Raw genomic sequence first — 539,690 nt, 5'->3', positions numbered from 1 at the left:
CGGTCACCCATTGAAAGTGTGTTCAAATCTGTCACAAAAGAAATCTACCAGCATGTGCTTCTGGGCATAGACTGTAGGTCCTGGATCAGATTGCTTGCCTTTGTAAATTGAGTGGAACAGAGTTTTAAATCACTAAGAAAAAAAGTTTTGTATATTGCAGTTTGGTTGAATTCTGGACATGTTTTAAAATGATTAAGACTTAGATTGCAAACCCGAAGTTAAAGGATGCTTTTCTGTGTCGTAATTGGTTTAAATTGAATGATCTGTCCGTCTGTCTGCTGTCTGATTCATCTTTGGAGCCGCCGCATGTTAGGAATAAACTCAAGAGCCGTTTCTAATCTGGGAACACATAGACCCAGGCAGATCCTTTCTGTACAGAAGCCCCTTTATAAAAACAGAATGCTACACTAAACTTTTAGAATGGTAGTATATGAATTTAGAATGCATCACATTACATAAGAAAAATCTATTTGGGACTTAATGGGTTAAGGCTGTGTATGTTTGCATCTTTCTGTTTCCTTGCTGGTAAACTGCGTGGTTACACTGTGTGTTCTCCTGAGGTACTGCACAGAGATGAAAAGAAACAGTGCTTGCCCAGCGATCCGGAACACTAAGAAAAGGTTTTAATGATGCACTAATGAGCTGCGATTACCTAACTGGGAAGGGTGTCAGGTATTTGAAAGGAGCGCAGCTTGGGAGGGCCCCTGGGCAGTTGATTCAGCCGTGGAGTAAACTCTGCAGAGTCACGGCAAACGTCAGGAAATTTTCATCACAGTTTGCTCTGGGCAGCACACAGTCTTAAGAGCAGCGTGCAATACTGGAGTGATCTGTGTAGCAGCATTAAAAAATGACTTCCAGTCAACTGGTGCTTCATAGTACAAAATAGTGTTCCGCTGTATTATGTAACGGTTCAATGCTGCCATTCCATTAGTTTCAGACGCAGGTGGACAAACCCCAAACACGCAACTCCGGTAACCAAATTGACGTCATCTTGCATTAATATCTCCTAAAAAATATATCTCTCAAAAGTGGCTGAATAGCAGCAAAGAACAGAAAATGAAATCTGCTGCTGAGGAGGAATATACTGTAGAGTTCCTTAGATCAAGGGTCACACAGTTAATTTGAAATGAGAATGCGGTGCCATGCTCTAGAGTGTGCAGCAGTCCCTGTGTAAATGTCAAGCACAGTCTTTTATATCCTTTCTATGTATTTTTTTTTTAATGACTCCCCTTTAGCTGCCAGACTTCCACAAACGCTGCCTGGAAGTTTTAAAGTCTGGCCAAAGAAAACATGACTTCTTTTTGCCTGTCGCATTCCCATCCCCCCCCCCCCCCCTCCCCCGGAGCTCAGCACTGGAACAAAATTATCATTTCGACGGCCAGATTATTACACCCTTTCTCTCGAACTGCTGAGCGCATAACACTGCTTGAGTTGTCTGCCGTTAATGCTCAAAACGGTTCTGGGGAGCCTGGTATAAATGCAGCCTCCTCTGCTATTCCTCCACTGCACAGCACCTCTGGGATTACCCTGTTAGTCCGTCTATAACTTTTAAGAGCACTTGTGACCGCTAACAGTGCCAGCAGTTTCCAACGTCATTGTGATGTATATCCCTTCCATGTTGTTTGCAATGCGATCTCTTGCTCCAGCATTGAGTTGAATAGCCTTCATTCCAGAATAGAATAGTGCAGTACAGGGCAGATTGAAAGATCAGAGCAGGTTAGCGAATTTACTGCGCGTTTAGGGGACCAATATGCAAACTAGATTCCTCAGATTTTTTTTTTCCGGAAAAACGAATACAAGAACAAAATAGAATAGCTGTTTTTGAATCCTAATGTGGAACTGTAGCAATTCAGCTGTAAACTGGCCGGCAGTCACCCTGACAAAAGTAACCGTTAACTAGGAAAGAACTGTTGCCTACATAACAGGTTGAAACCTCAGATCCCCATTGTCCAGTGCATTCCGTGGCATTGTACAAAGAAGCTATTCATTAGTGCTTCTGTTCCATAGATCTTTCAATTACTGACACATTAGGGAGGGCAGTGTCAAACGACTTCTTAGCCACACTCATTAACAGTGCTTTGCTTTTAAATTGCATGTCCTAAGTTACCACTTATTCCAGGCTCCTGATTCGGGCTGTGTAGGTTAACCGTCGTTTTTTACAATCCATGCAGCCGACACCTGGACGGAGCCCTCGCCGATCTCTTTGTGTTGTAACTCTGAGCATGTTTCTATGGCAACGTGGTTTACTGAAATATGACACAGAAATATACGAGTGATGAGTGAGTGAGCTCCTTGCAAAAACAAATAAGAAGTCTGGTTTAGTGCAGAAGTCAGTCCACTGTGATGTGTTTGAGTACCTGTCTACTGATTGGCCCAGTATTAGAGATGCAAATTAGCTTGATCATGTGATGTGACATGTGACCCTTGCAGTGCTTGGGTGCAGCACAATTGCAAACAGTCTCCCGAAAATGAGGAAAGGCCATTGCAATGATACACTCCCATAGAAACTGCTATGAAGTGCCCTCAGTTCAGGTTTATCACTGCCAAAGATTGCCATGTAATCCCTGGTAGTTCTGTCTGTGTTGGCTATTGCTGTGTTTAAGTTATGTGTTTAGCATAAACATCAAACCCACAGAGTTCTGTTATGGTTTAGAAGTGTGTAGCTGTGTCTGGTCTGGCCGACACTTCAGCATTTTCCAGCAATCTGTGGTTTGCACGCTTACTGGTTCCCAGTCGGTTGATGCAGCCCTCGTTCTAATTTTAAAAGGGATTTCCTCTTTGAAATGTCTCGTTTCAGAAAAGATGCAATGGCCCAGATAGAGAGTAACATAACCCTCCAAACCTGGGACTGTACAGTATATTTAAACAATGCAGGGTGCAACTTAATGTAATAACATGAATATAATATGGCAAAAAACTAAGACACGCCAGTATCATGTAGCATGATCAATTACAGCACTCCATGTGATCTGTTTTCTTACTCATTGTTTGTGTTAGCCAGGACTATCACGTATCCCTGATGCCTGGGCTCCTTGGCCTTTAAAAACCTGCTCTTAAGCTCCCATCTGTTCAAAGAATGATGTATATCAGATGGCACACAATAATCTGCTTTAGACAGGCTTACCCCCTCGGATAGGCGGCAGTTGGTTCATGGCAATTAACTTCTTACTGTGCGGAGAGGCTGCTAATTTCAAATGATCTATCTGCATGGTGAGATTGCAATGCAGCGGTGGAAGTAAGACTCCTATTGCATAGCAGTTTCACCCATTCCAGGTTTTACTAGGAGATTGAATGCGCCACGGTGTGTATAGACAACAAGCTCAGGTGTGTCTTAGTAAAATCGTAGCAAAACCAGGATTGGATCAAACTGCTGTGCAATGGGAGTCTTATTTCCATCCCTGCAAACATCTGTGTGTGTATCCAATTACTGTGTACAGAAAAATTACCACAAACTTGATGTAAATAAATCCTTACTGTGAAGGGTTTAAAAACAGATCCCCCCCTTTCCAAAGCAAAGCATTCAGTTTTTTTTATCTAATTCATGAGCCACGGCATGTCTGTATAATTAAGTTCACAGTCAAAATCTTACTTCCATTGCTGGGTTACGATTTCGTTTTCCTCCCGCAAAAGTGCTCCGAAGTTTGACATCCCTGCAGTGATGCCATGGGCTCTGAACCCGAATGCGAGTCTTACTTTCCCATTCATTGGGGTGTTCTTCTTGCAGTAGTTCATGCTCATGTTTATTGTTAGTGTAATTGTTCAGACCCTTTAGTTTGATGCTCTGGGATCTTTCTTGGAGTGTTCTGTTTGGAACAGACCTCAAGTGGTTACCTCATCAATCCAGATGTTGCTGACCGATTTGGCTGCCAAACATAAACATCAGTCCGCATCCTGGAACTGGACTGTGACCCTGACGTCGGCATGGGGATAGCTGTTGCCGGGGGGGGGGGGGGGGGGAACAAACGATAAACAGGAAGTGATCACCTAGAAGTGGCTATAGGTCACTTCCCTAAGATGTTCTATAGCTGCTGTCTTTACTGTGTTTAAGCTGAGCTCAGAAGCTTCAGCTTCTGTTTATTTTACACAGGCTATATTCGTGTCTGTTTAGGGTTAAGAGCCAGTGCCGTCTGCTGAATCAAGTCTCCTTTTGCATTGCTGACAATGCAGTACCTGTTCACTAGATGGCGCTGGCTCTTACAACTACACTCCGTTGGTGAAGGACACTGCCAGACAGCTTCAGATTCAGGTCACTTAACATTGAGTAAATTAAAAAGTGTATTAAACACAGGTTTAATGGCAATAAGATCCACTCGTGCTTTTTTACATTTTAACACGTTAACAGGGTTAATTTCACTGTACCGCGTGGACGTTTGCAGCCAGGCTAAACCCAGCCTTCCCAAACAAGAGTTACATTTTGAAAAGAGGAGAGTGAAGTGAATGGAGCACACCTAAAAACAGCTTCTGTAGGAATGCCCAGCAACTGAACAGACCGAAGAGCAGAAATAAAGACCAGTGCTGTGGGATCTTAATCTTTTGCAGTTGGTGTTGTGGTGTCGCTGTTTACGAACCCCTTGCAATTGGCACTGTGGTCTGGCACCCCCCCCCCCCCCCTCCCCCGCACACCCCCCTCCTCCGGTAAAGATCTAGCGTGTAATCTTTTAGTGCGATTGTCTTGTCAACAGTTGCTCTGGTTGATTATTGTTTGGCTCTGCAATTTCAATATTCATTTTCACATCTGTTTGCTTTTATAGTCTAGGGGCCCTATCCTAAAGCAGTGCTCTTTTTTTCCCCCCTTTATATAAACTGGACCCCTTGATTTGCTGCATTAAAATTAGCTTGCTATACCCTAGTGAAAGTATGTGATGAAACTATGTCTAACAGTCTGCAAAAACACAGTCGCTACAATAGCCTATTTAAATATAAAAATGTATTCCTAAAAAAATGTTTGCCCTCTGCCTCACCCCATTTTTCTAGTTCATGACTGAAATTCTATGCTTTGTATTTTAATGATATTAGCAAGTTGCAGACCACCATCATTTAAAATAGACATGACTTTCCCAGAGTCTCTTATAGGACTTCCTTCCAGCATCTGGAAGATATCAGTCAGTGTTTACATGGGCGTGGGTTGTGTGTTGCTAATCATCTCAAAAGGATACAAATGCTTTGTACTGTTCAAGACCAAATACGCATTGTAGAAATGACATTGAGCCTAGACACTGAGGGGGCTGCGGTCAGGAACGCTGTCAAAAGCAACGCTCTTCCTATCTCTCTCTTCTCAAATAGTTTCAACAGCATTCCTTGTGGAATAGCATCAGAATGCAGGACTGCAAGATTAATGTCACACTTTCAGCTGAAGCCCCCCCCCCCTCCTCTACTCATCCACTGCCCCATAAAAACAATTTCTAACATTTCCTGCCTCTTCCAGTCACGTGCTGCACACTCCTCTGTGGATCCCACCTTCAGTTAAGCTGAGTACCACGTCAGCAGTTTAGGTCATTTGTGACTTTGGGACAGTCGGAACTGTGAAATCCTTTTCATTGGGATCGTAAAGACGTTTTTAGAAAGATTTAGGGAATTCAAACGTTTGCTTTAGAATTTCACAGCCTGTACTCTTCTTGCCATTGTTACTAGAAGCCCATCATTCACAGAGTTTAATTACAGCTGCTTATTTACTCCAGAGACCTATGCAGCTACTTAATTGCAACTTTATCCCTATTGTTAAAATAATGGGAGCTCAGCTCTGTGTAATCGGCAGCATTGCACATGAGGGCGATGTGCTCAGACAAAGACTTGTGACAGGGAGATGGGGGGGCTCACTTAGGATAAATGTGTTCTGATGGTGGTGGTCACCCCCCCCTTCCAGATCTGGGGACCCCTTCACTCACAGACACAGTGGAAGAAGCAGGGGAACCTAAAATCTAAAATAATATCGGGGAGGTGTCTGCCTGGGATGACTAATGAGAGAGTACAGAGAAAAAGAAAAAGAGGTCTGCTTTTCACGATTCTCGGATTACATTAGTGGATACAGTGCTGCACGAAACTGGCACGTTTCTGCAGTGAGAAACCAGATCCAGTCCCCTGGAGCGCTTGTGCAATTATCGTTTGATCAACTCTTATATTGCAAGCTAAACTGGGCTAAACACAATGCAAACCGGCTTCCGGCTTGCCAAGTGTGGATCTGTGACTCTCATTTTCAATGTAATCCTTCAGTATGAATCTGAAGCGCACATGATCCCCAGTCGGTTTTCCTCCCTAACCCTGCTGGAGCGCCAAGGCCAATGCAGCGCCCCCCGTGGGTGGTCACCAGCCTGACACTTTGGTCAAGCCCTGCTTACTAACCCATCTTCATTCGGTGCAGTAACTCAGCCACTGATGCATGTCATAAACATTTGGCACAAAGCAGTGGGATTGTTAGCTGAATATTACAGTCTGTGAGGCAGAAGTGTGTTTAAAACCAGTCATTGCAGTTTATTATGGCCTGCATACCCAGTTAAGTTTGTATGGGTCCGCAGTAAGGGCACTAACAAAGGGTCCTAGTGCCGACTATAGCTAATTATTACTTTCATGTTGGCCTGTTTCCCTTTATTAAGCCTGTACTGTAGTCCTCAATGTTCCATGCGTTCTGTTTAATGGCCATTCAGAAAGAAAATAATTGCTAAATCTATGTTTTGTTTGTGGCCAAACAAGACCCTGTGTTACCCGTACAATGAACAAGGTGTGTTTCAGTCATTTGTAAACACAGAGCACCGTGTATTAACTTTAGGCCCCCTGTGTAGCGAGGTTGCCATGGAGATATGCTGTCTCAGGTCAAGCACTTTGAACATACAGGACCACAGCCACTGGCTCATAACAAGGAGCTTTTAACCAATAAGATTACAGGAATGCCCTACAGCTCACTTACTAGACTGTGTATATAGATAGATAGATAGATATAACAAAAGCATTTTTACACCATTAACCTCTCACATATCGTTATAACTGAAATTAATACAAAAAATTCTAAACTGGCATCTCTTATATAACTATAAGGATTGTCATTCATCATGTGCCGTCTTTCAAAAGACCTTTTCCATCAAATAATCTCTACAGCATAAATGACGTTCGTTTCCCATGACAACAGTGAAAACTGCTCTGTTTTTAAAAGAGACGGTCGACACATTTTTAATAACCACGTGACGTGTTCTGGTGGGCTAGTCGAGATTAATGAACGCTCAGAGGCGTTCAGTTCCTTTCTGAGTAGAGTATTTAAGACCCTGCTGAAAATTACGTGTTAGACCTCTGTCAGGCTAATAATTATTATTATTTATTATTTATTTTCTTAGCAGACGCCCTTATCCAGTGCGACTTACAGTCGTAAACAAAAATACATTTCAAGAATCACAGTACAAGTATTAATACAATTAAGAGCAAATAATAACTCAAGGAAATTAACAACCCAGGTCTCTTTTAAAAAAAAAAAAAAAAAAACTGCTGTTTGTTAGTTGGCATCGAGCTGGGCATTTGTAATGCTTTGTTTAAAAAGTTAATGAGGCCACTCTTTCAATGCAATAATTCATGGTCAGACTCATTCTGTATTGTATTGCACCCTCTTTAGCCTGCTATAAAACGGTGGACTGAGTTTCAAAGATGAACAAATAGACTGATCGTGCTCAAACCCATCGCCATAGTAAAAGTGCAGTAAAGCATAGTGAAATCGCTGTATGCACGGTAAATCACACAGAAGTATGGGAAAGTGCGATTGCAGTGTGATGAACCTGTTGAATGGTTGCGGGTTAAAGACTTTAAACACAGAGTTAGTTTGTTAAACTCTGGACAACGAGAAAAAGAAATCCTTGCGATTTATAAATAACTTTTCTGTTGCTTTCCCAAACTTTAGCCCGTTTTGAAATCAGTTCGAATTATCCTCCACTGGTAGCACAACAGAGGTAAGTAACAGCAGCTTCTCCACAGGGTTCCTGTTGTGTAAGAGATTGTCTTGTTAATCTTCTAGAATGCAGTGGGCCAGCTGGATTCTGAACAAGGTAACTCCGCTGTTGCCTGCAGGTTTTGGCCACACTACCTGATTTTCAGTTCTGATTAACTTTATTAGTAGTGGCAGGAATATGCACAGGAAACTGCCAAATAAAAATCCAATCTAAGAACACAGCTACGAGGATTAGCTGCTGTTTATCCAGCCTCATCATAGGATTTGCCTTGTCCTTTTAATGTAACAAGCCCTCAAGGTTGTGGTGCTGGACAAGCACTGGTATTCTAGTGATTTCTAGTATAGATTCTATAAGTCTATACTGGCTTCACAAATGTATAGCAATAGACCTTCTGAATCAGGCTATGAAATGTCATCACTAGTGCAATAACAGAAAACAGCACTGAAAAAGATTGCATGAAAGACTGAAACGTCTGCACTGTGTTTATTTTGCACCGAGCACTTTTGCCCTTTGTCCTGTGCATCGTCCATCTGTTAAGACATATACACGTTTCAACAAGCTAATAATATCTTAGCTTCTGATCTGATCCTTTATTTGTCAGTGTGCATGTCCACTGAGCCGACTTCAGTCAAAGAAGTCAGACTTTGTGTCGTTGCATTGTGAGCGCACGCGTAGTGATATAGTTAGTCTGGCTACAGAGCAGTTTCATGCACATACCTGTGTAATTACATGGTCATTTCCATGGCTTAAATACAGTTTTACTAGCATAATATATGAATACATCCTACACTGCCCTTATAAAAACTGACCACAGTAAAATCATAGCAAAGTGTAATACAGTATATTGAAAACATGGTAAATCATAGGTAAGCATTGTAAAAAATAGCATGGTATGATAAAGCATATTAATAAACATGGTAAAGTAGGGAAAACTATGGTGAATGCATGGTATAACCATGGGGAAATCATGGTAAAACTGCAGACACACTGGAGCAAACTAGCATATGGGTGACCTTCCAAGCAACAAGAGATAATGATGTTGTAGGAGGGAGTGAATAGAAATTCGCTCTGCGCCTGGAGAAAAGATTCTCATAATGACAGCAGATGAGATGACAAACGAGTCGCCTGTGCCCCCCACATACCACAGCAATGCCCGCGTCTATACTGCAGATGAGTGTCCATCTGCTTCTCCTTGTTGAAGAATCACATAGTAACGAAGCTGTCCCATGCTGCCCGTCCCTATGCTGGATCGTGCAGTTAATATCACTGCGGCTCATAATCAGAGTAGCCCTGTTATATGTAAATGGATTTAGAATGGGGCTGTCCCACGGTCCGCTTTTAAAATGCTAGTACACTAAATTGAATTCAAGTTACTGTATATAAAAGTTTACCACGGTATTTCTGCAGTTTTACTCTGCTGTTTCTGTGGTTATACTTTGCATTTCCCATAGTTTACCCTGGTTTGCCATGTTTGTTAATGTACTTTATCATACCTCGCTGTGCTTTACCATGCTTTCACTGTGCTTTATTACGCTTTGCCATTTTACTGTAGTACTCTTTTATAAGAGACAGTCTATTCAACTTGTGTTTGTAATGTTGTGGTTCTTTAAGAACCCGCTGGTCTTTTGCATGGCACGTTTGGGGCAAAAAGCTTTTGAATTGCCCAGGTCCTTCCCCCTCTCCCTGCCCTTACTGCGGCCCCTTACAAACTTAACTGGGCACGCAGCCCATTCTAAACTGTTTTAAACACACTTCTTTCTCACAGTCAGTAATATTCAGCTAACAATCCCACTGCCATATATCTATGACATGTCTTTTTTATTTTAAAAGCGCTGTTTATTATACAGCACAGATCAAGCTGAGATCCATGTCAGGCTACTGGGAAGAATCCTTTGGAAGGTAAATGTTTGATCTTTTGTTGGTGTTGTCACTAATTACACAGTTAATATCAGTTTGGAGCAAACTAAAACGGGTTAGTTCACATACACAGCTATCAGCTATAAAATGTGTTTCGAAGTTTGAATCACAGCGGTTTGAAGACTGCATAGATCCCTTTATTAAGTGGAAGTGGTCTGAGCAGAACAAGTGACTGGAGATGAATACGTCTCTTTGGCAATTTCAGCACTCATATAAAATGTGGTATTATTATTATTATTATTATTATTATTATTTGTTTATTTAGCAGACGCCTTTATCCAAAGCGACTTACAGAGACTAGGGTGTGTGAACTATGCATCAGCTGCAGAGTCACTTACAACTACGTCTCACCTGAAAGACAGAGCACAAGGAGGTTAAGTGATTTGCTCAGGGTCACACAATGAGTCAGTGGCTGAGGCGGGATTTGAACCAGGGACCTCCTGGTTACAAGCCCTTTTCTTTAACCATTGGACCACACAGCCTATGGTCCCGCCCGGTACATTGTCATATCACACAAACCATAATGGGAACCAAAAAACAAAGGAGTGTGTTATTAAAGACCCCTTTTTAATAGGGGATCAGCCCTTTAAGACGATGCTTCGCTCCAACCTCTCCCTGTCACTCAAAGGAGTCCAATAGATCGCTGCGAGACAACCTCGCTTCCCAGAATGTCTCCGAACAGCCAATCAGAAGGAAGCTTTCATTGTCATAGCAGCGGGAGGTTGGAGGCGGTGACGCGCTGTCTCGTTTTGTTGCTCTGAGGGAGAGAGAGGTTCCTGCAGTATTAGCAGATTTATGAAGAGGGACGGTGTGCAGCATTATAAAAAAGAAAAAAATGCAATAATTAATCAAAGACATGAACAAGTGCCAGAGTAAACCTCTTTTGAGCACGACACACCCTCCGTTGGAGACGAAGGCTCTGCAGTTCTAGGTATGTGACATACTGATAATGATATATGCTTTGTGGCGAGTGAAAAGTTGTTTTCATTTTTAGGTATCAACGGGGAGGGTCATTAGGTTGCATGTGTGTACAGATAGTTAGACAAATTTAGGGGAAGTATTGGATTAACAAATTTAGCAATTTTCTTTTTTACATTCTGCGACAAAATATGCTGTATTGAAAGTGCATTTTAATACAGCCGTAAAAACATAATAACGCATCACGGGGACAGGACGCGACTTTAATAAAAAGTACGACTCCGTTGATTTTATTAATCTCTATTTGATCATATTAATTGACGGGTATATGTACACCGGTAGCTGTTTGAAATCCCATGCTGGTTAATTCGTAGATTTACAGTCTGGCGGTAGTAGCTGTCGTTTTGGAAGCGCTTCCTGAAGCCATTAAACCCGAATGTGAACAGATTACGTTTTGTAAATGGCTGGTTAGAGCAATCGTTTTTTTCAGGAATCCCCCTAATCCTAAAAAAACAAGTTGTTTGTCAAAATGCGTGTCAGAGTTTGGACCCTGGTAAGCGCTGCTGGCGTTCAAAACGGGATCCCGAATACAGAAAGTTCAAAGTCAGCGCTGCCCACTACAGTAGTAGTGTCCTGTATTAAACACTGCGCTTTTAAAATGCTCCTATGTCTGCATGTATTTCTAGCAGACAAGTTAGGTTTTGATGTGTGTTTTAATGTGTCGTAATTTTTTTTAATTTTTTTTTTTTATACGCAAAATATATTTGTTATTGTTAATTTATGATGAATAAGTAAATAAATAAAATCGGGTTAGTATTTCTTTACAGCTCCCATGTGGGTAGTCTTATTATTTATTTTAACACACATTGTAATGGTAAGTATCCCCCCCCTATTCGCAAGGTTTTGAAGAAATGTTTCTGGTACGGACTGTTCTTTTGAAAAGGGGTTATAAACAGTATGTCATGTAACTAAAACCGTGCTTTGAAAAATGAGAGCAAACTTCCAACTCTCTCTAAAAACAATTGGAAAGTGTTTAATAAACTGCCAGCTTCATTTAATGAAACGATCAGAAAGGTATTCCGTTTGATACGAGCGTTGACTTGCCACTGCAGTTACTGTGCAGCCGTGTGCTTTAGGCATGGTGTAGACCTGGGCTCAGTGACAACTGTAATTAATTACAATGTAATTGTAGCTGAGCGGGCAATTACAGTTCAATTACACACCTGTCCTAGCTGAATCATTCGAGCTATTGTATTTTCATTCACTTTCAGTGACCCCCTTTGTTTGAGTTAAGTTGCATAGTATGTTTCTTTATTTGTGCTTGTGATGTATTATTACTGTGTTATTTAGAATAGCATTAACGTGGCTCGTTGTTTATGCTACCTTTTAGTGTTTATTATAATTGTAATTACTGCAGCATAATTGTAATTGAATGAAATAGCATTGTAACTAATTGTAATTTCAGCGAACTGAGAAACGAAGGCATTGCGAAAGACATGCAGTCGAAACGTTTGTCACCGAAAATTCTTTTTAGTGTTTCTTTTGAGCACTGTGGAGTGTCTTAATAGTGTATGGATGGATGTATGGTGAACTGAAGCAGCAGCAGCGTATAGGAGAGAGCTGGATACTACAGCATACTGGAGAGAGGTGGTGTTGCTGTACCTTTAGAACTCCCACAGCATAGTTGGCCTGGCTTTCATTCTTATACCTTTTCAGTGCCCCCTCCTAGTGCAAGCTGTGTGGTGCTGAATTGCAGTGACCTTGCCTTGTACAGTGGTGTCCTGCTGATGTTCTTGATCCCAGGTTCATTTGAATGCCAATTTGGCCCAATCTCTGTGGTCTCTGACTGCTGAGCAGGAGTCATTATTTATTTATTTATTTCAGAAAGGCAATCGGGCTATACTGCAGACGATTCTAGTCCAAAGGCATAGCGCTTGTTTGAAACCAGTGTTGTGATTTTTAAAGAATGGAGGACAGAGGGATTTCTCGTGATGACGACTGTGTTACTTTTTCATTCCCATTTCAAAGCTCTTGAGTTAACGGTTTGCCTAGTGTCAACTCGCATTGATTTTGGTGCCTTTCAGTTATTTTACACCCCTCTGCAGTGTTTGCTGAAAGCCTGGACCCTGCCCTGAAATGGTTTGGTTTAGCTTCAATTGATTATGTTTATTACACAGTGGAACAGAGTAAGCAATGGGAAAGTTTAATATGAGTTCCTTTTAACCCCTGCAGTCTGTTCATTTAGCTACGTTTCTGTGACAGCGTAGATCTACGATGTAGCCTATAATATAACAAACATCTTGAGTGTACCACTGTTATGTTTTGTCATTTGCTAACATTTAAACTAAACGCAGTGATATCGGGCCCTAGATTAGTTCAGTATGCGTTTTCTTTGCTTGAGTTTAGTTTATTCCAGCCTTGGTATTTCACCCCCACTTTTTCATTAGCGAGGCAGTTTAATTGTAAGCACTATGGATCCGATTTCAATAAACTTTGCAAGTAACATTTACAGCCGATCTGTCAACTAACACAGTGGTGTTTGAGCTGTCTGTATTATTTATATTTATTTTGTACAATTTTTCCAGGTATTTTACCAACACCCTAAAACTAGCTAGGATGCATTGGCAATTACGACAGGCGTTCAGGACAGATAACCCCATTATGAAAAGGACGTGCTGATGCAATGTGCTTTCATGGTGTTCATGTGCTTATGACAAATGGCAAATGTGTTTTCATTTAGCCACCTGGGCTAAGTGCTGATAATTTGTGACCCTGTCCCTGATCTTCAGGATCAGATATGATCAGCTTTGTAATTTTATTAATATGGTAACCTTGTGCCTTTTTTTTTTTTTTTTTTTGGCTAATGAATTACCAGAACTCCTTTCGAAGGGAACGTCCCGTCCGTCCAACCCCCCCCCACCTCCCCCCCACCTCCAGGCCCTGATCCTCCTAGCCCAGCTTAACAAAACAGGCATGGCAAAGTGAAATGGACTGAATAGAAAGGAGATTGATTCCACAGAAACGAGAGCAAACAGCAAGGTTAACGATTGAACAGTTAGCAGCCGGCGGGCAAACTTGTGCCTGCGAGACCAGAGAGTTGTACCTGTGCACGGCAGTGAAGATAACCTGTAATACTGCAGTACTGGGATACAGCATCGATAAGGGAACTAAAGTCATGAAAATGTACTACCCTGTGATCTCAATCTGTCTGTGTCTCTTGTTCAATCTTTTATTGTCGTTTTTATTGAATTTGGAATATGTACAGTAGTTGGTTTCATGTTAATTGAGAACAATGATCATGCGTTCGATCTTATGAGAAATACACAAATGTGGCAAAGAAGGAATGCTGCTCTAACACAGTTCTGTACTAGGCTTCCTTATGATTGGTTGTTTGAGATCTGCTTTTGGTGATGGAGGATATCTGTCCTTACCCCTTCATACTACAGAATCTTGCCGTATTGAGTCGTGTTGCATACAAATTGATTACTGTAATTGATCACCTTGCATAATGTTGCATTCTGTGATGTAAAACCATTACTTTTTGCTGACAACAGACCGTGAAATTTGATTACATTACTGTCAAGCCCAGACCGCTCCAGATAATAGTTTTCTGTTGAAACCAATGCAGTCCCTGAAAAGAGAGCTGTGTGTATTTATGAAGTTGCGTGTCTAAGATACTGCTGTTGCCTGCGTTGTCGGACTAACCGACATTTTTCTCACTTTGCTACTTTCTTCTGACAAGGTCTTAGGCATTCTCTGCCCAGAACTTCATAACCGTGAAGACTTTGTTATTGTTGCTGGATCTGAGATCACAGGTGCTTGTGGCTTCTTTTTATATACATTTGCAGACTTGAGAGGAACTGAGAGAAGGAACATTGTACTAAACCAGAATTATAGTTGTGCGATTTAATGTATGAACATTTCATGATTTTATATATATATATATATATAAAAAACATGAACAAGCCATTTTGTAGGTTTATGATGTTGTCCTAAACACATTATTGCTACAGACCTGGCAAAATTGAAACCTTTTACTGCACTAACGGTAAGCTGCTAAATGCTGCCTTGTGTAAGACCTGATGCTCTCCTGATCCCCTTGCTGTGTCTGTAACCATTCTGAGTGGTTCCGGGTTCCATTACTGCAATATTGAGAGACTGTCATTTTACTTTTAATCAGCCTGTCATTTAACTTGCTTGAAGCTTGGCTGGAGAGTCCTACATGCTGTACGAAAGAAGAAATGCTTTAGTAAGGGAAATGAAAGCAGTTAAACTGGCTTGAGAAGCTGCCTCTCAGCACAGTCTGCCAGCTCAAGGTCCCAGCACTGCATTGATTGCACGGCACGCCTCTCAGGGTTAAAAAGCAGAAGCGAGGGGCTGCTCCCAAGCCTCAAGGCCGGCTTTCAGCTGCGGTTCATCGGCTGAAAGCATCCTCGCATATGAATGTTATGAAGCTGTTAAGGCCGCTGCCAATTTTTATAACTCTTTTAAAATCCTCCTTTTTTAAAAGTAAATCAATAAAGGAATACATTATGTGATATTGAGAAAACGTAGACGTTAGTATCCTGATCTTTGTGGGTTTTTTTTTTTGTTTTTTTGTTTTAAACGTTTAATAACATGATTGGCCGTTTTTGTTTCTATCGTTATTTGCGTTGCTTCTGAAAAGACTCCTCCAGGCTGGTTGTGAGGAGGCGAGGCGGAGAAGACTTCAGTGCACAGCTCAATGCAACTGTACATGCTTCCCCACGATCACCCACGCGGAGTCTTCTCCGAAATAATCTGTGCTGAAATAGCATGGTAAAATAATATAACAGTAGAAAAAATAAACAGAACAGGATATTAAACAGGTAAGAAATGTAATATAAGAAAACTCCGTTAAACACACAGAGACATAAATGTACTGCTGCAGACTGCATTTGTGACAGGTAAACTAATCAATACTTATTGATCGTGCGGTTCTTGTAGCTGTACGGCGGCAGTCTTCAATGCGTTTGGACTCGTGAATTTACAGAGATGGTTCCAGTTTTTTCACCCTGCTGATCAGCATCTTATAAAATTTTCACGGTGCTGTACTTGGCATCGCTCCGTTACACTGTGGTGGAGTACGTACACCAGATTTACTATGTGCCATGAATTGCATTACCATTGCTGAGCTGCTGGACCGCCAGAAATCATTTTAAAAGAGCAGGCATGGAGATTGACTTCACATTTTAATCCCTGTGCTTTTTTTTTTCTTGTCTGGCATGAAGGCATTTGTTCTATAAATAACACAAAATTAGTATATTGCTGTGAGTGACTGTGTGCAATTCCTTCCAAGCTAAAAATGGAATAATCACTGGGTTACTACTGGCTGTTTGATATCATTTATAAACGCCGTGAAGACGGTTCGTCTTTATTGATGGTTTCTCATTCCCCTCCAAGCAGTTTTATTTCATTCTTTGGATGGGGGGAAAAAAAATAAAAAGATGCGCCCACCCCATGAGAGTACAAACGAAAACCGTCTAACTGCCCTGAGCTGATTCGTTTTATTAGGTGTGCCAGTTTACGGACGAGGTTTGCCTTCGGGAGCGGGCTCCTAAGGAATCGTCAACCGTTCAATAAAAACATAGCACATTCTGTAAAGAGGTATCAAAATCTATTCATTTAAAGAAAATCTGCCCTTTTATTTCAGCCACATTATCTGTAACTTGATAGCTTAATAAAGCATAAGTGCTCTACAGTACAGTAAGTCTGGTCTAGGTATTCATAAGGATGTAATTCATTTACTGTTAAAAACAAACTGCTGCTTGGGGAGCAGTGTTTAACACGCTGTTAAAAACCCACAATTAAACACTTTGTACTAATCCTTATTGAAATGTTTATAGAACCATTGGCTGATCACAGCAGCAGTGGATTTGAAACAGAGTAGCAGACTGGTCCTAAATTCGCACCTGTACTGGTCTGGTATTGTAATGGAATACCAGTGCATATTAGTTAATGGCATGCCAGTTATGGACACATTATCATTGTGGTGACAGCTATTACATACCCCACCCCCCCTAAGTACAAAATGATTGGATTGCCATTGTGCAGCGTGCTGTGCTGAAGATCGTTGTTTTTTTAGCAGACGCCTTTATCCAAGGCGACTTACAGAGACTAGGGGATGTGAACTGTGCATCAGCTGCAGAGTCACTTACAACAACGTCTCACCCGAAAGACGGAGCACAAGGAGGTTTAGTGACTGAGTCATTCAGTGGTTGAGCTGGGATTTGAACCGGGGACTTCCAGGTTCAAAGCCCTTTTCTTTAACCACCGGACCACACAGCCTCCCATCATGCAAGTTCAATCACGTTGGGTTCTGGCTATGTGATTTATGCAGGGCATGCTTCTAGGGCAGCTCAGTTCTGGGTATTTATTTAAAATCAAATTCAGCAGGGCATAGGGGTATTTAGCCACCTGGTTACCATTTCTTTCCTGTCTTGCAAATCTGCTAAAAACAACACGGCCGGGACGGATATTCCAAGAGAAACGCTCCAGGGTGAGAATTTGTGCCAGCGTGAGAGACTTTGTTTTGAAAGCGGTGTTTTCCTGGATGAGATCCACCTCGAAAGCTGAGCTCGCAGTCCGCGGCACTTGCTGAACACAATTCTTTCCATGCCGCTAGAATGTGGTTACAGAATAGACTTCCCATACTTCAGAATCGCCAGAATCGATGTCTAGATAATCAAACTGTCTACCCATCCTAAAAAGCATGCCAAAGAAAGTGTTGGCCAGTAGAGAAGAGGTTTTTTTTATACAGTGGGTGGTTGTTAAATTCAGTGGAGCAGATTAAGGGCTCAGTTTTAATCTGAGAAGGAGCCATGCATGTTCCTTGTATTTCACATGCTTGTACTGCTGTGACTGGATTTATACTAGACCCTTGTTCATTATACACTAACAAGATGTCGGGGGGGGTTTATAGGATTTGTGTATTTGAATGTATTATAGTCCAAGGTGGTGTTGTTGGCTAATCTGCATTCTGAGAGATGAGTGTGTGTTTAGTTCTTACTGAAGAGAAGTTTCAAAGCCTTCTAATGGACTCGGAATGCAAAAAAGATGAAAGGAAAACCTTCAAAACTGTGTAAAGCTAGGAAAGTATCAATTTTCAATTCATCTTTGTCTGTCCCGTGTTCATGATAGCAGAGGGCTTTGCACTGAGTGTGTCGGTCAGGAGTTAAAGCACTGTGTGTGCATGTACAAGGGCTTCACAGAATACGTCCTTGGGGTATACTGACTTAGACCTGCTTCTACAGTAAGTGTTTACCCCTTAATGAGTGTTCTCTCCAAAAAATACTTCCCCTAAAAACTTGCACTGGGGGATCCAGGATCCACAGTTTCCAGTTTCCCAATCTAAGGTTCCCAGGTTAACCACTGCATTTTATTTGTTCATAAACAGGTAAGTCTTGAGTATCTTGCACGCTGCTGTTTTCAAAAAGTATTGTACTAAATACTTTGAGCACACATCCCATAAAATGGTGCCGTAACCTCGGAAACCAATTCTCTTCTGCAATTCCCACCGCAGGTGTTCTATAAAACAAGATGTGTTCAAAAAAAAAAAAAGTCTATAAACAGGCCAGTGCCACTTCTAAATACAGTAGATCAACCAGACCTGTACTCTTAGCACAGTATTTAAAAGAATGAAAACAAACAACCATCAATGAGATTCTGATATTCTTGAGGGACTGCAATGCAGCAACTGGAGTAACCTGTAAACGTTTGCCTTTTTCAGAGCTCATGGAGTTGGACCCGCTGCACAGCTTGCAGTTTGTGGAGCTTCAAGCCTTGCGGCTGCTTTGGTGAAACAGTCTGATTTATCGGAAGGGAAGTACCCACTACTTTTAGTTTAACGATGATCGGAAAATTAAAGCAGAACTTGCTGGTGGCGTGCCTGGTCATCAGCTCCGTCACTGTCTTCTATCTCGGTCGACAGGCTATGGAGTGCCACCACTGGATAGAGGAACGAAGCCAGACTCCCTCTGTGGACTTTGCCAAGACCACGTTGAAGACTGGACTCAACCGAACTGCAAACCCCTTTCTTTACAACAAAGACATGCCTTTAATATTCATCGGCGGGGTCCCGCGCAGTGGCACCACGCTCATGAGGGCGATGCTAGATGCCCATCCCGAGGTGAGGTGCGGGGAGGAGACCAGGGTTATTCCCCGAATCCTGGCCATGAAGCAGATGTGGAGCCGGTCGGGTAGGGAGAAAATGCGCCTGGACGAAGCCGGGGTGACGGACGAAGTGTTAGACTCTGCCATGCAGGCGTTTTTACTGGAGATCATTGTTAAACACGGGGAGCCTGCTACTTACCTGTGCAATAAAGACCCCTTTGCTCTCAAGTCCTTGACTTACCTGGCTAAAATCTTTCCGCACGCAAGATTCATCCTGATGATCCGCGACGGCCGGGCGTCCGTCCATTCCATGATCTCTCGCAAGGTCACCATCGCTGGCTTTGATCTCAACAGCTACAGGGACTGTCTGACCAAGTGGAACCGGGCCATCGAGACCATGTACATGCAGTGCATGGAGGCAGGTGATAAATGCATGCCGCTGCATTACGAACAGCTGGTCCTGCATCCCGAGATGTGGATGAAGACTCTGCTGAAATTCCTCGACGTTCCTTGGAATGAGGCCGTGTTGCACCACGAGGAACTGATCGGAAAAGCGGGAGGGGTGTCCCTTTCCAAGTGAGTCTTCAGTTATTACACTTGAAAGATGGTTCCTATTAGAAATGTAATTCCCAATGTGTGCAAAAAACAGTTCTAAAGCCTGACGTTCCTTCCTTGTGATGTCTGTGTTTCAGCAGACCTCTCATTGGTCCTTCGAGTTTGAAGCTAATGAAGAATAGATTACAATAGGATTGTGCTGTATGGAAAAACTGACTTAAATAAGCCATGGCTCATATTGACCAGGATCGGTGTGTTTTCTCATACTGCACTGGTTGAGCAAACACACACACACACACACAAAAAAAAACTTAAAGAAGAGAAGTGTGGTGTTTTATTAGTTCTAAAAAAAGTAATTTACAGTAGTTAAATATTTGTATATTTTATTTTCATAAACCAACAGTTTAGGCTGTTGAATGTTAGATGCTTTATTAATCAATATTAGCATTAAGGTAGGACCAAGTTCAATCAAGGTTGTCCTTCTGTTTAAATGTTTGTGTAGAGCTTCACCTGGTTTGCATGGCAGGTGTTTAGTGTGAGATGTGGACTTTTCCAATGTTCCTGCCAGCCTGGGTCACTTAATCAGAATAACGGAGGGAGAGGGAGACGTGTGAGATGTAAGCGGTCATGCTGGGTGAGCGGGCTGACTGTTTACTTTAAGAGCGTGCTGTGTTAGGGTTGTGGCAAGTCTTTTTGTACTTGGCAAAAACTAAAATAATTTAGTCTGGCACCGCTTTTAAAGTTAATGATGAAAACTGAACCCCCCCTCCCTACGGTAGACCTGCTGGGTGTGGAACCAATTCAAACGAACACAATTAGCTTGGATCTCCTTATGCTGCTGTGACCCTGCAGCGCCACCACCTGGTAAGCAAGGGCTGGTACTGTATCTACATGCAAAAGGTTTGAAATGTGGAGGGAAAGCCAGTGCAGAAGTGCATTGACTGCACAAGTGCCAGAATAAATCCTGCATGTTCACGTGTGTTTTCCTGGAGGGTGTATTGCTGTACAGCTAATAACAAAGTCCATTCTGAATCAGAATAAAATGTCCTGTAAAAGCTTTCATCATTTAACAAGTGACAACACTTCATATTCAAGCATCCACCCCCCCACCCCACCCACTCAATGTTACACATAGAGCAAAGCTCAGTCTAATAGGACATTGATGTTGGCCTCCTGATCCCCTCTCGCTGTCACACAAGGCTGTGTGGTGATCATTGACCTTGACAGTGTGGTGGTGCTAGACTGCAACAGGGCTTCACCCTCTCTGTTACTGTTGGCATAAATCAAAGGTTGGTGTGTGTGTGTTTGTGCGTGTGTGTGTGTTTGTGCGTGTGTCTGTGTGTGTGTGTGTGTGTGTGTGTTCCTTCACATGCTGTCGGAAGTGCACCCTGGAAGACGCACCGTTTTTTACTTAAAACAGCCCGCATCTTAAAAACATATGAACTGAACATATTTAAAAATAGAATTTGCAGAAGGATTCCTGCCACGGATCCCTGCTCTACTATTGAAATCCCTTCTCAATCACGAATATCTGTTCTTTAACCCAAGTTGAGCTTCGCTGCTCTTTATATGGAACGGGTTTGACATTGAGAAGATAATCCAGCAGTGCTTGCCATGCAGTTCATGACATCACACCAGATTAAAGTAATTCACACGCACAATAACAAAAATACATCAAAAGACTGTTCTGGCCAGTGGCCATAGACTACACAACCCCTCTCCCAACCTTAAAAGTACTTCAAAGCGCTGTCCTTCTGTTTATACCATGTTGAAAGAATATCAGTATCCCTGTATTGGTATAGCAGCTTGTGGATTGAGAAACGTCAAATAAAGAACTGGTGTTTTTGATGCTTCCTATTATTTGCGTTGAAATGTTACAGCACGTGATTGACCGATATGAAAAGCTGTAGCAAAACAAAGTTGAGATAGCGTCTGTAATGCATTTTTTTTTTTTTTTCAAGGGTGATGGCGTTCACTGTAATGCAAGCTAAATCATCCCGAGTGCATGGTCTTCATACAATATTAATAAATAGATAGAGACCCTGTAAACTATATTACAAGCCCCGTCTCTATTCAAGCCCATTAGTCGCAACTGCACTTAGAAGTCTCTTAAGTGCGTCGACTTTGTGAACAAAGAGGCAATTAGGATTCTAAAATAACACTGAGAAATCATTGAGCTGGGCAAGTAAAGGGTTGTGTCAGATACTAATGTTAGGTAAAATGTAAGATCTTTCCATTATTTAGTGTTTCAGCAAGGTAATGCAGGTGGGGGTACAGCTATTCTGGTCTTATCAATTATTTAGGTGCAGAATCAGAAAGCGCTACGTCCGCCTTGATTGGAATTGTCTTGCGTGGCTTTTAGAATCCAAAAGTTGTTGCATTGCAATTTTTTTTTATCTTATTACAAATTTCACTTTGCTGCAAGTGACTTAATAAATCAGGCTCTTTTGTTTCAGCGAATAATATAGGTAATGCAACATTCTGCAGGGAAGGCATATGTCTTTATAAATCATTGTACCGCGTTGATGGTGTTTGTTTTGAATCATTTAAACTCGGGTAGTTTGCTAATGGAAGCGTTTTATCATGGGGAACGCCAGTGACACAATGCAATAATGAGCCCCGGGGTCCAGACCTCCTAAGAGAACTATTAAGGTTAACATGGACTCTGCTAGTACTTAGATTGTGTTACTTTTCATCAGGGTTTGATTTTATTTTTATTTGATGCTTTCAGGCATGGCGTGTAAAGAACGAAACCTGGAGACCGCCTCAGCGATCTCAAACTGAGAGAGTTTATATTAGTAAATCAGGGACACATGTCCGCTTCATCAGATAAGAGATTGTTCACATAATGGTCTTATGAGACTCCCAACAGCTGACGCACATTCTCTGTCGCTGAAGTGAAAAAGTTCCAGCCAGTTCACAATGTAGTACTGTTCTTGCGTACTGTCCTGCACGCTTGACACCTCGTGTGGTTCAGCTGCTTTGCATAGTCTTTATTAGTTTAATAGTTCCTGATGAAGCAGCCACATCCTGCAGGAGATCACTCAAACACCTTGTACATATTGCAAGAGGCTGTGTCTAACATCATTTAGCCTGTTACGCAGAAGTTTGCGTTAACTGCATTGCTTGGCTACTGAATTGAATGTTTCGTCACTTCTAATACAGTTCGGCTGTTCTGTGTCTGTTTCAACAGTAGAAACCCTTTTAAAAACTTCTGTGTCTGTCTTTCATCTGTGTTGTAAGAGTCAAGGTACTTTTACCTGCAGAGCTGGGTTGTCGCTGTATATAGGGATGCATCGTTCATATGAATTAAATTTTTTTTATTTTTTTAAATTTGTGTGTATATATATATATATATATATATATATATATATACAGACGTGCTCAAATTTGTTGGTACCCCTCCACAAAAAACGAAGAATGCACAATTTTCTCTGAAATAACTTGAAACTGACAAAAGTAACTGGCATCCACCATTGTTTATTCCATATTTAATAGAAATCAGACTTTGCTTTTGATTTTTTATTCAACATAATATTGTAAATAATAAAACAAATGAAAATGGCATGGACAAAAATGATGGGACCGCTAACCTAATATTTTGTTGCACAACCTTTAGAGGCAATCACTGCAATCAAACGTTTTCTGTAGCTCTCAATGAGACTTCTGCACCTGTTAACAGGTAGTTTGGCCCACTCTTCCTGAGCAAACTGCTCCAGCTGTCTCAGGTTTGATGGGTGCCTTCTCCAGACTGCAAGTTTCAGCTCTTTCCATAGATGTTCGATAGGATTCAGATCAGGACTCATAGAAGGCCACTTCAGAATAGTCCAATGTTTTGTTCTTATCCATTCTTGGGTGCTTTTAGCTGTGTGTTTTGGGTCATTATCCTGTTGGAGGACCCATGACCTGCGACTGAGACAGAGCTTTCTGACACTGGGCAGTACGTTTCGCTCCAGAATGCCTTGATAGTCTTGCGATTTCATTGTGCCCTGCACAGATTCAAAGCACCCTGTGCCAGGCGCAGCAAAGCAGCCCCAAAACATAACCGAGCCTCCTCCATGTTTCACTGTAGGTATGGTGTTCTTTTCTTTGAAAGCTTCATTTTTTCGTCTGTGAACATAGAGCTGATGTGACTTGCCAAAAAGCTCCAGTTTTGACTCATCTGTCCAAAGGACATTCTCCCAGAAGGATTGTGGCTTGTCAATATGCATTTTAGAAAATTCCAGTCTGGCTTTTTTATGTTTTTCTTTCAAAAGGGAGTCCTCCTGGGTCTTCTTCCATGGAGCCCACTTTCGCTCAAAAAGCGACGGATGATGCGATCAGAAACTGACGTACCTTCACCTTGGAGTTCAGCTTGTATCTCTTTGGCAGTTATCCTTGGTTCTTTTTCTACCATTCGCACTATCCTTCTGTTCAATCTGGGGTCGATTTTCCTCTTGCGGCCTCGCCCAGGGAGGTTGGCTACAGTTCCATGGACCTTAAACTTCTTAATAATATTTGCAACTGTTGCCACAGGAACATCAAGCTGCTTGGAGATGGTCTTTATTTTCTTTCTGATCTCCTCAGACAACTCTCTCCTTTGCTTTCTCTGGTCCATGTTCAGTGTGGTGCACACAATGATACCAAACAGCACAGTGACTACTTTTCTCCATTTAAATAGGCTGAATGACTGATTACAAGATTGGATACATGTGTGATACTAATTAAAGAAACTAATTAGTTTGAAAATTCACTATAATTCAATTATTTATTATCTTTTCTAAGGGGTACCAACAAATGTGTCCAGGCCATTTTAGAATATCTTTGTAGAATAAGCAATAATTCATCTCTTTTCACAGCTTCTTTGCTTTATTCTATGACATACCAAAGGCATGTAAGTATACATGATAAAATAGCTTTTAATTTCATCACTTTTCAGGAGGAATGAAGCATTATTTCAATGAGCTGTAAGGGTACCAACAAATTTGAGCACGTCTGTATATATATATATATATATATATATATATATATATATATATATATATAAATATAAATGGTTCTATTTATTTTGTACTGAGCTGTTGCAGTCACTCCAGTCTGCTTGTTGCAGCCACCAGCAGCATCACATTCCACCATGAATGACTATTTTAGTGCTGAAGTTTTTTCTGACAGTCTTCCTGAATACTTAAAGGCTGACGTAGTTTCCTTACATTATTTCAAATACTGTTCTCTCTCTGTCAAGGGGGGTGCCACTAATGTATCTGGTTCATTGAACAGAACATACAGTACTGTAGACTATTATTCTTCCAAGAGTAAAAGTCACTTTTTTGATGAAAAAGAAAAAAACAGTAATTGCTGTAGGACACTGCTAGTAGAGGTGCATGATTTTCTTGCAAGTTTCCGAGGGCAAAGTCCCTGCTATCCATTGTCAAGGGAGAGCAGCCGGACTGAACTTTTCCAATGAATTACCAGCTGTATAAACTGAGTAAGGGGGACTTTTCAGTTTCTCGGGAGAAGGAGAATTTGAGTTGAAAAAAGAAAGCTTTGTGCAAGTACTGTATGTGTTGGCCCTCTCCTCTCCTAAAGATCCCGTGCAGTGGAATATATGCCAAGAGGAATTCCCTGCCCCTTCCTGAATTTTTTTTAGCAAAATGCATTAAGCTTAAGAAACCTTGAGAGAGAGGTTTGGGCGTATTCCTGTCAATCCTGAGAGTGAGATGACTGTCACGCTGTGCATTAGAGAGCTCCCTTCTGAATGATATTGCACTTCATTCATGCTTTGACGGGCTTTAAGAATTCAACATTGCATTGAGCAAGACTAGACAATCTGAACATAAAAAAAAAAAAAAACACAAATAGTCCTGTTTTGGAATTTAAGAACTTCTCGAGCCATATAACAAGCTTCATAATTGCGTATTTCAGAGGATGTTGTGAGACGGTGAGTACTGTCTCATGTCCATCTCTGTGAACAGAGCCATGTGTAAAACTACCTGCAGTACAACGAGGACAGCGATGTGTGGAAGTGATTCCCTGCCTGGTTAGAACTGAACTTGCTGCTGTTTTTGATGGAGTCTCCTGTTTGCAGGAGCTGCTTGACTCTGTCGCCCCTCGTCTGAGACGCAGAGAGCTGATCTTAAATATCAGAGGAGGAGGGCTAATCTTTCAGGGGGTGATCGGTTTGAATGAACAAGTTGTGTTACTCGGTCTCGCATACTTTCTGGTTTTCCTCTGTTATGCTGAAACAATGCATGCTTTGCTTGTTAAAAAAAAATAATTTAAGCCGTGCCAGAACTATCTGCTCAGGATTCCAGAACTCTGGGCTAAAGGTCACTTCTTCCTGCACGTGGCCTCTCTGAGGGACCCTGCCTAAAGCTGACAGAACTTGAAAATGGAAACATACAGGAACAGTGGAGTTCCCTGCCGCTTTAGTAAGTGTAAGCTAAGTGTAAGAGAGAGGGGGAGGGGTTAGGGGGGGTTAGAAGCAAGGAGATCCAGGGTTTGAATCTCAGCCTTTGCAAGGCTTTATGTGAATTTGGACACTGAGGATATGAATCTCTTCGATTCGATGAAGTCTTTTCACTGTGCTGTCCGTTAAATATGGGGACACAAAGTATCCAAATGCAGGTTTCAGTCAAGTGCGGATTAACGAGATGATAAAAGTGCGTGTCGGAGTGGTGGTTACTAATGTGAGGTGATGCTTGAGAGGCTTGTAAATGGTTTTTCTGTGCTGTGGATAAAAGCACTCCTGGTTCCCTATCCAGTCGATGCTCTGTCACCAATTTACTGTACATTGATTAAACCTTTCCAGAGTGAAGGGTGCTGGAGTTAGAGCTGCCAATAACAACCCAGGCTGTGTGAGCCCTTTCCATCAAACCTCCCCGTTTTAATTAAATGGTTTTTAGGACTTGCATAACACATTCATTGTTGCTGAATCAGAACAAGCAGGCCGTTTTAGCGAGTGTATGAAATGTTTCCTCTTTATGAGATTTGGGACTGGTTGCATAGAACACCTTAAGTAGTTTAAGTTTACTGCATGCCGTACCCCTGCATTCTGATGACTGGGATTCAGAGTCACTGCATGCCGTACCCCTGCATTCTGATGCCTGGGATGCAGAGTCGCTGCATGCCGTACCCCTGCATTCTGATGCCTGGGATGCAGAGTCGCTGCATGCCGTACCCCTGCATTCTGATGACTGGGATGCAGAGTCACTGCATGCCGTACCCCTGCATTCTGATGACTGGGATTCAGAGTCACTGCATGCCGTACCCCTGCATTCTGATGACTGGGATTCAGAGTCACTGCATGCCGTACCCCTGCATTCTGATGACTGGGATTCAGAGTCGTACCCCTGCATTCTGATGACTGGGATTCAGAGTCACTGCATGCCCGTACCCCTACATTCTGATGACTGGGATTCAGAGTCACTGCATGCCGTACCCCTGCATTCTGATGACTGGGATTCAGAGTTACTGCATGCCGTACCCCTGCATTCTGATGACTGGGATTCAGAGTCACTGCATGCCCGTACCCCTACATTCTGATGACTGGGATTCAGAGTCACTGCATGCCGTACCCCTGCATTCTGATGACTGGGATTCAGAGTCACTGCATGCCGTACCCCTGCATTCTGATGCCTGGGATGCAGAGTCGCTGCATGCCGTACCCCTGCATTCTGATGCCTGGGATGCAGAGTCGCTGCATGCCGTACCCCTGCATTCTGATGACTGGGATTCAGAGTCGCTGCATGCCGTACCCCTGCATTCTGATGCCTGGGATGCAGAGTCGCTGCATGCCGTACCCCTGCATTCTGATGCCTGGGATGCAGAGTCGCTGCATGCCGTACCCCTGCATTCTGATGACTGGGATTCAGAGTTGCTGCATGCCGTACCCCTGCATTCTGATGACTGGGATTCAGAGTTACTGCATGCCGTACCCCTGCATTCTGATGACTGGGATGCAGAGTCACTGCATGCCGTACCCCTGCATTCTGATGACTGGGATGCAGAGTCACTGCATGCCGTACCCCTGCATTCTGATGACTGGGATTCAGAGTCACTGCATGCCGTACCCCTGCATTCTGATGACTGGGATTCAGAGTCGCTGCATGCCGTACCCCTGCATTCTGATGACTGGGATTCAGAGTCGCTGCATGCCGTACCCCTGCATTCTGATGACTGGGATTCAGAGTCACTGCATGCCGTACCCCTGCATTCTGATGACTGGGATTCAGAGTCACTGCATGCCGTACCCCTGCATTCTGATGACTGGGATTCAGAGTTACTGCATGCCGTACCCCTGCATTCTGATGACTGGGATTCAGAGTCACTGCATGCCCGTACCCCTGCATTCTGATGACTGGGATTCAGAGTCACTGCATGCCGTACCCCTGCATTCTGATGACTGGGATTCAGAGTTACTGCATGCCGTACCCCTGCATTCTGATGACTGGGATTCAGAGTCACTGCATGCCCGTACCCCTACATTCTGATGACTGGGATTCAGAGTCACTGCATGCCGTACCCCTGCATTCTGATGACTGGGATTCAGAGTCACTGCATGCCGTACCCCTGCATTCTGATGCCTGGGATGCAGAGTCGCTGCATGCCGTACCCCTGCATTCTGATGCCTGGGATGCAGAGTCGCTGCATGCCGTACCCCTGCATTCTGATGACTGGGATGCAGAGTCACTGCATGCCGTACCCCTGCATTCTGATGACTGGGATTCAGAGTTACTGCATGCCGTTTTAATTAATCCAAGTGAACATGTATTACCTAATTTGATGTTTTTGCTTTTTTAGGTCACATGCAGTCAGAACATGTGGTTTTTTTGCCCTCCCTTTCCAATGAACGGATCAGAACAGCTGTGCAGGAGTTTTAAGCTTTTCTTTCCATTCGCTCGTCATGTTCTTTTGTTCCTCTCCAGGGATGCTGAACGCAGTGTCCCCAGGCAGATGAGTTTGGCGTGTGCGTCCAAGTCTGTGTTGCTTATATGAAAACAGACGGGTACTAGCCCTTGGCGTGCTGATTTTGCACCCTCCTATTTTACCACCAGCCTCTGTAAAAGACGGAGTTTATTGAGTTTTGAAATTCATGGGGTTCTTTCAGGAGTTTTTGGCTGCTGCTGTGTAAAATGTTTACCTCCATGAAATAGCAGTTGTCAGCTATGCAGTTTAACAAACATTATTTGTGACTCATGCGCTTTTGAGATACTGTATGAAGTGGGTAGACTGCTATTCCTCTTTTGTCATGTTCCATTACTGGTGCTGTCTGGGAAAACGTTGACCAGTTCACTGCTGAATTTCATTAACCACTGGCCCTATCCATGCTGCACATCTTTCTCGCATTTCCATTTTATTTCAGTATTGCAAACGATTCTGTCAGATTAGACACCTCTTGCATTCTAATCTGGAGATGCATTGTTTTTGTTTTAGTAAAACAACCGCTTCTAGTTGTATATTGATTTCTGTAAATCGAAGCCTCCTTTGAATACCTCAAAGTGACAGATTTGTAAGCGTTTTGAATATGCGATTAACAGTTCACTTTGTAAAGCAACCTGTGCAGCCTAAATATTGAAGCTATTACGTTTCTGATCGTGAATAAATTCAATAACCGAGTCAGACCTACTAAACCTCATAAAACCTGCCATGTTGTGTTTCTTGTAAGCAGGCCTAATTATTCTGTTGCATGCTGCTGTTCATGTAGCCGTCCTTAATCTCAGTGATTGTGTTCACTTTAATAAATGCATGACCTTTTCATAAAATCATGCATGACTCATCGATAAACCTCATCCAATTTGAAATTGTAGTTTTTGCTTGACAGACTGGGATAGAATTGGACAGATGTAGCCCTAAATGTTATTTTCAGATTTAATTCCCTATAAACCTTTTCTCGCCGTGCTGCCAAGAGACAATAATCTAATGCCCCCGCATGTTCGGAATGTAAAACTGGAGTTTAACTGTGCCTTGCTTGTTAAATTATTATTTTTTATCGCTTGTTGTAGCTGAATTTCATTTTTTTGCAATGGCATGAAACTCAAAGTACAAAGAGCACTACAGGTGTGTCTTGTATATTAAAACATTTTAACTTGGATAATCAAAGGCATGTAGCAACTCCAAGCAGTGTGTGAATTATAACTTTTCATGGATCCACACCAAGTCAGAGCAGTAATCATTAAAAACAAATGTTCGCGTGTTCGTCATGGGGCTTAAAGTTCATTCTAGTTACGTACCTTTTCATGGTCATTATAGACTAATTCCAGCACATTACCATCACCACAGAAGCACTTAACCTGCAGCACATGTCAAATCCATACTTCAAGTTCATCTGCCGTGAAATAAAAGGTTCTGGAAGTGATTTATACTTGGAATCTGCATTAAACTGGCTTTCCTTTGTGTGTGGCCCATGCTTGATGTCATGAATGAGCTCTGTTTGTGATGTGCGAGGGCATTTGCGCTCCGATTGGACGAGCTGGTTATTAACTACGGTACCAGACAACCGTCCTCTCTTTCATATGAACCGTCCTTCCCTTCCACTGTCTTCCAGGGTCGAGAGGTCCACAGATCAGGTGATCAAGCCTGTCAACGTGGAAGCGCTGTCGAAATGGGTGGGGAAGATCCCGCAAGATGTTCTGCGGGATATGCCAGTCATTGCGCCCATGTTGGCCAAGTTAGGATACGATCCATACGCCAATCCCCCAAACTATGGAAGACCAGATCCTAGGGTCCTGGATAACACTAGGAGGGTAAGTGTTGCTGTCTTCTTCATTCGGTTAGTTTTGCAATAGAAAAACAGAGAAGTTGAACTCTAGACTGTGTGGTTGTGGGGGATGTTAAGCCAAAAGTTTGGATTTTTCCTTTTTTTTTTTTTTCTAAAAGATAGTGCGGCCCTATTTACTTTAAGCTTTAACTCTCAATGTATTTAAATAATGGCTGGAGTGGCTTCATGGACTTTCAAAGTTGTATTCCTTTGACTCATGCAACTTCGATTCTGTACTGTTCGCTGACGTTAACCTGATCAAAAATTTAGATTACGTGTTTACTAAAAGTAAAAAAAAAATAATGATAATCGTTTAAGGTGTTGGCTTAATTTGAGTCATTTGTTTTATAATTAGCTTACTATGCAAAGGAAGTGAAGCATTGCACTTAGGGTGTGAAAGTAAGAAACATTTAATTACCCCCTAAAAATGTAGTTTTAGTTTTTCTTTTTTTATATATGAAAATGAGCTTCCTGTTTTGTGTTGCCAGCTGTTGCTGCAGCTAATCAATACATTTTCCTGAGTCTGCTGCTTGAGGAGCACTCGGCCGGATTAAGCACCCTGCTGCTTGACTGATCAGTGACGTCCGTCCACGCAGGGGACGCCGCTGCCTACGTCCTCAAATTAAGAACAAAAAATTTAAAGAGAGAGAGAGCCGAGAGCAGTGGCACTGATCCGCTGTTTATTTTCACTCTCGTTGTTCAAATGCAGTAAATGAGAAAGCCCTGTCATCAGCAGCGATAATGCAGCGCTCTGTTTGACTTTCATAGACCTGCACACGTGCTTGTGCTGTTTAAAATGTGTCTTGCTTTGATGCGTTTTGCAGTAATCCTACAGTGTAAAGGGTAATGGAGCTGAATAATGAATGGCAGTGCATAGAGTCCTTTTGGGAGATTTTAACCCCCTTTTAGAGCCCAGATGTCATGTAGTCTACTGAGGGAAGTGAGCCATCAATTATATTTGTGTTTGAGTCCAGATTAACTACTGTATGCAGACTGACCACACTTTCACAGTTCAATGTGTGTTATGAATATTCTAGCATTATCTAGTGAAATAAGTCATGCATCTCCAAAGCGTACAGCTACCTGGTTAATTGCGGTGAAACTGAATCTAGTGTTTTACTGGAAAAAAAACAATAATTGACCATGCATTCCCTGTACTTAAATGCAGACCTCAGGGACTGCAAACAGGTCTAGGTTGTGTTCCAGCTGCTGTTGGATCCAATTATTATTCCCTGCTGGGGGTATACAGTCGTGGAGGCACGTGAATACAAGTACAAACTTACAGTTTTACATGTATATAGAGACCTGGTTATCCAATGGAAAAATGTGGTCTGGAAATTCATTAGAACACATTATTGATGGCATTAAAATCTTCTAGGGCATTCTGGCTTGTGATAGGATTAGATCTGCCATCCACGTTTCAAAACATTACGATTTATAGAGGTATTGTGAGGTACAGGGCAAGTCTAGCCTCAGTCAGCAGGTTTTCTGTTAAGAGATGCTCATGCAGTGGTTAGAGAGGAACATTTCATTTAAATTCCTGGCTCCTTATCATTAATATAGTAGTTCTGAAACCCAGGACAAAGTGCAGGGCTAATGTGATTTTTCTAACTCTGTGAGCAATTCCATTAAGCCCTGCATGTTGTAGATGATCCTGAGATCATAACCGTGTTCTGCGATTTGGGGGGGGGGAGGGGTCTCTAAAGCATGTGTTCTTCATCCACTATGACCCACGGGTCCTCATTTTTCAGATCGATCTGTACTTTTCACCGGGACCTCCTTGGCCCGCGGGGAAATCCTGAATGGAGGATTAGCAAGAATTAAATTGACCATAAACCCTCCCGAAGCGGCCTTTCTCCTGGTTTTAAGATCGTTATTTTATAATCCGCTTGAAAAAGGCGTGTAAAGGTCACCGGTGCCTTTATAAGAGGTTTTTTTTTTTTTCTTGGGCAGAATTTTAAGATTTGAAGGAATGTTAACTTACTGTATTTATTTCTGTGGCACAGACATCTTATTCTGCTTTCATCTTTCTCCCCCTCCTCTTAATGCTGGTCCAAATCCTACATGGATTCTTCCCTGCTCTTCATACAAAAGAAGCTCTTCATTTCAAAACGTGTTCCTTTTTACAAATAAAACGGATCTGCCCTGTTTAGGGTGGCCTACAGTAGTGAGCAGGTTACCAGAACTACTGTAATGTCTACATTTTTATTGACAACAAAATGTACATGTAATAAATTTAAACCCACTTTGTGCCATATGTAAGAATGTTTTAACGGCTACACTAAGTTTCATATGGTGACCAATCACTTGGATTTAATACTTTGTTTAGCAGCAAGGGTCTGCAAATGTGGATAATAGCCTGACACTAGCATAGGCAATTTTATTTGTTTTTTAAATAGTGCTTCCCAAAAGTTGAAAGCCCCGCGGTGAGCTGAAAATATCTTGCAGCGTTTCTTTTGTACAAGAACGTAATGGTCTGCCCACCACGGTTTCTTGCTAGTTGCTGTGAACTGTGTTAGCAGTAAATGAGTCAATTAAATTCAAGCACGCTACTGGGATGCATTTGTTGGCCAACTTTTCAATACCCTTCACTTCACTTCACTTCACTTTGTCACAGTTTGATCCAGGGCCTAAAAATAAATAAATGTTAAAGCACAAAATGTTTTCAACACATTTTTTAACGGTGATCTTTTTGTTCCTGTTGCGTGCTTGTTTTGTGAGCTTGCTGCTAGGCACAATTCAAAAATAAAATAAAATACTTTCACTCAGGCCGAATTGTTTTATGCCTTTTAGCTCACACCTTTAATAAAGTACTGTAGGCAGGAACAGGACAAGTATTTAATTACAGGAAAACTGTGATTAATCCGAATCCCGATTTTATCTGAACGGCCCCTTGTTAACCTGTCCAAGGAAAAGGTGCTCTTCAGCCCTCAATCTCTGACATTTACACAGCAGGGCAGTACTCTGGGCTGTATATGCACAGGTAAAAGGGTCAATTCTGTATTTTTAGGAGGTTTCTTGATTGGGAAAGTTTTGTAAAGAATGTAGTTGTCATAATTCATTTATCAGAACAGTTTTGATTCTCCGAACACCCCTGGTCCCAATTAATTCAGATATCAGAAGTTCTCTTGTATTTGAATAAGCATTGATTAGTGAGGCAAAAATCAACAATTTATATACATTAATATACAAATAAATAAATACATAAATTCAACCCTAAGGTTTTGACAAATGACTTATCCACATTATCCCTAGCGATGATAATAAAATATTGACGACTTGTTATAAATATTAAATATGTCAGTGGCGTTTATTCAAGTATGATAATTCTTTCAAATCCTGTTTTAGAAGTGAAATAGAAGCTAGAATTGATTGATTTATTTATTTCTTCTTCTTCGGTTTTCAACAGTAAGTGCAGTCTGTGTCTTGTCTTGGCGATTCTGAAATGCGGTATGGAGTAGTTATTGTAAATGTTTGACTCCATTCCTGTGCATATTCCTGCCTGGCTGTGTTCTGAGTTACTCTGTGGCTTTACCCACACATCTGCAGTGCATCAAACACACATTTCCTTAGCGCATAATACACACTGAGGTTCTGCAATGCTCTACAGATTGTGCAGTTGTGTGCCTAAAATTCAGTTGCCTTTTAAAGACCATTGTTTGCTGTTTTTATTATTGTTTAGGTCACAAGTAAATTAGTTTTTAATAGCAGCCTAATAAAAGACATGGTTTGTGTCCACTGCAGTGCACCCTTCTTGCATGGCAGCCCTTTTATACCACTGATGCAGTTAGAAGGCAGTATGGTCATGGCTCCCATTTGACCTGTAATGCAGTTCCACCTGCCCTTGTATTCTCGTTTAGAAGGGGATCTCGTATTGCATGGTCTCTTAACTACGGCCCCCTGACTACAGCGTTATAAAGGGGGCAGCTCTGACTTGCACAATTCCCATCACTCCTTGTTCCTTGTAAGATGAAATGCAACTGTGCAGCTGACCTGAGGACTGTGCTGATTTGGTGCTGCTGCCTGATGTTCTCACGAAGACCTCTCTTGGCGTCTCCCACCTTGTCGGCCTCAATCAGGCTTACGTTTGGGTTCATCGAAGTGCTTTCTAGGAGGTATTTGCTGGAGAACCTTACAGCGCAGCGTGTTGCCGTTTTTAATTCCACATGCCCAGCAAAAGGCATTCATCAGATTATAAATAAAGCAATTTCGCTGCTTTTATACGTTTTCAAAAGACATTAAACTCGGCCCTGGCAGTACTTGGCAATGGTACTTAATAAAGTCCATGTGTTTCTGTGTAAGAGACTGCACGCCATAATCTTGTAAACAGCTTGGAACTAAAGTGTCTGCTCACTGTAATAATGCCTGCGTGCATATACCAGGGGAGTTGGGTATAGGCTGGTGTATTGAGAGAGGACAACTGAGGTTGGGGAAAGGTATCCTCCAGTAGTCTCTTGAGCATATACAGGATTTTTGCCGGCTATTCTCTAAATAAGAATAACAGAAATTGCATATTTTAAAACAAATGTAAAAAAAAAAAAAAACATGCACAAAAAGGCTACTTAAGCCTCTAAATTAAATGTTTGAGCTGGTTTGGTAATTTATTGAATGCATTTGCTTTTGTTTGTCATTTTCTGAAAAAATAGTGCTAATGACAATTTGGTTTGAGAATCGCGCCTTTTTTATGGCTCACTAAAAACGCCCTCAGCTTACTGTAGTGTTGTCTGTCTCACAGGAGAAGTGAGGAAGTATTAAGAAGTAGGACCGCAGTGTGGAGTAGTGGTTAGGGCTCTGGGCTCTTGACCGGAGGGTCATGGGTTCAATCCCAGGTGGGGGACACTGCTGCTGTACCCAAGGTACTTTACATAGATTGCTGCAGTAAAAACCCAACTGTATAAATGGGTAATTGTATGTAAAAAATAATCTAATTGTATGTACAAATAATGTGATCTCTTGTAACAATTGTAAGTCGCCCTGGATAAGGGCGTCTGCTAAGAAATAAATAATAAATATGTTGCATAGTGGCCGACAGATCTGCTAACAAGGTGAAGTAGGCCTACTCAAAATTGATGTCTTCCTTTGCGTGGATCCCTTTTACTTTGTTACTCCATAGTTTTACATCCTAAAGCGTGCTTGAAACACTGGAATGTGCACGTGATTGTTTTAATACAAAGTACTATCAAGTTCCCCTGACATGAGACATCATTAGGAACCCTATCTACAGTAACAAGCAAAAGCTGTAATTATACGTGCAACCCTTTATCCTTCACACTTCAGCACTCTGTTTGCACCCAGTTTCTCTAGCATGAGACTTGATCGGCTATTCTAATGTCATAAATTACTGTTTATTTTTAGAGAAGTCCTGGCATTTATTTTGAAATGAATCAAGCTTTTTAATTGCTTAATGGCGTGCTCGGATTTAATAAACAGGAGATGACTTGTCATAACACAACTTGCAGAATGCTGACAAGCAAAGAAAAGCTTTTGTTTCAAGAGACGCACACTGGGGGCTGTCCACATGTCAACGAGACCATTTTTTTTTATTTAGACAGATTATTTCTAGTTAAAATGGGAAACAAAAAAATAAACACAATCTTGCATAGCCATTAAAATTGTATAAACTGTTTTCAAAGTAAGCTTTTATTACAGCATGTGTATATAGGGTACATGCCTCCTGAGGTACTGTATCTATTGTATAACTCTTGGAGGTTGCCCTGAGTTTATTCGGAGGTCACATTTGCAGTAATCCTTTCATCTTGTTTGAATTAGATTTTGCAGAGATTTAAGCCATTCTGAGATGGGACCGAACATAAAAAAACAAAACAGCAATTCAGTATTTGCACGAACAGCAATATTCTTTCTCTTAATCGTTGGCATATTGTTTTACAGTTTGTACCACAAACCACAACTGATGCCATTACAGCATGAGCATCTTTGTTATTGGTTGTGTAACTAAACTGGAGCCGAAATGAGCCCAAAGAGAGATCACAACAACTGAAGGCTCTGATGGATTTGGAGGAGTGCCCTTCTTCTTCAGCTGATTGATCGATAACATGCAAGCTGTAATGTTCTGGAGAGAGGCCAGTCCAGCCAATGTTCATCCCAGATTGACATCAGGATTGCATGGGCTGCTGGGTAAAGAAGCCATCCCAGTGCTTTGACTGTGCTGGGCCCAGACACAGAACATAACACGCACTTTTTAAAAAACATTTTGTTGCATATTTTGGGACAATTCCAGCATGTTATCTACATGTTATGCTTTACACACACGGTGCCCTGTATGCACAGGTAATTCTATATAGCCGGTCTATATGGCTCCTTGAGCACCATTTCAAAGCTGCCTTGTTCTTGGATACTTCAATATACTGCAAAGGACAGTCTGGAAACAAGGACAGGACAAATGCAGTACAGTGATAGTTTTAAAAAACAGGCAACATGTTTAATGATCAGAAAACAATTGAAGCTGTGTCTGAATGTAGGCAGCTTTTTAGTCAACGCATTTCTTTTTTTTTTTTGTATGGTTTTATAAGAACTCCCTAATGTGGATCTTTTTAACATGTTGGACAGGGCTGCTGCAGTGTATAGCATTGAGAGGGTAGTGCACAGCAGCTGCACATTCTGCAATAGGTGCACATTATGCAAGAACTGCTCATTATATAATGATCATGGTCCTCAGTGGGCATGTTATATTCCAAGAATTACTGGTGAGCCAAGAGTCTCGCTCTGCTATTGAAAGCATCACAGCAGCTAATCCTGACCCTCCACATGCCCTGCAGAAGTGTGTTATGAAATGGCCCTTCAGGAAATGGAAACCATGCCCGCTTTTCATGCGGGACGCTGTATGCTGTATATGAATTCCATGCTGCTCGCTGACGTGATGGGAGTGTTTGGAATAGGAAATAACACAGACGTGCGGTTACAGACAGGAACAGCTTTTTTTTTTTTTTCTTGTCAAGCAGACGCTTGGTTTTGAATTCACACGGGTTTGAAACTTTAATCAGTGAGCGTCTGCAGATGCTATGAACCTGATGAACCAATTCATTTAATTTGGACATGCATACCGAAGTATCAAAGGTAATCTGTGAGCGCTGGTAAAGGTAGCTCAAGACTAGGGTTGGTAACCATGCCATCAAACCAGCACACATTCCCTTGCAGGAGGAGGGGCTGGCTGCATTTATTTCTTCAACACTGATCTTGCAAAAACAAAGCTTTGCTGTTTTTGAAATGTTACATGACTTGTCTGTATCAGTTTCTAAAACCCATTGCTTTGTTTTTCCAGGTCTTTAAAGGTGAATTTCAGCTCCCTGCTTTTCTTAAAGGACAGCCACAGGTACAGTAACTGTTCTGCCTGGTATGGAGAGATGTATCTGTTTTTTTTACAGTAGTTTTATAGAAGCATGCACACGCAGGTGCATCTGTTGCTTGTATTTTTCTTAATAGTTTATTATTTATTGATTTATTTTATTGATCTGATGGAGCACCTTTTTTTAGTGTGATGTAATGATAAGGCATGCCTTATTTAATTTAGTAAAGTCAAAATAAATAATTACCCCTTTTTTTTCATTTTTTTTTCTTTCATTTTAAATTGACATCTTTTCACATCGCATGTGCTTCCAACTGGATTATTTAACTTGAATGACGGGACATTTTCAACACTTGATAAATTCATAATACTTAGAGCTGCTGCTGCTGCTGAAAGAACCCCAAAACTAAATGAATGAACTAAAACCGCGCTGTTTATCATCTGTAGTCTGACTGGTTCAGTTCTCACAATGCTTCAGCAGGTCCAAAGAAGTATTTTTTGACTAAAGTAAGAAAACAGCTTTATTTTTTTATTTTTTACTTTTTAGACAGTTTGAAATATAAAAGACAAAAACATTTTTTTTTAAAGTAAAATAAACCCCAAAAAAGCAGCGCCCCAGTCTTGCTGCTTGGTTTCCCTCCTTTCGCGACAGCACCTCATCAGGGACTCCATCAAGGTGTACGAATACAAACACTAAACGGTGTTCAGGGACAGGCGCTGCTCTGCATGGATACGGATTACACACACGAGGCCAGTTTGTTATTTTCTTTCGGCTTGGTAGGGTTAAGTTGCAGTTGCATTGCCAAAGCCGTTCTACCACTTGTTACTATGGTGACTTGGCTTATTCAAGGACTCATCCTTCCCATCCGCAGCTCGCAAAACATGATTGATGTGCTTGGAGAGCAGATTTAAAACATAATGTGCTTGGAAACCAGATTGAAGGTTTCAATTGCAGTGTTTTTTTTGTTGTTTTTTTTTGGGGGGGGGGGGGGTGGTGAGGTCATCATCATATTGCTATGCATAATAATTACTGTGTATAATAATAATAATAATAATATGCATGTTTTCAGTCGTACTTGAAGAAGCTACATATTTTTTTGTGCGTCTTGCTATTGAATACTGAAGCGTTCTCAATGCATCGTATTTTTGATAGTCTGTAAGTCACCAAAGATTTTTATAGAGTGTTTCACAGCCCTGGTGCTTCACCCTGGATTGCATTAACTACTTATCTGGGGCTTACCCTAAAAATAAGTGATGCAATCCAGGGGGAATCCAGGGGGCTTTACAATGCTCTAACTCCAGGGACTGTATAATGCTCTAAATCCAGGGGGCTCTACAATACTCTAACTCCAGGGGAACATAATTGAGATTTAATTTAACATCATGTAATCAAAGCAACTACAACATGATGTATGATATTTTAATAAAGCCACACGTTCTGATTTGTATCCTTCGGGGTGCCTAACCTGCTCCGGATGGGCTGCAGTGAGAATCTCCTCTTCTGTTCACACCTGATTGGAAATCTTTAGATCTGCTTTAACAACGATGGTCATATTCTCTGCTAGAATAAAAAGTCTTGACAGTAAATGTACAACCTTTTTTAAAAGATCAAAAGGTTAAATCATATCAGTCCTGGTAGCCTGGTCCTATATGCAAGTTAAAAGCAAAGGGTCCTTTTATATTGAGGGTTTGAAGATAGTACTGATCTGTAGCCCTTACTGTGTATGTCAGAGTGGATAGTAGAGAGAATGCATGTGCTATACTGGGAACTGTATTCAAGAAAGAAATAAGCATGACTCTCTTTATGCTCATTTAAACAAAAGCTTCCCCAGAAGCGTAGCTGCCCTGTCGCTGAACTGTGGACCCCAGCTGTGAAGTGCTGTCCCCAGGAGACTTACTACTAAGTACTAGAAAGTACCGCTTTTTAAAAGCATGCACATTTTCATGCAATTACTTTTTTTATTATTTTATAGTGCAATAAAAAAGGTTTGTTAAAAGCAATGTGTAGATCATCCAATCTGTACATTTTTATTGCATGGTCTTTTATTATATTTAATACATTTGGCATATTTAAATACCTCTTAACTTAAACTCGTTTTATGCAGTCCACCTTGGTAACTGTGTGAGATCTTGTTCTGTTGCGATGCCCGTTTTATACAAATCCTTTTACTTCTGTAATGAATGTGCAGCTGGGGTTTGTTCAGACATGTGAGATAAGACTATACATGGAGTACATTTGAGTGGATTACTGCAGTATCGTTGAGAGGGTGGATTCAAAACCAGTTATATCTGTATCGGTTTTTATGCTCAAAAGATGAGTTTAAAGCGCACATCTGAAATCCGATAGAAAACAAACTAATACCTTTCAAAACCAGCTGTACCACCAGCACACCATCCAGCATTATCCTATATTAAATATGAATAAAATAAATCCTGTTCAATCTGGCTAATGGCACTCTACTCACTAATGGAATACGCTCCCCCTTATCCTCTCAGATCGTGCTTAGTTTACTCAGCACAGTAATTGTGTGGAATAAGAAACCAAATGCATGACTAAATCTGGATTTGTTTTTATAGAGCCGTACCTTTTGCATAGCAAAAAAAAAAAAAAATTCTCATTACAAAGCTATTCAGATGACTAAGTTCTGGTGATTCATTCCACGTTGGTGGGTAAATATCTGTTTTATAATCCTTTTTTTATTTTTTTCTAAATTTTCAGATTTCTATCCTTCGGTGTGCATAATCTGCTTTGGGTTTCTGGTTTAATTATTTTTTTTACATTCTATACTGTAACACCTGTTTGGAAATGTATTATTATTAGTAATAACGTTTCCTTTCTGTTTTGTAGACTGGACCAGTAGCATAACAGAAATGCAGCTCCTGGTCTTCAATGTGGTGAGTAGCAATTACTGTGCTGCCAAGCTGCTGCTTTGAGTGCTGTACTGTAATGAAAACTCTAGTGTGTTAAGATGCAAGCTTGGGCATGTAAAGATATGAGTTACACCACCCAAAAATGTATACAATCTTCTACAGGTTGGTTTTCTTTAGCGTGGTTTAGTTCAACACTAATGTTAGACCTTCCAAACGAGGGGATGTAATACATGAAGACAACTTTGCATACCTCACACAAAAAGAAGGCAACGCATATGGAGGCTGTGTGGTTCAGTGTTTAAAGAATAGGGCCTGTAACCAGGAGGTCCCCGGTTCAAATCCCACCTCAGCCACTGACTCATTGTGTGACCCTGAGCAAGTCACTTAACCTCCTTGTGCTCCGTCTTTCGGGTGAGATGTAATTGTAAGTGACTCTGCAGCTGATGCATAGTTCACACACCCTAGTCTCTGTAAGTCGCCTTGGATAAAGGCATCTGCTAAATAAACAAATAATAATAATATGGCCTGTTATGAATGCTGCATATAGTACAGTGTTGCTGTGGTGGCTGTTTTGAATCATTTCTGTCCTTCTGTATTGCAGGGAAAGACCAGAGCTGAAAAGATGCCACACCTTCAGTTTTTACCTGAATGCACAGATCTTTGTGCAGCAATGCAAGTGCGTGTTTGTGGACTTGAGGAAGCCCTGGTTTTAGGGGCTGAAAGAATGCACTTCGATATTCACAAGATTTCACTGGCTTTGTGTTGTACTGTACCAGACATGCTGATCACAAAACGTGGATTCATCTTCATCAGCTCGTTAACCCAGGGGATCTGGGGTTGTACGTTGTTTTTTATTTTTTTGCCCCTCCCACATATAAACTTCAGAAGTCTTGTTAATTTATGGCAGAATCTATCTCGAGGCTATGGTATGTATTTGTACATTTTTGTGTATGATGTGATGCCATCGCTACTGTTGGGATTTTAGTTGTTTTAAATACTGACGTTTTTCACCTGTATCTACGATCCATGGTATTTTGTATTTTCAAAAACAATAAAAAAAACAAAAAAAACATTGTCTGTGTTTAACTAACCACAAGTGTTGTGTGTTTCTGGAGGCACTGCAGTGTTAATTCCTGGTTCTTCTGTGCTCTGCTAGTCTAGCAGGTCTCAGTGATTGAAAACAAAATCTCGGGTAGTCCCTGTACGTTTTTGGTACACATGTGAAATTGCCTAAAGATCTTTTCAAGTTTTAATTTCTCATTTACTATTACAAATCCCCGCAGCACACAGTTAAGCCTTTCTTTTCAAGAGACATTAGATATGATCATATATTACACATCCTAATTAATCCTTCTGCAGATTTAAAGGGCCGGCTCTTAAGAATCTCTCTATGCCAATAGGAGCTGTGCTCCAACTACGTTTAGTGCTGTTCTGCATTTCACTTTTGCACACCCCGATCAACAAGAAGTTTCATTATTAATGCTCCTGGTAATCTTCCAGTAATTGTGAGTGGATATTTTATTGATGTACAGCGCCACCTGGTGGAAAACCCTGGCCACACAGCTTTTAAAGACCCACGCATCTAATGAGCTGTTCCTCCCTTGTTTCCTCAGTGAAAGTGGTGCGTCGGGTGCAGGGATCGCTTTGCTCAGCTGCCAGCTTTGAGAAAAGGAAGGTTTGGATTTTTCAGCTTCAGATAAAAGGTAAGCAACATTTTTTTCCCCCTTTTTTCAAGACAAAAATAAATACTAAAAACATGTTGATCTCGGTACGGTAGCACGACCGTAAAAATCTCAGTGACCCAAGACAGGAGAAAAATCTTCCTATCGGAAGTCGAATGAAACCTGCTGAATAGTGTGAAGTCAGTATATTGAATTGCATACCGCTTTGTAGTTTTCATATACTTAACAAAAAACTGACACATTGAAAAAATATGCCATTTCGAAATCTAATATGAAATACTGTATTGTACATGGCTTCCGGTAGACTTTTGCATTATCATTTTGTAGTGTCTGATTACATGATGTCAAATAAAATATCAAAATTATGTTCATACAGCTTTTTTTAAAAAATATATAAATTGTCTCAATCCTAAAGTTTTAGGTGATGCAAAACTTTTGGCCAATACTGAACTCTTCCATAGTGACAGCTGGGATGTACTGTGGGTTTGTGGCTCTCTAGTTCCATCTTGTGGTGGTTTCTGATATATATATATATTTTTTTTAAATATTATGATGTTCACATTATTGAAGAGGCTGCTGAGACATTGTTTTTTTTATTATTGATATGTTACATTCAAGATAAATAAATACATCTTTTAAACATAGTTTTCAATCAAATGTTGGTTTCCAAACAAAAATGAAAAGGCAGTGCACAACATTCATAAAGAACACATACGACTGACATGTAAGAAACGTTGAAAGCTGTACAAGTCCATAGAATAAACAGGGAGGGGGCCGGTTCTTATTTCTTTATTTTTTTTTTTTTTAGTGCTTTTACCAAAAAAAAAAAAAGTGCAAAAAAAAATTGGTCTTCCAGTTAATACAACGTGGATAAAAAATATATTTATATAACATTGCACATCATCTTACAACTAAGTAAACAGTCTTTAAACGCATGGTTTGTGATTGCCAGAAAAGAGGGCTTTGGTGCACAGAAGCCCTTTCTGAAGGTACAGTCTGCCACAGCTTGGAGAGGCTGTGGGACAGGTACAGGGAGCAGTGGAGTCCGAGGCAGTGCTGCTAATTGTATTACTCCAAACCTGCCCACAATTACACATGCCTCAACAGAAGGAATAGTGCTCTGAAGAGCCAGCTTGCAGTCAACATACCTTTCTAAAGCTAGTATGTGATTTAAAAAAAAACAAATGCACCTCCTTACAGCTTGGAGGCATATACAGTAAATTATCACAAATATAAACTCATGCGCCTGTGTGAAATAACACCTTTTTTTTTTTTTTTTGCTGGTTTTTGCTCAGATTGGCACGTGTGTCTTATTCTCACCATTGTATGGCAGCTGTACATGTTTCCCTGTCACAGTCATTGTACCTTCTTTAAAAAGACGTGTGTGTGTGTGTGTGTGTGTGTGTGTGTTTGGCTTGCATGTGGAGTCGTTTTAGGGTACTGGCATGATCTGAAGGCACATCGCACCACTGATCACATCATCATCATCATCATCATCCTCCTCCTCATCCTGGAAAGACACACGGCCTGGGTGGCACAGTGGATTGGCACCCCAGAGTGTTTTGATACTGATAGTTAATTCTGTCTGCCATGCTAAGGCTATTTTAAGTAAATTAACAACTATCTATATATAGATCTAGATATTTTTTTCTTACAAAGCGTTTAATCAGAATATTTTTTGTAATAAGATCTCTTAGTGTTATTTTAGTGTCCTCATGTACAGCAACATGTTTCCTACACTAATTAATACTGCTTGTGAAAATACATGTCAATCTTTTAAGTGTACATTTGCAGCCTTGTTTATAAAGTGCAGTTACTGAAACTGGAAAAACTCCTATAGAAGTTGCTGTTGCTCTTCAGCACAGTGTAGCTGTGTAAGTCGGTCACAATTGTGGATCAGGCTTTGCACCCATGTGTGTACATTTTAATGTCACTGCTGTCAAGAACAGGTTTGGGTTTTTTACCCACAGGTAGAAGTGTGGCTCATTTCAGTCAATCTTAATCGTCTTCTGTGATGCAGCCTGGTGGCCACATTGCAGGACTACACCCTTACAGCAGAGAAATGCAATGTTTCTCATGCAGAGGCTGAATCCGGTTCTTCTGCACACACAGTCTGAATGATAAAGCCTCTCTTACTAACAGCACTCGCTGGCACTTCCCTGTTTGCTGTCCCTGTTTGCTGAAGACGAGTGTGTGGAATGAAGAGAGTAGGGCTAATTGAAAACGGGCACCGCAGACAATATTAATACCAACCAGTTTATATAACAACGTATGCCCTTTTCAAGTAACGGAGCTGGCAGTCCACTTCACCCTGTATTGACCTGCATGCCATGCCATGACAGGATCGCTATGGCAGATACTGAAAAAACTGCTGTTTTAGTGGAAGTTGGGATATGCATAATAATAGCTGAACAATAATAATTAAAACAACAACGCTAATACAAAATAATTACATTTTTTTCTTGTTTTTAAAGTCGGTGCTGTAGGATTAAATAAAGTAAATGCTTTTTCAGGTACCTTTAAAAAAAGGTATGTGAATTTGTAGTGTTTGTCTGTGTTGAAGTGATCCATGACTCGCCTCTTACAGCCAGTTACTTTGACATCACTTCCGGGATAAAGCAGGCTGGCACAAATACTGTGCGTCACTAAAACTGGGTATATACTCCAAATCAACGTTTTAGAAATATATTCTTTTAAAATCCAATTTGTGCATCTCAGAAACATTCTAACACGTCAACTATTTACATAATAAAAGGTCATGCATTTTATTACATTTTTTTTGGTTTAAATTCCTGTTTTTGAATTTGATAAGTTAAAAAAAAAAAGATTTAACATAAAACGCAGAATTAAATACACTTAAAACTACAGGACAAAATCGTATACGTCAGTCAGCAGCCAATCACAATGCTTCGGGAGTGCTGGTGTACCACAGGGGGTAACGTCATGCTACACTTGTAAGCAATCCGATTGGTTTAAAACGATGTGTTAAAACTGGATCATTGGCATACAATATATCCTATTTAAACCAGGATTGGTCCTTGGCACTACTACAAAAATAGTAGCAGTATAGTGATGTTTTACTTCATGGCACCATATACTGAAGTTTCAGTTAGGTTCTTCAGTAATATGTGGTCCATCATTTTCTTATGTCACCCGTAAACCAACACAACACATCGAGATACTGGTACTGTAGCTCAGTGGTTGTGGTTATAGAACTGCCTTGCAAGGAGCAGGGTTCCAGTAGCAGTTCAAGTACACTGAATACTGACCGCCTCCCAGGAAGGAGTTAAAAACCCCAAACTTCACTGTTTGGCTGTCCTTGTAAGTAGCCATAGCCATAGCGATTGAGACACAGATTTTACCATCTGCCAACAAAAATGGTCATTATACTGTAGTCGTGACTAGAGGACTGTGCTACGGCATATTAATATACTGTCTGTAAGGCATTTCGATATACTGTCTGTGTCTTTGTCTTGTATTCCTCCTCACAGCCTGGTAATGAAACACTAAATAAAATTAAACACACGTACAAACATTCTTAGGAAAAGCAGGCAGACAAACACTGGATCAGACCCTCCAACCTGCTTCCTGAATTTATCAGTTTGTCCCCTCCCCTCTTTTCAAATATAAAAGCGTTTTTGTTTTTCTCTCCCTTACTCTCTTGTCATGCTGGGTGTGCTGTTGAGGAAGGGGACCGGGCCTCTTTCAGAGCGGTCAGCGCAGGGGCCCCCTGGTTGGGCTACACTCTGTGGTGGGTCGGTCCTCTCCAGTGACGCTCACTTGTTCTCGATCAGAGTCTGCACCTTGTACACCAGCTCCCTGGCTAGCTGCAGGATGTGCTGAACGTCGTGACGCTCCGCCATTTCTACAAGACAGAGGGAACATGGGAGAGGCAGAACAGAGTACTAGTACTACAAAGCGAACGCTGTGGAAGCACCAAGATTCTTATTAGGAAGGTTAAACGAATGCCTCTTTAAGAACAGCTTCTGCCCTTTCTGTATTGCATGACAAGCAGCCCGACCTGATATTAGGTACAGGTCCTATTAAAGTGGACAGACGTATCATGACACCGAGTCATGGTCCCGCCCCCTAACGGCCTCACCATTGAAGAACTTGATGATGTCAGTGAAGTCCATGTTGTTGTCTCGGATGATCTCCCTGTAGACCTCGACCAGGGCCAGAGCGATGAAGAGGACAAAGTGTTCCGAGGAGATGTGCTTAGCCACCCAGATCACCTCCCACACAGCAAACACGTCCTCATACAGCAGCTCTGAGAGAGAGAAAGGAGAGGAGTTTCTTTTAATTGTCCGTCTTATGAGTTACGGATGAATAACTTCACGGATGGGAAATAAGACTCATTTGCATAGCAGTTTCACTAATTCCAGGTTTTACTATGCACTTCATTAGCCACAGTGTATTATTACACTCCTAGTAAAACCAGGGATGGATCAAACAGCTATTTTCATCCATGAACTTGTTTAATAAATGTTGAGTAATTCATACAACTCACAGGAAAAGCCATCACAAACTAACTAGAATGATGAAACATTTTCCAGTATTGTATCTGTTAAAGGAACATTTTCACTTTTTTTTTTTTTTTTGTATACCTCGTTTGAAATCCAGCAAAAACCAGCGATAGCAGAAGTAAAAATGTGTATAGTCCCCATTCTGGTGCATTAGCTCAAACAGCTCAGAGTCCAAAATCTGAAATAAATTGAAACATACATACATAAATAACTAACTATTAACCCTGCACCATGAATGTGAGCTTGTCTTAAACTGAAATGGAGAATACAGGTGTTCAGAAATCTCAAGATAAACGTCGTCCTTCACATGGACTGCAGTGATGGGACTGGCTGGGGAATCACCTGTATTAAAGACCTCATGTTGGCGAAGTGTGTATCCATAGCCCCTCCATTTGGGAAGTTCTGGCTCATTCTCTTCATGAGCTGGGTGAAGCAGCTGTATGCCAGGGATTCTGGGAAAAAGAGAAACAGACTCTGTGACGGACGGGTGTGTGTTTGTTGTTGGTGTGTGTTTGTAATTTGTTGCACAGGGAGGAAAGAGTGTGCAATGAGGTTTACTTGATCAAAATCAAATCGGTCTCACAAAATGAGTCCCAAGCACTAGACAGGCCCTTGAGACTCTGAAGATCTGTAACGAGTTTTGCAACATTACCAGTTTCATTTTCTCATCGCAACAATGGTGCAAGATAGAGTAAAAAAATAAATAAAACACACCACAACTTGATAAAGGGGCCATGGTTCAAGTTACAAACAGACCTCTGTGTGTTTCGCATTGCCGGACTGAGCAATGTGCTAAGAGACCTACAGGGGGTGCTGATCTATTCTATTAACCAAGGGGAAGGGGGTCTCCTTACCGTTATCCAGGACGACCATCAGCGGGGCGAGGAGATCACACATCCCCTGCACATAGCCCACCTCCAGGTGCTCCCACACATAGCTGCCAGGGAGGAAGGAACAGTGAGGCTCCTCATTCTACAGAGCGCTGGAACAATATGTGCTAACTCTCAAACCTACAGCATTTACTGAAAATGCTCATTAGCGCAAAAAAAAAAAAATAAAACACCAAGTAAATGTCTAAAACGAATAAGCAACAACTTAATAATAACTTCATTAAAGCCCCTGAATTAAAAGTCTTGCTAGTTTATTTCTGGTTTGTGTGATGTTTTCCATTGGGTGCATTTCTCCTTGCTAAAACAACGGTGCTAATGACTTACTGGCGTAAACAGCATTGAGAATTGAGTCCTATGTCTCTATAAACATGCCTTGCTGGATTATCACTCAGACACCGTGTGCAAAGCGCTTGGCCAGTGTTAATATAGTAACTGATCTCTGTAACTGGGATGGTTACAGACATGTACGGTACAGACAGGACGCCTGGTCTCAAAGTCTTCAGCAGGATTCTGCAGTGCAAGTGTATCAGAACAAAGAGAATGCTCAGTGAATGCAAAGCGTAACCTCTAGCTGTTCTAATGCAGTGGTGGATGGTGTGGGGCTCCCCTCCCACCTGCAGATGATGTTCCTCAGCTTCTCCAGGTTGTCTGCAGTGAAGTACCAGTAGTTGCGGTCACAGCGCTGCACGTCCTTGTCTATCCTGTGCAGGTTCAAGGCCACTGTGTCCAGCAGCTCGATCTGGGAGGACCGGAGACTCGGGTTACAAATACTGCCACCGGAACGGGAACAGTGCGATTTAATAGAACATAAATAAAGCTTGCTTTCCTTTCCTTATTGCATTTTTGTCCCATTTGTCCAAGATCAGGATTAATTATTTTAAAACTTGTTTCAGCTTCTTGTATATACTGCACTAAAAATGGAGACGGATACACATAGAAGTGTCTTATTAGATTAATGGTCTGCTGTTCTGAGTGGAGGTATCTTTCCTGTACTATGAAGAGGGGTCTGCAGTTCTGAGTGGAGGTATCCTCTATACAGATGTACAGCTATGGCCAAAGGTATTCAGCAGGTTTCATTTGACTTTATGAAGCAAAAATGTGTTAATTCTATAGGGTGATGCAAAACTTTTGGCCCTAGCTGGATACAGTAGAAGGTAATATTTCTTGCAGTTGTGTGTGTGCGTGCGCGGGGTACCGTATATGAAGTGAACGACAGCGGGGCGCCCCCTTCTCCGCTCATCAGCATGTCCAGCTGGCTGCAGAGCTGCTCCTCGCTGATGGAGTCCCGGGCTCCCTCCTTCCTCAGCATCTTCCGAGCCCTGTGCGCCTGCGCCTCGTCCCCCATCTCCGGCCCGGTCTCGTCCTCGATGCTGGACATGATCTGCGAGTGTCCTGACGTCACCGAGTAGTTCCGCGAGGAGGGCAGGCCGGAGTCCGGCGACTCGAACTCCATGGAGGGGCCCTCATCTGCAGCCACCGCGCCCGGGGTCCCCGCGTTGAGCAGCGTGGACGCCCCGTCATCCTGGCCGCGGTCTCGCCGCGCCGCGTCCAGCTCGTCCACGGACATGAACACCTGCGTGCGAAATCAGCAATCAGACACGAGGGCGGGGAGGGTCTCCTGGGCTGCAGCACTGGCCCTGTACCACACTGCTGTAACAATGTGGGGATGGGTCTGCCCCGAACACACTCAGAAGTGTGATCAACAGTGTGGGCTTACTTGTAGTTTTCAAATTGATTCAATCTAGGGGTGTGGATTGGAGGCTCACCTCGTTGCTGATGGTGGAGTCCCGGTGAATGAGACGGAGCACGTGGCTGTCGATGCTACTCCCTGAAGAGAACTTGGAGAAGGCGGTGGAGTGAGACTCCTTCTCACGCTGCTTCACAATCACCTCGCAGGCTTTCCACTCCGACATCACCTTCTGGTACTTCACTGCCATCTTCTCATCGATCTGCCAGGAGGGGATAAAAAAAACAACTAAACTCACTAAGAGAATATTCTTAAGCAATATTAATTGAACAGGGTTTCAATTAATATTGCACATAAAACCTAAAACCTAAAAGAGAATCAAGTCAGTTAAACCATCTGGCCACCAGGTGGCCCTATGCGCTATGGAGGAACTGCGTCGCTCTGCGTGTCTCCCTGCTGTACCTGTCCCATCTCCTTCTTGGTCATTCCGAACCTGTAGTGCCCCAGCAGGAAGGGCCAGACCTCCTTCCTGATCTCGTGCTCCACGCCCCCGTAGTACACCAGCCGCAGCAGCTCCAGCTCCTTGTAGTTCTGGAGAGAGACGGAGAGAGAAGGGGGTCTGTTCACTTCTGCTTTCTCAGGACAACCTGGGGTCTACAGACAACGGGACCATATGCACAATCATTCTTTGAGTATCTTGGACTGGATTTGTCACTGACCCTGAGGAATCATTGTGACGCTGCTCCCTTCGCTCACCTTGCAGTCCTTCTGGTGCTTGCTCCACACCTCCTTACTGAGGCCCCCCGAAGCCTCGCATGGCTCGCCGGGCGGCACGATGCTGCGATTGACGAGCGCGGACAGGTGCGTCCGGACCGTGGAGAGGTGGCGACAGTACGCCAACCCTGCGAGAGAGAGAGAGAGAGAGAGAGAGAGAGAGAGAGAGAAAAATTACTATGCTGATGTTTTGCAGATGCTTTAAAATTCAAATCAAGAAATATTTTGTTATGGTTTTCTCTCATTTGTACAGCAAAAATATATATCCCGTTAGGATTATTATTATTATTATTATTGTTTTGCACTTACACCCGTAAAAAGCCCTCGATACAATCTGCCTCTTCATATTTTGACAAAGCATCTTCAGAGGTATCCTAAATATGAACACACACAGAACAGTAAAATCATTCCATCTGAATGCAAATGAAGAGAACACACACACACACACACACACACACACAATGTTACAATTGTATTGTACCCAGCTACACTGGATAAACCAGGGGATTTATTTATAGACTCTGGGCCATATTTTTCAAGCACTTACTCAAGTCATAATTAACTACTAAAAACTGGATATAGCCCCATTACTACATAAAGTACTGTACAATACAAATACAATTGAAATGAGGTTTGCAAATCTCTCTCTCTCTCTATGTATTTCAGGGCAGTGGTATTGGGCTGTGCCGCAGTTTGGATCACCCTGTGTGGGAGTCCGTACCTGTCGTGGATACAGGTGCCGCCGATGGGCAGGTCATGGGGTGTGTTGCTGCTTCCTGTGGAGCAGGAGAGACAGGAAGAGACACGGCTGTTGGACTCCCCCTGCTGCCAGGACAGGGGACTGCTGCCGAAGCCCTGCATCTCAATCATTTCATTGGGGTCTGCGAAAACGAGAGAGAGGGAGGGAGAGAGAGAATGAATGAATGAATGAATGAATGAATGAATCACCACCAGACTGCCAGGAAACTCGCACTCCGGGTTCTCCGCAGGCTGGGAAATGATGGAGTAATCCAGAGGGAGATCTGCATTACTCCAAAACAGAGAGGATCGTAATAAACCTGGAACTCAACATCAGATTCTGATAGACATTACAGATGTGTCACATCCCTTTAACTGAAACTGGCCAGTAGGACTGTGCAGGGAAAAAAATAATAATAATTGACTCCTAGTTTCAGTTACAATATTTTGCCACACGGTGGCACTGTTTTCTATATTAAAATCCCAGTTAAATAAAACCAGTCTCTACTGTACAGTTCTCTTCTGTTTTGCTTATAGGCCTTTCAGCTCAACCGTGATTTTGATTAAGGTAGAGTTTTTTTTTTTTTTAAATATAAAATTGAACATAGATGTATAAGGTATACATTTATGTGGTCAATAATGTACCATAAAACATATACTAAAGATCGAAAAGAAGAAATAATGAAATGCATGCATCTGTGCCAAAATTAAATAATAATGAGAAATGATAAAATAAATTATACAAGGCAAGTCAAGAAATACAACAAAGCAAGCTAAATTTGAGATAAAAAGAAAAAGCAGCGCAATCAATTTACACACAAACACATACAGAGAAAACAGCTTCAAAATAAATATGCTCTTCACCTTAATTCTTCAGGGTGGAGCTGAGCACCTGGGTTACATGCAGCCTCTCACTGGTTGTTACAAAACAGATCACTTGAATTTTTATTTTGCTCCGTTAGTTTATTTTAGTTTTTGTTTGTTTAGTTTTTCTAAGCATCGTGTTAACAGAGCAGTAAGTCTTTCTAATGCAGAAGAACCCCACAGAACCTAAGAATTCAGATGAAAGGTATCTTGAATTTTTGAAGAATTACAGTGAACAGCATCTCGCCTCTATGCAGCTTTTTACATTTTATTTTTTTGTGTTTCTTTTTAGAAAGTCTTGGCCACATGCAAAAGTCAAGCATGTTGCAAAAAGTAAAATAAAATAAATTAAAAAAAAAAAACAATTAAAAAGAAGGAAAATTGAACCAAACGAGAAAGCAATCACCGGCCCAGCCAAACCCAAACCAACAGTGTTGTCATTAGCTGAAAGGAGTGAGTCATTTCTGGGGAGTTATAAAACTCCCCAACACTTAATCACCTTTAACCTCTTAATAAAACCCCCACCGTTTTCCAGAAACATCTCCACCTCCACACATGTTTACAGAGATCTGAATACTGCATTGAGAATATCTAGCCTGGTTTGCACTGCCTCTCCTCGGGTATAGCTGTGCTGGCCGGTCTGGGCGAGGTGTAGCTGGAGGGTGTTTCCACGGACGCTCAGCTACACCTCAGACAGTACGGTTTCAATTGGTACAGATTCAGTGGGTGGGTGTCCTCAGGCAGGTGCTAAATTCTCCTCTTTGCATAATAGCTAAGGAGACAGGCATCAATCTGGTTACCCCTCGTGCAGCAAGCCAAGCCCTGACCCATCAGCTAAAGAAATATTCCCTTGTGCCAAGAGGCTTGTCCTTCTGTATACTGCAAATGAATCATGTCAATTACTGTGTCTAAGGAAGGGGTCGTTTCCGCTACTCTAAGGTGAAAAGGTTAAACGATATAAATCAATCTAAAAGGCATAATTCCATCACTAATACTTCCACTTCTGCAGCAGAGTTTCGGAGATACAAAAAAAAAACACTCCACTGGGGACGCCTATCGACCCGCACTCTCTCCATCAACTGCTTTCAAAAGTTTCCCCCGGGAATGAAATGAATGGTTTGGGTTCAAAAGGTTGCCTCACTGCCTGAGCGTTTTCACTTCTCTCATTGGCTGCTGTACACACTGTGCGGACATACATAGATAGATACGCAATGTTTGCTGTGCAAGACTGCAAAACCCTGGAATGAACCAAACACACAATCAAGCACAATAAAGAAGCGCTGATTCCCTGCCCCTGATCTTGATAATCCACGCGGCCGTAATCAAAACCAAAGTCTTTTCAACCCCCCACCCCACCCCCCCCCCCCGGGCTGGCATGGCAACACTGTTGAGTTGGCGAGTGCTGAGCTGTGCTGGCAGAGCGCTGTGGGGGTCGAGGGAGGGGACGATAAAAACCTTTCATCATATTAGGAGCTGTGAGGTTCCGAGAGCAGATCATTGAGAGCATGGCATGAAGCCTATCCTCCTCTTCCTCATCTTCGTCCACAGAGGGCACGCGGCTCCCCGCCATGTGGTGGTAGTTTATAGTGACTGCAACGATTGGGCAATAAGAGAACACAGTTTAAGAGGCTTAATGCAACACACACACACACACACGCACGCACGCACGCACGCACGCACTGACACAAACGCACGCACTGGGCTGTTAAAAACCATCAGCCAGGACCCCCTTGAAATTAGATCAATAAATCAGTTAGAAATTTGAGAGACTCTGTTTGGGGTGCTGCACTCATTTTTAGTTGGTATTGGTTGTGGACTCCCTGCTCTTGTAATACTGGAGAGATTCCCCCTAGATAAACGAAAAGCAACAACAGCTACGAGCGAACGTCATGCCTAAATGTGCAACTTTTTTAAATTGCATTTTTTTCTGCATGCTTCAAAACCGTAGTACAAGCTATCTGTATCCTATTACTGAAATCAACGTAGGGGAAAAAAACAGTGTAAGTTACGACTTCCAAAACCCCTGAGAAGTGAACGGACCACAAGTACCGATATAACCCAGTTCAAATGGACGAGATTCTGGGGAGGTGTTCCATCCATCTGTGGTTGATGATACACCTAGACAAATACCGTTACCGTTAATTGAAGTTAGGGGCCTGGCAACCCCCTTTGGTCCGATTCAGACTGGACCGCATTGTCAGGACCTACCAGAGTCGTGCCGGTGGCTGGCCTGGACGATTCGAAAGACGTAGTCTGTGGCAATCTCCTCCTCTGTCGCCTCCCCCAGTTTGGTCACGCTGTTCCTCCTCCGAAGCTTCGGGAACACTTTACCCTGAAAAAGAGAGACAGCGGGTCACTGCGGGTCTCACTGCCGTTATCAATACAGAAACCCGTACTGTGCGGGGGCTAACATACCCACCAGACCTGCAGTGTCTGTGGACTCCCAGCAGGTGGCATCAGAGAACTGCAGCAAGGAAGGAATGCATCAAAATCAGCAGGACACTTCACTGGGGAATAAACTGACAATCTTTAATGAGGAATACTATGGAGTTTCTGCTTGGCTAGGGTTGGGTCGGGGGTATAATCTAAACAAAGACAAGCCAGGAGGCAAAACAGAGTTACAGTTAGTGGAAAAGCTGTCAAATTGTTGGCATAGAAACTGCTGGCACAGCTGCATTCGGTTCTCTTCATTTTTTTTTTTTATTAAGTCAGTACATCAACGATGATGTCGTAATAAAATCAAAATTGTAACATTTTCTCAGATTAGTTTCTACAAGGCTAATGCCCCACAAGCTAAATATGTAACTGAATTTAGCGCCTTATTTGTTTTCTTTAAAAAAAAAGTATTTACATGCTCAATCAAATTCAATAAACAACCATGCCTGAGAAACATCATAAATCAAAGTCAACGAGGAGTACGTAGATTGAATCAGTTTACACATCAAAAGGGGATCCGGGAATCGCATCAGATGTGTAACCCCTCCACCAGATCAAAGTGAATGCAAATCATGACCTTAACGTAGAATGGAAAGGTTTGGTTGTTTTTTCGCAAATGAAATTCTAATTGAAAATGCACTGAGCCAATGAAAATGAGAGAGAGAGAGAGAGAGAGAGAGAGAGAGAGAGAGAGAGAGAGAGAGAGAGAGAGCTAATTAAAAACAAGCAGACTGTTTATGTCCACTGACACAAACAACATAAGGAACGACGTGACAGCCAGTGGTTTTCAAGCACAGCTTCTCTGGCTCAGTTAATTTGACTGGCGAGTAGGAACGACACTCCCTGCTGTGCTTCTACACAACTGTGCCCCCGTGCCGCTGTGCCACCGTGCCGCCGGGACTCACCTTGCCTCTCTGCGTCCAGAGCGGGGGTTCGAGCTGGCCTCGAGGCAGCAGCCCGTTCTCCAGGCAGGACAGGAACGCCAGGAGGTGCCCCCCCTCGGGGAAGTGAAGGGGGGGTCGCTGGATCCCATCCTGGCTCACCAGCACCAGCGTCCCTCCACAGTCCGCTGCAACAAAACCAGCGAGGAGCGGAGTGGAGTTTTACACAGAGAACAGCGCATAGGGTGCTGAACATTACAAGTGGATAGCCAATCAGCTTGCATCTCACACAGCACCCTATGCTACACTTCATCGTTAACTAAGAACCATTATATTATTAAAGAGATACTCACGTCGTTGATGGCAGTGAATGCACACTATTTGGCTTAAAGGCACGGTCAGGGCGTAATCCCAATAAATGCTGCAACATGAAGAAAAGATCAGCATTAACACTTAAGAACGTGCATCTTTCCTACAGGGATCAGCAAAGCCGTGGCTTTATGAGGGGGTTCAGTAAAGGGAGAAGATCTAAGAGTTTGCGTTGGTATTAAAAACAGGCGCTTGGAGTTCTTTAATGCTCAGCCCCGGGCTGCAGTGCTGCGTACCTCTTCTCCAGGTCACAGTCCCCCAGGGTCCCGTTCATCAGCTGGTTGGGGGTCCACTTGAGGGTGAGGTGCCCAGCTGCCTGGTGCAGAGAGAGGTATCCCCGCAGGGCCTCCATGTGCTCCTTCTGAATCACAGCAGAGACAAGCCGTCAGGACAAGCAGCACATTCAACAGCCTTCCAGACGGCTGGAACACCAGTATAGGCACCGCACGAGATCAAACTACAAGAGTAAGTCAAGCAGACAAGCTTTTCAGCTAGAGCAGCAGCACACCGGAGAAGGCACTGGCTGATACGCTGCTCCACTTGGTACTTCTCTTCTGATCGAGTGCTTGGACTGCATGCATTACCAGCCAGGGTAGGGCACTAACATGCAATTCAGTTAAACAGTTCTGTGTAAGCTGACCAAAGACATATTGGAATAAACTGGATGTGAAACCAGGGCAGGTGCATCCATAGTGAACGAAACAGCCAGGGGAAAATCATCATAGAGCCTTGCATAAGGTCTTATTTAACAGGTCTGGCAGCCTGGTTTTCAAACAGAAATCCAACTGGCGTGAAATACATATATAAATATTTTTTTGCAGTCATTCAACATATTGATTTCACAGCTTCTGCAAAAGCCGCAGAGAACCTCACGCAGGATTCATTGCCTCTGCCCAAGCAGGGTGGACTGGGATTGTATTTCACACACACTCAATTTTAAAAGGCTTTCAAATCGTCTCCACTTAACAGCGAAGGAGGGGGCTCGGGAGGCAGGTTGTCTGACTCTGCACGATTTCATGCTAATTGGAAAGTAATATCCCTTTATGGAAAGAGCTCAGAGCTGATGTTTCAGTTAAAGAACCTGAATTTGAAAAACAGCCAGTGATGGGGGACTTTTCCCATGCTTCTCTCATGAATACACTATGCATTTACCCTAGTTTACCTTGGTTTGCCATGTATATTAATATGCTTTACCATACCTCGCTATTCTTTACAATGCTTTCCTAGTTAATATTACTGGGGCTCATAATTAAACCCTGTTATATATATATATAAATATAGTCGGAACAGGGCTGTCCAAGGGTCAGCTTTTAAAATGTCAGTACCCCAAATCGATTTACGGTTACCCCATATAAAAGTGTGCTGCAGTATTTTCCCTTGATTATACTGTGCACTTACTGTAGTTTAGCCATGTATGTACTCTGCCATACCTCGCTATTCTTTCCAGTCCTGTGCTTTATAACACCTCGCTATGCTTTTACTATGGGGGAGAACACGGTGGTGGCACTGGAAGCTGGTCCTGGTCACTCACCGGCTGCACCAGCACATTGTTCTTGCCGTACAGCAGGTGTGTCCTGGAGTTCTGGTGCAGCGACTCCACGTAATCCCGTGCCGACGCTGCCAGCTTGTCCTCCGACATGCTGCCACTGGACTGCCTCTTCCGGATCTGTCGGAAGAGCAGAAAATAACAGTTACAAAGTGGGCGTGCCGCTGCGGTTTTTATTTCAGCCAGCGCTGCCTCACGTGTGTTTGGCAAGGGGAGGGTCGGATCTCACTCACCCCCAGGGCAGGCCTCTTGGACGGGGAGTCCTGCCGTCCGTGGGCCCCGTGGATTCGGTGCCGCTGGACCAGCTCGTTGGCCGAGGGGTCTGTCCAGAAGTGATCGCTGGTTTTCAGCTTGGAGTACTCCAGCGCGCACGGCCCAACTGCAGAGAAAAAAAAACCAAAAGGCAGCAGGTCTGCTTCACTGCTGAAACGGAGACTCGAGTATTCAGATTATTCAAAACTATTCAAAAACCCTCATTTCGTTAAGTGCCCTCAATACCAGACTGTACCCCAGCATAATAAACAGGAGCATTCAATTACACACCGCTGATATATTGCAGAGCGAGATCTCGCGTGGACAGGATATTTCTGTGCCCTCGCGATTTATCATCGTCAGCTCAGCCCCCCAGAAGATACCCAGTACTGCTCACTTACCAAGAAGAGCTGCAAGAATAGGACCATAAACTGCATCGTGCATCAGGGCTTCCTTCTCATAGTATTTACTGCAGGAGACAGCAACACAAAGCGCACATTTAAACAGGGACTTTGAAAACATTAAGGAGCTGGTGCTTGCTGAAACATTTGGATTTGCTTTTAAAACGCGTATTTCCAAGTTCAAGAGGTGGCTGCCACCACGGTCAAAGTAAACAAGAACAAATGTAATCTGTTCCAACCTATAATCTGTTCAACTTTCCTTTCACAGATCCTTGACACTAAAAAGTGAACGTCCCAGCATGCAACTGGGGAGCAAATGCAACTGGGGAGCAAACCCCCCCCCTCGTGGTGGATCGTCCCTCCCTGTTCCGGATTGGTTACCTGGAGTTGTCGACGACGTACTGCACGATCTTGTCCAGCACCTTCTCGAAGAGGGCCGTGCGCACCCAGATGTGCTTGAGGGCCTGGGGGGTGAGGGAGGGGGGAGCTCTCCCTGCTGTCGAGCCCTGCCTCCTCAGAGACTCCTGACCGCTGCACTGGACTCGCCTGCACAGAGGAAGCAAGCCATGTACCAGGGGAATATACTCTTAATTTATATGGTCACAGTTTCCATGAGCCGGACCGAAGTAGGGTTATTGTAAAGTGCTTACTTAGCCACGTTGTGGCCCTAGATCCCCGGCCCCCCTTCAAATACAGATCACTTCCCCCTGGATCTGTCTCCAACTGCCTATCAGCGGTGCTCAGAAATGCTAGCTGCCCGTCTTTGACCTCCTCATTACAGAAAGGCATACGAGACTTCTTTCCAATGTCTCTATGTGCTGTATCGTACAGTACAGTTCCCAGATGGAGCAGAGAGACAGAGGAGGCATCAGATGTCATAATTATGTAATTGGAAAAGGAAAGCGGATCTGCCTGCAACCCGCTGTCTCTCCAAAACCCAATGATTATCTGGAAAAGCAGCGGTAATGCGCAGGCTAACGGTTCTGCCCCGGAGAGCTGCCTCATCAATCACGCAGCTCCCTTAATGAGCTGGAGGGCGTCCGTCTCCCTCGCTCCGTGCCCTGATTTATCAGCGGGCTGGCTGTCTCACCAGCGGGCATAGCGCTGGACACAGACAGGGAAGATAAATGCATTTATTCCAGGAGATGTATTATCACAGCCTGGCCCACTGGGACAGACTCAGTCATCTCCTATCAATACTGCAGGGGGGAGGGGGGGGGGGGCTGAACGTAGGACTTGTTTAAAAACTTTCTTTTTTATAGCTATGCTTTTCGTTTTCAACAAACTTTATAAAATTAATCAAAAAGAAGTTTTCAAAACTAATTCTAAGAATGACAGTGCTAATGGAAAGGCATTATTGGGTGAATAGGAGCCAGGAGCCAGGAGCATACTGCCAGCTTGTCAAACCCACTGCAAAGTGTGATTTAACAATTGATCTATCGGTCTAACGAGTCTTTCTAATGTATTTTTAGAATTTAAGACCTTTTAAACCAACCTATCTGGCTAAGAGAGCCGTACTGATTAGAAGGGAGTTTTTGCAGTGCTGTACAAAAATATATATTACATATAAAACTAACAAACAAAGTTTAGTTAGCAGCAGCTACGGTAGTTTTCTGCTCATTTAGAGTTGCATGTTTCTGCGTCAGTTTTGCAGTACTTTGGCTGTAATCGCTTCTGCTCAAGACTACAGATGTCGCTTGCAGTGCTTTCAAACCCCTTAAAAGCCATTTAAAAAAGGTTGTGCCCCTATGCAAACACACCCCAGGCTGGGGTGCAGGTTATTTCCAGGCAGGATTCGCACAGAAGCTCCTCTTGATTCAGAGGGGAAGTGCAGCTTAGTGAGCAACCTTCAGCTAAACTAATTAAGTGCTAAACGCTTTGTCAGAATTATATTTGCTTTTGGCTTTCTTCTGTACAGGGGACGGCTGATCCAAGGCTTGCAGTCGAATTGATTTTTTAACCTTTAAAATGGTTGGGCAACGGGGGATGGGGACACCTTACATAGTTAAATTAAATTAAATTAAATTAAATTAAATTAAATTAATTTAAATTAAAATAAAATAAAATAAAATAGTCTCCCTAACAACAATCCTGTGGATGTCTGAGACTGATGATTTGGGATTTTTTTTTTTTTATCAAAGCGTCTAGAATTAGTTTGCATAAAAAAAATAAAAAATAAAAAAATTATAAATCTAGGGATGAAGATTAAACTACTCGGACTGGCTGCTGCTTTTACGTAACTCTGGCAACCTTAGAACCCAAGCGGGGGGGGGGGGGGGGGGGGGGTAGGAACAGACAGAGATGCCCATAAATAATATATTGCTTTCATTTCACCAGACAACTGAATGAATTCTCATCCTGGCTTTGAAGAGCTCCTAGACCACTGCGAGAAGCAGGCTGCTTGGGGAGCAGCATCATTCTCAACAGCTAACCTTTAACTGGACTACTGACGGCAGGCTCTGATGAATTTCAGAGATTGAACTGGCGGCGGTGAAGACGAGGCTAAAAGCAATGGGCCCTGAGGTGCTGTATTCATCACAATAAGGTATGTGCCGCAGGTCTGGATCAATCCCCTAAACACACAAACAGATGGATCAGACTGCCCCGATCATGCACGCAGTATCCCTAATACAGAAGAGGCTTGGATCTCCAAGGTAACCCTAAACCTGAACCCTGAACCCTATAGCGCTGTGCCGGCCCGGGGTATCCCTCACCTGCCTCCCTCAGCTTGTTGCTGCTGCAGCTCCGTCACCTTCCTGCACACCTCCCCCGCTGTGGTGAACACCTTGCCGATCTTGGTGAAGAGGGCTGCGATCTTGTCGCTGCGCAGGAACCCGGCCGCTCGGCGCTTCAGCATGTGGAGGAGACAGACTTCCACCGTGCCTGGGGATAGAGACAGGGCAGCAGTGTTACAGCACAGTGCCATACAGCAGGATCTACAGCAGCACGGTACTCAGCAGTGCCTCAGACCCGACGCTATGGTAATGCATTCTGGAGCTTGGTAAAGGTGGATTGGCAGCAACTGTCCAGATCTGGGATAGTGGGATAGATCTGAGCTTCCCTGTTGCTGTATGAGTGTGCCTCAAGCCTGCCCTGGACTGGAAGGAGCACCCTTTCTCTTAGGGGGTGAGGGAGCAGTTGAGTCTCCATGCCTCAAGCCTGACCCGGACTCGAAGGAGCACCCTTTCTCTTAGGGGGTGAGGGAGCAGTTGAGTCTCCATACCTCAAGCCTGCCCTGGACTGGAGGGAGCACCCTTTCTCTTAGGGGGTGAGGGAGCAGTTCAGTCTCCATACCTCAAGCCTGCCCTGGACTGGAGGGAGCACCCTACTAATAGAAAGGTCTTACAAAGAGACTAAGGAGAGGGATGCCGTTATGAAATTAGTCACACGTCACAGGAGCACAGTTCCTTAAGCCGGGGGGAAAGGGGGATGTGACTTAGATTAGCGACTGTACAAACTGTACAAAAATATAAACCTTTGAGTGCAAGGCCTTTCAAAATGTACCACTACAGCCCTGGTGCAGCTTGTCTTTCTACACCCCAGGGAGCACAGTTTAGTGTTCCCCATTCCCAGTTCAAATGTTATGAGAAGAACACAGCCCCACTCGACTTTAATAAAGCCATTACATGCTTCTCAAAGGCAAGGATTTCTGCAGCTTTTGTTTCACAGCAAGTGGGTAATAAAGTCCAACAGTGAAACTGTGCCTCCAGCAAGACGCTTCAGTTGCCCAGCCCGATAAAATGCTATCAAATAAAATAAATGGCATAATAAAAAGCAGCATGTGAAATGGGACCAGGGGCATTTCTTCATTTTCGACATCTGACGCACCCCTCCCCCCTTCCAAAATCCCGTCCGACTTCATTAAAAACGATATCAATAACGGTCCGCCTAACCGACAGCAGCATCATCAACAGTGCTTGGAAAGCCAGTGTGAGTTTTATGATGGTAATAGCGGTTTTATTGCCAGAATCGAATGACTGAAGGAGCTGCAGAGTTACCCAAAGTGTTTAGCATCTCTTCCCAAGAGAAGAACAAACGGCAGCATTATGTGTGCTTTTGAAATTACGAGGCTGTGAGAGTACGAGGGACCGGCCATGCACTGGCCCCTCATGTCAGTTAGTATTTACACTTCACTTGGTGGTCTACTTTAATGATCTTAATATCATCGCCCTGAAACTGCATTAAAATAAGACTCCTATTGCATAGCAGTTTCACCCATCCCAGGTTTTACTATAAGCGTGATTAGCCACAGTATAGGTAACAAGCTCATAGCAAAACCAGGAATGGATCAACCTGCTGTGCACTGGGAGTCTTCTTTCCATCCCTGTAATAAACTCGCGATCCCTGATGGTAGAAGACTGTCCTCTCAGTATTACTGTGAAGCTGGCAGCTCATTGATTGCTTTGATAATCACGCAGTGTAAAGATTGCATCTTAAAACACGTGAAGCAACCGTTTATCATCCGATCATTAGAATCCTGACAAACGGCTTCATTAGTTGTCGTTTCCCCAGCCAGAGAAACAGGAGTTGAAGAGCTTCTCGTAAATGCACAGCACTGGAAGAGCTCCGAGGGGACCCATTCCCACACACAGCCTCCACGCGGTTTTTATTAGCAATACGGACTCTGTCTGGCTGCCTGGGAATTTGACTGGAGTGGTCCCACTTTGCAGTGCAAGGGGCCAAAACAGAATGGTAGAGGACTAATTATAAAAACTTCATTATTTAACTTCTTTGATTATTATTTTTAAGTGTATTTATTTAATTCTGGCTTTGATAGACAGCCTGTATTAAACATGCATTCATTAAATAAAGAAAAAAAAGTATGCAAGCTTTGTCAATATTTAGGAGAACATTCTCTCTCTCTCCCTCTCAGTACTTTGCAGTCATTCCCAGCCGTCGATCAAATTGTTATCAATATAGTAAATGCTTGACACATCCGATAAAATAAATCAACCACTTTCTTGTGATTGAAACTCCCCTGGAAGACCTACACTTATTTCTGCTCCAGCGAAAAATTTGCCCTGTTATATATACACACAATTTAAAAAAAAATGTAAAACATAAATAAATAGTCCCAAATAAATAAAAAATTATAATTTATTTAAAGGCTCGGACAAGCTCCCTTGTTGAGTGTCTTAAATAACTGAGTGGACCAAAGCTCGTTGAGTCTGGTCCTTGGTGTCCTGTTTATTCAAGGTCATGTTGGCGTGCTTCTCATAATCAAGTCAAACTAACATATGGAGGTTATTAGTGTCCTGGAAGGCTGCACTCTGTTTGTTTCTCTGTGGAGGACCAGCGAGCTCACCGCCCACACGCGCGATCAACAGCACGCTCCTGCATCGCGGTGTGAGCTTGAGATTCTCAGTGCAATATCCACACGCAGCCTCAGCGCAGAGGATCCAGAGGCTCTGGAGATCCTGCCAGGCAGAGGCAACGTGGCAGAGTCTGTCTGGACGATGATGGGCAGTCAATATTTACTGAGACAGGTCTATTTATAACGAGCACCTTTCATCAGGAAAGGCTCTAAAACACAAAAGGTTGTTTGGTAGAAAATGTGACTAATCACTCAATGATTACTGCCTTGGGAAATGTGTCTGTTAGTACAGTATAAGACACTGAATGTATTTAACCAGTTGTCATAGGGCAGTCTTGTAAAGTAATTTATTACTGAAGGATGACACAAACGTAGATTTTCTTGTTTCCCTTCTCTTTTATTGTGAATAATCCTAAATATTAATAAAATAGAATCCATCCAGACAAAATGCAGTCAAAGTATAGAAATGGAGTCAGAGCACTGAATAGGTAAAGAGTTTGCTTTTTGTAAGAGGAATAAAAAGAGATGCATTTTTATCTAGTCATTTACAGCTCCAATTCGGATTGAATCATCACCTTCAGCATCATCAACAGCATGCTAATCAAAATCTCTATCTCCACACTATTCAATACATGAACTGAAGGTATATCATTTGCCCAGGTGAAAAGGTAAATGGACTGGGGCTACAGGAGACAGGTACACCGAGCCCTGCTGTACGAGTGCCGTCTCTCCTGCAAGACAAGACTAAATTGCTTCTTAAACTTTAAATGGATCGCCTCGCTCTCTCACGACACACAGCGCCTGCCAGTAATGAAGTGGAATAAAGCAGATGGCTGGGGGAGGAGGAGGAAACAACAAAACTAGAGAAATCCTGCTTTGAGAATCCTCCTCCTCCCTGGGAAAGCCTCAGGGAGAAGGCACTGTATTCCTTACAGTTTTTATGTGTGCTCAACGTTCAAAGAACCGAGTTGCCCTTTCGAGGCCAGTGTTTGAAGCAGTATAAATGAATATAAATGAATCTAATACTGTACCACAGTGTCTCCTATAGTATATGTACCAACAGAGAGGCAGGACAAATACAGCGTCTTTATAGGTTTAGTATGGAGGTTAAAACATCCTCTCTCGTGCTACAAAAGTGTATTTACGATGTTCAGACACACTGTCGATACGATGCAAGTCGCAGGTTTTCCATTTTAAGGCTAGCCCCTGTACTTTATACAGAACATACACTTTTGTGTAAAGGGCTGTCAATCGCTTCATCGATACATCTGTTACCCACTCGGGTCTCTTTCGTGTTTTCCGTAATGTATAAAAGCGGCAGGCCAGTTTCAGTCAAGATCGGCAAGACAGGAGTTCGGAACATTCTGGAAGACAGACTTTGCTACAAATATGTATCTACCCCAACCTTCCTGATTGAGTCAGAGGCGGCAGTTACTGAGGGATGCAGAAGTATAATAACTGGCCTTGAAGTACCTTCCAAAACAAAATGAACTCCTTGCTATGTAAGATGTTCATTTCTGATGGAAACTCCCACTGCACAGCACTTTGATCCATTCCTGGTTTTACTATGAGTTTAATAAGACACACCTGGGAGATTGATACCTATACACTGTGGCTCATCAAGCTTGTAATAAAGCCTGGAAAGGGTGAAACTGCTATGCAACAGGAGTCTTATTTCCACCCGATTTGGGACAGCTTCCCGAAATCTTTCTGCACGACGCTGTAAACACGTCCTCCCCCTCCTGATTGATCACAAGCAATAAGGAAGGTAATTGGACTGGCTGGGCCGAGGCTTTCTCCACACAGGTTCATTTCAGCTGCGTTCCTCGTCATTAGTTATTTTCCCTGGCAGAGGATTATCACTGCGATCGATGAGCTGCCCCCACACAGCAGCCCCGTTAGCCAGGAGGCTTCTCAGCTTTGTATCGCCTGTGGAGTGTCAAGCCTGATTCACTGCTTTAATTCTGCACTGCCCAGATCGCTGCTTTTCCTGTTCAGTTACAGGAAACCTTAAAACGGGACAGTCAGTTTCACCCTTGAAAGATCACCCAGCTTATTTTAAGAGCGAGCCAGCCTGCACACTGCCAATGCAGACACACACACACATAAAGGGCACAGGTTCTACAGATACCTGCACTAAACAGAAAAGGTGCTTTACTGTGGATACGAACGATCCACTTGCATTGTGGACTCACAGTCAATAAGCCCTCATTCGCCAGGCGGAGGCAATTCAAGGAGATCAGACCAGCAACTCACTCACAATACCTCCTCGCCTCCCCCAAAACCCACAGCATTCACTTAAAGTAAATGTACTACAAGGTGAAACTCCATCGGCCAGAGTCCTTCCACCCTTCTCCCTCAAAGTAATCATCAGCAGCTTCTCCAGGTCGCACTGCAATTATCCCTGGTGCCCTGAAGGTTCTAAGACATCATCAACTAGAGATTTCACCATCATGAAAAGACTGATGCTTCCTTTCATGGCTCCTGGATTGTGCGTTACTGCCCTTCAAGGCTCAATTAGATTTCCAGTCCAGAGCTATCTATATGTGAACGTTGTTCCCCCCCCACCCCCCCAGATTAACCTCCAACAATTAGATGCTGCCCAGTGGAATCCGCTTCTAAACTTGCTCACTCAAGCGACAGTCCAGAAGTGGGCTTTAGAGACCGGTATATAAACCACAATAAAATGATAGCAATCTGCAAATCCGGCAGCATCTCTGTTTTCTGCAGATCGACAGTTTGCCCCCCAGAGCCAAGCGTTACGGGGTAACTGGCGGTGTCAGAAACCAAACGCCCCCGCTCCCCCGCTCCCCCGTCCTCCCCCCTCACCGTTTAATGTCAAAAACAAGGAGATCTTGCGGCCCTGCCGTTCTGTTTAACATTTTCTCACAAGGCAAGACACAGGCTGTCACTCTTGCAAGGCAGCAGCCGTGTTCTATTTTAACCTGCAAGACGCCCACGCATGTTCCCCGAATAGAGTGGGCTTGCACCGTCAACAGATCTCTACAGCCATGCTCTCAACAACCGAACCTGTACCCGTTTTCTGTACACGCAGTTTTTACTCTGCAAACTGCCACCTGTGCCAAACCCACGAGCACTATGATGTTGCCAGCAACCACGAAACACTGTGTTCTGGTCTTCTCAGACCCCTGTAGCTTAGCGTGGCTGGGTCTCGTCAGTGCGGAGGTGGGAAGAGGCTGCAATGTACAAAGAGGTGTAGGTGGAGAGTAGAGGCCAACTGGAGAATTCCCCTGATGCCAAGGACTGAATTACTAAAAGCTTTAGATTACAGCTTTCCTGGTTGCTGGAAGCATGGAAGGTCATGTACTGTCACGTGACTTGACGGGAGAGACAGCAACCCTTCCCAAGCCTACTGGGAGATGAACAAAAAACATGATCAATTAGACCTAAGTGTAGTTTCACAGACCCCCTACATCGCGAATGACATTTCTTTCAATGGGAGAGACTAAGACACCACAACCTGAACTGTCTTGCGCTGGCACACGTACTGCACACAGACACACACACACACACACATGGAAACCACTTGAATTCACTCTGCAGCCTCCAGCCGTTGGGCGAGTCTGATTTAAACAAGCACTGAACTGCAGGGCGGGCAGGATGCAGTTCATCAAATCATCATCAGAATAAGATTAATTAAGCAGCAGAGTCTCTTAATAACCCTGTTCCACGCCGCAGAGCAAGCCCTCCAGGGAGAGCGCCTCCTAATCAGCCCGGTCTCGGATCCGCTCGGCAGGAGCGCTGTCAGAGATCAGGAGCCGTTCTCTTTATTGATTGGCCCCCGCTGGCTCTAATTCCTTGTGTTCTCAATAAAGAACGCTCACAGTGTACAGGCTTACAAAACTGTGAAGAGGTACAGAAACTGTCAGCTCCCCAATCCCAGGGAATGCACAGCTGGGATGCTAGCTGCTCCCGTCTCCTCTCCTTCCATGAAGTTCTCGGCTTCATCCCTCCTGCTTGCACATATCTGCAGAGCTGCTTGTCCAGCTGTCATGAAACTTGGTATCAACATTAGTCAGCAGAACTTATTGAGAGTTTTAGATTCTGGGGGATACATGGGAGTGTCTGTGTCCATTCATATGTATGAGAATGGCTAATCAATGGTGATTAAACATCTCATTGTGATTCTTATTCGTACGTTCTGCTGACATACAACACGGTCATCAACTCTGTCATCACACGGATGGATTTTGAATGTACAGGGTAGGGGATTTATATTAATGACATTATTCCCCGCTGTGTCACCTGCTTTACATGCTTGAGCATCTTTTTGTAGCTGATATAATGCTCAGCAGCAGCTGTGTTTAATTATACAAGTCCGATTTACCCTGGCGAGTCAGAAAAGTCTAATTAAGCAGCCTGGATTAAAACAGTCTCTGTGGGTCTGGTTAACAGTTCACTTTACTTTAAAGTGAGGTTCCTGTCTAGGGAGGTCAGGCTGCAGACCCAGACTCTGACTCTCCTTGCAGCCTGAGCCACAGGGGGAAGCAGAGCCATCACAGGCTGTCTGCCGCGGTGAGAGGATCCTTCACCGACAGAGCCACGAGGCTGCTTACGCACATGGCCAGCGTGTTTCCTGTGTCCCTGTCACTCACAGGGCTGCCCACAAATTGAGACGTCCTCTGGTTTTTTATTGTATGTCTGGAAAAGGGAACGTCACGTTGCTTTGTCTGCTGATAAAGGATCTTACTCAGCTGTCCCTGAATACAATGTTCTGTTCTGTTCTGTTCTTTATGCACAGAGACTGACACCTCTATCACACTTTTCAATTGGATCTAAACAGTGACAGATCGTGGTTTAAACCATCGAAAGAATGAAAAACGAACCAATCTGGTGAAACCCACGTCGATAATAAGAAAGTGTGTGGGTCTCTTTCGTGTAGTTTTCTTTCATTGCATGCAAGTAAAATGCCAGGTTTTGTCCCATTTTAGTATTTAGATAATTGTTTTCCCTGTTATTGAGATCAGGGGTTTCGATCAACTGAATAGACCTCTTGGTGCTCAGGAAAGAAAGAAAGAAAGAAAGAAAGGCCCAGGACTCCAGAGGTTACAGCAAAGCCCCATGTGCCACTCCTACCCCTATGATTTTTACAGTTTTTTTACAAATGCAGCCGTTTAGCTGTGTGTGAATGCACACGGGCGTGTCTGTTCATAGCGTGCGTTATCATGTGGTTTCCTTGAATCCTTGTGGTCTCAATTACTATAAAAATCCATAATGAAGGAGCTCTTAGCCAGGCTCAAAATCAGTAAAAATAAATAAGCTAGTTCTGATAACACTGACGAACTATAGTTAGCTGAAGAGCACTTCACCTGAGTCACGTGTAACAAACAGATCGTGACTCGTTTATTCCAGGGCAACAAAAGAGGCAGGAGAATGAACGCCGGTGTTAAATAGAGCCTCATTGCTATGCCCTGGTGGATTAAAAAGCATGTGTGAGGTGCATCGGCTGTGCGAGACAGGCAGCTGTAATTGCCTCATTAGGGACATGCAGCAGCACTGTTCATTAGCAGAGCTGCAGAACAGGCAGACTGGAGAGAGCTTGAATTAAAACTACCAGACTGCAGCTTTGAGCCGGGGAAGGTGACGGCAACAATACTCTTCTTATTCAAACATGCAGCAGCTCTGGTGATGAGAATGCTCCTGGCTGTATGTGTGTTCTATATATATTGATTTGAGATGAAGTCTTGCAGAAACACTGTGGCTCGATTTTATTTTAAACAGCTGCAGATTTCTGTAGTGGCGTCTGTGAGCTCTACGTTTGATCCCGCTGGTGTTTTTCAGTTTGATGCGGTGTCGCTTTCGATTTTAAAAATCAAAAACTGCGGAAATCAAGCAAGCTGTGCTCAATGTAGCTGAAGCCAGTCCTCCAGGAATGGATTTAATTCTGCTAATCTATTTGTCAGCTCACAAATCGCTGGGCCCTGATAAGTGTCAGAGCTGCGGCCACACACACACACCTCCAGGTGCTCACATACCACTTGAGAACCTGAACCCAAGGCTGGGGGAATTATATCCAAATCAGGGACAGAGAAAACAAATGAGACCAATCAATAAGTGTGCATGTCCACCAGAGTCTGCTAATGACACTCTGAAAAGGATCCAGAAACTGAATTAACAGCCAAAAAGCTCAGCAAGTAGTTCCAGGTGGCTGGTATGCTTTTCTTCATTAGCTTCTCCGAATTATTTTTCTTAATGGCTTCTAACAGCTGCACAGTATTCTAAAATAACTGATGTACTTTGTATCCTTTTAGCCAAATACATTTCATATTTCTAGGGTTCATTACTTAACCCGGTTTAAATATATATTAAGCGCGTTCATCATTCATTAGCTACTTATTCTGTATCAATACTGCAATTTTAATCAGAAATCTTTGAGCCCGCCCACCTCTGCTCTGGCTTGCTCGGTGTAAAAGCGGTTCTGGCTTTAGGCTTGTGAGATCGGAGGACGCTCACACGCCCTCAGAACGTCTGTGCTGCGTGGGGACCCGCTGCGATGAGGAGAAAAAAAAAAACAGAATTGGACAGACCAAATTCCAAAATAAGTGACCTTTTTACTTTCATAGGTTAACGCTGTTCGAGATGCCTGCGTAGTTAAGAATGTAAATATCTTCAGCAGAAGAGCCTCCCACTGACAAGAAGTGCTCTAGAGTTTAAAACCAAGCATCTCCTTAAGAGAGCTTTCCCTGTGGCAACCAACTGCTGCGGCACCTGACTCCTACACGCACGCACGCACGCTGCCCTGAAGTCCTATTATCCAGGGCTGCTCGGAGCGCTGGCACTGAGTAATGTACCAGCGTCAGCACAGAGACTGGAACACAGAGTTCCCGCTGGCTGCGTACGGAGAGTCGTGATTCATGTTAAAGAGAGATCAAATTAGAGCAGACCAAAGGAAAACAACGAGGTACAAATCATCACAGCAGGGCTGTAAACAAGAGGAGAAGGAAAAAAAGGCACAAGCGCTGTTGCAGATCTTAGCCTTGCCTAACCACTGCCCTTTATTCATACAGCATTAACATAATACACCCCCCCTCCCCCCCCCCCCCATCTGATTTTTTCTCTCGCTCTCATTTTTTTTTTTTGTAGTACTGGACGTCAAGGTAACACATTTCCCCAGCTTGAGTCTACAGTCTGCTGCCCTTGTTAGAAATCCAGGGATACAGAGCAACCTGGGAAATGGAAACAATTGTGACTCATAACATGAGCTGTGACTGCGAGGGAATGAACTGGCAGAACGTACTGCTGCAGCTGTGCAATGAGTCCCTTACTATTGTAGCTGTGCGATGCCTAATTCACTGCAATTATAATGCAATGGTACTTCAACCTTTGCACACCTGCGTAATTGTAATTACACTATAGACTTGATCAATTACAGTTCAATTACACATTGCATTTGTCATTCGATCACTTTTCTTGCATTTTCACTTTTGGTGACCCCCGTTTGTTTGAAAAACAGTACAAGTTCTACAGTAGGTTTCTGAATTTGCACCTGCGATTATGATTGCTGGGTTATTTAGAATAAACAGAGCAAGCTTGTTAATGTGGGGAGCTGTTTGTGTTGCTGTTTAGTGTCATTGTAATTCAAATTGTAATTAATGCAGCATAACTGGAACTGTAATTGAACAAAACAGCATTTTAATGGTAATTGTAATTTCAGAAAACAATACTGCTGTAATTGTAATTAGAAGTGACCCCGATTGGGTCTTTCTTCATGCAATAAAAGACAACATTCGATTACCTAAACTGTGCATTGAATCCATTGTTGGCATCTGCATTTTGCATTTTGTGACCCCCAACAGGAGTCTTATTTCCATTCCTGAACTATACAACTAGAAAAAATAACACACTGGAAAAAACAGCAAGGTGTTTCTGCTTTAAAAACGTGTGCAAAGAAACGAAAGAAAGAAAGAAAGAAAGAAAGAAAGAACAGCACTAAAACAAAGACAGGAATAGTAAAGAGTGTAGGCTTCAGTGAAGTGTCTATAGTCACAGCACTGTGGTTATCCACAAGCTAGTAAAATGCTTCAGTGTCATAGTGCTGCAGTTTAACATGATGTGATGACTGCATAGAGAACCATGAAGCCAAACTGACAGGACAAGTCTTGACAGCTAAACTGATTAGGACACATGGCCACCCCCCCTAACCCATACTCCCACAGGTGCTGTCCTTGGTGCTGAAACGGAAATCACAGCAACCAGGATCTGATCAATAAGAGCATGCTTAACCAAGACTGCTAACAAGCCAACAGCAGGGTCATACCACCGCCTGCACAATCCTTATCGATAGCTTCATAGCAGCTGCACAGGTTACATTACACTGTGTAGCATAAGAAGATCCTCCAGCCCAAATACGGGACTAACGTTGAATGGCAGAATGATACAGAATTATTATATTTATTGTGTAGAAGTCATAGTTCATACAAAAACAGAACTACTAAAAATAAACATAAAAAACAAGCAAAGGGTTTCAGTTTTATTCATGATTGCAAAAAAGGTCGGTTATTTCACAGCTCTTTTATTATGTAGCCCATTGTCAGTTTCTGAAATCATTGTACAAACCCCCTACGGTCGTGTCAGAATGGCGCACAGGTTTATAAAAAGATCTTCCTTCCATTGATGTATTGTGCATCTCTCTTCAATTGGACTGTTAATTGAAGCTTCTGTCCGGTACGCTGAGCACCCCAGCAGGATCAATAGGAATCGCATTAAGATGGTTATGTCCACTCAGTGGTAGATCATACGTCTTGATTTGACTAGAAAGGTCAGCAGCAATTTGGGGCTGTTTTTCATTCCATCAATCACTGGCGATAGGATACTATTTTTTTTTTTCGGAGGGTGCTATAGTTAATATGTGGTGTCATTTTGAATTCAGCCAAAGGTAATTTGTGTGGATTTAATTATCCGTATGCATTCCATGTTTCTTTGTAACAAAAGCATAAGGCACGCATTACTCGACCACCAGGCCACTGTCAGAAGTGCTATTACATGCATGCTTTATACATGTGATCAACAAAGATCATTACAAAGCAACATGGCATGAATACAGGGAATTAAATCGAACGGGGCTCCGTTCAAAATGAATGACTTCATAAGATATTCAGGTGCTGTTCCTGTGGAATTCAGTTGGAATTCATTATGAATTTGCAGCCCCATTATTTTAAACTGGTCACCAATAATTCCCCCATGTTGACATGATCAAATGCATGAACCAATCATTTTCTGCAGCGCATCCCTCAAGCTAAACACTTGAGTGATTTCTAGGCCCGGTGCGTTATTGAAATGCTCCCCGGTTCCATGCAGCTCTTTAACATTTGCAAAGCGTCGTGCGGCTCTGGAAAGGTCACCACGTACCGCACTCTACATTACACGAAGAAGTGCTTGACTAGCAAATGAATAAGTGCAATGAACGAAAAGGACCTGATAACTCAGCTCCTGGAAATAACAATTACTGTCTGCAGCGCTAATGAACCAAACATTTCAGTTCATTAATAAAACGCTGGAAAATGAAACGGTGTTAATGGAGGCAGGCCGGGTGAGTCTGTGTCATTGCAGTCCCCGGTTAGTATTCGGAGACTGAACCTTCCTTAAAGCCCTCTTTGCGTTTCTAACAGCGCTCTGCCCGACACACGTCCCAGCGTGGCGACTGCTGTGTGCTTGCTCTGCCGTCTGTTTGAGGAGCAGTGGGAGCCATGGGGGCTCAATGCTGATCGTACCAAATGAGTTCAGAGCACACAAACAAGCCCACAAAAGCACACATGCCCATGCCCCCATGCTGCTCTGTGGAGTTGATAAAATTAACACTAGCCATGACTTTAAATGCAGCACAGAAACCAGGAACAGAGGACAGCAGAGTCACAAAATCAAGCTCACAGTAAAACCTGGAATTGAAACAGTTCAATGCAATGCCATCTGGAGTCTCGTTCTATCCCTCAACCACAGCAAATGTCACTACAATTAGATGAGCGGGCCTCCAGCGGTATACACTGTATGTACACACCAGCAGCCTCTTTGACAACAGAAAGCTGCAGCAAACACTGATTTCTCCAGACCTGATCTGAAACACACTTAGCTCCCGCTGTGCATACAGCTAATTACATTCGATAGGTTTGTGGCTGAGATAAGGGCATTGTGGAGAATGGTACTGTGTTGCTAATGGGCGGACTGGGGCACGGCTAGATTGTCCTGATCAGTGCTTTCACTCTTTCTCTAGGGCATGAGGAATGGTCATACAGAAAAGAAAAAAAAAGAAAGGTGGTATTATTCTGAAAACGCACACCGTTTTATTTGGAGCGACAGCTGCTATAAGCTTCCAGGGTCCGGCTGAATAATTCCATTAATAGCACATTCTTCACCAGTTCATTTCCTGACAGATTACGCTCTCCCTGTTTACGCAGGTGTTTAATGTGTCCTTATCTCAGCCCTGCCACAGCTTGAGAGGTGCTTCTAGTCTACAGGCAAGGCTGCTTGAGACCACAACTGGGCTCAAGTCTTTATTCTTCTATAGCGTGTTTCAAAAATAAATTTTAACTGTTTAAAGTGTTTACTGGTCCGTCGTTTGGTAAATGCCTGGAAAATAGTCCCAGCTCAACTACACCACTGGTTGAGAAGTGAACTTAAATGCACTGTGTGTGTGTGTCTGTCTGTGGGGGTGTGTGTGTGTCTGTCTGTCTGTGTGTGTCTGTCAGTGTGTGTCTGTGCAAGTGTGTGTGTGTGTGACAGAGTGTGTGTCTGTCAGTGTGTGAGTGTGCGAGTGTGTGTGTGTGCGAGTGTGTGTGTGTGAGTGTGCGAGTGTGTGTGTGTGTCTGTCAGTGTGTGTGTGTGTGAGAGTGTGTGTCTGTCAGTGTGTGAGTGTGCGAGTGTGTGTGTGTGCGAGTGTGTGTGTGTGTGTGTGTCTGTCAGTGTGTGTGTGTGTGAGAGTGTGTGTCTGTCTGTCTGTCTGTGTGTGTCTGTCAGTGTGTGAGTGTGCGAGTGTGTGTGTGTGTGTGTCTGTCAGTGTGTGTTTTCATGTCATACTGTATTTGTAAAGCATGATGTCACCAGACTAGGCCAGCACAACAACTGTCTCGACAGGTTTTTAATTTCTGGTTAAACAAAGGTTAATAAATGAATGAGTCACAGCAGCCAGCACAAGAGCTTCCTGAACAGAAACCTTGATGGTTTTGTTCTGCTGCTATTCCCAATGGAAACTGGCTTCTGTCCTTGTTTCTCAGAACCCAAACCCAATCAAAAAATCATGATGAAGAAACAGATGAATCTCCTACACCTACACCATGAACCAGGCCCTTTGGGGTCAGTTAAAATCACATCAGCAAATCTTCACACCCTTAAACCTTTCTACTGCACACCTCGTTCTGATGTACTTTCATTGCATTCAGAAAAGGTAGAGTGCACATGTAAGGGATGGAAACAAAACTCCTATTGCATAGCAGTTTCACCCATTCCAGGTTTTACTACGAGCTTGATTAAACACAGTCTATATGTAACAAGCTCAGGTGTGCAGTCCTAAACTCATAGTGAAACCAGGACTGGATCAAACTGCTATGAAATGCAAGTCTTATTTCTAACTTTGTATATGACAAAAACTGAACTGAAGAAATTAAAATGGGGAGCAACATTTCTATATAAAAAAATGTATGGGACCCGTAAATGCAATAACACACACGGAGAGCGTCAGACAATTCCCTCTGGTCACCTTTAAACAAAACTTTAACAATGAAACCCTTAAACACAGCGTCTGTGAGCTGATCCGTCACTTACTGCACAGCGCGATGATGTGGCTGCTGTCCTCGTGAACAAACTTCTTGGTCACAGCCTCCTCCATGAGCTGCTTCACCTGAGAACAAACACAGACAGCAGGTCAGCCCTCCGCAGCACCCCCCTCAACCTCAGACCTGAGCAATTCAAAATCACCTGCAACTACAATGTACAGACGTGCTCAAATTTGTTGGTACCCCTCCACAAAAAACGAAGAATGCACAATTTTCTCTGAAATAACTTGAAACTGACAAAAGTAATTGGCATCCACCATTGTTTATTCCATATTTAATAGAAATCAGACTTTGCTTTTTTATTCAACATAATATTGTAAATAATAAAACAAATGAAAATGGCATGGACAAAAATGATGGGACCCCTAACCTAATATTTTGTTGCACAACCTTTAGAGGCAATCACTGCAACCAAACGTTTTCTGTAGCTCTCAATGAGACTTCTGCACCTGTTAACAGGTAGTTTGGCCCACTCTTCCTGAGCAAACTGCTCCAGCTGTCTCAGGTTTGATGGGTGCCTTCTCCAGACTGCAAGTTTCAGCCCTTTCCATAGATGTTCGATAGGATTCAGATCAGGACTCATAGAAGGCCACTTCAGAATAGTCCAATGTTTTGTTCTTATCCATTCTTGGGTGCTTTTAGCTGTGTGTTTTGGCTCATTATCCTGTTGGAGGACCCATGACCTGCGACTGAGACAGAGCTTTCTGACACTGGGTAGTACGTTTCGCTCCAGAATGCCTTGATAGTCTTGAGATTTCATTGTGCCCTGCACAGATTCAAGGCACCCTGTGCCAGGCACAGCAAAGCAGCCCCAAAACATAACCGAGCCTCCTCCATGTTTCACTGTAGGTATGGTGTTCTTTTCTTTGAAAGCTTCATTTTTTCGTCTGTGAACATAGAGCTGATGTGACTTGCCAAAAAGCTCCAGTTTTGACTCATCTGTCCAAAGGACATTCTCCCAGAAGGATTGTGGCTTGTCAATATGCATTTTAGCAAATTCCAGTCTGGCTTTTTTATGTTTTTCTGTCAAAAGTGGAGTCCTCCTGGGTCTTCTTCCATGGAGCCCACTTTTGCTCAAAAAGCGACGGATGGTGCGATCAGAAACTGACGTACCTTCACCTTGGAGTTCAGCTTGTATCTCTTTGGCAGTTATCCTTGGTTCTTTTTCTACCATTCGCACTATCCTTCTGTTCAACCTGGGGTCGATTTTCCTCTTGCGGCCGCGCCCAGGGAGGTTGGCTACAGTTCCATGGACCTTAAACTTCTTAATAATATTTGCAACTGTTGTCACAGGAACATCAAGCTGCTTGGAGATGGTCTTGTAGCCTTTACCTTTACCATGCTTGTCTATTATTTTCTTTCTGATCTCCTCAGACAACTCTCTCCTTTGCTTTCTCTGGTCGATGTTCAGTGTGGTGCACACAATGATACCAAACAGCACAGTGACTACTTTTCTCCATTTAAATAGGCTGAATGACTGATTACAAGATTGGAGACATGTGTGATTCTAATTAAAGAAACTAATTAGTTTGAAATATCACTATAATCCAAATATTTATTATCTTTTCTAAGGGGTACCAACAAATGTGTCCAGGCCATTTTAGAATATCTTTGTAGAATAAGCAATAATTCATCTCTTTTCACAGCTTCTTTGCTTTATTCTATGACATACTAAAGGCATGCAAGTATACATGATAAAAAAGCTTTTAATTTCATCACTTTTCAGGAGGAATGAAGCATTATTTCAATGACCTGTAAGGGTACCAACAAATTTGAGCACATCTGTAACTGTAATAGGAGTTGAACTTCGGCACACCTGTGTAACTGGAAGCATGCCATGTAATCATAGATCAGCTACGCATTCATTGGTCGTACTTATTTTAAAAAATGTCATAATTTAATTTAAAAAAAAAAGTGATCCACTGTCTATCAGGATAATGTTGCGGATTGACGATTGCAATTACAGCCGCATTGTTAGATTGATATGAGAAGCAGCTTAAGCAAATCACATCTAATTGCATTTCGCAAAAAAAAAAAAAAATTACAAATGAATTACACTTGAATTCAAAGACAAGCGCTAATTAGGAGATCCGGAGAAGGAAACACCTTTCCAAGCTTAATCATTCGCAGTTCCACGTTGGGTTTTACACCGAGCGCTCGGTATTCACAGACTGTCAACCACTTCTAGTGACCCTACAGGTTTAAAAAAACACAAGTCGCACCTGTGATTAATCGCGCGAGTAAGCATGTTAATGCTGGCTGTTGTTTATAGTACTATTCAGTATAATTGTAACTGTAGTTGTGCTTGTAATTTCAGCACACAATGCTGCTGTAATTGTAATAACAGGAATTTTGCAAACACTGCGATTGGTTGATTTCTGACATGTGATTTATAATGCACCCACAGAACCATCTCTCTTCTTTACAACAATCTGATCCCTGCCAGCAGAGGGCCCAGATGCACCCAATTAAAAGGCACTCTGACTGTAACCCTATTAATGACCCCTAATGACCAGCTTCTAGGAAAGGAAATGACAAAATGCTTTTAACACGTCATACTGGAGGGAGAGAGAATCCCTTCACTGCACACACACACACACACACAGAGCCACATTAACACATGCATCAGCCAAGCCATTTATTTCATTCGGGCATGTAATTGTGACACGCTTCCCATCAGACCTAAAAGGCAACGGATTGCATGATTCATATTTGTGTCGTGTTCTTTTCTGGAAGATAAAAACGGATCACGATCTGAACTGTAGGTCACTGAGCAAATACAAAAAGAATTTTTAAAAAAGGGAAGAAAACACAACACTGCAAATGTATGATTATTATTCAGACTTAAACCAGTTTCCATCCCCTCTCTGTGTGGTTGTGAGGGCTGGGGGAAAGTGAATGGTGATGGGAGGTATCAAGGGAACGATCCACAGCTCATCCCATCGATGGGGAGTGCAGCACTGCGTGGAAACGTCTGCATGATCCCTGCTTTCAGGAGCCCTCGCTCCCCCCGCCAACGCTAATCTCCACAGTAATTAACACAGGACCATTACATGCAGCCACTGTGGAGAACTCCTGGGGTTAAAGTGAATGCAGCGTACTGCTTGAAAACTGAGGACATAAACAAAATATGGATTATGGAGTCCTTTTTTATTGTTCTAGAATTTGAAAACAAATCTCTCAAAATGGGTGCAAGCATTAATTGATTAACCCATTAATCAATTACTGAACGGCTTTTACTTCGCGAGCCTCAATAAAGTATTCATTCACTGATTGCACCGTATCTTTAAAACAGGAAACTATAAATTCTACGCAGCCTGATGTGTCAGTAAAACTTGCTTTGGTTTGTACAATTGTGCGAGTGCATGGCAGAGGTCTCCACTGTGCCTTGATAATGGAGTGCGATAATGGGGAGAGCATGTGTGATGTCACAGTGGGATTCTAGAATTCCATTCCGAAGCTGGAATGTGATCAGTGTTCCGAGGCAGACAATCAAACACATTTCACCAGGAAAGACTCAAGGAGATGAGGACGTGAGATTCTCATGAGGGTCCCCAAGGACAGTCTAGAGCCACGTTTGAGTCGACTCTGATGCAACCATGTTTCCACGGCAACGGTGATGCAATCCCTCGCTAGAAGGTCCCAGGAGACAAAAGGCTACATTAGCGGTATTATTTTTAAAAGTAATGGCTGTTTTACCTCTTTCAAAAAAAAAAATAGACCCTCAATGTTTTACTGTGAGCTAGCTAAAAACAGACAGCTCACTGTTCCATCCCTGACTTCTTACAGATGAGGGGAGGCAGTCTGGTGACAAATTGAAGGCAGCGGATACAGTAATCAGCTTTTGCTGGCTCCGATTACTTCAATCCACACAAATCCACAGTGTAGAGTCAAAGAAGATGAATTAACTGCAAAGATAACTGAATCAAGTCTATCTGCGGGTCTCTGGAAATGAGGAAGTCATGGGCGTGGTGGGATATTGGCTCATCTTTCCCCGCTGCTTACAAAGGGTGCGCATCTAACCTAGCAAAGGGGGGAAAGTCCTGTTACTCTGGAGACCTGGGGCTAGATAAGTGCAACGCCAAGCACCCTCGCATTGGGAGGAGAGGTAAAAACGTGCCTCACATACAGTCAGGGCCCCTGGAGCACAGCGGAGGCATCGAGGTTGAAAAAGTTCCAAAGCTCTTTCCAACGCGGTTTCGTTTTGTTCAAAGGCGCAGGGAACACGCTGCACAGCGACAGAGAACGCAGTGTTCCCAAGCCCATCAGAAAATAAATGCACAGGGGCAACGGCTTTTAAAGTGCTGTGCGGAGTACAGATGGACAACAGCATGCGCCTGGTCCCCTCCAGAGCAGCGCATACAATGGGACGGAAAAACACAGACCACTTCACAAGCCATGACTGAGCAAATGAAGTAAATGAAAGTTTCAGCTATTTTCACAAGGGACGAGAGAGAGAGAGAGAGAGAGAGAGAGAGAGAGAGAGAGAGAGACAGAGAGAGAGAGAGAGAGAAAGAGAGAAAGAAAGAAAGAAAAGATCTGAATCAAGACCCACACTCCTGTACCACAGTGGATTCTGACTTTATCAATCTATCCGTTCCGATGCAATGCTCTCTTTCATTAGCTTTGAAAGGAACAAAAGAGAACTCATAATTGACTTCCTTGATAGCAGTGTCGAGTAGTGGTTAGGGCTCTGGACTCTTGACCGGAGGGTTGTGGGTTCAATCCCCAGTGGGGGACACTGCTGTTGTACCCTTGAGCAAGGTACTTTACCTAGATTGCTCCAGTAAAAACCCAACTGTATAAATGGGTAATTGTATGTAAAATAATGTGATATCTGTATAATGTGAAATAATGTATAATGTGATATCTTGTAACAATTGTAAATCGCCCTGGATAAGGGCGTCTGCTAAGAAATAAATAATAATAATAAATAATTGATAGGGCAGCTATTTTTACACCTTGAATCAAAGGCTCTCGATCCCTGGCAATCCAGAAGAGACGCTCCAGAGCACAAAAGGCAGAAAAAGTGCAAATGAAACGTGACGAGTCGTCCCCTATCCCCGTCCCCGTCCCCCGTCCCCATCCTGTAGGACAATGTCAGACTACGCTCCCCTCCTGCAGCACACGTGTCCCGTTTCCTCTCTGCTGGATGGGGGGGGGGGGGGGTGTGCTGCAGCAGCATGGCCCCCCTGGCACGCTTCGGTTTCGTTCATGTCCCTGCATGGCTGTAAAGGTCACCCCCGGAGTTCAATCCCAGGAGGATCTTTCAGAGCGTGGGAGCTGCAACTAAATGAAAACGGTCTTAAAGCCGCGTGACTCTGCTCTCCATGCAGCCAGACCAGATCTCTGCCTGTCTGGCTGGTAGTGTTCAATGAAGGTACACCTCAGAACACATCGATTGAGGAGGGCTGAAACCCAGGGATATCCAGCCACCTTACAACCCTTTTAGCATTATTGCCTTTGACAACAAAACTCAGCAGCAGCATTGATGAAATTTAACTTCTTGGCTCTCTCTGCTGATGCTTTCAGTTGCCGGGCAACCCCGTGCAGGGTGACTGGAGTTCAGAGAGACGGTGTTTGAAGTGTGTTAAAGCAAGGTTGGGCCTCTCAGACACACACAGCTGTGGGTTCCCTTCTACTGAGGAGAACCCAGAGAAGGTCACACTCACATCCAAAGATGCATCGACACACAGCATTTCAGTAATTTCATGTTTACACTTGCCATCGGAAATCACGTAGGAATCTCATGGGACTGCTGGGTCCCGGTCTGAGGTCATGTAGAAATATATGTAAATATATGTTCTGCCATTGGATCTGAATGAAATCGCAAGGTAGACTATAACAGGAGGTCAAGCAAAAAATTAAAAGATATTCTCTCTGTAGCATTGAATAACAAAATATTAGTTATTTCATGCTGGAACTCTCAACACTAGTTTATATATATATATATACATATATTATATCTTTAAGTCAGTCCAAAGCAACCTTTATTTATTTCTGCAGACATTGCGAGATGATTAAATTATTCATCAGGATGATGCAGCCTGAAGAAGGAGAATGAGGGGAGTGGCAGCAAACAAGACATTTGAGCACTACAGCGTTTAACTAAATGGGTGCAGTGCACTCGCATGCAGGCTGCAAGATCTCAGACTGGAAACATCGCAGGAGATTCACAGCAACTATCAACACTGCACAGTGCATGAGGGGGCGAGCGACAACGACACTCCCATCACACAGCAGCTAAACACAGTGCTTGAACTCCATGCCAGGCCAGTGGTTTGTTTCAATCACAACATTTTAGAAGCACTTTATGTTCGCTGGGCAATGCGATATGCTGCCTAGTGTCCATTAAACAGCACTCACAGCCTCTGAAATGAAGCCTACGGTAGCTGCTAAGTGGGCACTAGACGACAATACAGCATTTTAAGAAGGTCAGGTTTAAACACACCCTTGGGACTCCCGTTGCATAGCAGATTGAGCCATTCCAGGTTTTACTAAGACCTTCATTTTACACACTCGAGGTTTATCTAGGCCCACTGTTTTGGTGGTCACGCTGCCCAGGAAATAAGACCCCGCCCCTTGCATAGCAGTTTGATCCAGTCCTGGTTACACTATGATTTTAATAGAACACATCTGTGCTTGTTACCTATACACTGTGGCTAACCAAGCTTGCAGTAAAGCCTGGGTGACACTGCTATGCAATAGGAGTCTTCTATCCACCCCTGCTGTCTCAAGTGCAACACATACTGCTTTTAAAATCAGGATGTTTCAAAACCCAAGTACGTTGAAGTCTCTGAATTGTACAAGCTTTGTAAACACCTGACCCACAGTGTTCTGTACGTAACGCAGTTAGTGTGTGAATGCTGAGGTGTGGCTGGCATGGACTGACACATTCCAGTGTGGGCCACTCCCAACACTAACAGCACCGTCTCAACACAACTTCCTGTGGAAAACCCTGAAGTGGGCGCTACTGTTTGTTCTTGGTAATATTTTAACTTCTATTCACAGGGTTTACCCCGAAATATACAGAAACCCCAGAACAACTGACCAAAGGGGGGCTCATGTAAAACTACACCAGCTAAACAAAGAAAGGTGCGGTCTGCCTTGTCCATAATCCAAAAGGGTGTTCATTTTCTCCATGGTATTCTTAACTTTTCCACAAACCCTGCAATCGCGTCATTTCATTCAATAACTCAGCCATCCATTCATGTCTTAGAACTGAGAGCGCGCACGTGTGTGTGTCTGGTGTGTGTGTGACACCACAGAGATCGTGCAAATCACTCCACACACAGTGCTCTTAACCCACTGCAGTAAAGAACAAATCCAGATCAAATCCGTACCATTGAAATGGCATTTAGAGGATCAAACTGAAACAACAGATTAATACTACACTGAGGCTCAATCTCTGGTGCATCCAGTATTCTGCGGCGAATGTTTTTTCAACACGGGCAGTGCAATATAAAATCCCTCTGTACAAACACAGCCTAATAGGACTCCCTCAGCATTAGCAGTTCGATCCATTTCAGGTTGCACTGTTAATTGGACACATCTTTTTTCCTCCCCTCGATGGTTCAGCACCAATACAAGCTCAAAGTCTTGAAACTGCCCATCCCTATGGCTGTCCCAAATGCACCTGCCCCCAGCAGTGCAGGGTATGCAATGCAAACAGCAGCATGCCGATAGCATGCACAGGCTAGCTTGATAGCACACACCTCCCATTGTTTTAATGCTCTAGTGGGACCCTGGTAATGCTGCAGTTTTGTCATGGTAGCTTGCAATGTGTAATCTGTGGCTATTGTTGATCGTGTACAGTATTAACGCACTTGTTAGTTAATTTAGTTGCTTAGCGACATAAAACATGGCATTGTTCATCATAAAAGCTGCTGCTGATGGATGTATAGGTTTAAGCCCAGCTGCTGTACACCTCGCTGTTAACGCTTTATTTCTGCGTTTACTTTATAGAAAGAATAATTAAAAAGTGCGTGTCTTATAATTGAAAAATAAATTAAAAGCTCCTATTTTACATGAGTGAAGCTGACATCCATCAGGTTCTGCAATGCTGAGAGGTTTGTAAAATACAGCGACGAGCAAAAACTGATATCTTCACATAGACGTTTAGCAGGCTAGAAAAATAAATGCATTATAACTGACTTTACAAACAACACGACCACACACGCGCACAACCATTATATTGTAATCTGTTTTAATAATACCACTATTAATACTTATAATAATAATAATACAATGGTATTATTATTCGTATCACTTATTTCCGTGTGCATTAGTAATATTTCACAATGCACATCTTTGATTTCTACAGGTTGCAGGAAGCACAACTCCAGGTTGCAACATTGTAACCAGTTTTATTTCCCTGCGTTTGCATTGTGGACCAATGAAGTGGATAAGCCGGGTCTGCGCGTCGTTGCCAGCAGATATGTGGTGTTTTTTTTCTCTCTCATGGAATCGTTGATTTTGTATTATTGTATTAATCTCAGCTGTGAAATGCATGCATTGAGATCAACGGTGGAATAAACGCGTCGAAAACGCCAGCCCACCCGAAAACTACCAGCGTCATAAATCACGAGTGGGCACTAGCCAATGTTAAATACATGTTATAATGCTAAAAACAAAAATGCAATTAACAATTTAATATATACATGTTCCGTTTAAAAAACTATACCACACCGTCATATATAGTACATTGCAATTCAGAGCAGAGATTTGCACTAATAAAACATAAAAACAGAGCGAGTCTTGTGTTGTGCTTTTAACTGTTTCAAATGCAAAGCTGATACAATCTGAAGCTGCAATGCACGCACGGATCTAGTAAAGAAGTCGCCAAACCTCGGCAATACATTCATCAGGTTATACACCTCCTTACCTCTCGTTTAACATTCCAAAGCAATTTCTCTTTAAAATCTTCCTCCGTGGTCGAACCCATCGCTGTTTCAGTGCAGCTTTTCATAACAGAGCCGAAAACACTTTCTTCCGTTCTATAAATGTATTTTTGCCCCCTTTCCTCGTTCTCATATATGTCGGTGTTTTGACAGCTGAGTCCAGCCGCCGCTGTCTGCAGTCCAAGTGCTGCCAGGAACCATCTTCAGTTCCTTCTGCGTGACGTCACGAGTCCGGCCCCGCCCCCTCGCCGTCGTACATCGCTCACTAGAATAAAGCGCTGCTCACACCTGGACCTTAAAGGGCTGAAACGGATTTTTTTTAAATGCTATTTTTAGAGGGACTCGGATTAACCAGCGCATAGCAACAGTTTAGCTGATGCAACAATTAGGGGGCCAGCAGTTGCATTCACACCCCGCATTAACACACACACACACACACACACACACACACACACATACATACAGTAATCATATACAGTGTGTGTATATATATATAACTAAAACTCTAATCGAGTTCTTGCAATAACCAAGAAGACTGCTGTGCTTCTTGCTTGTGTATAACAGAGTGTTCTCAATGCATCGACATTATATATATATATATATATATATATATATATATATATATATATATATATATATATATATATGAAAATCGATTTCATGCGTGTGTTGTCTTTCAGTTTGGACAGCCGTCTGTTTTTTTTTTCTGTCTGTGCTTACATGGCATGAATCCTGGCTTGTTTGCTTCGATCCACATCTGTCAAAAGTGTTTGGTGATTAGCTTGAGAAATGCAAATTCCTTTGTGATTGTCAGACAGGGACTAGATAAACACCGGCAAACTGCAGCACGCCATTAACAACACATGCAATACAAAACAAACAATCTATATACTGATATACTAAATAACAAACTGCACCACGCCATTAACAACATGCAATACAAAACAAACAATCTATATACTGATATACTAAATAACAAACTGCAGCACGCCATTAACAACACATGCAATACAAAACAAACAATCTATATACTGATATACTAAATAACAAACTGCACCTCGCCATTAACAACACATGCAATACAAAACAAACAATCTATATACTGATATACTAAATAACAAACTGCACCACGCCATTAACAACATGCAATACAAAACAAACAATCTATATACTGATATACTAAATAACAAACTGCAGCACGCCATTAACAACACATGCAATACAAAACAAACAATCTATATACTGATATACTAAATAACAAACTGCACCTCGCCATTAACAACATGCAATACAAAACAAACAATCTATATACTGATATACTAAATAACAAACTGCACCACGCCATTAACAACACATGCAATACAAAACAAACAATCTATATACTGATATACTAAATAACAAACTGCACCTCGCCATTAACAACATGCAATACAAAACAAACAATCTATATACTGATATACTAAATAACAAACTGCACCACGCCATTAACAACACATGCAATACAAAACAAACAATCTATATACTGATATACTAAATAACAAAAATATCAAAACCAGCTACGATTATTTCATGCTAACACTGAATACAAATTGCATCAGAGACGTTTTACTTGTTAGAACTTTTTAAAAAGCCTCTATATTAATTAAAATGCAATAGTAAGCACATTGATCAAAGGGGCTTTCGCTTTAAATCAGCATCCTAGTGACGGAAACGAAGCGTATCTTAAAAACGCAGAGACTGAGAAAAGGAAGTAACTTAATCCAGACATCCTAATTGATTATATTAAAAATGCTGCACAGCTCCTGAACGTCATCGTGGTGACAATGCGTTCTGAATGAGTCTCATTACTTGAACGTTTACACTTCAACACCACGAACAAAGCAACGCCTTTACCCAAACGGCAAGGGCTCTCAGAATTAGCTGCTAGGCACGAAGGGCGTACATCATCGTGAAGAGTTTGCCTTTATTGCCTCCCCATTAGACTGCAATGCACACTGGAGACACAGAAAACTCCACTCCGTGCAAACACGCATCTGGAGGACCCAAGTAATCACGGATTGCATTGATCGATTGGTTAAGTATCTGTGCACAGGAGGATATGAAGACACGATTAAAATAAAACATGTAGAAAAATAAACTTAGAAGAAGATTGCCTTGGAAATTCACCATGTAGAGTGCGGCAGACATGATTATAACAGCATTAGAACAGGATTACAATAGGATTAGAAAAGGAATGGAACAGGATTAGAACAGCATTAGAACAGGATTAGAACAGCATTAGAACAGCATTGGAACAGGATTAGAACAGCAGCAAACTCTAATGGATGTGCAGTCAATGGTTAAATGGACTTTGTGTTTCTATGTAAAGCCACAGTGTAAAGCTCTCAGCTGTCTCAAGCTATGATAGTTTGGAGCCATTTGTTAATGCTAGCACTGCATGTAATGTACAAGATACACCAGTTATCTTCATCACAGTTGTTTGTTTGTTTGTTATTTGATAATTTTCCAAAGCCACATACGGATAATAGTGCCATCATTAAAATTGAATTCTGGGGATAGCCACAACAGTAAACATCTGCACGCACACGGCAAAGCACAGAAAACTGTACTCAAAACAAATTGCAAGGGCATTGCCAAGCCTGGGGAAGATGCAGAGCAAAGCTTTCAAAAGCCTGATGAAACACACAGTGATGCACAGCAAAGCAGAAAACTGCTGTGCCGTGCAAAAAGCACAATGCTAAACTTACATAATGACTGACGATACGTTCAGATCCCAAAAGAGGTTTGAAACTGAACATTAATATCATGCATACAAAGCATTCGGTCATCTCTCGATAGTTGCTGCTCTCTTTTTTTGGATTGTTACAAAACCAATCCATTCTGGATGGAACCATAAAGATGAACCCCCAGCACTGCTGAATACTCACCTGTCGGACAGGAAGCAATTTGTTTCGATGGGGGGTTATTCGTCCAATCCCAGTCTGGTTTCCACACGTGTCCCGCAGGGCTCTGTTCTGGGGCCTTTGTTATTTTATATTCATATGCTGCCTCTTGGCTAGATAATTCGTCGCCATGGAGTTAGTTTTCATTCTTATGCTAATGACACTCAGATTTACAAACTAAACCAGACACAAACATAGCTACTTCTGTACTTTCACACTGTTTGGTGGAAATTAAATTTTGGATTCAACAGTTCAGTAAATTGGGCAGCTTCAGTTTGGTCATTGACGGGCTGGAAATTAGCGCGAGTTCTGAAGTCAGAAATCTCGGCGCCATCCTTGATCCTTGTCTAACCTTTGAAGCGCATGTTCGAAATGTCACCAAGGTGTTTAAGATCTGTTCTCTCTCTATGTGATGCAGAGAGACTTGTGCATGCCTTCGTCTCCTCACATATTGATTACTGCAATGCCATGTTTGCTGATGCTTCAAAGCATGCTCTCAATAGGCTACAGTATGCTCAGAACTGGGCTTCTCAAATTCTAACTAGATCTATACCCTCTGAACACAGAACACCTGTGTTGGCATCCCTGCATTGGCAGCCTGTTAAGTCCAGGATTGATTTTAAAATATTACTGCTGACATATAAGGCCTTGAACAGTTTGGCACCAAGCTATATCTCTGATATGTTAATTGAATATATTCCTGTGCTAAACCTGCGATCTGCTGAAGCTGGGCTCTTAAGAGTCCCAAAAACCAGGCTCCGGTCTATGGGAGATAGAAAACCAGGCTCCGGTCTATGGGAGAGAGAAAACCAGGCTCCGGTCTATGGGAGATAGGGCATTCTGCCATTATGCACCCAAGTTATGAAATTCCCTTCCACAGACAATTAAGGATTAAAAATATATATATATATTTAAGTCACTTAAAAATGCATCTTTTTAAATTAGCATGTCAGCCTATGTGGATCTGCTTTTATGAATTTGTATATTATGTGTGTTCTGTGCGCTATGTTTTAATATGTATAGTTTGTGTGATTACTTACGATTATGTGTTAGTGTGTTTTTAGATTGTAAAGCGCTTTGAGATGTGCTGCATGAATTGCGCTCTATAAAATAAAGATTATTATCATCATTATTCCCTTCTGGGTGTAAAACAGTGTCAGGCTACAACAAAACCAAGCGTGTACCGTCAGATACATAGGTTAGTGTGCCTGGCAGACTGCCCGCTGTACACAACTATCAGAGCTGGACCGATGATAGCAAAGACTGCCCTCAGGTGGCACAGAAACAAAACCGATAAACAGAACTATAAACACTCCTTCAGGTAAGGGACCAACAAAACATTACAGGGAACACAGGGACTGCCTTCATCATGAAGGAGAGTTTACAGGATCGTCAACAGGACCAATGAAGTGCTGATCATTGTGAAGTGGTTTTTATACTGGCCTTAAAGTGAGGTTTTACTGTACTGTAGTAAACCTGCAATATTTGTGCAGCACAATGTTGCAGAAAGGGCTTCACGACAGTGTATCATCACTGTACATGTAAACAAATTCAAATACCCAAAGCTGTTGGATTATTCCATGTCAAACTCTTTTAGTACTTAAAAATCACAACAAGAAATGGTTAACAAAAAACAGGCAAACAGAAATCAACACATTGGAAACACAGCATATATTTCACAGGCACATCATTTTGTGTGTGTGTTAGCGGTATATATAAAGCATTAACTCATAAATCATTCACTTTTCATTAGATTGGTTAATTAAAATACACATCACCACAGATAATAACTAGTAACATTCTTCTGTGTGTTGTGGTGAGACTGAATAGTGTTGAGATAGTGACTGGAGTCTTGATTCATCAATACACCTCCTCCTGCAGCAGATTAAATGGGAAATGAGAACCCATATCTATCCTCAAAGGGCAGCAGTCAAGTGGACAGATACTTCACTTAATGTCTTAAATCAGAGTAAAAGTAAGTAAACTTGATTTGAATAAAACCTATTGTGTTTTTGCACACAGCTTTGAGGAGTTTCCACTTTTAAAGGTTACTTGTTTGGCTGGCAACAGGGGTTCTGGAAGCTACAACACAAGGCTGCTCGCACGTTAGCCACCAGTGAAACTGGTCTGCCTACACCACCTCACAACATGCTTCGTTTCACTGGGTTGTTTTCCCAGATAAATAAAACGCATGCACAATTTGATATTGTGTACTATAAACTCGCAGATCACAAAGACAATAGTAAAACGTGGAATGGATTAAACTGCTATACACTGGGAGTCTTAAACTTGGCCCCAGTCACGCTGATAAGTCATGGAACTGGTGTAGTGTTAGGATCATGAAGAACATCCTGCCAGTCAGTTAGTCTACAGAGATTCACTGACCCGCTCGTTTTCTATTTACAGAAACCAGAGCAGCGTGCTCTCCACTTAGAATGCAAAGTGGTCGTATTGTTTAATATTATTGGTATGATATAAATAAACACATTTAAAATACTTTTTTTTTGTTTTTTTTGTTTGTTTTTTTTACAACAATCCGAAACTGAAGCATAGAAAAAGAGAATCTAACAATGGTCCTAAATACTAAAACGCACTTTAAAAAAACGAATGTAGAGCAGACTGATCTAAGGGCCCTGGACACACACCACAGTGTCAGAGCTCTTCCTCAGAGTGGTCTCTGTTCACATACCTACCCTCATCTTCAGTATTGATGCCCTTTCAGGCTGTGGAGCTCAGTTCACTTTAGATTCAAGACCTGATCCCTCTGGTAACAGTGCAGGGGAGGCTACAGAAGGCTGGCTGAAAGGCTAGTTGGTCCATTGCTAGAGATGAGGGGGGGGGGGGTTGGCTGTGTCACAGCAACCATCTTCAAGCATAAAATACTGAAAATAACTATAAAAAAAAGTAGTTTTGGACACATAATAAATATCGTTTTCATAACAATGTAAAACAGTAATGAAAGGGTTAAATAGGCAAGCTGAGTTTAAGCTCTCTCTAAATATCAGGTAGTGTCATCTGTGTTCACAGGCACTCAGGGTTATCTACACACCCTGACAATATATTCCAGATTGCAAAACTTGTGTATTCCACTTAGAATAAACCGGATCTATCTATTTATTAAAAAGAGAAGTTTCTGGTTAGTTGGAGTTAGTCTCTTAAAACAAGGTGGGTTGTATTTCTCTACAGAACACACTGTACAAGTTAAATTAAGTTATAAAGTAAAAGCGATGTGTGGGAAGGATGAAGTCCCTGAAGCTATGAAGAGGACCCTGGGTTTGAACCCAAGCTCATCCACCAGACCCTGGGCTTGAACCCCAGCTCATCCACTAGTGGTTGAGTTTGTTGAGCTGGGATGAAACCCAAGCACACCTACTGCACAGCAAAACACCTAGCAACCAAACTGTCCAACACTGATTGCATGTAACAGACAGCCCTGAAAGTGGACAACCAGAAACGGGACAATCACTTAAAGAGAGCCTGTAAGAGAGCCCCTGTCTCTGGGCTGAGCAGTGGGGTTAGTCCCTGTAGCCTGGCTGGTGTCCCAGCTGCCGATCATCGTAAGTGCTGTATCTCTTGATGTGGATGCGTCGCACACGGTCCCGCAGCTCTGTGCCCTCCTCATCCTCGCTGTGAGACCCCCGGTGGGACCCCCGGCTTGTGGCCTCCAGCAGGGAGTTGTCAGGGACCCTGGGGGTTTCATACAGAAGCACGTTGAGGGTCTCCTCGTAGATCCGAGCCTCTGGAAACTCCACCTGGACAGAGACGCACGGGGAGAGAGAGAGGGAGAGAGAGATAAGAGGGGGCTCCTTTGATGAAGGTGCTGGCTCAAGTGTCTGTCTTTGTGATGAAGCTGGATCCTATTGGAGCTTTTATAAAACACTGGGGAATCCAGGGTTGACTTCAGTGCTGTAAAATGCTGAAATGAAATCCAGCTGTGGCTTATCCTAGCAGGTTATAGATTGATCAAATCGCCCTCATTTTTTTTTCACCTTTTACATTAGAAATCCCGACCAATGAAACATGCCTAACAGAGGCTCAGCAGAGGTCAGCTATAGCGCGCAGCGCACAGGGGAATGCTTGCGTAACTGCTAGAGCTGAAGCTGCAGTCACCTTGGTCTGTTTCTTCTCCGTGGCGTAGACGATGGAGGTGCAGCACACCTCTGCCAGCTTGCGGCCCTGCCCGTAGAAGGACCAGCAGCAGATCTCGTCCCCGAGCACGTCCTTGATGAAGAGGACTCGTCCATTGAAGCGCAGGGACAGCTTGTCAAACAGCTCGATGTTCTTCAGCAGGTGGTCGTCGGAGTTACTGAATCAAAACAGGCGACAGAACAAGGCGGCCCAATGGATACTTTGAACACTTTCAAAAACTGGGATCATTTGGCCCGGTCAGAAAGGGTGTTTTACCTGGTGTAGGAATACTTGTTGTTGCTTCTGTTGTACAGCAGCTTCACAACCGGCTGTAGGGAAGATAAAACAGTTGTCAGCCCCTATAGTGTGAAAATCTTACCTTATACTGTAAGTTAACACGTCATGTGTAGGGTGCCTTTTACTGTTATGAGAGATGTAATCTTGTGCAGTCTGGGGCGATACTGAGCTGATGAAATGATGTCTCTTATTAAAATCAAATACACACAGACTTTACTGATGCACTGATGACGGACACACGGATCCTAAATCAGACAACGACAAAGTGCGCTTTCCTTGCAAACCAATCTGCAAAGCATTGACTTTTCAGTGCCTTTGATGACCTGTCGAATTACAACGCTGGGACACGATCAGAGGAAGCAGTACTTTTTGATACCTTGGTACACGCCTCAATCAGCTTCTCCTCCTCCTTCAAAGAGGTGACAATCGGAATGGTGCAGACTGGCTCATACAAGTCCTTCTTTTCCTGGGCAGAAAAAAACAAAAACAGATTCTTTAACAGCAGCTAGGGGGAATGTGGCCGCATGTTCTACAATATGCAGGGGTCTAGTTAAACAACAGAAACATTGGCAGATCCCTCTAAAGTCTACATCAATCCTGCTGGTGCCGCTGTTTGGATCAATTGAGTGGGCTGTGCTGTAAAATGCTGCCGAACCACGTTTAAAAGCTGATCAATATGTCGAACGATTACTAAAACGCTAGATGACGGCACACTCATGGCCATCCACTGTTGAGTTTTTAGAAGCGAAAGAAATCAGAGTAGAAATGAACAGGCCGACAAACCACCCCCACCCTCTCTTATTCATTGTTAGTTAACACAGCCAGTGCATGGAATGCAGTTGCCAAGGAAACCAGACAATGTCCACCTTGTGCTGGGTTAGGCCATAAGTTATTTCAGCAAAGGCAGACGAGAGAGTCAGGCTTTCAGAGTGAGGTCTAAAGAGCCACTGCATTACAATTAAACAAAACACTAAATACTTCAAACAGAACATGGAGGGAGGAACGCTTTTCAGCACAGGGGCCCACAGCAATCTGACGGTCTCAGAAAAATCATTTCCAGTTGTTTATTAACAAATATGATCTCTTCATTCAAAATACACCCTTTGCCTTTTTTTTTTCAATCCAACAGAAGCATTAAAATGTAGCATTCGTTTTCAAGAAGCCTAGGTTTAAGAATCCTGTTGCATTCCAATAGGCATTCATTTCGAATACACATTTTAAAATGGGGTTCTTTAAGCTCTTGACTAGGGTAAGCAGAGTGCAGCAGCCATCTGGCACAGTGATGCTTGGAAACAAGCCTGCTTTCCAGCAGAGCATCTCTGCAGGAGTGGAGCCCTCTCCCTCTCCCTCTCCCTCTCCCTCTCCCTCTCCCTCTCCCTCTCCCTCTCCCTCTCCCTCTCCCTCGGTCTCACCTGCAGTGCTGTCTGGCAGATCTGCACCAGCCCCTGAATGAGGTAATACTTGGCCTCTGCCATCAGCTCTCTGATCTCCTGCTGGCTCTTGGGTAATGTGATGGTGGCGTCTCGCAGGTAGTTCAGAATAGAGCCAAAATGCTTCCCACTGCGGTCTATCAGGATCCAGCCTGCACAGGGATGCAACAAGGTGACTGCAGGCAAGGCAAGGCAAGGCAAGGCAAAGGATCACCAGGGATGAACTGAGCTCAGTGCCGTTACATTTGTTTGCTCTACTCCACTCTTAAGCACATGAATCACTAGGTCATTTTCAGGCAACTACTGCAGTTGTTTCTGCAATTTACTCACCGTGTGAAAAGTTCATGAAAGAATAAACCACATCGATTTGGGAAACTTCAGTGTCAAATTCAACAAACCATTCCAACAGTTGCCAGAAAAAAACAACTTTGTGTGTTGCAGGTCTCCATAAAAGAAATGCAATATTTTACTTTATCAAAAGGGTCAGAACACTAACAGAATATTTACAACACACAAGAAAACAAGTACTTTAACCCCATATCGCACAGCGACACGCACAAATACAGTAATAATGCATCTCTGCATCTATACCTCTTATTGCTAATATCTCATTGAACCTGCTATTAAAAGACCAGTTCAATGAAAAGGTAGCAATCGCTAATAATTTAATTAACCTTATTAAAACAGAGCAGGAACTTCAGCATTTCATTATTAAATTACACATCATACTAAATTCATTTCCAATAAGTCTAGCTTAAGGAAATCCATTTGCATTTGAAATGGCAGAAAACCATTCATGCATATTATAAATAATTCATGCAACTTGACCTGACTTAACCCTTTCGTGCACGAAATCCTGAAAAATTGCAGACGAAAAAGTAGCGTGGGACACAAATAGATTTATTGCACGATACAGTGCAGTTACCTTCCTTATCAGTGAGCACCTCCATCCTGCCACTGAACATGGCTTTGAGCATGGTGTCCTGCCGGGTCAGCACCTGCACAGTGGTGAAGTAGAGAGCGCCCCCTACGTTCAGACGCACGTAATTGTTGTTGGGGCTCCCTTTGTAGCTGCAGGTCTTGGGCCTCCCCCCCGGGAGGGTCGGCCCTGGCAGCGACGGGCACAGCTCGGTCAGGCAGGACTCCCCAGACATGCCCCTCTGTAGGTAGATGACGACTCTGCAGACTGTTGGCTTGACTTCCCGCGCCGTGGTGTCTGCTACTGAGGGCACTGCCACCGGCACTCCCTTCCGCACACCGGCATCACTGCCAACACAAACAAGCAGGGGAAGAGCAGCGTGGGTCTGCTGTGTCGATGCACCAGCTGGTATTTCAAGGGCAATTTACACTGAAATCAGCAAACACTTTCCATGGAGTTCAGTTTATTCACTTTGTGCCAGCACAGTTCCATCTCAATTGTACAGGCACAAATACAAAGAGAGATCGAAGGAACCCTAGTTACCTTTCCCTAGGCCTGTGTACGGGTCTGATGTGTGGACAACAAAAATGAGGCTTTTAGAAAGAGTTCCTGCTTACAGCATCAACCAATCATCTTCTTTCCCCGTGAGTCAGACTGGGAAGCACGAAGGAAGTGACCCACGGAATGGGGCGGGCACGTTGACAGGAAAAGGGAAGCTGCAGCCATTGCATTCCAAACGCATGACAGAGCCGGGGAGTGGTGATGGACACAGGGGGATCCTCCGTGGGTTTTCAGGGGAGAAACCCCAAACCCCCGTACCATACTTCTCTGGGCTTGACCATGCTTAGGCTATGCTTTAACTAAACAGGTTAAGCTTTTAGAAAAGATGTCCCCACTAAACTGGTGAACTAAACTTCCTCCCTTTTCCACTACACACTATCTGAGGGCCAGAGATCAAGCAGGCTCCGCATTCAGCTTACAGAAGGGAGGGGTTATGACAATGGGCAAAGTTTAGCCATGGTTGCAAAACATTTTTTTTAATACTCCTAATATTTTGACACCTTTGATGTAGAGATTTTAGTACAATGCGCTGAACACAGTAAAAGCTGGACTACGAACAAGCCTTTACCCGTTATTCAACATAACTAATCAAACAAATAATAATAATAATAATAATAATAATAATAATAATAATAATAAGTAAGCAAATACATAAATAAATAAATAAATAAAATAACTATCAACAAACTTCGGGGCTGTGGGCGGCGTGCATAAAGTAAAGACTCATAACCATTAATAACAATATAAACTGCGTGCAGACAGTGGTTCAATTGCTGACTAGCGTGTGAACGGTGGTGGGTCGTTATAATTATTCAATTTAAGACTACAGTTACATGTCTAGATTAAGATAACATTATATAAGGAATTGTGTCGTCTGCAGTCCGCAGATGTACGTAGTTAGTCTCCCACTCGGAATAATGTTAGCTCGTTTTAAATTGAACAGATTCCAGTACAGACCTTAGTTGATAAGTTAGGTGATATAACGCTACTTACCCGTCAAGACAACGTACGTCTTCTGCTTTGGTTTGGTTTTGATGTGTGTTTCTTTTTTACACGCCTTCTCAAAATGAAAACTTTTGAGTTTCCTCCTAAAAAAACAACACACACAGGAAACATACCTCAAAGGAAGGATTAGGAGGAATTCGGGGTTTTGTAGTCATTCCCAGGAAAAACAAATGAGCCTAGAACTACATCACCCATAATGCCCCTGCAAGCCAGGTTTTGGGGTGTTCCACTTCGGGAAGAAGCGCAACTAGTAATTAAACAACAAACATACACATTTTAAGAGATACATTGAATTTAATAATGTTTTTTTGTTCATACCAACGTCCTTAATTACGAATTTTAACTGCACGTAATTCCATTTTTAGAATTTGTGAACCCCCCTAAAATTATCGGAAAGGTACAGTCTAGATTGAAGCTCATGGACTCGTCCATTTTACAGAAGGAGGGCGTATTTTTTAATCGAATTTACTAAAATAGAAAAACACAACAAAAAAATAATGGTATACTATAAATAAGTAATTGTATATTTTTTAATCTTTTTTCGTAATGTCTCGTACTAAAGAAATGTCACGAAACCGTTATTACATTAAAATCGTGTAATTAGCACACCCCCGTTTTTTCTGAGTGAGTGTAAAGCGCTGCGAAAGTGCCATGTTGGTAATCAGAGGCTAGTTAACCTGTCGCCTTAGCAGCCAACAAAACAAGAAGGTATAGAGGCGTTTGAGACTGTCTCCGAGCCGCCGGGTCCCATCGCTTGTTGTATCAAACATCTTAAAAGGCAGGTCAGTGTATGATACGCTTCGTTTTATTAATTTTTTCTTAAATTTGGCGCAAGAGCGGTGTGACGTGTAAGTACTACTCGTTAATATTGGATCCAGAACTCCACTCCGTTTTTACTTCTCAGAAACGGATCTGACTCATTTCTTATCGAGGTTGCCAGCTGGCAGCGGTGTAGTCGGGCGATACAGACCTAACAGCTGGCAATAACACGTCCTGTTGGTCTGCTAACACCTGCCGTGTTTACATTGTGGCAGATGTTTCTACCAGTGGGGTTTTTGTAGACTTCGCTACACCAACAAACTCTTACCCCATTAACTACCAAATACAAAACAATAAATAAATCTAAACTCAAGCTGTATTTATGTTACTTAATACCTTACATGTAGACTGAACTTTTGCGGTTAACAACATTAGAGCAAGCGATCATAACAATATAGTTCAAGAGTACATTTAAATACCAGGTAGATCTCTTAAAAATGCACCACACATTTCAAAGTACAGTGTTATTTAAAGGCATCATTCGTTTGTATTGGTTGTGCTCATTTCACGTACCTGGGACAAGGTAGCTGCCAGTAGATTTTCTACTGGTTCTAGTAAGTCTCTTAAATTAAAGATCTGATACAATGTGCGTCCTTGCAAAGATGCCAGTGTCAGGGGTTCAAAATGTTGTTCGCACACTGGCTCTCTACAAGAGTCTTGCCGACAGGTTAGTTGAAACTAAGTGAAACCGGCCACCGCTGTGGTTCTGAGCCAGGGCAAGCCGTTGGTGATGTGAATTGTCCCGTCTGTGTTTTGGTTTAGGCCTCCCAAGCAATGTCGAAGGACCCCCTGGCAGACGCTGGGCTCCACTTCGATGAGCTCAACAAGCTGCGAGTCCTGGACCCCGAGGTGGGGCAGAAGACCACCGATCTCAAGGAGGAGTGTAAAGAATTTGTGGAGAGTAAGTCCAGGGGACTCGGTTCAAACTGCAGCCAAACCTGGTTTCAGAACGTCTGTCCGTACTACCCACCCCTAAATATTCCTGGTGTCTGTATCTATCTGTCTGTCTATAGAGGGATATAAAAAATAATCATTTTTTTCGGTCTTCTTTTATTTGAAGAAATCAGTCAGTTCCAGAAGATAGTTGGAGGGCTGATTGAGCTCGTGGATGAGCTGGCACAAGAGGCAGAGACTGAGAAGATGAAGGTCAGGGCTGGTTGATTTATTCTGATCTGATTTCTACTGCATTGGATGGGCATTGCTAATGGCTGGCTAATTCATATAACCCAGGGGCGTCCAACGCTGTCCCTTCCACTCCTGGTCTTTGTTGCAACCCTGTTCTAAAAAACTGAACCCTCCAGCCAGACCCTGAAGCAGCTCATTATCATTTCAACCTGGAGTGGAATGGGGTCCAGGACTGTGATTGGACACTCCAGGATCGCATTTATACCAAAAAATACATCCGTGTGATCTGTGTTGTAAGTGGAGATTCCTGCCCTTTTCTTGCAGGCGATTGGCGCGAGGAATCTGCTGAAATCGGTGGCCAAACAGAGGGAGGCTCAGCAGCAGCAGCTCCAGGCCCTCATCGCAGAAAAGAAGATGCAGCTCGAGAGGTCTGACCGTCTGTCTGTGCCTGCCTGCCTGCCTGCATGCCTGTCTGTCCGTCTGTCTGTGCCTGCCTGCCTGTCTGCCTGCATGTCTGTCTGTGCCTGCCTGCCACTCACACCACACGCTCTTTAGAAACGTGCAATCTGAATGGACTCACATTGTTGCATTACTTCCTCTTGAGACGGAGGCAAGTCGCAGGTTCATGCGTGACCAGTATGATCACATTGTAGAACCCAGAACGTCTCAAACTGATATGACATCCTGGCTCGCTCACCTCCTGTAATTCTGACCTGTTTGCACTAAGCTCTATGTAATAGAATACTGTTGCACTTGTGACAGAAGAGTTTAAATCATGCATGACTCTGCGGGTAGGGACCGGTGTACTGTAGTTTGCCAAATTGGCTGAATGCAGCCCCACTTCAGGTGAATAACGGCCTTGCTCTTGTCCACAGGTATCGGATTGAATACGAAGCGCTGTCCAAGGTGGAAGCAGAGCAAAATGAATTCATTGACCAGTTCATCCTGCAGAAATAAAGAGACGCGCTGATGGGATTGTGACAATAGGAAGCAGTGAAGGGCGGCCCGTTCCAGCTCAGCACATTCCTTCCAGAGCAGAGCAGCGCAGGGCAGGGCACAGCAAGACCACACAGCCCGTTCTTTAAGAGCTCCAGACTCACAGCCTTGAAACACTAAGGACTGGATGCAATGCAATGGCATGCAACAGGCCTGTTGAATTCTCCTTGGAATTAAAAAAACAAAACACCGCCTCTGCATTGAAGAGCTTAAACCAGGATGCAAAAATATTTACCTTCTGAAAAAAAAAAATATATATATATATATATACTAGTGAGTGATTCATATTATTTATACTATTTATATCTCATGGTACTTCAGTAAAAAGCCAGCTGTATTAATAACTTTTTTTTCTTCTTTTTAAATATGAAAATACATTAATAATAGCTGCATGGTGAGGAACAGTAATGCCAGCAGTTTCATAATCTTGTATTAATATGTGTTGAAGATGATGGCTTTTGTTTTGTGCCTTCTAAAGCAGTCTGCACAGACATGTTCTCTGTGTTTGTTAAACAACACTACATTAAACACAGGGCAATGTCCACGTCTGCTCAATCAGACCAACAGTGGGCTTCGATTTTGTGAAAGATTTTTCGCTTCTTAGTTTGTTCCGTTGTGCTTATCTGGATCCGTCAATTTTATGTAAGTTTATTAAAAAAAGAAATATGCACATTTTTTGTGGTTGCTTTTTTTAAAAGGTAAATCGCAGTTTGTGTTGTGAGAAACTCGAGGAGCAATGAAATTAAAGAGAGACACGTTGCACAGCTCATTTTAATCTCTATCTGGACTCTGCGGTGTTCATAGTGTTCAAAGTTCATAATCTAATTCAAGTGTGTACCTTTCTTTTTCCCTTCATTACAAGCGCTTATCTTTTCACTAACTTGTTTACTCTGTGTAGAAGGTCCAGTTTAACACAAGTGAATAATGCAACAGACTTTTCATAAAAAATAGGGTTTATTCAAGTCACAAAAAAAACCCACTAAACAACACTGGCACATACTATTGTTATTTGTAGTTGTAATTTTGGCATTAAATTAAAAATCAAAATCAATCGCACCTATACAAGACAGGCAGGCAGGATGAAAGTTTCAAATAGAAATGCCTCAAATTATAAAAACATGGTTTATTTTAATGGCTTTGCAATATGATCACGTTTTTATTGCCTATTCCATAGTTCACCCATTCCAGGTTTTACTACAAGCTTGATAAGCCACAGCATATAGGCAACAAGCTTCTTAAACTCCTAGTAAAACCAGGAATGGATCAAACTCCATGTAAGGGGGTCCTTTTTCCATCGCTGCTCCCTAAAGGCCCAGCTCCACAAACCTCTTGGTTATCTGCTCTTTTTACCCATCTGCCCCTTTGCACCACGGAGTTCTCCGTTGTAGGCTGTGCTGAACAGCATGGTGAGCAGGAGGATGATGGGAACGAGGAGGTATGGAGCGTAGATAGCCGCGAGGGTCAGGCGCTCTGCAGGGGTCTCAGGCCCTGGGTGTGGCCCCTTGGGGAAGTCGTGGAAGAGGACGTGGGCGATGATAGGAACCACGCTGGTGGCCACGTGTGTGGCGTAAACTATGGCTGGAGTTCTGATCCACCGGCAGCCTCCTGCAGAGGGCAAGGGAGGAGAAGGAGATGTGACTGCAGTGCAACAGGGCAGCATTGCAATAGGATACACACAGGAAGCAAATGGAGTTACACACTGTGAATTATTTTACTATTAATAATGACAGAGAAGTTTAGTTTTGCTGACAGGGTGTAACGGATGATGGATTTAAGGGCAGTTATTGAAGAATCTACTGCAGCAAGCCCTGTGTCTAAATGACATCCTGTTTGTGGTACACGCGAATGTAAAGCATCTTTGAATCTGCACAGTGCACGATTCATACACCAATGCAGAAACTGTGGTATTAGTACAAAAGTTCTCATCTGATAGTCTCAAGTCCTTTTAGCACTGCTGACAATGTTGCACCGTCTTCTTTACCCCACTAGAGGGCAGTCTGTGCACTGTGCTGTGTGGACCAGCTTTCTGCAAATGCCACAGGGTGCAAATGCTGCGCCACTGCAAAGTGTTCAATACCAAGTACAAGCGCTACACCGACCTTTGAAAAAGGCGTATGCTGCTACTGGGAAGAAGGGAGTCTGGAGAAGCGCTTCACAGAAGATGAACGATTTGAACCAGGCCGGGGGAGCCATCATCATCGGGTCCTTAAATTCTGCCGCGTACCATTTCAGAAGATCCTTGAGCTGGAGAAGAAGAAACTCGCTATTTTAGTAATTAGCTGCACACGTAATGCTAAGGGTTTAGCGACCCCTCGAGTCTCAGTATGCGTCTTACATCGTTTTAGATAACAGCATGCAGTGGGTTTGGCTGATCATGTCACAGAACCAGGAATAATGATAATAATATACTTACAGACTGCGAGTAGTACTGTGCCGGGAGCAGGGCTTGGAGGTCTATCGCGAGGGTAATGGGGATGTGAGAGGCGAAGTAAAGGAAGAATACCCATTCCAGTAAACGAATCAAAATTGCCATGGCTTGTGTATTTAGACACAGACGGATGGGTACAGTGCAGCCCAGCGAGCCAGGAGAAAAGGGGTTCAAGGTAATCTGTCCCAACTGGCCCAGAACCGATTGATGGTAAAGATCTTCACATGGCGTGTTCCTGCGGGCAATCTCATTGGCGGGTTTGTGAGTGGGCGGTTCTTACTGCGGGGCGCTGTTACGTAACATTGTCACATTTAAAGACACAGGTACACATTCTTACACGCTACAGTACTGTACAGTACTTAAAAACTACTTCTGGACCTCCGTACTGTATAAAACACTGAATGCAATAAACTCAGGAATATACTATTTAAAAAAACAACAACATAATATACCCTTAAATCAAGATTGATGTTGCACTGTGGTTCTGTACATCTAGTGCAGCGACTTTATTTCTAAGTGTACACAGGGTATTAATATAAACGATTAGAACATTAAACACACATTATATATATATATATATATATATATATATATATATATATATATATATATATATATATATATATATATATATCCTACGCTAATAATTTTACACACAAACCAAAAAATAGTATCTCGCCATGGCCTGTATGGACTGCTATAAAACTGCATGATCATTTCCAAAATATATTGTATTGAAAAAAAACAACAACATTACATTGAATAAGTTCCATTCAGTCCATTCCACTTTCATTAGTTCAACAGCTTAGTACCAGCCAGCTTTCTGGGGTAATACTGCAATATACTGATGCAGGGATGGTAATAAGACCCCTATTGCACAGCAGTTTCACCCATTCCAGGTTTTAATATGTGCTTGATTAGCCACAGTGTATCGGTAACAAGCTCAGGTGTGTCTTATTAAACACAGTAAAACCAGGAATGGTTCAAACTGCTATGCAATGGGAGTCATAAAAATATCTCACAATACAATGCAAGGTTCAGTCAAGACTCCAGCATATTTCCAAGTGTTGCCTGTATAAGCTGGCTCTACAGGACACGCAGCAGGGATTACAGTGAGAAATACATCTGAAGGTCTTGCTCCATGACAATGGTCTAGTCCTGGAGTCCCTGTATCTGGAGCCAGCCAGCCAGCCTCATTCAGCCTCGTTCTCACAGGGGATTATTCCTTTAGCTGCCCTGTATTTGTCATTAAACACAGCGTCATTGTCCTCAGCAGCTACCTGAACATAATCCTGCAAAACAGGGAAACACCTCATAATATCTAGAAGACTCTAACATTGATGAGATACACAGTAGCCCTCTGGAACAGTTTGTATCAGATAGTAAGGAAAAAGTATGAGGATTTAATGACAATCACAACTCAAAAGCATTAAGAATACACCCATGGTAACGTATGCTGCTGTTTGGTTTGTGAATTCAGACTATTACGTTTGTAAATGGAAATGCCTTAAAAAAAAACGATTTACCGGTATAGCTACAGCCCACAAACTCTTCTAAACCCGCCTGATCTCCAGATCTCCTGATCTCAAGTGATGTGCTACACTCACCGAGTCGTTCTCAATAACATTCTCCAGGCATGTGACGATGTCAGAGAAGGACGGGCGGAGGGTAGGGGGCTCCCTCCAGCAATCCGTCATCACTTGGAAGCTGCATGAAGACGGAGAGCACATAAAACAGCAGCCATCATCAAGAGTTTGTCAAAAAATGCCTATTTATTTATTTTCAATCTCGCCATACAGTATCTCCCAGAGTGCACCACATGTCATGTCAGAAGTTTAAATAAATATATCTTTTTTAAAATCTATTTAATAGTAGTTCCTGCTCTGCAGGGTCTGTCTCTGAATAGAACAGAAATCCTTTTGCACAATTTAAGCAGACAAAACCACGCCTTTCTCAGTGTCAGCACCTACATCTGAGTCCTGCACTTCTCTGGTCTCTGCAGTCTGTATCCAGAGCAGATGTTAAACACCACCTCCTCCGACGACTGCAGCTCCGAGTAGGGTAACTGTCCTGGGAGAAGAGAGATGCTATCACAGGGCAGCTCACAAGCACTTCCACCGTTACTGGAACAAATGAGCAGCAACTAATGTCACTGAAAGCGTAGATCTCAAATCATTCTCAATGTTTAAACCACAACAGAATCTACATAAACTGGAGCCAAAAAGGTTAGAACAGCCTGAGACCTAAGAGTATAGAATTAGGCAATACGTTACTGAGAATCTGCCTTGTAAAAGATAGTAACGAAAGAGCTGTTGTGCTGATGAAATCAGTGAACTCCAGACCTTACCGAAAGTCTCCATCTCCCACAGCAGGATGCCAAAGGACCACACGTCTCCCATGAAGCTGTAGTAATTGCTTTTGAAATACTCAGGGGGGTACCAGCGCAGGGGCACGCCGTCCTAAAGGAAACAGACACAGGGAGACAGAGCTAAAACACCACAGACCCAGCTGGTCTACTAGATGGTTGTATTCCGTCATGCCAGCGTTTAGTTTAGTCAAGCATATTGAAATCATGATGAGGCATAGCCAAGGGTGGGAAGTCCCAGGGGTTCATTTGTAAGAAAGGTACCGGATCGTATCATTAAGGGTTGTAAACATGTAAAAATGACTACGTGCGTGCAAAGTGAATGTAGAATATAAAATAAATGAAGGGATCCAGGGATCCCTCGTGAAGGTTAAGGTGTAGATCCTTCCAGGGATCCCTCGTGAAGGTTAAGGTGTAGGTCCTTCCAGGGATCCCTCATGAAGGTTAAGGTGTAGATCCTTCCAGGGATCCCTCGTGAAGGTTAAGGTGTAGGTCCTTCCAGGGATCCCTCGTGAAGGTTAAGGTGTAGATCCTTCCAGGGATCCCTCGTGAAGGTTAAGGTGTAGATCCTTTCAGGGATCCCTCGTGAAGGTTAAGGTGTAGATCCTTCCAGGGATCCCTCATGAAGGTTAAGGTGTAGATCCTTCCAGGGATCCCTCATGAAGGTTAAGGTGTAGATCCTTCCAGGGATCCCTCGTGAAGGTTAAGGTGTAGGTCCTTCCAGGGATCCCTCGTGAAGGTTAAGGTGTAGGTTCTGTCTCGCTTACCATATTGTGCTTCTTCCGGCTGCTCTTGCGGCTCTTGAAGCGGGAGAAGTCTCTGGCCAGTCCGAACTCGGCCACCTTGCACTGGTGAGGGAACCGGCCCAGCAGGATGTTCCTCAGACCCAGGTCGCAGTGGACCACCTGTTCAACACACAACCAGAAGCCAAAAAACTGAGAATCCCTTCCACTTAGATTATTTCAACAGATTAGCACTGCCTTTCTGAGGTGATACTGAAATATAATTATGCTGGGATGGAAATAGTAAAGCCAGGAATGGATCAAATTGCTATGCATTAGGAGTCTTATTTCCATCCCTGGGGAGACACAAGGACGATGTACCGGTATAAATGTGTGTGCAGAAATGCTGATTGCTTGCACTCACCATCTTGCTGCGGATGTGCTCCATGGCCAGGGCGATGTGATAGGCAGCGATGGTGAGCAGGCACTGCAGCTCTGGGGTGTCGCTCAGCTGAGCTCTGTGTGTCTTCAGGAAACTCTTGAGCGTGCCGAAGCTCACATACTCCATGATCAGCACGTAGGGCTCTGGGGGAAACACAGCCACGACGCTCATAAAGGGACACAGGGGCGACAGGGGGCTGTTGTGAACATCTAAACAAAAAACACTGGTCCAAAAGCTGTGCCCATGGCCAAAACACTTTGAGAATCACTGATCTTAACAGCAGCGGATTGTAAAGATCCACCCTGACAGGCTCTCTCCCTCCCTGCGTCCCCTTCTCCCTCCTCCCCTCCCTCTCTTTCCCCCCCTCTCTTTGCCCCCCCTCCCTCCTGTCCCAGTCTCTCTCCCCCCTGCCTCCCCTTCTCTCTGCCCCTCCCCTCCCTCTCTTTCCCCCCTGCCTCCCATTCTCTCTCTTCCCCAACCCCTCCCTTCCCCTCCCTGCCTCACCGTGGCTGGTGTTCCAGTCCAGCAGCTGCAGCACATTGTTGTGGGACCCCAGCTTCTTCATCACAGAGACCTCACTCTCCACACGCTTCATGCTGATGCCTTGAAAACACATCAACAGATCAGTGCCGGCCAACCCAGCCACCCTGAACTCGTGGGGGCGCTGCACTGGGGATTAATATCAGCTGTGCTATTCATTTAGGGGGTCACATGTTCATCACACTGCCTGGCTGGCGAACGCCGCGACTCGGGACTCCTCTCCTACCTTCTTTGACGATCTTGCAGGTGACGAGCTTGTGTCCCTTGCAGGTGCCCCGGCTCAGCTTGGCTTTGTAGAAGCGACCCTGCTTCCCGATTTTCAGAACCTCCAGGAGGGAGAGGTCATTCACAGTGAAATGTGGAGCCTGTGGAGAGGAGGGGAGAGGAGGAGAGGGGAGGAGAAGGGAGAGGAGGGAAGAGGAGGAGAGAGGGGAGGAGATGAGATGAGAGAGGAGAGGGGAGGGGAGGAGAGGAGGGGAGGTGAGGGGAAGGGAGGAGAGGAGACGGGAGAGGGGAGGAGAGGAGAGGGGAGGGGAGGAGAGGAGAGGGGAGAGGAGGAGAGGGGAGGGGAGGAAGCAGTGTTAGCCCTCACTGTACAATACATGGTTTAACAATAAAGAATGAATAATGTGAATATACACTGCATAAGTTGGCAGATAAACCCAAATAAAAAAAATCCTCTTTGATTTATTATAATCAGAAACAATATCCTTGTCCTCCAGGATTAACAGAATTAAACACCAGTCTGGTATTATCACAGATGAACTCTGCTAAACCAGACCCTTTGATAGTCTCCAATTAGTAGATCCATACGCACTGGGACTGGTGGGCTCCACAGTGGTCTCGCTGCAGCCCCGCTGCATTCCAGGTGTGCTGGGGGCTCCTGTGTGGGCTGGGAGTCGTCAGGACTCGGGCTGATTGGCGTCTCGTCTTCACTGTCAATGAAAACCCTTGTCCTCCTCATCTCCTCAATGGTCTGACTCAGCTTCCTGTACCTGGGACAGTACAGAGCATGACTGTTAGACTGTGAAGCGCTCTGATCTATCACACAGGAGGGATGCTACAGGTGAATCTGCCACTGTGCTACAGGATGTTACTTCTCTTTTTGCTGGGCTCCCTGATGCCTCACTGAAAAGGTCGCAGCACAAATACACACAAGCACTAAGTCGATTTGCTATACTTCCCCAGTTTTAAGGTCATTACATCAGCTTCCCATGAAATAGCGCATTGGTTTCAAAACACTGCTTGTCACCTTTATAAGATAACTCCTGGTCCTGACCCTGCCTGTCTGCGAGAGCTACTTACTCCCTATAAACCGGCTCGCACTTTGAGAATGGCCAATTCCAAGAGCTCCATTAGAAGCCTACAGCGCGAGAGCTTGGAGTGTCCGAGCTCCTGCCCTTTGGAACTCACTTCCACACTGGATCCGGAATGCCGAGTCCGTCAGGGTTTTTAAATCTAAGCTCGAAACACGTCTCTTTGATTTGGCCTTTTCGCTAGCGAGCAGTTTGGAGCTCTTTCGGCTCGCTGTGTATTTCTGTAAAGCGGCCTGGGATGCTTGCACATGAAGGACGCTATATAAATGAAACAGTATGGTATGGTAAAAGAAAAACTGGTTCTACATATTATATGTTTAGGTGTTGTACACCAACATATATAAAAAAAACACCTGTTTTAACAGTGTGATTGATCGTCAGAATACTAAAGACCAGTTTTGCATGACATTAGATCACTTATTTCTCACTCTGAAAGGTTCTTATTGCACTGATTCAAATATTGTGTTTTTTCTTTATTAGTCTGTTAAGATGCTTTGACTAGGAGTTCAGGAGACATATGCAATGCAGGTGAGATCACCCTCCAAGTATCTTTATATTAGTAATGCACCATCTAGTGCATGCAAGTTATTTGAAGCATACCGAAGCATTGGGAAACAGGATTTTGTACTTGAATCTATTTGCAGACTTACCTATTATACCACACAGCGGCCACAATAACAATGGCCAGCAACACGACTCCTGACAAGCTGATGGCAACGTACTGGAATTGACTGAAGGAACTACTCTGAGTCAGCACTAAAAGGAAAGGAATACATTCATGTGTTTTCTTACATTTGATTGGTCTAATTGAAAAGTCAAACAACAAAGTTGCCTCGGCATTTAACATATACCCTGTGTTAGATATCCCACCGCTGCCACCAAATGAAAACTCGAGCGTCTTGCACAGGGAATTAGGAGGTGTAAACTTTGCCAATGCAAGCTCCAAAAATAGCCAACAAATGTAATTAAAGTTTTACAGTATGCAGATGTATTTTCTTTCTTAAAAAATCCAAAATGAATGATTAAACAAGAAGATAAAATGTGCTATTTTCTGCACATCTGCACCCTTCTTATTTGATTTTTTAAATAAATACTGCACACATGCAAATATCGAATGTGCCCAAGCCCTTACATGTGGTTGATACTGTAGTCATAGACGTTTCTATGGAGGTCCTGCTGGTCGATGAATTTCCTCCTGCCATTTCTCAAATAAAACCAGCATTCGGCACATTGAATCGGTCAGTGCTACAGAGGAGAAGTGGAAAATGACAGTCAGAGGCGATCAGACACAGAGAGTGACAGGGGACCCTTACTGTGCTTTCATTCATAGCATGGAGCACGATGTGGACTCCCATGCAGCATGGCACAGCCCTGCAGCCCCTTCCTCAACACCACCTGCATCGCAGTGCCCGATCATTCACTCCAGCGCACCCCAAAGGGAGAGGCTGGGCATCGGGAAGCAGGGACCTCAGGTTTTAATCTCAGCACCTTTTGCTTGAATTCTGAGTCATGCTTTATTCAACCAATACAGTATTGGTACTGTATACTGTACATAAACCTATTAGTAAACCAATGAACCCCCACCCCATATTTAGTGAACTTGATCGTGGAATTGCTTCACATTTTAAAATGTTATTGGAGAAGTTTTTTTTTATTTAATAGCACTGTATATAAATAGATTACTTTATGTCAATGATCCATTACTTAAAAGATGAACCACTTTTGCTGGCATGTTAAGAAACATTAAAATCGTGCCTTCAGAAGGAGAACATATTTGTTATAATCCTTTGCCACCTGCTATTACCTGCTGGGCACGCATCACATCACCAGGGCGACTTACAAAACGTTTGGCTGTGTTGCAGATCTTTCCTTAATTCACACACTGAAAAAAATGCATTGTGTCCAAATACACAGTAGTGGAGATTGAAAATAGAGTCAAAGAAATCACACTGAATATTATTTGCAAGTCATTTACTAGTTTATATTTATAGTATATAGTCACATAGTCATATCCACCCTGATGCTATTTAAACCCATATGGTTGATCAAACAGCCTCTAGTTTCATGCTGATAAATGAACACATGAACTACTGTAGAAAAAAGTACCCCCCCCCCCCCTCCTCTCCCCAATTCTTTAATTCAGTGTTGCATTTGCATTTTGCAGAATTAAAACTTTTACAAACATGTGTCTCAATGCCTTATGTGTCAATACTGATGTTGTTTTATATATACAGTGATCGGTAGACAGGATTACAAACCACTGAAATACAGACACAAATACATTATAGACACTGGTCTGCTTAAATGAGGGGTCGATTTGATCAAAGCCTCTGCCTTTTTTTAAATGCATTTTACAGCACCACAGAATCCACAGTTTACAATGACTTCAGACTTTGTAAATACAAAATTACACGTTTTGTTGCTATTTCCCTACGGGTGGATTTACAGTAAAATGGAAGGTCTTATGATGCAGATGAAAGGCAAATTGGCACAAGACAAGTTATTTGCACAAAGGAGCTGTGGAATTAGTGATCTGAATACTTTCTTGGTTTCTTTCTTTTAACATTTGCAATGTTAGGGTTACACGCTACAGCAGTGGCTCACCGCATGTGATCCGTGATTGTAAGCAGTAACTGGGTAATAATACTGCATCTACCAGAGAATATTCTGAAGAAACTTCTTTTATTTATTTTGCATACACACACAGGAAAATACACAGGACAGCATCTGCAGAATGAATGCAGTACTTACCAAAAAACTCCACACGCTCCCAACTGGAGGAGCAGTTACTGTGAAACACGAGTAATCCACAGAAGAAAAGGGTGTTCAATAACTGAAGCTGATCAGTGACTCTTAACACACACACATACCAAAGCGGTATGTAAACTCTCTCTGTCCCTATCGATCTGTTCTCTCTCTCTCTGTCCCTATCGATCTGTTCTCTCTCTCCCTCTCTGTCCCTATCGATCTGTTCTCTCTCTCTCTCTCTGTCCCTATCGATCTGTTAACTCTCTCTCTCTCTCTCTCTCTGTCCCTATCGATCTGTTAACTCTCTCTCTCTCTCTCTCTCTGTCCCTATCGATCTGTTAACTCTCCCTCTCTGTCCCTATCGATCTGTTCTCTCTCTCTCTCTCTGTCCCTATCGATCTGTTAACTCTCTCTCTCTCTCTCTCTCTGTCCCTATCGATCTGTTAACTCTCCCTCTCTGTCCCTATCGATCTGTTCTCTCTCTCTCTCTCTCTCTCTGTCCCTATCGATCTGTTAACTCTCCCTCTCTGTCCCTATCGATCTGTTCTCTCTCTCTCTCTCTCTCTGTCCCTATCGATCTGTTCTCTCTCTCTCTGTCCCTATCGATCTGTTAACTCTCCCTCTCTGTCCCTATCGATCTGTTAACTCTCCCTCTCTGTCCCTATCGATCTGTTCTCTCTCTCTCTGTCCCTATCGATCTGTTAACTCTCCCTCTCTGTCCCTATCGATCTGTTCTCTCTCTCTCTCTCTGTCCCTATCGATCTGTTAACTCTCTCTCTCTCTCTCTCTCTGTCCCTATCGATCTGTTAACTCTCCCTCTCTGTCCCTATCGATCTGTTCTCTCTCTCTCTCTCTCTCTCTGTCCCTATCGATCTGTTAACTCTCCCTCTCTGTCCCTATCGATCTGTTCTCTCTCTCTCTGTCCCTATCGATCTGTTAACTCTCTCTCTCTGTCCCTATCGATCTGTTAACTCTCCCTCTCTGTCCCTATCGATCTGTTAACTCTCTCTCTCTCTCTCTCTCTGTCCCTATCGATCTGTTAACTCTCCCTCTCTGTCCCTATCGATCTGTTCTCTCTCTCTCTCTCTCTCTCTGTCCCTATCGATCTGTTAACTCTCCCTCTCTGTCCCTATCGATCTGTTCTCTCTCTCTCTGTCCCTATCGATCTGTTAACTCTCCCTCTCTGTCCCTATCGATCTGTTCTCTCTCTCTCTCTCTGTCCCTATCGATCTGTTAACTCTCCCTCTCTGTCCCTATCGATCTGTTAACTCTCTCTCTCTCTCTCTCTCTGTCCCTATCGATCTGTTAACTCTCCCTCTCTGTCCCTATCGATCTGTTAACTCTCCCTCCCTATCGATCTGTTCTCTCTCTCTCTCTCTGTCCCTATCGATCTGTTAACTCTCCCTCTCTGTCCCTATCAATCTGTTCTCTCTCTCTCTCTCTCTGTCCCTATCGATCTGTTCTCTCTCTCTTTGTCCCTATCGATCTGTTCTCTCTCTCTCTCTCTCTGTCCCTATCGATCTGTTCTCTCTCTCTTTGTCCCTATCGATCTGTTAACTCTCCCTCTCTGTCCCTATCGATCTGTTCTCTCTCTCTCTCTCTGTCCCTATCGATCTGTTAACTCTTCCTCTCTGTCTCTATCGATCTGTTAACTAACTGTCTGTTTCTATCCTTAGCTGCATACAGACTCTTGAGCTCTGCTCTTTCTAACCTCAGAGAGCTGCCTGTGCTTGTGCAGACTCTTGTGGGCTCTCATTGCAGTTCAGGAAATCTCTTTTTTAGCTGCAGATGACATGATGTGAAGTTCAAAGCATTCAGAAGTGACCTAATTAAAGTTGCAGTGCGTGTCTAATTGTGCACTAAACACTGCAACGCCCAACAGACTGGAAGCCTGCTACTTTACTAAATGTTTCGTTAGAGCTACAGCTCTGGACAAAAGTTTTGCCTCATCTAGAATTTTGCCATAATAAAAAAAAAACAGCGATATGAACATAATTTAGATATTTTATTTAACATCAAAGAAACTACAAAACTATATCGCAAAAGTCTACCGGAAGCCATCATTGTAGTACAGTATTTCATATGAGATTTCGAAATGTCACATTTTTCAATTTTTTTAGTAAGTATATGGAAAACTACAAAGCGGTATGTAATTCAACGTGTCAGTTAACGTAATATTATTCAGCAGGTTTATTTCGACTTTATGAAACAAAAAATGGTTAATTCTATAGGGCGATGCAAAACCTTTGGCCATACCTGTACAATACAATCCTTTTTCCATGCAATTAAATATGGAAAAGTGTAGATGCATCAATGCACACATGAACACAGGGTGCTGAAAATGTGTTCTTCAATGCACACATGAACACAGGCTGCTGAAAATGTGTTCTTCAATGCACACATGAACACAAGCTGCTGAAAATGTGTTCTTCAATGCACACATGAACACAGGCTGCTGAAAATGTGTTCTTCAATGCACACATGAACACAAGCTGCTGAAAATGTGTTCTTCAATGCACACATGAACACAGGCTGCTGAAAATATGTTCTTCAATGCACACATTTCAGACATTTGCAAAGCATCTAACTTCCCTAATTGCAGACTCACATAATGTGCAAAATCATTTAATGCGCAAACCAGTTAATTTTAGAAATTTGCTGGAACATGAATGCCTCCGGAAATGTACATGTATATAAATATGTTGCTTTCTGTCACAGTGTATATTTCAAAGAAAGCACGAGGTTTGCAAGGTCTGATCAGGGTTTGAAGGGTATTACTGACACAGTCCCGCCTCTCTGCTCCTCACCACAAACAACACATACAGGAAAGGGAGGGGGGCAAGAAAGGACCCCTGAAAGAGGCTCATCTCTCTTCCCCCCCCCCTCCCCCACTTGAATTGTCATGCTAGGTAGTGTGTCTCGTCTAAACGTACATCCACACAAAGTGCCATCCTGCACAAAGTAGTGGGGCTATTAGTCTGACCAGTGTGTAGCAGATCAACTGATAGCCATTTATATTCATCGAATAGAAAAAAAGGGTTAACATCACAAACCAGACCATCTTCCAAAAAAAATGTTTTATTGAATTGTTTTTACAGTTTATTTACAGACAACAACAAAGCATACTTTTTTTTTAGTTTATTATTATCATTGTTATTTTAAGTTATTTTGTATGTTCCTGAACTTTATTCAGTTATCTTTCTCTCAAATCCTTTCCATGCTGTAACGTTTTGCATCCTGTCTTTTCTGCTGCGGGGGGGGGGGGGGGGGGGGGTCTGGGGCACAACAGGATCCCTTCTAACTGGAGCTTTGCACATGCATTATGAGCACAGATATGCAACCGCTATGAGACCTTACCAATTGTACCTGCAGCAAGCACAGCCTCATTGTACAAACATGTGCGTGAAGTCTTGAATTTTAAGATATACAGATTTTTAAATCAAACTTTGTAACATTTGTGTGAAAAAATGGAAGAATGCTTACACTTTGTCCCCCAATGATATTATTCAAAAAGGACAAAACTACTGCTTCTGTCTTTGCAGAACGTCTTTATTGACAAGCTGTTCCCTGGCAATTTCATTCTGCTGTTTTTGAACAAGTAGCTCAGCTTCAGGTATGACTCGTGGATTTCAAAGGACAAATACAAACACATTGAAAAAGGTTACGTTTGGCAGGATCGTTGGGTCTCACTGCCGTGGGCGTCTCTCTGCCCTGCTCTACCAGCTGTAGCCTGCAGGGGGCGCCTTGTCGTCCTTGTTGCTCTCCAGGGAGAAGGGGGGGATGCGCACGTCGTAGTGGGAGCCGTCGGGCCTCTCCATGCGGAAGGTGCCCCTGTGAGATGACAAGGAGGAGGAGGGCGCAGATAAAGGAAAGGGGGTTCTGGGAGCAGCACTGCCTTTGTGTTCTCAAACAGCGTTCACATTTCAATTGCAATCTGTTTTTAAAAGGCACAATTACATCAGTAGCTTGGGGTGTTAACAGTTGACAAAGTTTGGAACTGGATAACATTTAAAAAAAACGATCACAATCGAATTATCAGAAATATGCATGGCAAAAACAGATGCTGGCTTTAACACAACTTTCAGGAAGAGTGGTTTGACAGTTTGAGGCAACTCTGCAGTATCAAACCTCAAGTCTCCCCTGGTGTGCCATGCAGTGGCCTGAAACCCAGTTCTAAGCCACAAAGTGGCTTTGTGTTCCCTCGGCTTTAGCGTTTATACAGTAGTAAGAATACAATGCAAGAGAAGGGTCATTCATAGAACTAATGACAGGAAAAGCACAATGTAAAACTAGGCTAGCACTTTGTAACAATCATTTACCTTACTACTGCCACAGATCTTTGTACTTAATACTGGATTGGACCTGGTTTTAATTTGCACCAGTCAGGCACAAATAAAACATTACATAAAAATGAAACGAGAAAAAGCTGACTGATGAATTAGACCTTTTTATTTCTGTTTTCTGATGATACAAATAAATGTCGATACAGTTTAGAAAACAGCTTGCTTATATACTTATACTGCACTGATACAACAGCAGAGTATTCATTTCACAGCTTTTACTGGATTCAGTACAGATGTGCCTCCCTGTTTGTGCAATCGAAGCTTTTCAATATTAATTCAGAGACTGTTTTAAAAATAGTGTCATGAAACTAGTCAGCAACTTCGTTACACTTTCATTCTTACATTAAACTTCTGTGCCCTTTCTTAATTTTATAACATCAGCTTTTAATATCCTTTCACACAAAACGATGCAAATTGCACTTAAAGGTGTAAAGATTATTTACACAAAGTTGTAAAGATTGTTTTTTTTTTTTACTTCTGTCACTACGCAGAATTAACTTTGAAAAGTTAGTAAACTGGAGACGGGGCTGAATACTGACCTAAACACACACACCCACAAGATCAAGACTTGAGCCTCAAAACTCCAGATTAATTTGAATGATCCTTGCAACCCTACACTAGTGTTTAAAGTTGTGTTTACCCAATGCACATAAAACAGGAGTTTCTAGAGAAAATGACACATACAGTGCATGTTACTATAGAACACATACTATTTGTGTTAGATTGTATTTCCTGACATCTGTGAGTGTTAGAAGCTTCTTTAAGCAATACAGGGCTTCCTTTATAAAATAACAAAATTAATGAGAACAACCACCTCACGATTACAGGCATTAAAACACACGTTAGTCTTAAAAAGCCAACGCGGATCAAATACAATACAACGTAGACTGTCAAAGGCAGTAACAGTTAGTAATGAGATTATTGTAAAAAGACAGGGTGCTGCATCATGTGACTGCTAGTAAAGCTGCTCCCTGGAGATCAGCCTGCTCTACCTCTACACATGGAAGACGACTGACCCCCCCCAATCAAACCATTCAAATCTCTGGACCCAGCACACAAAGCGCACCATTTTCCTAAATAAAATAACCAGAAGGCAGCCCGAGCCAAACATTTAAAACCTAGTTACCTCTGGAATTCCTGCCAAGAGTGTCAGAATTCACGGACGAACACAGAAACGTTTAAGAAACCAAACTCGGTTCTTGTGCTGGGGAGAACACATAGCAATTGTAAACCTGATCTTATTACTTTGCTTCTTGTTGTACAAACGGATGTACATTCTTAGCACCAATTGAAAGGAAATCTCTTTCTTTTTTATAAAAGGTAAGCGTAGGGTCCCTCGGGGTGCTCCTGGCTGTCGAGAGAAAATGACGGGATTGAAACTTCGAAGAGGTTGCCGTTCGTCCGCTGGAAGGAGTACGTCCCCCTGCGGAAGGCGGAAACAACCAATCAACAGCCAGGCAAGACCTGGCCCTTCACCACCCAGCCTTGAACAAGCCACTTTCATGACCTGGGCAGCACTCACTGCAACACGGTCAATCAGGCAGTAGATATGAGAGTACTGGCAACCCAGAGTCACTGATGAGCTTCTGTGTATCAGGAGAGACCCCGGACCAGGCTTGCCATTAGTTTGAGATCACTGCTTTACATATGGAGGCCCATCTTGCTGGTCTTGTGTGGTTTTAGGGACGCACTTGTGAGAACACAGCAGTGGTCTATGTGGGAGTTCTTTTCAAATTGCACAACATCAAAATCAAAACTTGAGCTGGGTCACGAGAAGGGTGGTACTGAAGAATAATTGAAAGGATCTGACAGCGATACAGAACACTGGTGTCTTTATAACAAACACATTGCTCGGTGTTACTTCCTTGGCCAGTGTGGTTTTTAAAAAAGAAACAAAAAGACAACGAAACAAAACTGCTTTTCAGGGATATTTACGTGCTGCTGTTCTGCAGCAAAAAACAAAACCAAAAAAAAAATCTACCTGTTCAAAGACGATTACAGCCCAATGAAATATTTAAATACAATAAAATCAGCACCTTGCCTATTTGAAGTTTAGTTTACTACCAGCACTAAGCATTTAAAAACATTGCCCAAAATTGGTTATCTACCACTTCATTAATTCAGTATTATATTTGCTTTGGGTTAGTAAGCAAGGGGAATACAAAAGGGAGGAAAGAGACAGCAGAGAAACAGACACAACATGTAGCTAATTGAAGTATCCATTTAAGTTAGTTCATAGACACCCTAAAAATCAGTGACATGCCACTTCTGCATATCTCCACCAGTCATGCTCTTCCATTCGCTATAAAGAAAACGCAATCCTTGCCTTCGTGTCGTCTTGCACTTCCTACAAGCACTGCAAGGATTGTAAAAGCTCAGGTTTTTGCAACCAGCTCTTATTTCATTTCTTAGTTGTACTCTCCTGAAGCAAAGTAGCCTGCAATTGAGGCTCAAAGCACTGAATTCAGTGTACACAGGACAGCAATACAGGTTTAGAACCGTTTTTCAAAGACACTGATCTGATACCACCATGCTACTGCACTAGCAACACTGAAGAAAAATAAATATATCATTTGTTCAATGATCATCCATAAAACGCCAAATCTCATATATTCTACATATATTACAAATAAAACATTAGCACAGATTTCTACATTATATTACATTTGCTGTACATACAGCTTTAATATACAGGGCACATGAGACAGTGTTTGATACGCTAGGAGTTACAGCAAGGCGTGCAGGCGTCTGCTTATTCCTTAGCCTGGTTAAGTGACCCTCGCAGTTTGAAAAGGTAAATACTACTCCAGTTGCACTGCAAATCTGAGCCTTTCCAGATTTTACTACGAGCAGAAACTGGTTCACCCGAGTTTAGACAAAGGAGTCACCGCTAAGGCTTTTTAGTAAAACCTGTACTGGCTCATTTGCTAAGGAATTGGGGGAGGGGAGGGGAGGGGAGCTTTATTTTTACAGTATGTTGATTGCATGTATACTGCATACAGTAAATACTAAACATAATAACTAGGCATACAATCTACGGCAATGCCTCTCTCTCATTTAAAGTGGTTTCTTTTTTTGGCTCAGACTAGGGATGCGAATGGCCCTGGTAGGAAGCCGTTGGGCGAATCGTCTTTCTTGCTTTCGAGTGAAAAGGGTGGGATGCGGATGTCGAAGAAGGTGCCGCTGGCCCTCTCGAGACGATACGAACCCCTGTGGGAGTGAGAAAGAGAGAGAGACAACAGGCACCGTCAGCACAGCAGCAGCAGCTCTGCAAGCAAGCCAAGCTACAGGGTCCCTGAGCATTCACTGGAGACAAGCCAAGCTACAGGGTCCCTGAGCATTCACTGGAGACAAACCAAGCTACAGGGTCCCTGAGCATTCACTGGAGACAAACCAAGCTACAGGGTCCCTGAGCATTCACTGGAGACAAACCAAGCTACAGGGTCCTTGAGCATTCACTGGAGACAAACCAAGCTACAGGGTCCCTGAGCATTCACTGGAGACAAACCAAGCTACAGGGTCCTTGAGCATTCACTGGAGACAAACCAAGCTACAGGGTGACAGTGGCAAGAGAAAAAGCCAAGGCAAGTCGCTGATTCTTTTTAGAAATATAGTTGGTATATTTTGCGAATAACAATCTGGAGTAAGAGCGCAAACTACTAGAACACAAGGGTTTGTCCGCTAATCCTCAGTATGAGTTATTTCATGTTTTTGTGAGATCACAGTCACGGACTGCAGAAGTATGAGCCATTCCAGGACGCATCAGTTAATGATGTTGACAGGTTGCCTACCTGAGCTCACGGAGAAACTGCAAAGGGCAGAGCTGCTATGCAATGGTATATCTTTGCTTGGTCCCTGCATTCCAGGTTTTACATAGTCGCCTTACTAACACACATACCTCCACAGGGTCTGCACTGTGTGTCTCAGTAAGCTCTTGGTCACTATAAGAACAATATAGGCATCTATCCACTGCCTGGACCCTGTTCTAGAAAGCACTGCGCTGTTCAATGCACTCCCTCCTCCCTCAGCTTGCAGGTTTATTTAGGTGTGGTAGGAAGTATGACGGCACACTGTCTTAGATGTTGGACACTGCAGGCAAGGGTTTTATGTCACACTCAACTTGTGGTCTACCAATGTTGCACGCATTTCTAATTCTGTTCAAGCCTGTGCCTCACTGCAGGAGGAGATCACACAGCTGTCAGCTGGGGGCTCAACGAGCATGCATGACGCACCTGAGCTAGCACAGCCATGAGCTCCTCACTGCTGAGCCATTTTAAAATAGGCTTGTGTTTCGCAGCTAATGAGGTCCATAAGTAGGGAATGCAAAAGCCTCGCTCCCATTCTGTGCTCTAGCATGCAAAGATCAGACTTTGGCCCTGGCACTTCTGAATATGAAAAACAGGTCAAACCAATAAAAAGAAAATCACTCGCCTCCAGGCCTAGATAATTATGCAACTAAACAGAGCTTTGACTATTTTTATTTGCATGAATTAAATGACTTTTTTTTTACTACCTGGATCAGTTCAATAGAATAGCCTAGGCTTGAGCATGTAGGCATCATATTTATTTAACAATACCCCTGTCAAGCGTTTTCATAGATCTTCTGTATATGTACATCATGCTACAAACCACTGTGCCACTGTGATATGTGGAGACTGCAGAGGTGGTGCTAATGGCACGCAGTGTTGCATTAACATTCCCTGACACAACAACCTGCACTCCAGTCAGTTCTACAGGATTAGGCATTGCTACAACAGAAGCTCAACAGCGATCAAACATGGTTTGACTTCAAAACTGAGCTAAACAAGCCTTCGGAAAACAAACAAAAAAAAACTACAGCAAGCAACGTGCTTATTTACATCGTATAGTTATAATGATTCTCCTGAAATATTTAATGTATTAACATTAAGGTGTTATTGTTTAGATTAATTGAGCAGATCCCCTCCAAGTGCATTAAACTCCCCCCCCCCCCCCCTCCCCAGTATGGCCTGTCACAGTTACAGACAGACACACAGTGAAAAGAAACAGGCAGGCACACAGACGAGGGTTCAACTCATCCGTGCAACACAACCCCAGGGTTCAGGCACAGGACTGGAAGTCACAACTCAAATCAGTATATGAACTCATAAAAGGACACGGTTCCTCTTTTAAGGGATTTTTTCAAAGCTTTTTAATAGATTTGTTGTAGTGGTTTAGTATTACCGAAAACACTTACTTTTTTTTTTTTTCTTTTTTTTTTTTTTTAAACTACCCAACTAATTGTCAGGGTTTTTAATTTAAATCAAGAGAAGAAAAAAAAAAAAAAGGAAGACCCATTCCCTACATCCCAGCTGGATAATAACTGTATCGTTCCTTACATTGACCAGTCAATCTTTACTATGAACTATTACATTGTATGTTCTGTTGAGTTCAAAAGATCATATCCTAATAGGCTTGGAAAAAGGATTTATTTAGAATCTTTAAACTGTTCATCAGCCACATTTAGGTTAGCTCACCGCGCACCAGCGACCCCTGTGGTCTGGCCGGGCGCCTGCGGGCTTGCCTGTAAGCTGCCCAGAGCCGCGTTGTCCTCTGACGCTGTAGCTCTGAGGTGGCTGCATGGTGGGCCTGCAGTGTGTAAAAGAGGCGGTCTGCTAACGGCACACGCTTCAGAGGACAGCATGTGTTCATCTTTGGGGGTGGTAGCAGTGAGCTGAGCCTAAAAATAATTGGCTATTCCAAATTGGGGAGGAAATGATAAATAAAAAAAACCCATTAGCGACTACTAAAGTAAAAAAAAAGTGTATTAAATGGAGAGAAAGTTTTAAGCCTTTCAACACACAGTTTGATCTTTTGCCTGAGCCACTCTGAACCAGAGGTGCCTCTGTTTAAACTGTCCAGTTAACTGTAGTTAGTGTACAAGCTGACAAACGCCTGTAAATGTGGAAGCCTTACTTTTAACTTCACACAATTATATACGCTTACATCTGAACAGATATAAAAGCTCATAGGACGAATGAAAATGCCAGGAAACAAGGACCCAGCAGCTGTAAATCCCATTAAAAGCGCCTGTGTCCTTTTCTTAAGGGATGTAAAGAGACAGCAGGAAGCACGTAGAGTATTTCTTACCACATGTGGCCACTGGGTGCCTGCAGAGAGACGTGGCTGCTGTACTGAAACGCTGGCTGCTCTTTCGATAACACCGGCTCCTTAAAAGCACAGAAACACAGAGAGGAGATGTAAGAGTGCGTTTGTATGTGCTACATGTGGAGCAAGGATTGCATTTCCCTTTACAAGGACAGACTGGTTCTAAACCAGGTTTCCAACTTCCAAAACACAAGACAGTAGTACTCAATTCTAGCGCTGGAGATCCAGTCCACTCTAATCCAGTCCAGGTTTTTACTCCAAGCAGGTTCTAAAATAGTTTATTGAAACTATTGAGAGGCAATTAATAGATTTAAAACCTGGTTGGAATAAAGACCAGGACTGGAATATATCTGGAGGGCCGGAACAGAGCACCACTGGCATGACAGTGTCAACAGGAATCAGCGTGCAGGGTCTGTGTCTGTCCGTCCTTACCCTGCCCACCACCCCGCGGCCTCTCACGGTCTCCAGAGTTCCTGACAGGCTGAAGATCCTCCAGTGTCGTTCTCTCAGCTGAGCCACTTCCTCTCCCAGGTTCTCCAGCCGGATACAGTAACGCCACTGCAGAGAGAAAGCACAGCATGCATGAGACCGGGGCCAAACCAAATCAAACAGACTGATAGAGAACAGGGATGGAAATAAGACTCCCACTGCACAGCAGTTTGATCCAGTCCTGGTTGCACAGCGAGTTTAAGACGACACACCTAAGCTTGTTACCTGTACACTGTGGCTAATCAAGCTTGTATTAAAACATGGAATGGGTGAAACCGCTATGCAATAGAAGTCTCATTACGATAATAATGCTACTCACCCAATAAACGTGTGAATTCTGGGCTTCCTGTAAAACAGAAAAAGGAAAAAAAAACAGATTACTTCTTTGACTTGGTCTAAAAACAAAATGTTAAAAGACTATTAATTAAAAAGCACAAATACTGTAAGCCAAGAGTCTTGGTTCTTTGTTTTATATGATAATGTGATAATGTTCTTATACGATACTCTAATGTGATATTCTGTAATGTGAGACTTTGTAACAATTGTAAGGTGGCCCTGGGTAAGGGCGTCTGCTAAGAAATAAATAATAATAACAATAATAATAATAATAATAATAATAATAATAATAATAATAATAATGTAGGAATCACATTAAATACAGGTGAAGTGTGATTGTATACCGGCAGGGCCTTCCACTGAACAGCAGTTTAGTCTGAGTCATTCAAGGACTGAACTAGTAACCCAACAGCCATGCTTTTGTACAGTCAACATGCATCGAAGGCTCAGAGCTCTCAGACCTGCAGTCTTATCGGAGCTAGAAGGATAGAGGAGGGTTACCCGCATGCCCATGTAGAAGGGGATGACTGTGACACGGATGTTCTCGGTGGTCTCTCTGTGCACGTCAGAGAGCTCCAGCCAGGGGTGGTTCTTCTCCTGCCAGGCCCGCAGCGTATCCCGGGCAGTGAACGGGGGCGTCTCGGGGCAAGAACTGGAATCTATAAGGAAATGACAAATACAAAACACCAGCCATTACACTGACGGGACACCAAAGCCAGGAGAAGTGGGCATCCAAACTCTTTCATTGCATTCCAGCAAAAGGATCCTGATCCAATGCAACAACAGCCTCAATGAAACGGTTATAAGGGAAGCGGCTGGGCCACATTCACAGAGTGCTCTGAAGAAAGAAAACACTGGTGTAAGAAGCTTCAGATAAGCAACTCGTGGCATTTGCTTAAGAGCTCCGACTCTACATGCACCTTGGCTGTTCCTTGCACGTTTCAGTAACGTTAGGATTTCTTTTTTCTGTTGACAATAAAAAGGTGCACACTTCTCAGGGTGGTAAATGCTTTGTGAATACGGCCCATGCACTGGAAAGCAGCACCTTCTCATCCATCCCCAGTTACACCAGTACCTTTGGAGGGGCTGTACTGGAGGAAGCGCTCAAAGAGCTCGTGTTGGATGGGGATCTGGTCGGAGGAATTGTAGGGCAGGATGTCCTCATGGCTCACATAGTCTAACCCTGCAGGGCAGAGAGAGGGGCACGGTTAAAGCACTAGGCAAGAGAAAAAAAAGACACCTCTCTCCTACAGAAGCAAAGCAATTATAGAAGACAGGTTTTTTTAAATAGATGCATGATGAAGAACACGTATTTAAGAACACGGCTTCAAACATCATTTTAATTTGCAATGCATGTTTTCCCTTACTGTTCTGTGGTGTTTGCAATCAGTCCGAGTGGTTCTGTCACTCCAATATGGAGTTCTAAACATTCTTTTCTTTCAGTTTGTCGAGAGCAATGTCAGGACTGAACAGTCGGGCTCATTCTACTTCAATCATTGCACAGTGTGATCTTTCATCGTCTATACACACACACACAGAGTACATCAGCCCAGCCCCGCCCACCCCCTCAGTGCACCGTGTACCTGGAATAGCATAGAGAGCTCTGCTGTCATCGTGATTGGCCAGAAATGTGACCGCTTCTGTCTGCGATCTCTGAGACTAGGACACAGAGGGAGGAGGGAACAAAACACAACAGCTTGAGCTCTGTACAGGGCAAACACAACCCTCTTCACAGTAACTTGAAACCAATGTCAATCTAAATACAGGATTCCATTTACATAAACCTTCTTTCACTTTACAAATACTTACTATGTGCGGGCAGTCCCTGGTGTCAATCAGGACCTGGTAGTATGTGTGTGTTTTACCCTTGACCTCTTTGGAACCGGGACTTCCTGAGCTGTCTGGTTTGCTTTAAAATAAAATACAAAATTTTAAAAAAAGCATTTGATTTACATCAGTTTTAAAGGTCCGGGTCTAAAAACCATCCTTTTAAAAACGTGGTACGTTTCTTTGTAAAGCATGTGGATATGGGAAACTGACACTGTGCAGGTTTTACAGTTTTAAACAGGTAAGCTATGGAAGGTGCAATAGCTAAGGAGCGGATATAGATGCAGTTGATGCAATCCAGCGTGATTTTTAATAGAAAGCATCAAGAATGCGGGTCGTGGAGGTCTAAATGCAAAACGTATCTGTCCAAGCGTTGCTCAGGGAAGGAGAAAACTTTTGGAGGAAACAGGGAACATTCAATCAAAAACAGATTTACACAGAAACAAAAGGCTGATATTAACGAAACTGATTACTAGACGGTTTCTTCAACAGCCTCAAACACCTGTGCATATGATTTAATCATTAATATCGAAACAGCACTGTGTTTGGACGGGGCAGTGAGGCAGTTGTTCAGGAGCATGCTGGACCCGCAGTGTACCTTTCTGGGGCAGGAGGGGTAACATCGCGATCGTACAGCCTGGCGTGCCATGGGAACAGGACTATCCCTCTGTATCCAAACACACTGTGCAAGAACAACTGCCAAGACAAACAGACAGGCAGTGAATTGATACAGCAGAGCTGCTGCAACAAGACAAGGTTCAATTCATCTCAACATCAGCTCTACTGAATACCTCCTCACCCAGCTTCCCTCTATAGAAGCTGACCCAGCAAAACAAGCAAAAAGGGAACAAACTAAAATAAGGCTACGGGGAAAAATCTCCCTTATCGGCTTTGAATTGTGGACTTTAAACAAGTAAATAGTAGGGTTGCACAGCAAATGCATTCTCTTATTTGTTCTGGGCCTTGTCTTTAAATGTTTTGCTGCCACAGAACAAACACTCTTACCTGTCCCGTTTCATATTTCCCGTGCTGCTTTAGTGACTCAAACACCCCCACCGTCTCTAACACTTTACCCTCTGGTCTATTTCTGTAGAAGAAGACGAAACACAAGAAATAAATCACATCGAGAGACACATTTATAACTGCAAGATTATCTTTAGACAGCTGTTTATGCAGGAATCACACTAGACTGGGATACACAGACTCCAGTATTAAGCCCCTTTCACACCGGCACGCTCTACCTGGGTCAGGACCCGCTGTCATGCAGGTCGGCTACGTGATTTCACACTGCGTTTGATAAAGCAGGGCTGACCTGGGTGACAGACGCAGGTGCACAATGTGCGTATCAATGCCCCGGAAGCAGCTTGTTACAGACGCTTCCATCTGAGCTTCTCTGGATTGAACCGTCCGCCCAAATGTTTGTTAGAAAAAATGTTTCTTCATCCCTGCTGCAATCTGACTCCTGGCGTGTCTCAATCAACAAACACATGAGAATAAACAGAAGCGTTCCTTGCAGAAGTGAAACCTTCACGCAGGCGCGGCTGTTTGTTATTTCGGCCGTCATGCATTTTGTCTCGCTCGACCCGGGTTCAAAGAGTGTCGACCCACATTCTGAGGTGGGTCGCTGCGACCTGGGTACGACCCAGGTACGTGGTTTCACACCATTGTGACTCAGGATAGCCAGGACCAGGGTAGAAGCGCCAGCGTGAAAGGGGCTTTAGACAAGCAATGAACAAAAAAGCTTGGAGAGTGTCGGTCTGTAGTTAGTTCACTGCACCAGATCTGACAGGCAGCTGCTCTAAGCCGGGCTATTCTGTTATGTAGAACACAGGGAAAGCAAGAGCTTTGAGATTGCACCCGCTATCACTCCAGCCCTGTGCTTGAACTGTGGGAGCTGCTGGCAAAGTAACTGTTTACCGGATCTGAAACCGAGCGCTCTGACCTCTTCTCCAAATACATGTCAACACTGATCATATTTACGTGCCAGCACAGAATTAAACAGAAAGCAGCTGGTTCCAGCTGTAATCACCACAGATTCATGCAATATCCCCTTTTTCTTTTAGGATAAAGTGCATGGGTGCCAGCCTATAACAGACATTTACATACTGTCCCTGACAAGAATATGTTTTGCTCCATGGAAACATGGAGCAAATACTCCAGATGGCTGTCACAGACATAGGCATGAACAGAGGTGTACATAACACATAGTTTCTACACCGTGCATGATCTGCACTTTCAGCGAGTAAACAACTTCAAAAGAAAAGATAAGCCAAAGATCACGAATTAGTTTCAGTGTCTAATACTGAAAAATAAATGCAAATGCACACAGGTCTGCAGGTTGGAAGATGAGGTGGCATGTGGGGCTGCAGCTGTCATTAAAAACACCACTCACTGCACTGCAGGGCTTCTTTAAATACAACCTCTTAACAAAAATAATGAAAACCCATTACTTACTGAATCAATCGAAAAAAAATCAGATAAGTTGCATATACAGTAGATTGCACAATTTGCAGCTAACCCAAAGTGTTCTACATGAACAGATAAAGTAAAAACGTCCATTTGCAGTCGCCACCCTGCACGGACTGACTTTCCTTTATTTGTGAAGTGCATTTTAAAATACCATTTCACCGTCGTGTGTTGTCTACATAACTATCACCTATACCTAACCACAATTACAAACCGCGTAATATAATATATACACGCTAAAAGCCTGTGATCAAATGACAACACTGCACTGCTGACGATAACAGTGTTAACAGCAATTCACAGTAATGTCAGAATGTCACATACTGTACCATGTGTTATATATGGCTGTGTTTGTATTGTTTACGTAACGGCGTCATAACAAGAAACAACAGCATGATTATATTAGCTTAACCCCACGCCGTACAGAATTATCTTTCTTTCTTAGGAACCCAAACGAGTGTCAGAATTGTACATGTACATGCAATCAAGCGAAACCGCTAAGAAATACGCATATTAATATTAACAACATGACCTTGTCATCATTCACATCAGAGGCGACTGAACGTTATTTTAAAACAAAACGTTCCGTTTCTTTATATTTTACGAGGACAACATTCTATGCACTCAATATAGCCGATACAGCTTTTGCATAATGTGCAGCTGCGGGTGACATGTTAGCCAAAGCAAAACTGCACCACGAATAAATTTAAAACAATAACCGAATTTAATTATTTTGACACCTTACCTTGAGGAGAGAAACCGTGAGTGTTGCGTTTTCAAACTACAGACCGCGCACAGGGACCTGAGTCTGTGTATGTCGTGCCTGTCGCTGTATTCAAAACTTAAAGCCCTTAACGAATTGCTTTTGTTATATTTATTCAGTGCAGAGAGCAAACCCCGTCTCAAAACGCAAGCAGCCATTTTTGAGTTCAGCACACTTTCAGTCCACGCACAAGGCATTCACTGGGGGGGACCGAGCAGGGAAACACGCCTCTTTTCAACCAGGGACAATTTTACCACGACGACATTGTTATTTATTATTAGTTTTTGCGAATCTTTTCTATTTTTTCATCATGTTTGTTTTTGTTTTAAAAGTTCAACTATCTACCCATGATGCATCGCTCATTCGCCTCACAAAAACAATCCTCATAATTCGTACTGCGTTTATTTATTTATTTATTTATTTATTAACGGATTTTGAAAAGAAAACAAATGGCAACAAACATATCCGTGTAAATAAAACGACGTGATTTAATCAAGTGTAATTTGTATTTTAGTTAAGGCGTTACGTCATGACGTTGTGTTTTGGGTTTTTAATAGGATTGAAATGGCCGCCTCCGCGGAACCGTCCTCTGCTGTGTTTTGCCTATAAAAATATATATTTTTTTCTTTGTGTTTTTTTTTTTTGTTTAGGTTAGAAATACATATCGGTCTTGTAGTAAAACAGAATACCGTAACGCAACAAATTAAGGTAAGGTAAACCATACCCCCGTTATTCCATATATGTACAGTACGGTATTGTCCCAGATTGGGATAGGTAACGAAATATTTTTACATGATATGCTATTTAAAAACAAAACCTTTATCAAGTGAACTGTACAATACTAGTTGTTGCAACGTTTTCCATTGAACAGCGTACGTTTCTTGCTCATCAAGTCACTTCCCTAAACCACACACTGTGTAGTTTCATCGGTTGTCTGCTAATTTTTTTTTTTTTTTTACATAGGCGAAACAAGTGCAGAGGAACGGCTGCAAAAAAATGGCTTCTTCGTTCGTGATCGGAGAAAAATTCCGTGAGAAAATGAAAGATTTCATGAATAAAGAAGAGTCGTCTTTTCCGGAAGACCTGCGAGCAGAACTGGAACTCTGCTTAACCCGGGGGGAGCGACAGACAATCCCTTTCAAACTGGCAAGAAAACTGGAAACATTTCTTCGAGAGAGCGGTATGTGTGGCTTTGTGAGCGGCACGGCATGTCTTCATGTTAACTGAAAAACAGGCATCGCTATTTTGGCCAGTAAAATATGCCCACAACTTGGTAATGAGATGTTTATCTCCAGATCACTCTACAATTCAGAATTCACATAGCCTGCTGACGCAGAACAGCCATGGCTGAGTTTGTCTTATATGATGACACTGACTTGAATTAAATATGACAATAGTGTCTTCCTTGTCGGTCAGCTGTCCTGGGACACTGTGTTGGTGCTACAGCGCAAACAAACCGGCCAACAGCACCACCTACTGCAAGAATAATGAACTGCAAGGCAAAAGCAAAAACGTTGTGGTTAAACTTGGTTAGGACATTCTTTTGCACAATTTATTGAGAACAACAAAATCTAGGGATATAAAGAGGGAGGTGGGGGTCAGTCTCTTAAGTATGATTTTACTCATGTTACTGACATGCTTCTATATTTTCTCCTTCAGGCTTTCCCATCTATCTCCATGAATTACTTGAAGACAGTGATGTTTATCTACCAGAAGTGCAGAAACCTCAGAGGGTAAATACCATGCACTAAAATAATAAGCTGTACAATAAGCTGTGGTGTTGTTGTGTGTTGGAACCAGAATTCAGCACGTAACTCTGTATGCAAGCGCCTTGCAGGTCACAGGTCTTATTTACAATGGGTTTCCTTATAGAAGTTATTATATTCTGAGCTGGAGTTAATACAATACAAATTCAGTGGAGTGAAGTCAGCTATAAATTTTAAGATGTGCTTTTGTTTATGTCATTTTAACTAGACCTGTAAAGCAGCGTTGAAGTGCATTGGCTTGAGTTGTGCAAAGCTGACCTTGTTATTATAAATGTGATGTTGTGTCTCTCAGAATCCAGAACTAGTGGCACGGCTGGAGAGGATCAAAGCCAGACTGGCCAATGAAGAATACATGCAGATCACCAGAAACGTCAACTGCCAGGTACCACAGCCTCCCATTCACTCATCTCTCACTCTTACAGTTCATCCAGTCATCTAGACTGTGGAACATTGCATACTGTGGGGGATGGGACGTTAAACTAACTGGATTCTTTTTGTAAAATCATGTTTCTATTCGTTACTGCTTCTTTGGGGTGGGGGAGGACAGTTCCCTTATCCGAATACATTGTTAGATTTGTATCTGTATTATAATTATGCATTGGCTTGTGCCACTACAGCTGTAAACAGAACATACTTTAGCATTTGAATAACCCCTTTTTAATACATTTTTGTAGATAATATCCTGCATTGGGGGGATGATGGTTTGCAATTTTAAACTTTTTCCTCTCTTTTTTATGTCATTCACATGTTATCATCTTTTCTAGCAATTAAATCGACATGGAACCTTAGCTGACATTGGAAAGCAAAGTAAGTAGGGTTTATTTAATATTTTAAATTACATTCAAGAATCTCCTCTAACATACTGCTTCCAAGCTGCATGTACCCTCAAGACTTTGTAAACTGTACCATACTTATAAGTGTGATGTTTTTTATATTGTACTGGATCCCAGTCACAATATAGGAGAATCAAATGGCTGCTTGTTATTTTTTTAGTACATTTTATTTTATAGGGTACCGCAGTACATTGATAATCGGATTTGCTAATGTTCTATTTCGGATGTCTGCTTCCGAGTCTCAATGAACATTGTAGATGGCGAGTGTGTGTGTGTGTGTATGTGAGAGAGAGCCTGATCGCGAATCAGAATGTCAGTGTGTACCTGTATCTGTTTCAAAGGCAGGTTTGCTGTGAATCATGAACAGGGAGTTACACATGCTGTCTGTTGTTTTACAGTGAGGTCGGTAAAGGCTGTGGTTGTCACTATCTTTAACTTCCTGGTGACGGTGGTGGCAGCGTTTGCCTGTACCTATCTGGGCAGTCAGTACATCTTCACAGAAACAGCAGCGGTAAGACTAACACAGATTGCTTTTTAACAGAATCGCTACAGGCCTGTTCCATGAAAACTTCACACACGTTACATTGGATTTGGCTGTCAATATCAGACTACTGTCAGCCTAACAAGTGTTTGATGGGACTCGGAATGTATTTGAATCTGCAACGTTTTACTGGGATAAAGAATGCATGTCAGTGATGTTTGAGTATTTACTACATGATTAATGTTACCTGGCTTAACATTACAATAGCTGATAAAATACAAAAACATGCATTGAAAAAAAAAAAAAAAACCAGTTATCATTTCGCAGGTGTTTATTGGTTCTCGGCCATTTGAATGGAGCGGTTAATCAAATGAAATAATAAAATAAAAAAGATTTTGATATTAAGAATGATACTACAGGTTTAGCTCTAGGGAGGGCAGCTCAGGTACCTGGACAGAACAGGGAGTTCTGCGCTGATTAAATTCATTTGAGAGACCCACGGCAGCCTCTGCTGATTAAAAGGGGCTCAAGGGTAATTCACCAGCCTGTCATCTGTGCAGGACCGAGGTTAAATCCAGCTGAGGTCACAAGTGCAGTAAGTGTGTCTGTCTCGACTTGATCCCTGTGGAGAGTAGTGCACATCACAAGAGCATTTTCACTGTTCAGTCAGTTTGTACATGGATGTTGTTATCGCTTCCAAGGCAAAACACTTGCAGGTAGAAGCAAAATAGAAACATTGCAAACAGCCACAACCACGAGCGCATCATTAAAATGTGATACACAAACGTACCCCTCTCTGAACAATGCTGTTCTGAGACGACATTTTAAAGTCTTAAATATATTGTACAGTTATATGCCCCTGAAAGCAACATTTGAGTCACTGTCCTTTGGCAACAAAGAAGAATTATTAGCAGCATTTTGTAGGAGAACTTTTTTTTCAGAATTACAGTGGAATGTTTCCAGGGTCTGGGTCAATTCCTGTTTTTCAATTCCAGTTCCCTTTTAAAATCAGTTCCTTTTGAAGGAATTGGAATTGATATTTTAGAGACATAATAATTGTGATTGTTCAACCGCTTTTGTTTTGAAGCCAGTTTAATTGACCCACAGCGACTTCAATTTAAGCAGCTTGTTGCCACTGTTGAAGTCATTTTCACAGAATACTGCTGATTGCAATTCAGTGATGTGTTGGAAATGATTCATTGGGAATTGGAATTGATTTTAATAAGAATTGAAACACAGGACCCCAAGCCTGAGTGTGTGCATTGTTTCTGTTCCTGTCGCAGAGGGTACTCTGTGCTGTCATTGTGGCGTCGGTGGTGGGACTGGCTGAACTCTACGTGCTTGTCCGGACAATGGAGGGAGAGCTGGGGGAGCTGTAGCCTCTGCAGCCCAGGTGACGTCACTCCTGCGATCATGCATTACTGTCTCCAGAGTAGAGGACCCACAGTTTTAAACTCCACTTTCTTGCACTTTAGCATCAGAACTATTTTCGCTAAGCGATAATCAAAGTTAGGGAAACTCAAGATGTCGTTTGTTTCTGTATCTTAAGTTTCCATTCTCCTCTCGGGTGGTCTGTAGATAGCCGAGACCCTCTCTGTGCTGGAAAGTGCAGGGATGGAAATTAGACTCCTGTTGCATAGCAGTTTCACCCATTCCAGGTTTTACTACAAGCTTAATAAGTGTATAGTTAACAAGCTCGGGTGTGTCTTATTAAACTCATTGTAAAACCAGGAATGGATCTACTTTCAGGGGAAGTATTTCACTCAGTTTCACCAGTTATACTTTATTTGCAAGACAGAGAACTCTGAATAGGACTTCATATTCTAATTAAAAAAATACTTCCTAAATAAGTGTTTTTTCAGTCATTTTGTTTGTTGTGATCAATGTACTGTTATTTAATAAAATGCATTTGAAGGGATGCAAGTGCTGTACCCTTTGAAATGAGGTTATTAATAAATATTTCATAAACATTGTTTTGTGTTTGCTTATTTAAGCACTTAAAGATACAGTTCTTTCAACGCAAACCTGTTAGTAACATACATACCCCACAGCTCTATAAGAACAGATCGACTTCCTCCATATATCCCCAGGTTCCGATACTCTCAGGTAAAGAATGTCAGGTTACTTCACAATCACGAGGGTGTCCCTGTCCATAGGGATGTGCAGCCCAGAGGATAAAAAGCAGCTCGACCCCTCACACAACGTTGCTGTCATGCCAGGGGATTCAGGATGTGGGCTTTGCCTAAATAAAACCAATGTGAGGAATGCATTCTGTTGCTCTGCGGTTCAGTGTATCGCAGTGCTGTTCACTGCACAGTAGGACAGCTGTGTTTTCTCTGTTAAGATTAGTTTACGCATCATTGTGTCATGTTTCAGTCTAGCGGTAGGATTAGTTTGGAAGGCAGATGTGACTGTAATTGGCTCAAACAGCTAGTGTTCAAAAGTGTTAAGGGGTTACCTGCGTTGCAACCAATTTGTTGATGCTGCTATGAACAGCGTATCATTTTAGAAATCAAATAGAGAGCTTTACTGTTGCAATGCTTCTCTTCAATAAACACAGAATAGCCGCCTCAGGATTAATATAATACAGCAAAAGAAATTGAACTGCTGAGAGTAGTTACACAGTGCTGCACAGTGGGCTGCTAATCTAGACTTCGCAGTGTCATGTAAAATCCTGATGGGTTGTACAATGTACAACTTTTTTAAAAAATAAATTGATCATAACCCTTCATACATCAGTTTAAGATTAAACGATGTAGCTACATCTGGAGTAAAAAGAAGTATTTCTCAGAGAATTTGGATTTGACACCGGGATTAAGGTATTTTGAAAGATTATTTGGTATTAGAGATGATTATGATATGCTGGGATCGCTGTCCTGCAGGGTCACTGCGATATCTTTAATAATAACAACAGATATGTAATACAGCAAACCCTTAAATCCAGCGAGAATTAAAGAAGAGCCGATAAGCTGATACAACCAGAGCTTCAATTTCAATTTCTTTTTGTTTTTGCTTTGCTTTCTGTAAATAAAAAATTCCTTTGTTATTCAAAATAATTATGATTTAGCAGAGCCTCTTCACGCAAGGAATCATTTTAATCAGGGTGACATTTTGAAGATTATTGTTACCTTCACTCGGAACGGAAATAAAGACCTTTCCATGACCCCTTACAGGCTTCTTCTAATGTAAAAATCCAGCACTGGTGTTTAAATGTGTTTTACTCATCGGTAGAAGATGTTTACTGTATCTTAAATACATTCTAAAAACAACTTTATTGAAACAAAATAAAATCTACAATACCGTAGTAAAACATTTCTACAGTTATTATTACGCAAGAAAAGTGATATGTGCTTCACAAAATCAGATGGTTAAATTTGCCCCGCCAGCAGTTACAATAGTTGACCACTGAATGGCACTGTGCGCTATACAAAAAAACATTTAAATAAAATGTTAACAATACCATAAGGGGACAATGATCAACCACAATCAGTTAGTTTGCACATCACTGTCCGCGTGCAGACAATTAATACACAGAGGGTCAATATAAATACTTCACAGTGCAAAATGTAATAATTAAAAATGTAGAGACATCTGTTATTTATCAGTAACATTTTTGTCTTGTCTCTGTAATCTTGAAAGATAAACATTCTTGAGATGTTTTTCTTCCTAAAGCATAAGACATGTCACCTTGTCTCTACATAAATATCTTTGAGGCACACTGTCCTGTGATATTTCAATACAAGCTGGTGGTGCAGAATAAACAGGGTGATGACCAACTTCTTTCACCGAGTCATTGAGAATACAAGCAAGAGGGATTCAGTCACTTTTAAATCCCCTTCACCATAAGGAAAGCTCGCCATCACCATCAAACAGTGCTGGAAGGGAGAGAGAGCACCCAGCTAAGGAAACGTTCTCAACCTTCAGCAATCTACCAGGTTGGTGACAATAGCAGCATTGTAGATGAGGTCCGATATGTAGCTCAGGGAGGTCTGGGGGTCGCTGGGGTCCTGCAGCTGCGACATCTCCCAGTACACCTGCTGGGATGGGACGAGCTGGTCCACTGGGAGGCTGCTGTGGCACGAGTCCATCGCCTGGTACCTGGGGTTGCTGTCTGGCTGGCTCTGTTTGCTAGGGGCAGAGCAGAACTGGCTGAAGTCCTCTCTCTGTATCCTGGGTGGCTGCTGATGCGGATTCTGCTGTCTGGCTGTGGAGAAGCGATGGTGGTGGTTGTGGTGGTCATCCCACACCAGTTGCTCGTGGAGTTCTGGAGAGAGGTGTGGCTGGTGCTGCAGGGGGCGCTGTGGCAGAGTCGGGTTGTTTAACCCAGTGGCAGCAGGCAGCTGTTCCTTGGTGCGGTCTAGTTGCGCCCAGACTGGGCGTTGCTGGTGGTTTTGTTGGGCTGGGCTGTGCTCCGCGCACCCGATCCCAAAATCCCTGGGGGGAGACGGGGTGAAGGAGGGGGTGTAGGGACAGTAGTTAGGGATGGCGGAGTTGGGAGACTTTCTCATGGGTCTGCTCAGCTTGCCATTCTTGATACTTCGGGCACGACGGTTCTGGAACCAGACCTGAGAATTGAAAGAGAGTTTCAGCACATGCAACTGCAACACTAAATCTGAAAAATATAAGTGTGTGAAATATAAATCAATCCCAAGTGAACACACACGCACACGCACACGCACACGTATATACATGAACATTTGTTCCCGGTTACACAGAGCAACACCGCGCAGGTGGGGCAGTACCTGGATCTTGCTCTCCGGGAGCCCGGTGATAGCGGCGAGGCGTTCACGGAGGTTGATGTCTGGGTAAGGGGTCACTGTGAAGGCTCTCTCCAGTTCAGAGAGCTGAGTCCGGCTGAAGATGGTTCGCTTCCTCTTTCTCTGTCCCTCGGAAACATTGATAAGGGTTCTCTCCAGCTCGGGAGAGCAGATCACAGGCTCTGACACGGGTTCTGCAAGGGAAGTAAATAAAAGCTCTCAGTATTGCACAGTGTTTGTAACTATAGTAGGCTGCTTTTAGTGGAACGGTGCTTCGTGAATATTAAATGTATTGAAGAAAAAATAAAATTTAAAACTATATATGTTGAAAATATATCAATGTGTTTTGAAGAAACCGTTCATAAAGTGAATTTCAAAATGTGACATGCATTAATTTATTACTTCTTGCCAAATAATAATAATAATAATAATAATAATAATAATAATAATAATAATAATAATAATAATAATAATAATAATAATAACCTTACCTGTGTATTGTTCTTTTTTGTCTTTGTAAATCAAATTGAAATCCATGTCTTCTGCAAGTTTCGAGTTGCTGAAGAACACGGAATCCATGAAGAGTGCCATTTGATCCAAAGTTCAGATAAAACAAAGAATAAATAAATAAATAAATAAATAAGGCAGACTGAACTGAAGTCCGGCGAGCGGTAGATGTCGCGTCTCCAGACTCCAGCGGTCCTTTCCCGTGGTCTCGGTGTTGCATCTGAACTCATTTTTATACAGCCCGCCCCGCGCGATAAGCAGGTGTCCCGGCACCTCTCCTTTCAAGTCCCGTCTCCTGTGAAGTGACGCAATAGCCGACCCAGAACTTGCACCTTTGATGCCGGCGGCCGCTATTGTTTTCCATTCTACAAGACAGTCTGTCGCAAATTAAGCGTTTCTCTGTGATCTCCCACGATAGGACATCCCGAAATCGCGAAAGCCACGACAGACGAACAAGCTGCAATCTCCTGAAGCAGCAGCAGCAGCAGCAGCAGCAGCAGGCTCCAGACAGGAAGCCGGAGATTCCGGTGCTGCTAACGAGCGAGTCTGTCTCTTCCGAGACATCCCTGCACGCGGCTCCGCATTGACAAATGACAATATTATTATTATTTATTTCTTAGCAGACGCCCTTATCCAGGGAGACTTACAGTCGTAAACAAATACCTTTCAAGAATCACAGTACAAGTAATAATACAATTACGAGCAATACTTCAACTGACATTTGAAGTACATATAGTCAAAGTTTCGTGGAAATAAAATATATTGTATTATTATTATTATTATTACTATATAGCATTTTGTGAAAATAAAATATATTATTTCGTTAATCCTTATCACTTTAATTATTAGTAATTATATAGGTTTTAAAGGAGGTGTAACTGCAGTGTACAAAAATCATATAATTGTTTTTTTTTTAATGTACACAGAAGTTTTAAATGATTGCAAAATAATTGATTTCAGAACATCTTTTTGTCCAAACCGTCCTTAAATACTTTTGTTAATACTGTAGCCTAACCCTTAGGTTTACACCCAAAACAACTTTTCATATATATATCACATGTTTTACTTCATGTTTTTGTTATTCATTTTGTATATTTATTTTTAATAGGCTGTTCAAATACACACTCGCATGTATGAACAAATAGGTTTCAAAATCTAGTCTAAATGTTTCTTTTGTTATTGTCGGTCGCTCTCTACGCCTATACGCTCCCCCCGACCCCTCCAGCAGATGCAATACACACACACACACACACGCACGCACACACACACGCACACACACACACACACACACACACACACACACACACACCTGATCACAGAACCTTGATGTTAACGGACATTATTAATCTATTGATCGATTCTATTAAGAATTAAAAAGGCCATCCGTTTGACATCTGAACTAACCGACCTACAGAGAGATTAGCTTTATTTCTTAGAAGAAGGCTTGAAGCCAGATCAAAGCATGGTACCTCAATACTACAGAAAACACATTTCACTCGACTTTAACACGTTAAATATCAGAATACCGACATGAATTCAGAAGAGCAGCACTGTAAAATACAAATATTGCTATAAATTAAATACAGAAACCTTAACCTAAAAAGTCTATGTACCTATATAATATTATATATATATATATATATATATATATATATATATATATATATATATATATACACACACACACACACACATACATATAGACACACGTATACATCAATATAGATACACAAACACTTTCTTTAGTAACAATATGTAAACATTTTCATTTTCTTTTATGACAGCAGTAAGACATTCGTAAAAATAAATGTTGTACATATACAGTTGTCCATAAAAAAAACTGTGATCTTGCACACATGGATACGTTTACATTGAAATAACTTAATATATGTATGTTATACAAGCCTGCTTTAATGTTTATTTTGTGTCTTCTCGGTTGTTAAACTGTTTGTATTGGTGCTGCATCAACAGAATACGGCTCTGCCACAATGGAGTCGTGTTTAACGTTTCTCTTGCCACGAAGGTATATTTCTTTGTATTTCATACACTAGTGCGGATCGAGGATGATGATCTGAAACTGCGAGCGTCGCGATCACCCTGAGGGTTAAAAGCCGGCTTCAGTTTGTGAAGTAATAGCGGGGTTTCAAAACGCTTCTCTGGGTTTGTATATCAGGCAGCCGGTATCGTGCATGTAAAGCAGACCTCGGAAGCTGGGAAGGCGTGAGATCAGCAATTAAACAAAGCGTCCTCAGAAAAGCACATTGCGGTTTCGCGTGGGTAACGCCACCGCACCAGACACGCAACGCGTCTGATTACCTGTTTAAAAGGTATACACATGAAAAACGAACTGAAAGATGCATCGTGAATATATTATCCTGCATACAAGCAAGCAGATATTAATTATTTTAAAACAAGTCTACTTTACATCAAGGGCAATACTACTAGACTACTAGACTATCATACAAGTTTTGTTTCGGACAGTGCTCCGTGCTGCCCCCTTTTGATCACAGGAGAGGTGTTTGCACGGGTATACTTTTCCCTCAGGTCTTAATCGAATACACAAAGCGGCGCCTTTGATGACTTCCCCGCAGCCAGGTATCCCACCTGGCCGATAAACTCTGAGACAAAGCAGCTCGTCATCATGAAGGTAACATTCAACAGCGTCTGTTTTATCAAGGTGTGAAACAGCAATGCGAAATAACCTCTGCCTTCGACTACGAGAGAAACAGTTCAAACTGGTCTGTTCATGAGAGGTGTTTATAGACGTTGAAATGAAAGTATTTCTGTTAAAAAATAAACTAGAATCGCACAACGTGCAAACGTGCAGTCGCAAATTATCAACTAACTGAACAAGCGGGGTTTGTTCCCTAAATCGGTAGGCCTAATTAAAAAAAATATATATATTTAAGTTATAAGCGTCACAAGCTTTCATACAATCAGCCATACATACGAATAAACATAAATAATGCCTACAGTAGTAAAAAACAACGATTCATATTTAAGTATTAAAATCTCATTCCTTATCATTTTCAGTATTATAGATCTGCTTTGCTTTTGTTTTGTAACGTAAATGAAAGTTTCGTTTTGACGTCATTCACCTATTTATTTCCAGACATTCACGCAGCAAACGAACCTACGGAAATTAAACACTGGCCTGGATCAATGCGGGGCACAGCCTTGGCACGCAAGCTCAGTAAAGGCATTCCAGTACTAGGCTGGTAATAAACCCGTTTAGGAGTTCAACGACTCTAAATACGAAAGAGTCCCAGCCAGCAATGCGCAGCACACACACACACACAAGAGCCCAGCGAGCTCCTGATCATACCAATGGGAGGGCTGACGCAAAGGCATCACAGGAAACACTAGTCTCCTTGTGAGCTCTGCTACTGCAGCAGCGGGTGACAGGACAGCTTGTACTGAGGCTGGATCGCAGTCATGCACAAAGGCGATTTAAAGAGACGATGCACATTGTGTTTTTAGTGGGTTTATTGTTGGAAAGATACAGATAATGCGGCAGAAGGGCAGACCCGCGGAGAAACTCAGGAGAGGCTTCTCATCCAGCAGTCAAGGGGATTGAGTTCATAATGATGAAGGCTTGCATTCCTAATAAAAGTTCTGTTTTATCACATAACATCAGTTTGAAGTCTTCCGTATTCCACCTTAGGCTTGCGGGCTCCATGAAACAGAATTCGAAGCGTTCCAGAGTTGCTAGGGCTACCGTCTCCATCTAGAAGAAGAAAAAGTAAATAAATCAAGCAGCAAACGATGCCATGCGGAACACACCCCGCTCTCCTCCAATCACAACCCGGCCCGCTTCATAGCTTACATTCTTAAGCACTTGTCTTTGCCTCCACTCACTACCCTCTGTCCATCCGGACTCCAGTCCACTGCAAACACCTGCGGGACCAAAACAAGAGCGTGTCTTTAATTTTAAAAGCAGCAGCACATTTCAAACGTGGGCGTCTCCCCCCAAGCACGGCAGCCGCCATGAATTTCAAATCAGACTGTCTGGATTGGCTATAATACGATACAAAACTGATTATTAACAGCTACTGACCGACAAACCCGCTTCTCCTGATTATAAAGGCACGTGTGTGCACTGGGGTGAAACAACTGCCTACCCTTTAGAAGACCTGGGGTGAAGCAAATTACAAATTACAGGGGCACCGTTTGCTGAAACTACAATTGCAATGCTAGTTTGATCAATTACAATTACACTGATGCTGCAGTAATTACAATTACACTAAAACGTAATATAAGAAACTGCACACACAAACACATTTCTCTATTCGAAATAACCATGCAATAAATCACAGGAACATACGATGGAAATTAAGTGGTTGAAAATACAAGAATAAAGATCGAATGACAAACACATGCGTAATGCAAAAATCTCTAGACAGCAGAGCGCGTTTCTCACCTCATCGGCGTGTCCCGGCAGGTCTATAGACAGTTTCTGAGTCTTGACGTCCCACACTTTCAGAGTGCTGTCGCTGCTGCCACTGACCAGCAGCCGGCTGTCAGCTGACCAGGAGATCTGGTACACAGCCGAGACGTGGCCACGCAGAGAGGTCAGGTACCTGAGAGAGAACGACAGAGAGCAGAGAGGTCCGCAGGTCAGGTCTGCTCCGTTCACTGCCAGTCTGGTTAGCCAAAGTGTATAGCTGCAAGCTCAGGTGTGTCTTTATTAATAAACATAGTGAAACCAGGCATGGATCTAACTGCTGTGCAGTATATTCTGCACACTTCTTGTGCTGTATCGCTCAGGAACTTTGAAAATGGCCCTGTGCTGTAAAATAACACTCTAGCGAGATGCGACAGGCACTGATGGTCTCTTCTCTGCCATGTGCACGGTCACACCCTCTCTGTCCCCAGTCTTACTTGCCGGTCTTGCCTTCCCAGATCTTGATGGACTTGTCGAAGGAGGCGCTGGCGATGAGGCGAGTGTCCGGCGAGAAGAGGACCTCGTTGATGAGCGCGTGGTGACCGGTCATGCGGCACAGCGGCTTCTTCTCCTCCGCGGGGGTCCAGAGGAACAGCGTGAAGTCATCGGAGCCCGAGACCAGCCGCTCCGGACCCTGACCCTACAGCAGGAGAGGAGGAGGGCACACAGATCTCTTTAACAGGCTTCTGTTTTTTTCCCCCCACTGTGGCACAAGAACAAAGGCTCTGACTGCCCTGACTTACCCTGACGTTGTTGTATCTTTGCAAGGCTTTCTCTTTCAGTTCGTCCACTGGAGGAAAAAAAAAAAAAGTGAGAATGTTTTTTAATTCATTGTGAATCTAATACAGAAATAAGAATCCTTTAATGATGTATACTGTACCCCCCCCCCCCCCGGATTATTCTCTTCATGCTTTCCCGATGGAAGCCCCCCCACTCACATGAGCCCCTCATGTCCTGCAGGTTGACAGTGGCCTCTGCTGGCTCGAAGGCCCCGGTCCGCAGCACGTAGTCGGTACTGAGCGCCATGGTGTTCACCCAGTGAGCGTGTCCCTGCAGCGTACGACACATGACTCCCTGAAACAGCCAGGGCAGGAGGGGGGTCAGACAGGGCAGGAGGGGGTCAGACAGGGCAGGAGGGAGGGGGGGGGGAGGGATCAGACAGGGCAGGAGGGGGAGGGAGGGATCAGACAGGGAGCAGACAGGGCAGGAGTGGGGTCAGACAGGGCAGGAGGGAGGTGAAGGGGAGGGATCAGACAGGGAGCAGACAGGGCAGGAGGGGGGTCAGACAGGGCAGGAGGGAGGGAGGGGGAGGGGAGGGATCAGACAGGGAGCAGACAGGGCAGGAGGGGGAGGGAGGGATCAGACAGGGAGCAGACAGGGCAGGAGGGGGGTCAGACAGGGCAGGAGGGGGGGGGAGGGATCAGACAGGGAGCAGACAGGGCAGGAGGGGGGTCAAACAGGGCAGGAGGGGGGGGAGGGATCAGACAGGGAGCAGACAGGGCAGGAGGGGGAGGGAGGGGTCAGCCAGGGCAGGATGGGGGGGGTCACACAGGGCAGGAGGGGGGGTCAGACAGGGAGCAGCGAGGGCAGGAGGAGGGGGGGTAGGGGGGGTCAGACAGGGAGCAGCCAAGTTCTGGGCTTGCTTTGAGTTTGCCTGGCGAATCCTAAAAGCCAGAACTGAACAGTAAGCTTTCTTATTTCCATTCAAATCATATGACTGTATGACTGGACCATCTACTCTCTGTATGTGATATTGAATTCCCTAACTATCAGCCAAGAGCCTGCGGACAATGCTAACCCCCTCCCCTCCCCCACTCACATCCTGGGCCCTCCACACTTTGATGGTCCTGTCCTGGGAGGAGCTGTACAGCAGCCCGTCCCCCCCCCACTTCACGCAGGTCACAGACTGCACGTGTCCCGTCAAGATCTTGTCACACTTCCCCAGCACCGTGTCCCAAATCCGAATCGCGCAGTCCTTGGATGCGCTCGCCAGGTAGCGGCACTCTGGGTTTCTACAAACAAAACCAGAAACGAAGGAATCACAGCTGCCTAAGATGCTAATAATTGTAATGCAAGGGAAGCAATGGATTTTAAAGCAGTGGTTAGCGCTCCTGAGATCACAGTAAAACCTGGAATGGATCAAACCGCAGTCTCAGTTCTCTAGACTCACAGGTGAAGTGGCTCCCAGCACAGGTAAGTGATCCATTTAGTATGGCCGGCCAGCACCTTGCCAGTTTGCTGCCCTGTGTTTGGGTCCCAAATAAAGATCTGAAAATTCAAATAAAGAATACGGTTACCTAGATACATCGGAACTAATTTATATTATAAACAACGCACTATTGTGGTTCTGCTGCTCACCTGGCTGTTTTTGCACCCGGAGGCCAGTTTCTTCCCATCCGGGGACCAGGCGATCGAGAGGACCCAGTGCTTGTGCCCTGGGGACAGAAGAGACAGGACGAGCCAATCAGGGAGCAGGTCGTCAATGACATCACAATACGGGACTGACCCCCTTTAGCCAGACTGACACTTGCAATTCCGCAAGTCTAATCCAGGCTGCGCTGACCTGTGGCTGTGAAATGGGGGGTCTCTGTGTTCAAATCCCAAAAGCGGACTGTGGTGTCCCCCGAGCCGCTGGCCAGGTACCTGCAAGGTTAAAAAAACGTCTGGTTAGGATACAATAGCAGCCGGCTGACAGAACAGAACAAGGCAGTTCAAACATGAATGAAACTAGATTTACACGAAAACTAAACTGATATCGTGTTTTCAATAGAACCAAGTGCAGCAATGATATCTGCTAACTAAGTGAAAAAAAAAAAGCCACACTGATCGGAATTCGCTGGTCATTAGCCGTCTCTGATTTGACCGACTGATACTCACTTGCCGGTGGGGCTGAATGCCACAGAGATGACGGCCTCAGTGTGCCCCTCCAGCGAGCTGGTGCAGCGGGTCACAGCTCGGACCCTGAACACGGCCTGCGGCTGATACACGATGTCCAGCACCCGCTCCGTCTCCAGCGCCTGACCCTCCAGAGCGCTGGCCAGGGAGCTCACGATCTCTGCCTCGTTCACGAAGAACGCCAACGGCAGCGGCTCCTCCTGGGGGACAGGGAGAGGGGGCTCAGCATCGCTGCCTCTTCACCTGCAAACTGACCCCCGACAGAGTTCCACAAAACCCATTGCACAGATGACAGCTTCAGCCCACAGCACTGTTTTACCAGAGTTTGTTGCAAGTCTGCTCTGAAACCAAGGGTCTGTTAGCAGTTTAGTTAAACCCTTGCGTGTGTCATCTTAAAACGCAGGGAGGGGAATAAGACTCCCATTGCTTAGCAGTTTCATCCATTCCTGCTTTTACTACTTTAATAAGACACACCTGAGCTGGTTACCTATACACTGGGGCTAATCAAGCTCGTATTAAATCCTGGAATGGGTGACACTGCTATGCAATAGAAGTCTCGTTCCCACCCCTGTAATAAGGACATTTAAAGAGGGTTTGAAATGACCAGAATTCCTGCAACTTCATTATTAGAAGTTGTTGGGGAGGGTCAGTACTCCTGGCTCCTAATCTTTCATACGTAATAGTTCTGCTGAATACACAAACGCGCTCCAGGCGGTACCTTCTGTAGCAGAGCATTGCAAACGAGCTGCAGTTTATCTGGCGTGATGTCGATCGGCACGTCGAAGGGCGAGCCCAGCACCTCTCCGCCCTCATCCTTGAACTGGATCAGCAGCCGCTCCACGTCTTCAGTCATCGCAGTCTGCAACGCACACAAGCACCCTCTTACAACATACATGATTTAAATCCGGCACACAGCGGTCGATATTCGTGCTGGGCATTAGCTAGTAATTAACACTGCTGCACGTGTTGTTAGATATTACACACCAATTCGACCTGCTTGGGCAGTTACGAAATGCAATGCAATACAGAACAGAGTGAATTTACAAATGTACGCAGTCTAATTACACTGCAACCCCGCTGAGGAGCAAGGTTTCGCTACTTCATTCGTTTGCTTTCTTAAACTTTAACCTTAAAATAATAATTAAGCGTTTTTTACATAACCTATCTATGACATGGCGAGTTAACACACATAAATAAACGTACACACACTGCAACTGACAAATAATAATAATACAAATGGACGTGATAAGAAACTAAAAGTTATTTCAGAACCACTGTGTCGGGCTTTCTAAGAGATGCCGAGGCGATCGCTCTGCGGTGACGCGCTTGAAATAATGCACGTTTAAAGGGATGATTGATTAGGTTCGTCTACATTTCTACCAGCCTCACTTACCTCTGTATCCAAAACTGCTCAACAACAACACGTGGGACTCCAGGAAGAGCAAGACGCTCTCCCGTGACGACAATCAACCGCGACCAACCAGACCTGCCTGTCAAAAGAGCTTGTTGCGTTAAGCGCCGCCTAGTGGACTAACTCTGTCAGCACAACACTCTGAGGTTGTAGTATCGCATTGTGAACCACACGGTGCTTGGACTGTATTACAGTTATAATTGGGTTTGCAACACTGCACTCAGCCTTGCCCCCTGTTCATGCCCATAGCACGTCCCTCTGAAAGTGTACGGCGGTATTGCAATGATAATCAATAGCGAAGTGTATTGACAAAAGCGAGTAGTGGTTAGGGCTCTGGACTCTTGACCGGAGGGTCGTGGGTTCAATCCCAGGTCGGGGACACTGCTGCTGTACCCTTGAGCAAGGTACTTTACCTAGATTGCTCCAGTAAAAACCCAACTGTATAAATGGGTAATTGTATGTAAAAATAATGTGATCTTTTGTAATAATTGTAAGTCGCCCTGGATAAGGCTGTGTGGTCCAGTGGTTAAAGAAAAGGTCTTGTAACCAGGAAGTCCCCGGTTCAAATCCCACCTCAGCCACTGGCTCATTGTGTGACCCTGAGCAAGTCACTTAACCTCCTTGTGCTCCGTCTTTCGGGTGAGATGTAATTGTAAGTGACTCTGCAGCTGATGCATAGTTCACACACCCTAGTCTCTGTAAGTCGCCTTGGATAAAGGCGTCTGCTAAATAAACAAATAATAATAAGGGCGTCTGCTAAGAAATTAATAATAATAATAATAGTGAACAGAGCATGTGTAGAATCACGCTTACATTGATGGTAAAGCCACTGTAAAGCATATTACAGTCAAACTCTCTTAATATATCACTTAACACAGGGATGAAACAAGACTCCCAGTGTACAGCCGTTTGATCCATTCCACACCTGAGCTTGTTACCTGTACACTGTGTTTAATCAAGCTCGTATTAAAACCTGGAATGGGTGACACTGCTGTGCAACAGGAGTCTTATATCCAGCCTTGTCAATCAATGTTGATATGCAGCACCATGGTAAACTCTGATATGTGACCAGCCAGCTGTCAAAGAAGACAAGGGAATACAAGCATTGACATATATGTTTATTCATAATAATAATAATAATAATAATAATAATAATAATAATAATAATAATAATGTATTTATTTCACTATGAAAATGGAGCACTTTTGGCTTTCCATACAGTACAGGTGGATTACAAGAAAAGTGAATCAGCTTTGCACATCTTAACAGCATTTACACAACGCTAAAGCAGTCATGTGTACGTTTAAAAATACCCAACCAACAGTATTAAACTGTATTTTCACCAGACCTTGGTACTGACCTATGATAGAAGCCCTTGTACTCGTATTGAAGCCGGTGCTGGATCTGGCCGGCTGGGTTGCGTGGGGGGGTGGGGTACATGATTAATCATCATGAAGGGGTTTCGAAGAGGCGCTGCATTCGACTGCTTGTGCTCCCAGTTCAGTCCACTGCTGCGCCATATCCTTGTCATTTTCACCTTTTTTTTTGTGATTGTGTTAGAACTTATAAAAAGGATCAAATTCAATGTTACAAAATAAAAAAAACAATGTTGAGGCAAACCTCACTTCCTGTGTGTTCTTCCAGGGTACTGCCTGGTTCTGCTGTAACTAATTCCAATTGACCAGAGACTGACTGATCACCTCTGACTGATGTAGACAGTTGAATGGAGAGTGTGGGGTAGTTCGTAGCTTCTCCCTGTGCTGTCCAGTCTCTCTATACTCTCTTCTATCTCATTAAATAAATACAACAAACTGTAACACACTGAAGGAACAGCAATTCAAAAGTTGACAGATCCTTCTTCCCTGTAACAATAGGGGCTTGGACTGTAAAGTGACAACTACCCTTAGGGTTACTACTGCAAAAATATTATAATAATTAAAATATGTCCTGATATACAGCACAGTAAGTCCTGATCCAGACTGAGATTCATTGTTTACTGAATTTTAGGCTTGCTGTTCGGTGCAACGTCCTGTTTAAAGAAATTGTACAACGCTACTGTTAGAAATACAGCCGTCACTGGAAATGATTTACAGAATCAGGGATCTATCTCATTAGAACGTGCCCAAAGAATTTCACAGCCATTATTTCAGGTTTTAAAAAAACAGCCTGGCAAGTTCTCATCATTAAAACATTTGTAAAATAATACAGTCTAGAATATACTACAGGTCACATGACTGCGTGTAGGAGGGTGTGTGCGTGATGACACGGCATTCTCATTGTATCAGTTCTGCCAAATTATTCCATTGGAATAACAGACCCCCTACACATAGAAACAGTGCAGTGTGTCACTGTCTATAACCCAATCATAAAACAGATATAATAACCACTATATACAGCTGCTTCACTGGCCACCAAGTCCAATGTATGCACTAGTACCTGCTACACGTACTTGCTGGAGCATTTAGACCCAAGTGTGTGGTGTGCGGCCCTATCGGTTTGTAACCTACATTGGATAAAGACCTGGTTTATGTATTGAACTGAGGCCAGCTCTGTATTTAAAGGGGGCTCACATCTCTCACGTCAGGTTTAAAAACGAGCAGGGCTAAGACTTTAAAAACCGGGCCGGTGCGGCATGGCTGCGGAGTGGGCGTGTCTCTTCACGCAGCCAATCACAAAGAGGCGGGGCTCTCAGAACTCGTCAGGCGACCCCAGGAGGTCGGGCTTGTCCATTCCGTTCACGCTGTCAGGGGTCACGCCCTCCTGGGGGGCGGACATCGACCGGCTGATCTGGAAGAAAGGGGAAACGGAACGCTCAGTGCAATAACATTCGAGCCACTCCGCCAGCAAGCAGAGCCCAGAGTCCTTCCAAGGAACTGGAATTCACATTTTAGAGACGTAACAATCGTGGCGACTGTTCAACTGCTTTCATTTGAAGCCAATTTAATTGACTAACAAACAAACAAACAAACAAACAAACAACGACTTTAACTAATCTGCTGCCTCTGCTTGTAATTCACAGAATACTGCTAATTGCAATTTTGATTAATGATGTGTTGGAATTGATCAAAAGGCAATGGGAATTGGAAATGAAACGCAGGGATCGACCCAAACCCTGACTGTGATCTCTCTTGTCTTCTACTTAAACAGTGCAGTGGGGAATGGAAGGGGCACCTCGGAGCTCCTTACCTGGAAAGGGGGGCTCACTCCGATGATGCTCTTCAGGTTACTGCTGAAGTAGCACAGCAAGAACTCTCCCCCCAGGACCGGGATCTCATCCCTGCTCACATACACCTGCGCAGAGAGCAAGAGGCACACACACACATGGGTGGAAGAGCGGACTGCCCTGCACAGACACTCACAGCACTAATTACAATGGCATTCTGGAGTGTCACATTCACACAGCTAAATCACAAACGTTATATAATCTACACGAAACGCTGAGCTGGTGCTGAAGCGATTCACAGTTTAGTACGCAGCTCGGTTTTCAGTTTCACTCTGTTACCACTTCTTAAAAAGGAAATAAAAAAGCAGGAAACCAGGGATGGAGATAAGACTCCTACTGAGTAGCAGTTTCTCCCATTCCAGGTTTTACTACGAGCTTGTTTAGCCACAGCGTACAAAACTCCTAGTAAAACCAGGAAGGGTTCAAACCGCTATACAATGGAAGTCTTATTTCCATCCCTGCAGGACGGGCCGGTCCGTTTGTACCTGAACGACTTCATCAGTGCAGGACACTTCATCATCCTTGACCCACATGTAGGTGACGTAGTCCATGTGACTCCTGAACCCCACCTGCAGGGGGCGAGAGTGAGCATCGTCAGGGCTGCAGAACAGCCTGGGACTCCTCCCAGCATTCTCAATCCTTCCCTGATCAGGACCTCCCTCCTGCGTACTGTCCTACACACTGTTGCAAACCTCTTTTTAAAGCCCAGTACTGGTTTTGGTATTTGTATCCATGTGTCCTGGTTCAATTAATAGCGCAGTGTGCTCTACCCACCACTCACTGGTTTCCAGAGATCACCTCCACTGTAAACGTCACGTGATTCTGTATAAACCGAGTCCTGTCTGTCAGTGTTACAGATGAAGCACACAAAGAAGCCCAGCTCTTTAGGGAAAAACACTCATCCCAGTCTCTAGTGGAGCAGGACGGAGTCTCACCTTGTAGAGGCCGATCCAGTCCCAGGTGCTGCTGGGGAAGGGTTCCTGTGTGCTGTAGGTCACGAGGGCGTCCCAGTCCGCGCTCCACTCCCCCTCCGCCTGAATGATCACCAGGGGGTTGGTGTGCAGCTTCTTCAGCTGGGGGACGGGACGGGACGCTGTGTTAACACTGGTGCACATGCAAGGGGTTACAGACAATACAGACTCCACTTCCATTTAAAGATGTGTGGCCCAAGGTAGCTCTATTTACAGCAATGCTGGACCGCTCTTCAGAGAAGTCACCCATGCCTCCTTGCTCATCCTTTTTAATTACCACATACTGTTCCCTCTGACGGAAGTTCAATGAATGTTAGCACTGAAAGGGGAGTTGGGGGGCTTTCATACCTGGGCTGCAGAATAGTTAGGTGCACATTGTATCCTGAAGGATCTGGTTGGGACAGGAAGATTTTCTGATAATTTTCTGTTAGCCGACAGGAGCATTCTCACGTCAGCATCAGCTGTCGCCGGAAACTCCCTGCTTGGCTATTTTTGTGCACAGCTAATGGACTCTCTCATCAGATTTGCAGTTAAACAGAAATATTAAGCCTTTTGTCTCTTGTGAATTCTAAATGTAGAATTGTTTTGGTTCCGGAAGGTTTGGACATTCTGCTCCCCTGCCGTGTGCCCGTGTGGAGGAGAGGGCTGCCCTGTCGTTCTCAATCTCACCTCCAGGCTGAAGGTTCCGGTGACTGGTTTGTGATCGCTGATGCCGTAGCTCATGTGACTGGCGTAGCTCTCCAGGGTCACCCGGACAGACGGCTCGGGCTCTTTGGGTTCCGCTGGCTCCGCCTCCTGCTCTGGCTCCGCCTCCTGGTCTGATGCGTCATGGGCGTCGCCCTTCACCCTCCACAGTATCCGGTCTGTCCAGGCTGGCTTGCGCTTCTTCCCGCTGTCAATCAGAAACACAGCTAAACAAGAGCATCAGTACAGTAAACTCTGTACGGTCTGTAGCAGTGGCTCAGGTTCAGCCGTGCAGTGTGCGTGATTTGAGATTCAGATTTAGCACTGGCTAAATCAACAGCATGCAATAGTGACAGCACTTTACCCCTCAGAAATCAATTCAAGAGAAGATAAGAGACTGAGACTGATTATCCAAAACTGACCGCCCCTTGAGATAAGAACACACCACCATAGCAAAAGATACACCTAACATTCCTTCTACCTACTATTTACCATTCCAGCGATGGAAAGAACACTCCTATTGCATAGCAGCTTCACCCATTCCAGGTTTTACCATGAGCCTGATTAGCCACAAAGTGTATAGGTAACAAGCTCAGATGTGTCTTATTAAACTCATAGTAAAACTAGGAACGGATCAAGCCGCTATGCAATGGGAGTCTTATTTCCATCCCTGCATTCCCCTCTATATCTGTCTACACAATACATGCAAGACCCACCCTCTCCAAACTAATCACAGCGCTGTTATAACATGTGAAAACTAACGCTGTTATTTTAAATCCATATTAACCTGACTGATAAGGGGGTCAGTGTGGTTTTGAAAGCTTAGTATAGTTTTAGACAGTGAATAAAAAGGACACAACTTTTTATCCCAACAGTGGCCACAGTCAGTGATTTATTACCTAGTCTACTGCGCAGGCAGGGACACATGCAAGTCTATATGCAGGTAAAACAACACACTAGCATGACAAAGGCAGAACACATAGAAGTGAAACACACATTTAGAGGAGGAGAAGCCATTAGCTAGACCCAGAGTCCCATGAAGAAGAGGAGATGGTCAAACTAACACAGCCTGTGAAACTCAACGCTTCACAAACGTAAGCCCAGGAAAGAGATTTTTAAACTGGCATTTACATTGTTTGAAGTCATGGAACGGTTCAACGTGTCTTAAATGTTTCTAATGTTTTAATTCTTAAATTGCAGGGTCACTGGTAGCTCCAATTGATGTACTTGATGGATCCTGCCTAGGAATTAAAAAAAAAATTCCATTGGGTCAAAAAATCTCCAGGGGGCACAAACAATGATTTCTACCCCTAAACACAGACACGGACACAGTGTTTTAGGGAGGAGTGAGGGGGTCTAGGTCTGTGGAGGAGGGTGGGGGTTAGTTTCCAATCAGAAGCTCTCAATGAATGCTCTTCTGATCTGACACCTAGAACACTGCCACCAAGTGGCCTGCCAGCAAAGTGCAGTCCAGATTATTCATCTCTATTCTTTAGACAAATAATCGCAAAAGGCATCGCAATGACGCAGGAAGTATTTGCCATGAAAGCAACAGGACCCGGTAGACCATTAATTCAGTAAAACATCTCTCTGTAACCTGCTCACCATCAACAATACTGCCTGTCAGTCTCTCTGTATGAAATGTGATGTGTGACACAAGCTGACTTCAATCCAATGAGAAGCTAATATCAGGGTTCTATTGAAACCTTCAGGCATCCTGGTATTGAGTCGATTTCTTTTCCTTTCTTCTCTTGTATTGTACATGGATATTCCAACACTCTCAGGGGCTCCTCTATATTACACATCTGTATCAGACCAGCAGTTTGACTGGATTGCTTTACTGGTTTTATTTGAATGGTTTTGGTTTGGATAGGCGTCTGCGTCTGTAGGGCCAGTACACTTGCTGGCAGTGCTTAAAGGGTTAATGTGTCACGCTCCCAGCACGAAACACTGCCTGTGAAATCCACAAAGCCAACTCAAAATAATCTTACTGAAAACTCAACCACGTCCTCAGCTCCCTGCAAACCCAAAGAGAAGACAGGTGAAGGTTAACACAAAGCTCTAGGTTTCATGAAGCGAGTTCCAGTGAGAGTAATGCAGTAAAAGGCGATGTCAGAAAACTGCTAGCCATAGAACTTTTATTCTGGTTTAACGTGTTACCTGTACCAGTACTCTGAGATTAAAAAAAAAAAAATACGCACACATACCTGTTTTACCTATTGGTGGATTACGTTGGTACGTGCCAATCGGAAGCATTCTCAATAAGAATCAGAAGTTCTTAACATTTTTTGATTTGGGCTGTTCTATATCAGAGAGTAGGGGGGGGGGGGCAGTTCTACATGCACAACTCAGGGTCTGTTTCCCTGCTGATGCAGGTCTTGCTTTACCTGGAGTCGTAGTTGTCCGAGTGCAGGTCGTACTTGTAGGTAGGTTTGAATCGGAGAGGCCCCTCCTGGAAATCCTTCAGAAAAGCCTCCTTCTTCTTGGCCATGTTTAACTGCGCAGAGAAACCAACATGTTAAATAAAGCATGAACCGCTGTGGCTGGATGCATACACAGGGATTGCAAGGTCACTATAAAGCGATACCTCCACAGCAGACTCTAACACGACCACAACCGATCAACTGATGTTGATCCCACTTTATAAAAGAGCTACTGATTTTGGTGCTTTTGTGGCAGGTCAGCTCTACCAGCGTGGGACGCTGCTACATGACCGTGCACGTCTACTCTGTGTTAAATCTCTAGGATCTGGGTTCAGCACTGTGTCGCGCCAGACCTCCACCCCACCTGGTCTTTCTCCCAGAGCAGGTGCAAGCGTTTGTTGCTGATGGCCTCTCTCAGGAAGTGCATGCCGTGGTCAGCGATGCGGAAGTTCAAGTCCCCGAACCAGAAGAGCACCCTGGAACGAGACGACGAGACACAGACAAGCTCAATACATCCCTTCCATCCAGCAGTGACAGTAGTATTTTGCTAGGCATTATAAAAAGTTATTTTGCTGCACATTATAAATTGTTCTTGATACTTTTATTGACAAGACAACATTAAATGTGATAATACATAACGACAGGGATATATTTAATTCATACAGCTACTGAAATACTGATAGAAACTATTCGTTTAGACAAACGTTGGCTTGTAAGGTAGAACGCAAAGACAGCGACAAAGACTTCTCGTGGGAAAGTCTTTAAACTCATTCTTTTTAAATCACATCTTAATGACTGGCGACTGGTTTCGCAGACCCTGATTAGCACTGATTTTGGGGTCCCGCCACCCCCTCCCCCCTCACTTGTGGTCGAGGATCCTCGGTGCGGTCTCCGTCTCAAACTCCTGCGTCTCCAGGATGTGTTCGAAGTCGTCGAGTCTCTGGCTGGCGTACTCCATGTGCGCTGGGAGGTGGCAGTTCAGAAAGCAGATCAGGTGCCCGTAGAACGACAAGCGCACAGAAACACCTCCTTTATTCCCCTGGGGTAGCAAAAGCAATATAAAAACACACACCGTCACTGCAGATGTCAGAGAGCTACCAGCCTCTGGAGGCCAGCCCTGCAGGTGTCCGCCTGGGCTCACTAGGTGCCTGGCCGGTAAGGTCCGCTGTAGCGCAATGAGGAGAAACAGTCCTTTGCTGGTTTTGCCTACCTAACCCGCATGGGCGCCAGACTCCCTAGTGAAGACCAGCGACTTCACACAGCCAGGAACCTGCGCTCCCCCGACTTCATGACTCACCCAGTAGCCGTAGATGCCAGTGCGGGTGTAGCTGGCCTGGATGTCTCTTATAAAAGGGACGTGGCAGTGCTGTGCAAAGACGAGCAGCAGGAGACCCTGCATTCGGATGGAGGTCAGCTGAAAGAAAAGAGGAGTCAATGGAATGAGATGTTCCATCTTAAGGGTCTATCCTGGACCTAAAGTTTGAAATACATTTCCACGCAAGGTTGATCAAATTCAGGACCCTACAAACAATATAAAACGGACTGAACCAAACACAAGGCTGATCAGTGGACTAGTCGTTTTGCTGGTACCTCCAAAATCAATGCGTTAAACCCCAGTGAGCCCCCAAATGTAAATACAGATATTAAATTGGACTGTCAGCTAAACGCAACCCTGACTGAAACAGAGGTGAGCTGCACAGCGATGCTTCAACATGCACTGGAGGTTCAGAGCAGATTCTTCACAGCTTGCTTCTGTAGAAGTGTTCTTTAAAAGAAGCGTAGAAACAAATAAAGCTGTGTTAACTGGACTGAGGCACCAATAAAGCCTCTGCACAGCACCCCTTCCTCTGAGCTGCACTCAGCCGTTCAGCTCTCCTAATGAGGACTCTGGATAAAGGCCAGCGTCGTTCAGGGCTGGTTAGAAACACACTGGAGCAGCACCTGCTTAATTGTTTTATGTTCCTTTATCATCGATTTAAAAGATAAAGCACCCCAGCATTAAACCTGGCCCATACCTTCAGTGTCTGTACTGTAAATCATAAAGAGGAGAATAAGAGATGACACAAACTGTTCTCATGCGTACACTCCCTTATAAAGGTTTCCCATAGCAACAGCATAGCAAAGTGTAATAAAGCACATTCATGCATAGGTATGTTTTGTGAAGTTTATGGTAAAGCATATTAATAAACAAGGCAAACCAGAGTAAACTATAGTAAATGCATTACATAATTATGAGAAAAGCATGGCACAACTGCCAAAGCACTGTGGTGAACCTTTCTAATGGCTCCACTGGCTGTATCTGCACAAGATGAAGGGCAGCAGTGTGGAGTAGTGGTTAGGGCTCTGGACTCTTGACCGGAGGGTTGCTGCTGTACCCTTGAGCAAGGTACTTTACCTAGATTGCTCCAGTAAAAACCTGACTGTATAAATGGGTAATTGTATGTAAAAATAATGTGATATCTTGTAACAATTGTAAGTCGCCCTGGATAAGGGCGTCTGCTAAGAAATAAATAATAATAATAATAATAATAAGATGAGACCCAAACTCAACATGTATGCATTAATAGCTGTAATATGCTCAATGTCCAGCAGGTGGAGTTAATGTATATATCTGGCAAGAATGTGCTCATTCAGGGCCACCAGACCAGAATGAAAGAGACCCGATTGGTTTACCAGGGAGCCAATGGAAAGCAGAATGGAAGGTAGCAGGAACCCCCCACCGCCCAACTCCCACCTTGACGTATCCGAGCGGGGCGAGAGTGTCCATGAAGAAGGAGCTCCAGGGGTCGTCGAAGGTCATGTCGCTGATGAAGTTCAGAACCTTGGAGTTCACTTCCTGCAGCCTGCGCGGAGCAGAAAGAAGAGGTCAGGAAGCCACTCTTCTTGCCAGCAGCAACCTTTTCAAATTCAGCAATGGCAGCAGAGACTTACAGGGGAAATGTATTTACTGTAGAAGACTGTACTAGATTGCATGACTACACTTTTGCAGCAAGACTCCCGCCCTTCTCTTTGTAAACTGTGTTTTAATGGTGACCACAGCGCTCTACTCACCCGATGACGTACACATCCGGCGCCGCCCCCTCCGAGTCCAGCAGCAGCAAAGAGCTGACATCATCAGGGGGCTGGGCTGTGCCAACATTCCACGTGACCACGTGCAGCCTGGGGGTGAAGAACCAGGAGTTTAGAAAAGAACAAACAAAACGAGCGACCCTGAAGGATCTTCCACTCCGGAGCACTAGGACAGAACGCTGCCGAATCCTTGACATGTCGTGCTGCAGATCCTTTTCAGCTTTACACAATACAATAAATAAATCAAGGCTAAGCAAATGAGCCATAACATTCCAGTTGCAGGCAAGTGAATTTAAGGGGTTTAAATTAAACAATGATATTATTGCACAAATGTTCTCTGTGCTCGAAGCAGCAGTGCCTAGCAAGCATATCTAGGAATGTAAGACAGCATATGTTAGGAAAATAGATGGTTAATTCCAGGCAGGGTTTATACGGGAGAAGAGACTGAGCAGTGGTAGAAGAGCCCTCGCTTTCAGTGTCCTCTCTTGTGCCTCCGCTCTCCCAGAGGGAACGGATCACTATCTTCTGTTCTAGATTCCTGATGCATTTACAGTCTGTGCCACTGCAGAAAACAAAGTGCTTGTGTTGCCTTTCTGTATACTAGAGTTCTGTAAACTTTTTTTTACTGATCGGTAATTGAACTAACACAAAAGCCAGCACAGCCCGATCTCTAGATCACTGCTGCCTGCCCGCTGCTTTCCCCTCTACTCTCTCTGCAGCACCTGAAGTCCTCCTCCTCTGGGACGCTCCGCTTGCCGCACAGCAGGAAGGCCTCATCCAGGGTGCGGGACACCTCCTCCTGGACCTCCTCGTCGGAGCTCAGGTCCTCCACGCAGGCCACGAGCTGCACCACGCGCTGCCGCAGCACGGCCCGGGCCTCCGAGGAGGGAGAGGAAGCGCTGCCCTGGCTGTCCGAGCGACGCCGCAGCCCGGTGGGGACTGGCAGGCCCGGGGGGGGCTCCATTATCAATAATATATAATCTATTGTTACTTAAATAATATATACAAATTTCAAAGCAAAAAACAAATTGGAAAAATATTCCTTGGCGGGTATTCCTGACTCCCAGACTTTCTTTTAAAGAGATCTAATAAAAAATCAATCAGGTTGACCAAATGCTCGAGTCCTCGGCTGGTGCAAGCAGCAGAGCTGGGCTCCAAAGCGAACGCTCGGGTTGCATTCACAGATTCTGAAGCCGTTCTCAGAACCCTTTACCAGCGCAGCACCCCAGCGGTCTGTCCTCACTGCAGACTGCACTCGGACTGAAAGCCAGCGACCGCTGGACAGGCTACCAGGAAAAAAAAAAAAAAAAAAGAGGAAATCCTGTGAAATAAACAAACAGCGCTCTCTTCTTTCCAGCTTCCAGGCCCTCAAAGAATAAGAAAGATCTGGCGATTTGAAGGTGTTAACGTTGTTGGGATTACTTCAGGTTATTAGTTGGATCACATGTCCTGGGAATGAATGGAGCCTTGCCATTTCCACGATCCATGGGTGCGTTTCCAACGGGACGTGTAACACGTGCGGTTTAATATCTACCAGGGTTTTCTAAAAGTGAAAGCCTGATTATAAGCTACCTCGCTCTTTAACTGCAAGAGTATATATTTATGCAAAGTCAAACACAATAAGAGATTCATGCATTATAAAACCTGACGAATCATAACCCGACTGCATCATTGAAGAAGTCATTACTTTTGCACTACCACCCACCCTGCAACACAATTATTTCCAATAGCATCATTGCGCACGCATCAGTGTAATAATTAAAAAGTTTGGGTTATGCCACCAGTTAACTGAAATGTATTTCATGAGTCATTATTACCAGCAGGTGGCGCTGTTTGCTTGCAGTTTCACCCTCAGCAGCACACTCAGTTCAGAAGGTCTCGAATGCTTGGTCTCCTACACAGTAGCCCACAGCGGAAATAAAACTTGAATATCTTTTTGTAAAAGCACTGCATTCTTGGAATTTGTGAAAAATCACTGCCAAGCTTTAATCAGGTCCGCCACGCTGCCTTTGATCAGCAGAGGCTTTATTTACAGTGCCTCTGAATCAGTGCGTTGTACATTTGCTGTGAAGCTATTAACTAATTAATTGCAAGCAATAGCAAGATTGTTTAGCTGTAAGAGTCACAGAACGGCAGACAGCAGGAATGGAAATAAGACTCCTATTGCACAGCAGGTTCACCCATTCCAGGTTTTAATACCAGCTTGATCAGCTACAGTGTACAGGTAACAAGCTCGGGTGTGTCTCATTAGACTCGTAGCAAAACTATGATTAGGACACATCAAGAAGCGTGCAGGTTTGCAAGACATGTGGGGCAGTGGCACTTGAAGACATCGTTGGTAACTTCAGCACGAGACAGAAGCTTGTTTATCTGTCTGTATAACTTGGCAGTCACACCAGCACTCAGTGAGCCAGGCTTCCAAGAGTTAGAGCATGAGTCATTCTCGTCTTAATTATACATTAGTAATTGTAATTGATAATGACAATAATGAATCAATATTATAAATGGAACCTTAAGACCACACCATCCAATACTTTACAGTGGAGTGCTGCTGGTGAATATCTATTACATATTAAGTATATTACAAACCCTGCCTTTTATGGTTGTCAGACTTGGTGAACTGTTCCTTTCTCTGTCAGGGAAACGCACCCCCTTATCACTTGATTAACAACCCAGATACAACTCCAACCCCACACAGCAGGCACGCGAGAGGACAGCTACTCGCTCTCCTTCTCCAAGAAAATGCATCTCTCCAATAACTGTCAGGCCAGCTTGTGGCTTGGACTTAGCTACAATTCTAAAAATTAAAAAAAAAAACTACAGCAATTCAGTCTTGTGACACCCTCTCTTCTGACAAGCACTGCAGACGTACAGGAAACAAAGCCATGGCTTTTTTTCCACTGGGTGTTTGTGTTGCTGATAACGTTTTGCAGGAAAGACATATCAATCTGATCGGCACCGATATCAAAACTAGCCAGAGAACGTACGCAAGCAAACCAAACATCCCTGTCAAGATTTCCCATGCTTTTCCTACACTTTGCTCGGTTTTTACTGTGGTGTAAACTTTTATTAAGGAATCCAGCAGAATCCGATCGGCTGTCCTGTGTGCGCCGACAGGGCTCCGCCCCTAATTAGTGTAACTCCTGGCTAATCACTTGGGACAGCAACGCCACACTCTGCTGAACACAGAAATCCTGTTACACAGAAACCACAAATACCTCTTTCAGGGGGGACTAATCTCTCCGCAGACTAAAGCCATCACAAGGAGGTTCTTAAAAGAGCGAGGGGGGGTTTGAAATCCGGGCACCCTGCCCTGCCCAGTCTCCCATTATTATATTACAAAACAGTTACAGACTGAGCCACAGGTATGGAGCAGCGTGCACAGTGGCTTGTGATGTTCCGGCACGACCATGCAATACATCTCGATATCCATTCTAAAAATACACGTGCGAATTTAGATGCAGTACTCTGCATTCATTTCAGGGCAATTCTGGCACAAGTCGCAGTTAAGAGTTTTGATAACCAGGTAGGAAAGAGATCTGGGACGGGACCTTTTAAAAAGGAGGGTTCCCGATACAGTAGCAGCTTTTGAAGTCAGTCTGTCACAAGCGCTGGCCCCTGTCAACGGGGAAGCGTCTACGCTCTGCAGATCCGCATGTTAAGATCAGTGCGAGGGATCCTATCGCACACCGTGGGACTCTCTTGCAGTTAGAACGACGGAGTACCTGAAAGTCCCCTTCTTCTCGCTGTCAGACTTCCCGAGGGTCAGGGATCTGACTGCATCGGACACTCGGCTCAAATCCATCACTGCGCCTGCAAATCAAGAAGCACGCTTCAGTCACACTGGATCGAGCGTTTGTTTTTTCTCAATTCTGTTTCGAGTCCCCTCAAAGCCACACACCCACTTTACAAAACACACTCCATGTGCTTGAATTACAGAGAAAGTGTATTCCTAACAACTGAGTAAAATCAATAATATACAACCGTCCACCCAAGAGGGCAGCTGCAAGCATACTGTTCAATGAGCAGCCAGTTTCAAGCTAATATGAGTGACACACAGGTATTTATTTACAGTATTTTTAAACGGATGTGCAGTATACACACAAACTAATTAAGCAAGCGTCTGTTCCCAGGGAGATTTAAAAATTTTAAAAAAGAACTGATTTCTATGTTGAACAAGAGGCTTCTTGTGACTGATTCCACGCCTGTGGCTTGAGATCACATGAAGACGCTGGGGTTAAATGTGCATTTTCTTGTAACATGACTTTTGATGCTGAACTGACTGCCCTGGAGACCTGATTCCTCTCCATTTCTCCTCGTTGTCCCACGGCGAGCCTGCCCTGGGTTGGAGGGAGCATTGGGCACGCATAGTCTGCAATGCTGCACAGCGCATACCAAGCAGAACTACTAATAATTAAAAAAAAAAAACCTTGCTAATGAACTGCGTTTATTTGTATTACGTAAAAAAATAATTGGCTGATTGCTTGCAGCAGATTAGCCATGTCCTGAATTTCTTACAGCTAAACCCCTTGTCTAATCCTGGCCTTGCTAACCCTGATTCGGTCCTGTGTACATCGTCACATGCTGTGCCCTACAGACACAGCACTCAATAATCATATATTTCCCTGTAATTCCCTTCTCAAAGTCTACCATGGCCTGCTTGCTGTTTTACCCTGCTGGGCCGTGTTCCTTACATTATTTAAATGGTCTCTTGTTTCCTGATCCACGGTTATAGGCTTTTGAACGGGCAGCACCTGTTGCAAACCTGTGAACTACAGCGCAGGGCTGGTGGCTGCTGTACTTTCCAACAGCGCTGATCTGAATCTCCCATCAGCGACCGCGCGTATTAATACTGTCTGGCACGACGGGAGCTGTTCGGTCTATGTTGCTTAGAGACAGTACAGGAAAGTAGTTCGTCATTGCGAAGCGGATGACTTTTTCCTTGCGTAAACTTCTGCAATTAACAATTAGCCTCATGCTGGCTATTTAAAGAGACGGTATCCCCAGTTTCGAAACGGCAGAAGTCCAGGCTGAACTAACGCTTACATCAAAAACCATGTCGAAAGAATATTCATTTTTGATTTTTCATCAAACGTTTAAAAGCACCACATCACTCTCAGCGCATCTGGAGCGTACATAATAATAATAATAATAATAATAATAATAATAATAATCATCAATACTTCATTAAATAAATGCGTGGTAGAAAGGAGTATCACGTGTGTCTGGGTTTGACACAGCCCGACAAACAAGTAAACTGTGTTACACACACACACATAATAATACACTGTCACCCTGTGCATCATGCAGCTGGTACCCCGTGTTGCATGTTGAATATTTACCTGTTTTCCCTGTGTGCTGATCTGAGGAATACAGCTCCTGCCCGACTGATGATAACTACAGTACTGCAGATGCCGTTTCCTCCACTATCGCTTGTGTTTTCCTCTGTCACTCAGCACTCACTCGACTTCCTTTCTGCCAGCCTATCAGCGCCCTTTACTTAAAAGGGCAAGGTTTGAAACAGCTCTTAAAAGGGCAATGTCAGTCTTGAGGGCGACGTTACCATGCGTTCTATACAAACGCTTTGCAGTGGAAATCAGACTCCTACTGCACAGCAGTTTCACCCATTCCGGGTTTTAATACAAGTTTGATTAGCCCCCGTATGTATGTAACAAGCTCAGATGGCTCCTAATAAACTCGTAGTAAAACGAGGAATGGATCTGCTTTGCAATGGGAGTATATCATTATAAGGATAAAAGCAGCACACCCTGAGAAAGTGAAGGGATCATAATAAACATGGAGCTGAACTTCTGTGTGTTGTAAAACCCTTTCCAATGCTTCCACTCCACTCCATGCAGTCACTGATGGATACCTGTCAATATCACTCATCTTTCACTGATGGATACCTGTCAATATCACTCATCTTTCACTGATGGATACCTGTCAATATCACTCATCTTACACTGATGGATACCTGTCAATATCACTCATCTTTCACTGATGGATACCTGTCAATATCACTCATCTTTCACTGATGGATACCTGTCAATATCACTCATCTTTCACTGATGGATACCTGTCAATATCACTCATCTTTCACTGATGGATACCTGTCAATATCACTCATCTTTCACTGATGGATACCTGTCAATATCACTCATCTTTCACTGATGGATACCTGTCAATATCACTCATCTTTCTGCCAGTGCCACAGTTAAAATCCCTTGCAAACCAGCCAGCCCTTACGAAACCATTGAGAAGAATGAAAAGCATTATCCTTAAGAGATTCTTCAGGGTTGTTAATACTGCCTGACCCTCTGCTTTGCAAATAAAGCTACAGGATTAGTTTAAACCCTCTCACAAACACCATTTGTATTACACGTTGTGCATGTAGATGAGAACAAAGAAATAAAGCTTCTGTTCTTGAGCTGAGAGATTCTTGTGACTAAACAGATTGCTGGGGTCGTATCAGCGTCTGCAAGTGACTGACCACTACATATGGTATATGACTGGTTTCACAGACCCCAGTTAGCACTACCCCTGGACCTAATGCTAGCTAGGTAAGCTCTTCCCAGATTAGTGCTCATCCCGGTCTATGAAACCAGCAGTTAACAGTTTCAGACTGTATGGGAAAAACACAATCACCCAACAGTCCTTTACGAAGAGTGCCAACAGTGGTTTTCCAAATCAATTTCATTAGCGCTAGCATTACTATCATTTGGCCCTTTGCTTGTATTGTATACACCCAGCTACATTGCAATCAGCTACAATGTGTGCCACTTGTCCATTGTGTGGGTGCACCAACTTGCATGTGGAACTAGTGAAGCGCAGACCCCGATTAGCTTGCATAATCCAAATAAATACACCAAACTGTTAGTGTAGAGTTTTATTTGCTTTATTCCAATATTCCTGTATTGGAAGATTAGATGACAAAAAGGCACAAACTCACTTTAAAAGAAAAAGAGAAAAAAAAGACAGCTTCTATTAAAATCCTCCTGCACAGTTCAGAGTAACACAGAGCAGCCTCTTGAACAGTTCCACCTTGTAATCAGTGCAGTCCAGCCTCTGGATCCACGAGCCACTGGTCAGTTAGTACGATTATAATTATATTTATTATTATTAAGGCTCATATTCCTTTCACGTTTTGCTGTGCTAGAAGAGCCAGATCTGAATCAAGGGAAAAACCAAAACAAAACATCAAAATAAAGGACATATTAATAATTCTGTAACGAATTCTGTAACGAGCGGTTCTAGAGTCTTACAGAATGTAAACAAACAGAACAAACGATATGTAAATATATACACACGCACACCATCCTGACAAAAAAGCTGGATTGGAATCTTCAGACCAAGAAACTTGAATACATTTCTACACAATCTACTAACTGAAGTGACTTAAATAGATCAGAGTGCATTGGAAGGGGATTTCTGACATATATAATATTATATACAGTACATATACTTTGTTTTAAGATTTTTTATATGGATCATATAATTACAGAAACAGAGACTGTGATTACAACACTCTAAATAACATTGAGCTCGTCACACAGAGAATAACAAGTTACAAAACAGACACAGGAATGCATTTGATTAAGAAGAAACTCAAACCCTTAAAAAGTGATAGCGTGACCCGAGAACGGTTCACGTGGTGCTATTGAACACAAACTGTGTTCTGGTCGATTGATCACGATCTCTGATCCAAATACTGCCATGCTTTCAAAGCACTGAACAGGATCTCTCTGCAGCACTGACAAAAAATGCACGACAGACGCAAAGGGAATGTCAGAGGTTTGATTTCATCTTGGTACACACATTGTAAACACGTCAGTGGTGGTATAGAGATCAGTAGGATACAGGGATGGCAAGAAGACTCCTATTGCACAGCAGTTTCATCCAGTCCAGGTTTTACTATGAGCTTGACCAGCCCACGGTGTATAGCTAAACAAGCACAGGTGTGTCTGATTAAACTCATGGTGAATGGATCAGGCTGCTATGCAATGGGAGCCTTATTTCTGGGGAATCAAACCTATTTTGTGTGAAATCGTTTTGGACTGCTTCTGATGAGATGTAAAACTAGCACCCACACCTTAAGCAGGTGAAAAAAAGGCAGGAGAGGGTAAGGGGGTAATCGTCAGAAAAAAGTTTTTTTGTAAACTACACTATGCCCCTTCCTCCTTCCTAAGCCTGGCTCCACTGGTCCCACCAAAGAGCTAGTAAACTCAGTGCAGACAGATCAAAGAGTAGCACTGTGCTTCCATTCTACAAACACTTAAGAACATCTGCACAGGATCTTTACAGGATCTGATGAGAACTTAAAAGGACAGACCGCTGTGAACATGTTATGTTATGTTTCTTCAAGTGCTAAAAAAAACCCTCATTATGATCTTTGAAGAAAGGCTCAAGTTGCTTGGTTATAAGCATCCGTTTGCAAGACGGCTAAATCTTTTATCAGCTAGACTGAAACAATCCTACAGAATTACTGGGGCACCTCGAATGCTGTAACCATAATCTTATAAGAACCTTAAATACGATTCTGCCAAATTCCATGAGGAATGTCGACTTTCACCATACCCTATCAACAGGACCCGGATCACAGTGTAAACTAGCTTGAGATGGATTAGGTCATGATTTCTGCAAGAGCAACACAAGGGACTTTTGTGCGTTTTTTTTCTTTTCTCTAAGAACTCGTCTCTTATGCATGCAAGCTGTCTACTTGATTCCTCTCTAAGACTCCACAGCATGATTGTTTTAAAACAGATTATTAATTTGTTTTTTTACAGGTTGCAGAAGGCTGGGACACAGGGCTTGCTTTCCAAACCTAAGAGTAGTTTTACTCGCTTTTATTGTTTTCAGTTCAGAAAAATGACGTCCAGACTTCAAATGTTTTGCTGAAGTTTTTTTTGTTTTTGTTTTTTTTTAAACGCTCATTTTTGTGGGTTCACATTAGACCACGTTAATTGCAGGGTCTCTGGACCCCTCACCCCCCACAGTAAAAAAGACTCTGGTTCAATTCAGCAGGACGGCACTACCCTTTCTTCTAAGCCTTCCTTTCGAAGCATCTCCCAAAAGCAGCCCTACGTGTGCAGCTGATCAATCTCAGGCTGGAAGAGGCACGCGATGTGTTTCAGACCGCTCTGCACAGCTTCAGTCTCTACTAACATTACAGGAGATTCTCTTGAGGAGAGAGAGGCTCACAAGTCTTGCACCTGCATCCTCCTCTGTAAACATGTTATTAAAATAAATCAGCTGCCTGCTACTCTGCACAGAGCTAAAGCACAACAGCTTCCCCTCCAGCATCAGCTCAAGAACCACAGAGCAGTAAGTCTGCTCACTTCGCAGCAGGGTCAGGACAGTTGATTTGTTACTGTGCTGCACAGAACAAGGTGCTGGAGGAGAGGATTTCCTCCAGTCCTGTGAGAGGGAGGGAGACATGATATCAAACCTAAAGCAATCCTATAAAAACCCTACTGCTGGTAAACGACACAACTAAAACCAGAAACACAACACAGAACTTCTTCTACGTCTGGGCCACAGTAAGCAGATCCTCTGTGTTCTGGAGGTTAATATTCAGAACAGCATCAGCGAGGCAAATGAAAGCATGGATCTATGCCCAGACTGAACGATGTCTATGTGTCCTGTACATCTCTAAACATCAGTGACAGGACGGAAAAATAAAGTGCACCAGGCTGTGTCACACGCAGTATTCACAGCTTGTATGGGCTCCCCTCAAAGAGGAATTGAAAATACTGGAACATCGTTTGGGTAAAACAAAATGCATGCAGTCCGTTTGCCTGCCAGTCAATCAAGAACATTTAAGAGAGTCACCGGATACTAGGATCACCCAAAAACTGTACTTATATTTTACTGCTGATGATTTTTATCAATTCTTGTTCATCAATACAGGCTGCTGGCATGCCGATAATAGATTAGCTCCAGGCACAGAGCCGAGGAGCCACATTTATTGCGTTTTTGTGCTTCATTTTGGTGCTTGTGAAAGACGCCTGCACTGAGAAGGCGTTAGAGCGCCCCCTACTGTGCATGCAAGAGGAACTGCAGCGGCACTCACTCGGATTGTCTTAACTGGACCCGACTGCTTTACCAATAACGCGGACAGCACGGAGGTATTGATGTCAAGGATGCGTCATTACAGCACACTGGCTTTACTCATTGCTCCTGTCAAATATTTACAAACTGTACTCCCAACACTCAAGCAATCGAATACAACAGAAATCAATACCCACCACCTACACCACCCCCCCTGTCTTGCCCGTGTGGTTTCAATGCTGTGACGATAAAGCGAGTCCTGGTCAGGAGGTGTAAACTGGAATCCAGATCTCCAGATCTAGATCCCTGGGTTCTTCCGCTCTGATTCCTCGGGGTGTTTAATTGCTTTCAATGTTTCTTTATTAAATCGCCTCTCGAGAGCCTGACTCGGAGTAATTCTCTCAGCCCACCTCACAACCTCACAGTGCTTTTTTTCGTAACCCACTGGCAAGATCTGAAATGCCCACAATTTGATTTGAAAGCCCTACATTTGAAATAGTCATGTGAATTATTTGGGCGCGTGTTAATATGTTACCTCCATACCTACATGTATGTAAGCATATATATATATATATATATATATATATATATATATATATATATATATATATATATATATATATATATATACTTAGGCATGCATACATACAGGATATCAATGCATCCAGGCTGTACTTGATTCTGTTTAAAGATTCAAAGGGTTTCAAAATAATGTGTCTTCACTGGGTGCTGCCATTGACTGCGATAAAAAAACATGTCACTATTCAACTGGACAGAAACGGGATCACTGTCGCTTTTCCCTGTCGCTAATGTGTGGGTCTCCGAGGGGAGCACATGAAACGCAAGCGTAACAGACCCGTTTATCCCTGATTGAAGAAGAAACGACAAAAACACTTCACAACGTCACCATAGCGCTATTACTCTTCAACAAGCAATGATCTAGAATAAAACTAAACACAGAAAAACAGTGCACAATACGATCAAATAAAACAGATTCAGCCTGGTCCTAATAACACACAGGAATATGAATGAACATCAATTATTACATCAAAATCAATATATATCTGCCTCTAATATATATATATCTGTCTCTCATAATAATAGTTTGTTAATAATATTATATATATATATATATATATATATATATATATATATATATATATATATATGCTAAAATGTAGTGCTTATATATTTTTTCAGTTTTTTTAAACAGCTCTCTGGTCACCACAATAGAGCAGTTAGTTTGTCGGGTTGTTGATTTTGAAATTATCGTTGCCACATTGTGGAGAGAGAGAGAGTGGCTACCCACAAGCTGTGCCATTAAAAAATAAAAAATCGATAGGGCGACAACGCTGGTGTCCTGGACATGGTCTTTATACAGATCTGAAAAAAAAAAGAATAAATGACGTTACAATTCGAGTTGCAGAGGTCGTGGGGAGGCAATTAAAAAGACAAAGGGCAGAGAACTAGGCTGATCCCAGGACTTAATGGCATGAGCCAAGAGGAGTGGTTAAAATAATGAAATCCCTTCATCCTAGAAAAAAAATGACTATTTAATAAAATGGTTTAGATAAAGTGAAGGCAAGTCGCTCCTTCAGAGCAGCGTAGAACCCTTCAGAACCCATTGTTTATTGTTTATTTATTTAATTATTTTAAATGTAGTCATCTCCAATGGTTTTTAACTCGGTTTTCTCCCTAATTTGGAATGCCCAATTATTATTTGTATCCCGGTTCACCTCTGCAACCCACAGCGACTCGGGAAACAGAGTCTGAAACATGCATCCTCTGAAATGCGTTCCTGCCAAGCCCTCATTTCTCGCACTGCGGATCCACAGCGAAGCCACCAGACCTATAGTGCCGGAGGACAACGCGGATCTGAATGGCTCCACTGCAGACCCGCAGGCGCTCTATCAGCCACAGGGGTCGCTGGTGCGCGGTGAACCATGGATTTCAGTTTAATGACTGCCATTACAGAAGCTTTTACGTGTTTTTAAAAAAGGTAACCCTTCAATTGTAACCTTTTAGAAACATATTCTAGAAGCCCTGAAAATAACACTCCTTTGTATTCCTTCAAAGGACACCTGAAAAGGACAATAGCGGCTTGTTTATTGAAACCTAGGAGACTGTTACCATGCGGTTCTGCCTCCCCATACTCACAGTGCAGACAGCCCCTCGCCTCAGTCTTCTGTCGCAGTCATGCCTTTTACTGGATCCTTCACTCTCATCTGTGGAAACACAGCAGATCACGTGACACCACTGACAGCATGCTGACACAGGGAGACAGCACAGGGGGTGCGCTGGGGCACTTTCAGGGATGGCAATAACACATCCCCATTGTATAGCAGTTTGATCCACTTCTAGTGTTACTAAGACACAGTCCAGCAAATCACAAGACGAATGACCAAGCAGCTCAGCGACAGATCGCGCTCTCAAGCTAGTGAGCGCACACCACCAGCTCTCCGGTTACGAGGGAATGGGATTTCCACTGACCTCGTCCAGCTCTTTCTTGGTCTCGTCCTCCATGCGGCGAATGTCCTCCATGGTCAGCTCAATCCACTTGTCGATCCAGCAGAACAGCTGCCGGTGGAAATTCGTGAAGAGACGTCTCTCTTGCTGGGAAAACAGACAGATGTAGTGTCAGCCCTGTGTAAGTGAGCACAGCAGGTTTGTGGGGGGGGGGGGACGGACCATGGTGACGGAGGACGCACTGGTCCATAAGGCTGATGCAATAGCAAGACAGGATTATTTCTAAAGATAAACAGAGGAGGGATCCCTTACATCTCACCCGCTTAAATACTAACCCTGAGATGGAATACATTTCAGTGATAATCACTAGGTGGCACCATGCAATCACCAATAAATAACCACAGATCACTTGAGCTGGACACTCAATAGTGCTGAATGAAGAAATACACTTCGATTCAATGACAAACATTTTTCACCGTCTTCACAGAGATGCATTCTGTCCCTGAAGGTTTGGATTGGGTGGGGGTACCTGGAAGCCTTTTTATCAGTGGAATCTATTCAGCTGCGCTATCATACCTACCAGCTGCAGGGGGCGCTGTGGTGCAGGATGCCGATACCCAGACACACGCACGCACGCGCACACACATACACACAATGCAGGCAGCCTGACACCGCTTAGCTCGCCTTTATTCACTTTTTATTGGCTCACAGTGTTACCCGACAGCTTGCAGCAGTTAGTTCCCAGCTCAGCTAGAATTTTGTTTTAAGACCTTTGACAGTCTGTGCACGACTTTTGTTCCGGTAAGGTCCAAAGCTAGTTTAATTGACTCTGCACTGACAGGTCCTGTTTTTTGGATTTTGTATAGCTGTGAAAACAACAGCAGACAACACTCGGCCCATCGATGCTCCCCCGGTTCCTAGAAGCTGGTTGATGTCCACTTAATTTCCTACTGTGTCTTCTGGTCCCGGTTGCTGTGTCGTGCTTAAAGTATTGGCTAAGGTTTAACTTTGTCAACTCCTTCTAACATTACACAGCAGGGATGTCCAAAGCTCTTCCTTCCACTCCTGGTCTTTGTTCCAACCCTGTTCTAAAAAACTGAACCAATCAAACCCTCCATCCAGACCCTGAAGCAGCTCATTCTATTATGGAGCAGTGCGACAGAACTGTGACTGGACCGTCCTGTTACACAGCTAGCAAACACACCCTTCCTCACCTTCTGTATGAAGTTCTCCACTTTGTTCTGGAGGCCCCACCACTTGAACTTGATTGTTACCAGCTTGTAGGCGCACATGTGGGGGCAGTCTGTCTTCTGGGAGAGCTCTTTCTGCACGGACAGACAGACGGACAGACAGAGCATTACCAAGGGCTGTGCAGACCATTACAATTAGAATTTCACTGTCAGTTCAAACTGCAGCTCTGCTCCAAATAAAAAAAGGTTTAGGACTAACTGCAGTTTGGAAGTAAATTCAGGACGTTGTTACCATAAGCCCTTGCTGAAAATATCTGTTCCACAGGAGAGAAAAAAAATACTTTGTAACCTCTCTATGCTGCAAGTAGTTAAGAAGGTTTGCTTTTTTGGCTTATAGGGTGAATTATTGGCATGTAGGTAGAACCTGTGGATAAATGTAATAACAGCCTCTATGTTTTTTAGTGTAAATGCAATCTGATTGTAGGGAATCACAGGTTTAATGTAATCCACAGTTGCATACAGACTTGGTAATACATGCTACTGTTTTTTTTAATTTTTTTATCTGGCTGTATTTAAACTGTACAGCACACTGGGATCACATGACATTGCTCTCTCGTGTCACGTGACCGTTCGGTACCTTCCAATCAGGGCCCAGCGGACCACGGCCTGTTTTCGCAGACTTGAATTTTGACGGATCTTCATCGGGTTTGTAATCCTGTTCAGAAAAAGCAAAGTTATTTAAAATATGAACTCAAGAGAACCTACAAAAACAGAAAACACAAGCGCTGCAACACTAGTGCAGGTTTCTGCGCTCTGTGATATTTCTTACAGACGTTCTTCAGCACAACTGTACAATAAAGAAATTTACAGGGGCTAAGGAAACACTGCTGCGTTGTTCTCTTTGAAATATCTGTTTAAGCATCACAGGGACATGGTCAGTTTCCTTCCTTGTGGGGACCCAGCGAGCACTATAAACGAGCACACACATCTACACACATGCACAGTGGGGAGACTCACCCTTTGGTGCACCAGGGATCGATCTGCAATGTCGATGTAGACCACCTCCACGTTCTTCCAGGTGTCTGGGTCCAGCCCGTGGACCTGTCAACACACACACACACACGCATGCACACACGCACGCACGCACGCACACACACAGACCCAGCAAGGTTAGAAACACAATGCGATCACCAGCGAACACGCCCTGAGCTGCGTGCCTGTGGGACACCGATCAGGATACACTGCTAGGGCTGTGAGATGAATCACTTATAAAGGGATCAGAAACAGCGACAACCAAGGGTCTAGTTCTAACAGTAAGAAGCTTCTTACACCCCCGAGCGGTTTCTCATTGCAATGACTGCTTTTGGATATAAGAAGCGCTCTCCCGTGTGGTACCAGAATGCAACGGGATACCTGTAATGAAATTAGATGTCCACTAGATGGCGGTGAATCTTATTTTTATAAATAAAAAAACAGAAGCTTTTCAACTTTTTTTGGGGGGGACTCACGTTTTCCTGCTTTCCGAGGTCTGGTTTGTGCCAGGTTTCGATTTTAATCAGAAAGTCATCCTTCATGTATTCGTTCTGTGGGAAGCAATACAGAAAACAACTTGCACGCGGCTGTGCTGGAGGAGAGGGGAATGGGGGTGTTTTTTTTTTTTCCAAGATTTATCTTACTGTTATATGGAGTTTATCATTTTCTCAAAATCTGCTTTTGCTTGGCATTGGAGGGGCAGTTACAACTCCAAATGCAGTTTAAGGAGTTAGCCAGCAGGGGGAGACAGACAGCATTCCAAACGGCCTCCTGTAAATGATACTGGAATCTGCAGCCTAGTACCCTGACTCCTCTTTCCTTTCACCTCCAGGATAGAGTTACTGCACTATCTTCTCTTTTCATTCTCTTCTAGCTCAGCGCAGCAGACTGCACAAAGCCTTGACTGTTTCTGGGCAGACAGCTTTCCACACTCAAGTGCTTCTGATCAGGGGTGCTCAAGCATAGTTCCAGCAAGGTTCATCCTAATTCTGCATATTGAAACTCTGATGTGCATGCACTGGATTGCTATATTAACAAAGGGAAATGAAGCAAGTGGTCCGGAAATAAAATGCATACTGATTATTAATGGTCAGAATAAACTAAAAGCCGCTCCACGTTTGTGAAGGTTTATCGTATGGGTGTGTATTTCCGTAGCAAAGTTTTTCTCAGCTAAAAGTTAACAGAATTGGAGCAAATCTTAACGTGCAGTGCAGACAGGGCTGACTGGAAAGGTAGGAAAGCCATGTGCGTTTACTTACCGTGATAACTGCTCAGCAAATAAGAGAGACATGAAAATGAAGAGACACAAGAGACGAGAGTGCGTTAGGGTTTCAATCACACTGTCAACGAGGATTACACCTGATTACATCCTGAAAGCACATTACCAACACACCTTTACATACTGGGAAACACATCTCACAGGCTTCCCCAGAAAATACAGGAGATTCTGCAGCAGATTGAACAAGCCAATAAACAGGTGTGTTATTAATACAAGGGATAAGGGCAGAGGTCAAGCAGTTCCTTTAGGAGAATGGGTTTTAAAAGACAAACGCACTGCATCTGTGCCCTTTGCAGTCTGGTTAAACCTCCTTCTAATTTCTTTATTAAAACATCCTGGCTGCTGTTCAGCCAGCTATATATATAATGAAGAAGAAATGTAATTGATAAACTGAAAATGTACCGTTTTTAACTACAGCGTTTCGGTTTCTGCCTTCTTCAGCTAGCATGGCAAAAATAACTAGGTAGCCGTTGTTGTGTCCTGATTCTCCCTGCTTGAAGAGCTCTGCTCTTTTTGACTGGTATATATTGTGTATGGCCCTTTAAGAACCCGCTGGTCATCTGTATGGCTCCGTTAACCAAAATGCTTGGACAGCTCTGCCATGACCCTCTACCCTGGAGAGCATTAACAGTGAAGTGAAGCCCTGAGATGGACAATGAGAACAAGCTGTGCCCTCAGAACATCAGAACACAGCGGCTCTTCTGTGTAACTGAACTGGAAAAGCATCTCAATTATTCATCAGAGCCGAGTGGCAGAGATACTGTGACACTGTGGCACTGGAGGAGTGAGCACAGCCCCCTTGCAGTGACCAGAGTGTAGAAGCAGCCCAGCCCTGGGGACAGGGTGCCTGTCCAGAGAGCTGCTCTGCTGGGGCTGAGCTACTGTCACCTGCAGAGTTCTGCACAGAGGCTTCAAAGAGAAGGGGCTGACACACGCACGCACGCACACACACACGCACGTACGCACGCAAGCACGCACACACACACAGACATGCATGCACACACAGACACACACAGACACACACGCACACACAGACACACACACATGCACGCACTCACGCACGCACAGACACACACACACGCACGCACACACACACACACACAGACACGCACGCGCACACACACACACACACACACAGACACAGACGCACGCACGCACGCAAACACACACACACACACACACACAGGCAGCCAGCAAACAATGCTCAGCATGAAAGCAGCTGTCCACACTGGTGTCTGGGAGGTTTCTGGCAGTCCTTTCCCTGTCTCAGTGCTCTGTAACACTTCATTAAATACTTCCTTACCTTTCAACACCTATTTTTTTTTTATTCTATTAGTCCAAAATTAAAATGCATCTCTTAAAACCAAAAGGCCACAGCACCCAATGATTCAGGAAATGATATTACATATATATATTTTTTTTAGCAGACGCTAAAAAGCGACACTAGGGGGTGAAGTATGCACCAACAACTGCTGCAGAGTCACTTCCAATAGGACCTCATTTTACGTCTCATCCGAAGGACGGAGCACAAGGAGGTTAAGTGACTTGCTCAGGGTCACACACAGTGAGTCAGTGGCTGAGCTGGGATTGAACCCGGAGCCTCCTGGTAAGAAGCCCCTTTCTTTAACCACTGGACCACCAAGCCTCCTCATATGCCCTGTGCCTTGACATGTAATGCGCTAGACCTATGCAAACTGCTGTGTGCAACTATTCAGCAACAGTCATGAGCAGCAGAAGGATGGCAGACTTGACAATGAGGCGTGATAACGGGGTGCCCACCCAACCCGTGTTTCCATCAGGACAGTCTGCCAGGTTTAGCTTAGATGGAAACGAGGAAAACAGAAAGTGCAAGTGATGGCGGATGCAGCCTGGGATTTTCCCAGTAGCACTCACTGGTCCTGCAGTAGGGGTATGCGTTCCAGGCCTTCTCGTGGATATTCAGCGCCCCCGCTGGAGCCAGCATTCGCACGGTGGCCGGGACTTTGCTGTGAACACAGACGAGAGAGTTCAAGCCGGGTCAGGCAGCCTGAACGGACTGCTTCAAGTCTGAACACAATTGTTTCACTGCAGGGAGATTATTGTGGAAGTCATTTGGCAACATCAGCTGATGTAAGCCCTTCCTGTCAGTTGACGGTGGTACAGCAGTTTCCAGGGCTGTGCTCGTGGCTGTGCGAGCATCAGCACACCCCAGTTCCAGAAGCAGCTCAGACTGCTGATAGTGCCTCACCTCTGGAGATGGTAGATCTTGTGTGTGTACTGTCCTTTCTCTCCGTTATTCTCGTAGGGCTCGTTCTTCAGCACCTCCACGCCCTCTCCGCCTCCCGTCTCGTTTTTACTCGCCTCGGCCACGGAGTACAGCTGGCCCACCTGGTACTGCGGGTGTAAAACAAAGAGGAGACGCAGGTGAGGGGGCAGGGCTTGACCTCAGGGAAGTCATTAGGGTGTGTGGGAATGTGGCCTCATGCAGCAGGTTTGAATGAACGCAGCAGGACTGCAGCCGCGCTGCTCTTTCAAGTCAGACGGTCATTCAGGAAGGATGGCACAGGCAGCCTGTACTGTAATATTGTGTAAGCGTGGGAGGGGGGGATCGGTTACTCTCGTGTGACACTGGCCTACATTTCCCTGGAAGGAGAGAAACACACAATTTCAGGTATTCCTAAGTCGCTTGTTTCTAATTCTGTGACAGGAGCAGGTGTGTATTTGTCTTCATAATGACTTTGGAGTTGACAGCGTTATGAATTCCACCCCTATATTTCCTATGTTATCAACCACTTATTTACCTTTTTCAAAACTACGTATTCAATTCCATTCCATTACAATTCTATTCTATTACATTCCATTCCATTATAATTCTATTCTATTTCATTCCATTATAATTCTATTCCATTCCATTCCATTATAATTCTACTCTATTACATTCCATTACATTATAATGGTTAACATCTTTTGCATTGATAGCTTTGTGTTTTTTAAATGAATCCTTGTACAGTAGTTACTATTTAACTATAATATGTGACATATTCAGCACAATCAGCTTCAAGTATCAGCAGAAACAGCCTGGCAACAATGCAAAGCCACGACATGTGATCTGTTACTACAGTCCACACACACACACACACACAGGGGTGGGAATAAGACTCCTATTGCATAGCAGTGTCACCCATTCCAGGTTTTACTACGAGCTTGGTATAGCTCAGGTGCGTCTTATTAAACTCATAGTAAAACCAGGAAGGGATCAAACTGCTATGCAGTGGGAGTCTTATTTCTGTCCCTGCATTCATACACATCACACATCACATTTGATAAAGGGGCTGGATTGTACTGCAGTGTGCGTTTCCAATTTAAACACAACCTGTGGTCGCTGCACACTCCAGTTACACCACAGTCACTCGCTTATCCTATTAAAGCACACTAACTTCTCGCCAGATAAACTTGTCGGACTCGCCCTGGAGTCTGATGCCAGGCGCTGCTCAGTGAGCAAGAAACGCAGTGAGTTCATGCAGCAAGGGCATCTAGTGCTCTGTGAAATGCCCGCGGCCTGGGATGACTGGCAGGCTCATCTGTGATGTCATGAAGGCATGTGAGAGACTCGCGCATGTTAATATTCTGCAGAGCTCGCTGGATTTATACAAGCTTCAGAACTGCTTCCCAATGCAACCGACACTGGCCCTGCTTCTGCTCTACCACTGCTACTTTATTTATTTTATAATGCTGGAACTGGAATAATATACAAATAACTCCTGGATACACAGCCATGACTGCACCCTGATATCCCCACTCTGTACAGCAGCAGCTGAAGATTGAGCTGCAAATCCACACACCCTTATCACTGCACTGTTCAGCAGATACACCCAGTCCTACCTACTGCAGCATTGCGAGTCTCTGGAACAGCTTTGTGTAACTCACTTACTGAGACCTGTCTGACTGCCCTCAGGGCACAGTCGCCTCCCTTCTGCTGCATATATAGAGAAACCGCCTCCAGAAAACCAACAGAGAAAACTTTGCAACAGGTCAAAAGTTCAGCCTGGAAATCAGATATCTTGACGTCTTGATATCTACTGTAAACCCCTTCAAATTCAGAGAGTTAACCAGTATTATGCAGAATTTTTTGCAGAACTACTCTGTACAACTTTCTCAGTCACACCAATAATTTTGAATTGACGGCTGTGACTGGGGACGGATGTTACCGGCATGCTTTTTAGGAAGTACACTAGAGCTAGGATACTATCTATTCAATAGGATACAGCGAAGGGGGCAGGTTGAGGTATTCTGGTTTGAAAAGCAGCACACAAGCTTGGGTAGGACACTGGCAATGCAGTAATCTGACTCACTGATGAGCTGCTGGTGTGCTAGGACATTTGGAGGGCATTGAGTGTAAGGAGAGAGAGAGAGAGAGAGAGAGAGAGAGAGAGAGAGAGAGAGAGAGAGAGAGAGAGAGAGAAGGGGAGGTGTGGAGGAGGGAGAGGGATTGACAGGGAACGACACCAGAATGAATAAGGTACAGAGAGATAAAGAGATCTGATTTCACACCGCTGTGCTGAGTTCACAATCTAACTTGAGGAGCCCCTGTGCTGACACAGAGGCTGCCGTTCAGACATTAAACCGAGATCCTGTAAAAAGCTGCCTTCTAATTTGGGTTTAATCCACTCAAGCATGCGTCAGTCGCTTTCTTTCTCTTTCTCTCTCTTCCTATGTTTCCCCCCTCTTCTATTCTCTCTCTCCCCCCCTTTCCTCACCCTTCCTTAGTCTGCTCCATTATTGTATTTTTAGCTTCAGGAAAACACTCTAGATTGCAATCCACGGCAGATAAAGCAGGAAGCTGTGGCTTTATTTTTAGGCCATCTGTCGGCGAGTAACCTTACATCCGACATGCAAAGAAATCTGTGGACGGGGGGGAAAGAGAGAGGGGGGAAGAGAGAGAGAGAGGGGGGGGAGAGTGGGAAGAAGGAGAGAGAAAGGGATGGGAAGAAGGGAGGGAGAGAGAGAAGGAGGGGCAGAGAAAGACAGAAAGGGATGTGGAGGCTAAAATAATTCCCCCTTTAAAGTGATAATGTTTGCCTTTGATTACTGCTGCAATGTCACTAGTATTTAGAATGTCAGTGGTTCTCTTAGAAGGAAATTCAAATCCGAGTCTTTGTTCTTTGACTAGTGAAAGGGCACACAGGGCAGCTGACGGCAGCAAACCAGTGAAACAAGTTAAATGAAGTTAAACAGTGACTCAGTGCTAGCTGAACCTAGAACTCATTATTTAGCTGACTACCTGAAATGGCATTGATGATGATCCACTCATCACGAGATATCTGTCATTCCCAATCCTATATATCCCATGCCTTCTCAAAGTGCACAATCTTTCTCATTAACCCTTTTCAGCCCTGGTATGTATCTCCCACATTAATGTGTATTTCAATACACTTGAAACTTTGGGTAGTTTCAAAACCCCATAACACAAAACGCTATATTTCTAGCAGGTTATCTGTTTTATGAATGTCAGTGTCCATTTACTGGACAAGTCACATCACGCTGGCTAGTTAAACTGTGCAAAGCAACTCATAATTTAGATCAGTTCCAAAAAAATTTAGCAAAAGTGCATTGTACCCTGCCCAAAACAACGCTACAATTTACGAATTCAGAGCCATAATCTACCTTAGAGTCCTAAAGCTTAGAAGAAAACACATTTGCTCCACCCTGCTGACCCGCTATGTCCCTGCACGCAAGGTGAGGTCCTCTGACTCAGGCCTGCTTGTTATACCCAAGCAAAAGCGCCCCACACTGGGAGAGCACTCTTTCAGCTTCATGACCCCGACTCTCTGGAACTCTATCCCAGCTTCAGTGCGTGCAGCTCCCACAGTCGCTCGCTTCAAATCAACTCTCAAGACCCACTTGTTCTCTCTTGCTTTTAATGCTCTCTAAGCCTGATAGCTGTTATTAGCTGTATGCCCTGTATTTCACTGTATTTAATGTATCATGCATTGTTCCTCACTATCTTGTTAAGCGCTTTGTGATGGTGGTCCACTATGAAAGGCGCTATATAAAATAAATATTGATTGATTGATTTCTTCAAGAGATAAAGCCTTCCTAGAAATTAAAAAGATTCAGCCAAGGGTTGCAATGTTTTTTTTCTTTTCTTTCTTTTTTTTAAATGGGGATCTTTTTCAAACGCGATCTTTTCAGTTTCACGTGCGTGCGAACCACAAAGCACAAGAAGACAAGCAGCAAAACTAAATGGGTCTCACGTTACCACAGCCCTGGGATTCATCAGGAAAACGCACGGCGACAAGTCAGAGCAAAGACACGAGAGCTGTGCAGAACCACGCTGCATCACTGCAAGCATCATCAGAAGGCAACGGACAGCTGATAAAAATAAATACAATGACATGACATGGTGACAGACTGGTGGAGATCTTAATGGGGTTTGTTTGAAAATAAATAGATCAGGCTGGATGTTAAACGGACACTATCACCAGGCTAGGAAGGGGTTAATAATGCATGCCACTGGATTTTATTGATGGGCTGATGCCAAACAAACTGCTTTTATGATCCAGGGTGCAGCGGACAGTCCTAAGTGCACAGGGTAACAGTGTAGAGTGAAGCACTGTGCATTATAAAGACTGCTGTAACCCCGAACACAGTCAGACAACCCAAGCGTGTTTAGCTAAGCCTTGTACTGTAGCCAAACTGTTTTTCTGATAAAAAGGGTTCATGCTGTAACCCACTCACACCCCTGGATCACTAAATAAAGAGGCACGGGCCTTGCCTTGTCTCCAGGGCTATCCATGTATTACCCATGCAGATTGACTGGGTGGGATAATACATTTTGATGAGATTCCGCGATGGTGCTGGGGCAGGTATCACACTGAATGGCTCAAACGGACACAGTATATGGATCATTTTGCCTTATGCAGCTGGCACAGCTGTCTAGCAATAGCAGGTGGTCAGGGACAGATTGTGGGTCCGGCTCAAAGCAGCGAGTTCCCTGGTTGCACACAGCTCTACTGTACAAACAGAACAACACCCAGGTGACAAAATCGATCTCCTCCCTGTCCAAACCTGCTTGTGTGCGGCACACCCTACCTGAAACCTGCTTCCACACAAATATGGAAACATCGCTGTTAACAAAGACTGGAGGAAGTTATCATAACAATAAAGAGAAGGTTAAAATAACAGGTAGATTCCAGTTATAAATGATCCAAAAACATGAGCCTATCCTCAAATAAGGGCAATGGAACTTCATGGGTTAAATCCAGCTCTTAAAGGGACAGCCTTGTTCATTATTTTAACAGCTAGGATGTCACTGTGACTTCCTGATGCTATGCCTTTAACAAAGGATTTCAAGTACTAACTATTAAATGGCATTTGAAGCAATTTCCCTTTGAGTATGCTTCCCGATGCTTCACATAGCGATTGCTGTACCACGTGGGGAAACCTCAGCACTGACTGTCAGAAACCAGTTATTTGTAACACTGGGCTAGATGCTCTAAGCTATTTACTTCAAATCGCCATCAGCGCAATCCTTTTCTCAATGCAAAAAAAAAATAAAAACACCAAGTAAATGTTAAAGGAATAAGAAATAACTTCAATTAAAAGTCTTGGTTGTTTTTTCCTGGTCTGTGTAACTTGTGCGGTTGCCTTGCTCCTTGTGCTAATTGGATAAATAGCTCAGAGGTATACAGACACCTCTCCCAGGTCTGTGGTTAGCACTGAAGAAAGCAGGGTCTATTCACCACTAAAGCTGGTTTAATCAAAGCTCAGGCAGCCCCACGCAGTATCCTCTAAACTCCTTCGAGTGACTCAGCTTATCGGGGCTTGGGAACACAATGCATCCCTTGTGGAGGTTACGCGAGATTCGTAGGAAAGAACGGAATGGCTTAAACCTCTCGGAAAACATGGAATTCCTTTTAATTCAAGGACCTTGGACCTTTTATAGACTATCTATACCGCGCATATACATGTGTTATAAAATTGGAATTCTGGAGCCACTATAATTAGGAGGACTCATGATTACAATTTAACCCTAAGGTAAGGCATTGATAAGAAACTTTACAATGACGTTAGAACATGGCAAGGCATAATGTGTCACTAAAATGTCACTTTATAAACTGCTATCCCTTGTTAATAAGTGTCCCAATCTGTCATAACACATTTATAAATGTATCGTTAAACTGAAGTGTGTCTGCGTCCAGTCCACAGCGCTGAGACTCAAGGGGGCTGTGTCAGGTGGTCAGGTGACAGGGGCAGCTAGACTACCTCTCTGGGTCACACACGCACTCGCTCACACACTTCAAACACAACCCCACACTCAGAATGAGAGCCCTGCTTACCTCCTCCACGGAAATCGGCAGGATCACTCGGCTGGAAGAGAAAGGAAAGGACAATGTGAGAATCTCTGTGATCCAGAGGCACTGGGAACACCTGACTCCAGCTGTTAGGAAACAAAGCCAAAGCATTGCGATATGCAAAACCCCACTATCGACTGCGCTGGGACTGCGTGCTAGATGTTTGATTAGACTTTGAGAAGAAGCACCAGAGCGCCGGGGTGAGATACAGCAACTAGGAAATCAAGCAGCACTGTGGGACAGATGAGCTGAAGTGTTTGCGAAGGGTAAACCATGGTGCTAGTGCTGACCCAGACTGTTTCATGGTGACTCGTGGTCCAGGTTGGGATGCGAGGTGAAGTGGCTGGAGATTTCTCCTAGCCTATGCAACGCTCCTGGTGGAATCCTCAGCAAAGATCCGTTGACTTTGCACAGCCAGGAACCTGCGCTCCCCAGACTGCATGACTCGCCTAGCACCCCCCCATGCCTGCGCCTTTACCTTTAATCTGCTAATGGCATCCCTCACAGCCCCCTGCTGTGGAGAGCAGGGCAGGCAGCCTGGCTTGTGTCCGCACCGGTAGAGGACACTCAGGAGTACGACAGGCTGCTCTGTATGCAGGACTCAGCCTGGTTTGTACACAGCTCTGGATCCCCTGCTACCCCCGTCCCACAGCTCTCTGTCCATGGGATCCAAGCGTCCTAATGTAATAAACCTGCAGCTTGTTACACCAACAGCCGTAGCAATACAGAGAATAATGCAGAAGGGTGGAGAGAGGTCAGAACAGACCTCAAAGGCTACATTATAATTATAGACTAGCACACAAGATCTGACACTTGCTGACAGTGCAATATCTCTGGAAACAAACAACAAAGCCAACAACACACAAGCGCTTGTGCTATAGTGTGAGAGCGTGCGCGGCTTCGAATGCCAATGGCTTTCACTTCCATGCTTTTTTATGTTTTTTTTTTAATGAGTTGTGTCCCTCCACAATAGAGTTGTATTCATGTCTTCCCTATCGCTGCTGGCTTTCAGCTCAGTGCACCTCATTACAAGTTGATTGCTAATGGTTTGAACAGCGGTCTTCAGTGGAAGCTAGCGCTGAAAATACAAAGTCCTTTAAAACGACCTTAGTTTCCAGGGATGGAATTAAGATTACCATTGCATAGCAGTTTGATCTCCTGTCCAGACTGAGTTTAGGATGACACACCTGAGCTTGTTACCTGTACACTGTTGCTAATCAAGCTTCTATTAAAACCTGGAACGGGTGAAACTGCTAAGCAACAGGAGTCTTATTACCATCCCCGGTACCCTGTTTAGATGATTCCATTTGAGAGCACACTTGGGCTGCTATGGCCAATACAGGACTAGAACATTATTGTATCAGAGGTATAACAAGTATTCCTTTGGGAGACACCTATACAGGATGATTAAGCCTATTAAAAACCCCACCCCTTTATTGTAACACAATTACATCAAACATGTTTACCAGCACACTTAACAAGCTGATGACAAGTCACTGAAAGCAAACAAAAATGAAAAGATGTGTTGCATCACTGAAGAAACACACACAGCAGGAATAACAACTTCTAATACGAGCATCCTAACTGAAGCCTGAGGGTGTTGCAGCCAGGCTGGCATTGCAACCTGAATGAAGCAAATCAACCCTCCCCTTGCAGAGCAGAGTGCAAATAAGGGACGGCTTGGGGTTGAGTCCTGATCGCTTTTTTTCTCATAAAGAAAGCAATAAAACACAATTTGATATTCATGAAGTGGGCTTGTTGAACAACAATCGAGAACGGTTTCGTGAACATCATGAAACTTTTATGGGGACGCAGGCTTAGTGATTTACCATTGCTGGCAATGCATGCCGATCTGCCAGTGATAGGATTACAGGCGCCAGGTCATCTAATTTGCATGTCAGCAAATCTATTCAAATACTCTCAAATCTGATTAAAAAAAAACCGCTGAAGAGCCTTTCTAAAAGTTGTATCAATGTATCAAGTTAAAACAGTTAAAACCTGGTCCTTTCAATAACGCCCCTAAATAATAATAATGAGCTTGTTCCCCTCTGCTGTCACCACTCTGCCCCTGCCTTTCAGATCTGTGTTCTGGGACACTGTGACTGGCACTGCCCTGTAGAAGGGAGATGCAGCTTGTCTTATGACACTAATAAAAGAAAGGCTTGTCTAATTTGCCTTCTATTATTACCCTGAATAGGTGCCTCTCTGTTGTTTAGCCTGCGTCCACGACTGGGTGAACTCGATAATGGAACCAGTGAGCGGTCCCTGGTCCTGTGTCACCTGGCCCCTTCACCCCTGTCAGTGCTCCAGCCTCCAGCCCGTCTCATCACCTAATCGATCAATCACTCAATCTAATCACATCTTCATTTTTTTTAATTGTTCTTGCTTGCATTTGTATCAGCCAGGTGTTGCTGAACAAAGTGAGGGACACTCTGGGAATCAACAAGACACACAGAAAACTACACCCATGAAAGGAGGAGTGAACATTGCTATAGGAAGAATTGAGCTCCCTAAAATAGCTGTTTTGTCACTTGCTTTTTTAAGGTTTTGAGCAGATGGTTACACCAGCACTGCCACTAGGTGATCATGAGTCACCCAGTTTCTACAAGAAACTACATTATCCCCTCCAGCGTCACCCCATAGCACTGCATCGTATCACACATCCCCAAACACAGGTATTGACGTTGCCATTCTTAACTAAACACAACAGATTCTGACAACCATAAGAGCTTGTGATAACGAACACACGGCATGGACCAACGGTTCTCATTAGAAGTAATGCTAGTGTTTAACACAGGCAATGATAAAGCCAAATTCACATTCCCGGACTGAGCAATGTCCCTAAACTGTCTCCAGCTACCCTGAGCTGCTTCACGTTTTTCAAATTGTTTGTCTATTCACACTGTTGCCATGGAGTTTGGCGTAAGCCAGTTCCTGAAAATATATGTATTTGTATTACAATAAGGGTGTGAAACTTTTCAATGTTATAAATACGCATTGCAAAATTATTTTATTATTAATTTTTTTTTGATCTTGTAATGTTTGGTTTGGTGAACATACATCTGGGTTCAGATTTTCAGCATGTCCTGTAATTATTGTAATTATTTAAGAGGGAAGGAAAAAGGTTAATAAGCAACAGGAACTGCCTTTTGAAATCCTGAAAGACCCTGCATACTGCTTCAAAGTAATTTATACCTAATCCACCCTTTATTAGTAGATCTAAATATTTGATCAATACAGTGTTTGCTGTAATATGACCCTCATTACAGCTCCTCTACCAGCGCTGCTTCACTGAAGAACTTACATTTAATTATTATTATTATTTATTTCTTAGCAGACGCCCTTATCCAGGGCGACTTACAGTCATAAACAAAAAATACATTTAATCTTGGATACCAGATACCACTAGAGCGGCTTTTTCCTTTTTCATTAATGTTTGTGATTGTCACTACTGGAGACAAAACACTTAATTGCAGAGCAGAGATAGTACAGGCAGTGGTTTCCATACAATGCTTTATGCTGCCTCAAGCCTGCCCTGGACTGGAGGGAGCACCCTTTCTCTTAGGGGGTGAGGGAGGGAGCAGTTCAGTCTCCATGCCTCAACCCTGCCCTGGACTGGAGGGATCACCCTTTCTCTTAGGGGGTGAGGGAGTGAGCAGTTCAGTCTCCATGCCTCAACCCTGCCCTGGACTGGAGGGAGCACCCTTTCTCTTAGTGGGTGAGGGAGGGAGCAGTTCAGTCTCTATGCATAAGCAGAGACCATCTAACTTGTTTTCCGTTCGTGACCAAAGCAATTACAGGGCAGACTTCTAGACAAACTATCAGACTTGCACCTGACTGATCAGAGTGGGATCCAAATGAGATTACTGCTGTAGAAGACAACAAGCCAGTTTGGAGAGCCAGACACTCATTACTGCCAATTAGTTTATGAGCTTTGGGGGAGAAAGTGGAACGAAGCTAAACCCCAGATAAGCACCCAAACCAGAGAGGTGGTGACCATGCAGACTCTGCAGCCTGGCACACAGCTATTTTATGATGCTTTTGTTTTTAAAGTTTTGTCAGGGCAGCTTCTTGGACTCCACGGAGTTCACCCAACCTGTTTTAAAAATGTCTAAAAAATGTAAATAAAAAAAAATTGTGACCGAACTGGCTATAAAGGCATCAATCGAACACCACAGACTGCGCCCACACACAGACACATCTCTGACACGCAATATAAATCGATTGTCCGTCGTTTCACCTGTACTGTTGACTGCAATACAACAGTTTATGCGTCAAAAAAATGGCAAAGTGCTTTACAGTAATTGAATCTGCAGTTAAACGGTAAAGCGTGCAATCAATGGTTCTTCTGCTCCCTCCCTCCCTCTCCCCCCCCCCCCCCCGTCTTTCTCAGTTCTCTGTGAAACTCAATCTCGCTCTCCTTCAGTGTCCTCGGCTCTCCTGCCTCCTGCCACTTCTCCCTGGCCTGGATGAGGTACCTGAGCATGGAACTGCACCTGTGCGTTCGCCATGCTGGCTCCACATCTTCTATCGTTCTGTACACAATGCTGACTCACTGTCAGAGCCACAATGGCAGCAGTTCCTGCACTGTAACCCCTGATCAGAAACACTGTTAATACCAGGATTACACATTCTCATTCTTAAAGGAAAATTCAGTTTACACTCCATACAAGTCCAGAACGTTTCCTTGTGTGTGTGTGTGTGTGTGTGTGTGTGTGTGTGTGTTGTATATACGAATGGGTTTTACTGGGATGGAAATAAACACTCCCATTGCATAGCAGTTTGACTAGGAGTTTAATAACAAGACACACCTGAGCTTCTTATATACACACTGTGGCTAATCAAGCTGGCTGTAAAACCTGGAATGGGTGAAACTGCTATGCAACACCTCTGAAGCACGCAAGCCTGCTGATGGATGGATGGTGCCTGCCTGGAAGGTATGGGTGAGGTGGAAGGTGGCCAGTGCGAAGGAGGTAGGAGAGGGATGCCTTGAAAAGAGAGAAAGAGAGAAAGAGAGAAAGAGAGAGAGAGAGAGAGAGAGAGAGAGAGAGAGAGAGAGAGAGAGAGAGAGAATGTACAAAGAGACACGCTTTGTTATGAAGTAATCTACCGAGGCTAAAAATAAGGCAAACCGGTTTGCTGAGGCACCTTAAATGGCCATACCTGACAACGGGCTGCATTGCATTCAGAGTTTACACATCGCAAAGATACGTGCAGGAGGACTGGTGATTTTTTTTAATTTTTTTTTTATTTTAAATCGCCAGTTTTTTAATTCCAGCCTTTGTAACATTGTCAGACACTGCATAGCTGTACAATATTACACACTCACAGATTGCACATTAAAGCGGTCGGACACATCAAGTATTTATAATCCGCGCGCGTGTCTCGTTGCAGTTTAAAGACACCTATCATCATGTTTCAGGTAGCGCGCGATGAGTCTCAAGATCAGCTTGAAAGATCCCCCCCCCCCCCCCCACCACCATGATTACATAACACACGAATCATGACGTCACAACTGGACGTCATATACAGAATCGACACAAAAGAAACCGCCGCAGTATAGCGTGTTTATTGAAAAAAAAAAAAAAAACATCACACACACACACACAGTCAGTATGCTTCGTACTTTCAATGAAACCTATTCATTATGAAATGGCTGATAATGAAATATCATCGTGGCGTCTCTTGCGTTTTTTTGTAACCTTAAAACGTGAGAAAAATAAATTAGGAAAACAAACAAACAAACAAACAGTATTCATTTCTGCACCTTTCTCGTTGGTTACGCTGCAGTATATTATTAGAGTACCCGTCCGTATCTGACACCGTGTCACCGAGAACTCACTCACTGAATGTAACACTGTTTGAAATGTAAGGCTATGAAAAATAAATGAATACATTAAAAAAAACAACCTTCCGAGCAGTACTGGTGTCTAATTATTCATATGTATTATTATTATTATTATTATTATTATTATTATTATTATTATTATTATTATTATTATTATTATTATTATATTTAACCAAAACAATATACAGTTGGAATGCCTTTTAATTGGAATTTGAGTTTTAATTGAAAAAATTCAAATAAAATCGAGAACGGGGGTTTGCATATCACAAGCGGATTTCATTCATTATATTTCACAATCATATATCTATATGTATTCCTTACTGTACTCGCTAGGCACGCACTGTCATCAATGCCAGCACACAAGGACACCGCGCTGCAATGTAACTTTCGGTCATTCTGTACAGAATATTTCTCTTCATAATGATAACGTTCTTATATTTTATAGCGTGGACACGCTCGCCAGCAGCACTTGATTCTCAGTAAACAGCATTAACAGCACAGAACGAAAGTCAAGTTCACATGACAGTAATCATATTGCAATACTAATATATACATTCACAGTGTCTTATTGTATCATGCATATATACTTACAACTCTTTGATGAGCATATTTCTGCAGACAGTCTCTATTTGCAGTATATAAATATAGCTATAAAATCCCAGCAGATGTTGCTCTCTCTCTCTCTCTCTCTCTCTCTCTCTCTCTCTCTCTCTCTCTCTCTCTCTCTCTCTCCTCTTTCTTGCTCTCCGATTCTCCCTTTTTTCTCAAATTACTTCCTGATCAGGCCAAGTGTGGGCGTGGCGTAAAAACGGCAGCCACGCCCCCTGGGTTCCAAGGTATCGTGACGTAAAAGCAACTGGGAGGTAGAACGCAAGAAGGATTCGCTTAAAGGTCACCATGGCGACCGCATCATTCATGCTGAAGTCTGATGTCATAAACAGTACCAGCAGTGATAAGCCGCTGGTCAGAGATGAAAGTGTTGGGTTTGAACTGGTCACACTGGTTCAAGACACTGTAGTAACGTTGGCTGAATAACTAGTGGCACTGGTTCTAGACAAAAACTAATTCATCACCACAGCCCACGCTGCCCAAAATGTTCCATAGCCTGCGCAGAATCTGACCAGTTTAGCCAATGACCTTCTAAGAATGACCTCCGTGAACACAACCTGTAATTCCTGTCTGTGACCGAAGTCAGTTCAATGGTTCACCTGTATTTACAGCGCTACAGCGCCCCCTTGTGGGTGCTGTTGAACATGACCAATCCACATCAATCGTTATGGGAATTTGAATGGGTGTTCCTAAGGACCAACGGAGATGGAGAGTGTCTGTGTGTGGGGGGCAGGAGGGAGGGAGAGGAGGGGCCTCGTGTAGATGAGTTTTTTTTTTTTTTAATTGCATCCAAGCCCAACCTGAGCCCTGGTAATTATAATCCAAAGCTTACATCAACTCAGTCATTTTGCTCAGCAACAAGCTGCCGTTGCTGTGCTGTCAATGGGACCCTGAGTGCCGTTTGTTTCCAGAATGCACTGTGCATCTGGAATCCCCAGGTAAAGTGCATGGCACAGGAGATTCCACTTATCATGCAATAAACAGTAATCGTGGGTCTCGAAATTCCCAGCAAGGTCTGATTACCGGCAAACCAGTAGCTGGTAGAATTCTCAGGACACAATGACCTTGTCATGATGCGGGCCCTTGTGTTGAGCTCCATCTGGTGGCTGATGCATGTCATGACCGCTCCAATCCAGAACTCGCTCCGTCAAGGATCATTATAATTATAGCGCACACCAGGAAACGGCATCACTGTGTGTACCATGTTGGCTCCCCCTGCTCTTATCTCTCTTATCTTGGAGCCACAATGCCTCCAGTTTCTGTTTCATCTCTACAAACCCACATTGGTCCACAGACCACAGCTTTTTAGTATCCATATAGCCTGCAGTTCAGAGCCGAAATACAATGCCAAGGCATTCTTCCACGCCTATGTGGTTTCTTGCGAGCCATTTTTAGACCATTATATTTGTGCAAACGAGCAGTAAAACATCCAGGGCCATCACAAGGCTTGTACCAGCGCATTACGTTTGCACCCTTTTGTTTTTGTGAAATGAGACACTGATCACGTTGCTGGCACGCTATTGAAAGCTTTGGATCTTCAGCGTGCTGTTGTGTCTTGTGCTTTCTTAGCTCATATTATCCAAACCTTGTATTTATGATCCCTGCTGGATTCTGACGCGTTTCCGCCCCGTTGTCATGGAGACAATGCACAAACCTCTGCTTTGTTTTGGTAGTGCAGTACAATGCTTCCAATTGTATATATTTAAAAGCATGGGTACAAGAATCGTCTTTCAATTATTATCTTGATTTCCTGATTGGGAATTTCTAATTAATCATTACAATAATAATTTAGGATCCAAACGTGTCATTTTTCTGGATCCCCGTGTCCCAGTTACTGTAAACTGCTATGGTTTTAAGCTTCTTAATTCAATGAAATACCACAGGGTGAGATATAGCACAGCACTATCGTATAGGAAGCTGACCAGTACGTCCCCTGAGTCCGTTTCTCTTTGTTTAAAGACATTTCACATCGGAAAGAAACAGAGACACGAGCAAACAGCCATGCCCCTATGATGTGTTATTAATGCGACCCTGTACTGCATATACCGCAAGAATTTATTAAAACCTTTCCCACAATCTGAGCAAATGCAGGCACGATCAACAAACAGACCAGACGTGTTTAACAAATTGTTATTTGCTTATGTTTATTTATTTTTTAGTGTTGATTTCCTTTAATACAGTAAAAGACTCAAATCAAACATGTAAAACACTTGAAAAATGAGCATGACGGTAAAAAAACAAAAATAATAATTAAGAATAACAAAAAAGATATTTTCTGTAACCCACGACCACGTTATTATTATCTGAAACGGCAAATTATGGAATGGACTGACGTGAGCGAAATGATTATTCTGACAAACAAAAGTAAGTTGTGAAAAAGTTTTGGTGTTATTTTCTAATTTCCATTCAGACTCAGTTATGAACTGAATGCAGAACTGGACAGAAACAACACCATTAACTTTGTCTGGCTTTAACAGACACAGTAACCGTCCGGGATTCAATGCAAACGACGGCAGCGCTACCCTTACACTGTGACAGACAACTCAATTATTACTCAAACATTCCTTCAAAGCCGGAGAGCGCCGCCACAACTCACATTGAATTCCAGTCTGAGTTATCTGTTGAACTGCCTGTGTAGTGAAACGTGTTTGTCATAGTAACCCTGCTTCTAAATGTGCATAAATAACACGGATTGCATACATTATATATATATATATATATTTTACATTTCTACGGAAGAAAACAGTAGGTGAACTAACTTTTACACACAAACACTAAATACAGACCCCTGGATCAGACCAAGGCAGACCTCTCTAGTCACCTGAATGGACGCCACATAAAACGCTACCTCCCAGTTTGATTCTGTTGTCTCTGTTGTTTTACATCAAGGTGCAGTGCAAAGGCTTACAGAAACGGATCAAGGCTGGAAGAGTGTTCGGACCCTGCTCTGGGTTAAGGTGCATTGTGCAGGTCAGAATTGATTTCGCTCCATAGCGGTGCTTGTTTGAGTAGCGCTCACCCTGTCAGCGCTCCCAGGCAAGCCCTGGACGGAAGGTGGCTGGTGTCTGGAAAGGTCTACCTTGTCTGAGAGAGCCGTAAAGGTCGGTCATCATCTTACAGGTTACATTTTTTTGTAATGAATCTCAAAAACGCGTTCACCAAACATAGCGTTCCAAAACCCGACTTCTGTTTTCTTTGCTAACGACTAGCCCCTGTAAAGCTCAGACCTGCACGGCCGTTGAGGAACACAACCAGCTTCAGTGCACAGCATTTACGTGGCTTCAAAATCAGGATATGGCTACGGGATTCCTGCTGGATAGAGTTTTCAAATGGAGGCTGACCGATAGTTACATTTCGTGGATTCTCTGGGCTCACAACGGGAGCGCTTTTTTTAATCCAGGTTTGTAGCTGTCTCCAAAAAAAAAATCCTCTAACGCTTCGGGCTTCTGAAACGACCAAAACGTTTCTAAGTTTAGCACTATATCCCCTCCGAGATAAGTGCTCCAGAGAAAACTGGAATATGAAATGTAATTATGGTCTGGCTCCTGGGTTTTCATACAGAAGTGGCAAATTATTACTGAACAGGATTGCTGGGGGTCAGACTGGACGCTTACTCCGGTCTTTAGACTTGACCAGCCAGCTGTCTTGTGGAGCGAGGACCACGCTTCAGTTCATGGCCACCCATTCCCTAACTCTAAGCACTGTCAGACGAACACTATTACATGCAAACAGGTGCCATACAGTTCTGATGCGGCATCCCATTCAAGTTTGGGCTGTTTTTCAGAATTGTCTTTCCCTTTAAGCGAAACGTCCAGCCCTAAGTCCTTATAACAGCAGCACAATTCTTAAAGGGGAAGCGATATTAACCACAATACCAGGTCTTTTTTGTGGCAAATAAATGGCCATTGCTGTTCAATCCCAAAGTGAAAAGTTTTCAGGTAAGCGTTCAGGACCCCCAGCAGTTAACTCGCACCGAGATTGTATAGAAGTTTATTGCTGCAGTCTAATAGCACCGTTTTACCAGGAAGCCTCTATTTAAAGCTGCTGTAAGCTGAATCCAGTCCTATCTCACATACTGTACGGTATCTTCCTCTGGTTTCATTACACATTTCAATTTATAATATTTGTCAATGAATCTAGCTAAACAGCAGATACAAGAAGCTCAGATAATATTGCAGATTAAAACACACATTCAAATTATACAACAAACTTTTCAACACTTACTGAAAAATAATATATATCTATCTAGACACTGTATATATGCACCGTACAGTAACAGTTACCACTTTGTACTGTTCTTTAGAAACATGCTCTTGCGCTGTGATCTGCCCCATTCACAACAGTGTCCTTCTCTGTGTTATTGCGCCCGGAGTGTCATGCTATCCACTCCCATGTAAAGAACGTCCTGCAGTAACTTTGGAACATGCAGTAGCCTGTGAGTACACAACTTTTCTCCAACGTCACTGCCATGCCAGCCCTTTGTATATTCTGTACACGATATACATGGTCAAGTATACAGTACTACGTATTCATAGGGACCTGACTCTGGGCGGTGCCCTGCTAAAGCCATGTGGTTTTTCTAGTACGCATGTGCAATGGTGTGGGACCATGCGCTTGAGAAACTAGAACGGCTGCAGGTGCACTGCTGCGTAACATCAATGTGCTTGGAATACAACAGACCCCTATTGCTGAGAGCCCTGAGGAAGGAGGGTCCCTCCAGCCTCAAGGCTTCTGGGTTAATGCAATGCAGATATTACAACTAGGTTCAGGTTTATAACTACAGTCATCTGGGATCATTATGGGATCATTTTCACAGCTTTTCCTTTCCTGACGGACTTATCAAAGCCATTTTGCAATCCAGCATTTTCTCTATAAGAAGTGACAGTGAGAAACCCTTTTTCGTTCAGCAGTAGTAGGGCTTTTGGTACTAATTATTATTATTATTATTATTATTATTTGTTTATTTAGCAGACGCCTTTATCCAAGGCGACTTACAGTGACTAGGGTGTGTGAACTATGCATCAGCTGCAGAGTCACTTTCAACTACGTCTCACCCGAAAGACGGAGCACAAGGAGGTTAAGTGACTTGCTCAGGGTCACACAATGAGTAAGTGGCTGAGGTGGGATTTGAACCGGGGATCTCCTGGTTACAAGCCCTTTTCTTTAACCACTGGACCACAAGTGGTTAAAGAAGTAATGAGTGAGGTGAAAAGGGTTTCACTAGTTTTCCATTAGACTACTGGCATTCTTGCTTCAGTGGGTAGATTATCAGTTATCAGGAATGCAATATTGAACTCCTGGTTATAACAGCGTGCAATGCATTGCAAATGCAATCTAGAAAAGGCAGCTTTTAAAACATAAAGAGAAGTTGTTAATACTCATTGAGATTCTGCCATTTATTTTCTTTTGTGTACATGAGCTGTATATGAAGCACATATAATACTGTATATGCAATACTTCAGCAGGAGTACACTTGGGTCTGTGTCAGTACATGCAGTTAAACCTGTATAGATGAATCTCTCAAACTTCAACCACTTGTATCTGCCAGTGATCCTATAAGTGATCATGTAAAACAGGTCTGACTGTATATATGCACATTAATTAATTAGGAGTGTGCATACAGTCATTCAGAATTCATGTTTCCTTGAGATTTTTACAAAAGCACAAGCAAAGATAACCACAGTTACTGCATGTGGCCACCAGGAGGCGCCATCCGCTATGTAAGAAATCCAAACAAAACATTTAAGTGTGTGTTTTTTTTTCTTCCATTAACAGTGTGATAATGTCCTTAGTAAATAGCTTCAAATGCCAGTAAGTTCAGTGCTGTCCATCGTCTTTGTAACACTGATTACTCAATAATCAACGCCTCAGCTCTACCCAGTCTATAGTTTCTATAAGACAATGAGAACAGACAGCATACAAATCAAAGGGAAACACAAGGCTTCTGAAGCTATTCAAATGAGGCATTTCTTTATTATATTGTTTAACGTCTTTGTTTTTTTTTTAAATGACTCGTGTTGCGCTGCCTTGTATAAATACATTCCCCACATGCAGCAGACAGGGGTTGGCAGTTGAGAGCTGTCTTTCTGGAACAGCAGGGGTTAACTTGAGGTACTGCGGTCATGCAGCATGCCATAGGGGGGCTGGCTCTCTTTTAACAAGCGCCTCCTCAAGCATGGCACCAATGAGAAAGCCCGCTCTATTACAGGCCGCGGGCATGCTCGTCGTTATTATAGATCGGTAAGACTGGAGTGGATTAGAAGCAGGCAGTTATCCATTAATACAATCTGCCCAAAGTGATCGCTGGCTACAGCAGTCACACCAATCAGCAGCATTCTCTGCTCAGGGACAGTCCCTCTTTCTACCTAGTCTCCATTATCGATTAACACAGACTGCTGACTTTGGGATCTGTTACTGCGCCTGGCGGGACTGTTTGCACAGAAGCATTAGCGTGCACCGCATTGTCTCTCTGTTAAGTAGTTAAGTGCAAATCTGCATGTTGAGTTGGGGTAATAATTCATTAACTACAGAGTAGTGAGCTCAGGGCAATACAGGCTGCACACGCTGTATAACAGATCCTCTGCGTCATGATAACTGGTGTGATCACGTTAAACCAGCAGGGAATTCTGCCAATCAGCCAATAATAACAATAACACCAACAATAATAATAATAATAATAATAATAATAATAATACAACATACTGGTATAATAGTGGCTATAGTAATACAAAATCAAATCGAAAGTGAACCCTTGCATTTTCACACAGTGCTGCTGTGTCCAGAAGCTGCACACATGGCTGTTTCCCCAGGACTGAAATGCAATGAGGCACCGGTGTCCACGGGGAATCCTTAACCTCACCCCCCTGACTTCCAGAAGAGCTCCCGGTCTCAATGTCCTTAATCTGGACTGTCCTTCAATCATTCCTCTTCAAAACAGTCACCAAACTCCGAGAACAACAGATAAGCAAACCACAAACTGATGACACTGTTGTTGTCGTTGCTGGGAGACATGCATGCTTTCGCTTGGCTAAATTTGATGTATTAAAGGTTAAAACAATAGCTAAGCCACTGACACAGGGCTGTGCTGTATAGGACGGTTCAATATTGTAGAAACTGGCCTGGCTTGCGAAAGCTCCTAAAGATCTTTGTGAAAGTATGACAGTTTCCTCTTCTGTGAAGGATTACTATTAAAATAGCACCAATAAGACAGTTAAAACGATCAAGGTTTTTTTTTCTTTTCTTCCAGAGTGCATCGGCTAACACGTTTAAACTGTCTTATTAAGAAACTTAAAAACCGTCACACGGGTGAAAACGCATTTAAACACTCCAGCCGCAAAAGGAAACACTGAGAAAAGAGGTTTTGTAAAAGTTTACAACCTTCTAAAAAAAAATGTAAAAAAACCAACAAAAAAAACGTGACGTTGTAAAAGTTTACAAAACGTTCCGAGAGGTTTCTCTGTTCTAAATGGTGATTGTAAAAGTTTTACGAAAAAAAAGATGACCTCCCTTGGTTGGCAGTGACCTCTTTACGATTACGGTTTCACGCTCTTAACAGGACGGGGTATTTCGTTTTTCAAGGCGGGTCGGTCCAAGATGAAATTCTTCTCCCACAGAAACAGTGAAATGAAGATAAAAATAAAATATTGACCACGGCTCGGACGAGGCTGTGCGGCTGCTCTCCCCTCTCACCTCACGCTCGAGTCAGATCCAGTCAGGTCTTGATTTTCGGAGTGGCAAAAACCAGTGCAGGAGATAATACCCTTGTGTGTGTGAGTGTGTGTGTGAGTGTGTGTGTGTGAGTGTCTGTGTGTGTGTGTGTGTGTGTGTGTGTGTGTGTGTGTGTGTGTGAGTAAGTGAGACAGAGAGAGACAGTAATAGGGAGCTAATGGTGTGGACACGCTGGATTCAGAGTCCTGTCTCTTGAATTCACCCTATATGAAAGCCTCCTGTGTGTTGCTGCCATTGATTTTCACAAACAGCGATGCGTCTTCTTCCTTCTGCTTCTTCTGTCTCTGAAGCTGCTGGCGGAAGTAGATCAGATAGAGAGGGAGGCAGAACCCCAGCATGCTGAGACCCAGCAGCCCGACGTTCACCTGGGCAGAAAGAAACATTATTTATTGCATTTATGCAATATAACAAAATAAAACTTCACTGTATAGAGGTCTATAGGAAAGAGAACTCCACTCAACACTGCAGAGCTGTATAGAGGACTCTAGGAAAGAACTCCAATCAACACTGCAGAGCTGTATAGAGGACTCTAGGAAAGAACTCCAATCAACACTGCAGAGCTGTATAGAGGACTCTAGGAAAGAACTCCAATCAACACTGCAGAGCTGTATAGAGGACTCTAGGAAAGAACTCCAATCAACACTGCAGAGCTGTATAGAGGACTCTAGGAAATAGAACACTGTAGTAAGACAGTGTTGAAAAGATCAAAAAAAGAAGCCTGGAAGTATCTGGAGGCACACTCAGTCTCCACTGCGTCCTTACCCAGAGAGGGTCTCCCTCGAGCGGACCCATCATCGCCATGAAGAGGGGCTGCTGGAGCAGAGCGAAGAGAGCGCTGATCAGAGACTGCATCCCCGTGAGGCTGCCGAACTGCGTCGAGGGGTATCTGTGAGGGGGGGAGGGGGGGTCAGATACATTCTTACCAGGCTGTGCTTCTATCACAGCTGCTCTACACAGCAGCTTGAGACTGGCTATATATGCGTCATTACGTTATATCTTCCTTCATGTCAACTTTACAAAATGATCCCCAGACAACAGGATCCTGAGTCCAATATAGCAACAAGTGCTGGAGCAAAGGCATGAAGAAAACCTCACAGAGCATAAAACCATGAAGGGATCATTCAGAACAAGTATTTACCTGCTTTGGGACGCAACTCTGATCTAATTCCTAATTCCTTTAGTCTTTGTCCATGCATGTGCTGCTAAATAGGGAGTTATATTGCTTATTTGTTTGGTTCTAGTATTTTAAAAACTGACAGTAAAATACAGAGATGAGGATAAATGTATACTTTTATATAAGTTCATATCTAACACGGCCTGAAATCCGTGCTATTCTATACAATATTGTGGGACACATTTTCCAAGCGTTTACGTCTTCAATTAACTTCTATTCGTTAATGTTAATTAATTCCTGTTTTACAAAACTAGAGCCAAACCACTACGTTATATATTTCAGCACTCTCAGTGTGTTTTGAATCTTACTTTGTAACATGAACCTGATTTTTGTCTCCTTTGAAAAAATAGTTGAGTGATTAAAGAATGGAGGAAACGCTTTGAAAAGATGGTCCTGTATATCTGAAGGGAAGCTGGGTCAGACTTACACAGCAGCGTAAAGGCCTCCGACTCCAGAGTGGATGAATCCTCTGACGACCGTGTGCAAAATAAACGAGATAATCTGAAACAGAGAAGCCGGGGATGAGAAAGGACAGAACGGTTTGATCTGATACCACCACACCTACCAGGTGAGCCACACGTGGAGCCCTGTCTAATAAACAACAGCAGTGCTCCACAGGTCTGCAATGTATGTCGGCATGCAGGGAGCAGGTGTGTCCACTAGGAGGCAGCACCACACTGCAGTACTGCAGAGAACGGGACTCCCAGCTCTCTGCAGTCCCACAAGCTTGTTTCTAGGGATCAGCAGAACCTGATTACATCATTGAAACACTTTTCAAAGGCTTCATCTTAGCAGATCCAAGACTACTCGGTTCTCGAAGGCATGAGCAAATGTTTTATAGAAGAGAGGTTTATTAATATGGGAAAGCTGTCCACACGGTATGGATCTGTGCACCCCACGGACAGGGGACTCACCTGGAGAGGCAGGTTGGGGATGAGGCAGGTGACCCCGAACCCCACCAGCAGCAGGTTGGTGAAGACGAAGGCTCGCATGGCGTTGGTGATTTTCTGGATCTGTCGGTCCCGTTTCTTCGGCTGTTTCCCATCCCTGAGGAGAGAAACAGGTTCAAGCAACGGGCCTTGCATCATGGTGTACCTCAGTAAAAGCAGTTTGGCTAAACAGAACTGCGAGTACTGTGCGTTATTTAGCTGTGCGGTGCGGTGCAGTGGCGCGGTCCTGACTCTGAAAGTGCCGGAATGCCACTAACACGCCGGCTCTCTTGCTTGTTATTTGAAGGGTGGGGTGGTCACATACTTGCTGGGCTCTTTCTCGTCGTCCTCCTTTGAGCCGTCGTCGCACTCCTTCAGCTTCCAGTCCATGATGTATCCGATGACGGGCGCTGTGAGCAGGCAGAGCAGCTGCAGGACTCCGAAGATGGAGGTGTAGAGACTCACTGTGCGGAGAAAGAGAACAGCAGCGTCACACTGACCTGGCACAGCAGCAGCAGCTTCAGGGTTATCCACAGACCAGGAGACTGCAGCAAGCTGACTTCATAGCAGCCCTAGTTCAAACGTGAACACATCCCCACCACTGCTGTATTAATATACACTAGCGATTATACATGATGCATGAACCATGGTTTTTACAAAGCTTTACCACCTGTGATTTACTTATGCTTTAGTGCATTTTGCTTACCATGGTACACCACACAGTAAACTTTATGAGGGACATCTATTTAGGTTAGGCTACTATTAGGAACTTATCCATATATACCCATGAATTACCTACACATTGCTATATACAGTTTACATACTAGATATCTATCTATATTAGTACCAGTGCCTGCTCTAAATCTACTTCTCTATACCGATATGTTTCTAAAGCTGAGGGAACACAAAGCCACGTTTTCAGGAACAGTGGCTTGAGACGTGGTTCCAGGAGACTGGCAGTCCTGGTTTGAGGTTGCTGTATCAAACCTCAAGCCACCCCAGGTGTGCCGTGCAGCGGCCTGAAACCTCCTCAAACCAAGTTCCAAGCCACAACGGCTATGTGTTCCCTTATATTAAAGACAGCAGTGTTAGTAGTTTGGAGTAATACTAAAATACGCTTGTTTGAGAAACGTTTCGACCAGGTGTCTTTCTCGGTGTCTTCAAAGTCTCAAGATCTTGAAATGCTTCTGCAGTTTACAGACAGTTTGAAGTGGATTCCAAGGCTCCTCAGTGTGAAGTGATGGGCGGAGGGCTTTCCCGTGCTCTGCTGTCTTATATAAATATCCTCCGTTTTGTTATAGTAAGTTATTGTTGTTATTAGTAAAAAAAAAAAAAAAAAGCTATTGTGCCAATGTGCAGCACAAGGACTATTTCTAATAATTCTACAGCAGGCAATGCAAAGTTAACCCTTCATGAGCCTCCACAGTGTGACCTGGGTCTCAGAGAGAGAGGGGAGGGGTTTTTTGATGGGGTGGCAGTGGGAGACATGCCCAATAATATCTCTGTATTCACAGGATAAACAGCAGGGTTTGGTATATGCACACATCTTTAGAAGTGAAAAACACCCTAAATGAACTACAACCATTACAGTAGGTAATGGACACAAGTGTTGAGGGTGTTGATGCTACTATGAATAGTTTTTTTTAAATTTTTGAATGGGTTTTATTTTTGTATACTGGAGATTAGCTCCCACTGCAGGTCATGTTAACTCTACTCCAGGCATGACAGCTTGAAATCTGAGGGGTGACAGCTGTTTTAGACGGGCATCGTGGCTAAAATAACTTTCCCTTTAAGGTGTCTGGATTCGCATTTCATTGCATGGTTGACCGAATTCTTTTATGTTTGTACTGGTTAAAGTTTAATCACTGCTCTTAAAGGGAAATCTTTAAGGGGGGACGTTAAAGGGAAAGTTTCTGCACAACCCCAGTCGGAACTACATTTGTGAGTGCGATCTTACCAACATTCATCTTTCCAACTGTAACGAAGCAAGCAGCAGCAGTGTTGGGACAAAAAAACAGAGACAGAGAGAGAGAGAGAGCGAGAAACATTAGCCATAGAAACACCACCAGCGGACCAGGGCGGTCAGATCACAGCATCCCAGAATGCACCAGCAAAGCCCAGATGAGCAAGATTGACAACGTTTAGAAATAAGACCTTGATGCCAGCATTGCTTTTTCATGCAAGACTAACACAGTATAGACAGCAGAAGGCCTTTAATGCAGTGAAGCATCTCAAACTTGTTTACAATGCAAGTACATGGCAGATCAAGGTGAGGGAGAGCAACCTGCAGCTCAGCGAAAGCCTCCCTTTTTCTTGTGGCAGTTTTTATTTCAGTACCAGCTGAGATGTGCACTTTTGTGATGCGGCCCAATCCATTTTTACAACAGTGATCTTAGCTTGCTGCTGGTTTTTAGAGAGCAAATGAAAAATCTAGCTTTAACAGAAAATGAACCCAAATCCTACACTGCAGCCCAGTCCCACACAGGGAAATGAGGCTGTGCGTACCTGGGTTGCTTACACCTCAGTGCTTTCCATTCCTCAGCAAGGGAGTGAGGAATTACAGAGAGAGTAACAGCACTTAACTCCACTGCTAAGTCCTGTAAAGGTTAGGGGAGGGTCTGCACCACAGCCCAAGTTAACAGCTCTAGTTAATCCCTCTGGCTTTAGCCTCCCTAAACCATTCCTAATTACTATCAGGACAAACCCGCTTTATTGGAAAACCGCAGGGGTGCCGGCTGAGCTAAACAAAAAAGCACTGAGCGCTACAGAACTGAGAGCACGTACACAACAACAGGTTTAAAGACATTAAACTAAAAGATGGAAAAAAAAGATTTGAGTTTCATAATGGAAAAAAGAAAAAAACAAAAAAACTAGACAAAGAAAGTGAGACTCATATTACAAAAATACATTCTCATGTTTGCTGTGGATCGTTTCGTGTTACAGATTTTATTGAATGCCAATTTATTTAACGTATGAGGATCAGCGTGGTTCCTCGTCCAAGTCTATTTCCTGAGCCTTTCTGAGCCTTGGCTGTATGTGGGGCGCTAATACCTGCTGCACAGGAAGTGACCTTAAACAGGAAACGGTTTCTGCCCGAACTTATAGTGTTAATGTGAAAATAAAGTGTGGAAAAATAAACTGCTTTTACACGATAAACCACAGCAAACTTAAACACTGAATCGAAATTAAAGGGAGCAGAACTGAAAGCAGGCCACAGGAAGGGTTTGACTGCAGGCTCAGTGAGTTTGAAGTTCAGCAGCGATTGTGAAGGACTGCGGCTGATTCAGAGCGAATGAGCCGCACACAGACAGAGGAAGCCACAATGGGAAGAAGATAGAAGGGGAAGCAGTAGAGTCAGCAGGAGAATGATCTGAGATCAGAGCCTTTACATGGTCTTCCTGTGTGTCTGCGTGCGACCAACCATTGCTCCTGAGTCAACCACAGCCTTTCTCAAAGCCAAGCACTCTGAAACACAGCTCACAGCAGACTCAACCAGCTCAGACTGGATCCCGTACTTATTTTTAAAATCCCATTTGAGCTAAAAAAAATATTGCTGCTGCTGCTTAATTTTTTATTACAAAGATTACAAAGTGGAGTTTGTTAAATCTGCTTACGGGCATGGAGAATACCCAGAAAGCCTGTTGTGTAACGCTGAGATTAAACCAGACTGAAATGAACCCTCTGTTTCCTGAAGGTACATTGCCGCGGTTCAGGGACATACCCTGGATCCCAAGGCTTAACAATGGATCTATCTACGAATAATACAATGGGGCTGATTATTATCAGTGCCTTCCACTCCAGTTAATAAACTTGAAATAAACACAGCAGGTAGTTTAAGTAAATCAGTTTTTTTTTTTATTTCTTATTTTGTAGCCTCTTTTTTTACATCCTAATTCTCTTGGTTTACGGCTTTATGTGGGGTTCTGAGTGCTAGATTTCATTCCAGTGCCATTTAATGAGCCAGTCTTTAATGAGCTCCTATTTTATGAAAGAGTTAAACACCTGTTCACTTTACAAAACTAGAACCAAGAAACTAAGTTACATCAAGTTCTCTTCAGCATTCTCAAGGTGTGTCTCATTTCGTAACCTCAGCAGGATTTTATCTTTCAGTGAAATAGGAGTTCATTAAAGAATAGAGGCAATGCTTTCAAGATCAGCCAGTAGGTGGCACCACAGTGGCTATGCAAGGTACACTGGAATTGAAAGGCAGATAAACCAATAAGGCCATAACTCATCTTTTCGATATTTCTTCTTCATGACTGATTTAACATTGCTGTGTTTTCCAGTGCACACGAGACAACACCCAAACTCAAATCACACAACAATATATTACAAAAAACACCCTCCCCCTTCCCTACTGCTTCACACACATGGCTAATCTGCAGCGATATATATATTAGCTTTCTTTCTCACAACACAAAGAAATGTGCATATGGAGGCTTGCAGTGAAATGTAATCCCCAGTTAATTAGCAGGTAGTGGGCCCACTCTCCTCCCTGCCTGCCTGCCTGCCTGCCTGCCAAGGTCTGTCCTTGCCAAGGCTAATTCTGGTGGCTTTCAGAGCGAGAGCCTCTAAACTAACCCGGCTAATTCTCTCCTGCCATGGAAGATGAGCTGGAAAAAGGACAGAATCTCATCACAAAAGAATCTCTGTTCGCATATTTTTTTTTTTTTTTTTGGCTAATGGTGCAGGAGGTCACTGAACATCAGTCGGCCAATCAGAGAGTGGAGGAGGGGCCTGTTGCCGTGGTGAGCGCTCACCTGTGTCCAGGTTGCCGTCGACGAGGGCCTCCAGGATTCCGTTCATGGCTCCCATGTAGAAGATGAGGCGGAGCTGGGTGACACACATGGTGACGAGACTCAGCATGAAGATGGGGCTGAAGATACTGCGCATGAACGAGGGGGTCTCTGTGAGGGGCAGAGAGCACAGTGAGAAACGCTGCCCAGGGGACACACCTGCAAATCAGTACTGCTTTCACAGCCCCCCTGATCATCGCGCTTTGAACTTTTCAACATTTTGCAGTTTTCCCATGCTTTCCGCACAATTATAACATATACATTACCATTGTTTGCCATGTTTTTTCATACACTTTACTGTACCTTTCACTATGACTTATCAGGACTATCAGGACAAAACAGCATAGGGGAAATGGTACTGAAATCAGCAGAATAATGTCGAATGTTTCAGAGTTTAGAAAACATTATTTGAAATGAAGGGATTTAAAAATGACAGCATTGAAGGAGAGATACTCAGCTGAAGCTCTGAGCAGGGAGGCTCTCAGTTCTAAACTCCTGCTCTCGCCTTGGTTACAGCTGAGATACTGCACCACCCTGCAGCTCAGCAGTGGTCTGTTTGACCCCCAGGGCGTACCTTCAGCCTGGGGCTGGCACTTGACCTCCAGGTCGACGGTGGACAGGCACAGCTTGTTGCCCTCCTGCGTGGCCAGGTCCTTGGGGTGCTGCTTCATGGAGTTGCCCACGCTGAGCCGCCTCCCCACTGTGGTCACCTGCTTGTAGAACTGCTTCCCTGTGATCTTGTGGTCGAAGCCCAGCCAGCTGAACTTGATCTTCACCCTGCGGTGGAGAGAACAGAGTGCTGTGAGCCCAACTTCAACCACGCAACTGCAAGACACACAGCAGGACTAAACAGGCGAAGCCCTCGTCGAGTGCGGTTATATGTTACTGTGCTCCTGAATAGATAAACCAGTTTGTGAGTACTCTGTGGAGTTTGAGAATTTGCCTTGCCAAAACATTGAAAAAAAAAAACACACATGCATTATAAAATAGACACACAGATAGGAAACTTAATGTGGTACAATCATACACACAGTGACAAGGGGATATATATATATTTCGATTGTGTCTTAAAGAAGGTAACCCTAAACTTTGTTGACCCATATGTCAGCACTAAGATACTTAGTGCTGAGAGAGCTCTTCTGAATTAGTTACAAAATACTAAACCAAAGGACAGCAGGAGAATGAGGTCAAGTTGGCAGAGGAGGGGGGGGAGGAGAGGGGGAGGGGGAGCGGAGGGGAGGGGGAGGGAGGGAGGTAGGGGAGGGGGAGGAGGGGAGGGGAGGGGGAGAGAAGCGTTCCACTTGTGCGGCAGTGAGAAACCACGGTTGTTTTCCCATATCTAAAGTTTGTCCTTGCCTCGGGCTCCACTGTTTTCACATCAGACCCCTTTGATATTACTAGAACTACCATCACTGTTATTGTTACTAGTGCCCGATATTGTATCAACACTTAGCCCCGGAGCCTTCCAATTGCAAAGCTAAAGGCTTCCACATTTAGCATGAAATAGGTGTCGAGTGAGAGCTGGTACTGTGAAAACAAACAGCGATCAGAGGGATTTCTACTGCAAACACAGTCCCGGGCTGAGCAGTGAGATCACAGTGCTGTACTGCAAGACTGTGTCTTCAGTGTGGATTTCAAGCAAGCTCTCAGCACCCTGTCTACGGTGTACAAAGCCCCAATCCAGTAATCAGAGAAGAGCGGTGGTATTGGGCAATGTGTTTCTCGCAGGGTGTGTACTGTAATTGTACACTGCAGTCCAAGATAAAAGACAGGAATGTGAAAACATGACAGTGCTGTTCTGTACCAGCCCCTAGTTTGCAGAGGCATCTTTCACAGCATGTTCTGTGTAGAGGTATCTCAAGTTTAACCAGGGGCTCGTTTAGGCTCCCTAAGGTGGTGTTTTGCTCATGTTACCCCTGAGCCCAGAGGGAGGTACTGTAAGTACGAGCGTTTCGAATGAAGATGCTGAGAAAGAACTCCAGTGACAGCATCTCTTTTAGTAGCACTACATATTCTCCCATTGCTCACCATGCTTTTCCACAATGCATTCACAATGCAATTCTCATGCTTTGTGCTTTTCATGTGACTGGTGCCTGCTGAGTTGCTGCTGAGTTTTATGTTTTATGATTGATGATGTGTTTCTTTTTTTTTTACTTCTTATTTCTTGTGTTGGATGTTGTTTGCTGTGATGCTGGGAGCCTCTTGCCAGCTCGTCATTGCAAAGGAGGATTTGTTCTCAATTGACTCCTCTGGATAAATAAAGCGATTGATTGATTGATTGATATCCTACAAACTAACCTACCGGACATTTTCCCCATCATGTGATTGCATGCCCTGAGAGGTCGTTGGGGGTGAGGTGTGATGGAGGTGAGGTGTGATGGGGGTGAGGTGGACATGGGGGTGAGGTGGACATGGGGGGTCACTTACGTGTAGTCCATGTCCTCAGGTCCAGGGAAGGGCTCCAGCGGCCAGTTGAAGAAGCAGTTGATGAAGACGAGACCAGAACAGGCCGCCCACACCAACAAGATAGTGATGAAGGTTACGCCCAGGTCATAGATCACCTGCAGAGGAGAGGGGCAGTAAGGGTAGAGCTCTGTCACAATCAGACTGCCCACAAACAAAAAGACAGCCCTTTAGCACACTGCAATACATACTACAAAACAGAGGCGGTAACCTGGCAGTCAAAGTACCCCTGGGTGAGAGGAAAATGCACTTCCAATCGGCTTTTAAAACACTCAGTGCGGAAGTGAATTGTAAAGGTGAGGGAAAGAAAGCTTTGTCTGTTTTTAAATCAGCACATTAATGAATGGATTTATTTAATACCTGCCGATAAATACTTCTTAAAGGCAATTGTGAGTACGGGTATCAGCACGCCCTTATAAAATATTATTGGAACACTACCTTGTTTTGTAGATTACTAATGGATTTTTAATATGAGTTTCCAGCAGAAAGTACAACATAGAGCAACACTGATGGCTTTGATAATGCACTCTGATGGCTTTGATAATGCACTCTGATGACTTTGATATTGCACTCTGTTCTTTGATAATGCACTCTGTTCTTTGATAATGCACTCTGATGGACTTCACTGCCTTGCATGTTACCTTAACCCCAGGGAATGTGACAGCAGAGGAGGCGTAAGAGCCGATCATCAGAGCAATGAAGGTCGATCGCAGATCCCCAAACATGTTCGGCAACTGGAGAGAAAACACAGAAACCCATTAATAGACCTGATAACACAGTCAAGGAATACATGTGTCTGTCTGTTTGTGTATGCACCCCTCCCTTCTATCTTTCTCTGGGTATTGTATATCTATGTTTAATGACTTTACATTCCTTTGGCCAATAGTTGACTGAACGGATGCACAGTGTATGATTAATTAAGTTAGAAAGACCCTGGCACTTGGTTAATACAACAGCTTAATGCTGATGATCACTAAGTGGGTGTGATCAAATCGCCCAGGGTGTGGTTACATGACAGGGGGTGTGGTTACATGACAGGGGGTGGGGTTAAGGCGGGGTTAGCAGGCCTGTGCGTGGGTGAGAGTACAGCGTGTTCCCAGCACACTTTAAACAAGGTCAGGGCTGCCGATTGCTACAGAGATAAAGTGCAAGCAAGCGATGCACAGCTTACTGCAGTACTGAAGAAAAAACAGACTTAATTACAAGATAGAGGCAGATGCTGTTTAATGCAGTCTGCTTTTTATCTATTGCATGAGATAGAAAACTGGACAGACCAACAGCTAAGTGTGTGAGTCGGTTCTGGTTTGCATAACCTTTTTTCTAAAGCCTTTTTTTTTTACAGCTAAAGGATTGTTGAATTAATCCTATTTGTTTATTAATAAGAATAGTTAAGAAGGACGATGCTCTACTGCTTCATATAACAGAGCTTTACAAACAGCTCTGGCTGCTTCGGTCAAGGGAGAGACGAGACCCGTGGGCAGTATGGCTGAGTGGGACGATGATGTCAGCGGGCTCCAGCAATAGTTTCACAACCTGCTTGTTTTGTTCCTGCCCCTTTAAATCTTTCGCGAAGACACATGATAGAGCATGAATCACAGCTGCAAATGTGAGCCCAGGCTGCGAAACATCCCGGGACAGTCTGCTTTATTTAACTATAAACACAGAAACCACATTCAAAACAATGGGATTAATGGAACAAGGGATGGCTCAGGGGAAAAAAACAATATAACACAGCTCTGGCCAAAAGTTTCAAAACACTTAAAATTTCAGGATTGAGACAGAAAAAAACTTTATGAACTACAAAATGATATTGCAAAAGTCTACTGGAAGCCATAATATAGTACAGCATTTCCTGTTAGCTTTCAAAATGTCAATTTTTAGTTTTTCATGAAGTATATTGAAAACTACAAAGTGGTGTGTAATTCAACATGTTAACATATAATTATTCAGCAGGTTTCATTTGACGTTAGTAGTTAATTCTAAGTGACTACACGCTATTGTTTCTAATCAATCGCCAATCAGGTGTCAGCTACTTCACCCTCATCTGTTTCCCTCATTTTGAATGTTCAATTACATTCCCTGCAGCAGCTCAGGAGAACTGGTAAAGCTAATGAAAAAGCAATCCTGGATATTGCCTCCTCGTTGTGAAAGCTGAGAGTGAGAGCAGGTTCTACCTGGCAGGTCAGTGCCGGCAGCTCAGCTAGGCAACGAAGGTCACGACTCAAGCAGGAGACCAAGAGCCACCTGGGAAGGCTGTGAGAAAACACTCCCCGCCGCTCGCCTTCTTCGGCAGCTTCGTTTCTTAAGACAACCACCACCCAAAAACCCATTCCATTACTTAGCTGGGGTCTGTTTGCAGTGGGGGATCAAATTGTGACAAACTTGGTTCTCAAGCCTTTTATTAAGCCAACCAATCACGAAAACAGAACGCCATGACCAACGTTCTAAATTCTAGAACTTTTGATGTCTGAGGTTTCGTCACCATCGCATGAGAAGTAATGGCCCGCAGCGCAGGGGATAATAAAACCTGTGCAGCCGAGCTGCCTGCTGGACTATGACTGATCGGCACGTAACAGCAGGGTAATGAGCCTGAGCGCGGGGCTAATGATTCACCATCCACCCTGCAGGAAACCTCCGATACAGTACATTACACAAGCAAAGCCATCCAGGGGGGGTTATTAGTTTGCTTATAGGTTAGCTGGGAGGTGACTTAATCATTCCGCTGTTGCGTTGGACAAGGCAACGGGCAGCAACGACACAGGCTGTCAGTCCCCTTCAGGAGTTTGCCCTCCAGTTTGCACTTGAATAAACTGCGTGGCTCACATAATCAAGCCAGCGCAGACCAGATGAGTCTTTTTATAAAAACGAGACAGCAGCTCCTTTAATCGTCCGGAGGCACGCATTTCCCGGAACACAGAGCAGTAGATTTAGAACAAACTGCGTTTCCAGTAAACAGGGAAGTATGTGGGGTAGTCTGGACCGGCCAGTGCCTGAGTTATATGAGTCACTGGTAAACAGCACTGGTTCATGCTGGCTCTGTGATTACTCAGCTTGCACATGACCTCTGACACACATCTTCATACCCGATCTTCTGCTCAGTAAAGGTCAACGGCTCACAAAGCTAATAAGAGTCGAGTCTTATGATAGAAATACATCTGATGTAGAAATGTGGTTGTATGGTTGGTCTAGTAGGTTTGCTGAGGTGCACTTACAATAAAAAAACCTGCTTTTTATTTATCAGTTTCCAAGAGAGGGGATGGGAGGTCTCGATATTAATATACTGTTAAAAATGAAAGGGCTTCGCACTGATTGTAAGCTACGAATAAATACTGTTAAAAAGTCATTTTGGGTTCTGTTTTCGGAGGGATGGTTTTCATCTGAGATCTCGCCGCACACCCGAGTTAAACAGAAGCGGATTAAAAAAACAGATGGGATGCCAGCTCCAAATGTCTCTTACTTTAACGACTGAGCGTTACGCAGCTGTAAAATTAAAAAAAAAAAAAACAACAGGTCCCTTTAGCTCGGCAGTGAAGAGGTTAATTCTGATGATGCGGGTCGCTCAGCAAAACGGACAAGACAAAAATGCACAGCGCTGTCTAATATTACCCCAGGAGCCGGTGACCTGGTCTGTGCTGGGAAGAGGAAAGAAGGAGGGAGGCGTTGTGCAATGCTCTTTCCTCGGAGTCTTCTCACACTGTCCCAGTCTTGTTTACTGCAGTGGCAGAGTGCTGAGTGTGCAGTGTGCTCTGTACAGGGAGGGGCCAGCCAGCCAGCCAGGCTCACTTCCCTTTCCCTGAGTCTGAGTCAGCTGATGGGACAGAGAGTTGGGACTGCTGTGTGCATCACAGCCTGGCACTTCACCATTAGCAGCTCAACACTGGCAGGCATGACTGCGCTCAGTCTGCACCCTTTCAGCCAGGCTTCTTGTTCTGCGTGCGTATAAAGCGAACTGATTAAAATTCAAATTCATAAAGAATTCCAGGACTCGGGAATAACACCTGAATCTCTTCTGCATTTCGTTCTGAAGTCATTCAATTTGAACTCAGCCCTGTTCCTTCACCTGTGATTGCAAAACCTTTAGGTTCTCCTTTCCCCTCCCTCCGTTCTAAGGAATTCACAGTAAACTCTTCACTAATTTATACGCCCACGAATGCACACCTTACACATGGGAATGAGCTGCTTCTCCTGTGTAATAATACCTGGGGAACCGTGCCCCATCACAACCACACTCGATTAGCTGCTCCTGTTTGCTGGTTAACCTGGATTAGGTTTCTTTGATCTGGTTTTTAGACACTCAGAGTGAAATCACAATGTTGGGCGGCATCTTCCACAGCAGCCCTTCCCATTGTAACTGACCTGACAGGTGAATCAGACTGTTCCCGGCACACTGCAGCAGCACAGATAATGTATAAAGGGGCCTCGGTGCTTTCTTTCACTGCCTCCCAGCCTATCCTTGAGAACAGGACCCTGATAAAACAAGCGTTTTTAGCTAATTTCTGAAATCTGTCTGTCATGCGGCGAGCTTCAGTTAAGCATTCAGGGATCAATGATATGCCCCATTAGGAACCTCTTGTAGCTAGCTAGCTGCCCAGGTACACAGGCTCTCCTGGTGTGCTGAAAGACTAAAGCACTCCTGGTCACGATGGGAAATGGCAGAATCTAATTTAAAGAAATTCTCACTGTACATTGCAGTATATAACTACAGTCGCAGACAATGTGTTTATAATAATCAGCACGAGCGAGCGTGCTTTCAGTGGCAAAGAGTTACCAATCGGGTTTGCTTCATGCTGTTGAATAACTGCACTCATTATTATTCATTAGTACCTGCTATTCCGTTAGGAAGCTGGTAGCTGACTGCACTTAATGCAGTAATAGCCTCTCTCTGTCTCCGACAGTGGCTGTGAAGGTTTCTAAAGTCGCTGGTAAGTGTCTCACTTCTCCAGAGCTTAGAAGTCAAACACATCGAAAAAAAACTTTCAAAGAGAGCAAAGGCACTGCCTTACGCAGCAAAAACAAACACGGCTGCTCTGAGTGGTTAGTGCAACAGAAAAACCACAGCCACGCTAAGATAGCAACGACCCAGGTCATGTGATTCCCCTGCTGTAAACAGCTGTGGGGCCACTTGCCTGCCCAGGCTTGTTTAAACTGTACTGTTTAAAAGCTGCGTCCCACTGAGGCGAGCCCTGATGTGATAACCAGAGGCGCTGTGGAGAGCCAGCAGGAAGCTGAAACCAGGGAAGGCTGCAGATCTGTGTTTCCTGCTTGGGAGTCGTGCTGATGAGAGAGGATCAAGACTGAGGAACAGAAGGGATGGGTGCCGGCCCTGCAAGTGTATTTCTAGTAGGATTAATGAGATGCACAAATGTTCCCTTTACTGAAAAACCCTTATATAATCCCATCGAATTACCCTGAAGAAACTCAAGCAGAACCGCTAGCAAACAGCCATTAAAAAAAAAAGAACCATGTGAATTTAGATCTTTTATTTAACATCGTGTCGTCAAAGAAACTACAAAGCGATATCGCAAAACTCTACCGGAAGCCATAATAGTAGTACAGCATTTCATGTTAGATTTTGAAATGTCACATTTTTCAATTTGTGTCAGTTTTTTCGTTAAGTATATGGAAAACTACCAAGCGGTGTGTGATTCAATAGGTTAACGTCGCATTATTCAACAGGTTTCATTCGACTTTATGAAGCAAAATGAGTTCATTCTATAGGGGGATGCAAAACGTTTGGCCCTAGCTGTGGACACTGACAGGCAAGCAGTTAACAAGAGCTTCTGATCTGCAGTAATAAATTACTAAATAAAAACTCATACTCAGCAGATCTGCTCTCGGGTAGCGATGTGGAATCAGGCGGGGCTCTGTGTGTGCGTGTGTGCGTGTGTGCTGACGGACACGATGTCACACTTTGAGAAGCTCTCTGTTTGCTGATCAATCCACTGGAAGAACAAGACAGCCGCACCAGCTGTCTCTAATGAGGCTCTCAGGCAAGTCTGCTGCAGCACTGCCAGCTGAATTTCACAAGTGCGATCCTTAACTCAGTCTGCTCCCAGACTCACATACCCATTCATTCTGTGGGCTTCAGCAGAGTACACTACTTAACCCTGCTCCAGCTACTCAATAAGACCCTGTGTTGCCCCTGTGTGTGACGTCTGTAGTTTACATCCACTCTGTGTAAGATCATGGAAATTCACCTGACTTCATTCGCTAACTCGTTTTGAAAACGCGATGATCACGTATCGCTTAGGGGAACGTCAACAGAGTATTAGTCTGTTCCAAAAACAGGACCAGGCTCCAGCCAGGTCTTAATTAATCGATCGAACACCTAGGTTCAATTCAAACAGGGGTGGACAAAGTCAGCCCTTCCACTCCTGGTCTTTGTTCCAGCCCTGTTCTAAACTGTTTAACTGAACCAATCAAACCTCCATCCAGACCCTGAAGTAGCTCATTATCTCATTGTACCTGTGAAACCTGGAGTGGAACGGCCCTCCAGGATCGGGATTGGACAGCCCCGAATTAAACAATGAAAGCCCTGTCCTCATAACAAAGAGGCATTGTGGGAGTCAAAGGAGGTCAGTCAAGCTTGTTTCTGTGGATCCTCTCCCTCCTCTCCTGATAGGACCCACGGATCTAGCTAAGCATGCAAAACAAGACACACCACTGTGGGGGAGTGTAAAGCCAGCAGCTCTATGGTCCTCTGATCTCCGTACAATGGCAAGGAGGAAGGGCAACAGCACATTATGTGTTTGAAGGGCAGACAGTAAACACGACCAGTTAAATGACAGTCAAGCGAACGTGGAGGGTCAATAACTGGTTTAGTCCTAGTTAATAATAACCCTTTAGCGAATTGAATAGAGCGCATTCTCCTGATTAATGAAAGGAGCATTGTTTTTAAACCCTGTATACCTGCAGAACAGGTTATAAGGCAGTACGGTCATGGCTCCCATTTGTCCCATAGAGCTGTTACACTAACACTAGTCTTCTGGTTATAAGGCGGAACACAAACAGCACGGTCTCTTAACTATGGCTCCGGACCACAGCGCTATAAAGGGGGAGCCCTGTATACAGTATAATTACACAACACAGCAAAATGAACGTGGCTTACTGTGAGGGAGGTGAAGGTCATGCACATCCCACCAAAGCCATTGAGAGACAGAGCGATGAAGATGAGCACCGACAGGGCTGCGGGGAAAAACACACAACAAACAAACACGGCTTAAAAACACAGGAGCCCACTGCAACTAATACAGCACAGACAGCACAGGCTTATACACACGGCTGCAGCCGCTGCCTTCGTGAAGTACTGAAAACAGTGACTTAGCCAAGGTCTTAATGTCTTAACATGCCCTAATCACATCCCGAAGAATGTTCTCGTTCATGAAGACGCTGAACGAATTCATTGAAACAATAGCATCTTATTAAAATGTAGCAATATATAATAATATATTAACACTAATCAAAAACGATCTGATGGCTGTCTTTATGAGTGTCTGTCCATCAACAGTAAATGATGCATCTCTAAAATGTTTGTGCTTTAACTTACAGTTTGGGTTACTTGCTCCATAGGCGATGAGTATGCAGGACACAGAAAAGCAGGCACTAAAACGAACAAATATCATTTCAGACTTTTCAGACTGAACAGTTCAGTAGCACACAGGGTCTTGTATATATACATATGGAGCTGATCCTGCTACAAGGTATCACCACAATTGAGCATGGGAAAGTTTTGTCACAGTATGCTGGGACAGTTTTCCAATAGAAATACAGCAAGGCTGTCACGGTGTGCCCGCTGTACCCACCTTCCGAGCAGACGCAGTTTGCGGGGCCCGTATTTGTCCATGACGATGCCCAGGGGCAGGGTGATGGCGCTCAGCAGGAAGGAGCCCACGGTGAAGGCCAGGTTCAGCATCTCATCCTGTTCCTTGCAGATCAGCCAGCCGTTCATGCGGATCACCACGTCCATGGTGTTCCCATCTACAGAGCTGTTTGTCCGGTTCTCTGTGTACGTGAGAGAGAGAGAGAGAGAGTGAGAGAGAGAGAGAGAGAGAGAGAGAGAGAGAGGGAAGTTAATAGATTTAATAAACAGCAAAAAAAAACAACAAACGCGGTTCTGTTCTCAGATCTCAAGTCAGAGATGTAAGAGACTTTGGAAGATGAATAAGTGGCTAATTAACTAGGAATCATTAATTTGCAACAAAATAAGGTCAAGTCATTTTTTCATTCTTTTAAAGATGTCAGTACACTAGAGATTCACACACGCACTGCTTGAGGTTTTCATAACCTTGGTCCACAACAGCGACTCTATTTAGACTGTGTTAAAACGTACTAAATAGACCACCAGGCAGCAGTGATTTGTGATTGCTGAAGGGTTCTGAAACTGTATTTGTTAATTATGTGACAGTGATTATTTGTATGGATGCTGACTGCGATTTTAATCCAATCCAATAAGGAACAATGTGTTTGCATGTCATTTGAATACATTCTGAAAGAGTCCCTATCTCTTCTATGGTGCAATACTAAGTTGCCCTCCCTCTTATCCTCCGGGCCTTCCTGACTACATGGGAAGCGTCTTCTGGCAGGGCAGGGTTTAACTGAGGACCCAGGGAACTGGGTGAAAGGTTAGGAACACTGCAAAAACAAGCAGATAAATAACCGAGCACAAAGACAGGAAGAAGACAGCTGTAAAAGCCCACAGTAAACAGCCCAGGGGGGGTGTTAAGAAGTCCTTGGTGTTGCTACGCAGATCTGCTTCCTCTGAAGAAGTGATGTGATCACGTGACAGCTGCTGCCTTTCACAATACCCAAGAACCCCAGGGCTAAGGAACATTTCAATTACCAGCACCTCTGTCAGAGAATATACTGTATGTTCCCCCCGAATATATGTTCCCCCAAGAATGAATATTCGTTCCCTCTAGGAACCAATATTCGGGAATATTGGTTCCCCTTCCGAATATTTGTACCCCCTTATTTTTTTGTAACAAAGTCATCTTTCTTTGCATATAAGTCTATATCAATGCACTTCAACTAAAACCTTAATTTTGAGACAACTTTCCCTAACCCTAACCCTAACCCAAACCCAGTTCCCTCTGACAGGTCTCACCTACAATAATACATGATAACAGCATGGCAACAGTGCTCACATTTACTAGCATCATACACGCATCAATTACATAGAAATATGATAAAGAACAAACATGCATTTAGTGGGGAACAAATGTTTGCTGGTGGGAACAAATACTCGTTCCCCTGGGGGACAAATATTAGGGGGAATCTTGTCTTGTCTGGAAGGCAGCTGACATGTTCACCAGTAGAAAGTGATAAACATACAGGCACTGTTCTTTAAGTGAATGTAATTGCAGATGCGGTTACGCAGCAGCACAGCTACACGGCAGCACGTGTCATTTCTGTGTTATTACAGGGCAATTACAGACCGTGTAGATTCAGTTCCTGTAATTCTTTTAAATGGGAACGCGCTCCATATTTTTAAATTGCGCATGTGTAAAACATGTGGGCTGCACAGTCAGTGTCTAACTGGGTCTTTTTTGGGGGAATTGAAATTGTTACAAGAACATTAGTGAACGCTTCCCGTTATTTGATTGCAAGAGGCTTCCCACATCGCTGTGAGAGTGAAAGAGGATGGAGTTGTGGGGTGGGGGTGGTGGTATGGAAACAGCAGCTGTTTTGTAGGAAAGCTTTGCTGAGTCAGGCTCTTTTGAGTCAATAACGTTGACAGCATCCTGCATTAAGAGTCTGTCATTTTACAACAATGGCCCCAGTTCTCAAATACCTTGTTTCCATGCACCACTCAACCCTGCTGCCCCTGACACTGCGTTTCCATGGAAATTTAGACGACCCGCATTGGCTTTCAATCAGAGCTGCCCCTCAGTATTTCTGGACCCTTTCTCAAAGCAGGTCAAAGCGGATTGGGTGGAAGTAAGTCACAACACTGACTAATCAAGTGACGAGTGGGCGTAAACGTTTTATCCCTATCAGGGGTGAGCAGGTGCCTCCGTGCTTTAATATTCTTGTCTCGTTTTTTGTTTTTTTTAGTAACAAAAAGCTCTAAAGCATTGTTCGGATTATCAGTAGCAAAGCAATCGCGTCCATCCTTTCGGTTTTGCAAACAAATGAATGCGGCCTTAGCCGCAAGGCTTGCTGGGAAAGAACCGCCAACATCTGTCGCAAAAAGTCGCATTGCACGGAAACAGCGTCTTTTCACTGATCTCGGACAGGCTATCGATGGGCGATCAGGAGAAATGAACCCGGATCAGCTCGGACTGGCGCTCAGTCCCTGCTCATGGAAACAAGGTCAAAACGATTTACTCCAAATCATCACTGGCCCAATTTTTTTTTCAGCAAGGAGAAAGGCACCCAAAAAAAAAATGTCACTGAACCTGAAATAAACCATTCAGATGTTTCACTCAGGGTCTTGTAGGCAGTCTTCACAAAAGTCTGAACTAAAACCCACAACAGCACATTCCTTTCAGTACAGGAGGCTTGTGCAAATAACAAAAACCCAGCCCTGCTCTTTGTTTAAGCTGTTGAGTGGGTGGTTACCCCGACTCTCACATGTGACAGCCCCCAGGGTGGAGGGTGTTATGACTCTTACACAAACGGTTAGCTGTTCCTCGCTACAAAGAAGCCACAGTGCGCCAACCATACAGGTGTTTCCTGAAGTTTTCAGACAGACTGGCAGCACGAGCAACTGATGAGAGTTAAAAACATCTCTAACCTCTGTATAAGATACAGTAGACCCTGATATTGGTGCGATACAGCCATCCGAAATGGCTGTATCACATCAGATAGTTTGTATCAGGTAGCAGTGACGTCACATTAAAATTAGCCACACTGTTTTAATATTTATAGTACTGGGCGCTGTGCAAGATTCAAGCCTCTGGTGGGTAGCTGCTCTGTGCAATGACTATCTGCTTCTATGGCACTTCTATGGCTAATCAAACTTAAATCAGGCTTGTCCTCAACTTGCTGTACACATCTTTTTCCCCATGCTGTCTCGCAACAGAACTGAGAAGTTCAGCGTACAGTGTCTGCCTATTTTTACACAGGATGCCTGTAGCTGCCAAGGGACCGGTCAATATTTACAATGAAGCCAGCGGGGATTAACAGCCTGTGCAGACCGCGAGACAGAGAGGGAGGGGTTGCTATTATTGGAATGGCAGGTTGGTGCCCATCCTTCCTGAGCTCCAGGACTCCCTTGTGTTTCCAGCGGTCCTGCCAGCATCACTGTCTGGAGTTTAATGAGGTGGAGGAACCCAATGCAGAACACACAGGCTGGGGCTGCACAGGAAACACCGTGTTTGTGGCTCTACGGTTAGGACTGTGAAAAGTCGATAACGTGCTAGCTCAGTCAAGGGGGAGAGGCAGAGGGGTGAACAATTCACCTACTTGAACTAAACTATTAACTAAACTACTAGTCCCTTGACCCCAAAATCGACACGCTCTCTTGTCCATCAGTGTCAGTCGAAACACCAGCTGTCTTGTGACCAGTCCTGGCTTTTGGGAGGGAATTCAAACGCTGAGATAGCAAGTGACAAACACACCCATCAAGGCAGTGCCAGTTGAGGGTTTTTACTCCCCTGTCTGTCTTGAAGCTGATAAAGGTCTGTACAGTGAATGTCTGTTGTGCTCTTTCGAGTAATGTGCAGCTTCTCGCGGTCAGCAATCCATACTCCTCTGTTACGTATTAACTGCTGCTTCTAGGTTTTTAAATAAATGAGACTGAGTGTTTAACCTCTGACCTCCTGGCCTATACAGATTGGGCAAGAATGTGTTTGAAGACCACGGGCTGATGACCGTGCGACAAAATCAAGCCCAGGATACGCTGTGTAACAAGGTCCAGCACAAAGCTCCCCCTCACAGGAGTGGGCACTAAACCAGCCCACTGTTTATTTAATACACTCTAGTTAAGTGGCACAATAAAATTTTAACACAGGTGACGAGGCAGATGAGGAGGCGGGGGGGGGGGGTGTTGTGTCTCCATGGAAACGCAGTCAAAGCCATTTGTGAAAACAGACCGTGCACTGTTGTAAAGCAGGAAGTTCACATCAATTAAAAAGTAGATCATATCTGTGAGTGAATTTCAAGTGAATTTTTTCCCCAGAAACAAATGGTGCTAATGACTTTGGAGTAAAGGTCTTTGTGAAGTTCCCCTCAGTTTCCACTTTCGTCCTGGCTGTCGTAATCTCGCCCAAACAGCGTGCCAGCTCCTAGCTTTCAAAGGTCATCAGTCTCAATGTGCAATAAAACGGATTTCAGAGGCAGCGTTGAGAAACTATCACCACTGACTGCCAACCAAAGGGCTGCTGTACCCCTCCAACACCCCCCACCTCCAGCAGGTAATCTCATTGTCCTCTCAGAGGGTCACAAAGATTAACGAGGCAGATAAGCCCTCAGGAAACCTGCAGAGCTCAGTGTTTGCAGGAACTCTTTACAATTGATAAGAGAACCGGTAAACACAGGTGTAGAGGATAAAAAAAAAAAAAACAGCTTCTAATTGATCAGCAGTACCTCTAATTACACCGAAAAGAAAGCGCTTAGGAGATTATCTTATCTGCTCTCACAGCTTTCCAGTAGCGGGTAGAAAACTAGTCAGAGCCTTGTAGCATGTGGGGTGGTTCATTCGATCACAAAACACAGTCAAACCTCCAGGTTTCGGAAGCCGTTCATTGAAGATCACTGCAGTAGAATAACTGGCAGGCTCTTGTGTAGACTTTAAATAAGCCCACTTGACAAACTCTCCCATCAGTTTATTAGCACACACAAGAGTGGGCTCACCTTAGTCAGACCGGAACTCTCATAACAGGCAAGCTAAGTCACATGACTCTATATCTATCTATATTTTCGTGGCGTTCCAGTAACTTTAGATTGTTCGCCTGGGCAATTCCAGGAATCTACAGGTTCAGGGGTGATACCTGTAAGAGTTTTAGGAGCAACTCTTGCAAAATTCCTGACACTGTTACAAAGTCAAAACTAAAGGTCAGTCATGAGAGTAATTATGATTGCCTCGCAATAACTGATTAAAAAAAAACAAGCAGATTCCAACTCGATGCAAAAACAGAATCCTAAACCACAGATAAGATAATTAACCGCTGGGGATGAAAGGTAATTAAAGCTCTCGGATACCGCGGACGCAGCAACTGGTTTCCAAAGACCTCATCTGTTCGTCTTTCTCAGAAACCTTCAGACTGTACAAAAGTACAAAGTGCCACCCACTTTGTGCTGAGTTTGATGCTTTTGCAATCAGAGCTGAGTCGATTACTCAGTTTGTTTAACAGTGTGCCATAAAAAAAAGAAGGGTCCAAACCACGCCTGGTCTCTTATCGCTGGTGAGAAACGCACACATGCAGAAAACACCCAGCTTAGTAAATCAGCTGCACAGGCACGTTTTTTGAGCGGGTACCTCACCTCAGCCCGTCTCCTGGGAACAGTAGTACAATTTGTGGACTTTACACTACTCTGGACTCCAAAATATGTGGAATCGGATGCAGTCAGCATGTCCTAAAAACATTCAGATCTTCAAAGGTGCATTTTAAAATCACATACGAGGGACCAGCAGTTTTGTGTGCAGCTGTCATCCCCGCGCAGTTTTGCTTTGGGGTCCTTTTGCCAAATATGAGACTCCTCGGGTATTAGCTTACAGTACAGAGGTAAAACTATCAGTACAGGGTACTGTAGACTAAATGCCTTCATCTGTGTTTAAGATGATTTTGATAACAAGCTATTACTAGTTGCGGATATGGACAGATCTGTATAATAATTTTCAGTAGGTATATAGACATATACCTCAGTCTCAGTCCATGCATGTGTTTCAATACAAGATCACTGAGTGCAGCAAACGCACACACCCCAGCTTTCTCCACCCGTCTACCCAGTGCCTCTAAGCATAAGAATTGCAACACATTGGTTTGATCAACAACTGAGGGGCATTGGGGATACTGCCCCCTAGTGTATAACACACAGGGCATCGGGGATACTGCCCCCTAGTGTATAACACAGTCAGGGCATCGGGGATACTGCCCCCTAGTGTATAACACAGTCAGGGCATCTAGGATACTGCCCCCTAGTGTATAACACAGTCAGGGCATTGGGGATACTGCCCCCTAGTGTATAACACAGTCAGGGCATTGGGGATACTGCCCCCTAGTGTATAACACAGTCAGGGTACTGGGGATACTGCCCCCTAGTGTATAACACAGTCAGGGTACTGGGGATACTGCCCCCTAGTGTATAACAAAACCAGGTCAGCACTGCTCAGGGGAAAGGAAGACTGATTCACTTCAGGTAGAGTGGATTGAAAAAAGACAGAAAACAATGAAGGTCTAGGAACCATCAGTCTCTGCTTTCACGTCACACAGTGCTAAAGTGCTCACAGTAATTGCTGGCAGACACTGAGAGGACAAGGCGTCAGGTATCTCATATCATGCTGAAGATTAGATACCTGAACTGTTTTTTTTTGTTGTTTTTCTTCCCCATTCCCTTTACAAAAGCTTGTCCTTCTCTTTTTCATAAATACAGCCGCTGCACTGTCCTGGAAGCCTTGTTTCAGTTCCCTCTGATAGTGTTACAGTTGAGCTCTGTGCAAAGTCAGCCCAGGCTATCTGATAACCAACAGCAACCCGCCTCTGTGAAAGGTAGTGTCTGTGTACAGTGAGGTCGCCATGGAGACGTGACATCTGAGGTCACTTAAGGTCAGGGGCCATGCACACGCATACAGGCTCAGGGGACTTAGACTTACCTGGTTCGTGGCAGAGGTAGGCATAGAAGCCCTCGGACTTGAGCATGATGAGGAGCGATCCCCAGCCCAGGAGCACGGCGGAGAAGAGGAGGTTCTCAATCACCGCGGTGACCGCCATCCACCAGCGCCGGGCGTGAGCAGTGGCAAGCGTCGGAGCCATGGCAACGTCAGAGAGGCGTGGATGACCGGGAAACTAAGATTCCGACCTGCCGGGGAAGAACGGGGAGAAGCAGTGCATGAAGACAGCAAAAAAAATAAATAAAACTAGCGGCTTTGATTTCAAAGCGAGATAGAGTGCTGAAGAGACCTTGAAATGCATGGCTTGGTTGTTTGGGTCTAGTTTTGTAAAATGAACAGGCGTTTCCTTGAAATCTACTTGAATCTGAGGGGGGTATTTTCAAACTTTTACTCCAGTCTTTACAATGAACAATTGAAAGGAGACATGGTTAATGTTACACAACGAGAACCAAAGACTAACGTGTCATTTGCTTTGTATTACACAATGTGTTTTAATGATACATAACATACACATAGCCGGAGGAAAATGGTCTTTGCTTTTAAACTCTTGTGACACCAGCTTGTTCCTAACTCTTGTTTTCAATAATAACTCAAACCCACATTACTGCCAGAGTGCTGCTCGCTCCTTTCCAGCCCTGAAGCACAAATGCCTGGCTCTACCTGCAGACTTGTTGATGGTGTCACCCTCATTACCATACAGCAAACCATTTATCTCCTTCGCACATCATTGTGCGTGACAGATTTTTTTTTTTTTGTTTTTCCCCGACTCATGTTACGCTGAGTAACGGTACCCCGCATGAATGCATTAGCCACCGCCTACAGCAGCAGCCCGCTTGCATGTTAATGTTTTGCAACTGCTTGCTTGTCTCCTCTCAACCACATCAATGCGAACAAAAAACCCCAACGCACTGAACGCCATTTTCAACGTGTGTAATTTGGTATTTTCGGCAAAAACAAGACCGCTCAGACTGGTTCTAACTTCTTTGCTTGGGTCACGACAACGAGTAAAATGGGTTGAATTTTGGCAGGGTGCTTCAATTCATTTGCTTTTGTAATTAATGAATTAATTAATCGAATTCATAACTCGTTTTGTGTATTTCCTCTGCTTTGCGGTAAGCGCCTCAGTCTCACGTAAACAACGCTGTCCTCGCTCGCACTCTCCGAGCCAGGCGCGTGTCAGTGCCTTCCTCCTCCCACTTTGGCGCCGAAGCTCCTCCCGCCGGTAGCTGATTGGGCAATCGACTTTCCTTCTCCGTCTTCCATTGGCCCGCAGCTCCGCGAGCGCTGTAGGGGGGAGCCAAGTGCGCCAAGTTCCAGCCGGTTCGAACCAGCGCGGCGCGAGATTTTGCAATGTGCACGCGGAGAGTATTTATGTTCTGGTTTTCTGTGTTTGTTCTTCAGGGTGGGGGTGGAGGGGCTCAGAGGAGTCGAGTCCCGCTGTTTCGTCGCTAAGTTTCGTCGCTAAGGCTGTGTGGTCCAGTGGTTAAAGAAAATGGCTTGTAACCAGGAGGTCCCTGGTTCAAATCCCCCCTCAGCCACTGACTCATTGTGTGACCCTGAGCAAGTCACTTAACCTCCTTGTACTCTGTCTTTCTGGTGAGATGTAATTGTAAGTGACTCTGCAGCTGATGCATAGTTCACACACCCTAGTCTCTGTAAGTTGCCTTGGATAAAGGCGTCTGCTAAATAAATAATAGTAATTGTATCTTCTCTAGTAATTACTCGACGAATATATAACACGATATAAAACGCTCTAACAACTATTCACCAAACTTGACAACCTGATTTTCGAGAAAGTAAACACTGTCTCACGATTACTAGAAACGGGATTTTTTTGGGGGGGGGGGTGGGGGGGTTGCTTAATTTAAATAAAACACATGTTTTATTTTTTTTCCCAACACTAAATCTGCATTAAACTGGTCCGCTAGCTGTGGTGGTGTTCACAGAATAACGGGGTGAAGCATTCAAGTGAAACAGGCTGTTTTTGCCTGGAGGAAAGCGAGTCGCTGTAACTGGTCTGAACTGGACTGGCCCCGCTGTCACAAACACCTCGCGGTCTGCATAGATACATACAGGCGGCTCACACGAAGCTCCGCGGGTGATTGTGTAGTTGTTAACGTAACTTCCACATACCTATATATAGAGATACGTCTTACTTTGCTATCATCTTGTTGTTTTGCACAGGAAGCATACGGACACTTTAATATTTCAATGAAGAAATATATGCATGCACCACAAGTAGCAGGATCCGCAATACTATGCGATACAGCCAGTGCACACCAGAGAAAACATTGTTCTGGGTCTCCTATGCTTAACCGACCATGAATGACAATGACAAATATCTGCTTCAAGTCAGCAGTAATAACTAACATACGAAAAAAAGGAGTGTTTGATTTCATTTTGATTTGATGTAATTGTAACTGCTTTTTTACACTGCCCTATAGCCTCTTAATTGTTTATATTTCAACTTCGCTGTTAATATTTTTTTTTCATCTAAACACATAGCCTTAGCTTTATCTAGAAACATACCGCTGTTTTTTTTTTTTAAGAGAACGCTTATTTAAATTCCTCGAGTAAAATGTCATACATGAAGCCCTCCGTTATATTACGCGTTGTTTTATTCATCAAACCCTTCAATTCACTATTTCTAGCCAATCTCCCCTATAGAGCGCATACTGAAAACGTAAAGAAGCACCGCGTGTTTCAGAGGAAACGAAATCAGTTTGTATTTGTTTAAACACATTTATACAAGTACCAGTAACGCGATCATTACCCCCACACTGTTACTGCAGCCCCGCAGAGAGGGGTAATACAAACCATTCACCGGGTAGCTAACGCTGCGCTGTTTTCACTCCATCATATCCAGTAAGAATTAGAAACATGCACATCTATATCAAACAATAATATATGATATATTTGCCTTTTTTCCCCCGGGTGATCTCAATTCTGTTTTTATGTCAGTATGCAATCTTGACGCAGAATAAGCCAGTCTGTAAATACCCAGGTACATGATGCGGGGAACAATGTTTCATACAGCCGCTGTTATTTCAAACAGAATAATAATTCAGCAGCAAAATGGCTTTCTGAAATCATCATCCATACTTCAATGCAACTGTCACCCTCAATGCATGCTTTTCTAATAAGATGTGACAGTATTTGATTTGCTCTTATCTAATTGCAGGGCTGCTGTTCTGCATGCCACGGTGTCCTGGTCATGCGTTGCTTGTTTTTCTCTTCGTACCTGTCACTGGTCCTGAGTGAAATCTGCAGCCCCGCTCGCTCGGGATTGATGTCGCGCTGGTGATGCTAGTAGGTGCAGCTTGCTCGCTGCAGCGTTTCCTTGACTCGAGTCTGTTTGGGCTCCCTGTTCAATTTCCTCTTTTTTATTTAGCTCAAGAATATTGCACAAACAGAGCTGCGACGCGATTGGCTAGAGGAGCGGCTAGATACAGACCCCCAGCCAATCAGAAAAGCGGTTCGAGCTTTAGGGATTTTGAACAAAAGAGAAAAACAGCATAGGGTGCTTCAGTCTTGTTCTGCAGAACAGAGAGAAACGAGAAGGGGTGGAAATAAAACTTCTACAAAGAACAAAAACACCGGGGTAGATGTACACATGTTTACCAGTCGAAACGTAAATCACGAGGAGGCAGGGTTTAGTTGTGTCAGAAAGACATGAGGGTCACAAAGGCGAATTAATCAAACAGGCAGGCTTGAAAGGGCGTCTTTATGGATTATTAAAAAGTGGGAGTTTAAAGTCATACTATTAGTATGACTTTAAACTCCCACTTTTTATAGATGTATATATAGGAAGCAACCATGTGTGCCCCTTTACTATTACTTTACACACAATAATATTACAAAAATAAACCAAACTCCTTTAAAGGAACAGTGAAAGGGTGCAAAGTTCAACAGTGTTGTTGAAGCTGACACACTGGGATCCTTCAAGAAGCTGCTTGATGAGATTCTGGGATCAATAAGCTACTAACAACCAAACGAGCAAGATGGGCTGAATGGCCTCTCGTTTGTAAACTTGCTTATGTTCTTCTTATGTTCTTCAAAGGACTGAGGACGTTTCTTTCCTAAGAGTCCTTCATTGCGGGAATGCCATGTGTTAGCTGATGAAGGACTCTTATGTTCCAAGCGTCCTAAATGCTTTTGTATTTTATTTTGCATTTATTTTGTATTTTTTTGTTTATTTTTAAAATTCTTGTGTGTAAAGTAATAGTAAAGGGGTACATGATTACTATATGTGTGTGTGTGTGTGTATGTGGTGTGTATGTGGTGTGTGTATGTATGTGGGGTGTGTGTATGTGGTGTGTATGTGTATATGTGTATGTGTGTGTGTGTATGTGGTGTGTGTGTGTGTGTTTATGTTTTCAATGCTTAAGGAGACAGTGGAAATGGCATTGGACTGTAGATGTTGAGTGACGTCATTGCCATTCTTAACGTGCAAGTTCCTATGGAAAGTCATTGAGGAGCTTCTTCTGTATAGAGATCTTTACTCCCGACAAGCGCAGAAGATATTGGAAAGAAACTGGAGCAAGGACTCACCACTTTTAAACTTTAAAATATGCTCACGGAGATAGGAATGTCTACATAGCTTACAATGCACGTTTGGAGGATTGGTGGTTTTGATAAACATCTTTTCTTTCCCAGACTCAGTAGAAGCCGGCTTGTTGTTCCTAAGCTGCCGGTCGCAGCCCCCCTCTCAGCCTCCGGGATCACGTTACACTTGTTTTGGAGTCTCGCTCGTGTACATTAAGGAGAGTCACTCCTTCCAATGCTGCACTTAATCAGCCTTTAGAGGGGGCAAAGGTTAAAACAATGTCGTCATCATAGATCGTAGTTCCCCATGCCATAAAACTAAAACTAAAAAAAAAAACAGATAACATTTTTATTTATTTATTAAATGTATTTGATTTCGCGTCCCAAGTCACATAACTTCTCAGGCTGCGATTAGAAAGTTGCCCAACATCTTTCCGCCGCCGTTATCGGTTGCCTTTACCCATAAGCAACAATGGATGCTGTCCGGTAATTAAGGGTATAACTCTTAAAAAACGAAGAGAACGTTGCGCCACTCTGACAAACAAAGAACAGCAGTTGCTTCCCAAAAAATGCCGTGCCCCCCCCCCCCCGAATTGTGTACTAGTGTACTTTCTACTTTCTATTGAGTTCATATTGTTTCTACAGTCACACATTCCAGGCGTTAAGCACATTTATCAGGTGAGCTATATTTATAACCTGGCAGTCCCATTTAATTAGGCACCTTATTTTAATTTTTATTACATGGATTTATATTTTCCCCTCGAATGACTTTTCTTTTTTTTCCAGATAAAAGGTGGTTTCACTTGAGCCTGTAGTGTTATATATAACACGTGTTTAAACTTTTGACAGGACAATCGAAGCCTATGTTTAATTTTCAGTAATTGTGTGCAGCAGGGCAGGCGTTCAGAGTTGGAGATCTAGAGACTCTATATACGGCTCTGGGAGAGCTGATACATCAGCGCCCCCTAGTGGAATGAATTCGAAAGAACAATAACAAGTACCCTGGATTTTAATCTACGAGTTCTATACTGGGGTGTTTATGAAGCGATGCATTATTGTGGTTCGACGTATAAACAGTTCTATCAGAGATTTCCTGCGTGTCGTGACAATTTATTTAAATTTAAACATATCTAAAATGATATTAAAAACGCAAGATAAGGGAGCTTTATTTTACATTGCGCTTCGCTCGGCTATTAAATAATAGATGACACCAGAGATAAACACGTTGGAGTTTGCAAAACAGCTCTCCTGCGCCCCCTATGGCAAAATGACAATAATAAATTTAACACAATTGTTTCTAATGCATTTCAGTCGGCATTTTTTCTTTTTTGTCAACATTTTTTTTATGTAATTTGTTGGGAAACAAAATAAATAGATATATTGTTTTAAATAGGCCTATACAATAAATCATAGATGCATACAGTAAGTATGACACAATAAAGAACATAAGTACACAAACAGACATCAAAAATAGGGTTAACGATAGAGAATAATAAGAATAACAACAAAAGTATCCGTTAATTAAAAGTTATGGCTTTTTTTAAAGCATAAGGTCCTTGAATTGCTGTGAGTTGTTAGCATACAGTAATTTAGTGTTCGGCGATGCTTTTCCATTAGCGAGTCCCCGCTGCATTGATGGCTGGATAGTACCGACTTTAATACTGTTCCAGTCTTGGCAGTCACCATTGTACAGCAGAATTCAAAAAGAACTCCTAATGACAACGAACACGTCTGATGGTACAAGTGGGTTATCAGGGTGTGTTTCACTTTTAACTTAAAAACACGTCAGCCAGTAGTTGCTTTATCACTTTGCATGGTGGGTGTATTGAGACACGCCATTGTGTAGCTCGATTGAATAGACTCTATTATGCTTTAGGGTAAAGTGAAGTGCATATGTTATTCTTCAATGGTAGTAAATCGAAACTGCATGGATTACCATTGCAAATCGAAACTACATGGATTACCATTGCAAATCGAAACTGCATGGATTACCATTGCAAATCGAAACTGCATGGATTACCATTGCAAATCGAAACTGCATGGATTACCATTGCAAATCGAAACTGCATGGGTTACCATTGCAAATCGAAACTGCATGGATTACCATTGCAAATCGAAACTGCATGGGTTACCATTGCAAATCGAAACTGCATGGATTACCATTGCAAATCGAAACTGCATGGGTTACCATTGCAAATCGAAACTGCATGGGTTACCATTGCAAATCGAAACTGCATGGGTTACCATTGCAAATCGAAACTGCATGGGTTACCATTGCAAATCGAAACTGCATGGGTTACCATTGCAAATCGAAACTGCATGGGTTACCATTGCAAATCGAAACTGCATGGATTACCATTGCAAATCGAAACTGCATGGGTTACCATTGCAAATCGAAACTGCATGGGTTACCATTGCAAATCGAAACTGCATGGGTTACCGTTGCAAATCGAAACTGCATGGGTTACCGTTGCAAATCGAAACTGCATGGGTTACCGTTGCAAATCGAAACTGCATGGATTACCATTGCAAATCGAAACTGCATGGGTTACCGTTGCAAATCGAAACTGCATGGGTTACCGTTGCAAATCGAAACTGCATGGATTACCGTTGCAAATCGAAACTGCATGGGTTACCATTGCAAATCGAAACTGCATGGATTACCATTGCAAATCGAAACTGCATGGGTTACCATTGCAAATCGAAACTGCATGGGTTACCATTGCAAATCGAAACTGCATGGGTTACCATTGCAAATCGAAACTGCATGGGTTACCATTGCAAATCGAAACTGCATGGGTTACCATTGCAAATCGAAACTGCATGGGTTACCATTGCAAATCGAAACTGCATGGATTACCATTGCAAATCAAAACTGCATGGATTACCATTGCAAATCGAAACTGCATGGGTTACCGTTGCACTAGTGTGGCAGATTCGGTGTGGGGGATGAGGAGAAACTCAGCATATATTCTTTCTTTCTTTCTTTCTTTCCTTCTTTCTTTCTTTCTTTCTTTCCTTCTTTCTTTCTTTCATATTTGCACTTGAAACATAACCCATTCATATTTTTTTTCCTTTGGAATAAATGTGTGTAAAACATTTAAAAAGTTTCCTCTAGTCGCGTTTGTGTGACAGAGAGAGTGGGAGCGTGCGTGTGTTTTTTAAATAAGAAAATAACCATGGAAGCCTACGTCATATGAACACATAAACCATTACTTGTGTACTTCAATGTGTGATTTTCCCTTTTAATAAATATAATATATAAGTCATACAGTACATACTCTGTGAAATCAAAATATTACTTATAGAATTTAGCTGGAATAGCTTCAAAGGCATCCCTCATGGAAAAAGACACGATTAATAAATATAATTCGGATTTTAATATATAAATACAAATACATGAACTGGACTAACAGTAATTTCCTTGTGTTACACATGCATACCTGTCAAGGTCCCAGGACACTGAAGTTTTGTGAGGGGTATTTTAAGCGAGCGAAGTGGCACTGGGTGGGGTGGGTTTAACCCCTCCTGCAGGTGGATCCATACTTTTTTTAAAAAATATAATGTCCCAGAAACTAAACTAGAATTCAGTATAAGAGGCCTATAGTGTAGCCCTAGAGATGACGGTGTTGAATCGTGGGTGTGTTTTGGGTTGCATGTTGTTATATGCCCAAGTGGCAGACTTGCAATCTCTTACGACTCTGTCATGTTGCAATCATAACAGCAGCTGTCGCTGTTCACTGCTCTGTCATACTCACATCCCACTCAATCCCACTCACACCATGTCGCGCTGGGTAGGGAATAGACTGGCCACCAGATGGCGTGCGAGGGAACCAATCGGAGCTATACAAATAAATACAGCACACACTGTAACGAACCTGTAGCGTCCAAGCCTTTTCTACGGGAGCGAACGGGAGATTGCTACATTAAACGGGTCCCGGTCTGAAGATTTTTTCTGACCGGGAGATTGGTCTTGAAAAGGGGAGGGTCTTGGTCAAAACGGGAGACTTGACAATCGGATTGCATATTATCATTTACTGCATGCGTAATTACAATATAATTACAGGGTTGTATTCGTATTTATTCCACGTGTAGGTTAACAGTAACTACAGCTATGCGCATGAATGCCGTTTGAAGTAATCTTGCTAGCAGATTTTCTCAGACTGTTTGTCGTGACACTGATAGAGGGCAATGCAAAGACAAAACAACACGAAAGCAGGTACACCACACAGAAGATGCCCAGCGCTGACACACTCTTCAGTGTCCGTTGGTAGCTGGGGTCAGTTGTGCAGCTGTCTCGATAACAGTGGCACCACTTTCTGCACAAACACAGCCTGATAGTCATTGAAGCCAGATTGCCACCTCATTCTATCCATTTCTTGTTTTGAACGGGCAGGCAAGGAGGAACATTGTGTGGGGAAACTCAAAGGAAGCTCGGGGAAGCTCTCGTCCCAGTCCTCTTGTTTCATTGAGAAGAGATCCTCACTGACAGAGAGAGGAACAGAGAGACAGAGCGAGGGGCGGTTGTGTGGCAGCCGATAAGAAGTGAAAGTGATTGGATTGAGTCACTGAGGGACTGGCACTGGATGCAATGCTGGAAAACCACATCTGTCTCGACAAGGGACCAGACAGCCCCTCCACAGGATTGATCCAAGACCTACAGATCGTATTTCACTGCAGATTTTAAAATAAGTATTATTTATTAAAGCAGAGAAAAAAAAAAGGGTCGCCACATTCCAAAGCGATCATTTTTCTCGACAGTTATAACACAACAAATTTCACAGCAGTCATGAAATCCGTCATGAAAAAAATACTGCCTCACCCCTTCCATAGTGACAGAAAACCCTGCTGAAAGGCCCTCGAAATTTCTACCAATTCCCTTGATCATTTTTAAAAACATCATTTTGATCTCCCGTGAAGCTTTTTCTTATGCAATGAGAATAGACAGCAAAATAACAGTTTTATGGGTTTGTGATTTATTTCCCTGCAGTGTATTGAAAAACTTCACAAGACAGGCTCGACTGACGGTGCCCCCCCCCCCCCCCCACCCCACCCCCCCACTGCTGTTTCCTGAATTCTTGAATGTGGAGTCCTGCCAGGGTCTTGGCACTGAACCTGTAAGAATCTGATGTTTGCTGATCATTGTTTTTAATGATTTTAGAAACAGGTTACTACATGTTAGTAAAGCGTTATGAAAACATTGTAAGCTTGTTGTTAACAGGTAATAAACTAAAAAAAGGTCAACCTTAAAAGTTTGTCTTACTGTTGTTTTTTATTCTTCAAACTAGATTTTCCCTTTGACTTTTCTGAAGCGTGTTAAACCTGCCACACTATAAGTTCACATCCTGTGTTAGGGAAAATAGGGTCCCCCTGAAACAACGTGGGTTTCTGCAGGCTAGAGGTAACACAGGAAGTGAAAACAAAAAGCAAGAGATCATAGTTTTTCAAAAACCTTGGTTCTTACTTATTACCCCTTTGAGTTCCATTAACGTCATTAGACATGAATAAACTTGAGGTGTCGTGGGCTAGTCCACGAAACACCGAGGATGGAAGGTGCCCACTTGAGGACCCCAGAGATGTACCCTACTTAGCTCAATCCACTCGGTTGTCAAGCTGATGCGCTGGGGAGGCCGCACTGTGGTTGATCCCCGGAGCCAGCATCGCAGCCGTTGTGTGTGCTGATGCGCTAGGGAGGCAAAACCAGCTGATCCCTGGAGCCATCAACCCCAGGCAGAAGGATATCTACATCATCAGATGGAAGGAAATGCAAATGGATGGAGACGCAGATGGATCACATTAGTTTACTGTAATGCTACTTCTTAATTGGTGCTTATCTTGGCGAGAGCCGAGTTCAAATCAGCATGAAGTTTTAACATCTACTCTCATGTAATGGAAATCTTGATTTCATACAGAACTATTTAAAGTCACGTTGAATTCCTACAGCGATTGCAAAGTTAACTACCTGCTTTCATTCCATGTCGCTTTGTAACAAATTGATGATCAAATGTATAACAATTCATGCATGGATGAATACTTCTCCCAATCCACTGGTGGGCGAGTAAGAGGGTATGCATGCCTTAGACACGTGAGCTACATCCTTTGCTACAAAGGAACATGAATACAGGTAATTAAACCCACATGAATACCAAAATGAATAACTTCCGATCTCAGAGGAAGCACAGTGTTATTCCTGTGGTATTCAGACAGAATTTGCTTGCAGCCATTATTTTGAAATGTTACCAGTTGGTACTGTGCCTCGCTACTTCATTGGGTGAGTATATTCAACTTGAAAAAGTTGCAGTAAATAAAAAAAGATGTTGTTTGATGTTTGTTTCTTTTTTTAAAGAAGGAAATCACCTAAAACTCCTCCCCAGGTCTTCCCTACAGCACTAGCTGAAAGTGGAAGATGGATATGTGAGTTTTTTGTGTTTTTTTTTTTTTGCTTATTTGTGTTTTTTCTTTTAGTAGTTAGGACGTGGAAATAATTGCTCAATCGGTGTGACGTCACGGAACAGCACCCCTGAGTTCCTGGCAGGTTTCTGTGGCCGGTGAGGAGAACTGAAAGGAGCGCCCAGGGTCCATCTATGACTGTATCATACTCTCACTGAGGGAGCCTCCAGAACAGCATGCATTGCTTTAAGCAAATTCACAGAAAGAGGATGTACGCTATCAAAATGATATCAGAAAGCTTTAACTCAAAACTCCCAAGTCTTCATCTGATTAAGGATGAAGAAAAAAACAACACCCGATTGAATTCCTGTTGAAATTCTGCATCACTTCTGCATGTTTCATTTAAATGTGTTAAAAAATAAAGACTGAGTAATTACTTATGTAGTTACAGTGTATTTACAGTGTAGTTACACATTAGTTACAATGCAGGTAATGTGTAATTATATATGCTGTTGTGTAATTATACATGAACAGGTGTAATAATTTAACGACATAAGCAGTTATACATTACCTACATTGTAACTAATGTGTAACTACACTGTAACTACATAAGTAATTACTCAGGACTTACACTCAAAATTGCCTGCTTAATGTGAAGTGTTACAGAGATCTGTAGAATGCTCCCAGAAGCAATATGAAATCCCTGCATCGTGAATATTAAAGGCAATAGATAAATCTACAGCTATGGCCAAAAGTTTAGCAACACATAGAATTTTAGGACATAATTAAAAAAAATAAATCATGAACAGAATTTAGATCTTTTATTTAAAATGTTTCCATTTGTGTCTTGGTTAAGTATATGGAAAACTACAAAGCGGTGTGTGATTCAATATGTTAACGTCACATTATTCAGCAAGTTTCGACTTTATAAAATAGAATGAGTTAATTCTATAGGGAGGTGCAAAGCCTTTGGGGTTTATTCACAAAACTGTAACATTTTAAAAGTTTTGATGCATCAAATAAAGTTTCCTGTGCACACAACTGGACTGCTGTTATTTTATAAGTAGAAGCAGTATTAAACCCTTTCAAGCTGATTAAAAATATCTTTAAATATCTCATCTGTAAGTGCTTTGTGAATAGGACTGTTTTAAAGAATGTTTTAATAAGTGCTTTTTATTTAAAAGCTTTGCATTCCACCCAGACCCCTTTCAATTGTTTTAGAGGCTGTTTAACACAAGAGAGTGTCTATAAACATTGTTAAACAGTCCTGTACAATCTTTAAAAACGCTGTTGTCTTTAAAAATCTTTAAAGGTTTTGTGAATAGGGCACAGTATTCTTTTGTTTCAGTCCTAGCTTTGTTCTAGAAAGGGATTTGACCTGCGAGATTTAAAAAACAAACCAGACTGGGGAGGGGGTTGCCTGCAGACTAGCTTGTTCGGAGGGTGGTCTCCAAGTTTTTATTGAGAAAGCCCCTAATGATGCTTTTGTATCGTGTTGTATGAGCATCTTGCCTTCATTTTTACATTTACTCAATATGTGGGAGAATTCAAAACATATTGATAAAGTGAAAACCACTATATTTGATGCCACTGATTGTTGGAAATTCTTTGTTCCCCTTTTGTAAATTTCACAACTGGTCTTTACACAAATAAATAGCAGGCGAAGAACACGACAAAACAACACAACTCAACCGAGTCTGACAAAGCAAGAACTTCACAGAACTCCACAGGTACGTACAGCTACACTGCAACGCTGTTATTAAAAAACATGTGAATGTCTGCTATATTTGAACTATTCTTATCATGTGTTTATTATTATTATTATTATTATTATTATTATTATTATTATTATTATTATTATTAATAACCAAATGTTAAATTAAACATTATTCCTATGCAAGAGATTGCAAACACATCTCCATAGTCATAAACACTGAAATGGTATTTTTATTTTGGTTATAATTAAACACTGAGGCTGTGTTTAATAAGTTAACTCTTTGTTAACAGCGTGCTTTTTAAAAAGCTATCATACCATATATATACATATATATATATATATATATATATATAGATAGATAGATAGATAGATAGATAGATAGATATATATATATATATATATATATATGTTTTTGTAAACGAATACTGCAGCATGATTATTTTAACCAAAGGCTTTGTTCTAGTGCAAACCTTGCAGCATTTATTTTATAGAATTAAAAGAAATGGAATCCAGTCTTCATGTGAAATCAGTCGCGCTTACTGCACAGAGGAGTGCTGTAGAATTCGGCGTGCTAGTCAGGCATTCTGACTGTTTTTATGAACATTTATTTGCATGCAGTTACTTCGACACTACTGAGACTATCTCAGCTTATACGTCATGCAGTAAACGTCTTAAAAGCAGAAATATTTCTCTAAAATGTTTTTTTAAAGTTTAACTTCATTATGCTGGCGACAAACTGGGTCCCATCTTTAAAGATGTTCTTATTTAAGCACTGTTTTTTTTTGTTGTTTTTTGTAATGAAAAATAACTCTTTCATGAACCACAGGAAACAAATACTTCGGAGTGTTTTAATACTTATTTGTATTACTATTTACACCATAAGAAAAACAAACGGTTTCTTGTATTTTTACATGCAAATAAATAAATAAATAAATTCTGAAAGATTTACTATGTGTTGGCCTCACATGACGTTACCTTTGATTCGTTTCTGAAGCAAATGAAAGCCTTTTTTAAGTCTTCATTGGAGGTCATTATGGACGAGAGGGTTAAACATCAATTTCCAGTGCTTTTAAAAATGCGAATAACGGTTTTGTTTGTTTGTTTTTTTTTTTTTTTGAAGTGCTAATGGACTGCAAACTTGATTTAATTTTAAAAAACAGTCTGTCTAATGAACTCGTCTTTTTTGTTTCAGTTATTCCTCAGCTTTCACGATGATTCACCTGGCTGTGTTCTTGTGCGCATGCGCCTCTCTGCTCGCCCCGGTGGCCTCCCAGGATATTTTCAACAACAGGGAATCGTTCTCTCAGAGCCTGACTCTCGCACGCAAGATTCACACCGACGTCCACGCTCTGCTGAGCAAATACGTAAGCTTTGAAAAAGTTTTTTTCAAATATATTCGAATGTATTTATTCTAAATGCATCAATGTATGCACAATACGTACATACATAAATTCAAATATTGGCATGAGAATTCTTGTAATCCAGCGGATTTCATTGTGCAGCCAGTATTTTAACGATATTACAATCAGCAAATTCACGTGACTTCCAGTAGCTGTAGCGATCTGTCCAGTTTACAGATCACTACAGCTACTGGAAGTCACGTGAATTTGCTGATTGTAATATCGTTGCTGTTGAAAGAGTTCATTAGAAGCCAGGCAGCTGCAGCGGCTATACACTTGATTTCGATCAAGCAACTAAGGCTAGCTAGCATGGGCGTAGCGAGTGATGGATGCTGTGTGTGTGTGTGTGCGTGCGTGCGTGCGTGCCTGCCTGCCTGCCTGCCTGCGTGCGTGCGTGCGTGCGTGCTTGCGTGTGTGTGCGTGCGAGCGAGTGTGTGTTGCACTGCGGTGTGGAATAAACAGAGAGTCCAGGCCATGTGCAGTTTGTGTTTTTTTAAATCAGCTGACTTTTTTCCCCCACTGCGCTTCCTCTCACAGAAGGAAGTGCACATTGGAAGCAAGTCCTTCGAAGACTACAGCCTGCTGATGAGCAGCCTGCCGACCGTCAACTTGAAGTACACCACCTGGCTGGAAATGGAGGTAAGCCCACACTGCACTGAACACACCTCAGTGTATGTGAAAGACAGATACAGAGCCCCATTCTGAAGGCCAAACCATTGACTAACTTTATTAAACCGGCAAGAAACCGCAGAGGCTTTTCTTGTTCCACTCCACTTAAAAACTGGATTCGTGGAGAAACTCGCCTTAGATCTTCTTATTAACATGATAGTAACCAGATGTGGTCCTGCCAGCCTGACCCCTCTCCCCGCTATTCTGATCCCAGGACAGCGAGAGGCTCCTGGTCAACTTCAAGGATCTCCACATCTTCTGGATCCATGTGGACGCCAAGCGCATCTACGAGCTGGAAAGCGTGCCCCGGAGCCAGCTCGCCCAGAACATGCAGGTGGTTCTGCTGGACATCCGGGATCTGCAGTACCAGATGAAGCACCAGGTAGGGTCCAGATGCCCACAGCCCGGTCCTCAGGTTCTATTGCAGAGTGCCAGGGAGGGCTATGTCAATATGACAGCCAGCATGTTGTCAGTCATTGAGATGTCTTAATAAAGAGGCTGGGCTCAGTTGTAATGGATCTTAGTGCTGCAGCCCTGGAACTGTGGATTTCATGCCACTGTGTTTCTGTTGCATGCATTCTCATTAAAAAGTGGGTCAGTAAATCACTGCAGGATTTATACAGACTTCTAGAGTATTTCCATTGGTTGTTGTTTAGGTATTTTAAATACAGCACTATGATATGCTTTTGGTCTGCGCAATCAGAACTAGGCATTAGATAGAATGCAGTTTTGCTTCTTTTTTTTCTTGCCGAATTCACGTTTTTTTTATTTAAGTTGCATAAGCAAAGATCGATGACGTCACTGAAACGGTTATTTCCTGGGTGAGTCATGCCGGTTGTGGTTTGTCTTTGTTGCCCCCTAGCTGGAATCTCTGGAAACCCCGGCTCCTGAAACCCTGAGCCAGTCGGTACCTGACGCCCTGCTGAACCCCCAGAATGAGTGGCTGAGCAAGCTGCAGGGCTATATCATCCTGAGAGATCTGGAGAGGTACCTGGGCAAGGTGGTGCGTGACTTCACCCTGCTTAGCACCAAATACCAGCAGTGAGGACCCTCTGAGGCGCTGCAGACCCTTAGAACAGTTTCACCACAGTAAAAACACAGCAGGTGCAATAAAGCACATTGAAAGCATGGGAAAGCATAGCGAAGCATTGCAAAGCACAGAGAGGGCTGGTAAAGCATAGCGAAGCATTGCAAAGCACAGAGAGGTCTGGTAAAAAATGATGTGCATTAAAATGCTGTGGTAAACTTTTATAAGGGGTCCAGTTAATATTTATTATAAATTGCAAACGCTTTTATTTGTTTATTTATTTATTTATTTATTTATTTATTTATTTATTATTATTATTATTATTATTATTATTATTATTAATGTGACATTATTGTTTATTTATCATGACTCCCACAGAATCACAAACAGTAATACAAACGGTAATACAAATACAGCTACTGTGGTGTTTAAGAGGGCTGGGAAGTAACAGCATTGATAGTTCTATTAAAGACAGTAAATAGTTCATACAACACACAGTTCCGAGGCAGCAAGTTCAGTTCTATATATATATATATATATATATATGTTATTGCATTTGAGTATATTATTGTCAATTAAACACAAAATATACTGTATATTAATCACCTAAAACATAATATGAATCCAATGTTAATGAAATGAATCACTTATTAACATTAATTATTATGATTTATTAAAAATATTCATGACTGAGATTTTGTTTTCAATATATTTCTATTTATTTTTGTACTGCATTTATATCTCTTCAAACTGTTTTCTAAAGTGGGTTCAGCTAATATGAACATATTTATATTTATTTATTTAAATTATGACCGCAATTGTATTGTAAAATGCACAGTCGTGCATTTATATTTTTGTATAATCTTTGCCAATAAAAAGCAGCATAAAATAATGTGTGTGTGGACGTGATTGTTGTGAATCTGCTGAGGTGACACAGTGTGAAGACGTTTCTATAAATCCACCTTCTTATGTGTTCTATAAGACAGAAGCACATGTTACAGCAAACATATGTATACATAAAAAAAAAAACATGACACCAAACTAAAGGATACATCAAATAAATCTCAGATTGCATGTGATACTTCCTATCAGCGCTGTGCTGGTTTCTCATAAAACCTGTCATACCAAAAAACAACATTTAGAAAAAAAGAGGCAATCCCCTTTTTATTTTCTGTTTTGCTTCCTGAACTATGAAGCCCGAATCTCTGGTGAATATAAACCAACTGGCCTGCCAACAAGGACCAGGGTAGCAAAGAATTGCATTTCAACTGCGGGGCACTGCAGCAGTAAAAAAAAACAAAAAAACACTCAGATTGTTGTTAATGCTTAATGGTTTTTAAAGATCAGTTGTCGTACAAAAGGTTTCATGATGTCTGTCCGATTCACAAAACTTTAAGGAGCGTTTTAAGGTTTGTTATAAGGACTGTTTATTTATTCTTAAACAGTGCTTTGAAAATAAGAATAAAGTTCGACCCCACTCTAAAACTAAAGTAATATGCTGCCAACCTGTTTTGATTCACCGGAGGTGACTTTGAGAAAGCAGTAACAGCACTTTTTTTGTGTCATTAAAGTTGATTGTGCAGTAAGCCAGGGAAACAATTTCAGAGCTCTGACCGCAGTCAGTAATTTACTCCCAAGTTTTTTTCTGTTTTTTTTTTCACAGGAGAAACTAGATCCAAACAAGCAAGTATTAATAATTCAAATTGTTTGTTTCTCATTTTGGAAGATTTCTCCATTTAACTTTTTTTTACTGCAATTCCAGTCACTTAAAATATAGTATTTTGCCTAACAAATTGCATGCAATTCCACCGGGTTTTGCTGCTGTGATGGCGCACTCTATAATGCAACCTGTCAGCCGTACCCCTCCTCTCCCCTGATAATCCATCCAGGGACCTGAAACACACATACTGAAAAAACCATCTGCAATCTATTTCAATGCAACTATGATTGCAGAAGCATGGAGAACATGTGCCTCTCTCACCTCTTAAGTGCAGTAGCAGTGCAAGGGAATCCTGTAGTCCGATCCTAACCAGAAAAGGGAAGTCGGAACCTGATTAAAAAGCTTCTCTTTTTTTGGCACTGCTTTCTCTTGTGTCAGTGAATCACAGCGGTGCCTTCACTGTAATTACATCAGTAGCGAGGAAGCACAGTGCAAATGCCTGGTCATTTTGATGTGTGGTGCAGACAGCGAACACATGCTTTAACAAAACACACCCCTATCAGCATACTCGTCTGTGACACCTGTGTAAAACTTTGTACTAATGCCTTTGTATCTTTTTTAACTGGAGCAGGAAAATGCCAAGTCTCAAAAAAACATACACCACATACATATGAAATATGAGCTCCAGTGGCAGTCTAATGATAAATACACACGTGCATGACATAGAGTGATTAGAAAGTAGGTTTACCACATCAATGATATGGTGCGTTCTGACTGTTCTCTCAGGGATCAATCCCTGTAAGGCCCCTGGACCAGATGGTCTAAAGGGAAGGGTCTTGTGTTGCACAATTAGGACATGCACTTGCCCAACTTTTTCAGCTGTTTCTAAATACATGTTTTGTTCCTCGTACATGGAGATCGTCTATCATAATACCAGTGCCAAAGAAACCAATGCTAAATGTTTGAATGATTTCAGACCTGTGGCAGGGCAGAAGCAGTGCTGCTGTAAATAGTGTGTGTGTGGGGGAATGTAAGGTAGGCAGGGATGGGGTTAAATCGGTCTCTGCCAGCAATCACAGATGTGGGCATTCTCTCATTAGCTAATTGGCGCTAACTTGGGAGTGGTCACATGTAGGAACCAGAAAGCCGTTGTTTGTTGGAGGTGCTGTGAGCTTGGTAATGAAGATTAACGCCCAGCCTTCAAGTGTGTTATTATTTTGTTAGAACATTTATTGTTTAGTTTGTTCCTGTGTTTTGTTTAATAAAGTACGCTGCAGCGTTTTAAAACGGCGGTTTCTGTCTCTGGGTCTATTTCCTGCCACTAGCCAGCCTGGGCCTTGACGCTACCCTGTCACCGCATTGTAGTTACTGTTGTCCAGTCTGTTTTAATAAATAATCTCTGACCCATCGCGTGAGTTTTCTGATTGAACTAAATTTCAGCAAAAGACAAATTGCATAGCACTGCTTTACGACGTTAATAAAACAGTCAGTGAATCACTGTAGGGGAAGCATTAGCTAGATCCTGAAAACAGAGGTCTAATGACTGGAGAGATCACATCCAGCACGAAACCCCCGACCCAGGGATGCTTTCACTAAAGGTCCAAACTGGAGAAGCCCTTCCGAGAGTCACTATTGACAGCTCTCTGACCAGAAAAGGGAAGCTGAAACTTGTGTAATTATAGTGAAGAAGAATCCCAGAAAAGAAAAGCTGCTGTTTGGACACTTTGTCTCTCCTCTGCAGTAACCGCGCTTGAATCATCTTCTCGTTTTCAGAAACCATGTGAATTCCACAAGCGTTTCCCGGCATCTTAACCGTCTTAACACTGCAGTGAGTTATCCTACAGTATTCAGGCACTCCTGCAGTGTGGCTCCTACAAACAACATTCATCTAATTACTGTGTGTTTGCATCGCAGTTACTTAGTAAATACATGTGGACTTACACATAATTGCAATGTTACTATGCATAGTTACACTGTACTTCATGTGTAAATCTTTTTGCACGATATGTGGAGGATGCTGCAGTGAGGTGTGTGGACCTGGTACAATGGACTTGAGGGGCTGGGAAGATTGTTTCAAATTACTTTCAGCTTCTAAGCAGATGCTGAGTTATTCTGTTTGATTCAACCTGTGCAAAGTGACAGGGACATCAGAAACTCAGAGGAACCAGCCCAGCAAGAACGCCACCTTACAACTGGCGCTGAGTCCAGTGAGAGGCTGCACGCAGCAGCAGAAGAGCAGCAAGCTTTTTAAAAGTGCTGTGCTCGGAGAAGGGCCTTCAGCTGTGTGGGGTAGCACATGTCTCCCTTTTCCACTAGGATCAAACGAAGCAGCAAGGAAACAGAAAGCCTCTTCACGTGCGTCCTCATTTCCTGTCAGGATTTCTCAATATGGTTTTAGGCTTTAGTCTGCCACGTGCGGTTTACAACTTTTTCTTTACAACTCATTATGAGTCACGTCTGTGACTCACTGATTAAGAAAATGCTAACCTGGGCAGTTTCCAGGTCTTTCTGGTGGTTCCCTCCAGGGATTCCCTCTTTCAGTGATGTCACTGATGACTTGCCTACGTACTGTAACAAAGGAACACGAACTACTTTGGTACAAACCTGACCCCTGCTGTCAAAAGGAGGTACTTCACTTGTTAACACAGACTCAGGCATGCCTGGAACTTCTCCGCAATAAGACAGGGGCATCCAGAGAATGGGGATAATTAAACCGAAGATCTTTCGGCAACATCCAGTACATTTGCAACCATTATTTCAAGGGCAAGCTGCGTTTTTTTAAGAAGAGATATAGATGTGTTCAGTTTGTGGGTGTAAACCCCTGAAAGTTGTAGTCCATGTTTGTAGTAGAAGTTGTAATGGTCTTTTCATTGCATCAAGAGGACTAGTGACTGAATCAGAGAGCTGTGCGGGAGATGAGAGTCATGTGATTTAGCTTGCCTTATAGGACGACTGTACGTTAAGGACTTTTTAAAGGAATGTTTCACTGTATAAAGACTGATTTAAAATTCATTCTCTTTGATTAAACAGCCCCTTGGAAAGTCCAAATAAACCAATAAAACTCTTTGAAAGAGGTGAAAACTGGTTGCAATGAAATGCAAAATTGATTTCAATCATCAAACTGGACTTAAGGAAAACATTCCTGAAAACAGTCCTTAAAGTTGAGTGAATATAAAAGCTGTGTTCAAATCTACATTGTGTTAACAAATATACAGTGAAATGCATTTTTTCCAGCTGGTCTTTAAGAGGGAACTGGCCAAAACAGTAACCAGATCTTCAGATTGATTTTTTATAAATACAGAAATGTAAAGATTTATAAAGAGAGATCTTCAGATTTATTTTTCTCTACGTTTTTCCGGCGCTGGTTTTTCTAGAGTTGTTCCTGGTGAAACTCAACCATGTCAACCACAAACTCCTAAAATTAAAAAAAAAATAAAGAAACATGTGTAGCGGAGGTTTTTACAATCATTTCAAACAGGAAGCGAAAGTTTGTTGTCAATATTACGCATGTTGTCGGGAGTGATGCATTAAAAACTCCGAAGAGGAATGCAGCATTAAATAGAAACTAATGAAAGCCCTATATAACCGTGTCAGTGCCGCTGGAGGTATAAACCAACAAACAGCATCCCAGCGTGCAAAACAACATCTCTCAAAGTACCACCGCTGTTAAAAATCAGAAGGTAAGTGCAGATCTGAGAGATACAGACCGCCTTTATACTGCAACATAACTTTATTTTCTTAACAGCAAGTAGTTTTTTAATCCAGGGTGCAATACTGCCCCAGTTTGTTTTGTGGTGGAAAAAAAATACTAGTCATGTTCTCTTATTATTATTTTTTTAATTAGAAAATACAAAACAACCAGCCTGTGATTAAGATACCTTAAAACGTATATTTTCTACTTGTCTGGTTCTGGTTTTGTAAAATTGTAAAAACAGGTGTTTTTATTAAAATTATTTATTTATTTCTCTCCTTTCAAAAAATAGGAGTTAATTTTGTATTTTTTTTTAAGACTGCAGTAAATGCTTTGAAAATGTTTTGCAAACTGTTCTAGACGGTTTTAGTTGGTTTGGTGAAAATCACATTGTATATAATGTAGTGTGGAAGTGAACAATGTTAGACATAGAACTGTGTCTGGGAAAAAAAAATTGTATACATGATAGAAAGTTGGAGAATGAGTACAGTAGGTCTCATTTCTTCAGAATGTTCTAGCTGTCACTATCTGTAACTGCAAGTTGCTAAGAAACTAGATAAACGTTTTGCTTGCATCTTCACTTTTCTTACAATGCAAAGTTCTAACCACTGTTGATAGAAATACAAGGTTACTATAAAAAGCTTATTAACATGTGATTGGTACAAGTAGAATGCTAGTTAAGACTTGATTGGTTACTGCCTTGTGTAGAATCATGCCTGTTTAGCTATATAAACTCTTTGTTTCTACCTGGGAGCAGAGAACTCATGGGTTACTAGAATAACTTATATTCGGTTGCCTTCTGATTGTCTCTCCCTGCAATTGCTGGAATGTTTATAAAGTGCATTGAAGAACTTTGGATCTAAATTTAGACTGAAGTGTTTGTTCTTCCACAGTAGTCACTAATGAAAGTCAGTTTGACATGTAAATAATTAAAGCCCTGTCCAGGATGGTGTGCTGCCTGTGGGTCTTCCTCTCCCTCTGCCTGCTGCTCCTCATCGCTCCTGATGAAGGCTTCCTTCAGGACGTCACGTTCAGCCAAAGCCAGCGTCTATCTATGAAGATACTGAAGGATGTGCGCAGCCTGCGCGTGCTATACGTAAGCGCTTTTACTAACGCTGTTAAAACTGGATCACATCTACCGACCTTTCAACTTCAAACCACTTTTTAAAAAGCGGTCTGACAAGTATATTTCAAAACTACAAATAACCCGTTTAGCGGCATACAGAAATCCTTAAAAATGTTTTTTTTTGTTGATTTATTAACTAGCTTGATATTATGTTAACAAATGATGTTTTTGGTCATTATTACTAGGCATCTAACGATGTGTTTATTAACTATTATAAAAAGGGATAAACTAACCATAAAAAGATCTGATAATGTGTTAGTAAGTTGTTTGTCAGCTACAAAAAAAGCCTCTAAATAAAGTTTCTACTATCAAAATAAATCAAAAGTGGTGTAGTCCATATAAAATAGCAAAGAAAATACATTTCAATATATATATATATATATATATATATATATATATATATATATATATATGAATAATACATTTTCAAGTGATATCAAACTATGTCTCATATGTAAAATGCAGGTGTATTGCAAAATATAAACCATATGCACCATATATTATATTGTATATATTTTCTTTCCATATGCACGCATTCCCAAAGGGGCCTTGTCTGTGCAGGGCGGATTTCTTAAGTAAAGTTGGCAGTGTAAATCGTAGCTCTAATATGATATTTCATTCTGCAGAATGAAGTGCAGTTTGGTAACCAGCTGACGCAGGACTCCGCCATTGTGATGCCCAGCCTGCCTTCTGCCAGCATGCCCTACACACTCTGGCTAAGCATGGAGGTATGGGAGCGTCTAATCACTGCGCATCTGCAGAGCAGTTATTTAGTAAATAGAGGGAGGGGTGTTTCTCTCACACTTTACAATAGGGGTCTCTAATCACTGTGCATCTGCAGAGCAGTTACTTAGTAAATACATGTGGACTTACACATAACGACAATGTTATTATGCAAAGTTACAATGTACTTCATGTGTAAATATCTTCACACAATCTAACCCTAACCCTCATCCTTTTCTGATTCAATTGTGTACTTGCAGATCATGCACACATATTTACACATTAGGTACATTGTAACTGTGATGGATAGCCTTGTAGTTATGTGTAAGTCCATATGTGTTTAGTAAGTAAGTACTGTGTAAATTCACAGCAATTAGAGACACCTGTTCCAGCCTGACATGATTTGAAATAATAAGCCTGAATCCTTTGTAAATGTGTGTAGGATGAAGAGAGGCTGGTGAGCAGCTCCCAGGACCTGCATGTTTACTGGGTGCATGTCCACGCCAACAGGATGCACTTACTGGGAGAGTCGGAGCAGTCCCAGCTCGCCCAGTCCATGCTGGCCATTCAGATGGACCTCAGTGACCTCACCCTCCAGGTCAACTCTCAGGTAGGTCCGTCCGGTCAGTGTCCTCTAGAACCAGAAGGTGTGTCCCCCAGCAAGACAGTGAAAGTAAAAACTCAACGTTACTGCATTGTGATTCCATCCAGGCTGTTTATGAATTCACTGCTCAAATCAAATTACTGGGCACAATGTAAAATATATCTAGAACTTTACAATAAAGTAGGGCAATAAATATTATTATTATTATTATTATTATTATTATTATTATTATTATTTGTATTAGTATTATTAGTATTATTATTGCATATCTGAAGTAAACAGTACCCAGGAACTCTCCGAGTGATTCACACATTCTGAGGATTTTCATATAATCTCAAGGGCTCATTATACAGTTATATCCTTCCATAGTCTGCAAAATCCAGTTTAATTATATAAAGGAAATCCAAAGAGAAGAAAATGTTTGTCTTTTAGTCATTTAGACAAGCAGAGCTGATAAAACTATACTGATATGCTTTCTGAAAACGGTACAAAGGTGGCGACAAAGATATGTTCTCTACTATAGCAGCGTGATAACAGCGTGATAACAGCTGTAGGAGGCTGTGTGGTCTGGTGGTCACACACCCTAGTCTCTGTAAATTGCCTTGGATAAAAGGGTCTGCTAAATAAACAAATAATTATAAAAGGTTAACGTTTTCAATCACGTTCTTTTCCAAATCGCTCAAATCAAAACTGCTTTTTGACTTTTACACAAATTATGAAATTTCTTGGAAATGTCCCCTGCAACTAAAAAAAAAAAAAAAAACTTTAAAAATGGTGCCATAAACAAATTAAGCCTGAAAGCGTCTGACGGGCTTCAGGGTTGTTGAAGAACAGTAATTGCTCAGATGCACGTCTGTATCTGAACTCTGGAATTGGTTTGTGTGCAAGCTGACGTTTGTAAGAAAGCTTGTAACCCGGATCACGTCTTGTTGGACTGATCTGAAATGTTTATGCTGGTTGATAGTTCGGTAGAAGTCGCTGCTATAGCTTTAAACATCGAGGGGTTCCCCCCCCAGACATCCCTTAGAAAAGTTCCCCATGGTATTTTTGCATTTTCACCGTGCATTTACCCTGGCCTGCCATGTTTATTAATATGCTTTACCATATCTCTCTTTGCTTTATAATGCATCCCTCTGCTTTCACTGTGCTTTACAATGCATCCCGATGCTTTCACTGTGCTTTACAATGCATCCCTATGCTTTCACTGTGCTTTATGACACTTTGCTATGCTTTCACTGTGCTTTATGACACTTTGCTATGCTTTCACTGTGCTTTATGACACTTTGCTATGCTTTTACTTTGGGGAACTATTACAAGGCCCCCAGAACCCCCCTGCCAGGAGCATATTGATTTGAGAGCGCGCGTCGGTGTGCAGCTTCATTTCGGGGTGACTGTGTGCTCACTGCTGTTGTGTGTTCCGCTCCCCAGCTCTGGTCCATGAACGTGACACTCCCGCCCCCACCAGCGGAGGTGCTGCCCCCCGAGCTGCTGAACCCCCAGAGCGAGTGGCTGAGCAAGCTGCAGGGCTCCATCATCCTGAGAGATCTGGAGAAGTACCTGGGCAAGGTGGTGCGCGACTTCACCCTGCTCAAATCCAGGAGCCAGCAGTGAGACATCACGGATGCAACTTGCAAACTGTGAACCCAAGCAAAATCTTACTTTACAGTCACACCAGATGGCCTGCTAACTCCTCAGTGCGACCTTTTTTTAAACAGTAATGTATTTATTTTTTTTACGATGAGATTTCTATTTTGTATTGGTCATTTTATTTATTGCTTGCTTTATTATATTTAAGTTATTTTGTAATTTATTGTTCTGGTTTCCAGAGCACACAAAACAATAAAGTTTCTGCAGTGTTAAAAAAAAAAATGCATTATCAATTCTGTGCTTTTCTTCAAAACAAAAAAAGGTGTCTAATGCATTTATATGGAATAGAAAAACTGATTAAATTCAGCATGCACAAACATTTTCTAGGTGAATTATGTGTTGTGATGCATATTGTATCGCGACTTGCATATCATGATTATTAATGCTGCAATTATTATCGGCCGAACCGTTCTGAAATCTCTTGGGAATTCCCAATTTCTGAATTAATTCCCCGTAGAAATAAATATAACCTAGAAGTAAATGGAGGTTGGAGGTTTTTATCTGTGGGCTGTGGCCATGTACCACATCAATACCATCTAGAAATGAACTGCACTAGCTGAGAAACCTCACCAGAGGGCAGTCACACACCAAACAGCACCTTCACACGACTTCCAAACGTTCTCAGTTTAAACTGTAAAATTAATAAATAGTGTTTGCTGATGCTTGGTAACATAAGTTACAGTGCCTGTTATATTACATGAAATAACACTTAAAAAAAAACATAATTTAACGGTTTACAGAAAGAAACAGCAATTTTATCTATAAGTTAGTAACATTAAAAGGAACCATTTAAATAGATCTTGCAGTACATTGTGTAAGCAGGTGGCACAGGGGGTGCATTAACCATGATCACACTCTGGCACGTTGCAATGGCAGTGTCTCCCTGCTCCGTCATGCACTGCAGTGGCAGAGCTCTGCAGGGACGCTTGCACTGTGGTTGGCTGAAGCAGTGGTCCGAGTCCCTTACTTTTCACGACCACAAAACACAAAGCAACATCATTTCAATAAAACGCAGATCCACAAAGTGAAGGAGATTCTGTACTGGAGCCTGTCAGACTGGGTGCTTTGTAAGCAGCAACTCTTCCTCCTGTGCAAGGACTCTCTGAGCTCACAGCAATCACAGAGCCAACGCTAACAAGGGCGTTCAACCTGACTTCTAACCTATAGTTATCAAGCATCATTTGAATTGCAATGCTTTTAGAACCCTCTCCAGCCTGGCCAGTGAACGCTGGCTCTCTGTCTGCTCTGAACAGAATCTCGAGCGGATTGCACTGTAGTGGGTGCACATCAGTGTATGCATGGTTGGCTGGTGTGGAGATGGGAGTGTCATGAATAATCTCGTATGGGAGACATCGGGGATCCGCAGGGAAGCTAGTTATTAAGAAAGAGCAAACCAGCCCCCATAGTCAAATCATAGCAAAGTATAATAAAGTAGAGTGAAAGCCTGGTAAAGCACAGGGAAGCATTGTGAAGTCCAGAGAGGTACTGTAAAGAGTATTAAAAAACACCATGGTAAACTGTGTCAGGGGCGGGGCTTGAGCACAGGTTCCAGTGATGTCAGGGGCAGGGCTTGAGCACAGGTTCCAGTGGTGTCAGGGGGTGGGGCTTGAGCACAGGTTCCAGTGATGTCAGGGGCGGGGCTTGAGCACAGGTTCCAGTGGTGTCAGGGGGCGGGGCTTGAGCACAGGTTCCAGTGGTGTCAGGGGGCGGGGCTTGAGCCCATGTTCCAGTGATGTCAGAGGGCGGGGCTTGAGCCCATGTTCCAGTGATGTCAGGGGGCGGGGCTTGAGCACAGGTTCCAGAGATGTCAGGGGGCGGGGCTTGAGCACAGGTTCCAGTGATGTTAGGGGCGGGGCTTGAGCACAGGTTCCAGTGGTGTCAGGGGGCGGGGCTTGAGCACAGGTTCCAGTGGTGTCAGGGGGCAGGGTCTGAGCAGGTTCCAGTGATGTTAGTGAGTCAGGTGCAGATCTTGATGTCCAGTCCCTCCCGAGCCTTTGCAAACTCCTTTAGCACTCGGACTCCGTTTTTGGAAATTTTGTTGTCGTAGAGCCTTAAAAAAAGAAACAGGTAAAATCAGCATCGAGCGCGTTACTTAACCAGGTAAGAGCAACTGGGAACATTTACATATATATTTATTATATCTATATAAACAGGAAAGCTCACTGCAGCATAATGATTCTACAAGTGGAACACTAACGAGAAGAGCTAATAAAAGAGATGTTTGTTTTCTAAGAGAGTCGTCTCTGGGGGGGGGGCAGTCTAATCAGAAGAAGGTGAAAGGGTTTACCAGAGGTCCTCCAGAGTGCTGTTCTCCTGCAGAGCCTGCATTAAGAGCTCCGCCCCTGGGTCTGTGATCATGTTGTCACGTAACCTGGCAACCATGGAAGCAAAAACCGAGTCATTATTCCGTTTAACAAAATAAAGTGCTTAACAATGTACTGTTGTGGCTGAAGACACACAATGAGCGAATGGACACCTTTCTGTGGCTCACTGCTTTCATAAGCAATCCTAAAACGCTGCCTTCATCAAGACAACGTTTCCGTGGGTGTACATGCGCTTGCTGGTGTAGAGAGAGCGGGGGGAGTCAGGCGGCAGAGAGCAGGGAGGTGTGGAAGCGCGGGACTGCAGCTGCTGTGTTTGGACAGCATGTGAAAGCCTGCTCATTACCTGATGTCTTTTAAAGTCTTGTTTCTCTTCAGCACTTCCGCGAGAGAGGCAGCGCCCTCGTCACCGATGTTATTGATGGCCATCCTGCACAGAAAGACAAGTCTTTATATGTGAATAAAAAGGCAATTGTGGTGCTCCGAGCTCTGCAAGAGAGACGCTCACCTCAAATCCACCACGCTGCTGTTCTTCAGCAGTCCCTCACACAGCATCGCAACCCCCTCCGATCCCAGACCTGTCCCCACCACCCTGGACACAAGCACACACCCGCGTTAGCAACATGGAAACATCACACATGGAAAAACAAGACCTCTTCCGGAAGGGAATTCTTTACTAACAGACTGCTAACAAGTTTGCAGAAATGTTTGCTTTACCAGACCTCTCTGGGCTTTGCTATGCTTCCCTATGCTTTACCATGCTTTCATTATGCTTATTACACTTTGCTATGCTTTCACTGTGGTCAGGTTTTATAAGGGTTAACTCAGTTTGAAGACAGAACAAACACTGAGCATGATTCGGGTTAGAGGTAAGATTGTGAAATGTATTGAAAGCCAACTTCTAGTGTGTTGCATAAGATTTATACACCTGGAATCACGTCATCTGAGCTACACCGAAGGAGTCGACTGACGGGAAAAACAAGATATGATCATATGCTCGTGAGGCAGTGTGTGTGTGTGTGGGACGGGGGATATTGGGATGGCAGGGAGGGGGGTAAATTACTCCTTGTTGAAACACTTGGGAATGTGGCCGGAGACGTGAATTGAGTAAGTCATTAAATAATGAATTAAGGCTCCAGCCACAGGTGTATAAATAGGGTGATCACGGGTGTGAGATACAATGGTGAAGTTCTGTGTTCTGTGTTCTGGGTTCCGTGCTGTATTTACGTCAGTGTCCGTGTTCGTTTATGTTCGTGAGTGTTCTGTACACCCTTTTGTTTTGTTCCAGTGTTTGTTAATGTGTTTTTGTTCGTGTTCGTTCTGCGTTGTAAATAGAAGTGCGCATTAGCATGTTTAAACCCGCAGCGTCCTTGTCTCGGAGTCTCTTTCCTGGTAATACCAGCCTTACCAGCGATGCTGTCCTGTCACAGCTCGTTACTTCCAACGCCCTTCATGGGTTTGTGGTTTTTATATTTACAGGAACTGTTGGCAGCTTATGCTCCTAGTCTTGTGCACTTGAGATCAGTGAATGCTGAACTTTTGGAAGCTCCTAGAACTCATCTCCAATCAGGAGCGAGAGCCTTCAGTTGCTCTGGAATTCAGGAATGCTGGCACAGTGGAATTTTAATCAAATTTAAAAACATATTTGTTTGAGTTAGCTTATTTCTGAGCTGGATTGATTGGCAAATGTTGTTTTTTTTGTTATTGTAAAGCGTGCTGGGATGCGCTGTATAAAATCACACTGTATTGTATTGATTGCGGAAAACTTGCAGTCCCATGAGCAGCACAGCACTGAAGAGTGCAGAACTGCAGGGCAGGGCAGAGCTGGGCTGGGCTGGACTGGGCTGCACTGCACTGCACTACACTGGGTTGGGCTGGCTGAGGAAACGCGGCTGTCACTGAATGGCGTTCAGGTAAAGGTGTCTAGCGAGGTCGGACTCACCACAGCCTCTCGATCTTGCAGTCTGGGCTCTTCAGCACCTCAGCGAGCAGGGCGGCTCCTTCAGCTCCCAGGGGATTCTGTCCAAACCTGCAGAACGAACAGAGAGAAGAAAACAGTGACTCAACAGCACAAACTGCAGCGGAGGAGGAACATGTGCGTGTGTAACCTTATAAAAGTGTCCAACAGTGAAAGCATAGCACAGTGTAACAAAGCACAGTGAAAGCATAGCAGTGTCATAAAGCACAGTGAAAGCATAGCACAGTGTAACAAAGCAGTGAAAGCATAGCAAAGTGTACCAAAGCACAGTGAAAGCATAGCAGTGTCATAAAGCACAGTGAAAGCATAGCAGTGTCATAAAGCACAGTGAAAGCATAGCAGTGTCATAAAGCACAGTGAAAGCATAGCAAAGTGTACCAAAGCACAGTGAAAGCATAGCAGTGTTATAAAGCACAGTGAAAGCATAGCACAGTGTCATAAAGTACAGTGAAAGCATAGCAGTGTTATAAAGCAGTGAAAGCATAGCACAGTGTTATAAAGCACAGTGAAAGCATAGCACAGTGTTATAAAGCACAGTGAAAGCATAGCAGTGTTATAAAGCACAGTGAAAGCATAGCACAGTGTTATAAAGCACAGTGAAAGCATAGCACAGTGTAACAAAACACAGTGAAAGCATGGGAAAGCATAAGTAAGCACTGTAAAGAATAGCAAGATGTGATCAAGCATATTAATAAACATGGCAAACCAGGGTAAACTGTGGTAAATCCAGTAGTATAACCATGTGAAAAGCAGGGTGAAACTGCAAACAGCACCTGAGTGTTTTGAAGAAGGGCAGCACTGGTTGCAGCCGGCGGACCCCTTCCGGCCCCAGCCCTCTGTTCTCCAGGTCCAGCTCCTCCAGGGCGCTGGTGATCTGCAGGAGGAAGGCCATCTCTGTCCAGTCCCCGGGGCGGCGCTCCTCCTCTCCCTGGGAGGCCCGCTCCAGCAGCCGGCCCACCCTGTCCCTGATAGCGGGGTCCTGGGCCTCGTACAGGCAGTGACACACGTTCACCAGCCGCTCGGGGGACAGGGCCGCGCTGCTCAGCTGCTTCTGCAGCAGCCTGAAGAGGAACTGGAGGCAGAGCGTGGCTTCGATCTGCCGGGGGGAGAAGATCCCTTCCAGGATTCGGCTGGTTCTGGGCACCAGCAGACCCGACAGAAACCTGCTTGACGTGAAAAAGAAACGGGAAACTGAAGAGGTCAAAAATTTTTAAGCCTCTCTGACTAACCCCAGGCACTGGAGTCTACACTCCTGAGAAATCAGGGTTTGATGTTCACCCCCGAGTCCTCTCCATTATCCCGTTTCATGGGTAAAAGTGAGACGTGGTGGAATCTACAGAAGGTCGCTGTTTAAATCCTTAAAAGAATGCTGCTATGTGAAAACCGGCTTCTCTGACACCGTGCGTGATTCTCGGAAGCGTATTTGAGTTTTTCAAATTAAAACGACAATTTGGTGTGGTCCAGATGTAATATTAAAACACAGCTGCACTGCTGAGTTAAATTAAACAGACCCCAGGTAACTACTAGCTAAAGAAAATGTACCCAGCAAGTGTATAAGAGGAAAAAACGAGAATTGTCAAAACTTTATCAGCCTGAACTTTGATAATAAACTTTACTTATTTTTTGTTTATTTTGTTAATGTTCTTGTGCACGTTTGATCAAAAGAAACCTTTCAAAAGATAAACAGCAGCAAAACAAACCTGCAGAAGAGGTCAAGGTGTCCAGACTGCAGCTGGTGGCTCCAGCAGAAGACCTCCTTCACTCTCTTCCTGAGGACCTTCCTCACTCCCAGGAGCCTGCGAGCCCTGGCCACGAGACCCCAGGGGTCTGGGAGGGGAGCGGGTTTGAGGCAGGAGAAGGGATCCCTGCCGGTGTGGGACTCCAGCACATAATAAAGAGCAGCGAAGAACTCCTGCAGGCTGGTGTGGACGAAGTGATAGCTCCTCTCGTAGGTGAAGCGGTCTTGGTCCTCCTTCAAGATCTCCACCAGAAACATGCAGGACAAGCCACCCTGGTCCACCGAGAAGCTGCTCAGGTCAGCCTGGTCGAATATAAACCTCTTCTCTATTAACCCTTTGAAAGCCAGGGCACCCAAGTCCTTGAGATGCCTCCTCAAGCTGCTCAAGGATTCCGGGGCAGCCAGCAGGCTCTGGATGTGCGAACCGGCTTTTTGGTCTCCGTGAAACACCAGTATGGCTTTGAGGAACCTGCAGTAGATCTCGGTGACGGTGGCCAGGTTTTCTCTCGTTTCCTTGAAAGCCACCTTCTCTCGCAGGGCCGTCACAGTGATCCAGCAGAAAGCCGGAATGTGGCACATCAGGAAGAGAGGTCGGTGGGCCGAGATGTAACCCCAAATCTCCTCGGCCGCCTCTGGAGTCGGACTACACTTGCGGAAGTACTCCTTCTGCTGGGACTCGGAAAAGCCCAAGATCTTGTAGAAATTACCGACGTGTTTCTGCGGGATTTTGCAGACGGCGTGAGGCCTGGAAGTGACGAGGACGGACAAACCAGGCAACAGGTTTCGGTTGAGCAGATTCACCACCACCTCGCTGACCCTTTGGGGAATATCCGGATCTGTGCATTTCGGGGTCTTCTCAAATACCAAGGGGAATCGGAACTCATCCAACCCGTCCAGGATCAAGAGGATTCGGGAGGGATCGGTCAAGATTTGACTCAGAACTGGCTTCAGGTGGCTGTAGTGAGAGGAGAGCAGCTCCTTCAAGCTTTTGGGGTCAGTGATGAGATTCAGCTCTCGGAAAGTAAAGACGAAGACAATCTTAGCAGGCTGAGGGTCTTTAGCCCATTCTTGGATGAGCTTTTTGGTGACGGTTGTTTTCCCGCTGCCAGCCACTCCACAGAGCAGAGTGACGCCTTCGTCCAGCTGCAGCAAATTCCGGAAAATGGTCCTGAACTCGCACAGGTTCCCTGAAGATTCCCACTCCAGTTTTTTGAAGGCGTTGCCCACCTCCGTCACCTCGTGCTGCCTCTGCTCCGCGTAGCTCTCCTTTCTTGTGACAGTGATGTCTGTGTACCTCTCCTCCAGGTCCTCGCTTTGCCGGCTCGTGCTTATATAATCCACAACCTTCCCGTAGTCATTCGCTAGAATCTCCTGGTGCTTCTTCAGAGGGCTCAGCTGGCTTTCAGCCTCCCGCATCGAATCCAGCATTCCAGTACCTTGGTTTATCTCGTCTGGCTTATCCACTTGGGTGTCCTCACTCCTGAGCTCTGCATTACTCTGCATCGTGCACGGAGCTCTCTTGCTGAAGCAGCTGCCATTGGCGCTGGGAGGCTCAGATTTGACACAGGCTAAGATTTTCAGTTCAGCAACGAAGCCGCTACAGGCATCCTCCCCCCTTCCATGCAGCACATCCAGCAGATTTCTCATTTTGTCCCTTTTCCCCAAACTGTCGCCATTAATTCGGCTCAGATCCTCCTCCGTAATGATGCGCTTTCCCTGCAAAGCGTCCAGGATGGTCTCAATCTCCTTGCTCCAATCCGAGACCAGCTCTGGCCTCCTCTCCAGCAGCTGCAGCTGGTAGGGACCGAAAGCCATTGTCCGCTTTCTAGAAGCTTGCGTCTCTCTTTCTTACTTTCTCTCTCTCTCTCTCTGCGCGACACAGCCTCCCTTATCTGTGGGTTTCAAACCAAGCGTTTCTTCCTCCTCTTTCTCTGGTTAAAAATCAGCATGGAGAGCTGGAACTGAAGTTTGGGCTCGGGTTCGACCATGCTGCTCTTCGCTGTTTTTTACTCTAAACCTAAAGCACCTGCAAGAGCAGAAGGAAGAAAGAGTTTCTGTTTATTTATGTCTCACTGATTAGTATACACCGCACCAAGTTCAGCAGTCAATCAGCTTGTGTAACGGGCAGTGCTGTGTGATTCTATCCCGACCTGTCAGTGAGACAGAGATGAGACGAGGTTAAAAACTCTAAAACTACAAATGCAGACGAGCCCGCCTCTGCCCTGCTACACTTGCAAAATACCAAGGTCTTGATCGCAATGTATTGAACACATGGGATGTCAATCAAAGGCACTGCTTTCTTATGACTGTGTGAGAGCACGCAGGGCTTGCCTAGCAACCAGGCAAACACACCATAAATATCCTCACGGGGTTACGATTCCACGCCATTGTAAATACCATAGAAAAGTAACAAAAACGATAAACTGCAGATGCATCTAGCAAATTTAGTGTACGAAATGTTTATGATAGTATCAAATGAAAAAAAATATTTCTTATAAAAATAAGCTGCGGTATGATTACCAAGCCTATCAACATTGTGCATGCTAATTATGTATAAAACATTATTTTGCACGGGGGATGCAAATACGTACATGTCATGTATGTAGTGTGTACCAGTAAAATGCGTGCACTACAGCCATATCACAGAGTTTAATAGAGTCTATTTGTATTACAGCGTCGTTAGAAAACGCTAACAGCAATACTGCATGTCAGAGTGTTTGCATTGTGCAATTTGTGAATTCCCTGTATCCAGTCGTTGATTGGCTCGGGTGCCTATCAATCATTCTGTTTGACCCAGCCGGGAAAGCCCCAGTCTTAAATATTGTATATGAATAATGGTGCCGTCTCAATGCATTCAGTACGTCACAGAAGTAGAATACAACAGTCTTCAAAAATATAACATACGTATCTATATATCGAGCACCATAGCAGGAAAAATATTCATGTTTCACCAATTCGTGTTTTTAAAACTACCGAACCTGACTTTAGCCTGCAGTATGCATTAGGGAATCAGAAGAAAATAACACTATGTGTTAGCGGTAACGTTACACGTTTCATTGTAACATCGTTTTTAGTGTTTTTTTTACTTATAAATTGGATTCAACGATCATTAACAAAGTTGTCATCCACTCCCCATGCACCAGTTTTAATTCCCTCGTTAATTAACAAAGAAATATAATCGGACATAATCATCCATGCAAAATCGTGCTTTAAATGAAACGATGTTACATCTGTTTAAAAAGCATCAAAACCAAACCTACCTCATTTTTTAAAAGTTGTTCAGTGCGTCCGTGGGCTGCTTTTCTGTCTACTTCCTGAACCAGCTTCTCACAAAACAAAACTACGTTAAATGTTTGTTATGAAGCAATGTTACGCTAACTCTTCACTATAATATTGCAACTAAGCCACGCCGTTTCTCGTTCGCCGGGGCGAGTTCTGCGTTTCAACACCATCACGTGACTTCCTCACACAGACACGCGTGTTTTCCAATAACACGGACACAGCAGGCCGGTGACGCAATGCGGCTCCACTGGGTTACTCGATTTTAATGCATGTAGCTTTTTTTTACAACCTCAAAGACACTTAAACTTAGTAAACTTGTACTTCTGACAACTGTAATCAGTTGGAGGATAATAATAATAATAATAATAATAATAATAATAATAATAATAATAATAATAATAATGCATTACATTCCTTTACAATAACAAAATCTTGTGTTTTGTGAGTCCACAAAATCGCTACAGCTTTTGCTATTTAAATAAATGTATAAATGGACTGCAAATTACTTTTTGAAACTGTAAATTTGTTAAGCTATGCAAATTGAGTTCCTGCTATTGCAACATGTGAAATACTGTCAAACAAAAATAGCAAATGGTATGTCGATTAAAGGAACCAAAACTAGAAGATGAGGAAGATATCTTCGGGAAAAGCAACATGTTCCGAGTAGTGCTGGGCACCAGTAAATGATGGAGATACACACACACACACACACACACACACACACACACACACACACAGTCACTGCGTCTACCATATACAATGCTGCCGTAGTCTGAATGCCACTGGGTCTCGTTGGGAAGGTTTGACCGCGCTGGACGAAGGCAGAATGGTATTAAGTGCTGAAACACTGGAGCAGGAATCAGAGCACGTGGTTCAGGGGCAGGGCTGCACTCTTGTATTTAATAAAATCAAAACGCTTTTGACCATGTAAAAACAAAAGCTGCCTAACACGCCGAGCTGCTTCTGTAGCAGAGCAGCAGAGCACACAGGGCCAGGCTTAAACACCTACATTACCAATGAAGGAAGCAGTTCAGCCTGACCAGCTGCATTCACATGAAAAATAACACCGTCTGTCCTGCGAACGTTCATAACGTTAAGCGCATTCAGAAGTGAACATGAAGATAATACTGCCATTGAGGTAGCTGGTGGAATAATGAGGAGCATTTATAATGTAGAACATGGGAGTCGATGAAAACAAATACCGGTTACAAAATAACACAAACATAAGTATTATTATTACATGTGCGGGGTGTTATAACCAGTCACACTACTGAGCCATTTAAATTCGCAGGCAGTCATGTCGTGGCTGACCTTGACCACTGGGGGGCTCCATACACCATCAATGTCAGCAGCTTTTTTTTTTTTTTTTGCAACAGATAGCGAAAATATTTGAAGACACTTTGACATCAGTGTTCCGGTTCAGTAAATGAGTGTGTCAGTGTGGTCCTGGATTGGTAGGTGCAGAAGTGCGCTCATTTCAGGGAAGGCGTATTCACCGCAGTGTGGGCATGCATGTGTGTCTGGCTTGTGTGTAGCTGTATGAGTCAGTGAGCAGTGTGTATGAAAGACTAGACACACCCAGACACGTTTCTCCTGTTCAACAAAACCAGCAATACAATAGCAATCTGATGTCCAGTGCTGACTAATTGGACTGGGGCCTGAACAGAATATACAATACAGCATTCTCTACACACGCACACGCACACGCACACGCACACATGCACGCAGGCACACACACTGCGAGCAATCCTGTTTTGTTTCAAATCTCTGCAAACAGATTAAACGGTAGCCTTATCAGTCCAGAGATTTACTGGCTGAAAGCAGACGGTTTGTGTGTATGTGCGTCTGCAGTCACAGCTTCCTGTGCATTGACCATATTAGGTAATGACCGGATTCCAGAGCTGGGAAGAAAAGGGGCGGGGACTGGAGTTTGAAAAGAGGCGGGTCTTTGCACTGAGCCGCGCCCCTACCCCAGATCTGCAGAACATCTGTAACTTTCCCTTTAAGATGAACTTTGGGTGATAGGACCGTTATAAAATGATAATGCTGTCTGTCTGTCTGCTTGTCTGTGTCGTATTTCTAACGACAACACAATATGTAATTTAAAATGGTAGAACACTGAAGACCTGTCGTAATTAAAAAATTCCCTCGTCGAGCGTCACGGTTTACCTTAGATAGCAATTACATTAATCAGCCACTAGGGGTAGCTCACTACAAGCCAGCAGACGGGGGCATGATGAGACAGGATATCGATATCAGCACATCAAACTGATCCACGTAACCAAGCTGAGATCACTTATCTCGTGAGTCTCGACATCACAAAGTGTATTTTTTTGTTCATGTTTTTAATGCTCCACAGCCTGCTTGGGTAGGTTTTTTTTAGGCGATGATTGCATCACTTTATTCCATAAATTGCAGCATGCACACTGTTATTTTGCTGGTATCAATAAAGTAATACAGATTGGAGTGTGTGGGTCGTTGCATTGAGGTGACATAGGAGATTCATCAAATGATGCTCTCCCGTGCAATAATCCTGCCAGCGCTGCATTGAAGAGAAGGCACAATGCAAGGATTTCACATGCCAGTACCCCACCCAGCAAACATCAGCACAGAAACGTGTCCCATAGTATAGTAAAGGGTAATAAAGCACAGTGAAAGCATGGTACAGCATAGGGGAGCATTGTCAATAATAGTGAAGTATGGTAAAGCATATTAAAAGCAGGGTAAGCTAGGGTAAATGCATTGTAATGCATACATACCGTGGATGACTTTTGTGTTGAATGTACACACGTGTGCATTTATGGCTGTGCTGAATCGGTTATTCTCTGATCAGCAATCGATGCGCAGTATTGAATAACTCCATAATTGCATAGAAGAGTCTTTTTAAAACTATCATAGTTAACACTGTATCATAGAGAATCGTGAGTCACATGCACAACGAACCACCCCCATTATCCACAGTCCTCGCACATGGCTTTAAGATTAGGAACGAATGAATGGATGTCTTACAATAATAACTCCACGCCACAATTAATAGCACTAGCATAGGAAATCCGCTAATTTAAGTCACTGTCGAGCGGTGCCAGTAACTCCCAACAAACAGGATGCATGCCCAAGATGTTCACAGTGTACCCGGAGTCCTAAATGACGTCTGCGCTGATAAGAGCTTATTTCGCGGGACGTTTTGAAAAATGTGTCCCCGGATTTATTTCCAGTCGATGGCATAACAGACATGAGGGATGCGTTGCTTGATACAGATAACGGAAACGGTACATATGGTTTTGTTTTTCTTTCTCTTTAAAAATAAAAATGCTTGCTTGCGGTTTTCGTTTCCTGTTGATAACCTTGTGGGAATGCAAGTGGGGTCACAGGGAGCGAGGGACCGCATATTTCTCAGGAAATAGTATGTGTGCACCCACGCCCTTATAAATTTTCCCATAGTAAAAGCACAGCAAAGTGTAATAAAGCACAGTGAAAGCATGTTTAGCTCCACCGCTGTTTCCCTTATAAAAGTTAACTACAGTAAATTTGCAGTTTTATATTGCTTTCCCATGGTTATACAATGCCATGTTCTTTAACCAAATGATCCTCAGAAACGCAATATTACTGGTGCAGGGATACACTGGAAAACTCTGACATCTGACCCTGTCTGATCGACTTACTTTGTTCCTTTTTTAAAATAATAAAATAAACAAATTAAGATTAGCAAGTGTGCCCCAAGCCTCTCTAGGGGGTGAAGGAGGGAGCAGTTCAGTCTCCATGCCTCAAGCCTGCCCTGGACTGGAGGGAGCACCCTTTCTCTTAGGGGGTGAGGGAGTGAGCAGTTCAGTCTCCATGCCTCAAGCCTGCCCTGGACAGGAGTGAGCACCCTTTCTCTGAGGGGGTGAGGGATCAGTTCAGTCTCCATGCCTCAAGCCTGCCCTGGACTGGAGGGAGCACCCTTTCTCTTAGGGGGTGAGGGAGTGAGCAGTTCAGTCTCCATGCCTCAAGCCTGCCCTGGACAGGAGGGAGCACCCTTTCTCTTAGGGGGTGAGGGAGGGAGCAGTTCAGTCTCCATGCCTCAAGCCTGCCCTGGACTGGAGGGAGCACCCTTTCTCTTAGGGGTTGAGGGATCAGTTCAGTCTCCATGCCTCAAGCATGCCCTGGACTGGAGGGAGCACCCTTTTTCTTAGGGGGTGAGTGATCAGTTCAGTCTCCATGCCTCAAGCCTGCCCTGGACTGGAGGGTGCACCCTTTCTCTTAGGGGTTGAGGGATCAGTTCAGTCTCTATGCCTCAAGCCTGCCCTACCAGATTAATTTTACTTGTACCTAGGTCAGATTAAAAGAAAGACTGCTGCATTAGCCACTGCCCCACTTAGCCTTCTGTTTTCTGGACCACTTGAACATTTTTTTTAAACTGTCAGTGAGACTCCTTGTTGTTTTAGAGGGAAGTGTTCTTCTTCTCTGTTTATGTTTGAAGACTAAAGCAGGATACTGCGCATTTAAGCAAAGGTCTTTAAGGAAGCCATGAAATGAACCCAAGAGCATTAAACTGTTGAATAGCAACATCAATTACGAGGGCTTTGGAACGGGATTTGACACCAGCATACACATACATCCCTGCAGCGGGCTGGAAATACGCACTTCAAACCCTGCTGCCTGCCAGGTAACACCAGGGCACAAAACTTCCATTCGCTTACAAAGCAACACACATTGTCCAGGGCTTCACTGAGACAGAGCCGAACCGACTTCTCTGTGCTCCGTCACTTAAGGAACCCCAGACCTTGCTTATCTGGGATACCTGTGCGAGTATGGAGCTGAAAATACACCTCGTTCCTACTGGAGAGATCGTACTGACACCCAGTAAGGATGGAGGATGCTGCTGCACTAACTGCTTTAAGGTCAGTGACTTTCTTCAGTATTGTTTTATTTGATCTTTTTATTATTATTGTTATTCAGAATATAGAAATGGGGTTCGCACATGTAAAAAAAATGTATGTCAATAAACCATTGCAAAAACATCAGGTAAAATCATTGCATGGAACTGTATGGTATAGTATTGAGAACCACACAGGAAATTATGAAGAAATTACTGATAATGTATGCTAAATTGTCATACAGGTTTTATTATTATTATTATTATTATTATTATTATTATTATTATTATTATTATTATTAGGTGTATTATTGGCTATTGCTTGAGTGTAATATGATTTTAAATACAAGGTAATCAAAAAACAGCTGTCAAGACCTGTAACCCATGTTGACTACTCAAATTAACAGGCAATCACATTTCTCTTTGAACTGACATGGGGGGCGTACGCAGGTGATACTATAGCATAGTAAAGCATGGTACAGCAACCACATACTGTAAGCACTGGTAAAGGCAGCAGTGTGGAGTAGTGGTTAGGGCTCTTGACCGGAGGGTTGTGGGTTCAATCCCAGGTGGGGGACACTGCTGCTGTACCCTTGAGCAAGGTACTTTACCTAGATTGCTCCAGTAAAAACCCAACTGTATAAATGGGTAATTGTATGTAAAAATAATGTGTAAAAAAAAATAATGTAATTGTATGTAAAAATGTGATATCTTGTAACAATTGTAAGTTGCCCTGGATAAGGGCGTCTGCTAAGAAATAAATAATAATAATGCAGGAAAGCAGGACTAAACCACTGTAAGGCGTGGTAAGGTGTGGAGCACAGGGTGGGAGAAATGATCAATGCTATTGGAGGTAATAAATAGAGATCAAACATTTAGATGAATCAAAGCTGAAAGGTTCATTCTACAGGGCTCCGAATTCCCTGGAAGTGCCTGTCCTTTAAACTCAAATTGTGAGGAAAAGATGCCTTTTTGAATACAGGCAGACTAATGCAAAAACCATGAATACATTTATTTTGCATGATCTGATCATTTGGATACCTAAAAATATCCCAGTGTGGGTGCGGCTGACTTGCAGTGGAGCGTTGTTCATCCCAGACTGTCTCCGTCGTGTTGACGTGATCAGGAAATCGCTCAGGACCAGCTGGCAGCGGCTGTGCTAGGCTGTCCTGTTCTGTCCTCTTCTGGTTTGGGAGTGGCTGCCAGCCCTGTACTGATGAGCTTGACCTTCACATAATCTAATCTTGTACGCCAGAGGCATCGCCAGGGAAGGGGTCTTACTGAAAAACAAAAATATATTTTCCCCCTCTCGTTAGCGTCCGAGCATTCTCACAGGTCCCTCGTTGTTTTACAGTTCACTGGACTGCCACTCAATGCATGATGGACCTGCTGGTGGATTGTTCTAAAACTTAATAAGATGAAAGCACTTGCTTACAATTGTAGAGTACCATTGCATTCAGGTTCAATCCTGAGATTCCTGCATGCTCTCTTCTTTCATGAAACCGAGGACAGACCTGTGGGAGACAAAAATGAATGGAACACAGTGGCTGGAAACACTGGAGTCCCAGGACAGCGCTCCGCCACACTGCAGTGCAATCCAAGCAGCGCTGTGCACGCGACACTACAGGGGAGAAACACAGGCCACTTCAGAATCTGCTCTTCATTCACAAGCTGTGTAATGTGTGCAGTATGTGTATAGCCGGGCAGTTTACAGGCTGCTTCCTCTCAACGGCTGTGTTTAATGAAGTGATTGATGCAACAAGTATTTCCTGTCTCTCAGACAACACCATTTTCCCGTATGCAGTGCACAGCGTCAAAGGACATTTGCTTTAATTTTTCAAATGTAATCTTTCGTAATGTTTGTAAATGGAGTGTCGTCGCGTAGACTTTTTGTTTTGTGCTGGATGATAATTAAATCGTCACATATCGATTGTCGGGTAAGAGTGATCACCACAATGAGGAATCTCTTAAATCATGCTTCAGCTCCCATGAATTGAAACGTTCTCCCTAGTTAGAAGCTCTGTTCCTCTCACACTTCTTTTTCCGCTTGTGGTCTTTTTCAGATAAAGCTGCTCCACTGTTCTCTCCCACAGTAGAGGGGGGACTGAATTCAATTCATTTTGATGCCCAGTTTAATTGCAAGGCACTTTATGTACTCTTTATGTACAAAGTGATTGATAGCATGATAAAGCACGGGGAGCTACGGTAACGCATAGACAGAATCTGTGTTAACTCCATGACAATCTGACACTAGATCCTCCAGCAAATCTCCTGGCTGGCTGTATTTGTTTACTCTCCAGCACACGACAGATCGCTTTCCATCTTCTCCTCTTCAGCCATGAGTTCCAGGCCCGGGGATTTTTTTAGTTATGACATCATCATCTCATGAATGACATAATCTCCTCATGAATGACATCATCACCTCCTAAGCTGACTGATGAGCTTGGAGAAAAACAACCGGTAAAAGAGATTGATTTCTGAATCCTTTGTTTCAGTAGAAATCCGTAACAGACTTCCGAGATTAACCCTTACTTGTCCAGCCGTCTTAAAAATCAGTCACTCCCTCGAAGTGCGTTCTCAAGTGAATCAGTTTGTTTAAAAGAGGGAAAAGTGTAGGCAGCTTCAGAATCAGGTGGTGCCCTCTTACTGGGGCATGCCCATTACCTTCCACGAGGAGGTCCCATAAACGCTTGGGCACCTAGGCTACAATAACATACAGTAGGTGTACCGGTAAGCATCTCCTTAAGGGCTAACAGTAATTTACAAGGGGGTCACGATGTCTGGGAAGTCCAAACCAGGTTTTTAGTGTAACCTTTTAATCCAGTGGAAAGTTTGCAACATTTCTTAAAAAAAAAAAAAAAGTTTCAATTTGAAAATCTGCAAAATTACCATACTAATTTACCATGGTAAACTTTTCTTTGTTTGTTATTACTCATATACATTGTAGAAAGTACAGTGCGTAACGCCACTATAATAGTCCAGGTGTGTCAAAGTCTAATGCACGTTTCCCCCGGGGTGTCTTTATTACATTACTCGGAGCTATAGAAGCATGCCCGAACTTTCTCTGCCTTTGCCAGGTTTGTGTCGGCACAAAACACCACACCCTTGACGCCCTGTCTATCACGACTCCTTTCAGTTAAAGCGCTGAACCGGATCCTCTGGTGGTGTGTGTTTTAAAAGAGATCAATCACAGTAGGAATCTGGGCTTCGTTCCTTTCCAAAAATAAAACGCCGACCTCAGACTGCGGTGAGTGCAGTGCTAGCATGCGTTACACTGCACAGTGTCTGGCTCGTCATGCACACGAGAAAACACCAATCACCCGGCTAGCAAGCGCTACACAGGTGAGCCGCCGCCGGCCCACACTAGTTTTACACCTGGTACTCGTACTACCTGCTTTCAACAAGCAGCTGAGGACACTGGAGCGGCAGTTTCACTTTGTAATTGAATTACTGACACGCAACTCATGCATTTAATACCTTACTATAATTACTCTGGCAGGCCACGCCCTTTGTGGGAGGGGGCGGTAGGTGTCTCGGACGGCCGACAACTCCCTCTGTAATCAACGTCCGGTGACATCAAGTCTAAAAACTAAAGTCCTAATAGTTAAACCGTACATCTCAAATAATCTAAACCACTGAAATGATATATGTATATTTTTTTATATAAATTGCTTTTAATGTCACGCAGTGGACGCCGTGGTGCAAGAGTTTATGATTTTGATTTTGAAGTGCCGATTGGTTTCCCCCTCGTCCCCCTTTTATTTGGTGACTTCATAATTTATTGCAATGACATCACGGGTCCCGCCCTCTGATTGGCTCATCAGACTTCCTGATAGTAAGGTCGCGCTGTTTGAAGGAGGAGGGATCTTGCAACACTGTTACTCAGCCCAATGTGAAACCGAGGAGGTATCGTGATATTAAAACGAGGGGACTCTTTTAAACAGAGTAATCCCCGCCAGCCCGCTGTAACAAGAAAGAGCACACCCTAAAAAGTGTAGCCACTTGGAACCAGACCATCAGGCTTCAGCAAAAAGGATTTAACCCGCGTGTGTGCTATTTAAAGAAGAGCCCCGAATGACTGCAGTGTTGTCGAAGATAAGACACTTTGGAAAACACGTCGACAGTACTTTACTGTCGCTTTGACATATAGGTAAGTGCAGCGCGCGTTTTGCTTTATTGTGGTGAAAAGGTGTGCCGAAATATAGTCGGCTGAGCCCGTGTAAACCGTGCCATTCGTTTAAGGTAAACTATACATAAATAAATAAAGTTGAAAGTCAAGTTTGTCTTCATAAATAGATTCGATTTTTATTGATACGCGTCTCAATTACACAAATAAATGCGTAGCGTGGCATTTCGCTGTCCCGTTTGATACCAGATGAATAGAGACACACACGCACGCACACTGCAGTACGACACTTTGGAAAGCAAATTCTGCTCAGTCTCAGAATATTGAGGGGAACCTCGTGGCTGTTTGGCACTGAAGCCAAAAATAGCCTGGCATGTGTTATTGAGACTGGAACTCCTGCTATATATATATATACTACAGGGGCTCAGTATCTACCACCGTGTCATTGCTTAGTAATGCAGTAAATATGACCTGGTGTTTTTTGTGTAGGGTTGCATTTCAGTGCATTTTAAACCCACATGTTTAGATATGTATATATGTACAGTAGTCAGCATTATACAGCTTACTGTTCCGACATCCCATTGCAGTACCGCAGTACTGTGCAGTATATAGGGTGTGCTTTTTTCTGTCTTGAATTTATCTGTGAAATAATTGTTAATAGTGTTTCCATATCACTGTACTGTGCTGTCGCAGACACATACAGTTAAACAAGCTCGGCTGGCATCTGATGGCACGAAGTTCCCCATCTGTACTTTATTTTTTGCCAACTTGGTTCTTTGTAACGGACACACCCTATCCGCCGTCGCCGCGTTTGTATTTTTCCGTGCTAGTGGGCCCCGTGGCACGGAGCGCATCTTTGAGAGCTCGCAAGCGGCACTCCCAGACTCTGAGCTGGAATACCGAAAAGTGAAAGAGCAGAAACAACTTTGTTCACCTAAAATTCTAGTAGTATTTGTCAACAGTTTGATCCATTCCTGGTTTTACTAGGAGTTCAATAAGACACACCTGAGCTTGTTACCTATACACCAGGGCTAATCAAGCTTGTAGTAAAGCCTGGAATGGATGAAACTGCTACGCAAGAGGAGTCTTATTCCCATCCCTAGCCACTATCCTGGGGTACGTGTAGATATTGTACACCATAGAACCTCTTCCTTGATCTTCCTGTACTGTATATGTGCTGTGTACAATACTGGGTCCTTTTAGTTCTTTGCATGGTGTGTTTTAAGCAAATAATAGTGTGCAAATTCAGTATGTAAGGCTGTTAAAGTTTGTTTCTGATACTGAAGTACTCCATGCTTTACAGTAAGTAACCGATCGGAGTACATCACTGGATATAGCTTTTCTATCCAGTGTGTTTTCAGCAGATGCCTCGGATTGGAGTCGTCAGAGTCATTAAGTCAATAGTCACTCTGCTGATATATAGAACTCCATTGTGACGCTCGGCTAATTCTAACGTGAAGATTCTCAGTCAGATGATTCTTTAATTACTATGGCAGTGTTATCTACAGCACAGTCCCAGCTGCTGTGTTCATGGGAGCCTCAGCTGGAACAGACTGGACACAGACTCTGCTTGGGTTTTGAAATGCAGAGCCAGCACTGCCGATCCCTCGGAGAGCCGGTCAGCTTTCGTTTTCTGAAAGGAGCACTTGCACACGTTTCAAAAGCCAAGATCCCTCTCGCTTTAGCACCGTTTCACTACCCTGGCGATCATTGTGAAGCTGAAGTCTTTGTTTGGGTGGTTTGAACACGACTCTGTTCCCTTTGTGTGTCTGTGTCTGGGCACAATGGAGGCATTCAGGCTTTACATAGAGAGCATTGCTACACAACACGTAAACTATGAAATAGCATGGAACTCCAGTGGGGGGAAGTACAGAATACATTGCCGTCATTCTGAGCTTAGGGGACCCCCCCACCCATACACAAGTGACTGATGAGGCGTCATTACCAGATCACATACAATTGAAGAAGTTCCCAAAACTTCCCATGGGCTATAATGCTTAAGAGGTTCCATATTAGAACATTTCGCTCTCATTGGATATCCCACACAGTAGCCAGGGTTAGCAGCTAGCACTGGTTCTGTGCCGGGTGTACTATTAAAATGACAAGTAGTGTAAGCATTCAGTCTCTGAACCGTGCACACTTCTCACAGTATGAATGGATTTCACCTGTAGTCCTTTTATTAGGAGCCGTTCCAGGGATGGACTCCCATTGCATAGCAGTTTGAATCCATGCCTTGTTTTTCTTGAGTTTGATGAGACACACCTGAGCTTGTTACCAGTACGCCGAAGCTAACCAAGCTCGTAGTAAAACCTGGAACCTGTGTTCACGCAGCTCTAGGGGATGGATCATTTATTTAACAGGGCTACTGGAAACACAGTTCCCGGGTCTGCTGTTTTTTCCAAGGCCGCCCAGAGGACACACCTGCCTTATATCCGTGCCAGATCAGCATGGCTGTGTTGACACATGCTGACGGGACAGGGCAGCACAACTATACAGACCCTGCAGTGTATAGGGGCAGCTTCCAGGAGGAGCTTCGTCACCCTGCAGTCGCACAGGGACTGTGGCAGCTAGCAGAGAACAGCCCGGTTGGTGGTTCAGGGATACCCAGTGAACGAGTCGAGTCGCATGTAGAAGAGGCGCTGTGTGTGTGTGAGCTGAGAATGGAGGATCCAGGGGTTATGCTTGTGTGTGTCTTTTGTTCTTCATATATTACTGAATACATCTTATGAGCGCTGATAATGTCACTTGTAAAAACTCAGGAAGATGCAAAGACCTTCTTTGGTGATCAGTCTGACCATGAAAAAAAAAATCTGAAATCTCAATTTGAAACAGCAGAAAGTTTAATCCAAGCTCCCTGATGATGACTATGACACAGGGGTACCGCGTACCTGTGTCATACCGCTTCACCCTCCCTTCTCCTCCCATCTATCTGCCATGTCTCTAATTTAAAAGTGTTGCAGTTCATGCACGGTGCCTTTTTCAACAGCGGTGATATTTCAAGCTGAATCAGTCATTGAGTGCTGTGTGCACTTTTATTAATTTCCGTTCTCGGCCCAGGATCCTGTTTTCAGCTCTTGCTGAAAGCATAGGTCTGCTTAGGGGAGAATTGAGAAAGCTTGTCTCTTTCTGTTCCAGCGCCGTTATTCTGTGCATCGTTGGGAGGCTGGAGGACAATGCAAATCAGGTGGTTATCTGTGTAAATATTTGAGGCTGTTCATTCTGAATTCAGTAGTTAAACCTGGTTCTGCTGTGCAGTAAAGACACAGAGGACTTTCATCTTTTTGAAGTTTGACCTCTTTAGTAAAAATGAATACAAAAGCAACTGGCTCAGCCAAGGCTTGAACAGACAAGCAACAGGAAACGTTTAGGCTGCAACAAACCACCTCCAACAGCCAGCCGTGTTTCCAAGCAGAACAGTTAGAGGTAAAAAAGTGCGATTCGTGAGGCGGAAATTGAAAACGCAGAGCTGCTCTAAGAACAATTAAACCCTGCAAGCCTGGGAGAGAAGATGAGACAGTCAGCCTCAAATCCAAACCTTTCCCAGGATTAAAATCCTGAACTTGGGATGACTCGAACAGGAACCCCCAAACAAACGCAGCACAGTGTAGTGATTCACTGACTAGGGAGGGGGTTTCCGTGAAAGGGATTCACAGAAAAGTACAGTGAATTCTCATCAGTTCTGCTGGTAAACTCAAACAGAGGGATGTTGGTTTCTTGCAGAGAAAGTGCATGTTGTCAGACTGCAAGGTCCCCACCTACCCTCTGAATCAGTCCGATCGGGTATATTCACCGGGGTGCTTCTGATGCTTATAGTCTGTGTCGATACAAAACTAGTTAGCACACTGTCATGGACATACAGTAGATTGTTAGAGGCCTCTTCTATGCTTACAATTCAATAATCCCAAAACCAAAAGCTTCCCTAAGGTCTGGCTGTGTGTTCTCCACATGCTTCAGTAAAGGTTTAGTGATTTAATGTGTGGGCTGTGTGTGGGCTGGTGGGAGGAGTGAAATGACATCACATTACAATACAGAGAATCTGAGGTCACTGAAGCTTGTTCAAAGTTTCCAGACTTCCTTCTTGTGTCACATGTAGAGTCACCCCTCTCCCCCACATGTATTTAACAGGACTGATCGCAGTGGTGGTCTGCAGTTTGATCCGTTCCTGGTTTTACGATGAGCTTAACAAGACTGAGTTTGTTACCTATATGCTGTGACTAATCAAGTGTGTAATCAAACCTGGAATGGGTTTTGTTTCCATCCCCGGACTGGGTCATCTTACAATGCAGTTGTTAGGACTTCTCTCACGCCCAAGATGAAATTTAGATGTACTTCATTATCACTGTATGTAAATACCGAGGATTACCCAATACATGAATGATTCAGCTATATAAACATTCTTTCAAAGTCCCAAGGGTAGGTAAATAGGGTTTTAACTTGTGCGAGCAGGAATAAGGGAGTGGCCAACGGATTTCATCACCAATACAAAACCTTGCACTACTGTAAGAAGACAGCTTTGTTATATACGTTCGCATACAAACCGTGGAAATGGACCGAAGCAGCGATTTGTGTGCAAGATCATGAACGAATGAATTTGTTTTCTAAATAAACATTCAGTTTCAAAACCAATAACCATATTATTAAAAAAACAACCTCTTTAGGGATCTGTAATAAGTGCTTACATACATGTATATTATGTAATAATAATATATAACATTCTTCCAGCATGCTGCAGCAAAAGTATCGCATGCTAGCGTTGCTAATCATAATCTACAGCTGTTAAAAGCGTCATGGCTAACGCGTTGCTTTGATTGTGTGCAACCGTTAATTCCACACCCCTTAATAAAGCGGTACCCAGATTTGCGTGGGGTCTCATTTCACTGCGGTGTGTTTGAGCCCCACAGCCCCACAGCCTCACGCTGAAGCGTCCCTGTTTCCACTAGCCTGCGTACATGTGGGCTCCAGGGGCTGCACATTCTTTTGTCTGTGTGTAGGAGTGGAACAGCTGAGGCGATTGTTCCAGCTATTTACATTAGGAATGCTTCGTGCGTTTCATTGGGGCGCGGAGTGTTTAAAGGCAACAGCCTCCTAGAGTCTCCAGGGGTGACTGCTGCTTGGATTGTCATGTTCGGAGCAGTCCTCCAGTACCGCTTACCCTCCGTGATCAAGCTGTTCAGCAACCCACGTGGCTACAGGAAAGTGAAAGCGAGTTGTGCTTTACAGTTACAGTTTTTTCATAAACCTATGCATTTTGCTACTGTGTAAATTACCCGGCACTAATGTAAGTGTGTACAGCACTGAGGCAGGGCAGGAGCGCATGGAGAGGGTTTTTCTTGTGTAAATGTATGTTGTCAATAGTGTGTATTTATTGTAATTCATTAATAAAGTACCGGATGTTCCTGGGAGTGTCTGCCTGCTGTGTGTGATTGCCAGGTGTGGCATCTAATCAGCAGGTAGGTGTGTTCCCGCGGGGAGCTGGGTATAAAGAGGTTCCATTTATTCACCTCAGGGCTGCTGCAAAACCAAAGCCAACTGGGCTAAAGAAATTCGCGGACGTGTGTGTGAGCGGGAGAGACAGAACCGGGCTTGGATACCGAAGAGTGAGTAAACAAGCTGAAACCGCTGACAGCCGGGGGAGTAACCTGAGGTTTGTTTATTATTGAAAAGAGAAATTAGATCCCACCAATGTTTTTGTACACTGTGTTATATGTGATGTGTGGGCTGCTGCTGCTGGTAGTGTCACGTGAGCTGTTCAGTGTGTTGATGTGTAAATAAATCCTGTTCGCCTGCGGGGGGCGTATCAACTTCCACCTCCGTCTCGCTCTCCTGCCTGTCACTCAGCAGCAAATGCACGCACCTACACGGCAGACAGCTACCCTGTCACAAGCATGAATCCCCTGTATCTTTCTAAACAAGGGGTTTAGGGGAGCTCCCTAATAGAAGCTGAATCTCAAAACTGTAATTGTGCGAATATAGTGATCGTTACACCTGTGTATAATGGTATTTAAAACAGGATTCATTCATCTGACTTTTGACCTATCTGCTCTTACTCTGGTCCCTGCAGTCGCATACGCGACGGGCTGCTGTATTGTATTGTAACGGAGGTCTATATTGTATCATAGAGACCTGCATATTGTGATACGTGTCGTATTGTTGCTCCCCTAGTTCTGAGTATGAAACTTTGCATCCAATATCCACGATCAGACTGACCACACAAGAAAGCAGCGTTGAGTAATGAATGAACCGTGACCCGTGCAGATTATTCTGGTGTTTGTGGCTGCAGTCATAAAAAGATAATAAAAATTTCTATTCTACTAAATTGTTAGCAACTTTTTTTTTCTTTCTTCAACTAGTTATATTCGTGCAAGTTTCTAAAGCTGCAGTTTCTGAAATGTAAATGTTTCTAAAAAAAGAAAGACAGTGGCCACATTGCTGTTTAGAGAGAGAGAGAGAGAATAATATATATGGGTCAGAATATATTCCCACACAATAATACGTCTTGAGTTGGTTTTGAGTAGTCCCCATTTTTTTGTTTTTGTTCTGCTGACGAGATGAAGTTAGAAATGTGTATGTCCAGGTCTTTCAGGGTGCTGGTGAAATTCTCTCGTTCCTTCCACTGAACGCAGATACGACATTGTGAGGTTTATGTTTGTTTAAATTCTTCTGCCGTTGGTGTGAATCTCATTTCCATATCTCTGTTTTGAATGGAGCCTGTTACTGTCCTCTTTGCAGTGCTTGTTTTGAGAAGTGATAAATATGGCAGCTGTTGCCATAAAGTAGCCCAGGCAGGCCGGCAGTCCACCACTGAAGACGTTGGTGACGTAGGAAGGAGTCTAATAAGAAAAATATTAGTCACGTTAGTATGATGGGGAAACGGATTAGTCACTCTCGCAGGACAGGAAAGTACGTCTGTCTAGAAGCAGTTAGAATCACTCCAATGCTTGTTGAAGCACGTGGCTGAGGGGCTGGGCACTGCTGCCCAGTTTCATGCCCTGAAGATCACAGGTGTCCTGTGGAGCCTGGAGCAGATTAACAGAGTTTAGAGATTCGGGGAGCGAAGGGGAGCAGGAAGCCGGATCCCAGCTCTCTTCACAATCCCCGGATTGCAGGGATCACACTCTTATCTTCCCCCCTCTGTGACGGGCCCTTCCTCCTGAATGCATGACTAATCTGAGGGCGGTCAGGCGGAGTTTTCTTTAATCTACTCTGATACAATGAGCCTGTCTGAGGATGTGGTGGCAGTCTCCATTGTTTCAGCACGCGGTCACCCTTTTGCTTTAGCTCTTCTGTGCTGAGGAGCAGAGACGCACTCCCAAGCACACCTGGGGTCAATTCCAGGTGTAATCGTGCAGTTCGTAATGAATTGCAATTACAATGGAATTGTAGCTGAGCCCGGGCACACCTGCGTGACTGTGAATGTGATTCAATCATGTCACTGATCGATCACAGCTCACTTACGCATATGTTTGTCATTCGATTTATTGTATTTGACCCCATTTGTTTGAATACAATAGTTATACAGGATGTCTGTGTATTGTAGCAGTGATTATTATTGCTGGTTATTTAGAATAAACAGTAAACATGTTAATGCAGGGAGCTGTTCATCTAATTTATAATTACATATAATTGTAATTACTGCAGCATAATTAACTGGAATTTTATATATCATTTTCTATATATATATATAATTGAGCCCTGGTCTAACTCCAAGGAGTCTGCCCAACTGGTTAAACGCTGGCTGAGGGATTTCATGGCTAGTGTCTTTATTGCATTGATGAAAGCAGTAAAGGCACGAATCCCGTCCTCACAAGCTACTTGCAATATCTTGATATTGTATCGTGCTGATAGAAAGCACAACTAGCCCAAACTTTTATCTACATTCCTTTTGTTTTCTTCGAAGTGTTTGTGATTGAGTGTGTTAGTCATTGGTGATTTATTCAATTGATCTGGAGCAAATAGAAACGTGCATGCATTGAAAGCATGTGATCTGAGAACCTTGCCCTAGATAATAGATAATCCCTTTTTTAATCCTCGAGTTGCATTCAGTCCTGGCACACTGTATAAATGAACTGGGAGATTAGATTAACTGAATCATTTAGAATAGAGAGGTAAATCAATACTGTCGTATCTCCACCCCCTCCCCATGTAAACATCTAAACCATGATCCCAAATACTTTAAGAAACGCACGACCCAGCTGCTAATTTTCCATTCGAAATAATTTAATTTTGTTATGCGATGGGTCAAGGGGAGGGAAGCATACAATGAAAGTAAGCCAAATCAAATGATTAAATACAGATGCCAGGCTTTTCATTAGAGCAGGAAACCGAATGACGGAAAAATAGACTGCATGGGAAACTAAATCTCAGGGTTCTTCAGGACCTCTGTGGAGCGCAGGGGCTGTCTATTCCACTGCCTGTAGCACAGCCAAGGCCCCAGCCAGCGCAGTGATTGATGTGTGAATAGGACCAGATAAGGGGAGCCGTTCCTGGAGCACTGGCCTTCTGAGTTCCTGCAGCTGAGTGGGTGTGCTCTCCTTGAGTCTGGTAGAAGTGAAGTAGTTAAATTTCCTACAGTTTTTTGCACAGTGTGGGATCTGCAATGTGGTCCTGGTTTAACCAGCATAGCCCAGTGAAATACATTTGGGGAAGCAATGCGGTTAAGATGGTAGCAGTCAAACCAGAAAAAAAGCTATATTTAAATCCTTGATTGTGATTTCTTCCTGAGTGCTTTCTTCAGATAGACACTGTTGCAGGTTTGATTTGTAAAACCTTGACAAATAATTTAAACAATTGTGATCAGCTGAAATGTTTATATATTTTTTATATCGATATTTAAAAATTCGAACTAGAACTTTGATCAGTTGGTTCAAGACTAGATTCACTTGATATTTTTGACGGTTTTTATTGCTAATTTTATTGCAGCCTCCCCATCCTGCACCAGTCATGAGGAAGGTAGGTCTGTGATCTGAGCTTTCACAGTGTAGTAACCTGTAACAGTGTGTGTGTGTGCAACTAGAGACTAACGCTTACACATAACGCACCACCTGCAGTCCAGTGCTTTATTAACATGCATTCCAAAATCCAGTCGTCTTTAGTAGAATTTTTAGAATTTAGAATTAGTAGAATTTTTAGAATGCTATTTTGGACAATGAAAATGAGTTCTCAGTTGAGTCCGCGGGCTTGTTTAGTAAAGGTGATCTCAGCAGGTGGGTGGTTGTACTGCAGTAGTCTCTAGATTTATTAAATAATTAAGACCGAGCGGCTCTGTTGCATTTAAACAATTGCCACGACTTCAGCACGCCGGAGAAGGCGCTAGCCGGAACGTTTGTCCGCTTGATGTCTTTTCTGACGCTCCTCACCCGAGCATTCTGAGCCCTCGCTTCAGGAGTACAAAACATGACCGTTGCAGATACGAAGTTATTAATCTGGTTCCCGAGGTCGTTCGGATCATAATAAAAATACATATAAATTGAAGTCCTGTGTTGCTGGGCGTTGTGGTTTGCGTCACACACAGTATGCACATTTGCAAGCCCGTGCACATAGCAGAATCATTTGTACGTGTTCAATAATCTATACTTGGTGCTGATCGAACTAGTTTACCCTCCAGTTACGTTCTCAGTCTCCCAAGATCTCTGACCTGGCCTTCCCTTAAGAAGGGACTGTGGAATCTGGGGGAATCTACTATGTAATCAGAGTCTTATTTCCATCCCTGGAGTTACACAATCGTATGCAGTCGAGTCTCAAAACGACCTTGTTTCGGGGTAGTGTTGAAAAGTCCAGGTACTCTGAATTTAAACCTGGAACCTCCCCTGCCCTTCAGTCCTGAACCTCCCTCCAGCGCACACACACACACAGTTTTGACGCTTGTGGTCTGAGCTGAATTGAGTTCCAGGACTCCAGGCTGGTGTATTGTTAGACCCAGCTCCAGCGCAGTCAGTAAGCTGTTAGACCCAGGTTGCACCAGTCTTGTTAGGCAGGGTCACTGAGCTCCCATCCTGGAGTGCAGTCAGCCTCGCCCTGCCCTGCAGGAGCGTTTCAGGTTCACGTGGCGATTGTGATTAACCGCATGAGGTGGCACTAATGCCCCCTTACCCTCCCCTCCCTGTAGTAACCCAGGGCTGCGTGGGCCGTCGCGAGGGGGCTGAGAATCCGATGTTATCTCTGTGGGAGGAACGGAGGCGATCTGTGAGATTTCACCTACGCTCGTTTCCATGGCAACTGTTTTTAATCTTGTGTGGGGGCTGCTGTACATTCTGATATCTTCTTTGCATTGACCACGAGGTCTCAATCTGGAGCAAAATAGGGGGGAGCAGTTTGCAGAAAGGAGTCTATCTGCAGGAACTTTACAGAAACTGAATAGATCTTGGATCAGGTATGAAAATATCTAATTATTATTATGGCAGGTTTGAACCTTGATTTACCTGTAAGTTTTACAAAAAAAAAAAAAAACACACACACACACAAATTCCTGGTGTTCATTTCAGCTCAGTTTTGTTTAAGTTCCAAGCCCAATGGCTGAACCTGCAGTGCGATGGGACTCTTATTATGAGACTTGACTGTACTGCTTCTTCAAAGCAGGCATTCACAATGCAAATGAGGCTGCTATTTGCATCTGCAAGGATGTGCTTCAGTGAAGCAGCCCTATCCGTTTTGTCTACATATGGATTGCAGAGCCCAGAGAGCATGTGCTGGAGTGCCAGGTGAGCCGCTGACTTTACTGTGACCTCAGGGCAAATCACACGAGCCTGCATGGAAGACTGTGTACTGCACACACTGCATGGAAGAGTGAAGGGTCTAGTCCTTCAGGTTTTAAAACCCACTCCCATGACCTCTTGGATTTCAGCCCCATTCCCACATCACTGATGCAGCTGTTTGTATTTCTTTATTTAGAAACTGGGAGTAGTTACTCACAAGTTCTCATTACCAGGGCTGAGAGGAGGCGCTTTTACAATGGCTCCAAACAACAGAGCAAAGCAGACCCTTAACCCATGCAGTGACGCTGTCTTCTGACTATGGAATGGAAATGCAGGATAAAGGACTACAAATAAAACACGGGTAGATTGTGAGTGCAGTACAGTGGAGGACCAGCGGGGGCACTGTGTACTAGAACTTAAATCTAGAATTGTTCTTCTCTCCATACCTTGCTCTCGTGTGAGTCCCCCGGGGTCACTAGATGTCTTGAGAATCGCTCTTCACATTGTAACAGAACTTGGTGTGGGCATTCCTTAGAGTAACACATTGAGGGCGTTTAGGCTCTCTCTTATGAACTGCTTACTAGCAGTCTTTGTTTGGTTGCTCTGCAGGAGGACAGATGCAGGCGTCTATGTTGGGAATGTCTCTTTTTTTTTTTTTTTTTTTTAAATAGCTGCAGATCGTGCAGCACAGCCCCTTCGGAGCCGGGAATGGCAGCTGCCCCCCCCCCCCCCCCGCCCCAGTCCCTGCTCTGTCCCAGGAGCACGCAGACCACTCCCAGTGTCAACTCCGACACGGAATGCACACAATCCTGGCAATGCTCTGAAGGCCACGCCAGGGGATTGTTTGTAAATTCCAGGATCTCAAATTGGCCGAGTGGAAACTTTTTTTTTTGTTGTTTTGTAATTGGAGCGTGTTTTGCAACGACAGTTTTATTTTTTCCTATGCTGTGAATTCAAACCATTTTAGAAACGAAGAAATATGTTAACTGTGTCTTTGAACTTTTTCCTACTTCATAGAAGTGGATCAGGTTCACCGGGTGTTTTAGTTCAGTTCAGTATACATTTTGCAAGTCTGTTTGGAAAAAGTAAAAAAAATAATAATAATGTTATAGGCAAGATATTCCTTAAGTTTACGTGTGAGCGCTTTAGTGAAAAGGGCTTTATTTATATAATGTTTAGGAACATGAATTTTGTTTTCATGAAACAGAAAGCAGAAAACAAACAACAAAAACACAATTCCCACCGGCCTGCCATCCCAACTTTAGAAACCTCATCCAGCTCACAGCAGTGAGCCAGCGACCTGGAAAGGGTGTCCCTGAAATTCTGGCCGGAGCTGAGCTGCCTTATTAGGCTGATTTCATGAGAGAATTTTCCTGCTCACAGCAGCTGCAGCCTCTCCCACGATCGCTCTCTTATCAGCAGAAACAGATCGGCTCCCTGCCTGCCAGACCCCACCCTTTAACTAGACCAGTCCAGAGACCTACCAAAGCTGCGTGGGGCTGGAAGGGTTAGTGGGGGTTACGTTTATCATATTAAGACGGATAGAACCTTCCCCGTGTGCAGGCCTGTACCCCAGAACAGAATGGGGTTGTTGCACATGGATTCGTACAGCCCAATGCTCAATGCTAAATACTTCAAGTTCTCTTTCTTTAAATGTGGCTTATGGTAGATGCTCATGCTTGTGTTGCCTCACTGTGGACCCATGGGGTCCGGTACATGCAGGCAGTGTGAGTGAGTCACGAAGCGTGTCCAACTTTCACACCCGGGCAGCTTTGTAACTGTTTTGTAGCTGACAAACACGCAGCACGTGTAACCCGATGGTAGGGTTCAATATTTGATGAGGTCGGTTTGTCTTAATTACACTCTGGGCTCTCTGAAGACACACAGCTGCCACCGACTCATGACTAATTCAACAGGATAATTGGAGTTACAGACCGCTGGGTTCAGATAGGCAGCTTTCAGATAGGCCGGCTCTGTGTGTCTGGGGTTTTGGGAGCGTACAGTGTCTGGCGCGTCTGCTTGGATCACCTCATTTTCAGGTTTGTCGATTCAAAGTTTAGGGTTTAGCGGATTGACACAAACGTGACAGCGGGACGTAGGTAAATGTGATCCAGGCCTGATGTAGTTTGCACAGCTGTTTAATGACCTCATGAGAATTCTATATCTGCAGGTGCAGAATAAAACAGGAGGTCGGTTTCTGAGATCTGTAAAATTTCAATAGCAAATCTCGGGGTTAGTCTGTTCCACTTGTGGGATTTCTATGAGCAAAATTGCAAAGCTAGTGTCTCTAGAAAGATCTGTCAGCACAGAGCTGAGCAAACGCAGAGCCCTGCAGCAGACAGGCAGGCACATTCCTGGAGCCTGGAGTGTAAAGCTGTGAAATTCTTGTTCCATACAGAGACTCTGCTGTGCCTTGTCAAGCAGGACTGCTTGTTTTATATATTCATCCCACACCCTGCTTGAGGCCACTTTTCCCTGATTTTACACCTTATGCAGTGTGACCCATTGCAGAGTCTACTGTGAGCTGAATGAGTCACGCCTTTACAGAGTCAGGGAAACCGTGAAGATCATAGCAAACCCAATGCAGATCGGGAGCACAGCGAACTCAAGTTTAAATTATTGATATTGATATTGTTATTGATGCAATTGAGTCCTCTTTAAAACTTGAAAATGCCTCCTAATAGTTCAGTCCAAGAATTCCATTCCACGCTTTGCTACTTCCTCCCCCCTCAAATATAAGCGGGTCGTTACTGGAGTACCAATTACAAACAGCTCGATTTCATGTCTAGTTTTAGGCTGACCTTGCCTTTTATGGGCATGTTCTTTTCTCTGCGAAAGGGAGTGCTAGCTGGTAGTTCTGAGTGGCAAACAGAATATCCTGTTTTTCTTCCACTCGGATCCAGGATTCTGTAAGGGAAAATATCTCCCGTTTCATAAGACAAGTCTCATCCTGTTGGAACTGAGAAACCAGCCCTTTGTTTTTAAGGGATTGGCTGTCCTTGTGTTTTTAGCTTCAGTGCGGTTCAGCTGATTCGGCACTCCCTTTTTCTTTTTTTTTAAATGCAAAGCGAATCTGGCTCGGATTGTAAGATATGGCCTCCCTCTCTTCTGCTCAGGCCAGACTGGAATAAAGTCTGTAAAACACTGGCAGTTCACACACTGAAACAAGAGACTTCCTTCAGCTAAATTAAAATGTCATCTCTACAAATTAAAGAGGAGAATGCAAGGATGGCAATAAGATTCCTGTTGCATAGCAGTTTCACCCATTCCAAGTTGTATTATGAGCTTGCTTAGCCACACTGGCTAGGTAACAAGCTCAGGTGTGTCTTATTAGACTCGTGGTAAAACCAGGAACTGCTATGCAATGGGAGTCTTCTTTCCATCCCAGGAATGTTGCTTCATTTGTTTTCAGTTACAAACCAGGGTAAACTGTTGCAAGCTCAATATGCAGAAAAACATCCAAGTCATTTCTTGGAAGTTGCTGTTTACTAAACTGGAATGGGCCGATTGCTGTGACTGTGGAGAATATACATTAATTCATAGATGTTTTTCCTATTGCAGTAACATACTGTAAATCATTGATCAGATATACCCTTGAACCTAATCTTACTCCTTCATCCACATTATCATCTGATCCTTAGGGTCGTCTCCTGTTAGACTTTCTTGAAAGTTGAAATAATATTCTTGAACCCTTGCTCAGTATTGCAACACTGTGACAAGGTTCACAGATAAAGCGCTTGGAAAGTCTCAGCTTGGCCTTGCCAAGGTCGTTTCACAAGACTGAAGGCTGGCTTGTAGAGTGTGCCGGTCTCTCCGCTGGGTGTGTGGCATCCAGCCTGGAAAGCGTTCCTTTATCTATCTATTTATTAAGATGATGAGTCGGATTCTAATAATTTGGCATGAGCATTTTTACAATTGCGTTTTCATCCCTAGAAAATGAACGCTGAAAATCAGTCCTGGTTGTCTTGCCCACCCAAAGTGTTCAAGTCGCCTCTTGTCTCGTAAGATAAAGGGTCAGCTGGAGATGCAATCATTAATTGGTTATTGATCGGCTGGGTTTTTATTTTGCAAGCCTCTATTAAACATTCATTGATAGATTTTTAATTGCCCTGGTGTGCAATTTGATGACTCATCTTCCATATGTCCCCATATAAAGACTTTTTTTTTTTTTTTTAATCCATATGTGGTCGCCATGCAGGAAAGGCTTCTTCCTTTTGAAAATAAAGATGTTCTTGTTGATGTTCTTCCTGATTTTCGATTAGGAAGCTGGATGCAGTTAGCACCTCGTAGTGACGGCAATCTTAAACCAGACTGGTTTGCTAAATGTACTGGTAAACCTGGATATTTTGCCTGGTACTTAAAATTCCAGGATCTTATTACACAGAACGGCAGGTGGATCATTTTTCTTCTGTTCTTTTAAATAATTGGTGACGCTGGTTGCTGCTGGTTCTAGACAAGGTAATTTGCCCAGCCACCTATTGTGCCAACAAACAGTGGCCAGCTGCAAAAATAAAGAAATGCATTTGCATTGTGAGTTAAGACAACGGGAAAGCCTGCTGCCTGGGTGACCTTTTGATGCCTCTGACAACAATGCTTAGCCTTTGAACCCTGTTCTGAGACTCTGTTGACACGTGTAGCTTTCCACTGATTTATTTCTTTCTTTCCCTCGTCTCCATGGCAGCCACAATACAGAGCCTCCTGCACTGAACTTGAGCCCTGACTGTGCTCTCGCCAGACTGCAGCGGGAGGTGGAAACTCTGGGGTGAAAACCTGAAATTGTGAAGCAAATAAACCCATTCTGTTTGTTTAGAGAACAGGATCGGCACAGGCAAAACCGGGGGCGATAAAAAACAAGGGCATTGCACGCGTTATTCAATCAGACTCATTTATATGGTGTGTCACTGGGCAGTGACTCACCAACTAAATATGCACTTTGTGGTCAAGATGCATTTTCAGATATACGTGCTGTGCCTTGATACATTTTTCCGTTGTTGTTTTTAAAAAAAGTGAGTAAGGTTGCTTCTCCTTCCCAGAAATATGTGCAAGATATGTTCAGATATTTTTATATCGTACATTTTAGCCCGAAGAAATGCATGTACTCCAGTAGTGTCTGTGTGTGTGTGATTTGTCTGGGTGATAGAAACTGCACATTGATTCAAGAATTTACTCAGCCCTTCCCTCAGCAAATGGAAAGCACATGGTTGATCTCACTGAAGCGGAGACTCGAGCCCCTATTCATGGCTTGTGATAGCATCTTACCAGGCGTCCTTGTGATTTACACAGTGTTCCCAGCACCCACTTCTTAAAGGGAATATGCCTGCATTTTCCTAAGGTTTAATTCCTTCCCTGTTTAATATTATGTGGGTCCTGTATAATTCTCTATTGCGGGTTCTATAGATATATATTTTTTTTGCTTACTAACTATTGCAGTGATGGACAGAAGACCCCTGTTGCATAGCAGTTTCATCCATTCCAGGTTTTACTACGAGCTTGATTAGCCGCAGTGTGTCTAGGTAACAAGCTCAGGTGTATTCTATTAAACTCTTAGTAAAACCAGGAGTGGATCAAACTGCTGTGCTATGGGAGACTTATTTCCATCCCTGTGTTCCACCCGATTTGTTTCCCTATTGAAGGGGGAAGCATATCAGCGTCGCACCCGCTCTTTGGTGCATCTTGCAGTGCATCACTAATCTGCTTCCCCACCTCCAATGCAGAGTTAAGAGTTACAAACAGCAAGCCGGTGGCCACTTGGTTCTGGTTCTTCGTGAAGCAGGCACAGCTGGTTTTGTTTCTTGTATTTATTTTACAGATAAAATAAAGAAAACGAATGGTGGTTTTGTGGAAGCTGTGAGTGCCGTCGTGCTTGCACTGGGGAACAGCTCCTTTTTTTTTTTTTTTTTAAAGTAAATATTTTTCGTTCCTGGCTGAGACAAAAGCACTGTGAAGGGGTACTGAGCAGTACGCGAGCGCTGGAGAGCACTCCCCTAATAATAAAAGGAGTCCTTTATCGCAGCACACAGCTTCCTGTCCACATAGCGCGCATTCCTCAGCGCTGACATCAGGGGTGTTTTAAGAGGATCTGTTTCATTTGCGTTTCCTTCTTACCCCTGCCCCAGCTGGATCACACCAGCGTGAAAACATTTCTAAATCTGTCGTGGTAATCGACATGTCAAAGTGTAGTAAGAGACGGTGGACGTGTGGTAAAGCACACAGCAAGGGTCAGTTATACAGCAATGCACTCATAATTGAGTCATGTATGGCAGATTGGTTTGCATCTGTTAGTTTTTCTTTTTATATGTTCTGCATTTTAACAAACGCTGTATTACTGCGCATGCAGCACAGCGAGGCCAGGCCAAACTGCTCTCTTTGTCTCCAGTTTACATTCTGCAGAAAGAGAGGATTGTCCGGGTTTTCACAAGCTGGTAAATATTTCTGTTTTGTTGTGTTCAGGCTGTTCTGTAACAGGACCGGTCTTTGTGCTGTGTCTGGTGATTGTTTGGGTGCTGGGGATGGAGATGCACTTCATTTGCATCTAGTAGTTTCCAGCTTTTAATACCAGCTTGATTAGCCACAGCTTAGACCTAACAAGCTCAGATCTTATAAACTCATCTTAAAGCCAGGAATGGATCAAACTGCTATGCAATGGGAGTCTTATTTCCATCCTGGTATTTGAAAGATCTTTGTACTGAGTGGCTTCTACGGTAGAACTGCCCATTCATGTTAGAATAGGTCTCCTCTCCTTGTCTGGTTGAGTGATGGGTGTCACAGTGGTTTCACCCCAGATCTGGTTCAGGTCACAAATGAAATGCGTTTTGCTGAGGCGGTTGGACAAGTGAACTCGCGAGGCACCTGTTTTTAGAAGGGAGATTTGTAATTGAGATGATGGGGGGGGGGTTCCTGGAATCTCAGTGATCAGTTGCTCTGCTTTAAGCTGGGTAAGGTGAACTGCTTTGCCTCCATGCTTACCTGGATTACCTGCAGCAGCTGCAGACCTGAGTTCTTACTGGTTGTGTAAGTTCTGTGAGAAGTTGATCAGTTCAGGTCTAGCAGGAGTCTGCTTGTTCAGATCTCGCAGGAGTCTGCTTGTTCAGATCTCGCAGGAGTCTGCTTGTTCAGATCTCGCAGGAGTCTGCTTGTTCAGATCTCGCAGGAGTCTGCTTGTTCAGATCTCGCAGGAGTCTGCTTGTTCAGATCTCGCAGGAGTCTGCTGTTCAGATCTCGCAGGAGTCTGCTTGTTGAGAGCTCGCAAGAGTCTGCTTGTTGAGAGCTCACAAGAGTCTGCTTGTTGAGAGCTCGCAGGAGTCTAATCATTCTGGTAGCGTGTGATTGTGTCTGGTTTGGTTTTTTGGTGGTGGGAGGGAGTGTCGTTTGTCTTCAGTGGAAGGCCTATTGGAAACCACATTGCATAGCCTGGTTTCACAATTCAAACCAAGGATGTCCTGCCTCCTGTTTGCAAACGTCTATTTGATTTTCACAACTGCCAAAGTTTAAAACTAAGATGTTTGAATGAAGACTACATTGGGGTTTTTTTTGTAGTGATTGATTACCTATTTATCTGTAATTTAACTGTATCTTTATTAACTAACTGATTGCTGATTTGCTTGTTTTGGAAATGGTTACAAGTTTACCAGTCCTTTTCGTATGCTTGGCGCCGTGATGAAGCCAATGTTAAGTCGAAACATGCAATTTTTTAAAATGCTTTTTAACCAATAAAATAAAATGCATACGTGTGTGAAAGTCTTATCTCATTTCAGCACATTCCTGTGCTCAGATAAGTGATAGCTGAGGTTCACAGGTCGTGTCAAATCATCTCGCACTCACAGTACCTGCGCTTGTAAGAGATGTCGCAGCAGGCTTTATCTCTCCTTGAATTTAAACAAACATTGTGTTTCCAGGCCAGCATGACAGGGTGTGCATTCTTGAGTTGCTGCTGCTGGCTGATTCATTAATCCTGCTGCTGTCCAGTGCAAGGACATGGTGCCGATCTGAGACTAGCACTGTATGCACTGTGGTCAAATTCAGATTGATGCACGTTGATTGTATTGGAAATAAGACTCCCATTGCATAGCAGTTTGATCCATTCCTGGTTTTACTAGGAGTTTTAATAAGACACATCTGCGAGTATTACCTAGACACACTGGGGCTAATCAAGCTCGTAGTAAAACCTGGAATAGGTGAAAAAGCTATGCAGTAGGAGTCGTATTTCCATCCCTGGGATGTTTTTCGATTTTGTTTTGCTTGAACTTTGAGCAACTTGAAAAAGACTTTACAGTATCGCAATACTGTTTTGTTTCAAAACTTGCCTCATGTTCCAAGCCCTGGCAGAGATGCCCTGAGCGCGTGATTGTCTGTCTGGGCAGACGCACTGACTCTGGGATCCTGTGATCTCAGAGATTGAGGACATGGACTGAGGAGATAGAAGCAGCACGTTGAATTATTGAGATAGCAAGAGTTGTGTGCCAGGGCCTCAGGTGTACAGAACCAGGCTGTGTTCCAGTAGTAAACTAGGACCTGTTGCTTGGCAACATCATTGGTGTGGCTGGTGTATATTCAAACTCCTGAGGCTGAGTCCTTTACCGGAAAGACTGACATCCGCCCAGCAACCAGAACTGTGGTTTTAGTCAAAAGAATTACCATCCCTCATTTCACATGAGGCCAAGCCTCATTACCTTGGCACAGAGAGAATTCCGGAAGCAATTAAGCATACACTCCCAAATTTGCCTTTCCCTTATACATCCAGAGAGTTATTTCATATCACTATCCTGGAGGAGAGATTAATTACATTTCCTAGAGTTCAAGATAAGTTAGTTTGACCACCAGCGAGAGTTGATAGGCCTGTTACTGTGCTCTTAATCCTTCAGGGATGGAAATAAGGCTCCTATTGCATGGCACTTTCATCCATTCCAGGTTTTACCATGAGCTTGATTAGCCACAGTGTACAGGTAACAAGCTCAGGTGTGTCTTATTAAACTCCTAGTAAAACCAGGAATGGATCAAACCGCTATGTAACGGGAGTCTTATTTCCATCCCCGTTCTTACAAGCTCATTTGCAATGTTTAAGTTAAGAACTCTATATTCATATTAAAAATATATATACTGCTCATTAGTGCCTGAATAAAATCACAGTTCATGGGCCCCACCATAGCTGTACTTTGTAATAAATGTGGCTTTGCTATAATTTGATTGAACCCAGGCCTCTTTTTTTTTTTTTAGCCCTCTGTCACTGTTTTGTAGTCAGCTTGCTTGTACACAGTGGCACTAATCTGAAAAAGCACAGCCTGGTTCGAGGGGAAACAATTAGATTAAAACAAATTGGTTGCACCGTACGGTTTTGTGATCTTCTGATGTGAATAACAGATGACTCCCTCTTCCACGGCCCTCATCCCTTGTTACAGCTGTATGTGCCAGGCCAACTGCTTTTTATCACTTTGAGGGGGAAGAGGCGATGCTAGCTTATGGGCTCCACTCCTGAGCGAGTGCGCCTGAAGTTTTTTGGGGGGGGGGTAAAATCCAGAATATAGGAGACCCATTTCCTTCAGGCTGCTGCAGTGTAAAAGTACAGGGACTATCGGAGTCTCTCTCCCTCGCTCTCTCGCTCCTTTTTCAGCTGCATTGAGAGGTCCTGATGTTCCCTGTGCTGGGGTCAGTGAGTCAGTGAGTCTGGAAACATTTCTCGCATACCAGCGGGCTGCGGTAATGGTTTTTTGTTGGAAGCAGGGAGAGAGAGAGAGAGAGAGAAAGACGGCCACGAGAGCTGAGTACCACGCCCTTCCCTTTGATAAACACAGAGCTGCTCTTTATTGAGGCACGGTTTGAATGATCTTTTATGGTGGAGCTTCAGAAAACAGAACAGACCACACCGCTAAGGGTTAAGATTGCATCCCCCTGGCCTTTTTAATATTTAAACTGCTAACGGAAAGCGCTGCCGATGTGAAAGGGCCAGAGCATCACGACTGTTAAACCTGCGATCGCCAACGCGCTTGCTCTCTGTTTTATAGTGGTGTTTGCGTCGTGCAGTCTGACTTCATTAGGAAACGAGGCACACACAACTGCATTTGAATTACTGGAACAGTTATTTCAATGAGAAGTGTCCCAGTTCATTGTGTGAATAACCTGTAGGTCTCAGGGCTCGGGGATGTGGTGTTACAGGTAGAGTATGGGAGACAGGCAGAATCTCTCTCTCTTCAGACCAAACACTCCTGAGAGCGTGCTTGCATCACCCTCTCTATATATAGAATTTAAACTTGAATGAAACCTGCTGAATAATGTTAGGTTAACATATTGAATTACATACCGCTTTGTAGTATTAACCGAAAACTGACAAAAAATGTGACATTTCAAAATCTAACATGAAATAATATACTACTATTATGGCTTCCGGTAGACTTTTGCAATATCATTTTGTAGTTTTCTTTGATTTACATGATGTTAAATAAAATAATCTAAATTATGTTCCTATATATTTTTTAAAAATGTCTCAATCCTAAAATTCTAGGTGATGCAAAACTTTTGCCCTTAGCTGTAGGAGTGCAGATTGTCTCTCCCTGTGGTGGCGGTGTGTCTGTGTAGACCTGTACTATCTGTTTGTGGCCAGCAGAGGGCGATGCACCCAGCCACAGATAGGGCGTGATGACCTTGCAGTGCACCTTTTGCTCCTTCAGAGTTTGAGCAGGTAGGAAGGGCATGCAAACAGGAACTGTTCCTTTTACTCCACACTGGGTGTACTCAATGCTTTCTACATGTCATATCACTCATGCAATAGAGGCAACTAAACAGAAAGATCAGCCTTTAAGTGCTTTTATTTTGGGGTTGTGGACTTGCACACTTGGAACCAGTATCATTCCCATTGCACAGCAGCTTGATCCATTCCTGGTTTTACAAATAGTCTAAGGAATCTTCCTGTTGCAAGCCCTGTTGCTGGGCTTGAACCTCAGCCTCCTGGGCATCGCAACGTCTCGCTTAAGTCTGTAGGTTTACTAACAGGAGTTGTTCGCTCAGTTTATAGTATAGATTATTTAACCTCATACTCCTGGTTATTTCAGTAATGTAATTGAGGGTAGTTCTGTCTGTGTGTGTGTGGAGGGGGTGGGGTATGGGGGTCTGTCCCTGTATTTAGTGTGTGTACATGGTGGGTGTGTCTGTGTTGTGTTTATAGAGTGAGCTCTGGCATGAACTGTAGCATGGACAGCGAGACGCCTCCCCTAGCACCTGACCTGTCTCGTCATTGGAACTCTGCGAGGACAACATCTTCAGATACATGGTTTTACTTTTTTCTTTTTCGTTTTCATTTTTTGTTTTGTTTAAAAGATATTTCTGCTGACAGGAATCTCGTTTGCTTAAATTATGCCAGAGTTTTGAAAAGGCTTGGCCCACAATCATATGATTTATTTTTTTTTCTTCTGTTTTTTTAATACTTTTGGGCTACATTCCAGCAGTTCTAGACCTCTCTCTCTCTCTCTCTCTCTCTCTCTCTCTCTCTCTCTCTCTCCCCCTCTCTCTCTCATTAGCCTGACTCCCTGTCAGAGGCTACACTCTTTTCTATTTTTTTAAAGGGTGGTTTCAGCTGCCAGATGTTTGCACTTAAGGGACCCGTGTAGCTGCTGTTTATATTTCTCTGACTTAAAAGAAAAATCCGTGAAGTCGCGAGCTCTGATTTTAAATGATTGTTTTTTAAAAAGGGAACTTGTTTTATTAGTTTTATTTCAGTTGCTAGATCCCTTGTGATCCCAGCAGGGCTGGGTCAGTCGACGGAGGGACTGGTTCTGCACGGACTAACACAGGCAGCTTTTTATATGCATTCTTAACCAAAAGAAAAACGTAACAAACAGGAATTAACATGGAGTTTTAAACCAACGACTTGCGTGGATGTTGTTATAACTTCCAAAATGAAGTATAGAGCGATGGTAAGTTACTGAACATTTCCAGCCATTTGTTCTTTTTTTATTAGCATTGCTAACTTTGAAATCCCTTGTTTTGTGGATAAGAGAAAGAGTTTGGAAAGTGTCTGAGTGTTGCTGTAAGCAGTGCTGGTGGGCTGGGTTGCTGTTGAGCCCCTCTGTGTGAAAAGGGCTGGTTTTAGCTGTGCGGTTTCAAAAGGACACATGACCTGTACAGCTGGGCTGCTAACTTGTTAACCAGGCTTCTTGTTGAGGAATCCACTCGGGGCTCAATGCATTGAAGACATGTCATGCACTAGAATTCAGGGGTAGCCAGGTGGCTCAGCATATTTACACTGGGTAGGCCTCCCAATTACCAGGAACCCATTATAACAGCAAGTGTGTATTTAGCTTAAGCACACTGGCTGTGTCGTTTCCATAGAAACAGGTGTTCTCCCCAGTCTCACGTATTTTTTATTTAATTTTTTTTGCAGAGGATGGAGCCAGTTAAGAGTTTATTACTGGGAATGGGTTAAAGCCAGGGTTCAAATGCAAGCTGGTGTATTGGGAAATTTCTGTCTTTGTCAACACCACCAGAAAATGAGTTGTTATTTAAGAAGGAAATGCCAAATGGTTGTTTTATTTTTAGACTTCAACATTCCTGTAAAATCAGCAAAAAATTGGCAGAAATGCTTTTTAAATCAAGTACCGTTTTTATATATATATAATTTATTTATTTTTTTAATTTAGAAAAAAAGCCTAAAAATACCTCCCTGGGGGGCTCCCGAGTGGCACATCCAGTAAAGGCGCTCTGCGTGGAGTGCAGGATGCGCCCTATAGCCTGGACATCGCCAGTTTGAGTGCCGACCGTGGATGGGAGCTCCTGTGGGGGGGGCGCACAATTGGCTGAGCGCCACCTGGGGGGGAGGGAGGGTTAGGTCGGCCAGGGTGTCCTCGGCTCACCGCGCACCAGCGACCCCTGTAGTCTGGCCGGGTGCCTGCGGGCTTGCCTGTAAGCTGCCCAGAGCTGCGTTGTCCTCCGACGCTGTAGCTCTTGGGTGACTACACGGTGAGTCTGCAGAGTGTAAAGAAGCGGGCGGCTGACGGCACACGCTTCGGAGGACAGCGTGTGTTCATCTTCACCGCTCCCGAGTCAGCGCGGGGGTGGTAGCGGCGAGCTCGGCCTAAAAATAGTTGGCTATTCTAAATTGGGTGAAAAATGATAAAAACAATTGACTTCTAAATTAAAAGAAAAAAAAAAACCTCCCTGGGTAAACAGTCCAAGAACATGCAGTTTTAATCTCTGTGTGACCAGAAGCGCGATCGGAAGACCCGTTTTCGAAAGCGATTTATTAAGAAAAACAACGAGGAACAATACCACCGTAATGGAAACGACGCAAACAAGCAGAGGAACCTCCACTGAGTCACCACGACCTCCCGGACCCCCGGGGCGCGGCTGTTTTCATTATCGCAGTCGGGTACCGACACTACCTTGTGCAGAGCTGGCCCCACGCCACTGTTGTGTGCTCCGGGGCCTGAGAGTCCATTAGCAGCAGGAGTGTAGCTGAGATAACCCCCTGATTAGCCCTCGAGATCCCAAGCCAGGCTTCTCCAGGAACAGCACGACCCCGCAGCATTGTTAAATAAGGAAGGAACCACTGGAAATAGCTGTAAAAATCACAAGCCTGTGCACATTAGAGACTGTGGGGATCGATGAGCTGTCCCCGATGCAAAGCAGTCTGAGCCATTGCAAAGGTGTAGCTGTGATTTCTGATAAGCTACCCTTTAGACATGTGTGTGTTACTGGCACGTGATGGCGGGACGGGTCTTCAGCTTTTAGAAGGTGGTTGCCATTGTGGTCTGGAAAGCATGTAGAGATTTAAGAGAGTTTGCAAAAAAATAATACCATGCCAGGTTTTTTTTTTTTTTTTTTTTTTTTTTGTAAAGACCCGGAAACACATAAGCACGCAGTTTAGGAAACTCAGTGTACAAATATCACTGCCACGGTCCCTGCACTCTGACAACGTTGTAAAGGCTCTGGGAGCTCCAGCTGTATCTCTTCATCTGGTGTGAAATGGAAAAATAATAAATTCACTGCTTTTTGAAAACAGAGTGCGCTGTGAACAAGATTGGGGATTTCAGGCCAGTCTGATTCCTGCATCTCCCCTCCCCTCCCCTCTCTCTCTCTCTCTCTCTCTCTCAAGGAGACAGAACGTTGTTTTCTTCTCGCTGTACTCCTGACGATCAGGAAGTATATCTGCAGTGTGAGTGTGAGCCCTGGCTGGCAGCTGGTGCTAATGCGGTGAGGTTAGATACTGTACAGAGCAGGTGCAGGGAGTCCATTGAGGCTTAATTAAATAGGAGAGCGTGAAATTGATCTACCCAGCGGCACGCGCTAAGAAGACGGTAAATAACAGCTAGAGGGAGGGAGGGAGAGACTTGTGTGTTTTATTTAATTAACCATGTTCGTTAATGCACAGCTCTGGTCTGGCTCCACAGGACAGCTGCTGCGTCTTTGCCTTGTTGGTTGCTAGGGTGAGGACAGGATATCTCATGCAATCAACGTCGCTGGTCCTGAAACCAGGTCGACTAGTCAAGGCAATGGGCTGTCTTTCAGGGATGGAAATGAGACCCCCATTGCAGTCCTGGTTTTACTAGGAGTTTAATAAGACACACCTAGCACTGCGGCTAATCAAGCTTGTAGTATTGCAACACCTGGACTGGGTGAAACTGCTGTGCACTATTTCCATCCCTGTATTTAGGAAGTGCACATTTTTAGTAAAAAAAAATAAAATAAAAAATAAATTAATGATATGAAAACTTGCAAGAAACAACTTGATCGCTGCCAAGAGCAGGTGAATTAAAAAGGCTGGCCAGTTAGGGGATCGGATGAGTCCTTTCAGAAACCTTGCCCGCTCCTTTCTGAATCGGGTCCTCTGGGTTTGCGGGGTTGAGATAGTGTCACCCTGCTCTGGGTGTTGGTCCTGGGGGCCCAGGTTCTCTGTGTGACACACTGTCCCTGCTTCGTTTTATTAAAGGTCAGCTCAGATGTTTTCAGCGCACGCCTTCCTCAGTGTACTGATAAAGGGTTAAACAGGAGGCACGGGCGGTTTTGAAAAAGAAGAATGAGAGAAATAAAGGAAGGAAGGAAGGAAGAGAGAATTGGACTCTGAATTTTTGGATATAATTTTTTTTTTTTTTTTTGTAGCAGTGATCTTTGAAGCGCGGTGTCTGGAGGCTAATGGAAAGCAGGAGGAAGGAGCAGAGGGTTAGGGGGGCTGCAGCAGCTGCTGGCTCAGCTGGTAATCTTTCAATGCTTCGGTTTCACGGCATATTACTGACCTGAGCCGCAGCAGAACTGTGCTTTCACCACGAGCTGGAAGATTGGCTTTCTGCTTGGGGGGCAAGGTCACGGCTACTGTGTGCGGCGTATTGAATCGATCAGAGACCAGCAGAACAAGAGACCTGCGTTCAGCTCCAACCTGGAACCCGGTCCTCTTTCCTGAATACATCACTGCATGGTTGTGTGATGTTGCTGCTGTTCTGCGCATTCAGTTGCGTCAGAATGAGGTGAACAGGGTTTGAATGTTGTTGGTAGATTCCCAAAGGGGTTCCCTTGCAGTAAGTCAGGAATAAAAACATGATTTTGTCTCTTTGTTTTTTTAATTGCCTTGTGTCCTGCAATCCCTTTTAAAAAAAATAAAAAAATTCCAACCTTTTTGAATTTGTAAACTGAAACCCAATCACTGCTATTCATGAAGCCCTCTGGGGTGCAGGTCTCTGGCAGTGGAGGAGCCTTTTTGTACATTTCGCTTCTCTGGTTCTGATGGAACTTGGTTAGGATGTATTGTGGCACAATGTATTGTATTTCTGAGAGGATCCAAATCCGAGTCTGTCCGTTCAGAGCAGCCCATATTGCACTTCAAAATTACACAATTCTTTTCACCAATTTGTGATGAGACTTCTTTTAGTCTTGACAGGGATGGAAATAAGACTCCTATTGAATAGCAGTTTCATCTATTCCTTGTTTTGCTATGAGTTTAATAAGACACACCTGAGCTTGTTATCTATGTGGCTAATCAAGCTTGTAGTAAAACCAGGACTGGGTGAAACTGCGATGCAATAGGAGTGTTGAACACCATGACTTTACATTTTTACATGCATCAAGGTGTATGCGAGTTTGTTTTTTTAAAATGACGCAGCCAACGTTGGGTAGAACACCTAGAGGCGTCAAAACAGCTTTGTTTTTTATTCTGCATTCCCTCCCCTAGGGGGCACACTCTCTCAGGAGAGCGCTGATTTACTGCTGGGTTCAGAATAACAAGAATAATGAGAGAGAGGTCTTGCAATATCCGCTCGTCTGCATTAACGAGCATCCCACTAGACCTGTAGCTCTGGCAGTACTGCTAGAGCAGTCAGAGACCTGAGCCGTGTGGTCGTGTGCTGGACTGGACTGCACTGCACTGGACTGGGGGTACTTGGCACAGCTGGTAGACTGGCATGGAGGTCGGCGAGCTTTTGAACCTGATGCTCAAAACCCGGGTGTCTCTTTTGACGAACGGGTTCAACCAGGCACGGCGTGCAGATGGTGTGGATGAGGTGGGCATTCTTTATTGCTATCCAGGGGGGTGTGCTTGTGAGGTTTTAAAAGCCGTTTTCATATCGCTAAGCGGGCTGCGCTCCTCCGATCTTTGTGGAGTTTTTAGTTTGGATTTGGTCTCTTGTTAGTGTGTGTGCACATAGTAAATGTAAGAGCCAGTTCTTCCATTATAAAAACCTACCAAGAGAAATTAGCACAGTCATTTTTCAGTTTTACCCCCATGCTTTTCCCATGGTTATACTATGCAGTTATCATGCTTATTACCTAAACTCTGTGCTTTTACAATTCTCTATGCCTTACTGCTATTTATTACACTTTGCTATGCTTTTACTATGGGTTACAGCAGCACAAAGATAGACACAGCAACAGGCAGAACTTCTTCTGAAATTGCACATTTTCTTTTTTTTGTGCACGTCTGTGTGACTTAAGTTACGTGGAAAGTCATGGGGCAGTTGAGACCCAGTGTGTTAAAATGCAGCTGCCTCCATTCTCTTGTTCCGCCCGATCCGGTAATAGACAGGCCAGCTTCAAAGAGATCCATCCTCCGCTCAGTGGAGTATGTGCCAGAGCCCTGCGGAGCGAGGGGAGGATGCTTCCACATGTGCTGTGGAGGGTCAGGACAGGCTGGTGGAACAGGCTTCAGCACAGATGTTTATGCAGGGCTGTATTCCAGAATACATTTTGGCTGTATCTTGAAATGCTCATCAAATTTTGTGAAACTTGGTATGGATGCACTGTGGCTAATCCAGCTTGTAGTAAAACCTGAAATGGGTGAAACTACTATGCAATAAGAGTCTTATTTCCATCCCTGTATTTAAAATGTGCACATTTTTAGTAAATTAATGGTATGAAAACTAGCATACATAACTAACATTACATTTTGGCTGTATCTTGAGAACTGCTCATGCAATTGGGATGAAACTTGGTACGGACATTTCTTAGCACAACGGAAATCTAAGTGTAGCTTCTAACTGCTTGGGCTAATGAAGTCTTGTGATTGGCTTGTTTAGTTTTCACATGGAGATGCACATCAACTACCTGCTAGCTAGATGCTTTGTGAGATTTCCACCCTCTGATTGATTTGTGGAAAGAAAATTTGCATTGGAGCAGCCAGCATGCGTAGGCAAAGCTGTGTTGTTTTTTTTTAAAACTTCAGCTGCATTTTCCCAGCTGGCGTCTGGCTAATGACAGCTCCTGATAGGGCGGCAGTGAGGCTATGCGGAGTAGGAAATTATTTTAGATGGTTGCCGTTTCCGTGGGGACACAATGGGAGGCCGGATCGGGTCCCAGCGGGGTTGTCAGCGGCTGTTATTAGTTCTTTGTTTCTTACCCGGCTGGCATGTTGGCGTGCCACGAGAGAGAGTTCACTAACCTTTTCTCTACACCTAGATTCACAGGACTGAAGTGTGGCTGCTTTATTTTTTTACTCTGTTGGGGCTGATTTTGTTAATGTACTGCGTATGACACCATCTCTTCTCCACTATGGAAATAGCAGGTGGTGATAGATGTGCCATGGGATGGGGAGGGTGGGCATGTCCCTACAAAGGTCTACCAGCACACCCCAATAACCCTGACCTGCTTGACCCCACCCCTATTCGCTAGTCCGCCTCGCCAGCACCTTAACCCACTGCACAGGGGATTCTGGCTCCCAGGCTGAGACTCTGAAGCAGACGCTCCTTCATTCTAGCTCGGGGGTGTCCAATCAATCACAGTCCTGGAGGGCTATTCCACTCCAGGTTTCACAGGTGCAATGAGGTGATGAACTACTTCAGGGTCTGGATGGAGGTTCGGTTGGTTCAGTTCAGGGTTGGAAGAAAGACCAGGAGTGGATGTGCCAGCGTTGACCAGCCCTGGTCTAGCTGGTGGAGGTTCCAGTACGGTGATGCCCTCTCTCTCTCTGTGTGTGCAGGTGGTGGGCAGCGAGGGGGCGCGGGTGACGATGGAGAGCGCTCTGACGGCACGGGACCGAGTCGGGGTCCAGGACTTCGTGCTCCTCGAGAACTTCACCAGCGAGGCTGCGTTCATCGACAACCTTCGCAAGAGGTTCAAGGAGAACCTCATCTATGTAAGAGAAAGGTCCCCATCACCTCTCTGCACTCTAATCAACAGCACAGGGCTTCAGTGCATTGCAAAAAAAACCCTCTCCTCTCTTTACTGATACTTGTAATATTTGTGTTTTATTCCTATTTGAGTTTGTATTTATTTTCCATCAACTGTTTTAACAAGCTTTCAGCTAAATTCACTTCTGAACAGTAACAGCCAGGACTTGCAATACCAAAATCTTAAACCTCTTGAAGGGCAAAAAAAAAAGTGCTTTTAGTTTCCAAAGCTTGCTGTGAGTCTCTCAACCCCTTCAGTCCTCTCCTCCTAACTCTCCACTGTTTCCCTTAGCCTCGGTGCGCTGTGTGATCTGCTACAGTAACAGTGCGTGTGTCTCTCTGTTCCCAGACCTACATCGGCTCAGTGCTGGTATCAGTGAACCCTTACAAGGAGCTGGAGATCTACAGCAAGCAGCACATGGAGCGATACCGAGGAGTCAACTTCTATGAGGTCTCCCCACACATGTGAGTCTGCAGGCTGGCTTGACAGTCCAGGAGTTTACATGGTACACAGAGAACGTCAAACTGGATCTGAGCTATCCGAGCCGACAGACTGTGATAGTCTACAAGTCTGTTTCACCAGGATCGTTAATGATCTAAGAGAGGTTTAGGGGGACGTGCAACCCCCTCCCCCCAACAGAACTTTCCTAAAGGAATGGGAGGGAGTAATTATTGAGGAATGGTGGAATGTATCCCTGAAGAGCAATGTAATTTCAAAACTGTGAATAAAGTCTGTTTCTGGGTATCTTCCAGGCACGTGCACACACACACACACACAGGGACACAAGTTGAACAGACACGCACACACACACAGGCCAGTGAGAAGGGAGGGGCAGTGCACACATGTTTCTACGAGCAGGGAGGGCTGGCTGTCCAGATGTGCTAGCAAGCCAGCACTGTGTGGCTGCCGCATGCCGCTAATGCTCAGGGTAAGCGTTCCTCCCACTGAGTGCTGTACCTTCAAGCCTCAGCAGTGTTTGTGTGATATTTTAAACGTTGCTAGGAGACGAGGAATCCCTGCGAACAAGGAACACATTATCCACAGAGCGATGAGTTACAAATTCCGAGCAATTTCCTCCTGCTAAATGTTATCACTGGGTAGGAAAGCAAAGGTTTTGGCTGGGTTGGGTGGGAGCAGACTTCCTAGGGCAGAAATATGTGCTGATCCATCAAGCTTCGGAACAATCGCTGGGTCTCTGTAGAGCTGAGGGACTGGGAGGGAGGCAGAGAGGCCAAGTGATGGACCAATGAGCCAAATACCCTGATAGCCATGGAAATAAGACTCCTATTGCCCAGCAGTTTCACCCATTTCAGGTTTTACTACGAGCTGGATTAGCTACAGTGTGCAGGTAGCCAGCTGTGGTGTGTCTGATTTAAACTCCAAGTAAAACCAGGAACAGATCAAACTGCTCTGCAATGGGAGTCTTATTTCCATCCCTGCCTGATGCGAGACTTGTTTTTAACCACTCTGGACCCCTTGCGTTGCAGATGAGAAACCACACCCGGGCAAACGGCGATGTCCATTGTGCTTTTACAGCTACAGAACAATTCTTACATTCATCATTTGTCATTGTTGTGGTTTCTATTCTGTTTCTTCTAAAAGCCCTGAATGTAACTCTTCACCCCGCCCCACAGCTACGCGGTCTCCGATAACTCGTACCGCGCCATGCGCACAGAGAGAAAGGACCAGTGCATTCTCATCTCGGGGGAGAGTGGCGCCGGGAAGACGGAGGCGTCCAAGAAGATCCTGCAGTACTACGCTGTGACCTGCCCTGCCAGCGACAAGGTGGAGACCGTGAAGGACAGGCTGCTGCAGTCCAACCCAGTCCTGGAGGTGAGGATCCCAAGCATCACACACCAGCCCCTGCAACCATGGCCTGGCCTCTGGGACCAGTGGGATGCACTGCACAGTAAAGAGTTAAAGAACAAGGCAGACCAAACACTGGAAGCTGGTTTCATAGACCCAGATACACACAGGCTGGTTTCACAGAGCCTGATTTAACACTAATCTTGGACTAACTAATGTTACCTTAGTGCATATATACAGTGGTATATATACAGTTACCAATAATCTTATTTATGTATCTTAATATACAAATGTAAAGTGTTTTATATAACTAAAGTATTTCACAAGTTGTAAATGCATATGTATTATTTCAATATTTTTTTTTTTTTTTTTTTTAGGCTTTTGGAAATGCTAAAACACTCCGGAATGACAACTCCAGCCGATTTGGGAAGTACATGGATATTCAGTTCGATTTCAAGGTATGCTTTTTCTTTTTGTGGATGTTGTTCAGGGCAGCTGATCGGGTGAATGGGTTCTGTTATTCCTGGCAGTGTCTTGTGAGGTAGCCCAATCCAGTAACCCGCCCCCCCTCCCCCTCTCGCTCCTTCCCAGGGCGCTCCCGTCGGGGGTCACATCCTCAACTACCTGCTGGAGAAGTCGCGGGTCGTGCACCAGAACCACGGAGAGCGCAACTTCCACGTCTTCTACCAGCTCATCGAGGGCGGGGACGACGACCTGCTCCGGAGGCTGGGGCTGGAGAGGAACGCACAACAGTACCAGTACCTGGTGAAGGTGAGAGCCTCAATACACTGCATTACACCTGATCCAGGGGAGAGCCTCAATACACTGCATTACACCTGATCCAGGGGAGAGCCTCAATACACTGCATTACACCTGATCCAGGTGAGAGCCTCAATACACTGCATTACACCTGATCCAGGGGAGAGCCTCAATACACTGCATTACACCTGATCCAGAGGAGAGCCTCAATACACTGCATTACACCTGATCCAGGGGAGAGCCTCAATACACTGCATTACACCTGATCCAGGGGAGAGCCTCAATACACTGCATTACACCTGATCCAGGTGAGAGCCTCAATACACTGCATTACACCTGATCCAGAGGAGAGCCTCAATACACTGCATTACACCTGATCCAGGGGAGAGCCTCAATACACTGCATTACACCTGATCCAGGGGAGAGCCTCAATACACTGCATTACACCTGATCCAGGGGAGAGCCTCAATACACTGCATTACACCTGATCCAGGGGAGAGCCTCAATACACTGCATTACACCTGATCCAGAGGAGAGCCTCAATACACTGCATTACACCTGATAAATAAATAATAAATAAATAATTTATTTCTTAGCAGACGCCCTTATCCAGGGCGACTTACAAGATATCACATTATTTTTACATACAATTACCCATTTATACAGTTGGGTTTTTACTGGAGCAATCTAGGTAAAGTACCTTGCTCAAGGGTACAGCAGCAGTGTCCCCACCAGGGATTGAACCCATGACCCTCTGGTCAAAAGTCCAGAGCCCTAACCACTACTCCACACTGCTGCTCAATACACTGCTCAATACACTGCATTACACCTGATCCAGGGGAGAGCCTCAATACACTGCATTACACCTGATCCAGGGAGAGCCTCAATACACTGCATTACACCTGATCCAGTGGAGAGCCTCAATACACTGCATTACACCTGATCCAGGGGAGAGCCTCAATACACTGCATTACACCTGATCCAGGGGAGAGCCTCAATACACTGCATTACACCTGATCCAGGGGAGAGCCTCAATACACTGCATTACACCTGATCCAGGTGAGAGCCTCAATACACTGCATTACACCTGATCCAGGGGAGAGCCTCAATACACTGCATTACACCTGATCCAGGGGAGACCCACTCATTCAATAGGATTATAACTGAACAACACTACTTTAAGGTCTCACTGCAGTCCACTCTTACACCTGAGCAGGACAAGAGGGCAGAGCGATCTCAAACCTGAACACGCCCTGCCACCCAGCACTGGGCTGTGAGGGGGTTTGAGTAGAGTCCTGAACAGCTGGGTGGAAGCCCAGGCCTGCAGAGGTGCAAGGCACCACCTGGTCCCTATTAAATTCCCCAGCAGGCTTTCTGTGTAGACATGGTTATGACAGGGGCCATATGAGTTCTATCCAGTTCTAATGCATTCCTCTGACAACTCAGAGAAAAAAAAACCCACAGAGCCACGGCTGCTGCAGGGCCAGCCAGCACGTTCCAATCCCCTGAGCGAGCCACACTGCCGCGGTTTGTATCGTTCTGGTTGCCAGGTAACGACTGGGGCTGCCGTGTTTATTAACAAGGGGCTTTTTCCAGCCGATGGACGGACGGGGCAAACTAACCGCTACTGTAACTGACATTTAATTAATGAAGAAACACTTTGAATGTTATCTTTAATACAGAACCAGTTTCTGTGGGTCCCTGCTGTGGGTTCGACCTGCGGTTTAGCCAATTAACATTTGAGAGAGGCAGCCATGCCAAGTACCCTGCCAGGACTGCCAGCCTCACAGCGCCCGCGCTCTGCAGCACTGCCTCCCCCCACCCCCATATGAACAGAGACACCCTGCACATATCCAAATGATCCTTTGCTGGCAGAAGGATCCTGGGTTTTGAATTGCATTCAAGTGCTGACAGGAATGTGGAGTAATGCATGGCAATAAAGGTGAACGCAGGCATAGCAAAGTTAACAGCTGCAGCTCAACCCCAAGCATCTTGATGTCTGACGCCTCCATCTGTGAAAGGGAGGGCTTTGTCTATTTTGTATTGTGTCGCTGTATTGCTGCCTAGTGTTATATAGAGCTGCAGTAACCGATTTTTATTCGGATTCAGCTCGCCACAGAAATTGGGCTCAGACAATCCGCTGAGGGTCATTTGGTATGGATTTGGGTTAATTTACCATTCAAAGTGAAACGAGTGAAGAAACAGCAGCTACATTGTTTTCTGTCTATAGAACCGTTTGTCCAGTTGTGATGAAACAATGAACTGTTCTTTTAGCACATGTTGTAACAATCTCACGATCTTGGGGTGTGTGGAGGTTATCTGTATGCAAACCGTGCATCAAGTCACAGTGTGTTCGTGATGCACGATCGCTCTGATTTTGTGTTTTAGTCGTGGCGGGTATTCACAGTGCTGGACTGAGGTTTGGAGGTTAATATTTTTCATCCTCGCTGTGTTTCGCAGGGTAACTGCCCCAAGGTGAGCTCGATCAATGACAAGAATGAATGGAAGGTGGTGAGGAAGGCTCTCTCGGTCATTGGCTTCAGTGAGGACGAGGTGGAGGTGAGGATGCTGTTTTTAAACACGAGGCAGTGAAAGAACCATCGCCACCCACGCTTTCAGAACCCTGCATGTTAGAAACCATTTCGATTCAGTGCAGGCTTCCTCAGACGAGCGCTGTGAATGGAAAAGTAATACCAGACCTTTTGGCTGGCAGGCTTTAGTGAGAATAATTTATTTACTGAGTTTGTGCCAGGCGTAGGTAGATGCATCTCAATTTGTGTTGACAGCAGGGCAAAGGATGCCATGCGAGAGAATAAAAGCACCCGATGCAAATCTATTAATAAAGAGATAATGAAACGCATTCAGAAAGATCTGACTTCTCAACAGGAACACAATTTAAAAGCACTCGCAGCTCTTCCGTGCTCCCTTCGGTGTGACTTGTTTCTGCCGCTGATTTTAATTGATATCGTTTCTCTTCTCTAACAGGAGCTGCTGAACATCATCGCCAGCGTGCTGCACCTGGGGAATGTGCAGTTTGCCGGGGATGAGCAGGGCAATGCCCAGATCACCACCGAGACCCAGATTAAATACCTGGCCAGGGTGCGTACCAGACCCCACTACAATCAGACTGCACAGCAGTATGCTACACAACACAACCAGACTGCACACAACTCGACACAACCAGACTGCACATTGCCTTATTCTGGTTGATATTTTCGATTTCAGTTCACGTTTTTTCTCCAGACTGACCTGTTTTGTGAAATGTAGCAGCTGGCTCGCAATCCTCCTGCAGTCTTTCTGCTGTTTATAAATACCCACATGTCTACCTGCATGGTGTGCGATCGTCACAGTTTGAAAAGAAGATTGTGAAATGAGGCGAGTGGTTCAAAGCGTTGGTGTGTGCAGCTCTGATTGTATCTCTGTCTCTTCCTGTCGCTCTGCAGCTCCTGGGAGTGGAGGGGGCTGCGCTGAAGGAGGCTCTGACCCATAAGAAGATCATCGCCAAGGGAGAGGAGGTGAGGAGCGGGAGCCGCAGGGCTCCTCCTGCACAGGAGCAATCAGACTCTTTAACAAAGCGTTGCAGATTTATGTGTTTGCTCATGTTAATAATGCATGTGCATATACATAATAATCTCGTGTATCTCCCAAATAAGATTAGTTTTCATAACATTTCTTAAATGTTTTAACAGGCAGTGCTTGTTGAATTTAAACCATAGGTTTCCATGTCAACCTAGTGAAAATGCTTGTAGATCGCTTGCTCTACCCCTATACACTGTATTCGCCTGACCCACTCTCCACGTTACTGGATCCTCAGCTGATGCACTATACTTCCACATTTAGTAGTATTTGTTGCACTTACTGTAAACTGTACTGTATTTAAATATGTATTTCTGACTCCTCTCTCTCTCTCTCTCTCTCTCTCTCTCTCTCTCCAGCTGGTCAGCCCCCTGAATCTGGAGCAGGCTGCCTATGCCCGGGACGCGCTGTCCAAGGCTGTGTACGGACGAACCTTCTCCTGGCTGGTCAGCAAGATCAACGAGTCCCTCGCCTACCAGGTATAAGAGAGACCCTTCTCTACTGCATTGCACTGCAGCAACTTTCTCATACTCCCTCTAGTGGTGGGAGCATCAAACAGCAGAGGTGTCTGCTGAGATGTTACCATGGCATTGCCTTGTGCTCTCAAAGTTCCATTAACAGTTTTTCACGGGTTTAACTCTTTCTGTTCCAGGACGCTGAGTATCCGGGGCGTAAGAGTGCAGCAGTGATCGGGCTGCTGGATATCTACGGGTTTGAGGTCTTTCAACACAACAGGTAACTTAAAACATTGGATTATAAACCGATCGCTCTGTGTGGTTTTAATACAGAGGTGTGTTTTGTGCTTGTCTGGAGTTGTGCACCGGTCTGGGTGTTAGTGCTTCACCTGGTTGAAGAGCCTGTCTCAGACTCTGCTGTTCTTCCTCAGTTTCGAGCAGTTCTGCATTAACTACTGCAACGAGAAGCTGCAGCAGCTGTTCATCGAGCTGACGCTGAAATCGGAACAGGAGGAGTACGAAGCCGAGGGGATCACGGTACTGACTCGCTCACTCACTCTCCATGCATTATTGGAACGAGGTCTTGTAACGCAGGACAAGCCATCTGACTATGAACTTTTATTAATAATGTCTGTTTGTTTCAGTGGGAGCCTGTTCAGTTCTTTAACAACAAGATCATCTGTGATTTAGTGGAAGAGAAATTCAAAGGCATCATCTCCATTCTGGTGAGTTGTGAAGCTGGCCTTTTCATTGTAGCTGTTCTGTCTGTCTCGGGATGAGGGAGCGTCTGCTTGTGTGTGGTTTTTAGTGATGCATCTCTGTCTCGGGGATGGAAATCTCCTTGCGTAGCAGTTTGATCCATTTCTGCTTTCACTGAGTTTATTAAAACACACCTGAGCTTGTTACCTATACACTGGCTCATGGTAAAACCTGGAATGGGTGAAACTGCTCTGCAACAGGAGTCTTATGTGTGTTTTAATGCTGTGTCTCTGCTTCGCTCTCAGGATGAGGAGTGTCTGCGCCCCGGAGACGCCAGTGACCTCACATTCCTGGAGAAACTGGAGGACAAGCTGGGGGGACACGCCCACTTCGTCACGTGAGTCTCTTCAATTCAGATCAGTGAGCAACTGAACTAGAGAGGCTACCGCAGCTACAACACAAGAGAGAGCAATCTAGGGAAGGCTTGTGCAGCACGACAAGCACTCGCAGTGTCCCGTCCGCCAAGACTCCTTGAATCTAGAGCTGCACAAACCGAGTATCCAATTAATCACACTGAGCTCTCCACAGAAATCAGGTGCTGACAGTCAGGCGAGGGGCATTAGTGTTGATCGGGCTAATTTACCATTCAAAAGTGAACAAACAGCTGCTTATTTTTGAGGATTGCTGCATTTCTTAGACTCTGTGGTGGAGAACAGTGATCCACACCAACCCAAGCAGCTGTTTCTCCACTTGTTTCACTTGGAATGGTAAATCAGCCCGATCGACCCGAGCGACCCTCACCTGTGGAGTGTTTGAACTAAAGAATTGAATTATCGGTTCATGCATTGCAACAAAATGAAAGTATGAGAGCAAGATTAAGCAATCGGTCATGCAATGTACAGCTAACAGGAGACTTGGTTAGTTGTGTGTTTTTACTAATGCATGGATGCTGTGGTCCTGCCCTGGTTCCCCTGTGCTGACACTGACCTCTGCTCTGGGATTCAGACACAAGCTGGCGGATGGAAAGACACGGAAGGTGATGGGGCGCGAGGAGTTCCGACTCCTGCACTACGCCGGAGAGGTCAACTACAACGTGAACGGTACGCAAGCGCACCGCGTACAACAGTACAGGACAGTGACCACACCTGGGTCAGTTAGAATTACAATAACCACATAACAATTACAGCAGGAAATCGGTATTGTTTTTTAGCTTAGACTTGAGGGAATCAGTCAATTCCTTTATTTAACCAGATTTTACAATGGTGACCTGGACACAGAATATCAGACTGCAGCAAAGACTGTATGATTAGCATCCAGCACAGAAATCTAATAAAAACAAGGTTGATGTAACAGCGTAGTAATACAGTGCATGCAAATCAATTTAAAACACGTCACCAACAGAAGTCCAGTAAAACACTGCAGTCCAGTCCATTCGATTTGCAGATTTAACAATTACAAGTATCAGTCATTTAGCACATCCAGTTTATAAATGTAAAGGTTAAGAGAGCAGATTGATCCATTGTGGATCCCTCTACTGGATGTGAAACCAGCGCTGTGTTCCAGACACTCTGGTCTTTTTTTAAAACAGCAAGTTGCAACTCAGCAGTCTGTAGTTACTTAAATAAAGTGAATCATTTCAGATAGTCCTCTGCTCCCAATGCAAAAGCTGTCAGCCCCCTTGCATAGTAATTTATTGACAGCATGCTTTGAGAGAGCTAGTGGTCAGAATGCATTAGAGGGTGTGTGATTTATTTTATTCTCTGTTCCCAGGCTTCCTAGACAAGAACAACGACCTGCTCTTCAGAAACCTGAAAGAGGTGAGCTCTCTCTCCAACCGAGACACTGCAGTGTCATTGTCACCGACTAGGGGGCGCTAGTGGTTAAGTCTAGAGGCATGGGTTAAGGCAGTGGTGTCCAATCACTGTCCTGGAGGACTATTCCATTCCAGGTTTAACAGGGAAAATTGATAGAATGAAATACCACAGGGTCTAGATGGAACTTGGAACTTTAAATTAGACACTTTAGAACAGGGTTGGAACAAAGACCAGGAGTGGAAGGGATCGCGTCAGACAGCCCTGGGTTAAGATTAAACAAATTCTCTAATGCAGAGGTCAATTTTAATGTTCTGGAATATTGAAAACCATCAAAGGGTGAATACAATACTTTTAAAATACAATGCATAAAAAAGTTCATGAAGCTCAATTCAAAACACTGAAAAATGTCAAACAAAATAACTGAGCAGCAAACATGCAAAATATTCTATTAGATTTCTTTTAAAACTCTGCCGCGGTGCATGTCCTGCAGATCTAGCTAAACAGCTGCTTCTGATCGGAAATCCACTGGGCTTGATCCAGGAGTCCTGCTGGAGGGAGATTTATGACTGCAGCTGCGTCCTTCAGGGATTTAGAGGATGCGTCATCCCAGCGGGTTTATTACCTGTATGAGTGTGAAATAAAGAATAATTATCCAATTTTTTTCTCTCTGTGTCGCTCGCATGCAGTTTTCAGTAGGTTTAGCATTATGAGGTCACGCAGCTGACCTTTGACCTTGTTGTTCTGTCCGCTCCAGGCGATGTGCCAATCGGAGAACAAGATCCTGAACCTGTGCTTCGACCAGAGCGACCTGACCGACAAGAAGCGTCCCGAGACGGTGAGCGCGGGCGTTTCATTAATTCAGATTCAGATTGGGAGATCCATGAGCGAGACAGACAGCAGCGATGCTGAGGCTAGCTGATCATCCAGCTCATGTCAGCCGTGCTGCATAACAATGCCAACACATACAAGGGCTGTTTTAGTGGGGATCCCACAAACACAATGACAGATGGCACTTGCTGGCACCTTCTTGAAGACAATGGACTGGATGGGCGTGGCCACGGGCTGTACTGCCCTCTCGCCACCTGATTGGGTGGTCCCAGCAGGGCAGGCTTGAAGCCCATTGGCTGGCGGGACAATGCCTGTGTTTTGTTGTGCTGGGCTGTGTGCCATGGCTGCTGCCCGTGTCGTCTCTGCAGTGTGAATGCACAGAGAGCTCCAGTGTCGGGCTGTCGCATCAGCAGCACTGAACCCCTCTCCTCCTCTCTCTGCAGGCTGCCACCCAGTTCAAAGCCAGTTTGGCAAAGCTTATGGAGATCTTGATGTCAAAGGAGCCTTCGTACGTTCGCTGCATTAAGCCCAACGATGCCAAACAAGCAGGTAGGTCTGCAGCGCGTGTGTGTGGGTGGGAGAGTGGGTGGGCATAATGAAATAATTAACAATCTAAAACCAGAAATACTGCCTTCCACTCTCCAGCAGTACCGTTTTGAACAGGGTTAAAGCATCTTTGTGAAATGATGTTCAGTTAAACAGGAGCGTCTGTGTTTGTGTATGCATGCGAGTGTGAATAGCTAGGATTGCATTCAGTTTGTAAGATGCCTGATTAGATTGTATGTGAGTGTGGGTGTATAAATCTCGAGTCTTTGGGCTTGCTAACTTAAAAGGGTTTTTATCTTAGCAGCAAAGGCTGGGGGTGAAATTTTAAAGCATGTGTGTAGATCTTGTGATGCCGTGTTCCTTGACTGTCAGTGTGTTGAGACTCTCTCTCTCTCTCTCTCTCTCTCTCTCTCTCTCTCTCCCCTGCCCAGCCCGCTTCGATGAGGTTCTGATCCGACACCAGGTGAAGTACTTGGGTCTCATGGAGAACCTGCGAGTGAGGCGAGCCGGCTTCGCATACCGCCGCAAATATGAGATCTTCCTGCAGAGGTGGGCAACAGCACTGCTTTACTGTGTAGTGTAGCGGAGCGGAGCTGAAGAGACTGGCTGGCTAACCAGCCCCAGCTAAACCAGGGATTGCAGTGGGCCAAGGCAGCTTGTATAGTGGAGTGTTATATGTACTGAAATGAAGTATTCTGTTTTCTTAGCTTTCTCTTCTTTTTCATGTTTTAGAGAAGGTTAGGAGTTTTCAAAGCATTTGTAAACCAATAAAAAATAAACACAGTGATGTATGTTTCGCACCATAACCTCATGCCCTTCTGCTATCTAACCATGTGTCTGCCTTTTCATTTCTTCCTACAAACCCTCCTGCCTCCTGTCCTGTATGATCTCTGCAGGTACAAGTCTCTCTGTCCAGGAACGTGGCCGCACTGGAACGGCCGGCCAGCGGACGGAGTGGCCACTCTGGTCAAGCACCTGGGATACAAACCCGAGGAGTACAAGCTGGGCAGGTACGCAGACAGCACCACCTAGTGGGCATTTGCTTATCATAATTAGTGGGTGTATATGCAGGCAGGAATACCATCATTGGTCCTGTACTGAAATGACAAGTTAAATAAGCCTAAGCTTATCCCAAATCCTAGCAACATTTCAATGCATTTTCTTATGTAATGTATTGCAGTTCATTGAACTGTGCATGTCTTCCAGTTGTGTTTCTGTTCCATTTGCACACCTCTCCTCCTCCACTCCCCAGATCCAAAATATTCATTCGCTTCCCCAAGACGCTGTTCGCTACAGAAGACGCACTGGAAGTGCGGAAACACAGTCTGGGTGAGTGAGAGACCCGGCGCTTTTACAGCACTGGGGTTGCAATAAAGGACATACACATACCGCTGGCTAAGGCATTATTCACTTACGTTTCTCTGTTTTTAGGTTAATGAAGTCAAAAACTGTAATGTGGCGGTACCACCTTAAACTTGAGCTGTAATCTTGGTGTTCCACCTTAAAGGGGTCTTTTGCCCAATGCTCTTGAGTAAAAAAAAAACATTAGTCATACAGGTGCGTTGATCAGATAGTTTCAATTCCACTCAGCAGTGTCTGACTCGTCAGCAATAGCATCACTGGGGATTTCATCAGGATGCTGTGACTGACTGCTTCAGTGCACAGAGTGACAGTTACATTGAGAAGGGGGAAGGTAGTGGGATAAGCCTAACACAGCCAGCTCTCTCATGAACACGGTGCACAGTGCAGAGCAGCCCTCTCAAACCAGGTTCTAATGCACAGCGCAGCTGCCCGATTGAACTGACCGGTTTGATCAGATTTTTTTTTTTTTTTAATCAGCCACCACACTGCAGGCTTCGTGGAAAGGATACAGTGCGAAGTCCAAGTTCCAGAAGCTGAGACGATCTGGTAAGTGAGGAACCGTGAGATCTGTTAAAAGCCCTTTCTAGATTTAGATCTTCAGAAGCTGGGTTATTGGACCTGTTCAAGTTGTTTAGATGCAGTGGTTATTTAAGGTTGCCTGCGGGTTAAATGAAAGCTGCTCCTAGTTCCCGTGTGCAGAGCCTGCCGTATTGGAACTCTGCGGCTGTGTAGAATACCAGCTCAGTGTGTTTAGATGCAGCGCGGGCAGGGGCGTGACGGCTGTCGCTCTGTGTTGCCAGCAATTCTGATCCAGGCGTGGTGGCGTGGCATCCAGGGCAGACGGAGAGCGGCCAGGAGGAAGCGGGCAGTGGAGATCATCCGCAGGTAAGCTGCAGGCCTTGCTGTTTTAAACACTTACTTCAGTTTCAGATTGAACCTTACCGAGGGATTGTGTTGCCTTCACAGAGCCCCTAACGCCCCCGCTTTCTTCCTGCAGGTTCATTAAAGGATTCATTTACCGGCAGGAGCCGCGCTGCCCGGAGAACGAGTATTTCCTGGATTACGTGCGCTACTCCTTCCTCATGAACCTCCGCAGGAACTTACCCAAGAACGTCCTGGACAAGTCCTGGCCCACGCCCCCTCCGGCGCTGAGTGAGGTACCCCACTGCCCGCGGGGTACCCCGCATTTTCAGGAGGCTGTTTTGTTTTTAATCCAAACCCTGGATCTTGTATTTATTTCTCTGTTTTGTTTTTTGACACAGGCCTCTGATCAGCTGAGGAAGATGTGCATGCAGAACATGATGTTGAGCTACTGCAAACAAATCAACCCGGAATGGAAGAACCAGGTAACAGACTGAGAGCAGCTGGGATAATAATAATAGTAATAATAATAATAATAATAATAATAATAATAATAATATTAAAACTGTGTTTGGAGTTCGAGAAGTTGACCTGCCAAAACTTTGAAAAAAATGTCATGCATTATAAAATAGATCCATAGATAGGAAACTTTAACAGGGTACCATTGTGCACGCAGTGACTGAAGGGTTATAGAAATGACTGCCATGCCTGTGTTATTTCTAACGCTTCTTAGAAAGTTTGTGTTTTGCATCTTCTAATTCGCTTCAAGCTCACAATGTAAAAAAGCATAGTTAAGTGAACCCTAATGCTGATGCTAAGCAGGTTATCCGGTAATCGGTCGTAACATTTCTTCACACAAGCCTTTTCCAATGCCCTCTCCCAGCTCGAGCAGAAGTGCATTGCCAGTGAGATCTTCAAGGAGAAGAAGGACAACTACCCGCAGAGCGTGCCCAAGCTGTTTGTGAACAGCCGACTGGGTAAGCTGCCCTGCTCCCCGCAGCGGGTCCACATGGCCACGGCCGGACCCAGGGAACGAGAGAGCGACGCAGTGCAGTGGCAGGGCTGTGTGTTGTAATCCAGCCAGGAACCCTGCACTGCTCGCATATGCCAGAGCTGAGGGAAGCAAGCACTGTGCTGGAATGTTAACAGCTCCTCTATGCTTCACAGAAACGCATGCAGGCATGGGGGGGATGGGATTGTATGCCATTGATTCAGCCGATCATGTTTTTTTTTAAAGCAGAAAAGCTCTGTTTTTAAAGTTCTTTATTTGTGAGTGGGATTCATGCATTAATTTCAATGGCATCTGGGTTGGTGGGTTGGTATGTGAAACTGCTCAAAACTGGGATGGAGCCATTGGAACTAAATCTATGACATTTAACTAGAACTATGACTTTCATTCTTTCTTTCTTTCCTTTTTTTTTAAACATGCCTTTTCCATTCCCTGTTCGGTTTTAGGGAATGAAGAAATCAACCCCAAAATTCTCCAAACGCTAGGAAATGAGAAAATCAAGGTGCGTGTTTTTAATAAGGAATTTCCCGGGATTGCTTTGTTAATGAAGCAGAGGAGTGAGTAAGGATTATAGCGAGCCTAGGGGTGAGCCATGACAAGTATTATACAGGGGATCTTGGGGAAATCTTAACAGGGAAGGCATTCGTCAGTCTGGGATGATGAAATCTCATTCCGGTTTCTAATCATGAAATATGTTTTTGAAGCAGTTGAAATGAACATCGCACAGTTCTTGGTGCAGCTGTTTGCAGTGACTGACCGTGTATTTTACAGTACGGAGTCGCAGTTACGAAGTACGACCGGAAAGGCTACAAAGCCCGGCAGAGACAGCTGCTCCTTACCCAGAACAGTGCCTTCATCGTGGAAGAGGCTAAACTCAAACAGAGGATAGACTACAGCATCATGAAGGGTAAGCTGCGATGCAGGATTGAGCTGGGATAGGACTCTCATAGGAAACCCTGTAAAGGGACCTCCAATCTGCACACACCTGAAATAGATTTAGGGATTGACAGACACTAAACATTTTGACCAGAAGTCTTCAAAGGCTCTTAACTATTCATGTCATTGGGGTTGATTTCTTGGTAATTATTCGATCTGTTAAATAAATAAAACATAATAAAACACTCACTAGTGCTGAATAATAATAAATAGTAAAAAAACGTTTGTTTCTTGTAAGATTTCTAAATATTGTTTTTAATAGCATACAGTGCCACTGGTGGCCAACCATTGTAATTGCAACATTCCATTTGTGTTATTCAGTTGCCTTTGACCCAGGAGTAGCCAGTGTTAGCTTTTCCACTCCTGGTCTTTGTTCCAGCCCTGTTTTATAAATTGTTTAATTGAGCCTCCTGAAGTGGTTTGTTGTGTCGTGTTGCCTGTTAAACCCGGAGTGGAATAGCCCTCCAGGACTGGGATTGGACACTGTTCCAGTGTTCAGAATGTGATTCCGTTGTCTCCTCTGCTCTCTGCCCCAGGAATCTCCGTGAGCTCCTTGAGCGACGGGCTGTTTGTGCTCCACGTGCCTTGTGAGGATAACAAACAGAAGGTAAGGGTGTGACATCATCAAAACTCTTCCTTCTAAAACTGCACTCAGACCATGGGAGCTGTTTAACTGATCTAATTAGTGGATCTGAACACCACCATTTGAGAACCAGCTTTATGAAAAAATCTAACAGTTCCTGTGAGTCTATTTAGTGTCTATACAAAACCAGTTCATTCAGAGAAGGGCCTGTTTTGGATGAATTGAATAGACTGGTTAGCATGCCTGTAGAACACTGAGCTGCTGGTCATGAGTTGGTCCCCCTGGTGCATGAAAGGAGGCGTGTGGTACAAAAGCGCCACCTAGTGGGTACTAGGTGTTAACTGCAGGAGAGAACTGATTCACTGCATTCATTATGAAAGCTGTGCTCAAACTATTGTGACTTTTCTTCTGCCCGCGTTTCCAGGGAGACGTGATTCTGCAGAGTGATCACGTGATCGAGACCCTGACAAAAGTTGCCATGAGCGCCGATAAAGTGAACAACCTCAACATCACTCAAGGAAGGTGAGAGACCAGATATGACTCTATTTAAAATGATCTGTAATATACTCCTAACATGGTAGTAATTCACTTGGTATAAGTATATTGTATATTTGCAGTTTAAATAGTCCATGCTTTTAGACTGAGCCGCGGCTGGCTGTATATTGCAGTGTGTGTTTGCATGCGGCGCAGTATATTATAGCATACTGTAGCAATCAAAATATCACCTAACTTTAACACAGATCTACAATGCAAATGGATTCATACCTGTAACTGAATGAATGTCTATCAGGTTTGCAGATCTCTGCTGTGGTGGAACACAGACACACACTGACTCTCTTAACTATTAACCCTTTTCGTTGCTGCGCAGTATAAAGTTCACGGTGGGCCAGGGGAAGGAAGGGATCATCGACTTCACCTCTGGGTCGGAGCTCCTGATCACCAAGGCCAAGAACGGACACCTGTCTGTGGTGAGTGACCTTCGCTTTACCGGAGTCTGCCGGTCAGTCTTTTCAGGTGCTGAAGTCCTGGCAGTGCCTTCAGCAACATAGTTTGCTTGTACTGTCGTCTGCTGGTGCAGTAGATTATAGATAGATTATAGGTTAATGGGCTACTTTCTCCCATTTGTATAACAGCACACAAAATAAAAGCATTCCCAATGACATCTGAATTATAATTTTTCAAGGTATTTTTTTTTGTTCTAAGTAAGCAATAGTCCTGGTTTTAGGCAGCAATGTATTCATGATTTTTCTCTCTTTTTTTTTATAGATTGCCCCTCGTCTCAATTCAAGATGATGATGATCCATTTAAAAAGAGGCTATATATATATATATAAAAAAAGAAAATGTAAAAAATATATATATGGATTTCTACCAGCCACTAATCAGATTACAGCAGACAAAGCAAATACCGGTTTTCATTGGCTAATTCTGCCAGTGATTATTCGCCTTATCCAATCAGATCTCTTCATTTCTTCCCGACACCAAAGGCCTGTGCTTCCAAAAACCTGAAGAAAAAAAGATAGCTATATATATTTTTGTTTTAATTATTATTTTTTTTCAAATCCAGAACGCACAGTGATTCTAGCTTGAGCCTCGCGCTACTTTGCTGCAATGCAAGTCTGACAAGTCAAGCTAAAAAAAAAAAGAAAAAGAGGAAGAAAATGGATACGTTGTTAAATTAAAAAAAATACATATTCAGAGCAAGAATCCTTCAGGAAATCAAAGGCAAGAAGCTGCAAAGCAAGCAGTGATGCCCTTGGGAACATGATCGGTAGTGTTTTGATTAAATCAGGGGAATTTTCTATTTGATTTTTGTGAAGGTGAATTGATGGCTTTAACTTTGGCAGGAAAGTTGATGCAACCAATCAGGAGTGAGAACGACAAACGATTTGGACGGGACCGCAAGGACAGGAGAGTCAGAGACAGGCTGGACAGAAACTAGGAGCCCCCAAGCTGTCCACGCTGACCCATTTCAACACCCAGCAGCGCTTGGGATTGGGTGAGCTCTCGCTGAAGGATTACCCAGCTTGCTCTCTGTCATTCCCTGGAACCTCAAACTCCATTCAGTTGCAGCGAGCGCGTTTCGAAAGCGTCTCTGCGTAATCTCATCCCTCAGGATTCTCAAACCTGTCCGAGACCCAACCAAGGACTGTTTGTTTAAAAATTAAAAGGAGAACTCTGCCCATGTGGTTTAAAAACTGAAGAAAAGCTCCACCTCCTGCAGAGGTCCATACCTTCAGCTGAATATACTGGATCTAAATCTAACTTCTCGCACCGTTTCCTGTCAGCACCAGCCTTTTTGGTAGTAATTCATTTGGTATAAATTAATCAGTGGTTGCAGTTTCATATTTTGAGGGTAGCATTCTAAAAGTGCGTAACCATATTATTATTATTATTATTATTATTATTATTATTATTATTATTATTATTTTACTTTTTATGCAATCACTTGACCAGTTTGGCATTCAGTGCTTGCTTGTCATTTACAGTTTCAGTAGTCAATGCTTTTAGACTAAGCCGTGTCTGGCTGTATACTGCAGTGTGTGTACCCTTTTGCGCAGTATATTATAGTGTACTTGATCAAAATGTCATCTAACTTTAACACAAACGTAGAGGCTTAGTTACGCACCTTTGGTAGCCTACTAACCTCCATTTAACTTGTGAAGGACGTTGTCACTTGAAGTGCTTGTGATAACCCTGTGCCTCGCCAGCATAAGCCACCAATTACAATGCTGTTTTACTATGCTTATTTTTTATTTTTCAAACAAATGGGGTCACTAAAAGTGGTTTAAAAAACACAAGAATAATGATCATGGGACAAATCCGTGCACAATCGCTGTTCTGCAGGCGTGCCTGGGTTCAGCTACAATGACCTTGTAATTGCAGTCAAGTACGAATTGGAATTGATCCCCGCTCTGAATCCCAGGTACAGTAGAATAGCAAAAAAAAAAAAAAAAAAAAATCTGTCTGTGGTTTATCCTGGCGAGGATCGAAGTTTATCAGATCAGCTCCAAAGCACACTGGGCTACAGTGCATTGTGGCTGCATTATCATTCACTGTTGTCAAATTCTAGCCACAACCTGTAAATTGTATGTAAGTGTGTTTGTATACATGTGCCTTGCCTAGACTTCAATACATGTCTGTAGCCATATACTTCCATGCACTGGTTTCCACTCGGTTACTTCCACACAAATCCAATTGAACGCAGTTCAGAGCCGTTTAGCATACTGCGCCTGCAGCAGCAGAGCCCTGTGAGGTTGGTGTTAGCCCCCAAGGTGCTGAAATCATCCTGTGTGTTTCAACGCGCTTGACCAGTCCCAAGAAGTCAAAACTAAGCCTAAAACATTATCGCTACTGTATTTCAATTTAAATATACTGTCACAGGATCAAAGTTAAAGCATTCAAGCACGTCTTCTTCTGAAATAAACCCTTTTTTCTCTGTGGTTTAACAGCATGCAGTCTGGGTCATTTCAAATGCCAAGTTTCTGCACGGCCCAATGCAGCATCAGATTGATATGCCAATCCTCTTGGACGCTTGCCTGCGCTGAATGCAGTGCTGCTATGCCTGTACTGAAGATGCAATTCTCTGCATCTTTTAAAAGAGAAGACATTTAGCCTTTTATTTTATTTTCAATACTTTTAGTTATTACACAAGTTAAACAAATTTTAAAGACAACTTTTGGAAGAGTACATTTTTTTTTTCTTTTTTTTTTTTTGTAAATGGAGTGAGTAATAATGCTTTATGAACAGGGGGAGCGGTATAATAAAGTGATTGAAAAGCCATAGAGAAATGAATTCTGATCTGTAAATACATATGTTATCATGGAGATAGCCTTTGTAATGTGTGCAATAATAATTAAGCATTTGATGACGAACAAACTCTGTTTTTTAAAGTTTTTGAATTTCTTTTTTTAATGCAAATTCATTCTGACTCCCCGCTACGCTGCCCCTAATGCCAAAGGCTTGTGGAGGAGCATGCAAACCAGTCCTGTATCCACACCTAGCACAAAGAACCCATTTCCTAAAACTTTCAGACCCGAGGCGCTCGTGGCTGTGCTATTGTTCAGAGAGGTGCAGGTTTAAATCTTAGCCTTGGCAAGCCTTTTCTTTTTGAGGTTTATTTGTCTGAGCACTGCCCTCCCATTTCAATAAAAATAAAGTAAAACTGCTTCCAGATTTAATGGTGTTCAGTTGTTTTTTTTTTATTGCAAATAGCAGCTGCAGGTCCTGGCATGCTGGAGGAACGGTGTGCAAGCTTAGGCCTGGAGCTGGGTCTCTCTTTGATAGGAAGCAAAGAGGCCGGTTGCAGTGTTCCTGGCGGCAGCAGAAAATGGATGCGCAACAGCAAAGCACTATGGGAGATGTAGTTTAGGGAAGCATTTGGAGCATTTACATTTAACACTGCGTACCAGCCTTTTTTCTCTTAACATCTCTTAAAACCGGCTCCGTCACGCACCTTGGGTCTGTAACTGCAAAGCTAGCTCTCTGGTTCAGGCATCTCAGTAACACTGTGTGTGTATCAAGTCTCGCTGCGTTGTGAAGAAGACTCACATTGCACAGACGTTTGAGCCAATCCAGGTGTTGGCATATTACTTTGCAGGTAACTAATTAGGACATGTCTGGAAGCATTACCTCCAGCCCTGCTCCTCCCCATCTCCGTTACCACTGTACTGCACTGGTAGCTGTCTGAGTCGCTTCAGACGGGAACTGCGATCCGGGAGTATGCTGTCATGTCACAGCCAAGCTTATAAATAGCCCTGCTGGGTTAAACTCTGACCAATCCCTTTGCAGCTCTGAATCTGTGCCACCTGCCTGCAACACATGACGAGAAAAGACATCCTTACAGTCTGAGGGCTGCATGCCAGCATCAGAGCTCCTCAAGGTGGCATTTATTTAGCACTATCCTCCCGCAGCCTGGAACATACTGTCAGTGCAATATACCACACGGAGGAGGGGGTAGAGAGCACAAACAGCCTCTCGCCCGAAGAAGTGTTATTGAGAGCGTGGAGGGATTTTAAGGCACAGTCCCTCTTGGCCGGCTCCTGCTGTTCAGTTGGATGCAGAGCAGCACAATGTAGACCCCTCTGTTTCCAGACTGTGGGCTCACTCAGGCACAGAAGACTTGGCTTCCTTTCTGGAGCTTTGCTTTCTGAAACGTATTAAAAGGTTTAAAAACTAAACATGCAATCGGCCACTTCGTTCACCAGGCACTGTCTCTGTAACGTTGTTGATGGTATTAATCTTGGTCCGTAATTAATTCAAACGAAGGAAGCGTCCTTTATGAATGCATGCCAGTCTTTATTCCACTTTATTCAAGTGTTTGTTTTTTCTCTTCAAAAACCAGTTCTTGCTGTTGTGGCTTGTTTTCAAATGTAAATGACTTTAAAAAAGCAATTCCTGCCCTTTCTTTTCTTTTGTTTGGTCGCTGCGTTATTAAATGACCTCTCATGGTGAGCTCAGTACAGCCCAGCCGAACCCCTTAGTCACATACCTCTCGGGTGATTCCTGCAAATGGAGACGGTGCATTGATGATCGTTTAGCACGTTTTTACACTTTCAGCATGATTTTCAACTGGGGCAAAATGATTGCGAAACACGTGTGTGTCCGCAGGTGTGTTTTGTCCTGTCGGTGTCACGTGTTCGTTATCTACAGTAAGGTGGATACGCGTTGCCCCAGTAATAATCGCAAAAGGGATCGCTTGGTAACCTGTGATTAGGCAACAGTCACAAAGCCCATATATAGAAAAAGCAGAAACGTGATTTAACAGCACATATACAAATACACTCGACTGCACTATACAGTGTACAAATAAGCATATACCGACTGAAACCGAAAGCTACCAAAACCATTCCCTGCCCGTTCACGATTGGAGCTGCACACCCGTCCCCCCCCGTCCCCCACACACAGTCCTGTAAACCGCACGGCTCCGGGCAACCACATTAGACAACACCGCTGTAACTATTTACTCACTCTCTTCTGGGGTATCGACGCGGTGTGTATTTGCATTGCTAAGGACGGGACAACATACGCTGGTGATGCTGTACCTGTACACAGACATAAGGGTCTAGTCGTGCTAAATGAAGACGCATCTCAAGAGGAAGGGTAAGACAGCCGCATGCATAAGGGAACCGCAATGTGTGTTGTATTAACTAAGGGACGCCGTGTATTCCTATAGGTGTACGGTTACATGCGATTCATTTCAAACGAAACAAAACCCTGTGTGTGTGTTGAAGTACAAACTATAGTAGTGCTTTTGACTTGGGGTGTAAGAAGCCTGGTTTTTACAGTGGTAAGCAAGTCATAAAGATACGTGTTGCGGTATTCCTCTATACTATAACAACGTCATACTAATTGGAGTTGGTTTATTACAGTAGCTAAAGCATGCATTTATATTTAAAGCGTCTGTGGCCCCCATTGTAAAATACAAGTACAACTCTGATTATAAGAAATAAATACATCTCTATTAATCTGATAGTAATTATGCCTTCCTCATTAGGTATGTTGGGCTGGGCTACTGTCGTCATTTTCTGTAGTGTAGGAATGTACAAATAAAACAAAAGCAATCAAATGATATACAAACACGCACATAGACATTACATATTATATCAGTTAGCATTTCTTTATTTGTGTTTGCTTCTAATGGAATTTTGCATAGAGCACAGTGACAGCAGGTGGACGGAAGTTGTAAATGCAGCAAGGCCAACACGGGACATTGAAAACTAATTTGCATCCTGAACTGGACCATGGTGAAAAAGGAAATCGGCAGACCAGGCAACAAAAGGTAAGGAATTCTCCCACTGATGAGGCAAATGCAGCACCTTAATGACGTTTACATTTACTGCAGTTTATACTGTGGTCAAAGCATTGCCAAGTGTTCAATCATAGCGAAAGCACGGTAAAGCACAGGCTAGCTTCAGCAAAATCAGGGATGGAAATAAGACTCCTAGAGCATAGCAGTTTCACCCGTTGCAGGTTTTCCAAGCTTGATTAGCCACAGTGTGTATGTAACAAGCTCAGGTGTGTCTTATTAAACTCCTAGTAAAACCAGGACTGGATCAAATCGCTAAGCAATGAGAGTCTCATTTCCATCCCATCAACATGATAAATCATAGTAAATATCTAGCACAAGCAAAACTACAAAATCACAGAGCAAGCGCACTCTTAACTTCTACTACAGTAATGGATTTGGTAGAAAAGTGGATTCTGCAATAATTTAACATTTACACTTGCTCCCAGATGGGCTGACCCACATCCGCCGCTGTCTTGTATAAATAACTTCTGTGTCTTGCAAACTGCAGCAGCCGCAAAGGCAGCGGCCGCAAATCAGCGAAGGGGAGCAGGAAAGAGAAGAAAGAGAAGAAGGAGAAAAAGGAGAGCGAGCCGCAGCCTGTCAGCCCACTCGTCTACAATTCCCAGGTGAGACGCCCAGGAAATTCACAGTCCGGCCAGCAGGGGGCTGCAGGCATCAGGAGCCATCAGAGTTGTGCTCAATTAAAGGAGTGATAGAATCTTTTAAATGTGCCAGCATTCTCACGGCTTGTTCTGTTCTCATGCGTGCTCAATAACGGAGTTCTTGCTTCAGCAATCTGGGATTTACACAGCTTTGCTTGCTGTTGGCTGCCTGCACCTCTTCGTAGTTTGTTAATCTGTGCGATCTACAGTCAAATCCCTTTTTAATATCGATTTCAATAAGTAGAGCTGACTAATCAGGGGCTCATCAATAACCTGGCAAAATCTAAATGACTTCAGTGTAACATGATTGCTTCCTGCAGGTGGCGCTGGAGGAGCTGCTGGTAAAGCACCAGAGGAGCCCTGTGGACGAAGGGATCGGCAGTGTGAGAGCCGAACTCGCAGAGTACCAGGCCAGTGTGAGTCCTTTAGAGCAGAGGTTCCCAACCCCGGTCCTGGGGACGCCCCTGTGTCTGCTGGTTTCCATTCCAACTGAGCTCTCAGTCACTCAACCAGACTTCATTGAACTGATCATGTGCTTAATTAGACCTTTTTAACTGTGTTCAGCTCTTAAACAGTTAGAGATTTCGAGTTAGCTATAACATTTTAGAAGCAGCTTGTTTAAGAACAAACGTTTCTTTATTTGAGTAGCGTTGCCGCTAAGTCTTTACAATAAGCCTGATGAGCTTGGGAGTTTCAGCACTGAACCTCCACAGTGTTGGCCCAGTTTGGGGAGACCCAGTATGGAGCAGTAGGGTAGTTCAAGTACATTAGCTACAGTCGGGTCATATTCGTGTCTTACACCCTCTGAGCTCTGGGTCCTTTCTCTCACTCCCAGAGGACGAAAGGTCAACAGATCACAGTGAGGATGGGACTGTCCCGTAAGATCTGTCGCTTTGTGCTGCCCATGGACATGAAGGAGCTGGAAAGTAAGTAGCCGTGGAAACCACTGTGTGTTTTTTTCTATCTTGCTTTAATTTGTAACTTTGAGATACAACCATCCACCAAGTTCCTAATGTCTCACTTCTGCATGGGAAACTACAATGCAATTCAGAATCTCTAGAGATATTAAAAACTCTACACCTGCCTATCTCTATCTATCTATCTATCTATCTTAATTTGTTAATATGATGCCAGGATAATGTTTGCTTGCCTAACTGTAGAATAGTTCCCTCACAGAGCAAGCATGTTCATAGAGATAGTGATGTCTGTGCTTTTAGGTCACTAATCCAGGCAGGATCACATTACAGTGGCACCACTGTGCTGCACTGTGTATGAAGCACACCTCCTCAGAGCGTATTGAGGGGATCACAGACGCTCAGGGTGCTGTACGGGGGCAGTTATTCAGTAATCTCAGGGGGACCTGCCTTTGTTGATTACATTTGTTTCCCAGCTGCTCGTTGCTGAACTAAAGCAAAATGTATTTTATTAGTATTTTATATTAAAAGGTGTTCCCTGTAGATCACCATTTGGGAAAAACAAAAGGCACAATTGTGTTTTTTGATTTCTGTTAGAACGAGGCCAGGTCATTTCTAACCCTGCGCAGCTGCAAAGGTCAATATCATTCTGCGAAGCCCCCCAAGGTTTTAAAACAGATCTCCTCCTACTGCAGCAGTTTCATGCAGTTTTGTGAAAAATGACACACAGAAATATGGGTTACCTCAAACAGGAAATTCAGAGCGGAGATTGGGTAAGCATGGCCAGATGGATGATGTCGCAGTTCTGCTGTTTCCCTGGCGACTGGGGTTCCAATCAGTACTGTCTCCTCTGTGTCTCCCCTCAGACCTCACAGCCCTGGAGTATCTGAGGAGATACTGCTTCGTGTGCTCCAGGAGGCAAAACTACTACAATAAGTCTTTCGACAAATTCGACAGAGACAGGGATGGTATCCTCTCACTCAAGGTAACTAGGCAGAACCCTGATGGAGGTTTGCTAGCACACACTGCTCACCCCTGACTGCAAAATCAGAACAATACTATCGGTGCACCATTGTAAATGCAATCTCCTGTAACTATCACCCACTCAACAGTGCAGGGATGGAAATAAGACTCCCATTGCATAGCAGTTTGATCCACTCCTGGTTTTACCATGAGTTTACCAAGCTTGTTACCTCTACACTGTGGCTAATCAAGGTTGGAAAACCTGAAACAGGTGAATCTGCTATGCAAGTCTTATATCCAGCCCTGAAGTGCGAGATTTGGAAACTTAGGTTAAAACTCTGCTTTATTATTTGGGTTCCCTGTGCCCTATGGACATCTCTCAGAAACAGGGTTGTTGTTGATCAGGTGGGTGTGGTCAGCGCAGAAGTGAAACATTAAGAAGCAGGGAGCTACACAATAACAGCAGTCCCTAGTCTCCAGGATTCAGAACAGCCTGTCTCCTTTGTCAGCTATTGATTCAGCCCCCTAGATTTCGCCTTTTACTTTCAGACAACACAACTAGGAAGTCTTCCTTTCCCTGCATTTATATCCTCCCCCTCTCCTTTCCTCCTTTGTAAAGCACAACATGAATGGAACCGTGCCTCTAGCAACACGGTTGCTAAGGCAATTTTTTTTTGGTCAAGAATGCTGGTTAGAAACCAGCAGTCAATGATGCGACTTTACCCTCCTCTTTTTTTGTGTGACTGATTTCACAGGGGGAAAAAATCAAACTAAAAATGGGGCTGGGCCATGCATGCTACCAGGGCAGAGGATTCGCAGATTGAAACAATGGAAGCTGAAGCTCTCTGTAAAAGAGGCACAGCTGGCTTACAGAGCCGTGTATATAAGGGAGGGGGGGGGACGAGTGGGCTTCCATTTCAATAGGGGAGGATTTAGCTCTGTGACAAAGAGGAGGAGGAAGCAGGAGAGAAAGGAGGGGGAGATTGGAGAACAAAAGCATGCGAGCGGGACCTCGTCCCACCCCAAACCCTGCTTTGTGTTTGCTGATTGTTAAGGAGATGGAGCGCGCTCTGAAGGACGTCTACACTGATGACATCGCCTCGGAGAAGGTGCAGGAGCTGGCAGAGCTGGTGCGGGCGGTCAGCGAGACGCAGTTCGACCGGCAGCTCTTCGGTGCCATGTGTGCCCTCTCTGAGCGCCTGTTCTACACCTCCTTCGTGTGAGTCTCAACGCCCTGCCAGGGAGACCATGTGACTCCGTGTTCACTGGGACAGCTCATGCTTTTTAACTCGCATGGTAATGCATTCTGGGAAGTGTAGTCCTGCTTCTCTTAGAGACAAGTGAAAAGAACCAGAATGCACTGCTCTTCTAGTGTACATGGAGTCCCATGATCACCCTAGGCCACATTGAACAAAGTTTTTTTTTTTTTTTGTAGAATAATCATTTTTAATTGTATCGCCTCAGCCAATCAGGTTCAAAGTAGAGTGGCCATTATAACACAGTTAATGACTGTCATATTACAGTCCAGGGATGGAAATAACACTCCTATTGCATAGCACTTTCACCCATTCCAGGTTTTAATATGAGCTACAGTGTATAGGGGGACAAGCTTGCATATCTTATTAAACTCCTTGTAAAACCAGGAATGGATCAAACTGCTATGCAACGGGAGTCATATCACCATCCTTGAAACAATAATGCTGTTGTTGTTTAGATTTCTCTCAGTACATTATTAAGTCTACTGGACACTCCTAGAAGATAACTGATAAGATGATTCAGTTTGTCTTGGGTGTCATTTCTATTTTATTGCCCCAGAACTGAAGACACTGAGGACGCAGGGAACGGAGAGCGCCATCGTGTTGAGGAGGCTGATTTCTGCTCCCTGACGTCCCGGTTCAGAGGCTGCGATATCCAGGGTAACATGAAGAGCCTTCTCAGCATGCTGTAGACCACAGGATGTGCCAACACTCGTCTGCTGAACATTTATTTGAAATGTGTTTTCCAACGCTCACAGGAAGTAGTGTGACCGTACAGAACTCCATGTTCACTGGGACGGTTTGGGCCAGGATTCTCAACTCACACCCCAGTGCATTCTGGTAAGTGTAGTCCTGCTTCTCGATGAAAAGAAACAAACGAAAGGTGAAACGCCCCAGAATGCATTGCGATGTGAGCGGAAGAGCCAAAACTGTCCCAAACTGTCCCGGTGAACATTGAGTAACCCTAACAGGCAGGCTAATTTGAAATAGTCTGCAGCCGCAGTAGATAACTGTTTGTCCCGGCTCCCCAGGTCAGTAAGACAGTACACGGATACTCAAAACCGCTCAGTTCCACTGCCACTTGATATCGGGGCGTGCCTGCAGAATGCCAGTAGCCAGCAGCTCCTCAGGGTGTAAATGTCACCTCTGACGTCACTGTGCCGTACTGAAACAGGTTCCAGTGAAAAAGGCTCTGTTTAAATACACAGTTGTGCCGTGAGCAACGAAGTGCAAACCAGCCACACCCCATACCTGCGTGTTTCAAGGATCACAGAGCTGTCTGATTGAACAGCGTGCATGATCAGGAGTGTGGTTCAATTCCCGCGAGCCCAGGTACAACTCAATACAGTTACCCATAGCAAACTGGGAGGAGTAAATTCAGTATATTAACGTCTGCTGCTTGTCCATCCCCCGTGGCAATCAGATAATGACATGAGCCTAATGATGCTAAAAATCAAACGGGGGAAATGTGACTGGAGAGAGACTGAAAATAACTACATTTTTTATATGTTTAATAAGTGAATAACATTTTTTTTTAAAAATTAATGTTATAATCGTTTTATGGGCCAAGGTGTTTACAATATACTTTATTTAACATTACAGTACAGGATCTAATGTTAGAATATTATGTTATGTACAGTATAAACTTTGTCACCTTTTTAATTAGCGTGTATCTGCATACACACAATCACAGCAATTTCATAAGAAAAAACCATTTAATAAAGCTTAATTACATGTTTAAATGTAAATGTGAACCCTTAGGAATATTTTTGTATAAAAGAAATGCGAAGCCCTAAAGTTGTAGCTAGTTATTAATATAGTGAATTATCAGTTTATCAAATTACTTTTCACGAAGTATTTCTAGTGATTGATGAGTATCCTATTGGATCCTGATTTTCTGTTTTATTTTTATATCTATCTATCTATCTTTATAGATTTATATATGACAGCAACATACATATCCTTCGCCACGGCTATAAATACCTGATTAGAGCTCCTGCTATCACAAAAAAGGAGACTCTTGTGACCTACATTCATGCCATGCACAAAATAGCCTTGCAGAAGAAATGAGGATGAAAATCAAAGCCATCAGGAGCTCTGAAAGCAGGTGTCAGGACAGTGACACTATCCACACTGTGTTCAACAGAACCACTTAAACAGATGCACATGCGAAATGTCATTAAATCAAAGGGAGCGCTTCCCATGATACAGGCTTCGGCAGCACAAGCCAGAACTCCCTGATCTCTCCCAACGGCTTCAAGAAGTGTCACCACGACTGTGTGAGAGGATCTCTCGAGGTCAAGGGCTCGGGGGGCCTCTGGGGGTCCCTAGGAAATCCTGGAAGCTTTTCTTTTGTAAAGCATGTATTTAAAGTACTGAAACATCTTCATTCCCCGCAGCGCAGTTTCCTTCTTGTCTGTGATTTGCCTTTTCCTCAGTTTTATTCTGTATTCAAAATTGTTTTTCAAAAGAGGATCATCCAAGTTTGAGAAACTACATCAGGGGTGTCCAATCACAGTCTGGGAGAGCAATGCCACTCCAGGCTTAACAGGTGATATGTGATAATGAACGACTTCAAGGTCTGCATGGAGGTTTAACTGGTTCAATTAAACCATTTAAAACAGGGTTGGAACAAAGATCAGGAGTGGAGGGGTTAACTTTTACTGAACCAGTAAGTAAATCCAACACAAATGCTTCCAAAAAAAAACACTTTTCTTACCAAGATCTGACAAGCATCCTATATATAAATAAACACTATACTTACCCAGACATCTTTGCTCTATATACACAGCTGCATGTGTTTCAGGACCGAACTGCTGGGCTAGCTGAATGCCTCCGTGACCCACTTAACACTTTGATTAAGAAGCATCTCTTTTTGTGGATCTCTATGATCAGAAGCAATAAAAACAGAAAAATGGAAGCTCCTGCCCACTGAACTCCTCTCTTCCTCCTTCCTGCGGGTGTAGAAAACAGCGTCAGTGGCCACATGTGAATATCAGTGAAGTACTGCTTGGATCTGGTGCTGTACAATTAACCAATACAGTAATGAGCACTGACGTGCCATTCCCCCAGCTTTTCAAAATCAGCTGTAACACGTTCACTGTAAATTCGGATGCTGATTTTAACAAAGATCCAGGAGCTACATAATTGCCTTTTTCTCATTGTGAGCTAATTGGGTATGGGAATAAGGTTGCCACGCCTGCTTAAATAAACCGAGATTAGCTCCCACAGATAGCAAGGTTTACAAAATCAAATTAAGCATTGTGTTTCATCCTCCTTTGACACACAGCTGGTACAGAGATCACACATGCACATTTCTGCCTCAATAGTTTATACTGTTCAGCAAATGAACTTGTATTTGTATTGGGAGGCCCTAGCAATGTTATAAAAACAGATACATGGAGCAAGCGACCTTTGCGTTTCGTGCCATGTCCAGTTGCAGATTGGATTGCAAGTGGAGCCATGGGCAGCCCTCAGTTTCACGCTACAAGGCATCAGTTTAGATGCAGCACTCTGTTGTAGTGTGTTCGGGTCTGGAGGATCCTGTTTGTGTAACTCCAAGATGCACTCGAGATCTTTTCCTTTTCAGATAGGCTCACATAACTGGCATAACTCAAATAAATCAGACTTGTAAACAGGCAGTAACTGAGCCGGTAAAAATGTAAATATAAAAGCTGTTCCCCATAGAACATCTTGACAATTTCTAGTAAACATCTTTATCTCCTCTCCCAGATAAGAGTATTTTGAACACAGTGCTAGTCATGTGATATATTAGGATATATTAGTACTGGTGCTGTCTAAGTCGAATGCTGTAATTGTTTCAGTCTCTCATGCGGGCACTGGTAATGAGACGATATGACTTTATTGCTAGCCAATGTGTTAGTCCATTCTAGTTTGATTTGCAATTGTGCTATGCAGGACAAAAAAAAAAAAAATTAAATAGATGTCAGAAATTTCAGGGACTTCACGTTTATATTTTTTTGTCTCTGGATATATTGTCCAGCTACTGACCCGTCCCAAGCTCAGCCTTCTCTGTCAATTCCAAAGAACTCTGTGGATGCAGAGAGCGCTGTGTCTAAATACACACAGGTATTTACACCTGAGACAAGGAATGAAGAAAAACACCATTTCAGAATAGTTTTTGAGTTACTGTTGCATACAATGACGTTTAAAATCAAGTTGTTTTTTTTAAAAAAATATCAATAACAAACGCAACAATCACTGTGCGATCTCCAGTTTTCTTTTTTTTTTTTTTTATCGATTCTACTTTGTTAGTCGCATGCTTTTGTTAACTTCAGGGCGTTAAATGTTTACATGTTGCCATTTTTAACTACACATTCATACTTTGTTATACCACTGTGAAATTTAAGATTTAAGTAGCTGAAACCATGAAATTTAAGATTTTTAAAATGTTATGACCGTGAAATTTACAAAAAATGTACCGTGAATTTGGTAGGGCCCTAGCTATAAGACTGAATTCTCCATTTGCAGTTACATCCCTGGCCAGTGGATGACACATAAAAAACTTGATAGATGGTAGATTTGTGTAGGCAAAGTAATCTTTGTTAATCTGACTTCATGGTTCCCTATGTTGATTCCCTGAACTATGTGAAACCACAGCAGATCCCTCAAGCTCAAGATGCTTTCTCATTTTGAGCAGTTACGAACACCACGTCCTTGCATGAAAAGGTAAAGGACATAAAAAAAGACACCGACAGTACAAGCAGATGCCATTCAAAACCAAGCTGCTGACAAATACCCGATAAGCATCTTTTAAGTGTGGTGTAAATACACTGGCTGGTCCTATACATTATGCATGCACAGTAAAACGGCAGCGTCTGCAGCTTCACCCTGCAGCAATCCACAACAAAACCACCATTATCCACGCGAGAAACACGATACCCGGCTATACAAAGGCATTTGACACACAAATTACATTTCTAGGAACACTCCTTTTTGCTTTACAGTTGTTTCGAGGACAATTAAGGCAGCCTTCTACCTTCAGTGCTGAATCTCTAATAAAAGTGAACAGGTGAAGACAGCACTTGCATCAATACATATTGATTGCGTGGCTGTTCTGTCAACGGAACGCAATAAACAGAAGCTAATTATGAAGAACACTGATGGATGTGAATTCTTTATTGATTCCGGCCAGGAGGGGGTCTGCTGCATCTTCACACTGATCCAGAACATGTACACTGCAGGGTTGGGGGCTTCACAGACTGACAGCACAAACAGTCTCTTTAAAATCGAAAGATTTTATTCTGGTAGCTTTTAGTAGTTTCCCCAAACATGAAACATCAGACAATTTGCAAAATGAAATAAATGAAAACTACACAGATGAATGTTTAATTTAGGTTGTTTTATTTTAAGTTTAATGTTAATTCCATGCTGTGTTTCAGTAAGAACAATACAGATTCTGTATCTGTGGCTCCAGTCAGATATCCAGTAGTACAAATTAGCTTCAAGTTACACATACTGAACGAAAGAGAAAGAGAGAAATAGAAAGGGGGGGGGGGAAAGGAAGAAAAAAAGAAAATCAATTTGAATTAACACAGACGCAGGACTTTTAATGGTTGATGCAGACCTGCTCTTAGGAGGAAAATAAAAAAAGGAAACAAAGCAACAGGACACCTTTGGATTTTTAAAACTGCTACCAGCCATCTTCTGAAATCAGCAAGAATGTGAGCATACAGTATTTTAGCACATAAAATACAGTCCAAAACACTACAAAACATTACAATAACCACTAAGTTGTAAAAGTTTAAGTATTTTGCTCCACATGGATATTTAACATTCTGCCAACTTCCTTTGAAAGACTGTAACAGAAGGCAACAACAAAGGGCACTTTTCAAAACTCACAAGCCCTTGACTAATCTGCCATTGATGGTTTCACTAACACAGAAATAATACGATTCCCACATCCAATTACAATAGATGTTTTGGTAATAAACGCTTTCGTCTTTTTTAAATTTAAGAGAACCTACATCCAGCAAGAGAGAAACGCTGAAAAACAGTAATAAAAAAAGAGACAATGAAGCAAACCAAAGGGTAGTTTCGTTAAGAATATCAAGACAGCTTGTACCAGGGAAAAAAATCCAGGGATTCTTCAGCTTTGCCTTTTAAGATTTTTTTTTGTTTTCTTCTGAATGGGTAAAATTATATTAAAAAAAAAAAAAAAAAAAAAACCTAAGGGGCCCAACCGGGCACAGAACTAATTCTGAGAACCAGTGTAAAAGTCGAATTTGGTGGCTCTCAGTGTGACTTCAAGGACCGGTGGAGGGGAGGGAGTTTAAAAGGGGAGTAGAAGTGGATCTCTCGTTGGCCGTGACGTCTCACTGGGTTTCATCTTCCACATCCTGCAGTGCTTCTTTGTTCTGTTCTTCACCTTGGAAACAAAATCAAGAGAAAGAAACTTTACAGGAGCTGTATCCCCCAAACGCTGTGCTCACACTCAGAGGTTAGGAGAGTCGAAGTCACGCCACAGGTTAAAATCAGCATAAATACTCCCATTCGCAAGAGGAGACCAAGAAAATCCACTTCCATCGAGTAAAGCTGCTGAACCACACCCTGCTGAGGTAAAAACTCTGCCACTGCTCTGGGCAAGATAAACACATGCATTCCTAGAGCAATGGAATTGTGTCCCCGAGCCCGTACGCTTGCCTTGGACCAGAAAGATTTCAGGGTGCAAACCAAACTTAGCTGCTCCAAAAGAGCTTCAGCCTGTGAATGCATACTGCTGTAGTCCTGTATAACATGGCTCATCTTTATTTTCTTCAATTCCAGTTATTATCTGGCTGACTAGTTACATAATGAGCTATAGTCAACAATATAAATGCATACTAAACCATAGGAGTTGATAAAGCAATATTGACACCATTAAATCACAGCTATCAACTTACATGTATAGCAGAAACCAACATGGTCTGGGACAGTTCATTTTGAAACAAACTGTTCATGCTTTCAGTGGAATGCCGTTTATAGAGCACTGGTATTCAAAAATAGTTCACCAAGCTGTAAGTAATTCAATACAGTGCAAGTTTCAGTTAAAGAATTTCAGTCGTTAGTAAAATTCTTAACACATTTTCCGACGTTAAGCAAATGCACAATTTTTTAATTGAAATGCAGCAATCTGGTGTGTCTTTTTGCCATATGAACAAGTCTAATGAGGGGGTATGCTGCCATTGTGAAAAAGCAATGAACTATCACAATGCTGGTTGTGAGAATGCCCAGATAAGACAACCACACCCCCCTTTTTTATTAAAGACATCTGCCAATAAGACAAGCTCACATTCTTTATATATAACAAATAAATAAATCAATCAAAAGCTGAAGACTTCAGTTTGTGTTCAAAGCACTTAAACAAATCTGAACCTTCACTCATGAGCAATAATTATTGTGAGTAGCAAGCCATGGCAAACAAACCAAAATCATCTGTAACCCCAAGATTTCACAAGAGCAGATACTGACAACGGACTACGGATGACCAGCTGAACACAAGTGTGGTCCAATGAAAGCACCTGAAAGAGACTGCGGGTCAATCCCAGGATACAGCAGCATGAAGATGCAGTTAGAGGTTAGTGCAGACAAAAGAAATGCTAAGCCAGTAAATTGACTTACAAAAGTATAGTTTATATAAGAATGAACAGTTTTTCCTTTAGGAATCTATACAAAAAAAAGAAAAGGAGGGAAAACACAGGTATAAAAAAAGAGGATTGTGACATTAGAGCAGAGAAATTGTAAATGATGTGTGGTTAAGAGGTTTTTTTTCTATTGACGAAGATGCAAAAAAAGCACCAAGCTTTATAAGTGGTGGGCAGAAGCAGCCTGGGGGTTTATGGGATATGCATATTGAGGAAGGAATAGTTAATATGCATTTTAAATGAAGTTGTATTCTATGCAACTCATTCATACAGTCAAGATACCTAAAAGGTTACAAGGATTACTTCACCCAAGGATAATCTGGGTGGAGAACAGTCCAGATGTAAAATCGAGAGCTAGTTAAGACAAAAGTAGCATGCCATCGTTTGTATGTAAAATGTATCAATTCATTCTCAAACAGTGATATTAACATGCAGGAATACAACTTTCAAAAAATTGTTAGGATGGCATGTGTGTTTCCTCACTAAAAAAATGATTCTATTTTCTCTCTTTATAAAAGCAGCCACACATACGCCAGTGTGAAGCAGTCAGCAGTCACAAAGCCAGTTTACCTATAGCAGAACTTAAGCCTTCCTCCTCACATTAGGAAGCTGACATGCAAGGAAAAAGGTTGGGGCTTTAAACTGACAGCATTTTCAATGTGCGGGAAAATCAGATTTAGCGATGCAGTTTCCTTTACTGAACCCGTTAAAATGCGGCTGCTTAGTACGCTATTGTGTGCCACATGCCTGCCTTGAAAGCGGAGCACACTTACCATCTCCCTGCATATCTGAAGTCCATAGTGTCAGGTTATCACGTAACAACTGCATGATGAGTGTGGAGTCCTTGTAGCTTTCTTCACTCAGTGTGTCCAGTTCTGCAATGGCATCGTCAAATGCTGCCTTTGCCAACCTGAAATCGATTGAATAAAACAAATGTAATTGGAGTAAATACTCTGTTTCCCAGACAACGAATCTAGGGACATAAGACGATGCAGTTTTAGTCAAGTTAAAAATAAAATGCCAATGCAACTGCTGGACATCACAGCCTGCCACATAAATGCTAATGTTTTAGATAAATGCTTACATGACAGGGAATAAAGTACTAAACCCCAGGATGAGGTTGGGTGGGGCAGGGCACATATGTTACACAGCACAACCTACAGCCTAGCCCACACAAACAAAAACATATTTCCACTGCTTCAGCCACTTACAGATGATTTTACTTAAGATTTCGGTTTGGACTGAAGCTTGAAACCTTGGAAGTTCTGCCTCTGCTTGCATAGTACTCACCTGCATGCGCGGTCAGGGGAATTGAGGATTTCATAGTAGAATACAGAGAAGTTCAGAGCAAGACCTAAGCGAATAGGGTGTGTTGGTGGAAGTTCTGTCATTGCAATATCACTAGCAGCTTTGTAAGCTACCAAGCTGTTTTCTGCAGCCTCCTTCCTGTCGTTCCCTGTAGCGAATTCTGCCAGATACCTGTGATAATCTCCTTTCCTAGAAAAAAAACACACAATCAGTGGCCATTTACATTAAATACTGTGTAGGGTTATCAGCCAACATGCTGTTGTCATCAAACAGCACTTTAATCCTATGTTGCATATGACAACACATGCTTTTACAAAAAAAGTTGAGCAGCAGTTGCAATATTTTGAAAATACAACATCTTAATCTGCCAAACACAGAATAACTACCACTGTGCAATACTCAAAAAATGCTCATCTCTTCCCCAGTGGGAATTCTCAAGCAAGCCTTTCATCCCACCAAAGAGCCCAGCTCACATACATTTTGTAGTAGAAAACCTTGGACTCTCCGGTATTTGCGGCTGGAATGAGGTGCTTGTCCAGTACATCCAGAATGTCGTTGCAGATTGATTTCAGTTCATTTTCAACCTTAAATAAAAATACATGTTTACATATAAAAAAAACAGGGCTCTATCAATGGGAACAAATTACAATCCTACAGAAGCTCTGACAAGTACTGCCTCAGTCTTCAAAAAATAATTATATTGTACCTTCTAGATGCCTATCACCAATTAAACAAGGCCTCCCTAGTTCCTAGCATTACAATTTTAAAATGATGTCAACAGAGCTGAAGTGCAGCGTTCACTTTAACAGCAGAGCTCCTCCCACCCACCTTCGCCTTCTCTTTTTCTTCTGATCTCTACTAAGTCATTCCTCATGCTCTGGATTTCCAGTCTTACCGTTTGCCTGTATTCACGGATCATTTTTAATTTGTCTTCCCCGCCCTTGTTCTCTTCTTTCTGTTCAATACTGCTGATTATCCTCCACGACGCTCTCCTTGCACCGATTACATTTTTATATGCAACAGAAAGTAGGTTCCTCTCCTCTACCGTTAACTCAACGTCCATTCCGGCAACCTTCTTCATGGACTCCACCATTTCTGTTTAAAAAAACAAAAGCACAAATATTTTTACTTGCGAGAACTCAGAACACAGGCAGTTTATGGATGTTAACTTTAGCAACATTGCATAGTTTTTATAATAATCATGATATTTTGAAGTGAAACCAATTACCAGAGCACTGTAACTGGCAATACTGGCTTAGGTAGCAGCTCCTTCTGTGGACTAAAAAATAGAAAAACCTTTCCATGACCTTTCCAGCGCCCATTAGAACATCTCCTTGATATACCTGTTTTCAGGGATATGCATCCCAGGGGGTTGCACACCGTTTAAAGCTCGCTCAGTAGCCTCAATCTCAATATGGTCAGAGGTTAATGTTACGTCACCAAAATAACATGGTGTTTAAATAACCCTGCAAAGAAGGTGTTAGAATTTAAATGAGTCATGTGATTTGGTTATCACTTTCAGATGAAGTGTAGACCTCCGCCTACCTGATGAATCTTAACTCTGAATGAATCATTTCAGCGGTTAATTGTTTAAACCACTTGAGTTACAGCTTCGCAAATGCACTGTAGAGTTTAATTACACAGTATGTATTAGTTAGTTTAAAATCTAGGGACAAACTCAATAAATCAGACCACTATGAACTGTTACACTATAAAGTCTCTTACAAACTGTAAATATTACTTTAAAAAACAATTTAAAGGAAAATCACAACACTGTGTTTGAACTGTCCAAAAAATAAACATGATTCCTCTCCGATTCACTAATGCATAATGCAACAAGCTGCTGCTGCTCCTGGATACAGGTTACCAACAGAGCGTTCTCAGTGAACCTGCGCTGCATACCAATACAATATGAAAAGCTTCACACAAACTATGCCATTCATAGTTGAGCCTTTTATTAAATACCTGCATGTCTGTCTAAGGACCAGTCAGACCTACCACAAAAAACTAAAACAATTAAGTTGGTAACTTTCAGATGAGATTTGAGAAATGATACGTCGCCAATAAAAAGAATGGGTTTAAGTGTTACCCATAATATTAAAATCAAGAGAGAAACCTGAACACCTACTGTCAAAAAACCCCCAAAAAACCAATCTCTAGTAAAGAGCAGTTTTAGTATTTTCATTACCTTATAAAACCACCAGAACACCCTTGCGCTGCGGGCGTTACCGCAGATTACGGACCACTTTGGGAAATGAGCCCTTGACTTTAGTTCATTAGTGATCATTTCTGTGCCATACATTTGAAGTAACATAACAGCAGCTCTTTGGTAATGTAATTGTTTTAATTACAGCTGGCAACTTATTCAATAATGTAGACTCCCCGCTGGCGATGTCACCAGTGTAGTGCGTTATGTTGCTCAATTCCGAGTCAACGTCCTTTTTTTAAAAAAAAAAAAAAAACTATTCTATAGTGAAACTTCCTCCAAAACGTGCTTCTTGCTTTAAAATAAATAAATAATAAAAATGTTCATGCTCAGGCTCAGCTCAAATAGCCACCGAGTCTGCTAACCGACCCAAGGCATCATCCTGGGTTTCAGGTGGCTTCAGCTGCTGTAGTACTGTAGTATGATCTCTTAGATAGGCAAAAAAAAAAAGTAAGTACAGTAGATGGCACATTGAATTAAATCCCCTAGTTGCTTTAATGCTTTCACAGGCTAAAGATGTCCAATTTAAATTGGAAAAATAAAAAGACAAAAAACAGGTCCTTTGTTTCCCAGACAACGTGTCAAGACACAACGCATCTTTAAATCTTTAATGCAAATCAGCACCTCCTCTGAAGGTAAAAAAAAAAAAAAAAAAAATCAATAAAAGCAATTACAATTCCATGCCGAGAGAGTGTCCAGGGTTACGCAGTGAAATCTTGCTTCCACTAGAAATAGATTATCAAAAACCACAGTAAGCTCAAAGCATGTCTGGACAGAAAAACAAAAAATATTTTCAGCTACTGCACTACTAAAAAAAATTCCTTGCTTCTTATAGCAATTACCAGGATTGTGGATTCTTCACAAGAAAATGTCTCTACAATGAGGGAGTGTAGATTTCAGTCCAATATAAGTGATTGACACACAAAGTGTACATGCACTGAAAGAGTCTCAGATGTCAGCTGATCACTAGCAGGCACTGACTGTGACAGGATGTACAGCAGGGGTCCCCAACCCTGCTCCTGGAGAGCCCCAATCCAGCAGGTTTTAGAAGCGTCTTTACGTCATCGATAGCTAAAGACCTGGAACTCATGTTATCTTGACTAATTAAGCCAATAAATGGTTCAATTAAGTAACTATGAGCTTGTTAAAATGAAAACCGGAAAAGCCTGTAACTCTTCAGCACCAGGTTTGGAGACCACTGATGTAAAGTTGGATTTATTTAAGCATATATGGAGCTATGCTTAAACTTTCTGTCTTGGTTGCTTATGTATCTGAAGCATACGTGGTGGGGGGCCTTGCTGGAAGAATGCAGTTTATTACATCACACTAAATGCTTGTCAGGGCTGTGTAAAACAAGATTAGAGGGAAGGGACAGAAAGCTCCATGGCAACAACTATAACTACACTTTAATGTAACAATCACGGCACATTTAAAAATCGCCATTAAGTTTAGTAGCCACACATTTTGACAAAAGTGATATTTCAATTTAGAAAATGAAACGTCTATAAAAAGACACACATTGTTGTCTTTGAGCTTTTAGTTTTATTAAATTAGCTGCACTGCATTTTAAAAAAAAAACATTATTTGATACCTTTTGATCACGTAAGAGGTAAGTTAAGAATTGAGTAAGAAAATCCATGTGGTCTCATCCATGTCTATTCTGAAATGTCTAAGCTATGGAAGGAGACAGCCCTACACTGACCTGTGTAGTGCTGGAAATGGCCATTGTGTTGTGTTAATCCTGAAACATAAGGATTTTGACCCTGGGTTAAAAATCTGGGAGCAATGTAATTTTACATCCACAGGTATGTAATGACCATTACTTGCAAACAAAATGTTTAGCTCACATCAATATTTCACCCGTTTATTTAATGGGAAATAAAAAAAGGCATTTCAGTGTGTTATAATGTTTGTCAGTGTTCACGGTGCAATCTGGCATTGTAATGTGTTCATGGCTTGTATGATAATTCCTGTTTGACAGCATTATTTGGTTACCTTACCTGGGTTAAACATATCACTGGTTATCTGAATCTGCATGCAATTATATGATAAACATTATAGTGGAGATGCCTTATTAAATCAAATATGATACGCTTATTGTTTTACTGAGTAAACAATTGTACATGGGATACATCTCCCTCTGCAAGTCATTTTTGGGGGTCATGGTCAAGTTCTGCACCTGATCGCTCCCTCCCCACTCCACTTTGTGTACAACTGGATAAAGCATAATCCAGTCATAAATCTTGACTGCCAGGTATTCATTTCAGATCAGAAATGCACAAAGGGATTACAAATCTTCATAGAACCTTTTGATTCGAGGCGTCAATAAAGATCATTCAAGATTTCATTCTGCACCTAATTGTTTTTGCAGCACCCCCTGCCTAAAGGAATTGGACTGTTCTGGAAGACAGCTAAATGCCTTTAGTTGAAATGTCTGTTTACAGCGTTCCTCAGTTAATAAATGACATTGTGTGAAAACTAGAAAGTCGGTCTGATGCATTCATAGAAGCTATCATTTGAGCAAATCCCATGCTGTGCAGTAAAAACTCGACATATGTACTTACTTATTTTAAAAGGGGTGATGCAAAAGGCTTTAAATGTGAGAGAAGTTAAATTAATCGCGATAAACATCATCTTTGGGCAGGGCTAGATTAGGGAGGAGCCTGTCTACATTCATTTCACAAACTGCATCCTACATGCTTCGTTATATTGTAACGTGTTCATTTTGCAGAACAATCTTTATGCACCCATCTGAGTTTGGAACACTGGCTAGACGTCTACAAAAGATTCACTATCGTTTCAAAACTGTAGTTTGTTGTTAGTGGACTACAGCGAGTCAACCACCGCCATTTTAACTTAAACTCACACCCCTTAATTCAATAGACAGTAAATTGTGTTTAATGGCGACTAACAATAAATTGAAAAGGGCTACTAACAATTCAAAATGTGTGCATAACAGATTACTTTTTTTCTTTCCAAGTTATACTGATGAACAGCATTGCTGTTCCCATAGACCCCACCACACCCACACTGGAGCATTGGCATGGGTTGAAAGACAATTCTATTTTATATAAGAGCTTCATCGTTTAAAATGTATTCTATATAACACGTTCCTCGATGTAAATATATCTATTTTAATGAAACGTAAACATTAACGTGCTTAGCCCTGCTGCCGTGCTATTTAATTAACACTTTCGTTAAATAGTACAACACACAATCCATATACATACAGTGCAATCTGTTCAAATGTAATTCATTTTGTACCACCCACCCCCAGTATCAAAATACAGCCAAGACCTATTCATATATAGACTTGTCTAGACACCTGTATTCACGATTAAATACATTAGTTCTACTTTCGTTAAGATTTGTATAATCATTTTTATAACCATTATGTTGTTGATAAAATATCTAACGTATTTAAAAACAAATCTCATCGCAGTCGCCATTATCCCCCCCACCCCCCCACTGACAGCATGTAAAAAATGATTTTGCAACATTGTTGATTTTTCCTCAGAAGCAAAATATACCATTCCCCACCAATTCGGATCCAATCGATCCAATATTGTAAAATGTCACCGGGTCTCCTCCCTTTATTCATCCGCCATTTGAAACACGCTCCCCCTCCCCCATGGGCGTCCATTTTTTTGTCTGATTTACAGAATGAATGATAATCTAATCTGGTTTTTATTTATTTTACAAAAAAAAAAATGTTTTTCAGTGTCTTATTATCCGTCCCTCATTATATCATTTTTTCACATTGTTATTTCTGGCGGCCATTTTATTAAATTATTAGATTTTATTCCATTCTCAGACAGCGCCTCCTTTACTATTCCAGACCATTTTGATTATGTGGGGGGGTGAGGGAAAGGACTTTCACACTACCAATCTCCGTCCTGAATTTCAAGCCATCGCGTTTTTTTTTTTTTAAACTCCCTGTCCCGTTTCACTCAGCCCGTCTGCCCCACAGAACAGCCGCCTCTTGCCCGCCATTTTGTCTCATCTCCCTCTTTAACGTCTCCATCATTTCTCTCTCTTCCAGGCCCCCCCACCACCAGAGAAGAGGGCTGAGAAAATTCAGTACGGAACATAAAAAACAAACACCTTTCTTTTTTTTTCTGCTCTTACCGTCGTATCTCTCCGCCTGCTCGGCCAGTTTGGCCTGATAGACTAAGTCCTCTCGCTCTTCCATGGTGTTGCGAGCCGGGCTGGCGGTGTTCTGCGGGCGGATGGAAGCGGATCGTTTGCGGGCGACTCTCTCGGTTTCAAGCGCAGCAGCAGTAGCTCGAGCGGCGTCCCCACTCAACCGGTAACACTGGACTAAAAATGGCGGCGCGAGTCCATCCGGGGAACTTTGCCAGCCCACCACCCCCTCGCTCGCTCTCACTCTCTCTCTCTCTCTCTCTCTCTCTCCTCCCCCTCCCTTTTGCACCAACCCGCCGCTATAGCAACGCTGCCATGGCAACGACAGAAAGGTAACTGCTGGTGGGTCGCGTTGTGTGAGATGCTGGGTGTATCCATGCTAGGGATGCGGTTGTTATTATTATGAACAATATTGTGGTTGTCGGGTATACTGCACTGTGGCTGACACAGAAAACGCGTTTTTATTAATAATAATGAGATGAAAAAAAAACACGTTTCTTTGTTTAAAATGGCGTGCACAAAATAATAGCGACCGTAACCGTACTGTAATTAGTTCGCACAGCCCCGTACATAGTGACAACAAAACAGTGTGGCCTGATTAGTATACATCGTTTTTACAATGTATTTATTTTATTCGTCAGCTGTTTTGACTGATAAAATCACAAACCATATCCAAAAATCAAAGGGAGATTTTTCTAAAATTTGTTTTATTATTATTATTATTATTATTATTATTATTATTATTATTATTATTATTATTATTATTTTATTTGTATTTATTTTGTGGGGTGGGGTGGAGCAGCTGGTGTAATTTGCATTAAATGCAAAGAACGTAGAACGTGACCAGACAGGGGAATTCTTAAATATTTAAATGTATGACTACCTACCCTGGTATCCGTGCGGGTGTCACAGCTGTCAAATTCAACACTGCAGCTCTAAAATACAAACGGTAGATGGATGCTCTGACGAACCTTGTACTAACCACAAATGCAATATCTCCCACAAATGCAATATCTCCCACAAATGCAATAACCACCTGCCACACAAATGCAATATCTCCCACAAATGCAATAACCACCTGCCACACAAATGTAATATCTCCCACAAATGCAATAACCTGTTAAACTGCTATTTAAATACATAAATAAATATGTGCAAACTAATTCACAGGCATTATCATGGATGCAACATTTGTGGGAGGCATTATATATGTGGGCAGGTGGTTATTACATTTGTGGGAGATATTCCATTTGTGGACAGTTATTACATTTGTGGTTTGTAACTATACCCTTTCCCACTGCGTGATTCGGAGCTGAATGATATCACTTCATTGTATTATGCTGTGATAAAACAAAAAAGTCTGTTACTTTCATTATATCTCATTAGAGAAAACCTCCGCTGAAAATCCATAAACTGTGAACTAGGATGTTTTGATAGCAATTAACATTGCCGTGGCGCCACCGGTATGGATTTCTCTAAGGGTCTGTACACTTTCGTTCTTGCACAATCCACTTGTACCCGTAAAGGTAAAACGAATCTAAGGCATCCTCGTCATCAGTCCTTGTGATACATTCATGTCGGATTTTCACCTTGTGAATGCAATGGTGGAATGCAGTTTAGGACCGAAGAAAAGACCGTATTGGAAAAAATCCAGACTGCGAGGTTACTGTCTGCAGCAGCAGCGATAACACGATCAACGACAATGACAGGGACACAGTATTATTATTATTATTATTATTATTATTATTATTATTATTATTATTATTATTAATGTAAACCCAGCGCGATTAACTCGAGCTACATGGATTCAGGCACGCAGTCAATTCTGGGCAGAATTTGACACCGCTATTAAATTGTTATAACGGGCCCGGGTGGTTATCCTCTATTCTGCTAGGCAAACATGGCAACGGTCGCCCCCGGCAACACAGATTTACTTTGCTTTGCATTTGTGGTCTCTGTCTTCCTGCCTCTGTTAAAAGACTCGTTCCCCCGCTGAGTGCACGAGAACGCCATCATTACGAAAGACAGGGAAAATCCATTCTCCTGGGATACAGAGCTGCTAACTGCAGTCTCTCTCTATATATTACAATATCCTATTGTAAGTGACTGCACAGTTCACAGCCTACCTCTGTAAAGCGCTTTGTGATGGTGGTCCACTATGAAAGGCGCTATATAAAAATAAAGGTATTATTATAATTATTATTATATCTATTATTTTATTTTTCAAGACTATTGAATGCACATGAATCAGGGTACAGGCGTGCAATATATTATTTAGATCAAACAGAAAGTGAATAGTATTGCATTATTATTAGGGCAATGACAGACCAATGGGAAGCTATTTGTATTGTATAAGCACCATGTCAGTAACTACAGTGGAATCACTGTGCAATATTAGTTTCAAATCGATTGTGTACCCATTGCTGGTCATACTGGTTTCTGGTAATGGTGCTGTTAGGGTTATTTCAGGTTACTAGGGTTAAGAGATTTCAGTGGTTTTGCCCACATCTCACAAAAACGTCATTCAGTCGCACGATGGCACTTTCCAATCCCTTCTAGTGCATCAAACATTCAACCCAGATTTTGTGTCATTTTGGTTAGCCCTGTCCTGCCAGGTGATCAGGGGTTTCTCCAGCTCAGTGACCTCTCCTGTCTCTGGGAAACGTGTGCCAGTCAGAGTGCTGTACCGTCAGTGTGCTTTTCAACAGGGGCTGCAGAAGAGCTGCTTTGTCAAAGGGGCTCAGAGTCTGATAGAAGAGCCAAGATGATTATGAAGAGAGCTGAAATGTGTTTGAAGGAGCTGGACACAGGTACGCAGGACGCTTGGGAAAGAGTTTATCTGCGGAATTGAAGCACAATGCCAGCCTGCAAAGATGACAGGGTAGTAAGTCACATAACCTGACCTACGCACACAGCAATGTTGCAGCCCCCCGCATCAGCACACCAGCCAATGCAGCAGCCAGTTTATTTAAACAGGCTTTGCAGATGGCATTCAGAATTTCCCAAAACAGCATGCTTGCTTGGCTCACATTATTTCCATGACCTGCATACAGAACATTTCACATTACTGTGCACATTCATTTTTTATATGAACCCCTTCAGTATGCTGTACCTTCAGTATAGCTCTTATACAAGTTTAGCATAGTAAAAGCATGGCCAGGTTTAATACAGTATAGTGAAAGCATAGGTGAGCATTGTAAAGCCCAGAGGTATGGTAAAGCATGTTAAAAAAAAAACATGGCAAGCTATAGTAAACTATGGTATAGAAAGAGAAAAGCATGGGGAAACTGGAAAATGACTGTGCAAAATGAAAGTTTTATGAAGGAGGCTTGAACATTGACCAATCGCAAGAGGTGCTGGTAGTTTTAGGAGCAGAAAATCAATAACCTACCTGCCGGCAAACAAAACTGTGTATTTCAGGAAATGAAAGGGTTGAATGTGCTGCATGGATATCATCATAATTGAATGGCCCTGTAAAATAAATGGTTTAAATTAACCTACCTGACATATAAATCCTGCTAGCAATGGCTACATTGTTTCCTTCCTTTATTGTGTATATTCTGCCCAGCAGCATTTCATAGATTCAGTAACATTTAAAGGTGTGTGTTTTTTTTTTAAAAACTGTAAACAGCTTTTTCTCCCCTGCACATCACTTAATGAGCACGAGTGAAAATTCAGGAAATACATTCTTAATAAATAGTGGGGTTTTCCCAGAACAACACCTCCAGCATTCATTTGCATAATCTTGGATTTTTTCACCCGCTTGACATAGCTGGTCATCATCCTGCACTTTGCAATATACCCCCCTCCTTAAATTCTGGATGACATGGTTTTAGTTTTGGTGAATCTGGCTTTAAATATTATTTTTCTCTTTTTAAGAAAAGGTTTTGAACAACACAAAGTGAATACATAAAGCGAAGTAGCATCATGGATTTGCAATTCTGGGTTTGTATTGATTTTGGTTTTGCAGGGAAGCACACATACAGTTCTATACTTTAGCTATGCAATATCCTCTGTTCACAACCGTGCCATTACCTATTATCAGCCAGTATAATAAATGCAGAGGCAGAAAAGCCTGAAATGTTGATCTTGAGTAACTGTTTTGCTGCGGTGATAGAAACATGTATAAGCAAGTATGTCCTGTGGGTAAAAGTACAGTAAAATCCTTGTTTACGTAATGGAGAAAATTAATGCAGTTCTTGAATTACAGAAGATACCTGGACTGAACTTCTGCTGCATGTCCTGAGCTTGAGTATTCAAATGGATTATTATTTATACCCGAGATGTTACAGCACCTCTGTAAACAAGCACACTGTAGAATCCGGCACAATTCTCCAGTCCTGAGCGATGTCGGATTAGGTTTTACTCTATTTGTGAAAAAAAAATTCTTTGGGGCACCTTGATTTAATACAAGGAGACCCGTGACACAGAGTTTAAAATAAGAGGGCTGGGTAGAAAGAAATCATTTTAACACAGAATGAAAATGAAAGAATGCCGTGCTTCACGTTATTACTTACAGATGATTCAAACAAACAGACAAAAACAGCTAATTTGTCAATTGGCTTTATTTGCTAGGTATATTATAAACATACATTACATGCTACAGAAAATAAAAAAAAGTCAATTTCAACAGGGTTATAATACAATGGCACATCTTCATGTTAATATAAATCACGATTTCTATTTGCAACTCCCCCTCCCAAAACCCAAAGAAGAAAACCAATTACACACGGTTATTACAAAAATAAGAATTTTAAAAATATGTATAGGCATGAACAACAAATGAGAATCATTAAACACACAAAGAAAAAGAAGCCGACTACGTGGGCAGAACATCGCAGGGGTGGGGTCGTTCAGAAAGGGATATATTTAACATGGCCTGGTTTTTAGCACCGTGGATAAGCAAACTGAGTCACAACAAGCGACTCTGTGTTCAAATGCAGTCTATCAGCAAAGCTTTCTTAAATTATCAATAGAACAGAATTCTAATAATGATAAAAACAAACATAGCAAGTGCATGTTGTTCATCATTAACACCCCAGTTTTTTGTTTTTTTTTTGGTGGGGGGGGGGGGGGGGTCCTAGGTTTGCTTCCACACAGACGTGCCACAGACCACAGTCTCTGAAACACACACCTGAACAGACAGACTGTATGAAGCATGTCTGATATACATGTAACATAAAAGCAACAGGCTGGGTGTTCCTTACATAATATACCCCGATGTGAACGAGGAATGTGTAAACGATACTAGTTATTAGGACTGGGTTTTCCATGTTAAAAATGCATGATTATGACACTCCGATATGCTGGAAAGCCCAGCGTTTGGCTTTATTTAACGTCTCGAGCAGGTCAATATTACCGGTCACATCAAAACATCTGGCAAACTGCCTACGACTCCATTTGCATTTAAATTGTTTGGCGGTACAGTTGATCTGCTGCAGTTTATTTTATTGGGTTCCTCCTTTTCACTTGGGAAGACGAGTCACAGTCAGGATCACACACACACACACACACGACAGAGAAACAGCCAAGAGCAAGCCATTCTATCTGGAATCAGACCAAAAAACGCTCGATGGATACCTGGGCTTTTATGACACGTTCGGCTTAACATTTTGACATTTGCATCACTTTGATGTTTCATGATCTTTTACTCCTGCTATTGAAGAAGTCGATAACCCAAATTTAGATCGTAATGTTGGACTAGATGCTAGGATTATTGACATCTTAAAGCAATACACAGACCTTTGGGCGTGTGTGTGGGGCTGGGTTAATCAATTCATCAGTAAAATGACCAATAGGTTGAACAGGACTGGCCTCATTCATTGCTGTTATTGATAGTGTTGATCTTCAATTAGGTCTAGTTCGTAAATTACAATCTAACAAAATCTTTATGTTGTGTGGGCGGCTTCTCGTTTCAAACAGTATTCTAGAGAGTTCAAAACATTAAGATTCGAAGATGAAACGTACCACTTTCTGAATAGCAGCATTTTGTAACATGGTTCAGTATGGCTTCAGTGGTGCTGAAGATGGGTGCAGGTGGTTTTACAGCAGGAGACACTGTAGATCAGGTGGTTTAGCACATGCATGCAATCACAGGAATACTCATTCCAAAAAAATATCTACAGATGAATACCATAGGCATTTGCATATAAATCATTTTCTGCAGGATCCATACAAAGACCATTGCCACGCGACCCTTTCCTGAACTGTACTGCTTTATATATTTCATCAATAGCTACAGAGTTTGTCAGGATCATATTCAAACCTCCTGTAACACTTTAAATGAACCACAGTGGTATAGGGCTGGTTAAGTGCTTCTCTTTACAAGCAACGGTATTTACAATAACACCTTTACAATGACTGAAGTTTCTGAATTCGCTTTAATGCTTTTCAAAAGATGCACCTGCTACATCAGTACTGTAGCGATGCAAACAGACGATGACAAACAGTACTGATCAGGGAATTCGCATACGAACACGCACTTGCATGCAAAACCACACAGACAAAAGCAGAGCAAGAAAAAAAGGGATTTCAACATTTTAAACACAGAACTTGGTGCCCAATATTTCTTTTTCTTTTTAAAACAGGCTTGTATGGATTGACCAGTTTTAGATCAAATCTAATATGTGATAACTATGCCAGTGTCTGAACAATGATTTCATCTTTATCCACCACACTGCCGTCTCCCACGGTAATAGTGGTACTGGAACAAAAAAAAAGTACTGATGTTTTTTCTTATCTAAAACTGCATTTCTTAGTGGTATTAAAACAGGTCTCCCACAGTTCAGATTCATGATCAGAAAATATCTGTGTTTATGTGTATATATATATATATATATATATATATATATATATATATATATATATATATATATATATATATATATATATATATTTTTTTTAAATGACACAGCGGTCAAGACAATGAGGCAGACTTTGCTGCTGCTTACAGCAAGTAAGAGAATGCAGAATCTGCTGCTTAGGAGACTGGCAAACCCCCTGCGGGCTGCAGTGTCTGGAAATGTCCATGACACTGATGAATGAAAGAAGCAACAGCAGCTAAACAATCATCTAACTGGGAAAGGGGAAACAGCTGAAGGTAAAACCCAAAGGCAGCGAGACTGTGCGTACGACCCGGAACACACAGACTGTTCGTATCACTTTGAAATGAACCGATCGCCCCAGATCAAAAGCCGCTCTCTTACACACTCTCATCCAGGCTGCCAGACGCAGACAGAGAGTCGACACGGAGTTGCGTGATGCTGCATTTGAGACAGACTGCTCAAGCTAAAGGGGCTCGATCACGTGATTCCTGTGGAGTCCATTGATATGCAGCAGCATCAGCTCATAGAAGCAACACACTGCTTTACAGAGGTTTACTTGGCACACTGGAGAAGACAAAGACAGACTGGAACAGGCCTGCTTAGAACAAAAGACTGCTCCAGTCTCGGCCTGCTCAAACACACACGAGCAATTTTTAGATGCTGTCGAGCAAATAAAAACCCAGGGGTGCAATATTGCAGCAGCCCCAAAATCAGCTGCTCCCGACTCCAGCTCCTGGTGGCAACAAACAGTCTGGGTTTTAAATAAAGTGAATCTAAAATGTGTTTATTTATTTATTTATTCATCCAATCATTTAAAAAGAAACCCAACTTAATCCATTCAAGAGCACATATAATATAATTCAATCTTTTGGAACGGTTAGATAGCCAGAAGCCTGTTTCACAGCCCTTGATTACATTGATGTTGGACTAACTCAGCTATAGGTACAACACTGGGTCCAATCTATGCTAACCAGGGTGTATGAAACCAGCTTTATGCCTGTTATACCAAGATACATTAATGTGCATAATCAAGTCTGTGAAACAGATGAAAATGAAACGGTGAACTGTTTAAGGACCTGGATAGAGGTTTAATGGGAAGGGCCAAGTTCACCAAACCCTGTATCGGAGCCAGAGGGAACTGGAACGGAGAGCCACTGGCCTACACTGCAATCAGTGACACATTAATGCTTAACAAAAGGTTAGTGAATGAACACGGGATAATGCAAATACATCAAAGTGTCCTTGAAGGGCTAGGCTGGATTGCAAACACACAGCCCAAGAAAAGGACAAATAAAGTGTATGGGTGCAGTGCTGCTGCAGTTACTTCTTATTGAAATCTGCACTGCAGTGCTGCGTCTAGTCTAGGGCAGTGCCAAGAGGGTTTAGTGTTTTTTGGTAATTGAATATTCTAAAGACCGTATTTTAAAACAAACTTATCAGAGCAACATAGAACACTAGAGAAAATCTTTCAAATAAGCAACTTAAATCATTCTCAGTTTAAGCAAATTCAAATCGTGCCCAGGCTAACTTGGTTTAAAAAAAAAAGGGTGTGAATACATGATGTAATGTATGTTTAAATGATTATAGCTCTTAGCAATTTCTGTTCCATTCAGATCCCCAGATCCATTGCACTGATTACACAATCCAGTCAATTCTTCATTGCTCTGCATTTCGCCCCATAATGTGTGATTCTAGAAACAAGCTGGCCAGACTCAGAAAGTCCCGGGCTGCTTTATTCCCAGTGGTCTGCCTGCTGTGAATCTTCCGACAACAGTCCTCGTCGGCAGATGCGGTTTTCTGTTCTGCAAGGTATTCAGGCAAGTGTTTTTAACACAGAGAAGCAGACCCGTTTCTCAATGAATTGTGTGAGTGACAGCGTGTTTGCCACGGTCATGCTGTTTCAGCTAATGGTGCAGAATTATATAAACTTCAGCTGCCACCAAAGTCTTTCTCCACTCCTCACAGGGCAGCTTTGTGTGCACCTTGACGTCATAAGTAGATGTGGGATGATCTCCACCATTGTGACAAACAAAGTGGCCTCTACTGAGAATTTAAAGCAGGCGTGAGACGTGACAGAAAAGGGTAGCAAGCCGAAATGGTGCTAGACAGAGTCAACACTGGAATAGGGGGTAGAATATATTTAAAACAAATCAGGAAATCTACATAACCCTCATACCGCTCATATTTAATGCACTACAAGATGCATCCATTTAGAAACAGGAGGGGGAAAAACATCACCTAGTGTTTGATTGAAACAGTGGATATTAATTTGGCAAGCCCCTTTATTCGTCAGTACCTTGGTCAAGTCTGAGCTCTTCAGGATCTAGTGGAACAGTCGGCCAATCCTAGCTTGCTTGTCGTAAACCCTTAACAAGATTCAATGCAACCGGGGCAGGTGGAGGGAGAAGGGGATGAAACACTATATTCAGAAAGCATTAGCCTCTCAGTAACCACATCATCATATCTAAATTCATAACTTTTACTGCAATTGTGCGATTGCTGATGAACTTTCCTATGGCATGGCATTGCTTGCATGGATATCTGCCCACGTGCCTTCGTTGTTAAGCCACCCCCAACACCACTGAGTATGAGATTACTTTAATCCTAATATATTCATATGTAAGAAATGAAGAAACAGATAGGGTAAAGCATCTCCCTCGAGGAGCCCCACAAAGTTAATTAAAGAAAGGTTACATGTATATAATACAGCAACGAGCCACATGCATTATTTTACACACGCATTCGTTGTAGTTTTTTTGTTGTTGTTTAATGTGAACAGATTCCCCGATTCCGGATCCTTTAAGGGGAAACTTCAAATGCGTCCTGTGCTATGCCTTTACCAGCGCGCTAATGCTTTCTGAATATGGATCCCAGGGAGACAGGGAGAGAGGGATCAGAGACACAGCTGACTTGTTTTTGGGTCGGGCAGTGGGGTGACTGTGATGGGGATGATGTGGATGGAAGGTGGGTCCCAGCCAGCCGCTCTCAGCTCAAGTCCTCCTCTGGGTTCTGCTGGTCGAGGAGCCGCACGTGTGTGAAGGGGAAGTGGCCGCGCTTGCCTTTGCACTCCCCCTCCCACTGACCGTTCACATTGATCTTCATCACCTTCACCATGTCACCAACCTGGGGGAGGAAGACAAACACTTTAAAATACTTTACTGTACGCCGGACGTGACTCAGGATCATTTCAGTTCACTGGATTTCAATCCCTTTTCAATGCATTATAATTGAGACCACAAAGAGAGCAACTCTTACGTTTTAGGAAACAAACTATGTGCATTGTAATCTAGTCAGCATGCTGTGTTCCAGTTTAGGGGGGGGGTCACACAGACCAAATATGATTTCTAATTCCACCTGCAACCTCAAATCAGTGCCACTAGGGGGGGGTCAATACACTGCAAAGTTGATAAAACCTAAACTTTATCCTAACTGTGTCACTCACTCATCTAAGCAAGGCAAATGCATCTGACATTTTAATTTATTAAAACTGCAATTAATTCAACAAGAAAAAAAAAGAAGAAAAAAACAGCTCTACACAATACAGATTTGACCACGAGCCCAGCTGACAAATTTTGATGACAAGGAATTTCCAGACATGAATCAAAGACTCTTTCAAAGCGGCTCTTTGGGAATTTGTAAACCATGCTACATATTTTCCTCAACGTAATCTAACCAGTGCTGTGAGCAGCTCCATCACCGAACAGCTTGGAATAAAGCAAATAAAAACAACTACAAGGTCCTTTCAACTCCTTTCTTTACAATCCGAAACCCAAAGCTCATGAAGTCCACACAGAAATAACGTTTGCAATCAAGAAATGAATTAAAAATAAAAGCAACAACATAAAGCAGCTCCAGTAAGGCCTTCATTTAATGACTGAATGTTCTGAATCTCAGCAGCACCTCGCTTGTGGTTTTCGTCTAGCCCCTAAGCATGTAGTAAGGATTTCTACAATCACAACGTGCCGAGACGCGACACACACAGCAGTCTCTGAACAGATCTTAAACACTACTGTAACTTGGCATGGGTCTGAACAGCTGAACCAATCCATTCTTCAGTAGATTCCCTTTGCATATCAGTTTGGTTTTCAGTCATTACATCCCAATGACTTCAATCCTGTTTAAATACACCCCAGTAATTCATGTTTAAATTTCTCTTCAACATACTGAGTCTACTTCAGGTGTTACAGTACAGAGCATTTCTAGAGTGGAGACAAAATCCATTTGGGGACGGCAAAGCAAAGATATTTCAATCAAAATCTGCAGCATATAAAAACAAGTTAGCTTTGTGACTGACTGATCCATTTATCCATTAATAGTCTTGCTTCGGGGGTTTAGCAATGTCTTCTCATTACCAGGTAGTAGCAGCAGCCACTTCGTAGGATAAAGCAACAGATCATCTTGCAATTACAGGGCAGCTGCTGGAGGAGTTTCAGCAGCACAGAGAGACGGCTCTGTCTGAGGGAACTGTAAACAGCTGTGAAGATGTTCTTTGCTGCAGACACCAGTGCTAAGCGGGAGCCGGATTAAACGTCTTCCTGCGTGCCTTACTGCTCTGTGTGCGTGCAATGCAGAAAATGCTGCTCTACCGTACATGTGGCAAGCCATCCTGGGGGTGGACTATATATTTTAAATGTCAATGGATAAGGGATCTGATGCAAAACACATTTTTTAAATTGGTAGAATTGCATTGTGCTGAATACAGCCCTGAGTGCAAAAAACACATCACAGGGATAGAGTTTTGCAAAGGATAAAATAACTCTCCCCTATGTACTGTACAGTGTGGACCACAAATCAATACTACATCGCTGAACGATCTCCCAGCCACACGTTGTCAAGATATGAATGATCTACAACATACAATTTCCTTACATGTATCGGAGGGGGAAATATACAGTTCAGTTGCCAAGGTTTTTCTAACTTTCTGAAAATCATTTAGGTGATGAAGCGTTAATACTTGATCAAACAGAAACAGGGCAGCAGTGTGGAGTAGTGGTTAGGGCTCTGGACTCTTGACCGGAGGGTCGTGGGTTCAATCCCCAGTGGGGGACACTGCTGTTGTACCCTTGAGCAAGGTACTTTACCTAGATTGCTCCAGTAAAAACCCAGCTGTATAAATGGGGAATTGTATGTAAAAATAATGTGATATCTTGTAACAATTGTAAGTCGCCCTGGATAAGGGCGTCTGCTAAGAAATAAATAATAATAATAATAATAATAATAATAATAATAATAATAAAAAAGGCCGTTATTAAAGCTAGAGGATGCTGCAATATTCAGGAACCCGGCTCTCTTCGTAACCTTGAGAAGGAGACTGTGCAAGCAGCAAGGGTGCGACCCACACGCTAACCCAGCCCTGGACCAGCGCCAGCACTCCTCTGCTGTCCTGGACTGGAAGTCATTGCTTACTAAAGAACTCAGTGTCAGGAAATGCACTTCAACAGAAAGCATTTCCTGTTGAATTTGGCCTGAGTCTGCAGCTGAACTTCTGCCAGGACGGTCCGAGGGCTGCTGAAAATTCTCTGCTGTATGAAAGAGGAAAGCCCACCTATGAATTGAAAAAAAGCTTGGGTGGCGTAGGAATGGACAGGCATTTCTCTTTGAATGGTGTATTGCTAAGTCAGAAAGCACAGTACACCAACATCAGGCAATCTTCACGACATACCAAGAGCTGGGAAAGGCATTCTCCTTAACAATCTAGCCTTCACGTGAAAAGTAATAGTCTGCCTTGACATTTTTCTGTCTTGATGCGACTCGTTCGTGCTTATGGGATTTGTACTTTATTTTTTCTATGGCATCAAGGAATCTTAAAGAATGACCTTCATGAGTTTCAAATCAATACGAGCACCACACTTCAGAGGACTCAACTCATGCAAGCACTCTCGAAACAGCAGCCCAATTGAAGACTTCAGCCTTTTGAAGTCCTAATCAAATCTGGAAGCATGCAAATGAAATCTGAGCCATCAAACAATTATCCAGTAATAAGCAGCATAATTACAGTCTTCCAAAAAGCTTTCCAAAAATATATCTTTGGACTACAGGCCCAAACAACCTTTCTGCTAATTGCAAAACTTTCAAGACAAGCGGGCTGTATGCAGCATTCATCTCTGGTAATTCAATGCAGCACGCAAAGCCTTCATGCGAGCGTCGGTATTGTAATTCACTGCGGAAAGGGATTTAAAGTAACAAGCAGGGTTGCCTTTTAAAATCAGTTCCCAATTCTAATTCCTTCCATGGAATCGGGACTTATATTTTAGAGACATAACTGTGATTATTCCACTGCTCTGAATTTCAATTGAGTAACATGTTGTCCCTGCGAGAAGCTCATTTTAACAGAACACTGCTCATTGCAATTGTGATCAATGACGTGTTGGAATTGGGAATAGATTTTAAAAAATAATTGGAATTGAGAAACAGGAATTGACCCCGACGCTGGTGACAAAGCAGTGACCAAACAAGCGTGTTTTTTTTGTTTTTTTTTGTTTAATAATCACCGCAGTGACACGCTTCACCCTTCCCCTGAACCACATCCCCAAGAGGAATGCCAGGAATTGAAATGAAGGAAATACCTGGACAGCCCTGCAGAGAACTGAACAAAGGAGGGCACGGCTGTACGGCTTCAAGACACAGGCGAATCATTCACACAACAAAAACCAAAAACTGGAAACCCCCATTTTTGGGTTACTTTTTTGCTAAAATACTCATGTTTTTTTACAGCACTGGCAGAATACCAAAAAAAAAGAAATAAAAAAGGCAAATAATTCTTAGCACTTGAAATGTTTCCAGGTTTTGCTATGGTGACACAATGGCAAGATCTTTATTAGTCATCTTAGTAAAACACACACTGGGAGCGTGATGAAATCAAAATGAAGGCACGAGTCACAGCCATTATAAAGCATAGCAATGGCTTAATGTTATTTCCAGCCCCAACACATATGTGGTATAGCAATTCTCAATACCTTCAACTTGTCAAAGTGTTTTATGTACTACAGGAATTAGAACTGGTCAGCTCCATTCAGATGGATACATATTAATGCTTACAGCATTTGGTTCTCAATGCATTAGAGTGTTAATTGGGGCACTGAATCAATTTTAAAAGGATCAGCCCTTATAATGACAACAGAAGGGGGGGGGGGCATTCAATAAATTGCATGCTGACTACTGGCACAGGAGATTCCATCACAAATCCCACATTAGAAGGAGCCAAGTCCATTAACACTGAGCTAACTGAACACAAATCCATTGCTCTCCGCATTTAATATTTTTATTCTTCCCAAAAAACACATCAAGAATAACCTTCAGGAAAGGCCAGTTTAAAGTCCCAAAGCCTACGGTTTATGCAACAGCACATAGAAATGTAACCCTCGGCCTCCCATTTCAAAATACCAGAGAAGAATACCCTTTGGCTCAAACCCTCCCCCACCCCCCTCTAGTTTTATGTACCTCTAAAGCCAAGGCCGTCTTGTCATAGGCATTGGGGACTCGCTTCTGGATAGCCCTGGCAAAAACGGGCCCGTTCTGGAGGTTGGGGAGCGGAGTGTTGAGGCTGGGCTGGGCGTACGCCCCTGGCTCCTGCCCGCCTGGGAGTGGCGGCTGCGGGAGCTGCCCGTCCTGGTTACCTCCGCCGGTGGGGGACGAGGGCCGGTATTTCTCCACGTAGGGGACGGGGATCATGCCCGACCTGCCCTCCACGTTGGCCGCGTTCCACCACTGCTCCTCCGGCTTCTCCTGCACGCGCAGGATGTCCCCCTTGCGGAAGGGCAGGTCCTCCTCGTCGTTGCCGGGGAAGTCGAAGAGGGCGCGCACGTACTCAGCATCCTCCGGACGGTGGGAGAGCGCCGGCCCGCCCCCAGCAAGCGGCCCCCCTCCGCCGCCAGAGTGTTTGGATTTGGAAATGGGCTCTATCAAGGTGGTAGTGTCCAGGTAGTGGATTTTATAGAACTCCAGAAGGGCGGGGAGTGCCTCGAATTCCTGGTCTCCTATCCGGAACCTGGGGGGGCTTAATCCTAAACAAATAAGGAAGAGGAAAAGAAAGAAAGAAAGAAAAAAAAGAAAGTTAATGATTTCTTCATATTATGATCAGAGCCATCTGATCATTTGAGGGGCAAATCTCAACAAGGGGTTAGAAAAACAACCCTCTAGAAATCAGAGAATGAAGAGTCTGGGAAGTAGAAACGTACTCTTGGACACTTGAGGTTCCTTTTCTAACTTCTCAAACTCCGAAACAGAAAAAATCAAGCAGACTGCAGAATGCCTTCATCAGGGCTGTAGACACTTTAGAAATGACCATGCTGGGGGGAGAAAGCCCTTCCTAATTAATCTAAAGTATTATATAAATTAGGGGAGGGGGTCGCAGGGTATTTCCATCCCTGAAGCACGCTGTTAAGATTTCTCTTTCAGAGCACACGCTAGTCACACCCAAGAGACCTTTCATCTGAACAGGTAGGAAAATAAGACAAGCATTGAGAAATCCTGAGCAATGATTCATACTGGTAAACACAACCGAGCTCACTGGCACAGCTGAATCACAGACAGTGAATATTTACTTTAAAATCGTTACTCATGATTTCTTCCAGAATATTTCAAATCCCCACCCCAAGGCGTGTGCAAGAGTCAAACGATCACGCAATGGCCATTCGGAGAAGCATCAACCTGGACAAGCCTCTCTGGACAATTAGGAAGACTGCAGGCCAATTGGTATGATCTCTCAGTGCACCTTTGCTTTCTTTAAGCACTATAACAGAGAAAAGCCCAGAAAAAGAAACTGTAAAATAGGGGCTTATTACTGCAAAATGATTGGGTTGTGCACAATGCAGAGATGCAATCTGTTGCTTTCTCTACATAAGGTACTGTTAATGAAATATGAATTATCACTAAAGACAATCATGACAATCATTATTAAGAATATCATGTAGAACAAACGAGGAACTAAATCGATTATTTATTTGCATGTGGCTAAGTTGAATGCTTTCCCAAATGTGCTTTCCCAAATGTGCATCCTCTAAGGAGAACTAGAATGTATTTTTAGTTACTTTGAAATGCATCTGATGATAAATACTCACATAAGAGGGGTGCAGGGATAAAATGAGTCACCGAACCCTAATACCGTGTGATAAAGGCGATCTCCATGGAGATTGTACAGATATACACACCGTTACTCTCAAGCCCAGGCGATATCATCTGGCATGGCGATAGGCAAATTAGTATGTAAAAAAAACGTGCTGTTCACCACTGTGCTTGAAAATTAAACCGAGCAGACCACTGCTCTATAGTCAAATAGCTCACTTAATCGCTTCAGGTCATCATCGTGATAATCTAAACTTTTTAAATGCTAGACTAATGCAAAATACGCATACTTTTATATTAAACTTTAAACACTGCAGTGAACACCTAAGCGGTAAAACAACGGTACTGTATTTAAAAAACAACATGTGTTTTATTGTTATAGTATTGTATTTAGCAACTGTGCGATTGTTAAAGTAAATAATAATAATAATAATAATAATAATAATAATAATAATAATACAATGCGATCACCCCGACTCAATGCAGCAGTATGGACTAAGAAATGTTCAGGAATTAGACATAATTGATCCCAGATTGTCACCGGGACTAATCGGTTTAAAAACGAACGTGACGCTTGCATTGCAACCGAACTGGAGAGTATTAATCTGCATCGGGAGGTGTGGTGTGTGTGTGTGTGTGTCTCTCAGTGAAACCCGTTTAAAATATAAATCGCGCACTTTCATGTTATTTTCTTGAGGCTGAATCCGTCTCCATGCCGTCCTCACCTGTGCTGGACTGTCTGTTGTTGCTGATGCTGTTGATAATGTAGTGGGACACTTTGGAATTCTCCGAGACGGAGAGGACGTAGTCCCCCGGAATGGTGGTCGAGTCCCTTACAAGGAAAACTCCGTGTCTCTGTCCGTGCAACAGGGACACCGTCTCCTGCCGGCTTAGTCTCCCCCAGTACCAACTCACGCGGTCCTCCGAGTCGAAATTCCCGGCCATGGCTGGCACTCCGACACCGCGGCTTCGCAGGCCCTTCCCTTCGACTCTTCCTTTCCACACTCAGCTCTCAAGTCATACAAAACTTAAACTTGGGAGAGCCCGTTTAAAAAAATAACGACATCCACGCCGCCCTGCCGTTAAAATGATCAGAATCCAAACGCAGCCCGCCCAGCTGAGCTTAATTTAATCGAGGATACAGCAAACTTTCCCTAATATTTATTAAAATAAATAAAAGTTTGGTTTTTTTATAATCAAATTTCCCCGAGAACTTCTTATAACAAACTGAAATGGCGGACCTGGGGGAAATTGACCTTACCGGATATGAGTATCCCAGATATTCCATGAAAAAAATGAGAAATGGGAGGTAGTCGGCCATGTTGGTAAGGTCAAACAACGATGGGATTCAGTTAATAACAATCCATTCTAACGATTTAAAACCAAACAAGCGTTGAAGCCCCATGGATATTTACTTCTGCAGTTATCAACCCGACAATTCTTTTTGTGAATGACACATGATGAACGTTTTCTCAGTAGTTACTGTAATATACCGTTTGGAGTAAGGACCACAGTATAATGTTGACCTTACTTAAAGGAAGTGAGGTGTTTCCTGTGACGCTAAACTTTGCCCTAAAGTTTCGACTGAATTGATTCACACTTTTCACAGAAACTGCGTTGGTTTTTTTTTCCCCCACAGCGAAACATAGTTGAAAAACTGTGTTTGCTCGAGGCATAAATAATACGACTAAGCAATCTCCGCTGTGATTAATTAAACAGACAGACCGCGTTGTCATTAAAAACAATTATTACAAAACACTGCGGTGACACTGGCAGCATAAATATATTTTCACCCCCAGGCTTATACGACCAGCTCGCTCTCATTAACAACCTAGTTTAAAATATACAGGCTTTTTATTTTTAACAATGCGGTTTTTTTTTTATTTGGAAAAAAATATGTTTATTATGGAAACGACCAGCTTCATTCCCATTAAAAACTGTAGGCCACTGTTTTACTCAGTAAACCAAACATGTACTTGCAGCAGTAGGGGGTTATTATTATTATTATTATTATTATTATTATTATTAGGAACAAAAATCTGGATTTGCGGCTCTGTGGAAGGGAGTTGAGAACGTTCTGACGTCATTGCGTTGCTTTAGCTCTAGTTCGGTGTCAGGACAGCTCGAGGACGGCTCAAGAGCCTCATACAGAGAGGCTGTGCTGGGAGGCGCTGCTTTTGTGTCAATCCGAAATGAAACAAAGCTTTACAGTAAGAGGCAACTTAAATGCAGTGTTCAGAACCGAAAAGGGAGGACCCAGTACCGTTTGCCAGATGCTATGATTCAGACCAGTGCGATGTGTACACCCTGCTAATTGCATTGCATCAAGCGCTTTTGCAACCACCCTTTCTAATCAAATAATCAGGGATCAATGAAAGCAGCAATTAAATTAATCATAGGAGAAATCGCCTAATCAAACGAGCGATTAGTTGGAGCACATTTCAACGGCTGCTGTGGTATTTGACCTATATTGCAGAATCTCAAGCGTTGCTTCTATAGCTCTGTATTTCAGCAGACTATTTCAGCTGCTTTGCATATGACCTGGATTGCTGCACATAAACGGGTGCTCGAAATAAAGCTGGTATGGTCTCAATTGCCTGTTTTTTTAACTGATGAAATTCTGTGATCTGACTTGATTATAACCCTAAGCAGCCTGACTGCTGTTTAGCTTCTGAAATCGGAACGCTAAGAAGTTCTGACCAGGCTTGATCCGGCTTGGCTGAGATCAAACCCACTACTCACAATCCAAAAGTACTGTGTGTAGCTACTGTGCTCCAGGTGGGGTTCTCCAACAGCCCTGCATTATCCAGCACATCCCTTCGACAGATATCCCTTGTCCCGTATTAAATCGTTTCGAGACGCCGTTTATCCGGTATTTCAGACGATGCCTTATGCAAGCCAGTACCTGCCCCTTTTCTACGATGACACGGCATGCATGCTTTGGCGATGAGCCGTTGCAATGCGAATCTCGGTTCAATGGGGGACTTAATAATTTGGAACACGGCTCACCCAGCTGGCTCTTGCCTCTTTCGCTTGTTTGGAAATGAAGTTTAGACTAGCTGCAAACTCCGGAGTTGCAGTAAAGAGACGGGCAATGCAAATGTTTTATTGCTATTATGAAACGAAGGTGATGTTTCTGTTGCCATGCAGTTTCTTCGCATGGCAACAGAAAGTGCGTTTTAAAGGTCTGGCATGAATTCTCATTGTTGTTAGACGCTTCGCTCGGTCTGCATTGTTTTCTCCAGATAACTACATGCGGTGGCTCCAGTTCTCCCAGGCTACCTCCAGGATCGTGAAGAGTTGGTGCATTTTAATGAGGTGCTTGCCGTCATTTTCTCCGTGCAGCGGAGCCTGGCCGAACCTCAGTCTGCAATCTGAAAGTGCCACCAGGATCCAGCAGAGTGTGATGCATGAAATCACGAGAACACGGAGCTGTGGACAGGAACACTGAAACGAACGAGCGTACAGGTTCCAATTACTATATAGTTCTTACAAACACCGACACCCACTGTGGTATGCTGTCCTTCGCCTTGATGAACCTCGCGGTCTGTGAATTAGGGTTTGACCTGAGTTTAAACTATTGTTTCTGTAACTTGTAAATGCATTGTATTCATATTTGCTATGTATTCAAAGTTCTCCATACACACAGACACATTTCAATTGCTTATGTATAAAACAACAGGTGTTTGATGGCTTCTTAAATAATAATCGATAAAAAGATGTTAGCGTATCTAACTCGTGCATTTGCAAAACACAGTCTTTCAAATATTTGTGTTCACGATTTATTAAAAAAAACACACACACATTCATTTCAATAAATATAATACAAATACGTGGATGTATAGGTGTTAATAAAGCTGGCAAAATGTGTTACAAGCCGTTATTTAAACGTATTTAATTGACAGTTCTAATGACATTCACTGTGGGCAATCCCTATGACGAACACTAGGGGGCAACCTAATGATAAGTAATGCAAGTCAGAAAACAATTGAACAGGAGGAAGGAATGGTGTCGCCGGTCCTCTTTGGAAACTAATTGCGCTGAGCTGATAAAGTTTGACACTTCTTAAAAGCAGCGTGTGTGTGTGAGAGAGAGACAGAGAAAGAGACACACACACAGAGGGATTAGTGACCTCATCTGTGTGAATGAAGTCACTTCCTGCACTTTCTCCAGTATATTTATGTAGGCAGAGTTGCACGTGGTAAACCGTTCCAGGCTGGCATTAGCATGTCTGCCAGTCTCTGAAAATGCTATTTATTGTGTGCAGAATGACACTGCAAGCTCAGATCGTTTTTTCAAGGCGCTCCCTTTTTTGCTTGTAAGGTCTCGGTCCCCCCACAGCTCTCTCTTTTAATCCTTCAGCCCGGTATTGCAGTTCGAAGGGCAGTTCAGATCTGGTGTAAAACAGGAGTTCACAAGTATTCTATTATCTCCGCACACAGCAGCTTTAGTGCAATAATCGAGGTGACTAAATTCAGTACTGGAAAGTCAACTGTGTGTGTGTTTGTTTCAATCCAAGGGTATAGGCCTACTACAGCAATGTGCACATGTGTGTAATAATACATAGTTATGTCAAAATATGTGCTATATGTGTTTTCACTTTTCCTTTGATCATTGTGGTGCTGAAGCAGCAGCAGCAGCAGTAGCAGTCTAGCGCCTCCTTGTGGTAAGCCCAGTCAGTTAACAGAGCGTGCCAGAGCTGTCCTCCATTCTGCGTGGTGTTTCGATTGAGAGCTGCTCTGGAAAGCAGTGTCGATGACCCATACCGGTGACACGTCCGTTTGTTTGAGTGGAGCAGCCTTCCTGCTATAATACAATTCCTTCTGTTTGCATTACAAGAGGGATGGTTTCAAGGCTGGGGATTTTAAAGACAGTAAAAATAGGTTCCACATTGCATGACCCTCGTTATACTGCAGATGAGGTAACCCCAAATACAATTGGTTCGCACACCCCAATAAACATCCCATTATTTTGAAAATGATGGCTGCATATCCAGAGACAGTGGTGGACGTGCTCGGACTGATCGATTGAAGAGCAGCTCACTTTTATGTTCGCTGAATTTTCTTCTGTATCACAGCGTGTATTCAGAATTGATAACACGCTCATGCGCCCTGTTTAGGGGTGCATTGCGAAGCACGCCCACTTGTAAGTTTTAGCTGAATTATTTCCCCTTGATTACTAAGAAGCTCACCTGCTACCATCACCACCCAGCATTACACAGTGACTGTATATTGACTGACCAGTCCAGTGCAGGTGTAGAGATCAAATAACGCGCTCCCCCAGTAACTCCTGTGAATATTTAATAACGCAGCGTACCAGTGACAGTGTCTCTGTGTTTGACATGTATAAATGAATTGATACAATCATAGTTTCTATCGCAATGCCATCATTCCCAGGACTATATCTATCTGTCTCGCCCCTTGGGGCTTGGAAAAGAGTCACGCGTGAGTCTGTCTGTCTGTGCAGAATTATTATACAATGCATTCGTGTCGTGTATTAAGAATGGTTCTCTTCTTCGGGTATTTCTGCTGAGCTGAAGAATTTCAAACAAACCAAACCCTCGCCTTTCTGCTAAGTGCTGTGTTGCTGCTTGCTTGTCTCGCTGCCCAGTGAAACTGAGGCAAACCCTATCCCTCCACCCCTGCCCGGACACACAGCCAGAAGCGGCAGAGGCTAGTACCGCATCCACACACGAACACACGCTTACCATCCACACGCACACACGCAGGAGCTTTCAGGCGAGAGTCGGGGTCTCGCTCCGGTTCTGTTAGCAGAACTATGCGCAAAGCTAAACGGAACTAACGATATTCAGGCGGACTGACTTTAAAAGGGAGAAGTGGAATTCATAAAATAAAGAAACACTGACAAGCAAATCTTTCAGCACAGAGTCAAGGAAAACTGAAAAAGAGAAACCACTGGAGACGATCAAGTAAGTGAATATAACATTGTTCTAGTTCTCCTCCTTCCACCTCCCTCGCTCCCACCCTGTCATCGATGGATAAGATCGCATTCGTGGATTGTTCTGCGTCCGAGAGAAAACACCCAACAAATCACTGTCCCGCATCAGCGCACCAGATCAGAAACGGTGGGTGGGACTGGGAGTGAATATCTGTGATCTCTTCTGTACACTGAACCTAAACAGCGTACCATTGATTTACTACAGTGTGCATAGCCTAGGAAATCTGTACTCGACTTACTGGTTCATAGTGTTAATCTTATCTGGACATTTTTTTTTGTTCCTTAAAAAAATATAATAATGTTTTATAAGCATGTTTTTAAATGTCAGATAACGACCGGACTTGCTGAACTTCGCGTTCTGTGACTCAAGCAGCCGAGAGCGAATCGACTGCCTCGACAGGTTTGTTTGTCAACACAGAGAACTACGCGGCTGCATCTGGAGACAGCAGGAGGGACGGGGGACGCAGCTGTGACGCGTTTCTTGCACAATAACCACGGGCTGGCGAGTTCTCCACGCAGTCAAGGATTATACAGGAGCCCTTAGAATGAGAAAAAAACACGAGTGAAAATGAGTTATTTTGGTGATTGGGTCATATGACGCGACTGCCTGTCTCCTGCTAGCTGTGTGTGTTTTAAATATGTTGCATTCAGAGGAAGTTGGCGTATCGGTGCTTGCCAAACGGAGATAACCCTTTAAAGAAAGTGAGGTAGGTGCTGTGACAGGATAAAACTAACATAAAAACAAACAACATGAAAAAAAGACCGTCAACCTGCATGAAGTGAAGTGAAACCGCAGTCGCCGCGCTGAATAGGAAACACAGTTGACGGGCTATTTTGATGGCACAAGACGTGACACATAAGACCTGTAGCCCGTTTGCTAAATATGAGCACGGCAAGGCATTTAATAAAGATGCGGCGCTGGTTTGGATTACAAGTTTAATGACGTGCTTATAATGTATCTTCATTTCAAACCGCTGTGGCTATAATAACATCTTTTTTTTTTTTTTTTTTTACTGAAAACGAATTTTTTTGACGGTTCTCGCCACCACACGAACTATTGTTTAAAACCTACACACTTTAAAGATATACTATTTATATATACTTTTGATAATTAAAAAAAAAAAAAAGTTTGTATGAAGGTTGAGGCGCTGGAGCGCGTTGCTCTCGTTGGATTTTTCTCTCACCATGGGCACAAAACAAACCAAAGCCAGCGGCCAGCAAGCTTCTGAAACCGGGGACAGCCCTCCGCACGGCCAGGGCTCTCGGAAGAGAACGCCCACAAAGGAGCGAGGGGGGGACATGTTCGCTTCTTTCATGCTAAAATCCGGGGACAAGTTCGGCAAGAGCGGGACACCCCCACCTTACCAGAGGCGCATTGGTATGATCCAGGAGATGATGATTCTCGCCAAGCAAGGCAAGCAGGACGAGACCACGGAGCTTTTCAAAAACTTACGACAGGTGAGCGAGAGAAAGTGTTCTCGAATGTTACCTCCGTGACGTACCGGTTAGCGGTCTCGCTCCGGGTGCGCTCCAGCGGCGGAGAGAGGCACGGGCGCGGCACCAGCTGCAGACGGGATGGGCTCCTGCGCTGCTGCTGTTAATTCAGCGCTTGTAGAATTGATTTGAGGATGGCAATTACCCTTATTTAAAATTGTACTATGTTAACGAGTGTGCCATTTGTTTGGTCACGCTGGAAGCGCAGTTCAGTCACCCCTCTACCAAACATGCATGACCATTCTGCAGGTTTCTCTCGCATATCCATTTACCACAATGTGCTTTCTTTTCACTATGCTTTACCAAGCAGGTGAGACCAGCTAGCAGTTGGGAATTGGACCAGATATCTTACTTGTCAGCCGGCAGGTATATCAAATCACAGACAAGGTTTTAAAGCAGTTTAACTGTTATTTTTCATTGCTTTATTTTATAGCGGACCAGCTTATATTACCAAGTCACCTAAACCAGCACGACCAGTTTAAAACCAGTAAACCACCAGCTGTGGGCAGCATGCACCAGTGGCCAGTACTGGAATCAGAGTCATTAAGCGTTTCCACAGTGGACTACTTTTTAACCATGGTCATGTTTATAAAGCAAGCTGCCCCAATGGTAACCCCCAGTGAAGGGCATGGGTGTGGATGGCAGTGAATTGAGGGTGAAGTAGCTGAAATGCTCGTCTGCTTCACTCAGATTCGTGTACGTTGTACTGCTGCTGTGTGTTGCATTTTGACAGCGGTTGTGCCTGTCTTCCATACTCTCTGAATCCATGCAAGCACACACACCCGTTCTTCAAATGGATTGGGTGTTATTACTCAGGCAGTGTGAATGTAAGGTGTTGGAGAACCTGGGAGGCAATGGTGATTAGTCGGTCTGGAGTCTAGGTCAGCTTCATGTATTCTCTGTCTTTTGCATTCTCTGCCTAAATTAAATCAAACCTTGCACGGGCATTTTCAAAAGCCTCTGGACACTAAGAAAGCACGCACATGCATATTATAAAACATAGTAACCTGTTACATGCATTAAAAAAACCAGCAACCTTATAGTTCAACAGCAAATAGGCACAGAGCTTCAGTCTAGCAATGAGTAAAGACAGCCTGTGTCACTGGGCTGCGCCTCGGGGCTCCAGGTGGATGAAGCAACCAAGGACTTTTTAATTGATGCTTGCAAAATAAATCCATGGTGAGAAGTCATTGATTATGAATTGATGACCCTCCAGGTATTGAACGTGTTTTCTGACCTCACGGCTCAGAGTTGAGGATTTCCAGTCCGGACCAGCACCCTCTAATGGGGAATTAATCAAGGAGGTGGCCAACGCTAGCTCAGCGCCTCCTAATCTCAGCGATTGGAGATCTGCCTGGCAAATTGTACTGTATTTCTGCTAACCGTGACACCCAGACAGGACACAGTTAATATGGCATCGTGTTTCTCATCACAGTAAAGACATGCTATTTGGTGCATTGAGTTTTGTACAATGTAGGTAGGATTATGAAAAGGCTTTAAACTAAATACTGTGTGAACCTCCAGTTGCCCCTGTTTGAAATGTGTAAGTTCAGTGATAGAGTATCTCAGGGAGGATGATAAAGGCACTGCCTGTTCTTGAGAGTGAAAACGTTACTGTTTGATATCTGGAAAGATGAGCTGTTACTGCTGGTAAAGGCTTAGGTTGAAATTACTTTGAAATTGTAATGTTTAGGGAAAGTGGAGTTTATAATGAGGGATAAAATAGTTTCCCAGCAGAAGCTGGTCTCCTGGTAATGTCATTATTTTCACTCAATTAACCCTCAGGAGGTAATACAGAGGTTTGGGTACCGATTGAAAACACGAGCCTCATATTCATTCCATTGGATTGGATGTGTTTCCTTCTGATAAAATCGGTCATCATTGATCGCCTGCTTGTGCTTGACTAGATCATATTTCAATGAATGGTCTTAGGCCAAATGTGTTTTGAGGTCAGGATTGCTTGGGCTGTCTCAAATCTACGTTGCCATTTAAAGTTTCAATTTTCCCGTTAGTTTAAAAGAGGGCTTAGGACGACCACGGCTCAACTCGAAACCTGATTGGCTGAGACGATTAGTTAGGGGTATACTAGTTTTCTTTTAGACCAGATCAAACAATTAAAAAAAGTTATTTAATAATATTGGTCTCCCCTGTATATTTGCTTTCAGACTTCCATTCAGCCCGGGAGATTCCACTAAAGAACTGAAGAATGTTCCGAAGACTCTCTAATGATGTCAGACAGTTCCAAGTTCCATCAGCGAGCAATTTTAAAAAGCATCCCATCTTTTGTGTGCCGCTGTAAAACCGGCAATTTAAAACTGTCTAAACTCCCAACGCTGCGACGTCTCCGGAGCGCAGGAATAAAATAAAAAGGGAGAAGCAAATAAACATCCCTGCCTCAGTCGACAGGAGCGCTTTCATATCCCCCTGGGTAACGGCTGTCAGTGCTGGTAATGGGTTTGGTGGGAGGAGAGCATGTTTCAGAGCAGGGGTGGGGAATAACAAGCTAGTTGGTACACTAATGCTGTATTGATTTACTGGCAGAGGCTGACATGTCAATACAAAATAAGCAAGCACGTTTCTGGGCTAGCATTCGTGCCTTATACCAGCCAGGGCTGATTTGAAGAAGTTAACTCAACATGAGCTGCTTCTAGCACTGAGGTGTTGAAGTCAGGCTGCTATGCATCATATACTAGACCCTCCATGGTCAAAAGTCACGTCAAATTGCCCATCAATTGGATTTTGGTCAAACCTGGGCAGGGTGTTTTAACAAGGGTTCATGTCATAGTAATACAGTAAATATGTGTGAAATCGCTTTGGGTCAATATGGACAAGATATAGGTATGATATAGACAAGGCCAGAGGTTTAAGGACAGCATGTCACCCGTTTGTTAGTAGCTGGGTGAATATTTGTTTCCTATTGTTTTCCATGCACGTAAATATTGAGCACATGTTGTTGTAAGTAAAGCTGTGGAAATGTATATAAAAAGTAACAGCATTTGATTGGAGGGTGTCTTCTGATGGGTATTCTGTCTGGTGACCAGAACTCCCAGTGTGTTCTAAACTGGTTTATTCCGAAAGTGGAAATGGAACCTGCCTGATGTGTATCATTGAGCTATGGCGCTAACGTGTGGAAATGTTCAAACGGCCGTGCAATGGGGGGGTCTTAAACGTGGATCTCCTGCGGGCTTCGCTGCAGTGTACCACATTAAAATGCTCAGAAGCATCATTAGTCCCCTTCCCTCCCATCACAGCCATGCTTCCCCTCAATGAACATGACGTGCATGGTGCCTGCTCTGCATGCTAATCCAATGCAGTCAGCTTGATACTCCGTCCAGGTTTTAATGGTAATCACATCATCTGGGAAAGTCGTAATGGGTTTAATGCACACTGGGTAGCACTCCATGCTTTAATGTGATTGGCTCCGACAGTGAAAAACAACTGGTTTGAGTTGTTAGTGCCCGGCTGGTATTGCTGAACTGCAACTGGAAATCACAAGGCAAATCTCATACATAATAAAAACAGTGACCGATTCTCTACACGGTTTCCTAATAAAGTGGCCACACTCCCATAGTAATACCAGGACACATCGAGTACTGTTTTTGGAATCTGTTGCTTTTGCTGGCATTGTGTCCCGAGGGGAGGGGCAGGGGGAATCATCCTGCAGATATCCAGTTTGTAGATATGGTGCCTCAGATTACATGAAGCAGCTTGATTCTTTTACAGTAATGCAAGTGCACGAAGCAATTAGAATGATTGCATTCTGATAATCCAATACACACAGGCTCATCCTGGTCTAATTGGAGTCCTGTGTTGTTAGGGTATGAGTCACAGAGGAGGCAAAACAAACAAACCAAAAACAAAAAAAACGCAGTGGTGCAGTTTTGTTCGAGTTCTGGAAAGATGAAAGATTTTTTTTTCATTGAGATTTTAGTGTAATGGAAGAATATGATTTCTTTCTTCTATGATTACAAACCCTTGCCCTATAGAGTAGACCCAGTTTTGCATTGACCTTACCCTTGTCTTTAAGTGCCCCAGCCTCTCACTCTGCTCAGAGGATCATTCAGGAGCCTGCCTGCCTGCCTGCGCGAAGGGGAACGTTTTCATAATGATCTCATTAAACAAATGAGAACGGAGCTGTCATCCTGAGCAGTGATGAAGGTTAGGCGCGGGGAGTCGGGGGCACGCTGCTCCGTTTTAAACACATCATTACATTTATTATACAACAGTGCGCGTACGGGAGCAGTTATTTGATTTCAGGGAGAGTGTCTCTGTTCTGATTAAGCTGATAAGGTAGCAGAGGAAGCCGTGGCAGAGAGAGAGACCGCAGACGAAAGGAAATGCAAGCCCTGCCATGTCAAGCAGTTTAAAAATGAACGATCGCTTTCCGTGGCGGAGTCGGCTACTCTTTCATCTCTCGGAGTTTGGAGACTCATTATTATTCCGCTCCTTGTGGATCAAACACTACTGCCTCCCCCTGACCACTGAGTGTTGCAACATTAGAGACCCTGCATCCATATTTATTCTGCTGTAATTGTGTGCGTTCTGTCGAGCTGGTTTCAAGGATTGAGAGTGTGTGAGCCTTCGCTCCCTCTCTATTGATCCCCAGCCAGTGACATTGATAAGCAGCCACCCACGCGATAGCAGAACCAGAGCAGATAGACTGTGAACAGGGACACAGGCAGCAGCCGGGAGAGCTGACATGCACTGGTGAGCTGTTATGTTGTAACTGTTATATTAGCAAGCAGGGTTTACCGGTGATAAGTTAAGCATGTATTTGTGCGTGAAGGAACGCACACAACAAGGATTCAAGCAGAACTGAGCAAGTTTCAACTGATTCCAATAATAAGAAGTCTTTTACAGCTTAATCATTATCCTTATACACAATAATGAGATCACTAGTCAGAAATGAAGCAATGACATCAGTTAACAGTTTCAAGGAGGCGTGAGAGGGTGCTGGTGTGTGCTCATGGAGGATCTTGAATGCTTCTCTGTGCCATCACTTTATACATTATTCCTGGCTTGCACACCTGATTGCTGGCTTATTTCTTACTTTCACCAGGTCAGGTGAGGTCAGTTTTATTGACTCTTTCTCAGGTAATAAAAGATCCCTGATTGCAGCCAGATAACAGCATGCTTTGCACAGCTGCACTCATAGTTTTGTCCTGGTCATCTTTTCATTAACACTTACACAGGGCATCTGGAAGCTATTTTGGTAGCGACTCTGATTGCAATGTTGTTTTGACTGGTAACAAACATTCTAAGGTTGTAGTTCCATCGAGGGGTTCCGGTGACTGGATAGACCACGAGAGCAAATGCGAGCCGGGTAATTACAAAAAAACCCCCCAAAAAAAACAAGCAAACAACAGCTGAATGAACGATTGCTTCCGGCTGTAATCTCATTTGCCCATGCTGTTCAATCCATTCCTTATTGAGTATTGTATCTGTCTATATTTCTATAAGAAATAGAAAACCTGCCATAACACAGTAAATAGTGCGTAGGGCCAAGACAAGAAAGCATTGTTAGGTTATTTTTAGAGGGCAGATCTCTAAATCACTGATTAAGATTGCGTCTTGCTAAAGAATAACTGCATGTTAATTAAACAGAACTCTTTCAGACCTGTCGAGGAAAGTCAAGCCAACTCAAAGCTTCAGACGGCTCTTGTACAGTAGTGTAGGAAAGATAACTCTGTTTAGCAGATCACTCAACTAATCCACGGTACTGTGCTTGGATTTGTTTAAATGCTGATTTTCAGTGTAAGACACTGAAACTATGAAATGAGTATTTCTGTTAAGTTACTTAGTGCTGAAACCCCCCCAGTCTTCTTTCAAAGCGGACAGCATTAATCCCTTGTAGCTCTCCCAAGCATGATGTAACCCTGTGCTTGTATTGGTTTTACTGACTGCATTAATCAGTGCTGAGTTGTGAAGCTATCAGGCTTTGCCAGTGTTCACAGCTATAAAGTATGCATTCCAGTACGATGTTAACATTTCTGCAGTGCCTTGAAATACCTCAAAGCACTTTGCAAAGCAAGCGAATGACAACTGGGGTGATCGATGCCCTCAGCAGTTCATTCCAGTACAGCTGCAGTTGTTTTGCACCGGTCTGTGTGCCATTTCTTGATGAATTATGCTGGGTGGATTTTGTAAAGTGGATAAACATTATTTAAATTAATAAAACATGAATAATAGTTTTGGTTACTCTGTGCCCTGAAGGCATCTAAACGAAACCTTCTGTTGTATTTAAATGATTATAATTCTCACGGATTGAGATCCAGAAAGTGTTGGTTTTTATTTAGCGGTCTTTGAGGGATGATAAAACTTGGGACATTTTAACCCATGAAGCTGTTCTAGCAACAAACACGGAAATAATCGAACTGGCAGCTTACTAAATGCAAGCAAATAAAATGAGAGGATGCAGTAAGCGATCGAAACACTGAGAAAAAAGAGAGAGAGTCAGTGCCCCTTGGCATCTCTCAGGACTCTCCCAGCTCCTCAAACTGTTCCTGCACGATCCACAGCGTCGCTGGCATGCGTTCTTCCAGTTTCTTTACAGCCAATCCCAGCCCAGACCAGAGCAGCCCACCCCACCCCACCCCAGCCCAGCCCAGCCCAGCCCAGCCCAGCCCATCCAGCCCAGTTGAGCCAGGGAGTCTTTCATTTGCTCCATCTTCACCTTGATTTATGACTTCACTGCAATGAACTCTCCCCACACGACTGCGGGCGCTCTTAGCGTAATTGAAAGAGACAGACACAGCTTTACACTCACTAATCTCAGGGCTGTAACTATAATAACATTCACACTCAGGACTTGTGTCCTTCTCGTGGGAATCAACGCTGTTCAAACAGCGAGCCGCTCCTCCTGTCTGATTTCATGCAGTACTCGTCGTCAGCCGAATGTGTCTAATTGAATATCGGCGTGATGTTTCTCAGGGTAACCTTGTCACATTGTCACCCTGAAGGCAAACACGCAGACGTGTGCGGCTGTACTGGTGTGCACAGTGCATTGACTATAATGAAGTGCAGGTTTACTGTTCGGGTCCCCAGAGATGCCATGGGATCATCGCAGTCATGAGGACTGGGGAGAAAGGAACTATTTCTGCAGGTTTTGAGATATACAGGCACACACACACACACACACGCAGACACAGACACACTTACTCCTGCGCTTTTCTCACACACACACATACACACCTAGGTTATTAGTGTTTGTAGATGTGTAAATGAGTATTATTCTAAATGTTAAATAAAAGCCCCCCCCCCCCCCTCCTAACACACCCACAATTTAAGTCTTTAATCTGCAAATTCAATTGAAATTCTAAGGTAACTCTTATAAGTCAGTTAGATGAATGTTTCAGCTTGTGTCGTCTCCAGTGTATTAATATGAGCGTGTTCTCACTGTCCTGCTGGTCAGGGCTTTGCATCCTCCCATGCTGATGTTTCTTCTCCTTGTCTTCTCTCCGGCAGGATTTAGGGATGGAGTCGACCTCTCTGGACGATGTCCTGTATCGGTACGCCAGCTTCCGAAACCTGGTGGACCCCATCACCCACGACCTCATCCTCAGCTTGGCACGCTACATCCACTGCCCCAAAACGGTAGGGCGACGCAGTCTCCACTAGGGGGGGTGTGCTGAGACGCGTACTCAGGAATTGCCTTTAAGAAGCATTTATCGGCAGGTGTTCAATAACTCCATTCGTTAACGTGTTGATTTCAAAACAAGAAAGCGGTCCTTCCCTCACCTTTACAACAGAGTACCAGCCAATGGCCATTAAGTTCCGTGTGCAGTGTTTTAAAAGCCGATTGGAAGCGCTGATATTCTACAGTGAACATCAGCACACTTCCAGTCCCCCCTCGTCATCACTTGCATGTTTTAAGGTGGTTAGCTACGTTTCTAGGGTCAGTAATAAACTGTGAGGTAGGGAGGGTGTTCCTTATTGCTCACCGCTCAACTGTCTGGACAAAAAACTACGTTTGATACGTTTGATACCCCTGAGCTCTGTTCTGCTGACATGCAGGCAAATTTCCTCTATTTTATCTTGGCGAAAGCAGAATCCAATACTATAATATCAAGATCTGTAGGAATATTTGAGCAATCCGGTGATCCCTCAGACACATGCACACGCGGCAGCATGTTGTTATGAATATTTGATTTGTGTCTGATGGTATTATTAATATAGAAATCGCATTCAGCCTTCATGTGTCTCATTCCAGATTGCAGTCTCTCCTGTTTTGGGCCACTTTGAACAGCGTTTTCTAATTAAAATCTTCTCCTTGTATATACAACACAATACAATACAACACAATGACATCGTCACCCCTGCTTGGGTTTGCCCTGCTGTGCGAGGAGTAGTGCCTCCCCAGAGATGCTACGTGCAGGAGAAACACTATTACTGTCTTTACACAAGGGAGTCTATCAGCAAACACAGACTGATTGAGCTGGAATTGCAATGCAATTAATGACCTGTGCAGAAACAGCCTTAGATAATCATACAGGACTCACATAACAGGATATGCAATGCTGCATGACATTGCATGCAGTTGTAAATGCTGGTGCGCATCTGTAGGTCCGTAGACTTGCAGGTCTGCATTGACGTGCAAGGGATTATGTGAAAAACCTGATCTCTTGTTTGAGAAACACTGCAGATATGCAGCTTGCAGAGCTTTGTGCACTGGCAGACATGGGCTTGTTTAATCCAGTGGAGCCATGCATGAAAGACGAAACATTGATCAGGTTGATGAGAAACGCTGTGTTCAGACGAGAGCTGTCCCACGTTGCATGCAAAAGTCAGACCCTCTTCGTTTGAGCGCTCTGTGGAAACAAGAAAGAAAGAAAGAAAGAAAGAAAGAAAGAAAGAAAGAAAGAAAGAACCATAAGGCAAATTAATTGAAGTGGTAATCTTGGGATGATTAATTGATAATATCCTGCAGGTCGGAAACTGAAAGCTAATATCAATTTTTTACAACGCTGAAACTCTCATTAGATATTTAACAAGAAGATGCCTGTAGCACTCAAGCCAAAAAGGAATGGATCACGCGCGTCCCTTCCTTCCACGCTCGCGCACACGCATGCACGCTCACAAGCACACGGCCGTGACCAACCACAGGACCTGAATGTATTTTAATAACCTGCACTGGACCAGAACTTTATATACCGCCAACCTAAAATGTATGAATGGGATTTTTCTGAGACTCTGTATTTTTAGATTCAAACAGTGAAAGAGGGGCGGTGTAAGATTCTCCTCTCATGTGCGGCTCATCTTCTCTCTGCTTTATTATCATGCTGTCCAAAACCAACTGCTCTATTAGTCTCTCTCTCTCCGGACTCTCAAATAAATCAAATTGCCATCATCAGTACCCACTCCACCCTCATTATAAAGCCCTCCAGTGCCACAGGGATTCTCAAATAACTGATAATCTCAAGCTATCTTTTCAGTCTAGCTCTTGCAGTATTTAGTAAAGCTCTTATAGGCTGTAATATTTCTTGTAAAGCTCTCACGCCACAAACCGGGAAAAACTGTGACAATTCTTCTTATGGCCATGGGGACCGCTGTGCAACTCCCTTTGGAATACGACGGCATTGATCAATCAGTCGATCGATTGATATGTTCAGTCCTTTTTTTAACAGTCAGCTATTTTCAACGGTAATACGTATAAACTGACAATGGAATAAGAGACAGCAGAGTTATAGTTCTGTAATAATATGGAGCAATAATAAAATAATAATAATACAAGGATTTTGCTGCCTTATTAAGACAGTGTTTTATGAGATTATCCAGAGATAACCCTCTTGTGATGGGCTGGGGCTGGAGAACGCAGCAGGAACAACACGGCCAGCTTTTTTACACTGAAACCGCTGTAGAATTGCGAGCTCTTTCACTTGATGACAATGTGATTCTAATCCAGCGCATGGTTCAGCTTTGCTGTTACTCATCGTACCCCCAGTTCATCACAGTGCGGTCTCAAGAAAGAAAAGAAATCTAATGGACAGCAGATAACTGGGCAGAGCTGCCTGAAAAGCCATTTCTCCCAAACAAGAGGACTTAAAATCCATCTTCTTATCTTCCTGCGTACCAGCACCTTTTTCCCTTTTTACAGCGTGAAACTGTTTTTTTTTCTCTCCCAACTGTGAGAAGTTTGAATGTTTTTATTCCCTGGAGATGCTGCAAAAGGCTCAGTCTGGCTTTCTCTTTTCAAAGTTTTCACACTTTAGAATTGCACTTTAACAAAGAACAAACAAGAGAATCAAAGCTGTCTTTTTCGTGTCAGAAAGGCAGCAACACTTTCCCCCCGCCTGTAAAACTGCTGATAATGTGATAGATTATGCGTCAGGCAGCTGGGAGAATAAAGAAGATCACAGGATCCCAGAAGGGAAGCTGGTGTTTGTTTCTCCGGTGCTTACGAAACCCATGCAGACCAACACCAGTCGTTTTAGTTTTGGAGAGACATTTAAACCTCCAGCTACAGACACTGACCCTGGTGTTATCTCATCAGTGAGTGTGTTCTGTGATAATGATCATGCTAGATTTCAAAATGTCACATTTTTAAATTTTTGTCAGTTTTTCATTAAGTATATGGAAAAACTACAAAGCGGTGTGTGATTCAATTTGTCATGCACCTGCTATAATGCCTCTTTCGTGCCCTTTAACTAATTGCTAAGCGTCACATGCCTTATATACTGCACAGCTGTGCTGGTGTTAGTTTAAATCCATCAATACATTTCACTGTTGGTTTTTTTAAAAAGCAGTAAGCCGGCGTCTGGATTAGCATTTTAAACGAGAGCAGCAATTAATTGTGCGTTTCTGTAATGAATTCCGGTTCGCTGGGAGGGGTGGAAGGTGTTTGCGACAGCTTCGAAGCGAGGCGTTTTCAGGGCTTGGAAAAAAACAGCCAGGAAGAGACATCCGCTCCTGGACCTCCTCACCTGCTCGCTGTGCTGGTAATTGGAATGACACCCTGGCTGTGCAGATATGATTACATTGGGCAGATTCCTGTAAACTGTATAATTAAAACCCCTGTAGATGGCTGAGCTCTGCTCCTGTGCTACGAATGAAAAGTCTGAGAACATGCAGAGTGATATCAAACCCCCATCCTGGTACTTTTAATTGCCCGTTACCGATGTCTAAAGGATTCGTAGACAAACTGATACGTTTGCAGAAGCGAATCCCACAGCCGTGATTGGAGCTGGAACTGAGGCGGAACTGGTAAACCGCAATGGTGCTGCTATCATTGCAAGAGCATTCCAGTTTCAAGTCGACCCCATCAAGGAGGAGCTTGTTCGCTGTCCTCTGTGGCAGTGCCAATCCTTCACAGCCCACTAGCTGCCAGGCTGTAGCGACGGGGAACAGAGGGGATTCTTCGCCACCCCCCAAACACATTGTGATGAGTTATATACTTCCACAGACTGACCTCATTGTCACACGCATACTGGGCTGGGTCTGATGATTCCCCTGGAGCACTGTCCATCAAGACACCCGTTTAAGATGTTAACACAATCCCTGGACTCAATCGAGTCGAGCATCAGCAGGATGAACTTGAACGTCCAAACTCATCTCATTCACCCAGCATTGGACTGTACTTGGGTAAGAATGGTGGCGCAACCCTGCAAGATGCCTTCAGACACCTTGTGGAGTCGTGCAGGCAATAGGCAGTCCAACCTTTTAGGTTCCTAATAAAATTGGGTGCAACCTTAGTACTGGTCCCGTGTGCCCTGTGTTGGTTCAGTTGAAAAACATCCTCCCATCTTGCAGCTGAGCTGGAGCACAGCGTTCTCAAGCGTGCGCCCAGTATTTGTTTAACCTTCGTGGACCCGTACAGAACGCGACTGGTAAAAACGGTACAGAGTCGCCCCCGAAGAACAATCAGAGACACAGGTTGTCACTTTCAATTGCGAACGGGGTAATATTAAACCAATGCGCTCCTCTTTCATGAGTTGTTTAAAGGTCAGTGCCTATGAGAAGCTGCAGAGGGATGGTTTTATATGCTGGTATCAGAGATTGTATTGATCTGGCATTGATCGCAGTGTTCACCCGAGCTCAGTGACTCAGCACACTGTCAATGGCTCTTCATCAGGGGACACTGTTTAGCTCATCATGTGACCTTGCTTTGTTCTTAATCTACAGCTCCTCGGTCTCGACTCACCCAGCTGTGTTGAGCTCTGTAGGGTAACTTGAGTATTTGTGATGCCACTGCTATAACTCTTGAAGACTTTTTATGCTTTCCCCAAACACCTGTGCATGTATGAATTAGATGCAGATAGTGGAAACTATGCAGTGGTTCTGTACTAAGAGGCAGTGATAGCACAAGGGTGTGTACAATGTGATGAGGCTGCCAGCTTGCACAGCACCAAAGCACAGGGGGCATAAAGCAGTGCCGTGTTTTCTGATTAAATCCACCTTAAAGAGCATGCAGCCTTCGATCTTTTCCATCCCCTCTACCTTTTCGTGACGTTTGCCCTCGTTCTGCGTGCTTCTTTTTGCAGTTACTCAAACACAAGTCTGTGTTCAGTCAGTCCTCTCTACGCTTGGAGCGCTCCGAACACCGCCTGGGGGTCTAAAGGCCAGACGTTGTTTTCCTGCAGGGGGTCCAGCAGTGACGCAGCCCCCCCCACGTTGTACAACCCCTCATGCATTTTTAAACCCTTCCTTTGGTTGCTGAGGGGGGAGCCTCACACGTACAGACTGCAGAGCCCTCTCAGTTAATATTTAAAGCTGTTTGATTGGTTTACTGCTCGATTCGGGACTCCGTGCGTGTGTGTTGTTAATCCAGTTCACACCGCTGGGGTCTATCTGACATGCCTCCAGTGTGCATTAGCAGATATTTAAATAACGTTTAGTCCTGCACACTGTAGCCCTTTCAAACCGCTGTGTCTAATGCAGACCCATACCTTTATTAATCTGCACTAGGGAGTTTCCTGCAGATTTGAATTCGGGTTCCTGATCCCACTGAGGTCACCAAGGTGTGGAATAGAATCAGGAGGCTGTGTGGTCCAGTGGTTAAAGAAAAGGGCTTGTAACCAGGAGGTCAAATCCCACCTCAGCCACTGACTCACCAAGGTGTCTGTTAAATAAACCAAAAAAATAAATAAATAATAATACAGGTCTGTTGACACATGCATTTGAATAAATTGCGTAAAAAATATTTCAGGTGCTGCAAATGAGCCACATCTATGGATGCTGAAAGAAAAGGACCTGCTGTCCTTACTGAATTACTGCTCAAACCCCAGGCTTTGTTTAATGCCAGCTCGTGATACAACCAGGATCGAGAACGGCACCCAACCAAAACAAACCTGCCTGTCCGCTACTGGGATCCTACTGGGAGATCTGCGTTCAATAACGTTGCGTTGCTTTGCAGATATTGTGCCTCTGTGGCAGAATAGTAAATGTAGTTTATTCATTTATAGAGATTGTTTTTGTTTTTCTAAAGCTGATAGAAAATCAATGATTGCGCACGTATGATTTAATGTCATGGGTTGAAATACCTAGAAGAAGAATGAATTAGTGTGTTGCAATGTGAGTTAAATCACTGAGGCCCGTTGCTAAGCCTCAGCCTGCTGATGAATATTTCATGGCCTCTCTTTCCCTTGGTCGTGTTTTCATTCCCTCTTCGCTCCCCAGGCAAGGCTACCGCCTCCTTATCACAGCCCCCGGGAAACACGCCACGAGAAAGTGAATTTAGAAATGCTAAAAGAAACGTAACAAACGCTTCAACTAGAAGTGTTTTTCAGTCTTCTTTCAGTATTTAGAGAATTCCGTTGTTATGGGTGATCGAGGTAACTGCACACCTTCGGAAATGACCAGCCCATTCCAAAAAGCTGAATGTGTTTCTGTCGGTCGTGTTCATTAGAATTTGTGTGCGTTTTTTTTTTTTTTTAATTTATTATATGCCACTTTCTTGACCAGGTCTCCCTTGAAAAATAGATTTAAATAAAGGTTAAATAATACAAATAAAGTTCTTTCAGTTACCATGCAGAAATCTCATAAAAGTTGTTGTACACAGCAGCAGTGTTTGTCTTTGGTAAGGGATGCTGAAGCTGGGAGTGGTTTGTTTAATTGCTGCTGCTCTCTAGAGGAGAAGTCACATGCTGCTCTGATACTAGTCACTGTGAACGCCTCATTCATTCACTCAGGGGACGGGTCTTACAGCAAGACTGTAGATCAGATCGGGATTTTCCCGGAAGAGCAGCCTCAAAAGTAATGACTCCATTAGCCGTTTTGGAGAACAGACTTCGCATGCCAATTCCCAACTTCCCTGAAGGAATCAGAGATGGTATCCTTCAAGGAATGGCCACGTACAACCCCTCCGGAGTAATTTAAATGTCTTTCAGACTTTTTACAGAATTGACAGTGCTATGGCAGGAGTTTGCACATTTTTAGCCTGACACTATACATAGGCGTGCTGGGTGTTTGTATCTACGGGCTGGGTCTAGATATGATTGTGCATGTCAGTGTGTTTGTGTCTGTCTGTGTATGTGGGTGTGTGGGTGTGTGGGTGCGTGCGTGTGTGCCTCATTATAAAGAAGCTTTCAGATCAAGGGCAGATTTGAAAAACAATCTAAAGCAAATGCCAGCCTTCGTTTTGGAGCTTTTTGTACGTTCAGCATTGACCAGGAGATGAAAGACCGCTGCACGCAGCTCTGCTCATTATCCAGGGGAGTGATGCTCACAGCACTGAGTTCTGCTATCCAGTGCATTACTTGGAGAGGTAACTGAGCGGGGCAGCAATTGTGAGATCCTTCAAAGAGTCAACAGTTCAATTGCCTTTTTTTGTTCTGGATTGCTGTGTCTCAGTAACTCTCATTTTCATCAACACTGCCAAATCTGGAGGACTCAATGCCTGCCAGCCACAGTACTGACCCCCCCCCATCTCTGTCTGTCTGTCTGTTCCACAGGAAGGGGACTCTTTGGGTGCAATGGAGAAGGTGTGCCGCCAGCTTACCTACCACCTGAGCCCGCACTCGCAGTGGAGGCGCCAGGGGCTGATGAAACGCAAGCCCCAGGCCTGGTAAGTCTGGCTGAGGCCTAGTTATAACCTGCTCACTGGCTATGTAGCATGCTAGTGAACATGTCATGGTTACTCTTAACACAAAAGCATGTTCATACTACAAAATTACTGCGTAGATGTTTCTGTGTTAAAGATGAGAAAGCCACAAATGCAGAACGCAAGTATTCCCTTCTAAAAGTTGCCCACAGTAAAAGCATTGCAAAGTGTAATAAAGCACAGTGAAAGCATGGTAAAGCACAGATGCACATTTGTAAAGCATATTCAAAATGGAGGATAACCATGAAGGAAACTGCAAAACGAAGCATGCCAAAATACAGTGGTAAACTTTTATAAGGGTTGTGCTTCAGCCCAGTGTATTTCAAATGTAATGTACATAGAGTTTAGACAAAAAGCTACCGGATCTGGGACTTGGTGTGGTCCGGCAGAAATGAACGTGACAGGAACACAAACATCAGCAGCGGGCCTAGCATTGTAAATAACTGCCTTTCATGCTTATTGAAGACATGAATGACTGGCTGGGTGAAAATAAATTACAGAGAGCTTTCTATTCCAATTTGGAGAGCGCAGGGCTCCGGTTCACTATTCTACCCTTATTATCCTGTCATGAGAGTGCTAAAAAAAAAAAAAACTCCACAGCGTGCTGTCAGCTGTCAGCTACACTCTGACTCATACATCTCGGAGGATCACAATAAGAAAAAGAACTTCTGCTTGCTGTGGAGCTACCGACAACTGAGCATCAGTATCGACATGCCCGCTAGACCAGTGCTTATCACAAAAGCCATTAGGCTTTATTCTTCAAGTCTAATTATTGGCAGACTAAGCTGGCAGCAGAACCTGTCACTCCTCTCTTTGGAGCCTTTAGAAGCTTTCTGCATGTCAGAACCGGCAGCCAATCAGAGCGCTGCGTTTGGTGCAAGCATTGCAACACTATAAAACTGAAGCATGCATGTTTGAAGCTATTCGAGATCATGTTTATGATAGGAGAGACTGTATACGGGATCTGAGTGGTGCAGTTCCTTATAAAAGTGCACCATAGGAAAAGGCTTGCAAAGTATAATAAAGCATAAGCATAGGCAAGCACTGTGAAGCCCAGGTAAGGTCATGCCTATTAAAAAAATGGCAAGCCATGGTAAGTGCATAGTCTGACACGTATATGCATACTACATAATATATAGTAGACCCTGATATTGATGTAATACAGCCAAGTTTCTTTGTATTAGACGGCTTGCATCACCTCGGTTTGAATCAGATGTGGATTAGCTGTACAGTTTAATTAGATTTTTTATTAACTTTATATTATAATAAAGGAGTGGAAGACACAAGCTGTGAAAAGAAGTCACAGAGAAGGAGCGGAGGTGTCTGCTGAATGGAATCTAACACTTTGACGGAGATCTGTCTGGGCTCCTGTCAGGATCAGAGGCCGAGTTGTTATAACGCTCTCCTCTCCGGCTCTCTGGTCACCGTGCTGAGCACCTTAATCACCGTAGAGCTCAGGGGATCCGGGTTCATGCACACCCACCCTCTAGCAGCTAACCCTGTTTTGTATGTAGCTTGATTGCAGTTCCAGAGCCTGAATCAATCAGCCCCTTCATTATCTGTACCGCTCCAAAGACCGGACAATTCTTCAGCTACGAAACGCAAACAACAACAATCTGAACAACAGACTTCGGTGATCGGGAAAGCTAGGGTTCGTATATCACAGTCAAGCTAATAAATATCACAGTTAGACGAAGAGCTATTGTTGCAGTCATCTTGATTAATTAAGAGGCACAAGGTTGGATCTCTCTTCAGAACTCCCTCGGAGTCTGTTGAGGATTCCTAATGGCTTCTTTAGCCAAACACTGAAATGTTTCATTTCTGTTTGGCTTCGTAGTTTGAAAGCGCGCTCGTTTTGAAGTTCCGGGACAGCGCTCTAGGGCTCCTTGGCGTGAAGCAGAGCTCTATGAAGTTGTTTGTTTTTCTGCTCTCTTGAAGGAGGCAGCGGGGCTTTGAAGCTGTCAGTGCAGCTGCAATATGCTCTCCGTCAGCGGTGTCTGGAGCCCGGGGTTCTCCTCAGAGGAAACGACAAGGGAGGTGGGGGGCAGCGGGGTCTTGTTTGCTGTCACTGTGACCCACTCATCTGGGGTCACCATCAGCTCTGCAGAACCAGATCAACTCAGCATACAGGAAACTTCATTTTGTGGATGTTCCACTATAGGCATATATACTGTGTGTATATATATTAATTGGTACTCAATTGTAAAGGTGAGGAAAGGACCGCTTGTCTTGATTTTCCCTTTGAAATCCTGGCCCTAAATCTAATATTTGTTCATCTGGTGGCACTGTTTGCTATGCCTGAAAAAAATGGAAAACCAAAGCTGAGTAAAGAGCCCATTTTCTTGCTAATATGCAACTGAAAGCACCCTACCCCCTCCCTCCTCGCTCCTGCTCTCCAGCCTTCGAGAGTATTGTCAATATGTCATGAGTCCTGGAGATAATTAGCCCACAATCGCCCAGGGATTTCATTCCCTAATTTGACAGTCCTCCAGAATCTCCAGACTGTGTGTTAGCTTGCCCTGCTCAAGTAAGTCTCTCAGCGCTGTCTTCAGTTTAAATATTTACAGGCGGCTCAAGCCACAGCTGCGTGACCCTGATATTAAACAGGGCTCCGATCACACTGACATGAAAACGAGAGCGTGCATTCATTTTAAATCACACAGTTGCAATGTCTGGCTAAATGCGTTTTCTCCTTTCTTTTATTTACTGTACTAAACGTATATAAACACCCGTCAATGAACATGCATGTAATAATACATGCTCCCCCTTTACGGTGTTAATGTTGACCTTTCAGTCTGTGGGCGTTTTGTTTAATTAATGTGCAGCGCCACCCTGTGATGTAATTGTGCAGTGCAAATATATTTTTCAGAATATAATGTGCACCCAGTCTGTTAGCAAAGAACTACATAGTATACTACACATGAAGCTATAATGCAAGATGTTATATTTTTGCACATTTACCCAAAATGCTCCACATTAAACTTGCCTACAGTTTTCTTTTGTATTTCTCCATCGCACAATGTGGGCTTCCTCTTCAGTGATGTATTCCCGTCCCTCTTCTGTTCTCTCTATTGAAGTGAGCGGTCAGAGTCATTGAGGTGGAGACACAAAGCTGCTGAGCGTTCCTCCTAACTGGAGTGCTCTTCAGACTGTGTGAAGTGCAGAGGAGGGAACGCATCCTCGTGGTTTAGGGGGAAGAATAAAGCATCAAACAAAGAGACAAAATACAGGAACACTGTTTGATTGTTCAAAACCACGGCTCGCGGTCATGGACTGCACACCTGAGTAGAGAAATCGATGCGGCTGACTGGCACAGACGGCTGTGGCGTGTGTCTGTTTTTATTGTTCAGATACATCTAAGATTTTTTCACAGTGCTTTCAAGTTCACTTCAAAACACAATGAAAGGCACAAGCTCAGCAGTATATGTAAAGATTTTTTTTTATGAAGAACCATTTTGCTGTAAAACATAATAGCAAAGGCAAATCTAATACTAGTGTCATTTAATATAGGACTGATGGAAATACACTAAAGATGTACATAATTAGAGTAAGGGGCTCCCTCTCCAGGGAAATCCTTCATGTTTTCTCCCAGGCTGAGTTAATCAATCCTGATAGCAAATCCAACAGCAAGCATACAAAATCATCCCCAGCGATCGCTTGCTCACGTCTAACCCTAACCCTACCCGCCCTTTGCTTCGGCTGTCTTGATCACAGTATGAACTATTTCAATCTAAACAGTTCTCACGCTCCTGTAGGAAACAGGAGAATAGTTTCTTTAAAAATATCCAGCGCTCCGTTAATCTTTTAAATCCTGGTGGTGATGCACATTGGAGTCTTTGCAAGTAGATTGCAAGCATGTATTTGGCAGGGTGCTGGAAGGGGGTCACTGGGCAGAGTCACACAGTCTGCTCATGATGACGGCAAACTCACCTGGGCTTGTTACCTACACACTCAGAGGCTAATCAAGTATTAAAACCTGGAATGGGTGAAACTGCTGTGCAATAGGAGTCTGATTTCCATCCTTCTCTAGACGTCATAAGTACTTGTCTACTGAAGGATCAAATCAACACCCCTTTTGATGCAAGTGAAAATGCAATGTGAACAAAAAGGTGAACCAGAAGATGCAGGTCAAATTCATTTTGCCATATGCATAGCAGAGGATAGAAACGCACTGGCAGCTGCAGGGTTAACAAATGAAGCACTGGGAGATGATAAGGGTTAAGAGGCACTGTTGGGTCTTAGGGAGCTTGGCTTATTCTGTTTCCTAAACAGCTGCAAGCCCTTTTTGACAGAGATCTGTGCAGATACAGAAAGAGGTTCTGCACCTGGGGGATGTCATGTGCTCAGAGCAGTGCTGAGTTCACTTTGCCATGCATGAAATCCTCCTGCTGTTTCAGGGGCTGACGTTGGCTGCCGGCCAGAAGGACCGGTTACGTCAAGCGTCTGCATGTCTGCTCCACATTGCAGACTCGCCTCGAAGAACTTACGGGGAGAGAACAAAGAAATGAAAAAAGAGGGAGCAGCTAAGGCAAAGGATGGAGAGCTTCCTAGTTAGGGTAGGAATTCAAATGTCATTCTGAATGCTGAACCAGGAGGAGGGTTTAGGTCGGCCAGGGTGTCCTCGGCTCACCGCGCACCAGCGACCCCTGTGGTCTGGCCGGGCGCCTGCGGGCTTGCCTGTAAGCTGCCCAGAGCTGCGTTGTCCTCCAACGCTGTAGCTCTGAGGTGACTACACGGTGAGTCTGCAGAGTGTAAAGAAGTGGTCGGCTGACGGCACACGCTTCGGAGGACAGCGTGTGTTCATCTTCGCCACTCCCGAGTCAGCGCAGGGGTGGTAGCGGTGAGCGCAGCCTAAAAATAATTGGCTGTTCTAAAATGGGAGAAAATGGTAAAAACAACTGGCTAAATTAAAAAAAAAGTTTAATTGAATGCATTCCAAATTAATTACTGTATTATTATTATTATTTTAATCTGCAATGGCATGTTTCTCTACAGTGTTACAGATGCGTTCAAAATCTTCATTGTGTGTGTGTGGAGTGTTTATAAAACAGTCCATGAATGTATGAAATGCTGCTGTCTGACTGAGAGAGAACACAGCAGCCTTCTTTTTAGCTCCCCCAGCCAGGAGCAAACCTCATTTTATTTTTTTCATTTAGAAAAAGGATGCATTAGTCTAATTGGCATTTCATCTGTTCTTCCTAATTGCTGCTGCATGCAGTTTTATTAAAACTTTAAAAGCTGCTCACAAGCAAAGAACCAGGCTCATTAAAGGCAGGCAGGCAGGCAGACAGACAGGCCTCGCTTACTCACACAAGAGCCTGTCCAGGTGCTGGGTGACTCACGCCCTTATCAGAGGAATAACAAGACTACTGCATCTAATTCTGTCACAGTGTCCTTCTGTTCAGGATATATTACTGCATCCTGGCTGCTGTGTACAAATACTCCCATTGTACCATTATTAAACCCTTCTCCCCTTACGTTTCCCCATAGTGAAAGCACAGTAAAGCATAGATAAGCCTTGTAAAGCCCAGAGAGGTAGGGTAAATCATATTATTTAGCATGGCAAACCATGGTAACCTATGGTAAATGCATTGTATAACCAAGGAGAAACAGTAAAAGTGTGTAGGTTGTGTGGCAAACCTTTATAAGGGTGATAGAACTAGAGGATAGTGTATTATAATCTACATCCTTTTAGGATGCTACTGCGGCCCATGATTTTTACAGATTCCCTTCCCTTTGATGCACCGCGTCTCAATAGGAACTAGTTTGTGTTCAGTTTGTAGCTTAGCCAAACAAACACACGCCTTGTTTGCAGTCTGTTCACCCCCCCCCCCCCCCTGGTAAGGACCCAGGCTTCCTCTCCCCTAAGTCTGTGAGTCAGACCTGCAGCAGCTGTTATGTATAGCAGCAGTGGACAGGATGAAGAAATGCATCGAACACAGAAGCTCTGCAAGAGGAGCTTGGGATGCAAATCAGAATTTTCACATTGTGTTTTACTTACAATATTATTTCAAAGGGGATGCCTAAAAGCTGTTTGTTATTTAGCATGGCCTTAAGGTTTCCATTCCTAGATAACATCGAGAGAGAGAGAGAGAGAGAGAGAGAGAGAGAGAGAGAGAGAATTCCAAACCAGCAAACCACTCTGTATCCAAGGAGAATCAGGATCAATCATTATTAAAACTTCATGAAGAAAAGTAAATCGATAAACTCAGAACTCACTATTTTAATAAACAGCTACAACATTTCATCTGAGTCTCTTACACTTTCCTGTTGGCTGTTTCTATCATGCAATCTTCTTTGTTATAATATATATAACACAGCCTTCCGGCTCAGGTTTGTTTGTGCAATTTTATAAAATAAAAAACTCCCACGTGGATTACCAGACTAGACTTTTCTTCCAGTGCTAACTAAAGCTGGACAGCTAAGCCGTTTACCAGTCAAAAAAACTCTTGTACCACACCGTCAAGTTTACAGACAGGGTCACACTGTTCCTTTACTCAGGATTCACACACACAGCCTTTTCGCTTGTTCCCAGCTCCCTGGTGGTCTCTCCAAATGGACCGGCAAACTCTCTTTTTATTCTCTGTGGCTGTTCCCAATTAGCACCAATTATCTTATTTGGGCACAGCCACATTCTCACATGTATTTGGCAGGGCTAGGGATTAACCCCATCCCTGCCAGCCATCACCAAAACACACATAAACACCACATTATAGAGAGAGAGAGAGAGAGAGAGAGAGAGAGAGAGAGAGAGAGAGAGAGAGAGAGAGAGAGAGAGAGAGAGAGAGAGAGAGAGAGAGAGAGAGAGAGAGAGAGAGAATATATTTTGGTGTGTATCCTATCTTTCTTAATGGAGCATGTTCTTTGTAAATGACCTCATGGTGACATCATCTCACGAGTCTGTAGCATTAAAAGCTGTGTACGGCTGGCCTCTGTTTAATGGTCCCAGACCTTTCAGCACCACTCCCTTGTCAGAGCTTCATCTTCCCACCCACGTCTTCAATTATGAATGAGGAGACTGCAAATGAAAAGCCGCTTTCTCTCTTTGTTCCTTTTGCGATAAAAGGGTTTATGGGTCCCGCTTTGAAGTCTCCTGTTTCATTAATGGTAGGAATGGCTATCTCTCCTTTTAATAATGAATATGTTAACAAACAGCACAGCAGCATGCAAAACAACCCAGCAGCTCAAAAAACAAGCGTCTCAGACTGAATTAGAATTCTGAATTAGAATTAGAATTAGAATTCTGAATTAGAATTAGAATTAGAATTCTGAATTAGAATTAGAATTAGAATTCTGCCAGATAATCAGGAGCATACAGTATCCCCGAGCCAGCTGGAAGGACAACTCAGAAAGACAGCAAATTGTTTCAAGACAGGGCTGCAGCATTACACAGCACAACAGAGCAGAGATAGGGATCTTCTGTTAGGATCCTTCCCCTATCTCTTACAAGCCTGTACAGTCTGTCAGAGGGACTCCGCAGTGTGCTGTATCAAAGCGGCCCATGCATTGCACCTTCCATTTGAATTCCTTCAATGCTGGCCATAAACCAAATTCTAATAATACAGTGTGTGAAACCCTTATAAAATTGACCATGGTATTTGTGCAAGTTTCCCCATGGTTAAACTATGCATTTACTGTACCATTGCTCACCATGGTTTGCCAATTTGTATTATGCTTTACCATACCTCGCTATTCTTTGCAATGCTTACCTATGCTTTCCCATGCTTTCACTGTGTGTTATTACACTTTGCTATGCTTTTACTAGGGTAAACTTTTACAAGGGATGCAGTAATGTAATGCATAGCTTGTTGCTCAGATAATTGGTTTAATAGATTTTCCCCAGAGCTTATCTGTGACACACTGTTGGCTCCAACTGTTCTGCAGTAGACCACAGTCTCACATGCCAGGGCACGAAGCTTTCAATAGATGAAACAATAATGGAAAAAAAATTATCATAAAACTCAATACCAAAGCACCAGATCTACTCAGAAGCACTCAGAGAGAGAAAAAAAAAATGAACACATCTTAAAAGGGAATTGTGTATTAAAAAATTCAAAGACATTTGACGCAGTTTTGTGTTAAACGGAGTGGAAGGGAGCAGTCTGCCGCTAGCTAGCGGGGCTTCTCTCTCGCCAGGAGCGAAACACGGATAAATTGCATTGCAGGGATTTCATTGTACGCTATTGATGAGAACATGTTTGTGCTGTCTTAAAAGCGCTTATCTAGGCTAAGACGTTACAGAGTGAAAGAACAGGGTTCACTAATCTGCTCGTGCCCTGTGCCCAGCCCCCCTGCCAGGAGTGGGAGGCAGGCATCAGCTCTCTCATACCAGCTTTAGCATCCAGATCAGCCACTGCAGCAGCACAGGGGATGTGTGTCGACACTGAGTACCCATGAAAGCTAAGGGAGGGCGCTGGGCTATACTGTCACTAGACCAAGTCGAAGAAATGTGAGAACACTTCTGAGCAGCGGGTGGCACTGTTTCCTATACAAGTTACATAGTGATGCAACAATTAATGAATCCATTGCTGATCGCTTTCATTTTGCGAGCTCCAATGACGCATTCATTCAACAGTGAATCACCCTGGTGCTCTACAGAGCCTCACGCAGCGAGCCACCTACACAGGCTTTCCTTCAGGGCTGTTTGACTAAAGCTCTTCCGCTTGTATTTGTTTGGTGCTGAGCAATGGCAAGATTATCTTAAAAACATGGCTAGGCAAAGGTCGGCATGCAGCTACCGACGCCAGCAATAAACCAGAAGAGAACTTGGAAGCATATGTGGGAGCTGCTGCAAACCAAGATCAGTAGATTAGGTCTAGAGACAAAAATGCCATCCCTCTTCCTTAATGCTAAGTTCCGGTTAAAATGAACCCCTGGCTCATACCCATCATCAGCAGTGGATCTGCAGTGCTGTACCCCAGCTGAACGACGGTGCTCACAAGCATCAGTTTCGATGCGGCAGAGGAACTAGAGAAGGGAGCGAGGTCTCTCCACAACCCCCTTTCACTATTGGCGGGTGCGATAAGTCAGCTTTTTTTAATTGAGTTTTCCCCAATTGCCACTGAGACAAAGGGAGCCGTGTGTGAAAGCCGTGTGGTCTGCTGTCCCCATTGCCAGACATGGCCAGGCTCCAGCTCCACACAATGCTAGTGAAACAACTTGCTCTTTATTCCTCGCTGCAGCGTTAATGAGATTAGCGATCTGTAAAGGGCGAGGGTAAACCCAGTTACCATGGAGAAGCTTTATGCCACTGCTTTGGTTTATTAAAGCTTTATGGGAGGAAGTGTGCTGATCACTGATCTAACGAAATGAGACAGCCCTAAAATAGCCATCCTTTAATATATATATAAATATATATATCATCCAGTATTCATTTCTGTTGCTTCTTTCTTGGTTACAGTAGTGCATTATTAGAAGATTATTGCAGCTGTCCAAATTGAATTAACTGAACGAAAATGAACAAGGACCACATATTACTGTTCCAGATAATAATGGAACTCTTTATAACCCCTGAACCTGTTACAGACTCCGTTGGTAGACTGCTGAAACATTGTAAAAGGTGAATGCAACAGTGATGCTTAGTACTTGAACAAGCAGAACTGGAGATCTTAACAATGTCTTCAGTGGATCCATCCGTGTGTCCGTCAGCTTTTTGCAGGGCTGGATAAGTCGTTCCTTTGCCAGTGACCGTGGTGTGGTTGAAGCCGGCTTGCTAGCCTGCCCTCTGTCTGTTTAGATTGCACTCGCTGTGTATCTAGCAGCAGAGGACCTGTTAAGCAGATGGACTTTGTAGGAAGCAAAGGAACTGAAGCATATATAATTGATGTTAGAAAAATGATAGATGTGGAAAGTCAGTAATCCAACTCGAGCTAACAACAGAGGCTGGGAGATGGGAACTGCGTGCCTAATGGCAATGCAGCTGAGTTACTGAGAGGATGCAACGTGCTATACCAGATAAAGACAGCAATTTGTACACCAGGTTTCAGGAACACCTGCCTGTCACAGTTACTTACTGTATCAAGGCGTGGTCAGCCAATCAAATGAGTTTTGCATTAAAGGAATGCCTCATACCCTCGCAATTTCCATAATGTGCGGTGTGATGCGCTGCCGCTGCGGATACTGACCCCTGGTGGCGAGACAGTGCTCGTGCAGTGGTAAAGACTGCCTGGTCGCCGGTTGACACCGACCCTCTGCCCTGCTTACTGAAGACATTGAGAAAAGCGTCCAGTCCAAGCGTTTGCCGTGGAATTCATTCCGTTTCTTGTAGTATTTCTAAATGTTTGCTAACACTTTGTATTCACAGCACTTTCACTATGAAGCCCCTCTATGCTTTTTGCCCTTTCACAAGGCTTTCCCTATCCCCCAGTGGACTTATAAGGACCCAAATACAAAGAACCTCCTTTGTTTAGTTTCTGTTTTTTAGTACCTGGTCGGACAGAACCCTGCCTAAAGCTTCGACACCTAAATCTATCCCCCAGCATGTGTGTGTCAAAGGTTCACTTGTTGCTTATTTCTGAGTGGCCGGTACCATCCCCCAGCATGTGCAGCACTGTGTGTCGTTACTCCATTGCATCTTTATGTATTCATGTTGAATATTGCAAGTCTGCTGCTGAAGACTTCGTTTTTTGCTTCTGACTTTGAAGAAATCCCGTGACTGCTCGTTGAGGTTGTGAGCAGCTGAGGCTCTGTAGCTTATTCAATTGAGTGGCTGCCGTGGCGACCGGGCGGCCAGCTCCTGCCACTTCCTGTGTGAGAGAAGTCATTACAGGTGTGCGTTACAGTGTCGCCGGGGGAAAGCTTTACCTGCGACCATTCACAGGCAAAGCTTAGCCTTGCTTCGCCTCCACCTTTTCAAAGCAGTAATCAAACTCAGGTAATTCAAATGACAGTCGGAAGGAGTGGCTGACCTTCCCTGAAGCGTGAAAAACAATCCGGCAGCGACCTTGAGCTTCCGGCATCATTACCTGTGAACGAGGGATTGCAGTGGTGCAGTAAATCTGCGAGGAGGCTGTGAGTGATCTGAAGCCCGAGACAGCTGGGGGTCGCTCGGAAAAATAAATTGAATGGTAAAATAAATAAGGACATATATTTCCATTAAAGGTGGATCTTTTGAATGTTAAAACAGAGAATGAATTGGCTGCCGTAGAAAAACTCTGGCAACGCTTTGGATCCATACAGTTATATCATCCTTAGTGATGGAAGCACAATATAACATGCAGAGGCACAGGCAACACTTTCGGAGAGGAATAAACCTATAAAACTAGCAAGAAGCAGCATAGCTGCTGGCAGGAGCTGTTATTGTTGCAAGTGGATTCCTGCTTCTTTTATAACATTATTGTTATTCCTTTCTGAAAATGTGCTTTTGCCAAAGACACATCCTGGGGCTGTTTTATATATTAATAATGTAACATTTCTAACACTGATTGGCTGGGAAAGAGTTCTGTGTGTGTTTTTTATTATTTGTTTTTTTTTTCTGAGACCGTTCCAACAAGATTCCAATTCCGGTCACATAAACGGACTTGGAGCAAATATTTTGGCAGGGAGGAGGATGCTAGGGAGGTGTTTTCTGTATTTTTTTTTCAGCGTGGTTTCCGATGAGAAAATGGAGCTGTGGGTCTCCAGAGTTCAGGAGCATCCAGCTTGCCGGGGCCCTGTGAGAATTGAAAGGCTGAGCGTTTCCGTGCAGGGAACTCTCGTCAGCTTCGCAGTGTAGTGGAGCTGTCTGCTTTCATTAATCTGTCTTATTTTGGTTTCCTCACAGCCCCTAAGTAGAGCAGGGCTGCAGCTGCTTTTCATTGCCAGCTAAATGCTTCTTTTTTTTAATAAGTTGCTTGAGCTGGAGGAAAATAAATTGGACCTAAATCAAAACTTTGGAAGGCAGCGAGGAAGCTATTAGTTCTAAACAGCAGTTGTATGCTGCTTGCACAGGCTAATCTGACTCTGTGATCCCATCGGAGATTCTCCTCTCAATCAGCTACAGTTACAAACAAAACAGTAAAGAATTTAGTGGTACGAAGCGCAAAGCCATCGCTTTTGAGTGGGCGTGAAGTCACAGTGCCACAGTGTGGCATCTGTCAGCATGTGTTCTGTGACCCTGTGAAACTGCTGCAATCTGTATTCAAATCAGTTAGGGGACCTTTCCTTGAAACAAACGATGCTCCTAACAAGCATTAAGAAACTCAGTTTAAATGGTACTTGTATTGCTCTCAGCATCATTTAATCAAGGGACCTTTTCAAAAACTGGCAAGTCATTAAAAAAAAAAAAACATTGAATTTTTTAAAATTGAATATTTTGATTTTCATTAACTGTTAATGTTGCATAACTTTGTACTAAATAGCTTGGGACACGTTGTTTCAAAGGTTGACCCCGTCCTGTTCTTTCTTTCCTGGCAGCCTGAAAGCTGTCCTCTCCAGCCCCCCCCACAACAACACCTTGGACCTGTCCGGGATCCCCCTGACCGTGAAGGACATGGACCGGCTCATCTCGTACCTGCAGCAGAACGCCAGGCTGGTCACCAGCGTGGAGCTGTGCTTCACAGAGCTGACAGACGAAGCCTTCCTCCAGCTGCTCCCCACGCTCAGCGCCCTGCCTCTGCTCAACACCCTCTCGGTCAACGGGAACTGGCTCACCAAGGCCGTCCTGCGAGACATCATCGACACCCTCAAAGACCTGGAGATGTTCCCCAGCATCACGTGGATCGACCTGGGCAACAACGTGGACATCTTCTCCCTGCCGCAGCCCTTCCTGGTCAGCCTGCGGAAACGGTGCCCCAAGCAAGGGAACCTGCCCACCATCATGGAGTTCGGGGAGAGCCAAGTGAGCGACCTGGAGAACCATGATGGGAACCACTCCGAGAGCCTGGGTGATCTGGATTCAGAGGAGGAGGACCTGAGGGAGAACAGCCTGCTGTTCGCTGGCCAATCGGAGACGGACTCCGTGGAGAAGTGCATCAGCAGTGTTGAAACAGGCGATCACATGACTGCGTTGGCAGCCAATCAGACATGAGAGGACCTAGGACTCCTGGGTCACGTTTTTTTTTTTCTTCTCTCTTTCCTGCGTGTTACCTTGTGTCTTGTGACGTCCGCACGCAACGCGCCAGCCCATAACCTGAAAGTCACGGTAACGCTGGGCAAGAAGAGAGGCTATCAAAAAAGGAAGTGAAGTTAAGAAGAAACAAGCCAAAAAAAATTCTGGATATGACAAGATAAAAATTATTTTATATACAACTAAATTGTAAGCTAAAATGTGGGTTTGGTAGCTTGGCTTATGGTACTCTGTCTCTGTGCTCTTGCATGTTTTTATATTGTATGTGAGAATTTATTTGTGATCTGTTTTAGAGCAGAGGATGCCTGTCTCCCAATGCCTTGTGTAATGAAGACGTGCCATATCACCCCAAAGACAGCAGCGACTGCACTGCTAATGGATTGCTGGACTGTTGACTTAGCAGGAGAACCATGTGCAATCCAACATGATCTATATAAGATATTTTTGTAATGCGAATGTAAGGCTTCTTTATCCTGAAGCTCCAGGAGCAAAAAAGCAGGTTTGATTTTACACCTTTTGAGTCGGAGGAATGTGGAAAATTGCAACTGTTGTCAATCGTAACGTGTGTGTGTGTGTACGTTTTTAAAAGATTCAATTTCTAAGTTTTTATACTGCATAAAACGTTTTTTTTGTAGGTGTTCCCCATTGCTTGTGTTGGTTTTTGTCTGCCTTGCCTGGATTCAAAGTTTCTGAAGTGCTCAGTACAAAGTACAGCCGTGATTAGAGCTACAAGACAGGAGATCCTGGGTTTGAAGTGAAACAGGGTGTATGTGAGCCGTCCGCTAAGAAGGCAGCCACAGCACTGAGCTCCACTACAGTGTCGTGTGAGCACAGGATCTGGGACCAGGCCAGACACTCTTCAAAGGAAGAAGACTTCCTGGAGTGCGCTGAACTTTCACAAACCCTCTTTACTTCTCTCTTATATAGAGGCCTTTGTAATTCATTTGTTTTGTATCAGCCAGACTAGCGAATGGCTTCCAGTGCTGTGTCAGTGAGCAGAGGGCCAGCGCTGCTGTACAGAGCTCTTTCCTGCTTGTTTTGTGGTCTTGCTCTCCGCTGTTTCATTTGTGCTTTTTGGGTTCAAGGCATGTGGATTTTCCGACACAGCCGATTTCAGTATGCAGTGAATACAACGGACAGTTGCAAATATTTCTTTCTGTTTCATGTTCTGTCGCTTGCCCCCCGAATCCATTTTTCCTGCTGAAAACCACATTGAGCTTTTCGTCTCTGAAAGGTCCGAGCCATTGAGATGCAGAACCCATCCACAGTACCAACTACCCAGATGCTGTTTTATGTTAGATTCTCATGCTGAGATAAGTAGGAATGCCAGCAGGCGATCCTCCTTAGTCCCCATCCAGTTCCAGTCCCATTTGAACTGCCAGTAGTGTTTACGAACATTGATGACATGTCACAGAGCTGTCTCATTCAAATGCAAGAGTTATAGGATAGGTCTGTTGTGCAGTGTCTGAATTATAAGGGATTGTATTGTCAAAGCTTGTTAAATTTACACCTGTTTCTTTTTTTCTAAAAAGAAAACTAAATGTTGTTGTTATAAAAACTTCAAGTTTCAATGACTAGCTCCTACATGGCTGGTTTCATGTACCTCTCTGAATAGCGCTAATCTTCAATTGCCATACCTTAGCTAAGTAACATTAGGCAAGTCTAAAATGATTAGAGTCTGTGAAACCAGACGAGAAATGTCATGAACAAGATATAAAATAGCTTTTTTTTTTTTTTTTGACATTCTCTGACTTTTTCTTCAGAAGAATATTTCACTTGCTTAGCTAGCGGAGAGCCATTTCAAATTAAGAAATTGAACCCTTTTTTATTTGCAGCGAGAACAGATCATTCTTTGAAGTATCACAACGCAAATACGACTCTAACTCAGTCCAACGATATCAGAGTTAAACTCTAATTTCTTTTGCACTCGTAGACGACAGTGCACCCCCCTCCCCTCTACTGTAAAAGTACAGCATGCACAGCCAGTCAGATCAGCTATGCTGTTCTTTCCGGGTACAGTAGCGCCCTCTTGTGGCTGGTCGGTTAGCACATTCCTTTCTGTCATGTCTGATTGGTGCAATGCTAATCTCTGCAATAGTTCTGCCTGGAACTGCAGGTAGAGAGAGCATGTACAGTTTATACAATACTGCATCTTCACTGCCACTTTCTAATGCTATTGCCCTGAATAATAGGATTGTGTGAAAAACATAAATACATTGTCCGTTTTGTATGTTATAAACTGTTTTAGAGGGAAATTATATATATATATCATTAATAAAAATAACAATTATAATAATTAAAAGCCATCTGTGTTATTAAATGCAGACTTTGGAATGACAAACTTTGGCTTGCTGTCATGAAGAATAAATAATCAAATCAGACAGACTGGTGGAGTTGAAATGCTGTTTCTGCTTGTGTTTCTGGTGGCTGCGGGCGGAGGGGAGAGATGGGGGTTGTTATCACTGTGAGCCTCTTCTTAAGCAGGCTAGTTGGACAGTTTGTGTTCACCCCCATTATTTTATTACATTGTTTTTTTTTGCAATGTACATAGAGTGTGATAAAGTATACATAGAGTGGTGTAGGTTTGTATATGGAGGGAGTCGTGGTTTTAATATCCACACAATGAAGCATTTGAATTTGATCTGATAGGTTGGAAAAAGGTAAGACCTGATTGAATGATTCTCAGCAGCTGCTGTTAAATAAGGACAGGGTCTATCGCCTCTCGAAATATATTTGAACTGGAAATTACGCAGGTGTTGAAGCCCACATAATTCAATCCTTGAACACGGGCAGTTCTAGCGAATGGAAGAGTTCTGATTGCTTTTCTAACAAGCAGCCACAGAGAGTCCCAGCTCGGTAAGGCGAAATGAAAAATGGAAAGAGGGGCTAAATGAAATCAAAGGATCTGTGATGTGCCTGACCGCGCTTTGGCCAGGCGTAGTGAGAAATATTGAACCTGTAAATTGATTTTGAAAGGCTCTGAAAGAGGTAAGGGCCAGGAAGCGAAGGGGCTTGGCTTAGTGAATCAATGATCTGTTTTTAAAGATGTCGGGCCGTGGAGGTTAATCAACGTTCAGCACGAGGTGGTTATAATAACCAGACCTTTCCTTTCTAGTTTTATTGGAGAATGAAAGAAGACCAAATAGTCTCCCATGTATTTTGTTGCCCCACTATCACTATCATTAAATGCTTTCAAGTCCACTTAAAAGGACATTTCCCAAAGTGCAGACTTTGATAAATAGGATATTGAGTCTAGACACACACACACACACACACACACACACACACACACACACACACACACTTTGATGTTCACTCAATATAAAATCTCTTAATTTATTTAAAAAAAACAGCTAGAGAAATAATACCTCCCTAATTAAAATGCTAATCTTAAGGTGCTTTTTATGCAGTTCAGTAAAATTCCTGAATCACTGTTTTAATTGTTAAAAACCTTTGAAGCCTGGTTTCTGCTTTGAACCAGGAGCTTCGCAAAGGGTCTCGCCTCAATTATGATTGAAAGCATTGGGGGATAAAGTTCCCATTAACATTAAAGCTGTTTGAATTAGAATTTATCTTTTGAATTTGCTACAATGTGGGCAGCGCTGTGAGAGGAGGACCTGGTCTTGAAAGGCGCTATATATGCACAATGTTGTTGTTGTTATCTCAAAATACCCTTTCTCAGTGTCTTCATGCATTTCGATTTCTCATCAGTTGTTTTTTGAGAAGCAGATTGAGTGAAAACCCACGTGGACCTATTTGGTCACACAGAAGGGATATTACAATTGAATCTTCTAAAGCTGTGGACGTCGCCCGTGGTCTCAGTGATTGTCTTGTGGTAGTTGTGATTCCTTTTTCTGCTGCGAGATTAATTATCCAAGCTTCGTTTTTTAATTTTAACAGTGGAGAGCCTGGAAGTTCCACACCCCACACAGTTTTTTTTTTTATTCTGTATTTTGAATACTCCCAGACCGGCTCTTGAGAACAGGATGCAGTTATAAATCAAGGAGAGGGCGGTCGCTGCTTTTCTTAAAGCAAGTCAGCGCAAGGTCAGCAATAATCTGAACAGAGGACACTGGAAATGGAGCTCTTGGACTGCTTTGCTTCCAGCGTGTGTGTGCTGGGAGTGTTGATGTACACTCACCCTGTCTCTTACAGTTTAATCGCACTTTGCTTCGGAAAATCACACAAAAACGCCACCTCAGAAATATACACGCAGCATTAAAAATGGAAAATCCCTGAGGCATGTTCTACATTAACAGAATGAAAGAGATACGGCACGAACTTCAAATAGCATCCAAACCAAATCCACTTAGCAAGGTCAGACAAAGTGCGTTCGTCTCAGCAGCATACAGTGCGCAGGCCTGGATTTGATCGAAACCCATTCAATTTACAAATGCAACTTCGCATTGTATCTACTGGTCAGGCTGGCGGCTCTCAGTCAATTGTTGTAAATGCCTCCCTTGTAAAAACCTTACTGGGATACTTTCGCAAGTTTGAGAGAGTTTGTAGCTGGGCAGCAGCAACTGGTTTGTTGCTGAACCCGTATCCACCAACACCTGATTCGTTCACCCTAACCGCTGAGCTCCGCACGCATCCCATCTCCCCAGCTCTCTGCAGTGAGATCTCAATTATTCAAACTCGCAGCTGGCATAGAGCTGTCTCTCTTGTCTCTCGCATCGCTAATTGTCAGCTTAATTTCTCAGCATCTCAACATCTCACAAGATAACACCCAGCCCGTTCTGAAGAGGAGATGCACTGATTGGAAGACCACGGGTATGGCGTACAGAGGAAGCTGCTGATGCAGTATTAGTACTTCCCAGCAGGTTTCTTCACCAAGGTTTTTTGAAAGTCAAATTCGAAGCTTTGGTTAGAATATCTCAGAAAACATTAAACTGTGCTGGTAACCACTCCAACAACAACGTCTTCATTGAAGACATGTCATTGTAGTATTGCCTCTGATTAGCTTTAGTCATATTCATCTTGAAATACATGTTGAGCACCCAATTTCCACCCCCTTGCCCCTTTCCTTTTGAATGAAAACTGTTACTGAAGCGAGACACGTTCTCTCGAGTGTAGAGAAAGAACACTCAAAGGTCAAATCAACGAAACAGAACTCCCTTTGAAGACATGAAAAGAACTATTTTTATAATCAGAAGGATTTTTCTTTGCTTTTACGGGCTTTGCATTTCACTTTCAAGCTAATTTGGATCTTTGTAATATTAGATTTTTTATTTTTTTTAACCTGTTTCGTATCCTTTTGTATGCATATTCAGCTTCTGGCTTATTAAATAATACCCTTTTTTTCAACCACTGGGGTCTTAAACTCCTAGTAAAACCAGGAATGGATCGAGCTGTTATGCAATTTATTGCAATCTCCTGGCTTGTCACTGATTGTGGATATTTCCACTGGTAATGTCAAGACTTGCGAACCTGTTTAATCATCACCTGTGAGAGGACATTAAACTGACGTCACTACTTTATTTTTGGCTCCGAGACGTTGAATCATTTCTTAGCGTGTTTGTTGAACAAAGTCAGCAGTCCAACACCTCCGTGGTGTCACTGAGTCACAGTGACGGCATTCTGACAGCTTCAAGTTACATTCGTGCATAACAGTCTCTGTAATTCATTTGTCACTTATTATCGCATCCCCCTTAATTCAAAGTTAGACCACTTGTCGTCATTCAAAAGGAGACTGCCTGGCGATGCTCACAGATCGCAGGTTGGCTTTAGCACCGCTTTCACTGTGTGTTGACATGCTAATGAAATTCATTATTTTTAATATACCAGCAAGGGTATTATTCATTTTTTTCAGAAAGGAAACACCTGACTGGAGAGAGAGAGAGAGAGAGAGAGAGAGAGAGAGAGAGAGAGAGAGAGAGAGAGAGAGAGAGAGAGAGAGAGAGAGTCAACAGTAATGATGCGGATAATGATGCTACAATTCCATTTTGGTTTCTGTGTAATTAAAGGTTATGCTGCAATTAAATATGTATTTGGCATTATTATTATGAGAATGTCTAATATTTAACACAAAAGAGTAAAATCTATGCAAATAACTTTGACAATCTACCCCTTACTGCAGGACTCAGCAACCGTGACGAATGTGAACTTATGCATTGATAGAACATTACAGGCTATCAATCCGTAGGGCTCACGTGTTTCTACATAAAGGAGATTGCATTGATCCCTAATGCATCTAGTGTCAAAGGACGTGAAACACTGCTTTCTTACCTGGCCTGTCATTCGAAGGAGCAGCTGGTCGGTTCATAAAAATAAAACAAAACTTGACTATAATTGTTTTGAAGTTCAATAATAAAAGCGATTCTCTTCTCTTTGTGCAGAATGCTCCCGCAGCACTCTTATCAGAACCCACTGTGTCAGAACAGAGTGGCTCATAGTTAATTGATGATGTTGCAATGCTTAGGGGACTGCTGATGGTGCAGAAGATGCCAGCAGTTTCACTTCTTTGAATGACGGCTCAGGCTTTGCAGTCATCAAAGTCTCCCTCCCTGTGTCGACAAGACCTGGGTTAGAGAGCCATCTAGTGGCCGTTGGGTAGACAGCACCCGTGCGTTTTTGTTACTGCTGGACCAACTGCCTTCCTCAGCTTCAGAACAAATGGCCTGGATTGTCCACATTTAAATTCAGCATCCCAGCTGATGGTACACGCAGTAAGAAAATACATGTACTGAAGATTGAAAGTGTAATTATAGCAATTGTTAGCAGAACTTAATCGCTTTTTATTGAGACTCAATTGTAAGCACAGCTATTCGGCTTTTGCAATCAACACTTTAATGAATGGACTTATTTACCGCCTGCCGATAAATACTTCTTAAAGGCAATTACGAGTGTCAGCGCAGCCCTACCAAATAGTCTTGGTCATCGTCTCTCCTTTAAGACGGCCAGTGATGCTGTTCTGAAGCAGACTGCAGTACCGGTCTTTATCCACAGGAGGGCTCTGCTGCACCACAGTTCCCCTGCTGGATAATGGCTCCTGTGTTTGCGAGCTGGCTGATCTCACACGTGGGTGGGATTCCTCCCAGCAAGAGAGCAGTGAGTCGCTCTCATATAAGTAAACAGCTGCAGAATAAGCAATTCAGAAACAATCCCAATGAAGCCAGCTCACACCCAACTCAACCCTAAGCTGAAGGAACGAATCCAAGCAAATGTAGTCATTTTAATGGTAGCTTTCCCCTCCCTCTACGAGTGAAGGTCATGCCCTGAGCAATCAGTGATCCAGCACAAAACATGTTTTTGTGGCAGGGGTTAGGGGGAGAGGCAGGGGGCTGTCTTCATCCTGCCATGCACCTCGCAGCTCCTGGGTTTGAATCCACTGTAAGGAACCCAAGCTTTGTGTTTTAAATTGTCAGACACCAGTATTGCATTGCACACAACACGACTGTAGAGTAAACAGCGGCTGCTGGCTGCTGGTAAAAGAAAATTCTGAGGACATTCTGTATCAATTACTAAACGAGGAGCACTGTATTGACAATGAGGACGCGTTCTTTTCCCATGGTTTATACTATGCATGTGTATTCTATAGTATGCTTTACCATACCTCTCTGGGCTCTGCAATGCTCACCTGTGCGTTCCCTATCTTAGTTAGACTTTGCTGTGCCTGTACTGTGGTCAAGGGCATTTTTTATTGCTTTGCATGGTACAGTACAAAGGTCCAGCACAGGCAGATTTGAAAGCAGAAATAGGTCAGTGTCCCCCCTCAGCTCTCCAGGTGAAGCTACACTGCAGTAATAAAGCACACCTTCCTTACAGGCCATGCTGCTCTTATCTGGAATGCATTGTTACACCTGGCAGTATCAGGCAGGACACTGCAGATCAATGCATCTCTCAGCGCTGTGTCGACAGGCACCAGTTTAGCTGACACAGACACTGAGCTGTGGGCGTGATCTGCATAGTCAGGCCCAGAGAAGTGACACAGTCTGGGGAAGATGCTGCGGTTTGCCCCCTCTCTTTATGAAGGTTTGAATTAGATCCAAATTAATAAACCGCGCTCCTCGTTTAAACTGCAACGTTTCACTTCTGCTAAATAAGCTTACTGGAATCTGTGAACATTTCGGTTGATTGAGATAAAGTGAGATATTTGGTCTATGATTATAAAACAGACCCCTCTACACACACACACGCGCACACACACGCACACTGAGACACACACACACGCACACGCACACACACACTCACACACACACGCACACTGTTATATTTTACCTAAACAATCCACAGTGGTCGCCGATCCTAATTCACTGTGCTTTATTGTACAGATGCAGTAATGATGTTAATAAACAGGACTATAAATCACCCCAGGGGGCAAAACAGCAGCTGTAATAATACAGAGCTAAACAGTGTTCAGATCATTAAAATAGATTCTACAGACTAAGCCATGCTTACCATTCAACACACTTACTTACCAGATAACAGATAGCATGCACTTCCACTGCTGCCTTCGTTGAGAGACCGCAGCTGGAGATTAATAGTCGGCTTTATTGTCCTATTATAGATTCATGTTCACAAACGCAATGATGAAAAGACGCAGTAAGTTCCTCGATCAATATTGAATGAAGCGGATGGGTTAATGCACTGCGGGTTCCTCAAGCTCTGGACTGTGTTGCACAGGGGCCGGAGATACGCTCTGACCCTGATGAAAGAGACCAGATAGATGATCAGGGATGATCCCTCTGCAGCAAACCTGGGCATCCCTTATCAAAGTCTACCACAGTTTACCCTGGATTGCCATGTTTATTAATGTGCTTTACCAAACCGCGCTATTCTCTACAATGCTTACCTATGCTGTGCCATGCTTTCACTGTGCTTTATTACACTGGGCTGTACTTTTAACATGGGGAGCTTTTATATGGGACATGAAGGATTAGAGGCAGCTGGACTGGGGTCCTCTAAATGCAGAGAGCCTTATCATAACTAAACAAGCTTGGCTTGAGAGATGGAGATGATACAGCCCTGTTTTAAACAGCACACCCCAGCCCCCCGTCACTGCCCCTCACTTCAGCTGTCCCGGACCTTTCTTCTGGTCGTTCAACCCCACCCACTACGATCAAAATAACTGGGCTCGACACATTTTTAAAACAATGGTTTTATTTCAATTCTATTAGTTATTACAGAATGCAAATATTTACTATAAACAGACAACAATAGGATTTTAGATATATGCGATATAGCGTAGAAAATAATTTTATTACAAGACACACCAAACAACTTGTTCTGGTAGTTATTGATTTTATTTGAACCCTGATTTGCCAGAGAATGTATTCAGTAGCCCTCTTTTCTAGTTAGCGCTGCCGGGGACCAGCATGGCTTTTTTCATGTTTGAATATCCTTTTTAAAATCACATACTGGAGCGTGAAATGACCTGTTCATGAAAGACTAGAGTCACTCTTCTATACAGACTGGATTGATGAATATATGTTCCCTCTGACTATTTGTTCCTCCAGGAATGAATATTCGTACTCCCTTAGAAACAATTTTCGGGAATATTGGTTCCCCTTCCGAATATTTGTACCCTCTTATTTTTTTGTAACAAAGTCATCTTTCTTTGCATATAAGTCTATATCAATGCACTTCAACTAAAACCTTAATTTTGAGACCACTTTCCTTAAACCTAACCCAAAGCCGGTCCCGTCTCCCTTACAGTAATACACGATAACAGCCTGGCTACAGTGCTCTCATTTATAGCATTACGCATGCAGCACTTAAAAATAGGATAAATAACAAACACACATGTTGGGGGGGAACAAATGTTTGCTGATGGGAACAAATATTCAAGGGAACCAATATTAGTTACACCAGTGCTAACTGAAGGTTCTGACTTGACCACATTCTGTTTTCTGAATGATTTTATTTTTATACATTTGTTTGCTGCTGTTATACCAGGTTTTTTTTAGAGCCTTCCCTTATAAAAGCTTACTGGAGTATTTTTGCACAGTATTTTTGCATCTCTTGTTGTTCTTCACAATGCATGCCTGTGCTTTCCCATGCTTTCACTATGCTCAGTTACACTTTGCTATGCTTTTACTATGGGAGACTTTTCTAAGGGTTACACGCACTTTGACGGCTGCATGACGACAAGGCGCTATAAAAACCCAGTACAACAGCAGCAACCGGAAGAACAAAGATAGCAGATTTCAAATGAAGATATCGAACAAAAAAAAAAAAACCTAGCTGTTAAGAAGGACCTGACTGGGAATCTTCAGTCTCCCACTCCAGGGTCTTCGCTCGGACCCGCTTCCCCCGTCACTTCCTCTGTGTTCCGCTCCGCTGTCTTGTCCCCGCACTCCAGCTGGATGTCACTGGGAGGGCTCCCTCTGTTGGGCTGGACTGTGTTGAATCCTTTCCCCAGGAACTTTAGTCCAACAGCAATCCCGACACCTACCAAGACACAGATAGTGTAGGAATGTTCAAGACAAGCAGGGCCGTGCAATGGACGAACTTCACTTATAAAACTACCGGGAGGCGGGACCTGAGAGCACATCCTGCCAGTGTTAAAACACTACCGGGAGGCGGGACCTGAGAGCACATCCTGCCAGTGTTAAAACACTACCGGGAGGCGGGACCTGAGAGCACATCCTGCCAGTGTTAAAACACCACCGGGGGCGGGACCTGAGAGCACATCCTGCCAGTGTTAAAACACTACCGGGAGGCGGGACCTGAGAGCACATCCTGCCAGTGTTAAAACACTACCGGGAGGCGGGACCTGAGAGCACGTCCTGCCAGTGTTAAAACACTACCGGGAGGCGGGACCTGAGAGCACGTCCTGCCAGTGTTAAAACACTACCGGGAGGCGGGACCTGAGAGCACATCCTGCCAGTGTTAAAACACTACCGGGAGGCGGGACCTGAGAGCACATCCTGCCAGTGTTAAAACACTACCGGGAGGCGGGACCTGAGAGCACGTCCTGCCAGTGTTAAAACTCTACCGGGAGGCGGGACCTGAGAGCACGTCCTGCCAGTGTTAAAACACTACCGGGAGGCGGGACCTGAGAGCACGTCCTGCCAGTGTTAAAACACTACCGGGAGGCGGGACCTGAGAGCACGTCCTGCCAGTGTTAAAACACTACCGGGAGGCGGGACCTGAGAGCACATCCTGCCAGTGTTATGTTATTTGCATTATTTTCACGTATGATTGTGCAGAACTTTCCTGTGAACTTGTCGCTTCCTCTGCTTGTAAACTGCGTTCCACAGAGGATCAGCTGGGGTTAAAAACTCTGGAGGTTTCCTGTTAGAAGTTCACGAAGCTACAAGGCAGGACAGAGGTTTTAAAGGGGTCTGATTGCTGTAAATCCTGCTTCCAGATCATTCAAATAATGTACAAAACTGGCCGCAGGACTAGTGTGAGTTCCCAACCTAGGGCTGTAATATAAAATAATGAATAACGTTTATTGCCAAACCGGTTGTCCGCTCAACAGAACGTCTCGCTAGCAGTGGTGCTGATGCTTGGTAACTTCAGATGCCTGTCAGAAACACGATTATCGATTCAGTCCAATAAAATAATCCAGGGGAGTCCAAAGCTAGCTCTTCCACTCCTGGTCTTTGTTCCAACCCTGTTTAACTGAACCAATTCACCCTCCATCCAGACCCTGGTCATGATCTTGTTTTACCTGTTAAACCTGGAGCGGAATGGCCCACCTGGACTGTGATTGGACACCCTGCTATACTCGACTGCTGTTTCACCCTGCAGGTGATTGCTCTGGAAGCAGGGAAGATATATAACTGCAAGGCTTCCCTAAGCACACAGGAATGTACAGACAGCTGTAAATAACAAACACATGGAACAACTGCAAACAGGGCAAACTTTTAAAATGACATTTCAAGCTGGTTACCTTTTAAAAACGATCTTGATTTACAGCAGTTTCGCCCCCGGCTATATTTCTCACGGGTTCATTTTTAGCACAGGTTATCAGCACAGCCGCCACTGTGTTTGAACAGGGCAACAGGGCCATGTCAGCAGACTCGAGAAAAGGGAAGTTCTGCATCTTTTATGAAGCCAGTTCCTCATACTCTAGGCCAACAAGTCAGTTTCTCAGATTTCCCAGCTGAGCAGGGAATTAACACTATCTTATTTTGATCCCCTTCCTTGTATTTTTCCCATAGTGGCTCCCATTCACTCTAATGTTCAACGGAAATATACACCGGTCCTGCCCCAGCATTGTTGAGCAGGAATTCATACAAGGGTTACGGCTGATTGAGGACTGGCAGAAAGGGCTTGCTGGTACCCATGTTGCACTACAGTTAATTGAACACAATGCCGCCTTTATTTTTAGGGCTGGCGACAGAGATCCAGAAGCTCAAAGCTGTTAGGAACCTTCCAGCACCAACCAGGGGATCCACAGTGAATGCTAATCTTGAGATCAGCTGCTGAATCCAGGCAAGCACTGCAGGGTGTATTGATTGCTCGGGCAGTTTTTATGGAGCTATTTTTTTTATTGTGTGCCCCTGTAAAGCACATTGAGACGACAGCGTAGAACAGCAGCATTGTTTTGCATTGCACTCTGTTGTTTTGTAACACATACTAAAACATTATCACTGTGTAAACACAGATTGTGATATCTAGTGCACAGTTTACATTGGGCACTGCATTACTCAGCTACTGGAGCCCTGCTCTTGTTTTTTTTTCTGTATCGGGTGTCCTTGATGGAATTATGCAGTGTTATAGCATGCTGAATGCCAGTTATTATTCTCTCCACGTCCTGTATTGTATTTTATCTTACTTCCCTGGGTGTTCGAAAGCACTCTGTTTTAGTATGAATCGATTGCCAGCTTGGGAGAAGAAAATGGTGTCGCAGACGTGGCAACACTTGTAATTAATAATTCATAAAGCATCTATGAATGTTAATTAGAGCGTTATTAATAACGACAGCATACCGCAATACGATGTTATAAACATGCAGCTGAAGCCCGTATTAGAAACCTTGTCATTACTTTATGACATGACTTACAATATAAAACTTCATTAAAATGACATTGTCTAACCTAACCGGCCTATTTTATAACCCTTCAAAACTTTAGATAACTCATTTATAAATGCGTAACAAGCAAGCAATGGGCATTCTTGCTTGATAAGTTCCCCAGCCAGTAACGCCCCTGTGCACAGGATATTAACTCCCTTGTTATTAATTATATTTCAGGCTGACTCTTGAACTGCACTGAATGACGTGGTTGCATCACAGATAACTTACCAAATACTGCCACCCCAGCCACGCTTCCCACGGTGATCCCGACAATATCCCCGGCCCACAGCCCCTCTCCCTCGGTGGTGGGCACTGTGGTGGGAGAGGAAGTGCTGGAAGCCTGCTCTGTACTTGTGGACGTGGTGGGGAGTGCTGGAGTTTCAGTGCTGTGAGCAGTGTCATTGTAGATGGTGCTGGTAAGTAATGAGGCAGGAGCAGTGGAGGAGGACTCTGCTGGTGTTGTGCTGGTAAGTGATGAGACAGGAGGTGAGGAGGAGGACTCTGCTGGTGTTGTGTTGGTAAGTGACGAGACAGGAGGTGAGGAGGAGGACTCTGCTGGTGTTGTGCTGGTAAGTAACGAGACAGGAGCAGAGGAGGAGGACTCCGCTGGTGTTGTACTGGTGACTATGGGGAAAAAAGTTCAGAATTATTACTTGTCAAACTGATTGGGTCACTAGGAAAGATCAAAGCAGACACTCTACAACGCAATGATCTAAATCGGGGTATTTATTTTTTAAAAAGCTACTTTAATGCCTCAATACAGTAGATTGCAACTATGTTGAAATAATATATAGAACCGGACGCAAAGCAGTCCTGCTGCTACAGTACGATAATAGTGCAATGGTTTTCAATTCACTGTGATGCCATTCTACCACAGTAACACATACTGTTGTAGCTGCAGTGCTACCACAGCCCCTCGGATAAGAGCCATTCACTAAACTGAAGACCAACAGGCAAGCGGCTTTTTACATGCTAGTGGAAAAGATTCATTATCAGACCCAAGCAAACATACTGAACAACTGCAGAAAGCATTTGTGCTGGAAATAGAACACTTCAATCTGCAGAGCTTTCCAGAGCACCTCATTGATAAAAGCACTCACATCAGCTGCATGATAATGGCGTTGAAATGTTATACGGCTGACTGGAGTACCCACCTGCGCTGATAAGCAAACAGGACACCATACAATGGGCTGGAAGCATGGTGGCCTTTTCTGTGGCTTCGTTGCTAAAAACAGAAGGACAGGGTTGAAGCATTGTTGTAGCTGGAACACACTTATTTTACTTCATGTTTATTAGAGCGAATGTACAAATCCCAGCCTTCAACAGCTCCAAGGGCTCTTCTTCAGGTGTGAGAGGAAATCTAAAGTAAACAGTGTTTGTCAATTCCTTTTTAAAATCAACCCCCAAATCCAGTTCCATTTCCCAGCCCCATCAAAATGGCAATTGGCAGTATTCTGTTAAAATGAGCTCACTCCACACTCCCTCCTGTAAATAGACAAACGTGTGTGCAGCATAATGGGTTCAGGGCGTTGCTGTTATGTTCAATGTATATTTAAGTGACACTTAAATTAGATTTAGATGTTAGTGTCATAAACATTATCTTTCATTTCTCTCCACTCTTAAACTGTTAACATGAATGTGACCCTTAATGTTTAGTGACATGGGAATCAAACCAGTAAAAGATAAGAATGCCCCAGTTTATTCTTCTGGAATTTTTATTGATCATAAAAGGTTTGGGGAATCAAATCTGACATTAACAAGATAGATTTTGTATTATTAAGTATTACTGCATGAAATAAATATATTTAGCAATTATGTATCAACATGGACTCTTGGAGATATATCTACATAACTTTAGATTTAATCTGTTTATTTATTTATTTATTTTAATTACATTTTAAACATAAATATATACGTTTCATAAGTGAGGGGTGTTTAAAGTATAATCTATATTAAGAATATATGGCAGAATATATTTCATATATATTTTATATATGATTCGACAGTGGAAAAAATGCATTGACTTTTCAATAAAATCCAGAAATGTTCTTAAAATGCAGCACTGTAAACGTTACTGTCAACGTGCTGTAAATTAGACACTTTAAAATGTTTATTTAAATGTGCACACATTTACAATTACGTTACAGTGCTGAGTAGTGTTACCATTTTTCTTTTAAATCTAAATTGTAACCACAGAGATTTCCCATGATATTTCACATCGGTTTGTTTTTCCTCCTGGTGTTGCCTATTGTCTTGCAATGACAGCTTAAATCAATAGGGTGTGTCTGTCAATGGTAGAAGCCTCACTGTCTCCCTGCCTGTCTCCGTGTCTCCCTGCCTGTCTCTCTGCCTGTCTGCCTCCCTGTCTTAATCTTTGCACATATGTTTGATGTACTGTGTTTAGACCAAGCTTAGAAAATAAGCCAACAAATTTGAATCTAGATATATTATTTATTTATTTCTTAGCAGACGCCCTTATCCAGGGCGACTTACAATTGTTACAAGATATCACATTATTTTTACATACAATTACCCATTTTACAGTTGGGTTTTTACTGGAGCAATCTAGGTAAAGTACCTTGCTCAAGGGTACAGCAGCAGTGTCCCCACTGGGCATTGAATCCACAACTCTCCGGTCAAGAGTCCAGAGCCCTAACCACTACTCCACACTGCTGATATATATTCACAAGCTACAAGTTTCATAGATAATCAACATATCCAACTTATTTTTTCATCATTATTATTATTATTATTATTATTATTATTATTATTATTATTTCTTAGCAGACGCCCTTATCCAGGGCGACTTACAGTCGTCAACAATTACATTTGAAGAATCATATAATTTCTTGGTCTATATTATCTGCATATAATATAGACCATGTGTATAGACAAACCACCAATATTCTTCATAAAGCTATGCCACGGCAAATGTTTGCAGCAATTTGCCAGTTTATCTTGCTTTTACTATGCATTTACTGTGTTTTACAATGTTCCTTTGCCATGCTTGGCCATGCTTTACCATACTTTCACTACACAGTACTGTCCTAAACTTTGCTGTGCTTTCATGGTCCACAACTTAGTAGCACTTGTATAAACATATGATGCCCCCTTATCCCAGTGCCCTGGATGCACACTGAAGCAGAGGATATAAAGATTTTTGTATGATCTAAAAACAGAGAAATAAAACATACCAAGACAATCCTCTAGTTTAGCTCACCTGCGCCTCTGCTGTGTCTGCGTGTCTGTCTGTCTGTCTGTCTGTCTGTCTGTCTGTCTGACTGTCTGTGTGTCTGAGATAGAACCGGTATCGCTGCCCTGGCGCTCAGCTCTCATCCGTTGCCAAGTTGCTTCTGCACTTTGCCTCCTGCAGAAGGGATTTTTATACGGGAATCTTCATGGTAATCAAGTATCCAGCAAACAGCCCGAGTGACCAAGATAAAGCAAGCAATCCAGTAGCTAGCTGGGCGGCGTGCCATTGCCTCGGAGTTCTGTCATCTGTCATAAAATGATGCACACGCAGACCATTGGCTGGGGCGCGGTGGCTGGGGCTTGCCTGGGATATAACGTGGGCTTGGTCACCGCACACAGGAATGCTGGAGGTAGGGGCGGGCCAGGGGGCATTGCCCCTCTATAGCTGATCATACCTTTTGCATTTCATTCTGGGTGAACTGCCACTGATGTCAGTTGATTAGAAACACATTAGTAAGCGCATGTTGGAGACGTCTCTCTGATGAATACCAGGCTGAACATCCTGGATAAATAGACTGCCTATAAATCTAGAGTCAGATGTACAGTCGCTGTTGATGAAAGCCTACAGATTATTTGTATAAAGAGGTCATCTGTATGATTGTTGATATTCATATCAAAGCTGTTGCTTCCAAAACAAGCATGCTGTTTGAGGAAGGAACAACTTGAGCTGATTCCACAGTCCTAGGTAACAGGTCATTCAAATCTCTAGACAGTCTTGTATTGTGCTTCCCTCAAACCTCCACTTCGTTTCTGGCCTCTCCAAGTGGATTGGCTATTGAACCGAATCCCAGCCCACTGTGGCACTGCAGATGAAACTCAAAATAATAAACTGTTTTTATTCTGTATTAAAAATAGTAGTTTCAGTCCAGTAATACTGGTACCGGGCTGTGTTCTAGTACCAGAACTGGTTCTGCCCAGTATGCTACCCAGTTGCCAGGCCCACCAGTTTTCAGGAACGTTTGCAAGTGTTGCCCCAACTGCGCCACAGTACAGTACCACAGCAAAGTAGCCAGCTGTAACTGTGAATGTGTGTGGGGACGGTAGCGCTGTGGGGTACAGTTCTACCACTGGCTTCCACCACTGTTTGTGCTGCTAAACTGTTCTTTAAGTACAAGAGGAATGCCAGTAAAAGCTTCTGATTTGAATTGTTAAGCTTCTTAATCCCCGGCCAGCGCAGACTGTCTGAACAAGCGAACTCCTGTGTGCTTATCAAGTGAGAGACTCCCGCTGCTGTTCATTAAACTTTCACACCGTTAAAGCCGTCTGCTGCTGCCCGTCACATGAAATCAAACAAATAGAACGCATGACTGGGGTGGTCTTCAGTCACACACTTCAAAATGAAAGCTAAAACCTAATGAGACCTCCAGGGTGAAGTTATAACACAAGCCAAGTTAGCCTTTTAATTTCCTGTTGGGTTTTGATTAATACAGTCATTTTTATAAATATATACACCCAATATTATTATTATTTTTTTCATTATGATAGTGTTATTATATACAGTTGTTTTTAACTGCTTCAGAGATGCTACAGCTTTAAAAATGATTTTAATGTGTGTATTTATGTGGTTATAAAATGTTTGTTTTATGATTGTTATGATTATGAAGCTAGGGTTGTCAATTGTAAAGTTTTTACACCTGCTGTATGCTTTACACAGAGGGGATTGCAAAGCCAGCGGCAGGTAATACATCTGACCGCTAGCTGGAGCTCGACATAAACATTGATCTTTTTGCCACAAGCTGTTCAAACAAGGCTCCCTCGCTTCCTCTTGTGCATTCAGCGAAAGGGCTGCATGCTGCTTGTCGAGCTGGAGATGAGTGCGTCCAAAAATGAGTAATGCGATGCCGTTATAGATAGCGAAGCTTATAGGTGACCGAGACTAGGAACAGTTTGGGATTTGCACGTTGTTTTTTTATTTTAACAGAGGCGTCGGCCGGCATAGACGCTGTGTCAGACTAGCCTTCGTTTTTATTTATTTGTAAAATACCATTTTAAAGTCTTTATTTTATATTGTAAAAGCGTCAGGTTTTGCACCAGGAGAATAAAGTAATCAATCCCAGGTTAGCTTCAACGCATGACACTGCTGAGACAAAAAAAAAAAACTGCAGCAGCGCCTGCAGACAGTGTGGTCTGACTCGACTGAGTGCTACGTAATATGCAGCTCTTACACAGCGGATTTCAGGGCACCGCTGGCGTTGATATCATCAGGACGTGCTGCTGTTATTTCAGATAGTTTAACATTATTCTATTGCATCATTAAAAAAACCAAACCAAACACCTCGTCGGCGCAACGATGTTACACGTGCTGGTTTTGGGCGCTGTGTTTTTCCCTGGCTTATTCCTTCTTACGAGAAGAGTTCTGGCCAGCATTTTCAAGCAGTGGAATAATGCAGACCTGGTTCTTGTCAGCGAAAGGTACGATTTATTTATTAATTTTAAATCGTGTGATGTGTGATGCTGTGTGTGTATCTGTTTCGACGACAGAGGAATGGTAAATAGATTTGAAAACCCCGTTTATGTTTTGTGAATCCATACTTGAAACGGGTCCCGTCCAACTGAACAACACAGCAACGTGTTATATATATATATATATATATATATATATATATATATATATATATATATATATATATATGGGGCTTATAACGATAATACAAACTATATATATATATATATATATATATATATATATATATATATATATATATATATATATATATATATATATATATACCATTGTAAATAATGCGAAATTGTAAATAATAGTGTGGTACAATTTAAAATGGATTGTAATGTTGCTGTGTAAAGCGCCACTGGCTGCTCTACATTATAAATGGAGTTTAAATTGTGTTTTGTGATGCCGTCTTGTAGTAATAATAATAGCCGGCTCTTTCTTGATCGCGGATCTGGTCTGATTGAAACGTGTTTGCTCATGCCGGTTCCACGGCTTTATAATGAAATATGTGCCGTGTTGGTGTTCTTGTGTTTTCTGATGTGATGTGTCGTCTCTTGTTTGTTATGAATGCTGCAGGCCGCCGCTGCTGTGCAGGAAGTACATGCAGAAGCTGCTACCTCTTAAATTACGGACGGTTTCGAGTACTCGCAGGTCACTGGCTCCGGGTCACTTATTATTTATACTGTATGTCTGCAATAGAAAACTCCACAGAGCCACCCTTTCCATACAAGCTTGCGAGGAAACAGGACGCGCGTTTCTTTCCCAGTATGCCTTTCGATCCGCTTGCACTTAGCTGAAGGAGCTGAACGAAGCAAAATGCACCTGCCCGCGTGTTCCTATCTTATTGGTTTAATTGTTAACTCGTTTACTGTGCAATACGGTTCACCTGAAGTGTTGCTGATTCGGCCTTTTATTTCCCAGTAGATCAGAGTTCAGCAGGTGAATATCACTGACTCTAGCATGCATATATTAGATCCTTACTTTAAACGTCCTAATTACTATACATCATCATCATAATAAATATGTGTTATTGTATCAAGTATGACACAAATATAAACGCACCACATTCATACAGTTTCTATATCAGGAATGGAAATACGAGGCCTATTGCATAGCAGGGTCACCTATTCCAGGTTTTAATACGAGCTTGATTAGCCACAGTGTATATGTAACAAGCTCAGGTGTGTGTGTGTTTTTGTTTTCTTTTTAAACTCTTAGTAAAACCAGGAATGGCTCAGACTGCTATGCAGTGGGGAGTCTTATTTGCAACCCTGAATATTCAACCCAGCATGCATGCTAGTGCTACACTGCTATAATGTATTCAGAGTGTATGTTGATCTAGTTCATCTTATATTCATCTAACTTCAATCAGAATACCAAACTAAAACTATACGAATCTTAGGCAGTGCGTTGCTGTTGCCGCTGTCTAAAGGTAACAAGTTCAAGCGATCTCAGTTTAGGTCATAAAACAAATCTGGAGTGGGTTGAACTGCTGTGCAATGGGGGTCTGCTTCAGTCCACCCCTGGCAAGATCGTCCTTATCTCAGTGCGTAATTTCCTCTGTGGCTCTGCCCTTGTTTTCCAGGTGCGTGTCCACGGTCCATGCTTTGCTGGCCACGAGCTCCGGCTTTATTGTGGTCACAACGTGCAAGAATGTGATGACCGACAGGTAAGGGAACGCAACCGCTGATACGTACCACGTGGCGAGCCGTGGAAGTCAATCTGGTGGTTCTCAATGACACTGTGGCGCTTCACTGCCACCTAACCAGTTAGCATTGGGACTTTGGAACCTAATCAACACAAGTATCTCTGCTTATTAACCAAAAGGTTTGAGATTTCCTTAAAAATAGACAGAGGTTGCACCCCTACGGGATACAAAACATTCATTTAATACAAGGACCCTTTAGTTTCATGTACTTTAATGCAATTAAAAACATTTCCATAAGACAGGTTGGGATGGGAGTGGGGACTACCAGTCAGTAAATCTGCTAATAGAAACTGTTGTACCGATCAGAGATCTGTGACTTTAATACCAACTACACCTTCTAGATGCAGAGTCCGGCAGTCAGGTTATTAAAGTGTGGCGCTGGTGGATTACCTCTGCTGCACATTGACATTCCAGATCCTCTTATCCTGCAGTAACAGGGCACAGTTTGAAGAAACGCTGTAAAGAGTCAAACGACTCAGTCTGCTGAAGTGTCCCTGGCCAGTATAATATCCTGGGCTTTGTCTCGGATATTCTCCAGACTCCTCTCTCCTTGTACACCTGATGCCCTGCAGAGCACTACATTATTAATACAGCAGGGTGCTCTGCTCCTGTAAAGGGGTGGCTGGGGGGGGGGGGGGGGGAGGGTTTGCCTTTCTTTTGTTGTTTTTTTTTTTTGCATATGGCTGCAGTGGACTTAAGCACCATGTACCTGTATGTAAATCAATGAAGGTTTTGGAAAATAGTCAAGTGCCTTTTAATGCACACCCCCGTATTGCTTTTTAAAAGAAAGAAAAGGTATAGTATTTCATAGCCTGAGGTGGGTGGAAAAGTTCATTCAAATAGCTGGAACAGCAATGACTGATATGCAAATTCGCAATCTGACCGCTGGCCTCGTAACTAGCAGAGGCAGCTGGACAGACCCAAGGCAAAGTCGCTTAAGGGTCACAAAGGTGGTGGTTGGAGCAAGTGGACAGAGACAGTTGACTAAGCAATTCATCTGTTTCTCATCATGCAGAGGTAAGCAGCATATTAGATGGAAAGTGGGGATGTGTACAGTAAAGGGGGGGTGCATGCTTGGAGACCCAAACCCAGGGTCTGTATTAAAGGAGGCAGTGTTGCACACGCCCGCTCCAGTTAGCAAACGCATGGCTTAATAACGGCAGGCATGTAGCTATGTGTCGAGGAATCAAGCCCTTCCGAGCAGCAGTGTTTGCAGCATCTAGCCGGTGCAAGACCCTTATTAATCCGTATTCCAGCCACAGCCCATCAGACTTCTTAAATAGTTATCTTGCATGGATGTAAGGAGAGTAGTGTATATTATGCAAAGCTATTGCCCCTGGGTCTGGAAGATGAGGATGAAGAAGTGAATGACAATGGCTTGCGTTTTGTTTCCCCCACCTCAGGCACTGGCTTGCCACAGCCTTCGTGTGGTTTGCAATGCCGTACATGGCTTACGATATCTATGCCATGTACCTGAGTCACTGGTACCGCTTCCAAGTGAAGGGCCACGAGGAGTATAAGGAGCACTCCTTCAGGACGGTGAACATGTTTCTCAGGAGAGAATGCCTGCTGGTGCTGCATCACATTGTCCTGCTGACCATCCTGCTGCCTGTAACCTTGGTAAGATTCGCAATCCCAGTGAAGAGGAATCATTGTCATCCAATAGTACCCCGGGTCAGGGGTCAATGCCTCTTTTTCAATTCCGTTTCCAATTCTGATTCCTCTTCCTTCGAAAGGAATTGGAATTTATATTTAAGAGACATGATCATCGACTAACAGCGACTTCAATGTGTTGCCACTGTGAGAAGCTCATTTTAACAGAATACTGCTCGTTGCAATTCTGATCAGTGATGTGTTGGAATTGATTTAAAGGGAATGGGAATTTAATTTAAAAACAGGAATTGACCCCAACCCTGACAGCACTGTAAACGTACAAAGAACCACTCACTTAAACGACTGCTAATTGTACTGTACACTACGCAATTCAGCAGTTTACAGAACGCTTGCATTAAGAGGGTTGGTTTTAAATATATTTGTTTTTAAAACATACTGTATTTGCAATCACTTTTGCTATTCAACAACCAAACAAAACAGCTCAGCATTATTGAATCAGAATGCATTTTTTGTACTGAGATGAAAATGTTACTCTCCTTGTGTGTTTCTATGAAGTCTCTGAGTAAACAGAAGCACATTGAGACCGGCCACTGAAAGATATCATTCTTCTAAGCTGACAGCAGCGAGGCCGCCCTGTGCAGCCAGTCACTACTCAATAAGACTTCAATCACCGCATGTCGCAGTATTATTTTATTATTTGAAATACCGATAATGACCAGTTAAAGGATGTGTTAGACTGGTCTCAACCCTAACTCTTTTTGTACACAATAAGAGAACAGACGCTGAGTTTGTCTGGTGTTTAAATGCTACGATTTAGGAAATAAACACAGAGCTGAAGAAATGCAAAGAGAATCGCCTGCCTATTTTGTTGAATAAACCCTGTGTCATGAGAATAAAGTCGCTCCGCAAGAAATGTCTGATTACATCTGGAGCTTGTCACTTCACATAGGGAACTTGCTGTGTCACACCAGTAAGTGAACACACACCCTTTTTTTTAAAGCAGATTTTATCTGTGCAGTCACATCATTTTAGCAAAGTGTTTTTCTTGTGTACAGAAATGCAACTTTTAACTACCCGTTTCTAGCTGTTTCAGCCGTTGTGGATTATGCTGTCCACTTACTTACACAGACCGCCAGCGACTGCACGCTTGCGTAGTGTGTGGATCGTGAGTCCTGGGAGGGCTCCATGTGCTCTGCTGTGATAGTCGTTTGTGTTCCATGTCTTTGTCAGTAACCCTGCCGCTGCTGTCTTTGCAGTTCTTCAGAAATGAGCTGGGGGATTTCTTTATAGGATGTCTGTTCACAGCAGAGCTTAGCACCCCCTTTGTATCTCTGGGAAAGATTTTAATTCAGGTAAGAAACTGTATACAGTAACCAGGCAAGTTTTATTCTGAATCCCTGTAATAAAGAAGTGTGCAGCACTGCCCTGGGGTTAAAGTTAGCTTTCAAAACTAAGTGCATTGTTCTGTTTAGAAACAGCCCTGACTTACTTAACAAAAGCAAATGTTTTGTAAATGTTTTTTTTCTTGGCATGATTGACTTGATACTTTGTATACATTGCATGCTTTCATTACCTCCATTGTTGAACTCTACATTGTAAAGGCTAATCCCATTCTAGTCTTAGAACCTTTACAAGGTGAAGCAATCTGATAGCGTGGGCAAGTATTTGCATTGGGCTGACAGTACTGACAGCATATTGTTTACATCAGTCATGGTAGCCATTTGTAATTCCTTAGCTAATGTAGCCACCTAGTGGGAAATCTAAAGCTTTGCAGCGCAGAAACTGTTTGTGTGCATGCTTAGATCAATACAGGTTAATCAAATTAACTGTGCACAGTTAAAACAAAGTGCCAAAAACCTACTTAATAGATTTTCAAGCATTAATGTGGTGTGATTTGCTGTGTTAGGCAAAACACCCTTTGCATGTTTTTGTAGGAAAAGGCAAGTCTACAAGATGTTGAGATTTTTCTGGAGGGACACATTTCCTCAATGATTAACCTCTCAAGTCCCTTTAGGGAAGCTGGAGGGTGAAGCTCCTGCCCATCAAAGCCACTTTCAACAGGGAGATGCAGCTTATATATAACGCACATTAAATGTCAGGGATGTCAAAAAAGCATAGTATTGGACGTTCTGTTTTATGGAACAAATCCAGTGATTCCCCCTCCCTCCCTCTCTCCCTCCCTCTCTCTCTCCTCCAGCTGGGATTGCAGGACAGTATCCTCCACAAGGTGAACGGTGTGATCGTGCTGTTCACATTCTTCCTGTGCCGGATCCTCCTTTTCCCCTACATGTACTGGGTGTACGGCCAGCACTACGGCATCCCAGTCTACCGTGTGCCCTTCCACCTGCCTCTCTCCTGCACCCTGGGCAACATCTGCGTCTTGGCTCCTCAGGTCTATTGGTTCTACATGCTGTGCAGAAAGGGCATCCGACTGTACCAGCGTGAGCGCAAGATGCGGGAAACTGCCAGCAACTAGCACCCCCCCTGCACCCCTCCCCTACCATCCCCATCCTACACACAGTAATCCAGGCACGACTGCTGCTGTTGCTACTACTGCTACTTCACGGATTACTGCCTACTTCTGATGATTTTATTTGCTTCTTGAAAATGAAGAAACTCTTCACCCGTCGCAGGAAACGAGGTGCTGCAAATGGATTCAAAGAAAAATACACACAAATGCTATAAGTAATAAAAGAACACACACGGTCGGAGTGGAGGTTTCCCCTCCCCTCAGTTCTCTAGTTCTCATGTTTCAGGGCGAACCTCTCTCCTTTATTTCTTTCTTGCAGCCCATTCTGGTCACCCCCCACCCCTCCCCTCTGTTTTTTTAAATTTATTTTTGCTCCTTCATTCTCAAAGTACGTCTGCTGAAAAATGTCCTGTCGTGTGTTTTTTTTTTTTGTTAATCTATATATATATATTTTAAACCGGCAGTCTACGTGGCTGAATTGCGAGTGGGATGCTAATGACCGCGCCCGCGTTGCTTAACTCGCTTCCTCTGTGAGTGTGGTCCCTTCCAAAGTGTCCCCCGTCTCCCCTGCACCTGATCCTCACTGCGTTTGCTTACATGCACAGACCAATCAGAATACTGCAATACATTGCTGGCATGTGGCAGAAATCCTGAATCCGGTTTACCCGTTTACGTGCACCAAGCGTATTCTGAATTGTAGGAGAAATGACATGCATAAGCTGTTCACTAGCAAAGTGAAATGAAACTGGACATTTTATTTATTTATTTTTTTCAGCTTGTTTGAGTTTTTTTTCAGTCCATCAGGAAAGGTGATGGTGGTGTCTTTTTGTTTGTTAGTTTTTTATTATTTTCCTTCTCATTTCTCAGACCTTGTAATAAAGCCAACCTCTGCTAGGATTTTCCACCAGTAGACTGAAGAGGGGTTTCGAAGGTAGATTACCATCTGGCTGATCGGAAACACAGATAGCAGCGCTGTTTAAAAATCCATATGATTGGCGTTTTTATTCCGCTAGCACTTGAACTTGTTTACAAGCACCTGGCATATTCCGAACCTAATCTGTAATAAAATAACCTGCTCAGTCTGTGTGTTTACATGCAAAGACTATTCCGACTGCGCTGTGGTCATAATTCTGCATTCCAATTCCATTCCGAGTTTAGATGCACCTGGCACAATTCTGAACGCCAAGAGGTCTGACGTGACGGTAACGGTTTCTGGAGCCAGATTTGAACAAACCCCAAGTCCACCTGGGACATGCTGGCTTAGTCCAGCATTGGTAGCACCATGTGTCTGGAATACAGTGCAGCATTTACAGCTATGCTATTCCGAACTCTAGGTATCCAGAATTCTGCATGCTGTACATTCTAAATGCAGTAGGATCATTTTGTTACAACCACCAAAGGGACACACGTGGTCTTAATTGAGATCTGGCCCTTAAGTGACTGACAGAGAGTGATCTCAACGGTGATCTGGTCACACCGAGCGAGCTTGACCTACATCACATTCCTTAATACAGAAAGAAATAAGTCTGCATGTATACATACTGACTGATCACAAATGGGGGTGAGGGAAATGCTTAGGGAGGAAAGTCGCTTGCTACGTTTATATGGAAGTATCTTCCTGGATAGGAATGTGGGTTCTACCTGAGAGGCAGAAGAAGTGTTCACGTGTTTTAAACGCAAGCCATCACCCGCTCCTGAATACTGCTGGGATTCGTGCATGGAGGCGCATGTGCTCCGTGGCTCGTGATTACATGAATATTGGATTTCGGATACCCAGTTTAGTATTTCGTGAAGAAACTGAATCCTACCTCCATGTAAACGTAGCTGCTGAGAATGTAATACAAGCGCATTAACCTGGCAGCATCTGTGTGGCTGTACAACTGCTAGGAGGATGAAACCAAACGCATCTTTATTTATATTTATAAAAAGCAAAGAAAAAAGTGGAGGTACCAGGGGACTAAGCAGGTAACCCTGGGGAAATGTTAAGTGTAATAAGAACTGGCTGCAGGTGCGATCTTACTGTAGTCTGTTCAGCATCGACTGAATGCAGAGAACTTTCTATTCACTCTCGCTGGCACAAGTCTGTGGCTCTTGTGAATATTAAACCTCATTACTTATTTTAAATAGGGGATGGAAAGCAAGGCTCCCAATGTGCATGGCAGTTTGATCCATTCCCGGTTTTGCTAGGGAGTTTAATAAGACACACCTGAGCTTGTTACCTGCCCACTGGGGCTAATCCAGCTCGTATTAAAACCCGGAATGGGTGAAACTGCTGTGAAGTGGGAGTCGTGTTTCCGTCCCTGTAAATAGTGTTTTTATTATTCAATATTCTGGTTATTAAAAGTTGATTTCATGAATGGAAAGGTCAAGCCTCCCCATGAGGGCTGCGTACGGATTGGTCCTGTTTTCTTTGCCTGCCATCGCACAATGAGTTGCTTTCATCTCTGGGACTGCAGTATGCGTTGCACTAAACTTTTATCAAACTGGGCATTGTTGGTATACCTCCACCTTGCTTGTGGCAACAATATCTCTGAACTGGCTGAATGGATTCCTTTCCTATGTGACTTGCCCCTCATAAAGGTGTGCTGAGTTTTTTTTGTGTGAGTTTATGATTTTTTTTCCTTTTATTATTAATAATGTGAAATCCTGTGACTTGCAACTGGTTGAATGGATTTTCTCCAAATGTTAGTGAAATATATTTATCCTTCGTGTGAAGTCGCGACGCCCCTCCCTATGTCTGTCTGTATATCACACATGCATTTTTAGCTTTATTTAAAAGAAAAACTGAACAAAACCAAAAAAAAAAAAAAAACTCTAAACTGTTGTAGAACTTGGTAGGTAGGTTCTGTAGCACGAGTTCTTGAGGGTGTTAGAATCTAGGCAGTGGTGACCTACTTTTGCATGTGTTATAGCCTTTAATTCTGTTGGGCAAATGAAGGTTATATGTCAACCAAATTTGATTAAAGTTTGCATGGGACATCACAACAACCTAGTCCACATCCTGTGAATGTAGGTCACTCTGACCTACCGTTAATGAAGCTGTCACATGATTAATTAAGCTATTACAGCCATTATTGTGAGCCGCGTGGCTGAATTTGAAGAAACTTTGCTTGGACATGCGTTGTGAGACGTTACCCCGTGAATGTTTAAATGTGAAGTTCATATACTGAACATTAAATACAGGCTGCTCGTTTGAGCAGTAGGATCACGCACTACCAAGCTGTGCCCACTGGGATGCATTGTTGGTGTTCACGAAACAGGAGGACGGAATTCAGCAAAAGGATTTTTAACCCTTCTTGAAAGCTGACCCACCTGCTTTTGAAATGGACATGTCCTTCCCCTGGCACACTGGTCGCCTCCAGGTGTGGGTCAGTCGACTATAGAAAGTAATCTATTGAAATGATTCCATGCCTGAACGCATTCTTGTGCTTGTGCTGTGACATTGCCCACCTCGTGGAAGATATTTGTCTGGAAGCTCTGGTGGGGACTCCCAAGTCTTTTTGCAGGTCCAGTAAAAGTGTAAGTGGGACAAGGTTAGGTTTATTCATTTTATTTATTTTTATGAAAACTTTTATTATCCAGCGTCGATACCTTTTAGATTAGTAGAAGTTTAACAAAGCGGTCGCATTTATTGTGCACTGAAAAATAGATTAGAAGTCAACTTTTTAATATATATATATATATATATATATAAGCATTGTCCTGGTTTTCATCATGGAATAAACCTAATCTTGTTCATGTTTCAGCATGCATGCTGACACAGCCCCCCCCCCCCCCCCAATAAATGGTAACATTCTATGCACCACGCTGGTCTCTTGGAATAATTTCAACTCTCAAACAGATCAGAAGAATCAAAGCTGGTACAAGAATAACTGGTAAATAACACACTTTTTGTAGCGTTGGCAATAACCACGTCTTTGGGCAATGCTAAATATTTCTTGACTGTGGAACAGGTGTGGGCTTGGTGTTGGTTGTGGCTTTACTCATAAATAGAATATCTCATTTTTTGTATTTCTAAAAGACATTTGTTTTAAACTTCAGTACTGTATACACTACTTGGCATTCTTGTTCGATCTGGGCTGTTTTTAAACTCCCCTAAACTGTGGATCACTTTGCCGATGTTGCTGAAGCAGAAACGGCACATTCCAAAGAAAACTTGAATGTCTCGACCCTCACTAACAAACAAATACCCGGTTCCATTCTAGAACTTTAGATTACTTTCTAGAGAACTGTTGTGGTGACCTTTTAACCTCCCAGCCTATAAAGTGCATTTCATTTGGAATCCTGTTCACATTTGAGAAATCCTAAAATGCTTCTTGTGATATGATATAATATTGATTATTTAACTGTAGGGTGTCAGAAAGGCCCTAATGATGCCCCCCCCCACCCCCCCCGACCCGACCCGACCCCACCCCATTTTGGTTGAATGTGGGCGGACAAAATACAGGCTTTCTTCACAGCCAGTGAGTTAAGAGTAATATATATATATATATATATATATATATATATATATATATATATATATATATATATATATATATATAATATATAATATATATATATATATATATAAATATACACACTCGCTAGTACTGGGGCATTGAAAGGGTTATATATATATGTAACAATTGTGTGTCCAGATAGTATATGAACGCTGGACAGTAAACCGAAGTCATATGCCGTGCCTTTTGAACATATTTTTAATATCCACTATATATAGAGAGAATAATAGATGTCAGTCAGTGTGCTGCAAGGCTGTGATTTTATCAAGGGAATCTGATGAAGACACGAGTCATTATTCACATAACTCTTAAGGAGTGTTTTAAAGGAATGTTTGTTATGGACTTTTCTTTTTTTACTCTTTCACGTTTGAATTATTTTTGTCAAGCTGAAAAATGCGAAATGAAGTTCTGTAATTCAAAAGGAACTCCTTTATTGAGTATACAGTACCCCTCCTCTAAACCCGGATGTACACTGGGAGTTTGTAAAAGCTGTATTCTGTTAGTTGCAGGTTTGGGGTTGAATGAATAGTGTGCAGAGAAGGAGTCTTCGCTTCTCCCGTTTTCTTTCGTTCTGAAATCCCAGGAGGGTATTATTTGTTTGTTTAGTATTGGTAACAGGGTGCTTCATCAGGTTCGTGTGATCGAATCGCAGCCTTGAACACTTCTTGCCACTTGTTATTTTTTGATAATATATATAATATATTGTTTCTCCTATAATCTGTGTGTTTAGTTGTTGTTGTTGTGTGCCCAGATGAAGAGACTGGCTGTTCTGTTATCTGAGAGTTATTAATGTAACTAACTTAATAATAATAATAACAATAATAATATTTTTTTTGCATTGGCAATTTGTGAATCCAGGCACCACAAAAGAAAAATAAAGTGATTTGATTACGCCTTTTGATCTGGTGTTTTCTCTGTTGTCTTGTATTTTGTAATAAATAGTTGTTGGCAATCTGAAAACCAAAATCAAAACAATTGCGGCGCCTACAGCACCTGCAATTGTAACTTAATGGTGTTATTGGTTAAAACGGATGTATGGAGAATTACATTTTAAACCCATCTAGCAAAACTATGTGCTGCAGCATAGTGTATGTCAATGAAAAGCACAAAATCAGTGTGTATAGTGTGCAACACAACACGGTCTGCAGTTTACATCACATTTTATTTACGTGAATGCAAAGAAAAATACAAAAGGCATTTGATCATTGAAACTGCTGGTTTCACAGACCCCGATCAGCACTAACCTTGGGCTACCTTACCAATGCTAACATTAGGTAGTCCCAAGACTAGTGCTGAGGGGGGGTCTGTAAAAACCAGCCGAAAGAGTAGTCATTCAGGGGCTGGCTTCACAGCGCTATCCCTGGGATTGTTGTAAATCAGGCAGATCAAGTTCATAATCGGGTTATTTTTTGCAGCACAGTCGAGCGCTGCTCCTCGTTGGGCAGATTCTCTGCGATGGACTGCAGAAAGTGCTTGGCGTTCGCTCTGCCGAGAGAGCTCGAGGACGCGCCGTGATCCTTCTGGACAGCTTCGTACTGTGAAAGCGTTTCCAGAGACGCCAGGTAGAGGGGCTCGCCAGTGTCGGCTGGCATCATTACCAGCACGTGAAGGAGGTGGCAGAACAACTGCATCAGCACGAACACGACCTCCTGGCTCGTATCTGCATCTGGGGCTTCGCTCGCCGTTTCTTTTGGGGATCTGTCCTCTCTGTCTTTAGAGGAACGTGACGGGGGCAGTTTCCCTTTCAGAGAGTCCAAGATATCCCTCATAGAGCCGGCGTAGAGTCTCGCAACATGCACCCAGCCTTCATGAGGCAGCCAGTGTGAGCAACTGGTGCTGCAGAGGAGCTGGAATGCCCTCAGCAGCAGCATGGAGAGCTGGAGGTCGCAGGTGAAAGGTCGGAGGTTGAGCAAGGGCATGAAATCGATGTACTCCAGAGTGTAGGGGACGTAAAGGCAGCCCCCTCGGAGAAGCCTCTCGGTCACGTGGGCAAGCCGTTTCCATTCTGTGGTGGTGCACCACGGCAGCAGCTGAATCAGGGCCACCAGGAAGCCTTTACTGAACATGTTGACCTCCTCTGCACTCTTCACGTTGACCACCAGGCTGTCCAGCATGTGGTCCCTCATGGAGCTGGACAAACAGCAGCACTCCATCCAAGCCAGGAGCCCGGTTCCCGGACCGTATTCCGAGAGACTGAGCCCAGTCCAGTCGTGCTCTGAGAGATCACAGACCGGCAGCATGGGCAGAGGAACCTCGTTTTTGAAATGGTCCCCCCACACCCTCTTCAGCCGGATGCGTACGGTCCAGTCCAGAGTCCCCGCTTTGTTGTAGAGCCAGAAGAGTGACCTGGACCAAACGCTGGGAGAAGCTGTCACTACGCGGCCAACCACGTCGCACACCGCGGAAAGGGTGTCGCTCAAGAGGTCTTTTACTTCCAAGGGGACCCTGATGGTGTTATCCGCTGGGTCTTGCCAGCACCTGGGACAGTTATCTAACAGCTGGCATAGGGAGTGAATCAGAGGGAAAGGGGAGCATGTCATTATCCAGTGTTCAGAGTCTTCCTCTCCTCCCTGGGGCTTCTGTGCTAGAGCCCTGTGAAGAATCTGCAGACACAGCCCAACGCTGGATGTGCTGTCCGTCAGATGGGGCAGCACAAATGCTTTGGTGACCTCTGCTGGTTGCAGAAGGCGGGTTTGTATCTCGTCACAAAGCGGTTGGCAAGGCTCCATCAGGGAGTCGAGGAAATCCAAGAACTGATCCTCCTCTTTGGATGAGGAAAGCTTTCCCCACGCAGCTTCCTTCAGACAATCCGCCAGCAAGCTGGTCTCGGAGCTGGAGGCCCCAGTGGAACTCAACCCGGGTAGGCTCTTCAGGATCTGTGCCAGTAGCTTGTGAGCTCCAAGGTTCACTACAGCGAGGTGACACGCCCTTTGCAACACTGCTTCTGGGTTCTGCAAAGTGACTCGAGCAATACTGGCCACTGCATTGTGGAGACTGTGCTGGGCTTCGCTTTGAATGATGCAGTTGAAAGCCAAGTTCAGCTCTTTCCCGAAGCCGTCGGTCACGGTTCTGGGCAAGGTGGCGCACAAGCCTTTGCTGCCGCAGGAGGACAGTATCCCTGCAAGTACTGTGTTTTTGTGGGGTAGTGAAAGCTCAGAAAAAGCATCCACAAGGATTTCTTTCAGCTTCTTCATCTTCGGCAGTCCTTCCGGCCCGACGTCGGAGAAACAAACAGTCCGAAGCGTCGCGGCCAACTTCAAAACGAGATCCGGGTTCCTAAAGGCATCGGCATTCTTCTCCAGGCAGTCCATCCAATCGTCTCCGGAAAAGACCCAGCTGACGTTCGAAGCAAACACATAACACGCTTCCTGATGCCTTTCCAGTCTATGATCAATAATTGCCATTGCAACAGGTGCAAGCACAGGGCCTCCTGCAGAATTAGTTTCCAGTGACGGAAGAGAGATCTCTTCCAGCAGAGCCCTCAGAGACTGGTTCAGCTCGCACGCGATTTGCTGATCACATTCGCTCAGGCTGTCCCAGAGTGGCAGAGCTTCCAAAGCTTTCCTCACGTGTGGGAGGCAGTTTTTCAGCCTGGAAACCGCGTAGCCGTTCCATCCCTCAGCTGAGAGTTTGGACTCGCTGCGCTCTTTGTTTCCCCAAGCCTGGATAAGCTCTCTTAGCACCTTCAAACTCTGGATCAGAGTTACACTGGGTTTGAATCTGGAAGGCTTGTGGGCAGCTGCCACTTCTCTTTCAGCCTCTCTGACGTTCTCTGCAAGGCTAATCTTCCTCCTTACCTCACGCTGGTCAAGCGTTTCTTCACAGTAGCAATCTCGTATTTCCACCACTCTCAAAACTTTCTGCAGGTAAACCTCAATAGGCAGCTCGGCATATCTGTCCAGCAGGAACACTGTATACAGGGTGTCTAAAGCATTGGCCAGCGCATAGCACTGGAGCTGAAGTGAATGAACATGGTCTTTCATTTTGTTTATTCCATCTAAAAATAGAGAAACCACACAAGATGGATGAGGAGAGTCAGGGTCGGGCTTGAATCTCTTGGATGGCTGGGCAGACACCTCCTCAGAAGACTTGCAGATGTATCTGGCAGCCTGGGCAGCAAATGCTTTAACCACTGGATCCTGCTCCCCTCCTTCCTTGTGTTTCAGCAGCTCCCACCACACGTCCAGGAAGAATCTTGCATCTTCTGTGGCGGTGTCCCCGAGAACGTGGTCCGCTAGCTTTGAGAGTTCCGTGAGGAATGCTTCCTCGGGCAACGCAGATAGGAATTCAGCGAATAACTTTGAGGCCCCCATAGACTTCACCAGCTCGAACAAAACGGTGTAGTTGATGTTCGGCAGAATATTTTCCACTGAGAAAAACAGATCTTCTTTCCACCTTCTGTCAACATCCTGGTTGAATCCAGTCTCGTCCAGCTCTGGGTGAAGAAGTTTGGCCCACAGTATGGCTAGGATCTTCTTTTCCCATTGAAGGCCAGCCAGGATGTCTTGACTCGCTCCATTCCTGGGAGATCCAATCTCCTCTACGGCTCGGACAATGGGCTGACCAATAGTTTCCCAGTCTGACTTACTCAGGGAAGACAGCTCCTTGGGACGGTACTGCTTCTCTGCCAGTAAAAAGCCTCCATGGAGAACAGCTATTTTCTCACAGCTAATCCAAGGACCTAAAAAAAAAAATAACAACATTGAGAATAGATAAGAATGTTTTCAGTGATTTTTTTTATTTTTAATGTCGTGGCCAACTGGTAATTCTGAAATTACTACTAATATTTTAATGAACACTACTTTCCATGGTACATGAATGTGTTATATTGTACTTTCACCAAATAAGCAGATACATACCATAACTTTAACGAAGAAATACAGATTACAGTATGTTTTGGATTGTGTTTGTTACAGAATATGATAAAGGTAATCAATTAGAGGCGCTTAGGATGCAATTTACACAACAATGTTTAACCCCATGACATAAATTGAAGATTAAAACAAGCATTTCACATAATATATTGTCCTATGTCTTCATTGGTTTTATTATGCCTTTTATTCAAAAGGTAAGGTCTGGGTTTTACAGTCTTGGAATGGTTAAACTTCTGAGTTTAATTTAACATATTAGGGTCAGTCAAAAGCTGTGACTGAACTGTTTAAACCTACCAAGATCCATCGTAGCCACTTGCTTGTAACCCAGGCTGCCCGAATCTAAGCTTGAGGTCATCAGTCAGTCATTCCAGAACGCCAGTCTTGAGACACACAAGTGGGGATAAAAAGAGAATATTAACGTTGCTACACCCACTCTGATCCACAACAGACACGACCTGACGCACAAAGAACTGCGCGCAAGGAAGCAGGTACAAGGTTTGTGTTTGTGGTGGCTTCTTGGGGGGTGAAAACAGGTAATCAGATATTTTAATTGCAGGAGACACACCGGCAGACGTTGATTTACAGTTGCTGTCCGTCGCACAGTCGAAAGCTAAGCCAAGGGCAACGCGTTTGCAAAACGCGGTTCCCTTAGGAAGTCCTAAAATGTTTTGTTTTAAATTCAAAACACCCATTATCTTGTGAAGGTGGTGTTCAGTTCACTGCGCTTATCATCACACGTAAAAACAATGCGGGAACCTCGACTTCGGGACTATAGGTAAGCGAGGGATGTGCTGATTGTATAAAGTGTAGTCTCTCCACACACACACGTATAAAACAATATAGCATATGAAAATTATATATGTGTGTTATAAAATTTAAAAAAAAACATACAAGACATTACTCGGGCTACGCTGCTGTTAATTATTTACTTTCAATAGTTCTGCGAGGAGTAAACCAGACACATTTAACACAGCAATAGAAAACAAGTATGGTTATAATTGTATTTATTTTAAACACATTTTGACGCCCGCATTGACAGAATAGCAAAACATCTCAAAAGAGGTCAACCGAAACAATAATGAAAAAAAAAAAAGTTTTAGGTATAGTATTTTTAAAGATGCATGTTTAAAAAAAACATCCGCTGGGCGTAGTAAAATAACCGATTTGCTGGTGTTTAACACAGACACCCCATCAAGATTCGCGTCCACATGTTATCTCATTTCTTAATTCCCTCACCTCTTTACACACGCTGTTTCCAAGACGCTCTTCCTCACTCTGTTCCTAAGTCACGGCCACTGTGTCTAAAGAGGAGCATCCTTTAACTGCAAGCGTTTGTCCACAGCGCCCCCTGCAGCTTGGGTGTATGTTTAAATACTGTATACAAAACAGTGGTGGCTTCTGTAAACAGCATCGTATTTTGCTTAACATACACACAAACCTTTATTAAATAATAATAATAATAATAATAATAATAATAATAATAATAATAATAAATAAACAATTAAACAAGGCTTCATTTGTTTTAAAATAATGGGGCTCTTAAAGAAGGTTTACATACGACATTTAAACCCTTGGAGAGAAAAAAGTTTGCACACAAACTGGTAAGCCAACACAGCCTGGGCTAGGATGAAACGGAGTGCACAGAGGGCTAAACTGCTGCATTGAAGATTACAGAAAGCAATCACAAAGTAATGCTATTTATTGTAGTGCAGAAGGACCTACAGCACTTTTCAAATATAATGAAGTGATTAAAATAAATTAAGAAATAAACTCCACGGCTAAGGCGTTAGACCCCATGCCCAGTTTGTACTACAGCTAGCTGCTGGCGGTTTGCATTTGGCCATACATCTTTGGAAATCCCCGGGTCAGGAATTCAAACTGGTACTGGAGATAAATGAAAGTGAAAGTGCGCTGCGTTTGTTTCTTCAGCTGAATGGAGGCTGCCGAAACAACCGCCAGTAAACCGAAGAGAACATCCAAACTCTAAACATGTTCTGTAATGTAGCTGTTATATGCTTTTGGTTACTAAATGCAGGTAAGATGTTTATTTCTCTCGGTAAAAGGCTGCAGCGGCGGTGTTGCTATTGCGTAAGGCGCAGAGCTCTCTGTCAGTTGAACGTGTGTAGTTAATTGGGTAGAGACTCTGCTTCTTTAGTTATACATGTGTCGTTATTTTTTTAAAATTATTTTTTAAAATGCATTTACTAATGTAAAAGCGGCCGTGCACATTTTATTTCGACTGAAATAATGTTACTTTGAGTTTAATACAGCTACCTCCATTGCTATTAGTGTCGAACCAGGAAGTGTGCTTGAATTATCAGATCTCGTTCGGTATTTATTTAAGATTTTCTCAGTGTAAAACTATATACTGACTGCCTTTTTTTACACCAATGAAAAGACAGCTAGGTTACACTGGAGTAAAAATGATATCGGCATGTAACTATTCACTGTTTCTTGCAGTTATACAGAGCAGAACTGAAGGCTAACCGACTACACTCAATTTAGTGAATTTTACTGGGGTTCAACTTCCAACTGCAGTCGTTTTTATTGGGCGATGTCAAGTGGAATATTTAGTACATACTTGTGTGTCTCATTAGCTAGCATGGATAACAAATGTGAACAGCTAGCACCAAAAAAATATCCTGGTTGTAAATGACGAAATAACACACACACACACACACACACACACACATATGTTAAGCCTGCTTAAAACCACTGCTTAAAATAGCCCACATAAGTGGTTTTGAAGTGGGTTTTATATACACAGCGATGTTATGTGATTTAACATGGGGCGTGTATAGACCTGTCTATACACACTGTAGAGCGGTCTTCAGTGCAGGTTTGACTGCATTAGATTCATATTGTTGTTGTTTCAGGCAGCTTCTCTGCCTGCTTTACCCTGAAGCAGTCTGGGAGGATGATGTGCTCCTTTGTGGAGGAGCAGTCCCATCTGGGGGAGATTCAGTACCTCCAGAGGAATGCCCTGCTGCTGCTGAACAGCCCCGACACGGAGGAGGAGAGGGCAGCCAGGGCCAGAGAATTCCAGCACAGCGGGGTCATCACATTCCTGGTGAAAGGTCTGGACACTGTTACTAACCTGCAATGATCCGCTCAATACTGACCCGTTATTAAACATCAAAATCAGCATGCAATATGAAAAAGGCAGACTTCAGTCTAACAAATAAACTCTAGACAAGCCTTTTAATTATTATTATTATTATTATTATTATTATTATTATTATTATTATTATTATTATTATTAATTAGTCATTTAGCAGACGCTTTTATCCAAAGCAACTTAGAGACTAGGGGGTGAACTATGCATCACAACTGCTGCTGCAGAGTCGAAGGACGGAACACAAGGAGGTTAAGTGACTTGCTCAGGGTCACACACAGTGAGTCAGTGGCTGGGATTGAACTGGGAACCTCCTGGTAACAAACAAGCCCTTTTCTCTAACCACTGGACCCACCAAGCCTCCTTCTGCCCAAACCTGTGTTTACATCGTTCTTGAACAATCCCTTGTTTTTTTGCAAACCGCTTGGACAGATCCGTCGCTGCATGTGGCCCGCCATGCTGATGAGGACACGGACAAGCTGCAGTGTGAGATGAAGAGGTACAGCACAGCGGGGATCCATGTGCCCTGGCCTGGGGCAGGAGGAGTCGGGTCAGATACCCCAGACAACTGGTTCACCTGCACCATCAAACACAGAGAAAACCAGTTCAGTGTGACAGCCTTCCTCCGGCAGCCTCCCTCCCCGGAGAGCGAGCTGCGTATCGGAGACACGGACACCCTGCGTGTGTCGGGTAGGCTGCATCTCCACGGCTCCAGTTATCTGTTCATTCATTTCAAATCATGTGCAAGGAAATGACATCGATACAGCTTGCCATTTGAAAGTGCGTCTATTCCAGTCGTTCTCAAACCCGGTCCTGGGGACCCCCTGTGTCTGCTGGTTTCCATTCCAACTGAGATCTCAATTACTTAACTAAACCCTTAATTGAACTAACAATTAATTAATTAGGCTGCCTTAATTGTTTTAAGCTCTTAAACAGTTGGGGATTTCAAGTTAACTGTAAAATCGTGTAAGTAACTTGAAATCTGCAATTAGAAAGGTCTGATTAAGCAAATGATTGGTTCAATTAAGGGTTTGAAGCGAGGGTTTTAAATCGATCCAACGCTTCACTGGAAGCCAGTGTACTGTAGTGACTTTTAAGACTTGTGGTTTGATCTGAACAGCAGCAGTTGTAAATGTGAGCAGCGTAGGTCCCTGAGCTGGGGCCCTGCGTTGCATTCCAAGGTTATGGGAATGTAAAGCCATGCAGAGTGAGAGCTATTCCACTCCAGGTTTAACAGGTGACAGGAGATCATGAACTACTTCAGGGTCTGGATTGGGCTTTAATTCAGTTAAACAATTTAGAACAGGGTTGGAACAAAGACCAGGAGTGGTGTCGGTTAGGCGACCTGGAACACAGGCAAGAACAGTACTTTTGGGCAGTAACGCAATGGTTGTAGCATTTAAGTTACAGAGGAAACAGATGTTGTTATTTCTCTAGCTAACCCTTCATGCTGTGTTGATGTGTCCGCTGTTTCCCGCTAGCCGTGTTCGTGGTGCACTCCGGTCCTACCGTGGTGGAGACGGCCCTGCGGCGAGACGTGCGGCTGGACTGCGGTTTCTCCGTGGACCACGCCAGACCCGACGTGACGGTGGAGTGGCGGTTGCAGCTGCGCGGGGACCGGAGGAAGCTGTTCTCGTACGCGTCCCGCAGTGGGCAGGCGGAGCGGCTGGAGGGGGAGGTGTCGGTGGCAGAGATCCCCCGCGGGAACGCCTCGCTGCGGCTCGCCGGCGTCACGCTGAAGAGCGAGGGCACCTACGTCTGCTCTGTGTACGTGCCCCCGCTGTACAGCAGCCAGGACATCCAGCTCGACATCGTGGGTACGGGAACGACTCGCTGCTCAGTCCAGCACGCTCTTCCTCTGCGGCGTTGTCTGGGCCTCTCCTCAATAGCAGACACTTTATCCAAATATAAAGGACAGCGTTGCTGTATGACCATGAAAGCAGACGAGCCCGGCTCTTTTGCATTGTGGTTAAGGCGCGCCGGTTCGCACCCAGCCTGCTGCTGGCAGTGTGGGGAGGGTATTGGAAGTTTCTTTAGTGGCAGTCAGATTTGATATCGCTGAGATTAAAATGCTTTTTATTTAACCAGGATTGAACCCTGGAGAGATGCATCTCATTTACAAGGGGGTCCTGACACAAGGCAAAGACAAATCATTCAAACAGGACAAAAAAATTTACTTCCTGTGATACAGGTCGTAGTCAGTATATTCAGGAGTGATTTTAAAAAAGTATTGTGAAGAGGCTGAAGGCATTGAATTCCAAAGGTGTCTGATACAGAAAGACACATATCGGATCTCAACTGAGGGATTTTAAAAGTAGGCACACCGTTTGATCTTAGCGTATAGGTAGCGTTACATGTCTCTGATGGAGAAAAGGTGCTCATGTGTCTGTGTGTGTGTGTCTGCAGAGAGCCCCAGGGTCTCCGTTAGCCCCTCCTCGTCCCTGACTCTGCGGGAGGGGGCGGAGGAGAAGCTGGTGTGTGACATCGATGGCTACTACCCACTGGACGTGCAGGTGGAATGGCTGCGGGAGGTCCCGGGGGAGCGCAGGCTGCCACACGTGGTCAAGCACATCCTGTTCACCAGCCACCGCCACAACATGGACGGCACCTACGGGATCTCTGCCTTCTTCCTGCTGCGCGCCTCGCTGCAGGACCACGGAGTCGACTACACCTGCCGCGTCTCCCACAAGTCCCTGCGGGTCTCAATCCGTAAGAGCGTGCGCCTGGCCGTGGAGGGTAAGCAAGCGTCTCTATTACAGCCTGAGCCATTGCTTCCTGTGCTTGTACTATTTACTGTGCTATGCCATGCTTTCCCTGTGCTTTGTTACACTTTGCTATGCTTTAGTTAGTGAAGGGCACTTTATACAGTATAGTTCTTAACAATAGCCTTAACGGTGAATAAGCCCACCTCATGAACACTGTTATAGCACTGAGAATGCTTTCTGTTATCAGCCCGTTTCTGTGTTTTATGTGCAGACACACGCTGTGTTCCTGGTTACTCCTCTTGTGTACAGGTGGTGGGGTACAGATCCAGCGCGGGAGGCTTATTATCGTGTTAAATTAAACTGTGTGTTTTCTTGCAGCTGCTCCACAGATTGGAACGATCCTACTTGGATGTGTGTTCTTCGTTCTGTTAATAATGTTGGCTGTTCTGTTGAAGTACCTTCACAAAGGTAATTCTGTTTTCCCGCTAGATCACATTATAATAGCCAGATGAGATTTCTTTTTTCTAGTAGTCATTGTGTATAAACGCTCCCTCAAGCCCTTAGCACAGTGCCTGCAGCATTTCCACGATTAGACAGTAAAGCGACCGAGTGCCTGACTGCCTGTTCAGACTCTTAACAAGCTATGATCATCGTCATAAAAAGTGATTCAGGATTTATTAATGAATGAATCTCACTCATTGTCTCTTTTTCTGTCTTTTTTTTTTAGCAAGAGAAACGAGCAACAAGGTGAGAAACGTAGACAGCATTGAACTAAGCCAGCAAAACCAAAAAGACATTTAGCTCAATTGTTTGCCAGCAATATTAGTTTGTAGCACGGGCTGCAATTAACCCTTTCAGTGGTGGATTATTTTCGCAGAGCTGAAGAATAAGCTCCTTTATTGAGTACACATGAGACATATTTGATCCTTGCAAATATTCTGAAAGTCTGTGTGATCCAGAAATGTTTGAACGCTCCAGTGCTCTTGGATTGTAAAATGCTGTTTTTCTGTTTTCTTTTTTGCAGAAGAAACCGTACTAAACAGAGAGCATGAAGGCAAGTTTGCACCTCGTAGTGCTTCCCTGTCTCCCTTTTTATTGAAATATATTATAAATTCACAAGCAATCAAAAAAGCTAAAAGATAAAAATGCCGAGAGAGAGAGAGAGAGAGAGAGAGAGAGAGAGAGAGAGAGAGAGAGAGAGAGAGAGAGAGAGAGAGAGAGAGAGAGAGAGAGAGAGAGAGAGAGAGAGAGAGAGAGAGAGAGAGAGAGAGAGAGAGAGAGAGAGAGAGAGAGAGAGAGAGAGAGAGATGCTTGGGTTGGTGTGGATCGCTGTTCTCCTCCACAGAGAAAAGCAGCAATCAGCAGCTGTTTCTTCACTTGTTTCACGTGGAATGGTAAATCAGCCCGAGCGACCCTCACCTGTGGAAAGCGTTTCTGAATATTCGGTTTGTGCATCGCTACTCTATAACGCTTCTGCACAGATATAATCTCAGTGCATTTTATTCCTGTTTGTTTTCCAGAGTGTAGCCGCAGTGCTTGGATTCGCCTCCTTCCTTCTTTCCTGAGCTCCAAGGCAGAGGGGTGGATCCGCTCCCTGTGCTACAGAACTGCCACACACTGCTCTGCGGAGATGTGCTTCAGGTGAAAGGATGCCATTGAATTAACAGCACCTTGTTTGCTGGGAATGTAGATTTGCTTGTTATGAAACTGGCTGTAAATCTTTGCATTTGATTGTACAGCATTTGAGCTAGAATAGCATATTTTGTCCGAGGAAGTAAAATTTAAAGCACTATTTTTAAGTTGGTTTAAATACTTTACAAAGTGTTTGATTTTAAATGGGTGACCTTGATAAATAATAAAAAAAATATTTAAATTTTAACGTGGATTCCTTATTCAGTCCGGTTCTTTGATCCTTTCATAACTCCGTGTCTGTGTTTGTCTGTTCATAAGTAGAGACACACAGCAGTTACTTTGTCTCCAGATATTTCTGTAAATTATCTGGGCTATTATGTTGGTGAATTCTAGTGCATGGTCTTTTTTTGTGCAGTTATACTTTATTACCACAAGATGGCAGTATTTATTTATTTATTTTCAACAATAATGAAATAAGGATTGCTTTTACTGCCCTGGCTGAACACTGGTAAACTTTCTGATTATTATTTTTAAACGTTTGAGTCGGTGCTGCTTCTTTTTTTCCTACCCAGCGTGACTTTAACTCATCTGTCAATGTGAACTCAGAGTCCCTTACCTCACACACCATACCAAATAACACACACATTTGACACAAAATACAACATTTTTATTATTTTATAGCAAATTCTGCATGGACACATTACATAAAACCAGCTATACATAGACGTAATCCTCTCATTTAAATCTTTTAAAATCTATTTATTTATTTATTAATTATATACTTATCTCTTTTTATACACGATGAACAACAAAAGGCAATGTGCTGAAATCGCAATAAATTAAATCTAGTATTTACATCATTTCTGCTGTGGATCGCTTCGGAAACCACAGACCAGGAGCCCTGTTTCAGAGGCTCTCTCTTAAACCCCTCGAATTGTCTATTATTACTGAAACCTGCTGTGTCTGTGTGTCCGGTGTGCGCTGTGATAACATACCAGTACAGTATTTATTACACTACATCACGGTGAGCCTAATCTTTATCAATACCAAGTCTTACATCTAGGTGTACATGCCAGTGTTTCAAAAGTAAGTCACAAGCCTTGCGTTCACTTTAGGACCACTTTTAACTCCTCACCCAATCATCGTGATGTGAAGGGGGCTTCAGTATGGCTAGCAAGTACACCAGCTGTTCAAGAGAAACAGGGAGTTCACATTCATGGAGGTAAAGCTCACTTCAGCGATGTGTGCTTATGAGCAATAATTTGAAGTGTTAGTGGCAGTCAGAAATGACCGGCGCAGTGATAGCGACTTCAGATATCTTTAATATTATTATATAGTTGTATCTTCTTAAAGGCCTCTTATTAATTTAGGAGTATTTGTGGAGATGTATTTTCTTGCATAAGTAATGCAATTAGATCACTGGAAATCAATGGGGCTTTATGAACAAAAAACAGTCCAGTGTTTCTCTTCTACACTTTCAATACAACCCTTTTAATGATGGTGCTGCTGTATGAAAGATTCCTGCTGTTTTACGCTGTGTGAGCACGGTTACTAAAAGCAGCTATATAAGGACAGCAGCACTAGAAATGAAACGGACCTCTAAAGGCAAGCCTCTATATAGAGTTCATTGTATGCTTTAGGTGGCAGTGCGTCTGTCGCCTAAGTGTGTGCTCTATACAGCAATACAGTGTGATATTTAACGGAGGTATTCTTAATGCTATACAACCCCTTTGCATTTAATGCAGCCCCCCCAAAGGAAAGTGGTCTCTTGAATGCAGCATTGCACATACACAGCGCAGTGCCCTAGTGTGACATCTGCACCCCAATTCTAATGAGAGTGAGGACAGCACAGTTAAAACCAGAACAAACGCTCTCTGGGGCTGCGTTATCAGGAGGTGCTGATAATCTGGTATGTGACGGCTGCAGATTTTCTTCTAGCATACTTTCCCCTGCTGTTTATTGTATGATGTGGATGCACAATGCAGGGCTGCATACGTCTGAGGGTGCCTGGTAAACCTGCAGTACATGGCTGGATAGGAGTGCTGCTCTGTGGTGTTGTCTCAAGTAGGATCCTGTGTCTTGAGGTGCTTTTGTTGTGAATGTGTCCCAGGCTCTTTAGAAGACCAGGCTCCAGGTCAAACGCTTGTATCTGTCTCTGCTTTACAGTGGTAGAATACCACCTTGCAGGTTAGAGCAGGGGTTGGGGCTGGCAGTAATACATCACTCAAACAGCAAAGTCAGGTTGCACTTGCATCTTCTGCAATCAAATCCATACCACTCCTTTCTTGGTTAATCTAAGAGGGAGGGGACAGTAAAGCAGATTTTACCAAAAAGAACGTGTAACATTTCTTTTTAAAAGAAATATATTTTATTTGACACAGATAACCTTATATGACCTGCAGAAAAGTAACAATGCAAACACTTAAGAGGCTGCATTTCTACTGTATGTCCACAAGGGGGTGCACTTACCCTTCAAACTTGCTTGAAATTAGGCATTTTATAAATACACCCTCCACAGCTGATCAACTCAAACATCGCTACTGATTTGAAGGAATAGTAAATCACAAACCTGGGTCCCCTCTGAATTCCCTCCTCCCAGCCTCTGCTAGTGTCCCTACAGAAACACACACAGGCAGCTGTGTCAGTGACACACAGATAGATACAGTATCTATCTACAGATACAGTAGAGGCAGCAGTGTGGAGTAGTGGTTAGGGCTCTGGACTCTTGACCGGAGGGTCGTGGGTTCAATCCCCGGTGGGGACACTGCTGCTGTACCCTTGAGCAAGGTACTTTACCTAAATTGCTCCAGTAAAAACCCAACTGTATAAATGGGGAATTGTATGTAAAAATAATGTGATATCTTGTAACAACTGTAAGTCGCCCTGGATAAGGGCGTCTGCTAAGAAATAAATAATAATAATAATAATAATAATACAGTAACCCATAGCAGAGTTTACAGGCACAACCATAACTAACTTTAATATATATATTAAAAAAGCTGTCATCACGATACCAACATCCAGTGATGCTGACAACACGCCTTAAAGGGTTAATGTGTCTGAACTGTTTTGAAGGACAGACAGACAGAGAGACAGGCTCTGTTCCACAGTAAGACTGGAAGTCTCTGTTTACATGAGCGTGCTATCCAGGTCATGCACTGTACTGACTGCCGGGAGCTGTCACTGTGATCGTGAGCTGTGCTATACTTACTGTACTGGAGTGGCTCAGTTTATCGAACCTGAATTTCAAGTTGGATCTTGGAGACGTCTTGCTCTTCACGTCTGTAAACAGAGAGAATGGATACACAGATGAGGAATCGGTCAGATCAGACGAGTCAAACGATCAAAAAATATATTATATTAGTGAATTCCCGGTTTGCACACCATTTCCCAGCTTCGTTCCGGTTCCCCGTGTCCCGGGACGTACCTGTGGGGCTGCGGCACATGATGACGGGAGGGGCGGAGCTCTGGGAATCGCAGCTCAGCGACGGGCTGTACAGAAACGCATCGCCACGGAACGGGGAGGCTGTGGAGGGCTGGCTGCTCTGTAGGAGAGAGGACGGCTCGGTCAGGCTGTCCCAGCGAGAAACGTTTAAGCAAGCCGACTAGACCCAATGTTTTCTGAAGGAAAAGCTACAAAACCAGGACCCATCCCTCCTATCTCTGGCTCCCCTTAGCTGCTCAGCAGGGTGGGTGATGCACCCCCGGACTCACCGCACTCTCGTTCTCCTCCAGGGCCTCGCTCTCCCCGGCCATGCTGCTGCTGCTAGTGCTGGAGGAGGAGCGGGAGATGTTGGAGCGACTGCTGTCCTTCAGCTTGATGTAGGACCTGCGGACAAGCACAGCGCTGCAGTCAGACACACGTCCAGCACAGATGGGACTAGCACCCAACCGCAGTACAAAGTTACTGATTTGAAACATCTTGGGTGAAGGCAGGTTCTGGATTGCTGTTTCCGGTCGTTGGAATTCTCCTTGAAGAATGTTCGGAACCCGTCTCTCACATTCTGGAACTTCTCGCTCGGTGTTTTGTGGCGGACTCACCTCTCTTTATTGGTGCAGATTTCAGGAGAGCTGGGATTGGAGGAGGTCTCTGACTTCACATCCTGTGACACGTGGCCGCTGTCTGGGGTCTTCTGAGCACTCGAGAGGCTGTCACTGAGCAGGGAGGGAGAAGAGAGAGAGAGAGTGTTAGACACCAGACACCCAAGTGTATTGCAGATTGCCAGGGCATGGGACATCTTCAAGGTGATCCTGCATATGTTCTTCAGGGCACACTAGTGTGCTGTGGAGCTGTGGTACGCCTCCCCTCTCCCCTCTCACCATCGAGTCCGGCTGTCTCCCTGGCTCTCAGTGCTGGCATGCAAGCGGGGGAACAGCCCAGATCGCCTCTTCCCTGGACTCTTCAGAGGGCTCTTTGCAGACAGCACCGGAGGCTGGAAGGCACCCAGGAAACACACGGTGAGCATTCAAACTGGGCACCGCACCCCCTCGCTCCCTCCCTCCCACACCCTGCCCCTCGCACACTCACCGAGAAGGTGCTCTTGGTGCACTCGCTGCTGTTCTGGGAGATCACCCCACTCAGGCTGCCCGGCACCCCCCCGCTGTGGTGCTTCTTGTGGGTGCCCACCATCGTCTCCATGGAGTGGCTGCGCACGCGGATCGCCCTCTGAGAGAGAGAGAGAGACACACGCTGTGGCTTATAAATAAATAGATTCATGTAGTAAAGAAAAAAAATAACAGGTTAGGTTTTTCAAATCAGGAAATCATGTGTGGATGCCTGATAAACAACATCATTTTCTATTTTCCCCTCTTCATGTTCCACTGGTATCTCACATGCAGTAAGGGCACACAGCCAGCAGAGGGTAGTCACTGTACACAAGGAGCTGAAAGGGGTTCTGGGAAGACATGATACACACATAGCAGTTGTGTTGAGCACACGGTTCAGAGTGATCCCTCACAACTTGAGTGAATTAGACACGGAAGTCATCTGGAGTTATCGTGAAAACAAAATAACCGACCAGAGAACAAAGCGTGTTGGTGAACATGTGTGGATTTTTATTGTTGCATGAGCTGTACTACAGGATCTGCAAAACAAAATAAAAACAGACTGCCAGCACACAGGCCAGCCCTGCTCTCCGCTGCAAACGAGACTCCTTCAAGACTTCTAGGAGTTTAGCGGCCGCAGTCTTCAGACCCTGCAAATCAAACAGCCTGGGTCACGCCAGAGCGAACAGCAAACTGCCTCCCAACACATCACGCTCAATGACCAACATGAGAATACACTGGCCCCCAGCGTGCACACTGCCAGCCTGAGAAGAGAGCTGTGTTCCTGGGTGAAAGAACCTACACCAATGCCTAGAAGTTAAAATCGCAGCAGCGTGACTGAAGACCATTGCACACCAGATACCTTCTCGTTGTTTATCATCTGTCAGTGTATACAGTGCTTGCCGATTGCCCACATTTTTGACTCGAAATGATTTCAGTTCCAAAATCAACGGATCCTCTTGAATGACTTGGTGTGCGAGGAGATACGATAACAAACGCTTGTTAAATTAACATCTGTACAGTTTTTTTTCAATTTGGATGAAGGCAGGGTCTGGTGTGCAAGGGTCTGCCGATGCCCCCGTGTTAGTCAGTTTGAAAGCCCCATCCCATCGCAGTGCGTCTCCTGGCTGAGTTACCTTGAAGGACTCGAGGAAGCCGTGGTGGCTGCCGTTCTCCAGCTTATCCTCGTCGGAGCCCAGCCCCAGCATGGCCATCGTCTGTGAGTGGATCTCGTCGTGGAGGTTATCAATCAGCGCTGCCCGCGTCCGACCCTGCGGAGTCAGAGAGAGTCAAAGAGAGCCCAGAGAGAGTCCGAGAGAGACAGAGAGAGTCAGAGAGAGTCAGAGAGAGTCAGAGAGAGTCAGAGAGAGTCCGAGAGAGACAGAGAGTCAGAGAGAGTCAGAGAGAGTCCGAGAGAGTCCGAGAGAGACAGAGAGTCCGAGAGAGTCCGAGAGAGTCAGAGAGAGTCAGAGAGAGTCCGAGAGAGACAGAGAGAGTCAGAGAGAGTCAGAGAGAGTCCGAGAGAGACAGAGAGTCCGAGAGAGTCAGAGAGAGTCAGAGAGAGTCAGAGAGAGTCCGAGAGAGACAGAGAGAGTCAGAGAGAGTCCGAGAGAGACAGAGAGAGTCAGAGAGAGTCAGAGAGAGTCAGAGAGAGACAGGGAGAGTCAGAGAGAGTCCGAGAGAGACAGGGAGAGGTCAGAGAGAGCCTGAGAGACACTGAGAGAGTCAGAGAGTGACAGAGAGTCAAAGAGAGTCAGAGAGAGACAGGGAGAGGTCAGAGAGAGCCCGAGAGAGACTGAGAGACTCAGAGAGAGTCAGAGAGAGTCCGATAGAGTCCAGAGAGAGTCCGATAGAGTCCAGAGAGAGTCCGATAGAGTCCAGAGAGAGTCCAATAGAGTCCAGAGAGAGACTGAGAGACTCAGGAGAGTCCGAGATAGACTGAGAGAGTCAAAGAGAGTCAGAGAGAGTCAGAGAGAGTCCGAGAGAGACAGAGAGAGTCCAATAGAGTCCAGAGAGAGACTGAGAGACTCAGGAGAGTCCGAGATAGACTGAGAGAGTCAAAGAGAGTCAAAGAGAGTCAGAGAGAGTCAGAGAGAGTCCGAGAGAGACAGAGAGAGTCAGAGAGAGTCCGAGAGAGACAGGGAGAGGTCAGAGAGAGCCTGAGAGACACTGAGAGAGTCAGAGAGTGACAGAGAGTCAAAGAGAGTCAGAGAGAGACAGGGAGAGGTCAGAGAGAGCCCGAGAGAGACTGAGAGACTCAGAGAGAGTCAGAGAGAGTCCGATAGAGTCCAGAGAGAGTCCGATAGAGTCCAGAGAGAGACTGAGAGACTCAGGAGAGTCCAAGAGAGACTGAGAGAGTCAAAGAGAGTCAGAGAGAGTCAGAGACAGCCAGAGAGAGAATCAGAGAGAGACTGAGAGAGTCAGAGAGAGCCCGAGAGAGACAGAGAGTCAGAGAGAGACTGAGAGACTGAAAGAGTCAGAGACAGGGTTGCAGTATATTTATATTTAATTGCCAGTTGAAAGAGGTTTTGAGATTACTGATTTCCAGCTAAACTACCAGAACACTGTTCACTTATTAGTCTGCAAGGCAGCCAGTATCCAGTCAAGACAAGGACTTCTGTGCTGCTTCTGGTAACTGCAGGGCTGTGTGATAAGTGCAGCGTCATTCACAGTACAAACCCAGCCTGTTATAATTAGTGTTTGGACAGAATGGCATTTCTAATCTCTCCGCAGCCTCAGAGTGTCGGCAGCGAGGTGGTTTTACCAGACAAACTGAGTTTGACGCGCCCCAGTCCTTTCTGCAAAGGTTAAGGAGGCACACCTCTGTCTGCTAACGAAGGTCTTGTTTAGCATACGAAGGTCTGTCTCCTCTCCGAAGCAGAGGGAGAGGAGACAGAGAACGCCCCGGCCTTGCCCTCACCTCCAGCTTCGCAAACTTGTCGGACTTGTAGCAGGCATTCTCTGCGTTGATCAGCTTCGTAAGCAGGAACTCTCTGAACTCCGGACCCTGGAGGGGGAAGGAAAAGTCCAATTTCAGGTCATTATTAATGAATCCCCTTCAGTCGTGTGTGATTGTGCCATGCCAGGTTCCCTCGCTATTTATCTATTTTATGATCCATCATGTTTTTTTGTTTTTTTTTCAAAGTTTTGGCAGGTCAGCTTTGTTTTAAAATTTGAATTAAAAAAATCATGCCTGAAGGAGTTATTCAAACTCTGTGCAAATTAATGCTCAGAAGTCGCAGCCATACCTCAGTCAAATCCGTAAGGCAACCAATATAATAAAGCTGCAATTCTTTCATGACACGCATTAAAATGTGTTGGTTTGCAAGAGGATCAGCCGGGTGAGCCCTGCATTTTAAACCCTGCATATCATGTATGCGATCACCTTGGTTAGGGAGCTGGGAAGCTGCTATTGAAGCTCATTACTCTGTCACAGCTAATTTGCATTGCCCACAGTCCCTGATGGACCTGAGTGCTCTCTTGGGGGACCGTTTGAATGAAAAACGATGTTTCAGCTGCTTAATGCTCCGAGGAATCGACCCTGCTGGGTTAAACCCAAGCTGTCTGGATTAGCGGATGCATGACAGGTAGAGCGATTAAACTGGTAGACTGGAAGAATGCTTGTGGGTTCGGGAACGTTGATACCAGGTCCATTAGATATGAAACAAAGCAAAATACAGACAGGGTCCGCGGTCCGCGCCATGCAGCAAGCTCCTTACCTTCTTAAAGACGGCCGGGTTTGGCAGGGACGGACCAAAGGGAGGGACATCCTCTCTCGCGGTTACTGACACCTGTCAATCACAGGATGAACAGAGAAAGGATTCCTTAGGAAAAACGTCAATCTTGATCAACTCAAAACCCTAACAGGCCCTTATTCACAACATTCTGAAGGACTGATTGAAGAAATGCTTTTTTAAAGACTCTTAGGTTTAAACAGTGCTTTGAAAAATGACAATAAATCCCCATTCTAAAACAGATGGAAACAGTTAGTGGAGGGGAATAGAACTCTGAAGGTTCATTTAAAGAATTGTAAATGTATCTGCACACACACACACGCACGCACACACACACACACTGTAGTCTTGTAAGATAACCATTAAAAGATGTGTGCTTTGAGAAAAACTGGCCTTTTGAAAAATGGCCTTGAAAATAACTAATAAGAAGAGGCGAGGCGGAAGAGATTGTACAACATGCAGAGACTGATTAATCACCTCTGCTAGCTGCCTGAACTCAAAGGCAGGTGCCAGCTCCACCGGATCTGCTTAATTGGAGTCTTTGAAAACGGGGAAAAAGAAAGAAAAAAGCCTGTCTGTGTTTTTGAGGTCGGGTGGAAGTCACTGGAAGCAACAGCAGATGAATAGTCAAATATGAGCCTTGCTGCCGGTGGAGATCACCTTGGGAGGGCCTGGGGCTCTGACACGCGTCACCGCGGCTGTGATTGGATGGCAGTGAAGCTAGCAGGCTGGTCAGGTACGTGGCAGCCCTCGCTCTGAATTATAATCAGCAGGAGGTTTGGGTAAAAGGACAAGGGTATTATTAGAGCTTCGAACCGCGAATTCTTACAGTGGCTGTTCCTGACACACACACACGCACGCACACACACACACACACACACACACGCACACACATACGCACGCGCCCACACACACACACACGCACGCGCACACACGCACCAAAGATATTCAAGTTAAAGGTTTCTCACTACCAATGAACCCTAAATGAGGGTAAATAATTGGGTAAATAATAGTGTTAAGCACGGTCAAGCGCACATAAACCCTTCAAAAGCTGCAGGCCATCACCACTAACTCATATTTGGCTTGCCCTTTAAGAGAAGCATTACAATTCCCTTCAAAAAATAATAATGCTAATGACAGAATTACAGTGCAACTAAGTAATTGACATCCTAAAAGGTAAAGCCATTTTAGCCACAACATTTTAATTGTTTTGCTCAATCTAGGGCCAGTACCCTTTAAAGGGCATATACAATATTCGTGCAGTACGGAGAGCACAGATCCTATTCACTTGAAGAAAGGCATTCCGGTTCTAAAGGGATGGGAATAAGACTCCTACTGCACAGCAGATTCCCCCATTCCAGGTTTTAATAAGAGTAATAAGTGTATAGGTAACAAGCTCAGGAAGTGCGTCTTATTAAGCTCCTAGTAAAACCGGGAATGGATCACTCTGCTGTGCGATGGGAGTCTTGCTTCCACCCCTGTTCTAGATTACCTTGTAGGAGGTGTGGTCCGTGCAGGGGTCCTCGACTTGCACGACGATGTAGGCGTGCAGGAAGTTCGACGCGATCATGTCCGGCACGAAAGGTGTGTTCTCTTCCTGAAACACCGCGGCTACAATGTCATTCCCAATGTGCCTCTTCCTCTGCAGCTGGGAAGGGGAACAGGAAGCACAAAGCTGGCAACACTGGTACGGTACAACCTCCAAACCCCCCAGCCTGCCAGAACAGCTACTCTGCTCCACTATAGACACACAAGCCTGCCACTCTGCACCTCAATAATGAGCTCAGCTCTCCTGCACTTAGCCTTTAACTGCACCTTAATCCTTAACAATGAAAGCTAAATGGAGGCTTGGTGGTCCAGTGGTTAGAGAAAGAGGCTTGTTTGTTAGCAGGAGGTTCCCAGTTCAATCCCAGCCACTGACTCACTGTGTGTGACCCTGAGCAAGTCACTTAACCTCCTTGTGCTCCGTCCTTCGGATGAGACGTAAAACAAACGAGGTCCAATTGGAAGTGACTCTGCAGCAGCAGTTGTGATGCATAGTTCACCCCCCAAGTCTCTGTAAGTCGTTTGGATAAAAGCGTCTGCTAAATGACTAAATAATAATAAATCAGCACTCAATAACCTGCACCTTAATTCTGATCTTCAAGGCATGCCCAGCTCTCCAGCGCTATCATTACCCTGTACGTTAACAATCAGAACTCATCCAATCACACAGCTCTCCAGCGCTTGCCCCCGGACCCCTTAATAATGAGCACTGATAGCACTCAGGTCCCTCCAGCACTGTCATCATTCTGCACCTCATTAACAAACAGCAGACACTCTCCGCTCTCCCACTCTTACATACCCCAGGGTGTGTTTGCAGCGTCACTCAGAAGCTCTGCATTGCTGCAGCCGTGCGTGTGAAGACAGAGAATGAAGCCCTACCTGCTGCGTGTCTCCCTCAGTGTAGGGCAGCTTGGTGGAGACGTGGAACATGATCTCTCGGTCTTTGAACACAGTGTAGACGGACTCTGCACCAGTTTGGCCGTGGGTCACGTCAAGACCTCCTCGGAAACTGAAAAACAGGGGAGCCAATTCAATAAACAAGCGCCAGCAATTAAAACAGCACAGCACAGCACATTTACCAAGGTCGATTTATTTTTTTAACTACCGGAAGATCAAACTGGCGACCTTACATAAAAATAAAATAAATAAATAAAAACTGGGCACTGCTAAATATAATTTCAATCTTTACTCAAGATATATTCAGTCCTTCAAAACTAACTTGAAGACTTACTAATATCGTTTTTGAAACTGCTTACTCCTGTCCTTTAAGCGAATCATTGCAATTCCTCTTAATAATAACACTAGGATTACTGTGAAGCACTTTTACCCGTATGTTTGCAGATATGCACATTTGCAGTCAGCCAAACGTACTGTACTAAAAACAGGGATGGAAGTAAGACTCCCATTGCACAGCGGTCTGATCCGTTCCTGGTTTTACTATGAGTTTATTAAGACACACCTGAGCTTGTTACCTACACACTGGGGCTAATCAAGCTGGTATTAAAACGTGGAATGGGTGAAACTGCTATGCAACAGGAGTCTTATTTCCATCCCTGACTGATCATGTGGTTTAACCTTGAACCCTGCTCCCTGGGACAGCCAGTGCATTTGAACCCCGTGAACAGCAAACGCATCAGAAGCAACCTGTCTGAAAAGTGGAGCCACACTCCAGGCTTTAGTGAGTCACACCCTTCCCAAGATTCACATCTGAAAAACACTTCCGATTAAGCCTGCAGCAGCCTGACAGGCTGGCTGGGACTGGGGAATAGTGACTGTGTGTTTGTTTCATCACAGGAGCTTGCACACTTACCCTTTAAAATCCTGCAGCTGGATCTTGTCCCCAAGTAAGTTTAGGAATTCTTCAAAAGCAGGGCTTTCTTCATTATTTCCAAAGAGCTGCTCCTCGGAGATCTGAACGAGGTGAGCGCATTATTAGTTCACTATAACCACACGTGGGACGTATTCCCTGACCCTTGATCTTCCTGCTTTGGCCCAGGCCGTCGTTTGGACTCACCTGTCCAGATTTCTGATAGACCACGCCGAACTTGAAGGTGTTGTTGACTTCATGCTCATCGTAAGTTACTATCAGCTGGGACGCCTGAAAAATCAACAGGAATCCGATTCAGCCAATCAGAGGACAGTATTGACAACATTCCAAGTGCCTTCTACTGTTCCATTCATAGCTGACAAGCATTCCAACATGACGTCATGGCAACTAACACAAACAAACAAGAACCTGACTGTAGAATGTACTGTTAAATGCTATTTTTTTTTAATAGTAATATAAAAGTGATCTATTGTGAGTTCCCATAGCATCATGCGTTTGGCTTCTCCTTGACGTAATGATGAAATTGTTAACTGTTACAGAAGGGAAAGGGTTTGACAGAATCCTTCAGTTTGAATCGCTACAGTGCTATGGTTGCCCCCCCTTGGGTGTAGATACAGCACGATAGAGGCACTTACCCTTGGGTAGAGCACAGGATTGAACTTCAAACCAGTCACATCATCACAGAGAGCCTGCAAGCAGTCAGCAGCACAGACATGAGGTGAGGATACACACTGATTCCAGACTGCAACACTCAAACCCAGTCCACCTTGCACAAATAACATGCGATCAACAAGCAAACGCTCAGTGAATCTGCGCACATACGTTGATTGTGTTTTTTACAATGGCTTTGTTTTATATTATTAGTTGTTTTTTGATCTGTTGCAAGATAAAAATGCGTCTTCTAACTTTTCCAAAAACTGCTTAAACCCTGCACCTCATCACAATGAACAGGATGTTACATTGGAATTATTTTTAACAAGCTCCATAATTCTGATGTTTTGCACTTCCATTAAAAACTTTGAAGGACACACACGTTAGCAAACAGGTTTTCAGCTTCCAGATTTACGGCTAGTGCTGAACGACCCGATTATTCTGAGTTCATTCAAAGTGAAACAAGTGAAGAAACAGCTGCTTGGATTTGAAATGCCTGCTGCTTTTCTTAGACTCTGTGGAGAACAGCAATGCAGACCCAAGCAGCTGGTTCTTCACTTGCAACGGTCAACTAGCCTGGTCAACACCAAAGATCAATCTGAAAAATCAAAGAAGTGGTTCATGCAGCTCTATTTATGAGATCACTTTGGTAGCTACAATCACTTTAGTAACTAACTGGGTTAATGGGGCTCTGTGCTGTACCTTGGCTATCTGCAGGGGCACTGGGGCTCTGTACTGTACCTTGGCTATCTGCGGGATGCTGGGAAGCTTGCAGAGTCCAGCCAGGGAGATTCTGTCGTGTAAGGTTTTGACTTTGGACCTGCGAGGGGAAGCAGAGAGGAGAATCATAAGGAACAGTGTCTCAGTGTGACTGGCCTTCATAGGAACAGTGTCTCAGTGTGACTGGCCTTCATTAGAGGCGATGACAGAGAGAGAGAGAGAGAGAGAGAGAGAGAGAGAGAGAGAGAGAGAGAGAGAGAGAGAGAGAGAGAGAGAGAGAGAGAGAGAGAGAGAGAGAGAGAGAGAGAGAGAGAGAGAGAGAGAGAGAGCAAGAGAGATCAGAGGACACGCTGGAAGTGGCTGGCTTTTTAGTCTTTTTTTTTCCAAGGTTAAAAATCATTAGCAACTCGGTTTGAATGAACGCAATTAATTCAGTATTATTTTGCTCAATATACTGGGGCTGCTGAAAATATTAAAAACAGGTTGAGCTGGGGGTGGGGTGTCTGCTGTCTATTCGCTTACTAAATACATTTGTAACTAAGACTGCAGAATGACCAGCCAGGATATTTGTTCTTCATTATAGTGTTTCAGTACGACAGCACTTTGCTCTGATGATATACAGGCGTAGGGCAGGAAATAGAAACACCTGCCACAGCAATGTTAATAGGGTAACGTGGTTCAGTTGTTCTGGGTGAGAAAGAGCCTGTGCTTTTGAGACTGTTCCCCCTGTGCTCGATACAGAAGCACCTGCCAACCGAGCACCTACTCTCAGCCTTCTATCAGTTTTTCAGGGTTTAGTTATTATTTTCTTATAAGAAATTGTTGCATAGTGTTTCCAGTTATTTGTCCAACACTGTTACATGCGTACGTACATACATACATACATACATACATTCCTGCATACATACATACATACATACATTAACACACTGAGAATAACTGATACACTCCTGTGCCCACACCTGAGTATTATTCGGAGGTATTCCTGGTTTTCCACTTCCTCATACTTCAGGGAGAGAATGAGGTTTCCCAGGCTGCTGCCACTGCAGTAAAAATTCATATGCTCCTGTAGAGACGAGAAACCGTGAGGTTGGAAGCTGGCAGTGTTCAGAAATGTAAAACACTGTAGAGAGGTTCTGTGACCGCAGTGAAGCTCCTGCAGCTCTCCACAGCAGCGTACATGAATGGTTTCAAGGGCTCAGCATGGGAATATCCTTTGTGAGACTTCGTAAAGCAGATTTTCTTAGCACAACAAGAACAGGATTTTGAAGAATGCATTGACCTGAACCTCTAGGCAGCTCTGCAGCGTCAATAATTCACAGCGATATTTAGCAGGATTGCAATTAAAAGTGGAAGAAAAACAAACAATTCTAGGGCAACAGTTTCGACTAGAAGTTACTCTCAATGTCTTCTTACAAGTTGGAGAATGCTGGATGTTTAAAAACATACAGGTGTGCCAGTTACAGGTGTAACCTAATAACATATAAACTACCACCAGCTGCACCCGCTTCACGTAACCCAGCACGGAGAAGTTCTGCTGGCTAGGCAGTGACTGACCTTGCCCAGGAAGTGTTTCCGGTAGGCACGCGCGGTGCAATTGCACTCCAGTTTGTACCCGAAGGTGCCAGGGCTCAAGCCCCCGTCCTCTTCCTCGTAGAAGCTGCTGTCTGCCGAGGAGGGGGTGCCCACGCTCTCAGGATCCTCGATCCAGTACCCCCCAAACTGGGGCAGGATCACCAGCGAGTACGGACCCCCCTTCTCCAGGATCTGAACACAGAGTTCAAGTAAGTTCCAAGAACAAGCATTTCTTAAGGGGGCACTACGACTGCACATCGCCGATGGACAGAAACAAGGACAGACACTGTAATGAGTTGACATCTCAGCCCCTTGAACTGAATGGAGAGGCAATTGTTCAACTCAAGAGTGAGCTCTCGAGTTGAGAGGGGTGCACGGGTATCATGCTGCTGTCAATATTATAACTGATCAGACCCTAGGAGGAGATTCATTACAACAGACAGCCAGACAGACAAAGATAGATGGATGGCTTAAATACAAAGTGGGCTCACCTCTTCAATTCGTGGATAGGGAATGTAATCATCCTAAAAGAAAAAGAAAAGACAGCTGATGCAGGTTTGAATTTAATAACACATGGATGTGCACAGCGTTACTGTGAAAAAAAACCCACTATACACTGAATTAATTGCATTATACGCAAAAGGCATATATGCAATCTATAACTATAGCAATCTATAATATTAAAATATACAGCATGCAGATGTGTTTTGTACCACACATTAATTACATACCATGAGATAACTCATCCTACACCTTTCTCATATATTGTATAAGGCAAATATTTAATTTGAGGATTCTGTGACTGAAACCCAGGGTCTCACCTGTTATTACAAGATCCATGGCATTTGAAGATATTAAACTGAGAAATCTATCCGTCAACAGAAAACGAAGTAAACAAAACATCTAGCATGTACGGTGTTCCTATATACAGTACTCCTGCTTTCCTCGATCAATAGACTCAAAACATAAATACCACCTGCCTTTAACTCAATATTAATCCTGCCAGTGCCCTCCTCCCCCAATACAAGTCAAAGAGCAGGTTTCTGGGTTTAGATCACTCAAATAGACTTTCCATCAATAAATACCTCTAGTCAAGTCAAGGTGATTAATTGGTATTATATTATCAAGCTCTCAGAGTTTATTGCCCCACACAATGAAAAGTTTTAACAGTGTTAGTGCTGCATTCATGTCTTATTCCTGTTTCTAAAACCTTACAATTTAAAGGTGTTCTGTTAACACTGGATCCTTAAGCACGTGACACTGGGGATGTAAAGTGAGCGAGTGGCTCAGAGAGAGAGTTTTTCCCCCTCCCTCTCAGATCACAGATGAAATCCGCTCTGAGCTGCTCAGGGGGAGCGGAACTGAGCATGTTATCGAGTGGGTTCTTACACAGAGCTGCTCAATTACTTAACGCACTCAGAGTAGTTTAGGGATACGTTTCAAAGTGGTTATATACATATACATACAAATCTATAAGCCTGTTATTAACAGCAGAGTAAGCAGTTATAGATTATGACTGGAAATAATAACACATCTATATAATCTATATAACAGTTCCCCTTTAAATTAAAGTCTAAAGTGATACCAAACATAAGGGTAACGTGTTTATTCCCGGTTTCCCTTTTCAATCCTGAACAACCCCACTGTAAAATTTCAATTCATGTCCTTAGAAGAATTTTGTTGCTTCCCAAAAGCTCATGTTTTATGAGTGCAGAACTACAGAACTGCTCCTTTAAAAAAAAACAATGGGGTCTTTGATAAAAAAGATACGCCCCACAATACAGTGTACAGTATAGCCAAGTATACATTTGATGCTTCATGTTCACATGGATTACAACGCATTGTCCCATTGCATACGGAGAGAGAGAGAGAGAGAGAGAGAGAGAGAGAGAGAGACAGAGAGAGAGAGAGAGCTTCACTTTCCTTACACCGACCCTAAATCCTGAACCACAACTCATGAGATACTAAGACAACAGGTGCAACATTACAACACTGTGCAATACACTACACAACACAAGCAGCACAGCCCTGGACCGCATACACAGATACATATCCACTTTTCACAATAAGTGCCTCTCTGAAAAACAGTGAGCTGGAATGCATGCATTAAATCTCACACACAGTGTTCCTCTGGGCAATGAGTACCATTGGAGTTCCTGGAAAGACCCGCCCTACAGTCCAATGACATGCTGTAAATCTGCTAAAATGACATCAAGAGGCACTTATTGTACAGTATAGCATCGCGCACTTGAGCTATGCATACCAGCTGGGAAAGGAGACCCCCACAAAGAACCTCAGTGAGATACTGGACTGCATGAAGAAGTGATTGCATGCTGCAGACACGATGACACATGCATTCCCTTTGCAAAGGATCTTCAGTGGCAGTGGCTCTGTACTGAGTGGCAATGGCAGAGAAAGGGCAGTCACGTGCAGTGTGCCGCTGTATCAGGATCACTGCCTGTGCCTTATTTGTTCCCTAAGTTGCATCTTATAAGAAGAGGTCGATTTGCTCCACAGATCCCCCGTGTCAAGCACTTAACTTTGGGTGTAATCTCAGATAGGTGTTCCATGCAAATCCAGGGTGAATCTCCAGTGCTGTGAAATGCTTTATTTTTTAACTTTGGCTTATGGGTTGATCGAATGAACTCCTCAGTCAAGCAACTTCTTCGAAGTTTAACTTTCGAATTTTGGATGGATTGTTCTGAATGAATATTTCCATTTTGAGCTGTTAAAAGCTGCCTGTTAATGGCATTGCTACAGTTGCATTGTGAGAATGCATTCGTTGGTCTGTGACCTCACAAGAAGGTCTCAGGGCCCTGTGTTAATGCAAGAAGGCGCCAAAGTATTGAGTCAGCCTTGGTCTCCGCCTGCTTGTCGATACAAAGACCACCCAGTACAGAGAAAAGGAAAAATAAAAACGGAAAATAAAAACACAATGGGGAATTGAACACACATGGGAGGAAACCTCAAGTAGCCTGCCCCTCACTGAGCAACAAAACATGGATACGATTCAGGGTTGGGCAATAGAAATCAGGAAGCGCCTGCCATGTGTAACACATGGGCTGTCCCTCACATTACTGTTCATGCAAACCATGCCCAACCCGCTTTGTGTATTTCTGCAGTATATAAATAGATTTGTGAACTGCTCCAGCTGTCTTTGCTACTCCCCTAATGGAGTTAAAGGCAGTGATCATTGCAGACACCCTTGAGAATGTAAACACCCATGCTAGCCCTGCACCTTACCGACAGGTCTTTCATGTTTCTTTGTCCAACCCCAGTAAATACAATAAGGGTCTATAAATACAACAACACAGATGAAGGGGCTGGCTAATGGGTGGAGTCTCCTTTCAGAATTACAGAGATAACCAGTGGTGGCTAACCTTGTTTCTCTGGGTCCCACTTTTCTGCTCTTCTGCTTTTGGGACCTGGATTCAGAAACAGATCGAGATCAAACTAAAGGGTGAGCGCACAGCCCTGGGGAGGGGGATCCTGTACCTCTGGTTAGACTGGTCTTACTGGTTATCTGAAGTCTTGTAAGATGTGTCCCCTTGAGATGCTCAACCATTAGTTTGTCTCATGAGACACATTCAGGGGATGGGATCCAGAGGTCCCCAGACAACAGCGCTGCTCCTTGGTGAAATACTTCGAGATTTTATAGAAAGCCCGGCGCTAGTGAGGCGTACACCATTGTGGATGCCCCGGTGTTTTAGTCAATGCTTTCATCTTTTAACTGAGGTAGACATGAGCTGAAACCTTTAGCAGGAGTTTTAGGGCAGCTTAACCAAATGGCAACAGCTCATTCAATTTGCTAACTCAATAAGGGTTAATGGTAACGATTAGTGCATAACAAACAATCAATATCTACCGAATCTATAAACGTGTTATACAAATATGTTATTAATAATAATAATAATAATAATAATAATAATAATAATAATAATAATAATAATAATAATAATAATAATAATAATAATAAAGACAAAAGGAATGCTATGTTTGCTAAGTAACTGAGACATTCCTTATTCCTCAGTAATTATCTTAGATGTTCTGATGTCTTAAAAGAGAAATGACTGCAGGGATTGTCTTGCTGTTTACAATGGCATTGTCGACTCCACTCCACTCCCTTTCAGAGCGACGTTTTCAATACAGTAAATATCACCATGTGACGAAGTTCATTGTCTTCAACTGGAGCTATTTATTACAAGCAGCCTTCCAGGTACCTAACTGGAAATGAGATCTGGGTGGGATCTGGTGAAGTCATGTTAAAAGAAAGAATTCAGTTCAACCAGCGCGGTCATGTACCGCTGAGGGCTGCACTTACATGTATAATACATGCACAGTATGCACTTCCTATACATTATACACAGCTCCCACCCACACCACCGCCTGCTCTGCAACATCCTCCCTCTGCTCTATCAAACACACAGCAGGGAGGGTGAAGCCAGCTGTTCCAGCGTGTGAATTTAACTTGGCGTTGCAATAGCCCGGAGTAGTACTGAAAGTGTGTGCTTTCCTCACTAGAGCTCTTTCATTGCATCATAATCAGACATCAAATAGCTAGAATAAAAACTTGTGCTGCGATTGTTTTAATACCAGGAAACAGCGTGCAAAGCAAAATCCGTCCGCACCTCCGCAAGGAGAACAGAAAGGAAAAAGGAACTTTTTTTTTTTTTTTTTTCTGCTTGATTAAAATTCTACAGCAGTGCAAATAATAAAACAAAGAGAAATCCACACTCCCTGTCTCCACGGGCACGCGAAGCCAGCAGTGCAAGTATGTGATAAGTCCTACTTTTATAAAAACCAAGAAAGAAAGAAAAGAATTTACTAGCAAAGACGCAGCATTCAATGGCCACACCATTGCAGAAACTCCATTTTTGGTGCAAAAATAGGACAAGCATATTGCTTATTAAAATCTCTTAATGATTAATGATTAATGATTCAGACAATTGCTTGCATCATCAATGATGAAGGTACATTTTCCTGTTACACTATAATCCATATTTATGATATATATAAAAAAAAAAAATTAATTTTAGACACTGCAAGAGCTTGTAACTCAGGCATTTTATGGTATTGAACATTTTAATGCTATCGTGCTACTTTTAATGTATTATTTTGTGTTGTTTTTTTACACTGCAATTTCTAATTTACAGAGATTATGTAAAGCCCTTTAATTTAGTGGACCAAAAATCTCATGTTTTGAAATGTAGCGTTTTTAATTCAAGTGTTTTTCACCTACAGATGTGGTTTTCCATTATGTGCTTTTGCACTGCACACTGCAGCTTTAAAGTGTAATGTTTGTTTTGTGAAACTATTTGAAATGACAAAACAGAGGACATACTGCAGCAGTGTGTTGAATTGTACTTCACCAGTCAAGAAATATGTTTAAAAGTGTACTGAGGGGTTAGAATATAAATATTCATTACATGTGAATGAAATGAAACTATTCTCTCTTCTCGCAAGCTCTTAAATGACTCACTTTTTTTTACATTTCTCACTTATCTTTTAACTGTGTTAAACAGAATTTCTTCCTTCATGCATCAACGAGACGATTCCCCCACAAAATGAAAACATACCTGCATCCTTTCCAGCATATCGAAGAACTCTGCCGACTGAAAGAGAAAACAAAACAGAGATGTTTTAGTTTCTCTTCGGATTAAGACTGAAGCCCAGAGGTGAAGCGTGTAGTTTTTTTACAATCTTCAATAACAGTGACCCCCATCTGTGTTTTGCTGTGCTTCCGATTCTCTGCAAATTCTCAGCAGGATGAGTGGCATTGATTCGCCACCAACTGCTGCAGATCACACTGCTCCTGTTGCCAACGCCACACAAACACTCGCTTTATTTTCTTCCTGACAAATCAACAGGTACAGCATTTGAGAACTAATGTGTGATAAATTGCTGTGAACACAAATCGCTGGTTCATCCTTGTTAGGAGCAGAACAACTACTCGGAATCACAGCTGTCTAGACAAGGCTTGAAACATGTACAGTATGCGTGGCACACACTTCTGTACAACTATAGAACTTTGTGCAACTCGTCAAAACAGCGGCACCTTATTGACAACACTGTGGCAGGTACTGCTATGTCACAACCCAGTCCTATTCTAGATTATAGATAGGACCAGTTCAAAATCTATACCTCCCAATCACTTCATTCTGATTAATCCCAATTCAGAATTTAAGAACCGTACTAGACTCTTCTCTCAAATAACCCTATAACTACCTTTTTAAAACACACACACATGAACATACAGCAGACACAAGCTGCTGCCTGAATTGATTGCAGAGACACTGAAGCACAAAATGAACCCCCTTTCTGCTCAAGCACTCTGAATGACACTATTGACGTGAACGTCGCACACATTCAAAACCAAGATAAAGCTTTCTTGCCAATCAGTTGAAATATTTTACTCTTATGCCTCTGAGTAGACGAATGGGTTTTATTTATTTAAAGAGAATTTGCTCCCCTTCTGGAATTAAATTGCAATACATTAATAAAGGTAGAATCGTATAATCGTGTCTCGCTTACCTTTACTTTCATATAGAGCTCCGGTACAATGCTGTACTATTGCGTCAAAGATCTGAGGTTAACATTCAGTAATGCAGTAGGATGCATATGCCCTGATAGGGTTATACCAAGTATTGTTTTCATTTATAAAGGCTTAGACTGTATAATATTATCTCAGTGTTAATATTTAATCTGCACACACTCTCACTGAACACATACTAGGTGCTCAGACAGTACTGCAAATAAACTGTATTGCTTGCAATACCACACACAAGATTATCAGCCCTTTCATTGGGAACAAAAGAAACAGAACAGTACAGTTTCCAGGGTGTTCCTTTGACATGATGGAAAAGGTGTTTCAGCCACCGGTACAGCAGGTAGAATTTGTCTTGATCCTGTGTTAAAAAGACCAGGGGGCGAGTTGAACCCCCGCTGGGTACCCCGGCTTTACTCTCCATTGATCCGCGGATCAGAATGTTTCTCTGGACTGATGGGCTCGACATGAGGCCACAGAAACCTCAGCAGGGTCTTTCTCGATTGTAATGATGTTTCTCATTCCACAGAGTGGTGCTTGTTACCAGCAGCGGTCAGATTGATGAAACCTCCTTCCGATTCCTCTTCATAGCGCACTCTGTGAGCCCTCACATTCACTACTGGTGGTGTTTGTGTTGTTCTTGAGGCTGATCAATGATCAGGAAGTTCCCCCAGATACTGGTTTGCTCAGAAGCTTAGCAGGTTCATGTCCTGCTTGTGCTCAGGGCTTTTACAGCTGTAGCGATCTTATCATCATAGTTTTCATGTCGTTTTTGTAGTTCCTCTTAGTTAGTGTGTCCCCAATGCTTTCCCTATGATTTTATCTTGAAGAAGTCAAACAATAATAACTGAAAGAAGAATATCAGCAAGACCCCTTATAAAAGTTTAACACTGTATTTTTGCACTTTTCCCATGCTTGCCCCGTGGTTATAATATGCATTTTCCATAGTTTACCCTGGTTTGCCATGTTTTTAAATACTTTTTACAATACCTCTCTGTGCTTTACAATGCTTCCCTATGCTTTACCATACCTCTGTGCTTTACAATGCTTCCCTGTGCTTTACCAGACCTCTCTGTGCTTTACAATGCTTCCCTATGCTTTACCAGACCTCTCTGTGCTTTACAATGCTTCCCTATGCTTTACCAGACCTCTCTGTGCTGTACAATGCTTGCCTATGCTTTACCAGACCTCTCTGTGCTGTACAATGCTTGCCTATGCTTTACCAGACCTCTCTGTGCTTTACAATGCTTCCCTGTGCTTTACCAGACCTCTCTGTGCTTTACAATGCTTCCCTGTGCTTTACCAGACCTCTCTGTGCTTTACAATGCTTCCCTATGCTTTACCATACCTCTCTGACCTTTACAATGCTTCCCTATGCTTTACCATACCTCTCTGACCTTTACAATGCTTCCATATGCTTTACCATACCTCTCTGCTCTTTCACTACACTTTGCTATACTTTTCCCATGGGAGACTTTTACAAGGGAACAAGAGTAATAATAACTAATGAAACAAATCTGTTGTTTCCCACTCACCAGAGACCAGGACCTAAGTATGCCCATCATCTTGGTGTGAGAAGTTCTTCAGCTCTGCATGAGCAACGCACTCAGGGCAAGACTCTCTGACACAGGCACAGGAATTCCTCTCTCACACTGACTCCTGCATCTCCCTCCCTCTGTCAACTTCCCCCCCGTGGAACAACAAATCGCAAGGGCTTCCCGCGCCAGCTGCTTTGTGTTGGGTTTTTATTTTTAAAGAACAGGAAAGACTGGTTGTTGAGGTTTATTGGTCTATAAGGAACTGCTCTGTCAAGTACAGAAGCACGTCCTGGTTTTGTCACTGTCGGTTTCATAGCAAAACAACTAGAATGCCTTTCTTATCAGCCTGGCTGTGGGGCGTGCCTAGCAACCTGCTGCACTTGTGTAACTTTTCACTTTTAAACTCTGTGTCCATTCATTAAGTTCCGTTACCACGGCAACACCCCGCAGCAGCTCTGGGGAGCTACAGGAGCATTGTGCTGCCCTGACTGTGTGACTCACACTGTGTGGTAGTGTCTTTACCAGGTGAGCCCTTATGAGCTATGCATCGGGCTCTCTCCTAGGGATCGGGTGTATGTAGGTTTACTGTTTAATGATTACAGTGAGCACAAGAGTTAGCAGTCAAACAGCTTTGGCGTTATTAATATTAGTGTAATGCATCACAGATTGTAAATTCCTGCGTTGTGCAAACATCAGGGAGATATGCTTTGGAAGAAAAGCCATTTGCCACGACGAGCTACCTAACCTCCCGGCGGCTCACCACACCCACTGAGCTTCACATAGCGACCGACATGCCTTCACCCCTCGTGGGATGAAAACTCCGGGTGACCCTACTCCTCTGCCCTTCTCTGTTCCATTCCTTCTTCTCTTCCTGCTGTCTGTCAATGTCTTATAAAAAATACTGAAGCATGCCATGGGAAAAGCACAGCAGAGTAAAGCACAGTAAAAGCCTAGTGAATTTAAGGTAAAGCACAGATAGGTACGGTGCGACATACCCTTGGTAACGCATTGCACTGTGCCCCACACTGGGAGAGCGCTCTTTCAGCTTCATGGCCCCGACTCTCTGGAACTCTCTCCCAGCTTCAGTGCGTGCAGCTCCCACAGTCTCTCGCTTCAAATCAACTCTCAAGACCCACTTGTTCTCTCTTGCTTTTAATGCTCTCTAAGCCTGATAGCTGTTGTCTAAATTACTATTTCAGTTTTTTCACACCACCTTATTTGTATAATTCTGCTTGACATTTCAATCTGCTAAGGTAGCCATCTCAGTAAACCTAAAAGGCACGGTCCTGCAACCACTTGCAATGCATTCTGGTTTATTTGACCTGTCTACTTTACACAGCAGGACTACACTTACCAGAATGCATTGGGGTGTGAGTTGAAAAGCCTCAACTGGCCCAAACTGGCCTATACTACATGGAGTCACATGGTACCGAAGCGATTCTGCTAGGAAGTGGAATGAGATGAGGCTGCTGGCGTGGGATGAAGCCGCTGGCCGTGGCTCTTACCTTCATGTTGGGGGGTGCAGTGCGGGGAGGGGAGGGTGGCCGGTCACTTAGAGGTGCATCGGAGAGGTTTAGCATCTCCTGCTTCCTGCAAGCAAGCAAGCAAACAAAAAGATCATTAAGGGCGTGTTATTGCTCATGGAAACGACACCTCAGTCACGCCCTGTACACCTGCTGTTACTGCTGGCAATGCTTCACCATGCTGGATGAGTGAACCAGGTAGAGGATGACCTGTCACTTGGAACGGGACCCCTCTCAGCTGAGCCCTACTGTCCTGTGAGATTTAGATCTCTCATATGCTGAAAACCATTCAGCGGACTCATTATGTTAATAACTTCATAACACACAACATAGGGTAGCCTAATAACACACCAGGGAAAACATAGCCAGTATACACACACAGACACAAAGTCAAGCCTGCCCTCTTATTAAAGCACGCATATCTGAGCTGTAATTAAACCCTTTAATAATAACAAATCTGGGACTGCTGGGACTGTCAGACAGAGGAGGTGCACGCCCCGCCCAGGGAGCACGCAGCCCAGGTACGGGATTACAATCTGTTTCATAGCAGCATAAAATCACCAGGTGTTGCTAAGACACCGGGCAGATAATGGGCCTGTCACCATGGCAAAGTCGTTGTGATGAAATCTATATCCACTAGAGTCACTATATTACATTCTTAAAGGTGAAATGTACAGAATTAATAAGAAATGATTGCAACTTGATTTCCAGCAATAACTTTTTTGGGGAGGGTACATGGAACCCAATATACAAAAACACTAAAAAGAGCTAAATGGCAGCTATTAATGTCTGTCTAGTAATAACTTTGGTCTATCTGCCCTTCAAGCCACATGCATTTGCATTTAGTCTGACACAGAGGACACTTCAAACTGCAGTGAGAAAGATGCCATCGTTGAGTAATGTAGCTCCTGGGCTTGGTCTGAGATCGCTCAGTCCAAGACGGACACTCAGGAGCTATTGTCAGCATGTCTTTCTGATTTACACTGCAAGACTTTGAGGTATAGAAATACTGACGGCCTAAAATTGATGAACCTGGTTTCACTTCATTGCTATTGAGTGTAGTAATGTTAACTTGGAGAGGTCAATAAATCACAGGGAGGGAAATAAGACTCCCATTGCATACAGTAGCGGTTTGATCCATTCCTGGTTTTGCTAGGAGTTTAATCAGAGCTTGTTACCTATACACTGCGGATAATCAAGCATGCATTAAAACCTGGGATGGATGAAACTGCTATGCAATAGGAGTCTTATTTCCATCCCTGCATCACCTCCTGTGCACAGTGTTTACTCTGTGCAGGTGTTTTGCTGCAACAGTTTGTCTTGAAAATCTGCTTTGCCCATCCTTGCCCTGATGTTCCAGCAGAGGGATACTGATGCTGCTGCATGATAGACATACAATCAACCTCTTTATAACAGCTAGCAAACACAGGCTGCACTGCGAGGCTTTTTTTTTTTCAGCGCTTTGCAGCCGTCTTGTGTTTCCAGTGGAAATTGAAAAAAATTAACCTCTGAAACTGTATTAAAGGACAGTGGGTGCATCTGTGCTTGAGCTGTAAACACAGCTTGAATCTTAGAGACATCCCGAAGGAGTCCTGTTCCAGGATTGTATTTGGCACTGAAGCCAGCGGTATAATGTGATTGTGGGTCAGCCATTGATGATGAGGGTAACTTTAAAATCTTAAGAATGTCCCCCCCCCCCTTCTATAGGAGTCTTGTGCAAGGATCTGCAGACAAGCCCTGTGAAGGGCATTTAGAGTTCATATTTTGAAACATATGCCACCAAGGTCAGTGCCTGGATCCTTACTGCTCTGTGTTAGTATAAGTGATCTGGATTAAGGTGCAAACTGCAAGCTTGCAGAATCTGCCAGACGACACAAAACTGCTCTGTAACGAGGGAGACTGGTGGAAAATTCAATTTAAACAAGAGGACAGTACCGCATCTTACAACAAAACTATTCTATTTACTATACCATGGTGTTTTCTTAGGGGAGTAAATGAGAGGTGAGCGTTTCCAGGGGATGCAGCGCTTCAGAGGAGAAAGCAATGAGCAGCTTGTGGTTTGCGGCAGTGCGTTTTCGATGGCTATCGATATTTAATTATCTTGATCTCCTAAATCCCGCCCCGTCTGCAGAGTGCCGACTCATCGCTGACCTCCGGCTCGGATTAAACTGTCTGGCCACGGAAGCAGCTCAAAGGTGAACAGCACGTCAAAATCAAAGAGCGGAGTCCTTTCCTATAAGCTGGTCAGAGAATCACCACATTGACCCTTTACAGCAAGGCAGCCAATCACGGGCCTGGAGCGCCATTCCGCTCCAGGTTTTACAGGTAAAACGAGATTGTGACACTGCTGCTCACCTTTTGAAGACTTTGCTCTGCGGTTCTGTTTAATTAAAGACATTAATATTCAAGCTCAAAGATAAGGAGTAAGCTCCCGGATCAATCTGATCTGAAATAATTAGCCCTGCTAATCCCTTCACTCGTCACTGAGCTTATAGAGGAGACGCCTGCATCAACTTTCTTTCACGGCTTTTCAAAAGTTTTTTGGACAGTACGGAGTGACACTCAGTGGACAAATCTTGTAACTGCAAGAAGGGATCTTTAAAGGGACAGTCCTCACCACAACCGTCTCATTTTATCGTGATGAAAGCTGAATCCAGTATTAGGGTTAAATACCAGCTACTCTCTTGTCATAAAAATCTAATTTCATGCTGCATAAAAAATAAAATAAAAATATGACTTACTCTGCCCACACATTAATGTTTTTTTTATAATTTAAATACGGTATGTCCTACTCGGGGACACACATTTTAAAAGGTGATTTCACGCCAATAGACAAGTCTGTATTAATGAATTCACTGGAGTAGGCGGCGGTAAACAGATTCATTTTCATGTCTGAAGGTGTCCAGAGCCTCAGGGGTGCGCTCCATCCCCGATGCCCCAATCACACAGGTAATCTAACCCCTCCCACCCACAATCCAACCAATCACACACCAGCGAGGTCACTTAAAAGAGTGTATTAACCCTTCACCTCCCCCACGGCTCTGCTGTGCATATGTTCACAGTATACTTTGCGTTTGTCTTAGTTGAGGCTTTACTTTTTAACTTGTTTTAAGCCGGTGTAACCCTGCTGGTGGAGATGAGACGAGGTTAAAAGCTCTAAAGCCAGGAATGCAGACGAGCCTTTTGCATTGTGGTTAAGACGCTTGCTTGCAGAGCGCAGGTCCGCACCCAGCCTCCTCTCTGTCACACAGGACATTAGCTACAAAATGACTAATACAGTCGACTCCCAAAGTGTTCTTAATTAAGTCTGTTCGAAGTCTCACCACTTAATATCCAGCTGTGTCCTCTGGTCATCGTTTCTGTGCTAAGCTTAAAAGCACTGGCTAAGGCTGACCAAGTGATAAAGGCACTAGCTGTAAACGTCAGTCCACTAGACATACGGTCCTTTCTTCTGAGTTCCACCTTGTGCTCTAACCCTCCTCTCTGTGAAGAGCTTCTCTGCGTTTCTTCCCCATCGCAAGACAGACAGCAGCTCCTAATTCAAAGGCACCTTCAATCAAACAGGCAGTCACAGGACGTTACTGATTGTAACAGACAGAGTGGAACAAACCCCAGCACCCAGCTGGGCTGATCTAGCCAGAGCTCAGAGAACAAAGTGCAGAAACAGAGTGTCTGAACTGGAGCGGCACAGCGAGACAGCTCATCAGCCTCAGATGAGCTGCTGGTCTAATGACGGCAACATGGTAGTTTAATATCAAAAAGCCACATTGCTGTTCTTTGGGGAAGAAAGAACAACAGCTCTCCCTATGTGAAGTTCAATACAAAGTGTAGCATGAAGACATGGCTAATACTTGCTAAGGAAATAGGAATTCCTAAGGAAACAGAAACAGCTCACCTGCCTCTTGGCAATGCTACAAGGTTAGTTCTAAATATAGACCTTGGCAGACACGCAGCCTGACAAGAGTGAAAAAAGTTACACATCTATCAAACGCAAACAGCTCTGCTTTTAATGCAAAAGGCAGTGTGTATATTCTGCACCACAATCGGAATACATGACAACAGATTCTGCAACACTCTCATTGTCATCTTTAGAGGTCACGCAATCAGGGGTGGATTCACTTAAAATACAGCAGCTGGGTTATACTGCTAGCCACATTCAATCATGTCTTTATATACACTGAGGAGCTTTACACTTGCACATAATGTCAGCCCTGTGTCTGAACTGCACAAAGCCATTCACTCAGCTTTTATACCATAGACCTGCCACATACTTTGCTTTAGTTTGCTAATTCATTGAAGTTGTTAAACTGGTAATAGAACTGGTCCTTATTGTCTGTCATCCGATATCAAGTATCAAATATCATATTCGTGTAAGTATGGGCTCTGTTTATCTACGTCTGAATGACAATTTACATGAACAGCAATATAACTGGATAACTGAGCCCCAGAATAAATGAACTTTGACACAGCGTGCCTGATAACGCGCTCATCGCAAGAGGATCTGTGTTTTTAAAAGCTGTGACGCTGGCTTACTGGTGACGAGGGAGTCTATTGTGCATTGAAAGCTACTCCTGTTGTTTTGTTTTTTATCTTGCGAGTGTGTTTTTTTTTTCTCACAGAAGCTTGTTTGCTCACTGTTGATATTGAGAGCAAACATAAAGCTTCCACACTCCTGACCTGCTCTCGATCTGCTAGGGGACAAAAACAGACAGCTGCACACGCACGCCGCTATCCCACAAGAGGAGGACATTCACACTATTACCAAAAACAACCGTCAAATGAGCCCGGTAAGAAAAAACAGGATGCTCGGGCACGTTACAGCGATCAAAACCAGACTAGAGAGACGCTAGGGTTAGTAAAATATCAGGCGTTTTGCACATGTCATGGTTAAATCCTAACAGTGGTGCTGCGCTTTCTATAGATGATTCTTTTCTTTTCTTTGTCATTCTTGAAGTCTTGTATCATTCAGATACTGAAGTGTAGCAGGAGGAGCTTACTGGATGTTAAGTGAAGTGTATTTTGTACTGGTAAGATATTCAGGCCCTCCGTCATCACAGCGCAGGCTCTAATTAGAACGTGGTGTTAGCGTTGTTATTTTTTCACTCTGCTTCTCCTCGACTCTCCACCAGGGGGCTGGAGTACAGTAGTATTGAGAGTCGTAGCAGTTCAGTCTGCCTAATTAACAATGTCACACCTTGTACTCCACCTGCTTGAAATTCCCATTCGAAAAACAAAAACGCAGCGAGACAAAGGGATGCGTGACTCTTCCAGAGCTCTAGCATCTCCAGATTGAATCTGTATTTGAAACGCGTGATCAAGGGATGGTGAAAATGCGCTAATGCATTTAACAGGAAAAAGAATACTAAAAACAATCTGCTTTTATTTTTGCGAAAATGAATGCAAAATAAATGTTTTGATTCTAAGAATGAATCCAGACCAAAAAGAAAAATCCAGCAAAAACAGGATTCTGTATTTGGTGCAATAAACTTCCTTTTTAAAAAAGACAACGATGCACTGTTTAAAATGCTGTAGACTGCACTGTTGAGCATTACCGTGGCTGCATCCACTTAGCGAGTTGTGGTACATATTTATTAATTGGGCTAATCAAGCGCCCCTGTGTGAACGAGGCTGTGTAATAGCTCTGTAGTTAAACACACAGGAGCAGCAGTGTTAATAGTTAACCAAGAGATATCTCAAGTAATCCTCTCTAATGAGCGGCTATTTTAAGAAGCGGCTGCCAGCCGCAGTGACCCTCACATTCTCATTGGTTAACGGGAGCAATCCCAACAGGTTTTGCCATCCCTGCCCAGAGGGAGCTGGCAAACACCGCTGCCCCCTGCTGGTCACTGCTGGGGAGGGTGCTTGTTAAATGACCAAACAGTCAACCAAAAAGGTCATTGCGTGCAGAGTGTTTATAATATTTCAACCCAACAGCATTTTTCAAGTGAAATTAGGCTTGGGTGCACGAGGCATTTAAATTCGACTTTCCCTTTAAGAGAGTCCCAGATTTCTCCTGTTATTATATTTTCTTAGTTTCACTGATTGTAAGTTTTGGATGGTAGACCCTTTTTGCAGACCACAATCAGCAAGCCAATGATCTTCAGTGGAAATGCAGGCTGTGGCACTACAATGACTGTACAATGCTACTGTATGATGCTACCTTTGGCAGAGGTGCTGCATGAAGCTCTATCATTCTTAGAATGATACACCAGTGATACACATTCCAGAACCTATTGTCTGTTATCGGCTCTTCAGAGTAATACACTTTGGCATCCCAAAGACATTTTTCTTTAAGGATCTGTAAAGTAAACCCTTATTATGGGAGTTCCAATGATCTTTTTAAATGTCACAATATTGATATAACAAAAACACAACCCTGCAGTAAAGTGCAAAGCAAGGTCCACAGCACCCGGATCAGGAAACTCCACTTGCAGTTCCAACTCCAGACCTTTAGAAAAGTTCCCCACTGTAACTTTGCACAGTAATGTTGTGCTTTTCCATGCTGTTTCCCATGGTTATATACCTTTACAGTGGCACAGTTTATCATGGTTTGGCATGATTTTTAATATGCTTTACCGTGGGCTTTGCCATGCTTTCATTACCCTTTATTACACTTTGCTATGCTTTTACTATGGAAACTTTGATCAGGTTTGAAACTTTTCCCTTAATCGCTCCGGGGCTAGTCCTGCAGACCTAAGGCACAGCTGGGAAGTTTTAGCAGAGAGAAAATTTAAACGAATGCACAGTTTTAATTCTGATTCTATTATTGATGATGATTCAGAATACGAATGGATCCACGTTTGCTCGCCGCAAAACAGTAATTTCATGAATTTGCCTTTTCCCTAGCCGTTGTAGGTAATTGGATTGGAGCCCTAAGCGTGTTCAGCGGCGCTCCCCCAAATCCCAATTTACTCCTCCTAATTTCCTAATAATGTGCGCTCACATTTTCACATCAAAAGCTCCCCTGTGCAGAGACTGCTGCCTGTAATTGAGTTTGGAGTGGAAGTCTGGCTTAGAGCTCAGCAAGCCTGCCTGTGTTTTGTGATCCCCTCCCACACTCCCCCTCTCTCTCTCTCTCTGTCTCTCCCTCACCACACGCCGGGCTGCAGGGGTTAGAGGAGATGAGAAGCGCTGGGGAGCTCAGCCTCTCAGCAGCTTTGATTACAGTCTGGTCTCAGTGGAGGGCAGATAGAGAAGGAGCCCCCGAGAGCTCCTCTTTGAGAGATTTGCATTCCATCTGAGCTTCATGTAGGTAAATACATGCTCAAACCACTAAGGGCTTAACGCGTATATTTTGGTTCCAGATATAGATGAGATTTTATTGCAGACTTTTTTTTTTTTTACAGCAGGCACAGGTAAACAAGCAGTTTGTGAGGTCACCATTTTACCTGTCGCCCTTGAAAAAGAGATCTGTATTTTCAATGTATTGGCTTATTATTATTATTATTACTATTATTATTATTATTATTATTATTATTATTATTATTAGCAGGAGGAGTATTAATAGTTATAATAATACCAACACTGTCTTTTTGCACCAGCTTGTTACAATGCATCCCCCATGCTTTATCATGGCATATATAGAGCATCGGTCTCCCATACCTCTCCATGTCACATGTGTGCTTGGCCGTGCTTTAGCATGTTCCAGTCCTGCCACGGTGTCCCGCAGACAGGCTCCACTCCGGGTTTAACGAGACACACCTGAGCTTCTGTACATAGTCCACAGCGGTCTCGATCTCAGGTGTGCCTAATTAGGGTGACCCTGACGTTGGCACAGCCAGCGATGACTCAAGCAGCCATGCAAAGCACTTCAACAAATCAAGTGGGATTCGAACAGGTGTTTGTTTCAGCATAAGCACCAGTCCCATTTTCAATCAAATTGTGTGCACTTAGGATAGGGTTACTATACAGACATTCAAGTAGGTGCTTTCATATACATGTTAAGGCAAAATATAAGGCAACGTGGTGTATAATTTTGTTTTCCTTGCTGCTGCTTCACCCTTAACACCTTTTACTGTGATTTGAAGTCTTTTTTAAATAAAGGCTCTGGACTGCATCGGAGGACACATCAATGCAGAGTAAAATGACCCAGTACTTTCAGAAAATAATAGCGACTTTGTAAACAAGTGCTAGACAATCTCTCTGGATAACGATTGCGGTGCGGAAACACAATGCTGGCTCATCCATTACAGCTCTGAAGAACCCCCCTTGAAGCTGCAATCTATTCTGTGAAGCCTGCGAATGTGAAAGTGATAAATAGGGTACGCAGCACAATCAACACCTCCCCCCCCACCCGTCCTACAGACAGCGAGCTGACCCCTACAGGCAACCTTCCTTGTGATTCAAAGGCAGTCCATCTCACCGTCTCTTAATGCATCACAACACAAAACAGGCAATACTTTTCAATGGGCTTCATCTGCACCTCGCTGCCGGCAAAATCACTCCACCCAGCTGCTTCGTGGCAAGCAAAGACGAGCTCAGATGAGTGCCTGCTGGCAGCCAGCATACCCAGTTCAAAGTGTTAAAACACTAGCCCTCGCGTCGGGCTGCCACTGAGGGCTCACAGCGACAGTGCTGTCTCTCTTTCATTGCGCTGCATTGATTTTTATGATCTCTTTGTACACGTCTTTTAAAAACGTCGCTGTACGTGTACAGATACCTAACGCAAAGGAAAGCAGCTTTGTGTGCGCTAAGACCCTCCTCATGAAACGCAGCATTAAAACTCCTCAAAATCTGTTGCTGGGGGTCGATCTGGAGGCTGTTAACCAGTGCTACACAAATGCATTTTATTAACTGCATAGTGGCGCTTGAAGATCGCTGACACTGCATTTTACAGAGGGACAGTTTATGTATGAACCAGCAATACAGTGTCTTGATCCCACAGAACCAGCTTAATAAAACAGCACAGCCACTCCTTCTCAAGTAGTTTACAGCACTCCCTCCAAGTTCAGTCGACTCACACAGTAGTAATGAGTTGTGATTTTCAAAGCACAGCAGCATCTCTATTCTGTACCAGCTTCTAAAAGCACCCCTCTTAACCCCGTCTCCCAAGAATTAAGAATTACAGCAATAAGCTGCCCAGAAGACTGCCGACCAATTTCTCTGCTAAACATATTTTAAAGCTGAATTAAATTAGTGCAGGACATGCGTATTTGCCGCTACAGTACTGTAGCAAGCCTGTGCTTAGTCTCTACCACAACTGTCTACAGACCAGCAAAATCCATAGTGGCGGACTGCTATGTGAAATGCAGCAAACTTTAAAGGGTGCTATTTGGAAACATCAATGAAGTGATACAATCGCCACTGTCTAATATTGTATTCCTCTCGTCTGTTTGGTTCTTAAGTTTGTATCACTGTCTGATGTGCATATTGAATCTTTATATTGTATGAACTGCAGAATACAAACAGCAAGTAAGGTGCCTGTTGTAAAAACCTTTGTACTTTCTTATCAATACAGATATTATGGAGTGTTTACCCATTTTCAGATGGTGCTGCATTTCGCTTCAGGTATAATCACCTTCACTGTACATTAAATACTGTACATTCACAAGAAATACATTTTTTAAAGTTGTTTAAACACCTTACAAGTGTTAAAAGTTAATACAAAATAAAAAAAGAAAACAGGACAAAAAAGTTTTAAAGTTTCCAGGTCAAGGCATTATCAGACCAGGAGCAGACAGAAGTGTAAAGCTGTGAATGGTGTAGTTACCGTCGCTCCTTCTGCCTCCGTGACTTGTGCAGCAGTCCAATAAGTATCACGGCAGCCCGAATCCCCGCCTTCTTCGAAGACACCCGACTCCCGGGCTGAGACATGACGGGCACGCTCCCTCAGACACCAGAGCAGCGCACGGCACTCCCAGCAACTAGCAAAATGAGCCTCCCTGCTCCCTCACTCCTGTGTGTGCATCTCGCTCTCTCTCTGTCTCTCGCTCTCTCTCTCTCTGCACACGCCTGCTCCTGTCTGATAGGCAGGGCTCAGGCTTGGATGAAGTGACTGCTCTCCCCTCTCTCTCTCTCTCTCTCTCTCTCTCTCTCTCTCTCTCTCGATCACATATTCTCTCTCACCTTGTCTCTCTCTCTCTTCCTCCCTCTTCTACCCCCTACTCTCTCTCCCTTCCTTCCCCGGTCTCTCTCTCTCTCTGACCCTGCCACTTTTGCTCTGCTTCACACCAGAGGGAGCGTGCTTTGTTAATAGCATGATGAGTTCTAAGGGTATTACAAAAGTTAATACATCCGGCCTCCAGTCGATGAGCTCATACACAGAAACGTAGCAAGCGCTGGCATGCTGTGTTACTCCAATGACAGGGCTGCAGTGTGAAATACACGGGGCTGTATTCTGTTTCTGAGACTCAGTTTGTCCTCCGATAGTATCAGATCAGCTTGAAACCGTCTACTGTTTCATAGAGCCTGAGAAAGTATTTCTCCCTCCCTGGCTCTCTCCAGTCCGATGACCTTCAAGTCACCTGGCTGTGCTTGCGTTTGGCTCCATGCCAATGGCACGCAGAGGGGCTAGCAAGCACAGCAAGTAAACCTGCCCTGTTGTTATGCAGGCAGCATTGCCAGGTAGGGCTGTAATTGGATAATTGCAGGGCTTTGCTGATAATCCCAGTCTGAACCTCCGAGGGGGTTTGAGTTGAGTGTTAACCCTTCACGCTGATCTACAACTTCTTTCAATGCAATGCAACCCTTATAAATGTTTACCATAGTAAAGGCATTGCAAAAGTGTGATGAAGCACGGTGAAGCATAGGTGAGCACAGTAAAGAACAGCGAGGTATGGTAAAGCATATTAATAAACAGGGCACAATATAACCATGACACGGTCCTGGTACGGTACACTGAGATGCAGCTCCTGTTGGGAGATCTGATAGACTTCCATAGAAGGCTGATACTAGATGCTCGCTTGGCAGGTGTTTCAGTATCCAAGACTGATCAAGTTATGCAGCTTGCTGTGGATACTGTGCCATGTGTTTTCGCTCTTGTCACGGTCTGGAATATCGTACGCTTATTACCGTGTTAAACAATGTATAGATCTCCGCAGTAACCTCGCTCTCTTGCTCTCTCTCTCTCGTTGTGAATGAAACCAGAGATCAGAGGGGGAAACAGGGATGAGTCCACAGTACGATGGGAAGGCAGAGCTCCTGTTTAGAAACGTGCTGGTCATTACTAGAGGTGCATTGTGCACAGTGTGCTTGTTTTCTGACTGAGGGATGAATCATGCATGACCCTGCTTCACAGAGAAAGCTGAGCCAGTCTAGAAGGCATGGGAGCAGGATGGGGATGGGGGGGAGTAGGTTTGGTGTAAACCTCCTACAGTCTATTCACTCCCTTGTGTTTATCATACCAGGAATGAATGAAAAGAATTATCATATCAGGAAATGATGATGAGAAAAATCCCAGTTAAGCTCTGCAGGGGATAAAATGCAATTTCATTCCTCACAGGTGAATACAAAGCAATCGCGTTGCATTTATTTTTATTTTCTTCTTGCTTCGACCTGCCTGCCAAGCCTGCAGACAGTGCGTGCTTGTTTAGGGTGCAACTCTGGACTTGCGCACTCACTTCCAGGCAATAGGATTCAAATGTGATGTTTGGAAACCTGTTAATAAGGACTGTGTCAGACTACATTTCATGAGTGTAACAGGGCGGAGGCTGGGTCGCGACCCCGCGACCCCACACACAGCAGGTGAGCATCTTAACCACAATGCAAAAAGGACAGTGTATCACACAATACTGTTACATGAGCACCACAACACCTCACAGATACTGCATCCGAACACACACTGCTCAGTAGCGAAAATGTCCGTGTTAGTTTTTGTGACTCAATTTCAATAAAATAATATAACATTTTTCCTATGATTTTTATTTTGTTCCGACTTGACGAATGCGTCCCCGAAAGATGAAGAACTCTGCACTTAGCTGAAAAAGCAGAAAAGCAAAAAGAAAACTGATAATTGATAATTAACGGCCTCTATGAAGAGAAATTGCATCGGTGGGGGCAGCTCGCTCTGGACAGCAGATTACACGGCGCGGTCTGATTAACGAATCTTGTGAATGATGTCGCTTTTCAGATTTTAATGAACCTCTCATCACTTCAAGTTGATAAGTGCCAGACTGTTGGAACTAATCAAGGTGTTTCGTGTGCTGATTTATTAGCAGGCCCAGTCGCACGCTCTCACACAACGTCTTTACCTCCTCTTAGCACCACCGTGATTGAGGAACTGGTGGTGACCTTTAAGGCTCTATCTCTGAAGATGAATCTCGTCTGGTTTTATTGTCATTCAGAAACTCTTCAGTCTGTCAGAGATTAGACATTGAGGGCTCAGCAACCACAACTCCCCCCAACCTCTTCCGCAACCCTGCAGAAACGAGAGTACTGAATGTGTGGAGCGGTTAGCTGTAAGATTTTTACAGTGAGTTTTTAAAACATTTCACAACTACTACTCATCAGTCTGCTTGCCACTAAGCGACTGATACGGGAAGAGGACGGCTGCAGAGAATTTTGGGTCAATGAATACTTACCCTCAATAATAACTGAGGGCGTGGCCACATTATTAGGAACACCCCTTTCTATATTAATCTAAGCAAGTTGCTGTTGATGGGATTTGAACCGGGGACCTCCTGGTAACAAGCCCTTTTCTTTAACCACCAGACCACACAGCCTCCTATTCACCCAGCCATCTGACCACACACAGGCATCCAGGCAGCTCTTCACTGGCTACACAGTGTATTCACTTTACCATCTTTCTGATGCGCCTAGAAATGCTTTTAAATGTGTTGAGGCTTCAAGTGGATTATCACCAATATAAAAACTCACTGCATGATAATAACAGTCCTATTGTAATTGACGTCACTCAAGTTTGTTTAATTCTCTACAGATCTCAGAGCCTGCTCTGTAATGGCAATGCAGACACATTCAGTTTTAACACCTCTCATATTTCAATGCACTTCTAGCACCTTTAAGCTGAGGGAACACAACGCCACTTTTTCAAGAACACTGGCTTTGAGACCTAGTTTGAGGCAACTTTGCTGTATCAAACCTCAAGTCTCCCCTGGAGTGCCATACAGTGGTCTGTAACCTAGTCTCCTGAAACCAAGTTCCAAGCCAGAAAGTAGCTTCGTGTTCCCTCAGCTTTTGACAGCGAAAGCTTCAAAAACGGGCCGGTTCTTATTAATTATTAAAGATTTCATTTAGTCAGGTGGGGTAGATAAAAGGATACTGTCATTAATCTGTGAGCAGAAAGGTCATTTCATTTCCCCCCTAACGCAATCAGAAAAAAAACACTAAGATTTACTGCCGCAGCAAACAAAACCTGTCGGCAGATATTGGGCTCAGCATGCAGACTGTGACACGCATGCAGACAAAGACAATCAAGGCACACGTTTCACGAAAGGTGAAGAGGGGGGTTGGGACAAAGCAGTTAGGGGTGCTCTGGGACCAGCGCCCACAGGGTCACCGTGCCTGTGTGCTAATCTGTGTCTAATGAAGCTAACACACCCTGCTCCCCCAAGGGTGCTGAGATACACGCTGCGACAATCTATTAATTAAAGAGAACACACACACTATCAAAGATTCATGTTCCAATTACCGCTGCTTGTTGACGTTTAGCTCGTGGGGACTTCGCTGGGTGGGGAGGGGCACCCTAATTACTTATTAAATATGGAACGGTTTCCATGGTAACACGCTGTCAATCAAGGAGCTAAAGCACTGGAGGAAGTTGCATCATACTTTGTTTGCCTGTGTCTTCACAGGGCAGGATTCGTTATTGATAGTTCTTAATCTATAGGATGGCCCGCAATTCCAGGATTTAACATTTCCATTGAGTAACCTTGCTTTTCAGATATTCCTTAAAACTTTGACAGAATATTCAATAGCCATGAAAAACCCATGCTTGTTCCAGCTCTGTAACATTACAATGTTGCCAATGTGGTACCATTCTAGCGTCGTACAGCCGCTGCCCTTGTCCTGCCCTTGCCCCCTCGTAACGAGCCGTTACCACTGCAGCGCCACTACTGCACTGCAGTTGAAGATCAGTGGTGAAAGTCACAAACGAGCCCCTTATTGAAAACGATGATGGAGCGGAGCAGCACCTGTGAGCTCTCGGTAATCCAGAGAGACGCGCTCCGCTGGCACATAAAACATGAAATATTTATGCAATATCGGAGAGGAGTCAGATAAAAATAGAACGAGATAAAAACAAGGTAAGATTTACTGTGCGTTAAGCTGGAACACCTCTATTAAAACCACAACAGCAGTCCCCACTGCCACAGAACAAGGACAAAAATCATATTCTTCTTCACATCAGACAGGGGTGGAAATAAGACTCCCATTGCATAGCAGTGTGATCCAGTCCTGGTTTTACTAGGAGTTTAATAAAGACACAACTGAGCTTGTTACCTATACACTGTGGCTACTCAGACAAGTATTAAAACCTGGAATGGATGAAGCTGCTATGCAACAGGAGCCATATTTACATCCAAATCTCTCTCTCATATATATGTATATATATATATATATATATATATATATATATATATATATATATATATGCATGATGTGATACAGGGATGGAAGGGAAATATGATTCCTAATCGCATAGTGATCAACATAATTGGTTACAAAGTAACATGGAATGAATACGGGTAATTAAATCCACATTAAATAACAGGGCTGAATAATAACTAGTAATTTGACTGTATATCTTAATTCCACCAAGTAATTCAGGAGAGAAATGATTATGAATCCTTGGCAACTGTAGTCTTTCTGGAGAGGATGCGAGAGTGAATAATTATCATTTGTCGACAGAAATAATGACAGCACAGTACAGCGTTATTTTTTCTTTGAGAAGAGCGCTGTATGCACCATGATAAGCAGGAATCAGCACTACGGATCTCTGTGGAGAGTTAGTGACATGTGTGCGAAGCGTCGCTGACTCATTAGAGTCGAACCCGGGACGCTCTCTGACCGCCGAAGAGGTGTTTTCAAAGTGGAGACTTTAACTTATAAAGTATTCAGGCACTGACATGTTCTGAATATTTAATTTGCTGCCTATTTAATACCCTATTACATGTGTTGGTAGCACTTTATATTAAGTGTCTCTAACTACTGTGTATTTGCATAGTAACTTAGTAAATACATGTGTACTTACACGATTATAATGCTACTATGCATAGTTATACAATAAGGTTAACTGTTTATATTCGTTGATTCAATATATTTTAACATGTGCATGTTGATGAGCCACTAAAGCTACCTAAGTAATACTGTAAGTACGGTATTCAGCGCTCCGCCACTGTTTTTCCGGATTCATTTTCCCCAGTCTTCCCCGTCACAAATCACAACCCCAGACACAGGTGGCATTTCGTTGCCGACGTGTTTAAAGGTTAGCCGGCACTCTGACGCTCTGTGACCTTCTCTCTGAATGGGATTCAAGTTCCCTTGTGTTATCTCTCTCCCCCTGTACACATCTCCAGAACAAAGACAACATGTCCTGGCCCTAACCTTTACCAGCTCCTGCGCACTGGAGCAGACAGCTTACCACCTCAGAATAACGAGGCCCATCATCTCAGGCAGAGTTTCCCTTTCTTTGTTGATGAACGAACAATTGGGCTGGCAGAGAGATATCATTAACCTCACACCCCTGCTCCGAGGAGCTCAGGTTTCATTTCTGCACAGTGTTCCTCTTTTCATTGATATGCAGTTGACATGTGTGTAGTCTAGGTCATACAGGTAGCTCACATGGGGTCAGGGAGCCTAACCTTTGACATCTAAAGCGTAGGTCACAAGTGAGATGTTTGGAGTGCTCCATGCACAGCAGGCTAATCCACATCACATTGGATAAGTGAGACAATGGTGCTCCCTCCAGTCCAGGAGAGCTTTGATGTATGAAGACTGAGCTCCTTCCTCACCTCCTATGAGAGAACAGGTAGTTCTTCCAGTCCAGGGCAGTCTTGATGCATGAAGACTCAACTCCTCCCTCACCCTCTAAGAGAGAAAGGGTGCTCCCTCCAGTCCAGGAGAGCTTTGATGCATCAAGACTCAACTCCTCCCTCACCCTCTAAGAGAGAAAGGGTGCTCCCTCCAGTCCAGGAGAGCTTTGATGCATCAAGACTCAACTCCTCCCTCACCCTCTAAGAGAGAAAGGGTGCTCCCTCCAGTCCAGGGCAGGCTTAAGACACGCAGCCCGAATTGCTCCCTCATTGCTCATATAACATACAGAAGCTATGTTTAAGTAAGATCACAGCAAGATCTGGAACGGCTCAAGCTACCCTTACCTAATGAGCCCCCCGCCCTGCAATACAATGGCAATGCTGTGTGTCTGTACGAAGAGGTAAAGAGCACAAGGGCAAACGGCATGAGGCCAGCATAAGCAGAATGGAACTGCACATGTCTGCACTGTGATGTACCAGTGGGGTCCCAACAGTATGAAACAACGCTACAAGTACAGGACCGATCTCAGTAGTACCATCTGAAGAGAGATGGGCACGGTTTGTTTCAAATCCACTGTGCACAGACACACAGATGTTCAGATTACAGTGCTATAAAACTCAGCAGCCTCCCAGTCTACTGAACTACATCAGGAAACGGTCACAATATGTAATATTAGTTCTTCAGGTTTACAGCTTTGACATTTCCCAGAGCAATAAAGAGCAATTTTTATTATGTTTATAAAACAGCTATTGAAATCCAATTTTCTTTATTATGCCACAGTAATACTTTTCCACAAAATGCCATGCCATGCTTCTACAGACCACCCTTTGCTTTACCTTAACCACAGTAAATGTTCATAAGGGTGCAGTTTTCTTAAAGACTACAAACAGCCACCCGATTGCAGCAGGAACCTGGGGAGGATTCAGACAGCCAGTCTGAGCAACAGAGAGACGTTTTCAAGGGTAAATCAATCCTTGCTATTGTAGTCACAGAATCTACCGTGCTGACACGCATTCCCCTAAACTCCCTCTAGGTCTAGGAAAGAGAACTGTGCTCAAACTGCAGTATAGGAGAGACAACACTTAACAGCAGACCACTAAATCTTGTGTGCCACATAGTATATCTTTTGATGCTAAAACTATTTTTATATTAACTAAACTTAATACATCACCTGGTGGCCTGCAATTGTAATTCCCCATCTTAAAGGCAAAGTCACCTTTTCTACAAATCCCGATACATAATAAATACATTAAACTATACAAGGGGTTAAATCGCAGGGATGTTTCAGTAAGGACCCAACCTCACAACACCACACAAACCCACCAAACAGCCTCCATCTACTGCATATAAGGAAGCTGCTTTCCTTGTGGGATGGATTTTCATCCAGCAGCAGGAAATCAGAACCCGGTAGTCAATTTTTTAAATTTGTTTTACCAAGATAACATGTCCGTCTAGAAGCATGTAAAGGTAATGCATTCCGTGAAGCGGGATCACATGCAAGGAAATTAATTTAGATTAAGTTGCCAGCCAGCGGAGCAGCGCTCTTTCAAATCTGTCCATTGATGTCACTCTGCAAGCAAATGCAACGCATTATCTAATATTAAAACAGCCGCTTAACTGTGACTCATCTTGCTTTGCGGATCTTCAGGGCTGATTTCCTTATTTGCGAATCAGAGTTAAGATTCAGACCCCAGATCCCCTGGCTCTCAGAAAACGTTATTGAATAGCTCCCAGTGCACTGTTATCCAGCCGACAAAACTGATTTTACACATGAATCATATCAGCGGTAAACCAGATAAATACAGAAGCACAGTTTTCAGAACCAGGCCGTTTCATCTTGCTTGGCATTGCGTCTTTAAAAACAATGTTAAAACCTCCCTTTTCTTGGTAGACTCACGCGCAATGCAATAAAGCATGATGGGAGGTCCTTTGATCTATACCTGCCCCTACGTGTGCTACAGTACAGCCTGGTCCTTACAGAGTTAATGGAGTTCTCTTCTCTGAACTGCTTGCAGGCGTCTTGAGACAGCCTTTCTCGTTCACTGAGAGCATGAATAAGATGACTTGCTTTTGATAAGAGCTCTTTTTCATTAGCATCCCCTGCCTCCTATTGTCCAAGCTTCCTGTCCCCTTGTGTGTTTCCTTATTGGGCTCCATCTCATTTGCTTTCTCCTCACGTTCAAATGGAAGCATCGCCGTGGGCTAACATTACTTCCACTTTAAGGTGCTGGTGTTTACTCTGCATAGATTTCGTGGCGCAGTGCTCTCTGGTATTCAGGACAGCTTTGATTGCACATGATGGATGCTGGATTGAAAGTCCTCTGTCTGTATTTTCTTGTCTCTGTTTTTATAGACCAATCAAGACCTGCGATTCATGTCAATGCTGGTGCAGAAGCAAATCTAACTGACTGCCAAAGGACTTATAGAGGCAATAATTCTCACTTAGAAAAACTATTAGTGGAACACCAATAAGCTTAGGGGGCACCGACCACACACAGGGGTCAAAGCCAGTTATAGTGACGGCTGGAGCCTCAATGCACAGACGCCAATAATGAAATACAGGTTTAATGTTCCACTCAATCAAAAGCCTTTGCGATCCTTCAGCTCCTAATAAAGGAAATTGTTGCACGGTGGCGAAGCCCTTTGCAGTCCAATGCTGCTCTGCTAAACTGATACAGCATGCCTGCTTATTGAAAACCCCATTCAGCCATAAAGAATAAACAAACAAACAAACAAAAAAGGGATCTGTTCTGAAAGCTGCAGTCCCTGCTCTCTCTGTTTAAAGTCTCATTAACAGAACGCCAGACAGATGGCTCCCTTATCAAGCCTGGCTTTCACAAAGCGGTAAATATTTGGCTGAAAGGCTGCTGTTCCTCCAGGAGATGACTGCCTCCCAGAGCTGTCCGCAAACAAGGAGGGTTGAATCAGCTATATATAGAGTGGAAAAAGGAGACACCGAGGGGGGGTTTATGGCTCTCCGAACCACGATAACCACACAATACTGATTGATAACGCACTGCCTGAAGAACAGGTTTACAATCAGGATTTCTAGATGCTTTGTACCCATTACGTGCCCTGCTCTCTCTCTATACACAAGTAAATAAACCGCGTGCTGCTGGGATGGGATAATCCAACACGTGTTGCTTTAGACATCTGCCGATCCTGCAGATATCCGGCACCCCTCACCAGAATACCACTCCAGAGTCCCATGGTCTAGCTAAACATGGAAGTGAGGCTGACCTACAGCACAGGAAGTAGTTTAATCTATGTCATATTAGAAAAAATAATAGTCTTGAAATGAGGCGTTAACCAGTGATAAAGTCTCCTCGTCGTCCTCCTGCTGGTTCGGCTCAGAGCCATTACGGCTTCGAGATCACGGCGCTCTCCTCGCCTTGTTACTCTTTAGACAGCACATCTGTCATCGTTATTTTGGTTTTGGGGCCCTGTTTGTTTCTGTGTCTCTCAGAAGCTCTGCCACGCAGCTTCTCGCTTCCCAAATTACCTGCTCTTCCCAAATTACCTACCTCTCTCCTGATGCCCACTGACATCACTGTCCTCTCAGCCAGACAGTCTCTATATCTAAACACATGTAGCGCTCACAAAATGAGAGTAGAACATCAGTCAGACTCTCCTCTGAACACAGACCCTACAGGGATGGGAATAAGACTCCTACTGCATAGCAGTTTCACCCATTCCAGGTTTTACCACGAGTTTGATTAGTCGCAGGGTATAGGTAACAAGCTATAAGCAATAAGCAGAAACTGCCAACTGTGTCCAACTGAAAGGCATTTTGGCGAAGTGGACACATGTCCATTGAGGACTAGGTTAGGACCAGAAAACTCATCTGACTAAGTGCAGGAACCCTGCAGGCATGAAATCTAGACTATAATAACCATGTCCGTACACGCTCCTATAACATATATTATGACCACAGCAAAAAGATACTGTGCAAAAGAAAACCTAAGTGCATAAGTGATGCACCACTTTTATTTATACATAATTTGATTTTTTTTTTTTTTTTTATTTTCATATGATACTCATTTTAAAATTCAAAAAACAATATTCTTCTGAATTTTGACAGGATATTCAAAACATGAAACTTGTGCCAGATTCAAAGCAGGCCTCCAGGAGTAAATGAGAAAGCACTTGAACCAGCCTGCCGGCCCACCTACTCCCTGAGCCTGGGCATGTCCTCTCCTACCTTTCTAAAAACAATCCCTTCACACGCAAAGAAAGCGCAGACAAGTTAAAGTGCTGATGACCCTGGCTCGCCGATCACATCGAGGCAGGGCCATCACTTATTACCAGAGATAGCGCAAGAGGCAGAGGCGATAATGATGACAGCAGGCAGGGCTGCAGCTCAGCAGGGTGCTTCAAATGTGAGTGGAGAATTGCAGGCGGAGTAAATCTTCACAAATACAGAAGGATAAAGAATAATAGGCGTTGGCATCGATATATGGAGGTGACTGTGACCTCCATCCTCAGCAGGTAGCACAACAACGCCCCTGTGTGTGTGTGTGTGTGTGTGTGTGTGTGCGTGTCTGTGGTCTCATCAAAACCAAGCTGTTCTCAATGTGTTTCATGTGACGGCTCAGTTTCTCAGATACAGGCGTCGGTATCTTGAACAGCATGTGGACCAACTTCTTGTCACAGATGCCCATGCCTAGTTTCATCAAAATCAGACACACACTTTCCAAGACATAGGGGCAGATTTTCCACCGTGGGGTAATTGCCCATTTCATACAAATCGCTATGAAGTGGTCAATTTGACACAAGTTGACCACAGTGGAAAATACAGACCGTGTCCTGAAACAGGTACTAATGACCGTGCAATACTCCCCACGTTTGTTTAATGCTTGTAATCCCCCCATCCTAATAATTCACCCATATCCTAATCGGTCCGGTTTTATCAAACAGTCCTATAATTCGCCATGCATGTGCACAGGGAAATGTGTGTGGGATCCCTCAAGATACTGCCAGAGTGAACACATGGCTCTCTTCCTCTGCAGTCTCGCTGCTAGTCTTTGGTTCAGAAGGACATCGTTAAGGGTTCATTATAATTCCGTCCCATTCCTTTTCAGCTGCTGCTTATCTAACCTGCTGCACAGACAGCTCCTGAGGGGAAGGCCAGTTAAGCTCTCATTAATACTGCACCTCTGCAATGAACTGCCTCAGCACCATATCAGAACCATACTGGTATCCAAGCCCATTGGTTTGCCATTGCTGGTAATGCAGGAGTACACAATGGTCCGACTAGGTTTCCCTTATAAAAGTTAACCACAGTGAGTTTGCATAGTAATTCTGCAGTTTTCCCTTGCTTTTCCCATGGCTGTCCAATGAAGTGATCATTTGACCCTAGTTTAATATGATTCACCATACCATGCTTATATTTTTTATAAGGGTTACTTCAAGTTAGCACAGCAGCGTTACGGTTGCACGCCAATGGCACCTGCCGAGCTGTTCTGTAAGAATTAGACAGAAATGATGACGGTTTGTGTATTACATCCTATAAACACGAGCCCCTATTGTAAAACAAACCCGCTGCCACCCTGGTAACATGTATCACAAAGGAAAGCTGTGCTTTCAAGTACAGCAGCTAACGTCCCCTGCAGCTTCAGAAGGAACGTGCATGGGTAGATTGTCATGAGTCATTTTAAAAGACCCTCGTTAGCCCTAACCTTGAAGAGGGGCAGCAAACCCCTGCTAAACGAGGCTGGAAAGAGTGTGTGAGCGGTCTGGAGCGTTTTGGTATTATTCAGCTTTCCACACTGCAGATCCTGGAATGAAATGGCTCCATTATGAGACACAGAGCAACATTCACATGTGAAATCACTGTCCAGGTGATATAAGGAATAATCATGCAACATATTAGAGATGCTATGCAATCGTTCTCGGTAGCACTTTACATGAAGAGGCTGTGTATTCACATAGTAGTTACATAGTAAATACATGTGTTCTTACACATAATTACAATGTTATTATGCATAGTTACAATGTACTTCATATGTAAATCTTTTTGCATGATCTATGGAAGTACACAATTGTATTAGACGTGGGTTAGGGTTAGGGTTGAACAGCATAAGGTGAATGTTTACTGTCTGATTCAACTACAGTTCTGACATCATTACTGAACTGCATATGCAATATAAACATGCGGACTGAAGAATAGGGGATTTGAAACCTTTGCTTGTGAACCATGCAGACGTATGTGAAAAAGGACTATTCCAGAGAAGCCTTTTGACACCGTCACTGCCTTTGGGAAGGAGAGGGGCTAGGCAGGGTGTTTAGATGCACCTTACAGCTTTCTCCCTGTGGAGCCAGGTGCACTTGGGGGTCGCCATGGTTTCAGGCCCTGCCCTGCCCTGGTCACCATAGCGATCGCTGGAGATTCCGAGCTGTTTTGTGTGGGGATAATGGCTGAGACAGCACAGGCAATACCTTCTATTGTACCACTGTCCGAGGGATGCTCGGTTTTAACTGAGACGCAGCTGTAGCTGTGCATTAATCCTAAACTTGGAGGGGTGAATATAATTATTAAACTGATTTTAATCTGAATGTGATAATATGTACACTCTTACAAACCACCCTGCTGCTTATAGTTTGGGTAAGAGTTGATTTATGGTTAAAAACAGTCAGTCAACAGTAACAAACCGCTACACTAGCTTTCTGCTCATGCATGTTTAAACATAACATCAATACGCTGCATTTTGACTGTACTTTCTTCAACCTAAGGCTAAAGATTTCTCTTGCAATCTGTTCAAACGAAAAACCTTAAACGGTGTAGTGCAGTGCCATCTAGTGGAGAAACATGACAAAGCCAGACTGCAGTAACCTGCAAAACACACACATGCAGTTATATTAACCATTACTGCCACCCAGTGGAGACTTTGATATCGAGTAAATAATATATATATATATATATATATATATATATATATATATATATATATATATATATATATATATATATATATATATATATTCCAATTCCACAAGCTATGCGTTTTTTTTTCTTTTTCTTAACTGAACCAACTGCTGGTTTTACCGATACAAGGTTAATTAAAAATATATCCTCACGTGACCAGTCAGGGTGGAGCCCCATCTCTCAGTGGTTTACCGCATCTCCTTTGCAAGCGAATGTGAGAAACCGCATGAACTCAGCACTCCCCCCCACGACAGTCCCGTTACCCAGCTTCATTAAACAGCTTAGCTGTGCTACCTGGGCACACTCTAACCGTGGAGGACGCTGCTGAAGACCAGAGGCGGTGCTGTGTTTATTTTTAAATGCGGTACAAGCTGCGTGTATGCGTGCTTATTTATTCTGCGTGGGTGTTCCACAGCGAGTGAGAAAAGGTTTCTTTCGGGTGACGCAGCGAGCGCTCTTGTACAAGAGCAACGGTGTTTTTTTTATTTGAGCGCCTAATTGTTTACCGCAGTTTTCCGCTCCCGTTCAGAATGTCCTCTCTCCGCAGCAAAACCTCACAACAGCCCAGGAGATATAGAGGTCAGTGAGCAGTTTTTATCATAAAAGATGATCTGTTTTCAATCATTAACATTTTTTTTTTACCTTATTTTAGTCAATGGGCAAGATCGTGACAGAAATAAAATGTATGAGATCTGGAAAAAAAGATTTCAGACTGATACTGTCTAGTAAGAATGTGATTTGCAGAAAAACAATAACACTTTCACAGTGCATTCTATATATAGAAATACCGACGGGCTTTTGCAACTTCTGCGCAATGCCTGCAGTAAGTGACCCAGGCATGAACTTCAATAAAAGTGAGCATTCAAAAACAGGAAGCTAGACCTTTAGCAACAGTATCGCACTGAGTAAGTGGTCCCTGTGGTCGAATGCTCACAGGTCCCACCCTTACGAAACCAGTCTGTCAGTGGTACTCTCTTGTGGTTCTTTCCAATCCAGGTCCCTCATGCTCAGTTGAACAATCGCTTTGTGGTTCATTCCCAATGGATCCGGGGCTTTTAAAATCCTGGTTCTGCTCAGTTGCTTATCTCGGGACCCACAAGGAGCGCTGCATTGGATAGTGCGCTGGGTTTTCCTGACTGAGCCACAGTGACCCCTAAAGGCCAGGAGGAGATTGAGCACATATGCATATTGTCAAAATGCTCAGCAGATCGCTTTCGTTTTCGACGCACTTGCCTTGGAGACAAATCTGCTTTGCTCCCGTTTCTGTGGTTCACGTCATTTGACCCCCACCACCTCGGACCTTCATGACATGACAAGAGGCAGGTTGTTTCCTGAAGATCAAGACTCTTCGTTCTTCTGCTCCACTGCCAAGCTGACAAAACCCAGCCCCCAGGCCCCTGAGTCACGCCAATCATGCAAACCACAGCTGACAGCAGCAGGTAGAGAAGGGAAGGTCAGAAGAATATTTTGATCCCTTAGGAGCGAGCAGTTTACCCCACATGTGCAGCTTGATCCATGCATTACCATCGTACCAAAGCTTTCCAGATACAAGCACCACAGCACCCTTCATCCCCCGTGCAAGCAACCCAAGGGGCTTTACTAACCTATGAGCAAGCAGCATCAGAAAGATATGAAATTGTCAGCCGTCGCGTCCATGTAATGTTTCATCACAAGTGGATGAACCCTTGAGGTCTGAGCGCATCTTCCCATATCTCTGTCGCTGGGGATGCGCATAAAAAAACAACCAAGACCAGGGAGAAGGAAGCGTGGACTGCAGGCTGGAAGAAGAACGAGCAAATCAGGAACAGACAACAGACAGTCTGGGAGCAGCTTTCAAGAGGTGAATGAGGGTCCCAGCTGATCTATACAGGTCAAAAGATTCCAGGTCGACTATTCCTGGAGAATGCAACCAATTCCAGGTTTATTTGGAAACTGTGTCTCCCAAGGCAAGACGAGATCGCTGTCATGGATGACTACCTAGAGCTGACCAGGTCTCTGAAGAAAGTAGGTATGGTGGTCACACACACACACACACACACACACACACACACACACACACAAGGTAACTCACCAGAATTTCCTGTGCATTTTCAAGTAAGAGCCTGGCTTTCTCCCTATAAAAGAAATACAGTATGGATGTTTCCCCCCACTCAGAAACAGTAGGTAATAAGCGAAGGCTCCCAGTGGCTCTGCTCTCAATGCTTTTAGCACATCTCAGCCTTTCCTCCGAATGTGCATTTAGAAGAGCTCCTTCTGGTTAACGGGAGCGGGGGGTTGTATAATCTTTTCAAAGACCACGAGCACGGCCTCCCTCCTTTGTGATGCTTCTCCCTTCTGTAACGCCGCATACACACTTGCTCCCTTTGATTTTCAAAATCCCCTGAACAGGCATTCTCCTCGGTTTCCATGGTAACTAATGAGGGGTGAATTATGAAAAGTACTTGGAGGCGCCGCAGGCCTGTATGGCAGAGCTGATTAATTGAGACAATAAAAACCGTAGACGTTAGCACCAAAATAAAACAGGCTGCAAGCCTTGTGTGCCAGTCGAGGGAATGAGGAGGGAGGGTGTGTAAAACAGTTCAAAGTGTATGATCACTGTTCTTCTTCTCGTTATTATTAGCGTGATTCACATTGAACTGTGTTGAGACCTGTGGCTTGGGCCATCTGAAGTTACAATACAGTTTGTTTCAATGGTTTTTGTACGATTTGAAACACGTTTTGGTTGGAGTGTGTTTTATTTTTTTTTTCTCCCTCAATAGACTTCCTTTCAGTCATGTTCCGTTGACCTTGGCATGACACAAGTTCATCTCAGGTCATTCAGCGCTCGACAGCTAAATGGCTCAACAGTTCAGTTCAGTACAAGCCTGTTACTTGCCTAGTCCATTTGAATGGATGTTTTAATGCAGTTAACCATCCACTGGGCTGCAGAGTTTCACCTTGGACGGTGGTCTGCTCAGATCTCACAAAGCTAACCAGGGTCAGGACTTGTTGGATCGTGATGTGGTCGGGTTTGTCTTTTTGTCGTGCATTCATTCAGCTGTCTGTACTGGATGCTGCTCTCCCTGTCAGAGTAATAACTGGAAACAACTGATCTATGCTGTCAACACAGAGCCCTGCAGCGATGAAGCAATACATTCTGGTGCAGAGTTCAGAAGATAAAGAAATAAAAAAAATCCCATTTCACTGGGACATTAGCCTGCCACTTTCCTCCAATTTGATTCTCGAGCCGAGAACGTTTTTAAAGCAGAAGTCAGGGGGGTGCATTTGTTCACACAAGTTATGCATAATTCACCTTGCTTGCCCAAAGTAAAACCATAGCAAAGTGTCGTAAAGCACAGTGAAAGCAAGGTGAAGCATAGGTAAGCATTGGAGAGACTAGCGAGGTATAGTAAAGCCTATTAATAAAAATGGCAAGCAATGACTAACAATGGAAAATGCGTAGTATAACCATGGGAAAAGCATGCAACAATACTGTGCACAAAATACCATGGGACATTTTTATCAGGGTTAACTGGGATTTATATGCAAACTTTCCATGTTAATCTGTTCCACCATTCTGCATAATGATCTACAATGTCCCTGGCAGGCTGCTGAGATTTATAGAACAGTGACTCGCATCAACCTCGCCTCTCTCCGTGGAAAAAGGGTAAGACAACATGGAAAGAAAAACTAAATCAAACCACGTACACAAAACACGCTGTCTGCAGAAAGTTAAACATAACTAGAGAAGCCTTTAAATATGCAAGCGCGATGGCTCTTAATTTTAGATTATTAACAGACTGCACCAGCGGTGAGTAATTCCGGTCTTTGTTCCACGTCCGCCCGGGATCCATAAAAGATCGGAAAAACAGCAGGAGACTTGAGAGAATGCTGTTAAGCTGGGGCTGAGTTCAAGCGATTCTGTCTCGTTTTAGATTGCTTCACCCTCGGACAGAACGACATTTCTTTCATTTCCATTAAACGCTGTAGCGCATGTAAACTGAAACTGCTACTCACCAAAATTGCAAGACAGCAAATAGATTGGGATGCAGTATGAAGTCAGCGAGGTGAAAAAGCCACAGGCTAAGTACAATCTGTCGGTACATTCTTTCCACTATGACAGATTCACTGGGTTATTTTCTGCATACGCCGCTGCAGGACCTGTCACTGCTGAACTAAAAAGTATCCTTGCTCAGCCCTACCACACCTCACCACGTCAGAGATGGAAAGAACACTCCTATTGCATAGCAGTTTCACCCATTCCAGATTTTAATACGAGCTTGAGTAGCCACAGTGTATAGGTAGCAAGCTCAGGTGCGTCTTTATTAAACTCAAATTAAAACCAGGAATGGATCAAACTGCTATGCAATTGTCTTATTTCCATCCCCGTTCTGATTGAATTCCCCCCATCGGCATTCTGATGACATCTTTGCTCTTGTGGTTTTATCCAGTCACCAGAACCCCTCAATGGGCATTCAGCCTTATCACGTACCGCTGGGTGTGTGTTACAGTACTCCTTATATTAACAATCACAAGATCAAATAATAAAGCACAGCCATGGCAAAACATTTTTGAGCAGGTTGAATTTCCACAAGGTAATACCGTTAAACAGATCAATGGTACTGCTTAATGGTACATGAAATGTCAGATAGCAAAGATTTAGCTGAAACAGGATCGTGGATCAGCTGCATGAATATCTGGAGAAATAGCATGACACCATTTTAAAAACTCTTTTTGAATGTTAAAACTAAACCTGGACCAATGAAATGAAAAATGTTCTGGGTACAAGACCATTAGGAACTGTGAAAATGATAGGACTGACCTGGCTTTGAGGGCAGCGATGGTTGATTTGTCAATCCTGAAAGAAAACACAAACACATTGTTTCGTTAGCTGGGAGGGAAAGCAAGCTTTATCAAAGATGTCTAAAAAATGTTCTGTTTTTTTTAGCAAGCTAAGCCAAATGTAAAATAAGCCCTGGGTATATTCCTGCACAAGATTATACAGTAATGCCAGGATCTCTAGGGTAGTTCATCAGAATTATTTCAGAATATCTTTAGCTGGGTACCGCAGGGTATATGTGGGTGTGTGCAAAGAAAGTGTTTCTTGTATTTTTTAATTTATTTGGGATTTTCATTTAAAAGACTAAGTAGCGTCAGATGTCATTTGAAGTTATATTTCTCTTAACTACTTCATGGTGTTTGGAATCATTCTGAGAGGCTCTGGTTCCGTTGTATCAACACTGCGTTATTATCACTTCTGTTTTGAGCTTGTCTGGAAAATCGACCAGACTCAACATCCTTCCCTACTCCTTATCCATGTGACCACCTTTAAAAAGTCACATGATTTGAATGGACTGAAGAAGGCTGTTCAGTCCTGGTAAAAAGCTGTAGTTGAGAGAAATGCATGAGGTCATCCTTGCACCATTACTGCATTAAGATCTTGAATTGCAATCGCAATGTAATTATACCAGACCTTAAACTGCTGTTGCAATGCTATCGCATTGACTGATCTCACGATTGCTAAACAGACAGCCAGTACTGTAGCTTGAGGATAATGTATCTTCCAGCAGCGGTCTTGCTAAAACAATTCCAAATCAATAAATGCGCACAGGATCTTTAAAGAAGTAAGGAGAGATGTCTTCTTCGTAAAGCAAAGACGCTCGAACTGTGTGACAGAAGAGAGACTTGCACGTGTTGTAAGTAGCTTATTATACATCAGAAAAATGAAGATTGCTTATATCTGATTTATAATATTACTTTTAGGGGAATTGGGTGTTTAGGGTGCATCAGTTCATCTTGCTTTACCTTATATCCCTGGTAAATAATATGCCCTTGGATTGCAAAGCTCAACAGGCAAGTCACAAAGCAATGGCTGGGTTTTAAAATTGCATCCATCCTTACAGGGATGGGAATAAGACTCCTATTGCATAGCAGTTTCACCCACTCCAGGTTTTACAGCTTGATCAGCCACAGTGTATAGGTAACAAGCTCAGGAGGTGTGTTTTAGTAAACTCATACTAAAACCAGGACTGGATCAAACTGCTATGTAATGGGAGTCTTATTTCCATCCCTGCACTATTGGGCTGTGGGTTGAGGGTGGGGTTTCAGGGTTAGACTCTGCACTCACCTCACTACCCCACTCACTGGGGCATGACGGCTTTGGCTTCCCTTTGTGAAACCACAACAATAGAAACCAGCCCTGAAGCAGCTGAGCCGTCATCCTTTTTCAGTTCAAGGTCTGCGTCGACAGAACTGAACATTCCTGACTTAAGAGAAACCGCTACAGCTTTTGTGTTCTGTAGCCGAACGCACTTTAATTTCTCTGGGTTTACATCAGTACTGTTCATGCTGATCGACAAATTCAATACACTCACGTCTTGGTGGTTTCAGCCCCAGTCCTCAAGCCCCACTAACAGTTTCTTTGTTTCAGTACCTGTTTTCCACTGTAGAAACAGTCAATAGACTACAGTGAATGGTCTATGTATGTGTAATGCACCGTTTCATTCATTTCATTTGAATGCATTCATTCATTTACAAAGGGGTCCTGGCAAGATCACCAGAAACAGACAGCAGTAATTTCACATCACAGAAAACAACATCGCTCTAGTTGACAGCATCACACATGCAATCTGATAGCGGCAGACTGCAGACTTCACACTGGTGCAAAGGCTTACTAAATCTTGAATAAAAAAAATAAAATACTTGTTACTGCACTACATTAGAAACCACAGTTATCTTTCTGGGTTTAATCAGTTTTGTAATGCATTTCAAAAACAATTACCCAAGCAATAAAAACATTACCAGAAGTTATAGAAAGAGAATCGGAGCTGAGTAATAACAGAGGTCAGAAGAAGTAGAAAAATAACCCCTTGAAACCCTGGTGTTCGCACAGCATCGGAAACATGATATCGACTGCATCTGTGACCACAGAGCCCTGCAGAGCGTTCCCACGGAAAGGGCGTGCGCCGTGCGAAGGCGAGCCCAGCAGGCGAGGCTTGATCAGAAGATTGAATGTGATTGAATGCAGGTGAACGAAACTGCAGCTTGCGAAGCAGATTACACCTCGCTCTGCACAAACAACAACTGCTGATTTCTGCAATAAGGGACCTAATGCATCACAGTTATTTCTGTTGTTCAGTACTGTACACGCTTCATTTCCATTCACACGATCCTGTTCTTTGAAATGGAGGGGGGTGCTTTCGTATCACAGCTTACGAGGAGGGTGAAGCCAGCCCTGGACGGAACATCTTTACCATTCCAATACCAGGCAACGTTCTGATTCCACATTCCATTTGCAAAACATTACAAGCCGTGATAAGACTGTCAAGGCGTTAAGACAAGTGGGACTGTGTTTGTTTGTGAGATGGACACTGGTCTATTCTAGTTTCGCAGGCAACCGAACACCACGACTTCCCTTTTAGGAGAGCAGGTCATTCTAGTTTTCAGCTGCTCATGCATGTTATCTCTCAGAGCACCGTATCTAAGATAAGGTGCCTGTTGTTTTATTCAGCACCGTATCTCTGTAAACTTACAGCAGCAAACCCAGAGCATCACATTGAGACATGAAGCTGAACACCGTCCTCAGCACTGCTCACCGCAGTTCCCTGTTTGCTGAGCCACGCTGGCTTTGCATATGACAATCACACTTACACCCCAGATCCAAAAACTCCCAATCGATATCTGAATACTATTATAAACAGGCAACGTCGTGCTCAGAAAGAGGAACCAGGAATCGTAACCTATTTTAAAAGCAGCAGAGAGTCTTCTGAATGTCAGTGCATACTGCATGCTTTTCTGTAAATCGGCACGCAATGCAGACAGTGATGCAAAAGTCTTCACATAAACAGACAATGGCTTACACCTACACAATATACCAGGGGTAGGCTATTCCACACAGTTTAATGGACTTTAATGAGTTGAGCTGCTTTCCGAGACACCCTTAAACTCAAGGAACACTTGAGGGAAGAACTAAGGGGGAAATGTAGCTTCAGGTGCTTTATGAATTTGGCCATTCCTGTGCTGCAGACAGTTAGTCATCCCAACTGGCAGAACACTTTAAATAGCAAAGCCTTTAATGCAAAATATAACAGGCTCTGGTCAAGGCAAGGAGACCGCAGTGGACACTACAGACACCATAGCCTAGCGTCTGCCACCACAAGCTGAATACAAACAGCCTTGACCCGCACGAGAACGCTGTCCTACTAAACCACGCCCATCTCACTCACTGAGTGATCACGATGTGAAGGCAAAAGAGGAAGGGATATTCACACTGCATGGTCTGCTTCTTCTTTTAGTAACTGTGATAAACTATGCTATCTTAACGCTTCAGCCCTGGCCTTGCCTGTCTCCAATCACTACATCATGTTTCTGACCCTTGTAGCACATGGGTCCCAGCAATACCACTGTAACTAATGCATTCTGGTAACACAGAACCTGGAGTATGAGATCCGATTGCTGTTGGTTGCTTCTGCTAGTGATAGTGGATACTGCACATGCGCAGAAGCAATATCTAATACAATTCACACTCTCAACTCTGCTCTTAACCACCGGTAAACACACACACACACAAAGTCAATCAGCACAACAGATGAGAAACTTTTTAAAACTTTTATGTAAACTCTATGGGGTATCAAAAGTTGCCCTGCCAAGACTTTGAAAAGCATAGACAGGAAACTTGACAGGGGATGCAGAGCACCAAATTAAAGTTACAAAACCCTTTAAAAAAAGCCAACAACCACCACTTCAGGCATGTTAAAAAGTTTCTAAGTAACCTTTCTCCTGTCGTTAGGAACTCTGTAAATTGCACTTGTTACAAAGCCCTCAAACTTGCTACAAGCAGGGCACAGATTCCCAGGACAGCTGTCACATTATCTGCAAGGATTTCTAACTGCAAATGAAGCAGCGCACGAGAGACCTACCATCCGAACCCCCCGAAGGACACACTCCGCTTCCTCCGCAACATCTCCACTGAATCCGGCTGCTGGGTGGGGCTGCTCACTGACGGGAGCTTGTACTGCTTTCTGTCACCTGCCTGCGATCTGCCATGCAGTCAGCAGCACTGAGAGTGTGAGAGAGAGAGAGAGTGTGTGTGTGTGTGTGAGAGAGAGAGGGAGAGGGAGAGGGAGGAGTGAGAGAGAGAGAGAGAGAGAGAGAGCAGGTGCACCCATGGCAGAGTCTAGGGAGGTTTTGTGTAGAAGCCCCTGGACAGGAAAGGCATGCCGACCACTTCCTGCTGTATCTTTCTGGTTCTTTGCCCAGTATTTTATATCTCCCTGCCCAGCTGCCTGCCTGCTTTCCTGCTTGCTCTTACAGATATGGGGATATAGAACTTATTTAAGAGAGCGCTTATGACACACACACACACACACACACACACACATATATATAGTGTTGACCGATATTAATGTGATGCAGCCTTCTAGAATGCATATAGACAGTTTGTATCAGGTGGAAATTGCATCTAATTTGAAATAAGATGCACTGTTTAATTATTCTTTAACTATTTATTATAAAGGATATAGTACAGCTGTAGAAGATCCCAGTTGATTTTCAACCACCAAGCGACAGCAGCACAGCCACTCTGACCTCTCATAGCTTGTATTGTATAGCACCCTATTTGATGCAATGACAGATAGATCGAGATAGACTGACAGATAGATAGATCCATCTCACAAGTGCAGTATTAAAACATGTTTGTTTTTTTTAAACTGACATGTCTGCCTGCTGTCATTTTGAGATCCATAAAGGAAGTGTGAATAATGTGAGTTTTGAAAAGAAGTTCCAGTTCTCAGTCATTGGTTTCTGATCTGCTTTTCACCAAATCTCCCGTTTCCTCATTCTCACGCTGTGCTGGCATCACACAAAGGTGTGCCAGGCAGACGGGAAGGTCAGCTTCCGACTGCTGCCCTGGTGCTGCTGTCGGGGCTGTGAGCACATCCCTAGTGTCCGAGCGGCCAGTTCAATATAAACCCGCTCTCACTGCGGTCTGATTTTAAAACATACATGTCAAAACGGAGAGGAACAAGGAGACAGAACTGTATGTGACTCTGGGATGGAAATGCATCCCTGTGCATTTCCATTCTTACAACACAGCATGGAAGATTCACGTACTGCATGGGCAGTTAAAACTTCACTTTAAACTGGAGGGGCATCCAAGTGTCATGAAATACACTGGAGGTGCAATCAGTAACCACGACCTAACCGAACATTGAGAACACTTCATTATTCAACAAGAAGAAGCTGCCTTTGCATGGCTGCATGACTCACAAACGCCTTCAAACTGACAACATGCATGTGCATATTATTATACATCAGAATATAACAGATGCTTTCATTGTATCTAGTGATTCGGTTATTAACCCTTTCCTGCACGGCACCCTCATAATGGGGACGGATAAGAAAAAAAAAAACCTAGTCTCTATATGGGGGACATACGGACGACCCAAATGCAGGATAGCCTCATATGCCCTTGACAGAGTTTATTATGAGTCCAAAACTCCTTTGTTCAGCTATTTGCAATATTTCATGCAGGAAAGCATTAAAAAGCTTTTCTCATCACGAAACAAAAACGGACGAGTCGCTAACGAGGCTCTCATTAGGGCACCAGGGTGATTGAAACGTCAATGAAAGTTTCATTGAGACCTGCAAGATAAAAGCCATGGTGATCACAATTCAATTGATTGACTGTTGCCTCTCTAATGCAGACTGGCCCCACTGTGCACACGCTAGACGCTTAATGACTTCTCGGAGTAGGAGTCCAACACTGAAAAAGCCTAGAATGATATGATTAATATCATATTTACAACAGAGCTACTGCAACATGTTTGTATGGTAACACTGAGGGTGGACGGTGCTCCTAATACCACCACTCTTTAACTTGACTGATCCTGCTGGTCCCACCCCTGCCCCACTTATTAGCATTACAACATGCAATAAAAATGCAGCCCTCGATGAATCAGGGATATTACTGTTAGGGTGGTGTTATTAAGATCTGCCACGGTTTAGATCATTAAAATAGATCCCATCACTGCCGACCGTGGAAGGGAGCTCCCAGGAGGTGGCGCACAATTGGCCGAGTGCCGCCCGGTGGTGGGTAGGGCTCAGTTCGGCCAGGGTGTCCTCGGCTCACCTGCGGAACACAAGTATTAACCAGCAGGGATCTTGTCACAATGGGCTCTAGTATGCATTTGCCTGTGTGTAAATGATTGCCCCGCCTGCCGTTTCAGAAACACTGTGCAGAGAGCAGCCCTGTCACTCTCGAGAGTGAACAATGTAATGCGATGCAGAGCCGAGCGATGGTGGGGATGTGCTTGTTAAATTCAATTTACTCCACCTTCACTTCAATGGGTCTCATTTCAGCAGCACTCAAGTCCTGGCAGAGCACAGTCAGGCTGTAATAAGAGGCTCTACAAGACCCTCAAGGTTATATAAAGTGTTGTGCTGCACGGTGCCAAACCGTTAAGGACACGATAATTACCATGCAAATGTATCACTAGGGTCCTGGGAATAAGTGGCTTCGATAATCCTGTTTAATGGTTTACCAGCACTAGGAGGACGGTTTGTTTTTTTTCCATGGTTTGGTCTATGCTATGATTCAGAAACTCCTGCTATATTTAGCACATAATCCTGTGAGGGTGGGGGTTCTTTTAAAGGTCTGTAGCTCAAATAACACACTGGTGAGTTTTCAGTTCTGCAGACTTCAATGAGAGCTGTGTGTTTGCAGGAGGGCTCGGATCATTTCACACAGACCATGACAGCGGCTCTCTCTGAGGAATACTGATCCAGGAGTGGGATCCATTCCCCACCTCCGCTTGCAAAACCATCCGCATATAAACAGATCACACCATCCCTGAACGGAAAGCATGCAAGCCCTGAAGAAACTAGCTAGCGGACCTCAGCATTACCAGCACGAAGGATATATAAAAACACAACACAGGGCTCCCAATACGGTTGCACACTGCCTACCGATATGGTCCTGCAATGGAATACCAGTGTGATGTTTTCACTGTAATACCCTTTGATGTGTCAAAATAGGGTGGCTCCGTTCTACTCACTGGGTCATACCATTGTAACTGCCCTTGTGCTACACTTGCAGAACCATTGCTACTGTGTCAGGTTCTTCTCTGACATCACAAAAGTGTGTGTGTGTGTGTGTGTGTGTGCGTGTGTGTCTTATTTACTGGTAGCAGAGCGATGCAAGACAAAGGGAGATTCAAGCAGATGTGTACACATGCAGCATTATTTTTGGGTTTCCTGTGCAGAATGAAGTTGCAGTTTTTGCAGTAAACAATAAGTGGTGAAACACACACACACACGCGCACGCACACACACACACACACACACACTTTAAACACACAGCATTTCTTATACAATAAACTTTACATAAAATCATGAAATCTGTGATAACTGAAAGAAATACAGCCCTACTCATAAGCATATATTATCAAGGCGTCTTTAAATAACTCCTATTTTATGAAGGAGAGAAAAACACCACTTGATTTTATAAAACTAGAACCATGCAAATGAAGGAGGCCTGTTCATACACATCAAAGCTGTCTGCTTCTCAGTTTGATGTCGTTTACTTCATTATTATCATTATTTGTTTATTTAGCAGACGCCTTTATCCAAGGCGACTTACAGAGGCTAGGATGTGTGAACTATGCATCAGCTGCAGAGTCACTTACAATTACGTCTCACCCGAAAGACGGAGCACCAGGAGGTTAAGTGACTTGCTCAGGGTCACACTGAGTCAGTGGCTGAGGTGGGATTTGAACCGGGGACCTCCTGGTTACAAGCCCTTTTCTTTAACCACTGGACCACACAGCCTCCTTAATAAAAGCACTTAAAGAGGACTTGAACTATACAGCTTAGTGGCTTGGTTCTAGTTTTATAAAATGAACAAGTGTTTTACCGCTTTCCAAACATGAATTGAAGACTGGAGTAAATGCTGTGAAAATGATTTTTTTTCTAATGTATTATTGTATTTAGGGGTCGATCTGATCAGTCTGTTTCTTGCCAGGAAAAATCACTCAATCGAGATCATTACAATAGACAACAGCACAGTATCTCCGCCCATTCCAAGCTCCAGCAATGCTTCTGTATATTTTTGAAGGCTCAGTTGCGCCATCTGCAGTTCATTGTAATAAACTGCAGAGAGTCAAACCAGCTTGCTGAAGTTGAAAATAACTCAGCCTAACTGGAAACCCTTTTCAACCCATACTGAATAAAGCTAGCCTGCATAAAACTGAAGAACAAGAAATATGGCACGATAAGTCCTACCAGGAAGTCACAGTCCGGGTTCTAAAGCTGTGGGAACAGGAAGCCTCTTTGTAGCTTGGAACTTGGTTTCAGGAGACGAGGTTTCAGGCCGCTGTACGTCACACCAAGGGAGACACGGTTTTTAATACAGAAACGTTGCCTCAAACTAGGTCTCCTGAAGCCAGGCTTCAAGCAATGCAACCCTCACCGCTAGTCTTGCTGTAAATCATCAGTTTCCATACTTTGTGCCAGAATATATATAAAGTTTGTCATTGCAAATCTTTAACAAAGAATAGTATAAAATACGATAATGCCTCACCTCTGAAAGAACAAAACTAAGTGATCTGTGCAGAGACAATCATCTTTCAGCACTTTTCTACAAAGACAACCCCTTCTGTTTCAGGAGTTAACGGTAACCACAGTGAACAAACACAACTGGAGAACCCTTGTTAGTCTTCCAGCATGCAGCATTATTGATGCCCTTAGGGAACAGTGGCAAGCATCCCAGAACTGGAAGTAACCAGCTCTTCATAATGTGAGGCTTTGACCTCTGCATCGGGCATTGAGCACAGTTGAAAAGCCACGGCGACACGTGATTGTCACGGAGTCAGGAAGCACGGACACGGATTCCACAAGCAAGCTCGAAGGTAGACATTTACAGAGAAAACAAGATGAAGAGGTGGAGTTCAAAATCACACGGAATGGAACGGTAATAAATACAGAAATAAATAAATACACATAAACACCATTTTCAGCACGTAAGCCAGTGTTGTGCAGAACAATGCTTTGGTGAAGTGATCCCATTAGATTATTAGCTGCATGCTTTCCAGCACAGAACCAGACAGCAGAACACATCAGTGGGCTGTCCCATTGGAACATACTTGAAATCAGATCAAACCCTTCCACCCTTTAGCCTTGGGGGCGAACTTGTGCCCCAGAGGCTCTGTCCAGAGAGCTGAAATTCAACGCCAGCCTCAAAAGCAGCAGAAGCCACTTGTGTTTTCTGTTCAGATCATTCTGGGTGGCAGCAGATCTCTGAGGGGCTGTGAAACGCTAACACGCCCATTGCATGTCATTAAAGGAGAGACGCAATACACCAAAGGAACGCACATTGCTACTGTATTACCAGACGCACCCTTACAAACCGAAGTCAGAGACACTGGAACAGACAGCTTAGTGACATAACTACCCGTTTGGGAAGAGAGCCCTGCTGTGGGTCTGAAACATCACATGTACTGCGTCCTTCTTGTTGTTTAGATTCTCTTTGGATCGCTTTCTGTTTCAGACATCCTAGTGACGTTTTTAAAACTCTGAAGATGATCTCAGAATCATGTCTCAGCACATTTGATACAACAGAATATAACCCTTAACCCGTCCCCCATCAGTGAGAAATCTCACATTGAAACATTGTACATAGAGAGCTGCAGACTGGTGCATCACATGTGCGTGCAGTAGAGACATGATTCCGAGAGGAGCTCCCATATCAAGCTGCTCTTTACTGTTACTTTGGTGCTAAAAGCAGATCCCTGGCAGATGGTGGCGTGATTCATGATCCAGGTGATAAATGAAACCCAGCGAGCCGGGGAGCTGTGACAGACAGCTCTCGCCCCTGCGATGGATAAAAAAGCTGCTCTCTCTCTGACTCACCATCTTCAAAGTGACAATTGATCTCCTGTGACAGGAGCTGAGAGAGGAAACTCAACCACAAAGGAAGACCTGAATCACAATGGCACCTTTACACATCAACAAACAACAGACCCCTCCCCTCGCTGGGAATATGCTACAGTAATAGCACCCCACCACCACCACCACCACCACTGCAGTTTTTTTGTTACCATTTGCCCAACAAGTTTAAAGAAGTAAAGTGGGGATCTGCTCTCAATCTCCAGCAGCTTGCACATGTAAAAGCAGCCATCCCTGCAACTAAAAGACCACACCAATGTGTCTTTAATTTTACTACCACTAGTGCCACCAGTTTGGCTCTCAGTCCAGTGAGAAAGTCCTTTACGAACGCCCTGATCAGAGTTTACTGCAGTGCACTGTGGTGTATCACAGTTCAAGCATGGTAAAGTGCAGTCCAGCGTAGTAAAAGCGTGTGATCACGTCTATCCAACCTCATTCCTTTATTAGCTCCCATGTCAACCCCCAGTTTCAAGTGGATAACACACCACAGCCAGGATTTTCATATCTAGACCTCACAGGTTCCTGCAGCTCATTAATAGATTGATTTATTGCATCATTGGCATTGTGGTGGGCTCACAATCCCTGCAAGACCTGGGGCAGAACAGCATCCTCACTGCAAACAGTGGAGTGCTGCTCCCAGTCCACTCTTCCCATGGTTTATTCCTAACAGATCAAGGTCTTCAATTAAACTTGCTGTTCTTTACGTGCCATAAAAAAAATCCTCTCACAATCAAAAGCGAATCAATCAGGCAAAACCAGCTTCTCTGAGCCAGAAGCTTTTGCACCTCCATTCACAAAACACATTGCTGCTCCACAAAAAAAGACAAATAATACCATTGGAAGAGGCATGATTAATAAGACAGAATATATATACACTGAATAATATCTTCTCTTATACAGTAATAGAGGGATAACTCACTAAATGCAGCGTGTAAGATCAATGCATGAGACAGACAGGTATCTAGCTATCTATCTATCTGTCTGTCTGTCTGTCTGTCTGTCTGTATATATATATATATATATATATATATATATATATATATATATATATATATATATATATATATATATATATATATATATATAGATAGATAGATAGATAGATAGATACATCGAGATAGATAGATAGATAGATAGATATAAATGCACTTACAGAATGATCAATATGATTACATTGCAAATGCTGACATCCAATATACTATATGCACATATTGATCTGTGTGTGGTTATACACGATAGTCTGTGTGTGGTTATACACGATAGTCTACAGAATGCACACAGATTGAATGAGAGAGATGTTGCAAGGCAATGCCATGCATCAACAGTTTATTAAAACTGACACATGATTCATGCGGTACTGTAAAGCTGAACAACTCAAATACACTTTCCCAAAAAATACAAAACAAATATGCATCTGAAAATGGAATATCCTACCTTGGTTCCCCGGCAAACCCTTTGCAGGGTGGAGTACTAGAAGTAAACATTTCCTCCACACAGAACTGACGGGCAGCACTTTAAAAATGCAATTACGAGAGAGGAGGGGAGCGAGAGAGAGAGAGAGAGAGGAGAGGGCGAGGGAGAGAGAGAGAGAGAGAGAGGGGGGAGAGAGAGAGGAGAGGGAGAGAGGGGGTGGGGGAGAGAGAGAGAGAGAGGGGGGGTGGGAGTGAGAGAGAGAGGGGGGGGAGGAGAGCGAGAGAGAGAGGGGGGGGGAGAGCGAGAGAGAAAAAGAGAGGGAGAGACAGCGTGTTTGTTTTGCCCTGAGGTGAGGTTGCTGCAGATATTAATGTGTTGATTTCATAAGATTCAATGTATTAACCTTCAGCTCAAGTGCCTTCTCAATACCCTGGCAGCGTATCCATAGAAATTAAATGACATGTGTTTTAATTGGCAGTGCAAGCCATTAACAGATCTTTACCGGAATGATACCACCTTATTAATCATGCATGCGTCTGACAGTCCCTGCCAAGTGGTAATTAAACACAAGCGATGCAATCGCAATTGGAAGCACTAAAACAAGGTAACGCTGAGAAAGTCTGTAAAAACGTCTGTAATTCCACGTCTATTGTAGCCAGACGACACCATGTCACTGATATCCCCCTGGTGTTTGTATAGAGTACTGCCTGATTGTCAATAGCCGTGTGTGTTTAGCAGGTAAACCAATTAGATACAATCAGGAGTCGTGTACTAATCATGCAATTAACCCATACACAAGGTAATCACTGTAGATCTAACATACCCGTCTCTCTCATCAATGCACATTTTAATAGATGGATTGGAATACACTGGAAAGCGGGCAGTTGATTTTATAAAACCACACTCACATTGAGCTCCTTTAATGATCAGATGCACCACTCTGCCCTGTTACTGTACAGCAGAAGACACGTGGGCTACCATGTCCTGGAGCTTGATTCACTAAGACCAGGGAAATCCTCTCCATGTCAGTATGGAGGGTTGAAGACAGGGGAGTTGTCACTGTACTGTTTTGTATCAGGCAGCCTCGACCAGCGAGGAGATCGCTCATTAAGCGGAGCAATTAACAGACGAGAAAGCAGCCCTTTATCTCAACCGTAAACACATCAACCAGGGGACCTGCTTTTGCAGACGTCTGACAAACGACACAGGCTCGGTCGCAGAGCAACGAAAGCTGGATTATCCTCCTGGTGCTTCCGAGGTTTGAATTAACATGCAGCGGAGCCTCCGGGACGACTTCATCAGTCAGGTGTTGCTTTCAGACACTCTGATTGGACAGGAAGCACTTCAAATTGGCAGATATTCCGAGCTTGCCTAGGGAAGGGGGGCAGTGAGCACTCCCCCTGCACACAGTGAAAATGTTTCTGAAAAGCCGTCACGTCGTTGCAATCGCTTTGCAGAAGCTCAGCAGGGGAGGACCAATCAGGAGATGACATTTTAAAAACCCTGCATAAGAAACCCACCTATCACCATTAAGGATTTTTTATCATTGTGTGCATTGTCTCTTAGTATACGAGATGACATCTCTTACAATCCCTCGTTTGTCCAGGTTCGGTATTCTTGTTTCCAGACTGCTAAACCCTCACTTTTAAAAGATCCCTTACAGTTGACTTGCATGGGAGTTAAAGGATCACAATGTTATCATTACAGCAATACAATCTCGTTAAGCAAGCATCGCGTTAAAGCAGGATGGGTGAGCATGCAGGCAGGCAGGGAGCGAGGGAGGGGCTGTGCTGAGTACCTGTGAGGAGACTGCAGCTCTGCTCTGTTGACGATGCGGTGCTGATAGGGAGAGTACAGCCACTGGAACGCGGTCAGGGTTCTCTCTTCTATCTTAAACCTGCCTTCCTTCACATACCTGCAATTACAATTCACCTTTTCAACATTGCACTTGCACCTTACGCAACAGAAAGTGAAGCCAAAAATAAAAAACCTAAGAGGAGCCCAGTCGATCAGCCTGCGGCGTCTGCTTGCATTGCAGTGAAATGTATTGCAGCAGCAGTCAGGAAGAGATAAGAGAGTCGTTCTGCTTCGGAGGGCACATGGGTTGCAATCCTCGTGGGTGTTGTACACTCGTGTGCTGCTAGGCGAGCTTCAGACACACGTGCTCTCCAGACCAGAACGCTGTATTCTAGTTCAGTTTGCACGCTGCTGCTGAGTGCTGCATAATTAAAACAGGCATGTGTTCTATAACAAGAGCACAACCTTTTAACCACAATACAGCGGTGCTGAAGCGCCCAGATTCTAATAGTTAAATGATTTATCAGCTTGACACCCATCTCTCTTTGGGTCCATCTAATGGGTATGTGTATCCATCAGACCAGTTCGATCTCAGTCTGCTGCCAGTGGAAAAGATCTGGACTGATTTCAGATTGCTTTCCTCCCTCATGGAGTCAGCAGTAACAGCACAGAGCAGAACACTCCCTCCCAATTTAAAGAGGGCCATGTATCAAACCCTTTCGAATTTCATTAGCCTTGAACACGCCACGGCAGACGTCAGCCTAATCACATTTGCAGGACGCCAGATACGGCAGGGATGAGTTTATTCAAAACAAATCACAGCTTATTAATCCTAAAATAAATGGTTATAAATTCAACATGCAGAGAACAGCGGCTCACAGTGGGGTTTTCATTCCTCTGTATTTTACTATCCCTTTACTACACTTCGCTATGCTTTTAAAACTTAATTGCGTGAGTTCGTGCTGCAATAGAAGCTCCTCGACCCAAACCATGCAGGTGCTGACTTTGTTATCCAGGCACCCCAGGCTAGATCATTATGTTCCGCATGTGTTCTTCCTCATTCACACCTTTTCTTCTGTTCGACAGCCCTGGTCATTCATGAATTGGTGTGCAGCCGTGTCGCCGTGACAACAACGAAGCCAGCCGCCCCAGCTGAAACAGCCAGACGGGCCTGCAGGCAAAAACCCACACGAAAGTGGAAGCAACAGAACAGAGATACCAACTGGAAATCTCATTATCCACACAGACAATCCCTGCATGGTTACTGTAACTAATAGAGAGGCTGGGAGTAAATCAATAAGGGAGAAAGCTTTTAGTTGTTGGGGAGAGAGAGAGAGAGAGAGAGAGAGAGAGAGAGAGAGAGAGAGAGAGAGAGAGAGAGAGAGAGAGAGAGAGAGAGAGAGAGAGAGAGAGAGAGAGAGAGAGAGAGAGAGAGAGAGAGAGAGAGAGAGAGAGAGAGAGAGAGAGAGAGAGAGAGAGAGGCTAATCAAATTAGCAAGGGTCCATAAGCTGTGCATGCCCCCTCTTGACATTGTCTGAGACAGCTGAATGCATTACCAGCACTGCCTTTCCAATATAAAACTCAGCTCCGATGGGAAAACAGAGTGCTCTGGACCTTTTCTACCATTATACTTATTTATAGCAAATGACAGGCAGCAGGTTTGCAGGCAGGGACGGAGCTAGCCAGCATGCACGTGCATAAACACACAGCTTTACTTCTCCGCCCATCAGGCACATGAACCGCATGCTGACTGGTCAGGCCCACATCGCACACGCAATTAGAACTGAAGAGCGTCAACACAGACTGATCAAAAATAAGAAACACTGCATTCCACTTCAGAATGACTTATTGCAAACGTCATGAACAGTTAAGGGAACAGTAAAGTAAAGAAGCAGCTCAGTGCTCAGTAACAGGGGCTGGGATGTGATTTAATGTCACTGTATTGAATAGGGCGTGTGATGGGGTGCAGCCTATTGTGTGGTGGTTTTGTGTTTTTTTGTATTGTTTAGAGTGGATATGAGTGTGTTTGGGGTGTGGTTCAGTGAGTGAGTTTGTGTGAGGAATGTGTGGAATGTGCCAAGGCTAATGAGGTGCGAATTGCCCAATTAGCCCAGGCACCTGTATAAAAGGGAGTGGTTGGGTATGTTAGTGGGTGAGTGTTTGTGAGAGTGAGAAGACCTGTGTGAGAGAGTGAGTGGGTTTTTTTGGTATAGTTTGTTTAAAGCCTGTTTTTGTGTTTGTATTTTTGGTTGGCCATCGTGCCTTTTGTTTTGTGTATTTTGTTTAATTAAAAGTCTTTTATTTTCCCTGCACATTCTGACTCTGAGTCTCCTTACCTCGGTCAGCCTGTCACAGGTGCTGTATTGTTTGATTCAGTGTTTGCTTTAGTTTTGAGTTTTAGCTGCTGATGTGATAGCTAGGTAAATACAACACATGCTACTTCTTTTGATTCCAGGAGGGCACAGATCAGAAGCAACTGGAGGCAGTGCTCTGATGCACCGAAGTGTTTGAGTGAATATTGATTCTGCTCCTGGCTTGAACAGAGCTCTGACTCAGGAACACTGAATTCACGAGCACACCACCTCAGACAGGGCTTGCTGAGTCCAGAACTGACAGGAGTGTGAAGAAGCGAGCTAGCAGACTGGGCTCAAAAAGAAAAACAACCACAACAAGGAAATAAAACGCAGCGTCTCACGAAAAATGTTACAGAACGGCACTTTGAAAATTCCTTCCTCTAAACAAAACATTGGAGGAATCGTTCTGTTTAGCTTGTGTTTCCCCTCGTTTATGGTTATTCAGTGAACCGGACTGGGGTCACACTTTTAAGATGACCATTTTGTGAACCCGAATGGAACAATGAAGTGAATTTGAGACTTATCTGTGAATTTATTCAAGTTTAATGCAATGAAATTTTTTTGAAGTTTATTTCATCCAATTCATCCAGTTTTTGCAAGAACAAGCGTCAAAATAATATCCCCTTAAGGCTAAAGTTCAGGGGTGTGCTGTGCTTAAAACATAGCAAGTTTAGCAAAGCATAGTAAAAGCATAGGTAAGCCATGCTAAATGCACAGTTTAAGCATGGGGAAAGCATAGGAAACTGCAAAATATACCATGGCTTTACAAGGGACTAGAACATAGCGGGATAGCTCATTATAAACTTAGCCCATAGTGCATCGCTCCACCTTCCTGAAAACAAACAATCCCACTAGAAGTGATATGACAGTGCACTCCGAACCACAGTCTGCATGCGCTTACTGCTCAAAAGATTACTGGGAACGAGCAGAACCAGCCCAACTCTAAAGTAAAGCCTGCACATACATCTTGCACCTCCAGAACCAGCTCCACACACAGTACAAACAGTCTTCAATACAGAAGCACCTGCCAACCGAGCCACTGTTAAAGTCTGTCAGTCCAGCTGTATTACTGAAACCGTTTCTATATATTACAGAACACATTTCAGGGATGCATTCTGTATGGACATATAGACTCCTATTGCATAGCAGGTTTTCATATGTGCTTGATTAGCCACAGTGTAAAGATAACACACTCTGGTGTGTCTTATTAAAGTCATAGTAAAACCAGGAATGGATCAAACTGCTATGCAATGGGAGTCTTATTTCCAACCAAGTGTAGCATGATAGGAAAAGCCCATGTTCACAAAAGTATGCATTACATATTCCTATGTATCTATATTTTTGTCTCCTGTACATGCATAGTAATAAAAAAATCTGGTAGCACTTTATATTATGCAACATATGACACCACACCAATGATTTCTGTTATTACATTGTAACTACTGGTGGAATAAGTGACCTTACCAGGAAAGGCCTGTGCTGTTGTGTAACAATGCAATTGCAACACAATGTTGTTCTCTAGCCCTTTACCATGCAAATACACTGTGGATCATATATAAGAGAAGGACTTGTCAAAGACAGCATTCCTTAATTACACAGCCATTCATTCCCTATAATCTAGACAGCCACTACAGAACTACAGGTGGAGCTGATATAGGTGCACAGCCTTGGTTTTAGCATTCACCCCAGTATCATTCCCTCCCAAACACATATCTAGGACAGGAATCCTTTCAATGCAGCCAGGCAGGCAGTGATGCATTTCCAGGGTCTTTTTTTAATCTTTTTAATTATTTATCCAACCTACAATTTCAAATAAAGCTTCCTGGTACCCGCACTCTTAACAATTGCAGCCGTAGACGCTGAACTCATCAATCAGGCTCGCTTTTACCTGTTAGCATTTAAGCTTTTAAAACTGCAGTAAATCACAGGAGAGAGAGAGAGAGAGAGAGAGAGACAGACAGACAGACAGACAGACAGACAAGCTGGGGGAATAAATAAATCCATTGTCCTGACTTGATAAATCATACACTCCACTCCAGTTGGGACGTACAACAAACACTGCTCCAGTAAGACTTGTCTCTCAGATGCATGTCCTGTGGTGAGTTTTCAGTCGAGCCAGCAAGCGAGCGAACATCTCCTGCTACTTACCATCGCACAAGCTCCCAGCGACTCTCAGCTGGCTGTTTACTGGCTGACATGTTCGGCTCAGGTTTGGATTTACCAGCTTCCTCCTTCTGTGTTGCTTGCTGCAGGGACAGGGAGAAAGTGAGTGTGTGTAAGAAGGAGGGAGGAAGGGAGGGACGGAGGAGGTAGTGTGAGAGAGAGAGAGAGAGAGAGAGAGAGAGAGAGAGTGACGCTGCAAACTGTACACCAACACATCAGACAGGAGTGCTGAAGCCAGCAAAAAAAAAAAAAAAAGGTCTCTCGTTGCCACCTAAGAGAAAGGGTGCTCCCTCCAGTCCAGGGCAGGCTTGAGGCATGGAGACTGAACTGCTCCCTCCCTCACCCCCTAAGAGAAAGGGTGCTCCCTCCAGTCCAGGGCAGGCTTGAGGCATGGAGACTGAACTGCTCCCTCCCTCACCCCCTAAGAGAAAGGGTGCTCCCTCCAGTGCAGGACAATGTGGGGATCCTATTCCGTTTATCAATCTGGCAACTTTTATGAGAATAATACATTTTAAATTAAATTAGCAATTACCAACAGCATGAACCACATCTACTTACAAAAAATTAAAATATCCGAGTGGCTTCAACCAAGATGAGTTTCTTATTGGTTTCTTAACTGACAGTGTTTTTCACAAATCTGGCCCCTTACTTGTTTTCTTCATTACATAAAAGCATCATTAATACCAGTGACAGCAGCTGAAAGCCATTGTAAAATACTTTACATGAGTAAACTCACACAGTCAAGGGCAACGATGAGATTACACTGTTTAAAACAGTAGTGACTGGCTGATTGGTTTCATTTTAAACAGAGATGAAAACAATCCTCCAGTTCTGACTCGGGGTCTGGCCTGACATGCAGGACTTTGAGCTGCTTTGTTTTTGCAGTGAGTGTGCTTGTGATCGTTTCAGGCGTGTTAAATATTAAGTGGTTTCACTTTCCATTCCACAGAAGCGAAAGGAAAAGCCAGCCAGGGCTTGGAAACATGGAGGGCAGCTCAGAGGAAACCACGCTCTGCAAGAACTGGTAAGAAGTGGTGATAAAACCTTAAACTGTTTACAAGCGAACACTGAAACAGGTCCTGTGAAAGCAGAGAGCTCCGTTCGATCCTGCTTCCGAGCCTGCAGGAAGCCGCTTGACGCTGCTCTGTTTGGCTGGATTCTGACTGCCAGAGGCACTCTGGGAGAATGGTTTGCTTTTGAAACCATTTCCCGTTTAGGAGAATGCTGGTATAGATTCTTAAATGAAACCACTTAAAAGGCCAGCTGAAAGAGCTGTAAACACACAGATTCACTGTTCATAATGCAGAGCTAAGAGAGCTGGGCAAGTTTAAAACAATCGGACTGGTACAGATATACCATAGAGGAGCGATTGGGACAAAATACTAAACAGGAGAGAGACTTGATTGTTTTATAGTGTTTTTTTTATAGCATTAAAATTGTTTGCTGTGTTGTTTTGATACGTTTTTTTTAATTTATTTATTTTTTGCACAGGAAACGCTCTGAGGCAAAGTGTTATCAAACTGAAATGATACAGAGATGTTTGATGCTCATGCAGTACAGTCAAAAGCAAATGTGTCCAAGTTAGTTTCCTCAGTATTGTCAAATGCAGCTCCAAGCCTGGGTGGACAATGCACAGGGGGCGAGGGTGTTAAGATTTGTACCCAAATCCTGGCTTTCAATGAGGACTGTTTGAAGGACTGTGCTTTTTAAGCCTGTTTACTGAAATTATTTTGTCAGCTCTGTAGGTTTCCTCCAGCTCTAACATACTCACGCAGCTGACTTCTCTTTCTATCGTTTGGTTGCTCAAGCAAGAAGGAGGTGTTGGCCTCGAATTTCTCCCTCCATGAGTCGCACTGTTGGCGCTTCCTGTCTGTCTGCCCGCTCTGTGATGAGCCCGTGCCCAAGGACCAGCTGCAGGAGCATCGCGACACAGAGCACTGCAAGGTCAGGCTATGAGGGGTTAACACAGACCATTAACACAGGGGGGGACTCTAGGATTGGACGGGCATGGAGAGTCAACTGCTCCCTCCAGTCCAGGGCAGGCTTGAGGCATGGAGACTGAACTGCTCCCTCCCTCACCCCCTAAGAGAAAGGGTGCTCCCTTGTCCAGGGCAGGCTTGAGGCATGGAGACTGAACTGCTCGCTCCCTCACCCCCTAAGGGAAAAAAGAAACTGTGTGCCAGTAAATATACTGCAGTCATACGAGTCTGTCAAGGGCACCAATGCTTTATAAATTCTTTATGAATTTGGCCTGGCACATTGATTCACCCTTTTTAAACAACATGAACAATACAAAACAAAAACACAAAACACAAGGTCATCTTCTCCGTGGTTTGTTCAGTGGTTACAGTGCTGTGTAAAACGCCACTCCACATGCGTTCCCTGGGTCAGTGGTTGCTCAGTTTCCACTGTTGTGCAGGAGAGAAGCAGCTGTTGACAGGGAGCAGTGAAGTGGCTGTTGATGAATGGTTTTGTAATTGGCTCGAGTGCCAGGGCGGGTGTCAAGCTGTCAGTGAAAGCCCTTATGTTATAACAGATAAGTGTATGAGGTAAATGAACACGTTTCCCATGCTGTCCCAAAGCTTATATTAATTCACTGTGGTCTTATATCTTTTTATATCTTCGCTTCCAGCGCACACACATTTTGCTATGCTTCTCCACTTGCATGCAGCCGAATAAGAGATTGTCCCGAACATCAGTCATACTGCCCTTTTTAATGCACCAGATTTGTCTGACTGCAGTTACAGTTGCTATTGTGATAATAACTGCCGTACACTGTACGTTCATTAATATTTCACTTGATATTGATCCAGGTTCGATGCACGCAGTGCAATAAAGAAATGGAGAAATGCAAACTGGAGATACACCAGGTAAACAAACATCACAGAAGAGGGGGAGCCATTCCTCCACTGCCAAGGAAATACCATTTAGAAAAGGATGTATGTGCAGGCAGCCAGGAACAGCTCACAGTTAGTACCAGGAGGTGTGCATTGACGTCGTGAGGTTTGCCGGGGTTATTAAACAGAATGCTTTTATACCTGGCCTCTCCGCAGTCTGTTTGGAGAAGTATTCCTATTCTGATAATGGGCAGTGTATATTGTGAGGTGTGTAGGAGTTTGTTTCTAAATAATCAATATTTATCACAAGTACTAAGAAGTATATATCGTGAAGTTTGCATTAGGGGTGGGATTTCTTTATATAATATATCGTAATAGAGGTATGTATAGTTTGTAGCTCACTGTAGATCCCCAAACGAATGAAGAAGTGTGTTTTATAGTTATCGTATGGTGAGATTAGCACACAGCTCCGAGTCTGCAGCTGTTATTGCTTGTGTGTGTGCCCTGTGCAGTCTGAGCAGTGTGCGGAGCGGCTGGTGAGCTGTGAGTTCTGTGATCTGGAGCTGCCCCTCAGTAAGCTGCAGGAGCACGGGGACGCCTGCGGGAGCCGCACCCAGCGCTGCCCCGACTGCGACCGCTACGTGATGCACCGTGAGCAGGAGAGACACAGCCGTGAGTGCAGGGGCAAGAGAGAGGGAGCAGAGGAGCAGCGAGAGGAGGAGGAGGAGGAGGAGAAGACATACACCTTCTACAACCGCAGTGAGCATGCCCGAAATGCTTTTTAAAATAGTCTGAAACATCCGAGCAAGATTCTTGCTCCCTAGGCCCCTGGCCACAGTCTTGGCACGGTATAGGGGGAGCATTGCTGTACATTCAAACCATGTTTTTCTCAGGTTCCGCCTTCAAGTTTCCATGTTGGTACTGCATGAAGTCTTTCCCAGAAGAGGAGCTGAATAAGCACCAGGTTGGTAGCATGAAAAGGAAGAGGAGGGGCTATTTACTAAACGGGACTTGGTTTGCCAGTTGTAAACCACTGCCGTGTTGTTGGATTACAGCCACTCCTTGCTTTATAAATACTGCTTGTGCCTCGTCCTGAAACGTGTGTGTTGTCCTCTTTAAGCTGGACTGCAGTCGGCCATCCCGTCACAACGCAGGTTTCCGCCCCACGCCCTCCCCGCCCTTGCTGGGGGACCCCCGGCCTCACTTTGGGGTCCCGCGGTCCTCCCGATCGCCCACATTCCCTCTGTGGGGGCTGGAGAGTCCGGACAGGGAGGACCGGGAGACTGAGGATGAGATCATGACCTGCTCAAACTGCCACCTCGCCCTGCCCTCGGACACACTGCGCTGGCACCAGGTAACCCCTCCTCCATTCATCAGCTACAAGCTGTGCTCTAGCGGGCCCAGAAAACAAACCAGAGCGTTCTTTAATGGTATGAATCTGAAAACTGTCCACACAAACAAAAACTGCCCTTCTACAAACTGAATTCCATATCTAATAAGTTAAGCTGTACACGTGACCCCCTAGTCCAGAAACTCAGCTCTGTTCTCTTGCCCATCTACTTGAATGAAGACAGTCCTATACTTCCAATCCATGTCTGTCACTTACTGAACTGATGGTTCAGTTCAATCGGATGATGAACTTCAATGTTATCCCGACTGCCTCTTACACCCTGCGTCTCTTTTTTGTCAGAGTAAATGCCTGCTTTACGATGGTTTGAGGAACCCGGTAGAAAAATGAAACTCGCAAAACTCCAGTGAAGTGTAAATGGTGAGAAGAATGAAAGGGATAACTCCTACTCTCCATAACCAACAAGCAGGCCAGTCACTAGAATACCAGCGTAGGAACGCTGCTCCTGCACTGCAAAACCAAGCGCTGAAAGAAAAGCCGATAGCAGTACGGAGCAGCACTTACTCAGCAGGAGCGAATGCCATTTAAAAAGCCACATGGACACGATGGCAGACTTCCTGCCAGGTAACACGGAGTTACAGTAAGCCATCAGTGTCACCCGACTCATGGCAAGCTCCTGACTTAAGTGCGTCTCCATGCGTCAAGCCTGCCCTCAAACTTGAGACGTAAATCTAGCAAAATGTACCTATAGTTTGATTGGACCTCAGGATGATGCTCTGTGACACCTAATCCCAGAGTGTTTAATACAGTAGAAAAGAACACATCAGAATAGAGTAACTGCATCCACCCTCATTAACAACAACACATCAGAATAGAGTAACTGCATCCACCCTCATTAACAACACATCAGAATAGAGTAACTGCATCCACCCTCATTCACAACACATCAGAATAGAGTAACTGCATCCCTCCTCATTAACAACACATCAGAATAGAGTGACTGCATCCACCCTCATTAACAACACATCAGAATAGAGTAACTGCATCCACCCTCATTCACAACACATCAGAATAGAGTAACTGCATCCACCCTCATTCACAACACATCCGAATAGAGTAACTGCATCCCTCCTCATTCACAACACATCAGAATAGAGTAACTGCATCCACCCTCATTCACAACACATCCGAATAGAGTAACTGCATCCCTCCTCATTCACAACACATCAGAATAGAGTAACTGCATCCACCCTCATTCACAACACATCAGAATAGAGTAACTGCATCCACCCTCATTCACAACACATCAGAATAGAGTAACTGCATCCACCCTCATTCACAACACATCAGAATAGAGTAACTGCATCCACCCTCATTCACAACACATCAGAATAGAGTAACTGCATCCACCCTCATTCACAACACATCAGAATAGAGTAACTGCATCCACCCTCATTAACAACACATCAGAATAGAGTAACTGCATCCACCCTCATTAACAACACATCAGAATAGAGTAACTGCATCCACCCTCATTAACAACACATCAGAATAGAGTAACTGCATCCCTCCTCATTCACAACACATCAGAATAGAGTAACTGCATCCACCCTCATTAACAAAACATCAGAATAGAGTAACTGCATCCATCCTCATTCACAACACATCAGAATAGAGTAACTGCATCCACCCTCATTCACAACACATCAGAATAGAGTAACTGCATCCACCCTCATTCACAACACATCAGAATAGAGTAACTGCATCCACCCTCATTAACAACACATCAGAATAGAGTAACTGCATCCACCCTCATTCACAATGTTGCTTTATCTTGTTTTGTTTTACAGGTCCATCAATAACATCTCCATGCCAAGATTTCCATTCAATCTCTATGCTGTGCAAAAGGTCTCTCACACCTGCCTTAAAAACATTACGAACCATTTATGCAATCTCTACATGTTCTGTTCCAGGGTAGCCTGGCTGAATAACTGAATAACTGCAGTACCGATTCGCATTACAGAATACTAGTTTACGAAGAAACGTCACGTTTACATTGTGTGTTCTCCTAATTCGGAATCAGAATGCTATGTCATTTAAGTAATTTGATACATTCTAAAAATATTTTTTTTTTTCACATAAACAAAAATGTTATCCTCGTTTTGGCTACAAACTGCTTCGTCCTATTTTGAGGACATCAAGATATTTTACATTTTTAGGCTTCCGTTTCTTATTTCACACTGAGGCGTCATAAAAGCATCTGAAGGGATGTATTTGCAAAATTAACCACTACATTTAGACTTAACTTTTGCGTTTAACATAACTAGTGCAAGTTACCATAACAATATAGTTAAAGAGAAAATTAAAACGCCAGGTGGATGCCAGACGCTTCACGTGTTAAGAACAGACTGATCATTATAGTGCTTGCGTAATAACTCTGCTCCTGCTGGTGTTTGCTGCTCCTGCTGTATTATCTATTAAATACATGAAGGTACTCTCAAGGGTCAAACCGGGCTTCTGTGAAGGCTGGAAGACGGGCTTTAAATGCGTGTTTAAGTGTGATCAGTATGGATAGTCCGTGAGGTGCTGTAGTCAGTGTGTGAGGTGGTGTTACTGGCTTGGTAACCTCACTGTACTACAGCATTATATACTAATACCCCTGTCAGGTTTGAATCTTGTAATGCTATTCATAAAGTCCTAATAGTCGTGTCTGTGCCGCCACACACCGTAACAATAAACCAGCCTGTTTCCAAGCCTCCCACTCTGTGTTGTCATGCTTTGTTTACTGTCCAGAATGCATCGTTACATTTATTTCTAAATTATAAAGTTTTGAGATGATAGAAATGACTGGAAAGTAGAAAAATAATTTTTAAAAAAAGGCTTTATAAACTGCTGTATAAACGTACCTTGCTGGCCTGGCTCGCCCTGCCGCTGTCATGGCAAATTTCGTCCCCTTATTTAAGTATATTAATACACGTTATTAACGCACTTTTACACAAATAACACAACTAATGGCTGGGTGTGTCTGAAAAGAGAGACAACATTAGTCGCACTGTATTGAAATTAGGTTCGGGGTTTTCAATACAAACAATACTACAATAATAATAACTGTGTTGATCCGATCTGTGCACGTTCACATCAACACCAAATTGTTGGGTGGAAGGTAAGGATGTGTGATCTAGTAATGAACGCCCAGTCTGTTCCGTGTTTCCAGTACGGTCATATTGAAATGTCGAGCATACATACGGTCCAGACTTCACAGCGTGTTTATAGTTTTTATCAGCTCCCGACGCAGCCGTATGACCGGTATGCAGGTGAAGTCAAGACTCGTGACGTGTTCGCTTTAGGACCTACCATGCACACCTGGGGGCAGAGGGACTGTCTAATTACACTAACTCATTCATTCAAGTTTCAGCGTTTTAATAAATATACCTATCTAGGCTACATTACACGTTCTTCATATAAACATGCGGAATGTATGCTACGGTGTGACTTCACTTAAATAACAATAGAAATACATTAATACATAATTAAACCTAAATAAAAGTCATACAGTTGAAAAATGAAGTCGATTACATTCTAAATGAATGGCGAAGCCTGAGTCGTTTATGTATGTATGTATGTATGTATGTATGTGTGTATGTATGTATGTATTTTAGAAGTCGGTGCCTTGACAATGTTAATATGACGTCAAGCAGTCAGACACAGGCAGGAATCATGACTTCTGCATTCAAAATAACATCCTGCGATCTTCAAAACCTGGTAGCAAATGCGTGGTATTGTATTTACTGTTTGATTGGTTAATAAAATATGAATTGAATTGATTCATTCACGTTTGTTTGACACACACACACACACACACAGCTGTACTGTGTTATTAATGTTATGTAGCTTTTACATGACATCACTTGATGTCATCATTACACAATAATACAGCAGATATAAGCTTGAGCTGAGAGGGACTCCTGCTTTACTGCTTGCTTCTGTGGGCTAGTCTTGGGCAGACAGTTTGCAGCTGACAGTTTAGACCTAGAGTGCAAAGCACTGACTGCCCGGATAAACCCACTTTAGCTTGCAAGACTGACCATCAGCATCCTCGCCAATGACGAAACCATCCTGGTTTTGGGCCTTACCGACTGCACTGCAATCCAGTAGAGAAGGGGGGTATGGTTTACACCTGTCGGCCTCGCCACTCTTAAGACGTTGCCTCTGTGTTTCCTTACGTCAGCTGTAAGGAAGCTCCTGGAACTGATTACCCGACCATTTGCTGATCTCAAACGCTCCAAAATCAGGATGGACGCAGCAGCCTCCACCTCAACATCTGACGCCCTGGATGAACCTGAGGACTTCACCTGGGCTTACCTGCCGGACGTCTGCCTGCGAAGGGTCTTCAGGTTCCTGCCTGACCGCGACAGAGCGAGGGCGGCTCTGGTTTGCCGGCACTGGAACCGGATCATGTACTCGCCGGACCTCTGGAGGTTCCGCTCCTTCTCCTTCTCGGGCAGATCTTCCAAATCCCGTCGCTCGGAGTTCGAGTCAGCCGTCTGGTACGCCAAGAAGTTTGGGAGCTACCTGGAGAACCTGGAGATCAAGTACACAAACCCGCACAACTCCCTGGTGTCCAAGAGGTTCCAGGCTGCCATGAGGACCTTCCTGGCCGTTTTGAGGAAGGACAACAGCCGCCTGAGGTCCTTCACCATCTCCTACCTGGAGCTGGACAGGGCAGCCTGGTCACAGAGCGTCAGGAACGCTCTGCTCAAGAGTCTGTGCCTCTTCTTGCGCAGGGAGAGCCGGCACCTTGAATACCTGAACTTCAAAGGGGCCAGGGTCAGCCTGCCACAGGGGTGCACCTTGCTGAGCTCGGTCGGCCATTCGGAGAGGAACTCCTCCATCTCTGAGCTCAACATTGAAGACTTCTTCTGCATGCCCATCGCCGTCCACGCCCACACCCTCTTCAGCCAGACCCTAGCCAGGTTTCAGAACCTCTCCAAGCTCTCCTTGAACTACGCATGCATCTCCGACGAGGTCCTGGAGACCCTCGCTGCCAGCTGTGCCAGCACCCTGCGCACGCTCAGCGTCAAGTGCCACGTCCACGAACCTCACAGCCAGGTGGTGTGGGGTTTCTCCTGGGCCAAGCTGGCCAGTTGCAGCTCGGACCTGCGCGTCAACTTCTACTTTGAGCGGCTGATGAAGAGTGACCGTCTGAGCAGGATCCTGCTGCCGGAGATCCCCATCCGCAGCCTCAGCTTGACCAACTGCTACTTCGGGGACGCGGACTGGACTGTGAAACCCACGCTGGTCGAACTCCTGCCAAATTACAAGGCTTCTCTGCAGGTACATGTTGTCGTTTTCCTCCTTAGTCTTTGAGATTGAAAAGAATATACAAGCAAAGTTTGCTGCACTGTTTGGTAATCCCCAGCAGAATCAACATGAATAATTGCAGTTTAAAGGGGAGGTGACTTTGGCCACAGTTTTTTTCAGTGTCAATCTCGTTTCATTTGTGACCTAAGCCTGATTTTAAAATTCCAGGAGAAAGGCCAGTGCCTCCACCAATTCACCAAAATATAAAATCGAAGTCTTCCCAATGCATTATAGTCCCCTCCATTAGAATCAATTTCTACTGTGTATAACTGATATACTGTTTCATCAGTGTAAGTGTTTTGTGGTGGTGGTTGTTGAAAGGATCAACACATCAAGTTTTATAAGGGACTGCATTCTGTATTCTAGAGGCTTACCTTGGATTTTAACAACAGCCACGAGTCTATCGATAACGAGCTCCTGGGGCTGATTTTGTTGTGCAGTAAACTGTATTACCTGAAAATCTGGGCTTTTCTTGAAGTCAGATTCATTGAGACATTGCTGCAGAACCGACAAGAGAACAAGTGTGTGTTCCGCACCCTCAAGGTAAGTGTATATTGACGGCAGATGCTTTCATTTGAGTAACACAGGACTGTTGATGTTTTTCAGGAAAATGAATCATGCATTAGGTTTAATGCTGCATACAAAATAAACGCGTTCTATAGAACCTTGACTCTTCAGGAGGCACAGCGTTGATTATGACATCACAATAGAAAAACGTTATGACATACAGCACTAGTATGTAATAATGCATAATACGTTTTTATATGTTTTCCAGCAGATCCTTAAGATTGCCATGTCTTTTGATATTTTATATAATTTATAATAAACTGCTTTTTTTTCTTTATCTGAGATTAGTAGCTGTTAGCTGTTGATATTTTGGGGGTATGTATTTCTCTCCTGTAGGTTCGGATTTACACACAGAGATACGAGACGAACGAAGAGGACAGTCTTCTGCAACAGGTCCAGTCGCAGTACAGGGAGCTGATCGACAACGAACTGAACTACTTTGTCATCCCCTACCCCATGATGTAACACACGTTGCAATGCAGTGGAGCTAAACACTGCAGAGTCACATAGCCACACTCAGCTGCAATCCCCAGGCTAAAATCAAACATCACAGGGTGGGATCTCTGTTTATTATGAGTACTGACAGAACATGAAACACATCCAAGACCAGTTACAAGAACAGGGATTTTCATTGAAAGAATTGACTCTGGTCACTCACTCGCTCAATGCTGTTGAAAATAAAGAATTACCGGTAAGACTTCGCCACAACGCCACTTCTAGTAATGAGTTTGGGGTTTGCATTTCTTTTGCCCAAACTGCATGACATTACATCTCTTATACAATGAGACACACCACACACAGCATTTACTGTAATGTCACACCACACAGTTCTAACCCCACCCAGGGAGAGTTATATTATGCAAGGAGTGTCCGAAAATGTAGTGAAAAACTGCAACAAACTTCTCGTCCTCAAAATCAACAGTTTTAATGGAATAAAGTCTTCAGAGCTCAGGCAACGCTTCCATTCTGTAATAGCAGTAAAACCCAGCTAACAGCACAGCAAGAACAGATAAATGGAAAACTCGATTATAGTGTTACACACAAACGTCCTACATGTTATAAATAAACTCCAGAACCTCTTTAAATACAGAGCGATGTTTAACAGATTGATAACAGATAACATACAGGATGCTTCAAGAAATAGCCAGGCATGGATTTATCAAATTAGACAAGATTTTATTAATAAGGTCACTGTGACATCATTGCTTGGTATAACTGTATCCATGGACAATGGTGAGGCATCATAATTAAACTACGGGGGTCATGATGCAGCGCGTCTAGAGGCTGGTATCTCCTGAGAGGGAGCTCGCTTTGTCGACCCTGCTGATTACAGAGGGCTGGATCCCTGCCGGTGCTCAGAAGCTGTTGATGGCAACGGTCTCCCTCAGTTGCATGCAGAGCACCTCGTCGATGTACAGAGTGTTCGATTTCACCTGGATCTCCTCCTCCAGGGACAGCTGGTTCCTGACCAGACCCCGCAGCTCTGCTTCAGCCTGGTGCAGAGTCTCGCTCAACCTGGGGAGAGTCAGGGTGGAGAGGAGAGTGGGAGAGAGAGTGAGTCAGTGTGGGAGAAGCTCAGAGGGACTGGGGGTGAAGGGGGGAGAGGAGGAAGAGCGTGTGAGAGTGAGAGCAGATCTGGGAGAGAGAGTGGGGGAGTAACAAAGGGAGGCTGGGAGAGAGTGTTTATCATGCTTTCTCTGTTTTCCTACACTGTTCCATGCTTTTCCCTTGATACACCCAGGTAAGCCTTCTGATCCCCTCCACGCACTGCTCCTGCGGGAGGGGGTAGTGTCCCTCACCTCTCCACGTTGCTGGTGATCTCCTGCACCTCGCTGAAGAGCCTGTGCTGGGCCGGGTCTCGGCACAGCTCCACGTTGGGCCGCTGGGTCCGCGTCTCGAGGCGGGTCTGAGCCACCTTCATCGGCGCCTCCTTATTGGCGATGGCTTTCTTCAGCAGATCAATGTTCTTCTCCTGAGACGTGATCTGCTCCATCACCTGGGAATCACAAAGCAAGGTGTGTCAGAAAAACACATACTCCTGCCAAGGAAAGATCCCACATGAGAGGTTCGCTATTCAAGTGAAATATAACAGCAAACGAGGATTCATTTTATTAAAATCGGAACAGTTCCCAGGATATAGCTTTTAAAAGTTAGGTCCCCGTGATTTGAGAAGAAGCAGGTGGCTCATTACATTCCCTGTTACAACTGTCTATTTGCACAGATCATTACAAATAAAAAAAAAAGACAACAAAAAAGTACAAGAAAGAAAAAAAATAATTTACACATCAGCAATCACAAATACACTGCATATACAGGGATCGAAATCAGACTCCCAATGCACAGCAGTTTGATCCAGTCCTAGTTTTACTAACACACACCTGAGCGTGTTACCTATACGCTGTGGCTAATCAAGCTCAAACTAAAACCTGGAATGGGTAAAACTGCTATGCAGTCTTATTTTCATCCCTGTGATATATATATATAAAATATATATTTTGTTTCTTTCATGTGTACTAATTTATGGCTTTTAAACCAGCATTCATTCCAGGGAAAGGCGCACCTGCAAGACGCTTGGTGCCCCTTGCCCCTGGTGCCGCCCCTACCTTGCCCAGGTGCTCCTCCAGCTTGCCCTTGGCTGCCTTGGTCTCACGGGCTCTGTTCCGCAGTGCCAGGTCGGTGGTCTCGCGCTGCTGGCTCAGGTCCTCCGCGGTCTGCAGGAGGATGTTGTCGATCAGGCCGCGCAGGGTCAGGGAGTTATTCTTCTGCTTCTCCGCCTTCAAAATGTTCACGTTGGAAAAGTTTTCCCAGTCCTCTGGGGTCGAGGCACTGCAACAACAGACCACAGCAGCGTTTTACAGTTCAACTGCGTTACGTCAGGAATAAATAAATAAATAAATAATTTATTTCTTAGCAGACGCCCTTGTCCAGGGCGACTTACAAGATATCACATTATTTTTACATACAATTACCTATTTATACAGTTGGGTTTTTACTGGAGCAATCTAGGTAAAGTACCTTGCTCAAGGGTACAGCAGCAGTGTCCCCACCGGGGGATTGAACCCATGACCCTCCGGTCAAGAGTCCAGAGCCCTAACCACTACTCCACACTGCTACAAAACCCTAGTTACAGGTGTGTCTACTGCCTACACTTACAGACTGAGAACTACCACTGGGATTCCATTGTACTACCAAACCTAGCACATGGAAATAAGACTCCCAGTTTGATCCATTTTACTGGTTTCACTAAAGCCACACCAGAGTTTGTTATATACACTGTCACTAATCAAGCTTGTAGTAAAACTTCCATCCCTGCAGCAACACAGTGCATTTTGAACAAATACTTCTGCCAATATCGGTCCTGATAAAGTTCCCATTGACATTGATTGTAAATGCAGCCCCGGCAGGTAGAGATCTCCTCACCTGCCCCCATTCATGCTGATCCCGGCTGTGTACCCCAAGTCTGCCGTGTTGTTTGACAGGACTGTGCACAAACCATCGATCTTCTGGGCCTGAAACTTATCCTTGAGGTCCTTCTCCAGGTGATACTTAGCAGAGCGGTTCAGCCTAAAGGACAAAGAGAAGAATTTAAAAAGGCTGGAGGTTTAACCCACCCACCAGCCCCTACCCGATTAGCTTGTTATTATGTGTGCAGCAGCAGCAACCCCCTGGTTGAGCGAATAGTGGTTTATCCCTCCTCCCCCCACCTGATCTGCTCGTTGGTCTGCTCCAGGGTGCGCTGCAGCAGCGCCGACACGGCGTGGATCACCTCCAGCTCCTTGATGAGCTCCCGCTCCGCCGCGTCATGCACCAGGTCGATCGCAACACGCTTCTCCCTGCAGGGAACATGGGAAGCACAGGTTACACGTCTCTGATGCAGCCTGCACGACCACCCGAAGAAGCGTTTAGCACTGTACTGCAGGTATGCACAGCAACTGAAGTTAACAGTGATTTTAATGCTCATTTTAACGCTATGCTAATGCAAAGACTGCAGTGCTCTTATTGCACAGCAGTCTCGTCACACAATCCAGGTTTTACTACGACCTTGATTAGCCACAGCGTCTAGGTGCGTTCAATTAAACTCCCAGTAAAACCAGGAACGGGTCAAACTGTTAGGCAGTGGGAGTCTTGTTCCAATCCCTGTAATGCATTCTGTTAGTTCTGTAATGTCCCCGCTCACCTCTCTGCGAGACACTGCTGCGTGACTGCCAGGGGCCCTGCGCAGTTCTCCATGGCTTTCTCCAGCCGGGTCCTGTAGGTGAGCAGCACCTCAGTCTCATTGACTATATCCTCGAGCTTGTTGTCCAGCTCCTGCTTCCAGAAACGGATATCCTCGATCCTCTGCTCTGAAACACACAAGCCGGGTGGCAGCGTGAGACACCAAGGCACTCGTACAGGTTAATCTAAGGTTCATTGGTAGTGAACTGGAGCCCTAAATCCACGTGGCTGTCTGCTCTAATAAACGCACACAGCAGGGAGGCGGAGGTGTCTAGGTACCTAGTTTCTTCTGGACGTCCCGCTGCGATATGCGGGTTGCTTTCTCCGTTTCCTCCACCAGCCTCTGGCTCTCTGCGATCAGCCGCTCGGACCGGGATCTCTGCGCCTCGGCGTTGCTGTAGCGGTTCTTATTGGCCAGGTGCCACTCATGGGGCAGGAACTTGGGAGGGAGCTGAACGAGTCGGGCCATTCTTCCTTCCTGGGGTCTTTCCTGGGATTACACAGAAGGGGGTTGAAAGCCTTGAGTGTACCTTATTTCAGGGGTGGATTTATAAAAAAAATAAGAAGAACAAAAAAACAGCTTTACCTTACCCTGCTAGAAAGCATTACACACTGCTATTGAACCAGACTCCTAGACATGAGACGTCCCGGCATCAGCCAAAATTCTGGACCCTTGATTAATCAGATCTTAACTATTATGTTTGCACTCATTTTCTCGAAAGCTTACGAGTAACTCCTTTTTTGGCTGGAAATGACTGCTGGGGATAGTGTAACAGCATACCCTTTAAACATGAAGCCACAGCTGGATCAACTTACGTGACTGGAGCCTGTAACTTCCAAGAAGCTGCCTTGGAGTCAGGGTGCAGCCTGGGTGTGAAGGGGTCACACCGTTACTGATTAACAGGGGAATGCAGCAGGACTGGGGAGCACCTTTTAACAGCTTTGCTGTAGTAACCTATCCCCACACCCGCGTCGAGGGTATACCACAATACAGGCGTGGCTATCATTGCTGGACATGGGGGCTTGACTGAATATTTTACAGGAGCGTTTTAATAAAAAGAATTATAAACGCCATTCATTTTAGCTTGCGGCCATCTTGTAGATTGATGTTAATGCTGGCTCTTCGTCCTCAAAAGTTTCATATGAAGAGTTTTAGTTAGCAATTAAAAAAAAAATACTAAAATCGAATTGCTTGGATCCCAACTGGATTTAATTGTTACGGAGATTAAACGTCCATTCGCTGACCAGTACACCGCTTGTGCAAACTCTTGTTGTATACTTTCTCGAGGTTTGACACCGACCAACTAGCAGTAAGACATACAACAAGTTTAAATGGTTCAGTATCTTACCTGTAGATGCCCTCTGTGTCACAACCGACCACTTCAGATTTATTTTAATGAAGTAAATGATTCCGGCGATTTTACACTCAATGTCCACTCATGTCCAGACCGTCAGCACTGGCTCACGTCAGAGGGAGCCAAGGACATCAACAAACGATCACCATAGCAACATGGTTAACGCTGCCTGCATAGCAACGGGGGCGGCGTGTAAAATGAACACCAGGGAAGCGGTGGGTGGAAGAACCGAGATACACAGACCTAGTCAACTTTGTGTACAATTCTAATAGCATTTTGTATGAAAACGTCATAAAGGATAAATGAAAATTAAATATAATTAATATAAAATACTGAAAATTCCAGAACTACTGCTGCTGAGCTCGTGACAAGGTTTACAGCAAGTCTATTAATTAAGGGGAGTCGTCAACCAACAGTTGTCTTCAAAACTTTACAATAAAGACTTTTTTAATGGATATTTTTTAAGGTTGGGTCGGCATAACCATCTCTTCCACCAGCACCAAGTCCCTCGTCATCGCCGGAATTTTCCGTGACGTAACCAATTCACTTGAATTTCTGGTGCTGACGATTTGCCTGATTTGTTTAACTACGTCACGCCAGTTCGGAAATAAAGGCGTAGCATTGTAACTCCAGGCTGTTTACTCATTCATAAATGTTAAATTCAGATGTATGTATGTATGCAAAGCAATCTCCTGTGCTGTGCTGTGGCGACCTTCGTTTCAACCCTAAACTGTAAAAAAAATATACCAGGGATAGGCAAAGGTATGACGCTTTCGGGCAAGGTATGACGTAAACATATATTTGCGTTCATCTAACTCGGTGCTAATAATATGATCTGAATACCATCCATAACTCTACCCCTGTGGTTTTCCCCGTGTAACACTAGATCACACATCTCATTTTTGTGTGTGTGTGTGTGTGTTTGTTTTAATTGTGTACGGATAATATATTTGAAGAGTTAACACTGCTGAGATATACAAATGCTTAATGTAAAGAAATGTTTACTATGAATAACGTGCTCAACATCCATGTGTTTTAACAGCGGTACTAGTAAACCAAATAGTAAACTTATACGTGTTTTAGGGTTATTTAGTTAAATATTTACTAGACATGTATTATTTGGATCACTTACAATACATGCAGTTTAATGCCTCTACTTTTTAAAGGTGCTTTTATTGCATTTAAATGCCCATCCAATTTCTAGTCTGACTCGCAGCGGCCCCTCGCCTTATAGCTCTCCTTATTCTCTCATCCAATCACAGCCACTCAAGCCCTCCGGCGCAGCCAATAGCAATAGACATTCAGGACCCCCCCCCCCCCCCCCCCCCCCCCCCTCCCCTTTCTTATTTTATTCCGCAATGCATCCGCTGCACGGCAACTTTCTCAAAACCCCACCCATAAACAAGGACTCGGGCTTGCGCTTGAAAATTGACCAATCGGAGAGCAAACCGCCTCACAACAGAATGCGAATTATCATGACAAGCCCAGCCCTGAATCCAATTGGGCGCTGCTGCTCATTAATATTAAGAAGAGCTCCTGAATATGTATCGCCTGAATGGAAGTGGTGACCAATCACAATGAAGTAACAGGAGGCAATCGAAATGTCCCGATTACATATTCATATATAGCTGTCATTTGTGTCTGTGATTTCCTTGGTATTGGGGCCAGTTGCATTGTCTTTACGCAGCGCATTCACTCCGTTGTGTTTCTGTTATATTCAATATATAGATGTGTGTTTCAGCCAAGACCTAATGTCGTCTTTAAGAAAGCCGTTCACAGTAAGCGAGGGACCCTGCAGCGTGAGACCGGGATGCTCACGCCCTACCGCGGCACTGGACCCCAGTCGGGTTCGGGGTTTGGTCCCAGCCGCCGCTGATAGACTGGCTGGTTCTGGCGGTTCGGTACCTGGGTTGGACCCGAGGAGAAGAGTGTTGACTGCAGCGGCTGCCGGGCGAGGGAAGGTGACTCACCCGGGCAAAGCTATATTAGCAGGTACAGTAGTAAATAAAACATATTATTATTATTATTATTATTATTATTATTATTATTATTATTATTAATAATAATAATTTTTTGGCGTATATTACAGTACTATTATGTTTGTCGTAAGTCGAGACTAAACCAAGGCAGCACGCCCTCTCATCTCACCTTCGTTTTGTGTGTTATTAAAATATCTTAATATTTATGTTTTTTGTCATGTTTTTTTTTTTTTTTTTCCTGCGACACACTTTCTCGTGCGCTTGCTGGTCTCGATTGTTAATTTATGAAAATTAAAAATGAAACGCCCAGCGTCGCGTAGCAACCAATAATATCGCTCTATTAAAACGAAAGCGCCAGGAGCTTACTTAATTACTGCTTCAGCGGCTACACTGAAGTGATTTGATTTTATAACCGTGTCTGTCGCAGTGGGGAGGCGCAGGGGAGGCTGCGGTCTGTTTTTCTTTCTTATACTTATGTTTCCGGTGCTTACTTTGCCGGATCGAAACTCTAAAGTCCACTGAAACACAGTGACTACAGCGGGTAGGAATAAGACTCCCATTGCACAGCAGTTTGATCCATTCCTGGGTTTACTATGAGTTTAATAATAATACACACCTGAGCTTGTTACCGATACACTGTGGCTAATCAAGCTCATAGTAAAACCTGTTTTTTTTTGTTTTGTTTTGTTTTAATAAAAACAGCTAGCTTCTACAATGTGGCTGCTTCTTACAGGCTGATCATTAGTGACTCATGACGCTCAGAACACCCCAGGAGTATCGGAGTGAATCACTCAATCAGTCTAATTGGGGAGGGTCATTGCTGTGCGCCTTGTCTCTCTTTGCAGGTGGACTGGCCGGTGGTATTGAGATCTGTATCACCTTCCCCACGGAGTACGTGAAAACCCAGCTCCAGCTCGATGAGAGAGCCAACCCACCACGCTACCGAGGGATCGGTGAGAGGCTGGGGTGGTACTGAGGGGATCGGGGGTAGTACAGAGTACTGGACACGTTATTTGTGTACCACAGCAGCGATGGAAATGAGACTCCTATTTCACAGCACTGTCACCCATTATTCCATTATATATATATAAATTAAGTTTCACAATTGGAAAGCAAATCCCTAGTTGATCCATATACAAACACAGGAGTAGCATCCACAAACCCAGCATGTTCTTATAGTGTGCTAGTATGCACTGCAGTTAACTGTAGGAAAGTATTTCATTGTGTAGAAGTGCAGGGGGTGTCCTTTGCTCTGCAGCCAGCAGGGGGCTCAGCAGGCTGTGTTTGTTCTGCAGGTGACTGTGTGAAGCTGACTGTGCGGGACCATGGGGTCAGGGGGCTGTACCGGGGCCTGAGCTCTCTGCTGTACGGGTCCATCCCTAAATCAGCTGTCAGGTGAGGACTGGGACCTGAGGACCAGCACAGTGCATTTATTATACACATATAGAACTGAGGACCAGCACAGTGCATTTATTATATACATATAGAACTGAGGACCAGCGCAGTGCATTTATTATATACATATAGAACTGAGGACCAGCGCAGTGCATTTATTATATACATATAGAACTGAGGACCAGCGCAGTGCATTTATTATATACATATAGAACTGAGGACCAGCGCAGTGCATTTATTATATACATATAGAACTGAGGACCAGCGCAGTGCATTTATTATATACATATAGAACTGAGGACCAGCGCAGTGCATTTATTATATACATATAGAACTGAGGACCAGCGCAGTGCATTTATTATATACATATAGAACTGAGGACCAGCGCAGTGCATTTATTATATACATATAGAACTGAGGACCAGCGCAGTGCATTTATTATATACATATAGAACTGAGGAGGACCAGCACAGTGCATTTATTATATACATATAGAACTGAGGACCAGCACAGTGCATTTATTATATACATATAGAACTGAGGACCAGCACAGTGCATTTATTATATACATATAGAACTGAGGAGGACCAGCACAGTGCATTTATTATATACATATAGAACTGAGGACCAGCGCAGTGCATTTCTTATATATATTGAGAAACTGATGAGTCATTTTTTTGGCTTCCGCCTTCTTCAGATAGCATGTGACTTTGTGGAAGGGGTGACCTGTCTCTGCTTCTGTTTGCCTCTTGTGACTCTGCAGGTTCGGGATGTTTGAGCTCCTCAGTAACCAGGCCCGGGATGGCAGTGGGAAGCTGGATAACACTCGCAGCCTGCTGTGTGGCTTGGGCGCCGGGGTGGCGGAGGCTGTGATGGTGGTCTGCCCCATGGAGACTGTCAAGGTGAGCACCCTGGTCCTGTCCCATATACATAGCACTGTGTAGTGTACCATTGCAAAAGCATTGCAATGTGTAGTGTACCATTGCAAAAGCATTGCACTGTTTAGTGTACCATTGCAAAAGCATTGTGAAATCAGGGTACAATGCAGCAGGAAGCATGGTGGGAAACCAGTGTGTAAACACCCAGGCAGCTCTCTATACAATATACAGTAGCTTTGTAGACATTTTTCAGGTGTGTGTGTGTGTGTTGAGTTATAACTGCTTTCAACTGGCTTTAGTGAGAGTGCCTCGCCTCATGCTGATGTCTGTCTGTCTGTCTGTCTGCCTGCCTGTCCCGCAGGTGAAGTTCATCCATGACCAGTGCTCCTCCAACCCCAGATACAGAGGGTTCTACCACGGCGTGCGGGAGATCATTCGAGACCAGGGTAGGCGAGAGCGCCGCGCTCCCTTGCACACTGAATAGCATGCAGAGGAGGAGGTGGGGAGGAAGTTCACGAGGTGTGTGACTGTGTGACTGCCTGTTTCCTGCAGGGCTGCGTGGGACGTACCAGGGGCTGACAGCCACAGTGCTGAAACAAGGATCCAACCAGGCCATTCGCTTCTACGTGATGACATCTTTTCGCAACTGGTACAAAGGTACGCTGTGGGGGGGCAGTGCAGTGCTGTGTGTTACAATCCACTTTCCTGCAACCCCTACAGAACTGGATCCTCAGCTTCTTAAAAACAGCAATCTCCCAAGGTGCTGCCCAGAGAGGTTAAGCAGGCCATTGAAACATTGATTTAAAAGGGCTTCAAATCTGCAGCAAAAATCTTCACCAGCTTTGGGACAGTCTTGCATATACTTAGATTTCTAGGCACATAAATATGAGGCTGTGTGTTCTGTTCTCCCAGGTGACGACCCCCACAGAGAGATGAACCCCTTCGTGACGGCCGCGTTCGGAGCCACCGCGGGGGCAGCCAGCGTCTTCGGAAACACCCCCCTCGATGTCATCAAGACCAGGATGCAGGTGAGGGGGGCGGGGCTGCTGAGTGCTCCGTGGGGCGACTGTGTCGAACGGAGAACACAGTGTGATTGTGATTCGTTTGATTTCAGGGTTTGGAGGCTCACCGGTATAAGAGCACCCTGGACTGTGCTTACCAGATCCTGCGCAACGAGGGACCCCAGGCGTGAGTAACAGGGAGAGGAGCGCAATTCTACTAACTCTTCCAACACTGCAGACCTGTATACACCATCCAGAGCCAGGGTCACACATTTACATGTGTAAATGCAATATGCAGATAACACTGTAGGGGTGCTCTGTGATTTTGGAAAGAGCCTGTTGTATCCGCAGAAAAATAATAAAGTAGTTTTATTTAATATGTCCTAGAATGGAAGTAAGAGGCTGGAAATTCAGATTTGAAGTAAAAAATGTGGGAATCTAATTACCACACCTGACCACCAGATGGCATGTGCGTACATTGGTATGAAGTGGACTCATATCCCACTGGAATTGAACAAGGTTTTCATGCAACTGAATGTTAGAATGTTCGAGAGACCCCAGATTTGTGTTTTTAGGTTAAAAAGCGCTGTTATTTTCCTGCGGAGGGGAACTCGCTGACTCTCCTGTCCTCTGCCTGCAGGTTTTACAAGGGGACTGTCCCGCGGCTGGGCAGGGTGTGCCTGGACGTGGCCATCGTTTTCGTCATCTATGAGGAGGTGGTGAAACTGCTCAACAAAGTCTGGATAACTGACTGAGAGAGTCAAATCAGGAAACCTTTTCTGAGCCTTAATATCATCTAACGGGACCACTGACAGCAAATACCAATGCCTGTGAAAATAACTTACCTGCCATGAGCAAGGACAGTGTATGTTGCATACGCGTGTCATATGTGTTGCCTTATATGAGTTCAAGTGGAAGTGGCCCCTACACTCTGCTTGTTACAGCACTCTTAGCTTCATAGGCCACTTATCATCTGCCTGGGCCTGTGTCTAGCTTTGCTGCCTGCCAATACGTTTTCTCTTAATTGTTAAGCGTTGACTAACTGTTTTTTTTTTTTTTGTATTACTTTAAAATGAGGCTCAGAGTTTACAATAAAACTGATGTGGTTAAGTGGTTTCTTGAAGCCAAGTTTGGATTTTTATTGCACTGCATGTTTAAAAGCACAGAATTCCTTTGACAACATGGATAGAGCCTGTATTGTTTCCTAGTGCTTGCAGGCACAGTGAATTAGCCCTGTCCTGTACATCTGCAGAGGCAGTTGCAGAGAGGGGACTTGTATTGCATAGGAGAGGGAGAGCTCTCACAACCACGTGTTACTTCCAGTTTCAATGGCAGCTGCCTCGCTGCCATTGCATTGTCTCACCAGCAGGGGTCAGCTTTACCAGTCACATGGCCTGTTATCTTTCCCTACTTAATAACAATGACAACAACTTACAAAAAAAAGAAACAATTTCAACAGTTTATTTTAGTGGTTGTACATACAGAAGTCAACAACTCCCCTTGCTAGTTTACCACGTGTAGAATATATATATATATATTATGTAGAGAGAGTTGACCTTTAACACCTGTTCACTCAGAGGCAGGAGTGTAATGCAGTTAACTGGCTTTGTAATGCCTCATGCTCATGCTACCACTAGGTGTCACTGTTGCGACACAGCCAGTTAATCCGAACTCTGCTGTCTGGTTTTCTTCCTAGACTGTGGAGCAGCTTGTACAGGCAGGCCTTGCAAGAAAATCCCTCCTGGCAGAAGCATCTCTGAAGACGGATCGCTCTTTTTTACTTTGGGCCTGTTTTACGAGCATTTGTTTTTATAACACAACACCCCCTTTGGCATTTTTTTGGCACATATTGCTTTTTTTTTTTGGTCTTTTTAGATACTCGTTTGTTAAAACTACTTATGACGCATATTTCTTTTTTTTTAGTTTTTTTGTTTTAAGTAGAAACGCGGAGTTAAGCTAGAATACGTCATTGCTTTGGCTAGGCTGATTAATGTGCTCTGATGCAAAGTAACCCTATACTTCACACACGCGCTTGACAGCTACATTAAAAACAGAACTGGACTGGAACAAACCAGATAAAATAAAGAGCTCTCTCGTACGCCTGGAAAAAGAGGACAGGGTTTTTTTTCTTTTCTTTTTTATATCCTAAACGATCCTTTGAACAAAATAATAATCTGTAACGTTATACCTTCAATTTTAATTTGAGAAGCAAACTCTTTGTTGCTTTTCTTTATAATCTGGTTATCCCAGAACTATTAAAAATACACAGCTTGCATGAAGCAGAACAAAAGATGCATTACTGCATAAGTATACGCACGCCCATAGACAGCACAAACTAAAAATGCCAAATATTGTTTTGGCAAAGAACAGACCGAGCAAAAACACTAGCAGGAGATTCTATGTGACCTTTATAAAAAATAAAAAAAAACATAGCATAGGCTTAAAAGAATTTTGGTGTATGATTCCCAATTTAAGCAACGGTAACCTCCCTACTATCGCAATAGGATTTCAATAAAGCCAGACATTACTGTGCCACCCTCTGCTGTATGCAGGGTATACGACAGACAGGATTACATTTAGTACTGCTTGTGATGTTGTGATTTACAGAACACACACAGTCAGAGCCTCAATAGGCGACAGGCACTTTGAATCGGTGTGGATGTAGGAGCCCTTTGCCTGACTTTACGAAGATTACACACCGTATTGATAATCAGACACTAGTTCTATTTCTACACTCACTGCACTATTCTCCCCTCTTGCAGGGGTCCGTTTAGCATGGCTGACCCCGAGCTCCTGGAAAGTCTGCATGTGCCAGTAGTCACAGGCAGTTATTCAATGTTCATCTACGTTGCTTCTGCTCCAGACTTGGCCGTGCAATCTGTGCCTGCTAAGAAGGTTGCTGTTCTACAACAGACTTGTGAGCTGCTGTCCTCCTGGGGGGATAATCAAGAAGGGATTTGGCACAGAAGTGACTTCTTTAGAAACAGTTACAGTATCAAAACGTCCTGGAAAAAAACACATTTTTTTTAAAATTGTGTGCAGTGGAAGCACAGCTATGATCAGTGCTGGTGGTTCTACAGAGACGGGGATGGGGGTGGCAAGGGGAGCTAGCTTCTCTTCATGGGGTTTGGAGGGTGGGGGTGGTCGTCCCTGTGCCCCCCCGGGCTGGCGCTCACTCGAATCTCCGCAGGTGGTTGTACAGCGACTGCACGTAGGTGAACACACACATGGGGTCAGGCTTGCGACCCATCAGCAGCATGTCCTCCACCTCGATCAGCCGGTCACAGTTTGCCAAGTCTCTGCAACAGGGAAACAGGGAGAAGACTTTACTGAGCTGAACACCCAGCGCAGCATTGGACTTTACAAGTGGTGTCTGTGGTGTATGGGGCACATTTAAGAAGGGCTTTAACACTGACATGACTGTAAGCGGCTTTTAAAACGGAAGATTCATTGTGGTACTCGATTGTAAAGGCGAGGGAAGGACAGCGTTTCTCGTTTTTGAATTCTGCACGTTAATGAAGGGCTTTATTTAACACCTGACTGTAGATCATTCTTAAAGGCCATTCCGATCACCCCCAGTTTAGGAGTCGCCAGTCACAACAAGAGCGTTTTACACACTGCAGAACCTACAGGACTCGTGAACAGCTGTTTTTTTTCACCATCGTCACATCTGTACACTAAAGCCTAGCCTGAACCCCTAACAGAAAGCACAGCGGCCCTATAAAGTGGTGGTCGCTCCCCTCGCTCCGAGGCAGTTAAAGTCCGCTCTCCAGCACAGCGTGGTCCCTTTCTTCTCTCTTCTTTGGCTTTTATAATCTTTTTGAAGTGCTGTGTGTGTTCATGTTAATTGCAGGTCCTGCCGCATAGTTTGCACATGAACTCAGGCAGCCTGCTCAGTGCGATGCTGCTGGGTGAGGTCACAGAGCAGGAATGCATGAAATACAGGCTCAGGTTCTCTGGGGATCAGAGGAATTAAAACAAGATTTAAAAGCAGGGAGTGTGATGAGGGAGGAGTGCCATGTGTTTTGTTTTCTTTGTTATTATTATTTAGTCATTTAGCAGACTCTTTTATCCAGAGACTTGGGTGTGAACTATGCATCACAACTGCTGTTGCAGAGCCACTTGCAATAGGACCTTGTTTGTTTTGTGTCTCATCTGAAGGACGGAGCACAAGGAGGTTCAGTGTCTTGCTCAGGGTCACACACAGTGAGTCACTGGCTGGGATTGAACTAGAGCTTGTGTATTCATCCCTGATTCCAAACAGGCACATCTAAACAAACCTGTCCGTCTCCCTTTGATAAGCTGATCATGTCTTCTACCTCACAGACATTGCTTTTCTGTATGATCTGATAAATGGGATGAATCATGACTGTCATTATCTGTGGACACCTTGATAAATGACAACTGGGTAGTTGCCCTTTTAAAAGCAAGGTAACTTTTAGCTAGTTGTAGGGACCTCCCAGAAATCTTCCGCTGGTGAAGAGTTTAAGTAACAACATTTAAATAAAACAGGTAGTGCTTAATGGACTTTAGTAAACTGTATTGGGCTGTCCATTGCCCAGGCATAAAAGGGGGCATTTGAGTGAAGTTTGGGTGCTGTGTGATGCAGTGCATTCCTTTAACAGATGACTAGGGGTGCCTCTGAGTGCTCTCCCTGCTCTGCACAGCAGCGTGCACACCAGCGTACTCACTCTGCCTTGGTGAAGGCCATCTCGAAGTTCTCCTTGCGGTTGGCAGGGTTCAGGGTGTTGTAATCAAACTCCTCCGGGAAGAAGGAGTGGACGAGAGCACAGAACGCCATGCCGTCATTCCAGCTGGACGAGAAGTTCTGGATGTCAATGTTCTGAGAGAGGGAGGGAGAGAGATATAGAGGGAGAGGAGAGGAGAGAGAGAGGAGAGGAGAGGAGAGAGCGAAGAGAGGGAGGAGAGAGAGAGGGAGGGAGGAGAGCGGGAGAGGAGAGAGGTCAGGTAAGATGAATTCCACACAGGATACACAGATTGGGGAGGGGGAGGACCTCGAGGAAGTGCCCATACTGTACCAAGTTTCACCCCAGTTGAATGACTCAAGACAGACCTACGTAGGTATGTATGTATGAATGCATGTATTTCAACACACTAATGGATTTATTTATTACCTGTCGATAAATACTTCTTAAAAGCAATTCCGAGTACGAGTGTCAGCACAGCCCTACTAAACATACACCAAGGATCTACACCTTAGTATAAAACTGAACATGCTAGTGAGACATCACTGAACAGGAAGCTTTCTGCTGCTCCCTCAAGAGGTCTGCCTGCAGAGTGCGTTGTGTTTAGGGTTTTTCCTAAGTGGCGTGTCAGTTCTTTGTGAGGCTCTGCAGGAGCGGAGGGCTGCAGCTGCTCCTCTCATTTCAGTTACTGCTCCGTGTGATTTGGATCAACGGGCCCCCGCGTGCGTCAGGACAGGCTCGCTTGACAGATCTACCAGGAAACTGGCCTGAGTGAGTGCAGGATCAGAAGCAAAGAGACACAGCGCTAATGATATTATTCCCGTTTTGCATGCGTGTTGTCGGATCACTTCTCTGCGAGCTTTCTTATCTTTCATTGAGGCTTTGGTGGTTTCATTTCTAATATGTAAATTTCAGATGAATAATTGATTAGTTTTGGGTTCTTCTGAGTCCTTTAACACAAAGCACATGGCCAGGCTGGTGCGTTGCTATTGCAGATACTGTGCAAGCCTCACACCAAAACGAAGAGGCAGCTCACATACCAGGGAAAGATCACACGATGTTGCACATACACTACTGCACCTGCAGCAGGTATCAAAGACGTGAATACATGCAGAAAGCCTGGGGATTGTTTCCCAATGATCGTCTCCTCCTCAAACACATGCTTTCAATGAGCAATCTGTCCCACGAGTGCAGGGATGCCTCAAGCATTATTCATTTCCTGCTAATGCAAAACCACTCAGGGATACGTTTGTTCCCAAATACTGAGACGCTCCCCCCCCCCCCCCCCCCCAAACAAATACTGTTTTTACAGCGGTGACTGCAGTGAATTGGAGACACATATCAAAAAGGCAGATAGACCTCTCCTAATTAAAGAAAAAACTCAATGTGATAAACAATGTCCTAATCAAGTGTCATCACAACTGTGTAAGCATTTAACTAGATAATGTGGTATGTATGTATGGATGGATGGATGGATGGGTGGATGGATGGATGGATGGATGGATGGGTGGGTGGATGGATGGGTGGATGGATGGATGGATGGATGGATGGATGGATGGATGGGTGGATGTATCTATGGATGGATGGGTGGATGTATCTATGGATGGATGGGTGGGTGGATGGATGGATGGATGGGTGGGTGGATGGGTGGATGTATATATGGATGGATGGATATCTCCACTGCACCCCATTGTAATTTTCTCTCTGACCCCTGACTCACCTGGTACCCGATGGTTTTGGATCGGCACCACTCCAGCAGGATCTGTTTGATATTGTTAGCGCTGGACACCCCAAAACTCTGGGAGCGTTTCAGCTTGGGTTTCGAGTCCCCAACACTGGCCCTGAAACTAGAAGGAAAGCAAGAAGGGTCAAGTCCAATAACAAGCCCAGAGATAATGAAACTCAGGCTGCATCGCTCCAGCGGCTCGGAGAATAAAACCAAGGTCTTACCTGTTGGTGTTGGATTCCAGTTTCTCGAACATGGCCTTGCGTGTCTGAGCCCCCATGGTGCGGGGCAGAGTCTGGGACCTCACCAGCTCCCTGCGCCGCTCCACCTGCCTAGGCAGCACCGGAGGAGAGCCAGGCTTTGGGGTCATGTCATAATAGCCATCGAACCCGCTGGAACAGAGAGAGAAACAGGAGACACCTCACACCAGTGAAACCACTTCACAGAGAGCAGGAGGCAGTGTTACAAACAGGCTCGTTCACTAGCCACTCAGAACGCTCAATCGGAATTTTGAAACTATAACAAACTATAAGAACCCAAGTCAAGTAGACGAACACGTGTGGCTAGCACACTGAAGAAGGCTGCTGTCAGTCCAGCTGGCTCCTACCTGTCCTTGTTGGCGGGGGTACCTGAAGGGGAGTAGCCGACGGACGACACAGGCTTTGCCACAGAGATGGGTTTATCTGCAAATAAGAAACGCAGACAGGGGTGAGGAGGACAGCAAGCAAACTGAGTGCAAACATAAAACAGCCATCACTATTAAACACTCAGTGATGCTGGATTTAGAAACGCTAAAAGAGGCTGAATAAATTCAAACTTTTCAACAAACAGAAGAGAAGAGCAGAGGAAGGTGGCCCTTACCTGGGGTGCGAGCCGAGCTCATTGTCCTGACTGGGCTGGGGCTCCAGGTCTTCACTGCCCCGACAACACCTGCAAACAACACAGCAGCAGGTTGAGTGCGTCTACTGTGGGGCTGCCATGCGGCACAACAGTACAGTGAACCAGCTGGCTGGGTATGCAGGGACACTGTGCATGTGTGCTCCAGCTCACCAGCACTTATACAGAGGTAACGGGGAAAGTCATAAGAGGCAAATCCACACCTTTCATATTAACCCCAACCCTACCATTCACCAATCGGCATGAGCCATATTCTAGTGACCGGCAACAGGATGCTTCTGATTAGTCTTTTCCACCTACCTGATTGGCTACTGAGTTCTGCCACAACCTCCTTCTGGCTGTTGCTGGTTGCTGACTGGCTGACAGCCTCGGCTTTAGTGAACGGTGGAGGAGGGGTCTCTCCGGGAGTGGTGGGCGGTGTTTTGGTTGCCCCGGCGACGGGGGTGTCTGCTGTCTTGGTAACCGCGGTGATGGGGAGGTGTGGCTTGAGCATGGACACCGAGAGGGTTTGTACCTGAGGAGCGCTGCTGGACACAGGTGAGGAGGTCACTTCCTGTGAAACTCTTTCTCTCTCTGATAAGACAGAAACGGACACTTAATGGATTCGATATTGACAGACTAATGGACATGGCATTTTGAACGAATTCATATCTGTGCCCATGTAATAAAAAGACACGCGGGCAGCCGACGCTAAGCTTTGATTTCTTCAGATCTCAACTGGATGCTCGTGAGTGTGTGTGTGTGCGAGTGTGGCAGTTCTGTGCAGATCCAGGGAGCGCTGGGGCACCAGTCTGTGTTTCTCACCTGGAAGTAGCTGGTGTCCATTCTCCACGATCCTCTCTGGCTCCGTTGGCTCCTCTCGGTCAATGCTCTGCAGCAACAAAGGAAAGGATGAACTCTCCAGTCGAACAGTGGCCTGTCATTTATCCCCAAGTTATTTTTCATTTGGCTGCTGTGTGTAGCATTTGTCACACCTTCGTAAGGGCTACATAACACATTGCAGAACAGCGTGCATACAGCAGTCCTTTGGGATCACTTTGAAGACAGAAGATTCATGAAATGTGGTCACATTAATGGAGCACTGAACAGTGCATTTCCCATGGCGATTAACACAACTCTGTAGCTATCATATAGCATTTTGGCATCATTATAGTAATATGTTATGACAGCAAATTTGACGCAGCTGTTATGAATACTTGTATGCATGTCATGCAGGTTGTCAAAGTGAAGGATAATGCATGTAACCTTCTGAACGCTGTATCCAATACAAATAAAGGGTTACCTAAGCTAGCGTGTGTTCTGTCTTTAATGTCTCTGTTCACGGTATCAAGGTGTCTCAATCAAATACATGTGCCACCCATATCTCATCTGAAATGTGTCCGGTATGCTGGCGTGATGCAACTGGAGTTGATGAACTGATAGCACTGGAGACTGAAGCCTTTAGTCTATGTACACACATGGTGAGACTCACACAGACACAACGTCAAGCTTCCCAGCAGCCCCTGCCAGAATATCTCAATCTGTCATCTGGAACAGCACTGATCCCGGACGATTGCCTACAATCCAATTTCCTTCTTGTAATGAGTTGGCATCTCAGCCCACTTGAATTGAACGGAGAGACGAGGGCAGGATGTGAACCGCAAACCATACAGTTCAAAGAGGAACGTCTTACCGTTCAATGAGAGGGAAGCCCGGGTCTAACACTCAGTATGACTGACTGATCAGCAGCCAGGAGGCGATCCATTCACACATTGGAAAAACAATATAATGCACATGAACTAGAGGTGGAACAACTAGTGATTAATATATTATGGATCGTCATTTTGCAAGCCTAAATTAAAACATGAATTGATCAAGTGATCTTGAGCCCTACATGGATCTTCAGATTTCTTCTTCCACTGTAGTTACAGAATCAACAGTTATAATGGTTTTCTCCATGCAGTAGACTCTGCGTACAGGAACACCTCCTTAGAGAACACTTTGCTTGCTTCCCGAGGGGTGTTCTCTTAGCCGGAGATGACTGTACATGCTTTTGAATCCTACAAGTGTTCTCAATGCATAGATCATAGACGATTCCATTAGAAGATGAATTGCACCTCTAACAAAACTCATATGAAAGCAGCACATGTTGGTAAGCATAGCGATTGTATGTCTTTGAGTCATATATGTGGCTGTTATGAGTGGGAGAAAAGTTGAGTCAGTTAAGACTTATAACCAACCAACTCAAACACAGTAAAGAAACACCAAACAACTAAACGAACAAAGTCAACGGCCACTGTGAGAGCTCAGGGAGGAAGCAGCCTTCTCATTTAGCTGCGGCGTGGAGAGCTGTGGGATCAGAGCCAAACGAAAGAAATGAGGACTTGCATTTGTACTGGAGCAGGTATATCCAGAGGAATTTCAATTGAAGAGAGGAGGGCAGAGGGGCACTTCATTGAAGTGTCACTCCCAGTTACAACAGAAGCAAACGCAGAAACACAGAGGCGACTGCAATGGCAAACCCCAGCGACTGCGTAGGCAAGGGGGAAAAAAAATGCTGTGCAAAACATATCAGGGGCTTTAGGAACCACAGAACCAAATGCAGCCTGGAAACATTGTGGTAAGCAGTCTGAGATTTCCATGATTCAACAGCTTTAATGAAGGGTTACTGCACATGGTAGATTTAAGCAGCTTAATGACCCGCTAACTGCAAAGCAGAAATGACCTCATTATTATGAGCTTGCATGTAACCCGGTTAGATACCCTTTATTTCACGTGCCACTCATTTCAACACGGGACGCAACACACTAAGAATCCCTAAGTTACATGACTGCAGTCTCCTGTGCATTATAAGGCTTTGAATACAAAGGAGGTGCACAGTATTATTGAACAGTATATTAATGCATATTCATTTCAATAGCTGCCAACTGCAGGGCCACTAGCAAGGCCCCCAGGGGCCACGTTTAGCCTGCCGGGGCCATCTGGGGTGTAAACGATTTTTTTTTTCTCCCACACATCCCTGGAGCCCGTCACGGTCAGCCAAGCACGATGTATTTAAACTGCCAGCCCAGGAACTGCTGGAATACCTTCGGTGCCCCTGTATGCGCTATGCTTCACAAACCAACTAGGATATCAGTTTTCCGCAGGTCAGAAAGCATGCTTTCATTTGCTGAAACGCAGCATTCTCCTCCAAGGGAAAGGAGATACAGAATACACTCGAGTGTGTTTTTGTTCATAGCAATGGGCCCCGTCTCCCTAGCAGCGTGACACTAAACAGCTGAATGCTCAAGTGCGACACCTGTTAATAACTTGCAAGTTTCCAGTTCGTGCTGCTGCTGCTGCTGCTGCTGCATTAGCAAATACCAAGACCCTCACAGCCAGCCTGCAGGGCTCAGCAGCCCTGACAGCTGCTCTGGGCTCTCTCTCAGCGCGAGGGAGGCAGGGAGGAGAACACAGCCCTCAGGGCTGCTGACCGGCACTCTTCCAGGCTGGATCACCGATCCACTGCAAAGTGTTAAAGGTCTCCATTTCCAAGCTTTTACCAGGTGAAGCGAAAGAGCAGCTCTTTCAGCGAAGCATGGATGAGACTCCCTGTCACAGCCCCCCTCACGTTTAAACTGTTCAGACTACGACAGCTCGAGGTTTGTAGGAAAGTACGCTTTAGGAACCTTCTGAACCTTTTCGTTGTGCTGCAGTTAGAACTTTGATCGGGTGTTTTGAAGTTACAGGTAGACAGAGTCCTCTTGTTCTGCAGGACCTTATGGAACACACTGTGCAAATGTGTGACACGGTGCTGTTTTCGTTCCTAATATCGCTGTATGATCGGAATGCTGCAGGGCTGTTAAACCAGGTGACCTCATGCGCTGAGGAATGCGTGAGGGGGGGCGGTGTGGAGTAAACAGCTGGCAGTCACACTGTGACTGGAGATCGATTACATGATAAAAGAGCCCTTGAAAGGATACGGCTGTCTCCTTCTCCCACAGCTTTATCACTGTCTGATTGTGTGACCTACCGGAGCCTTGCAGGAGAGGACTGGGAGCCAGGAGCTCAAGATGGGTGTCACACTCACTGACTGGCTGGGACCTGGAGGGGGGTGTATCCCAGCCAGTAGAACTGGGAGCCATCGTATATTGGGTTCTAGAGCTTAGCCATTGACTGGCTGTGTGATAAGTGGTATAGCTTAGCAGTTAGATATGGAGGTACTGGTAGGGATCCGGGGTAATCTAATCCAGCTACTCCACATGAGTTAACGTTACCACACACAGGGCAATCACAGTGCGGTCTGCAGAGTATCAGCAATACCAATTGTATGACGGGGGGGGATTCATATTCGCTACTGTTTAAATCATCACACTGTAAATATCTCTTTCTGTATTTGCCACAGAAATGATATGAATTTCTTCTGCTGGGAGCGCCTGTAGAAAACACAATTGAATCATGGACTTTACAAAAGTGAACGATCTCTAGTTCTTTTTGCGTTGCCTTTATTGCAGAGATTATTTCACAGACAGCACCGAGGCACGCTAACAATGAGATCATTCTGCAGGAGCCCACACAGTCACCGTGGGAAGGATACCTCGATAAGCAGTAAGATCTCACCTTGGTATTGCTCATCAGCTCACGATTGTGTCAGGGTTAATACACAGCACTGTGATGGAGCTGGTAAAGCAAGGGTGTGACTGGAGAGATTAGTGCAGTCTGTCTGATCTCCTACGAGTTTGCAGCTCAGAGTATGAAGCAACACTGCCCTGCCTCTCTGCCTGTCTGTCTGCAGAATCTGGCTAGGACTGGTGCACTGGAGTTTACCATCCCTCTGTTTATTTCTGTGCTGCTCGCTCAAAACCATTATGCATCCTCTATTGATATAGGTTAGTCTGAAGCAGGATATTCTGGACTCCGCGACAGACTGGTATTACCGGTTCCCAGAAATGTCAACACATTGTTTGAGAGTCGGAATTGGAACTCGGGCCAGCATGGAATCCGTTCCGTTTTAGAACTCTGGAAGGTTCAGAAGCAGGGCTACTCGGCATGGCTGGCATTCCTAACAGGGTATAGCCCGTGCAAGACCCCCGATTATAAATATCTCTGATGAAAAGGACTTATTAATCTTTTCCTGGCTCCCGTATACCAAATGGAGCTGCAATAAAGGGGCATTGTACTGTAGTTCTGTAAGGCAGGGCAGGGGAACACAGTGTTCAAGTTACACTCCCACATGCATGTCGATTGCATGAAAGAATGCTCACCCTTTAAACCAAATTCGAATCCGCTGTATAAAGTATGGAGGGGGTCATTCTCTGCAATAAAGCAACACAATCAAGTCCAATGTAACGTTCAAACAAAGTATTCTGACACACACTCAGACATGACCCTGCTTGCTTTCTGTCGTGCTTTCATCACCACTAAATCCAGTATGACACACACGCACACACACGCACACACACACACACAAACCAGGGATTCTACAATGCAATGCCCCAGCAGAAAACTACACTACAGCTGTAAAACAATCTGGCATCTATCTAACTAGTAAAGTGCTCCCCCTCTATAACCCCGGAGTCGGGAGCCACAGGGTAGAGAATTGCAAAGCCGTCTTATAACAAGAATCCAAGTGCTAGTGTAAAGGCTGCTGTATAAGGAGGAAGCCTGTAGTCGACTATAGCAGCTGATCAGGAGAGTTTCCAGGAGCGCTAGTTCAATACACCCAGTTGATCCTCCCCAGAAGGACTGGTATCAGAGGGTTGAGCTGCCCCTCTGTGACCCAGAATCCACACCTGCTTCCTGGCTCAGGGTAGGTAAACGGAAACCTTGTCAGAAGTAATTTCCCCAGCGAGTCATGCATGTCTCGCTCAGATTTCTATGTGACTCATTTTGAGCCGCACTCAAAACCCTGGTATGTGGTTTCACACAGGTTTACAAAACACAGGGTCACTACAACAACCGACCACAGAGACCATGTCAGCAGCAGCTCCCTGACCCGCCTTTACAACAGCCAGGCATCACAAAAACACAGCATAGCTCAACGGCACGGATTTGTACCCTCTGCGGCTTTGAAAAGCTATAGGATTGAAGCATTTTTCCAATATGGTTAATGAAGTCCGGGAAGGAGACACAGGATGTAGAGGTCAGCTGCGGAAATGGAAACGTGGAGAGCGAAAGCAGTAATGACAAACTGGGCTGCTAGGACTGACCGCTCAAATAAAGGTGCTTAGTAATGGGCTAGGAATGAAACGGTGTCTGAATCACTGGCTCTCAACATAAAAAACAACATTCCACTTCATCCAACAAAGCCCAGACTGGATCACACAAATCCCTTTACTGTCATACAGCAACAAAAACACCTACCCGCCCCAGGGAACTACTCCACTGTGACCCCCCGGTGACCCCTCTCTCCCATGCTGGCTAGAGGAGGGGTGAGGTCACCCCTGCAAGAGAACTTTATTAACCAGTAACCGTGACAACGCAAACATATCGCATTGTCTGGTGCTCGTTAACCTGCGCTGGCAGTGGCTGTGTGGCTTTCACAGTGGGGCTTAGTGCATTGTAGTTGTGAGCGTTTGCATAGTTTCATTAATCAGACTCTGTTTAGAAGTCTCTGCTGCCCGCAGCGCTCCGAGTTTTAAAGTGACAGGTCCAGGTGGAAGCATTCTGGATGGGGCAGCCTTGTCAACGCGGGATTAGAGGAATCGTTCCTGCCTGCTGACGCGTCCCTCATGAATGCAGGGAGGGTGATTGTCAGCATGGCTGGCTGTGACAGAGCTACAGGAGGCTCCTAGTCTACATCCACGTACCTGCCAGCAAAAACCACAGCACCTCGGAGAGGTCTCTGTGCGCCATGTATAGTTGTAATGGTGTGTGTGTGTGTGTGTGTGTGTGTGTGAGTGTGTGTGTGTGTGTGTGTGTGTTTGAGAGAGCTGTCACTTCCACAGTGAATGTTAAGTGTTAACTAGAATGGTTCTCTGTACAGATAACCACAGGACACTTACGTATCTCTCAGCTCCAATCCCCTCAGCCCTTGCAGTTTCCCCTCACTGCAGCTCTCCTCTCTCAGGCTATTTGCAGCACTGAAACAGGCTTGCTTTCCACAGGTACAGTCAGTGCTGTGTTTGCTTTACTCCCAGTCACTCAGCAATGACCTGCCAGGGTCTATCCATTGTTTGTGACAGCCAAGTCTTTACCTGGCTTGCTTTTACTGTGCTTGAAAAGACTGTAAGGACAACACATCTCAGGCAGAAGCACACTGCAGTGGAAATGAATCATATTGCTGTTGTGTTTGAAACGGGCAGCATGTTTATTGAGTATTTTTGCAGGTATTTGAGCAGGTTCCTCAGGCTCTTCCCATGTTTCCACTATGCACTTACACAGTTATTTCGACATGTTTAATAACATGCTTTGCCGTGCCTCTCTGTGCTTTGCAACGCTTGCCTGTGCTTTAGCATTCTTTCACTGTGCTTTATTACACTTTGTTATGCTTTTACTGCCTGTAGCTCAGCAGTGTTTCATCAGACCAGCTCCAGATGTCTCTTGGAGGGCTGCCTGTTTTCTGGTCCATTGCTCCTGCTAAGTAGACGCAGCAGTAGCCGCAGTACAGCTCCAGTATAATGTTCCAGCTCAGTGAAAACAGGTACAGTGCTCCATTCGCTACACTGGAAGAGTATCCTGAGGTTTAGGAACGCCTGTAGCCAGAGCTAAAGAAACAGCTACATTTTTAAAGCCCTGAAGTTTTGGTCACCTCACTGTAAAAATGACATCATTGCACCGATCCCAGGACTTCATGACATGAGCTAGGAGGATAATCAAGCTGTTAGGATAACCAGGGCTCGGATAATCAGAGCTTTACTGGAAGTGATCTGAGATGACCGGATTGTAGGTGTAAAAACAGACTCAGAATTAAATAAGCAGGACATTTCACAGGAAAAATAATGTGAAGAAAGAATTCACCAAGCCTTTTACTCCAGCATGTTTCCTAGAAGAGAAAGAGCCTTTAATGTTACACAACTACAAATCAACAGCTTAGGAGCACTTGAGAGTCCAATTCAATTCCTAAGCTGATTCTCCCCCTTCAGGATAAATGTTGTAAAGGTGAGGGAAGGACAGCTTTTCACATGAATGAATGGAGTATCAGCACACCCCTATACTTTAACACCACGGTTTTCTTAAAAACCCAAATCAGAATAACAAAAACAAACTACGAAATCCCTCTCCGTGACTCTGTGATGAGCATGTAAACACCCTGTGACTGCACGCAGCACACCACTGCTGTGAGACATTCCTCGTGCTTTACGTGTCGGGTTAAAACTCTGTGTTTTCAGTTACCAAAGCCCCCTATTACAAACAGAGTAACACCTGATGCGATAAATCAAGCAGGGAGAGCTGACGTTTACAGCAGATCGGGGGAAGAAACTCTGATAGTGTTTCACCGGATGTTTCCAACTGCTGCCCTGACAACTAAGCCAGGCTAGATTTACGATGTTACCCAAAGCGGCTGCTCTGAGCCGGGTACTGGCTCTGCTGTGGACTGGCGCTGGGGAGTCCTCTCCCTGGAGCCCTGGAGGTGCCGAGGCTCTGTAAAGGAAACGCAGCCGAGGAGCGGCATGGATTAAATCGATACAGCTCAAGAATAACATCAGCACGGGGCTCCGGCATAAATCACTGTCAGCTTACATGGATGGGTATTGTAAAGGTGAGGAAAGGACAGCTTTTCTGGTTTTGAAATCCACACCTCAAATGAATCGATTTATGCAATGCCTGCTGATAACCGCTTCTCAGAGGCAGTTATGAGTACGCGTGTGAGGATCAGCACCCCCCCCTGGTTTTTACTTTCGGATTCTGGTTTCTGAAGGATATAAAGTCCGGAGTTGCTGAACCACGCACATCAGAGAAAACGCTTCTTGTTGCTGTTTTCAGTCTTGACATCAGAACTGATTCATGCGAATACACGCGAGTCACGTCACTTATGGAACTGCTGCTGATCGTGTTCCCCTTGTGGATGAGAGGAGGTAACGGGATAGAAACGCTGATAGCTATCCAGTTAACAGACTGCCAGTTACACCATGCTTTTTTTTCCACTAGAGATGTTGAAATGTAGTCTCGTACAGCATTACACTGTGGTTAAGAAGCACCAGCTCACTCTATATCCACAGTGCGCTGAGAATGAAGGCAGAGGAGACTCCACTCAAACAAGCTGCACCTTACAGGAAAACCCTCAAACAACGAGGAAACAGCTGGGGTTCAAACCAAAAGAACACAACTTTAAGAAATGAACAAATATATTAATGAATGCAACAGCAGGCATCTTTTATAAAATGTGTAATAAAGCACATTGAAAGCACAGTACAGCATAGCTATGCGTTGTATAGAACTCTCGCACACCCTTCACCTCCAGCACTGTAACCAAGCAGAACTGATGAATTACAGTGGAGTCTGTGCAGCACAACAGATTTGTTTGTAGGATGTCATTATTTGCACATTCCCCCCCCCCCCTTCGCTCCTATCTGTTATAATGAACAGAAGAGATTCAGGCAGCCGCGACAGTGTTGTCTCTGGATTTTTCTCTTATCAACAAAGAGCAACAAACCCAGTTGGAAGCTTCCCCTCATATCACCACTTCTTCTCCTCTGTTTGACACACGGTCGATAGTGCAGGTCCATTCTGTATTTACAAGACCGCTGCCGGGCAGCAATGGGGAACGAGAGACTTTGTTACCAGACAGAGGTCAAACTGCCCTTTGCTATTATAATTCACCAATTGCCTATTTCACTTCAAATCTAGTCTGAAAGCGTCCTGTCATTGCATGCAGTAAAAAATATAGATCTAAAGTATAGAATCAGTGCGATTATCAATTCTTTCTTTTTTTTTTTAAAGATGCATGGGGGAATCTCTTCTAGAACTTTTATAAAACAGAAAGAAGATCAATTGAATATGTACTGTCTATCAAGTACATTGGGTGTTGCATTGAAAAAAAAGTTAAAACTGACCAAGAACATTAGGGTGGATTCAATCCAAACAAAAATATCCTGTTCTACGGCGGCATTCAATTAAACATCCATTTACATGAGGACACGCCCTGAAAACACTCCTGCAATAGCAGAAACAAGGGGTGCTATCGTTCAGGCAACAGTCTCTCTTGAAGATTTAAGTGAATGCCACTAGAAGGGAGGTCAAAAATAACACATAGGTACAGCGAGATCATAACAGTATTTTTTGATTGAATACGCCCCCTAAGTGGCCCAAGCTCTGCCCGGTCATTACTCACGTTGGTCTTGCTGGACACAGCGAAGGTGGCTCGGCTGGAGAAGCGGGCAGAGGCAGCACAGGAGGGGGCTGGCGGGGGGATGCAGGGGGAGTGTGAAGAGCCGGGCGAGGTGGGGGAGCGGGGGGAGTGTGGGGCTGTGCTCTCATTCCTCTCCCCTGCAGCGGCAGTGTGTCCCAGGCAGGCCGCCCTGGTCAGCAGGTCCACCTGCCTGGCCAGGGCCTCCAGCTGCGCGCGGAGCTGCCGGTTCTCCTGCTGCAGCTCGGACACGGAGCGGGACAGCGGGCTGACCAGGCGCAGGGTGTCCTCCATGCGTCGCTCCACCCCCTTCTTGAACACGTTGATGTCCACGTGGATCTCCCGCACCGCGTCCCGCAGCGTGTCCTCGTAGCGGCCCAGCGCCTCGCACACCGTCTGAGCGTCCGCGCTGTCCAGACCGGCCAGCTCGCTCGCGTCCATCCTGACTCGAGACTCCTGAGATCAGCTGAGATTCAAACAGAGCCCAATGCTACCGGAGTAGATGAGTCTCCTGCTCAAAGTGTTTGGCAGAGGTTCACGACACACAGCAATGGTGTCCCCAACTCAGAAGACAACTTCCGAGTTGCAAATCTCCTCCTTGCGTTGTCCTTGCAGCTTTCTACCCAAAAGCAATCCCTGCTGGTGACTAGTCTTCGTCTGGAGTTCAAATGGAAGTGGTTTCCCTCTGCAGTCTCAAGACTTCTTACATAGAACGGAACTGAATGGAAGCTGAATTGTATAACATATATACAGCAGCAACTAAGCAATGTTACTGCTACCTGCCTGGGGCTCAGAGTCCGTACTGTCAGCTGTGGTTGATTATTCCCCGTCTCCTCCCTTGGAAGCTCTAATAAAAAAAGTCACACATCCAGGTTGAAACTGTTATTTCTTAAGCCTTGGGGGCTTTTCACAATTCCTTCAGATTCTGAAGTGTGTTTTTTCTGTCTGCCCCTCGTTCTCTCTCATCATTCTGTTCCACTTGTTGAACTTCAACTCCTGTCTCTCTCTCTCTCGCTCTCTCTCTCTCTCCACTCCCCGGCACTGAAATGACGCTGAGAGATGCTGTGCCTTTCCTGAAGTGTTGCTCCTTCCCTGAGCCTTTACTACCAGTGTCCTTGCTTGCTCACTGTTGTTATCATCGAATACGCCAGGCAGGGTGAAAGAGCCGTCCCCCTTCTGAGTGTGTGTGTGTGTGAGAGAGAGAGAGAGAGAGAGAGAGAGAGAGAGAGAGAGAGAGAGAGAGAGAGAGAGAGAGAGAGAGAGAGATGTAATTACAAAGTCAAGGGGAGGCTGTGCTGTAGCTGCAGAAGATTGGCTCAGGCTCTGCTTTTTTTTGGATGGGAGATAGCGAGAGAGGGAGGGAGGGGAGAGCAGCTGGTAAAGATGTATAAAGGGGAGGATTGCTGGAGTTTAGGAGTTAAAGATATTAGCTGGGGGAGGGGGGGGAGTCAGAACAGCGTCTCTAGTTCCCTGTGTAACGAGATATTGTCTAAACAAACATTCCTTATCATTGTAGAGGTGGGGGGTAGGGAGACTGACAGAGAGAGGTGAGGGAGCTGCACACACACACACACACACACACACGCACACACACACGCACGCACACGCACACACGCACACAGGGATGTATAGCTAGCATTATTCATACCATGCATAAAACCTCATAAACCAGTTGGCCTTGTTTTTTTTTTGTGTGCATTCAGGTTGATATCCACAATTTACAGACACCTCTCCACACAAATCGCGATGCAACCTTGCAACCTGAACAATAGTTGAAAAACAAGACAGCAAAGTGTACAGCAGCATACTGTAATAAAGCACAGCAAACTGCAGTAAAACATAGAAAACGCAGCAAAGCATTGACAGGCCTTTGCCAGCAGAGGGCATGGTAAAGCGTGGTAAACGCATGGCAAATGCAACATTGGCTAACCATTTATGCACAGTGTAAAAAGTTTGTTTGTTAAAAAGAAACATTGATGTTACAAAGCTTTAAATCAAACAGGAGGTTCATTTAGGTTTCTCGCTAGGTTTGCCAGATTGGGAGAATCCAGATGAGGGAAGGGTGGTCAGTCTGCGCTCATGGAAACGAGGCAGAAGGGAGCCTGGCTTTCTAGCAGAGCAGGCAGCAGCTTATCTCTGAACATGGAGACCTGTGTTCTGTGATAAGGATGGTGACGTGCCATCCCAGCAGACCCTTACAACACACGCACAGTCACACGCACAGTCACACACACACAAAGGCTTCCTACACAGAGATTTCACAACCCCGGAGTTTCACAGCAGTGAGAGGGCAGGAATTGACTCACCTATGATAACACAATCAAAGACAATCATAACCCCCACACACAGAACCAAGTAGGTCCGATTACTGCGAGGTTGGGTAAGTCAGGGCCCCTTGCAAACAAGCTGTCATCTCTGGTTGCAATATTAGAATAATTATGTTTACAACAACTACCAGTAATAAAGGAAATGACAACTGAAATATAACCACACATGAGTGTCATATTAAAACAAAACAGTTCAAATAAATATAATCAAAATAATACATAGGACATCTTTACATTTATAAATCTTTCCCAACCAGCCAACATATTGCATTCCAAGATGCAAAGTCTGTTAAACATTATTTAATTGCATTTTTTTTTTTGTTCTCGAACACTAATCCATTCCAAGTCAATGAAAAGCACTTTCATTCATTTTCTCAAAGGCTGTACCAGCCCTGACTGCTTTGAAAAGGGACACATTCCTGACACAGGGTCAGGCTGGACAGGCTGTGGTAATAACAGCTTTCAAAGAGGTAAACTATTTCAATCTCAGCAGAGAAACAGCGAACGCCTCCCTCTCCTGCCACAGCAGGGTGAAGGGGTGGGGGTGACTGGTGCGTGGGAACAGCCTCACGAAACGGGCCCTCCAGCTTTTCCCCTTGTTTTTAAATTGCTGTGGAGTTGCTTTACGAGCCCTCGTAAACAAGCTGCCATAGTCATTTAAACAATTTACAGCTTTCAAAGTTGTCTGCGCTCAGAAAGCATGGAGGCTCTACCTCTCAATGCTGTCCTGCAAGCTGAAACAAAAGCTGTAAAGTGAGAGCACAGGATTCTCAGAGCTCTTCCTCCACGACATCGTTAGCATGATATTTTCACAAAGTAATAACGCACACGATAAAGTTATCAAACCAGAAATAAACACCTCAGACTTTGCTGTGCTTTTACTATAGGAAACTCTACCATCGCGTTTATGAACCAAAAGCAGGGACTAAGAATCTCAATGCAGTGTTTCTGTGCCATGCAGAATGCATAGGAGAGTACAGTGAACCCGAACGAGGGCGGTGGAGAGCTGGCGATCACCTGCCTTCTCCTGCCAGCAGCATGCATGTGTGTTTAAGGTTCAGGTTTTGCGTTTCAAAGGCTTGTTTTCCAGCGAGGTCCAGGGGAAAGGTCCTTCCCTTCCTCAGAGGAGTGGACTGGCTGCAGCTGTAAACTCCAGGAGGGATCGGAGCAGACAATCAAATAAAAAGAGGTTATTTATAGAGACTAGAAGCTGTGTTTAATGAGGATCCCAGGGGCAGTTTGAGCCGGTCAGAGATGGAACAAACACAAGCCCTCTTTGCTGGAAAAGCACGCTGCTCTTTTTAAAGGACACTGTAAACACTGGCTGACTGCAGGAGCGCTTCTGGGCTGATGGACAATGTTAGCACAGGGGCAGCTCGAAGGGAGACATCCCTGCTAATAATGCCCTGGCTTGTTTTCTAGCACAGCCCCTGGCGTTATCTTAATTAACACAGTTAACTTGAAAATAAACACAGGCTGGAGAGCTGGCGAACTGGTGGCACGCTCATGTTAATGGGGCAACTGGTTTTTCGCAATAAAAAGAAACCCATTTGTAGACCCACATGGAAGTTTAGCACAGTATTTGTACAGTTTCCTCGTACTTTACCATAGTTTGCCCTGGCTTCCCATGTTTATTAACATGCTTTACCATCCCTCGCTGGTCTTTACAATGCTTACAGAAGCTTCACCGTGTTTTCAAAGTGCTTTATTACACATGGCTGTGCTTTTACTGTGGGAAACTCTTATAAGGGGAGTAGTGGTACAATAAACCGTCTCACATTCAATGTTTATTCAGTAAAACAGAAACTAATTCAAGGAGACCAATGTTTCGGCCAATTCCTTAATCACTTTGTTGTTTCAGTTGAGGGAGTTTTCAGGAAGTTCCATTGAAACAGGTCTATTTTAAACAGTAAGGAGGTATCATATTAATTCTGAAACGCTGTAATAACACTAATAATAATAATAATAATAATAATAATAATAATAATAATAATAATAATAATAATAAGAAGAAGTACAAAGATAAAGGTCATTGTTTACATGGAGATTTGAATTAACAAGGCCAATCCAGCGCCATCCCTTTGAAGTTCCTGCTCAAAGCTTCAGGCAAAAGAAACGTCTCTTCAGCATTGTTATTACTTTATTATTATTATTATCTTTATTAATAAGTTGTTTGGAGCAAAGCACTTCCCTGTAGTGACTGGCAGGCAGCAGCTGTGGCCGTGTCCCTGTGTGTGTGTGTGTGTGTGTGTGTGTGTGAGACGGTGTGTGTGTGTGTGTGTGTGTGATGGTGTGTGTGTGTGTGTGTGTGTGTGTGTGTGAGATGGTGTGTGTGTGTGTGATGGTGTGTGTGTGTGTGTGTGTGTGTGTGTGAGATGGTGTGCGCGTGTGTGTGTGTGTGTGTGTGTGTGTGTGTGTGTGTGTGATGGTGTGTGTGTGTGTGTGTGTGTGTGCGCGTGTGTGTGTGTGTGTGTGTGTGTGTGTGTGAGATGGTGTGTGTGTGCGTGTGTGTGTGTGTGTGTGTATGCGTGTGTGCGCGCGTGTGTTGAGAGGGAGAGCTGTTGTTTCAAGGTTTCTTGTCCGCTTTCCCTTGACCGCTCTGCTTTTCCTCACTGGGGTGAGACGCCACAGCACTTCCTTTCTCTAGTTTAGCCAGCGCTCTCTTTAAAGGACGGGGGGGGGGGGGGTTCTATGAGGAGCAGAGTTATCAATTACTTAATCAAACCCTTCGTTGAACTAATAATGTGCTTAATTAGACCCTTTTGATTGTTCCCAGCTCCTAATAAGTTCCAGATTTCAAGTTACTTATAAAATGGTATGGTTAACATGAAATCTCCAACTGTTTAAAAGCTGAGCACAATTTAAAAGGTCTAATTAAGCTCATGAATAGTTCAATTAGAGCTCAATGAAGTAATTGAGAGCTCAGTTGGAATGAAAGCCAGCAGACACAGGGGGTCCCTCAGGACCAGGACTGGGAAACGCTGCTCTACTAGACTTAGTTTATTAAGGGGTGACCAAAGAAGTGGGGTAACACTTTCCATGCAGCGTCTCCAATTACTGTGGATTCACATCGCAGTTACTTAGATACACATCATTATGTTTTTATGCATAGTTACAATGTCAATCTTTTTGTAGGAAAGGGTTAGGGTTGGGGTTGGGGTTAGGATCAAGGTTAGGGTTAGGGTTAGGAGAGGTACCTTGTAAAGATGTATCATTACATTGTAATTATGTGGAAGTACACATGTATTTGCTAAGTAACTGTTATGTAAACAGTACAGACACTTTGTGTAGTGTTGGTGCCCAAAGCAGACCCCTCACTCTTTCCCAAGTCAGGAACAAGACACCATGTGGGGGTCCCAAGGGTGCTGGGGGTCCCCGCTGAGATTGACCCACAGACAGGGGTGCTGGGTGCTGGGGCTTCCATCATATACAGGGGTTACAGTTTTGTTCAATGGCTTTCAGCACCCCCACTTTATAAAGCGTTCCAGCGCCTCTGCCCACAGACCCAGAGGACTGCATTCAGCAGAGCAAATCTACCAAGTGTGCTGCAGGAATCGACTCGCTTGACAGACCTGTAGAGCCCTCTACACCAAGAACCTCTAAGGACGAGGGTACCACGTAATGCATTTAGCACGATTCCAGCATAACGACCCAATAATTACACTGTAGTTTCCTAACAATGGCTCAGTAATCGCCTTGCACGATGTCATTTAGAAGTGTTGCTTAATAAATATGCTTTACATTAACCACAGTCTCTGGCTTAGTGCGTTGGAGCCACAGAAGCGCCAGAGCTGATGCTTGTACAAATCCACACCTTGCTTCGGAAGTGTCGCGTTTGGATAATATATTCTAACGCGGACGCTAGCCTGTGCAAACTTCAAAATCCACAATTTAATAGCGCTGTCAAGCCACAGAGATTTCAGTACAAAAAAGAGCTTTATTCTTTCACTGTGTATCTTTAATCAGTTTCGCGGTGTTGCGGTTTCTTGAAAGCATGGTTACCGCGGCAACCAAAACAGCACAAACACATTCCCAGCACACAATGTTAATGACATCATGTTTTAAAAAACACTGAAGTAATTGCGAGCCAGAAGCCGAGAAGTCACTTGAGGTGTGGTACTGCAAAAGAACAAAAAAATAAAATTAATCTGACATAATGCTGAAGTAAGAGAGTCGAGAGCAGTTTAAAACCTGCCTCTTTATAAAAAAAAAAAAAGGGGGTCTCACGATGATATCAACCATCTCTAACGTCATCGCAGACATTAAAGCACCGTGCATCTGCAGATGTCGAAGCAGTTTAAATGGGACGGCACACAGCTGAAGCTATGTCAAGACATGAAGCTACCAGGAGCTGCGAGTCAAACAAAGCAGGATCCTTTTAGCTCCTATTCCAATCACACAGACCCCCAGGGAGCCAAGGGCTGCGATTGTTTTTCACTGTTCCTTTCTGAGAAAACAGGAGCAACCAAACTGCTCGATGTTTAGCTCGATGAAGCTCGTAGGTTGGGTGTCTTTTTATTAAAATATAGAGATCTGCTTTTAATAACAAACAGAGCTTCCATGTGAACCGTTCATTTATGAACATTTCTATAGTTCACTGGTCATCTGCTGGGCAGTGCTTTAATCACCCCACTTCTCTCATGTGGTTTGAATGTATAGCTACAGACTGTTCTGTAGATGTGCAGTTTACTGCACTAGACCACGGTAACTCTATCTCGCAGAGCTGTAAAGCACAGCATATCGGATACACCCTAAAATGCAGGAGCTCCTTCCCTTTGGGAATCGCTTCCAGATTGGATCCGGAATGCTGAGTCCGTCACTGTTTTAAAATCTGAGCTCAAAACACATCTCTTTGATTTGGCCTTTTGCTAGCCAGCAGTTTGGAGCTCTTGTGGTTTATGATGTCATCAGAACCCATCCATGTAATTATAACCTTGTAATTCACTGCAGCCCATCAGCTACCCTATATAGAAGTTACAGACCCTCACAATGTCAGCAATGACAGCACCTACAGTATGACTATCTACCACATCTACCAGTGAGTGCATACAACTATACTGCATGAGGTATATCTGCTACACTGTGTTCCATGCAGGAAAGTGTGCATCCCTCTCTAAACAGTGTGTAGGAAACACACTCCTGGCTCCCCAAGTGAGGCCCATCCATTCCTTGAAGGCTCTTCTCTCACCAAGGTAAGACAATGCCAGCGCTGTCTCAGAGTGATGACAGATTCATTAGGAAAGGCATGATGTCATGCTCGCGATGCCCGCCAAACTCTCTGTAATATCCATCAATTGTTTCTATATTGCTGTGAACATGGAATTCAGAATGACATCATCAAAGACTCTTCATCATGCCCCAGGGGCCTGCTTCTACTTGAGTCCTGAGACAGAGAGAGGAGGAAGGGGCGAGAGAAGGGGGTTACAGAGAGAGGGGGGTTACAGAGAGAGGGGTTACAGAGAGGGAGAGAGAAAGAGAGAGAGGAGGGGTTACAGAGAGAGAGATGGGGGTTACAGAGAGAGAGAGAGAGAGGGGGGTTACAGAGAGAGAGAGGGAGTTATAGAGAGAGAGAGAGAGAGGTGGGGGTTACAGAGAGAGAGAGAGGGGGTTACAGAGAAGGGGTTACAGAGAGGAGAGAGCGAGAGAGAGAGAGAGAGAGAAAGAGAGAGAGAGAGAGAGAGGAGAGAGAGAGAGAAGCACAATCAGGAGCCACGGCCATTATTGTCCCTCACCTTTTCTCAGCACTGAAAAAACACTTTGCAGCTGCCAGCTTCTGGTCCACTTGATACTAAATAAGGAGTTTTGAAAGCGAGAGCAGGCACTTTAATAAACATGCAGGAATAGAGGGTGCAGTCCTGCCAGAGAGGTCCTGCACAGGCAAGCGTCACTGCCCAAGTAAAGGAAGCAGCCGAGCTTCATTAGTCTGTGTTTTCATTGGCCAGCATGGGGCCAGATTAAGTTGGCCAAATCAAGGGGAGTTCAATTGCTTTCACTATCTTGAAATCACGCCAGGTGAAATCACCAAGGAAGCGCAACACTACAGGTCTGTTTCATGCAGTGCGGTATTGTACTGGTCTTTTTTTAAATGCAATTCCACTAATATGTTTCTGGTTATACTTTATAACGTCACCGACACAAATATAATTGTGTATGAACTAACGTATTTCCTATTGAATTCCTAGAAGTTAGTAAGCACACATTTAAATTGAGTACAGATTGATAAATGGTGCATGATTAATTAACGTTAGTGTTAGGGATAAGTGTGCATCACTGAATTTAACAGCGAATCGCACACTTGTTCAATATAATCGAATAACAGGCACTCATTTGAAAGCGTTACCAAGCTTCCTGTTGTAGCATTTTCTGTAATGGTTGTGTTTCCTTTCTGCACAGCTGTAGTCTGGGAGCTGCTTAACTATTTACTCCAGAGCTTGAGAGAGTCCTCGGAGCTCTACGAGGGATCAGACTGAGGTCAAGGGTCACGCCCCGGCACCACATGCCAGGCTGACCCTGCTCTTAAAGGCAGTGATTACCACGCAGGCTGGAGCCGCTCGCCACCCACAGACACACAGGGGTCCGGGCCAGCCGGTGCTTAAGCAGACCTGTCAGGGCAGTATGCTCACTTGAGAGCTAATCTAATGAAAATAGACTGGAGCTGGGAACCAAAACAGCAGGAGGAAACCCAGTCGAATCAACAGGGGGAAAAAAAGCAATTCTTCACCCCCCGCTTCACATAGCCGCGCTCCCTTTGCGTAGAGAGGCCAAGCAAGCAAGGGGAATGCATTTCAACCACAGACATTAGCACCCGTTTAAGAGCTTCACCTGCGGTACATGCATTTGATGGCAGTGTTTTCAGTGTGGGGTTGCAGGAGTCCACAGACCTAGCCCCCTTCCTAACAGGGACACAGAAACAGAAAAAAAAATATTCTGCTGCGCCCAAAACCCGTGGACTGATTTTGTGACGCAGTCCGATCCCTGAAATACTCGTCAGGCACGCGGTAGCTCACGGTGAGAGACTGCAGCACACGCGCTGCACAATCCTACTGGCGTGGTTGAGTTTAATCCGAGTCACTCGTCCCTTTGAAGAGACAGCACTCAACAGCAGTGCTAAGACAGGCCACGTCTCCATGACAACCAGCTTCAATGACTACAGAACCCTAGTTTCTCAGAAGAGGTCCCCTAAAAAAACTGAGTAAAAGTGGGGTTAATTGGAATAAAAATACAATGTTTGAGGACCCAACTTATATGGGAAAGTGAACATATACATTAGGTAGTGCTGCCATGACTTCCTCTTTGCTAGGAACCATGGGAGTCCTACAATCACATGATTTACAGGAGACACAGTGACTGGAAGGGAGTTCCAAAGGCTGCTGGAACATCTTGAAAGCTAAAATGACCTTGAGGCTCTCCCTTCTAATCCAGGGAGTTGAAGACAGCAGTGAGGACAGCGCAGCTGTGAGGGAGCCCGAGCCCCAGCGTGAGAGGAGGGGGAAGCAGGGAGAGGTGACTCTGATAAACACAGCGAGGCAGAGAGAGACGGAGAAGATAACGAAAAATGGAAAAAGTGAGGCACTGGCTGGCATCATCCCAAACTGGGGACAGATAACATTCCATGGATCATTTCTCCACATACTGCAAAGAATAAGACAATACTGTATGAAAGAGAACACATCACATGCTAGCATTATATACCAATGACATTGGAAACAATCTGGTTCCACAGAGGTAACATTTTCCTTATTTGACATTACAGTGGTGTTAGTCAATACACATTGCTGTCTATCTGAAGCAGTGTGTGCTAACCTATCAGACTGCCAGTGCGGGGAATGCTGCTGTCTGCTAATCCTGTACAGTTTCTACAGAGTAAAGCTGCTCTCATGTAATGACTAA

The 539,690-nt window shown here is 43.8% G+C and overlaps 30 protein-coding genes across 72 annotated transcripts; 12 read left to right on the top strand and 18 right to left on the bottom strand.

Moving 5' to 3' along the window:
* Positions 1-10,607: 10,607 nt before the first annotated feature.
* Positions 10,608-41,450, top strand: LOC117429079 (protein-tyrosine sulfotransferase 1). 2 transcript variants are annotated; one of them, XM_034048252.3, is made up of 6 exons: positions 10,608-10,773; positions 18,508-19,466; positions 29,968-30,166; positions 37,460-37,510; positions 40,332-40,378; positions 40,956-41,450. In XM_034048252.3, the coding sequence occupies exons 2-5, from the start codon at positions 18,628-18,630 to the stop codon at positions 40,347-40,349; spliced, it is 1,107 nt and encodes a 368-aa protein (XP_033904143.1). In that variant the 5' UTR covers positions 10,608-10,773; positions 18,508-18,627; the 3' UTR covers positions 40,350-40,378; positions 40,956-41,450. The 2 variants fall into 2 exon arrangements, with proteins under 2 accessions (XP_033904143.1, XP_034763479.1); XM_034907588.2 differs by lacking the exon at positions 37,460-37,510 and having other exon boundaries at positions 10,610-10,773.
* Positions 41,451-42,824: 1,374 nt separating this feature from the next.
* LOC117430891 (small G protein signaling modulator 2-like) lies at positions 42,825-85,637 on the bottom strand. 5 transcript variants are annotated; one of them, XM_058998027.1, is made up of 26 exons: positions 84,121-85,576; positions 83,385-83,703; positions 74,490-74,565; positions 60,115-60,283; positions 57,782-57,946; positions 57,401-57,468; positions 56,981-57,126; positions 56,733-56,867; positions 55,438-55,562; positions 55,186-55,253; positions 54,857-55,020; positions 53,935-53,979; positions 53,724-53,847; positions 52,971-53,105; positions 50,635-50,794; positions 50,223-50,287; positions 49,896-50,041; positions 49,602-49,730; positions 49,219-49,401; positions 48,648-49,025; positions 48,067-48,191; positions 47,417-47,499; positions 46,905-47,014; positions 46,644-46,740; positions 46,139-46,306; positions 42,825-45,901 (listed from the first exon to the last, which is right to left on the bottom strand). In XM_058998027.1, the coding sequence occupies exons 2-26, from the start codon at positions 83,466-83,468 to the stop codon at positions 45,813-45,815; spliced, it is 3,237 nt and encodes a 1,078-aa protein (XP_058854010.1). In that variant the 5' UTR covers positions 83,469-83,703; positions 84,121-85,576; the 3' UTR covers positions 42,825-45,812. The 5 variants fall into 5 exon arrangements, with proteins under 5 accessions (XP_058854010.1, XP_058854011.1, XP_058854012.1 ...); XM_058998028.1 differs by lacking the exon at positions 53,935-53,979 and having other exon boundaries at positions 84,121-85,571; XM_058998029.1 differs by lacking the exon at positions 52,971-53,105 and having other exon boundaries at positions 84,121-85,564.
* A 2,273-nt stretch (positions 85,638-87,910) lies between these two features.
* Positions 87,911-94,817, bottom strand: LOC117429930 (BTB/POZ domain-containing adapter for CUL3-mediated RhoA degradation protein 2). The gene is made up of 7 exons (XM_034049892.3): positions 94,671-94,817; positions 93,123-93,463; positions 92,180-92,349; positions 91,144-91,233; positions 90,747-90,799; positions 90,453-90,648; positions 87,911-90,094 (listed from the first exon to the last, which is right to left on the bottom strand). Exons 2-7 carry the CDS (start codon positions 93,349-93,351, stop codon positions 89,858-89,860), a joined length of 975 nt encoding a protein of 324 aa, XP_033905783.1. The 5' UTR covers positions 93,352-93,463; positions 94,671-94,817; the 3' UTR covers positions 87,911-89,857.
* Positions 94,818-95,307: 490 nt separating this feature from the next.
* Positions 95,308-98,292, top strand: LOC117429413 (intraflagellar transport protein 20 homolog). 2 transcript variants are annotated; one of them, XM_034048841.3, is made up of 5 exons: positions 95,308-95,464; positions 96,264-96,402; positions 96,562-96,647; positions 96,951-97,054; positions 97,502-98,292. In XM_034048841.3, exons 2-5 carry the CDS (start codon positions 96,276-96,278, stop codon positions 97,581-97,583), a joined length of 399 nt encoding a protein of 132 aa, XP_033904732.1. In that variant the 5' UTR covers positions 95,308-95,464; positions 96,264-96,275; the 3' UTR covers positions 97,584-98,292. The 2 variants fall into 2 exon arrangements, with proteins under 2 accessions (XP_033904732.1, XP_033904733.1); XM_034048842.3 differs by having other exon boundaries at positions 95,316-95,460.
* Positions 98,293-98,557: 265 nt separating this feature from the next.
* LOC117429307 (sigma intracellular receptor 2-like) lies at positions 98,558-100,300 on the bottom strand. Its single transcript, XM_034048657.3, has 3 exons — positions 100,036-100,300; positions 99,722-99,866; positions 98,558-99,227 (listed from the first exon to the last, which is right to left on the bottom strand). Exons 1-3 carry the CDS (start codon positions 100,153-100,155, stop codon positions 98,956-98,958), a joined length of 537 nt encoding a protein of 178 aa, XP_033904548.3. The 5' UTR covers positions 100,156-100,300; the 3' UTR covers positions 98,558-98,955.
* Positions 100,301-100,722: 422 nt separating this feature from the next.
* Positions 100,723-108,383, bottom strand: LOC117429306 (tyrosine kinase receptor Cad96Ca-like). Of its 2 annotated transcripts, XM_034907084.2 has the most exons (12): positions 108,187-108,383; positions 106,568-106,680; positions 106,086-106,191; positions 104,937-105,114; positions 104,346-104,484; positions 104,084-104,182; positions 103,562-103,722; positions 103,183-103,320; positions 102,398-102,509; positions 102,021-102,120; positions 101,658-101,757; positions 100,723-101,342 (listed from the first exon to the last, which is right to left on the bottom strand). In XM_034907084.2, exons 2-12 carry the CDS (start codon positions 106,635-106,637, stop codon positions 101,244-101,246), a joined length of 1,302 nt encoding a protein of 433 aa, XP_034762975.2. In that variant the 5' UTR covers positions 106,638-106,680; positions 108,187-108,383; the 3' UTR covers positions 100,723-101,243. The 2 variants fall into 2 exon arrangements, with proteins under 2 accessions (XP_034762975.2, XP_058854008.1); XM_058998025.1 differs by lacking the exon at positions 108,187-108,383 and having other exon boundaries at positions 106,568-107,353.
* A 2,857-nt stretch (positions 108,384-111,240) lies between these two features.
* Positions 111,241-124,730, bottom strand: LOC117430549 (polymerase delta-interacting protein 2-like). Of its 3 annotated transcripts, none has more exons than XM_034050668.3 (11): positions 124,516-124,730; positions 122,310-122,391; positions 121,903-122,000; positions 121,287-121,386; positions 121,061-121,136; positions 120,553-120,660; positions 119,979-120,136; positions 119,461-119,487; positions 119,085-119,210; positions 118,635-118,714; positions 111,241-112,014 (listed from the first exon to the last, which is right to left on the bottom strand). In XM_034050668.3, the coding sequence occupies exons 1-11, from the start codon at positions 124,728-124,730 to the stop codon at positions 111,900-111,902; spliced, it is 1,185 nt and encodes a 394-aa protein (XP_033906559.3). In that variant the 3' UTR covers positions 111,241-111,899. The 3 variants fall into 3 exon arrangements, with proteins under 3 accessions (XP_033906559.3, XP_058854006.1, XP_033906557.3); XM_058998023.1 differs by lacking the exon at positions 111,241-112,014 and adding an exon at positions 112,611-113,949; XM_034050666.3 differs by lacking the exon at positions 111,241-112,014 and adding an exon at positions 115,108-115,736.
* A 365-nt stretch (positions 124,731-125,095) lies between these two features.
* Positions 125,096-129,586, top strand: LOC117430550 (transmembrane protein 199-like). Its single transcript, XM_034050670.3, has 7 exons — positions 125,096-125,241; positions 125,497-125,713; positions 126,193-126,266; positions 126,592-126,681; positions 127,064-127,106; positions 127,531-127,643; positions 128,897-129,586. The coding sequence occupies exons 2-7, from the start codon at positions 125,530-125,532 to the stop codon at positions 128,990-128,992; spliced, it is 600 nt and encodes a 199-aa protein (XP_033906561.3). The 5' UTR covers positions 125,096-125,241; positions 125,497-125,529; the 3' UTR covers positions 128,993-129,586.
* Positions 129,587-131,000: 1,414 nt separating this feature from the next.
* LOC117430919 (homeobox protein SEBOX-like) lies at positions 131,001-133,301 on the bottom strand. The gene is made up of 3 exons (XM_034051508.3): positions 132,862-133,301; positions 132,356-132,564; positions 131,001-132,178 (listed from the first exon to the last, which is right to left on the bottom strand). The coding sequence occupies exons 1-3, from the start codon at positions 132,959-132,961 to the stop codon at positions 131,534-131,536; spliced, it is 954 nt and encodes a 317-aa protein (XP_033907399.3). The 5' UTR covers positions 132,962-133,301; the 3' UTR covers positions 131,001-131,533.
* A 3,044-nt stretch (positions 133,302-136,345) lies between these two features.
* Positions 136,346-141,725, bottom strand: LOC117430488 (notchless protein homolog 1). Of its 2 annotated transcripts, none has more exons than XM_034907139.2 (13): positions 141,610-141,725; positions 140,935-141,075; positions 140,199-140,416; positions 139,885-139,964; positions 139,680-139,756; positions 139,492-139,589; positions 139,141-139,333; positions 138,260-138,395; positions 138,065-138,111; positions 137,759-137,961; positions 137,298-137,457; positions 136,704-136,774; positions 136,346-136,604 (listed from the first exon to the last, which is right to left on the bottom strand). In XM_034907139.2, exons 2-13 carry the CDS (start codon positions 141,067-141,069, stop codon positions 136,592-136,594), a joined length of 1,431 nt encoding a protein of 476 aa, XP_034763030.2. In that variant the 5' UTR covers positions 141,070-141,075; positions 141,610-141,725; the 3' UTR covers positions 136,346-136,591. The 2 variants fall into 2 exon arrangements, with proteins under 2 accessions (XP_034763030.2, XP_058854341.1); XM_058998358.1 differs by lacking the exon at positions 141,610-141,725 and adding an exon at positions 141,420-141,573.
* A 999-nt stretch (positions 141,726-142,724) lies between these two features.
* LOC117429843 (inositol polyphosphate 5-phosphatase K-like) lies at positions 142,725-157,481 on the bottom strand. Of its 4 annotated transcripts, none has more exons than XM_058998021.1 (14): positions 157,340-157,481; positions 155,723-155,810; positions 151,980-152,087; positions 151,663-151,771; positions 150,226-150,342; positions 149,792-149,967; positions 149,293-149,404; positions 148,893-149,002; positions 148,497-148,523; positions 146,491-146,713; positions 145,786-145,923; positions 145,336-145,419; positions 144,814-144,918; positions 142,725-144,414 (listed from the first exon to the last, which is right to left on the bottom strand). In XM_058998021.1, exons 2-14 carry the CDS (start codon positions 155,800-155,802, stop codon positions 144,316-144,318), a joined length of 1,488 nt encoding a protein of 495 aa, XP_058854004.1. In that variant the 5' UTR covers positions 155,803-155,810; positions 157,340-157,481; the 3' UTR covers positions 142,725-144,315. The 4 variants fall into 4 exon arrangements, with proteins under 4 accessions (XP_058854004.1, XP_058854005.1, XP_058854002.1 ...); XM_058998022.1 differs by lacking the exon at positions 157,340-157,481 and adding an exon at positions 156,692-156,817; XM_058998019.1 differs by lacking the exons at positions 155,723-155,810; positions 157,340-157,481 and adding an exon at positions 152,720-153,271.
* Positions 157,482-158,868: 1,387 nt separating this feature from the next.
* LOC117429864 (phosphatidylinositol transfer protein alpha isoform) lies at positions 158,869-182,967 on the bottom strand. The gene is made up of 12 exons (XM_058998018.1): positions 182,784-182,967; positions 176,330-176,360; positions 170,239-170,384; positions 169,905-169,996; positions 167,992-167,999; positions 167,209-167,283; positions 166,718-166,801; positions 166,338-166,415; positions 165,725-165,835; positions 164,535-164,657; positions 164,202-164,269; positions 158,869-163,427 (listed from the first exon to the last, which is right to left on the bottom strand). The coding sequence occupies exons 1-11, from the start codon at positions 182,798-182,800 to the stop codon at positions 164,222-164,224; spliced, it is 813 nt and encodes a 270-aa protein (XP_058854001.1). The 5' UTR covers positions 182,801-182,967; the 3' UTR covers positions 158,869-163,427; positions 164,202-164,221.
* A 5,215-nt stretch (positions 182,968-188,182) lies between these two features.
* Positions 188,183-218,047, bottom strand: LOC117429418 (large neutral amino acids transporter small subunit 4-like). Of its 2 annotated transcripts, XM_058998015.1 has the most exons (15): positions 217,906-218,047; positions 214,647-214,852; positions 207,694-207,892; positions 207,438-207,493; positions 207,000-207,076; positions 200,533-200,625; positions 199,856-199,989; positions 198,003-198,205; positions 197,393-197,539; positions 194,590-194,607; positions 192,958-193,096; positions 192,618-192,750; positions 192,131-192,204; positions 191,292-191,415; positions 188,183-190,894 (listed from the first exon to the last, which is right to left on the bottom strand). In XM_058998015.1, the coding sequence occupies exons 2-15, from the start codon at positions 214,804-214,806 to the stop codon at positions 190,733-190,735; spliced, it is 1,719 nt and encodes a 572-aa protein (XP_058853998.1). In that variant the 5' UTR covers positions 214,807-214,852; positions 217,906-218,047; the 3' UTR covers positions 188,183-190,732. The 2 variants fall into 2 exon arrangements, with proteins under 2 accessions (XP_058853998.1, XP_058853999.1); XM_058998016.1 differs by lacking the exon at positions 194,590-194,607.
* A 10,466-nt stretch (positions 218,048-228,513) lies between these two features.
* Positions 228,514-230,712, top strand: LOC131700522 (cardiotrophin-2-like). Its single transcript, XM_058998282.1, has 4 exons — positions 228,514-228,680; positions 229,254-229,355; positions 229,600-229,767; positions 230,248-230,712. The coding sequence occupies exons 1-4, from the start codon at positions 228,528-228,530 to the stop codon at positions 230,428-230,430; spliced, it is 606 nt and encodes a 201-aa protein (XP_058854265.1). The 5' UTR covers positions 228,514-228,527; the 3' UTR covers positions 230,431-230,712.
* A 7,601-nt stretch (positions 230,713-238,313) lies between these two features.
* On the bottom strand, positions 238,314-249,466 carry LOC117430883 (protein NLRC3-like). Its single transcript, XM_058998281.1, has 8 exons — positions 249,161-249,466; positions 245,863-247,926; positions 244,936-245,325; positions 244,127-244,213; positions 242,693-242,776; positions 242,531-242,614; positions 242,151-242,234; positions 238,314-241,913 (listed from the first exon to the last, which is right to left on the bottom strand). The coding sequence occupies exons 2-8, from the start codon at positions 247,713-247,715 to the stop codon at positions 241,820-241,822; spliced, it is 2,676 nt and encodes an 891-aa protein (XP_058854264.1). The 5' UTR covers positions 247,716-247,926; positions 249,161-249,466; the 3' UTR covers positions 238,314-241,819.
* A 4,464-nt stretch (positions 249,467-253,930) lies between these two features.
* Positions 253,931-306,844, top strand: LOC117429517 (unconventional myosin-Ic). Of its 5 annotated transcripts, none has more exons than XM_058998006.1 (32): positions 253,931-254,062; positions 287,240-287,395; positions 287,779-287,894; positions 289,065-289,263; positions 289,614-289,694; positions 289,828-290,007; positions 292,456-292,554; positions 292,981-293,094; positions 293,439-293,510; positions 293,931-294,050; positions 294,224-294,306; positions 294,458-294,563; positions 294,671-294,751; positions 295,031-295,122; positions 295,731-295,825; positions 296,496-296,542; positions 297,294-297,374; positions 297,811-297,916; positions 298,345-298,462; positions 298,810-298,923; positions 299,166-299,242; positions 299,753-299,821; positions 300,076-300,160; positions 300,273-300,432; positions 300,538-300,621; positions 301,020-301,113; positions 301,592-301,647; positions 301,917-302,052; positions 302,618-302,688; positions 303,089-303,186; positions 303,533-303,632; positions 303,931-306,844. In XM_058998006.1, exons 1-32 carry the CDS (start codon positions 253,973-253,975, stop codon positions 303,955-303,957), a joined length of 3,207 nt encoding a protein of 1,068 aa, XP_058853989.1. In that variant the 5' UTR covers positions 253,931-253,972; the 3' UTR covers positions 303,958-306,844. The 5 variants fall into 5 exon arrangements, with proteins under 5 accessions (XP_058853989.1, XP_058853992.1, XP_058853994.1 ...); XM_058998009.1 differs by lacking the exon at positions 253,931-254,062 and adding an exon at positions 257,873-258,187; XM_058998011.1 differs by lacking the exon at positions 253,931-254,062 and adding an exon at positions 263,787-263,807.
* Positions 306,845-308,552: 1,708 nt separating this feature from the next.
* On the top strand, positions 308,553-315,410 carry LOC117429945 (uncharacterized). Of its 3 annotated transcripts, XM_058998012.1 has the most exons (9): positions 308,553-308,765; positions 309,319-309,444; positions 309,962-310,079; positions 310,436-310,531; positions 310,951-311,041; positions 311,896-312,014; positions 313,048-313,211; positions 313,808-313,908; positions 315,183-315,410. In XM_058998012.1, exons 2-9 carry the CDS (start codon positions 309,407-309,409, stop codon positions 315,233-315,235), a joined length of 780 nt encoding a protein of 259 aa, XP_058853995.1. In that variant the 5' UTR covers positions 308,553-308,765; positions 309,319-309,406; the 3' UTR covers positions 315,236-315,410. The 3 variants fall into 3 exon arrangements, with proteins under 3 accessions (XP_058853995.1, XP_058853997.1, XP_058853996.1); XM_058998014.1 differs by lacking the exon at positions 315,183-315,410 and having other exon boundaries at positions 308,556-308,765; positions 313,808-315,114; XM_058998013.1 differs by lacking the exon at positions 308,553-308,765 and having other exon boundaries at positions 309,179-309,444.
* A 3,181-nt stretch (positions 315,411-318,591) lies between these two features.
* On the bottom strand, positions 318,592-328,786 carry LOC117429676 (14-3-3 protein epsilon). 2 transcript variants are annotated; one of them, XM_034049459.3, is made up of 7 exons: positions 328,534-328,786; positions 323,095-323,294; positions 322,677-322,783; positions 322,182-322,388; positions 321,665-321,801; positions 320,869-320,913; positions 318,592-319,636 (listed from the first exon to the last, which is right to left on the bottom strand). In XM_034049459.3, exons 1-6 carry the CDS (start codon positions 328,595-328,597, stop codon positions 320,906-320,908), a joined length of 723 nt encoding a protein of 240 aa, XP_033905350.1. In that variant the 5' UTR covers positions 328,598-328,786; the 3' UTR covers positions 318,592-319,636; positions 320,869-320,905. The 2 variants fall into 2 exon arrangements, with proteins under 2 accessions (XP_033905350.1, XP_033905349.1); XM_034049458.3 differs by lacking the exon at positions 320,869-320,913 and having other exon boundaries at positions 328,534-328,784.
* Positions 328,787-333,095: 4,309 nt separating this feature from the next.
* Positions 333,096-346,069, bottom strand: LOC117430672 (adapter molecule crk-like). 2 transcript variants are annotated; one of them, XM_034051006.3, is made up of 3 exons: positions 345,161-346,058; positions 342,813-343,375; positions 333,096-338,495 (listed from the first exon to the last, which is right to left on the bottom strand). In XM_034051006.3, exons 1-3 carry the CDS (start codon positions 345,378-345,380, stop codon positions 338,358-338,360), a joined length of 921 nt encoding a protein of 306 aa, XP_033906897.3. In that variant the 5' UTR covers positions 345,381-346,058; the 3' UTR covers positions 333,096-338,357. The 2 variants fall into 2 exon arrangements, with proteins under 2 accessions (XP_033906897.3, XP_033906898.3); XM_034051007.3 differs by having other exon boundaries at positions 338,357-338,495; positions 342,989-343,375; positions 345,161-346,069.
* Positions 346,070-350,058: 3,989 nt separating this feature from the next.
* LOC117430366 (leucine-rich repeat-containing protein 75A-like) lies at positions 350,059-380,606 on the top strand. The gene is made up of 4 exons (XM_034050344.3): positions 350,059-351,851; positions 359,352-359,480; positions 366,773-366,885; positions 379,315-380,606. The coding sequence occupies exons 1-4, from the start codon at positions 351,579-351,581 to the stop codon at positions 379,925-379,927; spliced, it is 1,128 nt and encodes a 375-aa protein (XP_033906235.1). The 5' UTR covers positions 350,059-351,578; the 3' UTR covers positions 379,928-380,606.
* Positions 380,607-389,180: 8,574 nt separating this feature from the next.
* On the bottom strand, positions 389,181-396,334 carry LOC117430917 (uncharacterized). Its single transcript, XM_058998234.1, has 4 exons — positions 396,157-396,334; positions 394,091-394,161; positions 393,165-393,560; positions 389,181-390,358 (listed from the first exon to the last, which is right to left on the bottom strand). Exons 1-4 carry the CDS (start codon positions 396,270-396,272, stop codon positions 390,180-390,182), a joined length of 762 nt encoding a protein of 253 aa, XP_058854217.1. The 5' UTR covers positions 396,273-396,334; the 3' UTR covers positions 389,181-390,179.
* A 1,576-nt stretch (positions 396,335-397,910) lies between these two features.
* On the top strand, positions 397,911-408,644 carry LOC117429673 (TLC domain-containing protein 3A-like). Its single transcript, XM_034049455.3, has 5 exons — positions 397,911-398,600; positions 400,226-400,309; positions 401,752-401,968; positions 403,219-403,314; positions 404,160-408,644. The coding sequence occupies exons 1-5, from the start codon at positions 398,479-398,481 to the stop codon at positions 404,436-404,438; spliced, it is 798 nt and encodes a 265-aa protein (XP_033905346.1). The 5' UTR covers positions 397,911-398,478; the 3' UTR covers positions 404,439-408,644.
* A 1,441-nt stretch (positions 408,645-410,085) lies between these two features.
* On the bottom strand, positions 410,086-415,150 carry LOC117429290 (gem-associated protein 4-like). The gene is made up of 3 exons (XM_034048632.3): positions 415,045-415,150; positions 414,103-414,188; positions 410,086-413,615 (listed from the first exon to the last, which is right to left on the bottom strand). The coding sequence occupies exons 2-3, from the start codon at positions 414,161-414,163 to the stop codon at positions 410,326-410,328; spliced, it is 3,351 nt and encodes a 1,116-aa protein (XP_033904523.3). The 5' UTR covers positions 414,164-414,188; positions 415,045-415,150; the 3' UTR covers positions 410,086-410,325.
* On the top strand, positions 414,220-421,507 carry LOC117964316 (tapasin-related protein-like). The gene is made up of 9 exons (XM_034907564.2): positions 414,220-414,303; positions 416,685-416,885; positions 417,356-417,613; positions 418,405-418,740; positions 419,330-419,659; positions 420,007-420,096; positions 420,356-420,375; positions 420,653-420,682; positions 421,149-421,507. The coding sequence occupies exons 2-8, from the start codon at positions 416,726-416,728 to the stop codon at positions 420,665-420,667; spliced, it is 1,209 nt and encodes a 402-aa protein (XP_034763455.2). The 5' UTR covers positions 414,220-414,303; positions 416,685-416,725; the 3' UTR covers positions 420,668-420,682; positions 421,149-421,507.
* A 398-nt stretch (positions 421,508-421,905) lies between these two features.
* Positions 421,906-498,733, bottom strand: LOC117429370 (rap1 GTPase-activating protein 2-like). Of its 18 annotated transcripts, none has more exons than XR_009308383.1 (27): positions 498,054-498,383; positions 490,948-491,045; positions 486,446-486,562; positions 473,117-473,152; positions 445,446-445,530; positions 441,435-441,470; positions 439,239-439,283; positions 436,350-436,382; positions 435,841-436,050; positions 435,246-435,349; positions 434,266-434,383; positions 433,548-433,601; positions 433,099-433,182; positions 432,895-432,995; positions 431,964-432,093; positions 431,032-431,187; positions 429,525-429,596; positions 428,726-428,812; positions 426,942-427,076; positions 425,789-425,926; positions 425,581-425,693; positions 425,302-425,415; positions 424,975-425,089; positions 424,688-424,800; positions 424,472-424,542; positions 423,830-423,874; positions 421,906-423,554 (listed from the first exon to the last, which is right to left on the bottom strand). XR_009308383.1 is itself a non-coding variant. In XM_058997982.1 (27 exons), exons 2-26 carry the CDS (start codon positions 490,995-490,997, stop codon positions 423,866-423,868), a joined length of 2,331 nt encoding a protein of 776 aa, XP_058853965.1. In that variant the 5' UTR covers positions 490,998-491,045; positions 498,394-498,733; the 3' UTR covers positions 421,906-423,554; positions 423,830-423,865. The 18 variants fall into 18 exon arrangements, 17 of the variants coding, with proteins under 17 accessions (XP_058853965.1, XP_058853964.1, XP_058853966.1 ...); XM_058997982.1 differs by lacking the exon at positions 498,054-498,383 and adding an exon at positions 498,394-498,733 and having other exon boundaries at positions 424,688-424,805; XM_058997981.1 differs by having other exon boundaries at positions 424,688-424,805.
* Positions 491,809-497,905, top strand: LOC117430301 (XIAP-associated factor 1-like). 3 transcript variants are annotated; one of them, XM_058998001.1, is made up of 8 exons: positions 491,809-491,986; positions 492,771-492,906; positions 493,776-493,832; positions 494,312-494,558; positions 494,693-494,763; positions 494,920-495,153; positions 495,490-495,567; positions 496,998-497,905. In XM_058998001.1, exons 1-7 carry the CDS (start codon positions 491,946-491,948, stop codon positions 495,535-495,537), a joined length of 834 nt encoding a protein of 277 aa, XP_058853984.1. In that variant the 5' UTR covers positions 491,809-491,945; the 3' UTR covers positions 495,538-495,567; positions 496,998-497,905. The 3 variants fall into 3 exon arrangements, with proteins under 3 accessions (XP_058853984.1, XP_058853985.1, XP_058853983.1); XM_058998002.1 differs by lacking the exon at positions 495,490-495,567; XM_058998000.1 differs by having other exon boundaries at positions 495,490-497,905.
* A 703-nt stretch (positions 498,734-499,436) lies between the features above and the next one.
* LOC117429795 (F-box only protein 39-like) lies at positions 499,437-501,563 on the top strand. The gene is made up of 3 exons (XM_034049633.3): positions 499,437-500,481; positions 500,875-501,051; positions 501,412-501,563. Exons 1-3 carry the CDS (start codon positions 499,441-499,443, stop codon positions 501,538-501,540), a joined length of 1,347 nt encoding a protein of 448 aa, XP_033905524.3. The 5' UTR covers positions 499,437-499,440; the 3' UTR covers positions 501,541-501,563.
* A 66-nt stretch (positions 501,564-501,629) lies between these two features.
* LOC117429910 (tektin-1-like) lies at positions 501,630-506,787 on the bottom strand. Of its 2 annotated transcripts, none has more exons than XM_058999139.1 (8): positions 506,640-506,787; positions 505,570-505,820; positions 505,253-505,418; positions 504,780-504,908; positions 504,496-504,639; positions 503,679-503,901; positions 502,875-503,071; positions 501,630-502,590 (listed from the first exon to the last, which is right to left on the bottom strand). In XM_058999139.1, the coding sequence occupies exons 2-8, from the start codon at positions 505,757-505,759 to the stop codon at positions 502,431-502,433; spliced, it is 1,209 nt and encodes a 402-aa protein (XP_058855122.1). In that variant the 5' UTR covers positions 505,760-505,820; positions 506,640-506,787; the 3' UTR covers positions 501,630-502,430. The 2 variants fall into 2 exon arrangements, with proteins under 2 accessions (XP_058855122.1, XP_033905749.2); XM_034049858.3 differs by having other exon boundaries at positions 505,570-505,780.
* Positions 506,788-508,286: 1,499 nt separating this feature from the next.
* LOC117430666 (tricarboxylate transport protein, mitochondrial-like) lies at positions 508,287-513,014 on the top strand. Its single transcript, XM_058997980.1, has 9 exons — positions 508,287-508,637; positions 509,470-509,577; positions 509,920-510,019; positions 510,783-510,921; positions 511,259-511,343; positions 511,450-511,554; positions 511,810-511,925; positions 512,012-512,085; positions 512,539-513,014. Exons 1-9 carry the CDS (start codon positions 508,397-508,399, stop codon positions 512,651-512,653), a joined length of 1,083 nt encoding a protein of 360 aa, XP_058853963.1. The 5' UTR covers positions 508,287-508,396; the 3' UTR covers positions 512,654-513,014.
* A 329-nt stretch (positions 513,015-513,343) lies between these two features.
* Positions 513,344-530,683, bottom strand: LOC117429578 (smoothelin-like protein 2). The gene is made up of 9 exons (XM_034049247.3): positions 529,459-530,683; positions 520,032-520,098; positions 519,528-519,800; positions 519,192-519,260; positions 518,938-519,013; positions 518,555-518,722; positions 518,325-518,451; positions 516,590-516,741; positions 513,344-515,197 (listed from the first exon to the last, which is right to left on the bottom strand). The coding sequence occupies exons 1-9, from the start codon at positions 529,912-529,914 to the stop codon at positions 515,071-515,073; spliced, it is 1,515 nt and encodes a 504-aa protein (XP_033905138.3). The 5' UTR covers positions 529,915-530,683; the 3' UTR covers positions 513,344-515,070.
* Between the last annotated feature and the right edge of the window lie 9,007 nt (positions 530,684-539,690).

Source organism: Acipenser ruthenus, chromosome 24 (genome assembly GCF_902713425.1).
Source record: "Acipenser ruthenus chromosome 24, fAciRut3.2 maternal haplotype, whole genome shotgun sequence".
Lineage (NCBI taxonomy): Eukaryota > Metazoa > Chordata > Actinopteri > Acipenseriformes > Acipenseridae > Acipenser > Acipenser ruthenus.
The sequence above is the reverse complement of the archived record's forward strand: the minus strand, read 5'-3'. Positions and strand labels throughout refer to the sequence as shown.

Bases quoted from the DNA above. Each gene is read 5' to 3' on its own strand.
- LOC117429079 (XM_034048252.3), top strand. From the start codon at position 18,628: ATGATCGGAAAATTAAAGCAGAACTTGCTGGTGGCGTGCCTGGTCATC. The intron at 19,467-29,967 runs GTGAGTCTTCAG...ACTGTCTTCCAG, and splicing joins GGAGGGGTGTCCCTTTCCAA to GGTCGAGAGGTCCACAGATC. The intron at 30,167-37,459 runs GTAAGTGTTGCT...TTGTTTTTCCAG, and splicing joins TCCTGGATAACACTAGGAGG to GTCTTTAAAGGTGAATTTCA.
- LOC117430891 (XM_058998027.1), bottom strand. From the start codon at position 83,468: ATGAAAAGCTGCACTGAAACAGCGATGGGTTCGACCACGGAGGAAGAT. The intron at 53,106-53,723 runs GTAGGTCCTGAC...CAATCGTTGCAG, and splicing joins CAGCCACCGGCACGACTCTG to TCACTATAAACTACCACCAC. The intron at 50,288-50,634 runs GTACGGACTCCC...GTTCATATTTAG, and splicing joins GGCACCTGTATCCACGACAG to GATACCTCTGAAGATGCTTT.
- LOC117429930 (XM_034049892.3), bottom strand. From the start codon at position 93,351: ATGTCTGGGGAGTCCTGCCTGACCGAGCTGTGCCCGTCGCTGCCAGGG. The intron at 92,350-93,122 runs GTAACTGCACTG...ATCCCTGTGCAG, and splicing joins GGTGCTCACTGATAAGGAAG to GCTGGATCCTGATAGACCGC. The intron at 90,649-90,746 runs GTAAAACACCCT...GTTTTGATTCAG, and splicing joins AACAAGTATTCCTACACCAG to TAACTCCGACGACCACCTGC.
- LOC117429413 (XM_034048841.3), top strand. From the start codon at position 96,276: ATGTCGAAGGACCCCCTGGCAGACGCTGGGCTCCACTTCGATGAGCTC. The intron at 96,403-96,561 runs GTAAGTCCAGGG...TTTTATTTGAAG, and splicing joins GTGTAAAGAATTTGTGGAGA to AAATCAGTCAGTTCCAGAAG. The intron at 97,055-97,501 runs GTCTGACCGTCT...TCTTGTCCACAG, and splicing joins AAGAAGATGCAGCTCGAGAG to GTATCGGATTGAATACGAAG.
- LOC117429307 (XM_034048657.3), bottom strand. From the start codon at position 100,155: ATGGCAATTTTGATTCGTTTACTGGAATGGGTATTCTTCCTTTACTTC. The intron at 99,867-100,035 runs GTAAGTATATTA...CTTCTTCTCCAG, and splicing joins CACAGTACTACTCGCAGTCT to CTCAAGGATCTTCTGAAATG. The intron at 99,228-99,721 runs GTCGGTGTAGCG...TGCCCTCTGCAG, and splicing joins AGCATACGCCTTTTTCAAAG to GAGGCTGCCGGTGGATCAGA.
- LOC117429306 (XM_034907084.2), bottom strand. From the start codon at position 106,637: ATGGCAGGAGGAAATTCATCGACCAGCAGGACCTCCATAGAAACGTCT. The intron at 104,183-104,345 runs GTAGGAGAGGAG...TGTGTTTTCAAG, and splicing joins CTGCAAGATCGTCAAAGAAG to GCATCAGCATGAAGCGTGTG. The intron at 102,510-103,182 runs GTAAGCGAGACA...TGTTTCCTTTAG, and splicing joins GCCGGAAGAAGCACAATATG to GACGGCGTGCCCCTGCGCTG.
- LOC117430549 (XM_034050666.3), bottom strand. From the start codon at position 124,730: ATGCCTTGTGCGTGGACTGAAAGTGTGCTGAACTCAAAAATGGCTGCT. The intron at 122,392-124,515 runs GTAAGGTGTCAA...CTTCTTCTACAG, and splicing joins TCACGGTTTCTCTCCTCAAG to AAATAGACCAGAGGGTAAAG. The intron at 121,137-121,286 runs GTAAGTATTTGT...TCTGTGTCCTAG, and splicing joins CCAGGGACTGCCCGCACATA to TCTCAGAGATCGCAGACAGA.
- LOC117430550 (XM_034050670.3), top strand. From the start codon at position 125,530: ATGGCTTCTTCGTTCGTGATCGGAGAAAAATTCCGTGAGAAAATGAAA. The intron at 125,714-126,192 runs GTATGTGTGGCT...TTTCTCCTTCAG, and splicing joins AACATTTCTTCGAGAGAGCG to GCTTTCCCATCTATCTCCAT. The intron at 126,267-126,591 runs GTAAATACCATG...TGTGTCTCTCAG, and splicing joins AAGTGCAGAAACCTCAGAGG to AATCCAGAACTAGTGGCACG.
- LOC117430919 (XM_034051508.3), bottom strand. From the start codon at position 132,961: ATGGCACTCTTCATGGATTCCGTGTTCTTCAGCAACTCGAAACTTGCA. The intron at 132,565-132,861 runs GTAAGGTTATTA...CTTCCCTTGCAG, and splicing joins CAAAAAAGAACAATACACAG to AACCCGTGTCAGAGCCTGTG. The intron at 132,179-132,355 runs GTACTGCCCCAC...TTCAATTCTCAG, and splicing joins TCCCGGAGAGCAAGATCCAG to GTCTGGTTCCAGAACCGTCG.
- LOC117430488 (XM_034907139.2), bottom strand. From the start codon at position 141,069: ATGACTGAAGACGTGGAGCGGCTGCTGATCCAGTTCAAGGATGAGGGC. The intron at 140,417-140,934 runs GTACCGCCTGGA...CCTGTCCCCCAG, and splicing joins GCAATGCTCTGCTACAGAAG to GAGGAGCCGCTGCCGTTGGC. The intron at 139,334-139,491 runs GTGAGTCTAGAG...TTTTGTTTGTAG, and splicing joins TGCTGGGAGCCACTTCACCT to AAACCCAGAGTGCCGCTACC.
- LOC117429843 (XM_058998019.1), bottom strand. From the start codon at position 152,961: ATGGAGCCCCCCCCGGGCCTGCCAGTCCCCACCGGGCTGCGGCGTCGC. The intron at 148,524-148,892 runs GTAAAGCAAGAC...TTGGGTTTGCAG, and splicing joins TCGGACAACTACGACTCCAG to GGAGCTGAGGACGTGGTTGA. The intron at 144,415-144,813 runs GTAAGGAGCTCC...CCTTTCTTCCAG, and splicing joins GAGTGAGCCCCCCTTTCCAG to ATCAGCCGGTCGATGTCCGC.
- LOC117429864 (XM_058998018.1), bottom strand. The intron at 169,997-170,238 runs GTGAGGCACTAT...CTGTGTTCACAG, and splicing joins AAGATCTACCATCTCCAGAG to CAAAGTCCCGGCCACCGTGC. The intron at 166,416-166,717 runs GTGAGTCTCCCC...TTTTCTGAACAG, and splicing joins GATCCCTGGTGCACCAAAGG to GATTACAAACCCGATGAAGA.
- LOC117429418 (XM_058998015.1), bottom strand. From the start codon at position 214,806: ATGGCTCCGACGCTTGCCACTGCTCACGCCCGGCGCTGGTGGATGGCG. The intron at 197,540-198,002 runs GTACGCCCTGGG...TGCCCCTCACAG, and splicing joins GTGCCAGCCCCAGGCTGAAG to AGACCCCCTCGTTCATGCGC. The intron at 192,205-192,617 runs GTGAGTCCCCTG...TCTCTGTTTCAG, and splicing joins TCCCCAACCTGCCTCTCCAG to ATTATCTCGTTTATTTTGCA.
- LOC131700522 (XM_058998282.1), top strand. From the start codon at position 228,528: ATGATTCACCTGGCTGTGTTCTTGTGCGCATGCGCCTCTCTGCTCGCC. The intron at 229,356-229,599 runs GTAAGCCCACAC...TTCTGATCCCAG, and splicing joins CCACCTGGCTGGAAATGGAG to GACAGCGAGAGGCTCCTGGT. The intron at 229,768-230,247 runs GTAGGGTCCAGA...GTTGCCCCCTAG, and splicing joins AGTACCAGATGAAGCACCAG to CTGGAATCTCTGGAAACCCC.
- LOC117430883 (XM_058998281.1), bottom strand. From the start codon at position 247,715: ATGGCTTTCGGTCCCTACCAGCTGCAGCTGCTGGAGAGGAGGCCAGAG. The intron at 244,214-244,935 runs GTGCTGTTTGCA...TTCGTTCTGCAG, and splicing joins CCCTTCTTCAAAACACTCAG to GTTTGGACAGAATCCCCTGG. The intron at 242,615-242,692 runs GTGAGCGTCTCT...CTTTCTGTGCAG, and splicing joins AGCAGCGTGGTGGATTTGAG to GATGGCCATCAATAACATCG.
- LOC117429517 (XM_058998006.1), top strand. From the start codon at position 253,973: ATGGAGCTGAAAATACACCTCGTTCCTACTGGAGAGATCGTACTGACA. The intron at 299,822-300,075 runs GTAAGTGAGGAA...CTGTGTTGCCAG, and splicing joins CCAGAAGCTGAGACGATCTG to CAATTCTGATCCAGGCGTGG. The intron at 301,648-301,916 runs GTGCGTGTTTTT...TGTATTTTACAG, and splicing joins TAGGAAATGAGAAAATCAAG to TACGGAGTCGCAGTTACGAA.
- LOC117429945 (XM_058998012.1), top strand. From the start codon at position 309,407: ATGGTGAAAAAGGAAATCGGCAGACCAGGCAACAAAAG. The intron at 311,042-311,895 runs GTAAGTAGCCGT...GTCTCCCCTCAG, and splicing joins GGACATGAAGGAGCTGGAAA to ACCTCACAGCCCTGGAGTAT. The intron at 313,909-315,182 runs GTAACATGAAGA...CTATCTTTATAG, and splicing joins CAGAGGCTGCGATATCCAGG to ATTTATATATGACAGCAACA.
- LOC117429676 (XM_034049458.3), bottom strand. From the start codon at position 328,597: ATGGAAGAGCGAGAGGACTTAGTCTATCAGGCCAAACTGGCCGAGCAG. The intron at 322,784-323,094 runs GTAAGACTGGAA...TTTTTATTTAAG, and splicing joins TCCGTGAATACAGGCAAACG to GTTGAAAATGAACTGAAATC. The intron at 319,637-321,664 runs GTAAGTGTGCTC...TTTGTTTCCAAG, and splicing joins TTCAGATATGCAGGGAGATG to GTGAAGAACAGAACAAAGAA.
- LOC117430672 (XM_034051006.3), bottom strand. From the start codon at position 345,380: ATGGCCGGGAATTTCGACTCGGAGGACCGCGTGAGTTGGTACTGGGGG. The intron at 343,376-345,160 runs GTGAGGACGGCA...TTATTTGTTTAG, and splicing joins CAACAGACAGTCCAGCACAG to GATTAAGCCCCCCCAGGTTC. The intron at 338,496-342,812 runs GTACATAAAACT...TTCCTCCCCCAG, and splicing joins AGACGGCCTTGGCTTTAGAG to GTTGGTGACATGGTGAAGGT.
- LOC117430366 (XM_034050344.3), top strand. From the start codon at position 351,579: ATGGGCACAAAACAAACCAAAGCCAGCGGCCAGCAAGCTTCTGAAACC. The intron at 351,852-359,351 runs GTGAGCGAGAGA...TCTCTCCGGCAG, and splicing joins TTTTCAAAAACTTACGACAG to GATTTAGGGATGGAGTCGAC. The intron at 359,481-366,772 runs GTAGGGCGACGC...TCTGTTCCACAG, and splicing joins ACATCCACTGCCCCAAAACG to GAAGGGGACTCTTTGGGTGC.
- LOC117430917 (XM_058998234.1), bottom strand. From the start codon at position 396,272: ATGAGAGCTGAGCGCCAGGGCAGCGATACCGGTTCTATCTCAGACACA. The intron at 394,162-396,156 runs GTGAGCTAAACT...TTCTGTTTTTAG, and splicing joins CAGACACAGCAGAGGCGCAG to CAACGAAGCCACAGAAAAGG. The intron at 393,561-394,090 runs GTGGGTACTCCA...TTTTCCCCATAG, and splicing joins CTGTTTGCTTATCAGCGCAG to TCACCAGTACAACACCAGCG.
- LOC117429673 (XM_034049455.3), top strand. From the start codon at position 398,479: ATGTTACACGTGCTGGTTTTGGGCGCTGTGTTTTTCCCTGGCTTATTC. The intron at 398,601-400,225 runs GTACGATTTATT...CTTGTTTTCCAG, and splicing joins CTGGTTCTTGTCAGCGAAAG to GTGCGTGTCCACGGTCCATG. The intron at 401,969-403,218 runs GTAAGATTCGCA...CTGTCTTTGCAG, and splicing joins TCCTGCTGCCTGTAACCTTG to TTCTTCAGAAATGAGCTGGG.
- LOC117429290 (XM_034048632.3), bottom strand. From the start codon at position 414,163: ATGACCTCAAGCTTAGATTCGGGCAGCCTGGGTTACAAGCAAGTGGCT. The intron at 413,616-414,102 runs GTAGGTTTAAAC...TTTTTTTTTTAG, and splicing joins AGTGGCTACGATGGATCTTG to GTCCTTGGATTAGCTGTGAG.
- LOC117964316 (XM_034907564.2), top strand. From the start codon at position 416,726: ATGATGTGCTCCTTTGTGGAGGAGCAGTCCCATCTGGGGGAGATTCAG. The intron at 417,614-418,404 runs GTAGGCTGCATC...GTTTCCCGCTAG, and splicing joins GGACACCCTGCGTGTGTCGG to CCGTGTTCGTGGTGCACTCC. The intron at 419,660-420,006 runs GTAAGCAAGCGT...GTTTTCTTGCAG, and splicing joins CGTGCGCCTGGCCGTGGAGG to CTGCTCCACAGATTGGAACG.
- LOC117429370 (XM_058997982.1), bottom strand. From the start codon at position 490,997: ATGTCAGCCAGTAAACAGCCAGCTGAGAGTCGCTGGGAGCTTGTGCGA. The intron at 439,284-441,434 runs GTATGTTTTCAT...TTCTGAATCCAG, and splicing joins ATATGCTGGAAAGGATGCAG to GTCCCAAAAGCAGAAGAGCA. The intron at 427,077-428,725 runs GTGAGGGCAAGG...CTGACTCCGCAG, and splicing joins ACAAGTTTGCGAAGCTGGAG to GGTCGGACGCGGGCAGCGCT.
- LOC117430301 (XM_058998001.1), top strand. From the start codon at position 491,946: ATGGAGGGCAGCTCAGAGGAAACCACGCTCTGCAAGAACTG. The intron at 494,559-494,692 runs GTGAGCATGCCC...TGTTTTTCTCAG, and splicing joins ATACACCTTCTACAACCGCA to GTTCCGCCTTCAAGTTTCCA. The intron at 495,154-495,489 runs GTAACCCCTCCT...CTTTTTTGTCAG, and splicing joins ACACACTGCGCTGGCACCAG to AGTAAATGCCTGCTTTACGA.
- LOC117429795 (XM_034049633.3), top strand. From the start codon at position 499,441: ATGGACGCAGCAGCCTCCACCTCAACATCTGACGCCCTGGATGAACCT. The intron at 500,482-500,874 runs GTACATGTTGTC...TCTGTATTCTAG, and splicing joins ATTACAAGGCTTCTCTGCAG to AGGCTTACCTTGGATTTTAA. The intron at 501,052-501,411 runs GTAAGTGTATAT...TCTCTCCTGTAG, and splicing joins GTGTGTTCCGCACCCTCAAG to GTTCGGATTTACACACAGAG.
- LOC117429910 (XM_058999139.1), bottom strand. From the start codon at position 505,759: ATGGCCCGACTCGTTCAGCTCCCTCCCAAGTTCCTGCCCCATGAGTGG. The intron at 504,640-504,779 runs GTGGGGGGAGGA...TTTGTCCTTTAG, and splicing joins CAGACCAACGAGCAGATCAG to GCTGAACCGCTCTGCTAAGT. The intron at 502,591-502,874 runs GTGAGGGACACT...GACTCTCCCCAG, and splicing joins ATCACCAGCAACGTGGAGAG to GTTGAGCGAGACTCTGCACC.
- LOC117430666 (XM_058997980.1), top strand. From the start codon at position 508,397: ATGTCGTCTTTAAGAAAGCCGTTCACAGTAAGCGAGGGACCCTGCAGC. The intron at 508,638-509,469 runs GTACAGTAGTAA...CTCTCTTTGCAG, and splicing joins GGGCAAAGCTATATTAGCAG to GTGGACTGGCCGGTGGTATT. The intron at 512,086-512,538 runs GTGAGTAACAGG...CTCTGCCTGCAG, and splicing joins CGCAACGAGGGACCCCAGGC to GTTTTACAAGGGGACTGTCC.
- LOC117429578 (XM_034049247.3), bottom strand. From the start codon at position 529,914: ATGGACGCGAGCGAGCTGGCCGGTCTGGACAGCGCGGACGCTCAGACG. The intron at 520,099-529,458 runs GTGAGTAATGAC...TTGTTGCTGCAG, and splicing joins CTGTGTCCAGCAAGACCAAC to AGCATTGACCGAGAGGAGCC. The intron at 519,014-519,191 runs GTAAGGGCCACC...TCTTATTTGCAG, and splicing joins GAGCTCGGCTCGCACCCCAG to ATAAACCCATCTCTGTGGCA.